This window comes from Artibeus jamaicensis, unplaced genomic scaffold, assembly GCF_021234435.1.
Source record: "Artibeus jamaicensis isolate MK-2021 breed Jamaican fruit bat unplaced genomic scaffold, CSHL_Jam_final scaffold_2375, whole genome shotgun sequence".
NCBI classification, from domain to species: domain Eukaryota; kingdom Metazoa; phylum Chordata; class Mammalia; order Chiroptera; family Phyllostomidae; genus Artibeus; species Artibeus jamaicensis.
In genome coordinates, this window is record NW_026522032.1 from 1,172,764 (window position 1) to 1,749,479 (window position 576,716).

Consider the following 576,716-nt stretch of genomic DNA (forward strand, 5'->3'; position numbering starts at 1 on the left):
GGTGGGATGTGTTGTGTATAGAGAGAGAGGCTGTGAACACGGGCCCAGTAGGGAGCTACTGGAGAACTACAGACAGAAGGATGCAGAGCCCTGCTCCTGTCTCCTGATAGCAACTGAGTCATTCCCAGTCCAGTGACTGTACTGTGGAGCGTTATTGCCAGCTGACTATTGGCATGCAATTGGCTTGCTACTGTCTTTACTTTTGGCTTATATTTAAAATGTTTAACTATATTATTTTATTGTTTTTAAAGATTTTATTTTTTTGTTTTTAGAGAGGGGTAGGAAGGGGGAAAGAGAGGCAGAGAAACATCAATGTGTGCTTGCCTCTCATGCACACCCCTACTGGGGACCTGGCCTGCAACCCAGGCATGTGCCCTGAACTGAGAATCCAACAGGGACTTGAACCAGCGACCCTTCAGTTCACAGTCTGGTACTCAATCCACTGAGCCACACCACCCAGGGCATTAACTATATGACTTTGAATAAGAAGTATAATCACACCATTGTCTTGGCTGATGAGTTTGTTTCCTTCAAGTTTCTTAAAAAAAAAGATTTTAGTTACTTATTTTCAGAGGGAGGGAGGGAGAAAGAGAAGGGAAGAAACATAGATCAGTTAGTTGCCTCTCCCACACTCCCCACCGGGGAGCTGGCCCGCAACCCAGGCATGTACCCTGACTGGAAATGAACCAGCAAACTTTCTGTTCAAGGCCAGCGGTCAGTCTACTTAGTTACACCAGCCAGGACTCAGTTCATTATGTACCCATTCTTAGATAGTCTGTGCTGCTCACACTAACACATTCCTTTTAGTTTGGCTCAGAGGTACAGAAAGCTTGAGTGTGCAGAGGTTGTATATGAGAAACTGTTTTCTCATATTTTAAGTTTTTTTTCCTTTTTAATATTTTATTTTATTTATATTTAGAGAGAGGGGAAGGGAGGGAGAGAAGCATCAATGTGTGGTTGCCTTTCGCATACCCCAAGCATGTGCCCTGACTGGGAACTGAACCAGTGACCTTTGAGTTCATAGGCTGTCATGCAATCCACTGAGCCACATCAGCCAGGGATGGTTAAAGGATTTTTAAGAACCTATATCAGTGAACCAGTTCTTGAGTAACTCTAATCAGAAACCAGGGAATCACCTGTGGTCCTGCCTCTGCCTTTACTCCCCACATAAAACAAATGTTAATTCTACTCCCTGTGTCCATCGCTGCGGTCCCCTGTTTTCTCCCTGGAGCCACAACTGCAGGGCAGGTCAGTGTCATGCGCTCCATTAAAAGAGAGCCTTTTAAATCACATGGTGGGCCGTCTCTGTCCTTGCAATCCATTCTTTCCCTCAAAGGCCATCAGACTCCTTACATCTGATGTTTCATTCCTTCTGAAAAACAAACTTTTAGCCCTGGCTGGTGCAGCTCAGTGGATTGAGCACGGGCCTGCGAAGCAGACAATCGCGGTTCGATTCCCAGTCAGGGCACATTCCTGGGTTGCAGGCCAGTTCCCTGCAGGCCAATTCCCAGCAGGGGACGCACGAAAAGCAACCATACATTGATGTTTCTCTTCCTCTCTCCTTCCCTTTCCCTCTAAAAGATAAATAAATAAAATCTTTTAAAAAATACTGATATATTTGTTTCAACTGAATACAATACTTAAGAGAACAGCTGTTCTCAACCCCCCTTAGACATTTCAGAAGCACTACTTAACAGTTGCAAATGTGTTCCAGTCAAGGCTGTTCATGCAAACAGACTCCTGGAGCAACCCTGGCTGCCACAGCAGCTTTGCATTTAGGAACAAGGGTGGAGTCAACAGCACAGTTGCACCTCAGGCTACTCCTGAAGCTCAACAACAGCAGTAAATCTCCAGACCCTGGAAGACTGAGGGGACTGTGAGGGAAGGTTGATGTTTACATAAAAAAGGGTAAAACCCCCTGGCCTACCCAACCTCCTTTAGTGCTTCACAAGCTCCCCTGGGGCTTTTTGAGTTTCTCCTCTGATACATTCTCTCCCCTTCCAAGCAAGGAAAATCTATTGTGCAGATGAGGTGGAAAGCCTCTACATTCCCATTTGCTTGAATGGCTTAAAAAACCTCTTGTGAGGGGGTAGTTATCCAGTCTGGGCTTACACATCCCGAATTACAGCCAGCTCACCATCTCATGAGATGCTTCTGTATAGCTTTGAATACTTCTGCTTATCAGAACATTCTCCTTAAGCCAAACCAAAGCTGCTCCCTCATTGCTTCTGACTTTGTGGTGGTGCAGGGTAACACATAATGCATTTGGAGACAGGTCCTAGATGATGTGTGTGTTTGTTTGTGTGTGTGTGTGTGTGTGTGTGAGAGAGAGAGAGAGAGAGAGAGAGAGACCGAGATGGAAAGAGACACAGAGGGAGCAGAAAGGGCCCATATAGATCATCTAGGTCAGTGGTTAATGAGGATTTTTGGCAACATTAATTCAGGAGAAATAAACATATTTAAGGGGCACATTTTTCCTATTCCAAGTAAAGTTGGACTTGATGGTTGAGTAAATGTTAATTTGCAGAATTCCTTGGGAAAGACCCACTGAAATTAAAAGGAACCAAAAAGAGGAAAGATGTCTTCTCCCTGAAACTAGGTACAATTTAAACAAAGTAAAAAAATGAAGACACCAGAAAAACAAATGTGTAAGCCATACCCTACTCCTTTCACACCCTCCCCCCAACAAAAGGCCCATAAACTGTACCTACCTTCCTCCCTTCCTTCCTTCCTTCCTTCCTTCCTTCCTTCCTTCCTTCCTTCCTTCCTTCCTTCCTTCCTTCCTTCCTTCCTTCCTTCCTTCCTTCTTTCTCTCTTTCCTTCTGCCTCCCTCCCTTCCTTCCTGTTTCCTTTGTTTTCTATCTTTACTTACAATACTTAGTAGCTCCAATAGCTAGGTTTCTTTTTTCTTTTCCTTGTCATTCTTTTTCAAGTCTTCTAAAGGGGAGCGCAGGTGATCATGTTTTAGCTCTACTGGTGGTCATTTTTACAATGTTTAAGCATCATGCTTCAGCCTCTAACTCTGAATTCTTCAACTTCAAAAGTGATGGGGTATCTGTGATTCACCCTCTGTGAGATAAGGACTTTGCCATGTTTACCCTCACCTCCCAATATCTGGTTCTGCGATTTTGGTCCTTGTCTATTTTGGAGACGTTACAATGACTTTTACATTGCATGGCTTTTCTTGCAAGGACTGTCCCTGCCTGTCAGAGACTCGCTTCAAAAAAGGCTCAGTTTCACAAGGTAATGGATTATTTCAAATTTTCAAGTAGCAAATGATTCCTCTGCTACGTAAATTATTCCAGAGCATGCCCTGGCTGGTGTGGTTCAGTGGATTGAGAGCCTGCTTGCAAACCAAAAGGTCGCTGGTTCAATTCCCAGTCAGGGCACAATTTCCCCTCAGAGTTCCTGGTTGAGGTTTGTGAGAGGCAACCATTTCATATTTTTCTCCCTCTCTTTCTCCCTCCCTTCCCCTCTCTCTAAAAATAAATAAATAAAATATATTTTTTAAAAGTTCAACTATATAGAAGTGTACCGTTTAAAAGTGAAAGCTCAACCATTTCCCTTAGCAATATTTTTTTTCCTGATATATCTTCCGGGGCAAGGGAAACAAATGAAAGCATAAACAAATGGGACTACATCTAACTATAATAAAAAGTTTTTGCATAGCAAAAAAAACTATCAGCAGCAAAAAAAGACAACCTACTGAATGGGATGACATATTCCCCAATGATAGATCCGATAAGGGGTTAATATCCAACATTTATAAAGAACTGATACAACTCAAAAAAAAAACCAAACCCAGCCCAATTACAAAACGGGCAGAGGACCTGATAGACATTTCTCCAAAAAGGACATCAGATAGCCAGTACACATATTAAAAAAAAAAGATGTTCAAATCACTAGTCTTTAGAGAAATGCAAATAAAAATGACAATGAGCTACCACCTCACACCTGTCAGAATGGCCATCATCAATAAATCAACAAACAGTAAGTGCAGGCGAGGATGTGGAGAAAAGGGAACCCTAGTGCACTGTCGGTGGGAATGCAGACTGGTGCAGCCACTGTGGAAAACAGTACCGAATTTCCTCAAAAAATTAAAAATAGATCTGCCTTAGCCCTGGCTGGTGTAGCTCAGTGGATTGACTGCGGGCCTGCGAACCAGACAACCGCTGTTCGATTCCCAGTCAGGGCACATGCCTGGGTTGCAGACCAGTTCCCTGCAGGCCAGTTCCCAGCAGGGGACGCACGAAAAGCAACCATACATTGATGTTTCTCTTCCTCTCTCCTTCCCTTTCCCTCTAAAGATAAATAAATAAAATATTAAAAAAATAGATCTGCCTTTTGACCCAGAGATTCCACTTCTGGTAATATGTGCAAGGAAATCCAAAACAGTAATTCAAAAAGATATATGCATCCTTATATTCATAGCTAAGCTATGGAAGCAACCCAAGTGCCCATCAGTACACAGTTGGCTATATGACACATATATACAACAGAATATTACTCAGCCATATAAAAGAATGAAATCTTACTATTTTTGACAGCATGGATGGACCTAGAGGGTATTATGCTAAGTGAAATTAAATCAGACAAAGACAAATATCTGATAATTCCACTTATATGTGGAATCAAAAGAACAAAATAAATGAACAAACAAAACAGAAACAGACTCATAGACGCAGAGAACAGACCTGATGGTTGCCAGAGGGGAGGGGGATGGTGGTTGAATGAAAAAGGTGAAGGAATTAAGAACTACAAATTGGCAGTTAGAAAATACTCACGGGCTTGTAAAGTTCAGCATAGGGAATATAGTCATTAATGTTGTAATAACTATGTATGGTGCCAAGTAGGTACTGAAATTATCAGAGGGGACCACTTTGTAAATTGTATAATTGTCTAACTGCTATGCTGTATACCCGAAACTAATAAAAATAATACTAAATGTAAAGTATAATTGAAAAAATAGCTCTGGCTGGTGGAGCTCTGGATTGAGCGCAAGCCTGCAAACCAAAGGGTTGCTGGTTCAATTCCCGGTCAGGGCACATGCCTGGATTGCGGGCCAGGTCCCCAGTTGGAGGCACATGAGAGGCAACCACACATGGATGTTTCTCTTTCTTTCTCCTTCCCTTGCCCTCTCTCTAAAAATAAATAAGTAAAATCTAAAAAACAAAAAAGAAAAATTAATAAAAATAAGTAAAAGCTCAACATCTTCCTCCTTCTACCCACCCATTTCCACCCTGCGCCTGTGAGGAAACAATTCATATGGATGATCCAAAATGTACTCAACTTGTCCTTACTGAGGATATTTAGGTTATATCTAGATTTTTGCTTTGACAAACAATGCTCTAACACACATCCTTGAAATACAATGTTATATGTATATGTGTAGTACAGATCCTAGATTAGTCAATAAATGATGTTGGGATCAGTGGTTAATTGCTATAATTGGGGAAAACCAATTTATGTCCTTATCCCCAAGTAACTTCCAGGTGGGTATATTAAATATAGTTTAATAGAAGAAGAAAGCATCAGAAACCTGAAAGGAAGTATTTACAACTATTGCTCCAACCTTGGGATGGGAAAATTCTAATAACAAGACAGAAACCATAAAGAAAAACAATAGATCACATTACAATTTCAAACTTTAGTATCATGTGCAAAAAGTCAGAAACAACTGAAAGGCTAATAAAGTACTGGAAAAAACTAACTTTTTAGCTATCTGAATGACAAGTGGAAGGACCTATTAAAAATCCATAAGAAGCCCTACCTGGGTTCGATCCCTGGTCAGGGCTCATATGAGAGGCAATCAACTGATGTTTCTGTCTCACATTGTTGGTTCTCTCTCTCTCCCTCTCACTTCCTCTGTCTTTAAAATCAATAAACATATTACAAAAAATTTTAAGTCCAAAGGAAAAAAAAACAAAGTCATTGGTACAAAATTAAGCAAAGTTCAGGAAAAGGCACTAAATGAAGAATTATTATTTTCTGCATGAATAAAATAGGCATTCTAATAAACACTTAGAAGAATATTCTCCCTCACTGGTAATCAACACAGGGCCAACTGATACCACATTTTTCATCTAACAAATCAGCAAATATGATAACTTTTACTGTTGGCAACTGCATAGGAAAGTAACACTCTCTTTGGTGACAAAATATATGGCAGGCAATATTCCAGTGTGCATTAAAAGCCTCTTCTGACCTAGATTGCCTCTAGAAACCTTATCAAGAGGAAATCATCAGAAATACAAAGATTCAGCCCTGGCTGGTGTAGTTCAGTGGATAGAGCGCGGGCCTGTGAACCAAAGGATCACGGTTTGATTCCCAGTCAGGGCACATGCCTGGGTTGCAGGCCAGTTCCCAGCAGGGGATGCACAAGAGGCAACCATACATTGATATTTCTCTCCCTCTTTCCTTCCCTTCCCCTCTAACGATAAATAAAGAAAATTTCTTTAAAAAAAGAAATGCAGAGATTCAGCTACAAGGATATTACAGTGGCATATTTATAGTAGTGAGAAATTGAAAGCAATCTAAATGTCCAATAATAGAAGAGGATACATAAATTATGGCACATTCACAGGCTAGAATGCAGGCATTAAAATAACCATATTGAAGACTGTTTAGGGACACAAGAAAATGCTTATAGTGTATTAAAGAAAAACAAATAGGTTGTGCCTTGGCTGGTGTGGCTCAGTGGATTGAGTGCTGGCCTCTCTTTCTGCCTCCTGTCCCCTCTCTCTAAAAAAAAAAGAAAGAAAAAAAGATTTATTTATTTATTTGCTTTTAGAAACAGGGGGAGGAACAGAGGGAGAGAAACATCAATGTGTGGTTGCCTCTCATGTGGCCCACAACCCAGGCATGTGCCCTGACTGGGAATTGAACCAGCAACCCTTTGGTTCGCAGGCCCGCACTCAATCCATTGAGCTACACCAGCCAGGGCTAAATAAATACATGTTTAATTTTTTTTTGAAAAAAAAAACAAATAGGTTGAACAGAATGATACCAATTTCAGGGTTTGTTTTGTTGTTAAGATTTTATTTATTTAGTGCTCGCTTCAGCAGCACATATACTAAAATTGGAACGATATAGAGAAGATTAGCATGGCTCCTGCACAAGGATGATATGCAAATTTGTGAAGCGTTCCATATTTTTTCTCAGAAAAATAAAAATCAACCTGCCTTCTGACCCAGCAATTCCACTGTTGGGATTATATCCTAAGAATCCTAAAACATCAATTTCAAAGAACCTATGCACCACAATGTTCATAGCAGCACAATTTACAATAGCCAAGAGTTGGAAGCAACCTAGGTGCCCGTCAGTAAATGAATGGACCAAAAAATTGTGGTACATATACACAATGGAATTCTATGCAGCAGAGAGAAAGAAGGAGCTCCTCCGCTTTGCAACAGCATGGGTGGAACTGGAAAGCATTATGCTGAGTGAAATAGGCCAGGTGCTGAAAGACAAATACCATATGATCTCATCTTTAATAGGAAGCTAAACAACAAAACAAACAAGCCAGCAGAATAAAAACAAAGACACTGAAATAGGGAACAAGGGGGCAGTGACCAGAGGGGAGAGGGAAGGGAGTTTAAGGAGGAAAAAGGGGAGGGATTTTGAGGAACAAGTATGAAAGACACAGAGGTGAGGACTGGAGGGGGGGGAGGAAATGGGAGGGAGGTGGGGGGCATGGGGCGGGGGGGGGGGGAACTGGGATGGGAGAAATAGACAAAAAACTGTACTTGAAAAATAACTAAATAAAATTAAAAAATAAAAAAAGAAGAAAAAAGATTTTATTTATTTATTTTTAGAGAGAGGGGAAGGAAGGGAGAAACAGAGGGAGAGAAAACAGCAACGGTGTGGTTCCCTCTCTCATACCCAGAAACAGGGACCTAGCCCTGGGAGGGATCCAGGGCATGTGCCCCAACCTGGACTCGAACCCACAACATTTCAGTTTGCAGGCCAGCACTCAGTCCACTGAGCCACACTAGCTAGGGCACTGATTTCATTTTTTAAAATGTGTTTGCGTAGAGGTAGCCAGGAAGGAAGAGCCTGACTGGTCTGAGAAGGCCCTGTCTAGAGGGACCACCTCATCCCAGGAGGGCATGTTGGCGGGGGCTCTGGCGCTTTGTGCTTTCACACTGTAGCCCTGGGCGAGGCTCTGCTTCCCCTGCACCTATCCTTGGTGACTGTGGTCACTGGTACAAAATGAAACAGACTGCACATCCCTCAGGTCCCGCCAGGTCCCACAGTGTAGGCCCCCTCTTGGTTCGTGCTCCTGGACCAGTTAAAACCCAGCCTGGCTTAACTATTCCCTATCCTTGCAGTGGAGTAAAGCGAGTGGCGGCAGCTGGGACAGGCCCAGTGAAATCCGAAGAGCTCTCAAGACCAGAACAGTTATTTCTCTTCTGTTCAGGGACAAGCCTATCAAGTGGGACTCTGCTGTCCTTGTTTGGTGTCTTCTGCCGAAGAATTCCTTAAGTAGCACCAGCCACATCCCCCACCCCCCACCTTCGCTCCCAGCAAAGCCCACATTATCTAGGCAGCGCCCTCATCCCTAGCCAGGACCCTTGTCCCCTTCCTTAGTCAGAGTACCCTTACCCTGAGACTGCCCCATCGCCATCCAGTGCCCATCCCCTTTATGTGCGGGTAACCCTCAGAATCCCTTCCCTGGCCGGTGCCTCCTCCTGGAGCCAGCCACCATTCCCTAGACCCCCCCCCCGCCCTTTTTCAAAAGTGGGGAATCCTTTGTTAATCCCACACCCATTTATACCCTATACCAGCCAGGCCCCGGTCCTCCTCACTAGCCTTTCCCCCTTTCCCCTTCTCAGACCCTGCTCTTTAACCTTTTCCAGGCGGCCCCCAGCAGATTATACTTTCCCCACGAGAAGCCCTTAACCTGCTTGTACTGTAAAACCCAGTCATGCCCTTCACCTAGACACGCTAGCTTCATACAATTATTACCTTCCTCCCCAGCCGGGCCCCAGTCCTCGGCCCAGCCAGCTCCCCAGGCTGCTTCCCTTTCCCCTTCCCCTGCTATGCAGACTTCCCTTATCCCCACCTGTCCCCTCCCCAGCCAAGCCACACACCCCAGCATCATCCCCTTCTGTAGCGACCCTCCTCAGGCACTTGCCCCAGCTTGTTCACCCTCCCCCGCCAGTGCTCAGGCTTCCTGACCCACCTTGAATTTTCCCTCTCAGCCTTTGGCCCCTTCCCCCAGCTCCTCGCCCCGGGCTCTCTTCTGTAGCACCGCCCCTTTCTGAATCAGTCATTTTATCTGCCTGTGTCCACCTCTCTGGCCTCTAACCACTTACTGGTAGTTTCTCACCCTGTGTTTCCTTCCTCAGTCAGGCATCAATCATAACCTATCCCCTTCCACCTGCAGGACCCTTCCCTCCCTGCCCCCGACCCCGTTCTTCCCCAGGCAGACTGGTTCTCCTACCTGACACCCTGTGGACACCGTCCACGGCCAGGCCACACTTCCCCTGGCAAGGTCCCCTTTTACCCCTAGGTCCCCTTGTCCATGTGGGGAACCTTTCCTAGAAAGTGCCTCCTTCCCACAGCCAGGTTCTGTGCCCAGGCTTCTCCCATCGAAGCTGGACCACTTTCCCAAGGAACTGCCCCTTCACTGGCCTTTCCTAGCCAGCACCTCCTTCCCTGCTAAACATCTTCCGCTCAGCTCTTGGTCACCGGTCAAGTCCCCTCTCCAGCCATGTGACCTTTCCCTGCCAGGACCCCTTTACTCACATGTGCACCTCTGTGAAGCCAAGTCCCTTTCTCCGGTTGGAGACTCTTTTCCCACCTGAGCCTCCCCCTCCCCCCCTCCCCCCCCCCGCCTCCCTCCCACCCCGAGTAAGGCCCTTCACCTAGGGACCCAGGCCCTTCACCTAGGGACCCACACGTATCCTCAGTCTCTGCTGATTTTCCCAGGTGGGCCTCCTTCTTCCAGAAAGGCCCATGCCTTCCTCAGCCATTGTACCCTTGCCTCAGCTAAGCCCCTTTCCTAACTCATTTCCCTCCCCTCAGCCAGACCTCCCCTCATGCCTATCCTTCCCCCGCTCCCCCAGCTAGGTACCTCTCCTCAACCATGTGCCCTCTCTCAGGCCACACGCCCTCCTTCCCAGCAGCTAGGTCCTTCCCCAGCAGCAGGTCCTCTTCACCCACAAGGCCCCCTCTACCTGCCTATTAATTCTCTTGAGCCCAGCCTGTGCCATTCTTTCCCAGCATTCAAACTTCTCCTGCCAGTGGCTCCTTTCTTAGCCTGTGCCTCCCTCGCAGACCCCGTTCCCCTGCCAGACTCCTTAGATATGTGCACAGGCCAGCATTCCCTGCGGGGAGATTTTCATCCCCAAGGCCCCCATCCCAGCCAGTCTCTAATCCTCAGCTTGTGCTACCCTGTGGTCGTCTCTTTATTTTATTTTATTTTTTTCCAAACTGATGCAAAATATTTATTCCAAGTTAGTTATTTTATGCAGTAGTTTCCCCCTCAAGACTTGTGATAACCACATCTTTTACATCTGTAAATAATGTTATCAAAATAATCTTAATCTTTGAAATCTCACAAAAAATTTATATTTTACAATCCACCCTGAATATCAAGGCTGCAAGAATAACACATTTCCTATATCCAAATATTTTACAGCTGTACCCAAAAAAAAGGGAAAAAAAAAAAAAGAAACCCACATATACTTAGTTTACAAAGACAGGTGCATTTCTACCCAAACCTCTTCCCCTGCCTAAATCTTTCTGCCCAGCTTATGTCTACCTTCCCAGCCAATCTCCTTTCCTGGCCAGGTCCTCTTCCCCCAGCTATTCCACCATTAAGAGTGAGGGACTCCCATCTCACCCTGTGCCCCCCAAATTCACCTAGGCCTCGTTGCCTTGACCAGCCAATTCCTCCTTCCCTAACCATCTTCTCCTAGCATCCCCCTCCTAGCCAGGCCTCCTTCCCCACTCTGTGCCCGAAGCCACAGACGGGTTCCCTTTGTCCAGCATGTCCCCATTCTCTGCCTATTCCCTCTTCCCCCAGGTATATTCCTCTTTAGCCAGGTCAGACTGATTCTCCACCTAAGTATGCTTTTCCTGTCCGGCCCATTTGCCCACCGAAGCCCACATTCCCAGCCCGGACCCAACCCCATCTCCCTACTCCCAGCCAGGCTCCCTTCTCTTTCTGTGACCCCCCTTCTTATACTGTATGGGCTTCCTCCAGCCTGTGCCCCATACGTGGTTAAGTCCCCTTTCCTGCCTTAGCCCAATGCCCCAGCAAGGACCCCTTCTGCTGCCTCTGCCCCCTTCTGGGACAGGTCCCTTTCCCCAGCTAGGCCCCCTTACCAAGTCCTGTCCATATACTAGCCTGGTCCCCTGCCTCAGCCTGCTCCACCCTTCTAAGCCTGAGTGTGCCCTCCTCCATGCAGCCCTCCACATGTCAGACCCTGTTCCCTAGTCAGAGCCTCTTTCCCCTGGGAGAACGCCCACTTTCCTTCAGATCCCTTTCCCAGGCAAGTGTTTTGCCCCTGGCTGGGCAAGTGTGGCTGAACCATTTCCCCACTGAACAGCCCCACGCCCCACGGACCACTTCAGCATCCAGGATTCCTTTCCAGCCAGACCTCCTATTGCAAGTTGCCTCTTCCTCAGTTTATCTCCCCTCTTCCACACCTGCCAGCAGGACCCGCATTCCCCAGGATATAGCTGAGCTCCCTGCCAGCTTCTCTTCTCAAGCCAAGTTTCCTATTCCTCCCTGTATAGCCCACCCCAGCTGGGCCCCCTTCTGCCACTGGAAGCCTTTCACCTGCCTAAATGCCTCTGCTCCCAGCTTGGACCTCTGCCCTTGCCAGGAATCCTCAGCAGCTCAGCTCTTTCCCAGGTAGATAGATCCCCTTATTTATAAAGGTCCCCTGCCTCTTTTAACTTGGATCCCCTCCCCCACCCAGTGCAGTCCACTGCAGTTAAGCACCCTTCCCATTTCTAAGAGCTCTTCACCGGCCTTTGCCCACGCACCCAGTGAGGCTCCCTCCATCCACCTATGTCCCTTATCCCATTCAGGTCCCTTCCTCTAGCCAGTCTCTCTACCACCTGTGCCCCGTTTCCTAGACTTTTCCTTCTTCCTCAGACTGTGCCCCATCTCCCCACCCCAGCCTATGCACCTTTTCCCCTGTCATGTCCCACCCATCTTCCTAGACTGACCCTGTCCCCAGTGTTCCGCCTTCTTCCCAGCCGAGCAACCTTCTGGGGATTCTGCCTCCCTTCCTGTTGCAGCCAGTGTTCTCATCTCTGGGGGAGGGTCTCTCACAAACACCTGCTTTCCTCAGGACCTCCTTTCTCAAGCCAGCTTTCTGCAACTTACCTGATACACACATTCGCACAGTGATCTGGCACGATTTCCGATTTCCACGTTTGAATTTTCCAAACCCCCTCCCCTCCCAATAAACCAGTGGCATTTCTTTGCCTCCTGAAATGTACACTTGGACTGGAGAGTTTTCGCAAGTGGGAGTTCTTTGTCAGGCACAGCAATTGAAATATCCTTAAGTAAAGCCATTTCATGATGTTTTCCAAGGAGTGGAAAAACGGCAACTCAGGGCAGCCCGGAGATAAGATCCCTCCCTAAATTCTTCTATGTGAAAAACTGCATTCACTCACTCCAGACCACCTCCAAGACAGCAAGCCCATTCCTCCTCCCAAGTGCCTCATCTGTCCCCCCAACTCCCACTCCCCAACCCTGTGGAATCCTTTGCCAAAGGATATCCTGGGATATGAACTCTGTATGAACGAAGTCAAGTTCCACACAAATAGAAAACCAAGTTTTTTAAACTTTTTATTTTTAAACAAATTGCATTAATCTTTACTTTTAGAACATTTGGTGTGTACAGAGAATTTTTTAACCACTTTAAGTAGCCTCACTGAAATGCAGGATGTGAAAACTGCAATTTCTTAAAGTTGTTTACTCAAAACCATTTCACTTTTACTATCCAGTTGGCAAATTCAAAAATATCAATGTCTCCAATATCAATGAAGTATATTGCTCACTTCTTTTTTAACCTCATGCCAATTGTAGGTATAACAGAATGGATCAACTATTTGAAAAAAGTCACATCCCTATGTTATCTTTAATAAAGGAAATGAAATCGAGATCTTCCACACCTTAGCGTAAACCTTACTTAGCCTATCAGTTAGCACTTATACATAAACTTATATTACCACTTACATTTATGTTCTACATTTAACAAACACTATTATTTGAAGTTTAGCAAACACCCAAACAAGTTAGTTTGAAACCACACACGTTTCTAACGAACAAAAAGTACTAAAGGAGCTCTTGTTGCAAGCGCATAAACGCCAAGTTTAGGTAAGTTATCCAACATATTCATGAACAATCGGACGGGGTTGAAACTTCTCAAACTGACTCTTCCAAAGTGGTAAAATACAGATACCATAAAGGAAAGCAAAGGAGAGAGAGAGAAGAATGAGAGGTAGGAAAGCGAGGCGGAGGAATACCAATTTTGAGTAAAACGAAGAAAAACCAGAGAAAGCCAAAGGAAAAAACTGAGCCTACTGAGAGTCCTGGCGACGATTTCGGTTCTGCCTCCGGTTCTGACTCCGGCGGCGACAGCAACAGCGACGGCCAAGGCACCGGCAACGACAGCGGCGGCTCTGGGGGCGGCGGCAGCAACGGCAGCGGCAGCAACGGCGGCGGCAACGGCAACAGCAACGGCACCGGCAGCGGCGACGGCAAAGGCACCAGCAACGACAGCGGCAACAGCAACAGCAACGGGGCACCGGCAGCGGCGACGGCCATGGCGGCGGGGCAGCGGCAACAGCCACGGCACCGGCGATGGCTTCGGCGGTGGCGACCGCGACCGCCTAGAAGAACCGCGGGGCGGCGCCCCCAACGGCGCCGGCTGGGAGCGGCTTCACGGAGTTGTAGTGATCCCCGAAGCTGGAGCAGTAACGCACGTAGACGAGGACAAGCGGCTTCTCGGTGTACTCCTCCCCGACGACGAAGGCGGGCGCCTGGGTCTGGACCACCTCGATGGGAGACCGCAGGACGTGCGACAGGGCCCTCAGCTCGAGCTGGGTTCCCCACGACGCGTTGTGCACGATGTCGTCGCAGTAGCTCAAGAAGTCGTCGGAGTTGTAGGCATCTCCGGTTTCGGGGTCGCTGAAGAAGGGCAGGAAGTCGTCGATGTGCTGTCGCATGTAGTCAGCCGTGCGGCTCCGCAGGTTCTCCAGCGTCTCGGAGAAAGGCAGCTGGTCTTGGATGGCGCGGTACATGCAGTGGCTGTCGACCGGAATATATTTCATCTCCAGATTCTTGGCTGCGAGGATGGCAGCCAGCTTCTCTTCCTCCTTGCGGCGGTGAGTAGCCATGTAATCTGCTTCAGCCTCCTCCGCCATCTTCTGGCGCTCTCTCTCTTGCGCCGCCCTTCTTTCGCGCCTTTTCTGCACCTTCGACAGGCGGGGAGGCCGATTCTCAATATTCATCTTGGCCAGACCTGCAGCGACGGCATCGAGGTTGCTGGTATCAGGGTATGTCTCCCCGAACTTCTCCAGCTCTTGCTGATGCTTCTGCTCCAATTCAGCCTCAAGGCGCTCCACGTCTAGGAGCAACTGCTTTCTTTTCTTCTTGTCGCTTTTAGGCACCGCATTTTTCATGCTCTGGATGCGGTCCTGCAACTCTTTTTTCTCGCGGAGGTGGCGCCGTTCCACCCGCTCCCGCTCCCGCTGCAGATCTTCCATGGTGTTAAACGGCAAGGAATAACCGAAGTTTGCAGACAGTGAGGTACTGAGTACGGTGAAGTACTGAGTACTGTGAACAGTCAGAGCTCCAATCGCCTAGCAGGTACCGGAGTCTCAGCACTCCGCGACACCTGTACTCTCAATTTAAGCCCCTAATGGCCCGCCTCCTACTCATAGCCCTCTTTGCCATTGGCCAGTGTCTCCATGACCACGCCCTGAAGCACATCTGACACTAGGATTGGCTGTTGGGAGACCCTGAGTACGTCCCTAATAGACCCCTTGGCGGGGTGTCTCCGGCTTTAGCAGGGTTCAAAGTTCAGCCCGTAAGAGTTGGCCTTTGCACCTTACGTGCATTTACGGCTGTGCACGTCACGTGCAGTCACTCCGCCTTTGAAGGTTTTGTGCAGTTATGCGGCCTTCGCAGGTTTAAATGCAGTGATTTGGCTTTCTCAGGTTAGGTGTAGCAACCGAGTTTGCAGAATTTTTCCTGGACTCATTACTCCCTACTTCATTTCCAAGCCTGAGCACAATGCAGACACTGGTGGTGATTGAGAATCACAGGAGAAATGTTATAGCACCAGCTGAATACTCTTACACTGGACTTTCCATTACTTATAATGTTCATTAGGCAACGTGGCTTTTTCCAGTTTTGCAAGTCCCTTGACTAGCGAACCCTCAATTTTATCTATTAGAACAAAGACATTTCCTTGTGTTCCTGGGAACACAGAGCACTCTCAGTTTAGGTCTCAAGTCCACCCTGTCCCATCTCAGTGCAAAAAAGGAAATACTGTCCTTCAAGTCATTCACTGCAACTACAGAGACCTCTGGGCTTGTGCCAATAGAACTAATGCATCTTCCCTAAACTTTTTTTGGGGGTTCCCTGATTCCAAAACGGGCTCCCTAGAATGCCCGGGAAGCACTTTAGAATTATTGTGATCCTGCAAAAGTTCAAAAAAATTTAAAATAAATTTTAAAAAAAGCCCTAAGCTATTTCCAATATGCTCTCATCTTGTCCCACCCTGCTCATCTGTATCTTGAGTTCCCAAACAAGAAGGGCCTTGAGAGAGCCTCCCCCTTGTTACAGATGAAGAAAGTGGACATTTGTCCCAGTTGTTGCATATGTCAAAATTTCGTTCCTTTTTATTGCTATGAAATTGATGTACTGTAGACTATTTAACCATTCTCCTGTTGAAGAACATCTGTGTTGTTTCCAGTTTGGGGTTATTGTGAATAAATCTGCTATACACATCCATATACAGGTTTTTGTGTGACCATAAGTCTTCCTGTCTCTAGGGAAAAAATGCCCAGGAATAAAATTGCTGGGTTGTGTTATAAATGTATGTGTAGTTTTTTTAAAAGAAACTGTTTTCCAGAGTGGCCAGAACCATTGTGCATTCCCACTAGCAGTGTATGAGGGATCTGGTTTTTCTGCATCCTCACCAGCATTTGGTGTGGTCATATATATTTTTTAATTTTAGCCATCCTGATACATGTATAGTCACATCTCACTGTGGTTTTATTTAGTTTTTATTTTTTGAAGATTTTATTTATGTATTTTTAGAGAGAGGGGAAGGGAGTGAGAAAGAGAGGGAGAGAAACATCAATGTGTGGTTGCCTCTTGCATGCTCCCCACTGGGGACCTGGCCTGCAACCCAGGCATGTGTCTTGATTGGGAATCGAACCTGTGACCCTTTGGTTCCCAGGCCAGCACTCAATCCACTGAGCTACACCAGCCAGGGCTCACTGTGGTTTTAATTTGTATTTCCCTAGTGGCTAATCATGTTAGTCTTTTCAAAGTGCTCATTTGCTATCCATGATATATCCTCTTGGATCAAATGTTTACATTGTTTGTCTGTTTTATAATTGGACTGTTTTTTATTGTTGTTTTCAGAGGTTTTACAAATAGATTTTAGGTACCAGTTCTTTGTTGGCTATGTGGTTTGCAAATGTTTTCTCTCACACTGTAACTTGTATTTTCATTTCTTTCCCTGGTGCTCCTCAGAGTGAAAGTTTTTACATTTGGATGAAGTGCAGTTTATCCATTTTTTTCTTCTATGGGTTGTGTTTTTGGTGTCAAATTTCTTTATGTAATTTAGTGATTTTCAACCTAGTTCATCTCATGGAACACATAAACTAATTATTAAAATTTGGTGATACACCAAAAAGTACATTTTTTGTCACTCTGACAAAAAATAAATAGGTATTATTTTGATTCATCACATGGGATGGCTATTGTAGTGTTGGCTTTTTTTTTTCATTTGGGAAAAGAAGTCAGCGCCCCTGACTAAATAGTCAGTTATTGCATGTTTAAAAAAATTTTGCGCCCTGGCTGGTGTAGCTCAGTGGATTGAGTGCAGGCCTGCAAACCAAGGGATCATGGTTCAATTCCTAGTCAGGGCAATGCCTGGGTTGCAGGCCAGTTCCTAGTGGGGGACCCACGAGAGGCAACCCTACATTGATATTTCTCTCCCTCTCTCCTTCCCTTCCCCTCTAAAGATAAATAAATAAAATCTTTAAAAAAATTTTTTTTTGTGGTGCACCGGTTGAAAATCGCTGGTCTAAGCCTACATCTCAAAGATTTTGTCCTATTGTTTACTGAAGAAATAGTTTTAAATTTTAAATCTATGATCTACTCTGTGTTTATTTTTGTGTAAGGTTTGAGGCTTAGGTCAAAGTTCAGTTTTGTTTTTAAGATTTTATTTATTTTTATTTTTAGAGAGAAGAAGGGAAGGAGAAAGAGGGGGAGAGAAACATCAATATGTGGTTGCTTCTCACGCACCCCCAACTGGGGACCTGGCCCACAACCCAGGCATGTGCCATGACTGGGAATCGAACCAGTGACCCTAGCAATCTGGTGAGCCACACCAGCCAGGGCTGTGTGATTTCTTTTTCAGTCTGTTGATATGGTGGATTACATTGATTGCTGGTCAGGTATTGAACCAGTCTTATACTTGCTCAATTTTTTATAATTTGCTCAATGGTTTACAATTTTAAAAAATATATTGATAAATTCTATTTGCTAATATTTTGATAAGGCTTTTAAAGTTGGCATTAGTGGCAGATATCAGCCTGTAGTTTTCTCTTTTGGTAGTTTTTTATTTGATTTTGGTATCAGGGTAATACTAGCTTTATCAAATGAACTTGGAAGAAGAGGAGGCTCTTCTGTTTTTCTAGAAAAGACTGTTTAAAATCAATGTTAATTCTTTCACTGTTGTGTTTTCTCTCTTTTGCTATTTGTTCTTTGTCAGCCTTGTTAGAGATTTGTCAATTTTACTGATCTTTTCAATGAACCACCTTGTTGTTTCATTGATTTTTCCCTACTGCATTTCTGTTTTTAATTTCATAGATTTTTGCCCTGGCTGGTGTGGCTCAGTGGACTGAGTGCCAGCCTGCAAACCAAAGGGTCGCCAGTTCAATTCCCAGTCAGGGCACATGCCTGGGTTGTGGGGCTGGGTCCCTTGGTTGGGCATGCGTGAAACATAGCCAAATGATGTTTCTCTCCCTCTTTCTCCTTCCCTTCCCTTCTCTCTAAAAATAAATAAATAAAATCTTCAACAAAATTTCATAGATTTCTGGTATGTTTTCCTTCTGTCTGTTTGCGTGCAGGTCACTTTCCTTTTTCTGGTTCTTGAGGTGCCAGCTTAGATGATTCTCTGTGTCTGTGAGTCTGTTTCAGTTTTGTTTGTTCATTGTATTTCATTCCTTAGTTTCCACGTACTTAGGGTATTTGCCTTACTCTGTCTGACTTATTTTACTTTGCATAATACACTGTAGGTCTATCCATGCTGTTGCAAATGGTGAGTTTTTTACTCATATACTCTGTATTATATACCACAGCTTTTTAATCCACTTATCTACAGATGGGCACTTGGGCTGCTTCCATAGCTTAACTATTGTAAATAGTGCTGCAATGAACATATGGGTGAATATATTGTTTGGAATTAGTGTTTCAGGATTCTCTGGATATATTCCCAGAAGTGGAATCATTGGAACATAAGGTTGTTTCATTTTTAATTTTTTCGGGGATATCTATACTGTTTTCCACAGTGGCTGCACCAGTCTGCATTCCCACCAGCAGTGCACTAGGGTTCCCTTTTTTCCACATCCTCTCCAACACTTGTTGTTTGTTGATTTCTTTATGATGGCCATTCTCACCAGTGTGAAGTGCTATCTCATTATGGTTTTAATTTGCATCTCTCTGATGGCTAGTGATGCTGAGCACCTTTTCCTGTGTCTCTGGACCCTCTGTATGTCCTCCTTGGAGAAGTGTCTGTTCAGGTCCTTTGCATATTTTCTAATTGGGTTGTTTGGATTTTTGGAGTTGAGTTTTGTAAGTTCCTTATAAAATTTGGATATTAAGCCATTATCAGATGTATTGGCAAATTTGTACTCCCCTTTAATGGGTTGTTTTTTCATTTTGTTGATGGTTTCCTTTGCTGTACAAAAATGTTTCAGTTTGATGTAGTCCCGTTTGTTTATTTTGGTCTTTTGTTTCCCTTGCCTGAGGAAATATGGCAGAAAAAAAATATTGCTTAGAGAAATGTCAGAGATTTTACTGCCTATGGTTTTTTCTATGAGTTTTATGGTTTTGAGTTTTAACATTAAGTCTTTCATCCATTTTGAGTTTTATTTCTGTATATGGTGTAAGAATGTGGTCTGGTGTAATTTTTTACCTGTATGTTCGACTTTATTTGTTAGAGCAGTTTAAGGTTCACAGCAAAACTGAATGGAATGCACACAGTGCTCCCATGCACGCCTGCCCCCACACTGGTGCAGACTCCCCCACTGTCAACATCCTGACTGGATGGACATTTTTGTCACAACCGTTGAACCTGCATTGACATGTCATTGTCACCCAAACTCCCTAGGATGCATTAGGGCTCACTCTTGGCAGTGTATGTTCTACAGGTTTGGACAAATGTATAATGACATGTACCCATCACTACAGTATCTACAGAACAATCTCACTGCCCTAAACATCCTCCATGTGCCACATCTTCATCCCTCCTTCTCTAACCCCTGGCAACCACTGACCTTTCCTGTTTCCACGGTTTTGTCTTTTCCTTTTTTAAAGATTTTATTTATTTATTTTTAGAGGTGGGGAATGGAAGGAGAAAGAGAGGGAGAGAAATATCCATGTGTGGTTGTCTTTTCATATTAGCTTCTTTGAGCCATAGGCATTTCATTTTCCTCCATTTGTCTTTTCATGGCATGATAGCTCATTTCTTTTTAGCAATGCACACTATTGCATGGTATGGATATATTGTACCCCCGTTTACCCATTCTCATCCTGAGGACATCTGGGCTGCTCTCCAAGTTGTAGCAGTTATCCATAATGCTGCCATAACTGTTCGTGTGCGGGTTTTTGTACGGACCTGTTTTCAGCTCATCTGGGTGAATAGCAAGGACATTTGCTGGATTGCATGGTATGAGTATGGTTAGTTTTGTAAGAAGCTGAGAAACTGTCTTCTGCAGTGGCTGTACATCCGTGTTGCTTTCCCAGCAGCAGTGAGAGTTCCTGTTGCTCTACATCTTTGCTGGCATCTGGTGTTGTGAGTGTTTTTGGATGTTGGCCTTTCTGACAGGTATATATACTTCCTCATGGTTTTCATCTGCAACTCGCTAATAACCTATGAAGCACCTTTTCATATGCTTGCTTGCCATTTGCATAACTTGTCTGCAGAGTGTTTGTTTAAGTCTTTTGTCCACTTTAAAACTGGGTTTATTTTTTTCACCGGTTTTCTCTCTGTTGTTCAGATGGAGTAATATTTATTGTTCTCTCTTTTAAGTTCACTGAATTTTCTCTTCTGTCCCTTCCATTCTGATAAGCTTACTCATTGAGTATTTTTTTAATTTGGCTGTTATATTTTAGTGCTTAAATTTATGTTTGGTTCTTTATTGTTTCTATTGCTACCTCTTTCTTTTTGTGTGTCTAATTTTCTTTTTATAATTCTTTGCTGAAGTTTTGTATTTTTTTATTTGTTTCAAGCATGTTTGTTGCTTGGTGAAGCATTTTATGATGGTCCTTTAAAAAATGTTTGTCAGACAATTCTAACACGTCTGTTATCTTGGTTTGGACATCTCTCTATTTCTTTTTTCGTTCATTTTGAGATTTTCCTGGTTCTTGAGTGCTATTTGATCAAAAGACAGAGTCCTGTACCTATTTTATTTTTGTTTTTTAAAGATTTTATGTATTTATCTTCAGAGAGAGGGAACTGAGGGAGAGAAATGTCAATGTCTGGTTGCCTCTCACATGCGCCTCACTGCGGACCTGGCCTGCAACCCAGGCATGTGCCCTGACTTGGAATCGAATCGGTAACCCTTTGGTTTACAGTCTGGCACTTAATCCACTGAGCCACACCAGGGCTCCCTCATCTTATTTTAAATTAACAGAGAAATACACCCTGTCTTACTGTCAATTGTATCTTTCAAAGAAGTTAACTACTGTGGATTGAGATGAATTGATGCAATGATAATTTTATTTTTTAAAAGATTTTATTTATTTATCTTTAGAGGGGAAGGGACGGAGAGAGGGAGAGAAATATCAATGTATGTTTGCCTCTCTTGCGTCCCCTGCTGGGAACTGGCCTGCAACCCAGGCATGTGCCTTGACTAGGAATCGAACCCCGATCATTTTGTTTGCAGGCCTGCGCTCAATCCACTGAGCTACAGCCAGGGCGATGCAAAGATAATTTTAGAAAAACATTATGCTGGTCCTGAAAGAGACATCTTTTGGACATGGATAGTGTGACAGTAGTGGTAACACAGAGTCTGCTTGTTTGATGCAATCAAGATTGTTTTTTCAGATTTCATAGAAGGAATGACAGGTCCCTTTGAATGTCAAGCCTCATTGCGTAGGTTTGTTTTTGTGGCCTGAAGTGCAGAAAAACCAGCTTGGCAAATGTTGAGCTTTACTGATGGTTGTTCATGTTAAGTGAACCATAGTTGTTATAATATCCAGTGTGCCTTTGCCAGCTCTGTGGCCAAGTCTGCCACCCTTTATACTTCCACCCCCTCTCCACCTGCCACCTTTCCCCAACACATACTCTTCCATGTGTGGATTGTGATCAACCCTCCAGGTCATACTCCCTGCCCTTGTACACATGCCCGGCAGTGAACGGGCTGCCTGCTTTTCAGGAAGTTCTCTATGAGCACGTTTTCTCAAAGCTCAGCTTTTAGCAAATGGATCAATGGCTGGGAGTTCAGGGTTCCTTTCCCCAATAAGAAGCACTGGGGCCCTGGCTTGTGTAGCTCAGTGGATTGAGTGCAGGTCTGCGAACCAGACAATCGCGGTTCGATTCCCAGTCAGGGCACATTCCTGGGTTGCAAGCCAGTTTCCTGCAGGCCAGTTCCCAGCAGGGGATGCACTGGAGGCAACCATACATTGATGTTTCTCTCCCTCTCTCCTTCCCCTCTAAAGATAAATAAATAAATAATTTTTTTTTTTTAAAAAGAAGCACTGGGAATGGTGGGAGGCTGTCTTGTGGATTGTTATAGCATGTGCCCTGGTGGTCACTGAGGAGGAAGTGACAGGAGAATCACTGTCTAGCGTGCTGAGGGCCATGATGATGAAATGTGCATCAGATCCCCGAGCTCAGGACCTGACACTACGGAAGACAGTAATGAACGACGGGTGCTTTCCTCTACCACACCTGGGCCTTACCTCCCAGATCCCGCTCCCATCCATTCCCCATGTCTCCCCTTTCCACTTCACCACCCCCACTCCTCCTCCCCTTGAGAGGCCACCCGAGACAGCAGTTTCCATGGTAATCAGCATCTTCAGTAGTTTGGAGTTTCGTGGCCCCTAAGTGTCTGTCTGAACTGGGTTCCCAGCTCATATCAGAGGGCACTTCCCAGTGAGCTCTGGGGCTGTTGAGAAATTGTCAGACACAAGCCAGCATTCCAGTCCACCTTATCACACACAGCAGCACACACAGTATTTTACTGTAACAAAAGAAAGTGTGAAGAAATTATTTTTCCCAGTGCAGAGCCCACAGCTCCTGGGCTCACTGACGTGGGATTGCGTCAGTGGGCTGAAGAGGTTGGGAGTAAGGGCATGGAAGACTGGGCAACAGGGAGGCAGTGTCATGAAAAGGTTTTGAGTACATCACTGAGGGTTTGCTCTTTCCTCACCCTCCTACCTGTCCTTAAGGGTCTAAGATGACAAGAGTTTCACACTCTGTTCATGCTTCCTTTCTGTACCACCCTCCACCTGTTCCTGACCTTGCTCCTGCCCTTACCTGTTTTGATCATTCACTCATTTATTTATTCATCATTCAGCCCCCATTTACCCCTCCTGCTATTTGCCAGTTCATCTTCTAAGCACTGTGGATAAAATAAACAGTGAAGCATATAAACAAAGATGCTTAACCTCAAGGAGCTTACAGTCAAACAAGGGAAGACAGACCAAAAAACAAAAAACAAACAAGTAACAAAAAAACAAGTAATGGCCCTAGCCAGGTAGCTCAGTTTGTTACAGTGTCATCCTGATATGCCAAGGTTGCTGGTTCAATCCCCGGTCAGGGCACATACAAGAATCAACCAATGAATGCATCAATAAGTGGAACAACAAATCAGTGTTTCTCTGTCTGTCTTTCTCCACAACCAACCAGTCAAACAAACAAACAAACAAGCAAATAAATGATTGTTTAAAAAACCCAAGCTACTACAGAATGCCCTGTGAAGTAGAAGGACAGCTTTGGAGCAGTGTACACAGGGGAGAGTTTGAGGCCTCATACCAACGGCAGGATGTCTTCCTGGAAAAATGGCTATCCGAAGCCCCCAAGTCCTGAGGGCCTTTAGATACAGTAAAGTAACTCATTGCTTAGCGGGCAGAACACAGCAACTATCTCCAGTCCTTTGAGGCATTTGGGGTCTACCCTGGCACCTTCCAGCAGAGTCGGTCTTGGCCTTCCCTGCCCTCATAATGTACCTTCTGTTTGGGTTTGTTGGACAGGCCCCCATCCCTTGGTCATTGTGAGTTTGCCAAAGAGAGACAGGGAAAATGGCCCTGGGGCCTGAAGGCCTACAGCCCTACCCAGCAGACAGAAGGGTGGATGGAGTGGGGGTGAGTGTGAGGCATGCAGGAAGACCCCTAGCACAGTGAGGACAGTCCTAAGAGAATGTGACTCAGTCATCAAATGCAGAGCATCAGGGCTAGCCTGATCTTTGGGACAGCTGAGAAACTGAAGGTGACCCTCACACCTCCTGAGCCACTGAGTGCACTCTGCTGTCCAGATGTGATCAATGAGGCCTTCCAGCTGCTGACTACATTGTCCTGGGCTGTAGGGTTGCCAGATTGAGCACATAAAGGTTCAGGACCACATTAAATTTGACCTTCCGTGTCCCGGCTGGTGTGGCTCCCTGGATTGAGTGCCGGCCTGAGAACCAAAGGGTCACTGGGTCGATTCCAGGTCAGGGCACAGGCCTGGGTTGTGGGCCAGGTCCCCCATCTCTGTGACACAGATGCTTATCTCCTACTCTTTCTCCCTCCTTTCCCTTCTCTAAAAATAAATACATAAAATATTAAAAAAATAAATAACTTTGACCTTTGGATGAACAACGAGTAATGTTTTAGTGTAAGTATATTCCATACGATATTTGAGACATATTTACACTAAAACACTCTTGCTTGTTCATGTGAAATTCAAATATAACTGGTGTGCTGGGTTTTATCTGGTAACTCTGCCTGGGTGTGGTAAAAACTGCTGGGTAAGGGAAGGGCTAGCTTTTTTTTTTTTGTCCTTTTCTGGGGGCGGGTGGACCTGGAGTAGGATTTGTGGGGAGTGGGTGTGGCTCCTGGAGCAGAAAGAAGGAGCGCAGCTCAGGGAAGGCCACCGGGAGCCCTCCTGGGGTAGGTTAGAACTAGAAACCTCAGAGAAGCCTTTGTGCTTCTGTCAGTCTCTTTGCCTCCGGATCTGTGGGTGTTTTGGGAGGGTGAAGTGCGGAGATGACGGAGGGGGATGGGTCTGAAGACCGGGAAGCTCCCCAGCAGTTTTGACCGTTTCTCTGCTTGGTGTTAAGATGGTGTAATGCGTGCACATGCCTCAGCCGGGCACTGGGCCTTCTCTATGCAGATCGGGAGTCAGCCATTATAGAATGCTCCACATGCTCCCACTGTCATTGATTCTGCTCTTTTCTGACACCCTTGTCTCCAAAGTAACACTCTTTGGAGGGAAGCCCATCTCAGGGCAGGGCCGGCTGAACTCCGGGATTTCTTTCCTCAGTGCCCTGCCTTTCCCCTCCCTACTCTTGCTTTTAATGATAGTGCCAGCAGCTGCTGACTCGAGGGTACCATTCCCAGTTCACAAAGTGATTGGCTACCTTACACTTCGCTGGATCCTCCGAAGTCTGAGAAGGTGGTTGGTACTCATGTCCTATGCCAGTTTGAGGAAACCAAGTCCCAGAGATTGCCCGGCAACAGTCACCAGGTTGGGCCTCCACCCACTCGGGTATTTTCAGAACAAATGTCACTCTGAGCCTACTGTGTGGGACTTGTGTTAGGGACTGGGGAATGGAGGACAGTAGGACCCCGTCTCACTCAGTTTCTGCTCCTGAGAGCTCCCAGACCAGGGTGGGGGGGCAGGTGAGAAGCGAGGGGTGGTGAATTGATGAAGATGCAGGAATAACAACCCAAGTCCTCAGGGCAGGGGCAGCTATGAAGGAGGACCCCTCAGGGAACAGGTGGCTCCATGGAGGGCCTGTCTACACAGCAGCACCTCCCTCCCACCACCACGTTCTTCTACCTCTTCAGTAGCATCTCTCCCTCTCTGTTCAGCCTGGCCGCAGGCCCCATCACTGCCTTGGCGCTGGCCCCTGAGAGTGTCCCTGGGCCCCATGCCCTTGGCCCACAGCCCACCATGGCAGCTTGTCCTTGGCGGGGAAGTCCAGAACCTCCCCCGACCCCCTCCACAGCCCTTGTCCGCCCTGTCTCAAAGACAATCTGTCATGGAATTCCAATTGAAAACAGATTAGAAGAGAGCTGATGCTCTATTTTAAGGGGGAGCTGGCAAGTGCAGAGTCCTCCGCTGTGCCCCCACTGTACTTGGCCCTGGAGCCCATCCCTGCAAGGTCAGGGTCAGCAGAAGTCACTTCAGCAACACAGGCCAGCTGTACCAGCCACCCCAGTCATCCCAGGGACTGCTGTTCCTGCAGGCTCTTCTCAAAAAGGATGTTCTTCCAGTCACCCTGCAAGAAGTGCTCCTCCTCCCATGGTTCTCGTCCTCACGACCTCCCTGCCCCCCTCCCGCTTCCAGGACCAGGTCAGAATGTGGGCTGTGGCTCTGCTGCCCCCTCACCTCCACACCAACCTCCACACCAGACAGCCAGGTCAGACTATTTCCTCTGTACCTGTGTCCAGTGTTTATGACCCAGTGTCTTCTTTTTCTTTTTCTTTTAAGATTTTATTTTCTTTATTGTTAAAGAGAGGGGAAGGGAAGGAGAAAGAGAGGGAGAGAAACATCATTTGGCTGCCTCTCACACATGCCCAACCAGGGACCTGGCCCACAACCCACCATGTGCCCTGACTGGGAATCAAACCAGCGACTTTTTGGTTCACAGGCCAGAGCTCAATCCACTGGGCCACATCAGCCAGGACTGGAGCAGTGTTTTCAAACAGGGAATTGTCTCAGGAAGTTTCCTCAATAAAAGCCTGGATAAGGAATGGGCTACCCTTCCCAGCCAGCAAGTCTGTCCAGTGGGGAGAGACAGCTGGGCCTGTGGGCTTTTCTGTGCTGGGACAAGTCTCCTAATCCCATCTACTTACTTGGTGTGGAGGTGGAGCTGGTTTCACAATAGATATTAGAGAATAGAGCATGGTGAACCTGTGTGTATGTTATGGGGGCAGATAGGCCCTTGGGCCCTGACACTTGTCACCCTGTGCCAGAAAGTCATCTTCATGTGACATTTGGCACAAGTCATCATCCCTGCTCAGATGATCTTACTCCTTGGTGCCCACTGGATGGAGCCCACACTCTGTGTCTTGGTGTCCAGGCTCTTTTGGAGACTGGTTCTGTGGCCATTTTGAGCCTCACTTCCTGCCATTCGTCCTAGCAGGTGAGCCACACTGAACACTCTCCACATATTTCCTGCAGAGCTGGGTGGGACCAGGTTGAATGCAAAGAAGGTACCCAGGCCAGGGCAAGACCTGTAGTGGGGTGTTAGAAAAGACAAGGATCTCAAGGTCTGGGCAGTTCTAAATGTTCTTTCTTGCTGTGTAGCCAAGTGTTTTGTAGACAGAGCTGTAAACAGGTTGGGCAGGCAGGAACTCAACTGAATGATAGACAGTAGCCAACTGCAAAGAAGCAATCAACGTGTTAACGATCAAATGGTGTTCATGAACAGGGGCTAAGTCTCCCCTCAGGAAGGCAGAGCTTTGGGTGTGAATCCTGTCTTTCCTTTTTTTACTCGTTGCAAGTACATAAAACTACTTTCGGATAACCATATCTTGTTTTGAATAGAGCATCCCAAGCTGCAACCCCCTTGAGCTGGGTAATGGGTGTTCACTCAGGGGACTCCCCTGTACAGGTGCCTGAGCCTCAGAGAGGAAAGGCCCCTCATGAGACCTCTGCTTCAAAGATTTCTGGAATCTGCCCATCTGCCACTCTGCTCACGACCAACATTCTGGTCCGAGCCACCATCATCCCTCATGTTTTTTTTTACTGTGATGACCCCGCAGAAGTCTCCTCCTCCTTACCTACCCCCTCTTTTTTTTTAAAAGAGAGATTTTATTTATTTATTTTTAGAGACGGGGGGGGGGGGCGAGGGGAGAAAGAGAAACAACAATGAGTGACTGCCTCTGGAGCGCCCTCTACTGGGGACTTGGTCTGTAACACCAGGCAAGTGCCCTGGACCTTGAATCGAACCAGTGACCCCTTGATTCACAGGCTGGCACTCAATCCACTGAGCTACACCAGCCAGGCTGTAAGCACATATTGACTAGACACATATTTACCTTTGTACATATATATGCACACACAAAGGCTGCATGTGCACATGTATGTGCATGGAGGAACCACATTTTAAAAATTTATTTTTCCTGTGACCTTCAGGGATCTATTTTTTTCAACATCTTATTGGAAAAAATTTCAAGCCTGCAGAAGAATTGAAAGAATTGTACACGGAACGCCCACCACCTTGATTGTACAGGTACTTTGTTTATATGGACTCACTGCACTTTGTCCCTTGATCTGCCTATCAGCACGTCCTTTGTGCATTTCACCATATGTGCAGCCATTAGTACCTTCACCCCCAAACACTTCAGCATGGACTTCCATGTTTGTTTACTTTTCAGGTGTAATTTATATGCTGAGAAATGCACAAGTCTTAAGTGTACATTTGCTGAGTTTTGACAAATGAGTTTTTGACCTGTGTAACTCAAAGCTGTGTCAGGACAGAGAACGTTGTTGTCACCCTTAAAATTCCTACTGTGTCCCTTCCTTGTCAGTCCCCTAGCAGAGGCCACAAGTGCTCTGACTTAAAAAAAATGTAGATTGGTTTTATGTGTTCTAGAATTGCATGTACAGAGAATAATTTGATAAGTACTCACCTTTGTTTATTCATTCAATACAAATTTATTTAGCACTTACTATATGCTTACAGACTATATGTGATGCCCACAGAAAGTAGTGAGTTCTGGACTGATCAAATAGCCAAAAGTATTTCTAGGCCTGGCCTGTGACCCCATCCTCCCCTCTGATCATATTGTCCCTGAGAGACCAGGGACCCTGTGTTACCAAACTCAAGGTAGTTTTGTTCACTTGCAACGAACAAAGGAGATGGGATTCCTATCTAAAGATCTGCCTCCCTGAACGGGGGAGGCTTGGTGTTCTTTGCAGTTGGCTACTTTCACGGGTTCAATTCTTGTCAGCTTATCCTGTTTACAGCTTCGGTTCCCAAATACTCTGCTACATTTTAACATTTAGCAAGAAAAAACATGCAGAACTGCTCAGGTCTTGGGGTCCTTCTCCAATCTAACAGCCAAGCCTCAGAAAGAAATATGTCCTGGACTCCTCCCTGCCCCACCCCCAATCCACGCGGGCTCTGCAGAGCCCCTTAGCAGCCCCCTCTACTTCCCACACTACAGCTCCACCCATGCTCCTCTGTGTAGGTGTGCAGGGGAATGTCATCACCTGATCCGGGTCCAGCAGAAGGGGGTGAAAGTGCAGTTGGGGGAGAGAACTGAAAGGAACTGGACAAGTGGAGGCAGCACATAGTCTCATGATCCTGTGCAGGGGTGGGGATGCGGGCTGGGGGGGCGTGGACACTGGGCAGAGACAGGAGAAGAAATCTTCAAAAGAGAAAGCAGCTCCAGCCCCTGAGCATTTGGGATCGGACAGCGGAACAGCTCTTACCTGGAGCCACTGGGATCCTGGGCACAATGGTCTTGGTGTCCAAGAAGGACCTCAAGATCGCCATGGAGGTCTTTGCGATCTTCCAGTGGACTTTCAGTGCCTGGGTTTTTGGTGAGTCTTCAGCCTTTGGTAGTGTGACCAACTCTCTGGGTTTGCCTGGGGCCAAGGGGTTTTAGGGCTCAGCAGGACTTTTGATACTAAAACATGGATGGTCCCCAGCACATCAGGATGGTCACTCCCCCTGGCCTGTAGCCTGACATAGCTGGCCATGGTACTTGTGGGTATACGCGTGGGGGGTGTATGTGTGCATATGGGTGTACATGAGTGTGTGTAAGAGTCTTGCTGCAGATGCGTATGTTGGAGCTTCCCGGGTGTACACTGGGGCGTGGAGGGCATGTTTAGGGAGAGTGGGAAGCAGCTCCATGAGGCCAGCCAAGACAAAGGACTTAGTCGCACCCTGCAGAACGTGAGCAGACCATCGGGGGCAGACAGTTGTCCTGGTGATAGAAGGAGGCTGTGAAAACCTCTGGTGTGGAAGACTTCACCCATCTATCCATCCACTACCCCCCACCACGAACACCTTGGGCAAGTTAGTGATGTGCTGGCTGCCGTGTTCTATTTGTTGAAGCCGACCAGCCCCGTGGGAGGGGGGCCTGGACAGCGTTCTCATCAGTCGGACACTGCGGGCAGGGACATAAACTCAGTGACCTGCTAAGCTATCTGGGCAGGAAGAATGCATGTGGGCTCTGTGAGCCGGGGGCTTGCCGTTGACCAGGGAGAAGAGACTGCAGGACAGACACAGGGGGTTTAGAGGCTCGCTTTGGGGTGTGCACCCCCCACCCCAATGCTGAAAAGAGCAGTGTTAACCGAAAAGTCATTGGTTGGACTCCCAGTCAGGCCACATGTCTGGGTTTCAGGCCAGGTCCCCAGTAGGGGGAGGGAAAACACTGTGTGGGTGTGGCTGAGGGTATGTGCATCAGGGTTGCACAGAACTGTGCAGAGAGGGCAGGTGTGAGGGATTGTTCACAACTTCCTAACTCTGGGCTGAATGTCCTCCAGTGACCAGCGTGATCTGTGTCAACCTCTACCTGGTGCTGTACACGCAGTACTGGCCTATCACTGTGGCCATTCTCATCTGGCTGGCTTTTGACTGGAAGACCCCTGAACGAGGTAAGGGCCCTGCTGGGGCCACTACTACGTTTCCTCTTCCTGTACTCCTGAGAGGCTTGGGCCAGTCCCCAGGCAGCCTTCAGCCTTTCCTTGCCTGGGCTACAGAAGCCAAGGGCAGGGGTCTTTTCAAGGTCAGAACTGCAGCAGGGTAGGGGAGGGGCAGCTAGTGAAGTAGAAAGCTAGGCCGCCCTGCATTGGCCGTGACCTGACATACTCCATTCTGGTTGTCAGTTAAGAGGCCAGAGGCAGCAGGAGGTGACAGTACCTGTGGCAGGCCCAGAAGCACTTTGAAGGAGATGGTGGGGGTGAACACAGCTTGCCTGCATGTGCTCTATTTTCAGGTGGCCGCCGGTTTCTCTGTGTGAGGCGCTGGTCCCTGTGGAAACAGTACTGTGATTACTTCCCACTCAGGGTGAGCAGCCCCATGTCCCACTTGGGCCCTAGGCTCAGCCCTAACTCTGCTACCTGTGGTTGGGGCAGGGTGGGGGTTGGGGGCAGCATTCTCACACAGGTCCACAGGACGATGACCAGTGGAGTTCTGTGTTATCCCAGCCTGTGGGCCGGGCACAGCAGCCCTTCCCCTTCTCTGGCTGGGAGTTCTCTTCTCTTCTCTGGTAATACCCCTCCCAGCAACTCTTTCCTCCACAGCTTTTGAAGACTCACGACATCTCCCCCTGCCACAACTACATCCTCGTCTACCACCCTCATGGGTTCCTGTGCCATTCAGGCTTTGGTAACTTTGCCACAGAGGCTTCAGGCTTCTCCAAGGTCTTTCCTGGCATCACCCCTTATTTGCTCACACTGGGAGCCCTTTTCTGGGTGCCTTTCTTCAGAGACTACGTCATGTCTATAGGTGAGTGGGCTCTTCAGACAGAAAAACAAAAGAAAAATGGCTCCCACCCAGAGCAGTGTGGTTGCATGCATTGGGTGTCATCCTATGAACCCAAAGGTCACCTGCCTGAATTCCGGTAAGGGCACATGCCTGGGTTGTGTGCCAGGTCCCTGGTCGGGGGAATATGGGAGAGTCAACCACGCATCAGTGTTTCTTTGCTTCTCCTCCCTCCCTTGTCCTCTTGCTACTAAATAAATAACATGGCTCCCTGAGGAAGAAGTGCTAGGGGAATGTGTGAGCAAGGACACCTCCGTGAGCCCATGTGGTCTTTAAGAGCTTCCTCAGGCTCACTTACCTGAGATGAGGCCTTCTCCCCGCTCTGAAGAGCTTGGCAGGGAAGCTAGGAGATTTGGGAAGAAGCTCACAACTTTTTGCCTTTTTTTTTGTCTGCCAGGGATGTGCTCAGTGAGCCAGGCCTCCATAGACTATCTGCTGACCCAGAAGGGCAAGGGCAACATGCTGATTGTGGTAGTCGGTGGCCTGGCCGAGTGCAAGCACAGTGTGCCAGGGTCCACCACCCTGTTCTTGAAGAAGCGGACCGGGTTCATACACAAGGCTCTTCAGCACGGGTAATGCCAGTTCTGGTCCAGACCAGGGACAGCTGTCTCAAAAGCCCAGCAGGGCCGGAGGAAGGGATTTTGAAGAAATTAAACAGGGGGTGAAGCTCCTTCTGTGTCATACAGTCTGGGCCAGGTCCTGGAGGCATTTCTTCTTAAAGGCTAGAGGGCCAGTCTGAGCCCGATGTCCCTCACAGTAGCCTGTCCTTTGGGCCCATCCCTCTGTGAAAGGTGACTGGCTACCACCCCATCTCAGAGGGTGCCAAAATGGCTGTGTGCATTCAAGGGAATAAAGCATGCGTGAAACGTTCCTTGAATCTATTTTCCTTTGTTTCAGACCTGTGGGTTCACAGGGGAGGGGGGACTTGCCTTCTTGGGCTTGCTACTACTCTGTCCCCACAGGAAGCCTGGGGTACACCACGGGGCCCTCACCCTGGGCCTGGGTCTAGGCCCAGCTGAGTTAGGGGCCAAGGAGCCTATAGGCAGAGCCAAAGACCACTTGGTGGTTTAGCAGGTCAGGCTTTGAGCAGGGTCCTTACTGGTCTGGCCATTCGAAGACACGTCTTTCTTCCACAGGGTGGCACTAATCCCTGCCTATGCCTTTGGGGAGACTGATCTGTACGGTCAGCACATTTTCACTCCTGGGGGCTTGATCAATCGCTTCCAGAAGTGGTTCCAGCGTTTGACACACATCTACCCTTGTGCTTTCTATGGGCGTGGCTTCACTGAGAACTCCTGGGGCTTGCTGCCCCATGCTCACCCCATAACCACTGTTGGTGAGTGGGCCCTTTGCTGGCAGCCTCGTCTAGGACGCAGATCCAGTTCTGAGGCTGAGCCTTGGCTTTGGCAGTGTCTGGGCGTGGGGAGGCTGCCTGGGGTGGGCCATGTTGGAGTGGTGAGGATGGGGATGAGCTGGGCTGGAGAACGGAGGCCCATTCTGAGGCATGACCTGTTCTGATGCTTTTTTTGTCCTTCTCTGTCTCCCTTGGCAGTCGGGGAGCCTCTGCCAGTGCCCAAGATTGAGAAGCCGAGCCAGGAGGTGGTGGACAAGTACCATACACTCTACGTGGAAGCCCTGCGGAAACTGTTTAACAAGCACAAGACCCAGTATGGTTTATCAGAGAGCCAGGAGCTGGTGATAGCTTGAGACATCCCCCTGCTGCCTCGGCCTCACTGGAGGATGTGGAACCAGTAAACAGGACAGAAGTCACCTATGGGGCTCCTGCTTCTGATCTGGCCAGTCCTCAATGTGAGGAGGGGCTGCCCATTCAGCTCTTTTCTGAATCCCCAATTCCGCCTCCCATCTGTCTCCTCTTTCCAAACTCCTCTCCGCCTTTTCCTTGGGGCTCCACGGGAAGGCCCTGAGGAAACTGATGCATAGAATAAAAAGCTTGTCTGCATACTGCTTGTGCTCTGACTAGTATCTTTGAGGGCCCGGGATCCCCAGACATCTTTCTTTCTCTAGCTCTGTAGGAGCTCTGTCTCCTCGTCTCCTCAAGGGCTGGGTGCTTTGAGACCCAGTGGGCTTTGAGTGCAGGCTCCACCCCCATCACGCCATGTGACTTGGAGCAATCAGGCACCCGTGAGCCTCAGTTTTCTCATCTGGAAAATGGGACTAATGATCCCTCCTCTGCTTACCTCAAATGATACTCAATGTGATTGAACTTTGAGAATAGGGAGAACTACACAAAATTATTCTGTGACCATTTTGCCCATTTCCTGCCATTGACCAAGGGAAAAAAAATCCCTAACCGTGGCATCTGAATGTTGAAAGCAAAGTGTACAGTGTAGGATCTCATCAGCAGTCCTTTGAAACTTTAAGTAATCAATATCCTCTACCAGCGTCAGTCCACTCTCGGTTTTTGTGTCATAGTGCTGTAACAGACTGGCTCAGGCCCAGGCCTAGTCTTCTCTTTCCCCAAGCAATTTGCTTACCCTTGCCTGGCTCCCTGACTCTGCCCTGTGTTAGAGTTAGCCATCTTGCTTAAAATGGAAGTGAGGTGCCTGGCTTTTGGCTACCGTAAAGCTCTCCTGGATGGTGAGTTTTCTGGACTCGGCCTGATGATGCCTGGCAGTAGCAGCTTACACAGTTTGGCCCATGGCCCCCTATTCCATTCCTCTTGGGTGAATGCCACTCAGTCCTTGTGATTTACCTGCATTGACTTGTCAGTTCAGTCTAGAACATCCTGCATATTCACCAGTATGATCAGCTGCCTCTGCCTGGGTGCCTGCCTCTGGTGATATCTGTACCCAGTAGGGCAAAGAAAGGCTTCCATTCCTCTTGTCTCTTACTTCTCTGGGCCTGAGGTGACATCTTCCCTGAACCCTCGTAGGGTGTTTTTATTCTGGCTTCCATGAAAAAAACAAAACAAAACAAAACAAAACAAAACAAAACAAAACAAAACAAAACAAAACAAAACAAAACAAAACATGTGTTCCTACCTAAGGCAGCCAGAGGACTAGCTTGGGCCCCAACACCTAGCCTCTGTGCACCTGGGCACTGATTTGTGATAGTGTGCACATTCCTGCTGAAGTGTCACATTCAATACCTACACAATGAGGGTAAAGGCTTCTAGGACTGAGAAAAGCTTGCTGTGCCTGAGCGGCTACCTGGTCCTACTTCTGTGAGCTTCTTGCTTCTTTTAGCCTTCACAGGGCTGCTTGTGCACAGAGCTTCCAGCCAAATGGCAGATGCAGCATGGTTGGGCAGAAAGTAGTGGGGTAGGTGGGAGACAGGCCAGACCAACACACTAGATCTGGGGTCCCCAACCCCTGGGCCACAGACGGATACTGGTCTGAGGACTGAGGTCTGTTAGGAACCAGGTTGCACAGCACGAGGTGAGCGGCGATGGAGCCAAGCTTCATTCTGCTCATCACTCACCTTACAGCCTGAGCTCCACCCCCAGGCCCGCCCCTATCCCAGCCAAATCTGTGGAAAAATTGTCTTCCAAGAAACTGGTCCCTGGTGCCACAAAGGTTGGGGATCGCTTCCTAGATGAATTTGTGAATGTGACTGAACACCGTACACTGGAGGGCTACACAGAATTGTTCTCTGCCAAACATTTTTGCCCATTTCCTATGTCTGAGCAAACAATGCCCTAGATTTCATGACATCTCAATGTTTAACAGTAAGTTTACAGTGTAGGATCTTGTCAACAGTTCTTTGAAAGTCTATGTAATTTTTCTAGTTGGGCGAGCTACTTAAACTCTGCGAACATAGGTCTCCTCATCTGCAAGACTGGTGGATGTCATGGGGAGTGGGCAGTTGGATCTACCCAAGCTGCTTTGGGCCCAGGCCTGCAGTTCGTGGTATAGAGATCAAAGCCTCAAGCTGATGTCAAGACCTGTAGCACACTGGACATGCAGTTACAGAAGACCTAGGGTGATAGGGATGGGGGTGCGAGGTCCAGGGCACTGAGAAGAGATGGCATATTCTGACAGGAGATCAGGACCCCCTTCCTTCGCTGCCCCTCTGCCATGGAGGCCTTGGTCTTTCCTTCAGCTCCATGTGGCATTGGCTGCAAAAAAAAAAAAAAAACCACCTGGCAGGTAGGAACTGTGCAAGCCGACATGAAGAAGAGAGGGGGGAAAAGCTTTATTTGCAAAGAATAAACCATTAATTTACACAAACTTACATCCCCGTTTATATACACTATGTATAGCCTATATACACAGTATCTCACACTGGATGCTGACCCCCAAAGCAGCACTGGCCTGCTCCAGGTCATTCTCACAACACAGCCCACCCCCGACCCCAGCCGGAAGCTTTTTAAATAAAGAAATGACACACTGCAACTCCCCTTGGAGAGTGCCCTGACACAGATTTAAATAAAAAAGATCCGGTCCCTTCTTTGTGCTCATATGGCCTAGGGGAACCTCCAGGCAGGAACGGGACCTGAGGCAGCATCATGGTGGCTTCAGGACTTCCTGGTGTTAGGCCAGTGCAGAACTTTCTAGATCAGAGGCTGGAGCTGGGAGAGCACCTTAAAGGGGGGAAAGAGCTCTGATTAAGGCTGAGCCCTGCTCTCCCTGCCTGGCAGAGCTCCTGAAGGGGGCCAAGCACTTCCGGCCTTGAGTCTGGGGGTGGAAGAAAGAAGGGGGCTGTGCGGGACAGGAACATTCTGTCCCTCCACCTCTGCTGAGTCTGCCAGTCCCAACTCCACCTTGGGTGGGTCACCTTCCTTGCCTTTCGGCCTCAGTTTCTACTTGTGTAACAAGGGGCAGAATGTAGGCTGGGCAGGATTCCCTCCAAAGGCTGTCCTGGCTTTAAATCTCTCTGAATTGATTTGCATCCACCAAAAGTTCCATAAAACACACGTTCTCACGTGTGGATGCTAGTCTTTTTCATCTCCACAGTTCCTAGTGTTTCTTGCTCAGCAGAAGAAATTTGACTCAGGATGGATGAAGGGGCAGATGAGGCTAAGACTTTATTTCCCAAGGAACCTATAACTGAGCAGCCCGACAGCTGACTTAGGTGCCAGCCTTGGCCTTTGAAGCCCAAGCTGCTGGCAAAAGCTCCTGCCATGTGACTCTCCTTCAAACCTGTCACCCACCTGCTCACAAGTGTCCTTGTCCTATTCCCCATGCTAGATTTTGCCTTCCTGTAAATTCCTGTCAGCATAATTCCAAATGGCCAATCTATGTCCATATTCTCTTATTAGTAAATTGCTTCACTACTTTGCCAGTGAACTTCGCTGCAACAGGGCTCCCCAGCTACCTATTGCTTCCCTCTTCATGCCCTTCCCTCTAGGGTTCCTTATGCATCATGGGTTTGTTTGACCTCCTACCCCCCCATAATCCCTTCCATATCAGGAGAATAGGACAGGTATCCGACTGCCCTTTAGGATTATAGCTTTTTGGCTTTGGGACCAGCCTGCATGCCTCCCTCCTTCCCTGAGAGATCCTGGTGGTAGAGTTCTCTGTGGTGTGGTAGAAAGAGGTAGGGAGTCCCTTGGTAGGTGTGGGAAGTGGTCAGCTCCTATAATCCAACTGTAGCATCAACAAAAAAGTCCCCTTGCAGCAGGGGCTCTGTATCTCATGCTTGCTTGGTTCATGGCTGGGTGAAAGGACACAAGGGTGACACATCAGCTCTTGTGGGCACTGGAGGCCTGCTGCTTGGATGTGGTGCCAAGACAGTTCTGAATGCAACAGCTCTAAAGCTGATGGCTGCCTCCCACAGAAACAGCCTCCCCTTTTGCCACAGAGTCTCTGGCAGCCAGGAGAATGGGCATCACCATTAGGGAATGAAAAGGGGCTTCTCTGGGTTTCTCCCTATAACCCACAAGCATTTGCGGCACATGGTACCATTATCATCGGTTTTCTCAGGACCGCAAATTCAATGCAAAGCTGTGGCTCAATGGAATCATTTTGGAGTCAGGCCTGGTGAAAGGAAGCCCCAGGCTGGTGAGTTCAGTACGGTGAGATCCTGGTCGAAGCACTTAACTTCTCTGAGCCTTGTCTAAACGCTAGGATTTGTGATTTTATTAAAGGAGATGGTAAGAGAGAAAGTACCTTTCCAGTTTGAAGGAGGAATTTTCATCTGTTCTTGCTGCAGTGGAGGGACGAGCAAGACACTTAGTAGGAAACAAGGCCAGACATATGCCTCAGGCTCACTTCCCTGGGGGTTGCAGGGCTCTTATTAAGCAACCAGGCTGCGTGGTTGCTTAGAAAGAGAAGGCACAGCTGAGACATGTGTATATGTCATTCTTGGTCAATTTCAGCTGCCTGAAGGAGCTCATTCTCTATCTCCTCAAAAGGAAACATGTTGCAGCAGCAAGAGTAGCAGACTTTCCAAGACTGGCCCTCTCAGCTTGTGGCTGAACCCGGTACCCAGGCACCAGGCTGGGCCTGGGCATTTAGAAATAAGGCCTTAGCACGGTCCTACCATATGGCCTGGTGGGAGGCTCAGGAAAGTGGCAACGACAGGGCAGAGCTCTGCCCCAAGGCCTAGATGCCAGGTCCTTCAGGGTCTCGATGCAGAGGAGCGGGCCTGGGATCCATGCTGATGCTGCTGCACTGTGGCCTTCTGAAGCCAGAACAAGGAAATTCTGGGTGAGCAGGGCACTGGTGGCTGTGCTTTCAGATAGGGCCTGGGCCAATGCCCACTTGGCTTGCAGAAAACTTGAAAAAATACCCCATTTTATCTGCCTTGCGGATGCCCAGGGGCAAGTTGGGAGTTGGGCATCTTAGTTGGCTATTAAAGCAGCTGCCTAAATACTGACATTGGAAGGGACTTCTGGAGATGTTGGGACTGATGCTTTGCCCCCAGACACAACCTTGACTAGATGAAAATTTGTGTTGCTTGACAAATGGAAGGTTCTGTTTGTGCCACAGTATCCAGAGAGTATCTCAGACTCATGTAAGCATAGGTCCCAGCTTAGGCGCCTGTCTCAAACAGAGGTAGGCCCTGTGGAGAAAGACACAGGAGGGTCTAGCCAGGCTGGGGAAGGGTGGGTGGGAGAGCAACTGGGAGGGGACCCAGGGTGTTTTCTGAGCCTAAAGCACAGCTGTAAACAAAGTGAAAGACATTTTGCCCCAAGTCTGGCTCCAGGTTCTTCTGCAGGCAAGTTTGCGGCCATTCCTTGCACTCACTTCAAGGAGGAGCAAACCTCCTGTTCCCAAAGGCTGGCAAGCTGCTGACCTGGCTCTCCACCTGAGTGGGAAGAGCTCTCTGACCCTCTGGCTGGCTGCAGTGTGCCACAGCAAGAAAGCTTCCACTGGCTGGGTCGCCAGCCTGGTGGTAGGCTTCTCCCCCTTGGTCTCTGCTACAAGCACTGGCCTTTCCCCTCCCTGCCCCTCTCCTTAGGCTGCAACAGTCCCCTCTGGCTCTACCCCCACCCAAGAGAAGCAGCAGCCAGCCTTGGGGTCGGAAGTTTGCCCCCACAGTCTGGAGCACACCTCCGCTTCCTCTCGCCTGCTGTCCTGGACCTTCCATTTAGTGCAACAAACAGTAACTGCCAACAGGGACCTTGAGGTGGAAGAGACAGCGCTGTAAGGCAGTCCACGTGGAGACAAGGAAGACAGTTCTGATTTGCGTAAACCCTGGAACTCCATCAACTGTCCTGTAAGCTCAAGGTCATTCTGGCCAGGCAAGCAGACCCTGCCACGCTGGAGTCACTGGGGAATAAATAGCAGTGGGGCATTTCTCTCTGCAGCTGCCACACCCATATGCCTCACTCCACAGCAGCACTTAAGAGCTTCTGCGGGGAGGTCCCAGCTTTCAAACCTGGGATGGGGACATGGGCAGGGGCAAAACAGGGGGAATCTAGGATGCAGGGGCCTCGCCCAGCCTGATGGCCCCGAAGAAGGTGGTGTGCTTGCTCATGTTGATGGAGATGTCGGCATGCACCATCTTCACAGCAATCTTCTGCCGTGCTTTGAGGAGGCAGACACCCGCTGTGTAGCAGGTGTTGTAGTTGGTCTTTCCTGTCTCGATGCTGCGGGTGCACTGCAGAAAGGGCTTCTCGTCCACCACTACCTCATAGCTGGCAAAGTCGGTGAAGTTGATGTAGTACACCTGGGTGAGAGGCAATGAGAAGAGATTGGGGGAGAGAGGAAGGAGGGCGGGGACCTTCTCAGAAGAGCTTGTAGGCCCACTTGTAGGCCCACTAGTTGGTTGACAGGAAAGGTGGAGGCGACAGGCTTAGAGTCTGTGCTTCCCCCACACTGCCATGGGGCTCAGATGGCCGAGCCAATCTTTCTTGCAATAGCATACCAGCTGTAAGCTCTAAGGGTAAAAGTGTACCTTATTGGCCTCCCACCCCCTGCCGGGCATGAAGCCCCAGGCTGTGCACGCACACAGGGGGCTCAGTCAGTGCAGCAGACACGTGTGAATACAAACTAGCTTCCAGTCCCAGGGGCTATTTGTGGATAAAGGGAGAGGCCACTGAGCTCCCAGAGAGGGGACAGTGACAACTCACCCTTTCTTCAGCCCTTTTGCAACCAGCCCCCGCCCCTGCTGTGTTTTGCTCACATCCTCACTGGGTCCCTTGGCCCCCCTGCCTGATGTCTGAGGAAACAGATGCAGAGAGGTGGAAAGGTCTCCACCACTAATGAGATGAGGAATTTGGAAGGCAAAACCCAGCCCCCTAACTTTACTTTGTGGCTGGAAGACAGTGTGAGCCTGTGTTCAAAGGCCAGGTGTCAGGGGGATTTTCCCATTTTGTACAGTGTCCGAAGCCTGAGGTGAGTCCCAATTCTCTCCTAGGCCTGGGAAGTTCATTTGTTTATCCTTCACTAGCAAGCTTTGATCTGCCCCACCCCGGCTTCGGACAGATGCCCCATAGGACATTGGGATTACACCCACCTGTCCCTTTGGGATCATGGCCGTCATCTGTCTCCCTAACTCATTTTATCAAACATTGTTCCCCCTATCAGCTCTTTCGCAGGGAGCAGTGAATTCAGGTGCCACCCAATTTCTTGGTCAGCACCGTCTGTGCCAGGGTGCTTGGTGGAGCAAATGCTTGTTAACCCACCTTCTCTGGCCACTCCCCTGTGAGGCCCTTCTGCTAGATCCACAGTCCTGTCCATCTGCCTGCTTGCTGCCCACCCCACAGAAGCCCCAACCTCGGGGCTCATCTATCTCTAGCTCTGAGGAGCCATCTGGTGGAGGCAATAAGCAGGTGTGTGGGAGTAGGATAGCAGACCCGGTGACTGGGCCCAGACAGGACAAGGATAAAAACAGAGGGAGAAAAGGGCTGGAATAATGACAGCAGGAAGGAGGGCAAGAATAGCAGAAACAGAAAGCTAAAGAAACAAATGGGAGAAAAAGGAAGGAAGGATAGTCAGAAAATGCCTTTGAAGCAGACAGAAAGTACACAGGAGCCCTGTTCATTTCAAAGCTGGCAGTGTGGGGGCGGGGAGCGGTTCTCAGCAGCCCTGGAAGGGCAGGACTGAGCCAGAGTTCAAGTTTGGCAGTAGCATCAAACAGGTTGAGGGGCGGGGGTGGGGAGGGGAGAATAAGGGTCCAGGGCGCTGTAGGATGGGATTGGATGGCAGACTGTTGGAGGGGGCTCTTTTCAGTCTCTCAATGGTATCTGGCTAGGAAAAGCTCCCAAACAGCCCCTTTCTTTCCTTTGTTTAACTCCCTCCCAGGGCAATTGTTCCCAGCCCCCTCACCCGCCAAAGCAAAAAGTTAGCCATTGGCTGGTCTTGGCTGGCTCCACAGTGCCCCTATGTGGCTTGCACCGGATCTGCATTCTGGATATAAGAAGAGTTAGGCCTGAGACCGTACTCACTTCTACCTGACTATAGATGAAGTAGGTGCCGTCCACCAGTACCTCCAGCTCCCCACTGCGGGGATGTAGCTTAAACACCTTGGGGTTCATAGTGATGCGAGACCAGTCATTGAGCACTCCACCTGAAAGATCTCAGTATGAGAGAAGGGCAGTCACTCAGTACGTGTCAGAAGAATCTGGACAATAGAAACAAGAGATCTCAAACATGCACAACCCCCACCCCTATCCCAATGCAACTTGGGAAGCCCAGGAGACCTGAGCTGTAAGAACAGCATTTGGAAGCACATAAAAGTTCTGTTTGTAAAGCAACTTGCTAGGCTGGCTTTAGGCCCCCCCCCCCCCGGTCTGTCTCCCTCTTTCCTTCCCTGACCGCCCCCTTCCCCATCTGGAATGGTCTTTCACCAACACCTCCTAACTGGAACTGGGGGTGGGCAGTAAGAGAGTGGGCACACTGACCTATTTCCTTTGTTGTCTTGGTGCCTGCACAGGCAAAATTCAGACACTGAGTGGCAGGCTAGCTCTTATTATTCAATTTTACTTCACCAGCCACAACTCCTAAATCCCCCTATTGTCTTATAGGTCCATAGATTTTTCTCCTTCTCTGTAAGAGACTCCTCCACATCCACTCCTTTCTAGAAAGCCTTGCCGGGCTCCCAGGAAACTGCTTAGCATAAGGGATTATCTCCCTGGAGAACCTTAGGGATCAGGGTGTGTCAGACCTCATAGCAACCAGAGAGGGTGACCGTCAGTAATAAGGCTCCACAGGGGAGACGGGGGTTGACAAGAGGTAGGGGCAGACCACCAGCAGCATCAGAACCAGCCGTGGGGAAAGTGAGGGTGTCTGGGAGCTGGGGCACCCCCGGCAGTGCTTCTGTCTCTCAGCTCAGCCCACTCAGGGTGGAGGGGTCATCGCACCGCCCTGGCTGGACACAGGAAACCAGCACACGAGTGCGGAGGAAGAGCTTCCCTTTCCATCTGGCAGAAAGAGGGGGTGCCTTCCACCCTGAAAACTGTCCATTCTCCACCCAAGAAAAGACATTTTGAATACCCATCCTCGGCTAGACTCAGAAGGTGTGAGGAAACTGCCCTTCTGGAAAAGGCAGCAATTGCCCCTTGAAGTGATAAGTAGATGAGAAAGGAGTTAGGAGGAGAAGCCCTGGCCCAGCCGCTTCAAGACTGCTCTGCATGATGGCCCCCCCCCCCCCGCCTCCCTGGCCCATCTCCTCCCAGTGGAACTAAAGATCAGCATAGACTGCTACTGGGGACTGGCCTAGAGGGGCTGGGACTAAACTTGTGATGTGGCAGTTAGTGGGAGCAAAATCAGTAGCTTCTGGCACAGAATAAACACGGAGGCCACCCATGCGGAAACCCAAACATGTCTATTTCCTGCCTGTCTCAGTCCTCCCTGGACAGATAGTGGTTATGGTTCCCTACCACAGCCCTGGGGCCCAAGGCACCTGGTCCCCACAGGACCACTTGGGCTTTGGTGCCATTTTGCTCTGATGTGTATTTCTGAGGCTATTAAGTCAGGCACCCAGGTGGCAGCGCAGCATGTAGCTGGGCCCAGTCCTTAAGAAAGCTTGGCCATGCCCTGGCTGGTGTGTCTCAGTGAACTGAGCACCAGCCTGAGAACCAAAAGGTCTCTGGTTCAATTCTCAGTCAGGGCACATGCCTGGGTTGTGGGCCAGGTCCCCAGTAGGGGGCATGTGAGAGGCAGCCACACATGGATGGTTCTTTCCCTTCCTCTCTCTCTAAAAAATAAAATAAAATAAATAATCTTTAGAAAGAAAAAAGAAAGGAAGCTCGGCCCAGCCAGTTCAGGACTGGGGCTGGGCTCTTCTAAGCTGTCCTCATTGTAGCAGGTTTCTGAACCTTCCTTTCCTGTACCTGCACTCACAGCCCTTCTTTCCCCCTCCAAGCTCTGTAAGCATCTGGCACCTTGGCTGGCCTGCTGCTTCCCAAGGCTCCTGGGTGTTCATGCATTTCAGCTGTGTGCACTCTGGGGACTGGCCATTATTTCAAAGGACCATTCTTTAATGAATGTCCGTGTCTCTCTCTTCAGGGAAGAAAATAATCCTGCTCATTCGGTGGAGCACACGCACATAGCACAGTGGAAAGGGTCAGAGAGATGCAGTTTTGAATCCCAGCTCCTGAACTAACTGAAATCTTGGGCCAATTAAATAACCTCTCTGAGCTTTAGCTTCAGTCTGTAAGAAGGAGCTAATACCTACCTCACAGGGTTGTTGTGAGGATCAAATAAAATAAAAGACAAAGAAAGCGAGTTGAAAATTCCCAAGGACTATACAAATATAAAGCAGCAGGATTTCTTATGGTATTACTCAATCTCCCAGGGACTCTGTTTCCCCAGTTTTTAAAAGCAGGGATTACATTAAATCAGTGTTTCTGAACCTCCTTAAGCCCATTTTCCCTTTCTGTAGACACTAGCATTGCACATTTCCCGGAGAGTGTATGTAACATGCCGTCTGCCTCCCTGTGCAGAGACATCAGGTGGGAATTTACATTTATGTAGTTTTCCCTTCTCTGATTTGCACTGTGAAAATGTTGATTAAACTCCATATATCCCCTCCGGGTGACTCCGATGGAACCTCTATCTCCCAACAATTCTCGGTCTACATGGTGCTTCAAGTAAGTGCCTTTCAGCTTTCTGAGCAGTGTTTCTAATTGCCATTCGGGTGTAGCAACCAGTCCTGACCCAGGACAGACAGCAGAGGGCAACATGGAGTAAGGAACGGCCCTAGTGCTCTGGATACCTCAGGGCCCCTAGAGGAACTAGACTGGGTGATGATTTGGAAGCTGGGGGTAAGGTAGAGGGGAAGCTGCTCTTAGCGAGAGAGTCTCCTTGGACTCTTACCATTCTTGACTTGAATTGCGGACCCTTGGCCCTGCAGATGCACCACAGCTGGCTGGAAGGATAAGAAGGATAGAGAGAGGAGTCACGGTGAGAAATGACAGCCCACTCAGCCACCAGTTTCCATGTTTCCACCTCTGACTTCCAATTTCCTTTTGGATTCCAATTCTGATCCTTCTTCCCTGTCTTGGGATGCTAGTGACCACAGTAAGATTAGGGGGGTGCCATATAATTTTGTAGTTCAGCCACTTCCTAGTTCTGTGACCGCAGCCACATGTAGTAGTACCTCGGAGCCTCATTTCCCTAACTGTAAAATGGGAATTAGAAGAATCCCGTTGGCTTCCCTCACAGGGATGTCTGAAGATCAAATGAGGTGATGGATATAAAATTGCCTTGGAAGCCATCAAGCACTGTGCAGCTGTGCAGATTTAACTGTGGCCAAACAGCTGTAGTGCGGGAGGCCGAGATGAGACAAGGCAGGGCAGTAGAACCTGCCAATAGAGACAGATTAGGAAGCTCAAAGACTAGGGAGGAGCCCTGCAGACCGTTAAGGCAGAAAGGAGCCCGGGCTGGCCTTGGCCTGGAGCTGGTTGGCTGATTGTCAAGGACATACTCTTCAACTTCTAAGCTCCTGATCCCTGGCGGTCTGAGTGCTGACAAGGTGTCTGGGGTGGCTGGGGGAGTGGGAGGCCCAGGTGAACAACGCCTGTCTGGCGGCCCATTTTAGCTGCCTGCTGTGTGTAGATATGGGACCCTCTATCTCCTGTGCAGTGGGGAGAAACGGGCAGGGAGCGGGAAGATGGGAAGACTGGATTCCCTTAACTCAAGGCAGGCCCCAGAGAAAAGATTTGCTATTCCTGGAGCTGAGACGGGGCTGTGAGTGAACAACCTCAAAACCTTCAGGGTATCCTCACAAAATAAAGCCTGGCAAATTTAACACAGAGTGCACTGAGAGGTGGCCATAGCCTGTGGCTTTCCCCCCTCCCTGGGATGGGAGCAATTCTCAGCCAACCTGGTTTTCTCGAGTTCCAGCTTTATCAGCAGCACCTGCAAAACAGGATAGGACAATTAGGGGCAAGCCTTGTCTCCCGGCCTTCCTCCTCCCCGTGCTAGCCTGAGGAGGGAGCCTTGTGATGGGAGAGGACACTCCTTCTGTCTCACTTGTCCCTGACCTGTATCTCCAGAGGACCTGGCGCCCAGCAGGGAAAGTGGCCTCTTGCCAATGCTGGCCCAAGGCAAGTCCCACTGAGAACCCACAGACATGGATGAGAGCTTTCCTGTCACTGTGTGACTCCAAGACCATGCTGTTTGCTTCTTTTGACTTTTGCTTCCCTTCCATTAGTTTTCTTGGTAAAGTGCATCACCATTTGGAATTATCTTGCATCTATACTTGTCTCCCCCCTCCTCTAGGACATAAACTACATGAGAACAGGGACTACTGATCAGTATATCTCTTACATATAGAAAGCACTCAATTAATATTCCTGGAAAGACTGAATTTAAAAAAATCTGCCAACTCCATGTCCTGCAGCCATGGTAGTACTAATTAGCCCCATCTGAACTGAGTCAAAGGATCTGAATCCTGCTGCAGAATTCTTGGACCCAAATGAGTCAGCGACAAAGAGTCCATTTGTTTAAAACCCTATGATACAGCCCTGGCCAGTGTGGCTCAGTGGACTGATCACTGGCCTGTGAACTGAAAGGTTGCCAGTTTGATCCCCAGTCAGGGCACATGCCTGGGTTGTGGGCCAGCTCCCCAGTAGGGAGTGTGCGAGAGACAACTGATTGGTGTATGTCTCACACATTGACATTTCTCTACCTTTCTCTTTCTCTCTCCCTTCCCCTCTGTCTAAAAATAAATAAAATCTTTAACCCTTTATGAACCCCCCCACACACAACTGTACGATATAGGAGGAGAGGGAAATAACATGTGACTTAAAATCAGGCAGTTTGAGTCCTGTTAAGTCCAATCAGGCAGGTTTGGATCTGTATCTCAACCTCTTGGGTGCCCTTCTGGGCCCAAAGGGAAAGAGGCAAAGGGATTAAATGCTATTTTAATGGGCAATAAGGTGGGGAATGATGTAGTGCAAGGAGTGCTTGGTTCTTCCCCAGGACACTGACAGTTCCTGTGTTTGCTCCTTCCACAGCTATCAGTGACTACCTATATGAGAAGGGCACTTTAGACTGCATGGGACAGGACTGTTCTAAGGTTGGTATCTCATCCAGACTGCAACATCCTTCCCCATACCAGCATCAGCACAGGAGTTAGATGCTGGAAATCAGAGCAGACCCGATCCATCTCCTGCAAGAACTTCAGTGAACCCTCAAGGGCCTCTGTCTCAGGCTTATAGGAGTTTCCTGGCTCACTACAGAGAGGCGAAGAGTAAGAGCAAGTCAGACCCTACTGGCTTGTTTAATCTCTAGTTTTACACTGAGCCAGGAGACCTGAATTTCTTATTGCACACAACCACCACCAGCCCCAATTGATACCGCTTTCAGGAACACCCAGCCCTGCTCTATTAAAGTGCTGGTAAAGGAGCCCTTGGCTGGTGTTGCTCAGTGGACTGAGTGCCAGCCTGCAAACCAAGACCCTTGGGTTCACCAGTTCTATTCCCAATCAGGGCACATGCCTGGGTTGCGGGCCAGTTTCCCAGTAGAGGGCATGTGAGAGGCAACCACCCATTGATGTTTCTCTCTCTTTCTCCCTCCCTTCACCTCTGTCTAAAAAAATAAATACACAACATCTTACAAAAAATGAAGTGCTTGTAAAGGAGCCTGGGGAAGGGTGGAGGACCAGGAACTCACCAGAAGGTCCCTGGAGGCCAGGGGGTCCTTGAGGGCCAGGAGGACCTGGAGGGCCAGGTGGTCCCATAACTGTTGTTCCTGGAATTCCAGGAATCCCTGGAATCCCTGGGGGTCCCTGGGGTCCCGGAGGTCCTGGAGGTCCTGGGGGCCCATTTGGCCCAGGAGGTCCCGCCTTCTTTCCTGAAAGACAAGATTCAGTGTCACATTTGCAGGTACTGCCTGAGAATGCACTGGCAGTTCTGCGGACTTCCAATGTCAAAAAGTCAGCCCTCTGGGAATTTTTGCTATTAAAGAGGTGACCACCTCTATCACCCCCACCCCACTCCTCTCCTCTCTCATGAATAATCATTTTCAGAGTTGGGTTGAATATAATGAAAATAAATAGCTCTCAAGGAGCTCAGTGAGGCGAAGAAAAACAGTGACAGGAAAGTAGAAGTGCTACATTTGTGGTAAGGAAAAAAGTGCCAAAGAGGCCAGGAAAGGCTTCAAAAAAGTGGGGACATTTCAGCTGAGTCCAAAGGAGCTCAACTGCCAAGTGACCAGACCTATGGGTTACTTTTTAGACTCCTGAGATTTGGGCTATTGTTGAAGACAATGGCGTTCATATTTACATCACAGTTTGGTGGACTTGATGCAGATAGAAGAGGAAGCTAGGAGGACAGTCTGCTCTGAGCAACCTCAGCTCCATGAAGGTTTCCCCATAGGAGTCAGAGGTACAGGCACTGGGCAGGTGGGGCACAGGGGAAGTGCTCACTGGGAATAAGGATTGGGACACAGTTTGGGAGGTGAGAGGTTGGGGAGGGAGAGAGCCTTGGCCAAGTGCCTCAGTTGGTTGGAGTGTCATCCTATACACCAAAAGGTTGCAGCATTGATTCCTGGTCGGGGTATGTATGGGAGGCAACCAATCTATGTTTCTCTCTCACATCAATGTTCCTTTTTCTCTCTCTCCCTCCCTCCCTTCCCCTCTCTCTAAAATCAGTAAAAAACATCCATGGGTGAGGATTAACAAAAAGAGAGAGACAGAGAGAGGGAGGGAAGGGGTAGGGGAGAGACAAACAAGGAAAGAAGATGTGGAGAGTAGAGAGCACTGAGGAGGAGGCAGCAGATCTTGCTTTCTCTTCTCAGCTGAGCTCTCTAAACCCTATCTTTAAAGGTCTCTGGGAAAGGGAATTCTGCACACTCCCTTGGCAACGCGGTCCAATGTTTATCACCCCTTACTGTTAGGAAGTTTTTCTGTATATTTAACTGAAATCTGTTCTGTGGCAGTTTAAGCTCTTATTCCATTTTTCATGTAGACACAAAAGAATAGTTACCATCAGCCATATAGTAGCCCACATATTCTCAAAGACACCATCACCCACCAACCTCCATTTTTATAGGCTAAATAGTCCAGCTTTCCAGAGTCTTTCCACAGAGCCCCTATTCTTGAATGTACAATGTTATTGATATTAATCAAGCCCACCAACTCTTCCCTTTTCTTCCTCACTATCCTTTCAGCGCAGCCTCGATCCTCCTATTCCATATTGCACTCCTTCTAACAGTCCTGTCAAGATGCAGTTAGGTTCACTGGGTCCTAACTGTGGTCTTGAACCCACAACTGCAGCTCCTTCTGTTTAATCCTGTGCAGCCCAATTCCGGCACTGCAGGTGGTCGAATATGGGCACCTCCTTCCTCCCTTTACAGCTTTCTGAAAATTTTATGGAAGTCTTGGGCCTGAAAGCCTTTTATCAGACATCACCATGGTATCTTCACCTGTGGTACTTTCTTAGTTTGAAACAGAACCCTCTGGAGTCTCACTTAAATAATGCCTTACTGACTCCAATTCTCTGCTCCCCAGATCCCAAGGCAGGAGAATCCTTTCTTGATTTCTCCTGTCCTACCTTTAAGAATAATGCTGCAGCTCTGACTGGTGTGGCTTGGTGGATTGAGTGCTGGCCTGCAAACCAAAGGGTTGCTGGTTCAATTTCCAGTCAGGGCACATGCCTGGGTTGCAGACCAGGTCCCCAGTGGGGGGCATGTGAGAAGCAACCACACACTGATGTTTCTCTCCCTCTCTTTCTCCCTCCCTTTCCCTCTCTCTAAAAATAAATAAATAAAATATTAAAAAAATGAACTGTTAAAAAAAAAAACAGAATAATGCTGCATGTTCACAAAACTGAATTCCCAGGGCCACTTGCTCAAAAGGCCAGGGATCCCACTCTAACCACATCTGCATTTGGAATGTAACAATGGTGTCGTGGTGGGGCCCTCTGCCTGGAATTGGCAGGAAGGAAGGGCCAGAGCTCTGCTCTCCTAGAAGAGTCCCTGGAGCCAAAAAGACCTGGAGGCAGGAGCTTAAGACTCTCCATTGTCCACAGCAGCAAAGTAGTAGGTCTTCCCAGTTTCCTGATCTAGCCAATTTGAAGATGCTGAACAGGAAAAGCCATCTCCCTTCGGATTTGGGCAGCTTCCAAGGAGGGCTTATTCAGCACCCCAGTTTCAATTCCAGCTAGTGTAGTGGAAAGAATGCAGAATCTGTAGTCAGGAGATAAGGCCATAAGCCCCCAAATCTGACATGGGCACATTCTGGGCAAATCCCTTCCTCTCATTGAGCCTTAGCTTCTCCATTGCAATTTCTCTCAGTTTCCTCACAAAACCGAGGTTCCTTAATGAGGAAGGACTTACCCTGGTGGCCGCCGGGAAACTGGCCTGGCCTGGCTGTAAGGTCTGCTTCTCTCTCATGGTTCTCTAGGCAGCATGGACACAGTGGATGGTGCCTGTTAGGCTGTGCTGTGTCCCTGAATTTCCAGGCCTGCTGGGGATTTTCAAGCTAGAGGGTGTTCTGCAGGCAATATAAACTCCAGTATCAAGGCTGTGAGTCTCCCATGATTGCTCAAGCAATTGTGGAAGAATTACAGCCAGAAACTCCTCCAGTCCGAGAGAAGTGTGGTTGCAGTGTCAACAGAGAACCATTCACTTAGGAAACGTTGGAAGGCATTTGGGGAAAAGCTCTTTTGTGGTCTAGTTCTATGGCTGGTGCCCTCTGCCGCTCAGCATCCAGGTTCAGGCAAGTGTGCTCCTCATACTTGCAGAGCTTTGGAAAGCTGGCCTAAGAGGAGCATGACCCCTGGACCCAGGAGACAGTTTGAGGATTGAATTCTTTCTGCAATTTCCTCACTTTAACAGGGCAATTCATGATGCAAAAGCCCAGAGACTTTTGTCCTTTGCAAGTTACCCTTTGTAGCCTTAGATGAAAAAATATATATACATTCTTTTCAAAGCTAATCTTCCAGAAAGGGTATTTTGCTAACCTTTCAGCAAAGTCCAAATTGCTGAAAGAACAACTAAAAGCAACCAAGCAAAAGGGTGTGTTGTGCCCATGCACATGCACAACAGATGGAGAGAGAACAAATTCCACTGAAGCAGGGAAATTAGCCATGCCTGGTGTGGCTCAGTGGATTGAACACCGGACTGTGAACCAAACAGTCCAGTTCGATTCCAGGTCAGGGCACATGCCTGGGTTGCATGCCAGGTCTCCAGTAGGGGGCACTCGAGAGGCAACCATACATTGATGTTTCTCTACTTCTCTTTCTCTCTCCCTCTGCCTCTTTGAAAATAAATAAAATGTTAAAAAAGAATGGAAATTAAATAAACAACTGAATTTAATCTCTTCAGGGATATGCCTATTCACTGATTCTATGGAAATCTTTGGGTCAAAGTCAATGTGTAAGGCCCCTGTACATTCTCCTCCCAGGAATGATCTGTATATAAGGTAGCAGTGGGGGAGGGGTGGGGGCAGTGGTTGAGTCCCTGCTGGAGGCACTGAAAGCTGAATTGTAGTTCCAGAGCTTCTAGCCTAGCCCCTTGTCTTCTGTTGCCACTGGCAGGGCTCACCTACTGGATAACATTGCAACTGGGTGCTGCTTTCCACCACAACCATGCCCAATCCTCTGCTAAACCATCATGTAGTTTTCCCTAAACATGTCACATTCTTTCATGCTTCTAAGAGATCTGAGTATGCTGTTCTCTTTGCTGGAGTGCCCTTCCCCTCATCCTTCAAAGTCCGGGTCAAATACTGCTTTCTCTGAGATGTGGCCCTTCACTCCCCCAAGGAAGACTACTTGTCCCACAGCATGCTGTTCATGCTTCTATGGTAGTTATTTTTTTATACTGTACTGTATTTATTCATGTGTACTTCCACAATTCTAACTACACTGGGAAATTTGGAAGGGAAGGAACCATTATTAGATCTACCCATGTCAGAATTGACACAGGTTTTTTTTAACATGATTCTATTTATTTATTTGTTTGTTTATTTATTTATTTATTTTTGGAGAGGGGAAGAGAAGAAGAAAGAGAGGAACAGAAACATCAATGTGTGGTTGCCTCTCATGCACCCCCTACTGGGACCTGGCCTGCAACCCAGGCATGCGCCCTGACTGGGAATTGAACCACAGACCCTTTGTTTTGCAGGCTAGCCCTCAATCCGCTGAGCCACACCAGCCAGGGCAGGAACCATTTTCTTCATCTCTGTATCTCTATTTCTGACAAACATCCGATGTTTATTTGTGACATAGTGAACAAGCAAGTAGAAAAAAGGAAAGTCACCCTTGGGCTAGAGTTAGGAGCAGAGGGTGTCCTTGTTCAAGCCAGGTGAGCATTCTGGCCTCGTAATAATTTCTGTGTTAAAGGAATGTGACCAGAGGTAAAAACTACGTGTTTGAAAGCCAAATATACTTTCTTCAAAGACAGACTATCTTGGTGAATGCCCAGGCTCTGCAGAGAAAGGTTTCCTCACTGACTCCAGAGAGCTGGCTATTTCCCAGCTTTGATCAGCTCAGGCATGCAGGAGGCCTGACCAGTCCTCAGCTTCATCACAGCAGGGATATGGGTTTGCCACATGGACCACAGTACCTCAAGCCACCAGAGGACCCTACTACTCAGAGAAATGGAAGGTGGCAGCTGAAGCCAGTCTTTTTGGCCTAGTCTGGCGATGCTAATGTATTCCATAAAGCTCCAGAAATCTTAACAGATGGAATCATTTCACTTACTTAAAACATTTTAATGAAACATCATTAATTTCACTCTATTTTCTTCCTAGGTCAGAACACAGAAACAAATAGGTATTGGGTTGGCCAAAAAGTTTGTTTAGTTTTTGCTGTAGGATGGTGCTAGTAGTATTTAGTTGTCTTTTGACTTCATTCAAAGCAATTTTGTTAGATTGTATTATGACAGCTGTCATAGCAGAGTGCATTGAAAAAACTTAACAAAATTGGTGAATTTTTGTGCAGCCATTTTAATACTGAAGATGGAAGAAAATACATAACATTTGCAGTGTATTATGCTTTATTATTTCAAGAAAGGTAAAAGTGCAACTGAAATGCAAAAAAAAAAAAAAAAAAGATTTGGGTAGTGAATGGAGAAGGTGCTGTGACTGATCAAATGTGCCAAAAGTGGTTTGCAAAGTTTCTTGTACTCTTGACATTTTGGCCAAATAATTCTTTGCTGTGGAGCTAGCTATCTTGTGCATTGGATGATGTTTAGCAGCATCCCCAGCCTCTGCCCACTAGAAGCCAATAGTGGGAGATATACAATGTACTCAAAATATCCAAATCAATAAAGACATTGGTAGAAACAAAAAATGTGTCTTTTATTTTATGGAAAAACATAATGGACTTTGTGACCAATGCAATACTTAGAACTGGTTTCACAGCAGGTTCTTTCAGTCCTCAGGAGCGAACTGGGTTGCCTGGCCCTATACCGTGGAACCTGTTCAGACTGGGTTTTCCTCCAGTGAAAGTCCTCAAGCCCTCGCACAAGTCCTTGAACCAGGCCTGTGGTGAGTAAACAAGAGCCTTACTGACACAGCAAATGAATCTGCTCAATAGAGCTTCTTTGAAAAGGCTAAAAAGATCAGACTATGACTCCAGCCTAGTTTTTCCATCACAAAGAAAATGATAGTGAAATCCTGAAGTAAGTAATGCCTTTCCTCACTACCTGGGAAAAAGAATAGGTAAAACTTTTAGGCCAAGAAATAGGCTATTCCTGGCTGGTCTGGCTCAGTGGATTGAGTGCCAGCCTGTGAACCAAAGGGTGTCTGGTTTGATTCCCAGTTAGGGCACATGCCTGGGTTGCAGGCCAGGTCCCCAGTAGGGGGCATGCGAGAGGCAACACAAGTTGATATTTCTCTTCCTCTTTTTCTCCCTCCCTTCCCCTCTCTCTAAAAATAAATAAAATCTTCAAAAGTTAAATAAAAAAAGAAATAGGGTACTGATATCTCTCAGGAAGTAGTATATCTGGTCCTGACAAGCTACCTCGGGACTTCATTCATACCTGATCACTGACTTGATAATAGAAGGGGGGAAAAAGAGAAAAAAGAAGGGCAGGGGAAAGAGCAAGGAAGAATAAAGGAAAGAGACAGAAACTGAATTGTACAGAAGAAGGAGCAAGAAAGACAAACAAAACCAACTTTCATATATTGCCAGAGAAGCAGCTCTGTCTTTCATCGATCATTACTGCTCCCTTTGGAAGCTACAAACACTTAAGAAGGCCCCATGGGACTGAATAAAATAGTGGACCACCAGCATCGAAAGACTAAAACATAAAAACCCAACTAGCTGGATACGGTTTTCTTCTCCTGCCCAAGTACTAAGTACTAACCAGGCCCGACCCTGCTTAGCTTCCAAGATCAGACAAGATCAGGCATGTTCAGTATGGTGTGGTCATAGATGGTTTTCCTTCTAATTTTAGAAAAGACATGACATAACAGCAATTTTTAAAAATCAAATCAGGAACTTAACTCACCCTTTTTCTTGTTTTTAACTGGACCTGTTACAAAGAGAAAATGGAAAATTAAGTCACTGGAAATTAACAGAAAAGGTTTACTCTTTAAGACAGTCACAGGAAGGACCCCAAGACACTGCCAATTTGAGGGAGCCCCACACCACCAATCAGGTAATCGTCAAGGTGTCTCCCAACCATCCAATTCTCCCCACCATCTGTTTCCGACTGTTATTCTGCCTGTTGTGAACAAGAAAGTTACAAGGAAGATTATTTCCTAGGGAGAAAAATGTCTTTCAGGCTGCCTTTGCAGTGAGTGAATGGCTGCTTCTCCATAGAGCTGAGATGCCCAGAAATGCAGCACTCAACAATCTTAGGACGGCATTCCAATAAATCTGCGAGTCCTGAGATTGATGAGTCATGCATTCAGGTGAGGAACTGAAGTCTCATGGGTCGAATCTGGAAGGAAAAAAAGGGTCATTTTCACGGAAGGAGCAGAGTGGCAGCAGTTTATGCTTTTTAGTCACTTCCTTATCGTGATTGAAATCGTTATTAATTAAAACAGTGCGACCTTAGTATATTCATGTGGGGGCCACATGCAGTCTCACTGTGATTTACCGTAAGTTGACAGACACTTTAAGAGAAGTGTCAACAGTTTTATTGACAATGAAATCACCAGCATTTTCTTGGGACTTACTTCCAAAGAAAAGAATTCTAATCAATTGAGGGTGCTCAGAAAACCCACAGCATTTCTCACAACTACTCCACAGCTTAGGTGTGTCCCAGATGGGTTTTTCCTCCTGGGGACATGATTCTCTTCATTCTGTAGGTGTGTTTGATGTTCTTGTCTTTCTCCTAAATTTTATTTCCTTAAGAAACAGGTATTTAAAATCTATTCCAGACTCCCATGAGGACACTACTGTACAACATTAAACCATGGAGCTTACAAAAAGTTAACACCTAGCGTTTATATGTTGTTCTATGGTTCATAAAACCTATTTCCATCTATCACCTCATTTTGTCCTCACAATACACCAGCAGTGATGTTACCGTTCAGAGCAGGCTCTATCAGTGGTTGTATCTGAGCAGGTTGCACCAGAAGTCAGTAAGTCTCTGGCCTGGAGGGTTGCCAAGTGTGCTCATCACCAATGTCTGTGTGGACTCTCCTGGCAAAGGAATTTCATACACACCAGTCGGTGTTATTATGTGCAAGGGATGTTTTCCATTGAGTTTAGCAACCTGCTGCACTTTTGGTCACCCATCCCTATTTTAAAAAATATATTTTATTTATTTATTTTTAGATAGAAGGAAGGGAAGGAGAAAGAGAGGAGGGAAACATCAATGTGTGGTTGTCTCTCAAGCTCCCCTTACTGGAAACCTGGCCTGCAACCCAGGCATGTGCCCGACTGGGAATTGAACCCATGACCCTTTGGTTCACAGGCTGGCACTCAATCCACTGAGCCACAACAACAAGGGCCGTCTCTATTCTTTTACCCTCCATTTTCTGCTTTTCTCATCTCTCCATTTTTATTCTTATTTTCTAAAACAACCATGACAGGAAGGGTGCTGAGAGCAACGGGGACTCAAAGCCGATCCTTTCTCCCCCTTTGCCTTGTGTTAGCGAGATGCTCTCAGAGCAGCATCTGGCACATCCCTTGGGAAAAATGAGGATGAAAGAGTATGGATGAGATGGTTATTAGATTGAATCTTACTTCCCACAAGTGCTAGTGAATGAGTACATTATCAGCTCAGCAGTTGGAGTTCCTTTTTGTTCTAATATAGCTCATCATGGCCAGTTAAATAATTCTCGTGAGTTCCAACCTGAACCCCTAATCCCTGGTTCTACAACTGCCACACCCATTTCTTTCACTTGAGGCCATTGTAGCTTTCTAGCTTCTAGAGATAAAAGGCCAGGAGCTTGGACCATACAATGCTATATATGAGCATCTAGAGCCAGAGAAAAAGCAGTAACTTCTGCTGAATTTTATAACCTTTTAGATATATCCACTTACTTTCTCCATATGATTCAGAACCTTCCCCATACCTACTGTGAGGATTGCCACGATCACACATCTGTTTCTATGGTAACGGGCAAGATTTCTCTATCATTCCAATTCCCTGTTCATAACCATCATGCTTTGTGTAGGCAAAACCACAAATGCATCAGAGTGGGAAAGACAGCTAAGCAGTCCCTGGCACTGCTTTGATGGGCATACAATTGAGTTCTGACAGGTTTTGATCAATGTGGGTAGGCAACTTGCTACCTGGCACTTCAAAAAGAGGGTCTTGTGCACTGGCTGGTGTGGCTCAGTGGATTGAGTGCTGACCTGAGAACCATAAGTTCACTGGTTCGATTCCCAGTCAGGGCATATGCCTGGGTTGTGGGCCAGGTCCCCAGTAGGGGGAGTGCGAGAGGCAACCACACATTGCTGTTTCTCTCCCTGTCTTTCGCCTTTCCTTCCCCTCTGTCTAAAAGTAAATGAATAAAATCTTTAAAAAAGAAAGCAAAGGGAGTCTTGTAATAGCATCAGGACCATGGAGGCTGCATTCCAGTCCTGACTCAACCACAAACTGACCACGGGACAGGCAATCCTTTTCTTTTGATTCTTCATCTTCTAAATTAGGGAACACTTTGTGTACTTCATCTCTATTCAAGGTGTAACATTTTGATGAAGACAAATGAGATAATAAAGAAAGCTAACATTTATTGACTACATATGAACAATGCACTTTGCTAGTTGCTTTCCATATCTCAGGTAGTTCTCATAACAACCCAGCAAAGTAGGTATTGTTAGGCTTATTTTACCAATGAAGATATGGATTGAATAACTTGCACTAGCTCCCACAGCCCAGAGGTATTTTAAGGTAAGCTGAAACCTCAGAAAGATTCATGTTATTCTAAATGTGTTTTGAAAACTTGAAAAGAAATGTATATATACTTTCAGTTTCTGGATTGATATGGCAAGAACTTGGAAGTGGTCACTTCTACACTCAGAACAAGAAATAAGCCGAGCAAACTTAAAAATCACCTATTGTTAGATTAATCAGAGATCTGCAGTCAGAAGGCAAACCGCTGTTCTGAAAATGGAGAGACAGAATCATAGCTTACCAAGTGTAGAATCCTGCAGGTAAAGCCAGTATCAGTAAGAACACTTGAAAACTATAATGGAAAGATTGCTAGAGGCTCAGTATGGACTAGCTTAAGAGCTAAAAACTCCAAGGGGTCGAATCTAAGAGGGGACCCCACACTTTGATGAGTTTTACCTTTCAGAGCTCAGCGGGTTCTCTCTGTGAAGAGTGAAGAAAAATTCCCTTTTGTTTCTGTCAAGGGTTTCTTTCAATGGCTACAAAAGTAGCCACTGTGACCCTTGGTAGTGTGGCTCAGTGGACTGAGTGCTGGCCTATGAACCGAAAGGTCAGTAGTTTCATTCCCAGTCAGGGTACATGCCTGGGTTGCAGGCCAGGTCCTCAGTTGGGGTCTTGCAAGAGGCAACCATACAATGATGTTTCTCTCCCTCTCTATCTGCCTTCCTTCCCCTCTCACTAAATGATGTAACATGAAGGGTTAGGAAAAAAATTTATAAAGAAAACAACAAAATAGTCATTGTGAAGCATACCCACACCTCCTCTCTATTCTCCATAACAAGGCCTTGGAAAACTATCTCATCAGAGCTTGACTGGGGTTCTACTGCAGCCTAGCTGACCTGGGGGAGGGACAGGAAATACCTAACTTGGGCACAGGAAAAGACTGAGACCTAACCATAGGACTACAGAACCCTAACAGGTCTCCTGTTTAATAACAGGGCATTACAGCTAAAGAAAATCCAAGTCTCAGATCCTACTTAGAAGTTCCTAAGGACACTCAAAGACAATAAGAGAGGCTAAAACAAGAGCAATAGAAGACATTTTGGCCTTTAACACCACATCTACAGCAAAATGTAAACATAGCAAAACTACTAGTCAGATAAACATAAAACTTCCAGGCCTATCTACCTCAGTTACTTTTACCAAGTATATCATTCAACATTTAGCCCGAAATGATAAGGCATACTAAGGGGCAAAAAAAGAAACAATCTGAAGAGGCAAACCAAGCATTAGAAGCAGACTCCGATATGGCAGATCATTTTGGAATGATCAGACCTGGAATTTAAAATAACTGTCATTAACATGCTAAGGGGGCGAAGGGAAAAATTGGATAATATGCACGAACAGATGGGTAGTGCAAGCGGAGAGATAAAAAAAGCCTAAGAAAGAATCAAAAGGAAATACTAACCCACATAAATATAGTCAAATGATCTTTGACTACAAGCAAAGAATACAATGGGGCAAAGAGAGTCTTTTCAACAAATGGTGTTGGAACAATTGGACATCCACAAAACAATGAATCTAGACAGACACCAGGTAAGACAGACACTTTCATAGTGGGTGAAAAAAAACCAAACCCAAACCTGCCCTGGCTGGTGTGGCTCAGTGGATTGAGACCGGCCTGTAAACCAAAGGATCACTGGTTCAATTCCTAGCCAGGGCATGTGCCTGGGTTGTGGGCCAGGTCCTCAGTAGAGGGTGCATGAGAGGCAACTACACATTGATGTTCCTCTCCTTCTCTTTTTTCCTCTCTTTCTCCCTCCCTTCCCCTCTCTCTAAAAATAAAAAAACTAAAAAAATAAATAACATTTTAAAGAAACCAAAAACCAACTGTATGTTTTCCATACAAAACACACTTTAAAAGAAAGATACAAGTATGTTACAGTAGAGGGGTGGAGAACGACATACTATGCTAATACTAATCAAAAGATATATATGTATTTCAGATAAAGGTGACTTTAGAGCAAGAAAAATGATCTGGGATAAAGAGGGGCATTACATAATGATAAAGTGTTCAATTCTCCAAGAATACATAACAGTCCTTAATGTGTATGTGCCTGACAACAGAGTGTCAAAATTGTGAGGCAAAAATTGAAGAATCCACTCTTATAGTTAGAGACTTCAGCATCCCTTGATCAGTAATGGAAATACCTATCAGGCAGAAAAATCAGTAAGGATATAGTTGAACTGAAGAGCACCATCAATCACCTAGATCTAATTGACATTTACAAAATACTTCATCCAACAATACTAAGCTATACAGTCTTCTCAAGTTCACATGGGCCATTCACTAAGATAAACATTCAGTGTCATAAAACACACCTTAACAAACTTAAAAGCACAGATATCATAAATCTGTACACTTATATCACAATGGAATTAAACTGGAAATTAATAATAGAAAGATAGCTAGCAAATCAGAGGAGAAAGAACTAAACAATTTTTGGAAAATATCTAATCTAAGCTTCCACTTTAGGAAATGAGAAAAGAAGAGTGAATTCAATCCAAAATAAGCCTAAGAGAGAAATGATAAAAATCAGAACAAAAATAAATGAAATTGTAAACAGGAAAGCAAGGGAAAAAGAAAATGCATGAAACCAAAAGGTAGCTCTTTGAAAAGATCAGTAAAGCTGATAACTCCCTACCCAGGCTAAGCTAGAAAGGAAGAGAGAAGATACAATTTACTAATATTAGAATTGAAAAAAGAGGCCATTATTATTGATACCATGGACACTACAGAGCATAACAAAATAACATTAAGAACAACTCTGTGCCCACAAACTTGATAACTTAGATAAAATTGGTTCATTCCTTGAAAGACACAACCTATCAAAACTCACACAAGGAGAAATACATAATCTAAATTGATGATATGACTGATAATCTCTATATTAAAGAAATTGAATATAATCTGAATAGGCCTATGTATATTAAAGAAATTGAACCAACAGTTAATAATTTTCTACACCAGAAAACACCAGGCCCAGAGAGTTTCACTGGTGAATTTATTGAACATTAATGAAGGAATTATATCAATTCTCTACAAACTGTTTCAAAAAATAGAAGCAGATGGGATTCTTTGTAACTCATTCCAAGAGGCTAGCGTTACACTAATTGCAAAACCAAAGACATTACAAGAAGGGAAAAGTTCAGACCAACATCTTCGTTGAAAATAGATGTAAAAATCCTCCACAAAATACTGTATTATGTCAAATCCAACAATGTATTATAAGAAGTATATACTATGACCAAGTGAGATTTATTTCTGGTATGCAAGGCTGATTGAACATTCAAAACTCAATTAACAATACATCACACATCAAAAGGCTAAAGAAGAAAAATCATATATTATTAACAGATGCAGAAAAATCATTACACAAAATACAACACCCACTCATGATAAGAACTGTCATCAAATTATCAAGAGAGGAACTTAATCAATTTTATAAAATAAAAGTCTACAGCTGGCATCATATGTAATGGTGAGAAATTAGATGCTGTCCCTTCTAAGACTGAGAACAAGGCAAGCATGTTTCTTCTCACCACCCCTATTCAATAATACACCGGAATACTCAGCTATGCAATAAAGCAAGAAAAGGAAATAAAAGGTATATAGACTAGGAAGGAATAAATAAAACTGTCATTTACAGATGGCATAATACTCCATGTAAAAAAATTTCACAGAATTGACCCCAAAACAGAAACTAATAAAGAAATAAGGCTGACAGATACAAGCCTATATGCAAATGTCAACCAATGGCTTTCCTATATACCAGGAATGAACAAGTCGAATTTGACATTTAAAAAAACCCTAACTATTTACATTAGCTTGAAAAGAGGGAGGAAAAAATAGCAAAGTATAAATCAAACAAAATATGTGCAAGATGAATGAGGAAAACTATAAAACTCCGATGAAAGGAATAAAACAAATCAAAACCAAATGTTCATGGATAGGAAGAGTTAATATTGTTTTTTTTTGGAACATCATTTATTAACATGACAGTGAGATGCTCAAGTATCTCATGTTTTTCATGCTTTACAGGAAATGTGATTGGATGATAATAATTAAAAAATGGAGTTATCCTGATTCTCACTACAAGCTCATAGTTTTTTTGTTTTGCTTTAGCTTTTAACTATATTTAACACTTATTACATATTCACAATTAGGTAGGACCTCTAACCTACTGAGACATATTACATTTGCCCTTTCTGAGGAGGATTTCATTGGATATTTCAAGTGAATTTAGAAGATTTTCACTTTTTAACTGGGGATTAATTATGGAAAGTCTAATTCATTGTGGTTGGATTGAAGGTGTGGTTAAACAAAATGTCTCCCAGAAAATAAGGCTTGCTTAGAAAGTTTAAAAGGTTTTATTTATTATTATTACTTTTAGAAGGAACTGAACTATGGTAACTACTGTTTAATAATTATTGTTATAAACTGTACTATCCTGGAAAGTATGGTAATCAGACTTAGAATATTTATTTCTAGTCCTGATTAGCATTCTGAAAATTACTAAGGAGTCTAAAAACCAACATGTAGAGAAGTTTTAGGACCATATGGCTGAGAAGTAAAAATATTAGCAGTCATTTAAATATGTTTACACTACACATTATACATGAAAGTATTGATTTCTTTGTTCTTCATGCTGATGGAGTGTCACATTGGTGCAGAAAATATTGTTAAGATGTCATTTCTTTTCAACTTCATCTATAGAGTCAACACAATCCCTGTCAACATCTTAGCACTTTACTTTGTGGACATAAAAAAAAACTAATTCTGAAGTATATATGGACAGAAAATAGACTCAGAATATCCATCACAACATTGAAAAACAAGAGCAAAGTTGGAGGGCGGACCCTACCTGATTCAACACTTTGCATAAAGCCACAGCAATCAAGACATGTGGTATTGGTGGAGCACTAGAAATATAGATTGATGGAGCAGAGTAGAGAGCCCCAAAATATACCCCAGCAAATATAGTCAGCTGGACAAAAGGAGAAAAGACAATCCAATGGAGAAAAATAGTTTTTACAACAAATGGTGCTGTTACAACTAGATATCCACATGTAAAAACCAAAGTGAAAACCAAGAGAATCTAGACACTGACCTTATACTTTTTGCTAAAATGATCTCAAAATGGACCACATACCTAACTATGAAACAGAAAACTCTAAAACTCCTATAAAATAACATAGAGAAGATCTAGCTGACTTTGGGCTTGGCAATAGGTTTTTAAGTGGAAATCCAAAAGCACAATCCATGAAAGAAATAAAAGTTGATAAGTGAATTAAAATACAAGCCAAAGAGTGGGAGAAAATATCTCTAAAACACATATTGAATAAAGGACTTATGGACTTCCGCCAAGATGGAGGCATAGGTGGATGTACCGTGCCTTCTCACACAACCAAGTTTAGAGACAACTAAATATTAGCAACAGAAAACACAGCCAGAACACGGAAAATTGAACTTTTTGGAAGTCCGTTAACAACAAATTCTTCAGCCTGACTGGTAAGGGGCGAAACCAGCGGCTGGTGAAGTGGGGTTGCACAGCAGGACTCCGTCAGACGGACTCAGGCGCGGAATCCAGGCGCAGGGTTGGACCTAGTGAGCGACCAAGCGAGCGACCAGGCGAGCGACCGTGGGGGAGACAGCAGTGGAGTGGTGCTGCGTGTTGACTGTGGTCACGCATTTGTGCGCGGCTGGACCGGGGCCTGGCGGGTCCCGCGGCAAGTGGCAGTGGAGGGCGCCACCATTTCCCTGCTCTGACCCCACCTTCACATACAGCATCATAACCCAGTGACTCTGAGTGGCCCGGCCCAGGGGAACCACCTAAGGCGCTGCTCCTCACCCAGCTGTGAGAAACAGCAGAGGGGGTCACCATTTCCCCACTCTGACCACGCCCCCACATACAGCGTCACAACCCAGCCACCTGGGAGTCCAAGGCGCCGCTTCTCACACTTAAAGGGCACGAACAGACCAAAAATGGCGCAGGAAGATCTCAAACCCCAGAGCCTATAGATCTAAGCGATGAAGAAATAGCCAAACTTTCAGATGCACAGTTCAAAACACTGGTGATCAGGATGCTCACAGAACTGGTTGATTACAGTCACAAATTAGAGGAATATATGAAGGCTAAAATGCACAGGAAACCAATAGTAATGGAAAGGAAACTGGGACTCAAATCAAAGGAGTGGACCAGAAAGAGGGAAAAAATGACCAAACAGAAAAGGATGAAGAAACAAGAATTAAAAAAATGAGGAGAGGCTTAGGAACCTCCAGGACATCTTTAAATATTCCAACATCCGAATTATAGGGCTACCAGAAGGGGAAGAGGAACAGCCACGAGTGGAAAACTTATTTGAAGAAATGATAAAGGAGAATTTCCCCAGTCTGGCAAAGGAAATAGACTTCCAGGAAATCCAGGAAGCTCAGAGAGTCCCAAAGAAGTTGGACCCAAGAAGGAACACACCAAGGCACATCATCATTACATTAGCCAAAATTAAAATGAAGGAGAGAATCCTAGAAGTAGCAAGAGCTAAGGGGACAGTCACCTACAAAGGAGTCTCCATCAGACTGTCAGCGGATTTCTCAAAAGAGACCTTACAGGCAAGAAGGGGCTGGAAAGAGGTATTCCAAGTCATGAAATCCAAAGACCTACAACCAAGATTGCTCTATGCAGCAAAACTTTCATTTAGAATGGAAGGACAGATAAAGTGCTTCTCAGATAAGATTAAATTCAAGGAGTTCATCATCACCAAGCCCTTATTATATGAAATGTTAAAGGGACTTATCTAAGAAAAAGAAGTTAAAGAAACATGAACAGTGAAAGGACAACAAACTCACAGTTATTAACAACCACACCTAAAACAAAAGCAAACTAAAAGGACAGCTAGATCAGGAGTGGAAACATAGAAATGAAGATCTCAAGGAGGGTTAGCAACAGGGGAGTGGGAGGAGGAGAAGAGGGGAGAAGGTATAGAAAATAAGTAGCATAGACAGTAGATAGAAAATAGAAGGGGGGGGGGCAAGAATAGCATGGGAAATATAGAATCTAAAGGACTTGAGACACATGGTCATAAACTAAAGGGGGGTAATGCTGGGGATGGGGGGGTAGGGTAGAGGGGAATGAAAGGGGGAATAGAACAATTGTAACAGCATAATCAATAAAAAAATTTAAAAAAAGAGTAAAGGACTTATATCTAAAATATATAAAGAATTTTTACAAGTTAACAATCAGAATATAAACAATCCACTTAAGATGTGAGCAAAAGATCTGAAAGACACCTCACTAGAAAATAATATGCAGGTTGCAAATAAACACATGATGTTCATCATCATATATCATTAGGGAAAAGCAAATTAAGATAATTAGATAGCCGTACACATTTATTAGAATGGCTGAAATCCAACACTAACCATGCTATATGCTGGCAAGGATGTAGAGCAACAGGAACTCTCATTCACTGCCAGTGGGGATGCAAAAATGGCACAGCCACTATGTAATATAGCCTGGCAGTTTCTTACAAAGCTAAACATAGTCTTAGCACACAAACCAGCAATTACAATCTTAGGTACTTACCCAAATTTGTTGAAAACTTATTTTCACACAAAAACCTGTATCTGAATTTTTAAAAAAGACTTAAAAAATTTATTTCAGAGGGAAGGAAAGGGAGGAAGGAAGAGAGGAAGAGAAACATCAATGTGTGGTTGCCCCTCACATGCCCCCTACAGGGGACCTAGCATGCAAACCAGGCATGTGCTCTGACTGGGAATTGAACCGGTGACCCTTTGGTTCTCAGGCCTGCGCTCAATCCACTGAGAAATACCATTGAGGGCTATATTTGAATTTTTATAGTAGCTTTATAAAGTAATTGCCAAAATTGGCAACAACCAAGATGTTATTTAGTAGGCGAATGGATAAACAAACGGTGGTCTAGCTGTACAATGGAGTATTATTCCGCAATAAAACAAAACACAATAAAACAAAATGACCTATCAAGGCAGGAGAAGACAAAAAGGAGCCTTAAATGCATATCGCTAAGTGAAAGAAGCCAGTATGAAAAGGCCAAATGCTGTGTGATTCCAATCCTGTGAGATTTTGCGAAAGGTAAAATGGTGGAGACAGTAAAAAAACCAATGGTAGCCAAGGGTGGGGGGAGACAGAGTGTATGGGAACTGTTTCTGCTCAGTTTTCCTGTAAACCTAAAAATGCTCTAAAACATAGTATATTAATTATGAAAGCAAATTTATAAAATATTCACTAGTGGAAGAATAATGCTGAACTGCTTGTAGTTTAACACAGACCTCGAAGGCCTGGCTCTATATCCACCACACTCTCTTTTCACACACCTGTTGTCTCTGTACCTTTCTTTGGACCATTCCCTCTGACTGATGTGCCCTTGTCTAGTCCATCTTTCCCTCAGTGCCTCCCCATCCTTTAATGCTCAACTAAAGCAACAGCTCCTACATGTTCACAGAATAAATTGTCACACTGATCAATATTCTGATTTTGTGACTACTACCTTTGCTATGGGGTTGGCTAAAAAGTTCGTTTGATCTTTTTTTTTCTACACAATGACTCTAGTAGTGCTTAGTTATCTTTAACTTTGTTTGAAACAATGTTGTTAGATTGTATTGTAACAGCTGTCACATCAGCGTGCGTTTTAAAAAAATCTTGCCAACATTGGTGAATTTTTGTGCAGCCATTTTTTTAGGTGTTGGAATGTATTTTTATTTTATTTTAATTTTTTTAACTTTTTAAAAAATTGATTATGCCATTACATTTGTTGTATTTCCCCTCCTCCATTCTCCTCCACCCTGCACACCCCTCCCCCACCATTCTCCCCCCTTCAGTTCATGAACAGGTGTCTCGAGTTCTTTAGATTCTATATTTCCCATACTATTCTTACCCTCCCCCTATCTATTTTCTATCTACTGTCTATGCTACTTATTTTCTGTACCTTCTTCCCCCTTCTCCTTCTCCCATTCCCCTGTTGCTAACCCTCCATGTGATCTTCATTTCTATGGTTCACTCCTGATCTAGCTGTCCTTTTAATTTGCTTTTGTTTTAGGTGTGGTTGTTACTAACTGTGAGTTTGCTGTCCTTTCACTGTTCATCTTTTTTATCTTCTTTTTCTTAGATAAGTCCCTTTAACATTTCATATAGTAAGGGCTTGGTGATGATGAACTCCTTGAATTTGATCTTATCTGAGAAGCACTTTATCTGTCCTTCTATTCTTAATGAAAACTTTGCTGCATAGAGCAATCTTGGTTGTAGGTATTTGGTTTTCCTGACTTGGAATACTTCTTTCCAGCCCCTTCTTGCCTGTAAGGTCTCTTTTGAGAAATCCGCTGACAGTCTGATGGAGACTCTTTTGTAGGTGACTGTCCCCTTATCTCTTGCTGCTTCTAGAATTCTCTCTTTCATTTTAATCTTGGCTAATATAATGATGATATGCCTTGCTGTGTTCCTTCTTGGGTCCAACTTCTTTGGGACTCTCTGAGCTTCCTGGATTTCCTGGAAGTCTATTGCCTTTGCCAGAATGGGGAAATTCTCCTTTATTATTTGTTCAAATAAGTTTTCCGCTTGTGACTGTTCCTCTTCCCCTTCTGGTACCCCTATAATTCGGATGTTGGAGCGTTTAAAGATGTCCTGGAGGTTCCTAAGCCTCTCCTCATTTTTTTAATTCTTGTTTCTTCATCCTTTTCTGTTTGGTCATTTTTTCCCTCTTTCTGGTCCACTCCTTTGATTTGAGTCCCAGTTTCCTTTCCATTACTATTGGTTTCCTGTGCATTTCCATTCATTTCAATTAGTTTAGCCTTCATATATTCCTCTAATTTGTGACTGTAATCAACCAGTTCTGTGAGCATCCTGATCACCAGTGTTTTGAACTGTGCATCTGAAAGTTTGGCTATTTCTTCATCACTTAGATTTATCCGTTCTGGGGCTCTGAGTTGTTCTTGAGCCATGTTTTGATCTGTTCATGCCTGTTATGAAGGAGGAGAGGCGCCTTGGTGTTTACCGGGGCGGGGCCACCCAGGTCACAGGTTTGTGAACGCTGTATGTGGGGGCAGGGTCAGAGAGGGAGCAATGGCAGTCCTCTCTCCTTGCCCAGTCTGCCTCGCTGCTCGCCCCCGCCTGCTTATCCGAGCTCAAATGTGCGAGTCTGCTGCCCTGTACCAGTCGCTAGGGTCTTCGAGATCTGTCTCAATGCTCGCCTCTTCACTGGTTTATCTGCATGCAAATGTGCGACCAACTGCAGACAGCCAGCAGCGCCTCTTCCCTGGGTTCCACCCATAGCTAGCCCGCACCTGGGATCCACGTCCCCAGCTGCCTGTGCACCGCCTGGATCTTTTTTGCTTGACTGGCTCTTCTGCTGGTTTCACCCCTCTCACAGGTTTAGCTGAGTTGTCTGTTGTTTCTGGACTCCGTATTTGATTTTCTGTGTGGTTTGGTTGTGTTTATTGTTGTTAAAACTTTGTTGTTTTTAGATTTTGTTGTGCGAGGACGCAAGGTGTTCCCACCTACACCTCCATCATGGCGAAAGTCTTGTGCAGCCATTTTAATATTGAAGATGGAAGAAAAGATTTTTGGCATATTAAGCTTTATTATTTCAAGAAAAGTAAAAACACAACTGAAATGCAAAAAAATATTTATGCAGTGTATGGAGAAGGTGCTGTGACTGATTGAATGCGTCAAAAGTGGTTTGTGAAGTTTTGTTCTGGAGAGTTCTTGCTGGACGATGCTCCACGGTCGGGTAGACCTGTTGAATTTGACAGCGATCAAATCCAGACATCCATTGAGAATAATAAACATTTATCATGTGGGAGACAGCCGATATATTCAAAATGTCTAAATCAACCAAGTTATCGGTGAAAATAAAAAATGTGTCTTTTATTTTATGGAAAAAACCATACTGACTTTGTCCAACCCAATAGATTGTTAACTCCTTGAGGGAAAGGTCTATGCCTTAGCCACTTCTGTATCTCCAACACATAAAACTATTTATTTCATAGTAGGTGCTCAATACAATGTTTGTTGAATGAATGAATGAATCACTGAAGGAAAAGGTAATGTTGGGACATGAACAAAGTATCTTCTGACTCCAAGTTCAGTGTACCTTCTAGCACACCAATAACAATAGCATTAAAAATTGCCCATATGGTCCTGGCTGGTGTAGCTCAGTGAAATCGAAGGGTCACCAGTTCTATTCCCAGTCAGGGCACATTCCTGGGTTGCGGGCCAAGTCCCCAGTGGAGGGCACATAACAGGCAACCACACATTGATGTTTATCTCCTTTTTTCTCCCTCTCTTCCCCTCTCTCTAAAAAAAAATAACTAAGCCAATAAATAAATAAATAAATATCTTTAAAAAAATTGCCCATTTGAAAAGTGAGCATGATTCTACCAACTTTTAGAGTTGTTTTGTAGGGTAAATAAGTGAAAGTGATGTGCTTATAGTAGATACTCAATAAGTGTTTTATTTAATTTCCTTTGTTCTTTGCTTATGCAAGTAGTAGGTTCTATGGTTTCATGACTTCCTTCTGTTATACTGAACTACACCAAAGAGCTGCACAGGGCCAACATGTCTTTGGTACCATGCAGAAAGAAGATGAGGGAATAACAAACACAGCTGACAGAGGAGGAGGTACAGGATTGAAAATTTTTACTTAGAAAAAAAGCAACCTTCCACACAGCCCTGTATTTTCAAATCTTGTAATCTTAAGAGTTTCTTCCATGTTCTGTCTCACACCATGAGAACTGTAAACAGGGAGAATGCACAAATACATGTGTCAACTTCAATACATCGAAATAAGATGGAAACTGTTAGCTTCAAAGAGTGAGAACTTTGAATGAGAACCACATGGAACGCCGGTGTTCAGAAACCAGCTCACTGTTGTAATGCCTGCTTTAATCATGACAAAACGGCAAAAACAGGTAAGACTGTGCAAGGTGATTCCCACCCCACCCTATCCGAATCTCTCCAAGTGTTTCCAATGTGAGCATGCTTGTGTTCTTCACTCAAGGATTTCCTCTCTTGCCCTTGCAGCAGGGGTTTGTGCCTGGGTGGCTCTTCAGGCTTCAAAAGCACAACTTAAGTTATGATCAGCTGCAAAACTTTTCTGGCTCAGTTCAGGTTTGGTTTGGGAAAGATTCAAAAACATCTTACAAGCCCCACTAACTGCTGACGTTTCAGAAGCTTAATGGTCTCTCAAAATTCCATGAGGTATGTGCTTCTATATTACCAAAAATATTCCCCAATTAAGAAGTGTGTATTCTGTCTAAGGAAATATTTTGCAATACTTTGTTTTGGTCATGTGAATGGTTAGGTGAAAAAGCCAGACCTAAGAGCAACAGTTTCTGACAGACTTAGCAAGATGAAAGGAATGGACTGTGGAGTCTAGGGCAGTGTATTTCAGACCATATTTTAAGGACCAGTATGGTCCGGTGTGATATTAATACATGTTCTTAGAAAAAGAAGTCCTTGGTCAAAAAGAGTTTGGGAAAGAGGTTTAAAGAAAAATTAACAGCTCTGACTGGTGTGGCTGAGTGGATTGGTTGTTGTCCCACAAACTGAAGGGTCACCTGTTTGATTTCCAGTTGGAGCACATGCCTGGGTTGTGGGTCAGGTCCTCAGTTGAGGGCATGTGGAAAGCAGCCAATTTGTGCTTCCCTCACATATCAATGTTTCTCTCCCTCTCTTCCTCTCTCCTTTCTCCTCTCTCTGAAAATAAATAAAATCTTAAAAAAAAGAAAAACAAAATTTTCTCACTGAAGACTTCTCAGATCTTTTAACATAGAAATAGGAAATGTGATTCTCCAAAATGGAATATGAAATGCAGCATTCCTCAAGATTATTTGGACATAAAACTTTTGAAACACCCAGCTCTGGTTGAATTAATGTTCTAGATTATACTGTTTTGGAAAGAGCATGAGCTTTGTTATTCTTTCAGAACTGGGTTTGAATCCTAGTTTTATCATTCAGTACATGTATGATCTTGGACAGGTTACTTTATTTTTATGTATCATTTAAAAAGTTTAAAAATATTTTATTTATTCATTTCTAGAGGGAGGGGAAGGGAAGGAGAAAGAGAGGGAGAGAAACATCAATGTGTAAGAGAAACATTGATTGGTTGCCTTTTGCATGCCCTCAACTGGGGACCTGGTCCACAACCCAGGCATGTAACTTGACTGGGAATCAAACCAGTGACTTTTCGATTTGCAGGCTAACGTTCAGTGCTCTAAGCCACACTAGCCAGGGGTAATCACTTTATTTTTTAATTTATGAAAATTGGGACAATAATATATATATAAAGTGATGCCAGGAAGATTGAGTGAGATAATGCACACTACTTAGCACAATGCCAGGCACATACAGGTACTCAATAAGTAGCAGCTATAATAGTCACATTCATTTTTCATTACTGTTGTTATCAGGCCACACATACCTGACAGGTCTGCCAAAACAGCTTCAAAATAGGTCTGGCCTGAGGACTCAAATGGTTATATTTCTGACTGTTTTGGGAACTCAGTGAAGGAGAACTGGACTAAGTTTTTCAGAGATATAGCTCTATCATTTATTTGCTATCAGACCTTGGGAGAATCACTTCACTGTCTGCCAAATATAGGTATAGGTGAGATAACCTCTTACTCCAAAATTTTGTGAACCTGAGCTCTAAAATGCTGTGAGAGATTTATAATTTTACTGTGGAAGAAATCTGTGGTACAGGTTAAACCCAATTATAAAGGACGGTCCTGTATAACAAAGCTATTTTTATGATTCAGCAGATGGCTGGCAGAAACAGTGCTTTGCCAATCTGGTTACAATGAACTCTGTATAGTGAATAATTCTGTATAACAATTGCTTTCTCTGGTCCTTGCCCCCAGAATCTCTACTCTCTAACATCACTCTAATCAACTAAGAAACTTGATTATGTGTTGTTCTCATTGTAGACACAGAAGGGAAAGCTGCGTTAAGCTAAGCTATAGTATTTCCCACTGAGACATTCACGTCCAACTTCATTATTTGGCAATTGACAAAACAGAAGAGGAGGGGTTAAGTAACTTGTTAAGGTTCACATAGCCAGTAAGTAACAGACCTTTGAATGGGTGTCTGGACTAAATGATTCATCATCTGTTGACTTACAGATTTCACCGTAAGACCGTATATAAAAAGGCTGAATCAACCCTGGCTTGTGTAGCTCAGTGGATTGAGTGCTTGCCTGCAAATCAGAGGGGTCACCAGTTTGATTCCCTGTCTGGGAACATGTCTGGGTTGCAGGCTGGGTCCCCAGCAGGGGGACATGCAAGAGGCAAACATACATTGATATTTATGTCCTTCTCTTTCTCCTTCCATTTCTCTAAAAATAAATAAATAAAATCTTTAATTTAAAAAGGCTAAACGAAGCCACAATGAACTATTATAGTAACTCTTGTGTTTATGCTTCTCAACCTAGCAAGATGTGCATTTACTACTATCCTTTACCCTTGCATGCAAGCCCTCTTCACAGGATGGTCCCTCTGGCTCCATATTCCACACTGACACACCTGGAGTATAATAACCTTTTTTGGAGAACAAGTAAAGGTTTTTTGAGTGTATAAATAAATTTCATCTACTGATCCCTTTAGACACATACACAGCATCTTTCACAAAGGCCTCCAGTAGTCAAGTATGTTAGTGCCTTATGAAACTACCATTTTTTTACCTTTGAACCCAATGTCCATTGCTCTCCAAGATTGTTATGAAGAAAATTGTAATAAGCAGCAAAAATGAAAGATTTTGCATCAGAAAACCTGTCCATGCCATCTTTTACACATTGTACTCTTCAGAAGATTGTTTCAGGAACTACTTTTTACCTTGCAAGCATATTGAGTACATAATCATAAGCCACAAAACTGCATTCAAGTTCTAGCCCTGCCACTTGATGGAGGAAATTGCTTCATCTCTCTGAGTGGAACTTCATTTGTAAAAAAGGGGATACAAAGTTGTAAGGATTATAAAAGATATCATAAAAAGCATGTATAAGATAGTCTCTAGGCACTCAATAAATGCAAGTTCAATTCTTTGCAAAATTTCACAACTATATAAATTTCATTCATCCAAAGCCCAAGCAAACAGAAAGCTCAAATAACCAAGCCTTTTGAGTTAATGTGAAATGATGTTCAGAGTTATAATCTCAAGGCATAGCAAGATACTAAAATGGCCTTGGGGGATTCATTTTCCTGCAGAAAGTTTTTCCTTTTCAACTAATGCTTTCAGTTACATTCAACTCTTAAATGTTGTTAGAACACAAGAAGCTTGCTACTGTATTTGTACTACACATAACAGACAATGTTCTTGATGATCTTTCTTATTTATCATATCTACTCAATTATCTTATTTTTTCCCTAGCATTAGAATCATATCTGTAAACAATGACAGTTTGCATAATAGTTATGGAATAGTTATGCTTCTTATTTTAGTTTCTTGCCTTCTTGCATTGGCTAGAACCTCAAAACTAATGCTGAACATTAGAAGTTATAATGAGCATCTTTGTCTTATTACTGATTTTAGCAGGAATGCCTCTAATATATTTACCTCTAAGTACTATGCTATTAGGCCAAGAAATTCATTATCATATTAAATAATATCCTTTCATTCTCAGTTTCTAAGAATGATCAGAAAAGTAATTTACATTTTAATCAAATGTCTTTGTGGCATCTGACTTGATCATATGATTTATACTCTTTGAGCTGATAATGTAATGTGAACCTAAGAGATTTCCTATCATTGAATTACCTTTGCTTTTCTAGAACAATACCTACTTGATGCAGGGTTTGATTTGCTGGTAGTTTATTTAGAATTTTTATGTGAGGCATCTTTAGTTTCATTTTTGGTGCTATTTTTAGAATGGTTTATTGGCAAAGTTATACCAATTTCATAAAATAAACTAGGAAGCATTATTTCTCTTTCTTTTTAAGAAAATTATTTATTGATTTTAGAGAGAGAGAAGAAGGGGGTGGGGGAGACAGAGACAGAGAGACATTGACTTGTTGTTTGACTTATTTATACACTCACTGGGTGACTCTTGCATGTGCCCAGAATGAGGATTGAACCCACAACCTTGGCGTATTAGGACAATACGCCAATAGAGCCAGTTGGCTCTAACCAACTGACTTGTCTGGTCAGAGCCATCTTTCTCTTTCTATGTTGTGCAAAAGTTTATAGAACATGAGAAGTAGTTGTTCTGTAATGTCTAGATTTGGGCCTAACTCCTTTACTTACTAGCATGCCATTGGGTGGTTTTTTCCCTGGTAGAAAAAATACAATAGCCTTTGTTTAAAAAAATTACTGCTATTCCTAGTTTATATTACTTCCTTTACATAAATTGGACAACTGATATATGATCTCAGTTGTTGTTGGTTTTTAAAAAAGATTTTAATGATTTATTTTTAGAGAGGAGAGGGAGGGAGAAAGAGAGAGAGAGAAACATCAATGTGTGGTTGCCTCTTGTGTACCCCCTACTGGGGGCCTGACCTGCAACCCAGGCATGTGCCCTGACTGGAAATCCTTTTGGTTCGCAGGCCAGCACTCAGTCCACTGAACCACAGCAGCGAGGGCATGTAATTGTTTTTTCAGAGTTTACCCAGTTATACTAACTGAAAAAAAAATCATTGATCTCTTACTGGTTTTCTGTGAACTTTCACCTCAGGTATCAGTGTCATTGTCTCTGGAGGAATCAGCTGTGGGAAGAATGAAGGAAAAGTTGTGGATGGAGGGAAGAGGATGAATGGATACAAGGAGCATGAGACATGAAGTCTGGCAGGTTTGCTCTGGAAACATTTGTGCTTTGGTAGGGATGAAGCTTAAATTGCTCTGTGGAGGAGGACTAGTTGTCAGCCACAGTGACTAATGTGGGAGGTGGAGAAGGAAATATAATTTCAGTATTTATCACCATCCATTAATATTTACATAATTATTGGCACGTCTTTATTTTTTAATGCACAACTGTAACAAAACATACCTCTTACAGGAATGTAGTAATTAGATTTACAAATTGAATGTACTGAGCCCAGATGGTGAGGACCTTACATTTTCTTGTGAAGCTGTTTGTGGAAAGGTCTCTGCCTTTTGCCTTTGGGAAATTAGCTCTTTAGAGCTCTTTCCCCACTGAAAGGGCTCGCCATCTGCATAGGTACAAACTGAAGTGAGAAGCACACTAGACACTGGGCTGTGACTGAAAAGCATGGTGACAGCTTGTCAGATAGTCACGAGTTTCAGGTATTCCTAATTGCTTGAGAAGTCAGTGCTCAGGAAAGTGGCCTATATCTATAACACAACTAGCCTGAAAAGTCCATCCACCTGAGCAGCTTTGGATTGGCTTCAAACTGTATCTTTCTAATTGGTCCGCTCTTTTCCTTTACCCTTTTCTTCCCTAGCAAGGTTCCCACTTGTCTCCTTCACTGAGAGCATCTGCGTTAGTAACTTTCCTTGGGTACTTGATTTTTATTTCCTCTAAGCTATAGGGATGTTATGAACTCTGTCTAGGCTGTGATTCAGTGGAGCCTAGACTGAGTGTCTGGAAAATCCCAAGTTTCACTCTTCTATACCAAAACCTGTCACACTGCCTTTAACAAAGAACTGCATGGAAATGTCTCTTCTCTGTGAGGACTCCATTGTTTCTGGCCTAGTGATTTCCCCTCCTGGAATTGAGGACGGAGGTTAACAAAACACAACAACTAACTACATTTTCCTTTTCATCGAAATGTATATAAAAAAGTGGAGCACATTATTTGAGGAAACTATTTTTAAACAAAGCCCCCCTTCACACACATTACCCCAACAGTCTAGTGCTGGCTCTTCCCAGTCCAAGGAATGAGGTCATGCTTTATGGGAGACATCTGCTTCTGAGGATATTACTGCACTGAGCACAGAACATGACTTCATTAAAGGGAACAGTGGACCGGAGAGATTCAACAGAAGATCTGCATATGTGACAGCAAAAGCAAAAAGAGCCAGTTGAGACGCTCCCCTAGTCTCCAGCCTGAAGGAGAGCCTGAAGGCCTGGTGATTCACTTGCTATGACCTCCTTTTGCTTTGAAATCATACACTATGTATGCGAACTTCCAGAAAACTGTAACTCATAGCAACACCACCTGTATTTGTAAATAGAGAAGCTGTCTTCTCTCAAGAGATTGGATGGCTTACATTCCGGGATGAGACCAGGTGTTTAGAACTTTAATGTTGCTACTGAACCCACACCCACACAGAGTAAGCTCTGTTTGAAAGGAGCATTGTTTCAGGCAGTGCTGCAAATGTACACAATGTCATCTTTCCATTCTGAAAAGCAGATTAATACCGATGGCAGGGATTTTGGCTTTCCAGGAAGATGATTTACACAGCAGTGTTATAGGATTTTTGACATATGTTGTTTATAATCTTATTTTTTTCAAACGAGCAAGTCTAATAAATCTGTTACCTACTAACCAAGCTCTGGCCTACTTGCATCTGTTCCCATTTTATTTGATGCTCCAAAGAAGTTTCAATAGACAGCTAAATATTTTGGTGTCATTCATAGTCTGATGTTCCTATTGACTAAGACTTTTCAAAGAAAACCCTTCAAATCACGAGCATGTTAAAGGACAATAATTGCTGGTTTAGTTTACCAGGCTTTGTTTCTAAGCAGTCATGATGCAGCTGGGATCACATAAGTGGAAGGGAATGTTAAGAGATCATGTGGCTGGGGCCCCTTTGACCTAGGAGGGGTAGGAGTTTGGAACATTATGGAAGGCTGGTATGCAACCTCTTGCTGTAACCTGCTTTATCCCTGAATCCTACCCAGGGCCAAGAGAGTCTTATTGGCATATAATGAAAATTGATATTGCTACAATAAAGCTCATTGCCTATTGTTTATTGCATTGCACAAATGGAAAACAACCTGAGTCTTTGACATAACCCACTATACAATAGAAAAAAGTCAAAATGCCCTGCTTTCTTTGATCTTATACACTCTAGTGCTTTTCTGCCGTCTTTCAAGATCTAGTTTTCTAGCCTTTTAGTCATATGGGTTGCTCTTTTCCACAATTTCTTTAACTTAACAACCGTTTTCTGACTGCCTCCCATGTGCAATGTATTGGTGCTGTTTCAACCAAAGTGGGTCCCACATCTGGCTGTGTTTAAAGAAATTGCCTGCAGAGAACTTTAAAAATACAGATTTCTGGGCCTCATCTCAGATCTACTAAATAAAATCTGGGGTAGAGCCAGAGCCAGAGGATTTCTATTTCAAAAGCAAGCTCTAACCCTGGCTGGTGTGGCTCAGTGGATTGAGTGCTGGCCTGCAAACCAAAGGCTTGCCGGTTCGATTCCCAGTCAGGGCACATGCCTGGGTTGCAGGCCAGGTCCCCAGTAGGGGGTGTGCAAAAGGCAACCACACATGGATGTTTCTTCCCCTCTCTTTCTCCCTCCCTTCCCCTCTCTCTAAAAATAAATAAAAATATTTTTAAAGAAGCAAGCTCTAGGTGATTCTTATATACTCAGTCTAGTTACCAGTTTGAGGATTAAAATGGAAGAGCAAAGGCATTAGGGTTGGTGCATTAGGGTCACCTGGTAATGCGCTGGCAGTACAGCTATGACAAAAACAGAAATGACTAGACAATAACCAACGAGTAGGGAAAAATGCCACTTCCCTTTGTATATCATTTTACAAAGTGAATCTGCATTTATTTATTTATTTTAAAAAGATTTTATTTATTTATTTTTAGAGAGGGGGAAGGGAGGGAGAAAGAGAGGGAGATAAAAACATCAATGTGTGGTTGCCTCTCATACAACCTATACTGGGGACCTGGCCCACAACCCAGGCATGTGCCCTGACTGGGAATCAAACTGGTGACTCTTTGGTTCACAGGCTGGAACTCTATCCTCTGAGCCACACTAACTGGGCCTGTGATTATGCACAAAATTTAATTCTTACTGCCATGTATCTCCATTTTATAAGGAATAAACTAGAGCTCAAGAAAGAAACCGTCGCTTGTCAAGGATCACACAGCCAAAACAGAGCCAAGACTCAAACTCACATTTTCTGATGCCAAATCTTTCCTCTTTGCCACTTATTACAACTTTGTTCATAACAGTCAATGTCAAAGCAATGGACATTGGATGCAAAAGAGGGAAAATGATAGTTTCATAAGAAACCAACATCCAGTGGTGGCAATACGATAGAATTACACTAGGACTGACATCACATCAGCATTACATTAGATACCTTTTAATATATGAAATCTATTTCTATACAAATGTCTCCCAGCACTCCAATGAGGGGCAGAAGAATGAACCTGGTTTGGGGATGCCTGAACCTCCATCCAGTGGCAAAACCCTATATAGAACATGTGTTTCCTGGCAGTGTACCTAGCAGCAAAAGGTAGCCCAGTGAAGTGATTTCTTCCTCTGTAAGTTTCCACAGTGATGGAGTGGAGAGCCCACCAGCTTGGGTGGGCAGAGAACAGACAAAGAAAATGTTCTTGGTCCCACAGTTCTGGCATTCCCAGTCTTCTCTCTAATAATACTGGGTGACCCATGCAAGGATATTCTGCTTCCACAGGTGGCACCAGCAGAGACCAAGCAGGGGCCCAAGTAGACCTAGAGCATGAAGCAGATCAGAGTAGCCATGTAAGGGATCAGAAAACTAAGATGTCATTGGAATTATAGGTCACAAAAGTAGGGCAGAAGTGACACACAATACTTAACGAGGCCTGCTGCATGCTAAAATAGAAGATTAAAATAGGATCAAGAGTCTGCTAATACAACATCGAAGGATGCAATAAAAAACCCATCATACCAAGAACCAGGGAAATCACAATGTGAGTGAGAAAAGTAAAGCAACTGATACAATACTGATGTGAATCAGACTGTGGGAACAATCTGACACAAGTTTTAAAGCAGCCGCCACGAACTGATTCAACAGTTAATTACAAATCCCCTTGAAATGTGCAAAAAAAATTAGAAGACATCAGAAAAGAAATATGTTATAAAAAGAATAAAGTGGAGCCCTGGCTGGTGTAGCTCAGTGAATTGAGCACGGGCCTATGAAACAAAGGGCCACCGGTTCAATTCCCAGTCAGGGCACATGCCTAGGTTGCAGGCCAGGTCCCCAATGGAGGACACATGAGAGGCGACCACACATTGATGTTTCTCTCCCATTCTTTCTCCTTCCCTTCCCCCCCTCTCTCTAAAAAAAGAATAAAGTGGAAATTCCAGAGTACAAATTGAAATAACTAAAGCAAAGAGTCAATTGTAGTCTCAATAGGAGAATGGAAATGACAGAAGATAGAAACTATGAACTTAAGAAATCAATGGCCTTTATTTCATCTGAACAACAGAGAAAACAGTGCACTGATAAGAGTAAAGAGAGCCTTAGGGACCTGTGAAACAATAACAAAATAAGTAACATAAATATCATGGGAGGCCCTGAATAAGAGGAGAAAAAGTGGAACTGAAAATGTATTCAAAGCAATAATGGCTGACACTTCTCATATTTTGGTGAAACACATAAACCTACTGATTCAATGATCTGAATTAACACCAAATAAGATAAACCCAAGAACACCCACACCAATAAACATCATAATGAAACTTCTGAAAATTAAAGACAAAGAAATTAGCTTGGAAGCAACTAGAAGAAAATGATATATTACCATTTTTCCCACCATGACTAAATGGGTTTTATTACAAGAATGTAAGTGTGTCTAGTATACAAAATGAATCAACATAATACATCATATTAATAGAATAAAGGACAAAAAACAAACAATCACCTCACATTTAAAGGATCACTAATTTGAAGGTCAGTGGATTTCTCATCTGAAATCGTGGAGGTCAGAAGGAAGTGGTACAGTCTATGGTTATACCACCCTGAACACACCTGATATTCTCTGATCTTGAAAGCTAAGCAGGGTTGGGCCTGGTTAGTACTTGGATGAGAGAAGGAAGTGGTACAATATTATTCATATACTGAAAGAATAGTCAACCACAAATTCTATATGCAGCAAAACTGTTATTCAGGAATGAAGAGAAAATAAAGAAATTCTTAAAGGCAAACTAGAAGAATCTCTTGCTAGAAAATATATACTTAAAAAAGTGACTAAGGGAAGCTCTCCAAACAAAAAAAGGAAAAGAATAACAGAAGGCTCAGAATTCAGGGAAAAAGACATTGAATGGATAAAAATAAAGACAAATATAATGAATTATCCTGATTCTCATAAATTTCTTAAATCATATTTGATGGTTGAGTAAAAATTATGTGCTCAGTTTATGTGGAGGAATTGATTGAGACAATTATATTTCAAGTGTGGGAAGGCTTTATATGGTCCTAAATGTAGAAAGGTTTCAATGTGTCATTCAAAATATGAAATTGGTGATATTTGTAAAATGTGGTAAGTTATACATACATACAAACACACATATCTAGAGCAATCACTAAGAAATTTATACTAAGTGATATACTAAAAACTATATAAATAAAACATGATGAGATCCTAAATATGTGCAGGAAACCCACAAAAGGCAAGAAAAAAGAAACAGAGGAAATGAAAATAAATGGCATATTTAAACCTTAATGTATCAGTAGTTACAGTAACTAAATCATCTGAACATCTCAATTAAAAGATGAAGACTGACAGAGTGGGTTAAAAGGAGGACTGACTACATTATTATGAGATAAAGTAGACTTTAGAGCAAAATGTTACGAGAGACAGTGAGGAATATCACAAAATAACAAAAGTATGGGTAGACTGAGAAGACATAGCAATCTTAAATGTGTATGTATGAAACAGCAGGGCTTCGAAACACAAAAAATGAAAATAGAATTGAAAAGATAGATACACAAATTCAAAACTATAATTAGGGGCTTTAACACCCCACTCATGGCAACTGATAGAACTACTAGACAAAATCTTAGAGAGGTATAGAAGAACTGAACAGTACAATCTCAAAGAAGGTATAATTTTTATTTTTATACAATCTCACAACCCCCAAGAATTGCAGAATACACACATTTTTTTCAAGTGCCCATGGAACATTCACAAAGAAAGATCATAGCCTGGTTCAAAAAAACAAACTTCAATAAGGTAAAATCATTGAAAGAATACAAAACATGTTCTCTGAGCAAAAGGGAATGAGACTAGAGGTTAGTAATACAAAGAAAATAAGAAATTCTACAAACACTCAAAAACAAAAAAACACACCTTAAACAACCCATGAATCAAAGAAAAGATTCAAAGGAAACAAAAAGTACAGAACACTGAATGAAAATAAAGACAGAACATAAAATTTAAGGGATGCAGGTAAAGTAATGCTTAGAGGGAAATTTATAGCACTAAGATTGATAAAGTAAAAAGTAGAATAGGCACAACTTTCCAATATAAGGAATGATATGAGGACTCATTATAGATCATGCAGCTATTAAATGGATAATAAACTTTCTGGAGTAGACATACCTTTCTTATTCTTCCCACTAGGTACAGCAACAAAAAACCCTGGATGCTATATAATTTTAAAAAATAAGAAAACTCTGAAAAGGTGGAGCCCTTGGGACCTGAGGAATGAGAGAGTGGAAAGTTTCCTAGGTTTTCTTTTTGCCTTATATACCCCAGACTTGGAACTGAGGAATCTAGCCACTGAGAAATACCAAGAGGAGTAGAGAAAGAAAAAGCCCTAAGAAAATCTTCCTCTCTGATAACAGTGACTAGGAAAGAAACAATCTGGCATTAGAGAAAACTTTTAGACAATAACTTCTCTACTCAGACAAATACTACAGAGAAACACGGGTGACCCTGCCCCCACCCATTCCTACAAAAGCCAAGTAGGAACCCTAGAATTCCAACCTCATGAAGTTACAATGAGGTACCCCAATCTGCTACTGGTATGGTATTGGAGAAGGCCAAAGAAGGAGCTGAGACTTCATCTGAGCCAGCAAGTAGCTACATTTTCCCTCCCCCACCCACATGTTCAGAAGAGACCCACCATGTGGTGAGTTGGAACTCCCACTGATACCCATCAGTACTGAGAAGCCCCTTCTAACTCAGGGGTCAAAGGAGAAGGAAGCATGGGACCTGAAGTTCCATCTCTACCTGGCAGTAATGAGGTGGCAACTCCTGCTTCCCCTGAGAGCAGCTAGTGAAAGTACAATAGAAGGTTTAAATAGCACATAGGGCCTTGAAATGTAAAAACCAATGTTCCCATTAAAAAACTAAACAAAACACTTATACTAAGAACCAAGAATATCTCAAACTGAGTGAAAAAAATTAATAGAGGCCACTAGCGAGGTGATAAAGATTTTCAAAAGTTGTCACTGTAAGAATCCTTCAATGAATAATTATGAACACACTTGGAGAAAGAAGGAAAGCCTTATAAAAATAAGAAGTCTCAGCAAATAAATAAAAGATATAAAGAAGAGGCAAATGGAAATATTAGAAGTGAAAAGAAACACAGAATAAAAAGCTCGGTTGATGGGCTAAATAGCAGTCACATCAAATTAAACTTCTGAAAACTAAAGACAAAGAAAAAAACCATTTGCAGCCAGAGAAATACTGAAACTATACCTATTGGAGAAAAGCAAGTCAAATGGCAATGGATTTCCAGTAAGAAACTGGGGGTCAGAAGAAAGTGGTACAACATTTTTCAAGTCCTGAAAGAAAAGAACTGTCAAATACTGAATCTTATTTCTACCAAGTGAAAATATTGTCCAGGAATTAAAGGGATATCAAGAAATCTCAGATGAAAAAAACCTAAGTTACAAGTAGGCTTTTTTCCTCTAGTAGGGACACATCATTTTACATTCCAACCTGCAGTATATGATAGTTCTGATTTCTCCATGTCCTTGTCAACTGTTATATTATCTGCATTTTTTATTATAGTCACCCTAGAGGGTGTGAAGTTCTATCTCACTGAGGTTTTGAGTTTCATTCCTCTAATGGCTATGGCCATTTGGTATCTTCCCCAATTTTTAATGTACATAATCTAAATTGTTTAAAATATTTCCTCTATATACATTGTGCACTACATCAGATGGTGTTGTAATTTTGCTTGAAACATGACAAATGATCTAAAAAACTCACAAGAACTAACAGTCTATTGAATTTACTCCTATGTTTACCATTGTGGTGATCCTTTCTGAAGTTCCGAGCCTTCTTCTAACCATCGTTTCTGTTAATAGAACTTCTTTTAGTCAATCTTTCAGGGGAGGTTTGCTAGCAACAATTACTCTTCCTCATCTGAAAACTCCTTTATTTTCCCTTAATTCCAAGGATGGACAGTTGTCTTTCAGCATTTGAAAAATGTACCATTTTCCCCTTGCCTCTAAGCCAGGGGTGTCAAACTCATTTTCACCAGGGGCCACATCAGCCTCATGGTTGCCTTTGAAGGGCTGAATGTAATCTCAACTCCTTAACTGTTAAGGAATAGTTACATTTATACAACCCTAAAATTATTTTGATCTTTTGAAGGCAACTGCAAAGCTGATGTGGCCCCTGGTGAAAATGAGTTTGACACCCCTGCTCTAAGGTTTCAAATAAGAAATCTGTTGACAGTTGAATTGGTTTTCTTCTGAAAGTGATACATCATTTTTTTCCTGGCTCCTCATAAGACATTTTTCATCATCTTTAGTTTTCAGAAGTTTAATTATGATGTGTTACATCATGGGTTTACTATATTTGGGTTTCACTCAGGTTCTTTAATGTGTAGCTTTATATACTTTGCCAAATTTGAAGTTTTAGCCATTATTTATTTCTTTTTTATTGAGTTGGACAAAAAGTCCATTTACTTTTTCCATAAAACAAAAGATACATTTTCCATTTTCACCAATAACTTTATTGATTTGGATATTTTGAGTACGTCGGCTAGTTCTCTCATGGTAAAATGTTGATTGTTCTCAATTAATGTCTTGATTTGATCACTATCAAGTTCGACTGATCTAACGGTTTGTGGAGCATTGCCCAGCGGGAAGTTTCCAGCATGAAACTTCACAAACCACTTTTCACTCATCCAGTCAGTCACAGCATCTTCTCCACACATTGCAGGAATCTTGTTTTTTTTCCCCCCATTTCAGTCGAGTTTTTACCTTTCTTGAAATAATAGAGCACAGTATGCGGAAAATGTTGCATATTTCCTTCCATCTTCAATATTAAAATGGCTACATAAAATTGCATCAATTTCGACAGATTTTTTAAAACACACACTTATATGGCAGCTGTCACAATACGATCTAACGAAATTGTTTTGAATGACGTTAAAGACAACTAAGCACTACTAGAGCTATCATATGGAAAAAACCAAACAAACTTTTTGGCCAACCCAATAATAAAAAATTGCCATAAGGTACATATGACAAAATTTATCATAACAATTTTATTTATGTATCTGTGTATTTATGTATTTATTTATAGGGGAAGGAAGGCAGAAAAGCAGAAAGATAGATGTGAGAGAGAAAAGTCAATCGGTTGCCTCTTGTATGCACTCAGACTGGGGATCAAACCCACAACCTAGCTCTGACCTGGAATCAAACCTGCAATCTTATGCTTTGCAGAATTATGCCCAATAAACTGAGCCACACTGTTCAGATCCATCTTACCCATTTTAAAGTGTACAATTGAAGAATCTTAAGTACCTCCATGCTGTTGTGTACTAAATCTCTAAAACTTTTCATCTTACATAGCTGAAACTCTCACCCCATGAAACAACACCCCCACTTCCTCTCTACCCCTAGGTCTTGTCCACCACCATTCTAACTTTCCCTGTGACTTTGAGTCCTCTAGGTACCTCATTTAAGTGGAACCACACAGTATTTGCCTTGTGATTGGTTGATTTCACTTAATGTAATGACCTCAAGGTCAATTCACTTTGTACATGTGATAGAATTTCCTCCTTTTAAGGCAGCCATTACTTTTTCAAGACCCTTTTCAATACTTCTCTCTCTCCTTTTGGACACTGATAATATGGGTGCGGGATCTTGTTATTATCCCACAGATTCCCTGAGGCTCTGTTTATTTCTTCCCCCATCCATTTTCTCTCTGCTGTTCAGACTGACTAAATTTTAATGCTCTGACCTCAGGTTACCTGATTCCATCTTCTGTTATCTCCACTTCACTACTGGGCCCACCCACCGAGTCTATTTCAGTTATTGTATTTCTCAGTTCTACAATTTCTACTTGCTTTTTTAAATAACCTGTTTCTTTACTGAAATTTTGTGTGTCTTTATTTGTTTTGAGAGAATCTGTAATTACTTGCTGGATTTTTTCTATTATGGATGCTTTATACTCCGTGTCAGATAAAATCGAATTTGTCTCAGTGTTGGTGTCTGTTCTCATTCATGAGTGATTTTTGATTGGAGGTTGTTGGGTACTATATCATGAGACTCGGAATCCTATTCCATCTTCTTTTTCAAGCAGACAACCCCTGTGTCGAAGTATAATATAAGGGCTGGGTGCATGTGTAATGTTTGTGCTGCATCCCACTGACATCCCTGGCCAAAAGTGGGGTATTCGTTGAAAATGTGTGGAGTGGAGCCCTGGCTAGTGTGGCTCAGTGGATTGAACACTGGCTTGTGAACCAAAGGGTCACTGATTCGATTCCCTGTCAGGGCACGTCCCTGGGTTTTGGGCCTGGTCCCCAGTGGGAAATCTGCAAGAGGCAACTGATCAGTCTATCTCTCACACATCGATGTTTCTCTTCCTCCCTTCCTCTCTGTCTAAAAAGTAAATAAATAAAATCTTAAAAAAAAAACAAAGAAAGAAAATGAGTGGAGCGGAAGTTCTGTTACTTGCCCTCCGTGACTCTACTGACACCATCCATGTGAAAGTGGGGGTGCTGACCTACAGGGCTATGGTTTGTTACATTTGAATAGAAGCATTAGCTCAGCTCCCTGCTACACCCCGCTGATACCCAACGAATGGAAAAGCAAATTACCAATGAGTCCCACCTTTTATCACCTTACTAAGTATCAATACTGCTCACTTGTGGGTGGAGGTTCAGCTCCCCACTGGGCTGCAGTCATACCAGGGGCAGGGCAGGGATAGGAGTGCTGATTAGCTCTGCTTCCCACCGCCTCTTTCAGTTTTATTGCTGCCAGGTGGGTGTGGAAGTTCCGCTTCCCACTGGGCCTTCCTCAGAACATGGGTAGCGGGATAGCAGGGTGCTTGCTAGCCCTGACGTACATCTCTTTGTTCAGTCTTTTTGATGTGAAGGAGGATACAAGCTCAGTCTCCCCACGGGCCTGCCCCACTGACATAGAGATGAAGTCCAGTGGCGACTAGCCCTGCCTACACCAATTTATTAATCTTCCTTAATTCTGGGCAAGTGCAGTACTTAGCTTGCTGCTGGCCTGGAAGAGAATAGGAGCATCATCTGCTTCTGCCAGATAGCAGGATGAGAGAGACTGGCTGCTTCCTTCTGCCAACACAACCCCAGCAGTGCAATACAAGCGGGCTTCTTGCTTTGTTTGTGGGAAGGGCTGGGGTGGAAGATTAACTTCCTAGGAAGCCACATTGAAGCTGTGTAGCTCTGGGGTGGTAGTGCAATTCTTTCCCATTGGTATAGGGCAGGTATTGCCAAAAAGATTTTTTTTGTTATAAAGCAAATCATCACCCACCCTCTTTTTTAGCTATGGGCATCAGGCTTTCTTTGAGGCCCCCCCCACTTTTTTGTCTGTGTCTGATGGCAGGTATGAATTGCACGTTTCTATTGTGCCCTGTCTAGGATCTATGGCAGACAGAAAGGAAAGGCTGAGAGCCCAGTGTTGCATTGTTCCAGTTCCAAGGCACTCTGCCTTGTTCTTTCTCCTTTTTAGCATCTTCTTCGTTATGTCCAAGGGTTTTTAGTTATAAGAGGACTGAGAAGGAATGGACCTTCCCCACCTTGGCAGAAACACAAATCCTCCAAGTTGGTTAGGAAAAAAAACTCAGCAGATCACACATGTTCAAATTTGAGGTTTTTGATATCTTAGGGGATTTCTGAGAGTAATAATGATTTAAGGAATAAACAATGGTGAAAGACTATCTATGAAAACTTAAAGAGATGGAGATTTACTAGCTTTATGGGAAAGTCGTTCAAAATCTGTGGAATGTTAAACAGATCACTCTTGCTGTGGCCCAACTTCTCTTTCCATATAATGCTGCTTTGTGAGTTTGTAAAATTCTTCTTTTGTAAGACTTTATTCATTTACTTTTATAGAGAGGGGAAAGGAGAGAGAAAGAGAAGAGAAACACTAATTGGTTCTCTCTTGCATGTCCCTAACCAGGGACACGGCCCAAAACTCAGCCCTGTATCCGGACTGGGAATCAAACCTGCTACATATTGGTCTGCGGACAACACCCAACCTAGCCATGCTGGTCAGGGCTAGTGCTTTAAGTTTCTCGGGGGAAAAGAAGTAAGTGGCAGGGAAACTTTGGCTCCTTATACATAAAACAAGATTTGACATTCAGTTACTATTGAGTAAAAGTAAGAATGGCAGAAATAGAATCCCCTGGGGGTTGCAATAGCAGCTGCTTTAAAGTCTCAGGAGCAATAGCAATAGCATTTCCCCATACTCACATTCTTGAGTCTAAATACCAGTGACTTTTACCTGTTGGGATGTTTATTGTAAAGTATGCTATTGCAAACTCATTGTTTCAGAAGAGGCCCGTATCTTTATTTTACAAGCCCAGTCTTAGGTGCTACTTTCTGGCCCTTAAACCCTTTCCTTCCTATTGAACCAATATGCTTCACATGTTGCTGCATTACTAGTACCAGGCTGATTAGAACACTGGATATTCGAAGGAAATAGCAACTGTCCGACCAAACTAAGTCACTTGGAAGCAGAGTGGTTGAAAGAACTCTGGAGTCAAAAAGATCTTGGATCAATTCTTGCACCTGCTATTAATGACTTGTGTGACCTTCCACAAATTACTTAATCATTCTGGGCCACAGATGGCTCATCTATAAAATGACAATAAGACTTACTTTACAGGTTTGCTATCAGAATTCCATGATATAAGTACATAAAGTGAGAACACAAATTTGGTAGGCAACAATCATTAAAAAGTTTCCGGAGAACATGATTAACCCTTGATTATTATGTCTGTATTCATCTAATATTTCCTCCCATCAGACCATATAACAATGGCTGTTTCTTGCTTATCCCATGTCTTAAATTCAATCTCCACACAAATGTATGTTACAGCTTCTGGGACAAAGAGCCTTCATTCACTCAGAACAAAAAAAAGATTGATATGATCATCTTCTCCTGATATTTATAATTACTTCCTATCTCTACTGGGCAGAATAGAAGCCCAATGTACTCAAATGAAAAAACAAACAAAACTTTAACCAGCTTTTTCAACCCAGAGAGAGGAAGAGCTGATACCCTGTAACCCAGTGCAATGCTTATGCTAGAAAACTGTCCTGCTAAGTAGCTCAGAAAGCTCAGCTGGTCTGACTCAGGAAAGAGATGGTCAACAGGAATAATTACTTTAAGGTTAGGTCTTGATGCATGAAAAAGGGAAAATGAACTCCTTTTTTTCCATTTCCAGGAGGAAATGGAGACAAGGAAGACGTTATTTTTTGTTCTTATCTTTGTCACCACCTGTACCCTCTACTTAAAGTAATTAACATCTCTGAGGCTGATGTCTGTGCTTGTATGTAAAACAAGAACAACCTCAATGTCATGTGCAGGGTGACATGAGGATTAGAGTGCCTAGCACAGTGCCTAGAACTTAGTAGGGATGCAATAGATGAAGGTTCTTTTAGAAATAGTTTGAAGCCTCTGTCACACAGTGCTTGGTTTATTCATTCCAGGATAAATAAATTAGAGACAGAAAATAGATTCTATGAAATAATTTCAACTCTGCCTAAAATGAATATAATTTCATGGCTGAAAGGAACCAGAAGGTCATCTAAGTTTTCTGATTTAATGTGTAAGAGTATTATTCAGGCACAAATTCAATCTCATATAGTACTCAGGTCAGACAAATTATTTTCCTAAGGGAATCTGTAACTGAGCTATTCTGAAAACTATAGGTTGCTAAACCCTAAGAGCTCACATCATAGTTAAGTGTTACAGAATATTTACTATAGTTGGTCTTTGTAAGCAAAATTCAATCAATTTTTCCCCTTTTTAATATATTTTATTGATTATGCCATTACAGTTGTTCTGTTCCCCCCTTCATTCCCCTCCACCCTGCACACCCCTCCCCCACCTTTCCCCCCTTTAGTTTATGACCATGTGTTTCAAGTCCTTTAGATTCTATATCTCCCCTACTATTCTTGCCCTCCCCCGGTCTATTTTCTACCTATCATCTATGCTACTTATTTTCTGTACCTTCTCCTCCCTTCTCCTCCTCCCAGTCCCCTGTTGCTAACCCTCCATGTGATCTTCATTTCTATGGTTCTGTTCCTGATCTAGCTGTCCTCTTAGTTTGCTGTTGTTTTAGGTGTGGTTGTTAATAACTGTGAGTTTGCTGTCCTTTCACTGTTCATCTTTTTTATCTTCTTTTTCTTAGGTAAGTCCCTTTAATATTTCATATAATAAGGGCTTGGTGATGATGAACTCCTTGAATTTGATCTTATCTGAGAAGCACTTTATCTGCCCTTCCATTCTAAATGAAAGCTTTGCTGGGTAGAGCAATCTTGGATGTAGGTCTTTGGATTTCATGACTTGGAATACCTCTTTCCAGCCCCTTCTTGCCTGTAAGGTCTCTTTTGAGAAATCAGCTGACAGTCTGATGGAAACTCCTTTGTAGGTGACTGTCCCCTTATCTCTTGCTGCTTCTAGGATTCACTCCTTCATTTTAATCTTGGCTAATATAATGATGATGTGCCTTGGTATGTTCCTTTTTGGGTCCACCTTCTTTGGGACTCTCTGAGCTTCCTGGATTTCCTGGAAGTCTATTTCCTTTGCCAGATTGGGGAAATTCTCCTTTATTATTTGTTCAAATAAGCTTTCCACTCGTGGCTGTTCCTCTTCCCCTTCTGGCACCCCTATAATTCGGATGTTGGAACGTTTAAAGATGTCCTGGAAGTTCCTAAGCCTCTCCTCATTTTTTTGAATTCTGGTTTCTACATTCTTTTATATTTGGTCATTTTTTTCCTCTTTCTGGTCCACTCCTTTGATTTGAGTCCCAGTTTCCTTTCCATTACTATTGGTTTCCTGTGCAATTACATTCATTTCAATTAGCTTAGCCTTCATATGTTCCTCTAATTTGTGACTATAATCAACCAGTTCTGTGAGCATCCTGATCACCAGTGTTTTGAACTGTGCATCTGAAAGTTTAGCTATTTCTTCATTGCTTAGATTTATCGGCTCTGGGGCTCTAAGTTCTTCTTCTTTTTTCTTTTAATTTTCCTCGATGATTCTTTTTTCCTAAGTTCTTCTTGAGCCATGTTTTGATCTGTTCATGACTGTTAGGTATGAGGAGTGAAGCCTTAGTTGTTCACCGGGGCGGAGCCACCCAGGTTGCTGGTTTGTGATGCTGTATGTGGGGGCGTGTCAGAGAGGGACAATGGTGGTCCCCTCTGCCGCTTCCTGCCACTTGTGCCTGCACGGTCTGTCTCACTGCTCCCTCCTTCCCCGGTTTATCTGCTTGCAAATGTGTGACCGCGATCAGCCCTCAGTGGGCCCACCCGCTTCTCCACACCTGGGATCCGCCTATGGCTGCCAGTGCGCCTGGGTTATGCACCCGGGTCGGTCAGGTGGATCTTTCCTGCCCGACCCCGCTCTGCTGCTGGCTCTGCCCCTCTTACCGGTTTGGCTGAAGGGTTCAGACTATTGTCAGACTTCTGCGAAGTTAAATTTTCTGTGGTTTTGGCTGTGTTTTTGTTGCTAAAACTTTGTTTTTTTAGACTTGGTTGTGGGAGGAGGCACAGTGCTTCCACCTACACCTCCATCTTGGCGGAAGTCCTCCTCAATCAATTTTTCAAAAAAGATTTTATTTATTTACTTTTAGAGAGAGGGGAAGGGAGGGAGAAAGAGAGGGAGAGAGACAAACATCAATGTGTGCTTGCCTCTTGTGCACCCCCTACTGGGGATCAAACCCATGACCCTTTGATTTGCAGGTTAGTGCTCAATCCATTGAACCACACCAGGAAGGGATCAATCAGTCAATAAACAGACCATGTATAGGTTGGTTAGATGTCGTCTATGACTATAAAGTCATTCCATTCCCAACGACTGTAAGACAAGAAAGAACAGTCATTACAGAAAGGTGAGGGAAAGGAAATATTGACTCCTGGTCTCCCAGTTTTATAGACTATCCAGTTCTGCAGGATAAATAAGATGGCACCCTGGCTCGTGTAGTTTATTGGGTTGAGCGCTGGCCTGTGAACCCAAAAGTTGCATGTTCGATTCCCAGTCAGGGCACATGCATGGGCTACAGGCCTGGCCCCTGGTCGGGGGAGTGTGAAGCAATCAATCAACAGTCTGTCATTGTTGGCCTGGCCTGCCTACTCTCATCCACCCACCTTGGAGGTGGAGTCCAAGCCTCTGGGAAGATGATGTCTTGGATGATTTCCAGAGCTGTGGTATTTGTTGCTGTTCAGAATGTTGTATCCTGCAGATTATTCATACAAAACTGTAAAAACCAAAAACGTGAAGGCATATGTTCGATGGATGATGTATTGGATTGTTTTTGCTCTCTATACTGTGATTGAAACAGTAGCAGATCAACCAGTTGCTTGGTTCCCCCTGTACTGTGAACTTAAGATTGATTTTGTTATATGGCTGCTCTCTCCCTATACCACAGAAGCAAGTTTAATACATACAACACTGCTTCATCTGCTTCTTTCTTCAAAGGAAAGAAAGATTGATGATTATATTGTACAGGCAAAGGAGTGAGGCTATGAGATGATGGTAAACTTTGGGTGGCAAGGTTTAAACGTAACAGCTACTGCTGCTGATAGTGCAGCAGTGAAGAGCCAAGGGGTAACTACCAAGTGCTTACAGAGTCTCAGTATGCACCACACCTAAGAGCTATCCCTGGGGATGAGCACATGGGACAAAGACTGTACCAGCCTCCACCAGTAACAAAAAAGAAAAGTAAAGCAGCCTCTAGTGAATCACACCAGTGCAGATTATGGAACTGCACTGAAAGACAGAGATGAGAAAACAGATGAAGCAGCGAATGGGCCATATTCAGATGATGCGATGTTAACACATGAAGGGCTTTGAAGATGACGAAGCATGAAATCCATGAAAACCGGGAAAGGCCGCAAAGAGGTGTGGTATGGGTCACTAAAATAGAGAGTGAAGAAGAGACCACAGGTATATTTTTAGTCATGTACACTTCAAGTATCCCAAGACAAATTATACTAATCCACTAACATTTTTTCTAACATCATACATTCAGGATTTGTGCAGTAAAATAATTCTTTAAATTGTGGTGGTGATAGGGTTTATTTTAATTAATTTAAGTACTTTTTAATTTCTTTAACAATTACTTTCAAATGTTGACTACTAAAGGTAGTTATGCAAAATATGTATATTTAGATCAGAAATAATAAAAAACTGTGTTATCTGTTTTCAAATTCATCAAAAACATGGAGTGCCTAGCCTATAACAGGAAGCACAAACCCACAGTATACTTGAAGAGTCTTTTTATGGTTCAAGATACATCGGTCTTTGTGTTATTGTATTGTTTACCTCTGTTTGTGTTATAGCTATCACATGAGGATAGTAATTAAATAGGCCTCTAATCCAGCAGTGATAGCACAGGGCATAATGTGAGATAAAGTGTGTTTTATATATTCTTTAAATTTTTACTTTTTTATATACTTTATAGTTTTTCTACTGCCAGCTAGAGTTTTCAAAACAAATATTTGAAAACCAGGTATCCACATAGCAGTTTTGTTCTGGATTCGTTTTGCACACTTGAAAAGTGTTTACTTCTTTTATGACTGTAAATTTGAAGTTTTATTGACACTATCTTTATTACTTGTCATATTCTGACAATTCAAATTTATGCCTTGAATTACATCATCTCTTTTCCTGTGGGTTTCATTTGTGAAATTTGCTTGTTTTTAATAGTATAAAAATATAACTAAATTGTTTGGTTGTAACCGTTTTCAATTATTTTCTTTACAGATAAGAAATTATTAAGTCATTAACCAGTTTTCTTTATTTGGTTGTACATTTCAGTTGAACTCAGCATGTTTTTATTAACACTGGTTATATTCTCAGATTTTAAAAAGTTTTAGCTTTTGTGAAATAGAGTTAGAGACCAGTATAGTACTTAGGTCTTTTCTAATTTGTGAAAATGTCTAACAGCCAGTCTATTCACAAGCTTGGCACTTACATGTGCTGCTGATTTATAAATTTGGCATTAACTAGAATAACTTGGATCACTTCTTTTCTGGCTGGAATAATTTCCTGAAGATAGTTGCCAAATGGAAAATGAGGATGTTGTTAATATCACATATTAGAAGCTATTAGAATAGATATTAGAAAAATACCATTTTTAAATCCAAGATATTTTTGAATTACCAGACTGTGAGACATTTTTACATTGCATTTTTACATTTACTGATAGCTATGCATTATGAACTATAAGTCAATATATTTGTTGATGGTTTTAGTAATCAATAATGAAATTTGTACAATTATAATTGTCTAGGTAATCTACTTGATAAATCTACTTGGTTGTCCAAAAGTAAAAACAATGAGAAAGATTTGTAAGATCTTTGACTTTTCTATCTTTTAAGAAATGAAGCCAGCTGACAGTGTGTATATTCAGGACCTCTTCAGAGTGGTGGAAGAGAACAGAATATTTACTCAGGAGCACCTTAGTGTAATTCAGACATTTCTCTTGATACAAGTCTTAAAATATTTTCTAGATTATCTCACATTCTTAATATGTAACACCAAGTAAAAATTCATTTCAATTTCTTTTCTCCTAGTTTATTTCTATGAGTTTGTCCATCTACTCTACTAATTTTTAGCCTCTTAGTTTCTGGAAAGACTCTTTAATTTGTGTTCAAAACTCCCATGAATTCTGCTTATAAACTTTGAAGGAGTTTTATTTATATTGCATAGTCCTAAACTTATGAGTATAAATGCTATACCATGTTTGTCTTTCCTGCATGAAGGCAGTGTCATCTCAAATTGCCTGACTAGGTCATGTGAGTGACTTTGTATCAAAAACATTACCTATGGGGGTTGATTGGCACCATTATATCATTTTCAAATCTAATTTCATCATCATATCTATTCTTTAATCATAGTGAACTCATACTTTTCTAAATTGGAAGAATTATGAAGCCCTTCACACTTCTAGAATCAAAACATTTAATCAAAGACAATACCAGTTTCAAAGAGATAATGCAAGTCCTGTTTAATTACTCTCTTCACACTTACGATGCTTCTTCTAATATATTCTGCTGCTTATATCCTTATATACAGTCATGTCATTTTGCTGTTCTGTCATTTTCTTATTCTCCTTTTCTTACATTTCTTAAATTTTGCTTCTTTTCTCATGTGTTTTAGCATGCCCTTTCCTTTGAACTTTGTATAATAAGCTTATTCATTTTAGTTTCTTTTAAGGTAGAGCAAGTCATTTTTTGTTTCTATGCTTTTGAATTTCTGCAGCTTTTAGAAGATGAAAATTTATTGCCAGACCACAGTGCCTTGCTTTCCCCACTACCACCACCTGGTGAATGGGCATCACATGCTGCACAAGCCTATTTGGGGCACTATTTTGGTAGCAGGTAAAATTTATCCAGAACTTGTAGCCCTTTTATCACATATGCACTCAACTTGTTCAATAATATTAACTATTTCCAGAGTTTACTTAGAAGTAAGAATTGTTCTATTCTTCAATTTATCACATTTTTTCTAGTATAAAAAATGAGCCAGAGATAAGCCTGATTGCTAAGTATTTAATCATGTAAACCCACCTAAGTCCTGCATAAGATTTCCTCCACATACTTTACTATACATGTAGCTTTGGCTAGAAAGTGATACTGCCAGCATTACTTATGATAAATGCTTGACTACACAGATTGATGGAACAAAATTGTTAAAGTATTTTCAGGGAACTTACTCCATGTGTCACCATCAAAGACTTCTACAGTATTACAAGGTATGTAAATATTCCAAATTTTTGTGAGGCATTGGTCAGATGAATATATTGTCTCTTTTTTAATAACACAGTTTATGCTTCTGGAATGCTCGAACGTTTGTGTTGTTAAAAATAATTCAGTTCTATCTTATTTTTAATATCAATAATTTATATCTTTAATTAGAATGACTAAATTTTATTTTGATATTATCAGGAAACTTAAGGAGTTAATGTGTATTGGGAAGCAATTTCCTGTTTTCTTATATGTGGGCTGATTGATTTGCAAGGCTAATGAATAAATTTTGAGAAGGTCATTGCTAGTGTGATATGCAGTATACATTTCTTAGTAAATATCATTGAAGAGTAAAGGTTTCTGAAAAGGAAATACAGCTTTTCTCTCTACATGTTTTTAAGCTATAATTTTCTAAAGTATCCTACAGATATAATGTGTATTAATTCTTCAAACATTGAGCATGAATTAACATTTTATTTCCTAAAAACCTTTTAAATCTATGTACTTTAATAGTTAAGAGAAAGCAAATTTGCAAACTCTTTGTAAAGGCTATCTTTAGGCCTAGTAGAGAGGTAACTTCACAAATGTGTTTTTTGAAAACTTTAATATAAAACAAACATTTATTAGTGACAAAAACAAAAACAATAATAAAATTAGAACCACTTGAGATATAACTGAATGTCAAATCACATGGGGAGTAGAAAATATACCCTGGATTTTCTTCTGTAAGTTATAACAGAAATAGTAAAAAGAAAAAGAAAAAAATTAGGAACACAAGTGATAAAAGAAAAAAATAGATAAATTGGATTCCATCAAAATTAAAAACCTCTGTGCTGAAAATGATACTGAGAAGACAGTGAAAAGACTACTCACAGAATGGGAGAAATTATCTGCAAATCAGGTGTCTTATGAAGCTCGAATCCAGAAACACAAAGAATTCAATAATGAAAACAAATAACTCACTTGAAAAAATGGGCAAAGCATCTGAACAGACATTTCTTCAAACATTATATAAATAGCCAAAGCGCATATGAAAACATGCTTGATATCATGCATCATCAGGTAAATATAAAGCAAAACCACAGTGAGAGACCACTTCACATACACTAGACAGCTATTGCCAAAAAGACAAGCATTGGTGATCCCTCTTACACTACTGGTGGGAACAAAAACTGGTGCAGCAGCTAAACAGGAAAACAGCCTGCCCATTTCTTAAAAGATAGAACATGAGTTACTATTGGATCCCAAAATTATACACTCATGAGACATGAAAACATATTTTAATTAAAAATGTGTACATGGAAGTCTATAGCAGCCTTATTCATAATAGCCCAAAGTAGAAACAGCTCAAGTGTTTTACCAGTGAATGGATAAAATACATAATTTTCATTCTTATCTTTTCTCACAATCTGTACTCTCTAATCAAATGACTTAAATGATAATATTACTTAATACAGTGAAATAGTATTCATACAAAAAAATGAACTGATGCGTACTTCAGCATAGAGAAACCTCACAAGACACTATGCTAATTAAAATAAGCCAGACATAAGATGACAAATATTGTAGAATTCTGCTATGATGTATCTTGAATAGGAAAACTTACAGAAAGAGAAAAATATCAGAGTGGTTACTAGGGACATGGAGTGGGAGTGGAGAATGAAGAGCCATAGGTTCAGGGATACAGAGTTTCTGGTTGGGAGGATGAAAAAGTTCTGGAAATGATGAGTGGCGATGGTTACATAACACAGTGAATGTACTTTGTGCCACTGAATTGTGTCCTTAAAAATTGGTTAAGCCCTGGCTGGTGTGACTCAGTGGATTGAGTGTGTGCTTTGAACCAAAGGGTCACCTGTTCAATTCCCAGTCAGGGTACATGCCTGGGTTGTGGGCCAGGTCCCCAGTGGGGGACATGCAAGAGGCAACCACACATTCATGTTTCTTTCCCTCTCTTTCTCCTTCCCTTCCTCTCTCTCTAAAAATAAATAAATAAAAAAATTTAAAAGCTGGCGGGTTGGATTCCTGGTCAGGGCACATACCAGAAGGCAACTAACTGATGTCTCTCATTTATGTTTAGCTTTCTCACTCTCTCCCTTTCTCTCTTTCTAAAAGCAATTTTGAAAAGGTCCGCAGGCGAGGATTAAAGAAAATTAAAAGGGCAGAGGATCAAACACACATCTTTCCAAGGAAAACATACAGATGACAAACAGGCACACGAAAAAAATGGAACTGCTTTACACTTAATGACTGAGCAATTCTACTTCTGGGAATTTACCCAGATAAATGTGAAATACTAATTTGAAAGAATATATGCATCGCTATGTTCATTGCAGTGTTAGTTACAATAGCCAAGATCTGGTAACAGTGCAAGTGCCCATCAGTGGATAAAAAAGCAATGGTACACTTACTCAATGGAATACTACACAGCACTAAAAAAGGAAAATCTTACCCTTTGTGACAGCCTGGATAGACCTGGACAGTATTATGCTAAGTGAAATAAGCCAGTCAGAGAAAGACAAGTGCCATATAATCCCACTTATATGTGAAATCTAATGAACAATATGAACCAATGAACAAAATAGAAACATCCATAGAGAACAGACTGACAACTATCAGAGGGGAGGGGGCTGGGGGCTGGGTCAAGGGCTAAGCAAAACTGAAAAAACCCTTCAGACAAAATTAATAGCATGGTGATTAATAGAAGAAAAGGGGGATGGGGGAGGTGGAGAAGGGTATAAGGGGATAAATGGCAATAGGAGGCCTGTCTTGGGTGGTGAAAACACGATACAATATACGGAATGATACATTATACTATTCTATACCTGAAATCTATATAATTATACTAACCAATATTATCCCAATAAAGCCAATAAAAATGTCTTGAATAAAAATTTCTGCCCTGGCTGGTGTAGCTCAGTGGATAGAGCACAGGCTGTGAACCTTAGGGTGGCCGGTTCGATTCCAAGTCAGGGCACATGCCTGGGTTGCAGGCCCGGTGCCCAGTAGGGGGCATGTGAGAGGCAACCACACATCCATATTTCTTTCCCTCTCTTTCTACTTCCCTTCCCCTCTTTCTAAAAATAAATAAATAAAATTTAAAAAAATTCCTTAAGCAGCTATTTATTTATTGATGATTTTTATATAGGGCCTCAGACAATTTGGGGAAGGAAGAGTTTTAGGGTCTAGCACATAATCCAAGTCTTACCTTTGAATTTTCCCCTCTTCCAGCTACTTCTGTTACACTGTTTCTCAGAAGAGAGAAAAAACTATGACTGAAGAAAAATGGATGCATTGTGTTTTCTCCCGATCGTTACACTCACATCAGAAGTCTTCTTCCTACCCACCAGGAATAATGACCAGGTACTTTGTTGGAAATCAGCGGTGATTCACCGGAGATCAACATTGAAACGGTGATTCTCAGTTCTGGTCTTATAATATCCCATTGGGTCCATGATTATTTATTCTTTTGAGGGGTATTAGGATATTCTTGCAACATTAGTATCAGTTTACTTCAGCTTTTTCTATAAACATATGACAAATGGCAGTTTTCTTAGGGAGGAGTAGAAGATTTGACCAGAGAAAGGAACCCCAAGTCCAGCAAGCAGTAGAGATTTTCAATTCAGAGGTAGGAATCTGCTGCTTTAGCCCTGTGCTTGGCAGACACGAAGCCATAACCTTTCATTGATTCTCTGGCATCACAGCAAGTGAGAAAAGGGATAACTTGGACCCTCAGGTTCTAAAACCTTAAAACCACATACACCAAGAACATCTACTAAATTCTTATACTGGCTCCACCTGGGGACTGAGGCTGTGGTGTTACATTCCTTGTGGTAAAGAAAACAAATTATACTTAGACAGACTCAATACCTTTCAGTCTGAAAAACCACTGGTTGTAAATATAAAGACTAGTGTTATGAAATTCTTAAACTATCACTAATAGAAGTATGTTGTAAATCCCAAATTGGTGTCACATATGTAATTGGAAATTTTCTGTTAGCCATAATAAATAAATAAAAAGAATCTGGTGCAGGTAATTTAAATTTTATATTTTACTTATCTCAATATACCCAAAATATTATAATTTCAACATATAATGTGTATAGCTTTGTGTTAATGAGATATTTTACATAGCCTTTTGGTACTGTTTGAAATCTGATATGTATTTCCAGGATATATTAATTCACATTGGTCAATATGTAGCCCACTTTATTTAGTTAATTAAAAAAAAACAATGTATAATCACCTGGGAACCAATCACCCAACACAAAAGCTAGGACTTTATGTAAAAGCTTACATCCAATCACATTCACTCTCACCTTTCTACCTCTCCACCACCTAAGTTTATCTTGAACCTCATGTTCATCATTCCCTTAATTTCCTTTTCATATTTGTATCACATTTATAGGTATTCTTTAAAGAGTTGTTTTCAGAAGGCAACTTAGTTCTTTGTAATATTATATAAAGATTATAATGCTATATTGGAAGTTACTGTTTTCAGCATTCAATTAGGTTGTTGCTATTATCAGTCAAAAGTGATTTGTTTCTTAATTGCATTTAATATACACACAGGTTCTCACTTTTTAAAAGATTTTATTTATTTATTTTTAGACATAGGAAGGGAGGGAGGAAGAGGGAGAGAAACATCAATGTGTGGTTGCCTGTCATGCGTCTCCTACTGAAGACCTGACCCGCAACCCAGGTACATGCCCTGATGGGTAATCAAACTGGCAACCCTTCGGTTCACAGGCTGGCACTCGATCCACTGAGCCACACCAGCCAGGGCCACATAAGACATTTTTTGGGGTGGAGATCTAGATTTTCACAGTTCTTATGCAACTAAAACAACTATGTAGCAGATGAGGGAGAAGGCAATGGAGATCAGCCAGAGAGTTCCAGTATGGGTTACAACCAGTAAGAAGAGCAGTTGATAGGGATGAGGATGCTTAGGAAGTCCCAAGACACACTGTGAATGGCAGTTGGTCCTAAATTTGCAGTCTTGGTTTGCTCTACTGAGCCGCAGCAAGTGGAGTTAATGCTTAGAACAATAGCAATGCGTACAGCTTGACCCTACTTCTGAAGTTTCCCATACAAATTTTAACAATGTCAACACATGGAGAGAACTTGGGTCTCAGCTTCCCTAGATCCCCCACTCTTCTTCTTCTTGGTGGTCAGGCCCTTTCTTGTACATCATTTAAGTTGTCTTTCTGCACTGGGTACAGTGCAAATACATATGCAGGGAGATATTTGATATACTGGCAGGTCAAGAGAAGAGCCAGATTGAATTTTGGTGTACAAGAAGTATTTGGGGGAATGGGGAAAGATAGGAATCCTGTATAAGAAGTTTTTAAAATAATCTGTTCTGGACTGTATTAATAATAATTACTATGAGCACAGTAAGAATCACCCCCAGGAGTTTAGGGTTTAGCATAGCTGGTTCTAATGGGAAGACATAAATCTGGGACTGTTAGGTAGATCAACTACAAGGGAATGAATCTGTAGGAAGAAGGGATGAGAAATTTACAGAAAGCGATGAATGAGACAAAGCAGTAGGTAGTTTAGGGCAAATGCAGAAAAAGAAAATTATATAGGTGCATAAGAGAATAGAGAACTCAGATTTGCCCAAGGTTTACATTTTAAATGTGCTTTTCGGACTTCCGCCAAGATGGAGAAGTAGGTGGAGGGTCCACCTCGCCTCTGTGCACAACCAAATCTAAGAACAACTATTTTTAACGGCAGTCACAACCAAGCCACACGGAAAATCAACAATACGGAGTCCAAAGGACAACTAGATACTCGGCTGGACCGGTACGAGGAGCAAGGCCAGAAGCAGAGCAGGTTAGCAAGAAAAAATTCCCGGGGCGGTGCGCGGGGCGCGCAGGCAACTGAGGGCTGATCGCCAGCGAGCTGGCTGCCGGAGCGCACAGGGAAGAGGCGCGGTGGGTCGCTCAGTCGCGCGCATTTACGTGCGGAGAAACCAGTGAGAAGGGAAACCCGCGCGGTGCAGCAGGCTCGCAAAATTAGGATCGGATAAGCAAGCCCGAGGCGTTTGAGTGACTGGCTGCGCTGGGCTAGCGGAGAGGAACGCCATCGCTCCCTCTCTGACCCCGCCCTCACACACAGCGTCACAAACCAGCGACCTGGGTCGCCCCGTCCTGGTAAACAACTAAGGCTTCACTCCGCTCACTAAACAGCACGAATAAACCAAAAATGGCTCTAGAACAACTCAGAGCCCCAGAACCGATAGACCTAAGTGATGAAGAAATAGCCAGTCTTTCAGATGCACAGTTCAAAACACTGGTTATAAAGATCCTTACAGAACTGGTGGATTTTAGTCACAAATTAGAGAAACATATGGAAGCTAAATTAATTGAAATGAATGCTGATACAAAAGATACCAATAGTGATGGAAAGAAAATTGGGACTCAAATCAAGGGAGAGGACCAGAAGGAAGAAAAAGATGATCAAGCAGAAAGGAATGAAGAAATAAGAATTCAGAAAAATGAGGAGAGGCTTGGGAACCTCCAGGACATCTTTAAACGTTCCAACATCCGAATTATAGGGGTACCAGAAGGGGGAAAGGCACAACCACCAGTTGAAAAATTATTTGAACAAATAATAAAGGAGAATTTCCCCAAGATGGCAAAGGAAATAGACTTCCGAGAGATCCAGGAAGCTCGGAGAGTCCCGAGGAAGTTGGACCCGGGAAGGAACACACCAAGGCACATCATAATTACATTAGCCAAGATTAAAATGAAGGAGAGAATCCTAGAAGCAGCAAGAGCTAAGGGGACAGTCACCTACAAAGGAGTTCCCATCAGACTGTCAGCTGATTTCTCAAAAGAGACCTTACAGGCAAGAAGGGGCTGGACAGAGGTATTCCAAGTCATGAAAACCAAAGATCTACAACCAAGATTGCTCTACCCAGCAAAACTTTCATTTAGAATGGAAGGACAGATAAAGTGCTTCTCAGATAAGGTCAAATTCAAGGAGTTCATCATCACCAAGCCCTTACTATATGAAATGTTAAAGGGACTTACCTAAGAAAAAGAAGATAAAAAAGATGAACAGTGAAAGGACAGCAAACTCACAGTTATTAAGAACCACACCTAAAACAAAAGCAAACTAAGAGGATAGCTAGATCAGGAGCAGAACCATAGAAATGAAGATCACAGGGAGGGTTAGCAACAGGGGAGTGGGAGGAGGGGAAGGGGGGAGAAGGTACAGAAAATAAGTAGTATAGACAGTAGATAGAAAATAGATAGGGGGGAGGGTAAGAATAGTAGGGGAAATACAGAATCTAAAGAATTTGAGACACATGTTCATGAACTAAAGGGGGAAATGGTGGGGGAGGGGTATGCAGGGTGGAGGGGAAGGGAGGGGGGAATAGAGCAAATGTAATGGCATAATCAATAAAAAATTTAAAAAAAAATAAAAAAAAATAAATGTGCTTTTCAAATCATACTATCCCTAATATCCACAGTAACCCAGTGAAGCAGGTATTACCAGTATTGTTATTTTATAGGAACAGAGGTTGAGAGATTAGTAAGAATGTTCAAAGTTTCATAGCAAATAAATGGCAGACCTTCCACTTGAACCCACAGCCTTAAATACAAAATCAAAATCTGTGTGAGCATTATGTTCAGTGAAATAAGACAGTCAGAGAAAGTCAGATGCCATATGATTTCACTGATATGGGAGATCTAATGAACAAACTGAACTTAAAAGCCAAACAGAAACAGACTTATAGAGCAGGGTGATAGCTGGCTGGGGTTGCAGGAGGTACAGGAGCTAGAGAGGGGGTGAGGAGAGATTGCCAAAAGAGGAAAAAAAAAACAACAAAACTCCTGGGCATGGGCAATAGTGTGGTGACTTCCAGGGCAGAGTTGGAGGAGTTTACAGAGGGGATAAATAGTGTATTTGGTGAATACACCATACAGTATAGTGGAATTGTGCACCTGATTTCTTTGTCAGCCAGTGTCACCCCAATAAATTCAATAAAAGGGAAAGAAACCCCACAAAGTTTCTGTTATTGTCCCAGTGCTTTAAAACTAAGTTATTGAAGTATGTTGCAAATACTTTGTGTGTAACAGAGCACTGAAGGTCACTAGTGATTTTAGTTAAGAGAAACTGGAAGACATTTAATGACGATTTTGAAATACTCTCATTTGCATTCTGATAGGTTTTCCTGAGCAGGAAAGAAAGGGGCCAGCAAGGGAGGAAAATGCAGAGAACCCCAAGGACCCCTATGTGAGCAGTATCCAGTCTGTGAATTATGCTGACAAAAACCAACACCTGCCACTCTGTACTGTAACAGTCAGAGAAATAATAAAGTTTGGAAAATGAAGGGTGAGATAATAAGTATGCGATGATGAATTACAATTCAATTTTTATTTTTTCCACTGTGTTTCACTATGAGAATGGAATGTTATGTGTGTTGCACAGAATTGCTGTTAGTAAACAGTGTTAGGAGACAATGCCATTGTGGTACAGGGAGACAAATGGGAAGGGCACACACACACTCCCTTGTGAACAAAAATAACTTCTTTCCTCAATCTCTCAATGATTTACCAAATATTTTCCATTATATATAACTTCTGTATCTTCACAGACATCAGCATTGTCTACTGCCTATCACTTAAGAGCTTTCATGTATGACTTTCTCTATTAAAACAGGGACTTTTGGCCCTGGCTGGTGTGGCTCAGTGGATTGAGCTCAGGCCTGTAAACCAAAGGGTCACCAGTTGATTTCTAGTCAGGGTACATGCCTTGGTTGTGGGCCAGGTCCCCAGTAAGGGGCATGTGACAGACAACTACATATTGATGTTTCTGTCTCTCTCTTTCTCCCTCCCTTCCCCTGTCTAAAAATAAATAAATAAAATCTTTAAAAAATCTTTTTTTAAAAAATGGGATTTTGGGGGGGCCTATAGCATGTTTTCTTTCAATCTGCAAACATGCATCAAGTACTTGACTATTAGGTCCCCCAGTACTAATTGCCATGCTGAGGAAGAAGAGATTCCTAACTCCTTATGGCTTATCATCTAGGTGAGAAGATGAGAGAAGGGCATAAGAGATCTAGAAAAATGTGCCTTTCAAGCATGCACATGGAAGAATATAAACTAAGACCATGAGCTACCTGAATGGAGCGTCACTCAGGCCCTGAAAAGATGGATAAGGATTAGAAATGAGGCAGGAAAAAGACAGTCCTGGAGGGGGACTGGTTGACTAAAAGGAAGAGGCTGTAGGCAGCAAGGCCTGGTGGCAAAAGTAAGACCTCTTACTTTGTTTACTTTGCTACCATGGCAATGATACATAATATATTAAGCCTGAGTATGTCTTCAGTTTTCTTGGAATCCCTGATTTTTTTTGAAATCTCCAAACCAATAAACTCTCCCACACCACCATCTCTCCCAAGATGTTTTTGTATTCAACTGTTATTAAAAAATTGTTATTCATAAATAATATTATAAAGGTCAAATAAGATTCTGATACACATCTTGCATCAGGAATTATTAAATTATGCCTGGGGTATCTTAAAAGAATTCTCATTTGAGGACATGTACTTTGATTTTCAGAGAGAAAGAAGGGGGGAAGAAGGAGTGAAAGAGAGAAACATTGATGTAAGAGGAAAACACTGATTAGTTTCCTCCCATAGGAGTTTTTTTTTAATTTTTTTAATTTTTATTATTTTTTATTATTTTATTATTTTATTATTATTATTTTTAGGAGTTTTCACTGGTGATCAAACCCCAAACCCAGGAATGTGCTGAGACTGGGAATTGATCTGGTGAACTTTCTGGGTACAAGACCATGCCAAGCCAACTGAGCTATGATGGCCATGGCTGAGGTAATTTTGATGTTTAGCCTCAAAAATTTTAGAAATTCGAAATTCACTTCCGGCCAAGATGGAGGCATAGGTGGAAACTCTGTGCCTCCTCACACAACCAAGTTTAAAGACAACAAAGTTTTAGTAACAAAAACACAACCAAAACACAGAAAATTGAATTGTATGGAAGTCCAACAACAACGAACCATTCAATCAGACCGGTAAGAGGGGTGGAGTCAGTGGCTGGCGGAGCGGGGTTGCACAGGAAAAACCAGCCAGACCTACCCAGGCATGCAGGTGGTGGTTGGCAGATCCCAGGTCTGGGGTAGCAACGGGCAGACCCAGTGAGGGTGTGGGGCAGCTGGCTGACTGCAGTCACACATCCACATGCAGATAAACCAGGTGAAGGAGCCAGCAGTGAGACAGACCGTGCAGGCTGGGGCCACAGCAACGGGAATTAAAGCCTAAAAGCACCAATTGGAAAAACTTTTGGGGTCGAGGTGGTGGGAGAAGCTCCCAGGCTCAGAGAGTTTGTTGGAGAGACCCACAGGGTCCTGGAGGATGCACAGGCCCACACACCCGAGAGCCGGCACCAGGGGGGCCCAGTTTGCTTGTGGAAAGTAGCAGAGGACACAAAATCCAAGAGAGAGTAGAACAAATGCCATTGCCCCTCTCTGACCCCACCCCCACATACAACATCACAACCCAGCAACTGGGTCGCCCCACCCTGGTGAACACCTAAGGCTCCACCCCTCATACATAACAGGTGCAACCTGACCAAAACATTATGGCTCAAGAAGAACAGCTCAAAGCCCCAGAGCTAATACTTCTAAGCGACCAAGAGATAGCCAACCTATCAGATGCACAGTTCAAAACACTGGTGATCAGGATGCTCAGAGATGCTCAATCCACAGAACTGGTTGATTTTAGTCACAAATTAGAGGAACAAATGAAGGCTAAATTAAGTGAAATGAAGGGAAATGCACAGGAAACCAATAGTGATGGAAAGGAAACTGGGACTCAAATCAAGGGAGTGGACCAGAAGGAAGAAGAAAACAACCAAACAGAAAAGAATGAAGAAACAAGAATTCAAAACAAGGAGGAGAGGCTTAGGAACCTCCGGGACATCTTTGAACATTCTAACATCTGAATTATAGGGGTACCACAAGGGGAAGAGGAACACCCACAAGTGGAACACTTATTTGAACAAATAAGAAAGGAGAACTTCCCCAATCTGGCAAAGGAAATAGACTTCCAGGAAATCCAGGAAGCTCAGAGAGTCCCAAAGAAGTTGGACCCAAGAAAGAACACACCAAGGCACAGATTAAAATGAAAGATCGAATCCTAGAAGCAGCAAGAGATAAGGGGACAGTCACCTACAAAGGAGTTCCCATCAGACTGTCAGTAGATTTCTCAAAAGAGACCTTACAGGCTAGAAGGGGCTGGAAAGAAGTATTCCAAGTCAGTTTACATCCAAGATTGCTCTATCCAGCAAAGCTTTCATTTAGAATGGAAGGGCAGATAAAGTGCTTCTCAGAGAAGGTCAAGTTCAAGGACTTCATCATCACCAAGCCCTTATTATATGAAATGTTAAAGGGACTTACCTAAGAAAAAGAAGATAAAAATATGAACAGTGAAAGGACAGCAAACTCACAGTTATTAACAACTACACCTAAACCAAAAGCAAACTAAGAGGACAGCTAGATCAGGAGCAGAACCATAGAAATGGAGATGACATGGAAGGTTAGCAACAGGGGAGTGGGAGGAGGAGAAGGGGGAAGAGGGTACAGAGAGTAAGTGGCATAGATGGTAGGTAGAAAATAGACCGGGGGAGGGCAAGAATAGTATGGGAAATATAGAATCTAAAGAACTTGTGACACATGGACATAAACTAAAGGGGGAGGAATGGTGGATGAGGGAGTGTGCAGGGTGGAGGGGAATGAAGGGGGAATGGGACAACTGTAATGGCATAATCAATAAAATATATTAAAAAAATATAAAAAATTAGAAATCCATGTGAAATATTTAAAATTTATTATATAATTGTTAGGATGGCTTCTCATAGATTTCATTGAATACTATGTCTCATATTGCTTTGTTTTTAAGATTTTACTGATTTATTTTTAGAGAGAGAGAAAGGGAGAAAGAGAGGGAGGAAACACCATTTGGCTGCCTCTGACACATGCCCAACCAGGGACCTGGCCCAGAACCCAGGTATGTGCCCTGACTGGGAATCAACCAGTGACCCTTTGATTCTCAGGCCCACACTCAATCCACTGAACCACACCAGGCATGTCATATTTCTTTCTAATTGCGATGTTATGTAGTCCTCACCTAACCGCTATATACCAGTTAACACCTTAGTTACTGGGCTCCATTTAAGAGGTTCCACAGAAGTGAGTTTTCTTAAGTTACTCCACTAACAGCAAACTTTAAAATGTGACAGAAATCTTTCTAAAATATTTTGAGATTTCCCTGTGTTGTCATGTCATATATGGTAGTATACTGAGAACTAAGAATCACTGTGAAAATCCCCTAATGGACCACATCATTGGAGCTGTTTACTCAGGCACAGAAGGATGTGGGAACCCCCAAATGACAGTCCCAAGTCATTTCACTTTTCTAGTTATTCTGTTTATTGAACTTCTGTTTTTTACACTGCTAAGTACATGTTCTGAGGGTATCAGTGAACTCACCGCTAGCTGAACCTCTCCCTTTCTAATCAGTTATCCTCCAACTGAGCTCATTACAGATATAACAGTCATTTAAAAATTTTGTTTGTTTATTGTTCAAGTACAGTTGTCTCCATTTTCCCGCCACCACTTTTCCCTGCCTCTCACTCCCCTTTGGCTCTGTCCGCGGGTCCTTTACACATGCTCCATGGTGACCTTTCACCTTCTTTCCCCTGTTATCCCCCCTCCCTGCTCTTGTTACTCTCAGTTTGTTCTTCATTTCCATGTCTGTGGCTGTATTTTGCTTGCTTGTTTGTTTTGTTGTTTAGGTTCCACTCATAGGTGAGATCACGTTGTATTTGTCTTTCTATAAACACTAATAAGACTAGAGGCTTGGTCAGGTTGATACCAAGCCTCTTAGAGATGCAGAGTGAGAGTCCTCAGTGGATTGAGATTTTGTTCCCAGTTCACAGGGTTTCTATCTTCCCTCCTTTTGGGATTCTAGGCTATGTTCTAGATATTTGAGGTTGCTAAACAGAAGACCTCAGAATAATTGGGGTGTAACAAGAATAATTATGATTTGGTTGCAAAATTCACATTTCATATGCTTCAAAAAGATAAACAAAATCAGAAATCATGAGGAAATTATCAACAGGAAGAGCAGTTTGTGACATCCAGTTTTTATTCTCTAAGTTTAAATTTATTGGTGGGAGAAGAACAAGAACTCTCAAGACAAGCCTTATTTCAAATAAAACTTCTACCTTAATTTTTACCAGCACTTCATATTTTTTGAGGTGCTTTAGCATGTATTGTCTTTTTTTGATCAGCACAGTCTCATGAAGTAAGCAGGCTAACTCCTTTTCTCAACTATTAAAGGGGCTACATCATTGTGGTGTTTGAGATAAAGCATTTTTAACTTATTGCACTGATAACCTGAGAAGCACTAGATGGATTCATTCTGTTCTCATTTTATGGGTTGATGCCAATAATCGGCAGTTATTGAGCATCTGTTAGGTTTCAGAATTGAATTAGGCATTTTACATGATCTCTAATCCTTATAATAGCTTATCAGAGGAAAGAGCCTTACTGTTTTTATACTGTCAGAAAACCTGTGCTGAGAGAGTTTTCACATGACTTGGTCGAGGCCACAAATCGACAAGTAGTAGAGCTAGGATTTGAAATTTTAAATGTAGAATCATGTCTATGCTTTTTTCTTTACCCCAAGCTGCTTGAGAGAAAAACCAAGGGTCAGAAAAAGGTTGCTTCTTAACACCAACTGAATTTTTCTCACTTGTATGTATATCTCACCCATGTGCTCGGAGCTTTACTGCCTGCTTTTGGAAAGCTTCTGGTTTTTGCATACTATGCTAGGGGGTGAGAAGAATAGATTAGATTCAAAATGCTGAACTGAAACTTGAAAACAACCTCTGAGATAAAATATTTGTACCACAAATATCCCCTACTCCTTTAAATAGGTTACAGTGTGTAAACACATGTTTTTAAAAATTTTTATTTATTTTACTTTTAGAAGGAGAGGAAGGGAGATGGAAAAGAGGGACAGGAACATCAATGTGTGGCTGCCTCTCTCGAGCCCCATTCTGGGGACCTGGCCATTAACCCATAACTGGGAATATCCCCCAACTGGGAATGGAACTGGTGACCCTTTGGTTTGCAAGATCATGCTCAATCCACTGAGCTACACCAGCCAGGGCTAAACCCATGTTTTTAAAGATCTTTGCAGATGGCTTGTAAAGATAATGTACCATATAAACCCACAACTCAAGTAAGTCTGTTTTTCCTTTTCAACACAGAGATTTAAATGGATGACCAGAAATAAAGAATTTCATCTTTCGATGCATGTACTTCATACTTTAAAATTTGATAATTTCAATGTGGTTTTAAAAAAGAGATAAAATAAATATATCAGAAATTCGAGGACAGTATCAAATTGCTGTATTTATAATAATTGAACATCATCTCAAGAGATACTGTGAAGCTACCATGAAAAACACATTCTTTTTCCATTTCCATTTTAAGAAATCATATTTCTAAACGGATTAGGATCAAAACATGGTAAATTACCAAGTCAATCTTCTTCTCACTCTTCCAGTACAATGTAAGATAATACTGCGCTGAATTTCATCTAGAAAGATGACACTACCAACTTTCTGGCAGCAGCCCAGGCCCATGATTGTTTTGCTATAGGGACAATAGATCTGCACAAAGTGACTTTTTTAGTACACCACATGACAAATAGCATAGGTCAGTTAGACCCCTGTCAAGGAGCATGTGTAACCCCAGGGAGGTTAGACATGAAACAACTCACCTAATGCACCACAGTACTAGGAGCTGTAAACTGGAAGCAGTGGCAAAATGCAGGCAAGATTCATAAACCTACAGCAAAACATCCTTCATACGTTACCATTTCAAAAATAGCTCTCCCTATATTTCTATACATGGTAATGGCATAGGGTCTATGTCTTCTAAGTCAACTTACAGTCCTCCAAGCCTCCTATGTTACATATCAGATTTCTTAGGACAAGAGGAGAGCCAACAAATCTAAGGGATTGGTTAGTCTTTGCACTTGCTAGTCCCTTTGTTAGAAAGGCACTTTCTACTTTTCTTCATCTAAGTCCTATTCATTCTCCAAAATCCAATTCCAATGTAATCTCATGAATTCACGTATGCATGCCTAGTATGTGTGAGCCATCGTGCACTTCTACTTGGAGATCTATTTAATGTCTTTCAGTGGCCATTCTGTGCCTTCCTCTTCTGTACTTCCATGACAGTCTTATCCTGCCTCCATATAGGTACTTACCACCTGTGGGACTTATTTACAAGATTCTCTCTTTTACAAAGGCCATGGGATTCCAGAAGTAAAGAACTTTATTGTACATATTTTTGCATCCCTGTGTGTAATCTATCACAGCACTTAATACATAGTAGATGGTTCATAAATCTCTAGCTATTACTCTGTTCTCCCCGTCAGTTTGATTTACATTTGTTATTTTCTATTTGCTCATCTGACTTGATTCTCAACCCTTCTGTCCCTATTGCTCCGTTAAAACTGCTCTCACCAGTGCTGCCAACAACATCCTTCTTACTGAATCCCATATGGGTAAGACACACTCTTCCCATTGCACTTGCTGAATTGGTAAGATGTAAGCGAGGGGCTGCTAGTAGCTATTTTTTTGTTAAAAATTTTATTTACTTATCTTTAGAGAGAAGGTAGGGAAGGGAGAAAGAGAGGGAGAGAAACATCCATGCATGGTTGCCTCTCACATACCCCCTAGTGGGGACCTGGCCCACAACCCAGGCATGTGCCCTGATCGGGAATTGAACCAGTGAGCTTTGGGTTCACAGATCGGTGCTCAATCCACTGAACCACACCAGATAGGGCACTAGTAGCTACTTTTGCCACCTTATATGGACAATCTATTTGAAGAATGAGGTCAATACAAGGAAAAGCTGAGAAAGTCCTGATGACATCACTGGAGCTCCCAGGTTCTTTCATGTTTTACACCAGCTTCATCAGGGACTTTATAGTGATATGAGTTCATAAACCCCATGCCCTCTTGTAAAATTTTTTAAAAAATCCAGTTTACACCAGCTATCTGTCTCTTGTAAACAAGAGAGTTCTAATATAGCTAGTTATCTCCATATCTATGTCTCCAGCACAGGTATTTTTCTTGTACTCCAGATGCCTATCTCCAACTACTTACTTATTTTCTCCTTTTGAATTTCCCACAGGTACCAGAACCTGAAGCTGTCTGAAACCACACATCTTGCTCCTGTGATGATTATTTCAGTGAATAATATAGCATCTTCCCAGAAACCTGGGTGGCTTCCTTGGCTCCTCGTTTTCTCTCTCCAATCAAGTCACCAAATCCTAGTTGCTTCTACCTACTAAGTTTGTCTACTTCTGTCTGCATTGCTACTACTCTCATTCAGCCACCATTGGTCCTTATGCACATCAGAGAAGCAGCCTCCTAACCGCCTTCTTTGTCTCCCTCATGCCCCACCCCAAGTTCATCTTTCTCCCCCATTTCTCCACTTATTATTACATTTTTAATAAGTTATAGCCACACACCCTCTATTGTAACAAGTGAAACAGCACAGCTTATATAATGTGGGGAAAAAGGAGGTTTACAATTGTTTGCATAGACAATGATACAATAAATAAATAATACAAAAATCAATGCCTGTGTTTTGTATAATGACAACTGTAAACTGACTGCTGCCCACCCAGCTATACCTTTCCTATCCATGCTCCTTCCACCTGAGGTTATCAGCGGTTCTGTGTGGTGCCTCTGCTTCCCACATCTGTTTCTATGTTCATAGCTACACGCCCATACCTACAAACACTTTTAGGGTTTTAAAATCCTTCTCTTTATTATGAAAATGGGATCATATTATATACATTACTCTGAAACTTGCTTTTTATTACCTAGCAAAGGAACACAGGTGTTCTTTCAGGTGCATAAAGAAAACTCTAGCTTATTCCTTTTAACCTGGATAATAGTTGATAGTGTGGCTATGTCATAATTTATTTAACCATTTCCTTATCTACAGCTATTTCAGTGATCCCTCTTTTTCCTACAAACATTGTGTTAATAATAGAAATTCTTGTACATAGTGACCTATGACCTGGTATTCTTATTTCTGTAGAATAGATCCTCAAATCTGCAAGTGGTGGATGGAAGATATCTAAATGTTTAATTTTACCAGAGTAGGATTAATACCCACAAAGGGTGTAACACATTAATAAAATGAAGGATAAAAATAATATGATCATCTCAATAGATACAGAAAAGCACTGGAAAAAACTCGACATCCTAAACAATGATGAAAGAAACTGACAAAGACACCAAAAAAAAAAAAAAAAGGAAAGATATCCTGTGCCCTTGGATTGACATTATTAAAATGTCCATATCACCCAAAGCCATGTATAGATTCAATGCAATCTCTATAAAAGTTCCAATGGGAAGAAGTTTCTTTCCATAAAGAAAGAAGAAACAACCCCCAAATTCATTTGGAACGAAAAATTACCAAAATAACCTACCAATTGCAAGGAGAAAGAACAAAACTGGAGGAATTATATTATCAGGTTTAAAAATACATTACATCCCTGGCTGGGTAGCTCAGTTGGGTACGTTGTCCTGATATGCTAAGTTTGCAGGTTCAGTCCCTGGTCAGGGTAAAAACAAGAATCAACCAGTGAATGTATAAATAAGTGGAATGACAAATTGATGTCTCTCTTCCTGCCCCCTATCCCAAGGTACAGTAGTGAAAATAGTATGGTGCTGGCACAATACAAGACATAGAGCAATAGACCAGAATAAACAACCTAGAAACAAATCTATGCATTTAAGGGCTACTGATCTTCAGTGAGGGTGCCAAGAATGCACAATGTTGAAAGGATATGCTTTTGTATTGAGAAAACTGAATTTCCTCATGTACAAGAATGAAATTGGACCCTTATCTGACAGCATATACAAAAATCAACTTAAACTGGATTAAAGAGTTAAACATAGACCTGAAATTGAAAAAGTAGGAAAGAAAATATAGGGAGAAAGGTTTTTCACATTGGTCTCAGCAATAATTTTTCTGCATATGACCTCAAGAGCACAGGCAAGAAATGTAAAATTAGACAAATGGGACTCCATCAAATTTAAGAGCTTCTGCACAGCAAAGGAAACAAAAGTGATGATAGAGCTTACAGAATGGAGAAAATATTTGCAAACCATACATCTGATAAGGAGTTAATATGTAAGGAATTCAAACTCAATAGCAAAAATAAATGAAAGAATGAATGAATAAATTACCTGTTTTTAATTTTTTATCCTTATTCTATTTTTTCAGTACCATTTAGTCCCCTTATACTCCTCTGCCCCTAACAATCACCACGCTATTGGCATGTCCATGAGTCCTTTTTCCTTTTTGTTCAAATCCTCTGCCTTCTAATCCCCCTGCAACTAGCTATCAGCCTGCTCTCCATCTATGAGTCTGTCCCCATTTTCTTTGTTTGTTCAGTTTGTTCATTAGATTCCACATATAAGTGAAATCATATGGTATTTGTCTTTCACCACCTGGTTTATTTCACTCAGCATTGTAGTCTCCAGGTCCATGGTATGGCAAAAGGTAAAAAACTATGGGACATTTACACAATGAAATACTCCTCACCTAACAAAAATGACCTGATTTTAAAAACTTGCCAAAGGACCTGATTAGACAATTTCAAAAGCAGACATGCAAGTAGACATCAAATCTATGAGAAGATGCTCAACATCACTAATTTTCAGGAAATATAAAAAAACCCCTCAATGAGAGCTCACCTTGCACCTATTAGGATGCCTATTACCAGAAAGACAAGAGACAACTGTTGGTGAGGATGTAGAGAAAAGGGAATGTAAATCATTCCAGCCACTATAGAAAACAGAATGGAGGTTCTTCAAAAAGTAAAATTAGAAATATGGTATAATCCAGCAATCCTCCTTCTGTCTGTATATAAGTATATGCAACATGAATAAGTTCTGAAGATCTAATGCATAGCGTGGTGATGCTGGCTAATAATACCCTACACTATACTTGAAACTTTCCAAGAAAGTGGTCTCTCCACAAAAATAGGTAAGTATGTCAGGTGTTAGAAATGTTACTTGGCTTGATGATAGAAATTGTTTCACTATATATATATATATATATATATATATATATATATTTGTGTGTGTATATATATATATATATATATATACACACACAAATATCACCTTGTATACCTTAAACATGTACAGTTATCCCTCAATAAAGCTGGGGAAAATAATTTATATTGTTTCCACATATATATGCCTTTCCCATCTTTTGATGTGGTGTTTTCACAATATAAAATTCTTGCTAATGTGTTTGGGCGACGGGGGAAAATTGCCTATTATAAATGTTTCATGTGTTTTAGAATCTAAATTCATTGGGTGTTTTAAATTAATAGTACAGGTACATGTTAAAAAAGTTAACTCTTTCCCCACCCTAACCTCAAACATTCAGTTTCCTTCTTGTTTTAAAACATTTTATTTATTTATTTTTAGAGAGAGGGGTAGGGAGGGATAAAGGGAGAGAAAAATCCATGTGTGGTTGCCTCTCAAGCAATCCCAATCAGGGACCTGGCCCACAACCCAGGGATGTGCCCCGACTGGGAATCCAACTGGCAACCTTTTGGTTTGCAGGCTGGAACTCAGTCTACTGAGCCACACCAGCAAGGGCTATACAACTTTCTACACTATGTTAAATAAAGTGTGAGGTTAATGAGGGTAGGGACTTAATCTTATTCACCACTGTCCTGAGATTTCTGAACAGTGATCAATAACCACTTATCCAATAACTAATTGGTACTGCATAAACGTTTATTAAGTGAATGAATGGAAAAAAGAAGCTGTGGTAGTTCTTCACCTGTGAGCCAGAAGAGAGAGCCTGTAGGTCTAGATGCAGAATGTACAATAAGGGAGGGTTGCATCAATAATACACTAAAGAGCCAATGGGAGCTGCTTGCCCACACACTGACATCTGCCTATGATATATTCTGAGGAGCCATACAAAAGGGAGCTTGGCAGTTCACTACTTGGCCAAGAGATTAACCTTCTTAGCCTTCCCTTCTTGAAGACATATACATGCTCTTAATCCTTATTGAGCCTCTTCATGGACATTAATGAAAATGCTCATTTGATCATCCGAGCTGAAACCCTGAGTATTTAATCATCCAGACATCATGTACCTGGCTAAAAGTACCCTAGCTATTATTATATTATAGAAATCAATAATAGTTATGAGCAAATGACAATGGAATTGGAAGAAAAGAATTAGACCATCTATTCTAGTAGTTCTAACATCTGTTCCTTACCCTATAGATCTGACAGAAATGATACAATCTACTCAATAATAGTAGGACCTCACTATATATTACTTCGTGGTGTGCAGAGCTCAGTATTTCCAGGGATCTCTTGAGATGACTGGGAATCTTCTTACACCTGAGTTGAGAATCCTTGATTCTAGTCTAACCTTTAGAAAGAACTATAAGCAGAGAAATAAAGTTAATTGAAACTTGCCTGAGGTCACACAGCTAGCATAACTGAAAAATGGCAGAGCTGGGACCAGAAAACCCAAGTTTCCTGGCTTCCAGTTTATCAGTTTTCCTGATATTGAGAAACGAATCACTAGAAGGAATGAATGAGAGGGAGACAGATTAGAAGTACCTTTGGAAGGACCCCAGGTCAGGTTTGCCTGTGACCTTTAAGCAAGTAAGATATTCTTCAAAGATATTGTACCCTTACACCATTTTTGTAGTGGTAGGCAGGTATGCTCACATTTTAATTTACCATATTTTGCTATCTATGAAGCATGGTCATGTACAATGAACACCCACAGTTTTGTACACATTATATGTGGATTAAGTATACATTATACCTATGTATAATAAACATCTTTATTTTCCCTCAAATATTTGAACAAAAAGTACACATTATACATGGCAAAATATGGTATATGACTCTGTACTCATTTTGTTAGTTATAATAGATAGATATCGTTTTCTCAATTTAAATATTTTTAAGTACCCTAATCTGTAACAGACCACCAAACCTGGTTCACTTTAGGACTTAGATACTGAGTACAGGAGTTTGTAGCTATGCCAGCCACAGAGCCTGGTCTCTTCTACTGTCTTAGAAGTAGTTGATAGTCTAAAAATGCTTGTTAACCAAGTGTCAGGGGTAAAAGCCTATCTAGATCATTTACTGTGGTTCCATTTATGGAAACATAGCTTTAAAGGACATTTTGAAGTAAGAGCAAAGTAACACATTTTAGATTAAATGATGTCTTATTTGATGTAAAGCTACTTTCCAGAGTGTTTTTCTCTGGGCACTGAGGGCATTGGTTTCCATGGCTAGCAGGGACTATGGAGGACTGTACCTCTGATAACATAGCAAAGTGATGGCTCACTGACAAGCAATAAACATAAGGGCATGCTCTGGCTGGTGTGGCTCAGTGGATTGAGTGCTGGCCTGCAAATCAAAGGGTCTCCAGTTCGATTCCCAGTCAGGGTGTGTACCTGGGTTGGGGGTCAGCTCCCCAGATGAGGATACAAGAGGCAACCACACCCCGATGTTTCTCTCCCTTTTTCTCCTTTCCTTCCTCTCTTTATAGAAATAAATTAAAATAAAATCTTATAAAAATATAAGCAATGCTAGAATGAGTACCCTTCTGAATTGTAGGTAACATTTGTATAGGCAAAAAGTCAATTTCTTTGAGGCTATAGCCTTTCATGTTCATCTGTACAAATTTAATGGTAGGTATGCTGTCTTCATTATGATTTTTAAGAAAAAAGAACAAAGGATATATTCCAATTTCATTTGTTTCATAACAGCAAAAAAAATCCTAACTTGTTTGATTTGACTAAAAGTAAAGATAACTACACAGAAGACATACCGACAAAAAGGGAAACACATACACAGCCAGCCAGCCAGGCAAACTGGACAGCTGTCATGAGGTAGAGCAGAAGATTGAGGTTCGTGTCTTCTTCCTATGGCTCTTGGAGAACATCGGGGAGTATAAAAACAGAATGACCTGGATGAAAAAGATTTATCTCTTTTTTTTAAGATTTTATTTTAGACAGTTTTACATTTCTTTTTTTCTTTAAAGATTTTATCTATTTATTTTTAGAGAAATGGGAAAGGAAGAAGAAAGAGAGGGAGAGAAGCATTGATGTGACAGTGCTACATCAATTGGTTGCCTCTCACACATCCGCAGCTGGAGACCTGGCCCACAACCCAGGCATGTGCCCTGACTGAGAAACCAAGCCCATTACCTTTTGGTGCTCAATCCACTGAGCTACATCAGTGAGGGCAACAGTATCTTTACACAAATTATAATGGTTAACCAAAAAATAATGAAATGCCTGGGAGACCATGCTATTAAGTTCATTTTCTAGAAAAAATGTATTTATGACTTTTATCATAAACCATCACTATGTTATTATCAAGTGAGAGAGATGAAAATAATTTTCAGTGCTGATAATAGTCTCAGGGGCTTGTTCACAAGACAAAATATGAGGTTTTTGAGGGTTGACCATATATGTAGACATGACAAGGTTGTTCATTTCAGAGGGAGAGTCCTCCGAGGTCCTAGCTGGTCATGGATACTAATGCCTTGGGTGCCCAGAGCAAAACACTCTGGAAAGTAGTTTTATATCAAATAAGACACTAGGTAAGCTAAACTGTTATAGCTTGTTCAAGACTCCAAAATGCCATTTAAAGCTATATTTTTATATAGAATTTGCAGTTAATAATTTCTGAATCATTGTTTCTATACACTAATGCTTTTGATCATTATGACAAGTGCATGAGGTGAGCACCGCTCATTATCTCCATTTTACAGCTGAGGAGAGTGAGGCTCAGAGAGATGTCATCATCCAAGGGCATGTGACTGGTACGGTGGCAGTGGTTTCAGAATGGGATTCAGAATTGTGACTCAATCTAATACCTTTTCTACTGCATTTTTATTTTGATCATCTTACTAAGACAGAAACATGGCAAGAGGGTGGGTGTGGGAACTTATTAATATTTTGATTGATTCCTGAAAATGCTCCCACAGAAAAAGAACAAATGGCTTTACCATAATATTTTAATATATGGAAACTATCTCCATGGGAATTTTATATTCATGTTCTCTGATTCAAAGACCTCATGACCATCTGGTTATATTCCATAAGTAGAAATTTTCTAACTAGAAAATAAAGTTGTACAGATTTCTGGAGTACCCTGTAAGAGATGACCATGGAAGCTACCTAGAGCTATTATTACTTCAGAGACATATCACAAGGATGGGCCTCAGCAGGAAATTCTGGCAGAGATTTCTGGAACTATTGTGACTCACAGTACTTACAATGGAGGGATCATGCGTTCCTTGCAGAATGATATAATTAGCATATAATTGGCAAAAATGAGCTTAAAACCTGTATTCAAGACTTTTGGACAACTCAAAACAGGAACAGTGAATTTAAGGCAAAGATATAGTAAAGAAAAACACTTCATTTATTTTTTAAGAGTTGAAAGTTATAAAGTACCAAAATACTGGAGGGGAACTACCCCTGTGTTTGGGATGCCAGCTTTCTAGTCAATGCCTTCATTTATAGGGCAATCCAAATGAAGAAATCCTTTCTTGAACAGTGAGTCAGAAAGATTGGATATAGCCCTGGCTGGTGTGGTTCAATTGTTTGAGCACCAGCATGTGATCTAAAAGGTTGATGGTTCCATTTCCAGTTGAGGCATATGCTTGGGTTGCAGGCCAGGTCCCATGATGGGGGTGTGCGAGAGGCAATCCATGGATGTTTCTTTCCTTCCCTTTGAAAGAAATATTCATGCTCCTAAGGATCACTACAACATCCCTTGCATTTCCTCAGGGTGAGTGAACCATTTTGCAAAAAAAATTGTTTCCCACATGGATTAGTGAAGGTCATCAAAATTATTATCTATTTCTACATAAAAAAAAATCTAGAATCCCACCCCACATTTGTTTGTTCATTCATGTAATAAACATTTGATTGCTTCTATGTACTGTTGCCTGTGCTTCATTTTTACCTGTTGCCTATAAACATATGTGCCCCTTCATTTAGATTCTCTGAGGAACTTACTCATCTTTACACTTCTTCCGGTGTGCCGAGAAGGTTTTGTTATATAACCAAAAAAAATCAGAACTGAAGTGAAGTTAAAGGATAGTAAAGGATCAAAAAAATTATACAAGGAGCCAGAACAGATTTTTTCTGCTCTCTTTTTAAAATTATGTCCATTTTTGACCTTAGAAGGATGTTTTCTTCCTAGAATCTCTGTCATATTCTTAAATGTTCAAGGTAAATGTCTTTTTCTTTGATGCTTATGAAGCAATTCTGAGCATGTTAACTACATTTCTGTTACAGTATATTATCAAATAACTCGTACATTTAGAATCAACACAGGACTGTTTTTCTTTTTGGCTTTAATTTACTCCACTATGATTTCTATTTCCTGTCCTACCTATTCCTCTGTTCACATGGTTTATAAATGGACTCACTTCTTCAATGAAAAGTTCTTTACTTTTGGAAAACAGAATCAACTCATTGTCTTCAGACATAATGATAAGCAGTGTGGACTTACACATCTGACTGCCTCTTTAACATACACACATGTTTGTCTAACTGGCCCCTCAAACTTGGCATGCCTGAGTTCTTCATTCCTTCTCTACATCCCTTTACTTGTTTGTTCCACCTCAGAAATGGCAATGCCCTTATGTCCCAAACTTGGGGGTTTTCCTTGGCTCTTCTCTGTCATTCATAACTCTTATCTAATGAAACCAAAAATCCTGTCAGCTATTCCTTGAAAATCTCTCCTGAATCTGACCACTTATCATCCCTATGGCTCCATCCTGGTCTAATGCAGCATCATGTCTTGTTTCAACTTTATTTATTTATTTTTAGAGAAAGGGGAAAGGAAGGAGAAATAAAATGAGAGAAACATCAATGTGTGGTTGCATCACACATGCCCCCTACTGGGGACTTGGCTCACAACCCAGGCATGTGCCCTGACTGGGATTCGAACCAGAGACCCTTTAGTTCACAGGTGTGCACTCAATACACTGAACCACACCAACCAGGGCTCTTGCCTAAATTTTTCATACACTCCCCGAACAGGTCTTCCTGCTTTTGTCCTTCTCCCTGCAGCTATTTTGAATACTGCAGCCAGAGGGATTCAGTTAAAGACATAAGTCAAATTGGGTCACTGCTCTGCTCAAAATCTTCCAATGGTTGCTCCTCTCAGATGGTATAAGAGTTGGAGTCCATACCCTGCCCTACATGCTTCTAGATTGAACTTTGCTCTCTCATATCATCTCCTTCCTTCTCTTCCTTGTTCACTCTGCTTCCAGAAATACTGATCTTTCTAGAATATGCCAAGCATTTTTCTGCTTCAGAACATTTATATTTATTGTTTCTTATCTCCTCCAATGCCCACGTGCCCCCAAATATTTGTATGGCTCACACCTTCATTTCATTCTGGTTTCCTCTCAATTGGTCCCTGATTTCAGGGACCTTCTGTGACCATATTATCACATACGCCACTATTTTCTCTCCCTCTTGCCCTGCTATCTTTCTCTCCACAACACTTACAGCCAATTTTTCTCATCGCCTGCCTCTTTATACTGGAACTTAAGCTCTTTGAAGGTAATAAGAAATATTTATTGAGAGTTTTCCATGTGTCAGGTCCTTTTCAAGGCATTGGGGAGATAAAAGTAAACACAACAGACACATGCCAATGTCCTTACAGCATTTCCATTCTAGTATTATAAAAGTATTTCCTCAGTAAATATTTGATAAGTGCATCAAATAAATAGAGCATACACTCACTCAGCAGAGTAACAGAAATGGTTCAAAAGTAAAGTAGACTTGGATTAGCTCGTCACCCTTTAACTCATTGGAGAATCCACATCTAAAGAAATAGTTGAGCCCTGGCTGGTGTGGCTCTGAGGATTGAGTTCTGGCCTGCGCATCAAAGGGTTGCTGGTTCCATCTCAGTCAAGGCACATGCCTGGATTGCAGGCCAGGTCTCCAGTTGGGGTGTGTGAGAGGCAACCATGCACTGATGTTTCTTTCCCTGTTTCTCACGTCCTTCCCCTCTTTATAAAAATAAATAAAATATATCTTCAATAAAAAATAAATTCTATCAATAATATTTAAACAAAAAGAAAGAAATGATTGGATAGGATACCAGGTGGGCAGCTGGAAATGTAATCAAATGCCAGGACTCACAGACATTCCATACTTCTAACTCTCTAAGTGGCTCTTGGATTCCTCCCAGTTCGACAAAAAACATCTGTGACTGGCACAGATTGAGTAGAGTTGAGTGACTACACCATCAGATTGTGAAGAAATTAGAAAAGAAGTGCTGAAATCTAGTGCCAGAAGCTTTGAACTTCACCAGAGACATACTGTTTTATACCAAACCAGAATAAATACTGCATGAAAGATCAGTAGCAAAGATGGTGGTAGCCACTTCAAGATAAAGTGGTTTAGGGAACTGGAAGGGAAAAGTTGGGAGTCCAAGGGAAGAGGAAACTTTAGAAACTACTAGACTTTTTACATGGGAAGGAAGGGAAGTCTCTGCCAACTATTTAAGGCTATATTGCTCTTATCATCTCTCTGCTCTCCCTACTTAGCAATTAGGGAATATGAAAGATTTCTTTTTTTTAAGATTTTATTTATTTATCTTTAGAGGGGAAGGGAAGGAGAGAGGGAGAGAAATATCATGTATGGTTGCCCCTTGTGTGCCCCCTGCTGGGAACTGGCCTGCAACCCAGGCATGTGCCCTGACTGGGAATCGAACTGTGATCCTCTGGTTCACAGGCCCGTGCTCAATCCACTGAGCTACACCAGCCAGGGCATATGAAAGATTTCTTGGTACTGGGAGCAGCCTCAGGGAGAGGGTCAAAGGTGGCAAGATCTACATCCATCAAAGGGTGAGGTAATAGGGAGAGGAAAGGGACCATGACTCCCAGTTCTCAGTTTCCACATTGCCTTCCAAACACTTCCTGGAAACTGGTTGCAAGCAGTATGCAAATAACAGGTGCTTTTACTTCAGGGACCCCATCTCCTAGGCTGAAACTTGGTTATCCATTGTATGCAAAGTGTCTGTTCTAGCCAGTGGCCCCATTAGACCAGTTCTCCATTCAAGGGCTCAAGCTGCTCCCATCTCCATTGACTGAAACACCCTACCTAACTCATTTCTCTGACCCTTTCTCTTTTTAATCACAGCATCCTTGTTCTGAGCTCTTTGTCAGACTCCATCCAGTTCTCTTCTTCTGGCCTTTAATGACAAAGTCCTGGCCCCATTTCTTTACTAGCATATGCCTCTTGGAAGTGCTGCCATCATGGGCCCTTAATCACATTAACACAGGTCAGCTTTAATAACTCATTTTCATCTTTATAAAGGCCGAGGGCTTTGTAAACCCCAGACATATATCTTTGGCAGAGGTGGCTAGTGCATGCTGTATCTGAATCCAGATGGTGCTACAGCAGCCCAGAGCCATGTCCTCTTCTAATGGCTGTGCCAAAGAAGCACTGTCCTGTAAACTGATACAGTAACACTGGAATACAGCAATTCAAAGACCTGGCCCAGGAGTTCACTCAGCATTTTGTTAGGCCCTACAAAATACATTACTAGTTAAGTCTATTTTACTCTGAATAGGGACTGTTTTCAAGGTACATCATAACCTAGCCAAAGAAGGAACAAACATCATTAACTTACGCAATAAACACCAACAGCCCTGGCTGGTACACCAGGGGGTTGGCGTGGTACGCTCAGTGGGTTGAGTGTGGGACTACAAATAAAGGGTCACTGGTTTGATTCTGAGTCAGGGCACATGCCTGGGTTGCAGGCCAGGTCCCCAGTAGGGGGCATGGGAGAGACAACCACACATTAATGTTCCTCTCCCTCTCTTTCTCCTTTCCTTCCTCTCTATCAGAACATAACTAAATAAAATGTTTTAAAAAACAACAATTTGCCAAATACTACTCTAGATTCTGGGTTTATGCCAAGAGAAATTCATGCCCTCAAGGAAGTTGTGAGTTCTAGAAGGTCAAGTTCATATTTAAGCATGGTATCAGATACCAACACTGACATGATTATCATTAGAATTAAGATATCATGCAAGCGCCAGCATGGCACAATACTATGTCAATTCCAAGAATAGTACTGAATCTTCTTGGTGGCCTTAATAGATATATCATATCCCCAGGAAAGATGAGGTCCTTTTGCAGAGTGATCTTGAGAAATACAAATGCTACCATGGCTCTCAGATATACTGAGAAAGGGCTGAAGAAGGAGAGAGAATTCTGTGCCATCCATTTTATGTCAAATGACTGATGGGTAGGCTAGTGTGGAAAAGCCTTCTGCTGTGACCTTGGGTCTGTGGATAATATATGAGATGGTGGAACACAATCAAGAAGTTAGTTCTCAGAAGGTATTCTCATTAAATGACCTACGATAAAGCATCACTCAAGGAGACTTACCGTCCGCTCCTTCACTGCTTTTGCTTCTTTTATTGCGGCGAACACGCCTACTTTCTGCTTCGGAGTATGACTTTTCTTCAGGGAAGAAAAAATTCAAAAGGGCCATCTGTAAAAATAAAAAGTAGATGAATAAAAGCTTGACCCTGGTCAACCACAGATGAGATACAGAAAAATGACAAAACTAGTTTTCTGTAGACAGTCTACTTTTGCCTTAAAATCAGTATGTCTAAACCCTGGGCCCATCTTCCCTGTTCCCATACAAATCCTTTTACTTTTGTTACCATTATTATTCCAGTCATGAAATTTGGGTAAGCTGTGAATCTCCTCTCTTCTGTTTTGAATATCTAATGCCCAATCCTTCAAGTCCCATTCCTCCATATAGTTCTGGGATTCAGAGAGGACAGTCATGGATATCTAATGTCTGCCCCATACATCTGAGAACTGCCCAGAATTAGACTTCAGTTCACAACTCCCTTTTGGACATCATTATCATATATCCATGATTTTCCCACATTCCTTTTTATACTAAACTTTTCAGTTGTTCCACAAGTCTGTGCATTCAGTTATGACCGGAAGATGCTATTAATGTCAATGTTCTTCTGGTAGTTAAACATGAAAAAAGCACACTTATTCTTTGCTCTCGACTCATAGAACTACAGCACTTGGGTCAATAAGACTCATTTTGGTACTTGATCCTCTACTGGGGTGTCCAACTTGTAGTCAGCATGTGACCCAACATGGCTGTGAACTCAGCCCAATACAAAATCATAAATTTACTTAAAACTTTATGAAATTTTGCCCTGGCTGGTGTGGCTCAGTTGATTGAGTGCCAGCCTGGAAAACAAAGGGTTGCTGGTTCAATTCCCAGTCAGGGCACATGCCTGGGTTGTGGACCAGGTACCCAGTTGGAGGCATGATGCATTCCTCAAACAATATTTCTCTCCCTCCCTTCCCCTCTCTCTCTCTCTCAAAATTAAATAAAGTCTTTAAAAATTATGAGATTTAGTTGTGATTGTGTGTTGCAATGATATTTAATGTATGGCCCAAGATACCTCTTCTTCTTCTAGTGTGGCGCAGAGATGCCAAAAGGTCAAACAACCCTGCGTGAGTCTACTTTCTTATGATGATGTCTCCTAATAGTACAGTCTGTTTCATATGTGAATGGGCCTGGATCCACTAATGATAACTATCACTTAAATATGTAGTACCCAAAATGATTCATACTCTTTCAGCACGAGTGCCTCTTTGTTGTTAAAAAATATGCTTGCAGTAAATAGTGGAAACAAGAGTAGAAATGACAGTGATTCTAACCTGACTTTGCCATTTACGGCTGTGTGATCTTGGGCAAGTTACTTCAGCTTTAATTTTGTCTTCTATAAATAGGGATAATAAGGAGTACTTTGCTCATAAAGTAGTTAAAGGGTTAGCACAGTATCCAGCATATAATATCTACTCAATAAATGTTAGTTATTACTATTATCAAAATCAATCTTCCAAACAGACTGGTTAGATAGCTTAGGGGTTAAAAAAGGAGAAATAAATCTGCATTTTCATCCTAGTATAAATGTGCAAAAATAAACAGTTTCAGAATCTCATGTCTGTTGTATCTCTCATTAATTGAAACAAAAATTCTATACAAATTTTCTTCAAAACCCTATGATTTACTGTTTACATAGAAGAATCACACCCAACAGCCTTAAAGTACAAGATTAGCATCTTGCAGAATATATGCATGTGTGAAATACAAAGTTAAGAAATGAATGTTTAGGTAATCTACAACTTGTCATGAGATTAATTTTAAAAAATTTAGGTTGAACCAAATGAAACTCATTTTTTGTATGTCAGAAAAGGTTGAGTGTCAGCAATTTCACATGGTTCAAGTGAGCAGTATTTTTGAGTCACTTGATTGGAATGTAAAATGCATTTTCCCATAAAATCAACATAATAAAGTCTGACTAGGTTTCCAAATAAAGCCCATAGAAAATTACGTCACCCATACAAAAATAAGCTATTTTACTACTACTACTACTACTACTACTACTACTACTACTACTACTACTACAAACCCAAACTGTATTTACAATGAAATCTCAGTCATTTGCAACTCCAAAAGGGCAAGTGATGCTGGACAGAAATTTTCTTGATAATGGAGAGGGCTGAAACTTACTACACTGATTTTGGATAGAAATTGATTTGGAATATGATTTTAACTCATGGCTTACTGAGTATATAGGAGGCTATTTGTACATTAAATGGTCCCAGTCCAGTATGGTTTTGAGGTTTCTCACAACAATTATAACTCCATTAAAGAGCAATACATGCTTTGCTAGAGAGAAACAGCAGGTTCTCGAGGATTAAATGGAAAAGCATCTATCGCAGACTGAAAGTAAAACGAGGCTTCTCAGAGGCACTACCTCTGGGAATCCTAAAGGATATTGTTGATTTAGTGACTAATGAGAAACTAAAAAGGAATTCTACATACAATGAGAAATGTGTATATAAATTCAGAGGAAAGAGAGATTCCCAGCTTGTGGAAATACAATTAATTTAGAAGAGGTAATGGGTTGGAGGAGGTATGTTAGTGTGAGGGTTAGGGTTAGGATTAGACATTCTAAGGGCTGATCTAGATGGGAGATCATGTTAAGAAATGGTGACTTTATCCTGCACAGGGGAATATATCCTCTGAAATATTGTTCCCCTTTGTTCAGTTTTGTGCTTTGTGAAAATTTATGTTGTAATCTCCATTCAATAAAATGCACCCATTGTAAGCATAGAATATGAAGAGTTGTGAAAAATGTATATACTTTTATAACTACCACCCAAATCAAGACATAGCACACTTCCTTCACCTGAGAATTTTTTCTTGTGCATCTTCCATTCTTCAGTGTGACCCTCACCCCAGGCAACCACTATCCTAATTTCTATCATCGTAGCTTAGCTTATCCTATTTTAGAATGTAACATAAATGGAATCATACAATATAATTGTATGATTTTTGTGTGTTACTTTCATTCAACATAATCTCTGTGAGACTCATCTATCTTGTTGTGGGTATCAGTAGCTCATTCTTTTTTATTGCCAAGTTATATTTTAGTGGAGAGATAGACTGTAACTTTTCAGTGAATTCACCCATTGAAGAACATTCTGGTTATTTCCAGTTTGGGGCTATTATGAAAGGAACTGATATGTGAACTCATGTACAAGTCTCCTTGGGGACATATGTTTTAATTTTTTTTGGATAAACACCAAGGGGTGGAACCTCCTGGTTATATAGTAAGGATTTGATGTGAGGAACTGCCAAACTGTTTTCCAGAGTGACTGGACCATTTAATACTCCCATCAGCAACGAATGAGGGTCCCAGTACTCTGCATTTTCATTACACTGATATTGTCAATATTATTGAGGATGTAAACTACTGTTTCATTGTGGTTTCTTTTTGAAATATTAAGCTTCTTTTAATTTTTTTTGGTCTCTTACCTTACTGTCAACTATCAGATTTCACTTTACCTACCTGTAACATCTTACCAAGTTTCTTCAAATTTGCTATTTATAATGTTATAGGCTTGCCATTTCATGAAGACTAACTAGAAAAATGTGCAAAAAGGATAAAAAGGCAGTCAATGAGTTTTGGAATGGCTTTTCCAATAAATAAGATGCACATTGTCTGGCAGCTTAGAGAGCATTTGTTTATTGCTCAGGTCCTGGCTGTGAGGTAGAGTGAATTTGTCAGGTAACTGAATTATCTATGGGCATGTTATTATAGGATAACACCATTTCTAGGGGAAAAGAATTTTGAAGTCCAAATGAAGACCACCCCCCACCCCACAACACAACTATAATTCCAAATTTCCTATACAGTCTTAGTGTTCCCTCATGGGCTCACCTCCCATGGGAATTCTGGCAGGGTCTTCAGAGCCTTCTTGTATCCTGATGGTGCAGTAGGAGACCATGCTTACATATTAATTGTTCCAAAGGGTCTGATGTAAGCTTATGAGAATTCAAGTTCAGGGGAGTGGGGGGAGGAGGAGCAGGGGGTGGGGCTGAGGGAAACACAGACTCCTGCAGACAGCAGAAACAAGACCAGTTTCCATGGGTAGGAAGAGTAACTTAAAGTCCCTTAAGAGAGGCTATTGATGAGTATGGGACACTCATAAATCAAGTGTTTATTGGAAGGGGCCCATGTATGAAAATGCTTTGAATATAGTTTCTATTTTCTCAATAAAAACTGGAAGAAAAACAACACAAAACACTGCTGAAACTGAAAGCAGATCCTTGTTCACAGTGCCCTTATTTGAGTCAAAATTAGATGAAGGAGGGAGAAGGAAGGAAAACTAACCTTTGTGTAGTGTAACAGTAAGGACAAAAATCAGTGGACACTCACACAAAAAGTCTAGCTTGAGTTTTGCATTCACTAGCATGGCATTCAGAGGCAAGTTGCAGAATACGACTGAAACAACTTTCTCTCCAAATATGGCTTCCCTGTTGCTCAAGGGAGGAGGCATCAGGAATGTTGGCCACAGCATAGCATGTTGCTCAAGGGAGAAAAAAAATCTAATTCTTTACACTTTATTAACTGATTACACCCTTGTTTCCTATGGTAAAATTACATGGTAAACAGCACCTGCAGATTACAGGCATCTCAGCTGGAAACAATTTGTTAACAGTGAGCCAGGAGGGATGTGTCCCATAGTACCAGTGACTCTCCACATATTGTTACAAACATTTTTCCTAATTAATTTCTAAACCCACAAAATTATTAGGGATTTTTCTCTTTTTACCATAATATATAATAAGTTTAATTCATTTAATCTATTTGATCATATAAAATACATTTTATCCATTTTTGTATACCTAGTGCCTACCTCTAGGCCTGGCACATAGTAAGCCCCTGGTAAGTATTTATGTGTTGAAAGAATAATAGGACTATCAGTAACCCATTCTTTAAAGGCAGGATTTCATTTGACTGTAATTGGACTTCATTTCTCAGGATCAGCCATTGACAGGTAGACTAAGGATTCATTACACTACCGGTGGTAATCAAATCAAAGGGATCTTAAGAATGAGAGACTATAGGTCAAGGCTCTCCAACATTAGCAAGCATCAGGATCACTAGGAAGGAGTGTTAAAATGTGGAATCCCTGCCCTGGCTGGTGTGGTTCAGTGGACTTGAGTGCTAGCCTGTAAACCAAAGGGTTGCTGGTTCAATTCCCAGTCAGGGCACATGCCTGGGTTGCTGGCCAAGTCCCTGGTTGGGGGCACAGGAGATGCAACCACACGTTGATGTTGATGTTTCTCTCCCTTTCTTCCTCCCCCTTTTCTCTCCCTCTAAAGTTGAATAAATAAACAAATAAATAAATGTTTTTTAAAAAACGTGTGGAGTCCTGGGTCTTCCCCTGTCCAAATTTAGATTGAGTAGACTGGGGTGGGACCCCAGAATCTGACTTTTCAACTCACCAAGTACAGGATTCTTATGCAGGTCATCCTTAAACCACATATTGAGAAACTGCTTTATTGTTCAACCTGTGCATTATCTGGAGACTGAAAAGGCTAAGGAGTCCCCTTTTGCTACTGGTACAATAGGGTTCTCATATAGACCGTGCTTTTTATCTTGATTCTGTCATTCCTAGAGTTAGTCTGTTTATACAAATTGGTACTTCATGTGTCTCAAGAGATGGCGGGTACCTACCTACCAGACTTTCTAAAATGGGCAAATCACCGATTTTTAAAGAAAGACACCTCTTTCAATGTTCTTTAATAAATCTATTTTTCTTATTGCAGCAACAGCCATCATAACACCACCCATCAGTAATCAGCTGGCACCTTCAAATAAAATGAAAGCATTTCTACTCGGAGATATTGAAAAAATTTTCCATGTGATTCCACCATAGCAAAAAGTGATTATCCCATCTCAGTACTAATTAGCAAAGCAGGATTGCCTGCCCAGACTACTTCCATGGATATGTCATGGATACAAAATGGATATAGAAGCTGGCATTGAACATACTTCCAATCTTATAAGAAAACTCAAGTCAACCTGCTCTGATTTCAAAAAAAGATCTGGAGAAGGCCATTCACAGTGTTGATATCTGCAGAACAAACGCTGAGTAGTTACCATATAGAGGGCACTGAACTAGACTCAGTCTTTAAGATTACAATGATTGCCCTGGCTGGTGTAGCACAGTGGATTGAGTGCCAGCCTGCGCAGCTTGATTCCCAGTCAGGGTGCAAGCCTGAGTTGTGGGCCAGGTCCCCAGTAGGGGGCATGCAAGAGGCAACCACACATTGATGTTTCTCTCCCTCTCTTTCTTCATCCCTTTCCCTCTCACTAAAAATAAACAAGGCGGGAAATGGACTTCTGCTCTGGTTGTTTCCTGGATTGGATTCTATTCCTAACATCCAGAACAGAACTAGAAAAATAGAAGCTTACTGAATTGATTCTCATGAATGGACAAAGCAAGCTGTGCCCAGCTTTTGCATGACTTAGAAATTCACACCCACCACACTGGCCACATCTACCTCATAGGGCTATTTTATCATTAGAGTTGGAGTCATGCTTAATGTGAAATGGCAAAACAGGACCACCACTTCTGAAACTTTGTAAGTCAGCTGGTCTATGTCATTGATGACATGTGTAGAGATGGCAAGGACAGGCGGATACAAAATATGTTGGGTATGGCGAACTTTATGGCTTAACCATAAGCAGGGGTGGCATAAGAAATGCTCTCAAGTACACACTGAAGTGTAGCTTCAAAAACCATAACATAATTGTGGGCTGCTTGGGAAAATGGCAGCAGAGAGCAGCTTGGAATGCCACCATATGGAATTTGGAAACTTTTTGAGCCAAGGCTTTTAGCTGACCACCAGTTGAATGCAAAAATACAGACAGTGACAGGCTCCACAAATACCAGCTACAGCCAGAGTTCAAAGAGGCATTTTATATGTATGTCATATAGAAAGAACGTTGGGTTGAAGATTTCGATTTTCCTCCCTACACATGTGGGTGAAATCAGTAGTAACTTCTGTGAATGAGAAGAAGGGCAGCGATGTATATGGGATGTCACCGCCTCTCTTGGGAGTGTCTGCTTATTTCATTTGTAATTCTTTTTTTAAAAGATTTTATTTACTTACTTTCACAGAGAGGGGAAGGGAGGAAAAAAGAGAGGGAGAGAAACATCAGTATGTGAGAGATATTGGTTGTCTCTCACAAGGCCCCCAACTGGAGACCTGGCCTGCAACCCAGGCATGTGCCCTGACTGGGAACCAAATTGATGACCTTTCAGTTCATAGGCTGGCACTCAGCCCACTGAACCACATCAACCAGGGCATTAATTTGTAATTCTTTATACTTCAAAAGTGAACGGCATTTTAACACATAAGCAGAAAAACATGTACTTCCACTTGCAATACCTTCAGAAATCACTAAGAGTTTTAATTTGTGAACAGAGTAAGTTTTTAAATTAAAATATATCTATAGAAATTAGACAAGTACCAGCATAAAATCATCCCAAGTGATCCTGAGATCTGGATTCAGAAAATATTAACTCAAATACATCCTCTTCATTACGACTTCTTAAATAGCCCTTGAAGATTTCCTAACAATGTTGCAGTTTACCTTTAAAAAGTTGGATGAATGAAGGTTGGAGGAGTAGCATTATAACCAAAATGAGATAATCTGGGGAAAGCATTTGGTATAAAGTAGGATTTTTGGGGCCTAGTTGGTGTAGCTCAAGGGATTGAGTGAAGCAAAGAGTCGGTGGTTCAATTCCCAGTCAGGGCACATGCCTGGGTTGTGGGCCAGGTCCCCAGTGGGGGGCAAGAAAGAGGCAACCACACATTGATGTTTCTCTTCTTTTCTTTCTCCCTCCCTTCCCCTTTCTCTAAAAATAAATAAATAAAATCTTAAAGTAGTATTTTCCCCCTTGTTCAAAATTTCTCTATCATTAGCATTCTACAAAATCTGGTCTCCTAATGGATACTTAAACCACATAAACTGCCTCTAAGCCATACTTGACCACAACATATTCAAAATTAAGTATGGAGGAAGAATACAAGCAAGGTAGATAGCGAAAAGAGAATTTCCAGAGTCAAAAAATGAGGGGCTAAGAAACACATTAAGAAGCAGATGGCTCTGGAATCTAAGATGGTAAACAGGTTCAAAACATGGAAAGGAAAAAAAATAAGCAATGGAAAAGATATTAGGAAAAGGGGAGTCAAGTTCACTCTAAGTTGTTAAATTATATACTAGACAAAAGTTCAAAAATTAAAACTAGATATCTGATAATAGAAGTCTAGATACAAGGGTGCAAATATGCCCATGAGGGTGAGTGGATAACAAGGATATTCATATAAATATGTGTCCAGTGGCCCATTAATCCAGAACTGGCTCATAGGAAAATGAGTATAGAAAGTGAATCTCAGAGATCAGTACAAAGGGTAATGTCAGGCAGGTTAGGTTCTAAGCGTAGAAAATTGAATCTGGACTTCAAGTCTCCAGAACTAATGGTGACATGAGGAGTTCTGCAGATTCGTTTCACAGGAAACAATTAAAACAGGTGAAAAATGTATGAAGGCAACATACAGTGGGGTGATGACAATCCACTCAATAAATGGTGCTGGGAATATTGGAGAAATACACACAAAAATTAAACTAGACCACTTTCTTATGCCATATACAAGAATAAACTCCAAATGGATTAAAGACTTAAATGCTAGACTCAAAACCATAAAAATCCTAGTGGAAAACATGGGAAGAAAAAAAATCAGAGATTTCTCATAGCAAAATTATTTCTAGTATGTTGCCTTGGTCAAGAGAAACAAAAAAAAATAACCCAATGGGACTCCATCAAGCTACAAAGTTTTTGCACAGCAAAGGAAACCATCAACAAAATGAAAAGACAACCCACCCAATGGGAGAACATATTTGACAATAACATATCTGATAAGGGATTGACATCTAAAATTTATAAAGAACTTCCACAACTCAACACCAAAACCCCCAAACAATACAATTAAAAAATGAGCAAGGGCTGCCCTGGCAAGTGGCTCAGATGGTTGGAGCATCACCCCCTACACCAAAAGGCTGCAGGTTTGATTCCCATCAGGGCACATACCTAGGTTGTGGGTTTGATCCCAGGCCAGGGCATGTACAGGAGGCAGCCCATGGATATTTCTCTCTTAAATCAATGTTTCTCTTTCTCTCTCCTATCTCTCTCTCATACCCTTCATCTCCCTCCCTCTGCTCCACCTCCTCTCTCTAGAATCAATAAAAATAACCTAGGGTGACATACAGATGGTGAATAAACATATGAAAGGATGCTCCATGTCATTAATCATCAGAGAGATGCAAATTAAAAGCACAACGAGATACCATCTAACACCAGTCAGAATGGCTATCATCAATGAATCAACAAACAAGTGCTGGTGAGGATGTGGAGAAAGGGGAACCCTCTTGCGTTGTTGATGGGGATGCAGACTGGTGCAGCCCCTGTGGAAAAGTACAAAACTTCCTCAAAAAATTAAAAATGGAATTGCCTTGTGAGCCAGCAATCCCACTTCTGGGAATATACCCACAGAAATCTGAAACACTGATTCAAAAGAATACATGCCCTCCAGTGTTCATTGCAGCGTTAATTACAATAGTCAAGATATGGAAGCAGCCCAAATGTCCATCAGTAGATGAGTGAATAAAAAAGCTGTGGTATATTTTCAGTGGAATACTGCTTGGTCTTAGAAAAGAAAATCTTACCCTTTGTGACAGCATGGATGGACCTGGACAACATTATGCTAAGTAAAATAATCTAGTCAGAGAAAGGCAAATACCATATGACTTCACTAATATGTGGAATCTAATGAAGAAAATGAATGAACAAAAATAATAGAAACAGACTCATAGATAGAGAACAGACTGAGAACTTTCAGGGGTGTGGTAGAGTTGGGAGTCTGGGTGAATAGGGTGAAGGGATTGAACAAGAAAAGAAGCACTCAGAGACACAGACAACAGCATGGTAATTACCAGAGAGAAAGGGGAGTGAGGGGAGCAAGAGAAGGGAATGGGGGGAATGAATGGTGATGGAAGGAGACTTGACTTTGGGTGGTGAACACACAATACAATATAGAGATCGTGCATTATAGAATTGTACACTTAAAACATGTGCAATTTTATTACCCAATGTCACCCCAATAAATTGAATAAAAGAGAAAATTGAATTCAAAGACAAGTATAAGTTACAGATATCTTAGGGGCAGGGAAGTTAATCAATGGTGATATAATCAGCAGAGATTCACCTACAATAAGTGCCTGGTGTATTGGGAAAAACAATAGAAGGTCAGGAGCTTAGCTTCAGAACTTTAAACACTATAAAACTAGAATCGCCACGAGCAGAAAAGGTCTGGGAAGAAAACTATAAGGCCAGGAAGGCCATTTCACTGTGAGATTAGATAAATCTGAACCTGCAATGCTGTCCCTAGGTAACTTGACATTTTACTGCTTCTTGTACACAAGCATGGCCAGGGCCTCCCTTGAGGTACATATAAAACAACTGGTTATGCGACATAATGGCAGATCAATACTGTTTCAGTCGCTGTAAAACTGAGGGAATTTTTTTTCAATATGACTGTTGATTAAAACCCAGTGTTAAGGGGTTTCTATGGAAACCTTTTTTTTTTCTCAGAAGAATATTCCTGAGTCTTGCTTATGACCATGACGATGAAGAAACTCATGCTGAGTACTATCTCATCAATCTTTCCACAGCATATCAACAGAGCTACCCACTCCAACAGAAATTATAATAAAATATAAATGAATGAAATGAAGTATAGCAAAATACTCTATTCATCAGAGTCAATTTTATGCATATGCATTGTTTGATTGTTAGTTTAGAGACAAAAACCAACTGTCCATGGAGCAATGGAGAGTTAGATTCCATTGCTGTCTACTAATCCTTCAGAGATTCAGTTCTAATGACTCCTCTAATTTCTACTAACAGATAAAAAATGTAGATTTGTCCAGCTTATAGCAAATTGCTCCTATTTACAAATATGTTCCAAAAATTCAAAAAAAGCAGGCCTAGATGATGTGGCTCACTGGCTTGAGCACTGGCCTGTGACCTTAAAGGTCACCAGTTTGACTCCCCACCAGGCAACATGCGTGGGTTGTGGACCAGGTGTCTGGTTTTTAGCACATTGCTGTTTCTCTCCCTCTTTTTCTCCCTCTCTTCCCCTCTCTCTAAAAGTAAATAAATAAGATTTTAAAAATTCAGAGAAAGCTTATAAACTTCAACATGTGACGAGTATATAAACATTTGGATCAAGGTGGCTGACCAAACAATTTTAGCTCCTCTCTTTCTCTGAAGATCCGAGTAAACAAAGAATAAAATGTATATATAATCAAAAGAATAGAGAGATTCAACAGAAAAGAGATCTTTCTATGTTTCTGAAAGATAGAAAGTGGACAGAATGCTGACTGATAAGGAAGGGCAGAACCAGTGCCTGAGGCACTGGAAGCCTGGGAGAATGATACTCTGCCCTGCAGGACTCCAGAGAATTTGAAAGCTAGAAATGCCAAGTGAGGGAGGGTGCAAATGAAGCATGAGAAGTTCATTTAAAACCTCTGCCCTGAATCATCACCTCCCACCCTTAGATAGAGAACTCCTTGTTTCAGGCATTCATTCCCAAGGTAAGTAAATAAGTAAACAAATCAGAATATTCTCTTCTAAAGAAATTAAGTCATCTAAGAATTGAAGTACTGCCCTGGCTGGTGTGGCTCAGTGGATTGAGTGCTGGCTTGTGAACCAAAGGGTTGCTGGTTCAATTCCCAGTCAGGACACATGCCTGGGTTGCAGGCCAGGTCCCCAGTAGAGGATGTGCAAGAGGGAACCACACATTGATGCTTCTCTCTCCCACTTTCTCTCTCCTGTCCCCTCTCTCTAAAGGTAAATAAATTCTTAACAAAAAAAGGGAATTGAAGTATCAAATAAAACATGAAAAAAAAGAAGAAACAAAACCACAAAAAAGGTTGAAGTAGCTAGTGTGGACATTAGTATTGTGGAACAAAGACATCTACATCCTGGAATTAAGAGATTCCCTCAGGATAATTGCTTTATGCACATGAGTGGGGCCTAGAGGCCTCATATTTGGGTAGCCAGCCATTTTGCTCAACTCCTGGGCACATTATAACATTTCAAGACATCAAAAATAAAAATAAGATCCTACAAGCATCCATAAAGGAAAATCATTAACAGGTGGAGAAACAAGAATTAAGGAATGGATTGGTCAGCTCATCCGCCACATTGGGAGTCAGAGAGAGCAATGGATAAATGCCTTCAAGTTTCTGAGGCAAAATTATTTCAAACCTACAGTTTTATTCCTATCCCACTATAAATTAATCTAGTAATTTTATCAACTATTGCAGACACTAGGTACTTCAACTCTTTTTGTTGTTTTGTTTTTTCTTTCCTGTTTTATTTGCTACTTCAATTCTTAGGTGACTTAATCTCTTTAGAAGAGAACATTCTGATATATTTACTTATTTACTTACCTTGGGAATGAATGCCTGCAACAAGGGGTGCTCTATCTAGAGGTGGGAGGTGATGACCCAGTGCAGAGACCTTCAATGAACTCCTCATGCTTCATTTGCACCCTCTCCCTCATTTGGCATTTCTAGCTTTAAAACTCCTCTGGGGTCCTGCAGGGCTGAGCAGCATTCTCCCAGGCTACCAGCCCCACTGTGGCACTTGGCCTGCCCTTCCTTATCAGCTTGATAGTAAAAAAGAAAAAAAAAAGAAATATTTCCAGATAGCAAAGACTCCAAGTTCACTTCTCAGCCATTTCCTAGGAAGTTACTTAGGCAAAGTGAGTAAAGAAAAACAGAGATACAGTCCTGGCTGGTGTAGCTTAGTGGATTGAGGGCAAGCTGTGAAACAAAGGGTTGCTGATTTGATTCCCAGTCAGGGCACATGCCTGGGTTGTGGGCCAGGTCCCCAGTGGGGGTCATGTGACAGGCAGCCACACATTGATGTTTCTCTCCCTCTTTCTCCCTCCCTTACCCTCTGTCTAAAAAGAAATAAATACAAATCTTAAAAAGAAAGAAAAATAGACATACACACTAGATTCTGGAAACAGTGGCCCTAAAACCACACACTCATCAAAGTCCAAGGACGGCAGTTACACAACAGGCAGAAGGAGCACAGAATTCGCAGGGAAGTGAGGAGGGGCTCTGAGAGGGCGGCATTCAAAGAAAAACAGCAAGGGAGGACTCACAATGTTATCTAATTTTAAGAAATTAGAGAAACTCTAGATGCTGCAATCTAAAAAATAAAAGCAACTAGAAAATCCAGAAAAAATTCAACAAATTAATAAACATTCTCATAACACTTGACTGGAGAGAAAAACATTTAAATAACCACAAAAACATAAACACTGCACACAGATTTTCAAATTTTAGAAATAAGCAATACATAAAAGCATGATCCTTAATTATACTGCCACATAATTATAGATAAATTGCAACGCATAAATGTAATCCCTCTTGGAAATGTGAAAAGTGAAAGTACAAATGACAAGAATTAGCAGGTAGAAGAGATGAGTGACAAAGGGAAGAGCAGGGAACTAATGGCCTCATTTTATAAATGGAGTTAAGAGATACTGTCTACACATTATGGAGCAAGAAATAATTAGGTTTAAGCATGTTCTTAAAACAAACGCACACAGGAACTAAAAAGCAGTATAACGACATTGGGATGAGAGGTAGAATAATTGAGGTAAAGCCTCATTCCTCACAGCAGAAAATTCATACTCTAAAATAGACAAAGCAAGTAATGGCAGTAATGGGGAAGGAATCCCCCAAAAAACTAAACAGAAACATTTCATACAGTCAAACATAATAATCTTAGAGGATTAGGACTGGGAGTAGGGAGGGTTAGAACAGTAAAATGTTGCTTCCCTTATGTACACAATTAATATATTTTTAAGAACCATGTGTATGTATTCCCTGGCTCCCTCAAAACCAACCAGGAGACTTAAAACAGAAATTGTTTGTCATGAGTAAATTCACACCAGCCAGTGAGAATCCTCTTTCACACCTGAAAGAGGGCTGGCAAGGGGCCATCCAAGCATAGTCCCTGATTCTACTACTTCAACTGCCTCTTCCCCCAACCCCTACCCCAAAGCCTATGTTCCTTCTCTTACAACCATGGAAACTTAAAACAAATTGTGCATTAATTTATGAACAGCTTCATTTTCAGCTACAGAGATAAGTTTTCATGGCTTGGTAGGGATATAATCAACTGCACATATTTAAGCATAAAACTTTTGTTAGGTATTGACATGTGTATGTATATATACATACATCTGTGAAAGCATCTTCTAATCAAAATAATGTAGATAACCATCAACCCCCAAAAGTTACACAGACCACTTTGTAATAGGGACCCACTCTCCATACAATCCATACCTGGGTTGTGTGTTCCATCCCAATTTAGGGTATATATGAGGCACAACCAGTCGATGTTTCTCTCCCTCCCTTCCCCTCTCTCTAAAAAATAAATAAATAGAAGCCTTTTAAAACATCAACCTTGACTAATACCTCACACTGGGTGCAAAACCAAAATAAAATAAATAAATAAAACCTCACAACAGATTATAGACCTACATGGAGATTCTAAACTGTCAGACAAAGATTTTTTTTTATGTATAGCACTCAAAAAGTGGTCCATAAAAGAATTGATGAAATGAAATTTAGCAAAATTTAAAACTGTTCTTTATAAGACACTATTAAGACAAAAGACAAGACAGTAGAAGAAAAATTGTTGAAATTACATATCTTATAACCAACACGTACCAAAATAATAAGAAACATCAATTTAAAAATTTTTTATTTATTTATTTTTAGAGAGGGGGAGGGAGAGAGAAAGAGGGGGGAAAACATCCATGTGTGGTTGCCTCTTGCATGCCCCCCACTCCCAGATCATGTCATGGACTTGGCCCACAATCCAGGCATGTGCCCTGAGTGGGAATGAAACCAGTGGCCATTTGGTTCATGGGTTGGCTTTCAATCCACTGAGCCACACCACCCTGTGCCAGAAACATCAGGGCTTTTTAAATTTATTTTTCACTTATAGTTGACACTCAATTTTAAAAACTGAGTGAAAGATTTGAACACACACTTGACCAAGGAAGATATATGAATAAATATTCAACATCCTTACTCACTATGGACAAGAACATTAAAGCAACAATGAGAGACTACTACACACCTGTTAGAAGGGGCTAAACTTAAAAGGATTGGCCACACCATGTTTTGATGAGGTAGTGAGAAACTACAATTCTTGTATATTGTTGGTGAAAATGTAAATGGTGCATGACTTTAGAAAACAGCTTGGCAGCCCTGACCTGGTACCTCAGTGATCAATAAATGAAATGAAAAGAAAAGGAAATTGCTTCTGAGGTGGGAGTGCATAGAGAAAACACTTTGAAGGTTTCTTCTAACAGGTACTTACCATGTAACTCAACAGTTTCATTGACTAGGGAATATAGTCAATACTATCATAATAACTATGTATGGTGCCAGGTGAGTATTAGAATTCTTGTGGGATCACTTCATAAATTATATAATTGCCTAGCCACTGTGCTGTACACCTGAAACTAATAAAAAGAATATGGTGTGTTAACTGTAATTGAAAAAAAAAGACTTGTACACCAATATTTGTAGCTGGTTTGTTTGTAGTAACTAAAGACTGGAAAGGACCCACCATTTCCAACAACACATGAGCTAATGAATAAACTGTTGAATGCATCAAATGAAATACTACTTATCAAAAGGAATGAACTGCTGATACATGTTATAACATGGATCAGTCTCAATAATTATGCCAAATTGAAGAAGCCAGATCAAAACAAACAAGTATATATTGTATGATCTAGAATTACTTTTATATAAAATTCTAGAGCATGGCATCTATAGTGTCGGAAAGTAGGTCAGTGGTTGCCTGGAAATGCCAAGGGCATTGGAGACTGGGCATCAAATCTGTGATCTTTGCTTTGTAGGATGACACCCAACCATCTGAGGCACACAGGTCAGGGCAAGGTTGATTTCTTCGATGATTATATCCAAATGTTTTACCACAAATTTTATTTTAAAGACTATGCTTTCTCCATTGAATTGCTTTACACTTGACTGTATGTGGGTGTGTATCTGTCTATTCTTGGGCTTTTTCTTCTGTTCCTTCATCTACTACCTACCTTTATGTCTTATTTTATATTATGTCTTATATCATACATTTATGTCTTGATTACTGTTGCTTTCTAATAAGCTTTGTGAGCAAAAAGAATAAATTCTCCAAGTCTGTTCTTTTTCAGAGTTGATTTGGATATTCTAGGTCCTTTTCTTTTCTACATAAATGTTCAAATCACATTATTAACTTCTACAGAAAAATTAGGACATATATCATGTTAGGGAAAATTGACATCTTCACATTAGTTATTTTTAATACTATTATGAAAGGTATTTATTAAGTGTCAATTTCTGACTATTTACTGCTAATCTATATAGGAACATACTTGATTTTCAAATAGTTATTTCACATCCTGTGCACTTGTAATATTCACTTCCTAGTCCTAGTTGTTTTGTAGATGTTATGTGATTTTTTTTCTGCAGAGGTCATCACATCATCTGCATATGATGACAGTTTGTTTCCTTTCAAAACTGGTTGCTTCTTATTTATTTTGTCCTGTCCTTCTTGCACTGGCTAGATCCTCTTGCACAATGTTGACTGGAAATGCAGAGAGCAGACATCATTTCCTTTCTCATCTTTTTTAAAACTTTTTTTTATTGATTATGCCATTACATTTGTTCTATTTCCCCTCCTCCATTTCTCTCCACCCTGCACACTACCCCACCATTCTCCCCCCTTTAATTCATGAACATGTGCCTCAAGTTCTTTAGATTCTATATTTCCCCTACTATTCTTACCCTCCCCCTATTTTCTATCTACTGTCTATGCTACTTATTTTCTGTACCTTCTCCCCCCTTCTCCTTCTCCCATTCCCCTGTTGCTAACCCTCCATGTGATCTTCGTTTCTATGGTTCACTCCTGATCTAGCTGTCCTCTTAGTTTGCTTTCGTTTTAGGTGTGGTTGTTAATAACTGTGAGTTTGCTGTCCTTTCACTGTTCATCTTTTTTATCTTGTTTTTCTTAGGTAAGTCCCTTTAACATTTCATATAGTAAGGGCTTGGTGATGATGAACTCCTTGAATTTGATCTTATCTGAGAAGCACTTTATCTGTCCTTCAATTCTAAATGAAAACTTTGCTAGATAGAGCAATCTTGGTTGTAGGCCTTTGGTTTTCCTGACTTGGAATACTTCTTTCCAGCCCCTTCTTGCCTGTAATGTCTCTTTTGAGAAATCAGCTGACAGTATGATGGGAACTCCTTTGTAAGTGACTGTCCCTGTATCTCTTGTTGCTTCTAGAATTCTCTCTTTCATTTTAATCTTGGCTAATGTAATTATGATGTGCCTTGGTGTGTTCCTTCTTGGGTCCACCTGCTTTGGGACTCTCTGAGCTTCCTGGATTTCCTGGAAGTCTATTTCCTTAGCCAGACTGGGGAAATTCTCCTTTATTATTTCTTCAAATAAGTGTTCCACTTGTGGGTGTTCCTCTTCCCCTTCTGGTACCCCTATAATTCAGATGTCAGAATGTTTAAAGATGTCCTGGAAGTTCCTAAGCCTCCCCTCATTTTTTTGAATTCTTGTTTCTTCATTCTTTTCTGTTTGGTCATTTTTCTCCCTCTTTCTGGTCCACTCCTTTGATTTGAGTCCCAGTTTCCTTTCCATTACTATTGGTTTCCTGTGCATTTCCATCCATTTCAATTAGTTTAGCCTTCATATATTCCTTTAATTTGTGACTATAATCAACCAGTTCTGTGAGCATCCTGATCACCAGTGTTTTGAACTGTGCATCGGAAAGTTTGGCTATTTCTTCATCACTTAGATTTATTGGCTCTGGGGCTCTGAGTTGTTCTTGAGCCATGTTTTGATCTGTTCATGCCTGTTACGAAGGAGGAGAGGCGCCTTGGTGTTTACCGGGGCGGGGCCACCCAGGTCACAGGTTTGTGAAAGCTGTATGTGGGGGTGGGGTCAGAGAGGGAGCAATGGCAGTCCTCTCTGCTTGCCCAGTCTGCCTCGCTGCTCGCCCCCGCCTGCTTATCCGAGCTCAAATGTGCGAGTCTGCTGCCCTGTACCAGTCGCTAGGGTCTTTGAGATCTGTCTCAACGCTCGCCTCTTCACTGGTTTATCTGCATGCAAATGTGCGACAAACTGCAGACAGCCAGCAGCGCCTCTTCCCTGGGTTCCACCCATAGCTAGCCCGCACCTGGGATCCACGCCCCCAGCTGCCTGTGCACCGCCTGGATCTTTTTTGCTTGACTGGCTCTGCTGCTGGTTTCGCCCCTCTCACCAGTTTAGCTGAGTTGTCCATTGTTTCTGGACTCCGTATTTGATTTTCTGTGTGGTTTGGTTGTGTTTATTGTTATTAAAACTTTGTTGTTTTTAGATTTGGTTGTGCGAGGACGAAAAGTCTTCCCACCTACGCCTCCATCTTGGTGGAAGTCTCCCTTTTTCATCTTAAAAAGGAAAATATTTCGTTTCTTAGCATAAAGAATGATGTCAGCTATAGGGTTTTTGTAGTTGTCCTTTACCAGATTAAGGGAGTTCCTCTCTATCCCAAATTAATTTTCTCAGTTTTTATCCTAAATTGGTATTGGGTTTCATTAAAAAGTTTGTCTAAATGGATTGATACTATCATTTCTCTTGCTGAGCCTTTTAGTAGGATGAATTGCATTGATTTTCCCCCCAGTTAAAAAAATTAAGGCATAACTGACATACAAGTTGAAGGCAACCCAGGGGACACCTAGTTCTGTGTTCAGAGGGCTCCATAAGCACATTAGGAGAGGAGCTCTTAAGTATTGTGCATGAATGAACATTTTCCCATCTGTCCATCCTATCATCCATCCATCCATCATCCATCCATTTATCTATCCACTGTTGACTAGGTACATGCTCTAGTCAAATATTGCGCAAGACATGGAGTATATACAGAACCTGTATACCTTGTTCTCCTGTTGCTTACAATGTATCTAGTGAGAACGTAAACAGCTAATCACATTGATGGGATGAATGCTACAGTAAGGTCATAGAGGAAAGTTAATGAAATCAGAGGAGGCAGTGATTTTGACCGGAGTAGGAGAATGTGGGGAGGACAACCTCTAAGTTGGCTTTTGAAAAGCAAGCAGGAGACTTCTAGGCACAGTTTTTAGAAAAATTTTGCATTCTATTGAAATAGATATTTGTGTAAGTAGAATGAAGTGATTTTCTTAAACCCAGAGTCAAATCCATGCTCCAGGAAGACACATCCTGGACCCTCGAAGACCACTGTCGGTTTGGGAAGAACAGCTGTGTGTGAAGGAGGTGAGGGTCACTGGTGAAATCAGAAACTAAGATCAGCATCTTGGGGTAGTTTTCTAACCTCAGAATCTTGTCAATCAAGCATTAGGCATGCAATTAGAACTACTCTAGCTTCAAAGCTTGTGCATTTGCCTAAGGACCCAAATTATCATTTGCTCACTCTCTGATTACCCCAGCACCATGATGAGCCAAGCTCTACCTGGCCAAAACACAGCAATAATGCTCCTAATAGCTCTAAACATGTTTTCAAATGTCGTTGGAAAATCAAGTCAGCTGTACAGTATCTTGCTGGGCTCTGGAATTGACAATGAACTGGGACCACGCAGAACCCAATTCTTTGGAATAAATAATGTGAGAAATGATGTTAGTAATAACATCCTTGGTCAATTTTTATTTTGATGCATACTAATGGTAACATGAAATAGTAATCAGGGGCACAATCTCTGATCAGCTGCCATCTAGCCGTGTGGCAAGTGCTGCCATTCTCCTGCTTGAGAATTGATTAGAAAATGTTTTTGATGATTTCGTGTTAGTAAAGATCAAATCCTATGAAAAAAATGTCTTTACCATATAATTGAAGCTTCAGCAGAATGAAGAAACTGCTCAATATAAATGGTGGCACATTTATTTGTAGCAACATTCAATTAAAAATTTACCTGAAGGCATAGGATCTTTTGAATTTGAGTTTCAAGGGTGGGGAATGTGGATGGCTGGGGTGGGGGGCAGTGGTAGGGATAAAATGGAGACAACTATACTTGAACACTAATTAAATAAAAAAATTGAGGACAGAAAAAATATATATACCTGAAGGCAACCAAAGGATTTCAATCAACAAGATGGCTTTTTTAAAATAAAGGGTATTTATTAGGTTACCAAATTTTTCTGAGTTCCTACGGTCGAGTTTTTCTCCTATTGAAAATTTAATCTATGCCCACTTTAATGCATGTTTGAAATACCGTGCTGTCTCTCTTTCTGATGGAAATGCATTTCCCAAGGAAGGATCCCTGTTTTACAATTACCTGCTGTGTAAATGCACCAGCTCAATACACTTTATCAGACTGTACTTTTTAAAGTTTGCATTATGCGAACAGATTGTTAAGAAAACAAACATGATAAACATCCCCTTCATTTCAAACATCAGTTCTACAGTTCTTCAGAGATGAAGCAGTTATTTGAATTTTCTCAAATGGTTCTCAACCTACCCTCCCACAGCAACTCCCAAAAGAATACCTGCATTTCCATAAAACCCCAAATCATTCATTTAATAAACACTGACTCATAAAATACTGTGGAAGCCGAAAGATACTATAGAACATCACAGGGACACAAATATCAGTAAGAAAAGGCTGCTGATGTCTACATAGCCACAGTTTAGCATGATGGCCCTTTATGTGGGGCAAGTATCAGAGTTCATGGAGAAACTTTTAAAAATGGACATGCACAGTGCTGAGCCCACCACCCAGGGAAGTAAAATCTGAAGTGACTTGTGAAAATGTGGTAGTTTGATAGAGATGGAACTATAGACCCATCCCAGGCAAAGCATGTACAAGAGTATTCAAGCAGCCCACTTTCCTTGAAATCCTCTGATCTATACAATGGGAATAACACCCCTCTCCTGGGGTTCTTGTAAGAATACAATGAGAACAGGGGTGTGAGTGCCTGGTGTGTTGAAGATGTTCATACCTGTTAGTGGCATTCTTGTGTTAACATTCACAATAAGATTTACTTAACCAATTAATACTTTTTACCTACTGTGACCCCCCCAAAATGGTACATAGAATGGATTAAGATGCAATCACAATTGAAGGGAGAAAGGCCAGAATGGGAAAGGGGTAATAGGGCAGTATACTTGGAGAGAGACAACCCAGCTTCAGGATATAGGGCAATCAAAATCAAATGCAGCTAGAAGTTCTAGAACACATTATGTATCTCCTAGTCATGTGATAGGAAAAGGAATTAAAGACACTGGTTACCTGGTCTTAAGGAAAGAAAAAAATCATGTTGCATATATATTCTGAGTACATTTTAGTGCCTCTTGCTACTATTTCCGTGTTCAGGTAGTGAGGAAAGAAAGTGAGGAGTGTCTGTGGGTGGTGATGGTAGTGAGGAATGAGAGAACACACAATGGTATAGCCACTATTGAAGACAGGTTAGCAGAGTATTATGAAGCTAAGCATAGTTTTACTATACAAGCCAGCAGTTGTGCTCCTTAGCATTTGCCCAACTGATTTGAAACTTGTTTTCACTCAAGAAGTAGCTTGAAAATGTTTAAAGCAGCTTAGTTCATGATCACTATACCTTAGATGCCACCACAATGTCATTGAATGGGTAAATACATTAACTGTGTAGATAGATATAGTGGAATACTATTCAGTGATTTTAAAAAAGCCACAAAAAGCCCTAACTGGTGTGGCTCAGTGGATTGAGTGAGGGCCTGTGAACCAAAGGGCTGCTGGTTCAATTCCCAGTCAGGGTACATGCCCGGGTATGGGACAGGTCCCCATTGTGGGGTGTGGAAGAGGCAACCACACATTGATGTTCCTCTCTCTCTTTCTCCCTCCCTTCCACTCCATTTAAAAGTAATAGGATCTTTTTAAAAAAGCCACAAAATGCTGTGGATGAAGGTAAAATATATATATATATATATATATATATATATATATATATATATATATATATATGCTGAGTGAAAGCAGCCAGTTAGAAAGGATACATACTGCAACATTCAATTTTTATAATATTTTGGAAAGGACAAAACTAGAGATGGAAAACAGATCATTGATGTTTCCCAGAGGTGTCAGGAGGTCGGGGGAATGTCAAATAGGTGAAGCAGAGGGAATTCTTTAGGCCAGTGATAACACTATGCATTTTTCAAAACTGATAGAACCTTATAGCAAATCATAATGTCTACAAAATTTAAGACTTCACCAGGGAATTGATCTCAGGATGGAATGCAGAATGTGGCAAGAGAATCTAACTATATGATATACATATAAAACCACCTCACTGAAGAGGGTAGGGAGAAAAAGCGCTGACTTAAGAAACTGTGGGGGGCATGGGGGATGGGCTGGGATGGGAGTAAAAGACAGAATACTGTAGTTGAAAAATAATTTAAAAAATAAATAAATTAATTAATAAAAAGATAGTTCTTATAATTAAAATAGGAGAATAAATTAATTATTTTCCTATGATCAGTTATAACAAGTGATTACCTGTGAATGTCTACCTGTGCTTTTAAACTTTGTAGTATTGGGGATGAAGGTCTTCTTGAATGTATTTTCCCTTTATCCTTCCTTAGTTCCCTGGGTACATGAAAAATGTGTATTTTAACAGATCGATTTCTTAAGAGACCATGTGAAAATGGGTACAAATATAAAATAAAAAAATGGTAGAAAGTTAAAAAAAAGAAACTGTGGAAATGAGGAGACTTTGTCAGACTAAGTACAAAATAAACTTATAGATAAGCTTGTATTGTATTTGATAAACATTGTCCCACAAAGGTAGGGGTTAACAATCCTGAAACCATTATACAAGTGCATTGGAATTGGATGCTTAAGTAAATGGATGATGGATGGGAGTGGGAAGTTACAGACCAATGGGGGAGAAGGCGAGGATGATTGATTCACGTGGTGATAAACTACAGTTGGAGACATCAGTATAAACTCATGATTAACTTAATATTGATATAGCTTGTTACATATAGAAGTGTTTATACACTTGTGGATAAATGTGAGCTAGATTATACCCTCGTGGACAAACCTGATCAATACTACCTCAACCAGTGGACTAAAGTTAATATTAATAGTGAAGAATTTATCGTTCATATGATGTGCTGAGAATGGCCTGTTACCTCTCTGATCTTCCTTCCTGAAATCTATAACCCAAGTCTAACCATGAGGAAAACATCAAACAAATCCCAACAGGGGGACATTCAACACAATAACTGACCATTATGTCTCAAAACTGTGAAGGCCATTGAACAGGAGATTAGTCTAAGAAATGGCCAAAGTCAAGAGGAGACTAAGGAGACACGATAGTACATGTGGTAGGGTGTTCTGGATAGGATCTTTTAAGAGAAAAAGAACATTAGGTAAAATCAAAGGAAATATGAATAAAGCATGAGTTTTAGTTAATAATAATATCAGTATTAGTTCATTTAATACAGCAATTGTAGTATATTTATGTAATAAGAAGCTAGGATACCATGCACAAGTTATATGGAAATTCTGAACCATCTTTGCAACTTTCCTGAAACTCTAAAACTACACTAAAATAAAAAGTTTATTTAAAATATTGTATTCAGATGTTACTTAGCTAGAAAACAACTGGAAAAACATTAAGATAAAACCAGAACTTGGAAAAACAATGGTGAAGATGATGATGATGAGGAGGAGGAGGAGAAGAAAAGGATGTTTTCAGAGTGGGATCACCCTAAAGATCCCAACACAAAGGAAAAGAAGAAGAAAAATATGCATACAAAAGGAGCTGCTTTAACTGCAGTGACATGCAAAATTTTATCTGGGAGGTTAAACAGCAATGCTCTGGAATGTCACGTTAGCATAATAGGAATTAGCCAGATAACTTAGCATGCAGTTACCTCCACACTAATTTGTTTTCTGAAGAACCACATTCCAAAGTTTACACACATTGTGAAGCCTACAAAGATTTATTTTTTGTGTGTTTTTATTCTTTTGTTTTTGTTTTTGTTTTGTTTTGTTTTTTTATTCTTCAGATAATGCTTCAATCGAACTTTTGGAGATATGAAGTACAATTTGTAAGTTCCTTCTTGGAGATCCCACACATAAATACTATGCCTTCTGATATGTTTACAATTCCAAGCAGCATCCAAGATTTTTCTGGGCTCCCAATGTGGTCCCTGGTTTTGGACCTTTACAATTGATCCAAGAGGAAGGGCTTTTCTATGGCCACTCTTGGAATTAAACTTCGAGTGCCTCACCATCACCACTAAAGGCAAAAGTATGTAGACTTGTGTACTAGACTGGACTTGAATGATGACAGAATAATGTAAAGTGTGAGACAGTTGGGGAGGGGGGTCAGGGTGCAAGGGTGTCAGATGATTATTTCACACCAAGTACTTGTTAATCTGGATGGGACTAGGGTTATAAATCTGTGATTGTCTCCTTGAGAAACAAGTTGGCGGTCTTCTGGTTCTGAATTTCCCTGAAATATTTATTCTGTTATTCCTTTGGGTAATTATAGCTTATTAGCCCTACTTATATTCTCATGTTGCATAGTAAATTGTTCTCCTTTCCCCTCGGTGTTGGTGTTTACGCCCTTTAGACAGTTGTATCCCCACCCCTTTCCCTCCTTAGTCATCACTTAGCTAAATTGTATAGACAAAATTCTTTTAATCTTTGCTCATAAATCAATCCCTCTGGCCCCTTAATCATTTTTGCTACTCTTCTCTGAACTCTCTCCAATTAATCTATATCTTTTCAGTTAATGAGTTTGGAGAAGCTGAGTAACCCAGGTGTGATCCTAGTTGTGTTTTGTGTCTATGTGTTTAATAAATGCACCCAAGAATCTTTTGTAATGGGGACCAAAAAAATTAATATGTGAACCATGGCTTTTCTGGCATGCATTTTATAGTACTCCAAGTGGTTAATTAACTTGGAGCTACAGGGTTCATCATCAATGGCCATTTCTCAAGTTTCTAGTCCTGTTAGACCACGAAATCCATTACAGTTCCTGCTGTTAACCAACTGGTTACAAATACTTCAAGTATCTGTCAAAAATAAATCTATTTAGGTTGATCCCACTAGTTACTTTGAAAAGAACTCTCTGCTTAATTCTTCCAGAGGATTCCCACCATGCACCCCAAACCCTGCCCCAAGCCAGTCTGTGTGTATTGAGCTGAGTGTGCTCTCTGGAGAAACTGAGATGAAGAAATGGTTGAAAAAACAAAGGAAATCATCTCACTTGACTGTTAAAGGCATAAAGGTTCTTTTTGGAGGAAAAGGTAATATATTTTCAGAGAACTGTCACTTTACGGTAAGGCAGGTTATTTCAGAATAATGATTTCTTTCCAGAGAGTGCAACTTACCTTTCACCTTCAATAGGGATTCAGCTTCCTTTAGCAGAAATGATGGGTAAGTCTACTCTCCATTTGGGGAAATAATTCAGTTTGGGGGTAATTCATCCCCACCAGTACTTTACCATCATTAATTCCCTTCCACATCCTTCCTTGCTGATATTACTGCACTCTGCCCAGTGTGGTTACACCCAAGAGAATGTATCTAACATTATGTAACATTTATAAATTACTAGGCATTACAGAAAAGGCTGCATACTAAAAGAAAGCCTCCAAGTACATTTCATACTTCCACAGGAGTTGATCTTTTTGCGGTAGTGAAACACAAGGTGCGTGAAAACCTGAGACAGACTTAAAACATACTGCATTTAAAATGCTATTATTAAAGAAATTGAATATCCAGATGACAGGGAAATTAGGAGTAAAGGGGTGATTAGCATAAAATAGAGTTAAGTTATGATGATTTGATAGAGAAAATGAAGAGTGAAATTAGGCAATTTTCCTCCTCTGGCATGTAGTTTTTTTATGAGAAAATGTCTTCAAAAAGTAGCTAAAGGAAGGTTTGAGGCTTACCTGCAGATAACATTCATCCATGTAATAATATTCCTTTGCATATTAGGACAAATACCATGAGGTGGGCTTCACAAACTAACTATGGTTCTGAAATAGTCTTTTAGTCTTGAGTTCAAACACCTTAACCTATAAGATCAAATATGCAAATAGAAATATAAACCACTGGGGGAAGAAAACATATTTTCTGCAAGTAGAAATAATGGTTTTTTAAACACTTTAAAAACATTTTATTTATTCATTGTTAGAGGGGAAGGGAGGGAGAAAGAGAGGGAGAGAAAACATCAATATGCAAGAGAGATATTGATTGGTTGCCTATTGCCAGCCTCCAGTGAGGGACCTGGCCTGCAACCAAAGGCTACTTAAAAATAAAAATGAGCCCTGGCTGATGTGGCTCAGGGGATTGAGTGCAGGACTGTGGAGCAAAGGGTCGCTGGTCAGATTCCAAGTCAGGGCACATACTTGGGTTGTGGGCCATGTTCCCTGGGAAGGGCATGCAAGAGGCAACCACACATTGATGTTTCTCTCCCTATCTTACCCTCTCTAAAATAAATAAATAAAAAAGTAAATAAGTAAGTAAATAAATAAATAAAATGATTTAATACAGAAGTTGCAGGACCCAGAGAACAATTTCAAGTACACTAAACAAAGGGGCAGTACCCTGGATGAAAACAATATAAATGATGGGCGTTCCCCAGATCTGTACAGATACTGATACTCTCTTTTATGAACTTCCTGTTATGCACCAGATACCATACCAAGCATTTTCATATAGTACTTCTCAACATTTTCTATGCAAGTAGCCTTAAGAGCAGAAGACACTGCTGCTACTAATGTTTTGGAGCATGTACCAAGATAGAAAATTCCTTTGGTTTATCTTAGAAATTCACACAAACTTTGCATTCTACTTTATAATAAATGATTTTTACCAAAGAAGCAATGCTTTAAATCACTTACCATTGATTAAACAGTCATAGAAAGATGGTATTGCAGGTCCACCCTATGGCAGTGCAGCAACCCCAGCCTTGCACATCTGACCTCCTTTAATACTCACATTAGCCCTGAAGTAGTTATTATTCATTTTTGTAGATGTGGAACTTGGGACTCAGAAAGCATGTCACACTCATGTGCATGGGCATTCAAAGCCTGTGCCAGTGATATGTACATACCCTCACTGAGACTGAAGAATTAACTACTTAGAAAAAATGGTGAAGACTATCTTGCCCAATCACTTCATTTTCCTCATAGGAAAACTGAAGCCAAAAGGAGATCTATGACAAAGAAGTCAGATAAAGTGGTGGGAAAACTGGGATCACAGTCTCAGTCTTCATCAGGAGGACCTTCTCTACCTTCACCCCTCCCAGACAGGTAAGGTGTTACTATTATGAGCTCCCACAGACCCTGCACACACTTCCCCTCATGTCCACAGTTAGTTTTCTTTCCATTATTGCTTATTTTGCTGTCTGACTTTTCTACTAGACTACGGAAGCCCAAGGAGGGCAAAGACTCTGTCTGTTTTCCTCATTATTGTATTGCTAGCACTCAGCAAAGTGCCAGGTGCAGAGTAAGCACACAAAAAATAGTTTGTGCACACATGGACACCTGTCGTGACACTCTTTTCCTTCAGCATACCACACGGTCCATTTCAACATTTTTGTTTGTGGCCTGCAAGAGTATGGGTCGAAGACAGTAGACGACACCAAATTCTTCACATATGGGATGCTGTAACAACAGTGAAAACATTGCAAAAACAAGTCCTAATGACACTCATGTGGGGGCAGAAAAGGTAAAATTTTCCTATGAGGGTGAGTAGGATAACATATTCAGGAGAAAGGAGAGTATCTGAATTGTACTCTCCAACCATCTATTTTTACACAGAAATGGTAGTCTGTAAGAGTGCCATAAACTATTTCACAAAGGCATTTCTGGGGCATCACTCAGAAAACTCTTTAGGAAAAAAATGCAACAGTTAGTACCTTCCCTCCTCTTTCACAATGAATCCCACTGCAGGACTATTGTAGGAACCTAAAGGAGATTAGCACGTAGTTAAGGAAAGCTTTAATGGACATCTACAGGAACAACTAATTAAGGGGATTGGGACCAATAAGAATTACATGAGGAGAGACAAGAGAGTCAGGACTCACTCATCTGGGAGAATACAGCCTGAGGAATAGTGTTATTGATATTTAAAAGTAACATATACAGCCCTGGCTGGTGTCTCAATGGATTGATCACTGGCCTGTGAACCAAAGGATCACTGGTTCAATTCCCAGTCAGGACACAAGCCTGGGTTGCAGGCCAGGTCCCTAGAAGGGGGTCCAGTACAGGCAACCACATATTGTTCTTTCTTTCCCTCTCTAAAAACAAATAAATAAAATCTTTTAAGAACCCAGTAACATATACAGGTACTGATTTTTAGCCAAGTTAAATGCTTACTTAAAAAATACTCTCTAGAGGAACACAATATAATCCAGAGCATGTACAATGTAATATTTGATAATACCCAGTATAACAATCTAAAAGTATTTAACATATAGAGAACTGGAAGATGTGATCTCTTCTCAAGAGAAAAGATATAATCAAAAGAGACCAACTCTGAAATGATACCAACTTGTACATTTGAATTCAGGGAACAAGATATTTAAAGCAGCTATTGTAAGTATACTGTGGGATAAAAAAGAAAATATGAATAAAAGATAGGAAATCTCAACAAAGTAATAGTAAGTATAAAAAAGAACCAAATGAAAATTTCAAACCAGAAAAATCCAATCTGAAATACAAATTCACTCCCATGGACTTAACAGCAGTAGTCCATGGAGATGACAGAACAGTCAGTGAACTTGATGATAGATTCACAGAAATTGTCCAATCTGAATGACACAGCAAAAAATAAAATAAAATAAAAAGATCAGAAAACAGAAGCAGAGCATCAGACACCTGTGAGATAGCAAGCTGTCTAACATATATAATTGGAATCTTACAAAGGAAAGAGAAAATATGGCAGAAAAATACTTGAAAAATGGTGAAAATTTCCCCAAATTTGATCAAAGATACACAGAGTCAAAGATTTAAGATGTACAGTAAACCCCTAGCAGAACCAGGATACACACACACATGCACAAAACACACAGCATTGTACCTACTGACATCAAAGACAACCTACTGAAAACTCAAGTTAAAACCTGTGAGGTCCTGGCTGGTGTGGCTCAGTGGATTGAGCGCTGGCCTGTGAACCAAAAGGTCGTGGGTTGGATTCCCAGTCAGGGCACATGTCTGGATTGCAGGCCAGATCCCTAGTAGGGGGCACTCAAGAAACAACAACATGTTGTTTCTCCCCCTCTCTTTCCACCTCCATTCCCACTTTATAAAAATAAATCTTAAAAAAAACAACTCTGTGAGTAATGTCATTTATTTCGCAAGTATTTTAAAAAAGGAACAAATATAATACGTATGAAATCAACTAGCACGAAACTCAATAACTATTGAATTTCCACTTAAGAGATATGTAACAATACTAAACATTTATGCCAGATATTTACTACTTTACCCAAGGTTTGTGAATTCATTACCATTATACTAAAAAAGTGACTGGATATAGGAATGCATTAAAAATATAAGAACAGTTACATTCATTTGTAAATAAGAGAAAAATACATAGTGGCTTCACAGAAGATACTGGAATGTTTGGACTATATTCTTAATCTTTTCAGGTGACATGCTAAAAACTACATACATAACAGTCCTTGATACATCTATAAGGCAGAATATCTCAATGTGTGAATGGTATAGACAGAACAGTATAACCCCTTCTACAAAATATTGACACATTTCTTTAAGATTTTATATATTTTATTTTTAAAGAGAGGGGACGAGGGGGAGAAAGGGAGAGAAACATCCATGTGTAGTTGCCTCTTGAGCGCTCCTTACTGGGGGACCCGCCCTGCAACCCAGGCATGTGCCCTGACTGGGAATCCAACTGGTGACCTTTTAGTTTGCAGGATAACATCCAACCCACTGAAGCACACTAACAATGATATATTTCTTTAAAAATGTGGTTGTGAGGGTTTTCCCCCTTCAAAAACATAGATACAATAGAAAAGAACACATGTGTTTACAGTTCATTCTTATGGCATTATTTACACTTCATTCTTATGGCATAAAATATCTTTTGTACAAAGTATAAACAGGCAGTGCTCTGATTACTACTTATTTAATATATCTTTAAATGAATATATGGGAAAGAAAGGAGAAAAGGTATCAGAAAAGGGGAAAACACATTTGGGAAAAAAAGGTTTACAGGTATGTTTCTCCCCCTCTCCAGACTCAGTGATTTGCAATGATTCTGGGAGTGTGGTATCTATCCACCCTCGGTTAGTGCCAGGCTGGCCAATGAGACTACATGGCAACTGTGACTTTAATCTTGTTGCATATAATTCTTTCAGTCCTGATTTTGTCATGTACATATTAGCTATTGTTGCTAGCTTTGTGTGGTCTGAAATTGACTGTGTATGCCTTCATTCTTTTCCCAGTTATTGCTAAAAATATTGAAGAGGATAGAGCTCTATAGCCAGCCACTGAATAATTCTCAAGGCTAAAATAAATGCCCAGAGTTTAACTAACGACAAATCCCTCTAACAGCTATCAAACTTCTCTTATCTCTCCCCTTTTCCACAAGGATAACATAAGACATAGGGTTAATTCTTTTCCTGTATCCCTATTTCATGATATCCTTCCCTTAAAGTCTAATTTAGTAATCTTACCAACAAATGATAGAACTTCTAGATCTTGATGACCTTTATTTTCTTTAATGATGGTCTATAAACTAATTCATTGAAAATCCTGTTGAGAATTATTCTGGGGGTATAGTTACATTTACAGAACCATATTGAGCACATATCACTCCCATCCCCCTTCCTTTTCCTCTGAGGAAATCAGGACATTGGTCCATTTCTAGTCTTATAGAACCAGTCCTCCATGATGTCTCAAATGCTAGTGATAGTGGTTTTGTGGCTACCTCTGTGGCTTTTGTCACTTCCCCTAGATCTGGTCCTTCTATTCCTAGAGACTTCAGCTACTCAGAGGGAACACACACACACACACACACACACACACACACACACACACACACACCTTCCAAATTTGTCTTTTACTTTCAGCTTCCAATTCCTTCTTATCCATGTTCCGGTCACTCTTTCCTGTTTGAACATCATTTCCATCCATAAAGAAGTCCAACTGAATAATAGTTCTGTCAGAATTTATTTTTAATAACATATGAAGCAGGACTAGCTCTTCCTTCTTCTTGCTTGAAGCAGAAATAAATATATACACACATTCAGTGGTTCTTAGAATTTTTAAACAAGGATATGGTCTTCCTGACACTTTTTTGGAAAGATTTTATTTATTAATTTTTAGACAGAGGGGAATTGAAGGAGAAACACAATGAGAGAAACATTGATTGGTGGCCTTCACATGCCCCTAACCCGGGACCTGGCCCACAACCCAGACATGTGACCTGACAGGGAATCAAACCAGAAACCTTTTGGTTCTCAGTCTAGTGCAGAATCTATTGAGCCATGCCAGCTAGGACTATGCTTATTATTATTATGTCCTTTTCAGCAATATATACTTGGTTCTATGGTTTTCCAACTACCAAGTCACAAATTAACTTATCAAAAAACTTCCTAGGAAGTCACACTGACCAATGATGCTTTGGGGTATAAGGAAGGGAAAAATGATGCTTTGGGTAGAATTTCAAACTACACATTTCTTATAAACTGTGATATGTGTTCTTGTAGCTTCTTGAGTAAGCACTGTTACTAGGTATGTGTCATGTCCATTCTGGTATGTGTCCCTTCTGTGTGTGGGGACAAAAGAAAGGTTGAGTATGACAGTTTGGGATACTCAGTTCCTTTCTCTATCACACCAAAATTTGGAGTATTTAATTTTGAAAATGCCTCATCATTTAAGCAAAAAATGTAGTAAGTAACAGGAGAAGGGGGACATACCTTTCATTCCACTGATTTTTGGAATACATTTTTCTGAAGTCTACGATATAGATGGGACTATAAACTGCAGCACTTCCTTCATTACCACAGACTATTAAGGTGACCCACACACTTGCTCCCAAGGCTCCTATCACCACTAGCTCCCCAACCAGCTCTGCCTTCCGGTTCAGAAGAATGACTAGACTAGAAATCCTGAGAAGTGAAAGCGTTACCAAGGCAACAATTTTAACTTTACCATATACTTATTGACTATCTTCTGTTTCCCAGCTAAGTGTGGTAATAAAAAGAAGACATTATCTTTAGATAAAACTATTTCTTTTTCTTGTGTATAAATACTGTAAAACTCATTTGGTAGCAATGTGTGGGATTTTTTTTTTTGGCCAATAAACCTGACTTTATGGTGCTCTGTCAGTCTGCACAGATGAGTGGAAATATGAGCAGCACCACGGTAATGTACCTCATCATCCGGGCTCTCAGGGTGGAGCAATGCAAAGACATTCCAAAAGCCACAGCATTCCATGTCCCAGCTCCCAATTCACAAGCTCCACAGAATCCAATTCGAATGGCAGATGTGCCAGTATGATGTCCAGAGGACAGAAGAGGGAGGCAGACGGTTGCAAATTTCACTTTGGGCAAGTACTATCATCAATTGCTTAGAAAAAATGGAATTAGCCCTGGCTGGCATAGTTCATTGGAGTGACTGCTGACTTGCCAACCAAAGGGTTGCCGGTTCGATTCCCAGTCAGGGCACATGCCTGGGTTGTAGGCCAGGTGTCTAATTAGTGGTGCTCCAGAAGCAACCACATACGGATGTTTATCCCCCTCTCTTCCCGCCTAAAAATAAATAAATAAAATATTTAAGAAAACGAAATTATGCTGCTTCTTTATGTTCTTGTGCTCAAAAGAGTCTCCCAACTGTTTGTGACTTGGAGCAGCCCTTCTGGAGGGTAGAAAGGAGCCATTCCTTGTTGTGCAAATGAAGGTATGAATGCAGAAGACTGCCTGCAAGATGGGCCCAATGCATGAAAGGTTTTGAACTCAGGTAATTTGGAAAAAAGAAGCAGTGCATAGTGAATAAAGGAAAGAATGAGTCAGAAATGAAGGGCGATGGACAGTTAGGAGAGAGATTTAGTGTGATAAGAGGGCACTTAAAGAGTTTCGAGAGTTGGTGATCACAGAAACATTGCCATTAGAAATAAAAAGGTTGTTGAGGGTTGCTGAGGTGTAGTCTATATTCAAATATACACAGATGGCCATGGAAGACTGAGTTTAATCAATAACCAAGCAGAGTTCAGCCAGAGGACTCTATCTAGGATGGTGTTAGAAGCAAATATGGAAAATAGGATAAGACTATCGACTGCTTAATTCAGTAAACAAATATTTACTGAGTACCTTCTCTGTGCCAGGTATTGGGTTAGGCATAGGAGATACACAGATTTGTAGCAGTGAATAAAACAGACAGGGTTGCCTCTTTCCTCATGGAGTTTATAGTCTAGTGAACTCACCAGGAAAAGAAAATAACACTTAGGCTGAGTCAACATTGACACAGAGGAGCAGACTCAGTGAAATGGTCCAGGCAAGAACAGCTTCTAACATACTGCATACACCTCATTTTATAATGACTATATTTGATATCCTGAAATGCCTTACACAGTAGCAATGTCTCAAATTTCCCATGGCTCAGTGCTATCTCTGGGAAAGAAGAAAACAGTCCAGAGTTACAATAATAAAGTCACAGCCCAGAGAAGGCACTGACCTTAAGCCTAGTGAAGTGGCACAAAAAATGACTAGCAGAAAAAGTCAGAAGATTCATTTTGAAATTTCTAGGTTGGAAGCACTTTCCCATTTTATTTCAGCAGAGAAACCGGGAAGCCGAACCAGTAATTGGTTCCACTTCCAAAAAAATATTGTTGAGAGAGTTGCTGAAGTATAAAGTACATAAACATAAAGTCTTAAGTTTCGAGACTTCCGCTTCTAGTGTTGGGAGAGACAGGGTGAAGGCAGGAAAAGATAAAGGGCCTTGGAAATAACATAATTGGTGCTTCAGTCTACTCCCTCGGCTGGCTGGTCTTTTCAGTTTGACCCTTGTTTATCTCAGAGAAGGATAAAGCAACTCCTGCAAAAGGAAGCGTCTTCTGGCAGTGCTACTTCAAAGCTGAAAAAATAAATGTTTTAGAGATGTGTTTTCATTTCCACAAACTGTATGCATGTGGGGGTGGTAGGGGTGGTGAGAGAGTGAAGAGCAACTTCAGAAGAGAAAATGTGCAAGACAACATGTAGTGTGGCAGTGCCTGTGGTTTTAGCACGTAAGCTACTCAACTCCACAAACCGTATCTTCTGAAGCCAATTGCTTCAGACTGGGTTTGGCATGTGAGTACTTAACATTTTTTGATGGAAATAATTCAAAGAATATAGCACACAAGAACGAAGATATGAGTTCTACCAGCCTTTGTTCTTCTAATGAATACAAGTCAAGCCATTTAGAAGGGGCTCTATGATGTGACCTCAGAAGATCCTTTTAGGTCTAAAGAACTTTGAATGTAAGTAGTTTTGTTCAGAGAATTCAAGTGCCTAGTTGCATATAGGTAAGTAGCATGCACATAAAGTATTGTATTTGCTCCTGGGAGAATAGGCATACACAAATACTAATGAAGACAACCCTAGCTGGTATGGCCCAATGGATTGAGTGCCAGCCTAAGAAACAAATGGTTGAAAGTTCAATTCCCAGCCAGGGTACTGCCTGGGTTGCAAGTCAGGTCTCCAGTAGGGGTTGTATGTGAAAGGTAACCACACATTGAAGTTTCTCTCCCCCTCTTTCTCCCTCCCTTCTCCTCTCTGAATATAAATGAATAAAATCTAAAAAAAAAAAAAAACCAAACCCACAAAAAACAAAAAACAAAACCCAACCAAATATGAGTGAAGACAAACCTGAAGAGATTATAGGATCAGTAAATTTCCCTTGCTAGCACATCTTACACTCGCACATTTTTCTGAATTAACAGTGACTTCAAGTTCCTTTGTGACCCAGAATAGAATGACCCAATCTCTTCCAGGAACAGAGAAAGCTTAGCTCCAAAGTAAGTATGACACCCACGAAAAAACTGATTCAGAACAATAAATGATTGCTAGCTCCAAGGGAAGAGAAACCTTCTGAGGAAAAAGGAAACCGCCAAGTTTCTCAACAAGGTCTTAAGTTACCAGCTCCAGCAATTACTGGATTTTACTCCAAGATCCTGCAATGGTAACTTACTGGGCAAAGTGATGGCTAATATTGACATTCCTTCAGAATAAAATAAGAATAAACCTAGAAATGTAGATGAAATCCTTTAAAGAAGCAATTAAAACATCAACAGTTGTTAAACTGCCAGATCAAATAACTCTGAATATCAAACATAATTTTTTAACGTTATAGCTTTAGAGGAAAAGGAACTCTGCCTTTGCCCCAACATGCAATATTTAAAATTGGGAGCAGCTTGTTGTTTCATTGCATGCTGTTAGCCATGGTTTGGCATGTGGCTTTGTCTCCAGCAGGAATGAATCAGGGAAGGGGTCAAACTGAATGAAAGCAGGGGGGAAGACAAAGAATCAATAGTCAAACTCCACACCACCTCTTTGGAACCAGCATGCTATGTGTTCCTGAGGGAAGCTATAAAATCCAGATCTCCAGCGAGCTTTGTCAGTCAGGAAGCCTGGAAAGTTCTAAGTTGAGAGTGTTTGCAAACTCCCTTTGACCAGCCCCTGCTCCGAGGCAGGAAGATCAGGAAAGAAGGGCTGAGTAAAAGGTGTCCCCCAGGAAATGGGAAGAAGAATCCATTCATGAATTGTCTATGACCAGACAATTCATGAATGGATTCTTAAATCTCTATTTGGGCCAGCACAATTCTGAATTCAACTTTGGCAGATACTAGAATTATTTAATGCCCTGACAATAAAAAGTGAATGGATTCAGTTATAGGATTGCATCTGATTTGATTTTAACAAGGAGTGGTGTTCTACACCAACTATGTGCTAGGTATTGTTGAATGCAGATGAATAAGAAATCATTTCTGCCCCCCAAGTCTAGCAGTGGAGAGAGGACACACACCAAGAACTTCAGTATAGGATGAATGTGTGGGTAGAAGTTAAAGACCTGGGGTATCACAGACAACTTCTCACTTTCTGTTCCCTGGGAGCCTGTGCAGAAGCTAAGCTCCTTAGCTTTTCATCACTCACTGTGGCTTGCTAACTCCACATTAAGGAATCCCAAATTCTCACATGGACCCACATGGCCCCTTTAAATCCTTTTCTCCTTCCTTTTCTTGCCAAGTTACTTCAAAGATAACCCCCCTTCAGTTTCTTTGTTCTGTGCACGAACCCCAAATGACCATCACCGTGACTGATAGTTCTAATGAGCGAGGTAGCTGTATCAATGACAAGGAAAGCCATCCTTTTAAAAGTGAAATGAGACATAAAACCTGTGCCAAGTTCTAATGTCCACTGAAAGTATCAACAGGTGTGCCTCAAAAAAATATCTCCCAGAGCCTTCATCTATCTCCTGGACAAATAATTAACGCTGGTATTCTCATGCTTTAGTATTGAACAGGCTACTTCTTATTCAGTGATATATTGTTGCTTTAATCACCAGTACTGAGACAGCATTTACAGTATTTTAGTCCTACCACAGGTTAAATCTAACTTTGTGGACTAGTCTGGAATCTTCCCGATCATGGCAACATTGTTTCTACAAGACAACAGGCAATTGCTGGACAACCAACCTAAAAAAACATCTTTTGGAATAAAATCATCCCATATACTGGGGGTTTGCCTGTAAAGCTCTGCGTGGGATCCCCTTTGTGTATTTAATGAATGGGCACTGACGAAGTTACTTCTAAAGAAACTACTGAGTAAATCTCATTTTCCAGTTAACTTCTAATACAGTAGTGGAGAAAAAACTTCAAACTCCAAATGCTTTTTATGTCTCATGATAATATCCCACTGACTTCCCCATGCAGGCCTACTTCACTATACTCGTAAACCTAGTATGACTAGGAAGTTATTATTTCTTATTCTTGGTAAAATTTCTCTGGGCTCCATTAATTCACTTGAAAGGCCACTCAGCAAGGGAACTAAATTTCCATTGAATGCTCATTTTACCACACCATATTGATTGAGTGGAAATAACTTTTTATATGACAAATACATTCCTACCAAGGAGCTACCATGACAACCAAACCACTGGCTTGTGTGATTAGACGATAGAGGACTGATGAATTACATATGCCATATACATCGCACAACTGTCAGCCAGACACTTCGTAGGTCTGACTTTGCAGCCAAGATGTTAGGAATGAGACAAGAAGGGGTTCTATGCTTCGAGCATTGGGCAAAGCGTGTTACATGGATTCATTCAATTAATAGTCATGGTAGCCTTCTATGAGTGACTAGCACTTCAGATATGAGTAAACTGAGGCACAGACTACTGAACCAACTTGTCCAAGGACACAACTAGTCAGTAGTAGAGTCTTGATTTGAATCCATGCAATCAGCATGAAATGACTTTGACACCTTAACCACTGTGCTATGCAATAATGCTACTGCTGATTACGAGGATGATAATAATATAAGTAATAATGACAACAAATACGAATGTTGACCACTTCATGCACTGTTCCAAGTACCCTCCTTATGTGAACTGATTTAATCCTCACAAAAATTACTTATGAGGTAGGTACTGTAGTTATTCTCATTTTTCAAATGGGAAAAGTTTAGCACAGAGCATTTTTTAATAAAAATGTTATAAAAGGGTATTTATTTATTTATTTATTTATTTATTTTTAGATAAAAAGAAGGGAAGGAGAAAGAGAGGAGGGAAACATCAATGTATGGTTTTCTCTCATGTGCCCTGTACTGGGGACCTAGCCTGCCACCCAGGCATGTGCCCTGACTGGGAATTGAACCAGTGACCTTTTGGTTCTCAGGCCAGTGCTCAATCCACTGAGAAAAATCAGCCAGGGCTAGCACAGAGCATTTTAATAACTTGGCTAAGGTCACAGTACTAGAAATTAAAAGATCCAGGCAGTCTGGGTCCATTATAATATGGGGCCTCTCTGACAAAAGGTAACTGGGTTTAAGAAGTAAAAGTAGTGGGCTAGAAACTTAGAAAAATAATTCAGCCCAAACTATTTCCTAGCTCTGAAATCTTACCTCTCTTGGGCTCAAGTTCTTTATCTATTAATAGAGAACAATTTTAAACTCATAAGGAATAGGGTAAGGATTAAACGAAATGTATGTGAAACTACTCTGTAGAATGTAAAGTGCTATATAATTGTATGGAATTAATGAATAGAGTGACTGAGGGGGTGGGAACCATTGAGAAATTTTCTGTATACATGTAAGGTGTGATCATCACAACATCCTATATACTCAGACAGGAATTATGACCTCCCTCCTATGGTTTTTTAGAAGTTTGGGTGATGCTCTTAGGGATAGTATATTTCTGACAATGTCTCAAATAAAGAGACCTGAGGTCTGTAGTTGGGCTAAGGACATTTCATTATGAAATAATCAAAGGCAACTGCAAATGGCAACCTGGAGCAATGATAAAGCAATTGCTGGTTGCTATAATTAACATGGACCATTCAATAAATCCACTGCAGCAAATCTAGCCCACCAAGGTAACATGTGTCTCTCCTACACCTAGTTCAATCCTTAAGGTGAGCAGTTGTGCTAGAGAAGAATAGAAGTGGTTCTCAAATATCTCCCTTGAACAAGTCCCTCTGAGTCTGATTGGAGGCTATGATCTCACAAAGTGCCATCCTATAGAGCTCAACAGTTCTATCCCTGCCACACAATAGCACTCCTTTGGGACTATATTTTAGAATAGAGGAAAACACTTAAAAATCACAGCAAGAGTCACAGCTACCAAATTACAGGGTGCAATTGCCTGCTCAAAACCTCAGTAATTGAAGAGAAAAAAAAAAAGCAAGAGAACTGTCTTCACAAGAACCTGGCTGCAGACACATCAAACAATATCTCAGCACTTGCTATTCTGACTCTTGAAAACCAGGTTGGGGAAAAGCTGATGATGCCTGTGAATTGCCAATGTGTGAAGGAAAATTGATCAACAGGTATGGCAACCAGGGAGGTCCCAATGTTATTATTTTCAATACAATTTTTTAAACAAAGGAGGGCTTCTTTAAGGAAGTAACATTTTATTTTATTTTTTAAAGATTTTATTTATTTATTTTTAGAGAGGGGAAGGGAGAGAGAAAGAGAAGAGGAACATCTATGTGTGGCTGACTCTTGTGCGCACCCTACTGGGAACCTGGCCCGCAAACCAGGCATATGCTCTGACTAGGAATTGAACTGGCAACCCTTTGCTTCACAGCATAGTATTACTCAATCCACTGAGCTATGCTAGCCAGGGCTCAATACACTTTTAAAGATATACTAATACCTAGATTTTTTAATATAAATATATTCACAAATCAAGAATAACTTATTTCTCATACTACTTTAGAACACTTATTTTTTTAAAGATTTTGTTTATTTATCTTTAGAGGGGAAGGGAAGGAGAGAGGGAGACAAACATCAATGTATGGTTGCCTTTTATGCGTCCCCTGCTGGGAACTGTCCTGCAGGGAACCAGCCTGCAACCCCGGTATGTGCCCTGACTGGGAATCGAACAACGATTGTCTGGTTCTCAGGCCTGCGCTCAATCCACTAACCTACACCAGCCAGGGCTTCTTTTTAATATATTTTATTGATTATGCAATTACACTTGTCCCATTTCCTCCCTTCATCCCCCTCCACCTTGCACATCCCCTCCCCCACCATTCCCCCCTTTAGTTTATGTCCATGTGTCATAAGTTCTTTAGATTCTATATTTCCCATACTATTCTTGCCTTCCCCCTGTCTATTTTCTACCTTCCACCTATGCTACTTATTCTCTGTACCTTCTCTCCCCTTCTCCTCCTCCCACTCCCCTGTTGCTAACCCTCCATGTGATCTCCATTTCTATGGTTCCACTTCTGACCTAGCTGTCCTCTTAGTTTGCTTTTGTTTCAGGTGTGGTTGTTAATAACTGAGTTTGCTGTCCTTTCATTGTTCATATTTTTTTCTTCTTTTTCTTAGATAAGTCCCTTTAACACTTCATATATATAAGGGCTTGGTGATGATGATCTCCTTGAATTTGACCTTATATGAGAAGTACTTTATCTGCCCTTCCATTCTAAATGAAAGCTTTGCTGGATAGAGCAATCTTGGATTTAGGTCTTTGGGTTTCATGACTTGGAATACTTCTTTCCAGCCCCTTCTTGCCTATAAGGTCTCTTTTGAGAAATCAGCTGACAGTCTCATGGGAACCTCTTTGTAGGTGACTGTCCCCTTAGCTCTTGCTGCTTCTAGGATTCTCTCCTTCATTTTAATCTTGGCTAATGTAATTATGATGTGCCTTGGTGTGTTTCTTCTTGGGTCCACCTGCTTTGGGACTCTCTGAGCTTCCTGGATTTCCTGGAAGTCTATTTCCTTTGCCAGATTGGGGAAGTTCTTTCTTATTTGTTCAAATAAGTTTTCCACTTGTTGCTGTTCCTCTTCCCCTTGTGGTACCCCTATAATTCAGATGTTGGAATGTTTAAAGATGTCCTGGAGGTTCCTAAACCTCTCCTCATGTTTTTTTTTATTTTTTATTTTTGAATTCTTGTTTCTTCATTCTTTTGTGTTTGGCCATTTTTTTTCTTAGTTCTGGTCCACTCCCTTGATTTGAGTCCCAGTTTCCTTTCCATCACTATTGGTTTCCTGTGCATTTCCCTTCATCTCACTTAGTTTAGCCTTCATTTGTTCCTCTAGTTTGTGACTAAAATCAACCAGTTCTGATCACCAGTGTTTTGAACTGTGAATCTGATAGGCTGGCTATCTCTTGGTCGCTTAGAATTATTGGCTCTGGGGCTTTGAGCTGTTCTTGAGCCATATGTTTTGGTCTCTTTGCGCCTGTTACATATAAGTGGTGGAGCCTTAGGCGTTCACCAGGGTGGGGCAACCCGGTTGCTGGGTTGTGATGCTGTATGTGGGAGCGGGGTCATAAAAGGGCAATGGCATTTGTTCTGCTCTCTCTCGGATTTCGGTCCCCTCTGCTGCTTCCTGCAAGCAAACCTGGCCCCCCTGGTGCTGCCAGCTCCCGGGTGTGTGGGCCTGTGCACCCTCCAGGACCCTGTGGGTCACCCCAACAAACTCTCTGTGAGCCTGGGAGCTTCTTCCAGCACCTCAACCCCAAAAGTGTTTCTAATTGGTGCTTTTGGGCTTTAATTCCCAGCGCTGGGGCCTTAGCCTGTGTGGTCTGTCTCACTGCTGGCTCCTTTGCCTGGTTTAGCTGCACATGAATGTTTGACCGCAGTCAGCCAGCCGCCTTGCGCCCCCACTGGGTCTGCCCCTTGCCACCCCGCACCTGGGATCTGCCAATCACCGCCTGTGCAGCTGGGTCGGTCAGGCCACTTTTTCCTGCCTGACCCTGCTCAGCCAGCCACTGACTCCGCCCCTCTTACCGGTCTGGTTGAATGGTTCGTTGTTGTTGGACTTTCATACAGTTCAATTTTCTGTGTTTTGGTTGCATTTTTGTTACTAAAACTTTGTTGTCTTTAAACTTGGTTGTGTGAGGAGGCACAGTGTTTCCACCTATGCCTCCATCTTGGCTGGAACTAGAACATTTCTTTAGGTGAGGAACTTTTTGTTCAAGTAAACTATTAAATAAAAGCTGAATTTTTAGAACATAAAAATAGAAGTCTGTATTTTTAAAAAACATATATGTAAATTGAACCTCTACTTGAAAGGGCTTGGATAGGGGAAAGACTAGAACCCTGTAGCCAACTCTATCCCTCAATCAAAGATGTGTAGAATGTTGTCCTGACTGGTGTGGCTCAGTGGATTGAATGTCTGTTTGTAAACCAAAGGGTTGCTCTTTGGATTCCCAATCAGGGCACATACCTTAGTTGCTAGCCAGGTCCTTGATGAGTGGTGTGTGCCAGAGGCAACCACACATTGATGTTTCTCTCCCTCTTTCTCCTTCCCTTACCATCTCAAGAAGTAAATAAAACTAAAATCTTAAAAAAAGATATTTGTAGAATCTTGAAGAAATCACTGCTGTATCATCTTCTGTTGTCCGAATTTCTTATTAAATAATATGTTCCTGTACTTTTCACCCCCACATCATGCCAATTAAATCTAATCTGTGTTCTTATCTTTTGGAGAGTCAAACTCATTAAGACTGTGCTACCACAGGTATCTGCTTGACAAATCTGTACTGAATATGTGGGCAACTATGGGATGAATCTCTGGCCTTCTCCGGCCTCCACAGCTGATGACTTAACCAGATGGATCTCTTAGTAATCAGCAGGGTGAGAGAGGGGCAGCCAGGGCTTCTCTTATAGGGACTCATTTAAGGCAAGGCTTTTTGTCATTAAACACCTCTCTCAGAAGCAAACAACTGGAGATTTAGATAAAGGAAATGTTCCCTGGTTCTACTGAAGTAACTAACTGACTGTTGAGAACAAATAACTTATGTCAGTAGTTTAAGTAACAGTAAGCCCTCAAGGATTAAGTGGAAGAATACTCCTAATTTTAATGAATCTCTTCAACGTTTCGATCCTGTACTTTTATAACAAGATGTCTCCCATTTCTGCCTCGATAATTTACTCTATAAAAGCAGAGTGGAGAAGACTTACAATTGAAGAAAAGGTACATTTGCATTTAGAATTTTCTATTCTTTTGCGTTCCAAGGTTTCAGCTCAAGTACCTCTGGCTAAAGAAAGAACATTCAGGCAGTTTTTATGCCACCAGTTCAATACTGGTATTTACCGGCTTGGAGGGAGTAAGAGGGGGTGGTGTGAGGGTGGGTGGGGAGGAGAGGTGTATATCAAAGTTTCCAAAAGCCTTGCCTTCCTTCTGTAAGGATAAAGATTAGGCTTTTCAAAAGGGGGGGAAGCATAGGTTTGAGCGGATCTTCTGTTTCCACTTTGGATTCTGAGAAGGTGGAAAAAAGCTGAGGTTCCTTTGATTTCAGTCCTTTGTCTAACCAGCTAAGGACAAGTTCAATCATCTTAGTAAAAAAATCCCATTATTTCAAAGCACGAATAAAGAATGTATCTATAAAATAGGAAAATGATAAGAAATTCAACAAAAAATGGCTTAACTTTTTTCTTTTAAAAATGTGAGTTCTACAGAAGAGTATAGGTCAATATAAGTAAATATAGTTTAAAGTGGGTATTTTTATGATTTGCCAAATCCATCCCAAGTAACAGAGAGAGAGAGAGAGAGAGAGAGAGAGAGAGAGAGAGATCTGGTGTTCTAGTTATTTATACATTCATTGGTTGTTTCTTGTATGTGACCCCACTGGGGATTGAACCCCTAACCTTGCTGTACTGGGAGGCTGCTCCACCAAATGAGCTACACGTCCAGGGCTAATTTTAATGTTTCAAACACTATGCATTAAAACAACTAAACTTATAGGCTAAATATTAGATGATTGCTAGTATTCTTATATATTTCAATTTGTTGATACTAGCATTATACTATGTTATGGGAACTGCAAGATTTTTGGAGTTGGTAGCATTATTAAAACAATAATACCTGGTGTCAGAGAATAAGTATGATATTTCTTGTTAATTGATGTTTAAAGGTGAAGCTGGGGCAACCATGGATTTTCTAGGATTATTTAAAATTGACAGGAAAGAATTTTTTTCTATTAAAATGCACTTTAGGAAATAGAGTCTCCACCTGTATCATTTTCATTTACTTATTGAGTGTGCAAGAGAAATGAAAGATATTGTATTAGGTTACATCCAGCAAAACACTTAGATAATGCTCACTAGAAAAGACATTTAAAAGCTCAGTTTTCATATAGTATTCATATCTGCAAGTATTTATCCAAGAAGCATACATGTGGCTTCTATTTGCAAGTGGTAAAGATAAATGCTTTCTGAAAATGTGGTGTGTACCTTTTAATATGTTGTAGTGAAACAGTACATTACTAAGTTCATGATCGTACTGTCTTAATGAGGAAAACTAACAATCTGCATACCTCATTTACTTACTTTTTAAAAATTTTATTTTTCAATTAAAGATGACATTCAGTATTGTCTTATATTAGGTTTAAGGTGTACAGCACAGTGGTTAGACAATTATGTAATTTACAAAGTGCCCACCCCCGGGATGATTTCAGTACGCATCTGGAACCATCATATAGCTATTACAATATTACTGATTATGTTCCCTATGCTGTACTATTCTGTGACTACCAATCTGTACCTCTCATTCACTTCACATTTTTCACCTGGTCCCCCCAAGCACCCTCTCTTCTGGCAGTCAGTCTGCTCTCTTTATCTATGAGTCTTTCCTCTGTTTATTTTATTCTTTAGATTGTAAATACAAGAAAAATCATATGGTGTTTGTCTTCCTCTAAATTCTTTCACTTAGAACACTGTCCTGTATATTCATCCCTGTTATCACAATGGTAATATTTCACACTTTTTATGACCAACTAATATTACATTGTGTGTGTGTATACAACATATATTCTTTTTAAAAAGATTTTATTTATGTATTTTCAGAAAGAGGGGAAGGGACGGAGTAAGAAGGGGACTGAAAAAAAGCATTCCAATGTGTGGTTGCTCCTTGCATGCTCCAAACTGGGGACCTGGCCTGCAACCCAGGCATGTACTCTCACTGGAAACCAAACCAGCAACACTTTGGTTTGCATGTCCACACTCAATACACAGAGCTACACTAGTCAGGGCCACACACATGTTCTTTAACCAATTGCCTACTGATGGGCACTTAGGTTGCTTACAGATATTGGCAATTGTAAATAATGCTGCATTGTACATAGGGGTACATATATTCTTTCAAATTAGTGTTTTGGGTTTCTTTGGGTATATTCCTGGAAGTGGAATTGCTGGAACATAATGCAGTTCTATCTTGTTTTTTCCCTGCATACTGCTTTTAACAGTGGCTACTTCAATTTGCATTCCCAAAACAGTGCAGGAAGATTCCCCTTCTCTACATTCCCCCAAACAGTTGTGATTTGTTGATGACAGCCATTCTAAAAGGTGTGAGGTGGTGTCTCACTGTGGTGTTAATTTCATGCACTCATTTTGAATGAAAGAAATGAAAAGAGGATGTCAAGATAAGTAAATAAAAACACCTTTTAAAAAAATGGTACTGGTGCTACTGAATGTGAAAGAATGAAATTAGATTCCATTGTCATATTATAAATGAAAATTAACTAAACATAGGTCATTGAGACCTAAATTCGAATGGGGAGACCTAAATGAAAGTGCTACACTGATAAAACTGTGAGAAAAAAAACAAATAAATCTTCATGACCTTGGGCTAGACAATGGATTTTTAGATATAATGCTAAAATCACAAACATCAAAAACAAAATACAGATAAATTAGACTTCATTGGAAGTAAAATCTTTTGTGCATTAAGAATACCATATTAGGAGCAAACTGACAGTACCAGAGGGGAGGTGGGAGGGGACAATGTTGGAAATAGGAGAAGGGTTTTCAGGAACATATACAAAGGACACAGGGGTAAAACCAAAGGGAGGTAGGATCAAGGGTGGGAAGGGGGGAATGGCTGGAGTGGTGTAAGAATGGTAGAGGAAAATGGAGACGGTTGTACTTGAACAACAATAAAAATGTGGGAAAAAAGAATACCATAAGAAGGTAAAATAAACCAAAGATTGGGACAAAATATTTACAATCATATATTTGATAGAAGATTTGTACCCAAATTATATAATGAATCCTCAAAATCAATAATAAAAGACAGGACTTCTACCCAAGATGGAGGCATAGGTGGAAACACTGTGCCTCCTCACACAACCAAGTTTAAAGACAACAAAGTTTTAGTAACAAAAATGCAACCAAAACACAGAAAATTGAACTGTACGAAAGTCCAACAACAACGAACCATTCAACCAGACCGGTAAGAGGGGCGGAGTCAGTGGCTGGCTGAGCAGGGTCAGGCAGGAAAAAGTGGCCTGACCGACCCAGCTGCACAGGCGGTGATTGGCAGATCCCAGGTGCGGGGTGGCAAGGGGCAGACCCAGTGGGGCGCAAGGCGGCTGGCTGACTGCGGTCAAACATTCATGTGCAGCTAAACCAGGCAAAGGAGCCAGCAGTGAGACAGACCACACAGGCTAAGGCCCCAGCGCTGGGAATTAAAGCCCAAAAGCACCAATTAGAAAAACTTTTGGGGTCGAGGTGCTGGAAGAAGCTCCCAGGCTCACAGAGAGTTTGTTGGGGTGACCCACAGGGTCCTGGAGGGTGCACAGGCCCACACACCCGGGAGCTGGCAGCACCAGGGGGGCCAGGTTTGCTTGCAGGAAGCAGCAGAGGGGACCGAAATCCGAGAGAGAGCAGAACAAATGCCATTGCCCTTTTATGACCCCGCTCCCAAATACAGCATCACAACCCAGCAACCGGGTTGCCCCACCCTGGTGAACGCCTAAGGCTCCACCACTTATATGTAACAGGCGCAAAGAGACCAAAACATATGGCTCAAGAACAGCTCAAAGCCCCAGAGCCAATAATTCTAAGTGACCAAGAGATAGCCAGCCTATCAGATTCACAGTTCAAAACACTGGTGATCAGAACTGGTTGATTTTAGTCACAAACTAGAGGAACAAATGAAGGCTAAACTAAGTGAGATGAAGGGAAATGCACAGGAAACCAATAGTGATGGAAAGGAAACTGGGACTCAAATCAAGGGAGTGGACCAGAACTAAGAAAAAAAATGGCCAAACACAAAAGAATGAAGAAACAAGAATTCAAAAAATAAAAAATAAAAAAAACATGAGGAGAGGTTTAGGAACCTCCAGGACATCTTTAAACATTCCAACATCTGAATTATAGGGGTACCACAAGGGGAAGAGGAACAGCAACAAGTGGAAAACTTATTTGAACAAATAAGAAAGAACTTCCCCAATCTGGCAAGGAAATAGACTTCCAGGAAATCCAGGAAGCTCAGAGAGTCCCAAAGCAGGTGGACCCAAGAAGAAACACACCAAGGCACATCATAATTACATTAGCCAAGATTAAAATGAAGGAGAGAATCCTAGAAGCAGCAAGAGCTAAGGGGACAGTCACCTACAAAGAGGTTCCCATGAGACTGTCAGCTGATTTCTCAAAAGAGACCTTATAGGCAAGAAGGGGCTGGAAAGAAGTATTCCAAGTCATGAAACCCAAAGACCTAAATCCAAGATTGCTCTATCCAGCAAAGCTTTCATTTAGAATGGAAGGGCAGATAAAGTACTTCTCATATAAGGTCAAATTCAAGGAGATCATCATCACCAAGCCCTTATATATATGAAGTGTTAAAGGGACTTATCTAAGAAAAAGAAGAAAAAAATATGAACAATGAAAGGACAGCAAACTCAGTTATTAACAACCACACCTGAAACAAAAGCAAACTAAGAGGACAGCTAGGTCAGAAGTGGAACCATAGAAATGGAGATCACATGGAGGGTTAGCAACAGGGGAGTGGGAGGAGGAGAAGGGGAGAGAAGGTACAGAGAATAAGTAGCATAGGTGGTAGGTAGAAAATAGACAGGGGGAGGGTAAGAATAGTATGGGAAATATAGAATCTAAAGAACTTATGACACATGGACATAAACTAAAGGGGGGAATGGTGGGGGAGGGGATGTGCAAGGTGAAGGGGAATGAAGGAAGGAAATGGGACAAGTGTAATGGCATAATTAATAAAATATATTTTAAACACAATAATAAAAGACAAAGAACAAATAAAATCATGCAAATAATTTGAATAGATATTTCTAGAGAATATTTACAACAGGGCAACAAAACCATATGAAAACAAGCTGAACATCACTAATCATTAAGGAAATGTAAATTAAAACTGAAAGAACTATTTACATTAGGCAAAAGGTAGAAACGATTCAATACCTTTCAACCAATTAATGGATAAACAAATGTGAAATGTTCATATACTGCATTAACATTTTCCAATAGAATACAATGAAGTTTTCATTCATGTTATGACCTGGATAAACCTTGAAGACATTATGGCAAGTCAAAGGGGCCAATTACAAAAGACAATATTTTATAATTCCATTTCTATGAAACGTCCAGAATAGACAAATCTATAGTGATAGAAAGCAGATTTAATGTTGATTAGGGCTTGCAGGAGGGAGGTGAGAGAATATGGAATAACAGCTGATAGACATGGAGTTTTTTGTTGAGGAGATGAAAATGTTTTAAAATTACATTATGGGGATGGTTGTAAAACCCAGTGAATATACTAAAAACCTTTGGATTGTATACAATAAATGGGTGAACTATATGCTAAATGAATTATTTTCAATTTTCAAAGACCTAAAAAGACAAAGTGAAATATTTCACACTCATCTCTCAATTTACTATTTTTTCCCTTGTTCTGTTTTCAATTGTTAACTACCATATTTCCAATATATGATGCACACTTTTTGCTCTAATTTGAGGGGAAAATAAAGATGCACAGTATATATGGGTAATATGTGAAATATGTCACATTTGTCCTTATGTTTTCTAATTATTTGTTGCATAAAATTTCTCGTACCATATGTTCAAAAAATAAATGTTGAGCCCTGGCTGGTGTAGCTCAGTGGATTGAGCGTGGGCCTGCAAACCAAAGGATCGTGGTTCAATTCCCAATCAGGGCACATGCCTGGGTTGCAGGCCAGTTCCCGGCAGGGTATGCATGAGAGGCAACCATACACTAATATTACTCTCTAACTCTCCTTCCCTTCCCCTCTAAAGATAAATAAATAAGATCCTAAAAATATATATAAAAAAAGAAATGTTGGAACTCATTTGTAAAAAAAAAAACACACAAGCATCTAAATACAAATAAGTAAAAAGAACTGAATTAAAAAATTAAAAAAGATATTTTTCCTGAATGTTTGGGCCAATAATGTGGGTTTGCATTATACAAGGCAAAATACAGTATAACAGTGAAGGCCAAACTATGTCACTACAGATGGCACTTTGCATTTAGCTAGTCCATGCTATAGCTACTAATATTTTTAACACCATTTTCTTTTTCTTTTGGTTTCAGAAGTACTTTATTTTAGAAGAAAAATAACTTTTTAAAGAACATCATAAAGTATTTTTAAATGGTTAATTTAAATATTATTTCTTTTTTTAATTTAATTACTTTTCAATTACAGTTTTCTGTCTATTTCTCCCATCCCAGCCCACCCCGCCCCGTGCTCCCCATCTCCCTCCCATTTCCACCCCCCCTTAGTTATTGTCCCTGTGTCCTTTATACTTGTTCCTCTAAATCTCTCCCCTTTTTCCCCTTAAATTTCCTCCTTTCTCCCCTCTGGTCACTATCCCCCTGTTCTCTATTTCAGTGTCTTTATTTATTTTTTTAAATTTAATTTAGTTATTTTTCAAGTACAGTTTTTTATCTATTTTTCCCATCCCAGCCTCCCCCCCCCCCTTGCTCCCCACCTCCCTCCCATTTCCACCCCCCTTAGTTCTCGTCCTTGTGTCCTTCCTATTTGTTCCTCCAAATCCCTCCCCCCTTTTTCCCCTTAACTTCCCTTCCTTCTCCCCTCTGGTCACTATCCCCTTGTTCTCTATTTCAGTGTCTTTGTTTTTTTTTTTCTGCTTGCTTGTTTGTTTTGTTGTTTAGCTTCCTTTTAAAGGTGAGATCATATGGTATTTTTCTTTCAGCACCTGGCCTATTTCACTCAGCATAATGCTTTCCAGTTCTATCCATGCTGTTGCAAAGGGTAGGAGCTCCTTCCTCTCTGCTGCATAGAATTCCATTGTGTATATGTACCACCATTTTTTGATCCATTCATTTACTGATGGGCACCTAGGTTGCTTCCAACTCTTGGCTATTGTAAATTGTGCTGCTATGAACATTGTGGTGCATAGGTTCTTTGATATTGATGTTTTAGGATTCTTAGGATATAATCCCAGCAGTGGAATTGCTGGGTCAAAAGGCAGGTTGATTTTTATATTTCTGAGAAAATTCCATACTGTTTTCCATAATGGTTGTACCAGTCTGCAATCCCACCAACAGTGAACTAGAGTCCCCTTTTCCCCACAACCTCTCCAACATGTGTTGTTTGTTGCTTTGTTTATGATAGCCATCCTGACTGGTGTAAAGTGGTATCTCATTGTGGTTTTAATTTGCATCTCTCTGATGGCTAGCGATATTGAGCATCTTTTCATGTGTCTCTGGATCTTCTGTATGTCCTCCTTGGAGAAGTGTCTGTTCAAGTCCTTTGCCCATTTTTTTAAATTGGGTTAGTTGTCTTCTTAGAGAGCAGTCGTGTGAGTTCTTTCTATATTTTGGAGATTAAACCTTTGTCTGAGGTATCATTGGCAAATATGTTTTCCCATACAGTTGGTTGTCTTTTTAATTTAATACTATTTTCTTTAGCCACACAGAAGCTTTTTATTTTGATGAGATCCCATTTGTTTATTCTTTACTTTATATTCCTTGCTCTAGGGGACATATCACTAAAAAAGTTGCTGCATGAAATATCTGAGATTTTTCTGCCAATGTTCTCCTCTAGGATATTAATGTTTTCATGGCTTATATTTATGTCTTTTATCCACCTTGAATTTATATTGGTGTATGGTGTAAGTTGGTGCTCAAGTTTCATTTTTTTTGCATGTAGCTGTCCAGTTCTCCCTACGCCATTTGTTGAAGAGGCTATCTTTACTCCATTTTATGTTACTGCCCCCTTTGTCAAACATTAATTAACTGTAGAGAGTGGGTTGATTTCTGGGCTCTCTGTTCTGTTCTATTGGTCTATGTGACTGTTTTTATGCCAGTACTAGGCTGTTTTGATTACAGTGGCCTTGTAATACAGTTTGATATCAGGTAATGTCATCCCTCCTACTTTGTTCTTCTTTCCCAAAATTGCAGCTGCTATTCGGGGTCGTTTATGGTTCCATATAAATTTTTGAAGTGTTTGTCCTATGTCTGTGAAATATGCCATTGGTACTTTAATAGGTATTTCATTGAATGTGTATATTGCTTTGGGTAGTATGGACATTTTGATGATCTTAATTCTTCCAATCCATGAACATGGTATATGTTTCCATTTGTTTGTGTCTTCCTTGATTTCTTTCTTCAGTTGTTGTGTAGTTTTCTGATTACAGGTTTTTACCTCCTTGGTTAGGTTTATTCCCAGATATTTTATTTTTGTTTTTGCTATATCAAATGGGATTTTTTCCCTTGATTTCTGCTTCTGCTGGTTCATTGTTGGTATACAAAAATGCCTTTGATTTCTGGATATTGACTTTGTAACCAGCTGTTTAGCCAAATTCAGTAATTAGTTCAAGCAGTTTTTTGGTAGAGTCTATAGGATTTTCCATGTACACTATCATGTCATGTGCAAACAGTGACAGTTTTGTTTCTTTTCCGATTTGGATGCCTTTTATTTCCTTCTCTTGCCTGATCGCTGTGGCTAAAACTTCTAATGATATATTGAATAGAAGTGGTGAAAGTGGGCATTCTTGTTTTGTTCCTGATCTTAGTGGAAAATATTTTAGTTTTTGCCCATTGAGTATGATGTTGGCTATAGGTCTTGCATATATGGCCTTTATTATATTGAGGAATGCTCCCTCTATTCCCACTTTGGTGAGTGGTAACACCATTTTCTAAGCTATTTATTTTGACACTAATAATTATGTGAATAACTTATATTGAAGTAAAATAAATGTGAAAAGGGAATAATTCTTTAATAGTAAACCACAGCACAGAAGTATTATTGTTCAATAGAAGTAGTTCTACATACTTTAACAGTACCTGTAGCAAGTTTAAATCCTTGATTGCTATGTGCCAAAGTGAGCATAGAGATGACTGTCTGCTTTTAATATGATGATTGTTTATATCTATTGTTCTACACAAAAGGTCTGCAGTCAAATATTCTGACATGCAAATGCTCATGCGTGGAGGTAAACAACCCAGTATAAAGAAACAAAACAATTAATAAAACCAGGCTTTTATGTGAAAATTTACTGGGAATTTCAAACAACCACAATTAATAAATCAAAGAGTGTACTAAAAAAGATGCAAAGCATGAAAGGACGGATGGGTAATTTCAGCAAAGATACTGAATCTATAGGAAAGAATGCACATGCTATTATAAATAATCAGTAGCATGTCTTTTATTACACTGAGGAAAATTCCTTCTATAATTCTCATTGGTTTTTATCATGAAAGTGTGTTGAAATTTGTCAAATGCTTTTTCCTGCTCCTATTGAGATGATCATGTGATTTTTATCCTTCTTTCTATGAGTGTGTGGTGTATCACATTAATTGATTTGGATATGTTCAATCATCTTTTTATTCTGAGATAAATCCTACTTGGTCATAGTATATGATACATTTCAAGTGCTACTGAATTTGGTTTACAAATATTTTCTTGAGTATTTTTGTATTTATATACCTAAGGATACTGGCCTGTAGTTTGTTTTTTCTTTTTTTTTAAATAAAATTGCAGCTCTTCACAATAGCATACAAAAATATTCATTATCTGGTTGTTACCACTCCAGAATATCACCTTGTTTTTTCTTATAGTGTCTTTGTGTAGCACTGGTATCAGCATAACCCTGGCCCAATGAGTGTGGAAGTGTTTCATCTTCTCCAGTTCTCTGAAAGAGTTTAAGAAAAATTGGTGCTCATTTTTCAAATGTTCAGAAGAATTCACCACTGAGGCCATCTAGTCTTGGGCTTTTTTAATTGGAAGGTTTTTGATTACTGATTCAATCTCCTTACTCATTAGTGGATATTCTATTTCTCCACTATTCAGTTTTGTACCTTGTATGTTCATAAAAGTTTTTAAAATGATTTTCTTTATTTACTTTTAGAGAGAGGGAAAGGGGGTGAGAAAGAGAGGGAGGGAAACATCAATGTGTGAGAGAAACATAAATTTGTTGTTTCTAGCAAGTTGCCAGGCAGGACCTGGCCTGCAATCTAGGCATATGCTTTGCCTGGGAATCAAACCAATGACATTTGGTTTTGCAGGACAATGCCCAACCCATAGAGCTATGCCAGTCAGGGCTAGATTTTATCATTTAAATTGGGAGTCATAGAAGCACTTTAATGATAAATAACATGATCCCCTCTACCCCCAACATAATAGTTTAAAAGATATATTAGGCAAATGAGACTGTAGGAAGGGGAAAAGTTAATCTTGATGAAATAGGAAACTCTGAAATCACGAAGCAATGGTTAAGTCTGACAGTAGAGCATGGATTCAATCAGGAGATGCTACGGCTGGTGTACATCAGTAGATTGAGTGCTGGCCTGCACACCAAAGGGTCACCATTTTGATTCCTGGGCAGGGCACAAGCCTGGGTTGTGGGCCAGGTCTGCAGTATGGGGCATGTGAGAGGGGACCACACATTGATGTTTCTCTCTCCCTCTCTTCCTCTATGTCTAAAATAAATATTTTTTAAAATATGTGTGAATAAAGCTAGGCTTACATAGAACTTGGTTCCTCATTTGACTCAATGAGTCAGACTAAGGGAAGAGCTAAGGGTGACTCTTAGATTTTGGGGTTGGTTAAGTAGCCTTGGGACTAAAACAATTTTCAGAAGGTGACAGAGGCTCAAGGCTTTTCTACTATTTTAGACCTTGTAAAAGGGTAAGAAGTCCAGTAGCCTCTGAAGCAAATCCACTCTACTAATAAGCCATGGCAGTGCTGCACACTGTTCCCTTATCCTTCAGAATACAAGGCAACCTCCATACATGTGAAACCAACAGACCAAGGCCTACACCATCTGTTTTTTAGGATTGTTCAAACAACAAACAAGACTCATCGCATAATGGATTCAGCTACGGCAATTAATACTGATTATAAAGGTGGTGAAAACAAGCAGTCTGGCTGTGTCTTTCATGGATCAGTATGCAGGTCAAGCATAAATATGGCCTCCAACACACCCGCCCATCATTAGTCTTTATCTGCTGCAAATTATGAGAGCATTCCCAAGCAAAGAATGAAAAATACATGCTTTTTAAACTTGGACATCATATCCTACTAGATTTGCCTACATATTATATTTTCACACTGATTGCCTCTGTAAGAAACTGACTTGAGGCATTCTCCACCAGTTCTCAACAGCTGTCTCCGTAAAGGTCAATGTATAAACCTACAACTACCCAATTCTTTGCTCATTCATTTCTTCAGTGCTAGAAAAGTATCAGAAAGGTCCCTTACATTAGGGAACCTGGGATAGCCTGGAAAACAAGACACTCACCTGTGGAAAGCTAAACAATAAAGAGCTAAGCAACCAAACAACACTCTACTACCAGAAAATCTATATGTTAGGTGTCAAATAAGACCTATAGACAGAAGTACTAACAGTTCGCAGGAGGGAGAAATCTTTAAGGACAAAGGTGGTAAAAAGAAGTTTTGTGGAGGAGGTGTACACTATTGCAGGACTTGAATAATGAGACAGATTTAGGCAGAAAGGGAGGATAGTGTATGACATTTTGTTGGTATGACTGTAGCACTGGGGAGCAAGTGGAATGGACATGAGATGTTTCAGGGAAAATCCTGCTTGTCTAGACAACACACTTATAAATGCAATGAAACACTCCCACTCCTTCATAGCACAATTCTGTAAATTATTTTAAAGTTTCAATAGGATGTTCAAAGGCTTAAATCGACTTAGCACTCCAAATAGAAATATTTCAGATATTTCAAGGCAAGATTCTCAAAGCTGTACAGCATCCCTGTTCACAGAGTATACCTTGGAAAACAATTAGAAACAATGGCATTGTCTTGAATCTCAGAACTCCACTACTAAGAAGAATGGAAATAATATATGCAAGTTTAGACTTCTATAAGTGTGGGTTAGTGTGTCTTCATATTTCACCAAGCTTCTCACATGTTTAATGTACACAGATGCAAAAGATGGTGAGTGGGCCCTTTTCCCTAAAGGATGTACTGATTTCATTTAACTGTACATAAAATGACCTTACTGGCTTCTGTATGTGTATGTACATGTCACCTGTCTTTATTTTCCCAAAGAAACAGAAAGTCAGCAAAGAGAAACTCAGGGAATGAGTAATGGAAGAGTGTTGAAGAAGTGCACACAGGATTTCATTATACAAGCAGCAAATGTGTTTCTGTGCATGTGTGGGCACATGCTTGAAATGCTCTCTTTCACTGCCTCTTCTTTGTCTTTCACTCTCACATTCTTTTTCTGTCTTACTTCCTTTAGCTCAATTCTATTGATAGATACATAGATTAGATATAGATATATAGTGTATTTTGCCATGTATAATGAACACCCATGTTTTTGTGCACATTATACATGGGAGTATTTATGCCATGGTGTGTAATTATTACACTCATGTATAATGAGCATCCTTATTTTTCCCTAAAAAATTTGGGCAAAAAAAAAGGTGTGCATTGTATAGGTAAAATATGGTACTTTCTGTGAATTATATGATGCTATATTATACTATACTATGTTAAAGAGGGTATAACCCCCTTATTCTTCAATGAATTATAAACTAAATCATCTTATTATTTAAACTACCATAAAACATAACATGTGACATAACCAAAGAAATACTACTGAACATTTGAAATTGGAAGAGAATTCAACAGTTCTGTAGAGGAAGGTGGAATTACTATGGACTGGGAGCTACACACGATAGTTTCACCAATGCATCTAGATTCTAAAGCTAGATTCCAGAGGTTTTATACTCAGTTGTGCCTGAAAATCATACCCAGAGTCTACATATTTAACAATTCCAGATTATTTCAAAGTAGATGTTTCTCAGAATACACTGTGTGAAACACTGAGTAACAGTTTGCAGAATGAATAGGATCTAAATAGGCTCAATGGGCATTCCAGAGACATGATAAACCAGGGATCCCATGAGGGACAATAAGGTGAGATTGCTGGAAGCAAAGGAGTTGGGGGAATGCTAGAGTGGTAGAATATGAAGCTCAAAAAGGTAATGGGAAGAAAAATAATGATGTTTCTTAACTGTCATGCCAGAAAGTTTACATGAGATTCCATAACTGCTGTATAGCCAGTAAAGTTTGATCCAGCAGGAACCTTCAGGAAAAGGAATCAGCTACACTGACCCATGCGATCTTACAATAATGTTAATGCCAAACCCAGTGCTGGGCTGCAAGCCTCTGGAAAGCTTGCCCGTAGGTCAATGCATAATCACAGTGCAATTTCAACTGGCCTGAGGTAAAATAAAAAATAATCAAAACAAAAGGGTGATCCTTTTATGAGGCTACAATTATTGACTTTTTTGATGATCAAATGTACTTTTATATTTAATTAAATATCCTCTGCAAAATAAAAAACAGGAAGCTGAGCATATGAAAAAATGTTCAACATCATTAGCCATTAGGGACACAAAAAATTAAAATCACTATAAATATACAACTACACATTTATTAGAATGGCCGAAAATAACAAAAAAATTAGTGGACAAAATGGTACTCTCCTATATTACTGGTGGGAACGCACATGTGCATAGTCAATGAGGAAAAATAGTTTGGCAGTTTCTCATATGGCAAAACATAAAGTTAGCATATAACCCAGCAATTGGACTGCCAGTTATTTATCCCAGAGAAATGAAAACTTATGTTCACAGAAAAGCTTGTATCTGAACGTTCAGAGTAGCTCTATTCATATTCTATAAACCAGAACCAGGAAAACTCCCCAAATGTCTCTCAATATGTAAGTAGATAAATAAATTGTGGTACATCTATACCAAGATATACTCCTCACCAGATCTGGAATGAGCTATCGATAAACGCAAGTTAGATGAATCTCAAAGGCCTTATGCTGAATGAAAGAAGCTGGTCTCAAAAGGCTACATACTGTGTTTATTTACTTATATGTATTTCTATAATATGCTTGAAAAAAATCCCTACAGTGACAGACCAGATCAGTGCTAGGGATAAGTGCAGGGGGGAGGGTATGACTACACATGGGTGCTGAGTGAAGTTTTTGAGTGAATCCTGATTGTGGTTGTGGTTAAATGAATCTATACACATATTAAAACTCATTGAACAGTAGTAAAGTACAACTCTTCTACTTCCAAACAAATACATTTTACTGTATGTTAACTTAAAAAAATAAGTAGTAGGTATGCATTGATCAGTTCTCCCAATATTTTGGAAAGCATGCTTGTCCAAGTGTCTGGTACATGTAGCATAGGCCACTGTGGGGCAAATATTCCTGAGAATCTTGCTCACTGGGTATAAAAAGGTACTTGCATTACTTTTGTCTTAGATCTCTCAACAAGTGCCAAAAATTCTCATCATAACCGTGAGTTCTCCTTCATTTTTTCAAATGTCATTGCACAGGGTGAGTCTCCTGTGAATCAGTTGTTCAAAAGTACCCAGTACTCTACTCTCATCTAACAGGCTACTTAAGTTTCTGCCACTCTCACAGACTCAAAATGTTCTTCTCTCTTCCAGTTTTTCAGTGAACATTATTAGGTAAGAATAAGGGAGATTCAGGTTTGGGGATGATATTGACGGGTTCCAAAGTACAATTTTTTCTCAGAACCTGAAGAGAACAAGACTTCCTGACAGTACTTCTCAGGAAATAATTAGTCAAATGTTTCTGAGGATTTCCCAGGCGCTCAAACTCTCTCACATATTTATGGAGTTTTACATTTGGGAATGTGGGAATGAACCAATATTCCTTCTCAATACTGATGAGTCAAATGGGTGGAGGCAGGAACTACAATTTTGTTGTTGTTTTCTAATGCAGGTAGTCCCTTCTCAACTTTTCGTTATGTTTTTGGTGATGGATGGAATTACTAACAGACAATGACATGAAGAAAATGTCATGAGTTCTATTTCCCTTTAGCCCCATTGTTAAAAGTAACTGCTTATTTAAAAAATTCTGCCTCGAGCCTAACCATTAGTATCCAGACCATGTCTCAATGTCACAAACACTGACTCCTGCATTAATTATCTATTACGGCTTCACCAGTGAACTCCAATATGGAAGTATCCTAAAAACAATAAACAGGTATCATCTCACAAAGTTTATGGGATCATAAATTCAGGAGCAGCTTTTAGCTAAGTATTGGGTTGGTTGAAAAGGTCGTTTCGTTTTTTCCCATAAGATGGCTCTATTCACAGTTAGGTGTCCAACTTCATTGGAAACAATTTTGTTACATTGCATTGTGAAAGCTGTCATATCAGAGTGCATTAAACTTACTGAAAATTGGTAAATTTTTGTGTAGCCATTTTAATATTGAAGATGGAAGAAAGTAATCAACATTTTTGGCATACATTGCTTTATTGTTTCAAGAAAGGTAAAAATGTGACTGAAACATAAAAGCTTTGTGCAGTGTGTGCAGAAGGTGCTGTGACTGCTCGAATGTCTCTAAAGTGGTTTGCGAAGTTTTGTAGTACAGGTTTCTCGCTAGAGGATGTCCCACAGTTGGGTAGACCGGTTGAAGTTGATAGTGATCAAATAGAAACATTAATTAAGAACAATCAATGTTCTACCACGCAGGGGATAGCAGGCATACTCAGAATATCCAAACCAATGAAGTTATTGGTGAAAATGAAAAATGTGTCTGTCTTTTATTTTACACACACACAAAAAACCCATATGGACTTTTTGGCCAACCCAATATTTCCGTCCTTAAGGTTCTAAGCAAGGTGTTAGGTGGGGCTGCAGTCATCTGAAGACTTAACTGGGGTGGGAGAAATCTTCTCCAATGGTACACTCACCTCATTGGCAGAAGAGTTCAGCTGTTCTCTGGTTATTCACAGGACACCTTAACTCTAGGCTCCCCAAGGAATGGTTGGTACCTGTATGACAGAGTATTGGTTTCCTCCAGAACAAGCACTGAAGAGGTAGTAAGGTGTTGCAGAATTTTTTATAATCTAGCCTTGAAAGGCTTACTTCATAATTTCTACAATGTTGTACACAAATCAGCCCTATTCATTCTGGGAAAGAAAAACAACAGGGTCTTGAAATTACCAGGAAATTGGGATAATTAGGGGCCACTTGGAGGCTTGCTATCCCAACTCCAGACAAAGGAAAGAGTTTCATAACTTCTCCAGCTAATAAATTTGATCAAGGCCAAAGGTAGCCAATTAACTCTGGAAAAGAAGGCAAACTCAGAAACGACAGCTAAGGTTGCTAATTGTTCATTCTCATTAGGATGGCGAGTGTTTGATAGATAAAGCCCTAGACAGGTAAGGTTGAAGCTATAATTAGGCACCAGGAGACAAAGGCACATCAAAAAGAAAAATGAAAAGTAAGTATTCTGAAAACCCACAAAGGAATAGAGACCAATTTCACTGATTTCCCAATTAGCCAAATGTATAAAAAATGTGTCCAAAATTCAGACAGATCTGACATAAAAAAACCATCACTAAAACCAACAGTAACAGAAGTAGATGTGAAAGGTTATCCACAAAAATACCATAAAAGTAGAGTCACTGTTTCTAATTAAGTATGAAAATGAAATGTTTTCTTCCTGTTCAACCATGTTTGAGGTCCAGCTACAGTAATATATGAACATGCTGGAATACATCTAGAGTTTCTAGGAGAATAATTCCAGTTTAATACACTCTGCATGCTATATTCTGAGTCCTATGAAAAGCCAAGTTTATGGGGTTACCAACTGGTGATAATTACTTTTTTCTTTTCCCTTGTTTCCTTCTTTACCACTCATCAAGACTTTAATTACACATTCCAAGAGAATCAAATTTAAGTCTCAAGAGAAAAAAATATTTATGCTAAGATAACGCCTGGGAAACAATGAGTGGAATCAGGCTGTAGCTTATGTCAATTATGTCAGGTGGCAGTGGGAAAGGTCACCACTATGGCAGGTTTCATTATCCTTTTTTCATGACATGTTTTATAGGGTTGAATGAATTCTTCTTGTGGGACTTCAGAGACAAAAGCAGATGTGGAATGTTTGAAGCTAATGTCTGCAGAGGGAAACATATGCAAGCCAAAGTTGTGGAGATCCAACCTAAAACTATTGAGAAAAGGAGCACTGCATTACAAGATTTATTTTGCAAGATCTAGGAGGACTGGACTTATCACAATTTGGTAGGCTAATAAATTGTGTCCAATTCCAGCCCTGATGGGTGTAGTCCAGAGGATTGAGTACTGGCCTGTGAAGCTAAGAATGGTAGATTCAATTCCTGGTCAGGGCACATGCCTGGGATTCGACCTGGGTCCCTAGTGTGGGGGTGTGTGACAGACAATCACACATTGATGTTTCTCTCCCTCTCTTTCTTCCTCCCTTCCCCTCTCTCTAAGACTAAATAAACAATATTTTAAAATTTATTTTTGTGCGATTCTACTCGAGGCTGAGGTTTAAGGACTAGAGGTTGGCACACCCTGTGTAAAAGTGCTGTGGAACTCAGCTGGGGCAGGGAAAATTCACACAGTACCAGCCATTTACACACCCTGATTTCTATGAGATCAACGACACAGCAGCCTTAGACAAGATCCTTTATTTCCTACCATTTATATAAAAGGACTTAATCAAAACCCCATTTGTATTTTTCAGAAGGCAAAAAACAGTGATTCTAATTAGTAAGGTTTTTCAGAGTCTATCTTTCAAAGACATAAAAATAGTTGAGGTTTTCACATCCTTTCTTTAAATTTTCCACCTTAATTGGGTGAAAATTCTACCTGAGCTCTTTTCTTGATGACTACAAACCATAAAAGGCTGTGTTACAAATACACTATAAACTACATTTATTTCTCATTGTACAGTGTCTGGCAGAAGTAAGGCCTGCTTGAGTATGCTTGGTATGGAAATAATATGAGTATAATAGTTTATAGTTTTAATGTAAACATTTCACCTAAAATGTCATGGTGTGCTTGAGTGTGATAGTGTTCTGTATCACACTTATTGAGTTTCATGATTACGAGTTTGTAATAAAAGACTTTATAATAAAAAGGGGCATCATTTGTGCTGTAGTTTGTATTTTTCCTCTCTGTCCTCCATTTTAAGGGAGTCATCTCATTTATATTCAGCTTCATTTTACTGATGTCTGTATAATCTGATTCCCCAAGTGATACTTTACAGTTTCCAAAGTACATCTATGAGGTTAAAAGCAGGACAAGACTTATCATCCTCATTTCACACATAAGGCACCTAACTCATCCATGTAATACAGATCAGAGTTGGTATATAAAAAACTGAACTCCTAACTCCAAATCCACTGTGCTCTCCACTGTACTGAAATAGTTTACATCACTAAATAAAAGGTATGGTAAATGTCTCAAGAGGGAAGTGGTCAAATGGAAGGGAATAAGGACAACCCATTAAAATTCCAGTCTTAGTGAAAGAATAAAATGTGCTAATTTGGAGTGTTCAGGGATTGCTGCCGTGGTTTGTTGGAAGCTGTATCTTAATTTCTTATACCTTTGGTCCTTTACTTTTATTAAGTGCAGCTAATTCATAAGATCTTTTAATATACATTCCTCATTATATGTAACTTTGTATACAACAGTGTGCAATCTTTACTCTTGAATAAGATACATACTTAGTAAACAAGTTCTTCAAAGATATGAATCCAGTCCATACTGGAGATGGTACACAAAATTTTCTGTCAATAAACCCACACTTTTACGGTCAATTAATATTTGACAAAGGAGGCAAGAAAGTACAATGGCGGGGACTTCCGCCAAGATGGAGGCATAGGTGGATGTACCGTGCCTTCTCACACAACCAAGTTAAGAGACAACTAAATATTAGCAACAGAAAACACAGCCAGAACACGGAAAATTGAACTTTTTGGAAGTCCGTTAACAACAAATTCTTCAGCCTGACCGGTAAGGGGCGAAACCAGCGGCTGGTGAAGCGGGATTGCACAGGAGGTCTCGGTCAGCCGGACTCAGGCGCGGAATCCAGGCGCAGGGTTGGACCTAGTGAGCGACCGAGCGAGCGAGCGACCAGGTGAGCAACTGCGGGGGAGACAGCGGAGGAGCGGTGCTGCATGTTGACTGTGGTCGCGCATTTGTGCACGGGTGGACAGGCGAGGGAGTGGGCGGTTGGACCGGGGCCCGGTGGGTCCCCGTGGCCAGCGGCAGTGGAGGGCGCCGCCATTTCCCTGCTCTGACCCCACCTCCACATACAGCGTCATAACCCAGCGACTCTGAGTGGCCCGGCCCAGGTGAACCACCTAAGGCGCTGCTCCTCCTCACCCAGCTGTGAGAAACAGCAGAGGGAGCCGCCATTTCCCCGCTCTGACCACACCCCCACATACAGCGTCACAACCCAGCGACCTGGGAATCCAAGGTGCCGCTTCTCACACTTAAAGGGCCAGAACAGACCAAAAAATGGCGCAGGAGGATCTCAGAGCCCCAGAGCCAATAGATCTAAGCGATGAAGAAATAGCAAAACTCACAGACGCACAGTTTAAAACATTGGTGATCAGGATCCTCACAGAACTGGTTGATTATACCGACAAATTAGACAAATATATGAAGGCGAAACTAATTGAAATGAATGGAATTGCACAGGACACCAATAGCAATGAAAAGGAAACTGGGACTCAGATCAATGGAGTGGACCAGAAGAAAGCAAATAATGGCCAAACAGAAAAGAGTCAAGAAGCAAGAATTCAAAGAAATGAGGAGAGTCTTAGGAACCTCCAGGACATCTTTAAACGCTCCAACATCCGAATTATAGGGGTACCAGAAGGGGGAAAGGCACAGCCACCAGTGGAAAAATTATTTGAACAAATAATAAAGGAGAATTTCCCCAATCTGGCAAAGGGAAATAGACTTCCAGGAAATCCAGGAAGCTCAGAGAGTACCAAAGAAGTTGGACCCAAGAAGGAACACACCAAGGCACATCATAATTACATTAGCCAAAATTAAAATGAAGGAGAGAATCCTAGAAGCAGCAAGAGCTAAGGGGACAGTCACCTACAAAGGAGTCCCCATCAGACTGTCAGCGGATTTCTCAAAAGAGACCTTACAGGCAAGAAGGGGCTGGAAAGAGGTATTCCAAGTCATGAAATCTAAAGACCTACATCCAAGATTGCTCTATCCAGCAAAACTTTCATTTAAAATGGAAGGACAGATAAGGTGCTTCTCAGATAAGATCAAATTCAAGGAGTTCATCATCACCAAGCCCTTATTCTATGAAATGTTAAAGGGACTTACCTAAGAAAAAGAAGTTAAAGAAAGATGAACAGTGAAAGGACAACAAACTCACAGTTATTAACAACCACACCTAAAACGAAAGCAAACTAACGGGACAGCTAGATCAGGAGTGGAAACATAGAAATGAAGATCTCAAGGAGGGTTAGCAACAGGGGAGTGGGAGGAAGAGAAGGGGGGAGAGGGTACAGAAAATAAGTAGCATAGAAAATAGAAGTAGATAGAAGATAGATGGGGGGGCAAGAATAGCATGGGAAATATAGAATCTGAAGGAATTGAGACACATGGTCAAAAACTAAAGGGGGGGTAATGTTGGGGATGGGGGGTAGGGTGGAGGGGAATGAAGGGGGGAATAGAACAACTGTAACGGCATAATCAATAAAAAATTTAAAAAATATTAAATTTTAAAAAACAAAACAAACAACAAAAAAAGTAAGTACAATGGCGCAAAGATAGTGTATTAAATAGTTTTGGGAAACTTGGACAGATATATACAAAAAAATGAGCCACCTTCTTACACAATACAAGAATAAACTCCAAATGGATTATAGACTTAAATGTTTAGCTCAAAAGCATAAAAATGTTCAAAGAAAACATAGGCAGTAAAATCTTGGACATTTCTCATAGCAGTATTTTTTCTAACATATCCCTGTGAGAAAAAGAAACAAGTGAGGTGACATCAAACTAAAACATTTTTGCACAGCCAAGGAAATCATTAACAAAATGAAAGGACAATCCAACGAATCGCAGAATGTATTTGCCAATGTTATATCTGATAAGGAGTTAATATCCCAAATTTATAAAGAATGTATAAGGGGATAAGGAGATGAATTGGTAGTGGAAAAAATACAATAAAGATCAAAGTTAAAAGAACATGAAATTCCGGGACTTCCGCCAAGATGGAGGCATTGGTGGAAACACTGCCTTCTTGCACAACCAAATGTAAAAAAAACAAAGTTTTAGCAACAATAAATGCAGCCAAGCCACAGAAAATTGAACAATACGAAGTCCGACAACAACGAACCGCTCAGCCAAATAGGTGAGAGGGGCAGAGCCAGCAGTGGAGCAGGTCAAGCAAAAAAGATCTCCTGACCCAGGCACACAGGCAGCGAAGGGCGCAGATACCAGGTGTGGGGTAGCGACAGGAGGACCCAGTGAAGGCACGGGGCAGCTGGCTGACCCAGGTCCCGCATTTGTGCACAGATAAACCAGTGAAGGGATGAGCATTGAGACAGACTGTGCAGGAACCGGCGCAGGGCAGCAGGCTGACCGCAGTCATACATTTGCATGCAGATAAACAGGTGGGGGGGGGGAGAGCAGTGAGGCGGACCAGGCGGGAGGGAACAGAGAGGACTGCTATTGCTCCCTCTCTGACCCTGCCCCCACATACAGCGTCACAAACCAGGAACCTGGTTGGCCTCTCCCTGGTGAGCAACTAAGGTGCCCCTCTTCAAATGTAACAGGCACAAACAGATCAAAACATGGCTCAAGAACAACTCAGAGCCCCACAGCCAATAAATCTAAGTGAACAAGAAATAGCCAAACTTTCAGATGCACAGTTCAAAACACTGGTGATCAGGATGCTCACAGAACTGGTTGATTATAGCCACAAATTAGAGGAACATATGAAGGCTAAACTAAATGAAATGAAGGGAAATGCACAAGAAAGCAATAGTGATGAAAAGGAGAGGCTAAGGAACCTCCAGGACATCTTTAAATGCTCCAAAATCTGAATTATAGGGGTACCAGAAGGGGAAGAGGAACAGCAACGAGTGCAAAACTGATTCGAACAAATAATAAAGGAGAACTTCCCCAATCTGGCAAAGGAAATAGACCTCCAGGAAATCCAAGAAGCTCAGAGAGTCCCAAAGAAGTTGGACCCAAGAAGGAACACACCAAGGCACATCATCATTACATTAGCCAAGATTAAAATGAAGGAGTGAATCCTAGAAGCAGTAAGAGATAAGGGGACAGTCACCTACAAGGGACTTCCCATCAGACTGTCAGCTGATTTCTCAAAAGAGACCTTACAGGCAAGAAGGGGCTGGAAAGAAGTATTCCAAGTCAGGAAATCCAAAGACCTACATCCAAGATTGCTCTATCCAGCAAAGCTTTCATTTAGAATGGAAGGACAGATAAAGTGCTTCTCAGATAAGATCAAGTTCAAGGAGTTCATCATCACCAAACCCTTACTATATGAAATGATAAAGGGACTTATCTAAGAAAAAGAAGATAAAAAAGATGAACAGTGAAAGGACAACAAACTCACAGTTATTAAGAACTACACCTAAAACAAAAGCAAACTAAGAGGACAGCTAGATCAGGAGTGAACCATAGAAAGGAAGATCACATGAAGGGTTAGCAACAGGGGAGTGGGAGGAGGAGAAGGGGGGAGAAGGTACAGAAAATAAGTAGCATAGACAGTAGATAGAAAATAGATAGGGGAGAGGGTAAGAATAGTAGGGGAAATATAGAATCTAAAGAACTTGAGACATGTGGTCATGAACTAAAGGGCGGGGAATGGTGGGGGAGGGGTGTACAGGGTGGAGGGGAATGAAGGGGGGAAATAGAACAAATGTAATGGCATAATCAATAAAATAAAAATTTTAAAAAATGTTAAAAAATGTATGAAATTCCACATCAAAACATCAAATAAACAAATTAAAAAATGAGAAAAGGGCCCTGGCTGGTGTGGCTCTGTGGATTGAGTGCCAGACTGCAAAGCAAAGGGTTGCCAGTTTGATTCCCAGTCAGGGGACATGCCTGGGTTGTGGGCCAGGTCCCCAGTAGGGGACACACCAGGGACAGCCACATGTTGATGTTTCTCTTTCTCTCTTTCTCTCTCACTTCCACTCTCTCTACAAATAAATAAAATCTTAAAAAAAAAAGGAAATGGGCAAAGGAAGTGAATAGACACTTCTTCAAGGAGGACATACCGCTGGCCAAGAGATGTATGAAAAGATGCTCAATGTCACTAATCACAGAAATGCAAACTAAACCTACAAGGATATATCACTTCACACCTGTGAAAATGGCTATCATCAATCAGTACACAAATGACAAGTCCTGGCAAGGATGTGGAGAAAAGGAAACCCTAGTGCACTGTTGGTGGGAATGCAGACTGGTGCAGGCACTGTGGAACGCAGTATGAAGAAACCTCAAAAAATTAAAAATGCAACTGCTTTATGACCCAGCAATTCCACTTCTGAGAATAAATTCAAAGAAACTAGAAACACGAATTTGAAAGAATATATGCACCACTATGATCATTGCATTGTTATTTACAATAGCCAAGATTTGGAAGCAGCCCAAGTGCCCACCAGTAAATGACTGGACAAAAAAAGCTATGGTACTTTTACACATACACAATGGAATACTATGTAGCCATAAAATAATTAAATCTTACTATTTTCTCTAGCATGGATGGTCCTAGATGATATTATGCTGAATGAAATAAACGAGTCAGAGAAAGAAAAATACCCCATCATTTCACTTATATTTGGAGTCTAATGAACAAAATAAAGAACAAAACAGAAACAGACTTATAGATACAGAAAAAAACGTGACAGCTGTCAGAGGGAAGGGGAATAGGGTGTCTGAGTAAAAAGGTGTATGCATTAAGCAAAATAAATAAATAAACAAACAAAGCACACCTTATAGACAGACTACAGTATGGTGATGACCAGAGGGGAATGGGGGAAAGGGGAGGTAGAAGAGAATAAAAGGGGGATGAATGGTGATGGAAAGAGACTTACTTGGGGTGGTGAACATTAGATGCAATATACAGATGATGTGTTATAGAATTTAACCCAGGAAACCTATTTAATTTTATTAACAGATGTCACCCCAATAAATTCAATCAAATATAAAAAATAAAAAAGTATTTTCCCATCTTCTGAAAATAATTGAAGCAGAATGACAAGACTAAAAGAGTCCTATAGAAACCCTACTTTTTCCATAACCTTCAGGTGGGACTACTCAGTTTAGTCCAGACAAAAAATACAAACATCCATATCCCTTGTTACAAGACCTCTCATTGGTGGAAGATGCCACAATCCTTGTTTGTCACAAATTCATTGCTTTTAAAACACTCATCTCCAAAAGTTTAATTCCCCAATGCTATAATTTACTATAATTTATATCCCATACTCATTATTCAGCTTTCAACAGAGGCTATGAAGTAAGATTATTCTGTTTGCAGAAGAAAATGAATTGCTTTAGTGAGTCTTCAGTAATCCTGTATTCCAACTCTTGTAAAGCTCGCCAAGTACTCTTTATCTGAAGACAAAAGTTTGAGCACAAACCTTGGCAGTCTAATAAAGATTTTTGAAATTTGTCTTACTGTTCCCTACCCTAGCACTGTTTTCCATAGTAACAAGGCAAATTCAATGACATTTTACTTGGTCAGCTAGAATCCTAGATAGAGTGCTTCGTATTTTCTTTTTGACAATACTTCACTCATTTCATTCATTCATTTATGGAATAAATATTTATTGGGTTCCTACCATCTGCCCAGCACTGTTCTATGTTCTGGAAACAAAGGTAAACAAGAAAAGCAGGGACCCTGCTTTGATGCTACTAGGGGAATGGTTGATAATCAACAGAAAAATTAATTAAACAGAATAGTTTCTATGAAGCACATAAACAGAAAAAAGAATGGATTTGGACAGCTCTCTGAAGAGTTAGTGTATGTGGCGAGACCTGAAAGAGAAGTGATCTCTCTCACCAGCTATGCATAAGCTTGGCAAAGAGTTTTCCAGGCATCAGAAGAAGTGTGTGCAAAGCTCAGTTCAGAACCACCTTGGTGAATTTGAGCCAAAATCAGAAAGGCCAGTGTGACTGCAGCACAGTTGAATTCAGAGCATCATAGCACCAGATGAGACTCTAGAGGTAGGTGGGAACAAAGACTAGATGCCACAGAGTAGCTATTAACGTTTTAGGCAAGGGAGTGATAAGTAAAAACAGCAGGTTAAACGTCATCACATTTTTCTTTTTTATAACACTTTTTAACATATTGCAGCATAGTTTGGAAAACATTGGAATAAAGAGTGGGCCAGTTCTAACTCTTAGTTTTTGGCTCATAACCAATAAGATCACATATTGCTCCCCAATGCTAGGTGATAATGCTGTTTTTTAATCTTAAAGATTTTATTTATTTATATTTAGAGAGAAGGGAAGGGAGAAAGAGACACATTGATGTATGACAGAAGCATTGATTCATTGCCTCTCACATACCCCCTACTGAAGACCTGGCCTGCAGCCCAGGAATGTGGCCTGACCTGGAATCAAACCAGTAACTTTTGGTCCACAGGCCAGTGCTCAATCCACTGAGCCACATCAGTCAGGGATGATAATGCTGTTCTTAAAGTAATTCACCATATGACTGATCATATTCTCATTTTTATTTAAAATATACTTTATTGATTATGCCATTACAGTTGTCCTATTTCCCCCTTCATTCCCCTCCACCCTGCACACCCCTCCCCCACCATTCCCCCCCTTTAGTTTATGGCCAGGTGTCTCAAGTTCTTTAGAGTCTATATTTCCCCTACTATTCTTGCCCTCCCCCCATCTATTTTCTAACTACCGTCTATGCTACTTATTTTCTGTACCTTCTCTCCCCTTCTCCTCCTCCCACTCCCCTGTTGCTAAACCTCCATGTGATCTCCATTTCTATGGTTCTGCTCCTGAACTAGCTGCCCTCTTAGTTTGCTTTAGCTTTAGGTGTGATTGTTAATAACTGCGAGTTTGCTGTCCTTTCACAGTTCATATTTTTTATCTTCTTTTTCTTAGGTAAGCCCCTTTAACATTTCATATAATAAGGGCTTGGTGATGATGAAGTCCTTGAATTTGACCTTATCTGAAAAGAACTTTATCTGTCCTTCCATTCTAAATGAAAGCTTTGCTGGATATTTAGAGCAATCTCGGTTGTAGGTCTTTGGAATTCATGACGTGGAATACTTCTTTCCAGCCCCTTCTTGCCTCTAAGGTCTCTTTTAAGAAATCAGCTGACAATCTGATGGGAACTTCTTTGTAGGTGACTGTCCCCTTAGCTCTTGCTGCTTCTAGGATTCTCTCCATTTTAATCTTGGCTAATGTAATGATGATGTGCCTTGGTATGTTCCTTCTTGGGTCCAACTTCTTTGGGACTCTCTGAGCTTCCTGAATTTTCTGGAAGTCTATTTCCTTTGCCAGATTGGGGGAGTTCTCCTTTCTTATTTGTTCGAATAAGTTTTCCACTTGTCACTCTTCCTCTTCCCCTTCTAGCACCCCTATAATTCATACGTTGGAACGTTTAAAGTTGTCCTGAAGGTTTCTAAGCCTCTCCTCAATTTTTTTGAATTTTTGTTTCTTCATTCTTTTCTGTGTGGTCATTTTTTTCTTACTTCTGGTCCACTCCCTTGATTTGAGTCCCAGTTCCCTTTCCATCACTATTGGTTTCCTGTGCATTTCCCTTCATTTCACTTAGTTTAGCCTTCATTTGTTCCTCTAATTTGTGGCTAAAATCAACCAGTTCTGTGAGCATCCTGATCACCAGTGCTTTGATCTGCGCATCTGATAGGTTGACTATCTCTTGGTCACTTAGAATTATTGACTCTGGGGCTTTGAGCTGTTCTTCTTAAGCCATAATGTTTTGGTCTGTTTGCACCTGTTACATATGAGGGTCAGAGCCTTAGGTGTTCACCAAGGTGGGGTGACCCAGTTCCTGGGTTGTGATGCTGTATGTGGGGGCGGGGTCAAAGAGGGGCAATGATCGTCCCCTCTGCTGCTTCCCACCACTGGGGCCTGCGCGGTCCATCTCACTGCTCGCTCCTTCACCTGGTTTATCTGCTTGTGAACCTGTGACAGTGGTCAGCCTGCTGCCTTGTGCCCTCACTAGGTCTGCCTGTCACAACCCCACACCTGGGATCTGCCAACTGCCACCCGCATGCCTTGGTTGGTCTGCCTGAGTTTTCCTGTGCAACACCACTCTGCCAGTTGCTGGCTCCGCCCCTCTTACTGGTCTGGCTGAAGGGTTCATTGTTATCAAACTTCTGTATAGTTCAATTTTCTGTGTTTTGGTTCTGTTTTTGTTACTGAAACTTTGTTGTCTTTAAACTTGGTTGTGCGAGGAGGCACAGTGTTTCCACCTATGCCTCCATCTTGGCCAGAAGTTCTGATCATATTCTCTTGATGATAAGTGTTGGCTTCCTCTCCCCACCCTTAGCATCCATCTCTTACAATTCTTCATCAGTAACAAACATTTGTGAAATAATCTCTAAGAAGTAAGGGAAAAACTCACGTAGATAGCCTTGAAGGGCATACACACAACTGAGTATTGAACAGAATATTTTCAAAAGAAAAAACATGAGGAACAAGTATGAAAGACACAGAGTTGAGGACTGGGGATGGGGGGGGGAATGGGAGGGAGGGGGGAGACTGGGAGGGGGGGGAAGGGAAAAAAATGTACTTGAAAAGTAACTAAATAAAAAAAAAAGAAAAAACATTATTCTTATGATGAGGCAAAGAAGTAAATACTGAGATGTGATAAAGTTAAGGCCAAGTAACCCAATACTTTTAGAATGAGGTAAGCAAAGGTTGAACAATCTTCCCCTCAATTACTTAGCTACTAATACTATGTGATAAAATGACCATTCGGGTTTTCAATAATTCCTGGATTAATGAAGGGAATAGGCCAGGGTATTTAAGGTAGAAAGTTCAAAGCCCAATTATAGTCTTTGGAAAGATTCAACTGTGAGTCTAGGTTAAAAAGAAGAAGGGGATAAAAAAGACATTCACTTAGAGGAGAGAATATATGATGAATAGAACCACAAGGAAATACACATGTCTGAGGTGGCCAGGTGGATGTTTCTATAAGCAAAAAGTCACTTTCAGGCTGTTTGTTACCATACTAATAAAAACAGCTGGAAAGCCCTGGCTGGTGGGGCTCAATGGATGGAGTGTTGCCTGCAAACCAAAGAATCACCAGTTCAATTCCCTGTCTAGGGCACATGCCTGGGTTTTGGGCCAGGTCCCTGGTTGGGGATGTATGAGAGGCAACCACACATTAATGTTTCCATGTGTCTCTTTCTCCCTCCCTTCCCCTCTTTAAATAAAATCTAAAAAAAAAAAAAAAACAGGTGAAGAAAAATGCAACAATTCAATAAAAATGCTATATTTTGGTTTAAAATATAGTATAGATATATCTCATTAAAATGTATATCAGTTTGAATAATACATTTATATTTTCTCTATCTGTCATAATATGAGCCCAGCATGAGAGGCAGTGGACCTCCGTTCACAGCATAGCCTCTCTAGGAGCCTATAAGCCCAGCACAGGCATCTTCCAATTGAAGGTCACTTTGTACCTCCCTCCCACCAGGTGGCCCAAGGGCAGACACAAGCACTGAGTAATCTAGGACAGGACAGGAGCCTCTACCCAAGAGGTCAAACAAACCCAGTGGCCAGCTTCAGACCATACCAGAGCACTAGCTAATGAGATCCACAAACCATACACCCAATGGGAACCAGAGTCCTGTTAATACAAAGTACACCCTGTACCATGGGTGTCAGCACCTGCAAACAGCTCAAATGCTGTAGCCATTCCAGAGCTCACAGCCAGTCATCAGGCTCAATCCAACCCACTGACATTTCAACAAGAACATACAATAGGAGGGCACATACAACCTACACAAAGGACATTGGACTCAGATGACCAGGGAGATTGCACCATGGGTCAGCACAGGGCACCAACTACATAAGACTACTGCCAAGACTGGGATACACAGCAAAAGTACCTAATTTATAGAAACAAACATAGGAAGGGAGCCAAAATGGGGAGATAAAGAAACATGTCCCAAAGGAAAGAACAGAATAAAAGTCCCCCCCCCCCAATCTAAAGGAAACAGAGGGAAACAATCTACCAGATACAGAATTGAAAACATTGATTGTAAGGATGCTTAATGAACTCAGGGAAAAAATAAATGAACTGAATGAGAACTTATACAAATCGATAGAAACCCAAAGAAGGGCCTGACAGAAATGAAGAATACAATAACTGAAACCAAGGATACATTAGACAGAATCAACAGCACATTTGATGAGCAGAGGATGAAATAACCAATTTGAAAGATGTTAGCACAAATCATTCAATCAGAACAGTAAAAAAAAAACAACAAATTTTCAAAATTAGGACAGTTTAAGAGACTTCTGGGGAAACATCAAGCATAACAACATTTGCATCATAGGGGTACTAGAAGGAAAAGAGATGGGGAAAGGAAGTGAGAACTTATTTGAAGGAATAATGACTGAAAACTTCCCTAATGTGGAGGAAATAGAAATACAAGCCCAGAAATCTCAGTCTAAAACAAGATGAACCCAAAGAGTCTCAAACCAAGACACATCATAATTAAAATGCTAAAGGTTAAGACAGAGAATCTTAAAAGCAGGAAGAGCTCCCATAGGACTGCCAGCTGAGCCCTGGCCTGTGTGGCTCAATTAGTTGAGTGTCCTCCCACAAGGCTAAAAGTTGTTGGTAAGATTTCAGGTCAGGGCACATGCCTGGGTTGTGGGCCTGGTGCTGAGTTGGGGTGCATGTGAGAGGCAACTAATCAATGTTTCTCTTGCACATTAATGTTTCTTTTCCTTTATTTCTCTATCTCTTCCCCTCTAAAATAAATTTTAAAATATTCTTTTAAAAAAGATAAAATCTAGCATTTAGGATCTCACTCAAAGCCTTCAGTTATCTGGTCCCTGCCTAAAACCCCAGACACATCTGTGGAATATTCCACTCACATTCTCTTGCCACATTGAATTAGAGCTTCCTGGGTGAACCATGCTCTTGCAGCCATCCATGACCTTGCACACACTGCTCTTTATAATTGGAATGTCCTTCCCTACCCTGCAATTCCACCCAATAAAGATGCTGAGCAAGTAATATTTCCAGCCCTGGCTGGTGTGGCTCAGTGGATTGAGTGCTGGACTGCAAAGCAGGGGGTCACTGGTTCTATTCCCAGTAGGGGCATGTGGGCTAGGTTGTGGGCCAGGTCCCCAGTAGGGAGCATGTGAGAGGCAAGTACACACTGATGTTTTTCTTTCTCCCCCCTTCCTTTCTCTAAAAAATAAAGGAATAAATTATTTTATTTTAATTAATGTTTCCTACTTGAAACTTTCCAGAGTACTTCTTTGCCATCTGTGCCATCACTACACCCTAAACAAAATTCCATCTTGGCATCTGTAAATGTTATTATTATTTTTATATATTTGACTTACCTAATTAGATTACACATTTTGGGGGGTACTAAAGTCAGTATCTACTTAGAATGAGTAAAGATATGACAAATTTCCATAAGCTGAAAACAAAAGATCACAGACTCTGTAAAAACAATATAGAGATATTATATAGCATTAGGAGTGCACATACAAGGGGGATCCCCCAAAGTGGAATGTATTTATAAAAAATTGTGTTATTTATTCTTACATGTTTAAACTTCAGTCACCTTCAAAGTACCTTTAAAGAACTCTTCATTTTGATGACTTTTAGTGTTTAGGCCATTTTTTTGTTTCACCTCTTTCACATCAGCAAAACATTTCCCTTTGAGGATTTTTTTTCATCTGGGGAAACAAAAACAAGTTGCTTGGGCAAATTTGGGTGAATAGAGAGGATGGGGCATGGGGGGCATGCTGTTTCTCATTAAAAAACTGCTGAACTCCTAGTGTGGGTATGGGACAGGTGCATTTGTAGATCACCCACCATGAAATGGGCAAAGATTTTGAAAGAGTCCAAGAAAATTCACTGAAGCAGAATGCAACCTCTCACAACAATGCTAGCTGGTATACTGATATGCTCCTATCATTTGCTCCAGCTGCAGCCAGCCATTATGGTAAGGAAAACACACATCTCCATATTCTGGAGAGTAAGACCATTAGAAACAGAAATAGAGTTTTAATTAGAAATATATCAAATACTGCCCCAAAGTAATTCAGAGTCCAAAAATATATATTCAGAGTGCCCAAAGCTCTAAGTCTTTAAACTCAAAAAGAGCTTTGTCATTAGACAAAGGGACACAAGGAGGCAGGGTATATACTTGCACTTTTGTTTTGCTTTATACACCTGCAAGTACTTTAATATAGTTGTTCCCCAGGTATTTCCCTCCTAATGAGGAAGACTGTAAAAAATGTTATCCATATAATTATTATTCCCAGCCCCATGAGCATGCTTCTCATATGACAATGACCATACCACATTGCAGATGTGTCCATCCCCACCAGACTGCGAGTTTTCTGAAAGCAGAAATGATGCATCACTGAGCTTTGTACCCTCATACTTTGTTCAATACCTATCTGATGGATGACACTTCAAAACCTTGTGCTGGATGCATCAATTTACAGAAGAATATGAAGCACAGAATAAAAGGTTTGCCCAACATAGAACAATTAGTTTGTGATATAGAATGAAGTCCAGTGATTTAGACCAGAAGTCTCAGTTTCTCACTCTCAATATTTGGCTATACACAGAAGAAGTAAGAAAGCTTTAGAAATAAAACTGTACCATTTTCAAACTAAAACATAATATTAACTCTATAGAGGAATCCTAAAATATTAGGATGACCTAGCAGAAGGGATATAAATATTGCCACTACATCTTAATTTCCAATATAATGGCCAAAAGAAGGCTGGTGAACACGAAGAAATCAGACATTATTATTTTTAAAATATATTTTATTGATTGTATCATTACAATTGTTCTATTCCCCCCTTTGTTCCCCTCCACCCTGCACACCCCCTCCCCCACCATTCCCCCCTTTAGTTTATGACCACATGTCTCAAGTTCTTTAGATTCTATATTTCCCATACTATTCTTGCCCTCCCCCCTATCTATTTTCTACCTACCGTCTATGCTACTTATTTTCTGTACCTTCTCCCCTCTTCTCCTTCTCCCACTCCCCTGTTGCTAAACCTCCATGTGATCTCCATTTCTATGGTTCTGCTCCTGATCTAGCTGTCCTCTTAGTTTGCTTTTGTTTTAGGTGTAGTTGTTAATAACTGTGAGTTTGCTGTCCTTTCACTGTTCATCTTTTTTATCTTCTTTTTCTTAGATAAGTTCCTTGACCATTTCATATAGTAGGGGCTTGGTGATGATGAACTCCTTGAACTTGATCTTATCTGAGAAGCACTTTATCTGTCCTTCCATTCTAAATGAAAGCTTTGCTGGATAGAGCAATCTTGGTTGTAGGTCTTTGGATTTCCTGACTTGGAATACCTCTTTCCAGCCCCTTCTTGCCTGTAAGGTCTCTATTGAGAAATCAACTGACAGTCTGATAGGAAGTCCTTTGTAGGTGACTGTCCCCTTATCTCTTACTGCTTCTAGGATTCTCTCCTTCATTTTAATCTTGGCTAATATAATGATGATGTGCCTTGGTGTGTTCCTTCTTGGGTCCAACTTCTTTGGGACTCTCTGAGCTTCTTGGATTTCCTGGAGGTCTATTTCCTTTGCCAGATTGGGGAAATTCTCATTTATTATTTGTTTAAGTAAGTGGTCCACTTGTCACTCTTGCTCTTCCCCTTCTGGTACCCCTATAATTTGGAAGTTGGAATGTTTAAAGATGTCCTGGAGGTTCCTAAGCCTTTCTTCATTTTTTTGAATTCTTGTTTCTTCATTCTTTTCTGTTTGGTCATTTTTTTGTTGTTGTTCCTTCTGGTCCACTCCCTTGATTTGAGTCCCAGTTTCCTTTCCATCACTATTGGTTTCCTGTGCATTTCCCTTCATTTCACTTAGTTTAGCCTTCATTTGTTCCTCTAATTTGTGACTAAAATCAACCAGTTTTGTTGATTGAGCATCTGTGTGCATCCTGATCACCAGTGTTTTGAACTATGCATCTGATGATAGGTTGGCTATCTCTTGGTCGCTTAGAAGTATTGGCTCTGGGGCTTTGAGCTGTTCTTCTTGAGCCGTAATATTTTGGTCTGTTCACGCCTGTTACACATGAGGGTCAGAGCCTTAGGTGTTCACCAGGGTGGGGCGACCCAGATGCTGGGTTGTGACGTTGTATGTGGGTGGGGTCAGAGAGGAGCAATGGCGTTTGTTCTGCTCTCTCTCAGATTTCTGTCCCCTCTGCTGCTTCCCACAAGCAATTTGGGCCCTTCTGGTGCTGGTTCCCAGGTGTGTGGGCTTGTGTACCCTCCAAGACCCTGTGGGTCTCTCCAACAAACTCTCCCAGCACCTCGACCCCAAAAGTTTTTCCAATTGTTGCTTTCAGGTTGTAATTCCCATTGCTGGGGCCCTAGCCTGAGAGGTCTGTCTCCCTGCTTACTCCTTTGCTTGGTTTATCTGTGCGCGAATGTGTGACCACGGTCAGCCAGCCTCCCTGCACCCTCACTGAGTCCGCCCATTGCCACCCCACACCTGGGATCCGCCAACCACCGTTTGCGCTCCTGGATCAGTCTGGCTGATCTTTCCAGCCTGACCCTGCTCTGCCGCTGACCCCGCCCCTCTTACCTGTCTGTCTGAATGGTTTGTTGTTGTTGGACTTCTGTACAGTTTAATTTTCTGTGTTTTAGCTGTGTTTTTGTTATTAAAACTTTGGTGTCTTTAAACTTGGTTGTGTGAGGAGGCACAGTGTTTCCACCTATGCCTCCATCTTGGCCAGAAGTCCGAAATCAGACATTATTCATATCACTACTTTAAAATGTTAGTCATTTAAAAAAAGTTGAACACACTTTCTTTTATTCTAGCCTCTCTGTTTAGCTAGGAAGCTTCTACTTTGCCTTTTACTCACAGGACTGTAATTTGTTTTTAGAGATGAAATTATACTAATGATTCTGATTCTATGTTTCATGTTCAACCAATGATAGCTTTCCAGCCCTAATCCTCTTTCTTTCTTGTTTTGGCCCCACATCAGGGCAAGATGAGAAGGGAGGCCTAGGCACTATTTACTGCGCCAGCAGGGCAGTTTCAACCATGAGCGTCACAGCCAGGATGGTATAAACCTCACTATGAGCCAACACTTGAACCACCATAAAACCAAAGCCACTTACCCTTCCCTTCATGCAGGCCATTTTCAGACTGCCTTGGGAGTTGGCCGTACTCTCCCCAGAAAACCTTCTAGTGCCAATAATAAACCTTTTTGTAGCCTTTTTAGCATGCATGTGACATCCTCAGTCTGGATATGCAAACCATATTTTGGGTGGCGGGGGGGATGGATTCCACTCCTTGCAGAGTAATTGCCAAAAACTGGCACCGTGAGGAGGATGTTAAGGCAGTAATAATCATCACTATCTCGGGGGTCTTTATTCTCTTGTGTTTGGCTTGCTGTCTGTTTTCCAGGGTGCACTGTGACCTGCGCTGCTGCCTACTGCCCGACAGAGCTAGGAGTTGTGCTGTGCTGAGAGCTACGTTCAATATGTCCTATTGAACATCTGTTAGAGATTTCATCAACCTCATTCAGAGGTTGCACTTCATTGGCATTTAAGGATAGGAGTATGGGATTAAAGCCCTCTTTAAAGTTGCCTTGGGTTGTATATATCAGCTGTGGCCTTTCTGTGTGTTTCATATTGATTGTGAGTTTTTAAGATTTTTTTCCTTTTTAAAATATTTTATTTATTTATTTTTAGAGAGAGGAGAAGGGAGGGAGAAAGAAAGGGAGAGAAACATTGACCAAGTACCTCCCGCACACCCCTGACCAGGGACCCGGCCTGCAACCCAGGCATGGGCACCGGCTGGGAATCGTTCAGGAGGCCCTTCGGTTCGCAGGCTGGTAGTCAATCCACTGAAGCACACCAGCCAGGACTGATTTATTTCTCATTACATGTAAATGGCTGGAATTTCTGGTACTAGGTAGCAGATATGATAAATGGCATTTTTGTCCCAGATCAGCTACTTCCACTTTAATCATTTTGGGTACTTAGAAAACTGTCCACTTCATTGGGAATCTTCAAACCTATCAGCATAAAATTGTGCATGGTTTCCTCCGAGGCTTTGAAAACCCTCTCTGTCACGTCCCTTTTCATCTCAATGTAATATATTATATATTTTTTAATTTTTTTATTGATTATGCTGTTACAGTTGTTCTATTCCTCCTTTCATTCCCCTCCACCCTACCCCCCATCCCCACCATTACCCCCCTTTAGTTTATGACCATGTGTCTCAAGTCCTTTAGATTCTATATTTCCCATGCTATTCTTGCCCCCCCATCTATTTTCTATCTACTGTCTATGCTACTTATTTTCTGTACCTTCTCCCCCTTCTCCTCCTCCCACTCCCCTGTTGCTAACCCTCCTTGAGATCTTCATTTCTATGTTTCCACTCCTGATCTAGCTGTCCCATTAGTTTGCTTTCATTTTAGGTGTGGTTGTTAATAACTGTGAGTTTGTTGTCCTTTCACTGTTCATGTTTTTTTAACTTCTTTTTCTTAGGTAAGTCCCTTTAACATTTCATAGAATAAGGGCTTGGTGATGATGAACTCCTTGAATTTGATCTTATCTGAGAAGCACCTTATCTGTCCTTCCATTCTAAATGAAAGTTTTGCTGGATAGAGCAATCCTGGTTGTAGGTCTTTGGATTTCATGACTTGGAATACCTCTTTCCAGCCCCTTCTTGCCTGTAAGGTCTCTTTTGAGAAATCCGCTGACAGTCTGATGGGGACTCCTTTGTAGGTGACTGTCCCCTTAGCTCTTGCTGCTTCTAGGATTCTCTCCTTCATTTTAATTTTGGCTAATGTAATTATGATGTGCCTTGATGTGTTCCTTCTTGGGTCCAACTTCTTTGGTACTCTCTGAGCTTCCTGGATTTCCTGGAAGTCTATTTCCTTTGCCAGATTGGGGAAATTCTCCTTTATTATTTGTTCAAATAAGTTTTCCACTGATGCCTGTTCCTTTCCCCCTTCTGGGACCCCTATAATTCGGATGTTGGAGCATTTAAAGATGTCCTGGAGGTTCCTAAGACTCTCCTCATTTCTTTGAATTCTTGCTTCTTGATTCTTTTCTGTTTGGCCATTATTTTCTTTCTTCTGGTCCACTCCATTGATTTGAGTCCCAGTTTCCTTTTCATTGCTATTGGTGTCCTGTGCAATTCCATTCATTTCAATTAGTTTCGCCTTCATATATTTGTCTAATTTGTGGCTATAATCAACCAGTTCTGTGAGGATCCTGATCACCAGTGTTTTGAACTGTGCATCTGTGAGTTTTGCTATTTCTTCATCACTTAGATTTATAGGTTCTGGGGCTTTGAGATCTTCTTGCGCCATTTTTGGTCTGTTCTGGCCCTTTAAGTGTGAGAAGCGGCGCCTTGGACTCCCAGGTCGCTGGGTTGTGATGCTATATGTGGGGGCATGGTCAGAGCGGGGAAATGGCGGCCCCCTCTGCTGTTTCTCACAGCTGGGTGAGGAGCAGTGCCTTAGGTGGTTCACCTGGGCCGGGCCACTCAGGTCGCTGGGTTATGACGCTGTATGTGGAGGTGGGATCAGAGCAGGGAAATGGCGGCGCCCTCCACTGCCGCTTGCCGCGGGGACCCGCCAGGCCCCGGTCCAACTGCCCACTCCCTCGCCTGTCCACCCGCGCACAAATGTGAGACCACAGTCAACACGCAGCACCGCTCCCCCGCTGTCTCCCCCGCGGTCGCTCGCCTGGTCGCTCGCTCAGTCACTCACTAGGTCCAACCCCGCGCCTGGATTCCGTGCACCTGGATTCTGTGCGCCTGAGTCCGTATGACCAAGTCCTCCTGTGCAACCCCTCACCAGCCGCTGGTTTCGCCCCTTACCGGTCAGGCTGAGGAATTTGTTGTTAACGGACTTCCGAAAAGTTCAATTTTCCGTGTTCTGGCTGTGTTTTCTGTTGCTAATATTTAGTTGTCTCTAAACTTGGTTGTGTGAGAAGGCATGGCACATCCACCTATGCCTCCATCTTGGCGGAAGTCCTAAGATTTTATTTATTTAGTTTTAGAGAGGGAGAAGGGAAGGAGAAAGAGAGGAAGAGAAACATCAGTGTGTGGTTGCCTCTAGCATGCCCCCTATTAGCAGCCAGGCCCGAAACTCAGGCATATGACCTGAGTGGGAATCAAACTAGTGATTCTTGATTATGAGTTTTGATTCTAGCCTAAGGCATAGTTAATGCTAGGCTCAAGCAAATGAGTCTTAATCCATGACTGATGGTTATGTGTCTTAATGAGGTCTTGGTACTCATTTTATAAATTGTTCAGGGGAAAGACTACGTCCTATGCAACAGGGGTCCCCAACCCATGGGCCAAGGAGCAGTGGTGGTCCCAGGCCTGTTAGGATCTGGGCCTCACAGCAGGAGGTGAGCAGCCTACAAGAGAGGGAAGCTTCATCCTCCTTGCCATCAACTCCATTATGGCTTGAGCTCTACCCAACTCCACCACTGCTTCAACCCAGGAAAATTGTCTGTCACAAAACCAGTTCCTGTTCCAAAAAGGTTGGGGACCACTGCTGTACAACAAATGGGTTCGCGGGATTGTTGGATACTGAAGTCCGTACTCTGAAAAATCACATGGCTTATGGGGAGCCTATGAAATGCCTTTGCTACTGCTGCTGCCACCTAGGGCACCAGAAAGATCCTTATACTTGGGGTTATTGAGCCAACCATGGCACCCAGGGCCACAGGACCTTATGAAAAGCAGACAAGATGCTTTTCTCTCATCCATTTTAAACACTCTAAGGACACCATGACCTTATTGGACAACTGTAAAAAGGACCAACAAAGACTCTAGATTCAATTCAGTGCCACGGCTTTTCAACACGCCATGAGGTTAATTCAAACTCAACTTAAGCCCATGCTCCTTAAACTCACTGAAGTAAAAATCAACAGTAGAGAACCCCAATGGTAGGGAATTGTAACTCTGGAGAAAGATACATAAAAATACCAGTAGGAAAGAGGACCTCCTCTCCCCATTGGATGTCCAGTAACCAAAAAAATGAAAAAGCCTCTGATAAAAACAGGAAACAAAACACAAAAGAGGTCCATTATTTCAGCCCAACTAGAAACCCAAAATTTATGAAAGCAATTGCTACAACAGAAAAGTTACCAGGGTGCCAGTTGGCTTTTACTAGACAAGGTAGGATCTAAATGAATTTTAACATCTACCCAGATGTGCCAATTGCCGAATATTCATTGCTTTAGTAATTACTGGGCTGCCAGTTAGGATTATAAGCAAGGATCTCATTAAATGTAAATAAGCTACCTCCTGTATTTTTAGAGCAGTTACCAAACATAAAATAGAGGACAACAGGTATGCCTCACCTTAACAATCGAATCTATTACCTTGCCTAATTCCCCATGGTCTTAGTGCTCATTGACATAAAATAGCTCATAATGGGCACTGATGTTGTGACTCAAGGAGTAACAGATTGAAGTAAAATTAAGTACTTGGTAAGTACAATAAGCTTGACAAATGGTACTCCAAGGACTTCCTTGCCCGACACAGTTAAAATAGTTAACATGGCCCAATATGATTCAAACAAGGTCTACAGCAGGGGTATCTAGCCTGTGGCCTGCAAGCCACATGGGGCCCAGAATGGCTGTGAATGTGGCCCAACACAAAATCGTAAATTTAATGAAAACATGCCCTGCCTGCGGTGGCTTAGTGAATTGAGTGCTGGCCTGAGAACTAAAGGGTCACTGGTTCGATTCCAGATCAGTCCACATGCTTGGGTTGTGGGCCAGGTCACCAGCAGCGGGTGCATGAGAGGCAACCACGCACTGATGTTCCTCTCCCTCTTTTTCTCTCTCTCTAGAAAGAAATAAATCTTTTAAAAAAACATGAGTTAGTTTTATTACTAAGTTTTATACTGTTTTATTACTTAGATATGTACACTTTGTATATTAGTGATAACAAACTTAAGATATGCACAGTGATTTTAAAAGATTATCAAAAGGGCTGCTGCATAATTAGGATTATGTGAGGATTTTTTTGCTTATCTGTGGTTGCGGATAGCATGAAAATTATGCACAGACTTTTTTTTTTTTTGCTCATAAGTTTTCGCTAGTGTTTCTGTATTTAATTTGTGGTCCAAGACAACTCTTCTTCCAGTGTGGCCCAGAGATGTTAAAAGGTTGGACACCACTGACTGGTCTGTAGGAATTAAGACTCATGCAAGATCTCCTGAAGAAAGTGGTCATTATTTCCACTGAATAGCCCAGTTTGGTCAATGCCCAAGCCTGATAAAAATAAATGCCATTTAACGGTGGATTATAGCAACCTTGATGCCACTATACTCCAGAATGAGGTCCCCATAGCCAAAAATATAAACATTACTAACTCCATCCAACCAACAATTCAAAGAAATTTTGCAGCCTGGCTGGTGTGGCTCAGTGGATTGGGCGCAGGCCTGTAAACCAAAGGGTCACTGGTTCGATTCCCAGTAGGGGCACATGCCTTAGTTTCAGGGCATGTCTCCATTAGGGGTGCGCAACAGGTAACCACACATTGATGTTTCTTTCCCTCTTTCTCCCTCCCTTCCCTCTCTAAAAATAAATAAAATCTTTTTAAAAAAGAAAGAAAACTTTTGCTTTATAGATCCAGATAATATTCAATGCCTATTTCAATTTCATCTGGGCTTCAGTTTGCCTTACTCACCTTCAGAGGGCTTCAATATACATTTACCTGGCTATTCACAGGGTAACTCAGCAGCCCTGCTATCAAACACAATTGCCAGCAAGGTTTAAACTCCATACAACTTTACACAGGAGAGCAGGTATGATGTTACACACCTGTGAACATTAGGGTGGGGGCTAATCAAGCCAGAAGGACCAATCATACCATGCAACATACTCATGTGGTCACTGGGTCATGCAGATCAGTTAACCAAAAGGTTGAGGTCATCACATGGGCAAGAGGTCAATCAATCATATCTGTATGATGAAGCCTCAATAAAAAACCTAGACACTGAGGCTCAAGTGAGCTTCCTGGGTTTGCAATACTGTGTGTGTCCCAACACAAATCAATCCCAGGAAGCTAACTGGTCATGAGGACAATGGTGATTTCATATTTGGGATCCTTCCTGGCCTTGTCTATGCATTGATTGTTTGGTTGGTTGTAATTTGCAACCTTTCCCTGTAAATGACATAATAAACATACAATATACAAAAAACCTTGAAAAAAGTCAATACAATTTGGATAAAATCAGAGGAAGTCAAAATACATCTCTAAGGTCAGTATGGTTGCCATTATTGGTTATATTATTTAGTGTAGTATATCCTTCATAATTTCTATTTGCATAAGGTTTCAAAATTCATAAAGTATTTTTACTATAAAAATCTTTACTCATAATCTCATCTAGTCCCTCATACCTACTTATAGAAGAAGTATTTTTCTAAGCCCCCTTTTATTCTTGAGAAAATTCAATTAGTTATTAAGTGCTTTATTAAAGGTCTTGGCATCATTAGGATTGGGAAGCCAGGTCTTCTGATTCCAAACTTCATATTTTTTACACTGACATGCTCTAGTCTTCTCCTGCTCTGCTCCCACTTCTTTCATTAAATGTTTTGCTCCAAGTATTCCCTGTTAGTGATCAGATGGGTGGACACTGATAGAGCTGAACTAATGCATGACAGGAGCCTGCTTCCCAATCTACGCAATAAAGGAAGTAAACCAGACGGTCTCTAGGGTACTGTTGTACTTTGAAAGTGCGTGGCATTAGACATGGTTGCTAGGTAGACACAATAAAGATCCAGTGTGAAAAAGAACCATGCAACTTGTCCTGAGATGACTTATGCTGAATGTGAATATTAGCATAGCAGAGGCAAAGGCTATGAAACCCATTTCCTCCTTTCCATCCTTCCTAATCTGAATTTATTATTTTGCGTTTTTGAGACATGGTAGAGGTATCTATATGCCTTGTCCCATAATCCACATCTTTCCCAGTGTCCAGGGATGAATTCAACTCTAATCATCTTTGTAATGTTTTCCCAGACTATACTAAGCCACAGCTATTTTGATTTCTCTCATCAGTACTAATCTGTCCCACTCACATTAGTTCTTACTCATATGCAGCATTATTTTATTTAGCAGTATCTCATACAATAACTGTTCAAAATCACATGTTATATATTAAATTGTGCCTATTTAGTGGATCGAACCCTCTAAAGATATTATGTGTCAGATTTTCATTCTCTTTCTATAGGAGTTTCATCCTGGTTGCTATTTACAACTGTGTGTCACTCATCACTTAGTCACATTTCTATATATTGTTTACTCTTAATTGGTTGGGGTATGGAGGGCATATAACCACATAATTTCTGTGTAAAAATATTGGGTAAACATAAATATACAATATGAAATTACATCATTCCTTTTTTGAAAAGTAAAAAGCAAGCTGGCTTTAACCAGAATGCAACCAGGATTTTAGGCCTAGGAGCCCTGGCATGGTTTAGTGTCTTCCTCCCCTTAAGGCCTCCTTTTCCCTCACTCTCTCCCTCTTCCTCTCTGATCTAGCTATACTTGAAATTCTTTTCTATTAAAGGTTTTATTTGTTTATTTTTAGAGAAAGGGGAAAGGAGGGAGAAAGAGAAGGAAAGAAACATCAATCCATTGCTTCTTCCAAGTCCCCCACTGGGGACCTGTCTGCAACCCAGGCATGTGCCCTGGCTGGGAATCCAACTGGTGACCTTTCAGTCAGTAGGCTGGTGCTCACACCACTGAGCTATGCCAGCCAGGGCTGAATTCTTCCATTTGTTAATTTTCACCGTGCTCCCTCCTATCACAGAACCCCACATGTGTCATTACCTCTGCTTGGAAATCTCTTACCTACATTTCAGCCTTATCATCACTTCCTCAGAAAAGCCTCCCTCATAGTCATGACTGACTTTGTTTCTGTATATTGATGATAATGTCTATTATATACAGATTTTTCAAAAATTGGGGAAAAATATAGAGCCCTCAGCGCAATGCTTGGTACCTAGACGTCAGTAAATGGTAGATGTGCTGTTGTTTAAACCTTGGTTTGCTCATCTTGAAATTCAGATTTTTGCATATTGGGTTTGCCTATATCAGAGCATGTTATCTATCAAGTAAAAACATGCATAAATAACTTAAGAAACCTATTTATCTTCTGCACAAGCTTCAATTCCTTTTACACATAAAACATATTCTGATTAGTACTGTCTAAGTTAAGTATGAGCAGGGACTCGAGCTGTTTAATTTCAACCAGCATCTCAGGTACGTGGTTGCTTAATTGAAGCATTTTGTGTTGGTGCTGAGTTTAATAGCACAAAATGTTGTTAATTGCTGCAGGAGTTTGAGTTTACCACAACAGGCAGACCAACACGGAGACTTCTACCTAGGGAATAGTGAAAGGGTTTATTTTGTTGTTGTTGTTCAGTTTAGTTTTTGTCTCATGTTCCTAAGTGGACAGGGTGAAAATTAAATAAATACATAAAGATTTGTCTTGGTGAAGCATTTTAAGAAAACAAGACAGAATAGACCCAGCTTTGACAAATAGCCAGTAGCTTAGTACAACAATGTCTGTTTGTTTCATAATAAATAAGGCTAATTTCATTCATATCCACTCAGTCATTTAACAGATACTTAAGTAACTGCTCTGTGCCAGGCACTGTATATTCAATAGCCAGCAAAAGTAAACCTGGTTCCTTTGAGGGGAGTGGGGGGAGACTGACTATACATGACTTCCCAGGCCTCTTAAAGGTTTCTGAGGCATCTCCTATGTTTCTTGTAGCTTTGACACAGAACAGAAGTTGGCCCTGCACACCCCAGGGGGATTAGTTAGTATGGTTCATTCAGAAAGCCATTCACTGTTTAAAAAATCCTCACCACCCAGCAGTCCCAGAACATAAAGCCCAAGGTCACTAGGGTGATGGGATAGGAAATTGTGAACCAGAAGTAGAAAAAACCAGAGCTACGTTCTCCTCCTGTGCCACTTTATGACCTTAGGCAAGTTACTTAAATTAATGTTCCAGCTTAAACAATAACAACAAAGATTCTATAACGACATTAAAATGAGGTTCAAGGGTATTCTAGATTTTTATGCCAACTTGGTATATACACTTACTATAAACTTTGCCCTACTATGAAAAACTACATATTTCTTGGGATAACAGATTGTAACTAAATTATTTTACAGAATTCAAAATTGGAAAAGAGTCCCAAGAGACCATTCAGTTACATGAAGATCATTCCTACTAACCAATCATGTTAGATAATTACTTATCTTATTTCATAAGGTTTTTCTCAGGAGTGAGAGTCAGATATTGCCCATGGTTGACTGATCAAGTATTTAATGAACCTCATTATTGAGCAACTCTGCCTTATGTGAAACCTAAACCTCTGAATACAGTTCAGGCCTGCTTCTTTTATCTTTGTCCTCAAGAGATGAAAACTGATGGTTTGCAATCTCTTGGAACAGTACTTTGTAGATGTGGAGACAATGACTTAGTCACATTCTTAGCATTCTAGACAAACTAACCATAGACTTCCAACTCTTGGTGTTTATGATTGTTTGAGTTGTATAAGTCCAAAGAAATAATCATAAATCTTAACTACTTTATATCATAGAAATATTAGAATTAAATCACATCCTCTCTCAGATATAAGATTCTGATGATAAAGAGGAATTTAATTCAGTGATGTTAGGTAACATGCATGGTATGTGAATCATTTTTCTAAAATAAGTTTTAAAAAATCCTTTTTGAGTTACCTTTTTCAAATGCTAAATTATCAATCCATTTCAATACACAGAATGTTCACAGAAGGATTGGTACAGATTCATCTCAGAAATCTTGCTATCTGTATCAGCTATACATAATTATTACAGCCACCCACAAAAATCTTAGCATACTAAAAGAAAAAAAAAGCAAATATTGAATCTTCCCTTTGATCACTTCAGTTTACTTGATTCAGGTCTTTAAAAACAGATTGAAATTTCTAACTGTACTCCTGACAAGACACCATGGTAGCCAGGGATGCAATAAAAAACTTAAAAGGCAAAAAAACACACAAAAACTCATGGACACAGACAACAGTGTGGCGATTTCCAAAGGGAAAGGGGGCGGGGAAGGCAGAAGTGGGTAATGGGGGAAGATAAATGGTGATGGAGAGAGACTTATGAATTGAGGTGGTCAACACACAATACAATATACAGGAGATGCATGATAGAACTGTACTGCTGAGATCTATTTATTTAACCAGTCACCCCAATAAATTCAATGAAAAAAAATGAATGTCCAACAACAACAACAACTTAAACACATTATAGATCCAAGATGATGGAAGATTAGGTGTAAACTACACTACTTCTCAGAACCAAACTATAGTAAGAACTAAATTATAGAAAAATCATCCTTCATAGCCAACTGGAGAGAGGTTTTATAATGAAGGACATACAAAAGAAGCCACATAGAGACAGGTGGCAAGTAAGGTCTGGCTGGACTCCCATGGGTGGGGGCTGAAGTTCTAGAGGCATATCTCAGCTGTGTGTGTGTGTGGGGGGTATCCCCCTGAGAAGTATGGGGTGTAAACTCCAAACTGGGCTCCAAAGCCCAAAGCATCAGAACTAGGAAAAACATCCAGATAACAACTGGCTGTTAAAAGCAATGGGGTTTCTGTCCACCAAGGAGAGATTGCAACAGACACAGCAACCCCCTTAAAGTACCAAAACACAAAACGAGCCCCCAACAAGATGAAACCAAAAATACCCAAACCTAAGCACATCATATTTAAAATGGCAAAACAGCTCTGGGAGATGTGGTTCAGGGGATTGAGTACCCATCTGCAACAAAAGGGCCACTGGTTTGATTCCCATCTAGGGCACACACCTGGGTTGTGGGCCAGGTCCCCACTGGGGGGGCGAGTGAGAGACAATCACACATTGATGTTTCTCTCCCTTTCTTTTTCCCACCATCTAAAAATAAATAAATAAAATATTAAAAACCATATTTTAACATTTAAAATTTATAAAAATGCACAAAGAATAGTACAATGAAACATGGCCCTACTACTCAGCTGAAGAAATAAAACATTACAAGTACAGATGAATTTGAATCATGTACTGCACCCTGATCAGATATCTTGTCCCTCTCTGCCCAATGGTTAAATACCATCTTAAATTTTGTGCTTATTATTTCCATGCCTATGTATATACACTTATATGTGAAATTTAGATTTCTAATTAATATATATAGAATTGTTTAGGATATATTTAAACTTTATATAAACACACACACATACATATGTATTCTACAACTTGCTATTTTTCCTCAGCACTGTGATATTCACCTATATTGATTAATGTAGCTCTAGTTACTTTATTTTCTTCTATTGCAGTGATTTTTAACTGGTGCAGCATAAGAACTTATAAAACATACAATACCTAACTATTTAGTCAGGGGCACTGACCTCTTTTTGCTTAGACTGTCAAATAAAAAAAATGACAACAGAGAATACTACAATGGCGGTGTAGTGTCATCAAAATAATGTCTATTGTTTTTGCAAGATGGGCAAAAATTATATTATTGGTATGAAACAGAATTTTAGTAATTAGTTTACATATGCCATGAGATGAAAAACGTAGAAGAATCACTACTATACAGGATTTCACTGTATGACTATATCATAATTTACTTACCTATTCCCCTGCTCATGGAGATTTAATTCTTTCCAATATCTTGATGTTAGAAACAATGTACCTTCTGAAATATATTCATGCACATGATTTCTGATTTATCATGAGAATCTCTCTAGGAATTCATCTGTAATACCTACCTAGTAGATATGACCATGTTGTTCTCTAAAGTGTTCCACTCACTTACACTCCCACTAGCATTGTGGAAATGCCTCAAGGTTCTACATTCTGGCCTAAAACCGGAACACTCATACTTGGTAACTTTTGCAAATCTGATAGATATGCAATGACATATTGGTGGGACTGACTTGCATTTTCTTTATTACTAGTAAGAATGAGTTTTTTCATGTTTATTGATCATATATTAGAGGTCAATGTGTCTGGAGCAGAGTGCAAGAACTGCAGTAGGAGAGGAGCCCAGGAGGTGGCCTGGGATTGGATCACACAGGGCCTGTGGGCCAAGGTAAGACTCAGAGACACCAGGAAGCACTGCAGGATTTGGAGCAGAGGAGTGATAGGCTCGATGTACCATGTTAACAGATTACCTCTGGATCCAGGGTAGGGAAGAGACTGTGGCACAGCGGGGACAAAAGCAAAGAGCATGGAGACATGGAGAAGGTAAAGTGGTAATCCAGTGAGAGAGCAAGGGGACCTGCACTAGGATGGTGACAGGGAGAAGGTGAGAAGTCACCAGGTACAGGGTAGATGTCAAAGGCAGAACTGACAACATGCACAGACAGACTGGATGTGGGGTGTTCAAAAGAGGGAATTCAGGGGTGATATCAAAGCTTTTGGCTTGAGCAATCAATGGGAAGATGAACTTGCACTGGTTGAGATGCAGAAGACCAAGGGATTAAGCACATACATTTTAGGGGAGAAGAGCTTTGGTTTTGGCCACGTTGAGTTTAAGCTGTCTGTTAGATGTCCCAGTAGAAATGCAAAGGAGGAAGTTGGATAGACAAGTCAAGAAAGAGTTCGGGAGAGGGTGGTGGGGAACATAAGGGTTTTATCTCAGACTTTAAGAATATAATAGAAGCTCTGACTAGTGAGGCTCGGGGGGTTGGGTGCTACTGTTCTATAAACCCAAAAGGTGCTGGTTCAATTCCTGGTCAGGGCACATGCCTGGGTTGCAGGCTAGGTTCCTGCTTGGGAGTTTCACATCACTGTTTCTCTCCCTCTCTTTCTCCATCCCTCCCCATCTCTGGAAAAATAAATAAATACATTTTTTTTGGAAAAAAATTATAGCACTCCTCAAAAAAAAAAAGAATGGAACCAAATTTGACAAGGGCAAAGTATGTACATGCTTTTCTGCACTTCTGTCATGTTTATGAATACTGTTACATGCTTTTCCTCTCATCTCCTGTTGATGGAGGTCTCTTAGACGACAGGAGATAACATTTACTGTGCACTTATTATGTGCCAGACACTGTGACATGGGGCATCCCATGTAAGCATGGCTATCTGACAAAGCATGTGTTTTCATCTTTTTTTTTAAAGATTTTATTTATCTTTAGAGGGGAAGGGAAGGAGAGAAGGAGAGAAATATCAATGTATGGTTGCTTCTCCTGAGTCCCCTGCTGGGAACTGGCCTGCAACCCAGGCATGTTCCCTGACTGGGAATTGAACCGCAATCCTTTGGTTTGCAGGCCTGCACTCAGTTCACTGAGCTACACCAGCCAGGGCTGATCTCTGTTTTACAAATGAGAAAATCGAGGCTCTGAAAGACAGGCAAACATGACTTGTCCTGAGTCACACAGCTGATAAGTGAACACACTGGAATTAAAACCAGAATCCAAGTCCTAAGCTCATGTTCCTCGGGACTATCTATTTGCGTATCCCTAACTGGGTTGGCATTGTCCCTATGATGTCTCTGTCAATGAGATGTTCTGTGCACTAACCAGAGCTAAGAGGTATTTAAAATCAGCCCTGCCTAACTTCTTATCGTATTCCACCAGAGGTTGTCAGCTCATTTTGCATATTTATTATTCAGGTATTGCCAACTGATATGGTTTTAATTTTAGGCCCAGACAAAGTTAAGAAGGGAAACTTGATGTGACTGAAATCCAAGGAAGCACTACAAAGCAAAGATATTTGAGTGGCTTGATTGTTTACTTTTCGGAATTGCCCACAACACTAACACTAGCACAAATAAGATGGCAATTGCACAACTGTCACGTGGCTCGATTTCCTTTATGTCTTTCCATTATGTGTTCTACAGCTCTACACACAGTAGATGCTTCCTAAGTGGTCCTGACAGGCATCCCTTGGCCCAGTTACTTTTTTGGTGACCTAGGTAGTCTACATTATAGTGATAGGAGGTGTCATGCCTCATTCATTTGACAAACATTACTGGTGCCTACTATGTGGTAGGTGCTATGCTAGGTACTGGGAGTACTGAAATGGAAAAGCTGTGCTTTTTATCATCAAGGAGCTCATGGTTTAGTGGTGAGAATTTACCTATGGGCATACATTATATTTTAATACAATATAGCTTTCATTTCTGACCGACTTCCAATTGGGTATCACGAGCAGAGCCGCATTTCCTGGGATCAAATCCCAACTCTTTCACTTACAAGCTGGGCCCCTGAGACACATTACTTTACCTTTCTGTACCTCAGGTGATTTTATTAGCTGTAAAATTCTAATAATATAGTTCCCACAAAATGTGGCTTTGTGAGAATTAAGCAATTAATATGAGTAAAGTGCTTATAAGGGGCTTTGTAGCAATATATATCTATCTTTGTTACTACTCTGATCTCCATGACTTTCTGAATTATCTCTAAATTCTATCAAGTTCTTATAAATAGAGAATTTAATTATTTTACCAATTTAATAAATTCCAATTTGTTTTGCAAATGACCATGGGTTTGACTAATAGTTGTTGAAAGTGGGTGATTTATATATACCCGAGGAGTCCATTATACTATTCTATCCGTGTATATGTTTAGATTTTCCATAATAAAAAGTAACAAAGCTTAAAGGAGGTACATCTTCCCTCTCATTAATTACGTACACATATATATGCCATGCAAAAGGCAATATTTTATTGCAAGGAAAAGCAGAGCAATGTACTGGACTTATCATACAACTTCAATTGCTCCTTGGTGGGTGGTGTATATATGAAAAGACTACTGGCTGTGAAAATTTACAATTTATCCAAGAAATTCTATGAGGTACCCAGAACTACAGGTGAAGAGCTGGTGCTAGTGCTCTATTTAAATATTAGAATGCGGAGGATGCACCCCAATGTTCATAGCAGCATAATTTTTTTAATTTAAGAACTGTGCTTTTTTTTATCTTTCCTATTTAACTTTTTAAGTCTTTTTTTAAAGATTTTATTTATCTTTTAGAGGGGAAGGAGAGAGGGAGAGAAACATCAATGTATGGTTGCCTCTACTGCATCCCCTGCAGGGAACTGGCCTGCAGGGAACCTGCCTGCAACCCAGGCACGTGCCCTGACTGGGAATGGAACCGCGATCCTCTGGTTCACAGGCCCATGCTCAATCCACTGAGCTACACCAGCCAGGGCTTTATAGCAGCATAATTTATAATAGCCGAGCATTGGAAGCAACCTAAGTGCCCATTAGCAAATGAATGGACCAAAAAAACTGTGGTACGTTTATACAATGGAATACTATGCAGCAGAGAGAAAGAAGGAGCTCCTACCCTTTGCAACGGAATGGATGGAACTGCTGGAGAGCATTATGCTAAGTGAAATAAGCCAGGCAGCAAAAGACAAATACCATGTGATCTTACCTTTAAGTGGAACCTAATCAACAAAACAAACAAGCAAGCAAAATATACCCAGAGACATTGAAATTAAGAACAATATGACAGTAACCAGAAGGGTGGGTGGAGGGGACAATGGGGGAAAGGATTTTCAGGAACTACTATAAAGGATGCATGGACAAAACCAAGGGGGAGGGTGGATGCAAGGGAGGGAGGTAGGTTTGGCTGGGGTCGGGGAGGAGTGGTGGGAGAAAAATGCAGACAACCGTAACTAAACAACAATAAAGTAATTTAAATAAATAAATAAATATTATAATGTGGAAGAGACTGTGAAACGCTGGTCCATGTTAAACATATTATTCTGTGACAGCACACCAAGTTGAGAACAACAGCAACAAAAAGTTGGTTACCCAGGAGCCTCATCCTTTGTTCTGCTATACTTGTGGGCTCAAGCAGGCATTAATATGCAACTGTGCTACCTCCATTAAGGGCATCCTAGCAGCAGGCTATTTCAGTCATTGAGTTGCTCACAAAATGGATATTCATTTTGATTAATGTGCTATCAACTGAACTAGGATTAAATAAACTAGGTAGCTAAGCAACCTAACAGGGGAGAGTATGATGTGATCTCTACACACATACACACACACACACACACACACGCACACGCGCACACACACACACACACACACACACACTCCTTGGCAAAAGAGGGCTTAAAATGCCTTCCCATGCTACAAGCCCTACTGACTTACTAGGTTTCCTTTATATATTTTCATTGACCAAACTCATTCAAATACTCACAAATCAGAGCTACTAGGGTTTGTTCAGGATTTGAGATTTTAGTTAAGTAGCCATTGCACTGTGAAGCATGTGATGGTAGAATAAACCAGGAAAAACATCTTCCATTGGCCACTTGGGATGTTAATCTATATTGATCCACCACCTGTCTACTTTCTGAACCTATGACAAGAGACTACATAACTACAGCTTAAAAAGTAAATAGTATTATAAAAGAATGAATGCAGAAAAGGAGGGGGTAAAAGACAAGGAAAGATACAGAAGGAACATTTTTTAAGAAGCACAGAAAAAGCTAGAATGGCACATTATTACTGAGACCAATGAATACTTTTGAGAAGACATATCAATTAATTATGCCAAAAATCCATGAAGAATGAGGATTGAGTTAGACCAATGGGTTTGGGAATCTGGTTTGAAATTAACTGATGACGGTTTAAATAAAATGTTGACATTAGATGAATGCTATTTTGGGTTCTGCTAAGAAACATGACCTGATTGTATTCCTTAGGTGGGTCTCATTAAAACATTTTCTCTGTCATTAAAACCATTCCAAAATTTTCAGCTCATCCACAAAGCTATCCCTGTTTCATCCAAAGAGACCAATTCAGTGCTTTGCTTAAATTATCCATTCCAGTGAAAGCAGTGTCCTTGCTGCCAGCCCTACTAAGTTTAATTTTAACTGAACTTCTTTCTCACATAACTGATGTTAATCCCTAATCCTATAATTCACTGTTGATCTACAGATGCATTCATACTTCACACTACTGAATCAAGACTGTGGTTTTGAAGAATATGACTATTTCTGTGACATGGCAAATAATAACGCATAGAAAATAATGTGAACTCAATTCATTCTATACAAGAACTAATTCTGCAGTACAAGTGAGGAGAGATGAACACATCTCTATCAGTCACTGAAACCTCTTTTCATTTCCAGTGTATATGTACATGTTGATTTGTTCCAGTAATCGTTTCAGAGTTCAGACAGGTTACATTTTAGATGCTGTGTGAAGTCTCCCAGTCCTGAGTTGGTTTCAAAGATCTTTTCACCTGTCCTAACAGGTGTGGCTCAGCGGACTGAGTGTCAGCCTGTGAACCAAAAGGTTACTGGTTGATTCTCAGTCAGCACACATGCCTGGGTTGTGGGCCAGGCCCCCAATGGGAGGCATGGGAGAGAAAACCAGTAGATGTATCTGTAGCACATGTTATTCTCCCTCTCTTCCTCCCTTCCCCTCTCTAAAATAAATAAATAAAATCTAAAAAAATTTTCACCTGTTAATTCACAAAAGAGAAGTTAGGCATCATACACTTTATTGACTTGTTCCCTACCCTAGGCCTGTGATTTCTTACAATATATGAAAAAATACAATACAACCCTGACTGGTGTAGCTCAGTGGATTGAACACAGGCCTGCGAACCAAAGGACTGTGGTTCGATTCCCAGTCAGGGCACATGCCTGGGTTGCAGGTTAGTTCCCAGCAGGGAATGCATGAGAGGCAACCATACATTGATGTTTCTGTCCCTCTCGCCTTCCCTTCCCCTTTAAAGATAAATAAAATTTTAAAAAGAATTAAAAACAAAGTCCCTTCCTCGAAAACATTGTTAAAAAAATACAGTATAATAAAATAGAACTCCATCACTGGGATGCGCTGATTTACTAATCCTCTAGGAATAGAGCTATTCCACAATGGAAATGGCTCTGTTTCAAACAAGTGCCACTTCATAGTCACTCAGAGCAGCATTGGAGTGCCTCATATTTGAATAGTTGCTAAGCTACACATTTGTGTGACCAGAGGAAATCACCAAAATAACTTTTTGGCAAGGTTGCTTAAGCCCTCCTACCTTCAGGCCAAGGCTCCTTAAAGGCTGTTTAATGTTTTGTAGCACATTCACTGTTATTTGTGTACACACAACTCAAAGTAAACAAAACTGTCTAGTGGCCCAGAAATCAAGTTTTCTGTGTGACTGATTCACCTTTCTCCTCTTCCCCCCACCATTGCCATCCAGGTGGCCATCCACATTTAAGTTGTTTTTCCCTTATCAGAAAAGGAAAGATTGGGTTGGCCACGCCAGTCTGTATTCAGCTCCCTTCAGAGAAAAGCAAGCCAGGGATGACTTGGCTATAGCTGCTTCTAAGAAGAAACTCAGCACTTAAGATTTTTCTAAGGTTTAAACAATGCCTTATCCTGTAAGGTCCATCCCACCTGTCTTTCCTCTGACAAATCACTCCTGACACTACCTCTGCCTTAAAAATTTAACCTTTCTCTTTCCATTCTATGGTACTCCAAGTTATATATATGTAATGTATAAATAAAATGAACTATATATCAATAATATGATCTCACCTTTAAGTGGAACCTAATCCATAAAACAAACAAGCAAACAATATAAAACCAGACATTGAAATTAAGAACAAAGTGACAGTAACCAGAGGGAATGGGGGAGGGAATAATAGGGGGGAAGGGTTTGCAGGAACTACTATAAAGGACACATGGACAAAATGTGGGGGTGGGGTGGGGGGAAGCAGGGGAAGGAGGTGGGGATGGCTGGGGTGGGGGAGGAGTGGTGGTGGGGTAAATTCAGACAACTGTACTTGAACAACAATAAAATAATTTTTGAAAGAAAAAACAAGAAAAATAGAATATATATCAATAAAAATAAATTTATATACATAAACACATTTTGAGACATTATATTTACTGCTATTTAATATTTTGATACTATACTTACTTTTTCTGGTGTTTTTACAATTTATCACAAATCCTGTGATGAATTGTCTTTTTCTAATCACCAAATTTGTTCTAAGAGATAAAATGGGATATCTTGTGTACTGCTTATATAGGTTTATTTGATTTAAGCAAGTATAGGTTTCTGTAGACCACTTAACAGTCATACAAAGCAATGCACTAGAGAACTTCTCTAATTAGCAAACTTCACTTAGGTAGTATTTTAACCATGATCAACTTCCAACTTCAGAAGAATATCTATATAGCAGAAATTCAATTTTTTTTCCTGTAAAAAGCCAGAGTAAAAAAAAATTGGCCTTTGCGAGTCACACAGTGTCTTCCACAACAACTTAGCTCTGCAATTTGTACTATGGGAGTAGTCATAGATGATATGTAAATGAATGTGACGGTGTTTCAATAAAATGTTAGTAACAGCAGATGATATAGGAAGTGTTGGTGACAGTGAGTTATTCACTGGTTTGCTCATCACTGAGAAAACCTGTAATACAAACAGGAAATCTCCTCAACTCCAATTTAAAAGTAAAAGGAGACAGACAACCAGACCTCTTACAATTTGTAGAAACTAATGATTCTTGTGCTTAACAGCCAGCAGAAAATCCAATGATCCTTTTGATTGTCAAAACCAGAGGATGTAATCATGGTTTACTACGAGAAGTTTTAAAAGGTTTACTTAGCAAGCTATTCAAGAAAGGAAAATGAAGGAATACTCAAAAGGCAGAACTGTGTAAATAGATCATGAAGGAGACATTTAACAATTACTGCTTGGCAATCAGATTCTTAAACCTTTAGTGGCAGGAGTTTCAGATCACTCTCTATCATTGGTTAGGAATGTGGCTCACCTCCTGCTACCAGTTACTATTCCCCAATTAGTAATATTAGGGGCCAATAGAAAACTTCCTTTCATTTATCTGTAGCTATAAAGATTCTTGCTTTGACTTACCAGTTTGAATTTAAATATTTAATGAAATTCTCAACTATATTTAGGGGAACTTCTGCTTGTCAGCATTTCTAAAATGCCAGCATATTAGCTTTGACTCCTGTATCACATAGCTATAATCAAATATAAACACAGGGAAAAACTTATACATTTAACATTCTACAAAAGGTACAAAAGGTTTGAATTAAATTATAAACCCCCAAAACTCAACTAAATGTAGCCATTATATAGATTCAACAAGAATAGGAATTTAGGCTTTGTTACAAAAACCCTACAGTCTCTTCTGACAGGAGTCGTAAATCACATGAAGAGGAATCAATCCACCAGAATGCTTATTTACTAGAGGCTGATGTAGAAATCATTCCTTCAACAAGAAAAGATATGTTTGGGTTTGTATGCTACACATTCAGCATTCACATGCACTTTAACAAATTTTTTTCTGTAATGCTAATTTCTCTTGAATGTCATAAAACTAGGTTATACAGAAATCACTTATGCTTCATTTGAAGACTCATAAACTTCTCTTTCCCCATAAAACTTATATAGCATTATACAAGGAAAATGATGTAGTCTAGCTCAGTTCACAGCATTGTTCACACCATGTGATATACAAGAAAGTAACAGGGCCACTTGAAGATCACGGCAAAAAGGATATCATCAGAGATGAAAAGGACTAAAACAGAGAATAAACAAATTTTGTGGAACAGTACTAAGCTGGAGGATATTAAACGATCTTTCATTGAGAAATTGGCTAATGAAATATTGACAGATGGTAACTCCTAACACACAAATGACAAACTCTATATAATTGATTGGAGTCTCATTCATCCAAGAATTTTTAAGGAAACATAGTGAGAAATTAAAATGACCATTTATGAAGGTACAACTTGCTATGATGTATAGTTATCATAGGGAAAAGCTGAGAAGCTAGGCAAAATACATGCCCACTCATCCTGAACATTCATTACAAATCTCTACAGAATCATAAGCTAGCACCTGAAGTACCCAGCTTGGGTGATAGAGGAGGCTGTGTCACTGGACCCTATAGGACACCTACTACATTAGGCCACACTACCAAGACACAGAGTCAAAGCAGCTCTACCTAATACATAGAAACAAATGTAGGGAGGCTGCCAAAATGAGGAGACAAAGAAATATGGCCCAAATGAAAAAACAGAAAGAAAGTACATATAAAGAACTAAACAAAATGGAGATGAGCAATCTATCAGATGAAAAGCTCAAAACATTGGTTATAAGAATGCTCAAGGAACTTAGTGAGGACCTCAACAGTATTAAAAAGATCTAGTCAGAAATGAAGAATACACTAATTGAAATAAAGAACAATTTACAAGGGAAACCATAATACGGTGGATGAAGCCAAGAATTACATCAATGATTTAGAACTTAAGGAAGCAAAAACAACCAATCAGAATAACAATAATGTAAAAGAATCCAAAGGAAAAAAATGAGGACAGTGTAAGCAGCCTCTGGGACATCATCCAGTGTTCCAACATTTGCATCATAGGTAAGTCAGAAGGTAAAGAGAAAAAGCAAGAAATTGGAAGTCTATTTGAAAAAGTAATGAAAGAAAACGTTACTAATTTGGTGAACGAAATAGACATGCAAGTCCAGAAAGCACAGAGTCCCAAACAAGTTGGATGTAAACAGGACTATTGCAAGACAAATCATAAATAAAATGCCAAGGGTTAAAGATAAAAACAAAATCCTCCAGCCAAGATGGAGGTGTAGGCGGAAACACTGTGCCTCCTCTCACAACCAAGTTTAAAGACAACAAAGTTTTAGTAACAAAAATGCAACCAAAACAGACAGATAACTGAACTGTACAGAAGTCCAACAACAACAAACCATTCAGCCAGACCAGTAAGAGGGATGGAGTCAGTGGCTGGCGGAGAAGGGTTGCGCAGGAAAAAGTGGCCAGACTGACCCAGGACCATAGGCGGCGGTAGGCAGATCCCAGGCGTGGGGTGGTAACGAGTGGTCCCAGTGAGGGCACAAGGTGACTGGCTGACCGTGGTCACACATTCACACTCAGATAAACCAGGTAAAGGAGAGAGCAGTGAGATGGACTGTGCAAACTAGGGCCCCAGCGATGGGAATTAAAGCCTAAAAGCACCAACTGGAAAAACTTTCAGGGGTGGAGGTGCTGGGAGAGGCTCCCAGGCTCACACAAAGTTTGTTGGACAAACCCACAGGGTCCTGGAGGGTGCACAGGCCCACACACCCAGGAGCTGGCACCAGGGGGGCCCAGTTTGCTTGCAGAAAGTAGCAGAGGACACGAAATCCAAGAGAGAGCAGAACAAATGCCATTGCACCTCTCTGATCTCGCCCCCACATACAGCGTCACAACCCAGCAATGGGGGTTCCCCTGCCCTGGTGAACACCTAAGGCTCCACCCCTCATACATAACAGGCACAACCTGACCAAAACATTATGGCTCAAGAAGAACAGCTCAGAGTCAAAAGTCCCAGCTCAAAGTCCCAGAGTCAATACTTCTAAGTGACAAAGAGACAGCCAACCTATCAGATGCACAGTTCAAAACACTTATAGTCAGGTTGCTCACAGAACTGGTTGATTTTAGTCACAAATTAGAGGAACATATGAAGGCTAAGCTAATTGAAATGAATGGAAATGTACAAGAAACCAATAGTGATGGAAAGGAAACTGGGACTCAAATCAAGGGAGTGGACCAGAAGGAACAAAAAAAAATGACCAAACAGAAAAGAATGAAGAAACAAGAATTCAAAAAAATGAGGAGAGGCTTAGGAACCTTCAGGACATCTTTAAACATTCCAACATCCAAATTATAGGAGTACCACAAGGGGAAGAGGAACAGCCATGAGTGGAAAACTTATTTGAACAAATAAGAAAGGAGAACTTCCCCAATCTGGCAAAGGAAATAGACTTCCAGGAAATCCAGGAAGCTCAGAGAATCCCCAAAAAGTTGGACCCAAGAGGGAACACACCAAAGCACATCATCATTACATTAGCCAAGACTAAAATGAAAGAGAGAATCCTAGAAGCAGCAAGAGATAAGGGGACAGTCACCTACAAAGGAGCTCCCTTCAGACTGTCAGCTGATTTCTCCAAAGATACCTTATAGGCAAGAAGAGGCTGGAAAGAAGTATTCCAGGTCAGGAAATCCAAAGACCTACATCCAAGATTGCTCCACCCAGCAAAGCTTTCATTTAGAATGGAAGGCAGATAAAGTGCTTCTCAGATAAGGTCAAGTTCAAGGAGTTCATCATCACCAAGCCCTTATTATATGAAATGTTAAAGGGACTTATCTAAGAAAAAGAAGATAAAAAAGATGAACAGTGAAAGGACAGCAAACTCGCAGTTATTAACAACCACACCTAAAACAAAAGCAAACTAAGAGGACAGCTAGATCAGGAGTGAACCATAGAAATGAAGATCACATGGAAGGTTAGCAACAGGGGAGTGGGAGGAGGAGAAGGGGGGAGAAGGTGCAGAGAATAAGTAGCATAGATCGTAGGTAGAAAATAGACAGGGGGGAGGGTGAGAATATTAGGGGAAATATAGAATCTAAAGAACTTGTGACACGTGGCCATAAACTAAAGGGGGGAATGGTGGGGGAGGGGTGTGCAGGGTGGAGGGGAATGAAAGGAGTGGGGAATGGGACAACCGTAATGGCATAATCAATAAAATGTATTTAAAAAAAGAGAGAATTCTGCCCTGGCTGGTGTAACTCAGTGGATTGAGGGCCAGCCTGAGAACCAAAGGGTCTCTGGTTTGATTCCCAGTTAGGGCACATGCCTGGGTTGTGGGCCAGGTCCTCAATAAGAGCCATGTGAGAGGCAACCAGGTACTGATGTTTCTCTTTCTTTCTTCCTCCCATCCACTCTGTCTAAAAATAAATAAATAAAATCTTTAAAAAAATAAAAATAAAGAGAGAATCCTAAAAGCAACAAGAGAACAGTAGGTAGTTACCTCAGGGGAGTTCCCATAAAAAGTCAGATGATTTCTCAAAAGCAACTTTGCAGGCTAGAGGGACTGGCAAGAAATATTCAAAGTCATGAAAATTAGGGACCTACAGCCAAGAATGCTCTACCTAGCCAAGATATCACTTAGAATTGAAAGGCAGATAAAGAGTTCCCCAGACAAGAAAAAGCTAAGAGTTTATCATCACCAAACCATTCTTATATGAAATGTTAAACGGACTTATTTTAGAAAAAGATCAAAACTATGAACAATAAAATGGCAATAAATACATATCTATCAACAACTGAATCTAAAAAACAAACCAAGGAAATAAGAAGAACAGAGACAAAATCACGGACAGGGAGAGCAGTTTGATGGTTGCCACATGAGAGGGGGTGTGGGGGAATGCAGGAAGAAGTGAGGGCATTAAGCAGAAACAAGTAGTTATAGAATAGCCATGGGGATATAAACTACAATATAGAAAATGGAGCAGCCAAACCACTTATATGCACAATCATGGACATAAGCAATGATGTGAGGATTGCCTGAGGGAGTGCGGGGTGCTGGGAAGGGGGGGCAAAGGGCAAGAAAATAGTATAATTGTAACAGAATAATCAGTAAAATATAATTTAAAATATTTTCAGGTATTTTTAAAGCTATTATAAAATTTTTAATCAACACAAACCCTTTATTCCATTTTAGACCAAATATGTAATGTTGAAGATCACCTACTTAATACTTATTTTAGCAAGTCAATGCATTTTTGTTCAAACCTGACATTTCTGTGAGTTTTTCTTCTGGACAGGCCTATTATTGGGAAGGTAATACCTTGCCTCTTATTCAGGGCTATGCATCTCTGCTCATATAAAATTTAAAGCAAGTTCCATACTATGGTATATATGTTTAAGATTTGCCTGGCATTAAACTGAGTCTCTGCACATGCGCTCAATGTATGCCTTTGTTGTAAAATGACAAGTATAGATGTTAATATACTGATTATCATTTTTTGCATTTGCTTGTAAGTTTTGGGTGTTTCTTATATTTTTGTTAAAAAGCATGAATATTGTCAGAGAGTTAATGATTCTGCTTACAGAATAAGTTTCCCACTACTCTTCTTTTAGGCTTCAGGATCAATTAATTAAATAATACTCTTTGATGGTCGGGTGGACCATTAAAATATGTTGGTGTTTAGTTATTTTTCTGTATGAATTAGTGTTTCCTCCATACTCAGCATCAAAACATAAATTAAGAAATATAATAGATGTAGAGAGAAAGAGAAATGGTGGAACAATCATCTATAACACCTCTTTAAATTTTGGTGTTCATTAAAGCAATGTTATTCTAATTTGTTTTCTTTATAACAAATGATGAAAATCTAGCTTATGAAACAAATTATACCTATTAGGTGAGTTGCTATATAAACAATAGAAAATTTGGTATAATGATATAAGTTGCTTATAATGTGATGTACATTGAGTGAATTGTGTAAGACAAACAAACAAAAAACAAATCCCATGGGCGTACAGGATTTCTGGGGACATTTAATGAATGTGATATATTTCAAGCTTTAAAAAGTTATTTAAAGAATACTGAGAATTTGAAAGGCAAAAAGAAGGATAATATTCTTCTCCTTCACATTATGATCTAAATATTTTAAGATTTTATTTACGTATTTATTTTTAGAGAGGGGAAGGGAGAAAGACAGGGAGAGAAACATCAATATGTGGTTGCCTTTGACACGCCTCCCTACTGGGGACCTGGCCCACAACCCAGGCATGTGCCCTCAACTAGGAATTGAACTGGAGACCCCTTCATTTTCAGGCTGGCACTTAACCACTGAGCCGCACCAGTCAGGACTGATATAAATATTTTAGATACAATATAGAATATTACAATATGTGTAGCTCTGGAGAGCTATATTTTGACATAAAATACACACCTAAAACAAAAGCAAACTAAAAGGACAGCTAGATCACGAGTGGAAACATAGAAATGAAGATCTCATGGAGGGTTAGCAACAGGGGAGTGGGAGGAGGAGAAGGGGGGAGAAAGTACAGAAAATAAGCAGCATAGATGGTAGATAGAAAATAGATGGGGGGCAAGAATAGTATGGAAAATATAGAATCTAAAGAACTTGAGACACATGGTCATAAACTAAAGTGGGGGTAATGGTGGGGACGGGGTGTGCAGGGTGGAGGGGAATGAAGGGGGGAATAGAACTGTAATGGCATAATCAATTAAAAAATAAATAAATTAAAAAAAAGAAATACAGAGGTATTAAAGGAATTAGTACCGAAATAGAAGCAAAGGTTGCTATATGATAACAATAGATTTAAAAATTAGTGAGGTCTCTTTAGCTTTGAAAGACAATGACTGAAATGGGATATGATCATAGAGATGTTATAAGATGAACAGCACAGTGGAGGTAAATCCAAACATGTCAGTCAAAAATAGTAGTGAAATTGACTTCTGTTTGAAATACCAGGGATTTGAGTTGAGATAACACTATCAAAAGAAAAAAAAAAGATGTACCAAATATAAATATAAATACCATTTAATAAAAGTTTAGGCTCATGAATAATGGAGCCATAATATTTTACTGGAAGAATTAGGATGAATCGAACTCCTAAACTTAGGAGTTTGGATTCAATAGGAACAATCATTCTATTGGACAACACATTTCTTAATGCCTATGTTTAACACAGAATGATAATTTGAGGGGTGCTTTGCAGAGGGGCAATTTCCAGTTAGTTGAGTAGATAGGATTGGAAAATGAATAAAGAGGACAACAAAGATGATTGGGTTGATCTTTTCATTATATTAGATTATTTAACCTTTCCAATATAATGTGTCTAAAGAACTTAATACAGTACAAATTCAAGGAAATCTCTCTGAGCAACCAGTAAAAATGTATAGTTTTAAATGATATGACAGCTTCACTTTTGGTCAAGGCAGAATAATAGCCTGAAGCAACCAAAACAAAGTAATAACGATCTTTTTAAAGACAAACCATATTTAAAAAGGTTTTAAATATCACTGTACATCAGACAACAAAGGAAAATGATCCCTGAGAAACTGGAAACAAATGAAGTAAGTCTGATGATTGCCCAGCTGAGCACTGTGAGAATTTCTCCAGACTGCAGTGCACGAAGCACCCAGGGAGAGGTTGGCAGATTTTTGGAGTTGAGCAGACAGGACTGAGAATCTGCAAAGAACAAGGTATCCTGTTCTTACAGGAAAGAGTACCAAAGAGGAGACAACAGCATTGGGAGAAAATCCTAGAGATCTATAAAGGTTAGGGGGGTTAAAATTAAAGGGATGAGAAGAGTCGTCGCTGGTGTTGCTCAGTGGATTGAGTGCCAGCCTGTGAACCAAAGGGTTGCAGGTTTGATTCCCAGTCTAGGGCACATGCCTGGGTTGCAGGCCAGGTCCTCAGTAGGGGGCATGTGAGAAGCAACCAAAACTGATGTTTCTCTCCCTCCCTTTTCCTCTCTCTAAAAATAAATAAATAAAATCTTTACAAAAAAAGAGCTGTCTCATGGACAATAAAGCATATGGACAGTTTTCTATTTCTTTAAAAAATGAGAAAAGATGTATCATGCTAAAAGTACTCAAAAAAAATAGCTGAAGCCCTGGCCAGGTGGGCTTAGGTGCTTGGAGCATCTCACGCCAAAACCCTCACACCAAAAGGTTGCAGGTTCAATTCTCCGTCAGGTGACAAACCTAGGTTGTGAGTCCAATCCCATTTCTCTGTCATGTTGATGTTTCTTTCTCTCTCTTTCTCTTTTCCCCCACCCCTTTGTCTTTCTTCAAAAATCAATAAAAACTTATCCTTGGGTAAGGATTGCCTTTAAAAATGGAAGGAAGGAAGGGAGGGAGGGAGGAAGGAAGGAAGGGAAGGAAGGAAGGAAAGGAAGGAAGGAAGGAGAAAAGAAAGAAGAAAGAAAGAAAGAAAGAAAGAAAGAAAGAAAGAAAGAAAGAAAGAAAGAAAGAAAGAAAGAAAGAAAGAAAGAAAGAAAGAAAAAAGAAAGAAAGAAAGAAAGAAAAGAAAGAAAGAGAGAGGGAGGAAAGGAGGGAGGGAAGGGAAGGGAGAAAACTAGAATATTTATATTGATCATTGGAACAAAGATAAGAGTCAAATTTATACTAATCTTTGGAGCAAAGATGAGTCAAATCTTAAGGATGACAACAATTTTAAACACTTATGCACCCGACAGAGCTTCACAATGCATAGATTTTAAAAACCTGATAGAACTCCAAGAAGAACCAGACAAATGCACAATTTTATTATTCCTTTCTCAGTAAGTGAAAGAATAAGTAGTCAGAAAATCAGTAAGGGAATAGAAGTCTTTGGAAACACTATCAACTAACTGATATTTATAGAAGATTCCACTAAGCATTTGAGGAGTACACATTTTTTTCACCTATACATGGAACATTTACCAAGAAAGACGATATTCTGGTCCATAAAACAAGCCTCAATGAACTTAAAAGGATTCGAATTACAGAAAGTATTCTCTCACCACAATGGAGTTAAAAATAGAAATGAAGAACAAAAGTATATCTGGAAAATCAGCAAGTAACTGGGAATTAAATAACATACTTCTAACTAATCAGTTCATTAAGGAGAAATACAAAAGGGAAATTAGTCAAAAGATTTTTATTTGAATGACAATGAACATATAATTTATGAGAATCAATAATTCAGGGGAAATTTCTAGTTCTTAATGCCAACATTAGAAAAGAACAAGAAGGCTCTCAAATCAATTATCTAACTTTCCTTCCTTAAGTGGTAAAAGAACAAATTCAATCCACAGAGAGAAACTTTTGAATAAATTAATAATTTGATTCTCAAATTTATGAAGAAATATAAAGCACTTAAAATAGTCATAATTTTGGAAATGACAAGGTTGGATCACTTTACACTACTTTGTTTGAACCTTCATATAATACAACTGTAATCAAGACAGTATATAACTGTGTATAAAGATAGACAAAGTGATCGATTAAAATTGAGAAATAGACCTGTTCTTATATTGTCAAATGGTTTTCAACAAAGGCAATACACTGGAAAAAGGATTGTTCAGACAACCATTCAACAAATGGTGCAGAAAAAAGATATCTATATGTGAAAAATAAATATAGCTTGACTCTTATCACACACTGTACACAAAACTAGGTCAATATGAATCACAGACCTAAATGTAAGAGCTAAAACTATAAAACTTCTAGATGAAAACATGAGAGAAAAATCTCAGTGCCCTTGCATTTGGCAAACATATCTTAAATATGACATGAACCCACAAATTGTAAAAGAAAAATGTATTAAATTGAATTTTATCACCATTGGGGCTGGGTAGGAGGGGAAAGATAGAGCCAAAAAAAAAAGACAAAACTCATGGACATAGATAAGAGTATGGAGACTTACAGAGGAGGGGGGGTGAGGGGAAGGGGAAGAGAGTAGAGGGAGGGTAAATGGTGATGGAATGAGACTTAACTTGGGGTGCTGAACACACTGTACAGTGGACAGGTGATGCATTATAGAATCGAGCACCTGAAAAGCCTGTATAATTTTATTAACCAGTGCCACCCCAATATATTCAATAAATAAATTAAATGTCAAAAGAAAATTTTTGCCCATTCATTTTCATATTCACTGTAAAAATTTAAAGGCAAGCCAGACTGGAAGACATATTTGCAAAACATGTATCTGACAAAGGAATTGTATCTAGACTATGTAAGGAACTCTTTTTTTAAGGTTTTATTTATTTATTTTTAGAGAGGGGAAGGGAGGGTGAAAGATAGGGAGGGAGAGAAACATCAATGTGTGGTTACCTCCTGCATACCCCTGATGGGGGATCTGATCTGAAACCCACACATGTGCTCTGACTGAAAATTGAACTGGCAACCTTTTGGTTCACAGGCCAGCACTCATGCCACTGAGTCACACCAGCAAGGGCCATAAGGAACTCTTACAACTCAATAATAAGATGACAAAGAACTTAGAAAAATACTCAGACACTTCACCAAAGAATATATTTTCATGGCAAATAAGTACACGAAAATGTGCAATATCATCAGAATCAGGAAAACACAAATTAAACTCACCATGAGATAATACTATACTCCCACTAAAACGGGTGCAATTAAAAAATCTTGCTATACCAGGTCTTGGCATGGATTTGTTACAAACTCGAACTCTCATACATTTCTTATTGGTAGTACAAAATTTGGAAGTTTGGAAAAAATTTACCTTTAAAATATATACCTACTTTATGCACCAGATATTCCACTATCCATTTACCTAAGAGAAAGAATTTTGTCAACAGAAACACTTGAACACAAATGTGCATATCAGCTTTATATGTCATAGGTAAAAAGTGAAAACATGTCAAATATCAATAGTTGAAGGAAAAACAAATGATCACATATCTATATGAGATAATAGTACTCAAAAGTAGAAAAGGAGTGAACTATTTATATACAAAACAGGAATGAATATGAAAATTATTATGCTGAGTGGAAGAAGCCAAGTAAAGTATTTATACTACACGATCCATACATAGAAAATTCCAGACTCTGCAAAGGAATCTATAGTGAGGAGAAATAGATTACTAGCTGCCTAGGAGAGGAGGGGGTGAGTGGGTAGGGAACAGAGGGAACATAAAGAAAGGGCACCAGGAAATTTGGGAGATGACTGTGGTGATGGGTGCATGCATCAGACTTCACACTTTAAAGGTGCTGTATTTTATGCCAATTATACCTCAACAAAAGTGTTGCAAAACTGTAAGAAAATATAAGGCATAGTTAACACAATGACAATATTATTTGCAATTACGTTACTAATTTTAAGGATTTCTAAATGTTTACCATGAAGTCCCAACAAAAACCATCTCTTTCTAGACAGAGGATCAGGAAAATGGCGGCCCAGCAAGACAAAAACTTTTAGATAGTCACTTCACCCCACCCAAACACCACAGACAAAACTGTGGTCCCATCTACTTCAGCTTCAGCAAAGGCAGAATGGGAAGTTTAGACCTCCCCTTGAACACAGCTAGAGGGTGGTGCCCCTGCTCCCTCCCACCGGAGATGTCAGACATGGCTGGTGGGGGGTAGGGCCTTCATGCTTGTCCCGAAGTAATGAGGTTCCTCCCTCCCTGGTTTGTGTAAAAAAATTCTAATATTTTACATGGATGTTCCTATTAAATATCATATTAGTTTCAAATCTAATTTCACTTTTTATAATGTATATTAAGTTATCATAATGGTGATAATTCATTTAATATAAAACATTTAAAAAAATAAAAAGCCAGCCATTGGAAACAACTAGAAGCACAAGTCACCAAACAGGAATAATAGTTATGAATGGTGGGTAAGATTGTGCCGGCTAGAGAAACACCCTAGAGTGGGTGAACAAAGTGCTGCAGTCCAACATCATCATCATGATCATCATGATCATCATCATCCAGATTACACAGTACCAAAAGAGAGCTAGAAGGTTGACAGTTATTCATCACTACAGATTGGGCATTTCCAAGCTAGGGAACATTACCTTTTTTTGTTCCTGTATTTTTATTGTTGGCACTATTACAGAAGTCGCCATGTCCCACCCCACTTTGTCCAACCCCACACTGGTGTCTGTGTCTCTGGCTCATGCATGTATGTCCTTTGGCTGACCCCTTCCCCCTTCTTTCATCCAGGCCCCTCATTCCCTCTCTCCTCTGACAGTGGTCAATCTGGGGAACATTATCTTTTGGATAAAAAAGCAGATAGAACAACACTGGCAATATAGTAGGTTATAATATATATATTTGTAGAAGAGATGAATGGTTAAATCAGTGCTGTCTTTATCTAAATCACTATTGTTACATTCTTTCACAGCCTTCAAAAACTTTTCGGGGGTGGGGGTGTTAGGGGAGAACAGGATTTTGGCTATATGGTGATATATTATTGTTCCTCTCCTTAGGAAGGAGTGTTCATAGAATTTTGTTTCCTCCAGAAATGAAATAGTATAAAACCTGCTGTTCCAAAGCAGTGATTTCTAATTGTTAGGTGGTGCCATGCCTATGACAATTTAATTTGAGGAACTTACCCAAATCATTTTAAGTTAAAGTGGCTTCAAATTAATTTTGGCTTGAGACTTTCATGCTAACCATTGATAAGATTATAAATACCCTGGGATGCCACCCTACATGACAAGATGTCACAATGATTGAGGTGCCATCCAGTGAATGCTGATCCTCAGGTAAACAAAATGATCTCAGCTCCAGTCTTTGTAACAGAGTCCCTTTATAAAAATATGAGAGAAGAAATGATCTAACAATGGTTTTACTGGGTAGCATCAATAAGAAAAGATATGGCAGACAAGTAGAAAGTATTTTTCAAAAACACAGCAAAAACAAAGAAAAACTAACAGTTTTACTTAGTGTCTCTCTTATTATGTAAGAGAAGATATTATGTAATAGCCTAAAAGGGCATTTCCTTTAGGAAAGAGGGTGTGAAGGGAAAGGAATGAATGGGGGTTGGTAGTGGTGGAAGAAAGCTAAAATAAGGAAGAATAAGGAGAGATCTATGAACAAGGTTCAGTACTAGACACCAAGGTAGAGTTAGAGGTTAAGAAAGGATATAAACTTACTTTTTGGGTCAACCTTATTATTCCTTTCTCAGCTCAATAAAATGTTCCTTCTGTCTCCCTTCCATTTCTGGCTAGCTCATGGCTGGTCCCCATTATATCTACTGATAACTAATCAAGATTTATTATAGTAGAGTCTCCCCATAGCCTCTGGCAGGTGAATTTAGTCTGGCTTTCTAAAGGGAAGTTCAATGCAGTTGACAGATGAAATGCAATTAAAGTTGAAAGCCTAGAATCTCATTTGTTTATTTTACATCTTGCAGCCTGATACTTGCCCATCATCATATCCTGTTCAGCCAGAGAATGTCAAACCATGCTGTTCTGGGGAAATTCGCATAATGTCCCACAAATATCAGACAGTGGCCTTAGTGCTCAGAAGCACTGTAGCAAGTGAAGCCTCACTTGTGCTAGTTTCAAATATAACATATCGAGCCACTGATTCAGTAAGTGAGGCTATTTAAACGTTTAGTAATTTACCTTCACTATATTGCCCAAGTTCAGGTCACTAAGGGAGCAGTTGCAGCATTCTGAGGGCAGAATTTATAGCTTTCCATTCAATCTAGATACTTCAGTTCGAATTGTCGTGTTTTCAAACTGATAAATCCAATTATCTTTAGAAAGCATGCCACTTGCTCCCTTTAGAAAACATTTTTCATTCACCAATAAACATCTCATTGGAAACATTTGAATGTCCACCAAATGTATGTTCCTGTAATAGATACTTAGACACAAAAGCAGAAACATGAAAAGTGAATTTCTCTTCCCTTCTGAAAGGTCAGTCTAAAATGGATATACTGGCATGCAAAGCAGGACAACTACTAACGTCTGAGGACTTCGGGGAAATCTCTCCAACTCTCATGGAGACCTACATGGCCTTCCTATTTTTGAACAATATTCTCATGCTTTACATGCAATCATAAAGGCATCAGGAACTCTATCCTAATAATCATCTTTGTAAATCTTGCCTTCAGTTACAGGTTCCAAAGAGTATTATCAAACCAGCAACTTTCTATCAAAGCCCCTGTCAGTGCCACAGATCATAGCTAATCCAAAATCCTTCCCTCGTTTCTAAGGTGATACACAGTATTTCCAACTAACAGTAAAAGTAGCTGCTTTGTTCCAAACTACTTGTGCCCAGAAATAAACACTTTCCCTTCCCAGCACTATGAAGAATATTATCTTACCAACCATAGAAAGCCATGAGTTTTAGACCTTCCTGAGTTCTAATGACATCAACTTTTATTAATTTCATCCTTCAGCGGAGTGTAAAGGGAAATCGCTTTTCCTCTTCCTTCTCTATCATTTCCACTAAGTTCAGGTTGCTTAATGAATATACTGATTAGTCACCGATGGTCCAACATTTTAAAAATCAATTTGAAAAGTATATTTGGGGGGGATATCCTGTTTGCGGGGAGATGGAATGCTCATGTAGATGGGGCTGTCCCCAGTGCCAGTGCACACAGCTGCATTATGCACACACTGTAGAGTGTCACAAAATGCCTTATTCAGCCAGCTGGAGACAGATTTCACAATGAGGAGTGCAGCACTTCCTACAGGAACAATACCCCTATGGATTGCCAACAAATCTTTATTAAGATTCCCCACAGAGGGAATAGGGGAAACACAAGTGAACCAGGGGAGGGGCGAGTTGAAAGATTCTGGGACTGTTTTGGGAAGCAAGACTTATTGGAGACAAAGGGAGTGTCTCCAACCTTTCCAGCGGAGGGGGTTGGGCACTGACAAGAGCAAGTCACTCTGGAATAAAGGGGATTAGGCAGTCATTCCAAACCTTTGGCAACTAGATTGCTATTCACCCCAAATTCACAAGCTCCTGTTATGTAAAGCATCGCGGCATTTCCCTGCTGCCAACAGTATGGTCTGTTTTTAAAATGTACGGGTCAGGGTTACATTGTAGATATAAATAGTAGATATACATCAGTAGGTATAATAGGGACCATTATACATCTATATAATGACACCTCACCTTTCTGTGTAACTTATCCAGCAGTTTCAGCTACCCAGAATTAGCCAATAACCTGGAAGACAGGCAAACATAGACCTTTGAAGGATGATCAAGCACTCAAATTTATGCTCTTTACTCATAAAAACATAAAGCATACCATTAGAGTTAGGTAGGTACCCATAAGAGGACTCCCTATGTCCTCAGGTAATGTATAGTCACTCTTAAAATTGTGTCTAAAACTAACAAGCATGTTTATCTGGTTTCCAGGGTCACAACTGATTAAGAGTGAGGGAGCTGCCAAACATATCAAGTAGTAACAGCTGACAGCAGTGGAAGAGATTAAAGAACTATAAAAAGCAGATAGGAAATTTAAAAGGCATCACAGTCTGAGTACATTCACTGTGGGCTCAAACAATTCGATTCCTATCACATGTCCCCAGTGGTAACAATTGTAGTTAAAGCAAAGCAAAAAACAGAGACTCATAATGATGGCAAAAGTCTAACCTTGCTTGTCCTGATTTTGTCATTTGGTCATATTACACCAAGAGCTCCAAGCACAAGGCCTTCTGGAGATGGTACGATTCAGTGAGGGGAACACAAGGCACTTACTAGTTGCAGGGCTTTAGAGGCATCAGTTAATAATTAACTCTGAGATTTTGCTATTTGTAAACTATGCATACACTTACTACTTCTCTCACAGGATTATCATGGTGACAAAATAAGATACTGTCCATAAAAGCTCTTTCTTAAATACAAACTGCTAACTAAAGAAACGGTAGCTTTCCACTTTCTTCGTTCTGCTTGCTCCAAAACATGGTAAGAGAATCCATAGTGGTTATATTACCTTTTACCTAATTGTGTGTGCTTTCTAATTTAACACACCTCTCTTTCATTTATATTTGCAAGGGATTATGTCACTGTATAGACCTGAAAACTACAGGCAGCCTTGAGTCCTCCCTTTCCATTCTTATCTAAGCAGGCACCCTAACCCCTCTTCCTGACCACTATTACACCTTTTCTTTCTGCCCTGATACATCTTTGTCTAGGCCAGTATAGCTCATCTCTCACTGGCTCCCCCAAATGTAGTTTCCCCTCAACTCATTCGAGCTTTCCTATTCCTGCTCTAAATTTAGCTTTGAGTATGTCATCCCCTAGATGAAAAGCTTTTGCTAGCCTCCCAGTGTCCTCTGGATAAAATCCAAACTCACTAAAGTGGTATTTATTTAAACAACAACAAACCAAACAAACCAAACAAACCATGTGCCCTGGCTGGTGTGGTTCAGTGGATTGAGTGCTGGCCTGCAAACCAAAGGATTGCCAGTTCAATTCCCAGTCAGGGCACATGCCTGGGTTGCGGGCCAGTTCCCAGTAGGGGGCATGCAAGAGGCAACCACACATTGATGTTTCCCTCCCTCTCTTTCTCCTTCCCTTTCCCCCCTCTCTAAAAATAAAATCTTTAAAATAAAAAACCAACCATGGAAAGGATTTCTCACAGATCTCAAGAAAAAAAATCTGTGCTTCTGCACAATTGGTTCATTTGACTTTATGGACACCTGCATATCCTATAATGTTTCCCTCCTTGATCTGCCTGCTAAGACACTCAGAGACAACCTTAGGGAACAACTACAAATTCCCCAATGTTGTTTTCTTGATGTAAACCTTACAGTGGCCTCATCTTACTTCCTTACTTTTTTTTATATTCACAATAATTTTTCTGCCAATCTACTAATAGTGTTAATTTCTTGGTAAGCCAACTCAAATCCTGGTTACAATGAGGCAGAATTTAAAATTATATTGTGAGACTACAAAAAATACATGACCATGTGAACAGAGGTGGAAAGGAGGCTGGGTAGCTAGAGGGGGGATAGAAATGAGGGTGAGAATGAGGACCTTCACTGATGTGAAGAGCAATTATTAGTTCAACTGAAAGGAAAGCAGAGAGTGTCCTTTGGGGAACATTTACTAGGAGAAGTTGCAAAGAACTAACATGGAAACAAATGAAGCATTTATAAACAAATCGGATCCAGACAACATCTATGAAAATATGAAGGTCTAACACTAACCTTTTTGTCTTAAAATATTTTACCAAACAGCCCTGGCTAGTGTGGCTCAGTGGATTGAATGCTGGCCTGAGAACTGAAGGGTTGTGTATTCCATTCCCAGTCAGGGCACATGCCTGGGTTGCAGACTTGGGTACCCAGCAGGGGGTGTGCGAGAGGCAAGCACACACTGATGTTCTCTCCCTGTCTTTTTCCCTCTCTTCCCCTCCCTAAAAATAAATAAATAAAATCTTTTTAAAAAAAGATTTTACCAAACAAAAATTTAATGAAATCAAAGCTATGCAGAACATGACAATGACTTACATTTATACTGCCTTGCTGCTTACAAAGCCCTTTCATATCTAGTATGTCATTGGAACCAGTCTGGAGTATTCTTTTCTCTGTGGTAGAAGCCATTCACACTGGCAAGAAGCTATTGCAAGCAGCATTCTCCAGATCTGGGTCTATAAAGATGTGGTATTTGCTGTAATAGAGTGTTGTATGGTATGTCGTTTGCTGCTCTCTAAATCCCCCTCTGCTGGCATTTTCCCTTGTTCTCTAAATCACCACGCTCTACCATGCCAATGTCAGTCTGACCTCTTTACCTATTCTTATGTAGAGCCTCTTTTCAGACACTGGATCCAACGCTCCCTTCCTTTTCCCTACCCCCTAGTTCCAAGAGAACAGCCTTTCACTTCTTTGCACGCCTGGGCCACTCCCTCTCCACCTCCACCTTTCCAAGAATGCACTTGTTTTTGAAGCATTTCAGCTATGAAGACCACCCACCGTGGGGCTCACTTATTGTTCTCATTCCATATTGTACCGCACCAACTTGTGTCTTTAGATTGTAAGCTCCTCAGAGAAAGGATTTTCTTCTTTGTTTAGTGCAATCAACCTATTATAAAGCACTGTGTATACTTACAATCACTAATGCGGTTCTTCCTGAGTCTCACTGGAATTATCCACTGAGTCATGTGATTTTACTTGGGCATCATTTTTCTTCCCCTGAATTATTGGAAGCCCTCTTCCAGCTTTTTTTTAAAGTAAAAAATTAGCACTTTCTGCTTTTAAGAGTGCTGTCAGCTACACATCTGAATGTGCATGCTTCATCCTGCTTTATTATATTTCGTACGGATAACAGTATCAAATTAAATGCCTTACACAGGGCTGCTACAAAAGTAAAACACAAAGCCATTTTCCTTCAGGCTAATCTACAGATAATCTCATTCATTCCTGCTGTACAGAAAAATGACACTGGTCCATTTGGAATTGAGTGCACTCCAGCCACCATTAGTTATAAGACTGTATGGGAGGAACAATGCTGGTTAAATAAATAAAGTCATTGATTTCTCCTGAATAACAAAACCTATTCTCCAATGAATGCAAATATTTAATGATAGGAAGTAAACTTCAAAAATCAATACCTATTAGAGGATAAACAAGTCTGATCAGATATAAATTCTGATATGAAATTAGGATTCAGGTATAATCCAAAATCCCCAAGGTTAGCAATTAGTTTCATAAGCATCAATATGGAAAGAAAACATGTAGAATCACTTGCTTAAAACAATGCTTTTGTTCAATATAAACACTATATCCTGGTCTAAACAACAGTGAAAAAGCCCAAATGGGGGCAATAGAAAAGGGAGAAGCAAGTACACTAGGATAATCCATAAACTGTACTTGTCAAACAAGCTCTTTCTAAAGACATACGGGTAATACTGTGACATGAAATTTCTTTTTCTAGGAAACTCTGGTCTAGGTAATCAGAACACATCATCTAAGATCCCTATTTCATCCAGTTTATGGACAACAATCTTCTCCCTGCCCTACTGGACCTTTGAGCTTATGCTCAATTATTGGGATGTATCACAACATCTAAGCCTTGCTCTTTGTGTATTCAAAAGACAATGGACACTGGGCCAGGGGTATGCAACATTTTGGTGTCTCTGGGCCACACTGGAAGAAGAGTTGCCTTGAGCCACACATTGAAGACACTGTGACATGTAATCACAAACAAAAAAATCTCATGTTTTAAGTAAATTTATGATTTTGTATTGCTGAGCCACATGTAGCCTGCAGGCTGCAGGTTGGACACTCCTGTACATTGTACCTGACATTTGCACATAGTCATTAAGGAAAATTCCAAAGAGGAGCATATCGGAGTAGTAGAAATGGAGAATAGAAACATGAGATATTTGAGCATCCAAAGTATAATTCAGTATAAACTTACTTCTGAAGGATGCACAACAAAAAGGAGATAAATTGCTTGACAATGAAGACACCATAGACAAAAAGTGACATTACTTTTATGTCTATAGCCACATAAAAAAAGAGAATCCCCTAGAGAAACTAAGCCCATATAGAGATCTTTGCACAAATTATGTAATGGTTCTGCTTCCATCAGTACCTGGCAGTACAAACATATCAGGACAGGTGTAGAGTCTATCACTACTGTCCCTCAGTGCACATTTCAGGTGTGTGGCTAATAGAAATTAAAATACAATGTGACAGGTGAAGTCAGAAAGATTAAAATTTGGATTATTAAAATGACATCTTGACACAGTATCTATAATAGCTCTCTATGAAAGTTCAGTTTTCTGTTCACAATGCTTTGCAGTACCAGTACCCCTCTAGGCAAAGTCAAATGTGACAGATTTCCTTCCTTTTGAACATGTTGCTGTTAAGCAACTAACACGATATCTCCTGGAATGAAGTTTGAATATCTTTTCATTTTCAGTTATAAAGAAAGAAATATGCACTACAATAAATCTTTACTGATACTGGACGAAAATCTTAACCTCCTAAAAGAGATACATGAGGTTACGATCACTTAACATTAAATACTCAGGGTCATACAATTACACTATTCAAAGAAGAGAGATTTCAACAAACACTCAAGTCTGGAATTAAGTTGTCTAAACAAATGTTGTCTGCGAGTAATCACACTCAACCATTGAAGACTGGTCAGTACCCCCTTTTAATCACTCACTTATTTGCAGCACACCCTTTATTTAATAAAGAGATATAGCTTAACAAATTTCTTCTTAGTCCAGCAGGATCTACCAGGACTTTCTCATTGGCTACAATGAGAAAAATGAAAATATCAAAAGGACCAGGAGACTCACAAACACTGGAAAAGAGAAGAGGAATACATGTTAAACACAGATTAAGACTTTTTGACTAATTGATCTCCCCTCAATCGACCCTCCTGTTTCTTCAGTTAGATTAGAAAATTTTTTTATACTTGGTGTATTGCTAGAAATCACATTCCTGACCCATAGGACCATAGAATTCACCTCATGCTGTTAATGGTACATTAGCAAATGATCAAAACCTAGCAGTAATGAGGAAAGATTATAAAAGCAAGCCTCTTATACCTTCTTCTCCAGTTTTAAAGCAGACACAAAACTAGACAATTGTATTATAAACTAGCTGTTACTGATTTAGGACCAGGAAGAAAAATAATGCTGGCTTGTATAGGTTTATAGTAATGACGTTAGTGCAAGGAAGGACCATTACTATAGAGCCTCCAAGAGTAGACAGAAATATCTTTGTTTTTGTAATGAGATTTTACCTGAATAAAAGAAAAAATGTCCTGGCAGTAAAAGTCTGAAACACAGAAATGACTTAGAAGGTGGTTACTAAACTTCATTCCCAAAGGCCCTTTAAAAATAACATATCCATCTTTCTAGAAGGGCTTAGGTAGCACTGAGCCTAGAGGGAGGAAGATGGATGAGACCTCTCCAAACCTATGCAGCCCTGTAACTAAAAAGGTCTTGATTCTGCTGCACTGCACAGATGGGATAAGATAAATGTGCTACTCAAAATTACAAACCAGATCCACCTACAGATGCTGACTTTCACCATTTGATGCTCACAAAAAAACTACCTGGTAGTTCCTTTAACATATAAAGAATGCAATCATAGGGCTTTTGAATGGAAATACTTTGGAAAAAGTGGGAGGGAAGAGGAAATGTCTTGGCTAATAGGAAATAAAAACACATTATATATGAAATAAAAAAATTCATATATTTTTATATGTAAAATTTCTCAACTTCTCCAAGAAAAAATAATCTATAAGAGAAAGGCTTTTTTTTTTTAACTTTGTTCTTCTGAAGAAGTGATAGTCCTCCTTCAAAAAAAAAAAGCCCCAATAATAACAAGAAACAGTTTCTAAAATGACACATTGGTAATCATATTTACCTTTGGAAAAACTGGTTTTCAGAGACTAATCTCCTATTAGACTGTATATCAACAGGGAGTTATCTATAGAACTTGTATGTAATTCAATATTCTTAGAGAATTTATCTCTGGGCTTCAAAAGGTCTCTATTACCTCCTGTCTTGCAGCCAGGAAAAGATTTACCAAGTCAAGACAGGCACCTCTTGTCCTAAGGAAACAGGGAGAATAAAATGTTCCCCCAAACTGTTCCATCAAGTCAAGCCCTACCAGAACAAATTGATCCATCAAATTAATAGAGTTGAGTCCTGACTGAACTATGTCCGTTATCAATAGGTAACAGACATAGTTACCTATTGATAAAACAATGTTCCAGGAACTAGTTTGTTTTTCAGATCTAAAGCCAAGCCACCAGCCACAAAGTCCAACTCAATATCTGTTTGGGCAAAATCGCTTCCTGCATCCCAGTGCTACACAATCCCAGAATGCTTTGCTTTTGCTGATGCATACCTGAACATCAAAGTTAGTATAACTGGACAACAGTGTTCAAAAGTAGAAAATGTCTGCTAACCTACTCCCTGATTGGCTAATCACAACAACTTCCATTTTCCCAAGCCATAAAACTCCCTAAGCCCCACATTTGGGGCAAAGAACCTGTGACTCTATCTTAACATTCTCAACCTCTACAGAGTTCAATACATCTGCTTTTGCTTTTGTCTGTGTCCTTGGTCTAAATTCTTTTATATTAGGGGACAAGAACTCAAATGCCTTGGTAACATTTGGCGACCCAGATGGGACTGTAATTCTGCTGGTGGTAAGACGGTACTTGAGGAACCACAGGCTGGAGTGGATATTTCTCCTCAGGACCAGGCTGGGAAGTTTCCTCCAGACTCTCCTAGAGTCCATAGGCACAGGTGCCTCAGGACTGAAGAGTCCTGGGCAAGATTTAATGAATTTTCTTATCTTGGTTTTAAGACTTTCTCTGACTTTATTTTGACAGTTAGGTTTTTTATTTCTTTCTTGGTTTTCAGTGATCACCACAGTCACTCTGCTGCCTAAAGTCCTGAAATCACATTCAGGAATTGGGTTGCCCTGGCGGGCAACACTTGGTCCCTATAGTCCTGAAGTTAAGGCCAAGCATCAGATGTCCTGGCAGGCAACAGTTGCTCAACATTTTCCTTTCTTTCCTTCTCTTTCTTCTCCACCCTTTTCAACCATCTTGTCCCTGAGAGAACGCTAGATGTTTCCCTTAGACCTAGTTCCACTCAGTGTCATGACTGTTGTTTCTATGACCATCTATACTACTTACACAGTGAGGTAAATCAGGGCTCTTTCTTTTCATGTTTGTTGTTTCATCTGACATTTGTATTATCCCCAATGTTTTAAAGGGTGCTGAACACCTATCCAATTCTCGGAAGAGAATTAATTTCATAAATTTAGAACTTACTTGGGAATTAGCACTGGAAGAGTAAACTGAAACTTATACCCTCAAGGATTTGCCTTCTATTACTATCTTGAATAATATTTTCCAGGCCCTGGAAAATTACCTATAGTCTTCATAGAGAGCCATGGGGTTGGGCCCTGTCATCCCTGAAACTACTACTCTGGGATGCCTTTTAAACAATTGGACTACCTACACATTAAATGGTCTTAAAAAAGAAAAACCTCATATACTGCACTCAAGATTGGCCTACTTACCCTCTTGGACACGATGAAAAATGGCCCCTCAATAGCTACCTTTCTTACAGCTCAGTTTGTTTTGCCAAAGATAAAGAAATATATTGAGGTTCCCTATGCTCAGGCATTCATGACTCTATACCAAGATAAAAACCTTACAGAAAAATGTCATCTCAAAGACCCTGATACATTCCCTTTTAAAGGCACATATACTAGGACTGCAGAAGATTTAGATTACCCACTTGTTATATTCAATAACCCTCTTGGCCTCTTCCATGTGACCCAGGAGAGGCAAGGAAGAAGAGATTAGTTCCTCCTCTCAGGGGAAGAGGAATCTGTATATTCTGGAGCCTTGGCTTCATCTCCCTATGCTCCCTTTACCTGCACCTGCTGCACCCTCACTTGTTATGGGCCTAAGATTAGGAAAGAAATTTTATCAATCCCCTCAATGTCCCTGTCAGAGGTACCTGATAGGAAATGGGGGACTATTAGTAACTAACTCCAAGATTTAGAATGATGCAAATCTTTCTGAGGGTCTTATTCCAAAAATCCCCCACAATTTAAAGATTAATTTCTCACATTAACTGTCAATTTATCATTAATCTGGAGACATTAACAGTTATTGTAACTAGATGTTGCAATTATGATGAAACACCTCCCCCCACACACACAATTTTAAGGCAATATGGGAAATAGCTGATGAGGAAAATGCCACTAATGTGGATAGAACTTTAGTGGAAGCAGTTCCTCAAGTAAAGTCTGACTGGGACAAAAATTGGCAAGGAGGAAAGACAGCATTTGCCATAAAATCTCCTGCACATCTAAAGGCATAGTTGAAAAAATGTAAGCCACTGAACTATAACAATATTTAAGAGGTAACTAAGGGTCTAGAGGAGGCCTTACTATACTAATACAAATATTAACCCCCAGAGGGTCACATAATATTAGCTCATGCTTTCATCATGCAAACTGCTCCAATATTAGGAGAAAATTACAAAAATTGGAAGGTGGAGCTGAAACTCCTATTCCTAAACAGATAGAGGAGACTAATAGGTTTTTTATAACTGAGATGTAGAAGAAGAAGCTAAATAAGAGAGAAGAGGGAAGCCCAGAAGGATAAGATAATATGAAACATACCCATATTTTGCTTGCTCAGCAATGAAAGCTGATTATAACATTTACCTCCTCTCCCACCACCCACAAGGATACTGGTGGGGCCTGTCCCAAGTTTGGGACAAATCAGTGTGCTTACTGCAAAGAAGAAAGTCACAGGAAAGGTGAGTGTCCCAGCCTCTTGAACAAAAAGTCGTGGGAAAACCCAGCAAGGCAGCCTTGACTGTGAGCCCTTCAGAATAACAGTGACCTATAACTCATCTTGATCCAAGGGCACTAATGGAGGTGGAAGGTAATAATATTTCATTTCTGGTGGACACAGGGGCTACCTTCTCTGTCCTCCTTTTCCAAATAGGAAAGCTCTCTCCTAACTACAGCTCTGTGTCACTGTAAATGGAGTATCAGACAGCAAGAATACCCATTCCTTTTCATTTGTTAAAAATTGCCCTGCTGTTTTACTAGAGAGGGAGACATCCTCTACCAGCTTGAAATGCAAGTTTTCATAGATTCTAAAGAAACACATTTAGACTCCAAGCTTCCTTTTCTGGAAATAATGAAAAAATCAATCAACTATAAAAATTAACACTGAGTCCCTCCCCTTCAGCTACATAATTGTTTAAAAATAATTGATGAAGTCTATTCATTGAGATCTGACCTTGAAGATACACCTTTAGAAAATCCTGATAAAATATGGGTCTTAGTCCTCGCTGGTGTGGCTCAGTGGATTGAGTCCCAGCCTGTGAATCAAAGGGTCACTGATTATATTCCCAGTCAGGGCACATGCCTGAGTTGTTGGCCAGGTCCCCAGTGGGGGCCTGTGAGAGGCAACCAATTGATGTTTCTCTTCCTCTCTTTCTCCCTCCCTTCCCCTCTTCTCTAAAAATAAGTAAATAAAAACCTCTTAAAAATTAAAAAAAAAAGAAGGAAAGAAACATAGTATCTTTCCTCTCATATCCCAGGACTGCAGGTTTTCCCATTCTCTCCTGGGCCATCTGGATCTCTTCTGCATCTGCTAACTGTTCCCCCCACTAATCAGTTTTCCACCTTCAGTCTCCAAGGAGCTGCTTTCCCTCCTTGCCAGCATGGTGACAGTTGAATTGCCTCCTGCCTATCTCATTTGACCTTTTCCTTTTCCAAATCACTGTGGTACCTGCTAGTCTTAACCACTACTCTGCCAACATTATTTTTCAGCTATTTGGTTACTAAAACTAGAAAAAGAAGCTAGTCTTAATTCTTTCCTTTCCTCTACTTCCACATCCAATCCATCAGTGAGCCCTGCTTACTCTATTTTCAAGTTATAACTCAGTCCTTTCACTTCCCTCATTCTCTGTTGTTACTATCCTAATTCAAGACCACATTATCTCTGTTAGAGAAAAGCAGTTGCCTCCTAACTAGTCTCCCTGCTTCCACTCTTGACCTCCTGCCTTCCATTGTCCACTCTACAGAGAATAATATTACTAGAACACAGAATGATCAATAGCACTCCTTAGAATCATCCAATGGCCTCCCACTGCACTCAAAATAATATCAAAATTCCTTACCATGGTCTATAAATCCAACCCTGACTGATCTGGCCTCTGTTGACATCTCACAACACTCGTGTTCTCCCTTGCTTCCTAAGAAAAGGCAAAGTTTACTTCCGGCCAAGATGAAGGCATAGATGGAAATACCGTACCTCCTTGCACAGCCAAATTTATGGACAACAAAGATTTAGAAACAAAAACACAACCAAAACAGACAGAAAATTGAACTGTACCGAAGTCCAACAACAATGAACCATTCATCCAGACTGGTAAGAGGGGTTGAGTTGGTGGCTGGCAGAGAGGGGTCAAGGCAGGAAAAAGCAGTGGCTGCTGGGCTGACCCAGGCACCCAGGCAGTGGTTGGCAGATCTCAGGTGTGCAGTGGCAATGGGGAGACTCAGTGAGGGTGCAAGGCGGCTGGCTGACTGCCGTCACACATTCATGTGCAGATAAACCAGGTGAAAAAATGAACAGTGAGACAGACTGTGCAATGCAGGGCCCCAGCACCAGGAAATGAAGCCTAAAAGCACTGATTAAAAGAATTTTCAGGGGTTGAGGTGCTGGGAGAGGCTCCCAGCTTCACAGGAGAGTTTGTTGGAGAGACCCATAGGGTCCTAGAACATACACAAGCCCACCCACATGGGAACCAAAACCAGAAGGGCCCAATTTGCTTTTGGGAAGCTGCAGAGGGACCAAAATCTGAGAAAGAGCCCAATAAATACCATTGCTCCCTCTCTGACCCCACCCCCAGTCACAACCCAGCAACTGGGTTGACCCGCCCCAGTGAACACCTAAGCTTTTGCCCCTCATTCATAACAGGCATGAACAGACCAAAACATTATGGCTCAAGCAGAAGAAAAACTCAAAGCCCCAGAGCCAAGTGACAAAGAGATAGCCAACCTATCAGATGCACAGTTCAAAACACTTATAGTCAGGATGCTCACAGAATTGGTTGAATTTAGTTGCAAATTAGATGAAAAAATGAAGGCTACACTAAGTGGAATGAAGGGAAATGCACAGGAAACCAATAGTTCTGAAAAGGAAACTGGGACTCAAATCAAGGGAGTGGACCAGAAGGAACAAAAAAAAATGACCAAACAGAAAAGAATGAAGAAACAAGAATTCAAAAAAATGAGGAGAAGCTTAGGAACCTCCAGGACATCTTTAAACATTCCAACATCCAAATTATAGGGGTACCACAAGGGGAAGAGGAACAGCAACAAGTGGAAAACTTATTTGAACAAATAAGAAAGGAGAACTTCCCCAATCTGGCAAAGGAAATAGACTTCCAGGAAATCCAGGAAGCTCAGAGAGTCCCAAAGAAGTTGGACCCAAGAAGAAACACACCAAGGATATATATAATTATATATCATAATTACATTAGCCAAGATTAAAATGAAGGAGAGAATCCTAGAAGCAGCAAGAGATAAGGGGACAGTCACTTACAAAGGAACTCCCATCAGACTGTCAGCTGATTTCTCCAAAGACACCTTATAGGCAAGAAGGGGCTGGAAAGAAGTATTCCAAGTCAGGAATTCCAAAGACCTACATCCAAGATTGCTCTATCCATCAAAACTTTCATTTAGAATGGAAGGGCAGATAAAGTGTTTCTCAGATAAGGTCAAGTTCAAGGAGTTCATCATCACCAAGCCCTTATTATAGGAAATGTTAAAGGGATTTATCTAAGAAAAAGAAGATAAAAAAGATGAACAGTGAAAGGATAGCAAACTCGCAGTTATTAACAACCACACCTAAAACAAAAGCAAACTAAGAGGACAGCTAGATCAGGAGCAGAACCATAGAAATAGAGATCACATGGAAGATTAACAACAGGGGAGTGGGAGGAGGAGAAGGTACAGAGAATAAGTAGCATAGATCATAGGTAGAAAATAGACAGGGGGGAGGGAAAGAATATTAGGGGAAATATAGAAGCTAAAGGACTTGTGACATGTGGACATGAACTAAAGGGGGAAAAGGGGGAGGGGTGTGCAGAGTGGAGGAGAACGAAGAGGGGGAAATGGGACAACTGTAATGGCATAATCAATAAAATATATTTTTTTTAAAAAGGAAAGGCAAAGTTTTCACAATCTCAGGGCCTTTGAACTCAGTTTCCTTTACCTGTAACTCTTCTGGGTCTTTGTGTGGCTACATCCATCTGAGCTACCAGGCTCAGTTTAAATGTTATCTCCTCAAAGAGGCCTTCTAAGCAATAAACATCCTTTCTATCATTATTATCTTTATCTCACTATCCTGTTGGTTTCCTTCTTCATACTTGTTACATATATTTTCTCAGCTCTTTTGGAAGTTTGTTAAACTACCCCCCACCAGTAGGAAGGGCTGTATGCTCTAGGAGGGTAGGGACTATGTGTATTTATAACTCTCTCTATTGCCTAGACTTTTAGAATATATTTTTTGGAAGTAAGAAAATATCTGCTTGTTGCTATGTATCTCAGAAGCCTCTGCGAGTGGTAGAAACTTTAGTGGTTTGGGTCTTCCTAAGGTTGCCTCTCTCTAATGTTGGACAGCAAGCAAATCCCTTCCCAGATGGAGCCATAGCAGTACCAAGTATTTCCTCTCATTCCATTTCTAGAGGCCAGGAAATGGAATGTGGCCTGCCTTTCTTCCCACCACTCAAAGGAGTTGTCTCCCTTCAAATTTGTCTGATTTCAAGAAGGGGGACCCCCTGGCTGGTGTAGCTCAGTGGGTTGAGTGCTAGACTGTGAACCAAAGGGTTGCTGGTTTGACTCCTAGTCAGGGCACACTCCTGGGCTATGAGCCAGGTCCCCGGTGGCAGGTGCTCGAGAGACAACTGCACATTGATGTTTCTCTCCCTGTCTTTCTCCCTCCCTTCCCCTCTCAAAAGATGAATAAATAAAATCTTTTAAAAAAGAAGGGAGAATCAACCGCATTTAGCGAAGAAAACATTCATCTTCCCTGATCTGCATCCCCTTGCAGGAATTAAGACTGCTCTCCTTTCACTTAAAAACACATTTGCTTCTACTCCAAGCCAAATTTTATATGCTCAAGACTCCAATTTGTACCTGCTTTTCTGCTGCAAAGAATCACATACTGGAAGTTACCGTTGTTCTGTTCTGTGAACTACAAAAGTAAAGAATCAAATCATAATAAATGTCTGAAGAAATTCATTCTTTCCCTTAATAAAATTACACCCAAGTCTCTAAGAAGACACAATAGAAGAAAACTATGTAGGAGAACAGAAGTTTGGGTTGCGAGGAGTGGCTGAACTTCAGAGTTCTAAACTGTAATCTCTATGTAGAATCTTTCCCTAAATTACTGACCTTAGAAGATCTGGGTGATTTCAGTAATAGAGCAGGCTGGTTTCCTTAAAAGGCCTACTTCTAACATTTCCATGGCAACCTGGAACAAACATGACTTCTTGTTTTGTGTTCGCATGAAGGAGAGGCAGCTACAATACAAACCAAAGAGAGAGAATAAAAGAGAGAGGGGGGCGGGAGGGAGAGAGAGGAAGGAGATTGAGAATGAGAGAGAAATGAGAACAAAAAAGGCATAGAGAATGAGAGAGTGAACAAGAAAGAGAGAAAATATGAGCAAGACAATGAAAGAGGGAGGGGGCAGAAAGGGTGGAGGGAGGGAAGAATAGAGGGTCTTGGTTGTCATAATTTAGCTTTTATGACTCCATGTTTCTGAAACACTCGATATTTTTGAACACTGATGAGATAAGTCAACTCCATGAATGAGGCTTTTAGTATTTTATTTGTGGGGTCTCATCCTACTTAATGAGCACAGAAAGAGTTGCTTTCATGCACTAGAGCACAGGGGAGCCAAAGTAAATGATTTTGAAGATCATTTGCTTTTCCTTTGTGTTATCTCTGATTAAAGGTTCGTTAATGGAAGACAGGAGGCAAGATTGTTAGCTGGCAAGACCACCAATCTCAAATAATATTAACTACAAGCACCACTGTTCTGATCTGTTAGTGCAGTGGCTTCTAAACCTTTCCATCAAAGGTTCTTTTATTCTCTTCCCACTCACAATGGACCCCATTAGTGAAAGGTTTACTCTCTTAGACCACTGTCACTTATCAATCATTCTTTAAATTTTATTAATTGAAAACATATTATAACTTCTTATCAGTATGAGATGATGAGTATTATCAAGTTGCAGAAGTTCAAGATAAAGCATAGAAACTGGAGTTATTAGTATATGAAAACTACTCAAAGATCCCCATTGCTGTCTGTCAGTTTCCAGGTGGATTAAATGTTATCTAAAGTACCCCACATAGTTCTCCAGTGGAAAAAAAAAGTGAGGAAGAAATATACTTTTCTATTCATTGAAAAATGATGCAACCCTGGCTGGTGTGGCTCAGTGGATTAAGTGCTGACCTGCAAAGCAAGGGTTGCAGGTTTGATGTTCTAGGGAGGGCACATGCTTGGGTTGCTGGCTAGGTCCCCAGTAGGGGACACATGAGAGGCAACCACACATTGATGTTTCTCTCCTTCTCTTTCTCCATTCCTCCCCCTCTCTAAAAATAAATCAGTAAAATTAGAGAAGAAAAAGAGAAATGATGAAGGTCGGGGGAGGTAAAAGAGAGGAAAGGAGGAATAAATGGTGATGGAAGGAGATTTGACTTGGAGTCATGAATACTCAACACTATATAGAGATGATATATTGTAGAATTGTATACCTGAAACCTATATAACTTTATTAATCAATGCCCCCCCAATAAGTACAAATAAAATTGAATGTTTAAACAATGAAAATTAATCCAGAGACCCAAAGCAGAGATGAAGAGCAGCTTGTTGCAGCATTATTAAATATCTGGCTGGAGTAGGCTGACCTGGGTGGGGGGTGACTGCCAAATTCTACAAGAATATACCAGCTTGTACCCTTAGGGAAGGTATTAAGTTTCAAGTTCTTTAATGGAACATGGGGATGATATCACCCACTTTAAAGCAACATTATGAGGAACAGATGAGAAGTACTTAAGGCACCTACCAGCGCAACCCACCCTATCCTAGGCCCTTATTTCTTTAAGTCAGTGATTTTCAACCTATTTCATTTCATGGAACACATAAACTAAATGCTAAAATTCTGCAGCACATCAACAAATGTACTTTTTGCCAAACCGACAAAAAAATAGGTATAATTTTGATTCATTCACAGTGGATGGCTATTGTTGTATTGGGTGTTGTTATTTTTTTATATAAGGAAAAAGAGGCAGAGACTGGATTTCAGAGAGGCCAGTGTGGTTGGAAATTATGGGGGAGAGTACAGTAGACAAGGGACCTATAGAGCATAAGAGCCAAAGAGCTACAAAGAGGACCTCTTGAGTGTTTGGCTGATTACCAAATTTACATATGCATGAGAGAGAGCTTTTCAAAACTGACTATAAAAGCATCAGAAAGAAATAGGGGTGGGGGAATGACTTTTAAAATACTGGCATAAGGAGCTTAACAGATTTTCAAACCAGGTACAGAACAATACTGGTGAAAAATATTTCTACGAAGGTAACTACTAAAACTCTCTGGAAATTGTCAAAAGTTTACACAGCAATGAAGAAGCATTTCTTCAAGAAAATCTAAATTTTGGTTAGAGCAATGATATTCTGAGGCACATAAGATGTGATCCATCCCCTGCCCCTAACCTGAACACCAACTCTCTGGCTCAGTGTAACATAAACCCTTGACACCTGCAACCAACACTACAGGGCCCTCTATCCCCTAGTCGACAAAGTAGGATTACAGTGTCCTGTCGGGTTGAGTAAGATGCCCACATTAGATCCCCCATCCTGTTCCAGAAGCTTCAATTTGGGTGGGCATGGGCGAAAGGCCTGGGACCCCCTGTTCCACCCAGCAACCACTTGCAGGGCAAAAGCTCTACTCCAGGCATGGCAGGACAACAATACTAGGCCTTAAATGCCCTTACCTCGGCTAACTTCTAAGATGAGGTTCCACACCAGAAGAGGAAAACTATGAAGTCCAGAAGGTTCCACCTTCATTCAGAATACCATGAATAAGGCAGGGATATAACAGAGAGAGGGCCACCGTCTCAACCTCCAGTTCTGGAGGAGTGATATAAATGCTTTTTGTTGTTGTTGTTGTTGTTTTACCAGAAGCACAGGAAGGCTTTAAAGATAGAGGACGGCAGAGAGGACCGTAGGAGAGTTATTCAGTCTTCTATCTTTACTTGATTTGGATCAGAGCATGAGGCATTCAAGATTCAGAGCACTGTAGAAAACACAGGAGACTTGGCTGGTTGTATGGCTCAATGGGTTCAATTCCCAGTCCTCCAGGCATATGCCTGGGTTGTGGGCCAGTGCGAGAGGCAACTGATCCACGGTTTTCTTGCACATGGATGTTTCCCTCTCTCTCCTTGTCGTTCCTTTCCCCTCTGTCTAAAAATAAATACATACAACCTTAAAAAAAAGAGGGAGATTTTAGCGGTGAGTACTTCAAAAGAGGCTGGTTGCTCCATGACAGCAAAACCATACATCAGCTAGAAACTTACCACAGAGAACCAGGGAAAGATACAGCTAACAAGAGGCCTCTCAGGGTGAGCATAAATCTCAATTCTTGCTCTCAAATCTACCCCTGCAAAAGGGCCTGGATTTAATTATATCAGATGGAACAATTTATGCCCCAGCACATTTTCAAAAACAATGAAACAACCAGATGGTAACTAACGGAAGTCACCGCTGACTACAATACCAATAGAGAGACACCTTCCCAGAAAGATGTAAGAAGGTGAGAGTGAACTAGAACCCTGCAAAAACCACTGCCATGCCAAGGTGACTATGCACATGCCAAACCTTGTACCCTCTGGAGAGACACCAGAGGCTTCACATTGTGAGGGAAATAGACTTCAGAGAATTAGTACACCCAAGTTACTAAGCAAATAAACAACAAAGAAGCCCTGAAAGGGGAGGGCTGTAAGCAGTATTCATATTGCGATAATACATCATCTAAAATGTTCAGTTTTCAACAAAATAATTAAAAGACATGTAAAGAAACAGGGAATTGTGACTCATACACAAGATCAAAAAGCCAGGCAAGAGAAACTATCTTTGAAAGGGCCCAGACATCAAACTCAACAAATAAAGTCTTCAAAGCAAATAGTATAAATTTTTTCATCTAAATTAAGAGATATAAATTATTTTTATTAAAGAACCAAATAAACCCTGGATGGTATGGCTCACTTGGTTGAACGTTATCCCACAAAGTGAAAGGGCCCTCATTTGGTTCCTGGTCAGGGCACATGCCTGGGTTGTGGGTTTGGTCCCCAGTTTAGGTGTGTATGAGAGGCAACTGATCAATGTTTCTCTCTTGCACTCATATTTCTGTCCCTCTCTTTCTCTCTCCCTTTCTCTCTCTCTAAAAATAAATAAAATCTTAAAAAAAAAGAATAAAGATCCTTGTGTTGAATAAAATGCATTAATTGAAGCCAAAAATTCACTAGAGGGACTCAATAATAGATTTGACAGGCAGAAGAATTGTCAGACTATGTAATCCAAAGAACAGAGAGAATGAGGAGAAACAGACCATCAGAGCAATGCAGGGCTTGGTTAAATATACCAACATATGTAACAGAGTAACAGAAGGAGAAGATACAAAGAAAGGGCAGAAAAATTAGAAGTAATGGCTGAAAACTCCCCAAATTTGGTGAGACACATTAATCTACATATACAAGAAGTAGAATAAACTTTAAGTGAAATCCAAATATATTCAAAAGAAAAAAGGTAAGGAAATTCACACTCAGGCAAATCATATCAAAAATGTTATAAGACAAAGTTAAAATCTTGGAAGCAGAAAGAGATAAAGGCACATCAAACACAAGTACAGATGAGGTATTGCAAAATTGTGCACCTAAAATCTGTATAATTTTGTTAACCAGTGTCACCACAATAAATTCATCAAAAAAGGAAAAAAAAAAGAGAACAAAGAAGCCAAAAGGCAGTAGGATATTTTCAAGGTAATTAAAGAAAAGAAAAATTGTCAACAAAGAATCTTCTATCCAGAAAAACAATCAATCTTTCAAAAACGAAGGTGAGCCCCAGTTGGTATGGCTCAGTTAGTTGGAGAATCATCTTGTACACAGGAAGGCAGAGGGTTGAATTCCAGCTTGGGGCACATATCTAGGTTGTGGGTTTGATGCCTGGTTGTTGGGTTTAATGCCTGCATGAGAGGCAAACAATCAATGTTTCTCTCTCATATACATGTTTCTCTCTCTGTCAAGGATTGTCAACTGCTGGTTCAATACCCAGTCGGGTCACATACCTGGGTTGTGGGTTCAGTCTCCACTTGGGGCACATACAAGAGGAAACCAATCAATGTTTCTCTCTCACACTGATGTTTCTTTCCCTCTCTTCCCCTCGCTCTAAAAATAAATGAAATCTTTTAAAAAGTAAAAATTCTAGCCTGGTTGGTGTGGCTCAGTGTATTGAGCACTGTACTGCATACCAAAGGGTTGCCAGTTCAATTCCCAGTCAGGGCACATGCCTGGGTTGCAGGCCAAGTCCACAGTAGGGGGCGCTCAAGAGACAACCACACATTGATGTTTCTCTTCTCTTTCTCCCTTTCTTCTTCTCTCTGAAAATACATAAATTCTTTTAAAAAATAAAATAAAAATAAAAATTCTGGAGTTGGAAAACTATAATAATTGAAAAAAATCACTAAAGGGACTCAATAATAGAGTCTCTCAATGATAGAGGGCCCCTCACTCTCCTTCCTCTCTCTCTCTCTCTCTCAAGTCTGTAAACATATTTTTTAAAAAGGTGAAATGATGACATTTCCAGTTAAACAGAGATTGAAAGAATTTGTTGCTAGCAGACCTACCTTACAAAAAACACTAAAAGAAGTTATTCAGACTGAAACAGTGTTACCCCTGATAGTAATTTGATCCCACAACTAAAACACAGAGCACTGGTAAAAGTAATTATATAGTTGTAAAGATAGTTAAATGTATATTTTTTCTCTTTCTTTGAACTAATTTAATTTTATAAAACAATATGGATATTATTGAATTTTGGAGAATAGAACATATATAAATATAACAAATTACACTATTGTTCCAGGGAGGTGGGTGAAAACAAGCTATGTTGATACCAGATGGTAACTTGAATCCACAGGAAAAAAAATTAAGAGAGCCGGAATGGTAAAAGGAAGGTTAATATAATAAACTCTATAAATACATCAGTGTTCTCCTTTATTCTGTCAGCTTCTTCAAAAATATAAAGTATATAAAGTAATAAATATAACAATGTATTGTTGGGATTGTAACATACGTAGCTTTAGTATATAGAACAATAATAACACAAAAGGGAGAGAAGTGAATAGAGCTATATATGGCTAAAGTGTCTCTGTCCCAGAGGAATTAAGTTAGTAAAATTATGAACTGGATTATACTTAATTAAAATGTATATGGTAAGCCCTACAGCAACAACTAGGAAATGAACTCAAACAAATATAGTGAAAAATGGTAAAATTAAAATTTTCCAATAGAAAATACTCAATGCAAAAGAAATCATCAAAGTACCAATAGAGGGGGGAAGAGACAAAAGAGAAAATTAAAAGTAACAGATGTAAATCCAACTACATCAATTAACAACATTAATTAGGAATGGTTTAAACAATCTAAAAGTCAGGTTGTTGCTGCATTAAAAAAATAAGATTCAGCTATTATCTAACAGACATATACTTTAGATGGTTGAAAGTAAAAGAATAGAAGAAGATATATCATGCAAACAGCAACCATAAGAGTTCAAACAGTTACATGATATAACAACAAAAGGGTCAATCCATCAGTAAGTCATAACAGTTATAAGCCTATGTACCTACCAACAGACCCTTAAGATACATGAAGCAATGCTGGCCAATGTGGCTCCGTTGGTTGGAGTGTTGTCTTGTAATTGGAATGTTTCAGGTTCAATTCCCAGTCAGAGTACATACCTAAGTTGTGGGTTCAATTCCTTTTAAGGTGCTAAGATCCCCAGGCCAGGTGCATAGGATTCCAGGTCTAGGTGCTAATGGGAGGCAACCAATCAATGTTTGTCTCAGATCTATGTTTCTCTTTTCCTTTCTCTCTCTCCCTTCTCCCCCTCTCTAAAAAAAATGAAAAAATGTCCTCAGGTGAGGATAAAAAATAAAAACTTGAAGGACACCTGACAGAATCAAAGGAAGAAACAGACAATTCAATAATAATAGCTGATGATTTTGATATGCCATTTTCAATAATGATTACAACTATTAAAAAAACCCAAAGAATACTTGAACAAAACTATTAACAAAATAGACATAAAAGACACTGACAGAACACTCCACCCAATGAGAGAAGAATACACATTCTTTTCAAGTATACACAGAATATCTCCTAGACCTTTGTAGACCATATGGTAGGCCATAAAACAATCCTCAGTAAATTGGAAAGGACATAAGTCATACAAAGTATGCTCTTTGACTAAAATGAAATAAAATTAGAAATTAATAACAAATAAATTTGGAAAATTTACAAATATACATGGAAATTAAACAATTCACTTCTAAATAAGTCATGGATCAATTAAGAAATTAAAATGGAAATTACAAAGTATTTTGAGATGTATAAAAATGAAGCCCTTGCTGGTTTGGCTCACTAGATTGAGCCTCAGTCTGTAAACCAAAGGGTAACTGGTGTGATTCCCAGTCAGGGCATATGTCTGGGTTGTGGGCCAAGTCCCCTGTGGGGGCATGTAGGAGGCAAAGGGTTGATATCTTCCCCCCTTTCTTTCTTCCTCCCTTCCCCTGTCTCTAAAAATAAGTAAAATTATTAAAAAAGAAGACATGACATACCAAACATAAAAAATCCAGTATGAAAATGCTTGAGGAAAATTTATAGCTGTGTCACCATTAAAAAAGAAAGACTTCAAATCAAGAACCTTCTACCTTAAGACACTGAAAAAGAAAAAGAGCAATCAAAGACAAAGCAAACAAAGAAAATAATAAGGATTACAAAGGAGATCAGTGAAATCCTGAATAGAAAACAATAGAGAAAAATGAATAAAACTCTAATTTGGTTATTTCAAAGATGTACAAAATTAAAAAAACTTTAGCAAGACTGACAAAGCAAAACAGAGAATAATAAAAAATTAGTAGAATCAGGAAAGAAATGGGGGATATCATTACTGAAGTTAACAGAAATTTAAAAAATAGAGATTCTAAAAATTAAACATGTGACATCTAAACTAAAAAATAGTACATGTAATTAACAATAGACACTGCAGAAAAAGATCAGTAAAGTTAAAGACTAAGCAATAGAATGCCCCCCCGCAATGAAGCACAAAAAGAAAAGGGCAAAAATATTTTATTTTTAGTCAAAAATAAAAGAACAGGTCAGGTAATTGGACCCCCAGAAAGAGATAATAACTTTGAAAAAATAAAAAATTTACTAATTTGTTAAAAATGATAAGCCTGAAAATTCAAGGTCAACAAATCTCAAGCAAGGCAAAGATAAACACATATTCATAACTTAAGTCTTTTAAACTACTGATAAAGAGAAAATGCTAAGAGCCTCAAAATTGAAGGCATGTTATACAGGCATGCCTCAATTTATTGTACTTTGTCTTCATTGTATTTCGGATACTGTATTTTATACAAATCCCTCTACTAACAAAAAGACTAAACCTCACTGGAGGCTGAGATGATGGTGAGCATTTTTAGCAATAAAGTATTTTTTAAATTAAGGTATGTACATTGCTTCTTTTTAATCATAATGACACTGTACACTTAATAGACTACAAATTAGTATAAACATAACTTTTACATGTACTGGGAAACCAAAATGTTTGTGTGACTGGCTTTATTGCAATGTCTGTTTGTTGTGTGGTCTGGAACCAAATACTCAACATCTCAAATGTATGCCTGTACAGAGGAACACAAATAAAAATGATTACAGACATCTTATCAGAAACTGTGCCTTTTAGAGGTCAGTGGAGTAACATGTCTAATGTAATGAAAGAAAAGATCTGTCAACCTGGAATTCTATACCCAGTGAAACTGTCTTTCAAAATTGAGCACTAAATACAGATATTCTCAAGCCAACCAAAAAGCTGAAAGAATTCATTTCCAGCAGCTCTACACTCTAAAAAATTTTAAATGAATCTCTTCAGCAGATAAAACAATGATACCAGAAGCAAACTTTAATTTATATAAAGGAATTAAGACTGCCATAAATGGTAAACATAAGACCTTTTATCATTTGAAATATCTCTTTAAAAGAGAAATGACTGTTCAAAATAAAATTTATAAGAATGTATTGTGGTTTTTACAGTACCTATAGAAGCAAAATGTATGGCCATGGATGGTTTGTCAAAGTAGATTGAGTGCAGGCCTGCAAACCATGGGGTTGCCAGTTTGATTCCCAGTCAGGGCACATGCTTGGGTTGTGGGCCAGGTCTGCAGTAGGGGGCACATGAGAGGCAACCCTATTTTGATGTTTCCCTCTCTCCTTCCCCGGTCTCTAAAAATACAGAAATAAAATCTTAAAAAAAAGGAAAACCTTACTTGAAATATAAATACAAAGATCGTTTACACATATCGAGTTCTGGTCGAGATGAGTAAGCCCACAATAGCCTCTCTCTCCTGCTGATAACAACTAAAAATGACGGACAAAATACAAAAATTAACTACATGAAAACTGAAAATTAACCAAAAGCAGATAGATTGTCAAAGGGACTTAAAACTTAGAGAGAGGAGCTTGCATGAAGATAAATGTTCCATATTTGTTTTTTTTTGCAGATTTTTCCCTGAGGGTGGACCCCAGTTGCAGAACTGCACAGCAGAGCAGTAGGAAGATTCATGAAAATGTGAATGGAAACCCTGTGTTACCAAGCAGAGTAGCTATAAAAGGGACCCCTGTTAGCCAAAGAGTGAGGGAATAATCCTGATGGGTTTTCATTTTGTTTCATCTGACAGCTGTTTGCCTAGGCACAGAGCTGTTTGGCTATGATGACTGTGTGAGCTCCTAAAATCCCAAGGTATACCTTGTCTCTTTCCAGCCAGAAGAGGACACAAGGCACCCATGGCCTCAACAGTGGGCTTGTGAAGGACATTCTCTACAAAAGGGAGTTGGAGACAAGGATCCCCTAATGCTGTTAATGAATCTACATAAGTCTTGTGTTCAACAGCCCACTAAGCTGTGCATGTGGGGGGAACACCAAAAGGATCTTAACGAAAGGTTTGAAGAAATAAATAAGGTTTACACTTCTACCCAACACTCAAGCACCTGAGTGTTGCTTGCCCAGAACAGGAATATGACAGTAAACTAATACTGGAACTTGGAAACTAATACTGGAACTAGTGAACTTGGAAAACTGAACTGAAATTAGAAGCCCTATCCACAGAAGGCCGGACAGAACTTGTGGTATGAACCTTATTTGAATGTCTCCTAAAAAATTCTCTAGAGGATTATGATGTGACCCATAGTTTATAAATCTTTACACAATACCCAGAATACAACCCACAATTGTTCAACATACAAAGAACTATGAAAATGTGACCAATTCCCAAGAGAAAAGTCAATAAATGGATGCCATACCCTGTTTGACCCAGATATTGGGGTTATCAAAGATTTAAAAGCAACTTATTACAAATAGATCTGAATGTGCCCTCCCAAGATTTCTTGCCTCCTGGTAGCCACAGTTTGGTGTGATATTCTCCCATTGAGTGCAGGATCTGTGACTTGCTTCGAATCCGTAGGATATGGCACAGTGATGAGATTTCACCTCGGGGATTATGTTGTTATATAAAACTTTGTCTTAGGAGATGCGCAGAGAGGGAGATCCTTTGCTGACCTAGAAGATGCAAGCTGCTATGAAGTGAGCTGTCTATGGGCAGGATAATGTGGGAGGAAACTGCAGGCTTGAACAAACAGGATTCTGCCAATAAACATGGAAGAGAAACAGATTAGATCTCTAGGTGAGGATGTAGCTTGGGTGATGCAAGGTAATTACAGCCTGTGAGACCCTGAGCGTCTAGGCCACACCCAGAATCCTCACCAACAGAAACTGGGAGATAATAAATTTGTGGTATTTCTGCAGCACTAAATGTTTGCTGCGGAAGTGTGTGGAAGTTTGTTAAGCAGCAACAGAAAACTAATATACAGCTAGTGAAATTATGCCACATGCAGTCAGAGTAAACACACATTAAAGAAAAGGAATAACAGTTTCAGCAAAAGAGATCAAAACCACATTGAACAAAAAATGGAAATGTTAGAAATTAATAATATAAAAACCTGACATCTGCCAAGATGGAGGTGTAGGTGGAAGCACACCATCTTCTCGCACAACCAAGTTTAAAAACAACAAAGTTTTAGCAACCAATATGCAGCCCAAACCACAGAAAATTGAACTACACGGAAGTCTGACAACAACAAACCCTTCAGCCAAACCTCTAAGAGGGGCAGAGCAAGCAGCAGAGCAGGGTCAGACAGGAAAGATCCACCCGACAGACCAGGGCGCACATCCCAGGTGCGCCAGCAGCTGTGGGTGGATCCCAGGTGTGGAGAAGCGGGCGGACCCACTGAGGACTGATCACAGTCACACATTCGCAAGCAGATAAACCGGTGAAGGAGCTAGCAGTGAGATGGACTGCACAGGCCCCAGTGGCAGGAAGTGGCAGAGGGAACCACCATTGTTCCTCTCTGACCCCGCCCCCACATACAGCCTCACAAACCAGCGACCTCGGTGACCCTGCTCTGGTGAACAACTAAGGATCAGCTCCTCATATGTAACAGGCACGAACAGACCAAAACATGGCTGAAGAACAACTCAGAGCCCCTGAGCCGATAAATCTAAGTGATGAAGAAATAGCCAAACTTTCAGATGCAAAGTTCAAAACACTGGTGATCAGGATGCTCATAAAACTGGTAGATTTTAGTCACAAATTAGAGGAACATATGAAGGCTAAACTAATTGAAATGAAGAGAAATACGCAGGAAACCAACAGTAATGGAAAGGAAACTGGGACTCAAATCAAAGGAGTGGACCAGAAAGAGGAAAAAAATGACCAAATAGAAAAGGATGAAGAAACAAAAATTCAAAAAAAATGAGGAGAGGCTTAGGAACCTTCAGGACATCTTTAAACGTTCCAACATCAGAATTATAGGGGTACCAGAAGGGGAAGAGGAATAGCCATGAGCGGAAAACTTATTTGAACAAATAAGAAAGGAGAACTTCCCCAATCTGGCAAAGGAAATAGACTTCCAGGAAATCCAGGAAGCTCAGAGAGTCCCAAAGAAGTTGGACCCAAGAAGGAACACACGAAGACACATCATCATTACATTAGCCAAGATTAAAATGAAGGAGTGAATCCTAGAAGCAGCAAGAGATAAGGGGACATTCACCTACAGAGGAGCTCCCATCAGACTGTCAGCGGATTTCTCCAAAGACACCTTACAGGCAAGAAGGGGCTGGAAAGAAGTATTCGAAGTCATGAAATCCAAAGACCTACAACCAAGATCACTCTATCCATCAAAACTTTCATTTAGAATGGAAGGACAGATAAAGTGCTTCTCAGATAAGATAGATAAGATAAAATTCAAGAAGTTCATCATCACCAAGCCCTTATTATATGAAATGTTAAAGGGACTTACCTAAGAAAAAGAAGATAAAAAAGATGAACAGTGAAAGGACAGCAAACTCACAGTTATCAACAACCACACCTAAAACAAAAGCAAACTAAGAGGACAGCTAGATCAGGAGCAGAACCATAGAAGTGTATATCAGATGGAGGGTTAGCATCAGGGTAGTGGGAGGAGGAGAAGGTGGGGAGAAGGTACAGAAAACAAGTAGCATAGATGGTAGGTAGAAAATAGATAGGGGGAGGGCAAGAATAGTAGGGGAAATATAGAATCTAAAGAACTTGAGACATGTGGTCATAAACTAAAAGGGGGGAATGGTGGGGGAAGGGTGTGCAGGGTAGAGGGGAATGAAGGGGGGAAATAGAACAAATGTAATGGCATAATCAATAAAATATATTTAAAAAAGAAATTAATAATATGAAAATCTCACAATAAAAAAAATGACTGGGCTCAATATTACAATGCAAATGACAGCAATGAGTCAATGAGCTTTAAGATAGATCAACAGAAATTATGCAGTAAGTGTAATAGAGATGAAAAAAAGGTTTGAAAAATGGCAACATCAAAAATTCTAACATTCCTGTAATTGGAATCCCAGAAGAGAAAAAATGGGTATAGAAAATATATTTGCAGAGTGAATAATTGAAAATTTCTTAAACTTAGTAAAAGAAATGTTTACAAGATTCAAAAAGCTCGGCTAATATCAAACATGATAAACTCAAAGAAAACTATGCTCAGGCACATCAAAACTAGAGTGCTAAACACGAAAGATTGTTTTAATCTTAGAATCAGGTTTTTAAATTTACACATCACATATAAGAAAAGTTAGATTAAAAAACCCATGGGGGTCAAAAGACAGTAGAAGAGCATATTCAAAGCTGGAAAAATAGAACTGTGAAGACTTCTATATACAGCAAAATAATATTCAGGAATAAAGGTGAAATAAACACATTTTCAGATGAAGGAACACTAAGAATTCATACCAGCTCATCTGCCCCCAAGAAATTACTCAAAGGAAGGGAAATTATATCAGATAGAAATGTACATGTTCAAAAATGATGAAAGAGCAGAAACAGCACATATCTGGTCAATATTAGAAGTTACACTCAAGTTCTTTAAAATCTGTATGAATATTGGAAGCAAGACTCATGTGGAAATTTCCATGTGTATAGATAGATGTAATACATACATCAATGACAGAGTGACATGGAGCAGGGGAAACAGACCCAAGTAGTTCCAATGTGTCTCCGTTTCACTTGAAGTGGTACAATATTAACTCAAAGTAGAAGGTACAAAATAGGTATGTGAATTGCCCATACAGCAAGCACCAAAATTCATGTATCGGATAAATTAAAATGGACTATTAGAAATACTTTAATATTAAAAACAAAACAAAACAAAACAGGAAGTGGGAAACAAAGGAAGAAATAGAGGAGACAATCAGAAAAGAAGTAATAAAATCCAGCCATACCAAAAATTGCATTCATTGTAAATTGTCTAAATACACCTAATAAAAGATAGAGATTGTCAAACTGGTTTAAAAAAATACGTGTTGTCAGTATGTAAACTATAATTCAAACAAAGTTCAAGGAGCTACATTAAATAAGACAAGGTAGACTTAATAAAAATATTTCCAGGGATAAATAGGGACATTACACAGTGATAGAAGAATCAATTCACTTGGCCAGTGAGGCTCAGTTGGTTGGAGCATTGGCCAGTGCACTGAAGGGTTGTGGTTTCCATTCCAGGTCAGGGCACATGCCTAGGTTGTAGGTTCAGTCCCCAGTCGGGGCACTTGTGGGAGGCAACCAACTCATGTTCCTCTCATATCGGTGTTTCTGTTTCTCTCTCTGCCTCTCCCCCACGTTTCCTCTCTCTCTCTCTGAAATAAATAGATAGTTAAAAATTCTTTTAATCTATTCAGGAGATTAAACCTTTGTCTGAGGTATCATTGGCAAATATGTTTTCCCATACATTTGGTTGTCTTTTTAATTTAATACTGTTTTCTTTAGCCATGCAGAAGCTTTTTATTTTGATGAGATCCCATTTGTTTATTCTTTCCTTTATATTTCTTGCTCTAGGGGACATATCGGTAAAAATGTTGCTGCGTGGAATATCTGAGATTTTCTTGCCAATGTTCTCCTCTAGGACTTTAATGGTGCCACGGCTTATATTTAAGTCTTTTATCCACCTTGAATTTATTTTGGTGTATGGTGTAAGTTGGTGCTCAAGTTTCATTTTTTTTGCACGTAGCTGTCCAGTTCTCCCAACACCATTTGCTGAAGAGGCTATCTTTACTCCATTTTATGTTACTGCCCCCTTTGTCAAATATTAATTAACTGTAGAGAGTTGGGTTGATTTCTGGGCTCTCTGTTCTGTTCCATTGGTCTATGTGCCTGTTTTTATGCCAGTACCAGGCTGTTTAGCAAGACATCATAACAATCATGAATAAGTATGCAGGTAATAACAGAACTTCAGAGTACATGAAGCAAAAGGTGATAAAAACTGAAATGGATAAATAGGAACATCGACCATCAGAATGGAAATTTTAACACTCCTTTTCTCAGCATCAATAAGACAAATAGACAGAAAATCACTAAGGATATAGAACTGCACAACTCTATTAATCAATTTTACCTAACTGCCATTTATAATACACTCTATGAAACAAGAGGCAAACACATGGTCTTTATAAGTGCACAAGGAAGATTCATCCAGTCAGATAGTATTCTGGTTCATAAAACAAAGCTCAAAAAGTCTTTTTCAAGAGCATGGTTTTAAAAAAGCATGATTTTTAAAAAGCACATAACATAAGATTCACCACCTTAACCACTTTTTAAGATTGAAGTTTTTATTATACCAACATTCACAGATGAAGTGACCACAGAGGAAGTGCCCAGTCCAGTAGTGTTGAGCATATTCACACTGTGCAGCAGATCTCCAGAGGTTTTTCATCTTGCAAATCCGAAACTCTATTCCCATTAAACAACTCCCCATTTCCCTCTCCTCTCAAGCCCTGGTGATCACTAGTCTATTCTGTTTCTATAAATGTAACTACTTTAGATACAGCCATAAGTGGAATGATACACTATTTGTCCTTTTATGACAGTTTTATTCCACTTAATGTAATGTCCTCAAGGTCCATCCATGTTGTACCACTCAACAGTGGGATTTCTTTGATGTTGTTTAAGTTTTTACAAATTAACTAAATAGATTTGTAGATTATATGCTCCAGATTCAAAATGTATTTGAGCGATGGGCCCAGACCAGTGAAGTCAAATGTAAATTAATGAGCCCTGGCTGGTGTGGTTCAGTGGATTGAGTGCAGGCCTGTGAACTGAATGGAAAGGTTTTGGGTTCAATTCCCAGTCAGGGCACATGCTTGGTTTGTAGGCTGGGTCCCCAATTGGGACCTGTGACAGGCAACCAATTGATGTACCTCTGGCACGTTGATGTTTCTCTCCCTCTCTCAGTCCCTTCTCCTCTCTCTAAAAATAAATAAATAAAATCTTTATGAAATGCAAATGAATGAATATAAATTACCACTATTTACCTTTCAAAATACCATGAACACCATCACCAACCAATATAACTGGAACTACTCTTATTGGACACTTACTGTGTAATCAGGTTCTATGCTAATAAGTATGTATACTTCATTTTGCTTAATACCCCCACACCTTCTATAAAATACGTATTCAATTATTAGGAATGCTGTCTAAAACACAGAAACTAAAACTTAGAGAGTAGTATCTTCAATGTCATGTGGATAGTAAATACCTGAGCTGAGATTCCAATCTGCCTGGTCCGCTTCCAAGCCTAAGTGTTGCATGTTAATGCTGCTCAGAAAATTGGCTGAACCATAAATATGGCATGGTGAAACCCTCAGGTAATTTCAGCTCTGAAATGTTGAGTTTACCATCATCTTCATATAAGTATGGGGGCTACAGAACTAACACAACGTTAGGTGCCATGGGGTTTTCCTTACTTTTCAAGGCTGAATAATATCCTATGGTACATATTTACCACATTTTGTTTATCCACTCATCCGCTGATGGACATTTGTGCTGCTTTCATCTCTTGGCTATTGTAAATAGCACTGCTATGAACATGGCTGTGCAAATATCTCTTAGCCTGATTTCAATTCTTTTGGCTATCTATCTAAAAGTGCTGAAACATATAGTTTTGTTTTTAATTTTTTGAGGAAACTCCATACCGTTTTTGATAATGGTTGCATTACTTTACAATACCACCAACAATGTACGAGAGCTCCAATTTCTCCCACCCTCAACAATATTTATTCTGTTTTTTCACAGCAGCCATCTGAGAAGGTGTAACAAATTTTTTAGAAATTGAAATCATACAAATTATGTTTGTAACCATAATGGAAATAACTAGAAATAACAAAAATATGCCACAAAAATGCCCTACATATCTGGAAATTAAACAACAAACATCTAAATAAGCCATGAGTCAAATGAGAGTTCTCAAGGGAAGTTTGAAATATTTTGAACTTAATGAACATGAAATTTAAATATATTAAAAATTTTCAGTTGTAGCTGCAACACTGTTGACACCATTCACATTTCCACCACACAATGGTGTAAAGGAAAATTACACCATTAAATTTTCATATTAGAAGAGAAAAGAAATTAAAATTAGTAAGCTAAGCTCTCAATTTAAAACACTAAAGAAAGCAGATTAAACCCAAACAAAGGAGAAGAAAGGATATGGTAAGAGTAGAAATCAATGACATTGTCTCTGTTACATTTCCATTTTTAATCAACCCTAACTCTGGTCTTCTAGAAACATCAATAGTATTGATAATCCTACAGCCATACCAACCAAGAAAATAAGAGAGAAGACATAAATTACCAATTTTAGACAGAAAAAAGGGGACGTCACTCTTGACCACAGGAACATAAAAAAGATAATAAGGGAAAACTACAAATGACTTGAGGCCCATACATTTGACAACTTAGAGAAAACAGAACAATTCCTTAAAAAAATAGAAACTTTTATATTTGTTTCAGGTGTACAACATATTGGTTAAACAATTATATAATTTACCGGGATTCCATGGATAATTCTAGTACCCACCTGGCACCATACAGTTATTCCGATGTTATTGTCTACATTCCCTATGGTGTACTTCACATCCTTATGGCTATTGTGTAACTTCTTAGTCCCTTCATCTAGTTGACCCATCACCTCTGCCCCCTTCTCATCTGGCATTCTCAGTTTGTACACTGTATCCATGAGGATGTTAAAAATAGACACTATTAAAGCTCACTGAATTTTCAAGATGGTGAAAAAGTAGGTGGAGCAGATTTCAGTTCCTTGTACACAGGGAGAGAAACCTGTCTGATCGGTGGAGGAGAAGCCAGGCAGCCAGCAGTTGATCAGCATATATGAAAATAAGGGACCAGAAATCTCGACGGTGACGGAGGAACCAGACGAGACACAAACAACTTGAAAATATGAAAAGACCAGAGCTGAACCCATAGAAGAGGCTTCCCAACAGTAGAGTCAGGGAGAAAAATTTCACTTTGCTGTAGGAGAGAAGCCACAAGTTGCTGCATATTTGAGTAGGTGGAAGCAGAGAACGACAGGATAACCGAAAGAGACTGCATCACTGAATTTCACAGGCATTCCACCCCATAAGTTCACACCATAAACCCAGGGAGTCAAAACAAATCAATCTAAGAAGCTGAGGCTAACACGAAGAGTCTCACAAACAATGGGAAGACTAAGAAACAATCCCCAAATGAAAGGAAAGGAGGAACCCTCAGAAAGAATGTTAGATGAAATAGAGGAAGTCAACTATCAGATATTGAATCCAAAGCACTGGTTCTCAGGAATTTCAAAGAGCTCACAATGAGTTTTCAGAAACAACAGGGGAGCTATAATGATCTCACTGCAAACTATAGCAACATGAAAAAGGAAATGGAAACTATTAGCAAGGGACAAGAGGAAATGAAGAATACAACTTACGAATTGAAGAACACAGTAGAAAGTATTAAAAGTAGAGTTGATGAGACAGAAGATCATATTACTGAGTTGGAAGACAAAGTAGAAAGCATCTCACAGAAAGAGCAGGAAAAGGAAAAGAGGCTCAGAAAGAATGAAGAGGGATTAAGAGAAATACAAGACAATATGAAATGTAATAATATCAGAATAATAGGAACACCAGAAGGAGAAGAAGAAGAACAAGGGATAGAAAACGTATTTGAAAGACTAATAAGAGAAAATTTCCCTAATCTGATGAGAGAAAAAGTCACACAAATCCAGGAATCACAGAGAGTCCCAATCAAGAGGAACCCAAAGAGGCCCACTTCAAGACACATCATCATCAAAATGGCAAAATTCCAAGACAAAGAGAGAATCTTAAAGGCAGCAAGGGGGAAAAAAAGTAACATACAAGGGAGCCCCAATAAGGTTAGCTACAAACTTCTTAATGGAAAGACTCCAAGCAAGAAGAGAATGGCAAGAAATATTCCAAGCAATGAGAACCAGAAGCCTACAACCAAGGCTACTTTATCCAGCAAGGCTCTCAATCAAGATAGAAGGCCAAATAAAGAGCTTCCAAGACAAAAGAAGTCTAAAAGAATATGCTTCCATCAAACCAGATCTACAAGAAATACTAAAAGGACTGCTTTAAAGAAAGGAAGGAAAAGAGAGAGACAGAGAGGAACACAGGTACAAAAATGGCAATGAATAAGTACCTATCAATAATAACCTTAAACGTAAATAGATTAAATGCTCCAATCAAAAGACAGAAGCCCTGGCTGGTGTAGCTCAGTGTATTGAGTGCGGGCCTGTGAACGAGGCAGTTGCGGTTCGATTCTCAGTCAGGGCACATGCCTGGGTTGCAGACCGGTTCCCTGCAGGCCAGTTCCCAGCAGGCGACGCATGAAAGGCAATCATACAGTGATGTTTGTCTCCCTCTCTCCTTCCCTTCCCCTCTAAAGACAAATAAATAAAAATCTAAAAAAAGACACAGAATAGCTGCATGGATAAGAAAGCATGACCCACACATATGCTGCCTACAAGAGACCCACCTCAGGACAAAAGACCATCACAAACTAAAAGTGAAGGGCTGCAAACAAAATTTCCAAGCAAACAGACAAAAAAAAAAAAAAAGCTGGGGTAGCAATTCTCCTATCAGACAAAATAGACTTCAAAAAAAGGGCCAAAAAGAGAGACCCAGAAGGTCACTTCATAATACTCAAGGGAAGAATACACCAAGAAGACATTAACATTGTAAATATATATGCACCAAACATAGGGGCACCCAAATATATTAAGAAAATCTTAGAGGACCTCAAGAAAGATATTGACAGCAACACAATTATAGTAGGGGATTTTAACACCCCACTATCAAAAATGGACAGATCTTCCAAACAAAATATCAACAAAGATATTACGACATTAAACAACACCCTAGATGAAATGGACTTAACTGATATATATAGAGCCCTTCATCCCAAAGAAGCTAAATACACATTCTTTTTAAATGCACATGGAACATTCTCAAAGATAGACCACATGATAGGACGCAAAACGAGCCTCAACAAATTCAAGAATATTTAATTATACCAAGCACTTTCTCCCACCACAAGGGACTGAAATTGGAAACCAACTCCAAAGAAAAAAACCAAAACACCCAAAATCATGGAGACTGAATGGTATACTATTAAACAACAAATGGGTCAAGAATGAAATTAGGGAAGAAGTCAAAACGTTTCTGGAAACAAATGAAAAAGAACTCACACAACCCAAACTTATGGGACACAGCCAAGGCAGTCCAGACAGGGAAGTTTATAGCGATACAGGCCTACCTAAAGAAGAGAGAAACATTTCAAACAAACAACCTTACCCTACGCCTGCAAGAACTCGAGGAACAACAACAAAGACAGCCCAGAGCAAGCGGAAGGAAGAAAATAACCAAGATCAGAGCAGAACTAAATGACATAGAGACTAAAAGCACAATTCTAAGGATCAGTGAATCCAGGAGTTGGTTCTTTGAAAAGATAAACAAAATAGACAAGCCTTTAAGTAGGCTCATCAAGAAAAGAAGGGGAGATGCTGGGAAGATGGCGACGGAGTAAGATGGAGCTGATACTAGCTCCTGTACTCGTGGGTGAAAATCCTGGCAGATCTACAGAGAAACAGCACAATAAACCATCGGTTACCCAGCATTTATGAAATTAAAAGACCAGAGATTGTGACCGACACTGAAACACCAGACGGCGGCAGAGTCAGCTACTGGAGCTGGGTCTCACGCGGCCCCTGTGCTGCCGCCAGAGCAACAGGCCTGGGAGCCGGCGAGTCAGGTATGGAAGCCGGACACTCCAAGCCCCTGTGACTGTCCTGGGAGACAGTGGAGTCAGGAACCGGAGCGGGGACACCCTTGTGCCGATGCCATAGCTACCGGCCTGGGCAACGGACAGGAAGGGTCAGTTGCAGGAGCTGGGACACCAAAGGCCCCTGTGACGCCGCCATAGAGACAGGCCTGGACCCTGAGGAGCCAGCTACGGGAGCCGGGACGTTCGCGCACTGCCATAGCAACAGGACTGGATGCCAGGGAGTCAGGTACGGAAGCCGGGACTCTCCAAACCCCTGTGACGCAGCAGAGGAGCCAGCTACGGGAACCGGGAAGCTCTCAAATCCTGTGCCGCTGCCATAGCGACGGGACTGGACGCCGGGGAGTCAGGTACGGAAGCCTGGACACTCCAAACCCCTGAGACAGCCCCGGGTGTCAGAGGATCCCTCTACGGGAACTGGGACTGTCTCAGCCCCTGTTCTACTGCCATAGCGAAGGGACTGGACACTGGGGAATCAGGTACGGGAGTAGGGACTTTCTAAGCCTCTGTGCCACTGCCATAGAGACAGGACTAGACCCCGGGGAGTCAGGTACGGAAACCGGGACACTCCAAGCCCCTGTGACGGCCCTGGGCGGCAGAGAGAGCCAGATACGGGAGCCGGGACATTCCCAGCCTCTGTGCCACTGCCCTAGTAATGGGCCTGGGTGCTTGAGGAGGTGGCTACTAGAGCCAGGACATTCAGCAGTGGTAGGGGACCAACGCAGGGACCAGCGCGAGGACCAGCGTGAGTGTAGGTGGAGACTAAGAACATCAAGAAACTTCAAGGAGTCTGCACCACTGAACTTCACAAGGATCATACCACAGAAGTTTCCACCATAAAACCAGTGTTTCAGAACAGATCAATTTTGGAAGCAGAGACTAACAAGAAGAGTCTCAAACAATGGGAAGACAAAGAAACAATCCCCAAATGAAAGAAAAAGCAGAAACTTCAGAAAGAATGTTAGATGAAATAGAGGCTGATCAACTATCAGACAGTGAATTCAAAGCACTGGTTATTACGAAGTTCAAAGAGCTCACAGTGAACTACCAGAAACTACAGGGGAACTATAATGATCTCTCTGCAAACTACAGCAACATCAAAAAGGAAATGGAAATTATCAGCAAGAGACAAGAGGAAATGAAGAATACAATTTCCGAATTGAAGTACACAGTAGAAAGTTTCCAAAGTAGGATAGATGAAGCGGAGGATAGGATTAGTGAGTTGGAGGACAAGGTAGAAAGCATCTCACAGAAAGAGCAAGAAAATGAAAAGAGGCTCAGAAAGAATAAAAAGGGATTAAGAGAAATGCAAGACAATATGAAACGTAATAATATCCGAATAATAGGAATACCAGAAGGAGAAGAAGAAGAACAAGGGATAGAAAACGTATTTGAACGAGTAATGAGAGAAAATTTTCCTAATTTGATAAGAGAAAGAGTCTCACAAACCCAGGAATCACAGAGAGTCCCAACCAAGAGGAACCCAAGGAGGCCCACTTCAAGACACATCATCATCAAAATGGCAAAATTCCAAGACAAAGAGAGAATCTTAAAGGCAGCAAGGGAGAAAAAAGAAATAACATACAAGGGAGCCCCAATAAGGTTAGCTACCGACTACTCAATGGAAACACTTCAAGCAAGAAGAGAATGGCAAGAAATATTTCAAGTAATGAGAACCAGAGGCCTACAACCAAGGCTACTGTACCCAGCAAGGCTCTCAATCAAGATAGAAGGCCAAATAAAGAGCTTCCAAGACAAAAGAAGTCTAAAAGAATATGCCTCCACCAAACCAGCTTTACAAGAAATACTAAAAGGACTGCTTTAAGGGAAGGAAGGATAAGAGGGAGACAGAGAGGAACACAGGTACAAAAATGGCAATGAATAAGTACCTATCAATAATAACCTTAAACGTAAATGGATTAAATTCTCCAATCAAAAGACACAGAATAGCTCAATGGATAAGAAAGCATGACCCACACATATGCTGCCTAAAAGAGACTCACATCAGGACAAAAGATCATCACAGACTAAAAGTGAAAGGCTGGAAACAAGTTTTCCAAGCAAACGGACAAGAAAAAAAAGCTGGGGTAGCAATTCTCATATCAGACAAAATAGACTTCAAAAAAAAGGCTATAAAGAGAGACCCAGAAGGTCATTTCATTATACTCAAGGGAAGAATCCACCAAGAAGACATTAACATTGTAAACATATATGCACCAAACATAGGGGCACCAAAATATATCAAGAAAATCTTAGAGGACTTCAAGAAAGATATTGACAGCAAGACAATCATAGTAGGGGATTTGAACACCCCACTATCAAAAATGGACAGATCTTCCAAACAAATTATCAACAAAGATATTGTGGCATTAAACAACACCCTAGATGAAATGGACTTAACTGATATATATAGAGCCCTTCATCCCAAAGAAGCTAAATACACATTCTTTTCAAATGCACATGGAACATTTTCAAAGATAGACCACATGATAGGACACAAAACGAGCCTCAAAAAATTCAAGAAAATTGAAATCATACCAAGCATCTTCTCTGACCACAAGTGACTGAAATTAGAAACCGACCCCAAAGAAAAAAACCCAAAGCACCCAAAACCATGGAGACTGAATGGTATGCTATTAAACAACGAATGGGTCAAGAATGAAATTAGGGAAGAAATCAAAAAGTTTTTGGAAACAAATGAAAATGATCTCACAACAACCCAAAACTTATGAGACACAGCGAAGGCAGTCCTGAGAGGGAAGTTTATAGCAATACAGGTCTACCTAAAGAAAATAGAAACATTTCAAACAAACAACCTAACCCTGCGCCTGCAAGAACTCGAGGAACAACAACAAAGACAGCCTGGAGCAAGCAGAAGGAAGGAAATAACCAAGATTAGAGCAGAATTAAATGACATAGAAACTAAAAGCACAATTTTAAGGATCAATGAATCCAGGAGTTGGTTCTTTGAAAAGATAAACAAAATAGACAAGCCTTTAAGTAGGCTCATCAAGAAAAGAAGAGAGAGGACACAAATAAACACAATCAGAAATGAAAGAGGAGAGATTACAACTGATACCACAGAAATAGAAGAGATTGTAAGAAATTACTATGAAGAACTGTATGCCAAGAAATTGGAAAACCTAGGGGAAATGGACACATTTCTAGAAAAATACAATCTTCCAAAACTCAGTGAAAAAGAAGCAGAAAATCTAAATACACCAATAACAGCAAAAGAAATTGAAGCAGTAATCAAAAAAACTCCCATCACACAAAAGCCCTGGACCAGATGGTTTCACAGGAGAATTCTATAAAGCATTTAAGGAAGGGCTAACACCTATTCTCCACAGACTATTTCAAAAAATCCAGAAGGATGGAAAACTCCCAAATTCTTTTTATGAAGCCAGCATCATCTTAATTCCAAAACCAGATAGAGACACAACAAAGAAAGAAAACTTCAGGCCAATATCGCTGATGAACATAGATGCTAAAATCCTCAACAAAATATTGGCAAATCGCATCCAACAATATATCAAAAAGATCATACACCATGATCAAGTAGGATTCATCCCAGGGATGCAAGGATGGTTCAATATTCACAAATCAGTAAATGTAATACATCACATAAACAAAAGCAAAGACAAAAATGACATGATCATATCAATAGATGCGGAAAAAGCTTTTGATAAGGTACAGCACCCATTTATGATAAAAACACTCAGCAAAGTGGGAATACAGGGAGCATTTCTCAAAATAATAAAGGCCATATATGAGAGACCTACAGCCAATATCATACTCAATGGGAAAAAACTAAAAGCTTTTCCACTAAGATCAGGAACAAGACAAGGTTGTCCACTTTCACCACTTCTATTCAATATAGTATTGGAAGTTTTAGCCACAGTGATCAGGCAAGAAAAGGAAATAAAAGGCATCCAAATAGGAAAGGAGGAAGCAAAACTGTCACTGTTTGCAGATGACATGATAGTGTACATGGAAAATCCTATAGACTCTACCCCAAAACTGCTCAAACTAATTAATGAGTTTGGCAAAACAGCTGGTTACAAAGTCAATATCCAGAAATCAAAGGCATTTTTGTATACCAACAGTGAATCAGCAGAAGCAGAAATAAAGAGAAAAATCCCATTTGATATAGCAAAAAGGAAAATAAAATATTTGGGAATAAACCTAACTAAGGAGGTAAAAGACCTGTATGCAGAAAACTACACAGCCCTGAAGAACGAAATCAAGGAAGACACAAACAAATGGAAACATATACCTTGTTCATGGATTGGAAGAATTAACATCATCAAAATGTCCATACTACCCAAAGCAATATACAGATTCAATGCAATACCTATTAAAGTACCAATGGCATATTTCACAGACATAGAACAAACACTTCGAAAATTTATATGGAACCACAAACGAGCCCGAATAGCAGCTGCTCTTTTGAGAAAGAAGAACAAAGTAGGGGGGATCACAATACCTGATATCAAACTGTATTACAAGGCCACTGTAATCAAAGCAGCCTGGTACTGGTATAAAAACAGGCACATAGACCAATGGAACAGAACAGAGAGCCCAGAAATCAACCCAACTCTCTACAGTCAATTAATATTCGACAAAGGGGGCAGTAACATAAAATGGAGTAAAGATAGCCTCTTCAACAAATGGTGTTGGGAGAACTGGACAGCTACATGCAAAAAAAATGAAACTTGAGCACAGACTTACACCATACACCAAAATAAATTCAAGGTGGATAAAAGACTTAAATGTAAGTCATAACACCATTAAAGTCCTAGAGGAGAACATTGGCAAGAAAATCTCAGATATTTCACGCAGCAACATTTTTACTGATATGTCCCCTAGAGTAAGGAATGTAAAGGAAAGAATAAACAAATGGGATCTCATCAAAATAAAAAGCTTCTGCATGGCTAAAGAAAACAGTATTAAATTAGCAAGACAACCAACTGTATGGGAAAACATATTTGCCAATGATACCTCAGACAAAGGTTTAATCTCTAAAATATACAAAGAACTTACAGGACTCCACTCTAAGAAGACACCCAACCCAATTAGAAAATGGGAAAAGGACTTGAGCAAACACTTCTCCAAGGAGGACATACAGAACATTCAGAGACACATGAAGAGATGCTCAATATCGTTAGCTATCAGAGAGATGCAAATTAAAACCACAATGAGATACCACTTTACACCAGTCAGGATGGCTATCATAAACAAAGCAACAAACAACAAATGTTGGAGAGGGTGTGGGGAAAAGGGGTCCTTAGTTCACTGTTGGTGGGATTGCAGACTTGTACAACCATTATGGAAAACAATATGGAATTTTCTCAGAAAAATGAAAATCGACCTGCCTTTTGACCCAGCAATTCCACTGCTGGGATTATATCCTAAGAATCCTAAAACATCAATATCAAAGAACCTATGCACCACAATGTTCATAGCAGCACAATTTACAATAGCCAAGAGTTGGAAGCAACCTAGGTGTCCGTCAGTAAATGAATGGATCCAAAAATTGTGGTACATATACACAATGGAATTCTATGCTGCAGAGAGAAAGAAGGAGCTACTACCCTTTGCAACAACATGGATGGAACTGGAAAGCATTATGCTGAGTGAAATAAGCCAGGGGGTGAAAGACAAATACCATATGATCTCACCTTTAACAGGAAGCTAAACAACAAAACAAACAAACAAGCAGAAAAAAAACAAACAAAAAACAAAGACACTGAAATAGAGAACAAGGGATAGTGACCAGAGGGGAGAAGGAAGGGAAGTTAAGGGGAAAATGGGGGAGGGATTTGGAGGAACAAATAGGAAGGTCACAGGGACGAGAACTAAGGGGGGTGGAAATGGGAGGGAGGTGGGGAGCAAGGGGCGGGGGAGGCTGGGATGGGAAAAATAGACAAAAAACTGTACTTGAAAAATAACTAAATAAAATTAAAAAAAAGAAAAGAAAAGAAGGGAACGGACACAAATAAACACAATCAGAAATGAAAGAGGAGAGATTACAACTGATACCACAGAAATAGAAGAGATTGTAAGAAATTACTATGAAGAACTGTATGCCAAGAAATTGGAAAACCTAGGGGAAATGGACAAATTTCTAGAAAAATATAATCTTCCAAAACTCAATGAGAAAGAAGCAGAAAACCTGAATAGACCAATAACAGCAAAAAAAAATTGAAGCAGTAATAAAAAAAACTCCCTGGACCAGATGGTTTCACAGGAGAATTCTACAAAGTATTTAAGGAAGAGCTAACCCCTCTCCTTCACAGACTATTCCAAAAAATCCAAAAGGATGGAAAACTCCCAAACCCATTTTATGAAGCCAGCATCATCCTAATTACAAAACCAGATAGAGACACAACAAAGAAAGAAAACTTCAGGCCAATATCGCTAATGAACATAGATGCTAAAATCCTCAACAAAATATTGGCAAATCGCATCCAACAATATATCCAAAAGATTATACACCATGACCAAGTGGGATTCATCCCAGGGATGCAAGGATGGTTCAATATTCGCAAAACAGTAAATGTAATACATCACATAAATAAAAGCAAAGACAAAACCACATGATCATATCAATAGGTGCAAAAACATTTTGATAAGGTACAACATCCATTTATGATAAAAACACTCAGCAAAGTGGGAATAGAGGGAGCATTCCTCAATATAATAAAGGCCACATACGAGAGACCTACAGCCAATATCATACTCAATGGTCAAAATCTAAAATCTTTTCCATTAAGATCAGGGACAAGACAAGGATGTCCACTTTCACCACTTCTATTCAATATAGTATTGGAAGTTTTAGCCACAGTGATCAGACAAGAAAAGGAAATAAAAGGCATCCAAATAGGAAAGGAGGAAGCAAAACTGTCACTGTTTGCAGATGACATGATAATGTACATGGAAAATCCTATAGACTGTACCCAAAAACTGCTCAAACTAATTAGTGAATTTGGCTAAACAGCAGGATACAAAGTCAATATCCAGAAATCAAAGGCATTTTTGTATACCAACAATGAACCAGCAGAAGCAGAAATCAAGGAAAAAATCCCATTCGATATAGCAAAAAGAAAAATAGAATATCTGGGAATAAACCTAACTAAGGAGGTAAAAAACCTGTATGCAGAAAACTACACAGCCCTGAAGAACGAAATCAAGGAAGACACAAATGGAAACATATACCATGTTCATGGATTAGAAGAATTAACATCATCAAAATGTCCATACTACCTAAAGCAATTTACAGATTCAATGCAATACCTATTAAAGTACCAATGGCATATTTCACAGACATAGAACAAACACTTCAAAAATTTGTATGGAACCATAAATGACTCCGAATAGCAGCTGCAATTTTGGGAAAGAAGAACAAAGTAGGAGGGATCACAATACCTGATATCAAACTGTATTATAAGGCCACTGTAATCAAAACAGCCTGGTACTGGCATAAAAACAGGCACATGGACCAATGGAACAGAACAGAGAGTCCAGAAATCAACCCAACTCTCTACAGTCAATTAATGTTCGACAAAGGGGGCAGTAACATAAAATGGAGTAAAGCTAGCCTCTTCAACAAATAGTGTTGGGAGAACTGGACAGGTACGTGCAAAAAAAAAAATGAAACTTGAGCACCGACTTACACCATACACCAAAATAAATTCAAATTGGATAAAAGACTTCAATATAAGCTGTGAAACCATTAAAATCCTAGAGGAGAACATTGGCAAGAAAATATCAGATATTTCATGCAGCAACTTTTTTACTGATATGTATCCTAGAGCAAGGGACATAAAGGAAAGAATAAACAAATGGGATCTCATCAAAATTAAAAGCTTCTGCATGGCTAAAGAAAATAGTACTAAAATAAAAAGATAACTAACTGTATGGGAAAACATATTTGCCAATGATACCTCAGACAAAGGTTTAATCTCCCAAATATACAAAGAACTTACACGACTCCACTCTAAGAAGACAACTAACCCAATTAAAAAATGGGAAAAGGACTTGAAGAGACACTCCTCCAAGGAGGACATACAGAGGATCCAGAGACACATGAAAAGATGCTCAATATTGCTAGCTATCAGAGAGATGCAAATTAAAACCACAATGAGATACCACCTTACACCAGTCAGAATGGCTATCATTAAACAAAGCAACAAACAACAAATGTTGGAGAGGTTGTGGGGGAAAGGGGTCCCTAGTTCACTGTTGGTGGGATTGCAGACTGGTACAACCATTATAGAAAACAGTATGGAATTTTCTAAGAAAACTAAAAATGTACCTGCCTTATGACCCAGCAATTTCATTGCTGGGACTATATCCTAAGAACCTTAAAATACCAATCTAAAAGAACCTATGCACCCCAATGTTCATAGCAGCACAATTTACAATATCCAAGAGTTGGAAGCAACCTAGGTACCCATCAGTAAATGAATGGATCTAAAAATTATGGTACATATACACAATGGAATTCTATGCAGCAGAGAGGAAGGAGCTCCTGCCCTTTGCAACAGCTTGGATGGAACTGGAAAGCATTATGTTGAGTTTAATAAACCAGGTGATGAAAGACAAATACCATATGATCTCACCATTAACAGGAAGCTAAACAACAAATCAAACAAGCAAGCAAAATAAAAACAACGACACTGAGAGCAAAATCGACAAAATCGAGAACAGGGGGACAGTGACCATAGGAGAGAGGGGAGGGAATTTCAGGGGAAGAAGGGGAAGGATTTACAGGAACTAGTATAAAGGACACATGGACAAGAACTAAAGGGGGTGGAAAGGGGAGGGAGGTGGTGAGGCATGGGGGGTGGGCTGGTATAGGAGTAAAAGAATACTGTAGTTGAAAAATAATTTAAAAAATAAATAAACTAATTAAAAAGATTTTTAAAAAGCTTACTGAAAAAGAAATAGATAATCCAAAAAGCAGTACATGTTTTAAAAATTGATTTGTTGATAAAAACTCTCCAGGAATACACCCTTCAAGCCCAGGTGGCTTCCCTGGTAAAATCCGTCAAACATTTAATGAAGACAAAATACTGATTTCACTCAAAGTTTCAGGAAATACAGAGAAGGGAGAAGTTCCCAACTTATTTCATATGAGGCTAGCACTATCCTGGTACTGAAGTTAAACAAAAATATTACCAAAAAGAAACAAAAGAAAAGAAAGAGAGAAAGAAAGAATAAAAGCAAGGAACTACAGATCAATATTGCTCATAAACATAGATGTAAAAACTTTCAATAAAATATTTAAAAATTAGTTCACATAATTCAACAAAAGGAAAAGAAAATAATTATCTCAATAGGTACCGTAAAAACATGTGAAAAAAAATCAACATCTATTGTTGCTTAAAAAAAAAACTTTAAACAAACTAGGAAGACACAAAAATCTTCTTCAGTCTGCTAAAGTTTATGTATTAACAAATCTAGAGCCCTGGCTGGTGTAGCTCAGTGGATTAAGTACAGGCCTGCGAACCAAACAACAGCAGTTTGATTCCCAGTCAGGGCACATGCCTGGGTTTTAGGCCAGTTCCCAGCAGGGGACACATGAGTGGCAACCGTACATTGATATTTCTCTCCCTCTCTCCTTCCCTTCCCCTCTAAAGATAAATAAATAAAATCTTTTAAAAATTCAGAGCTAACCAGCTTTGGCTGGTGTGTCTCAGTGGATTGAGTGCCAGTCTGTGAATCAGGGGTTCCTCAGCTAGAATCCAGGTGTAGGGCATATGCCTGGGTTGCAGGCTGGGTCCTGGGTGGAGGGCACGAGAGAGGCACCCACACACTGATATTTCTCTCCCTCCATTCCCTTCTGTCTAAAAATAAATAAATAAAATCTTTTAAAAAACCCACTAGAGCTAACCAGATAATAGTGAAAGATTTAGTATTTTCCAAGGTCAAGAACAAAACAAGTATCTACATTCTTACCACACCCATTCAACAGCTATAGCAGTGCTCAGGGGAAATTTATAGCATTAAAGGCTTGTAGTAGTGAGGGGAAAAGGCCTCAATTCAATAATCTAAGCATTCAACCCAATAAAGCTAGAAAAATAGCAAAGTAAGCTCAAAATAAGCAAAATGAAATAAGTAATATTATCCAAACAAAAATCAGTATGCTTTGGCATTGGGAAAAATACAATAAAATACTTTTTAAAAATTAAAAGAAAAAAATGATATTTTAATTGAGAAAAACTGATGAAATAAAAATCTGGCTTTTGTACTAGCTGGTGTGGCTCAGTGGATTGAGCGCAGGACTGAACCAAAGGGTTGCCAATTTGATCCCAGTAATAGTCCCCAGAAGGGGGCACTTGAGAGGCAACCACACATTGGTGTTTCCCTTTCTTTCTCCCTCCCTTTTCTTCTCTAAAAATAAATAAAATCTTTTTAAAAAGTAAAAGGACCATTATGGTTGTGGTCTGGAGATTAGAATGAAATAGGGTACAATGGTAACACAGAGACACTTAGGAGGCCATTGAAATAATCTAGTTCAGAGATAATGGTGGTTTTCCATCAAACTGGTAGCAGTTGAGAGGATATAAAGTAGTTTGGATATATTTAGAATGTTTAGCTGATAGAACTGCTAAGAGATTGTCTGTGAGGTGTGAGAGAAAGAGAAGAACTAGGGTATAATTGCTGGAGTAATGTTCTTTTGTAGGCAAGAGATAGAATCCAGTGCATAGATGAAAGGGCTGGCTTTAGACAAAAACAAAGGCAGTTAATAGTAACAGGACAGAAAAAAGAGAGACTGGGCACAGACACAAGTAGATGGATAGGTGTGAAAAACTTTTGGAGGTTCACAATGGAATGCTTTCTCTTTCCAGTGAGAGGAGAAACATATAATTGAAGAGGAGAGAAGTGATGAAGATTTATTTAAAGAGAGACCAAGAAATACAGTCAGTCATCCCAGGATTCCCTTCTGACCTCACTCACACAGATCCAGCTGTTCATCTCACCAAACCCTATGTACCTCCACATCAATTTCCACCCAGCTGGATTAATTTTCCTTAGTTGACATCTGTTCATTTATGTTCTGTATTTTCCCTGGCACCTTCATTAAACCCTCAGCCAATGACAGTAATTCTTTTTTTAAAACAATTATTTAATTGTTGTTCAATTACAGTTGTCTGCATTCCCCCTACCACTCCCCCGCACCCCAGCCAAACCCACTTCCCTCCCTTGCTTCCACCCTCTCCCTTGGTTTTGTCCATGTGTCCTTTATAGTAGTTACTGAAAACCCTTCCCCCTGTTGTTTCCTCCCCCCCCCCACTGCCTCTGGTTACTCTCAGATTGTCCTTAATTTCAGTGTCTCTGGTTATATTTTGCTTGCTTGTTTGCTTTGTTGATTAGGTTCCACTTAAGGGTAAGATAACATGGTATTTGTCTTTCACTGCCTGGCTTATTTCACTTAGCATAATGCTCTCCAGTTCTATCCATGCTGTTGAGAAGGGTTGGAACTCCTTCTTTCTTTCTGCTGCATAGTATTCCATCATATAAATGTAACACAGTTTTTTTATCCACTCATTTAGTGATGGGCACTTAGGTTGCTTCCAGCATTCGGCTATTGTAAATTATGCTGCTATGAACATTGGGGTGCATAGGTTCTTTTGGATTGGTGTTTCAATGAGGGTAATTCTTTACATGCTGTTTACTAGGAAGAAAACACTATTGTAGACACAAACCATCCGTTTATTTCTCAGGAGAAACCTCTATACCAAGGGGTATAGATGTGTTCTGTCTCCAACCTCTGTCACACCCTTTGAATCAAGGCTCTTCTCTCCATTTCCACTGCCAATGCCCTTAGTACACACCTTCAACATTTCTGACTTGGGCTATTGCACCAGCCTAATGCATCTGTCTGCCTTTGTTCTCACCTATGTCCAGTCCATCCCTCCATATCACCGCCGATAATTAGTGAATGCAGCTCCCCTGCTTAAAATCCTTTGTGATTGCCCTTTTTCCCTTTTTCAAGTTAAGGACCTAACTGTTTCAGCTGAATCTGTTACTCTGTCCCTTTCTCTTTTCTTACATCCTTCACTGTAGCCACACCAAGTTACATCTGATCTCTGAACATGGTAAATCCTTCAATTCCAGATTTCTCTGCACATCTGCCCTTTCTCCACAAAATCTTTACTAGACACTTAACTCAAAAGTCACCTTCTCAGTAGCACCACAGCCAGATGTAGGATCTCTTTTGTGCTCCCATGCCTCCCCTATAGCACTCATCTTACTGTATCAAAAGTATTTGGCTATCTAACTGCCCCACTAGCTCAGTTACTAATCCTTTATCATAAGCACACAGTGCAATATGGGGCACATAGTCTATCGACAAATGTTTATTGAATGGGTTGATGTGTAGGAGTGATGGGATTAAAAAAGAGCAACACTCCCTGGCTGGTGTGGCTCAGTGGATTGAGTTGTGGCCTGTGAATTAAAGGGTCGCCAGTTAGATTCCCAGTCAGGGCACATGCCTGTGCTGCAAGAGGCAAGCACACATTGACATTTCTCTCCCTCTTTCTTCCCCCTTCCCCTCTCTCTAAAAATAAATAAAACCTTAAAAAAACAGCAACACACAAAAAATACAAATGAAGTTGCTAGGTGAAACAAAAATAAAATTTTCTTTTTTTAAAAAATATTTTATTTATTTATTTTCAGAGAGAGGGGAAGGGAAGGAGAAAGAGAGGGAGAGAAACATCAATGTGTGGTTGCCTCTCATGTGTCCCCCACTGGGAACTGGCCTGCAACCCAAGCATGTGCCCTGACTGGGAATCGAACCTCGATCACATGGTTCACAGGCCCGCGCTCAATTAACTGAGCTACACCAGCCAAATAAAATTTTCTTAACCCAAACAAGGTATATTTTTATGAAATGTTTTAGGAATAGGAAAAGTTAAACAGGAAATCTCAGTAATCTTATAGAAGCAGATGTAAGTTTTGAGAGAGAGGGCAAAATGAGATCTGCAAGATAATGCACAACAGAGCAAATACCTGTTTATTCATCAAGTATATACAGTAATGGATAGAATAGGCTTTTATTCTCAAGTGTCTTTAAGGCTGATGTTGATTCTAGAAGATGAGTATGTGTGCATTTTGCTCATAATAGTAGATATATCCCAAGTTAATTTATATTCTACACAATAACAGACAAATATTATAATGTGTGTGGATCTGCAATTTATAAATCACTTTCACATGTATTATCTCATTTGATTCCCACAACAATCCTGTCAGGTGAGTGTTATCTCCTCTTTCAGACATAAGAAAATGTGGCTTGGGGGATCACTAATCAAGGATCACATAGTCTGTAAGACATTAAGAGACAGAGCTGGGGTTCTAACCTGAGTCTGTTTGACCATAAATCTATTTTTCACCATAGAGGCTGAGTTGATGTTTTCATGGCTTCTCAACAAGCATGCTAAAGTAAAGCCAATAAATTGTTAGTAATTTTTTTGGTGTTTCCCATCTTTTACTTTCCTATTGGTCTTTTAGTCTGAATAGAATATTTAATTTCTTTTTTTAAGATTCTATTTATTTCTTTTTAGACTGAGGGGAAAGAGAAGGAGAGAGACATCAGTGTGTGGTTGCCTCTCACCTGCCCCATCCCTCACTGGGGACCTGACCTGCAACCAGGAAGGTGCCTTGACTGGGAATGGAAGTGTTGACCCTTTGCTTCTTCTCAGGCTGACACTCAATCCACTGAGCCACAACAGGCAGAACTGAATAGGATACTTTCTACTGACCTATCTTCTACTTGACCAATCTCCTTTTGATCTGGATCTAATCTGCTATTCAACTCAACTACCAAATTTTTAATTTTTAGTTTTATAATGTTCAGTGCTAGAATTTCTTTTTCATGTAGAATCTAGTTCTCTGCTGAAATGCTCCATCTTGGCAAGCATTATGAACATAATAATCAGTTAGTCTGAGTCTCTTAACTCTAATGTCTGAAGTATGTGTCAAGGCCCTTCTATGGTTTCTTTTTTATTATAGGCCTATGACCTGGTTTTAATAGTTGAATTATGTCTTCCTCTTAAAAGTTCATATTTTGAAGCTTTAACCCCTATTATCACAGGGTATGAATGTATTTGGAAAGAGGGTCTTTTCAGCAGTAATCAAGTTAAAGTGAATTAAACAGGGTGGGCTCTAATCCAATATAACTATTATCTGTATAAAAGGGGGGAAATTTAGACAGAGATACACATAGAGGAAGACAATGTGAAGAGACAGGGAAAACACAACCATCTAAAAACCAAGAAAAAAAACTCAGAAGAGATCTTTCCCTTATAGCATTCAGAAGGAAACAAACTCTGCCAATAACATGATATTTGAATTTTAGCATCCAAAACCATAAGACAATAAATTATGTTGTTTAAGCCGCAGTCTGTGGTACTTTGTTATGTTAGCCCTAGTAAACTCATACTGGGAAGCCTAATAATTTTTTATTAAATGCCAGACATTGCATATTAAAAGCTAGAGTAGCTCTGGATGATATTATCTTCCTTCAAAGAAGATTTACTTCTGTTCCTGCCAGGCACTGATGGACAGATCACCTTAATTCTGCCTGAGATTGAGCCGATTCAAAGCAGTGTTTCAGCCTTTGTGAGGAATGACATTTTTCCAGTTCATCCTTAGTCTCAGAGTTTGGCCCTTTGGGGATCCCAACTGAAAACCTGGGGTAATTACCAGGGTTCCTCCTGGATGGCAGGCTCTGAACTCTGATTCCTGTCTCTAGAGTTGTGAAATTGCATAAAGCTATGCTTAGCTACTCAGATTTCTACCTACCACATTCTGCTTAACTTCTCTACCTCTCTGACCTATACCACTTACAAATAAGCCTATGACACAAGGGGAAAAGCAGCTGAAAATCTTGGACTAAATTCATTGTATTTTTCTCTGTTCTGGCATCTTGGGCCCTGAAGTCCTCACGTTGGACTTCAAAGTCCAAAATTATAATGGTATCCCTGAACCCTCACTTTTGTCTCTATGGGCCTGTCAGAATGATGAAACCTCTGGTCAACTTGTCTCTTAGTGACTACTTTCAGTTTGGCTCCTCTGTCTTTCTACCCATAGCACTTACATTGTGGCTAATGCCTCGAAAGGCAATGGAGCACAGAATGTCAGGCTTACTTCAGTATAGGTCTTCCTCTTTGGGATTTTTACTCCTAGTTGCTTTGGTAGCTCTCTGGTGCTTTCAAACCACTATTTTATAATTTTTCCTTTAAAAATTATTTATTGATTTGAGAGAGAGAGAGAAACAGACAGACAGATAGACAGATAGACATTGATTTGTTGTTCTACTTATTGAGGAACTCACTGGTTGATTCTTGTATGTGCCCTGATCAGGGAGCAAACCTACAACCTTGGCATACTGGGTCGATGCTCCAGCCAAGTGAGCTATGCGGCCAGGGCCAAGTATTTTGTAATTTTATCCAGCTTTTTTAGTTCTTCTTGAGAGACAGTTGATCTAATATACGTTAATATGTCAAACCCAGAAGCAGAAGTCCCTACAGCCATCGTTTCTAATTCTATTGACATACCTGCCCTTGGTTCATTCATACTAGCAGATATTAAGCACACGGTATATGTCAATAACTCTATGGGACTCTAAGAAAACAAAAAGTCCCTGTCTTTTAAGACTCTCACAGTGAAATTCTTGAGGACAAGATCACAAACACAAATGGTGAATATACAAGGCTGAAGTATTTAAAACTAGAGGCATGTAGAAGATGCAATATGAAAAATATGAAGTAATTATCTTTGTCTGGTACAGGGTCACAGGATAGAAGACACTTCAGGTAAGTCAACAAGAGTATGACAGATGAATAAGAAGTTGGAGAGCTACAAAAAAGAGCACTTCAAGAGGAGATACCATTATGTGAGTAAAAATATGGTAGTAAGCCATATTTCTATAATGGAAATTTATCATTAGTTTGGTGCTGGGGGAGCTAGATGAGTAATAGGGTGTGGTGGGACAAAAAGAGGAAAATACAAAGTTCTGATTGTGCAGGGCTCTGTCTTTGTCCTAAAAGTTCTTGATTATGTAGTTTATGGATATTGGCATTTCCAGAGGTCAAAGTCCACCACATGTTCAGACTCATGGAGAATTTAGCAACAGAAATTTAAGACTTCTTCAGCCAATGGCTTGTAAATTCAAAGGCAACATTATTATGCTTACTTAGTAATGTAGTAGGATTACAAAGCAATGAAGCCCAATCTTTGAGTCACCTGACTAGTTTATAGGGACTAGAAATGAAACTGGTAAAACTCTAGTAGATAACTGTATGGTCAAGAATTAAAATTTAAAATAAGAAAATTAAAAAACAAACAAACAAACAAAAGAATTAAAATGATTTGAATCTCATTTCCTAGGCTTGTAGGCTTAGCTGCCTATTGTGAGATGTGCCTATTGGGCCATCTGTAGTTCAGGACCAAGGGCCGAACTCCTTAAATCTTTATTACTGCTGGCACGTCACAATTCTGTAACTGAACAAACAGCATCCCCAACCACAACAAATCAATCCTTTATTCCCACAAAGGACTCAAGACCATTGGACAAGCATATAAACAAACCACATCTAGGAATTAATTCACCACTGAAACTTCATTGAGGAAGCATAGTGCCCACCTAGCCACCACATCACCATAATACCAACAAGGAAAATACTAGACCTTAGGCCATTTCAATTAGATTCCTGACACTGGAATCGAAATTACCCAAGTTCGACATTGGTCATAACACCAGTGCTGGCCCTCAAAAACAGTCTACAACATTCAAAGGTTATTGCTAGCAAGACTTTAGTTCCAAACATCTCCAGAAGAATAACAACAATTTTAATTCTTCTCCCCAAAGAAGGAGGTGAGGAGCTGAAAAAAAATAGGTGGAGGAAAGTTTGAATCCCTGAAGAAAACTCACATCCCTAAGATTACATAACACTGCCCAGAACTAACTGAACTACAACAGAAAAATTTCAAACACATTCCAACACGCCTCTAATTAAGATAGTTTTGGGAGGTTCCAGAATTATAGGTATCAAACCTGAAACCTAAAGAATTCACCAAGATTAAAAAGATTACCAACTTTAACTCAAAAGAAAAACACATTGGAAGAAACAGGTTAGTTGGAATACACACATACTAATGTCCATTTGCTGACTTTCATACAATTTTAGGTGCAGTGGTTAGTGACAAGCATTGAATGACAATGGATTGGCAACTATACAAAACAGTACATTAGATAGGATTCTTGTCCAGAGAGTTCAAATCTGGTATCTTATATACTTCATTTTCACCAGAGAAATATTGATGTCCTATAACCATGAACTTATTTTATAACACAGTAAGAAATACAGGTAGGACATATGATGATAATGTGAAATGTCTGACAAGTGAGAATTTTTGTAGCATGTAGAAGCAAGCCAGAGTACCCGCATGAGGTATGTATTTTGAAATATTTATGAAGGGTTAAGCATAAAGGCTAATTTAACACCTACACATCAATTGCATGGAGTCAGGGCTGTGGAATATTTGCATTTACTACTCAGTAAGAGGACCATCAGCAGCATGGGCACCAAAATGCCAGATGCAATTAAATTACATGAAAGTTCACAATTTCGAAGATAAGCAATCACCTTCCCTGAGAACTTTAATTTACATAAACTAACTGAGAGGCTCTCAAAAACAAAATCCTTTCTATAAAATTACGATAAAGGAGAAAAGGATAGGTATCAAGAGATAGCCATGAAATTCTCTACAATATCAGATTTTTAAAATGTATAACAACATGAATAGCATTCATTGAGTAGCTAGTCTGTATCAGGAACTGTGCCACAAGCTTAGTGTTCATAACCTCATTTAATCCTCATAACGACCCTATGAAGTTGGTCCTATTAGTAGTACTCTATTATTTCCACTTTTGGGGATTGGTGATTTAACCTGAGCTTCAGCTTCCTCAGCCAGAGGTTAAATAGCTAATCCTAAATCACACATCTAGAAACAGAGTGGTGAGTATCAAATTTAAGTCTGTCTGACTCTCAAGTTGGCACATGTAGCTCTACTGATGTCACTAAGGAGATATAACCAATGATAACAACTGGAACAGAGAAGCATATACCTGCTACAAAACACTAAAACAACCTGAGCCTCAGAGAGACATTTATTCTGAGGGTAACAAAAGGGGATTTTAAATTGTCATCAGCAATAAGAAGAAATATATTGTGAAGTGACAAAGGGAAAGAAAATCTACCCCAATTCTTACTTTATTTTCATGTATCCTCTGTTAAGAAACAAGCAAGGGTACAACAAGCATAAGTAAAAGGAAACTGAAAACAGAGACACAAGAAGAGATTAAGAAACACTTGTCCCCACATTCCAGCACTCTAGAAAGAATAGGGGCTAAGATTTCTAAACGGCTGTCTAGACAGAATTGTAAATAATGAGAGAGGGACAGAAGCCTGAAAGCAGGCAAATGTAGTCTTGATTTTTCAAAAAACAGAAAGTCCTGTTTGTAAGCGGTGAATTTAAGCTAAATTCTAAGCAAGTTGCATAGGATATATTATTGATTATTAAAGAGAAAGAAAAAGAGGACTTCTGGCCAAGATGGAGGCATAGGTAGACACACTGTGCCTCCTTGCACAACCAAAATAAGGGCAACGATAATTTAGAAATAAAATAACAACCAGAACTGACAGAAAATTGAACTGTATGGAAGTCAGACAACCAAAGAGATAAAATAGACACATTCATCCAGACTGGTAAGCGGGGTGGAGTCAGGCGGATGGAGAGGGATCGCAGCACAAAAAATGGTGGCACCAGGCACAAAAGGCACTCCAGATGTGCAAGACAACACCAGGTGAACCCTAGGCGTGCAGGCAGTGGCTGGCAGACCCCAGGAGCAGGGTGGCAACAGGCAGACCCAGTGAGGTGGCAATTGTGAAGCAAGGCACTGTGCACAAGCTGGCGTTGTGAAGAAATAAAGCCTCAAAACACTGATTGAAAACACCTGTGGGGGTACTTCCGCCAAGATGGAGGCATAGGTGGAGACCCTATGCCTTCTCACACAACCAAGTTTAGAGACAACAAAATTTTAGCAATAGAAAACACAGCCAAAACACAGAAAATTGCACTTTTCAGAAGACTGATAACAACAAATTCTTCATCCGGGCCGGTAAGAGGGGCGGAGCCAGCAGCTGGTGGAGCAGGGTTGCATAGAAAACTCGGTCAGATGAACTCAGGCGAACAGATCCCAGTCATGTGGTTGCAACGGGCGGACACAGTGAGCGACAGGCGGACCCAGCAAGGGCGCAGGGTGGCAGGCTGACCATGGTCACACATTCGTGAACAGATAGACCGGTGAAAAAGTGAGCAGTGAGACAGACCGAGCAGGCCCCAGTGGCAGGAAGCAGCAGAGGGAGCGGCTATTGCCCCGCTCTGACCTCGCCCCCACATAGAGCATCACAACCAAGCTACCTGGGTGGCCCCGCCCTGGTGAAGACTAAAGCTCTCCTCCTCATACTTAACAGGAACAAACAAACCAAAAATGGCCCAAGAAGATCTCAAAGCCCCAGAGCCCATAACTCGAAGCGATAAAGAAATAGCCAAACTTTCAGATGCACAGTTTAAAACACTGGTGATCAGGATCCTCACAGAACTAGTTGATTTTAGTCACAAATCAGAGGAACATATGAAGGCTAAACTAATTGAAATGAAGAGAATTGCAGAGGAAACCAATAGCGATGGAAAGGAAACTGGGACTCAAATCAATGGAGTGGACCAGAAGAAAGCAAATAATGGCCAAACAGAAAAGAATGAAAAAACAAGAATTCAAAAAAATGAAGAGAGACTTAGGAATCTCCAGGACATCTTTAAACACTCCAACATCCGAATTATAAGGGTGCCAGAAGGGGAAGAGGAATAGCCATGAGTGGAAAACTTATTTGAAAATATAATAAAGGAGAATTTCCCCAACCTGGCAAAGGAAATAGACTTCCAGGAAATCCAGGAAGCTCAGAGAGTCCCAAAGAAGTTGGATCCAAGAAGGAACACACCAAGGCACATCATCATTACATTAGCCAAGATTAAAATGAAGGACAGAATCCTAGAAGCAGCAAAAGATAAGGGGACAGTCACCTACAAAGGAGCTCCCATCAGACTGTCAGCTGCTTTCTCCAAAGAGACCTTACAGGCAAGAAGGGGCTGGAAAGAAGTATTCCAAGTCATGAAATCCAAAGACTTACACCCAAGATTGCTCTATCCAGCAAAGCTTTCATTTAGAATGGAAGGACAGATAAAGTGCTTCTCAGATAAGGTCAAAGTCAAGGAGTTCATCATCACCAAGCCCTTATTATAGGAAATGTTAAAGGGACTTATCTAAGAAAAAGAAGATTAAAAAAGATGAACAGTGAAAGGACAGCAAACTCACAGTGATTAACAACCTCACCTAAAACAAAAGCAAACCTAAAAGGACAGCTAGATCAGGAGCAGAACCATAGAAATGAAGATGTCATGGAGGGTTAGCAACAGGGGAATGGGAGGAGGAGAAGGGGGGAGAAGGTACCGAAAATAAGTAGCATAGATGGTAGGTAGAAAATAGATAGGGGAGAGGGCAAGAATAGTAGGGGAAATATAGAATCTAAAGAACTTGAGACACATGGTCATAAACTAAAGGGAGGGAATGGTGGGGGTAGGGGGTGCAGGGTGGAGGGGAATGAACGGGGGAATAGAACAAACGTAATGGCATAATTGATAAAATCAAATAAAATAAAAAAAAACACCTCTGGGGGTGTAGGCACAGGAAGAGACTCCCAGCCTCACAGGAGAGTTTGTTGGAGAGACCCACAGGGTACTAGAATGTATACAAGCCCACCCACATGGGAATCAGAACCAGAAAGGCCCTGTTTGCTTGGGGGAAGCAACAGAAGGGACTGAAACCTGACAGAGAGTGGAGCAAGTGCCATTGTTCCCTCTTAGACTCTGCCCCCACATACTGTGTCACAACATAAATGAATGAGTTGTCCCGCCCTGGTGAACACCTAAGACTCTGCCCCTCATACACAACAGGTGCGACAAGACAAAAAAAAAGGCCCAAATGGAAGAACAGATCAAAGCTCCAGAGCAAATACAGCTAAGCAATGAACAGCTAGCCAACCTATGAGTTCAAAACACTGGTGATCAGGATGTTCACAGAATTGGTTGATTTTGGTCGCAAATTAGATGAAAAAATGAAGGCTACACTAAGTGAAATGAAGGAAAATGCACAGGGAACCAACAGTGATGGAAATAAAGCTGGGACTCAAATCAATGGAATAAACCAGAAGGAAGAAAGAAACAACCAAACAGAAAAGAAGGAAGAAACAAGAATTCAAAAAAATGAGGAGAGTCTTAGGAACCTCCGGGACATCTTTAAACACTCCAACATCCAAATTATAGGGGTTCCAGAAGGGGGAAAGGAACAGCCACCAGTGGAAAACTTATTTGAACAAATAATAAAAGAGAACTTCCCCAATCTGGCAAAGGAAATAGAGTTCCAGGAAATCCAGGAAGCTCAGAGAGTCCTAAAGAAGTTGGACCAGCCCTGGCTGGTGTGGCTCAGTTAATTGAGCGCGGGCCTGTGAACCATGCGATCGAGGTTCGATTCCCAGTCAGGGCACATGCCTGGGTTGCAGGCCGGTTCCCAGTGGGGGACACATGAGAGGCAACCACACATTGATGTTTCTCTCCGACTCTTTCTCCTTCCCTTCCCCTCTCTCTGAAAATAAATAAATAAAATGTTTAAAAAAAAAAGAAGTTGGACCCAAGAAGGAACACACCAGGGCACATCATAATTACATTAGCCAAGATTAAAATGAAGAAGAGAATCCTAGAAGCAGCAAGAGATAAGGGGACAGTCACCTACAAAGGAGTTCCCATCAGACTGTCAGCAGATTTCTCCAAAGAGACCTTACAGGCAAGAAGGGGCTGGAAAGAGGTATTCCAAGTCATGAAATCTAAAGACCTACAACCAAGATTGCTCTATCCAGCAAAGCTTTCATTTAGAATGGAAGGACAGATAAAGTGCTTCTCAGATAAGGTCAAATTCAAGGAATTCATCATCACCAAGCCCTATTATATGAAATGTTAAAGAGACTTATCTAAGACAAAGAAGTTAAAAAAAGATGAACAGTGAAAGGACAGCAAACTCAGTTATTAACAACCACACCTAAAACAAAAGTAAACTAAAAGGACAGCTAGATCAGGAGTGGAAACATAGAAATGAAGATCTCAAGGAGGGTTAGCAACAGGAGAGTGGGAGGAGAAGGTACAGAAAATAAGTAGGATAGACAGTAGATACAAAATAGATGGGGGGGCAAGAATAGTATGGGAAATATAGAATCTAAAGAAGTTGAGACACGTGGTCATAAACTAAATGGGGGTAATGGTGGGGACAGGGGCAGGGTGGAGGGGAATGAAGGGGGGAAATAGAACAAATGTAATGGCACAATCAATAAAAATAAATTAATTAAAAAAAGAAAATACACAGAATAATATTTTTGTTATTAAAAAAAAAACAGAACCCAGAGTCACAAAATGTGATAGATACACATCTATGATACAGTCAAAAGTCACCCGTGGGACTTCCACCAAGATGGAGGATTAAGGTGGATGTGCCTGCCTCCTCTCACAACCAAGTTTAAGGACAACTAAATATTAGCATCAGAAAACACAACCAGAACACGGAAAACTGAACTTTTCGGAAGTCCGCAAACAACAAATTCTTCGGCCCGACCGGTAAGGGGCGAAACCGGCGGCGGGTGAGGAGTTACAAAGGAGAACTCGACCGACCCGGGCGCGGGCGTGGAATCCAGTTGCGCAATTCCAGTCGCACGGGTTCCAAACCCAGGATTGGACCTAGTGAGCAGCCCACCGGGTGAGCGACTACGGAGGAGTCAGTGGGGAGGCGGTGGCAGCGAGTTGACTGTGGGTGCCCGGTTACGCGCGGGTGAGGGAGTGAGCGGGGGACCGGCTGCAGCGGCGGCGGCGGAGGCGGCAGCAGCGGCGGCGCCATTTTCCCGCTCTGACCACGCCCCCACATACAGCGTCACAACCCAGCGACCTGGGACTCCAAGGCGCCGCTTCTCTCACTTAAAGGGCCAGAACAGACCAAAAATGTCGCAGGGGGACCTCAAAGTCCCGGAGATAAATCTAAGTGACGAAGAAATAGCAAATCTCTCAGACGCACAGTTTAAAACACTGGTCGTCAGCTTCCTCACAGATCTGGTGGACTATAGCCACAAATTAGAGAAACATATGAAGGCTAAATTAAGGGAAATGAATGGAATTCCACAGGAAACCCATAGAGATGAAAAAAAAACTGGGACTCAACTCAATGGAGTGAACCAGAAGGGAAGAAAAAAAAATGATCAATCAGAAAGGAATGAAGAAATAGGAATTCAGAAAAATGAGGAGAAGCTTAGGAACTTCCAGGACATTTATAAACGCTCCAATATCCGAATTATAGGGGTACCAGAAGGGGGAAAGACACAACCACCAGTGGAAAAACTATTTGAACAAATAATAAAAGAAAATTTCCCCAATCTGGCAAAGGAAACAGACTTCCAAGAAATCCAAGAAGCCCAGAGAGTACCAAAAAAGTTGGACTCAAGAAGGAACACACCAAGGCATATCATAATTACATTAGCCAAAATTAAAACGAAGGAGAGAATCCTGGAAGCAGCAAGAGCTAAGGGGACAATCACCTACAAAGGAGTCCCCATCAGGCTGTCAGCAGATTTCTCAAAAGAGACCTTACAGGCAAGAAGGGGCTGGAAAGAAATATTCCAAGTCATGAAAACTAAAGACCTACAACCAAGATTGCTCTACCCAGCAAAACTTTCATTTAGAATGGAAGGACAGATAAGGTGCTTCTCAGATAAGACCAAATTCAAGGAGTTCATCATCACCAAGCCCTTATTATATGAAATGTTAAAGGGACTTATCTAAGAAAAAAAGTTAAAGAAACATGAACAGTGAAAGGACAACAAGCTCATAGTTATTAACAACCACACCTAAAACGAAAGCAAACTAAAAGGACAGCTAGATCAGGAGTGGAAACATAGAAATGAAGATCTCAAGTAGGGTTAGCAACAGGGGAGTGGGAGGAGAAGACGGGGAGAGAAGGTACAGAAAACAAGTAGCATAGACAGTAGATAGAAAATAGATGGGGGGGGCAAGAATAGTATGGGAAATACAGAACCTAAAGGACTTGAGACACATGGACATAAGCTAAAGGGGGGTAATGGGGGGGTTGGGGGGGCAGGGTGGAGGGGAATGAAGGGGGGAATAGAACAACTGTAACAGCATAAACAATTCAAAAAAAATAAAAAAAAAATAAATAAATAAATAAATAAATAAATAAAAAAGTCACCCGTGGTAACAAGAGCCAAGAAAATTACAACCTGAAGGAGAAAGATAATTAATTGAGGCCAAAACTGGTGTGAATCAGATATAAGAATTAAATGGCAAGATTTTAAAGCCGCCATCATAAAAATGCTTCAAAAAATTCTGAATTCTCTGGAAACAAATGAAAACATAGAAATAGAAACATTTTTTAAAACACATACAAGTGGAAACTAGAGAAATAACATATATATGGTAACAGAAAAAAGATTGCTGGCAGGCTCAGTAGTATAATGGAGTTTGTGAACTTAAAAACAGAGCAGTAGAATTCAGCCAATCTGAACAACAGAGAAAAAAAACATAGACTTAAAAAATAAAAACATGAACGGGGCCCCAGGTATCTGCGGGACAATAACAAAAGATCCAATACCTGCATCACTGGAGTCCCAGAAAGAAAATGAAAGGATGTTAAGATGAAATAATATTTGAAAAAATAATGGTGGAAACTTCCAAAATTTGGTAAAAGACATACATCTAGGAAACTGAATCAACTCCAAACAAAATAAACTCAAAAGAAATCCATGAAAGGATGTATCCTAATTAAAAATTTAACAACAAAAGACAAAAAGAAGATCTGGAAAGCAGACAAAGAGAAATGACATGCTACCGAGAAGAGAATGCAGATTCAAAAGGCCAAGGATTCTCTACTCTGCAACCATGGAAGCCAGGAAAAAGGGCCACAATACCTTTCTAAGTTCTGAAAGAAAATGACTGTAAACCATGAATTCTACATCTGGTGAAACAATTCATCCAGAGTGAAACAGAAAGAAACACATTCTCAGATAAGGAAAAACTAAAAGAACTGGTTGCTTTCAGACCTACTCGGAAAGACCGTCAAAAAGATGTTCTTCAAACACAAAGTAAAATGATAAAAGAAGAAACATCAGGAAGAAAAAAGAAACAATGAAAAGAGCAGAAATATAAGAAATACAATAGAATATCCTTTTTCTCCTGCATTTCATAAACTTTATTTGAGGATTGAAATAAAAATCATAACATCTGATACTCAAAACAATGATATTTAAATGTGGGGAAGGTAAAGAGACTAATGAGATTTCCAAATTTTACTTAAGTGGTAAAATGCTACCAGTAGATTGTTATAACTTACATTAGGTGTATTGTTTTTTTTTCTTTTTTTTAAATTTATTTTTTTATTTTTTTAATTTTAATTTTATTTAGTTATTTTTCAAGTACAGTTTTTTGTCTATTTTTCCCATCCCAGCCTCCCCCGCCCCTTGCTCCCCACCTCCCTCCCATTTCCACCCCCCCTTAGTTCTCGTCCCTGCATTAGGTGTATTGTAATATCCAATAACCATTTTGTAATAATGATTACAAAAATTATATAAGGAGATGCACTCAAAGACATTATGAATAAATCAAGTAAAAAATGTCCAGGTAACCCATGGGAGTACAAGAGAAACAAAAGAATGTAAACCACAGAAAACAAATAAAATACCTAATAAAATGGTGGACCTAAGCACCACATATACATATTTTTTTGCCCTAAATGTAAATGGTTGAAATATAATAACCCAAAGGCCAATATTTACAGAGTAGATAAAAACGAGTGACTCAGAAAAATAATATATTCTTTCCAAGAAACTCACTTCAGGTTCAATAATGTAGGCAAGTTGAAAAGGAAAACAATTGGAAAAAAATGTCATACAAACATTACTTTTTTAAAGAAAAAACAAATCAGTAAATGTAATTCATCACATAAACAAAAGCAAAGACAAAAACCACGTGATCATATCAATAGACACGAAAAAAGCTTTTGATAAGGTACAACACCCATTTATGATAAAAACACTCAGCAAAGTGGGAATAGAGGGAGCATTCCTCGATATAATAAAGGCCATATATGAGGGACCTACAGCCAATATCATACTCAATGGGAAAAAACTAAAAGCTTTTCCACTACGATCAGGAACAAGACAAGGATGTCCACTTTCACCACTTTTATTCAATATAGTATTGGAAGTTTTAGCCACAGTGATCAGGCAAGAAAAGGAAATAAAAGGCATCCAAATAGGAAAGGAGGAAGCAAAACTGTCACTGTTTGCAGATGACATGATAATGTACATGGAAAATCCTATAGACTGTACCCAAAAACTGCTCAAGCTAATTAGTGAATTTGGCTAAACAGCAGGATACAAAGTCAATATCCAGAAATCAAAGGCATTTTTGTATACCAACAATGAACCAGCAGAAGCAGAAATCAAGGAAAAAATCCCATTCGATATAGCAAAAAGAAAAATAAAATATTTGGGAATAAACCTAACTAAGGAGGTAAAAGACCTGTATGCAGAAAACTACACAGCCCTGAAGAAAGAAATCAAGGAAGACACAAACAAACGGAAACATATACCATGTTCATGGAATGGAAGAATTAACATTATCGAAATGTCCATACTACCCAAAGCAATATACAGATTTAATGCAATACCTATTAAAGTACCAACGGCATATTTCACACACATAGAACAAACACTTAAAAATTTATATGGAACCATAAACGACCCAGAATAGCAGCTGCAATTTTGGGAAAGAAGAACAAAGTAGGAGGGATCACAATACCTGATATCAAACTGTATTAGAAAGCCACTGTAATCAAAACAGCTTGGTACTGGCATAAAAACAGGCACATGGACCAATTCTACAGAACAGAGAGTTCAGAAATCAACCCGACTCTCTACAGTCAATTAATATTTGACAAAGGGGGCAGTAACATAAAATGGAGTAAAGATAACCTCTTCAACAAATGGTGTTGGGAGAACTGGAAAGCTATGTGCAAAAAAATGAAACTTGAGCACCAACTTACACCATACACCAAAATAAATTCAAGGTGGATAAAAGACTTAAATATAAGCCGTGACACCATTAAAGTCCTAGAGGAGAACATTGGCAAGAAAATCTCAGATATTCCATGCAGCAACATTTTTACCAATATGTCCCCTAGAGCAAGGAATATAAAGGAAAGAATAAACAAATGAGATCTCATCAAAATAAAAAGCTTCTGCATGGCTAAAGAAAACAGTACTAAATTAAAAAGACAACCAACTGTATGGGAAAACATATTTGCCAATGATACCTCAGACAAAGGTTTAATCTTCAAAATATACAAAGAACTTACACGACTCCACTCTTAAGAAGACAAGCAACCCAATTAAAAAATGGGAAAAGGACTTGAACAGACACTTCTCCAAGGAGGACATACAGAATATCCAGAGACTCATGAAGAGATGCTCAATATCATTAGCTATCAGAGAGATGCAAATTAAAACCACAATGAGATACCACTTTACATGGGTCTGGATGGCTATCATAAACAAAGCAACAAACAACAAATGTTGGAGAGGGTGTGGGGAAAAGGCGACCTTAGTTCACTGTTGGTGGGATTGCAGACTGGTACAACCATTATGGAAAACAGTATGGAATTTTCTCAGAAAAATAAAAATCAACCTGCCTTTTAACCCAGCAATTCCACTGCTAGGATTATATCCCAAGAATCCTAAAACATCAATTTCAAAGAACCTATGCACCACAATGTTCATAGCAGCACAATTTACAATATCCAAGAGCTGGAAGCAACCTAGGTGTCCGTCAGTAAATGAATGGATCAAAAAATTGTGGTACATATACACAATAGAATTCTATGCAGCAGAGAGAAAGAAGGAGCTACTACCCTTTGCAACAACATGGATGGAACTGGAAAGCATTATGCTGAGTGAAATAAGCCAGGGGTTGAAAGACAAATACCATATGATCTCACCTTTAACAGGAAGCTAAACAACAAAACAAACAAGCAAACAGAATAAAAACAAATACACTGAAATAGAGAACAAGTAGTCAGTGACCAGAGGGGTGAGGGAAGAGAATTTAAGGGGAAAAAAGGGGAGGGATTTTGAGGAACAAGTATGAAAGGCACAGGGATGAGGACTGGGGGGGAGGAAATGGGAGGGAGGTGGGGAGCACGGGGCAAAGGGGCTGGGATGGGAGAAATAGACAAAAAACTGTACTTGAAAAATAACTAAATAAAATTTAAAAAATAATTTTAAAAAAGAAAAAAAGAATGACTATATTAGTATCAGATAAAGGAGACTTCAGAGCAAAGAAAATTACAGCAAAGGGTATTACCTAATGATAAAGGATTAATCTAGCAAGAAGATGTGGGGATTCCAAATGTCTGTATAATCATGTATCACATAATGATGTGTCTGCCTACCATGGAGCTTATGAATGTACAATGGTGGTCCTATAAAAGAGTTTTATATAATGAAGCTTTATTTCCTGTAGGACATGAATGATATGTGATTCTGAAGAATTCTTTTTTCTCTAGAAAAATTTAGAGAAATATTTTTTTCTCTAATAAGAGCAATATTTAGGGGTCTTGGCAGTAGATTCCCACTCACTCATAGCACCTCAATTTTGAGTGTACACATTATATCCCAACCAGTCGGCCACTGACCTGCTCCACTCAGCACAGAGGAGCCTGTCCCCACAGTACTCCATATTACACTACAGCCCTCCCAAATCTAGCTTGATGGTCTTCAATGAACATTTCTGTCAATTCTCAGATTTTATTATTTATTTTTTTAGAAAGGAAGGGAGGGAGAAAGAGAGGGAGAAGAACATCAATGTGTGGCTTCTTCTTGAGCTCCCCCTACTGGGGACCTGGCTCACAACCCAGGCATGTGCCCTGACTGGGAATCAAACCAGCGGCCCTTTTAGTTCACAGGCCAGCACTCAATCCACTGAGCCACACTGGCCAAGGCACATTTCTGTCAATTCTTTGCTGTGGACCTGAAATCCTATGCAAGTACAGAAGTCCTCAGGAGCTACCTTAACAGGTATTCAGTGCCTCTGTCACTTCACTTTCTGAGGTCTTGTGAAGCCATCCTGCCCCTGTACTTTGGAAAAATATTTTCAGGTTGTAATGATGCAAAGCATCAATAAGTTTTTATTTCTTCCATCAATTCAATGCCAGAGACAACCCTTTATGTCAGATAGGGTCAATGGAACCAAAACCAAATTTCCAAACTCAAAATAAAGAATCCTCATTTCTATACCCTCTCAATGTTAAATGTGCTCTTTTTATTTTTAAGCTGTTAATTAACAACAGGGTTTTTTAAAATGTACTTTTGAAAGGTTTTATTTATTTATTTTTAGAGAGAGGTAAGGAAGAGAGAGAGGAAGAAAAACATCAGTGTGTGGTTGCCTCTCACGTGGCCCCCACTAGGAACCTGGCCTGCAACCCAGGCATGTGCCCTGACAGGGAATCAAACTGGCGACCCTTTGGTTCACAGCCCATTCTCAATACACTGGGCTACACGAGCCAGGGCTAAATATGCTCTTGAAAAAAATATTAGTACTGCAAAGTTCCTTGATGTGACCACTGCTCCAACATGGAATAGCCATAAAAATCATTCCCATGATAATCCCCTATGGTTTTTAATGTCTCCATCTTGATTTCTTATATCCCACTGATCCTCAAGCCACCTTCTACTCCCTCCTGACAAGTCACTATTAATGATCTACGCCTTACCCAGCCAGTTTCTCCTTGATATTTCCAATCAATCCAGCCCACATCCCTGTTCATGGAGCAGCATTGACAGCTTCGATGTTCTATTTCTGACCCTGTTGAAAGGAAGCAGGGGGATGACTTGTGGGACAGTGTTGATAAAGTCTACAGTCCTATACAGTAATGTCCCAGGTCTTCACACTCACTCACCACTCACTCACTGACTCACCCAGAGCAACTTCCAGTCCTGCATGCTCCATTGATAGTAAATACCCTATGCAGGTGCACACTTTTTTTCTTTTAAAGTATGTTTCTATTCTACCTTTTCTATGTTTAGATATATTTAGATACAAATACTTACTACTGTGTTAATACTGCCTACAGTATTCTTTACAGTAACATGCTGTACAAGTTTACTGCCAAGAAGCAACAGGCTATACAATCTGGCCTAGGTGTGTATTGGCCATGTCATCTAGTTTATGTAAGTGAACTCTATGATGTTCGCCCAGCAATCAAAGTGGCCTAATGATGGATTTTTCAGAATGTACGTATCTATCTCCAATGTAAAGCAATTTACAACTGGACAACAAACACTAAAACCTCAATACATAGGAAAAAACTGATAGAACTAAATGCAGAAATAGAAAAACCCAAGATTATATATAGTTAGGGGCTTAAACACCTCACCCTCAGCAACTGATAGAACTGCAAGAGAGAATATTAACTATGATATAGAAGATCAGAAAAATATAATCAATAGAATCCAATTTCCATGTATAGAACTCTCCACTAAACAACAGAATACATATTTTTGCAAGTGGTCATGGAACAGAGCATATCCCAGCCCATAAAACAAACTTCAAGAAATTTAAAGAAATTTAAAAAAAAGAAATTTAAAGAAATTAAAATCATGCAGTATATTATCTGATATAATATAATCTAATTAAATGAAACTAGAAATCAATACTAGAAAACAGAAAATCTCTACATGGAAATTAGAAAACATACTTCTACATAATCAGTGAATAAGATGAAGTATCAAAGAAAATCAAACATACATAAAACTGAGTGAAAATAAAAATACAACATAGCAAAATTACCTGGGGTACAGCTAAAGCAATACTGAGAAGGAAATTTATACCACTAAAATCCTATCTTAAGAAAAAGAAAAGGCCCTGGCTGATGTGGCTCACTGGGTTGAGCACTGGCCTGTGAACCAAAGAGCTGTTGGTTCAATTCCTGGTCAGGGCCCATGCCTGGGTTGTGGGCCAGGTCCCCAGTGGGGGGCATGCGAGGGGCAACCACACATTGATGTTTCTCTCCCTTTCTTTTCTCCCTCCCTTCCCCTCTAAAAATAAATAAAATCTTTTTTTTAAAACATCAATCAATGTAATCCACCACAATCACATGCTAAAGAAGAAACATGATCACATCAACTGATGCAGTAAAAGTATGAAAAAAATTGCCCTGGCTACTGCAGCTCAGTGGACTGAGCGCAAGCTGTGAACCAAAGGGTCAGCATTTTGATTCCCAGTCAGGGCACATGTCTGGGCTGTGGGCCAGGTTCCCAGTGGGGGCCATGTGAGAGGCAACCACACATTAATGTTTACTTCTCTTTCTCACTTCCTTCTGTTTTCTCTAAAAATAAACATATAAAATCTTAATAAATTATGACAAAATACAACATCCATTCATAAAAAAAAAAAGAAGAGAAAAGAAAGAACCCTTGTAACAATTTAAAATCAAGGGGACATACCTCAACTTGATAAAAAAAAGCATCTTTAGAAATCCTGCAGCTAACAGCATACTTAATGGCGAAAGACTGAATGTTTCACCCAAGATATAAATAAGGCAAGGATATTCATTCTCAACACTCTTATGTGACACAGTACTGGAAGTTGAAAAAAAAAGACATGGATTAGATGGAAAAAAAACGATTTCTTTTTGCAGATGCTCTGCATATATAGAAAATCACAATGAAAATATTCTTAGAACCAGTAAGTGAGTTCACCATCATCATGTTGCAGGATAGAGGACTGACATGCAAACATTAAATTGCATTTCTGTATACTAAAAAAGTTATTTTTTATTTAAAAAAGTTTTAAAGACTCTATTTTATTTTTAGAGAGAGGGGAAGGGAGGAAGAAAGAGTAGGAGAGAAACATTAATGTGTGGTTGCCTGTCACATACCCCAAACTGGGACCTGGCCCACAACTCAGGCACATGCCCCAACCAGGAATGGAACCAGCAACCTTTCAGTTTATAAGCTGATACTCAATCCACCAAGCAATACCAGCCATGGCAAAAATTTTTTTTTAAACAATACCAAAATTAAAACACAAAAACCAAAATTAAAAACACAATACCACTTACAATTGGTCTGTAGAAAAAGAATAATTATGTATATCCTTAACAAAACATATTCAGGACAGGATGTGTATGCTAAAAATTATAAATGCTGATAAAAGAAATAAAATACTGGAGTAGATATACTGTGTTCATGGATTGGAAGATAATACAGTAACTCTGGCAATTCTCTCCCTGTTGATGCACAGGTTTATTGTAATTCCTATCAAAATGCCAGCAAGGATGTTTGTAGACATAGGTAAATTTACTCTAAAAGTTGTATGGGAAAGCACAGGTCCTAGAACATCAATAACCACCTTGGAATAGAAGAAAAAAGTGGGTAGAATCACTCTCCCACATATTAGGGGTTACAATATACTCACCAAAATCAGAAGAGAGTGGTATCAGCTGAGGAGTAAAACTTATGGATCCATCTGTATGTTTATATATACACATATACCAGAATCACAAATAGGAACATATAAATAGGCTCAATTGTTTTTTCACAAAGGTTCAAAATTAATTCAATGGAGGAAGACAATCTTCCCAACAAGAGGTGCTGGAACAATGAATATCCATAGTTAAGAAAAGCACCTTGCCCTGGCCAGTTGGCTCAATTGGTTGGAATGCCACCCCATGCACCAAATGGTTGTGGATTGGATCCCAGTCAGGGCACATTCTTAGGTTGCGGGTTTGAGAAAGCAACTGATCGATGTTTCTCTTTCTCTCTCTCCCCACTTTTTTCTTTCTTTCTTTTTTTGTTGTAGTGAAAAATTTTAATTTTATTTAGTTATTTTCCAAGTACAGTTTTTTGTCTATTTTTCCCATCCCAGCCTCCCCCGCCCCTTGCTCCCCACCTCCCTCCCATTTCCACCCCCCTTAGTTCTCGTCCCTGTGTCCTTCCTATTTGTTCCTCCAAATCCCTCCCCCCTTTTCCCCTTAACTTCCCTTCCTTCCCGCATTTATTTTCTTTTTTCTTTTCTTTTCTTTTCTTTCTAAAATCATTAAACATATCCTTGGGTGAGGTTAAATAAAATAAAATAAAAATAAAGTAAAATGAAAAGAAAAGTAATCTCAACCTATCTTTATTCCTTATATAAACGTTAACTCAGAATGGATCACAGACTTTAAAGAGCAGAATAATAAAACCTTTAGATAAAAACATAGGAGATGAATCTTTAGGATCTATGACTAGACAAAGAGTTCTTACACATAACACCAAAAGCAGAATCCATAAAGGAAAAATTGATAGATTGAACCTCAGGAAAATTAAAAACTGTTGCTTTTTGAAAACCTATGTAAACAGATTTTTTTAAAAAAGGCAAGAACACTGACTAGGAAAAAATATTTGCAAACTACATTTTTTAAAAAAAGACTTATGCCTGGAATATATAAAAAAATTCTTACAACTCAACAGTAAATAAAAAGAATAATCCTATTACAAAATGGACAAAGATATGACAAAACATTTAACCAAAGAGAATATAAGATGGCCAATAAATACATAAAAAGATGCTCAATAAAATTAACCATAAAAGAAATGAAAATTAAAGCCACAATAAGATATGACTACATGCCTATCCAAAAAGCTAAAATAAAATATAATGATAAAACCAAAATCTAGCAAGGATGTGGATAAACAAGATCACTCATATGTTGCTGGTGTGACTGTAAAATAGTACAACTGCTCTAGAAAACAGCTCAGCAAATTCTTTTAAAAATAAATGAATGAATGAATAAACAAACAAACAAATAAATTAAACCTACAACTATCATTATCACCTACCTAGTAACTGTACTTATGGGCATCAATCCCAGAAAAATGAAAATTTATATTTATATAAAAACTGTAGATAAATGTTCATAGCAGCTTTATTTGAAATTGCCCCCACTGAAATCAGCCTTGATGATTTCAACAGATAAATGGTTAAATAAACTATGGTACACCCACACCGTGGGATACTAGCCAGAGGCAGATACAGGTTTTGGTAGACTTGGAGAATATACAAATTGCAGCATCTTCTTTAAGAAAAATAATACAAAATTAGCTGAAGGGCTTTAGCAGGGACCACTGCCAGTGAGGGGCCTTGGAGCTTAAGTTTCATTAGCTTCATTATAAATCTACCCCTAGTCACTGTGGTCACCTCAGTTGCCATCAGAGCTTCTTGTGCATGGTAAGTGTTCATTAGAAATTTATTGAATGAAGCCCTGACTGGTGTAGCTCAGTGGATTGAGCACAGGCCTGCGAACCAAAGGATCAAAGTTTGATTCCCAGTCAGGGCACATGCCTGGGTTGCAGACTAGTTCCCAGCAGGGGACACATAACAGGCAACCATACATTGATATTTCTCTCCCTTTCTCCTTCTTTTCCCCTCTAAAGATAAATAAATAAAATCTTTTAAAAATTTATTGAATGAGCCCTGGCTGGAGTGGCTCCATGGATTGAGAGCTGTTCTATGAACCAAACGGCACAGGCCTGGGTTGTGGGCCATGTCCCTGGTGGGGGGCACATGAGAGGCAACCACACACTGATGTTTCTCTCCCTCTCTTTCTCCTTCCCTTCATCTCACTAAAAATAAATAAAATCTCAAAAAAATTACTGAATGAATGATTATACAATGTATAGTAGCATAAAAAAGGTTACTATCACATGAAGGTACAGTAACAGATATATATCCAGTTGAAGAATGTAATCTTCAGGCCTGGTTAGATCAGCAGTCCCCAACCTTTTTAGCACCAGGGACCTGTTATAGAAGACAGGGTGGGCAGGGTCAGGAGGTGGAGCTCAGGCGAGCTTCACTTGCAGACAGATCTAGGTCAATGTCACAGGGTTGGGGACCTCTGGGTTAGACTACATCTAGAACACTTTTTCTGTTTTAACAACAGGAAAGAAAAGCCTTCTCTGACTCAAAAAGCCTTGGCTGGAAACCATGTACTATGTCCTTCCTGTGTGGCAGCCTTGCCACCTTGTTTTGTATGGCCCATTCTGTTCTCTGTATCTCAAGCTACCTCCGTATTAAGGTCAAGGAGTATGCCTGCCTCTTTCACTGTTAACATTACTAAATCTTGGTACATACAGGGTTTTAAGGGCACAAAAGGCATTCAGTAACTATTTGTTTAATGAAGGACAAATCAGAGAACATCCAAACACTATCGGAAATATACAAATATAGTCCTTGCTGGTTTAGCTCAGTAGATTGAGTGTGAGCTGCCAACCAAAGGGTCACTGGTTCGATTCCCAGCCAGGGCACATACCTGGGTTGCAGGCCAGGTCTCCAGTAGGGGGCACCTGAGAGGCAACCATGCATTGATGTTTCTCTCCCTCTCTTTCTCCCTCCCTTCCCCCTCTGTCTACATATAAATAAAATTCAATTAAATAAAAAGAGAAATATATGAATATAAGTAAGATATGATCCATGCCCTCAAGAAGCTCCCAATTCAGAGTGTGTAAAAACTCAGCTGCAAAATTATTATTGCAAGACACACTGTAGTAGCACATGTAACAGAAAAACTGCTGAAAGATGTTTAGCCTATAGCAGGGAGAAGACAAGCAGGGGGACATGGTGATTTGTGTCTTACATCTCAAAGGGCTATCAAGTAGAAGAGACTTTATGACTCCATAGAGTGGGAGTGTCAAACAAACTCATTTTCACCAGGAGTCACATCAGCCTTGCAGTTGCCTTCAAAGGGCCAAATGTAATTTTAAGACTGTATAAATGTAACTACTCCTTAACTGTTAAGTGATAGCTTGGCACTGCCATCAGATAGAAACAAGGTGCCAGGCCAGATAAAACAAGGTGGAGGACTGGATTCAGCCCACAGGCCTTGTGTTTGCTACATGTGCCACAGAGGAAGGCACAGGGTAGCAGACTGCAGTATTAAATAAGGAAGACTTATACCAACTAGATTGGTCTGCAAATGGCAGGGCTATCTCAGCAAGAGCAGATTCTCCATTACTGGCACATTTCAAGCTTAGCCTGACAGCCACTTGGTAGATACATTGTACAGGTGACTCACAAAGCAGATAGGGACTTAAACTGGATGACATTAATGTCTGTTCCAACCCAGAGCTTCTCTAATACTCCGAATCTTGGCTTTAGATACAGAAAGGAAAAAAAAATCAATCTTTCCAAACAAGAATTCTATGCCAAATATGTCTGTCCAGTTCTGTCTTAAGGAAACAATCAATACTTAATAGAAATTATGTTTCTCCATGCAGTAGATGTTAGACTTTAATATTACCACCAACATTTCTTGTTTTGTGAGAGTTTGAAACACTGCTATCTACCATAGCACACACAGGATGAAGTGAATGGGTTCTTTGAAATCCTATGTGCATCACTGCAGAACTAATGACAAGCTCCCAATTTTTCTGGAGGTGACTAAGAAGAGGCTCCTCCATTCCCCCATTGGAATCAGCCATGTTAGAGGCAGTGCTTGTATTCTCAGATGTCCCCAGAAAACCCATACATTCTCTCCTTCCTCGTTCCCAGCTTGATTATGAACCATGAACCTGAGGCTAATGTATTACTTTAAAGCTGGTTATTGTTTTCCTCAATCAGATTGAACACATTTGTTCCACCTGCTTAATTATGTTCCTGATTACTTTCTTCAGGTGGCACTGAAGTTTTTAACCCAAATCTCAAAGACTATACTCCACCCATAAACTTGGAAACATTGCTCCTATTAATGGATGCTCAAAAGAGGAAAGGGCATGTGCAGGTGAGAAAAATGGGGGTGAGGACAAAAGGTAAATGTATTTGTCACCTTCTCTGGTAAGTGAATTGAGGATGGTCAAGCTCCTTCTCACCAAACAGATTGGAGAACTGGGGATGGAGAGTGGGAGAGGGGAGGTGACAAGTTTGACAATTGTTGCTTAAGCATCCTGACTAAAGATCAGCTCTTCTGTGCCCATGTCAAAATCAATTGCCTGTCCAGAGGATGGTTTAGGTGGGTTGAAGCATGGATCAAAAGACATATTGTACTGGGAAACATTTTATCATTTCATTACTACACATACATTAGCAATAACAATAACATAGTAGTAATAAAAATAAAATCATTCTACCTAATTCCTCCCTAAGTTTATCGTCTTCCCTATCACTCAGCTCTGACACCCACTCATTTTCCTACTGTAAACAAACCTCATGAAGACACAACCAGCAACAAATAATGTTTAATGAACACTTACACTATTACATAAATGTACACTTGCTCATCTCATCTTTACTACAGTCCTCTGCAGGTGATACTATAAAACTCATTTTACAGAAGAGGAAACTGAAGCAAAGCAAAGTTAAGTAATTCAGACAAGTTTCTTAGATTCTTCTACACTCAGAGCACTGAGTAATTATCAGAGACAAAAAATAAGAGCTATGACTGCCCTGGAAGGGCTTCTCAGTTGGTTGGAGTGTTGTCCCCATACACAAAAAAGTTGCAGGTTCCACTACTGGTCAGCACACATACCTAGGTAGTGGGTTAGATCCCTGGTCTGCATATGTATTGGAGGCAATGGATCGATGTTCTCTCTCAAATTGATATGTGTTTTTTCTCTCTCTCTCTCTGAAATCAGTGACCATATCCTCAGGTGATGATTTTAAAAAAATAGCCCTGGCTGGTGTGGCTCAGTGGACTGAGCACCGGCCTGCGAAACAAAGGGTCATGAGTTTGATTCTCAGTCAGGGCACATGCCTGGGTTGTGGGCCAGGTCCCCAGTAGGGGATGCATGAGAGGCAACCACACATTGATGTTTCTCTCCCTTTCTTTCTCCCTCGCTTCCTCTCTATAAAAATAAATAAATAAAATGTAAAAAAATCACAAAAAGAGCTATGACTGCTCTCACACATCAATGATTGACTTCTGGCTCCTCCATCTCTTCTAATTTTGTTCTTCTCCAACACTGTTATCATGCCTACCAGTCAATTTTCACCTATTACTAAGTATATCACTTCCCCCTCTCTCTCAAATTTCTTGAAATGGTCATTGAGGCTTTCCTGCTAAACTTTAAACCATTCATGTAATTTTTTATTCCATTTGTGCTTACTAACTTGGCTCTGAACTTATGTCATTTACACTTATTTTGTTCCTTCATTCTCCTTATTTCTTGTTTATGCTGCTCCATATACCTAAATAAATATTCACTGTTTTATCAGAAAAAGATGATAAAAATCATGATTTAAAGAAGGCCACTAAATTATTATAATATGTAAGTGTATTATATATAAGCATTAGCCTAGGAATTATAAAGGTCAAAAACAATGAAAACTCAACTAGCATCTGACCTCAAGAAGATTATAATTTAAGAGGAGACATAACATATATACACATGAAACCACAATTCACATAATTTATATATGAAGTCCTAAGCATAATTTAAAGTACCAAAGTTTAAGTGGAAAGACAGGACTTTCTGTATGGGGTGACATGGAAGCTAGGGAGCCTTCTAAGTAGTCTTATCCTCATTTTATAGATAAGGAAATCAAGGTATAGAGAGTATAGTCCAGAGAGCTGAGGTTTTTCAAAGGCAAAAATACTTAAATATTTCCAAATGTCAGTCCTTGTATTTACTACAGTAAGTAAGCATTTGTATCTTAAAACATCAATGTAACAACATAACTCTGACATCATCTAAAGTGTGGTAAAAGAGGTTCAGTCCCTAGGGCTTCACCCCTATTCTTCAGGATTTCTAGCCCTGAAGATTCTTCCTGAAGAATCTAGCCCTGAAGATTTCTAGCCCAGGATTCTTCGGTCTGTCCTAGCCCTGGCTGGTGTGGTTCAGTGGACCAAAAGGTCACTGGTTCAATTCCCAGTCAGGGCAAATGCCTGGGCTGTGGGCTAGGGCCCCAGGTGAGGCATGCAAGAGGCAACCAGTAGATATTTCTCTCCCTTTCTCCCCTCTCTCTAAAGATAACTAAATAAAATATTTTTTAAAAGTCTGTCCTGAATCATTATCCAAGGACTAGTGTGTCTAAACTCCAATTAAAATGGATCCTGTCTTTCTTCTGAACTTTCTTTTTCCTTTAATAATATTGATCAGGTTGGCTGCAGGTCAGCTGCTATGACTCTTGCAACCTTCCCCACAGATAATGCTGCCCTCTCCTATCCTCCCAGAGGGCAGAGAGGGAGAAGAGCATCAGGAGAAATCATGCTCTTGGTTTCCAGTTAGGCCTTTTTCATTGAACTCAGGGGTATCATTAGTTTTGCCTGGGAAAGAAAGCCTTTCATTGCCTAGGTTTCAGATAAGGATTAGCTTTGCCTTGCCATTGGAAATCAGTGGTCTCATAAGCTAGTCCCATCTAAATAAGATTTAAAATCAAATGTGGGAAATATTGGTGCTTATAAATTAACCATTCAAATGTAGGTAATAAGTATAAAAAGAAAAGGTCTAACATGATTGCAAATGCCATTTCATTTCCTTTAATTTTTAAACGAATAGATTACTGATGAAACCATCCTGCAGAAATTCAGAGTTAAATAAATAATGCTTGAATCAGTGGTTCAGAACTATGATTTCAGTAATGCCTCATCTCAAAAATGGTTCCTTAGATGACAGCTAGTGTGGGGCGGGGAAAAAGTGAGGGGTCCAGGGATTGCGCAAAAAGGAAAAAGAACTCATGGACATGGACAACAGTGTGGTGATTGCTAGGCGAAAGGGGCATAACTGGACTAAACAGTAATGAAAAAATAGAATAAAGATTATGTATTTTTAAAAAATGGTTCCTTTGATCAGGCCACAAGTTCATGACATACCTGCTGAAACAAAAAGTCCACCCCCAATCATAGTCTATACTAATAGAAGTCCAATAACAATTAAAGGCATAATTTCACTGTAGTCAGGGCTAAAGAGATAATATGTAAAGTATTATGTCCACTTCTGTGTGTTCTATTTTCAAGGAGGAAAAATAAACAATTGAGAGTAGATTCCAGAAATTTCCAGAATAATGACAACCCCACAAATCACTCATACAAGGAAGGAATGAAAACACTAGTGATGTTTGGCATAAAGGTAAAATTAAAAGGAATGATAAAAGCTTCCTTAAATATTGAAAGCACTGATCTGGACCTGGCCTGATGGCTCAGTTGGAGTGTCACCCAGATACACCAAGGTTGAGGGTTTGACCTCTGGTCAAGGCTCATACATGGCTTGCAGGTGCCATCCCAGGTCAGGGTGCACATGGGAGGCAACCAATAGATGTTTGTTTCTCTCTCACATCAATGCCTGACATCAATAAAAAGATATCCTCAGTGAGGATTTAAAATAAAAAGCCCTGGCCATATGGCTCAGTTGGTTGGAACATTGTCCTGATACCACTGGGGTTGTGGGTTTGTGGACATGTGGACCTGTGGGTTCCATCCATGCTTAGAGATAGACCAATGAATGCATGGATGGGTGGAACAACAAACCAAGGTATCTCTTTCCCTTCCTCTCTCTCTAAAATCAATTAAATTTTTTAATATATTTTATTTATTATGCCATTACAGTTGTTCTATTTCCCCCCTTCATTCCCCTCCACCCTGAACACCCCCTCCTCCACCATTCCCCCCTTTTAGTTTATGACCACATGTCTCAAGTTCTTTAGATTCTATATTTCCCATACTATTCTTGCCCTCCACCCTATCGATTTTCTACCTACAGCCTATGCTACTTATTTTCTGTACCTTCTCCCCACTTCTCCTCCTCCCACTCCCCTGTTGCTAACCCTCCATGACATCTTCATTTCTATGGTTCTGCTCCTGATGTAGCTGTGCTCTTAGTTTGCTTTTGTTTTAGGTGTGGTTGTTAATAACTGTGAGTTTGCTGTCCTTTCACTGTTCATCTTTTTTATCTTCTTTTTCTTAGATAAGTCCCTTTAACATTTCATATAATAAGGGCTTGGTGATGATGAACTCCTTGACTTTGACCTTATCTGAGAAGCACTTTATCTGTCCTTCCATTCTAAATGAAAGCTTTGCTGGATAGAGCAATCTTGGATGTAGGTCTTTGGATTTCATGACTTGGAATACTTCTTTCCAGCCCCTTCTTGCCTGTAAGGTCTCTTTGGAGAAATCTGCTGACAGTCTGATGGGAACTCCTTTGTAGGCGACTGTCCCCTTATCTCTTGCTGCTTTTAAGATTCTCTTCATTTTAATCTTGGTTAATGTAATGATGATGTGCCTTGGTGTGTTCTTTCTTGGGTCCAACTTCTTTGGGACTCTCTGAGCTTCCTGGACTTCCTGGAAGTCTATTTCCTTTGCCAGATTGGGGAAGTTCTCCTTTCTTATTTGTTCAAATAAGTTTTCCACTCATGGCTGTTCCTCTTCCCCTTCTGGTACCCCTATAATTCAGATGTTGGAGCGTTTAAAGATGTCCTGGAGATTCCTAAGCCTCTCCTCATTTTTTTGAATTCTTGTTTTTTTATTCTTTTCTGTTTGGTCATTTTTTCTTCCTTCTGGTCCACTCCCTTGATTTGAGTCCCAGTTTCCTTTCCATCACTATTGGTTTCCTGTGCATTTCCCTTCATTTCACTTAGTTTAGCCTTCATGTGTTCCTCTAATTTGTGGCTAAAATCAACCAGTTCTGTGAGCATCCTGATCACCAGTGTTTTGAACTGTGCATCTGAAAGTTTGGCTATTTCTTCATCGCTTAGAGTTATTGGCTCTGGGGTTTTGAGTTCTTCTTGAGCCAGGTTTTGATCGGTGCGTGCCTGTTATGTATGAGGGGTGGAGCCTTAGGTGTTCACCAGGGCAGGGTCACCCAGGTCGCTGAGTTGTGATGCTATATATGAGGGCGGGGTCAAAGAGGGGCAATAGCAGCCCCCTCTGCTGCTTCCCGCTGCTGGGGCATGCGCGGTCTGTCTCATCACTCGCTCCTTCACTGGTTTATCTGGACACGAATGTGTGACCATGGTCAGCCTGCCCTGCCTTGCGCCCTCACTGGGTCCACCCATTGCTACCCCACACCTGGCATTCGCTCACGGCTGCCTGCAAGCCCGGGTTGGGAGATCTTTCCTGCCCAACCTCACTCTGCTGCTGGCTCTGCCCCTCTTACCAGTATGGCTGAGTGGTTCATTGTTTTTGGACTGCCATATAGTTCAATTTTCTGTGTTTTGGCTGCGCTTTTGTTACTAAAACTTTGTTGTCTTTAAACTTGGTTGTGCAAGGAGGCACAGTGTTTCCACCTATGCCTCCAACTTGGCGGAAGTCCTCAATTAAACTTCTTTAAAAATGTTTTTTTTTAAGTACTGATCTTAAGAATATAGAACAGAGTTACTGTCAGCCTTTAAAGGACAAAATTTCTGGAAGTCCTATGAGATCTTATTCATCTGCCTTCCTTAGGTTGAGATTTCTCATCTCTAAAATGAAGGGAATGAAAGACACAATCTTCCAGTCCCTCATTTTCTAACAGTCCATGATTTTGTTGTTACAAAGAATCAGACTTTAGCTCAACATCTTTCCCCCTTGTCACTAAATTTGTCAAATAAATAGAAAGAGCTGCCTCAAGAGAACAGTAAACTTCCCTGGCTGGTGTGTCCCAGTGCGCTGGGCATCATCCCTGAGACCAAAAGGTCTCTTGCTCAATTCTTGGTCAGAGCACATGCCTTGGTTGTGGGCCAGGTCGCTAGTAGGGGGCGAGTGAGAGGCAACCACACATTGATGTTTCTCTCCTTTCTCTCTAAAAAATAAATGAGATCTCTTTTTTTTTTGAAGAATAGTAAACTGACCACCTTGAAAATATTCAAGAATACCAAATAATATTTCATGAATATTCTAGAAGGGATACTCTACAAGGGCAGGAGAGGTACTATAGTGTACAAAGGTATGAAGTTCTGGAATGACACTTGTGTTTGAACCCTAAATCTGTTGATTCTTAGCTATGAAATCCTAGATAAGTTAACCTCCATGAACCTGTTTCCTCATTTATAAAAATTTATATAACAATAGGATACTTCTAAGGGTCATTGGGAGAATTAAGTGAAATGATGCAGGTAAGCACTCATCACTGTGCTGGCCACACAATGAAAACTCAGTAAATGTCTATCATTAATACTGAATGAAACTAGATCATCTTTGAAGTATCTTCCAGTTGTAAGAGTGTATGGGCCCATGACAATATTTTTAGTAACGTTACCAAAGCAGAAGTCCGTCTCCTGCCTGTTCCAGTGCAAGTCTGTTCATCTATTGAGATTCATTTTCTGTCTTCAGAACAATGTGCCAATAGACTAAAAACTGTACTTGAAAAATAACTAAATAAAATTAATTATAAAAAAATAAAAATAAAAAATAAATTTAAAAAAAACATTAAAAAAATCATTGCAAGGATCCATGCCAGAAAGGTTTTCTCTATGTTTAAGCCTTTAATCCATTTTGACTTTTAGTATGTATTATCTGTTTTTCTCTGGCAAATAATCATATGTGACTTCCTACTTGTCTTGTGTTTTTAGTAATACATTTTATTTTTTCTCCATAAAAAAAAAGAACAATGTGCCAGCCTACAGGGTCTATTTTCCTGGTAAGATACCATTTTGCCTAGCTGCACTGGGGTCCTGAGGCCCCAGGAGGGGCACTAGTTGGGGCATTAGTATGGGCTGAGCTAGAACCTAAAAAGGAGACCAGCAATGGCAGAGCTTGTTGCAATTATAGAACAGGCAAGCAAGCCTACTTTGTTACCAGTAGTAACTTAGCTCATACAAATCTTCAAAAAATTAAACCAAATTTAAGATCAAATACTCTAAAATCCAAAATTATAAATGCAATTGGAGACAGCTCTAATGAGCCTGTTGTAACACCCAGATGGGTCAGAGAAGTTATTCTGACAAAGATTCCTTACAATTAGCTGAGTACTCTATTAAGTACTTTACAAAGCTTATGTTACCAAAACTCCCCAAGCGCTCTCTTATCACCACCCATATGTCATACACAGAGAAATTGAAGCTCAGAGAAGTTGAATCATTTGCCTAAGATCACATTACTAGTATAGTACATGAGCTAGCTAAAACTCGTTTCTCTTTCTTTTTCCAAATGGGTATTTATTATTTGTACAGATACATAAAAGTGATTCCTCTTTTTTATTTTATTTTTTAAAGATTTTATTCATTTATTTTTAGAGGAAGGGGAAGGAAGGGAGAAAGAGAGGGAGAGAAACATCAACGTGTGGTTGCCTCTTGTGCACCCTGTACTGGGGACCTGGTCCACAACCCAGACATGTACCTTGACGAACCAATGATCCTCTGGTTCCTAGGCCAGCACTCAAAGCACTGAGCCATACCAGCCAGGGCGGTCGTAAGATTATTTATGTACCAAATATTACTACACTTCAAATGTTTTCATATTCTCTGATGTTAAGGCAGGTTTCTTTCTTTCTTTCTAAGATTTTATTTATTTATTTATTTATTTATTTATTTATTTATTTGTTTGTTTTAGAGAGGGGTGAAAGGAGGGAGAAAGAAAGGGAGAGAAACATTAATGAGAAACATCAATGTGTGGTTGCCTCTCGCACACCCCCTACTGGGGACCTGGCCTGCAACCCAGGCATGTGCCCTGACTGGGAATTGAACCAGCAACCCTCTGGTTCCCAGGCCAGCTCTCAATCCACTGAGTCACACCAGTCAGGACAGGTTTCTTAAGAATGAATTAGCATCCGTTCAGGAGTCTATACTTTCTACCCCACAGGCAAAAAAATCTTAGTTGGAGTTGGGAATACCTATTGAGATGAGAGTTTAGGATTCTCTGAGCTTCCTGGATTTCCTGGAAGTCTACTGCCTTTGCCAGATTGGGAAGGTTTGACTGACATGAACTCTAGGGGATGGAATGCTTTCCTATCATCAGTGTTACAATCATGATGAGATGAGAAAAAGGTGAAAAGAACATAGAACACAGTAATTAGGATCTCACTTGTGCTTTCAGACTCATCTGTGATTAATACGAAACTATCATTGCTTCAACTGATTACATTCAGAAAGTGGTGTGTTCCTATGTCTTAGTGAAAATGAGTATCATCTTGGTTCTACGGCAGGCACACGGTGTGGGGAAAAAATACATTTTCAAGCTTTGAAAGATAAGTCATTTTGCATGTTTACTTGATTGATTTTGACCCCGGAACCAAAGAACAAGGTAACACTGAGGTCTGTATAATGGTGTAGAAGAAATGTTCCATGAACATTTATTGAAAATCTACCATAAATAGTTATGGTGCTAGAGAATTTATATGTTATTTCACCTAACTTTAGACACATCTGAGGCAAGTCTCATCACCTTGTTTTATAAATGAGCCAACGGAGGTTCCAAGACTTTAAGAAACATGTGGCTAAGAACACACACTGCCAATTATACAGAGGCTGTGTAGCTGCCTTCTTATCATTAATTTGATGCTTCCTTTCTTGCAATGTAATTTTATATTCCTTGAAAAGATTAACAAAATTGACAACACTTTACCTGGACTGATGAAGCAAAAAAATAAACAAACAAATAAATAAATAAGGCTCAAGTAACTAAAATTGGGAATGAAAGAGGAGGTATTTCTACTGACTATATAGATATAAAAAGGCAGTATAGCCTTGGCTGGTGTGGCTCAGTGGATGGAGCACTGGCCTGCAAACCAAATGGTCACTGATTCGATTCCCAGTCAGGGCACATGCCTGAGTTGCGGGACAGGTCCCCAGTAGAGGGCGTGGGAGAGGCAACCACATTGATGTTTCTCTCCATCTCTCTCCCTTCCTTCCTCTCTCTAAAAAACAAATAAAATCTTTAAAAAAGCATTATAAAGAAACACTGTATATACACAAATTAGATAACTTAGCTGAATCCTTAGAATGTCAAAAATACCACAACTAACTGAAGAAGACATTAAAAAGCTGAATAGTACTCTAACAAGAGATTGAATTAGTAATACATTTTTAAAAGCTCACAAAGAAAAGCGTAGGTGCAGATAGCTTTACTGGTGAATTTTAATGAATATTTAAAGAATAGTTAACACCCTTTTTTCACAAAATTTTCCATGAAACAAAAGAACAAGGAAAACTTCCCCACTTATTCTATGGAGTCTATATTACTCTGATACCAAAACCAGACAAAGACATCACAAGAAAAGACAGCTACAGATCAATATCTTACAAATATAGGCATAAAATCCCCAACAAAATACTAACAAACTAAATCCAGCAACATATAGAAAGGATTATATACCATGACCAAGCATGATTTATCCCAGGAATGCAAGGTTTACCATTAATGAAATATACCATATGAAGAGAATAAAAGGGAAAAACATATTTCAAAAGACATAAAAACATGTTGGCAAAATTCAAAACACTTTCATGATAAATAACACTCAATCAGGAATGTAAGGAAATTGAACTGGATACAGTATACTCAGTAAAGACCCAGAGTTCATATCATATTCAGTGGTGAAAGACAGCAACAGACCAAGGTTGTTTGCTCTCACCATTTCTATTAAATATTTTACTAGAGGTTCTATTAAACTAGGCAATAAAAATAAATTAAAATACCCAAATTGAAAAGGGAGAAATAAAGCTATTTCTTGCCACAGGTGACATATTTTTAAAATCCTAAGGAATACACACACACACACACACACACACACACACAATTAGAGCTAATAAGTGAATTTAGCAGGCCTGTGGGATGCAAGGCCATTAAAAAATTAGTTGTTTGTCTATACTTGTAACAAACAGTTGGAAATAAAATGTAAACATAACTCCATTGATAATAGCATTAAAAATAAAATAAAAACAATCTGATTTAAAAGTAGGCAAAGGCCCCGAAGACAGATTTTTTCAAAGAAAACATATAAATGTTCAACAGGTACATGAGAAGGTGCTTCAGATCATCAATCACCAGTGAAAAGCAAACCAAAACCACAATGAAATATTATCTCACCTGCTAGATCAACAAATCAACAAACAAATGCTAGTGAAAACGTGGAGAAAAGGAAACCCTTGTACACTATTAATGGAAAGTAAATTAGTGCAGCCACTATGAAAATCAATGTGGAGGTTCCCCTCAAGAAATTAAAAATAGAACTACCATATCCTGCAATTCCACTGCTAGGTATACAGCGAAAGGAAATGAAATCCCTATCTTGAAGAAATATCTACAACTCTTATGTTTATAGCAGCATTATTTACAATAGGCAAGACATGAAAAGAGCCTAATATCTTTCAATGGATAAATGGATAAAGAAAATGCAGTATGTTATTCAGCCATAAAAAAGAGGGAAATCCTGCCACTTATGACAACCTAGATGAACCTGGAAGGTATTATGCTAAGTGAAATAAGTCAGAGAAAGACAAATATTGAATGATCTCACTTATACGTTGCATCTAAAAATTATGTAAACTTATAGTAACAGAGTAGATTGGTGGTTTTCAGGGATGATGGGGAGTAGGAATGGGTGGTGGTAGTCAAAGGACCAACTTCCAGTTATGAAATTAAGTTCTGGGGACTATTGTTAACAGTACTACATTGTACAGTTGGAAGTTATTAAGAATGCAAATCTTTAAAGTTCTCACCTCACACACCAAAAAAAATGGCAACTATGGGAAGTAATAAATGTATTAACTAACCTCATTGTGGTAATCATTTTGCAATGCTGCATCAGCAGTTACATAGCTTAAATTTACATAGTGTCACCCTGGCTGGTGTGACTCAGTAGACTAAGCACTGGCCCACAAAGCAAAGGGTCGCCAGTTCCACTCCTGGTCAGGGCACATGCCTGGGTTGCAGGCCAGGTCCTCAGTAGGGGGTGGTGCACGAGAAGCAACCACACGTTGATATTTTTCTCCATTTCTCCTCTTCCTTCCTCTCTCTAAAAACAAATAAAAACTTATGAAATCTTATCAAATAAAATAAAAACAGTGCTGGATAAAATTTGGCACCTTGGCATGGATTAAGTCAGAACACCAGACTATAAGACTTTGTATTCTTTACCACTGTGCACTTGTGGAAAAAAGAAATGCTATTTCAATGCTCATTTCTGTATTTAACTATTAAAAATGATTCCAACCAAAACAAATTTTAAAAATATTCTTGATGAAGCAGTAGAAATTATAGTTAGTATTCATTAAAAATTGTATTTATGTTCACATTCATTGTGATTATTATTGTTAAATAAATTCATAAAAATTTTAAAGGTTATTTGTAGTGATTATAGGAAATTTGTAGGATTTATATAATATACCATAGCTTTTTATTTTATTTTTTTAAGATTTTATTTATTTACCTTTAGAGGGGAAGGGAAGGAGAGAGGGAGAGAAATATCAATGTATGGTTGCCTCTTGTGTGTCTCCTGCTGGGAACTGGCCTGCAACCCAGGCATGTGCCCTGACTGGGAATCGAACCGTGATACTCTGGTTCGCAGGCCTGCACTCAATCCACTGAGCTACACCAGCCAGGGCCACCATAGCCTTTTAAACTGACTCCAGTTTGGTTGTTTAGTTTGTAGAGGTTAATAAATCTTTTTTAAAGGTTTTATTTATTTATTTATTTATTTAAAGAGAGAGGGGAAGGAGAAAGAGAGGGAGAGAAACATCAATGTGTGGTTGCTTCTTGTGAGCCCCCCACTGGGGACTCAGTCTGCAACCAAGGCAAGTGCCCTGAATGGGAATCAAACCTGCAACCTTTTGTTTTTGCAGGCCCGCACTCAATCCATTGAACTACACCAGCCAGGTATAAATCTTGATCTACATTTGCAACAATAAAAATCTTGTGACTTTCCCAAGAGGGTAAATATACCCAAAAATATTTAGGTGGGGGTGTTAGAAACCTACTTATTTTCTTTCAAAAATTTTATTATTGATTTGAGACATTGATCTGTTGTTCCAATTACTCATGCATTCATTTGTTCTTTTAAAAAATTAATCTTTAATCTTTATTGTATTTTTTCCATTACCATTTAGTCCACTTATACCACCCCTCCCCCTAGCAATCACCATGTCCAAGAGATTCTTATATGTGCTGTGACCAGGGGCCGAACCTACAAGCTTGGCATATGGGGATGGCACTCTAATCAATGGAGCTACCCAGCCAGAAGTGTATTATTCTTAGTAATAAAGTTCTTTCTAAAACACATTGCATAAGTTCTTAATTTTGAAAGTCTGTTTCACTGTATCTTGAATTGTATATGTTACAAGATGGCCTAAAATGCTGCCTTTAGATGTCATAGCTAATACAAGTTTTAAAATGATTCTTCTGAATTATCTAGGTCCCAGCCCTGGTCAGTGTTGCTCAGTTGATTGGGCATCAGTCTGCAAACTCAAGGTTTGCAGGTTAGGTTTCCTGGTCAGGGCACATGCCTAGGTTAGGTCTCACATCAGTGGGCATGCAGCATACAACTGTGGATGTTTTCTTCTCACACTGATGTTCCTCTCCCTTTCTTTCTCCCTCCCTTCTCTTCTTTCCTGAATCAATGGAAGAAGAAAAAAATTTTAAATAAAAATAAACTATCTAGGTCCTAAATCTATTCACTCAAATATTTATTGTACTTGCTTCTATGTCATAAATGTCCAGATATTATCAGCTAACAAAATACAACATTTGAATAAATGTTCCCATGAAATCATTTGCTATGATCTTGCTACAACACAAAAATTATTTGCTAACTGGCTCCAAGGGAGAATAAAAAATTAGTTGAATAATTTACTTCAAATGTAAGAGCTGTTTAGTATTACAGTACTTTTAAAGTTAAATTTTAGTTTCCTCTATTATTCAGAAACACATCAGTTCTATCTAGATGGTTCCATTTCAGGAAATAATCTTGGTTCTCTCTCTCCCTGGACACTCACTGAGACAGAATTTTAGGAAGATGAAAGTTTTTGGGAAAAAAGCTAAATAAGTAATGAATATTGTCAGACTATGAATCACTTGTCTTCTGGCACTCATATATAAATAAAATAAAACAAAACCAAGAGGTTTAGAATTGAAAACCTTCCAAAATAAAGACTTCTGTCCATCTTCACCGCCCCCAAGCTAAGTTCCAAGTTCTGACCCAATCTTACTCCAACTCAGATTCTCTCAACATTCTGGTGGCTAGAGAGGGACAGCTCCACAGTATCTAATAAAATTATATGCCACAGTCACTGAATAAACAAGCAAAGCTAAACAAATGGCATTTCTTATCAAATAAACACTAACATGATTGAGCTTACAGCATTTTTATCAGTTAACAACTGTTGTAGAAACTATTTCCTATGTTACAAATGTAGTGTGAATGAACAATTCATCTTTATGGATTTACTGCCTCATGCTGCCTCACCATTGTATTTCAGTTCTAGTTAGAGGGACCTGAACTAGAATATACCAGTAGATACCAAGTGAAGGAAAACCTTGCTTATCTGTAACTAATCAGGAATGCATTATCCAAGTTGTCCAGCTAGTTGACAGTTTAATACTTTATAAACAAACCTGTTTTATTTAATCTGTTGGACAAAAACCTCACTGCTTATCTTCATAAGTGGAATATGGTGGATACTCACAATTTAATTTTTTTTATGAATTTGGGTCATTATTCAGAACAGCAATTACTGCACTGTTATAATGCACTGATGCCCTTAAGGCCTATTGAAGTGATGTAGGGCTATTAGTCCCACACTTCTTGGACTCCTTGGCCTTTTTATTGGTTTTCTGATTCTTTCCTTACAGTCAGCTGTCCCTCCCTCCTACTATCCTCTATGAGCCTTTCTAACAGTTCTAAATTGCCTCTCCACAGCTGTTGGCTGGGAAATCCGATAATCATGATTTAAGCATGACAAGTAAATAAATTATGAATGAGGATTTGAGGAGCTTACCCTATAAAGTGCATGAGCTTAAGTGCATGCATTTTGTGACACATACCTTATCTCTTCAAAGTTTTTTTCCTCTATCCTAGTTCTTAGAGATGAGGCTATCAGATCACTGCATTCCAGCTATATGATACCATATTTGATAAGCCCTCCCCTTGACCATCAGAACCATTTATGATCCAGTACAAAGTCCTTAGGTAATTAAAACAAGGATTGATTGAGACAAATGTACTTCTGCAACTGCAGAAAAAAGGATAGTTTTCTCAGCTTGAACATTCAGAATATCTAAGAAATAAATTTCAGAGATTTAATACTTTGGAAGCATGACTTAGAATCCTGAAAAGTCATAAAATGAAGTCTATAAACAGAAGAACAGGTTCAATTCAATTCAATCAGCAAATGTTTATTGGGCATCTACCACGTTCCAAGGCACTATACTAGACACCACAGAGAATATAAAAATGAGTAACACATAGTCCGTGCTTTAGGAAATTAATATCTAGTAAGTAAGATATAAATGACTAAAAGGAAAGGCCAAGGAAGGTACGGTATATCAGTAAAGCATAAATAAGATAACATGAGAGTTGAAAGAAATGAGATTAAATTTAGTCTGGGGAGAAGGAGCAGAAAATCACAAAGTGTTCCATGGAATAAATGGGTGATTCATATAGGTTGGACTGGTTCCTGATGAGAAGGAGGAAGAAGAGGGAGCAATAGTAGGCATCTCAGGCTGAGGATAACTGCAATCACTCAATGTACAAATATTAATACTTACTGAGTGATTATTATGTGTCAGTTACTGTTGTAGTTACTGGGCATAGAGTAGTGAACAAAACAGACAAAAATCCCTATCCTCATGGAGCTTATATGATAGTGGTGGAGGTGAGGGGTGGGGGGGCAGGAAAAGGGAAGGGGAGAGAAAGAGAGAGAACAAAAATAGTAACAATGATTACAACAGCTAACACATTAGAGCACTTAATGTGTGCCAAACATTGTTTAAGTACTTTACATATAAATTCCTTGCATCCTTAAAACATCTCTATGAAGTGGATTACTATTCTTCTATTTTACAGATAGAAAACTGAAGTAGAGGTTAAATTAATTGCCCAAAAGCACAACATGAGAAATGGAGTCACTACAATTCAAACCTGGGTTGTCTATGCTGTAGACTCCGTGTTCTTCACTGTTATGCTACAGCAAATAAGCATGATCTGTAATGTGTTAGATGTTAATTTAAGCATTATATTCAAGGAGCAGTAAGCCAATTTATTTAAAATATATCAGGGAACAAATAGTGAAGGACAGAGCAGAAGAAATAGGTTGGGCTTATACCATGGAAGGACTTGAATGTAAGATAGGAGTGCCTGCTGAATAAAATGATACTGGAAGCCATCAAGGATGATCACATGATCAGTGCCCCATTTTATAAAGGTAAACAGGAGTGAGGAGGCCAGGAGAGGAGGTCAGATTTACCACTAAACATTTATTAAGAATCCACTGGTTGCTGTCACTCCGTGGACTCAGTGCCAGCCTGTGAACCAAAAGGTCACAGGTTTGATTCCCAGTAAGGGCACATGCCTGGGTTACAGGCCAGGTCTCCAGTAGAGGGCACACGAGGGGCAACCACACATTGATGTTTCTCTCCCTCTCTTTTTCCCTCCTTTCCTCTCTCTCTAAAAATCAATAAATAAAATCTTTAAAAAATATTGTGAGAGAAGTCAAGAGGGCTCTATGAACAAACAGGTTGATTTGGCAATTAGGAAGCCATTGGTGACCTTAGAAAGTGGTGGTTCACTGAAGAGGCCAGAGTAGAGGCCAAATTCCAAGGCATTTAAGAAAGGTACTTTCTTTCAATAAGCTTAACAAAATAAAAATGCTCAGACCCTTTTGCCTAGTAATCCCACTCCTTGGAATTTACCTTAAAATAGTGGTTCAACAAAAGAATAATAGTAAACAAACACATGAATGCAGGAAGATGCCCATTTCATTGTTGTCAGTAATAATAAAACACTGTGAACTACATGATATGTCTAACTATAGAAAAACATCCCTGGCTGGTGTAGCTCAGTGGATTGAGTGTGGGGCTGTGTCCCAAAAAGTTGCCAGTTCAATTCCCAGTCAGAGCACATACCTGGGTTGTGGGCCAGGTCCCTAGCAGGAGGTGCATGAGAGCAAACCATACATTCATGTTTCTCTCCCGCCCTTCCCCTCTATCTATAAACGAATAAATAAAACCTTTAAAAAAGCAAGAAAAGACAAGTTAGTAATTTCTGATCTATTAAAACAAAAAAGAGAATATTCTAAAGAATGTAAAGAAACAAGAAAAATGATGTTAAATAGATAAAAATCAAAATATAAATTTAAAATTGAGCTGTTATGTTCTGATGGTAGAATTATGTTTGTGGCTCTATTCCCCCTAATATACTTCAAGAAAAATAGCTCATTCCAATAAATTAAGAGTAGAGTAAATATTTAGCACAATGACAAAAAGAAGAGCATTGAGAGGGTGGTTTGAAGGGGAAACAGGCTTTGAGGAAATGTTTTTCAGAAGAAACCTGAGTAGGTGCCAAGACAACAGATATAGCAGAGAAGCAGAGCTGAAAAATCCACACATCTTTTTTACTGCAACAACTAAGTTAACATATACACTCTGAAAGTTCTTCCAGTTCCTCAGAGAATAGACTTTGAATAGCCTATAATAGCTGTCTTAGAGATGACAATTCAACATGTCTCTTATGAACACTAATGAAGATTCCACCTTCCACCTAACAACTGCTTGATTCAGACAATAAATTTTATAGTAAAATGGAGAAACATGGAGGAAACAGCTACAGAACATTATTAGCTTTCATGAATTGCCTCACTTCAATAACTTTACTTCTAAATTATTTCTTATTTTGAACAGTGAAAATTGACGGGGTGTGGGATATATTTTTACTACCATTTAAAATATGCCCTGGCTGGTGTGGCTGGATGCGTTGGGCTTGAGAACTCTAAGGTCACCAGTTGGATTCCTGGTCAGGGCCCACGCCTATGTTGTAGGCCAGGTCCCTGGTTGCAGGCCATGCAAGGGGAAAGCAACCAATTGATGTTTCTCTCCATCCCTACACTTCTCTCTAAAAATAAATAAAATCTTTTTAAAAATTTAAAAACTAAAAATAAAATAAATTGGTCCTGGCTGGGTGGCTCAATTGGTTGGAGTGTTGTCCCATATATCAAAAGGTTGCAGGTACAAGAGGCAGCTGATTGGTGCCTCTCTCTCAATGTTTCTCTCTCCCCTGCCCCCTTCCGCTCTCTAAAAAAATCAATAAACATATCTTTGGGTGAGGTTAAACAAATTTTTAAAAGTAAAATAAACTAACAAACAAAATAAAAACAGAGGCAATTGATACAGAGAACAGACTGACAGCTGTCAGTGGGGAGGGTGTTGGGGGACTGCATTAAAGAAGAACCCTGACTGGTGTAACTGAGTGGATTGAGCATGGGCCTGAGAACCAAGGGTTGCTGGTTTGATTCCCAGTCAGGGCATGTTCCTGGGTTGCGGGACAGGTCCCCGGTGGGGGGCACTTGAGAGGCAATCACACGTTGATATTTATCTCCCTCTTTCTTCTTCCCTTCCTCTGTGTCTAAAAATGAGTAAATAAAAATCTAAAACAAGGAAGATTTTTATGAACCAATGTCACCCCAATAAATTCAAGGAAAAAATTAAACAATATAAAAGAATGACAATTTAATAAAAGTTTGGTACAGCACATCTAATATTGACCTGTCAGTTCCAAAATTATGAATTCAAATATGGCATTTGCTGACCACAACCTTCCTAGGTTGCTGGTTCAACTACTCCAATGATCACCATTCTTTCCATTTAAGATATCCAGTTCACTGATCCGGCATCCTCTGCTTTGTTTCTACTCATGAGAATTTCCTTTACTTCCTTCCTCATCCAACTTCAGTTTCATATCATCATTACATTAACACTCTTGCCAAAGCCACAAACTCTTGCCTCACTCACTACACTGTCGCTGTTGATGAGGATAATGCTTTTGTACTTATTTAGCCGAAGTCCAACCACTGATTGTTCCTACTGCCCACGATCTGCACACCAGTATCCAATATCCAGGGATAGAGCCAAGTTACGGGACAGACAGATGGGTTTCAATTCATAAAATCAAAATCAGCCCTTGCTGGTGTGGCTCAGTGGATTGAGCACCAGTCTGCGAACCAAGGGGTTGCTGGTTCAATTCCCAGTCAGGGCATATGCCTGGGTTGTGGGCTGGGTCTTCAATGGGGAGGTCATGAGGCAACCACACATTGATTTTTCTTTCCCTCTTTATCCCTCCCTTCCCCTCTCTCTAAAAATAAATAAATAAATAAATAAATAAATAAATAAATAAACAAACAAATAAGTAAATAAAATCTTTTAAAAAATCATTACCTATAGCAGGGCCCTGAACACTACTCACCTATCCTGCTGTTTTCTCTGGTCAATATACTCTTTTCACCTTTTCACTCTATACCAAAACTCTTCTTTTTTTTTTTTAGATTTACTTATTTATTTATAGAGAAAGAGGAAGAAAGAGGGAGAGAGAGGGAGAGAGAGGGAGAGAAACATCCATAGGTGGCCTCCCTCACGCTCCCCACCAGGGAGCTGGCCCACAGCCCAGGCATGTGCCCTGACCTGGAATTGAACCTTTCAGTTCACAGGCCTGCAGTCAATCCACTGAGCCACACTAGTCAGTGCCCATATCTACCACAAGTTTTTCAAATTTTCTTCACTCTCCTCAAACATCCAGAACACTATTCTGCAACTCTACCCCTTTTCAGAAAGGGACTTTGCCTTTTTCATCCTAGAAGAAACCAACCAGTAGCTACTTAAAGCTGGCACATAGCAGGTGCTCAAATATATGATAAAGAGGAAAAAAGGAGGAAAAACATAAAAAGGAGAAAAGCTTGTCATGGTAACCTTAAACAAAGCATGTACTTTTCTCTAGGCCTTGGTTTTCTGATTTTTTTTCATGATCCCATTTTTATTTTCCTTTTTTTATATTTTCTTTTAAAATTACAGTTTACAGCCCTGGCTAGCGTGGCTCAGTGGATTGAGCATTAGACTGAGAAGCAAATGGTCACAGGTTCGATTCCAGTTCAGGATACATGTCTGGGTTGTGGGCCAGGTCCCCAGTAGGGGGCGCACAAGAGCCAACCACATGATGTTTCTCTTCCTTTTCCTCTCTTTAAAAATAATAAATATCTTTTTTAAAAAACAAAAAAATAAAAATTCAGTTCATATTCAATATTATTTTGGATTAGTTTCAGCTCTACAGCAGTAGGTTTTCTCATCTTAACAAAGAGGTAAGTGTATGACATTATCTAAGTAGCCCTCAGCTCTAAATGCTATGGTCATAAAATGTAGTTCACATGTCAGACCTCTGAACACAACCTGTCTAGAGAAAGATATTCTCAAAAGTAAACAACCAGTAGCCAGGAAATAGCATCTTCTGCCTGTGTTCCCTATTAAGGGAGAAGCTATAATTCACTGTTAGATATTTGCTGAGTTCCTTCTATGTGTAAGGATTTACAGGGGAGAATAAAGGCTAATAAAGGCTATGTAAGCCCTGGTTTTTGTGTTCATGGATCTTTTACTGGGGAAAGACTTTATACAAACATCTCTAATAGGTGACATATGCAGCATTTTTTTTAAAAAGACTACTGATTAATGACAACAATTTTTATCACTTCCCAATCTGCTGTGAGGAACTGTGATGGCTGTCAAAAAACTGTCACTTTCTAAGATATAATTTAACAGCACACGTTTCTGGAAAGCCCTGAGATTATTCACAGCTAGAATCAGGAGTGGGTGAGCAGGGACATGTGAAGTTAATCCTCACTTAACTGAAATGTTTTTCAAGTTTCAAGACACTTTCCTTTTTGAGATGTTTTTCAATGGAAGAAACACCTTGGAAATATTTGCTAAACCTGTTATATGCACAAATTTTATGGGCAGTGGAAAATATCTGAGTGTTATCGGCTTGCTGAAAAACACAAAGGGAGGAAAAAAGAAAAATAGTTACTGACATATTCATGCCTAGGGTTCTAAACTTGGCCTTGTGCTACAATCACCTAGGAAACTTTTTATTACATATTCTGCCCCTACCCCCCTCAGAATCTCTTGGGTTCAGAACCAGAAATCTGCATCTTATAAGCTCCTCAGTTGATTCTGATGCACTGGGAGGTTTGGGAACCAAGGCTAGATCATTTACATCACTCACTCACTATCCCTGACCCCACAAGAGCTTCTGTATTACAAGATAGCAAAAGAAATTATTGATTTATTTCTAAAAATCGACTTCTTGAAGCTAGCAGGTTATTGTAAAATAAAATTTACTATACATTTGGGTTGTATTTTAAGTGTACTACACACACTTAGTCATGTATTGATGTCTCATGTATAATGATTGTATATACTACATTTCTATCCACTTCTTAGGACTTGGAGCATAATTTTTAAATAATTTAAATGATTAGATTTATAGTTCCTATATCTTTGCTTTTATGCTACATTGTTGATTATATCTGTGATTTATCTGATGTTGAGTCTTTGGTCAGGAACACAACCCCCAATTATAATATTGCCCCTGTGGGAAAACATGATCCATTTTATGATGTGGTTTCCAGGAACATCAAGGTGGTAAAAATCAGGGCCTGCCTGTACAGGCCTGGCTCACTTTTCACAAAAGATATGTTCCTGAAAAGTAGTATAGACTGAATTTTTATCGTCAAGTCATTTAACACCTATCAAAGTGTTAACACCTGACACTTACACTAACGAAACCCCTAATAAAAATGCTTTTAAAAAATGAAAGCTCATTCTTATTTTATTTGCTCTGAACTTTTTAATTTAATACATGGTGAGCTATTAACAACATGGCACACTAATGTTGAAGTAGAAGCTAGGCTACAGTACAAATGGTATTTTTCATGAATATCGAACAGCAGATTGCTTACTTTGGAGTCAAAAAATGTAATCATTGAAGCTCCTGTCAAAAATATGTTTTCACAGTGCTATGCATTAATTTGGCAAAGAATGTGGATGGCGAGCCTGTTTCTTTTTACTCTGAGATTTAAAGGGATCAGAGTACAGACAAACGCTCACACCAAGTTCCCGTGAGTGAGTGAAAATGGCAGGTGTGAGGAGCCTCCTTTTTCAGAAAGAGAAACACAAGCACAAATTGATCTGTGCTAAGTGGTAAGGACTTCTGAACTGCACACAGGTAAACTAAACACTAGAACCAACAGAACAACCCAAAGTTATTTGTTGTTAAGAACAGTGCTATTGGGGTGGGATGGGCAGAGGGGCAAAGGGGGAAAAGGGGGGAAAACTGAGACAACTGTAATAGAATAACAATAAAAATTATTTTTGACCATGTGGAAACATGTCTTTATTTATTTTTAAGTATTTTTATTGATTATGCTATTACAGTTTTCTCATTTTTTATCCCTTTATCCTCCTCCACCCTGCCCCCCAACCCTCCAGCATTCCCCACCCCTTAGTTCATGTAAAAAAATTATTTTAAAAAAGGTAAAGAAAAAAAGAATAATGTTGCTCAAAGTAGCCACTTCCTAGTGTAGAAGAGAGACTAAGTCAAAAAAAGTCATGCAAAAGTACTTTGTAAACTCTGAAGTACTATGCAGATACAGGAAGCAAAGTTCTTAGTTGAGAGTGAGGATGGGGGTAGTGGTGTAAGGGGTTTGAGGAGGAAGTATGAAAAAAGTCCAGCCCTGGCTGGTGTCACTCAGTGGATTGAGCACAGGCCTGTGAACCAAAGGGTTACTGGTTCAGTTCCCTGTCAGGGCACATGCCTGGGTTGCAGGCCAGGTTCCCTATAGGGGGTGCATGCGAGGCAACCACACATTGATGCTTCACTCCCTTTCTTCCTCCCTTCCCATTCTAAAAATAAATAAAATCTTTTTAAAAAAAGAAAAAAGTCCAGATAAAGGAGGGAGTAGACAGGGAGGACAGGATTAAGGTTCTCACTTGAGTTTTGTGGTCAAAATCAAGGGAGACCAGGCACTGTGGTCATGTGGCTTTCTCCAGCCTCTTTTGCTGCATGGGTATATGCATCAAGCAGGTAGAAAGTTACTAGGTTTGTGATTTTGCCAAGTAAATAAAAGAAGTGAGAGAAGGCAAGGGAGTTAAGAGTATATGTATGCCAGGGGCTGAATTAAGTGGTAACAGTGGAAAAATAGGAAAGGCAAAGAATGAGACTCCCAGATCAGATTGATAGGTGTGGATGAAAAGGGGCCACATACTAAACTTGACAAGCTCAGGGGAGGCCTTCATGGAGGCCTTATAAACGCAAACCTAAAATAACTATATAGGATGGTCTGATTATTAAAAAACGTTTTAACTAAAAGCAGTTCATGGTAGGTATGCATGCCCTAGGGCAGTATTTTTCCCTAATGAAGGTCAATCTTCACTTTTAACTGAGCCTGGCTTGTTGTCTTCTGAGCTTAGGATAATATACCTGAAAAAAAAACAAAGCCTTCGGAATAACTAATTTCCTTCCTCCACTACCCACCCCTCAAAGCACAGATACCAGAGGGAGACCACAAATCCCCTCATTGTTGTTATTCTGTTAATTGCTGAGTGGTAACTATCCTGTATCCACCAATGTAAAAGAAGTGTCTATCACTTTACTTTTTAACCAATCCCAGAGAGTTCCTGGCTTCACTTTCTGCCACCTCCCAAATGTATCACTAATGGATTATTGTACTCCCCTTATGTCTTTGACTCTAATGTATAAAATAAGTGATAAAACTGCCACTTTCCAGAACATTTTTCTCAATCCGTTGAGGTTTTGCTTCCTGGCAACTGCTGTCAGTTTGGCTGAAATAAACTCATAAAAATTCATACAGGTTTGGTCGTTTCTTACATTGACATAGGATTTTGCTAAGATGCATGAGACTCAAAAATGCAGCTCTTGAACACTTGCCCAGAGTACTGCCCTGTGGGATTTTAGTGGTCAGCTGTATTCCTGTTTATCCTCAGGTAGTGCTCAGGTATGTGAGGTTCGGATAAGATCTGGCAAACAGCGGGCTAGGGAAATTAGTAGGAAAGGAAGGCAAAGATGAATTTGCTTAAGTTGTCAATAGAGTTGATGGTAGGCAAGGAGGTAAGTGGACAAGGGTTACTACCTCAGTGAGAGTGGGAGACACAGAACGGGCTCCTAGGATGAGAATGTGCTGAAGATTGGACTGGTGGGGCAGGATACCAAGTATTTTGTTGTATGTGATTAGGCTTGTCTGTTCTCACCACCACCACCCATACCTTTTGCAGCATAATTTAAATCACACAGTACAATATATACAGGGTCCAGCAGAAGTAATGCCTGCTTGAGTGTGGTTGGTAGGATACTAATATGGGTGTCATAATTTAGTTTTAATTTGAACATTTCACTTAAAATGTCATATGGTGTGCTTGAGTATGATATTGTTATGTTACAGAATTATATGTTTTTAAAAGATTCTATAATAAAAAGGGGGCACTATTTGTGCCAGACCCTGTATTCTAATGATATAAATAATGCTGGATAACCTTAAGCTAACCCCCACACAAATAAATACACACAAATGGAATGAATTTAGGCACATGGCAGAAGGAATGTGGTATAAAATTGGAGTTCAGAAGAGGACTATATCTAGTCCAAGTCCAGTAATCTGAGCTTCTATTTCAACATCTGTAAAAGTAGATCATGACACCTTCCCTCTCCAATCATAAGGTTTGTGCATAGAAATGAAGGTAAGATTCCTGAAGGTGGAGAACTTCAGGATTCTGTTTGCTAATATATCTGTAGTGCTTAGCCTGGCACATGGCAGGAGTTTATGAATATTTAAGTCAATGAGTATAGGAAAGTACTTTTATATAGGAGAGTTCTATACAAATACCAAGTATGGACTCAACTCCTTATTAATAATTCACATGAAGTAAAAGCTGTTTCTGATTATAGCAATACAAATTTTCCAACATTTTGATAAACATCATTAAGCACCATATCTTGGTTTCTTCTAATGAAATAGTTATGAACTAGTGTAGCTCAACAGTTATTGGTGGGAGAATTTAAGCAGTTAATTCTAAAATTATTTCTTGGACCAGCCCCATGGAGGCCAAAAGCAAAAGGTCAAAGCCAAGAATGACAGAACTTTTTGAATGGTGAAGCTAGTTTCTACTGGGAGTATTTAAGCTGGAAGCTGGTTGAAAAAGACAAGATGAAAAATTGTGTAGTCACATATGAAATATATTGAAAGGTTTAAAAGCTTTTTTCCAAATGCACCAAAAAATAAATGTTCCTGCTGTCCTTAATGATCCCTTTACATTTTCTACTTGTCCCTTACCATACCAAATCAATACTATATTAGAATTTGTCCGATCTGGTCCATCAGTCTTTTATATTTAGCTATATATATTTTTAACTTTAATAATTTTTATATTTAATTTTAATATGTTCCACTCTATGCTGTATTTATTAACCCCTCAAATTATTTGTTTAATGACTAAGTAGAAGAACTTCATCTAGACACCAGTACATTAAGCCTGCCATTTTTTCATCTTCTGTCCAGCAGATTTAATGATGTATCATTATAATCTCTCCCTGTCAGTAAGCTCATCTGGCAAATCCTTGATCCTGGATAAATTCAAACATTTGCCTGCTCTGAATTTGCACCTGAGCAGCTGAATGTTCTTGGAGGAAATATACAACCTTAATAATTTTTAAAGATTAAAAAAATATTTGTAGAAAGAGAAGAAGAGAGGAGAGAAAGAGAGGGAGGGAAACATTGGTCAGTTGCCTTTTGCACGCTCCCAACTGGGGACCTGGCCCACAACCCAAGCACGTGCCCTGACTGGGAATCAATCGAACCACAACAACACCCAACCCCACTAAGCCACATCAGTCAGGGCTAACTGCTGCCTGTTTGAAATCTACTTTTCTCTATTAAACTTACTACCTGAGAAAATTATTTTATATATTTTTTCTGTCAGACATCTCCTACCACTCTCTTCTGCCTTCTAACCTGATGATCTTGCCCCACACAATACTTCACTGAAAGGGTGCACCTACCATCAGGATGGGCCCTCCCCTTTGCCCCACCACCAAATCTATCAGCTGATCTCTGTATGCATACATTTTGTCTTCTCTACTTACAGTGGTGAAGACACTGTAAGGTCTCCCACTATAAGTTCACAGTGGGTGAACTTCTCTCCCCTCAAAGGCTAGACCTTCTACCTGTACTATTTCTCTCCCCACACAACCTTTTTTCAAAGACTTTACCTCTAGGGTTAACCTTTATCATCAGTGTCTCCAGAGATTAGCCTGAGGCATTTACATAAAAAGACCCCAAACTCCTTGTCCTCACAAACCTCCCATTCACTTAACGCTAGGTTCAAGTCACACTGGCATCTCCTTGTTATCTCAAACATGCCAAACCTTCTTGTCCTAGGACTTTGCACTTAGAACAGAATCCTGGTTGCGCTGCTGACTGTGGCCAGGAAGGCGTGGATCCTCCTGCCTTTGCAACCTCATCTTGCATTAACTTTCCACAACTTAATACTTTCTGATCATACTGCTTCTTTTTCAGTTTCTACAACATTCCAAGATCTTGCTTCACGACCTTCACACAATCTTTCTCACTGATAGGTGAGGGACAGCCCAATCTCATTCTCATGCATTTTTAAAAAAATTTCATTTATTTATTTTTAGAGAGGGGAAGGGAAGGAGAAAGAGAGGACGAGAAACATCAATGTGTGGTTGCCTCTCAAGCACCCCCTACTAAGGACCTGACCTGCAACCCAAGCATGTGCCCTCGACTGGGAATGGAACTGGTGAGCCTTTGGTTCGCAGGCCGGTACTCAATCCACTGAACCATATCAGCCAAGGCCCCTTCTTACTCATTCTTTATCCTACCTCCTTAGAGAGGCCTTCTCTGTTAATTCTAATTAAAGCAGGTCCTCCCTCCCCTGTTCTTCTCTCACAGCATACTTCAGAGCCCTTTGTAAATACATATTTACTTATATATTGGCTGTCTCTGCCTTTAGATTCTAAATTACATCAGGGCTGGAAAAGTATTTTGTTTGTTTTTATATACCCAGCATCAAGTACACAATACCTCACATAATTTATGAGTAACTTAATAATATCTTTGGAAGGAATGAATGAACAAATGCCTATCTTTTCCTTTTGATCTTCCTAATATCCTATGAGATAAGATGTTATTATCCTGTACTACAGGTAGAGAGTTACACAGTAAGTAGTAGAACCAAAGTCTTCTTACTCCAAATCCAGTGTTCTTTGTATTATACTACCTCAATAGGGAATGTTCTTTGTTACAAACACAAATACTGCAATAAACTCACTGATTCAGATTTCCATAAAGATGAGGCAACTTCAACTCCCATTCTTTGGTTTAAAGCATTTCTGACATAAGTACTACCTCTTTCCTCACCCTCAGAAAAAAAGACTATGTATCACCTACTACAACGAGACACAGGAAACAGGTTTGGGTATTCCCTTTGCTTATTTATTTGATAGCTGGAAAGCTTGCTATAAGCCAACAAAAGTAAAGAAATAATAGCTCTACTTTATAAATCTGTCAGTAAGGAGGCTCCCAATATCTAGTCCCCAAATAGATAACACAATTGCATTTTTTTACACAAGTTAATAGTTACATTTTCCTACTGACTGACAATTGGACTACATAGACCAAGTTATATTTTAGGAAGCCTCACATTTATATGCACTCAAAATTAACTGAAAACATTTGAGGAATTATTATATGATTCTCTAATATTCCGTTTCATAACGATTCAAAGTATGACTAGCATTTCATTGTCATATGCATTTCAATGCCTTTTTATATGTAAAAGTAGTAGTTACTACTTGTTGAGAGCATAGTGATTACCACTATATATATATTCCAGAAATGGGATACAACAGTAAGGAAGAAATACTCCTTGCTCCCATTAAAGTTTATATTCCTTGGCTTCCTCAGGTTATTCACGGAGCTTTAAATTTTTCTCAATAGGATGTTTACTAGGTTGAAAACAGAAGTAGAAAGACATTTATTAAGGATATCTGCAATTCTGACACCAATTCCAGTGGTAGGCTCTTTCTGTATACCAAGCAATTCTCCATGACACCAGCTATATGTCCTGCAGTTTACCTCAGTTCTGACACTGTCTACCTGAGATAGTGTCAGATCCCACTATCTGACTCAATCCTACAAGGGCTCAATCCTACAAGAATGACAGCCCCCCACCATTCTCCAATGCCAAATATAAATCCAGATTGTCACTTATGCTTCTGGCCTACCACCAACAGATTAGAGGTTCCAACAGTCTTTTCAGGATTAATTTCCCAGAACAGCTCACAGAACTCAGAGAAACATTTTACTTACTAGATTACCATTTCTTTTTTTTAAAGGATATAACTCAGCAACAGCCAAATGAGAGAGATACACAGGACACAGAGCTTCCACACCCTCTCTTCCAGCCAATCTCCAGAAATCTCCAGGTGTTCACTGTCTGGAAACTCTGAACCCCACCTGTCCTTTTTGGATTTTTATGGCGGCTTCATTACATATGCAAGACTGATGAAATCAGGGGCCTTTGGTGATTGCACCCTAAGGGCTTTTCAAAAGTCACCTCATTAACAGAACAAAAGACACCTCGATGGCTGTCAATATGCAGGTATCCTCAATAATTCTTTCTCTTTTTCTTGTTGTTCAATATCCTCAATAAATCTCTACCATCTAGCTTGTAGTACATTCCATAGTACTTTCCTAAAATCTTTTCACCTGCCCCTGCCATCTTCCCATTTCAGTGCAGAGAAGAGGCTTTGGAATTGGAGCTAGATTCCAGTCTCCACTGTGTCACCTAATTAGCCTGGCTGCAGCTGGCAAGTTAGCCTCTTTGAACTTTAGCTGCTTCCTCCTTCATTCCCCTCACTAATCCCATGGTTTTTCTTTTAAAAACCCCATTCTTGCCTCCCTGATCCTGGGTGTTGCAGTAGATCCAGACTCAGCCTGTCTGTAAGCACAGCATCAAATAAAGGCACTTGGATCAGATCATCCTGGCTCCTCCCACCTCTATCTCTCAGGCATTTCTAAGAATTAGTAGTAGGGTTTTATTCATTTTATAAAGGAAAAAATAATCTGGTAAATTCTAAGTCACAGCTGATAAACGGTAAAAGCAGTAATCAAACTAAGGCCTTCTAGCTGAAACCTCAGAAGCAACTCAGAATGGTTTCTAACAAGATACTGGGCTGCTTTTCAGAGGACAGACCAAAACAGTAAGTCAGGCAGGTGAAGCATGCCCAAGGGACAAAACTTTGAACTCCCCACTGCATCTGGAGCCAAAGCCTCCCCACTCCACCGTGGTCCTCAGGAAATCAAAGCACAGAGACATAACCTGAATCCTTTCAGAAGCAAAAAGTCCACTGTCCAAGAAGACCCAGTGCTGAAGCCCCTTACCATAAATGGCCAAGTTCCAAGGTCCTCCAAAGTCCAACTTGCTCCACAGTCCCCCCACATACCTGTCCCCACCCTAAATCCTTCAAACCAGCCCTGAACTCCCTGGATTGGGGAGACAGATTTGGGCCCCATTTCCTCCTTTGACTGCCTCTAGAAATAAACTGCTTATTGCATACTCCATGCTTCGGTGATTGGTCGTACTGCACATAGGGCATATGTGTTAGGTAGAAGAAATAGCAAACTAAGGCAGGAGGAGGAGGGAGACCTGTCTCATCACTACTCAGCATCTGAGCCTGGTCCAATAAGATTGCCATGTGTTCTGAACATCACATGCAAAGATAGCACAGGAGGAGGGGAGTCCTTGAGACTGTGCTGGGAATGGGAGCCTCTGCAGCAATTTCACCAAGAAAGAAAGCCTTTGTAGCTGTACATTATTCCCAAGGTTTAGTAGGGGGAGAAGGAGAGGGAACCTAGAAACTGACTAAAGTATGTAACCCCTGAACCTCAATAGTCACTGCACTCAAATTAGCCGGGTGCCCACTTGGAGCCTCAGCTCAAGTATATAGAACAACTTTACTAACAACTTTATTTCCTCTATACATGGGACATTTGGACCAGCTGGGTGCCTGCTCACAGCTTTGTGATCAGATGTGTTTCATAAATAAACTTGCAATCTCATTTCCACTATGCTTGTTTGTTTCTTGCTTGAATTATTCTCTTCCAAGAGAGGCAAGAACCAAGGGACAGGCTGGGGGGGGGGCGGCCCAGGAAGGGGACTGACTCGAGTCTCTCCCTGGTAATATGTGAACTTGGGTTCAATTACACAGCCTCAAAAGCTGAACTTTTGAAGCTATATAGTATTGTCTCCCTACCCATCATCACTGTGACAGATATATACCACTACTACTAATAGTAGTAACACTAGTAATCAACATAACAGCCATAACATAATAGCTAACACTTATTGAATGCTTTCTGTGAACCAGTAACTTTTCTAAGGGATTTACATGTATTACTTTACGGTCATAACCACTCTGTGAGGTAGATAACCTGTTGTAATTCCCATTTTTTATATAAAATTTAATCCTCTATTTCCTTAAGTAACTTGTCCAAGGTCACAAAGCTAGTGTCGGAACAAAGAAACAAGGCCACAGCAGCAGCTCTGAAGTTTGAGCACTTGTTCCAGTCATAGTTTAGACAGAATGCACCCATGGAAGTCCCAGCCTAACTCTGGTTACACCATTATATATATATATACACTTGCTTACCCACAACCAACAGCCTCTTTTCCTGTGAAAATGGCACCAATTACCCTGTAAGGTAGCCCTCCATGTGAACTTATGGCAAAAGTAATAACAAACCAGATGCATGTTCTGTCCTTATTACCTTTTAAACAATAGTATGAGTTAATAAAAAATGGTCTGGCTTGGAAGCTGAGTGAAATAAACTGCTCCAAAACTTAGTAGCACCAGAAATGACATAATTTTTATTGAGAACTTTTTAAAAGGATTTTATTTATTTATTTTTAGACAGAGAGGAAGGGAGAGAGATAGAGAGGGAGAGAAACATCAATGTGTGGTTGCCTCTCACGTGCCCCCTACTGGGGACCCGACCTGCAACCCAGGCATGTGCCCTGATTGGGAATCGAACCAATGACCCTTTGGATTGCAGGCCAGCACTCAATCCACTGAGTCACACCAGCCAGGATTTGTTGGGAGCTTTTAAAGCTGCTTTTCTCAATGTCCATTTTACTGACTCAGATGTTTTCTACTATTTTCCTGTGTGTGGACACACACACATATATACATAAATATGTCTCCACACACACATACACATATACATATAAACTCTCCCAAACAACTGTACTACCACCAGTCTTGACAAATGTGACAAACTACAAATAGGATAATTGCTTTTGCATTTTATAATTGCCACAGCAAATTATAAAATGCACAGGCTTATAATTTAGAAAATGTTACATTTCTCAGAAAATCTTTGCCAGCAGCTTTGGAATCTCCAACTTGTCAGTTAAAACGTTAGAACAGAACATGGTGATAATGCAAAAAGGCTTAGCAGTTTGTGTATCAGAAAAACAACAAAATAAAGTATTACATGAGGTCAAAATTTGTATTAGCTGTTCTCACACTTACCGGAAGGCCTAGAATTTGAAAAGGAAACTAAATAAAATTTATATTGCTTCAAATCAAAAGCTTTGGGGTCAAAAGAGACCTGGATTTAAATAAAAATTCTGCTACTTACTGTCTGTTACTTAATCTCTTAGAGCTTCTTTTCTCACCTGTAAACTGGGGATAATATGTACTCTGCAGGTAAATTCTAAAAACTGAATTAGAATCTATGTCATCTCATAGTCCAATGGTTTGGCACTGAGCCTATGGTGGACCCTCAATGATCCAAATGCCTCTGTTCCCTGTGCCAGGCCTGGTGTTAGCAATGAATGGTTATGGAATCATGGTGATACTGATCTGTGCCATTCGGATGCCTCCTTTCTTCCCTCCACATCACCACAAACTGCCCATTTTCTCCTTTGGTATCCCAGCAACAGTGTTCATCTAGACTTTTGTCACTGGGGTGCCAGAAATAAGAGAGCCCAGTCTCCACAGTTTAGGAGGAGGATGATGGTTATGTTGGTTCCTGTGTGCCCTTCAATAGAGAGCCCCTTCATTCAAGGTCACTCCATATCTGTACCAAGCTTTGCCTTGTATATGAAGAGAGACCCACCCAATCATGGTATTGATTTAGTATTTACTATTTATTTTATTTATAAGGGTTATACAATAAGATAAATATTTTAAATAACTATCATTTCTTATACACTTTTTGCCAGACAGTATGCTGAATGCTTGACATATATTGTTTCATTTGAATCTTACAACAGCCTTCTGAGGGAGGTTACTGCTAATTTATTTCACAGTGAATATTATTGGATGCAATTAATTCTTCTTTAAATAATTTTTAGATGTTATTTATTTATTTTTAGAGAGAGGGGAAGGGAAAGAGAAATAGAGGGAGAGAAATATCAATTGGTTGCCTCTCACATGCCCCCTACTGGGGACCTGGCCCACAACCCAGGCATGGGCCCTGACTGGGAATTGACCCGGCGACCCTTTGCTTCACAGGCTCATGCTCAATCCACTGAGCTACACCAGCCAGGGCATAGTCAATTAATTTTTGATAAGGGTACTAAAGCCATCCAATGAGAAAAGGATAGTCTTTTCAACATATGATGTTGGGAAAGCTGGATATATACATACAAAAGAATAAGGATGGACCCTTACTTTACACCATATAGAAAAAGTAACTCAATATGGAGCAAAAGCATAAACATAATAGCTAAAACGATAAAACTTTTAGAAGAAAACCAGAGAAAAGCTTCATGACATTGAATTTGGCAATAATTTCTTGGATGTGACAACAAAAGCATAGTCAACAAAAGGAAGAAATAAATTGAATGACATCAGAATTAAAACCTATTGTGCATCAAAGGACAATAGAATGAAAAGTCAACCCACAGAATAGGAGAAAAATGTTTGAAATCATATATCTGGTAAGTAGTTAATATCCAGAATTTATGAAGAACTACAACTAACAATAACAACAACAACAACAAATCCAATTTTAAAAGGGCCCTGGCTGGTGTGGCTTAGTTGATTGAGCACTGGCCTGTGAACCAAAGGATCCCTGCTTTGATTCCCAGTCAGGGCACATGCCTGGGTTGTGGGCTGGGTCCCCAGTTGGGGGTATGCAAGAAGCAATCACACATTGATGTTTTACTCCATCTCTTTCTTTCTCTCTAAAAATAAATACATAAAGTCTTTTAAAAAGTGACCAACACACCTAGACATTTTTTTCAAAGGGGATATGCAAATATCCAAGAAGCATAAGAGAAGATGGTCAATGAGCCACTAATTAAGGAAATGAATATCAAAACCACAAGGAGATAGTATTTCACACACATTAGCATGACTACTATAAAAAAGGAAAATAACAAGTGTTGGCAAGGATACAGGGAAACTGGAACTTGTGCATTGCTGATAGAAATGTAGAATAGTGCAGTTCCTATGGAAAACATTTCAGTGATACCTCAAGTAATTAAAAATAGGATTACCATATGACTCAGCCATTCTACTTCTGGATACCCCAAAGAATTGAAAGCAGGGGCTCAAACAGAATCTTGGCCCTGACTGGTATAGCCCAGTGGGTTGGGCATTGTCCTGCAAACACAAAGGTCACTGGTTCAATTCCTGGTCAGGACACATGCCTGGGCTGTGTTGTAGGTTCAGTCCCTGGTCAGGGTGTGTACAAGAGGCAACTAATTGATGTTTATCTCACTTCCTCCCTCTCTCTCTAACAATAAATAAATATAATCTAAAATAAAAGTGTTTAAAAATAAAAAAGACTAAATATTGGTACACCCATGTTCATAGCAGCATAATTCATAATACCCAAAGTTGGAAGTACTCCAAGTGCCCATTGATGAATGAATGAATAAACAAAATGTGGTATATACATATAATGGAATAATATACATATTAATCAGACTTTAAAAGGTATGAAATTGTGACACATGCTACAACATGGATGAACCTTGAAGACAACATCTAGTTAAATTAAGCCAATCATGAAAAAAAAATAAATAAATTAAGCCAATCATGTAAGGACAAATACTGTATGATCCCACTGATATCTAAAGTAATCAAATGCATAGAAACAAAAGGTAGAATAGTGGCTGTTGAGGGCTAAGGACAAGGGGATAATGGAGGGTTACTGAAACTAGGCACAGAGTTTCAATTAGGGAGGATGAAAACATTTTGGAAATGGATAAATGGTGATAGTTGCACAACATTATGAAGGTACTTAATGCCACTGAATTGCATACCTAAAAAAGGTTAAATGGTAAAACTTATGTCATGTATATTTTACTACAGTAAAAAAACAAACAGGCAGGGGTATTAGTTGTCAGCTTATACTTTTACTATAGTTCAGTGCCTAGTAGTTGTTGTTTACACTCATTCAGAGAAAGGTTGGTTCAGCACATTTTATGTTCAAATGTAAAATTGTGCTTCAAGCCAGAAAAAGCACACAGAGCACTTGGTGTCATCACAGTGCAACTGGAAAAAAATCATTTGTGCAGTTATCAAGCCTAAATGCATTCCTGAAAACCACTTTTAAATGTGCCGGGCTGAATGAAAATCCTTAATACGAATAGGAAAATAGCTAACTGGACTGCAAATGATCACCAGGAAGCTGTTTTTTAACAATTCCCTCAGACTAGGGTTGAAACCTGTTACACAAGGTTTCCCGATCTAGCAAACAGTCAGATTCCAAATACTGAACTATTCATGAACTTCTCTTGCTTGTAAGTCACGAACCCATTAGATGAAAACACAGGCTGTTTCTGGTACAACATGATTACTTCTTCTTGTCTTTCCTCCTCTTTTATTTAATTCACTGGCAAAGTGTCAACATTTGGGGGAAGGAGCTACAATATCTCTCAGATTAAGAAACAAAATGTAAAATAGAGTTGTCCAGTTAATTTTTTGGTTTGCATTGATTTTTGGAAGGAGAGACAGAACCTGAAGTATTAGGACAGTGGAAATGTTTTTTTAAGCTAAATACTGTGTGATAGCTATAATTCTTATATAATAAGCCATTAATGTTCTCTGACATTGGGATAGAATCCAGGTACCCATGCTCAGGGACTCTAGGCATTTACACTATTGGTAGCCTTTTTCATTACCACCATCACCACCACCACCACTGCGAAATAACTAAGAATTTCATCTACTTAAAACATCAAGATGTCAACCCTGGCTGGGTAGCTCAATTGGTTAGAGTTCTGTCCCAATATGCCAAGGTTGCAGATTCAATCCTGGTAAGGGCACCTACAAACATCAACCAATGAGTGCATGACTAAGTAGAACTACAAATTGATGTTTTTCTCACTCCCTCTCTTTCTCAAATGAATAACTAATTATTTAAATCAAGATTTCCTCCCTTTGCTTCATCATGGTATCTTCAGTATATCACAATACTAATTATAACACTACTATTACTACTAATACTTACTATATGTTAAGCACTGTGCTATCAGGTTCATATGCATTTTCTATTTGATTCTCAGCATAATGTTATAGAGTAGAAATCTTACTGCTTTTATTTTATAGATGAGGAAATGAAGGAGACTAGTAGGAGATTAGCAGTAAATGGCAGAGCTGGGATTCAAATCCCAACTTCAGGCTGCCAAGCACATGTCTCTAACTGCCAAGTAAACTACCTCTCTACAATGCTCCCCTAAGAGTGAAAAATCAATTTATACCACTATGTTCCAGCCTCAGGCTTCAGATTTTATATTCACAGGTCAGTTACAGAATTTAAAGCTTATTAATGAAGTAGTTTGAAGCAGTGTAACTCATCTATCTCAGGTGGGTCTTTTCCAAGGCAGCTGGCTCCCTCCTTTAACCCAGATCCTAAGAGCAATTCAAGAGTCCTCCTTTGCTCTCTAATTCCTTCTTTTCTTTGACTCCACAATAGGAAAAGCACTCAGTTCTCAGAGGAATGAAATCTCCCATGTGTTAATAGAAGGCCATAAGAAAAAAGGGTTCTATAATATAGAATTGCACCTTAGTCATTTGCTAATTTAGCTGTTCTCTATATTGAAGTACACCTGTAGATGACTTGGCATACATAATTTTTGCATGTTTATACATGTTCTTTACACGATTTTCTCCCCATCCACATTAAGTATTAGTAAGTGACCATTTGTCATGAAGGCTTCAGAATTTGCTTGAAAACAGAGGGACTGGACAAGACAGTCTTTTCAAATTCTGTTCAGCTCTATTGTGTAATCTGCCAGGGCAATTAAAAAATTGCTGTTGGAAGAGTTTCATTGTTCTTTCCTTCTAATCCCTTGTCTCACTTGTAACAACCTTACAACCTTGTAACACCCCACTATAGCAAGATTGAAAAACTGAGACAGCACTTATAACAGCACAATTATTCGTTTTGTATTCACCTTGCACAAGTCTAAGCCCCACCAAGAGCAGAATTCTCTCAATAGAAAAAACAACTAGGATAACAAAAAACTACATTCTCAAGAAAGAACAGTTTCCTTGAACATTATTCTGCCAGGGGATGAATGTTATTTTGCCCAAGAATTCATAATAAGATATCACACTCATTCTTTCTTTTAAAAGTTTGAACAAAAACAAAAATAAAAACAAGTTTGTGCATGTACTGTGTGTACAACATTATTCTAGACACTAAAGATACAAAGTAATAGGCCCTGGCAGTGTAGCTCGATTGGTTAGTGTCATCCCAATACAACAAGTCTGTGGAATCAGTTCCTGCTCAGGGCACATACAGGGAGTCAGCCAATGAATGCATAAATAAGTGGAACAACAAATCGATGTTTATGTTTCTCTCCCGCTCCCTCTCTTTCTAAAAAATTAGTAAAAATTTTTTAAAAAATACAAACTAATATAACACAGGGTTTCATAGAGATGGACTTCAGTTTAGTAGAGAAAAAAGAAAACTTAAATAACATTCACAGAGTACAGTATTTTATAGTTAAGTGCAGTGACAGGAATATGCCTTGAATTCTATGAACACAAAAACAGCATCTATTCTAGGTTTGGCAGAGAGTACTCAGGGGAAATATATTACAGTAGGTGACATTTGAACTGAGCTTTGGGAGGAAAACTAGAAGTTAACTAAACTGGGCCCTGGCCAGGTGGCTCATTTGATTGGAATGTCGTCCTGTACAACAAAAGTTTGTGGGTTCAAACCCCAGTCAAGGCACGTACGGGAGGCTACTGATCAATGTTTCTCTCACATATCCTCTGTTGAGGATTTAAAATAAAATAATATAAAATAAAATATACTGGGGTGAGGTGGCATTTGAAGTTGTAGAAAATGAGAAGAGAGACTGAAGACACATCAAAAGAGTAGTTTTTTACTAGGATAAATATTGCTACTCACTGAGACAGTAAAGAGCTGAGGAGTAGAAGGTCTGTGGTAGAAAAGAGAGAAATGCAATTTAGGATAAGTCAATTTTAAGCTGCCTATAACACCCAAGACATTTCTATAGAAATTGTACTGAAGCTCAGTAGAACTGAAGCAAAAGAAAGTGGTATGGACTGCAGATCTTGAATTTATTTATTTATTAACATGTTTTATTTATTTATTTTTAGAGAGAGAGGAAAGGAGGCAGAAAGAGAGGGAGAGAAAGAGTGATGTGTGGTTGCCTCTCATGCACTCCCTACTGGGGACCTGGCCTGCAACCCAGGCATGTGCCCTGACTGGGAAAGAATCAGCAACCTTTTGGTTTGCAAGCTGGCACTCAATCCACAGAGTCACACCAGCCAGGACTGCAGATCTGGATTTTAAAGTCATTCCCAATAGATGGTAGCAGTTATAGCCAAGACTTTAAAAGAGGTCATGCTGGGAGAACATAGACCAAGAGAAAAGAGCCATGGATGTAGACCTAGAGAATATCAATATTCAAGAGATAAGCAGAAGATGTTGGAGTACGTAGATGCTGTGCTCACCCCTCACAAACTGCATCAAAATTACAACTAAATTATGGAACAACCATCACTGAGAACCACCTGAAGACTAGCTGAAGAGAAGTCCTACAACAAAGGTTATAAAGAGGCCAAGTCAACACTGACAGTAAGGTCAGAAACATAGAAAGGGCAGGTCTCACACCCATGGTGTGGCAGTTAAGAATCAGCAGGGATATCTCAGCTGCAGAAGTCCCCCTGAGGAACAAGGGGTCCCAGCCCAAAACCAGGCTCCCATACTCAGGGCACCAGTACTGGGAAGAGAAGTCTCCAGAATAGCTGGCTGTGAAGAGCAGGGGGTATTTGTGTTAGAGAAAGACAATAGTCTGCTAGAGACCTAGACCCTGAAAATCTTAAAGGGAGCATGCACAAATTCTCTGGCTTACATCTAAAATGCTAGGGCAGCAGCTCAAAAGTACATATGGTTAGGAACTGAACTGACCAATTTCAATGCAAGGGCTGGAGGGATAGAGGTCAGGACAGCTTTCTCCAGGTCAGAAGTAAAGGCAAGTAAGCACCATTATTCCTTTATTGAGCCCTTCCCCCGCGCATCCAGCAGGCAAAGGTGAGCACCACATCTGCATGCTTTATAAACATAGAAAACATCCCTGGCTGGTGTAGCTCAGTGGACTGAGCACAGGCCTGCAAACCAGAGAATTGTGGTTCAATTCCCAGTCAGGGCACATTCCTGGGTTGCAGGCTAGTTCCTGGCAGGGAATGCACAAGAGACAACCATACATTGATATTTCTCTCCCTCTCTGCTTCCCTTCACCTCTAAAGATAAATAAAGAAATAAATAAATTAAATTAAAACATGGAAAACAGTCCTAGCTGATGTGGCATGGTGGATTGAGTGCCAGCCTGAGAACCAAAGGGCCACTGGTTCAATTCCCACTCAGGGCACATGCCTGGGTTGTGGGCCAGGTCCACAGTAGCAGGGGCATGTGAGAGGCAACCAATTGATGTTTCTCTCCCTCCCTTCCTCTCTTTCTAAAACTAAATAAATAAAATCTTTTTTTTTAAGAAAACACGGTTTGCTCCTTCCTAGTGATACCCTGAGACCCTCCTCCACTCTATTTGCACATCAACCCTGAATATGAACCTATTTTAGTGGTTTGCATGCAGCCTCAGCACAAGGTGCAAGCTTTCCTGAAATCTCTCAGGGGTCCAAAAATCACAAACAACTAGCGGCTGGACTCACTGTGCATCATACATCTTTCTAAGAAGCCTCAAGTTTGGCACTAGGGTCTCAGTGGGCCTCAGTTCAGAGCTTAACCCCTCCCAGGGGCCGCCAGGCCCATCAGAAGTAGCTACCAACTGTAGGTCACATTGTATCTTCCACTAGGACATAGGCAATGACTGACACTGGCCTGCACCAGAGACCCTCCTAAAATGCCCCAAAAGCAATGCAACTAGTGGCAGGCTTCAGACTACACCAGAGCACTGTACAAACATCTCCATAAAAGACATACCAAAATAGCAGTCTAGGCAGGCACTAGAGCCCCACTAAAGTGAATCCTGCAACACAGGATCAACACCTGCACAACAGCTCCTCCATTGTTGTCATGGTCAGTCCTCACAGCTAGTCAGCCTGAAGGTCAGTCCCAAGCACTTATGCGACAATAGCAATCAAAGCTCAACTACAACAGAAGGGCACACACAAAGACACAAAGGACAACCCTGGAGCACCTGACTCAGGCGACCAGGCAGACTATACCAATGGGCAACACAGTATACCTACTACATAAAGTTACTCCTCTAAGACTTGGAGACATAGTAGAACTACCTAATAGATGAAAGAACGCAATGAGGCAGGCAAAATGAGGAGACAAAGACATATGTCCCAAATGAAAGAACAAGACGAAACTCCCAAAAAAAATAAACAAATTAAAGGCAACCACTTTACTAGATACAGAGTTCAAAACACTGGTTATCAGATGCTCAATGAACTTAGGAAAGAATAAATGAACTCAGACTTTCGCCAAGATGGAGGCGTACGTGGAAACACTGTGCTTTCTTGCACAACCAAGTTCAAAAACAACAAAGTTTTAGCAACAAAAATGCAGCCAAACCACAGAAAATTGAACTATATGGAAGTCTGACAACAACAAACCTTTCAGCCAGACCGGTAAGAGGGGTGAAGCCAGCAGCAGAGTAGAGTCTGGCAGGAAAAATCCACTGGACTGACCCGGGTGCATGACCCAGATGTGCAGGCAGCCGTGGGTGGACCCAGTGAGGGCCCAAGGCTGCAGGCTGACCACAGTCACACATTCGCGTACAGATAAACCGGCGAAGGAGCGAGCAGTGAGATGGACCGTGCAGGCCTTATCAGCAGGAAGCAGCAGAGGGGACAACTATTGCCCCTCTTTGACTCCGCCCCCACATACAGCATCAAAACCCAGCTACCTGGGTGGCCCCACCCTGGTGAACACCTAAGGCTTTGCTCCTCATACCTAACAGGCGCAAACAGACCAAAACATGGCTCAAGAAGATCTCAAAGCCCCAGAGCCTATAACTCTAAGTGACAAAGAAATAGCCAAACTTTCAGATGCACAGTTCAAACCACTGGTGATCAGAACTGGTTGATTTTAGTCACAAATTAGAGGAACATATGAAGGCTAAACTAATTGAAATGAAGGGAAATGCACAGGAAACCAGTAGTGATACAAAGGAAACTGGGACTCAAATCAATGGAGTGGACCAGAAGGAAGGAAAAAATGACCAAACAGAAAAATATGAAGAAACAAGAATTTTAAAAAATGAGGAGAGACTTAGGAACCTCCAGGACATCTTTAAATGTTCCAACATTTGAATTATAGGGGTACCAGAAGGGGAAGAGGAACAGCCACGAGTGGAAAACTTATTTGAAAATATAATAAAGGAGAACTTCCCCGATCTGGCAAAGGAAATAGACTTCTAGGAAATCCAGGAAGCTCAGAGAGTCCCAAAGAATTTGGACCCAAGAGGGAACACACCAAGGCACATCATCATTACATTAGCCAAGATTAAAATGAAGGAGAGAATCCTAGAAGCAGCAAGAGCTAAGGGGACAGTCACCTACAAAGTAGTTGCCATCAGACTGTCAGCAGATTTCTCAAAAGAGACCTTACAGGCAAGAAGGGGCTGGAAAGAAGTATTCCAAGTCAGGAAATCCAAAGACCTACAACCAAGATTGCTCTATCCAGCAAAGCTTTCACTTAGAATGGAAGGACAGATAAAGTGCTTCTCAGATAAGATCAAATTCAAGGAGTTCATCATCACCAGGCCCTTATTATATGAAATGTTAAAGGGACTTACCTAAGAAAAAGAAGATAAAAAAGATGAACAGTGAAAGGACAGCAAATTCACAGTTATCAACAACCACACCTAAAACAAGAGCAAACTAAGAGGACAGCTAGATCGGGAGCAGAAATGTAGAAATGAAGATCACATGGAGGGTTAGCAACAGAGGAGTGGGAGAAGGAGAAGGGGGGAGAAGGTACAGAAAATAAGTAGCATAGACAGTAGATAGAAAATAGATAGGGTGGAGGGCAAGAATAGTATGGGAAATATAGACTCTAAAGAACTTGAGACATGTGGTCATAAACTAAAGGGAGGGAATGGTGGGGGGAGGGGGGTGTGCAGGGTGGAGGGGAATGAAGGGGGGAATAGAACAACTGTAATGGCATAATCAATAAAATATATTTTAAAAAAGAATAAATGAACTCAAGAGAAAATTTATAGAGACAGAAACTATTTTAAAAAACAATCAGAAATGAAGAACACAGTAGTTATAGTGAAATATACATTAGATGCAATCAATAACAAATTAAATAAAGCAGAGGATCGAATCAGTGATCTGTTAGACAAAGTAGCGCAAAGTACTCAATCTGAAGAGCAAAATGAAAAAAAAATGTTTAAATAATGATAGTTTAAAAGACATTTGGAACACTAAAGTGTACCAGTGTCTGCATTACAGGGGGGTCCCAGAAGGAGAAGATGACAGGAATAAATTAAAAACCTATCTGAGAATATAATGACAAAAAATTTTCCTAACTTAACAAAGTAAATAGACATACATGTCCAGGTAGGACATTCAATCAAAACAGCAAAAAAGAAAAATATAATTTCAAAAATTAGGTCAGTATAAGGGACTTCTGCGACAACATCAAGCATAACAATATTTGCATCGTAGAAGTACCATAAGTACAAAAGAAGGACCAAGGATTGAGAACCTATTCTAAGAAATAATGACTAAAAACTTTCCTAACATGGTAAAGGAACTGAAAATACAAGGTCAGAAAGCTCACAGTCTAAAACAAGATGAACCCAAAAAGGCCCATACAGATATGTCACAATTAAAATGCCAAATATTAAAGATAAGGAGGGAATTTTTAAAGTAGCAAGAGAAAAGCATTAGTTACCTACAAGAGAGCTCCCATAAGACTGTCAGCTGATTTCTCAATAGAAACATTTCAAGACAGAAGGGATTGACACAAAATGTTCAAACTGAAGAAAGGGAAGGGCCTACAAACAATACTACTTTCCCAAGCAAGGCTATGATTTAAAATGGAAAGACAGAGTTTTCAAAAGAAGATAAAGCTGCCCTGACTGGTGTGACTCAGTGGATTGAGTGCTAGCTTCTGAACCAAAGGGTTGCCGGTTCAGTTACTGGTTGGGGCACATACCTGGGTTGTATGTCAGATCCTCAGTTGAAGAGAGGTAGCCTATCGATGTCTCCCTCACACATTGATGTTTCTCTCCCTCTTTTTCCCTTCCTCCCCCTCCCTCTAAAAAATAAAATAAAATCTTTTTTAAAAGACACTGTTTGAAAGAAGATAAAGCTAAAGGAATTCATCACCACTAGACAAGCATTAAGTAGAAAAGTTAAAGGGACTTCTTTAAGAAGAAAATAAAAAATATGAATAAGGGCCCTGCCTGGTGTAGCTCAGTGGATTGAGTGCCAGCTTGTGAACCAAAGGGTCACTGGATAAATTTAAAGTCAGGGCATAGGTCTGGGTTGTGAGCCAGATTCCCTGTTTGACGCGAGTGAGAGGTAGCCACACAGTGATGTTTCTCTCCCTCTCATCATCTCTCCCTTCCACTCTCTCTAAAAAAAATGAATGAATAAAATATTTAGACAAAAAAAAAGTAGGCATGAGTGGTATGGCTTAGTGGGTTGGGCATCATCCTGCAAACCAAAAGATCACTGGTTTGATTCCCATTAAGGCACATGACTGGGTTGTGGGCCAGTTTCCTAGTCTGGGGCATGCAAGAGACGACTGTTTCTCTTCCTCTTCCTCCCTCCCACACTCTAAAAATAAATAAATACACGAATAAATAAATAAATAAATGAATAAATAACTTTCACACAAGATGGAGGTGTAGATAAACACACTGTGCCCCCTTGCACAACCAAAACAAGAACAACAACAAATTTAAAAACAAAAACAACCAGAACTTACAGGAAATCAATCTGTTTGGAAGTTCAACAATCAAGGAATTAAAGAAGAAACACTCACCCAGACCAGTAGGAGGGGTGGAGACAACCAGTTAGGCAGAGGGGACCCGCAGCAAGGTGGCAGCTGGAGTACCCGGTGAGGCAGCAGCTAGCAGACACACATTCACATGCAGTTAAACAGGAAGGAACAACTGGGGAGTGAGACAGACTGCACAATCCAGGGTCCCAGCCTCACAGGAGAGTTTGATGGAGAGACCCACAGGGTCCTAGAATGTACCCAAACCCACCCACCTGGAAACCAGCACCAGAAGGGTCCAATTTACTTGTAGGGAGCTGGGGAAGTGACTGAAATCCGGCAGAGAGAAAGCAAGCAGCATTGTTCTCTCTCGGACCCCTCCCCCACAAACAGTGTCACAACACATTAACTAGGGTTGCCCCACCCTGGTGAACACTTAAGGCTCCACCCCTTATATGCCAAGATAAAAAAATGGCCCAAATGAAAGAACAGTTCAAAGCTCCAGAAAAAATACAATTAAGTGACAAAGAGATAGCCAACCTATAAGATGCACAGTTCTAGACACTGGTTATTGGGATGCTCCAGAAACTCAATGGGTACTTCAATAGCATAAAAAAGACCCAGGCAGCAATGAAGTCACATTATGTGAAATAAAGAAAAATCTACAGGGAACCAACAGTGATGGGAAGGATACCAGGACTCAAATCAATGGTTTGGAGCATAAGGAAGAAAGAAACATTCAACCAGAATAGAATCAAGAAACAAGAAGTCAGAAAAAATGAGGAGAGGCTTAGGAACCTCCAGGACATCTTTAAACATTCCAAGGTCTTAATCATAGAGTGCCAGAAGGAGAAAAGCAAGACCAAGAAATTGAAAACTTATTTGAACAAATAATGAAGGAGAACTTCCCCAATCTGGCAAAGGAAATAGACTTCCAGGAAATCCAGGAAGCTCAGAGAGTCCCAAAGAAGGTGGACCCAAGGAGGAGCACACCAAGGCACATCATAATTACATTAGCCAAGATGAAAGATAAGGAGAGAATCTTAAAAGCAGCAAGAGAAAAGGAGACCAGTTACCTACAAAGGAATGCCTATAAGACTATCAGATGATTTCTTAAAAGACACCTTACAGGCAAGAAGGGACTGGAAAGAAGTATTTGAAATCATGAAAGGCACGGACTTCCATCCAAGATGACTCTATCCAGCAAAGCTATCATTTACAATAAAAGGGCAGATAAAGTGCTTCCCAGACAATGTAACGTTAAAGGAGTCCATAACTATCCAGACCTCATTATATGAAATGTTAAAGGGACTTATCTAAGAAAAATAAAATAAAAAAATATGAACACTAAAATGACAACAAACTCACAGCTATTAACAGCCAAACCTAAAAACAAAAACAAAAACAAAAACAAACTAAGCAAACAACTAGAACAGGAACAGAACCACAGAAATGGAGATCACATGGAGGGTTAGCAGTGGGGGAGTGGGAGGGGGAGAGAGGGGGAAAAGGTACAGAGAATAAGTAGCATAAATGGTAGGTAGAAAATAGATGGGGGGGTAAGAATAGTATAGAAAACATAGAAGCCAAAGAACTTATATGTATGACCTATGGACATGAACTAAAGGGGGGGAATGTGGATGGGAGGGGGTGTACAGGGAAGAAGGCAATAAGGGGGGAATTGGGACAACTGTAATAACATAATCAATAAAATATATTTTAACAAAGAATTGAAAAAATAAAAATAAAGTCAAGTAGGAAGATTATGTACACTAACTACAATAAATTAAGGAGTACACATAAATGCATACACAAAAGAAATAAAAATAATGAAAACATAAATGTGGGAGGTGGGGAGTAAAAATAGTAGTGACTGTAGAATGTATTTGACCTTCAGTGACCATCAGCTAAAATAGACTGGGTGAAAAAGGTGAAGGGATTAGAAGTACAAATTGGCTATTACAAAATAGTCACAGGGATGTAAAATACAGCATATGGAATGATATGGTAGTAACAATTTATGGTGTCAGGTGGGTACTAGACAATGGGGTTATCACTCATTATGTTACATAAATGACTAATCACTATGTTGTATACCTGAAAGTGTAATAATATAATGTTGTATGTCAACTGTAATTGGAAAAGGAAAATTAATTAATTACTGTGTAAAAGTAGTTGAGCTGAGGAGGATTCTCCAAAAGAAACTGAGAAGAACCCTGGCTGGTACGGCTCAGTGGTTGAGTACCAGCCTGTGAACCAAAGGGTCGCCGATTCCATTCCCAGTCTAGAGCACATGCATGGGTTGTGGGCCAGGTCTCCAGTAGGGGTCATGTAAGAGGCAACCACACATTCATGTTTCTCTCTTCTTTCTCCCTCCCTTGCCCTCCCTAAAATATATAAATTAAGCTAAAAAAATAAAGAACCTGAGAAGAAATAGCCAGAGAAGAAAACAAGAAAGCCCATTTTCATAGAAATCAAAGAGGAGAGATTAAAGAATAAAGGACTAAAACACACAGAATAGAAAGGAGTATTTGCAATTCATTTCTCTGATAAGGGTTTAATACCCAGAAAACATTAAACATTTCTACAGTTCAACAATAAAAAGACATATAATACCATTTAAAATGGGCAAAGTATTTGAACAGAAATTCCTCCAAAGAAGATATATAAATGACCAATAAGTACATAAAATGATGCTCAATATCCTTAGTCTTTACTAAAATGAAAATCAAAACAATTATACTTTATACTGATTAGCATGGATATAATAAAAAAGATAAATAATAATAAATGTTGATAAAGATGTGGAAAAGTTGGAACATATATACTGCTGGTGAACATGCAGAGATTCAGCAACTATGAAAAACAGTTTCGTATTAACCCAGTAACTTAAACAAAGAATTACTATATAACTCAGCAATTCCACTCAAAGGTATATACTCAAAAGAAAACAGGTTTTCATACAAAAAACTGTTCATTATTGTTCATAGCAGCATTATTCACAATAGCCAAAAGGTAGAAACAATGCAAATGTCTACCAATGGATGAGTGAATAAACAAAAATGGTATGTTCACACAGTGGAACATTATTCAGCCATAAAAAGAAATGGAGCCCTGGCTGGTGTGGCTCGTTGTTCTGGGTAGTGGCTTGAGAAGTGCAAGGTCACTAGTTTGATTCCAGTTCAGGGTACATGCCTGGATTGCAGGCCAGGTCCCCAGTTAAAGGTGAGTGAGAGGCAACCAATGTTTCTCTCACATATCTATGTTTCTCTCCCTCTCTTTCTCCCTCCATTCCCCTCTCTCTAAAAATAAATAAGTAAATAAAATCTTTTAAAAAAGAAAATGGAATACTGACACATACTGCAATAAGAATGGAACCTTGAAAATATTTAATGAACGAGGCTAGACACATATAATTCCATTTATATGAAATATCCAAAATAGGCAAGTCCATAGAGACAGAAAGATTAGTAGTTGATAGAGTTCTGGGGGGAGGGAACATTATGGAACAACTGCTAATGGGTACAGGGTTTCTATTGGGGGGTAATGAAAATATTCTGGAATTAGACAATGATAATAATTGCACAACTCTGTGAATATACTAAAAACCAATTAGCTATATACTTTAAAAGATTGAATTTCATGAATTGTGAGTTATATTTCTGTATATGTTGCACAAATCTTTTTTGGCATTTCAGTTGCATTTTTAACTTTCTTGAAATAATAATGCATAATGTAATGGGGTTCAGAGTGGGAGTTGACCCCAAATAAGAGAAAATCCCAAAATCTTTGGTTTGGGGAAAGGGGAAGGTGTTTAAGATGCTTTGCATAATAATAGCAAGTTGATAGCTGTGCTGCCTCTGGGGCAAAAGGTGTATGTGACTTTAAGAGTTTATCATGACTATGACATAGCCAAGGTAGGTGGATACCCATACCAGATACCCCTGTGTCATGGGGAACTCCTGCCCTGACTAAAGATGGCAGGTGAAAGAAGATAAAAGATATGGGGGAACTGGCAAAAGTAGAACATCATAGAAGTGGCCAGATATGAGGTCATGTAGGAAGTTCCAGGCCAAACATTTAAAATAAGGGCAGTCTGAAAGAGAAGGGTTTTTTCACCCATGTGACATGGGGGAGTAAGGAGGAAGATTCCATGTGGTCTGTACTGAGGTAGCATCCATCCAGGCTGGAGGAAAGGATGTAAGGGCAGAGCTGATGGAACTGCAAGGGACCTGCATAACCAAGCACAGATTCATGGGAGGTACATGCAGTGGAATTGGGACTATTGAGCTGCAGGCTTTGGCTTCTATGAAGGACATCTGGAGAAGTCACTCTCTTGAGACATGTACCTCCCTGGACTCCACCATGATCCAGTCTAACACAACATGTTTCCTGAGCCGTCACATGGAGACTGAGGGCAATATACCCCAGATCCTGAAGGAGAAAGAGCTGCTGCAAGAGGATGATGACTCTGAAACCTACAAGAGTACCTTCTAGAAGGAGTACATACATGTTTGCATAACAGGCTTAAGTACAGATAAGGATAGGGGAACTTCTGGGCATGGTTTTGGCTTATAGCCTAGTGGGGAGCAAGGGAAATGCTGGGTCTTGTCGAAGAACAGGGCTCTAAGCAGGATTGCTCTCAGTCCCTCTGAGGTTGGAATCCTGTAAATGAAAACCTGTTTCCTTCTCCACTAATTGTTGGGTCTGTATCAAGGTGCCACATGGACAAGCCCTGGTTTACCTGGTTACAATGATATGCCGAAAATATTGTGTATTTTCTTCCATCTATAATATTAAAATGGCTACACAAAAGTTCACCAATTTTATAAGATTTTTAATTTATTGATTATGCTATTACAGTTGTCTCAATTTTGCTCCCCTTCAACTGGTACCCAACTCCCCTCCAGCAATCCCCCACCTTAGTTCATGTCCATGGGTCATGCATATAAGTTCTTTGGCTTCTCTATTTCCTATATTGTTCTTAACATCCCTCTGTCTATATTATACCTACCAATTGTGCTTCTTAATCATTGTAACTTTCACCTCATTCTCCTCCTTCCCCCACCTAGCTGATAACCCTCCAGATGATCTCCATATCTATGACTCTGTTCGTGGTCTGGTTGTTTGCTTAGTTTGTTTTTGCTTTTTAGATTCAGTTCTTTATAGTTGTGACTTTGTTGTTATTTTAGTGTTCATAATTTTGATTTTCTTTTTCTTTTATTTTTAAATATTTTATTTATATATTTTTAGAGAGAAGGGAAAGGAAGGAGAAAGAGAGGGAGGGAAACAGTGATTAGTTGCCTCTCTCATGCCCCCAACTGAGGAGCTGGCCCAAAACCCAGGTGGCATATGCCCTGACTGGGAATCAAACCTGCAGCATTTTGTTTCTCAGGCCGGCACTCAATCCACTGAGTCACACCAGCCCAGGATGAACAGCCAGGGCTGATCTTTTTATTAAATAAGTCCCTTTAACATTTCACATAATAAGAGCTTAGCGATGATGAACTCCTTTAGCTTTACCTTGTCTGGGAAGCACTTTATCTGTTCTTCCATTCTGAATAATAGCTTTGCTGGACAGAGTAATCTTGGTTGTAGGTCCTTGCTTTTCATCACTTTGAATACTTCTTGCTGATCCCTCCTTGTCTGCAAAGTTTCTTTTGAGAAATCATCTGACAGTCTTAGGGGAACTCCTTTATAGGTAAACTTATTTTCTCTTGCTGCTTGTAAGATTCTCTCTTTATATTTAACCTTTGACAATTTAATTATGATGTGTCTTGGTGTGGTTCTCTTTGGGTCCAACTTGTTTGGGACTCTCTGTGCTTCCTGGACTTGTATGTCTATTTCCTTTACCAAGTTAGGGAAATTTTCATTCATTATTTTTTTCAAACAAGTTTTCAATTTCTTGCTCTTTCTCTTTCCCTTTTGGCATTCATATGGTTTGAATATTGGCACCTTTCCAGATATCCCAGAGTCTTCTTGTTCTCTCATTGTTCGTTTGATTTCTTGTTTCTTCCTTCTGTTCTGGTTGACTGTTTATTTCTTCCCTATGTTCCAATTTGTTGCTTTGAACCCCAGCTTCCTTCCCTTCATTGTTGGTTCCCTGTGGATATTTCTTTATTTTACTTAGTGTAGCTTTTATTTCTTCCCGTATGCTTTTTCCATACTCAATGCAATCTCTAAGCAACCATATCACCAGTGTTTTGAACTTTGCATCTGACAGGTTGGCTATCTCCATTTTGCTTAGTTCTTTTACTGGGGGGTTTGTTCTGTTCTTTCACTTGGGCCGTATTTCTTTGTCTTCTCAGTCTGGCAGCCTCCCTGTGTTTGTTTCTGTGTATTAGTTGGAGCTGCTTTGACTCCGTGTTTTGGTGGACCTCTTACATTGTATTGAGTAGAGCCTTAGGTATTCACCAGGGCAGGGCAGACCCCTTTAGCACTTTGTGACTTTGTATTTGGGAGAGGGATCAAAGAGGTAGCAATGCCCCTTCCTGACTGCTGGAGGGCTGGAGGCTTGTTCAGCACTCACCCCACTTCCAGTCACTTATGCAACTGGCAACCATCTAGCTGTTGTCCTGGTGGTGACTCCCAGAGTGGGTGGGTTTGTTTATGTACTAGGACCATGTGGGCACTTTAAATAGATTCTCTTGAGGGATCAGCAGTTTCTTTCGCCATCCTAACCCCCAGTGGTTTTTACAGCAAGGAGTTATGAGGCTTTATTTTTCTGATGCTGGGACCCTGGGCTGTGTGGTCTGGCCTGGGGCTCACTCCCGGGCTCACCTCCCAGGTATCCCTAGTGTGGGACTACACATTCCACCAGCCGCTGCTGTCACAGCCTGGTCACTGCCACCTTGCTGCCACCACACCACATCCTCTATACCCCAGCTCCCCATCCCTGCCCCTCCTACCCATCTGGATAAATATATCTTCTTTAAATCCTTGGTGAGAGTACTTCCATTCAGTTAAATTTTCTGGCAGTTCTGGGTGGTTCTGTTTTGAACTTAGTTGTGATCCTTTTTACGGTTGTGCAAGAAGGCAAAACATGTTTGCCTACACCTCCATTTTTTAAGATTTTATTTACTTTCAGAGAGGGGGAAGGGAGAGAGAATAACAGGGAAAGTGACATCAATATGGGAGAGAAACATAAGTTTGTTGCCTCTCGCACACTCCCAACCAGGGACTTGGCCTGCAACCTGGACATGTGCCCTGATTGGGAATCAAACCAGCAATCTTCTGGTTTACAGGTCGGTGCTCAATCCACTGAACCACACCAACCACTGCTATATCTCCATCTTGGCTGGCAGTCTTGATAAGGTTTTTTTTTACTCTTTTTTTTATTGATTATGCCATTACATTTGTCCTATTTTCCCCCCCTCCATTCCCCTCCACCCTGCACACCCCTCCCCCACCATTCCCCACCCTTTAGTTCATGAACACGTGTCTCAAGTTCTTTAGATTCTGTATTTCCTCTGCTATTCTTACCCTCCCCCCATCTATTTTCTGTCTACTGTCTATGCTACTTATTTTCTGTACCTTCTCCCCCCTTCTCCTTCTCCCACTCCTCTGTTGCTAATCCTCCACTTGATCTTCATTTCTATGGTTCAGTCCTGATCTAGCTGTCCTCTTAATTTGCTTTTGTTTTAGGTGTGGTTGTTGATAACTGTGAGTTTGCTGTCCTTTCACTGTTCATCTTTTTTATCTTCTTTTTCTTAGAAAAAGGGCTTATAATAAGGGCTTGGTGATGATGAACTCCTTGAATTTGATCTTATCTGAGAAGCACTTTATCTGTCCTTCCATTCTAAATGAAAGCTTTGCTGGATAGAGCAATCTTGGTTGTAGGTCTTTGGATTTCCTGACTTGGAATACTTCTTTCTAGCCCCTTCTTGCCTGTAAGGTCTCTTTTGAGAAATCTGCTGACAGTCTGATGGGAACTCCTTTGTAGGTGACAGTCCCCTTAGCTCTTGCTGCTTCTAGGCTTCTCTCCTTCATTTTAATCTTGGCTAATGTAATGATGATGTGCCTTGGTGTGTTCCTTCTTGGGTCCAAATTCTTTGGGACTCTCTGAGCTTCCTGGATTTCCTGGAAGTCTATTTCCTTTGCTAGAATGGGGAAGTTCTCTTTTATTATTTGTTCAAATAAGGTTTCCACTCGTGACTGTTCCTCTTCCCCTTCTGGTACCCCTGTAATTCGGATGTTGGAGCGTTTAAAGATGTCCTGGAGGTTCCTCAGCCTCTCCTCATTTTTTTGAATTCTTGTTTCTTCATTCTTTTCTGTTTGTTCATTTTTTTCCTTCCTTCTGGTCTACTCCTTTGATCTGAGTCCCAGTTTCCTTTCCATTACTATTGGTTTCCTGTGCATTTCCCTTCATTTCAATTAGTTTAGCCTTCATATGTTCCTCTAATTTGTGACTAAAATCAACCAGTTCTGTGAGGATCCTGATCACCCGTGTTTTGAACTGTGCATCTGAAAGTTTGGCTATTTCTTCATTGCTTAGATTTATTGGCTCAGGGGCTCTGAGTTGTTCTTGAGCCATGTTTTGATCTGTTTGTGCCTGTTACATATGAGGTGCAGAGCCTTAGTTGTTTACCAGGGCGGGGCCACCCAGGTCACTGGTTTGTGACACTGTATGTGGGGGCGGGGTCAGAGAGGGAGCAATGGGGATCCTCTCCACTCAACAGGTCTGCCTCACTGTTCTCCCCCACCTGTTTATCTGAGCGGAAATGTGCGAGCACGCCACCCTGTGGCCTGCGGTCTCAATGCGCGCCTCTTCACTGGTTTATCTGCATGCAAATGCTCGACCTACCACAGACAGCCAGCCGCGCCTCTTCCCTGTGTCCACCCATAGCTAGCCCGCACCTGGGATCCGCGCCTTCGGCTGCCTGCGCACCACCGGGTCGGGGATCTTTTTTCCAACCCGCTCCACTGCTGGCTTCACCCCTCTTACCGGTTTAGCTAAGCATTTTGTTGTTTTCAGACTCCGTATTGTCGATTTTCTGTGTGGTTTGGTTGTGTTTATTGTTGTTAAAACTTTGTTGTTTTTAGATTTGGTTGTGCGAGGATGCAAGGTGTTTCCACCTATGCCTCCATCTTGGCGGAAGTCCCTTGATAAGTTTTTTTAATGCACACTGATATGATAGCTGTCATGAGACAATCTAACAAAATTGTTTCAAATGAAGATAAAGACAACTAAGCACTACTAGAGCCATTTTATGAAAACAAACAAACAAAGTTTTTGGCCAATCCAACAGAAACTGGGTGGTCAATAGATGACAAATGAACCATAATTTTATATTTTATAGTAGCAAAGTATCACAAGAACTGTTGTAAGACAATACTGTATATAGAACAAATAAGTAAGGGCCATGGGCTCTAAGCTTTACTCATATACATCCTCTACTCTGCTGTCTCCAAGTCTTTGCTTATGCTGCTCTCTTTGCTCATAATGTTCATTCACAATTTCAGCCTGTTTCCAATGTCAGAATCTTATTTTATGTTTCTATATCCTGTAATGCCAAGTAGAGTGTCTGGCGTATCATAGATACTGATTTGAGTTCACATGACATAGAAAAAAAATCACTAAGGGCTAAGTGATCAGGAAAGGCTTCATAGGAAAGCATGAAATTTTAAGCTTGTCCTTTAAAGATGATGACTATTCTATCACCCAAAAGAATTTTCACAGGAGGAATGACACAAGTGACAATGAAGGTAGGGGCATGCAGTAAGAAATTTAACCTATATCTGACTGCGGGTTCCTATCATGAACAGTAGATGAATGTGGCAAAAGCAACATTGATGTGGGTCTTGATTGACTAGTTAAAGCATTTGAACTAGTATATTTATTTGACTGGTGACTCTCAAGGCACAGAATAGGGTTAAGAAAATCTTGAGAGTGGGGGAAACGATAGGGCTTCTTTTTACTTGCAGCGATAAAATGGACAGGGTTAGTAAAAACCTTACAGGTTACTGTCTTCAATCTGTCTTCAATTTCCATCACTTTGCAGATGAGTAAAATGAGAGTCAGGAAGGTAAAGTGACCTACCGAAGTTGACCCAATTTAAAGAGGGACCAAAACCCCTGGACCACAATTTCCAGTCTTGTTTACCTTCTACCACATATGGAAAGAAACTATCATATATCCAGGCTGAAAGAAAACATTCTTAAATATTAAAAGAAAGTGCAAATAAAAGTATATATCTTGAAGAATTGTAATACCCTCATCAATTTCTATGAATTTTGTCAACAAACAGAGCAATTATATAGGATACATAAGGTTACAATCAGAATAAAAGTTTTACACAATTAAGGAGATGTAGAGGCATTTATCAATAAGCTCTCTAAGAAATAACTGTACAGCTTTACATTTTTCACTTATATTTACATTTGATGCTCAGAAAAACACTGTGAAAAAGACAGGGAAGGCATTACCTTTTTCATTTTATAAATAAGAACATTGAAATGTACTAATTGCTCAGTGAAGAATCAGAGAACTCATTCCGGTACTCTTACTACAACTTCTAAGTCAGTGTAAATCTCCAAAATGGATCAAAACAAACATGAGGAATTCTGGTTTAGCAGGTGGAAGCAAGGCTTTTTGAATAAACAGATAAAGGCAGAGGTATGAGAGGATAGTTTATAAAGTAGTAGTAGTACTACTTCATCTTATCTTTGAAAGGCATGACACATAGTGTAACTGAGTAATTATTTGTTTAATTTAATGGCACAAATGTCAATCTACATAAACATTATTTGTGGTTGATAAATAGACCTTTATAGTAACATTATTCTCAGGTCACAAATCATATGCTTTGTGAGTCCTGCTAGAGATGAAAAAATGCTAAAATTGCTCTTACTGGGGTGATGTCAAAAGTCAGTGTTTTATTACCTACACAGCTGTGATATATAAGACAATATCTCCTGGTAGGCAGAATTTTAGTGCTTAATACTTAAATGCATACAGATACAAACACAAGCTGTCCTCTGTCTCTCTCTTTCTCTCTCTCTCTCTCTCTCTCTCAGACACACACAACAGGTGCAAACACACATAACCACAACCCTGGCTTTTCCCTAGGCCTTTATTATTTGGAATACTGGTATATTTTGTGTTATGCAAGATTAAATGCTTACCCATATTTACTGATATTTACACATTGAATGAGATATTGTTAAAAAACAACAAGGTTAGGGAACTCTGATATTATACATGATGGAGGAGGGTTTTTGACTTGAAATGAAACTTGGGTATGGGGCCTCATATGTCCTAGCAAATCAGTTAAAATGTGAAGACCGAGATCCCTTCACTAGTCTGTAGGGCAAATTAATTTCAACAGCACTGTAAACAAAAGGATTTGCAGGGTTGAAGGAATCAAGAAATACATAGCAAGTCAAAGTGGAATATGAATGTCCGCTATATGGAAAGCTTCTAAAGATCTGAAGGAGGGAAAGGAACTGAGAATAGAGGCTTGAGGGGAGGCTTGACCTTAATCATGGCTCTAAAAGGAAAGACACCTTAGTGACACACCCTGTTAATCACCAGATCTTGCTTTTTAAAATTTTATTTATTTATTTGTTTGTTTGTTTGTTTTAGAGAGAGGCAAAAGGAGAGAGAATCAGGGGGAGAAACATTGATGTGTGGTTGTCTCTGGCATGACCCCTTCCGGGGACCTGGCCCAAAACCCAGACATGTGCCCTGTCTGGGAATCAAACCAGTGACCCTTCAGTTCACAGGCCCGCACTCAATCCACTGAGTCACACCAGCCAGAATATAATCACCAGAGCTTTAAGGTAGCACAATACTCCCCTCAATGAATGCGCACATTGTGTTTTAGACTCCAATATTAGTTAGATTGTTTTACTATCTTAAGATTTACTTTCAGCCCTGGCTGGTGTGGCTCAGTGGATTGAGTGCCGGCCTGTGAACCAAAGGGTCACTGGTTTGATTCCCAGTCAGGGCACATGCCTGTGTTGCTGGCTAAGTCTCCAGTAGGGGACACACGAGGGCGATCACAGATGGATGTTTCTCTCTCTTTCCCTTCCCCTCTCTCTAAAACTAAATAAATAAAATATTAAAAAAAATTTTTCATACTTCAAAGAGTACAGATTAGAGTCCAGAAATAACCTCACACCTATATAGTCAATTAATATCATGAGAAATGAGGCAAGAACATACAATGGAGTAAAGACAATCTGTTAAATAAATGGTGTTGAGAAAATTTGGACAGATACATGCAAAAAAATGAAAGCAGACCATCTTACACCATATACAAGAATAAACCCAAAATGGATTAAAGTCTTAAATGTAAGACTCAAAACCATAAAACTCCTAGAAGAAACATAGGCAGTAAACTCTCTGACATCTCTCTTAGCAATATTTTTTTTCTGATGTATTTCCTCAGGCAAGAGAAATAAAAAAAATAAATGGGACTACATAAAACTAAACAGTTTTTGCACAACAAAGGAAACCAACAAAATTAAGAGACAACATACTGAATGGGAGAACATATTCACCAATCAGACATCAATAAGGGGTTAATATCCAAAATTTATAAACAACTCAGCTCAACACGAAGAAAAAAATCCAATTAAAAAATGGAAAAAGTGCCCTGGCTGCTGTCACTCAGTGGATTCAGTGCCAGCCTGTGAACCAAAGAGTTGCAGGTTTGATTCCCAGTCAGAACACATGCCTGGGTTGCAGGTCCCCAGTAGGAGGCATGAAAGGGGAAACCACATGTTTATGTTTCTCTCCTTCTCTTTCTCCCTCTCTTCCCTTCTCTAAAAATAAAGAAAATCTTTTTTAAAAAATGGACATGAATAGACACTTCTCCAAAAAGGACATACAGGTGTCCTTTTCATATAGACATATGAAAAGATGCTTAATGTTACTAATCATCAGAGAAATGCAAATTAAAACCACATTGAGATATCACCTCATGCTTGTCAGAATAGCTAACATCAATAAATCAACCAACAACAAGTGTTGGCAAAGATGTGGAGAAAAGGGAACATTCCTGTACTGTTAGTGGGAATGCAGACTGGTGTAATCATGGTGGAAAACAGTATGAGGGTTCTAAAATAATTAAAGATGGAACTGCCTTATACCCAGCGATGCCACTTCTGTGTATATGAGTATATCTGAAGAAACCCAAAATACGAATTTGAAAGAATATATGTACCCCATGTTCATTGCAGAGATATTTACAATAACCATGATATGAAAGCACTCAAGTGCCCATCAACAGACAAGTGGGTAAAAAAGAGGTACATACAAACAATGAAATATTACTTGGCCGTAAAAAAGAACAAAATCTTACCTCCTACAACAGCATGGATGGACCTAGAGAGCATTATGGTAAGTTAAATAAGTCAGTCAGAGAAAGAAAAATACCATAGGATTCTACTTTTATGTGGAATCTAAAGAACAAAATAAATGAACAAAATTGAAACACATTCATAGATATAGAAAATAGACTGATGATTACTGGAAGGAAGGGGCTTTTGGGGACTGGGTATAAAAGGTGAGGGGATTAGAAGTACAAATTGGTAGTTACAAAATCATCACAGGGTGTTGAGGATGGCAGAGGGAATATAGTTCATAATATTGTAATAACTATATACGGTGTTATATGGGTGCTGGAAATATCGAGGGGAACACTTTGTAAAATACATATTGTTTTACCACTGTTGTACACCTGGAACTCATAAAAAGTAATATTGAAAGCAAACTATAATTGAAAAAGGAAAACAAATAAAGTCTCAGTTCTGCTACTGCAAAAAAAAAAAGAATACAGATTAGTATTGTAGTTGCAGGAGCTACAAGGAAGCATAAAACTCAGTCTCTGCTTTCAAAAACCTTCCCTTCTAGCTGAGGAAACAGGATAATGTATCATATTAGCCAAACAGTCAATTATGCTTTTTTCTGTATGATGGCTCTAGTGGCACTTAATTGTCTTTAAATTTATTTGAAACAAATTTGTTAGATTGTATTGTGACAGTTGCCATATCAACATATGTCTTTAAAAAAATACCAAAGTTGGTGAATTTTTGTGCAGCCATTTTAATATTGAAGATGGAAGAAAATATGCAACATTTTTTGACATATTATGCTTTATTATTTCAAAAAAGGTGAAAATGCAACTGAAATGCAGAAAAAGATGTGTGTCGTGTATGAAGAAGGTGCTGTGACTGATCAAATAAGTCAAAAGTGGTTTGTGAAATTTCTTGTACTATTGACATTTTGGCCCAATAATTCTTTGCTGTGGGGCTGCCTTATGCATCAGAAGATGTTTAACAGTACCTCTGGCCTCTACTACTAGAAGCCAGTAATGAGAGAGAGCTGACATACTCAAAATATTCAGATTAATAAAGTTGCTGGTAAAAAATGAAAAACGTGTTCTTTATTTCATGGAAATAACGTAATGGATTTTTTTGCCAAGCCAATACAACCAAACACAGTGCCAAATAAGAGGTTTAGGGAGGTGTTGATGGGTGTGTAAGAAAGAATTCACTGAAGTGATAAAATTTAAGTTGAGCTGTGAAGCACCTGAAGGGACCCAAGAGGCAGGTTGGAGGGAAGGACATTCTGCTTTGAGAAACATGTGAACAAAGGCAAGAATGTGAGGGGCTTTCTGAGTGGACCAGTCTGGATGGAATGGGATTCAGATGGGAAGTAGCAAGAATGGAGGAGCAGCTCAAGCCTGTTACTGAGGGTTTTCAGATTGAAGAGCAGCAATAGGGAGACGTAAAAGATTCCTGATGAGGTGCTAACATGACAAAGTGGCACTTGAAGAAAAATAATCTAGCTGAAGTGAGCAAAGAAGAAAACAACTCTCAACTGCATAACCACTGAAAGAGCCTGGTAATAAAGAACTGAGGTAGAATCACAGATTTTCTTGGTTGTGATAGAACTTGAAGATCATCTGAGCCCAAAACAACCGGAGTGGTAGCAGTGGGACTGGAGAGAAAGGGAGTGATGCAAGAGATGCCATGAGCATATAAATGAACTTCACAAAGTATTAATCAACTTAGCAATTCATTGCTAAATATGAGTATCAAAAGAAAGGAAGAAAAGGGGGAAGCCTCCAACATTTTATGCCTGAGTGAGAGAATGAAACTAGGAATTTTGTAAAACTCAGCGTGTATGTGGTAGGAGATGGAGATGAATGGTGATGCATTCAGTTTAATTTATTTAATTAGAGATGTCAGCTGGAAAAGCAAGCAGAAAGAAACTGTACCAAAAGGATTTGTCTAATGTCATTAAGAACAAAGTAAGTTGGTATTCCTTGGTTGATCTTTGTTAGCTAAATGAACTTCAAGGAATATAATCCTCACTAGCAATGTGTCTCGTACATGACAGGGACTCCATGAAGTGATGGCTGAGTTTAGGGAACTCCTGAATACTTCCCTCTTTCCCTTAGTCTGACTAACTGTGACACGTATTAAGATTCTCCCTTCCATAATAAACTCTCAGAGTTTCTCCAACCTAAGCATTTAAACTATATTGCCAAAGTCCTTTAGAGGCACATAATGCTTCTAGGCACAGAGCCTTGTCTATTGATCCGAAACCTTAGTAATGTTCAAGTTTTTCTTGCCCCCATAAGGCCAGCGGTGTGGCAAGATGAAACAAGAATAATGATCTACAACCACAAAAAAAATTTCAGATGCCATCTCCTTTTGAAAATCAATTTCATTGTGGCTGTTCAGCTTCAACCCTTGTTGTATGCCATCACTCCAATAAAAATTACTCTTCATCTCTGAATTGCAGGCCCACTGACAGGTGGATGTGTAAGGAGAAAATTACTCTGCAGCCTATTATTTTAAAGTGGTTTCAGCAGCTAATAGCAGGGAAGTCCCCACAAAGCCATAGGAGAGAGGAAACCACCCTCCTCCCTTGTCTATTCAAAGCACACAGGACTAACATCTGGCTGAGAACTGGGCACTAACATTGCTCTCTCCTCCAAAGACACAGAGTTTATAAATTCATTTCCCAAATAGTGTTCCACAGAGATGTTCATTACGTGTTCACTACCATTCAAGCTCATGGTCTACTGGTCTTGAAAGTTACACCTAGAATCACAGATGATAAAGATGAAATAATCTGCCCTGATTTGTGTGACTCAGTGGATTAAGTGCTGACCTGTGAACCAAAGGGTCACTGCTTTGATTCTCACTCAGGGCACATGCTTGGGTTGTGGGCCAGGTCCCAAGTAGGGGGTGCGCAAGAGGCAACCACACATTGATCTCTTTTTCTCCCTCCTTTCCCTCTGTCTACACATAAATAAAATCTTTTTTAAAAAAGACAAAATAATCCATAATGGGTAGTGGTTAGGCACAAGGGACTTGTTGCCTCCTTTATCTCTGTCTTTAGAGCATCAGTTCTCAAATGGAATGAGCATCAGCATCATCCAAGAAGCCGTTTTTTCCCAAATGATATATGCTCATTGTCCCACTCTGAGACTCTAATGGTGTATGCCTGAATATGGCCAGAGATATGTGCATTTGAAATAAGTTCCTTAGGTAAGATTAACATGCACCCTTAATTACAAACCAATGTAATAGATTATCTGTATTATATATTTTAACTCTACGATTCTAAAAATATTCTAATAGGATCTAGGAATATTCTAATAGCTGGAATAGCCAGCTTTATTCATCAGAGAGAATGAGAGTAAGTGCAAGAAAGAGAAATACAAGGACAGAGATCATTTTGGGTCAAGATTCCCGATTATTGTATGCCCACTCTTGGACAAGCAGCCACTGGGCCCCGCATGTACTCTAGGTTCTAACCATACCAAGCCATAGTGGTGTCCAAACTTTTGGCATCTCTGGGCCACACTGGAAGAAGAATAATTGTCTTGGGCCACACATTAAATATACAAACACTAATGAAAACTTATGAGCAAAAAAAGGTTTTAAATAAGTTTATGATTTTGTGTTGGGTTGCATCCATAGCCATCCTGTGCCACATGCAGCCTGCAGGCTGCAGGTTGGACCCCCCTGCAACCACTACATAAATCACAGACTTTGACCTAGACCGTACACTAGAATCACCCACAGAGTTTAAAATTATACATGACTAAACCTCATCCCTGGACCTTTTGAATGAGTTGATATTTTTCCTTTCATACACATAGATATTTTTAATCCTCACCCAAGGATATGTTTATTAATTTTAGAGAGAGAGGAATGGAGAGAGAGTGAGCGAGAGAGAAACATCATGTGAAAAACATTGATTGGTTCCCTCTTGTATGTGCTCCGACTGGGAATCAAACCCGCAACCTAGGTATGTACCCTAGGGAATGAAACCTTCAACTTTTTGGTGTACAGCACCACACTCCAACCAACTGACCACCTGGCCAGGGCCTGAGTAAACTGATTTGGGGTTGGAGTTCTGGCTACACTGACTAGAGGGAGATAGCTATGAGGGTAATTGAGATGAATAGCCTTGAAGACTCTCTTTCTCTAAAGACAGGTGTCACTCAGGAACAACCAACACCATCCACGTATTTATCGATCATATTCTATGTTTCCAACACTGTAAAAAATAAACTTCATTTAGATATAATTCACATACCATAGAATTTTCCCATTTTATATTTACAATTCAGTGATTTTTAGTAACTCTATAAAAATTATATAACCATGATATCTTTTTTTAAAGATTTTATTTATTTATTAAGAGAGAGGGGAAGGGAGGGACAAAGACAGGGAGACAAACACCAATATGTGAGAGATACATCAATCGGTTACCTCTTGCATGCCTCCAACTGGGGGCCTGGCCTACAACCCAGGCTTGTGACCTGACCAGGAACAGAAACAGCGACCTTTAGGTTTGCAGGCCAGCACTAGATCCACTGAGCAACACCAACCAGGGATGACCATGATATCTCTTACATCATCATTTCCTTTCCTTTTCATTCTACTACTACTACCCTGGCTGTGGCAAACCCATTCTAGAATATTTTCTTCCTTCCAATAAGCTCCCTCAATAAGCTCTCTGATGCTTGTAGACACTTAGTCCCCATTCCTTCCATCTGCCCCAGAAATTCACTAATCTAATTTTTCCCTAAATATTTGCCTATTTTGGATCCTTCAAATAAATGAAATAATATATTATGGCTTCTTTCACTTAGTATAATATTTTTGAGGTTTATCCACATTATAGCATGTCTTTTTGTTCCTTTTCATGATTGAATTATATTCTATAGAATAGACTATTATACTACATTTTGTTTACCTATCACACATTTGGTTTGATTCCACTTTTTGGCTATCATGAATAATGCTATTATGAATATTTATGTAGAAATTTTAGTGTGAACATATGCTTTCATTTATCTTGGGTATATATCTAGGAGTAGAATTGCTGGATCATGTGGTAAGTCTGTGTTAACATATTTAGGAATTACCAAATTGTTCTCCAAAACAGCTGTATCATTTTACATTTCTACCAGCAACATATGAAGTTTTCCATTTCTCTACATCTCCACGTCTTATTGTCTTTTTCATTATAGCCAGTCTACTAAATGTGATGTGGTATCTCCATTGTTTTTTAAATGTTATTATTTTTATTGAGGTATAATTTACATACAACATTATATTAGTTTCAGATGTACAACATAATGATTCAATATTTGTACATATTGCAAAATAATCACAATAAGTCCAGTTAACATCTGTCACCATACAGTTACAGAAATTTTTTTCTTATGATGAGAACTTTTAAGATCTATTCCCTTAGCAACTTTTAAATATACAACACAGTATTATTAATTACAGTCACCATGCAGTACACTATATCCCCAAGACATTTATATTATAACTGCAAAATTGTACCTTTTTGGTACAATTGTAACATGATCCCTTCACCCACTGCACCCACCTCCCACCCTCCACCTCTACCAACTAACAATCTGTTCTATCTATGAGTTTAGCTTTTTTTGCTTTTCTTTAGATTCCACATATAAGTGAGATCAAACAGTATTTGTCTCCATTGTGGTTTTAATTTGCATTTCCCTGATGGGATAATGATGTTAAGCATCCTTTCATGTATTTATTTAGCCATCAAATATCTTCTGTGCTAAGCTTTTTGTTTATATCTTCTGCACATTTTTTGCAGGTTTTCTTATTACTGTGTTCCAAGAGTCCTTTATAAATTCTGGATATAAATACTTTATTGAATTTGTAGTTTATAAATATTTCCCCTAGTCTGTCACATTTATTCCATATTTTAATATTTCTTTGGAAAAACAAAATTTTTTGTATTATGAGTAGGGCCAGTTTATCTATTTATTCTTTTTATGGACAAGTTTTGGTCTCATATCTAAGAAATTCTGTTCAGTCCAAAGTCTTGAAAAGGTTCCCCTATATTTTCATCCAGAAGCTTTATTGTTTTGGCACTTTCATGTAAGCCTATTATATCTTTTTAAATGAAATTTATTGAGGTAACATGATTAATAACATTATATAAATTTCATTATATAAAATTGATACAACAATATAATTCAATATCTGTACACTCTACTGTATGCCCCCCACCAAAATTCTAGTTTCCTCCCACTGAGTTAATATTTGAAGATGGTGTATAGTAAGAATCTAACTTGGTCTTTTTATTTTAGTTTTATTATTTTAAATTGTATTTTATAAATTATGCAATTACAGTTGTCCCAATTTTCTTCACCCTTTGCCTCGCTCCACCCAGAACCCCACCCCCCACTTCCTCAGGCAATCACCCCACTATTCTTCATGTCCATAGATCATAGGTATAAGTTCTTTGGCTACTCCATTCCCTATACTGTAATTTATATCCCCATGGCTATTCTGTAACTACCTATTTGTATTTCTTAATCCCCTCAACTTTTCACCCATCTCCCCCTACCCTGCTCCCATTTGGCAACCATCAAAATGCTCTCCATATCCATGATTCTGTCCCCGTTCTTCTCATTTGCTTAGTTTGTTTTTAAGATTCAATTAGGAATAGATATGTATTTATTCCCATTTCATTGTTCATAGTTTTAATCTTACTTTTCTTAAAATAAGTCCCTTTAACATTTCATATAATAATGGTTTGGTGATGATGAACTCCTTTAGTTTTTTCTTGTCTGGGAAGCTCTTCATCTGCCCTTTTATTCTACATGATAGCTTTGCTGTGTAGAGCAGTCCTGGCTGTAGGACCCTGCTTTTTAGGACTTTGAATATTTCTTGTCAATCCCTTCTAGTCTGAAAAGTTGCAGAAATCAGCTGAGTGTCTTATGGGAACTCCCCTGTAGGTAACTAACTTCTTGTCTCTTGCTTTTTAAAAGATTCTCTCTTTATATTTAATCTTTGGATTTTAATTAAGATGTGTCTTGGAGTGGGCCTTTATGCATCCCTCTTGTTTGGGACTCTGTGCTTCCTGCACTTGCATGTCTATTTCCTTCACCAAATTAGGGAATTTTTCTTTCACTATTTTTTCAAATAGATTTGCAATTTCTTGCTCTTCCTCATTTCCTTCTGGCACCCCTATGAGTGAATATTGGACCTGTTGAAGTTGTCCCAGAGGCTGCTTATACTACCATCATTTTTTGGACTTTTTTCTTCTTGTTCTGATTGATTGTTTTTTGCTTCCTTCCAAAAGGAAGGAACATATCCAATGATTTGTTCCAAATCATTGATGTGATTCTTTTTTTAAAAGATTTTATTTATTTATCTTTAGAAGGGAAGGGAAGGAGAGAAGGAGAGAAATATCAATGTACGGTTGCCTCTTGTGTGGCCCCTGCCAGGAACTGGCCTGCAACCCAGGTATGTGCCCTGATTGGGAATTGAACCGCGATACTCTGGTTCGCAGGCCCGCACTCAATGATGTGATTCTTGGCTTCATCCACCCTACTGTTGTTTTCCTGTAAGTTATTCTTTATTTCAATTAGTGAATCCTTTGTTTCTCACTGGATCTTTTTATGCTGCTGAGGTCCTTACTAAGTTCCTTGAGCATCCTTATAACCAGTGTCTTGAGTTCTGCATCTGATCTGATTATCTCCATTTTGTTTAGTTCTTTTTGTGGAGTTTTGATTTGCTTTTTAATTTGGGCTATGTTTCATTGTCTCCTCATTTTGGCAGCCTCCCTGTGTTTGTTTCTATGTATTAGGTAGAGTTTCTTTCACTCTATGTCTTTGTAGTGTGGCCTAATGTAGTAGGTGTCCTATAGGGTCCAGTGGCACAGCCTTCCCCATCACTCAAGCTGGGTACTTGAGATGTGCCCTCATGTGGGCTGAGTACACCCTCCTTTTGCAGTTAAGCCTTGGTTGCTGTTGGCAGATCAACGGGAGGGATTTACCCAGGCAAGTCAGTTGCAAAGATTGGCTGTGACCACTTACCATCAGCCTCCACCCTTCATGGAGGAATAAATGTGCAGGGGCAGAGTGGTGGTGCTTAGACATGGACTGTAGCGGTCCACTGGGTGCACTGGTCCTGCGGTTTCCTGGGTGGTGCAGGCCAAGGTCGGCCCTGACCTGTGTTTTTTCCAGGGCCACCATGCCTGAGCTATAAAGCAATCTGAGAGGGCTAATACTTGTGCTGGGCTTGGAGATTCCCAGGCAAAGCCAAGCTGTGAATCTAAGCTGGCTGCTGCTAGTGCTGGGCCTAGGGCTCACTCAGGATAGCTGTTGCTTGTTTGAGAGGATTTAGGAAGCTGTGACACATAAGCCAAGACCAGCTATTCATACCAGCTATTCAAGCTGCTGGAAAAGCAGCTTGGGTGGGTCTGTAAATTGGGTGGGGTGGAGTCTCAGGGGATCTCCAAGGTGGGCCAAACAGTGTTAGGCTAGTTGATGGAGTCTCAGATAGGGTACCAGCTTGCCAGTTCTGTGGGGGGAGGGTTTAGAAAAGGAACAATGGCCTCTGATCACCTTGATTCCAGACACTTCAGTTCCTCCCTTTATGCCACTGGTGTCTTTCAAGCTTCTACCCCAGTTCTAGAGCTCAGAGGGAGTAAGTCTGAGTAGGCGAGTCCATGTGTGGGTTCTTTAAGAGGAACTGATTGGGGCTTCAGAAGTTTCTTCCACTAACTCAACCTGTGCTGGTTATTGCAGCCAGAAGTTGTGGGGACTTATCTTCCTGGCACTGGAACCCTGGGGTGAGAGCCTAGCGTGAAGCTGAGACTATTCAGTCCCGAATATCCCTCTTGAACTTTTATCCACCATACATGGGTGAGGACCAGCCTGTTCTGTGTCTGTGCCCCTCCTACTAGTCTGGATGGATGTGCTTTATTTAATTCTGTAGTTGTCAGACTTCCATTCCACTCCATTACTGACAGTTCTGAGTAATGGTTGTTCTATATATTAGTTGTAATTTAGATGTGGTTGTGTGAAGAGGTGAGCCATGTCTGCCTATGCCACTATCTTGACCAGATGTTGGCTAAATTTATCTTTTTACATGTGGATATACAAATGTCCCAGCACCATTTGTTGAATAGAGTCTTTTTGCCCAGTGAATTGTCTTGGTACATTTGTCAACAATCAATTGACCATAAATGCCAGGGATGTTTCTAAACAATCAATTCTGTCCCATTGATATATATGCCTATCCTATGCCAGTACCACACTGTCTTGATAACTGTAGCTTTATGGAGTTGGCTGTTCTGTGAATACACCATGTTCTCTCTCACCTCTTCCAGTTCTTAGTATATGCTATTTCTTCTGCCTAAAATAGTCTTCTCTAGACAACTCTTGCTTATATTTCAGGTCTAAGCTCAAAAAATTCTTTGATCAGATTGAGAGCAGGCCTGAGAACCAGAGTATCGCAGTTTGATTCCAAGTCAGGGCACATGCCTCGGTTGCAGGCCAGTTCCCATCAGGGGACAGACAGGAGGCAACCATACATTGATATTTCTTTCCCTCTCTCCTTCCCTTCCCCTCTAAAGATAAATAAATAAAATATTTTTTAAAAATCTGGAACACTTGGCTAAGTGTTAATTATAAAAAAAAATTCTTTGTTCAGAAATTGTTCCTTGGTTTCAAGAAGTCTGGGTCAGGTATTTCAACTTGGTGCTCCAGATCATCCTGTAATTATCTGTGTCACTGCATTATCACATCACATCACATCACATTTGCCTGTTCACTTGACTGTAAGCTCCATGATGGCAATGATCCTTGCTACCCAGCTCAACTTTCAGCTCCATTCCTTTATACAGTGTCTGATGCATAGCAGATGATTGATAAACACTTGTTGAAGAAATAAGGACCTGATTCTACTTCTAGTTATGGAGGACTAGTTGAAACCAAATTTATGCTGAAAACAAGAAAACTATGACAAAATATAAATTATATATATATATATATATATATATATATATATATATATATATTTGAATGCATCTAACATATAATAAAACAATAAAGTGTTATGGAGCCAAGATGCAGGATAAAAAGAGAACTAAGAGAGGGTGTTTTTCTCTTCAGGTTATTGGCTGATTACAGAAGAGTCACCGAGAAACTAAAATAACAAACATTTGAATTCAGGACCTGTCTTTGAGGGGAACACTAGGTAAACCCACAGACTTTGGGTTCCAACTGAGAAAGTATATACACCAAAAAGAGGGTTAAATCAGCTTTCACATGGTCAGCTTCAAATTATCTCAACCTCATAGTGAATTAAAGTGATAAGGAATTGCTAATGCACTTAATCACTTGCCTGAAGTGAGCATAAATCTTTTCTGGATAAATATTTACCAAGCTGAGGCCTCAAATCACCTCCATTATAGTTTTTCATATACAATGTCTGCGAGTAAACTAAAACTAACCAGGCATATGAACAAACAAGGCAAAATTAATTAAAAAACCAAGAGAGACAATAGACAACAAGAAACATACCCTAAAGGATTGAGATAATGGAGATACCAGATTAATTTCAAATAATTGTACTTTAAATACTAAAATAAAGGAAAAAGGAAGAAAGAAAAGGCTAAATAACAAATTTTGAAAAAATAAAATAAATTTTGGCAAAGAACTGAATGCTATTTAAAAAAAACTGGATGAAAAGTCTAGAAATAAAAAATATCTGTGAGAAGTGAAATAAAGAAAAAAACATTGGGTGAATTTAACAGAAGATAAGACAAAGCTAACGGGAGTGAATTGGAAGATAGGTCAGAAGAAAATATCCAGAATGAAATACAGAGAAAAAAAGGATGGTATGGAGAAAAAAGTGTGCCAGAGGCGTAAGGGACACAGAGAAAATGTCTAAAAGAGGTTGTAACTAATTCTTTAAAAGAGTAGAGCAAGAATAAGAAAGGGACAACATTTAAAGGAATAATAGATGCAAATCTTTTTTTTTAATTTAGTTTTTTTATCAAGTGCAGTTTTTTGTCTATTTCTCCCATCCTAGCCCCCCCCCATGCTCCCCACCTTCCTCCCATTTCCCCCCCCCTCAGTTCTCCTCCCTGTGTCCTTCCTATTTGTTCCTCCAAATTCCTCCCCTTTTTTCCCCTTAAATTCCCTTCCCTCTCCCCTCTGGTCAGTGTCTCTTTGTTCTCTATTTCAGTGTCTTTGTTTTTTTTTCGGTTTGCTTATTTGTTTTGTTGTTAAAAGTGAGATCATATGGTATTTGTCTTTCAACACCTAACCTATTTCACTCAGCATAACGCTTTCCAGTTCCATCCATGTTGTTGCAAAGCGTAGTAGCTCCTTCTTTCTCTCTGCTGCATAGAATTCCATTGTGTATATGTACCACAATTTTTTGATCCATTCATTTACTGATGGGCACCTAGGTTGCTTCCAACTCTTGGCTATTGTAAATTGTGCTGCTATGAACATTGTGGTGCATAGGTTCTTTGAAACTGAAGTTTTAGGATTCTTGGGATATAATCCTAGCAGTGGAATTGCTGGGTCAAAAGGCAGGTTGATTTTTATTTTTCTGAGAAAATCCCATAGTTTTCCATAACGGTTGTACCAGTCTGCAGTCCCACCAACAGTGAACTAAGGACCCCTTTTCCCCACACCCTCTCCAACATTTGTTGTTTGTTGCTTTGTTTATGATAGCCATCCAGACCCATGTAAAGTGGTATGTCATTGTGGTTTTAATTTGCATCTCTCTGATAGCTAATGATATTGAGCATTTCTTCATGTGTCTCTGGATGTTCTGTATGTCCTACTTGGAGAAGTGTCTGTTCAAGTCCTTTTCCAATTTTTTAATTGGGTTGGTTGTCTTCTTAGAGCAGAGTCGTGTAAGTTCTTTGTATATTTTAAAGATTAAACCTATGTTTGAGGTATCATTGGCAAATATCTTGTCCCATGCAGTTGGTTGTCTTTTTTTAAAATATTTTATTTATTTATCTTTAGAGGGGAGGGGAAGGACAGAGGGAGAGAAACATCAATGTATGGTTGCCCTTCGTGTGTCCCCTGCTGGGAACTGGCCTGCAGGGAACTGCTCTGAAACCCAGGAGTGTGCCCTGACTGGGAATCCAACCACGATTGTCTGGCTCGCAGGCTTGTGCTCAATCCACTGAGCTACACCAGCCAGGGCAGTTGGTTGTCTTTTTAATTTAGTACTGTTTTCTGAAGATGGAGGCATAGGTGGATATGCCATGCCTTCTCACACAACCAAGTGTAGAGACAACTAAGTATTAGCAACAGAAAATACAGCCAAAACACAGAAAATTGAACTTTTCGGAAGTCTGTTAACAACAAATTCTTCAGCCTGACTGGTAAGGGGCGAAACCAGCAGCTGGTGGAACGGGTTGCACAGGAAAACTCAGTCGGACGGACTGAGGCCCGCGGAATCCAGGCACAGTGTTGGACCTAGTGAGCGACCAAGCAAGCAACCCAGCCAGCGACCATGGGGAAACAGCGAGGGAGAAGGGCTGCGAGTTGACTGTGGTCACACATTTGTGCACGCATAGACAAGCGAAGGAGTGGGCGATTGGACCTGGACCCAGCAGGTCCCCTCAGCTAGCTGCGGGGAGGGCGCAGCCATTTCCCCGCTCTGACCACACCTCCACATACAGCGTCACAACCCAGCCACCTGGGAGTCCAAGGCGCTGCTCCTCACACTTAAAGGGCGCGAACAGACCAAAAATGGCTCAAGAAGATCTCAAAGCCCCAGAGCCTATAAATCTAAGTGATGAAGAAATAGCAAAACTCTCAGATGCACAGTTTAAAACACTGGTGATCAGGATCCTCACAGAACTGGTTGATTATAGCCACAAATTAGACAAATATATGAAGGCGAAACTAATTGAAATGAATGGAATTGCACAGGACACCAATAGCAATGAAAAGGAAACTGGAACTCAGATCAATGGAGTGGACCAGAAGAAAGCAAATAATGGCCAAACAGAAAAGAGTGAAGAAGCAAGAATTAAAAAAATGAGGAGAGGCTGAGGAACCTGAGGACATCTTTAAACACTCCAACATCCAAATTATAGGGGTACCAGAAGGGGAAAAGGAACAGCCACCAGTAGAACACTTATTTGAACAAATAATAAAGGAGAATTTCCCCAATCTGGCAAAGGAAATAGACTTCCAGGAAATCCAGGAAGCTCAGAGAGTCCCAAAAAGTTGGACCCAAGAAGGAACACACCAAGGCACATCATCATTACATTAGCCAAATTTAAAATGAAGGAGAGAATCCTAGAAGCAGCAAGAGCTAAAGGGACAGTCACCTACAAAGGAGTCCCCATCAGACTGTCAGCGGATTTCTCAAAAGAGACCTTACAGGCAATAAGGGGCTGGAAAGATGTATTCCAAGTCATGAAATCCAGAGACCTACAACCAAGATTGCTCTATCCAGCAAAACTTTCATTTAGAATGGAAGGACAGATAAAGTGCTTCTCAGATAAGATCAAATTCAAGGAGTTCATCACCACCAAGCCCTTATTATATGAAATGTTAAAGGGACGTATCTAAGAAAAAGAAGTTAAAGAAACATGAACAGTGAAAGGACAACAAACTCACAGTTATTAACAAACACACCTAAAACAAAAGCAAACTAAAAGGACAGCTAGATCAGGAATGGAAACATAGAAATGAAGATCACGTGGAGGTTTAGCAACAGGGGAGTGGGAGGAGGAGAAGGGGGGAGAAGGTACAGAAAATAAGTAGCATAGACAGTAGACAGAAAATAGATGGGGGGGCAAGAATAGCATGGGAAATATAGAATATAAAGGAATTGAGAAACATGGTCATAAACTAAAGGGGGGTAATGGTGGGGACGGGGGGTAGGGTGGAGGGGAATGAAAGGGGGAATAGAACAACTGTAACAGCGTAATCAATTTAAAAATTAAAAAAAAATTCCGTACTGTTTTCTTTAGCCATGCAGAAGCTTTTTATTTTGATGAGATCCCATTTGTTTATTCTTTCCTTTATATTCCTTGCTCTAGGGAACATATCAGTAAAAATGTTGCTGAGTGAAATATCTGAGACTTTCTTGCCAATGTTCTCCTCAAGGACTTTAATGGTGTCACGGCTTATATTTAAGTCTTTTATCCACCTTGAATTTATTTTGGTGTATGGTGTAAGTTGGTGTTCAAGTTTCATTTTTTTGCACGTAGCTGTCCAGTTCTCCCAACACCATTTGTTGAAGAGGCTATCTTTACTCCATTTTATGTTACTGCCCCCTTTGTCGAACATTAATTGACTGTAGAGAGTTGGGTTTATTTCTCGGCTCTCCATTCTGTTCCATTGGTCTATATGCCTGTTTTTATGCCAGTACTAGGCTGTTTTGATTACAGTGGCCTTGTAATACAGTTTGATATCAGTTATTGTGATCCCTCCTACTTTGTTCTTCTTTCTCCAAAGTCCAGCTGCTATTCTGGGTCTTTATGGTTCCATATAAATTTTTGAAGTGTTTGTTCTATGTCTGTAATATATGCCATTGGTACTTTAATAGGTATTTCATTGAATCTGTATATTGCTTTGGGTAGTATGGACATTTTGATGATGTTAATTCTTCCAATCCATGAACAAGGTATAGGTTTCCATTTGTTTGTGTCTTCCTTGATTTCTTTCTTCTGGACTGTGTAGTTTTCTGCATACAGGTCTTTTACCTCCTTAGTTAGGTTTATTCCCAGATATTTTATTTTCCTTTTTGCTATATCGAATGGGAACTTTTTCCTTGATTTCTGCTTCTGCTGGTTCATTGTTAGTGTACAAAAATGCCTTTGATTTCTGGATATTGACTTTGTATCCTGCTCTTTAGCCAAATTCACTAATTAGTTTGAGCAGTTTTGGGGTAGAGTCTATAGGATTTTCCATGTATACTATCATGTCATCTGCAAACAGTGACAGTTTTGCTTCCTCCTTTCCTATTTGGATGCCTTTTATTTCCTTTTCTTGCCTGATCGCTGTGGCTAAAACTTCCAATACTATATTGAATAGAAGTGGTGAAAGTGGACATCCTTGTCTTGTTCCTGATCGTAGTAGAAAAGCTTTTAGTTTTTGCCCATTAAGTATGATGTTGCCTGTAGGTCTCTCATATGTGGCCTTCATTGTGTTCAGGAATGCTCCCTCTATTCCCACTTTGCTGAGTGTTTTTTATCATAAATGGGTGTTGTACCTTATCAAAAGCTTTTTCCGTGTCTATTGATATGATCACGTGGTTTTTGTCTTTGCTTTTGATTATGTGATGTATTACATTTACTGATTTGCAAATAATGAACCATCCTTGCATCCCTAGGATGAATCCCACTTGGTCATGGTGCATGATCTTTTTGATATATTGTTGGATGTGATTTGCCAATTTTTTTTGAGGATTTTAGCATCTATGTTCATCAGCAATATTGGCCTGCAGTTTTCTTTCTTTGTTGTGTCTCTATCTGGTTTTGGTATTAGGATGATGCTGGCTTCATAAAAAGAATGTAGGAGTTTTCCGTCCTTCTGGATTTTTTGGAATAGTCTGTGGAGAATAGGGGTTAGCTCTTCCTTAAATGTTTTGTAGAATTCTCCCATGAAACCATATGTTCCACGGATTTTGTGTGATGGGAGTTTTTTGATTACTGCTTCAATGTCATCTGCAGTTATTGGTGTGTTTAGATTTTCTGCTTCTTTTTCACTGAGTTTTGGAAGATTGTATTTTTCTAGAAATGTGTCCATTTCCCCTAGGTTTTCAAATTTCTAGGCATACAGTTCTTCATAGTAATTTCTTGCAATCCATTCTATTTCTGTGGTATCAGTTGTAATCTCTCCTCTTTCATTTCTGATTGTGTTTATTTGTGTCTGCTCTCTTTTTTTCTTGATGAGACTACTTAAAGGCTTGTCTATTTTGTTTATCTTCTCAAAGAACCAACTCCTGGATTCATTAAAGAATTGTGCTTTTAGTCTCTATGTCATTTAATTCTGCTCTGATCTTGGTTATTTCTTTCCTTCTGCTTCCTCTGGGCTTTCTTTGTTGCTGTCCTCGAGTTCTTGCAGGCATAGGGTTAGGGTGTTTGTTTGAAATGTTTCTATCTTCTTTAGGTAAGCCTATATTACTATAAACTTCCCTGTCAGGACTATTCCAAACATAAGTCAAAACATAAGTTTTAGGTTGTTGTGAGATCATTTTCATTTGTTTCCAGAAACGTTTTGACTTCTTCCCTAATTTCATTCTTGACCCATTCATTGTTTAATAGCATACCATTCAGTCTCCATGATTTGGGGTACTTTGGGTTTTTTCCTTTGGGGTTAGTTTCCAATTTCAGTCCCTTGTGGTCAGAGAAGATGCTTGGTATGATTTCAATGTTCTTGAATTTGTTGAGGCTCGTTTAGTGTCCTATCATGTGGGATATCTTTGAAAATGTTCCATGTGCATTTGAAAAGAATGTGTATTTAGCTTCTTTGGGATGAAGGGCTCTATATATATATCAGTTAAGTCCATTTCATCTAGGGTGTTGTTTAATGCCACAATATCTTTGTTTATATTTTGTTTGGAAGATCTGTCCATTTTTGATAGTGGGGTGTTAAAATCCTCTACTATAATTGTGTTGCTCTCAATATCTTTCTTGAAGTCCTCTAAGATTTTCTTAATATATTTGGGTGCCCCTATGTTTGGTGCATATATATTTACGATGTTAATGTCTTCTTGGTGGATTCTTCCCTTGAGTATAATGAAGTGACCTTCTGGGTCTCTCTTTATGGCCCTTTTTTTTGAAGTCTATTTTGTCTGATATGAGAGTTGCTACCCCAGCTTTTTTTTCCTGTCCGTTTGCTTGGAAAACTTGTTTCCAGCCTTTCACTTTTAGTCTGTGATGGTCTTTTGTCCTGAGGGCCTCTTGTAGGCAGCATATGTGTGGATCATGCTTTCTTATCCATTGAGCTATTCTGTGTCGTTTGATTGGAGCATTTAATCCATTTACGTTTAAAGTTATTATTGATAGGTATTTATTCATTGCCATTTTTGTACCTGTGTTCCTCTGTCTCCCTCTTTTTTTCCTTTCCTTAAAGCAGTCCTTTTAGTATTTCTTTTAGAGCTGGTTTGGTGGAGGTGTATTCTTTTGGACTTCTTTTGTCTTGGAAGCTCTTTATTTGGCCTTCTATCTTGATTGAGAGCCTTGCTGGGTAAAGTAGCCTTGGTTGTAGACCTCTGGTTCTCATTACTTGGAATATTTCTTGCCATTCTCTTCTTGCTTGGAGTGTTTCCATTGAGAAGTCAGTAGCTAACCTTATTGGGGCTCCCTTGTATGTTACTTCTTTTTTCTCCCTTGCTGCCTTTAAGATTCTCTCTTTATCTTGGAATTTTGCCATTTTGATGATGATGTGTCTTGAAGTGGGCCTCCTTGTGTTCCTCTTGATTGGGACTCTCTGTGATTCCTGGATTTGTGTGACTTTTTCTCTCATCAAATTAGAGAAATTTTCTCTTATTACTCTTTCAAATACGTTTTCTATCCCTTGTTCTTCTTCTCCTTCTGCTATTCCTATTATTTTGATATTATTATGTTTCACATTGTCTTGAATTTTTCTTAATCCCTCTTCGTTCTTTCTGAGCCTCTTTTCATTTTCTTGCTCTTTCTGTGAGATGCTTTCTACTTTGTCCTTCAACTCGCTAATCCTATCCTCCACCTCATCTATCCTACTTTTGAAACTATCTACTGTGTTCTTCAATTTGGAAATTGTATTCTTCATTTCCTCTTGTCCCTTGCTGATATTTTCTATTTCCTTTTTCATGTTGATGTAGTTTGCAGAGAGATCATTATAGTTCCCCTGTAGTTTCTGATAGCTCGTTGTGAGCTCTTTGAACTTCGTAATAACCAGTGCTTTGAATTCACTATCTGATAGTTGATTAGCCTCTATTTCATCTAACATTCTTTCTGAAGTTTCTGCTTTTTCTTTCATTTGGGGATTGTTTCTTTGTCTTCCCATTGTTTGAGACTCTTCTTGTTAGTTTCAGCTTCTAAAATTGATCTGTTCTGACTTCCTGGGTTTATGGTGTGAACTTCTGTGGTATGATACCTGTGAAGTTCAGTGTTGCAGAGTCCTTCAGGTATCTTGATGTTCTCTGTCTGTACCTATTCTCATGCTGGTCCTTTCGCTGGTCCCCACGCTGGTCGCCTACCACTGCTGAGTGTCCCGGCTCCCATAGCTGATTCCCTGAAGACCAGGCCCATCGCTATGATAGCAGCACAGGGGCTGCGAGTGACCCGGCTCCGTAGCTGACTCCCGGGCGCCCAGTCCCATCACTATGGCAGCAGCATAGGGGCAGAGAGTGTCCCAGCTTCTGTAGCTGACTCCTCTGGCACCCAGGCCCGTCACAGGGGCCTTGAGTGTCCTGGCTCCCGTACCTGACTCCCTGGCATCCAGTCCTGTCACTATGGCAGTGCCACAGGGGCCTCCAGTGTCCCAGCTTCTGTAGCTGACTCCCCAGTGCCCTGGCCCATCGCTATGGCAGCAGCACAGGGGCTGAGAATGTCCCGGCTTCTGTAGCTGACTCCTCTGGTGCCCAGGTCTGTCACAGGGGCTTGGAGTGTCCGGCTCCTGTACCTGACTTTCCAGCTCCCAGGCCCGTTGCTATGGCAGCGGCACAGGGGCCGCATGTGTCCCAGTTCCCGTAGCTGACTCTGCCGCTGTCTGGTGTTTCAGCATCTGTCACAATCTCTGGTCTTTTCATTTCATAAATGCTGGGTAACCGATGGTTTATTGTGCTGTTTCTCTATAGATCTGCCAGGATTTTCACCCACGAGTACGGGAGCTAGAATCAGCTCCATCCTACTCCGTTGCTATCTTCCCAGCATCCCCCTAATAGCTGCAAATCTTTAAAAACAGACAAAACAACCATCTAGCCACAAACTCAAGCACTGTGAACCCCAATGAAGATAAATATAAAGAAAATTACACCTACGGACATCATGGTAAAATTACTAAAACCCAAAGATGAAGACAAACATCTAAAGAAGCAAGAGGAAGAAGCACATTACATACCAAATAAGCAAACAAATCTTTCAGCTGATTTCCCATCAGAAATAATGAAAGCCAATAGGCAGTGACACAGTACCTTCAACATGTTTTAAGAATAATTAATAATCTACAATTCTAGAACTATTAAAAACATCCTTCAAAAATGAAGGTGTAATAAACACACATTTTCAGAACAAAAACTGAAAAGAATTATCTACAGCAATCACAACCTGAAGGGAATGTTAAAGGGTACTAGTGGAACAGAAGGAAATTTTCCAAGACATAGGCTTGAATACAAAAAAAAGGAATAAAGAGAAAAGAACAGCATAAACATCAGGTAATCTACATAAATATTGATAATAAAACAATAATGATGATGTCTTGTGTGGTTTACATTATATAGATAATTAAATAATAAAACAATAGCATATAGTTTGCCAGGGGAACATGAAGTTAAAGTATTCTAAAGCTTTTGCACTGTATAGAAAAAGGTCAAAGGACTAATTTTATCAAACTATAGTCCAAAATGAATGTTTTAATATTTAGATATACACTTAAACAATAGTAAAATAATGTACAAAGTTAACAAAGGGTGACTTCCGCCAAGATGGAGGCATAGGTGGATATCCGTGCCTTCTCACACAACCAAGTTTAGAGACAACTAAATATTAGCAACAGAAAACACATCCAGAACATGGAAAATTGAACTTTTCGGAAGTCTGTTAACAACAAATTCTTCAGTCTGACCAGTAAGGGGCCAAACCAGCAGCTGGTGGAGCTGGGTTGCACAGGAAAACTCGGTCAGACTGACTCAGGTGCGCAGAATCCAGGCACAGGGTTGGACCTAGTGAGAGACCGAGCAAGAGACCCAGCCAGCGACTGTGGGGAAACAGCAAGGGAGAAGGGCTGCAAGTTGACTGTGGTCGCGCATTTGTGCTCGGATAAACAAGTGAGGGAGTGGGCGATTGGACCAGGACCCAGCAGGTCCCCATGGCAAGCGGCAGCCGAGGGTGCTGCCATTTCCCTGCTCTGACCCCACCTCCACATGCAGCATCATAACCCAGCGACTCTGAGTGGCCCGGCCCTGGTGAACCACCTAAGGCTCTGCTCCTCACCCAGCGGCTCGAAACAGCAGAGGGTGCCGCCATTCCCCCGCTCTGACCATGCCCCCACATACAGCGTCACAACCCAGCGACCTGGGAGTCCAAGGCGCTGCTCCTCACACTTAAAGGGCGCGAACAGACCAAAAATGGCTCAAGAAGATCTCAAAGCCCCAGAGCCTATAAATCTAAGTGATGAAGAAATAGCAAAACTCTCAGATGCACAGTTTAAAACACTGGTGATCAGGATCCTCACAGAACTGGTTGATTATAGCCACAAATTAGGCAAATATATGAAGGCGAAACTAATTGAAATGAATGGAATTGCACAGGACACCAATAGCAATGAAAAGGAAACTGGGACTCAAATCAATGGAGTGGACCAGAAGAAAGAAAATAATGGCCAAACAGAAAAGAGTGAAGAAGCAAGAATTAAAAAAATGAGGAGAGTCTTAGGAACCTCCAGGACATCTGTAAATGCTCCAACATCCAAATTATAGGGGTACCAGAAGGGGAAGAGGAACAGCCACCAGTGGAAAACTTATTTGAACAAATAATAAAGGAGAATTTCCCCAATCTGGCAAAGGAAATAGACTTCCAGGAAATCCAGGAAGCTCAGAGAGTCCCAAAGAAGTTGGACCCAAGAAGAAACACACTAAGGCACATCATAATTGCATTAGCCAAGATTAAAATGAAGGAGAGAATCCTAGAAGCAACAAGAGCTAAGGGGACAGTCACCTACAGAAGAGTGCCCATCAGACTGTCAGCGGATTTCTCAAAAGAGACCTCCCAGGCAAGAAGGGGCTGGAAAGAGGTATTCCAAGTCATGAAATCTAAAGACCTACAACCAAGATTGTTCTATCCAGCAAAACTTTCATTTAGAATGGAAGGACAGATAAAGTGCTTCTCAGATAAGATCAAATTCAAGGAAATCATCATCACCAAGCCCTTATTATAGGAAATGTTAAAGGGACTTATCTAAGAAAAAGAAGTTAAAAAAAACATGAATGGTGAAAGGACAGCAAACTCACAATTATTAACAACCACACCTAAAACAAAAGCAAACTAAAAGGGCAGCTAGATCAGGAGTGGAAACACAGAAATGAAGATCTCAAGGAGGGTTAGCAACAGGGGAGTGGGAGGAGGAGAAGGGGGGAGAAGGTACAGAAAATATGTAGCATAGACAGTAGATAGAAAATAGATGGGGGGCAAGAATAGTATGGGAAATATAGAATCTAAAGAACTTGAGACACATGGTCATAAACTAAAGGGGGGGTAATGGGGATGGGGAGGTAGGGTGGAGGAGAATGAAGGGGGGAATAGAACAACTGTAATGGCATAATCAATAAAAATAAATTAAAAAAATAAAATAAAGCAATGTCTGTTAACCAGAGTGAGTGAATGAATTAATGAATTAATGAATAAAGGGTAAAAATTTTTACAGATGAAAGATTTATTATGCAAATAGAATCCAATGGAAGGTAGCAGTACCAGCCTTGGCTGGTGTGGCTCACTGGAGTGAGTGGCGGTCTGGGAACTGAAAGGTTGTTGGTTCAATCCCCAGTTAGAGCATATGCCTGGGTTGTGGTCCCCACTTGGGGGCATGTGATAGACAACTGACTGATGTAACTCTCACCCATCAATGTTTTTCTCTCTCTCTCCCCTCTCTCTAAAGGTCAATAAATAAAAAATATCTGGGGGGAAAAATAAACTTTTCCTTACTCCAAATTCTGAGTTAAAAAGAAAAGAAAGTAGCAGTATTAATGCCAAACAATGTAGACTTTAAGCTAAAAAGCATTGCTAGAGATAAAGAGGAATATTTCATAATAATAAAAGGTTCACTTCAAGAGGAAGATATAATAGTTTAAATCTCTATGCACCTAATAATATGTTTTCAAAATATACAAATCAGAAATTCTCAGAACTAAAAGAAGACATGAATAAATACATAATCACCATGGAAGATGTTTAACACAAATATCTCAGCAACTGATAGAACCAGTAGACAAACAAAAAAATCAGAGAGGGCAAAAATATTTAAAGAACACAACTTGAACTGTTTGATAAATGACACTATAGTACATACAAGGTCTGTCCAGAAAAAGTTCAGCCAATGTGAATATAATGGAAACAGTTTGCATGACATCGATGTAACCTGGCAGCCAAGGAGAGTGGATGGGAATGTACAATGTACATTGTCATGCAATACAATGTACATGGGTGAACAATGACAACTTCACTGTACTAGTCAGTGGGGATGGTAGATGCCACTGAATGAGCATGTGTACTGTATGGCTGTCACATTCAAAATGACTGAGCCAGTATAGCAACGAATCTGCATCAGATTTTGCATTAAGCTTGAACATTCCTCCACAGGAACTATTCAAATGATTCAGAAGACTGCAGCGATGGGCAACTGAAAGGCTGTAGCAATGGTAACTGAAAGATTCATCATGAAAATGTACCTGCTCATGCTTCACATCTTGTGCAGTTTTTTGGTGAAACATCATATCACCCAGGTAACTCATCCATCCTACAGCCCAGATTTGGTGCCCTGTAGCTTCTGGCTTTTCCCAAAACTAAAATCACCTTTGAAAGGGGAGAGATTTTAGACTGTCAATGAGACTCAGGAAAATAAGACAGGGGAGCTGATGGTGACTGGGAGAACTGTGTGAGATCCCTAGATGTCTACTTTGAAGGGGACTGAGGTCTCATTGTCCTGTGTACAATGACCAGTGGAACAGAACAGAGAGCCCAGAAATAAACCCACACCTTTCATGGTCAATTGATATCTGACACAGGAGGAAAAAATATACAATAGGGTAAAGACAATTTATTCAATAAATGGTGTTGGGAAAATTGGACAGGTACATGTAAAAAATTAAAACTGACCACCTTCTTACACTATATACAAGAATACAGTTTAAAAAAGAAGAAATTCAAAATGAATTAAAGATTTAAATGTACAACTTGAAACCATAAAACTCCTAGAAGAAAACATAGACATAAACAGTCTGGCATTGGTCTTAGTAATATTTTTTTCTGATTGATCTCCTTGGGCAAGAGAAATGAAAGAAAGAAATAAAGAAATGGGACTACATCAAACTAAAAACATTTTGCACAGCAAAAGAAACCATCAACAGATGAAAAGACAACCTAATGAAGAAAACAGATATTTGTCAAAGACATATCCAATAATGGGTTAATATCCAAAATTCATTAACTCAACACCAAAAAGAAAGTCCAATGAAAAAAAAGGGCACAGGACCTGAATAGACACTTCTCCATAGAGGACACAGAGATGGCCAATAGATATATGAAAAGATGCCCAAAGTCATTGATCAGAGAAATGAAAATTGAAACTACAGTGAGATGCCTCTTCACACTTGTCACAATGATTGTCAACAATAAATCAACAAACAACAACTACTGGTGAGGATGTAAAGAAAAGGAAACCCTCATGCACTTTTGGTGGGATTGCGCATTGGTGTAGTCACTATGGAAAACATCATAATTTTTTAAAAATATTTTATTTACTTATTTTTTTTAAAGAGAAGGAAAGGGAAAAAGAGAGGGAGAGAAGCATCAATGTGTGGTTACCTCTCACACACCCCCTACTGGAGACCTGACCTGCAACCCAGGCATGTGCCCTGACTGGAAATCAAACAAGCAACCCTTTGGTTCATAGGACGGTACTCAATCCACTGAGCCACACCAGCCAAGGTATGTCATAATTATTTTAAAACTCAAATTAGCCCTGGCTGGTGTGGCTCAGTGGATTGAATGTCAACCTGTGAATCGAAAAATGGCCATTTCGATTCTCAGGGCACACACCCCATTTGGAGGCATACAATAGGTAAGCAATGGATGTTTCTCTCACACATTGATGTTTCTCTCCCTCTCTTTCTCCCTCTTTTACCCTCTCTAAAAATAAATAAGATCTTTAAAAAAGATTTTTTAAAAAGCCCTGGCTGGGTGGCTCAGTTGGTTGGAGCATTGTCCCATACACTAAAAGTTTGCAGATTTTATCCTCAGTCAGGGCACATACCTGGGTTGTGGGTTCAACCTGATCCCCAGTCAGGGTGTGTACAGGAGGCAACTGATCTATTTCTTTCTCACATCAACATTTCTTTTTCTCTTTCTCTCTCTCTCCCCCCTCTTCCCTTCTTCTCTCTCTAAAATCAATAAATACATCCTTGGGTGAGTATTAGAAAAATAAAAATAGAAAACATTATGGAGGTTTCTCAAAAAATTAAAAAGAGAATTATCTCATGACCCAGCATTTTCACTTCTGGCTATATATTCAATGAAATCCAAAACACTAATTCAAAAAGATATATGCACCCCCACATTCAGTGCAGTGTCATTTACGATAGCCAAGATATTGAAGCAACCCAGAGCCCATCAATAGGCAAGTAGATTATAAAGTTGTAGTACATATATACAATGGAATATTACTTGGCCATAAAAAGAATAAAATCTTATCATTCGCAACAGTATGGACAGGGCTAGAGTGTATTATGCTAAGTGGAATAAGTCAGAGAAAGACAAATATGATATAATTTCACTTACATGTGAGATCTAAAGAGCAAAATAAATAAACAAACAAAACAGAAACAGACTCACAGACATAGAGAGCAGACTGATGGTTGCCAGAGGAGAGAATGTGGGGACTGAGTTAAAAAGGTGAAGGGATTAAGAAATACAAATTGGTAGTTACAGAATAGTCATGAGGATGTAAAGTATATCATAGGGAATATTGTCAATAAAATTTTAATAACTATATATGGTGTCAAATGTGTACTAGATTTATTGGGGTGATAACTTCATAAGTTTTATGTCTAATCACTGAGTTGTACACCTAGAATTAATACAAGGGGGAACCTAAAATACCCTGAAATTTATTTATAAAAAATTGTGTATTTATTCTTACATGTTTAAACTTCAGTCACCTTCAAAGTACTCTCCATTTTATGCAATACACCTACTGAGATGTTTTTTCCTCTGCTCAAAACTGTTTTTGAACTCACTGATATTGATGTCTTTTAGTCCTTCTGCCGCTTTTTATTTTATCTCTTTCACATTGGCAAAACATTTCTCTTTGAGGACTTTTTTCATCAGGGGAACAAAAACAAGTTGCTTACCATGAGATCAGGTAAATGGGGGGTAGGGCATGGGAGTCATACCAGTTTTTGGTCAAAAGCTGCTGAACACTCAGTATGGTGGGGGCAGGTGTGCTCGAAAATCACCCATCATAAAATAGGGAAACATGTTGAAAGAGTCTTCAAAAAAAATTCCCTGAAGCCGAATGCAGCCTCTTACAACAATGCCAGCTAGTACATTCATACAGATGGGTTTCTAGAACACTCACCTATCTGGGGAAGCTTGTACTACAAGGGTCCCACCCTCCAGAAGATAAATCTGGGTTTGTTTGTTTTTTGGTCCACCTCATATAATATTGTATATCAACTGTAATTGAACAACTTATACATTATTTTTGAAAAGAATTTTAAAAATACATATTTTTCATAAGGCTGTAGCTGCCATCAAGTCTATGTATGGTTTATTTTACAAGAGCCAGGTTAGTTTAATACCACATTCAAAGAATAAAGGGAGAAAAATGAAACGATTATCTCAATAGATGCAGGAAAACCACCTGCTATAATGATATATCCATTCATGACTAAAATAAAACTTTCAGTAACTAGACAATCACTTTTAAATTAATAAAGGTAGTTTTTTCAAAAACAAAAATGTCTACAACAAACATACTTAAAATTGAAATGTTAAAAGATATTCCCCTCTAAGATTAGGAATGGGACAAGAATGTATGCTATTATTACTTTTATTCAATATTGTCTTGACCATTCAAGCCAGTACAATAATGTAAGAAAAAGAGTGATATAGGCCCAGGTTTGTTTACTTGCGATGAAGACTGGGAGACATAGATTATCACATAGGACTTTTTTGTTTATTGTTGTTCAAGTACAGTTGTTCCCACACCATCTACCACTCTCCCCAACCCCAAACCATCCATCCCCATCTCCCACATTCAATCTAACCATTCCCAGGTTTTTAAAAAAAGATTTTATTTATTTATTTACTTGTTTGTTTGTTTGTTTGTTTATAAAGAAAAGGTAAGGAATGGAGGGAGAAAGGGAGAGAAACATCGATATGCAAGAGACACTTGGATCAGTTGCCTCTCACGTGCCCTCAACTGGGGACCTGGCCTGCAAACCAGGCATGTGCCCTGACTGGGAATCAAACCACTGACCTTTTGGTTCACAGGCTGGCATTCAATCCACTGATCCATATCATCCAGGGTCATGTAGGACTTTTATAAGGAAGTGCTTTGGGGATCAGCATACGTGCAACAGGGAAAAAAAATCTTTCCTCAAAAGCCCTAGACAAATTCATAGGGAGATCTAGAGTTGGGATGGCCCTACAGAGGTTTCTGGACTGGGGGAAAAGGGACTAGCCTAAATTTATACTCCCTCGTTGATCAGTCATTGGATGTGGGATGCCCTAGAAGGAAGGATATTCTTAAGTGAGACAGTTTTCCTCAAACAAGACAAATTCAAACAAAGCCTGTCAAACTGAGATCTGTCTCCTGGCAGCACTCCCAGCAGCTGAGGGAATTGAATGGGGACTGGGTGATGGATGACAACATTAACTGCAGACATTAAAAATGGCTTCAAAAAATATCAAATACCCTGAAATAAATCTCATGAAAGGTACATAAGAGTTTTTCACAGAAAACCTCAATAAATGGAGGTATATACCATATTGATAGATTGGAAGACTCAAAATTATAAAGATTTAAGTTTTCCTTATATTGATTTTTAGGTTTAATGCAATCAAAATTAAAATCCCATAAGGTTTTTCCCCTTGATTGTATATTATTGTGGTAAGAATATTTAACATGAGAACTACCCTCTTAAATTTTTAAGTGTATAATAGATTATTATTAATTGTGGGTACAATGTTATACAGCAGATCTTTAGAACTTATCTTACTTAGGTTTAATGTCTCTTGATTAGTAACTCCGCATTTCCCTCCCCCTGCACTAGATAATCAACATCCCATTCTTTGATTCTATGAAATTGACATTTTAGATACCTCATGTAAGTGGAATCATGCAGTATTTGTCTTTTGGTGACTGGCTTTTTTCACTTAGCATAATGTTCTCAAGGTTCATCCATGCTCACATATGCAGATTTTACTTTTATTAAGGCTGAATAGTATTACCACATTTTCTTTATCTATTTATGTATCAATGGATTTTTAGAATGCTTGCATATCTTGGCTATTGTGAATAATGCTACAAAAATGTGAAAGTGCAAATATCTCTTTGGGATCCTGATTTTAATTCTTTTAAATAAATACCTCAAAAGTAGTATTACTGAATCATATGGAAGTCCTATTTTTAATTTTTATAAAACATCCATGCTGTTTTCCACAGCAGGTGTACCACTTTACATTCCAAGCAACAGTGTACAAGCATTCCAATTTTTCCGTATTCTCACCAATACATGTTGTCTTTTTTTTTAATAGTAGTTATCCTGACAGGGGTGAGGTAGGATCTCATTGAGGACTTGAATGATTTGCATTTCCATAGTGATTAGTGGTGGTGAACATTTATTCATATATATGTTGACCAGTTAAATATCCTGTTTGGAGAACTGTTTATTTAAGTCTTTAGCCAAGTTTTTAAAATTCTATTAAATTTAGTGGGGTAACATTGGTTAATGAAATTATACAGGTTTCAAGTATACAACTGTATAATGCATCATCTGTATATTGCATTGTGTGTTTACCAACCAAAGTCAAATCTCCTTCTGTCACCATATATTTGACCCCCTCAACCCTTAAGTATCTCTTTTTTTCTTTCCCTCTCCCTATCCCTCTCTAAATATAAATAAATGCAATCTTTAAAAAAAAGATATCAGTAGTTTCTTCCACTGTCCCAACCCCCACTGGTTTTTACAACCAGAAGTTGTGAGGCTGTATTTTTACCAAGGCTGAAACCCTGGGCTACACAGTGTGGCCTGGGGCTGGAATCACTTACTCAAAAGGTATCCCACTGAATTTTATCCCCACACATGAATGTGGGACTGTCTGTTCCACCGGGCACTGTTGCTGCCTTGCTGACATCAGATTACTGTGGCCACACTGCATCCTCTCTGCCCCACCTCCCCGTTTCCGGCCCTGGTACCCATCTGGATGAATTTAGCTTCTTTAAATCCTTGGTTGTCAGACTTCCCTACAGTTAAATTTTCTGGCAGTTCTGGGTGTTCTTCATTATAAAATGAGTTTTGATCCTTCTTTTGGTTGTGCAAGGAGGTGAAGTGTATCCACCTATGCCTCCATGTTGACTGGAAGTCTCCTCCAATCATCTATTGAAGGACACTTTTGTTGTTTCCATGTCTTGGCCACCTTGAATAGTGCTGCAGTGAACATAAGGGTGCATACACCTTTGCAAATAAATGTTTTCAAGTTTTTCAGGTAGATATCCAGAAGAAGAATTGCTGGGTCATATAGTAATTTTATTTTTAATTTTTTGAGGAACCTCCATACTGTTTTCCTTAATGGCCATACCAATTTACATCCCACCAACAGTGAATGAGGGTTCCTTTTTCTCCATAGCCTTTCCAACACTGTCATTACTTGTCTTGTTGATAGCACCCATTCTTACAGGTATAAGGTGGTACCTAATTGTAGATTTGATTTGTATTTACCTAATAGCTAGTGAAGGTGAACATTTTTTCACATATCAGTTTTAGCTAATTTTAATTTTATAAACTTTTAATTTTTCAGCTACAGTTGATATACCATGTTATATTAGTTTCAGGAGTACATCCAAGTGATTAGACATTACTTAACTTACAAGGTGATCATCCTAATAAATCTAGTACCTATCTGACATCATACATAGTTATTAGAATATTATTGACTATATTCCCTATGCTGTACTTTACATCCCCATGACTATTCTGTGACAAATTTGTACTTCTTAATCCCTTTACCTTTTCCACCCATCCCCCAAATCCTCCTCCCATCTGGCAACTATCAAAATGTTCTCTATATTTATGAGTCTGTTTCTGTATTGCTTGTTGGCTTATTTTGTTATTTTAGGGTCAATTGTTTATAAAATATATTCAGCACCATTTTATTCTTCATATTTGTTATTTTTTCCATTGTTTTTAAAGAGCCCTTAACATTTCTTGTAATACTGGTTTGGTGGTGATGAGCACCTTTAGCTTTTTGTTTTCTGGGAAGCTCTTTATCTGTTCTTTGATTCTGAATGATGGCTTTGCCAGATAGAGTAATCTTGGTTGTCATGATTGACATGACTTTGCTTTTCATGACTTTGAATATTCTTGCCAGTCCCTTCTGGCCTGCAAAAGTTTCTGTTGAGAAATCAGCTGACAGTCTTATGGGAGCTCTCTTGTAGATAACTAACTGCTTTTCTCTTGCTGGTTTTAAGATTCTCACTTTGTTTTTAACCTTTGGCATTTTAATTATGATGTGTCTTGGTGTGGGCTTATTTGGGTTCATCTTGTTTGGAATGCTTTGCTCTCTCCCTTCTCCTTCTGAGATGCTTATGAAGTGAATGTTGATACACTTGAAGTTGTCCCAGAGGCTCTTCACATTTGCTCAACTTTTTGTATTCTTTTCTATTTTTACTGTTGTGCTTAGGTGTTTATTACTTCCTTTATTCCAAATTGCTAATTTGATTCCAGCTTCATCTAGTCAACTATTTATTCCCTATAAGTTGTTCTTCATTTCACTTAATGTATCCTTTATTTCTGACTGGCTCTTTTTTAGGGTGTCTATGTCCATTTTCATGCTATTGAAATAAATTCTCACTGAGTTCCTTGAGGATTCTTATAACCATTGTTTCAAACTCTGTATGTTAGTTTGCTTGCCTCCATTTCATCTAGTTCTTTTTTTCTTCAGATTTCTCCTGTCCTTTCATCTGGGACCTGTTTATTCATTTGTTCACTTACAGTCTCAGCACTGGAACTCATAGAGTGAGTCCAAGCAGGTATGTGTGCAAGCCCTTAAAGAGGAACTTTCTGAGACTCCAGAAGCCCTCCATCTCATGCAGCCACAATCCCTGTTGGTTTTTAAAGCCATAATTTGTGGGAACTTCTCTTTCTGGCTCTGGAAACCTGGACTGGGAGGTGTGGTGTGAGGCTGGGACCCCTTGCTCCTCAGGGGGAACCTCTAAAGCTGTGATATCTCTCCTGATTTTTATCCACCACGCATGGGTGTGAGACCAGCCTGTTTTGTCATTCCATGTGTCTGCCACTCCTACCAGCGTCAATGTGGTTTCTTCTTTAAATTCCTAGTTGTAGGACTTCTATTCAACTCGATGTCAGGCATTTCTGAATAACAGTTTTTCTGTAGTTTAGTTGTAATTTTGATGTCTATTTTAGCTCATTTTAATTTTTTAAAATTTTTATTTAATTATTTTTCAAGTACATTTTTTTGTCTATTTCTCCCATCCCAGCCCCCCCACCCTGTCTCCCCACCTCCCTCCCATTCCACCCCCCAGTCCTCATCCCTGTGTCTTTCATACCTGTTCCTCAAAATCCCTCCCCATTTTTCCCCTTAAATTCCCTTCCCTCTCCCCTCTGGTCACTGCCTACTTGTTCTCTATTCCAGTGTCTGTTTTTATTCTGTTTGCTTGTTTGTTTTATTGTTTAGCTTCCTGTCAAAGGTGAGATCATATGGTATTTGTCCTTCAATGCCTGGCCTATTTCACTCAGCATAATGCTTTCCAATTCTATCCATGCTGTTGCAAAGGGTAGTAGCTCCTTCTTTCTCTCTGCTGCATAGAATTCCATTGTGTATATGTACCACAATTTTTGGATCCATTCATTTACTGATGGGAAACTAGGTTGCTTCCAACTCTTGGCTATTGTAAATTGTGCTGCTATGAACATTGGGGTGCATAGGTTCTTTGAAATTGATGTTTTAGGATTCTTGGGATATAATCCTAGCAGTGGAATTGCTGGGTCAAAAGGCAGGTCGATTTTTATTTTTCTGAGAAAATTCCATATTGTTTTCCATAATGGTTGTACCAGTCTGCAATCCCACCAACAGTGAACTAAGGACCCCTTTTCCCCACAACCTTTCCAACATTTGTTGTTTGTTGCTTTGTTTATGATAGCCATCCTGACTGGTGTAAAGTGGTATCTCGTTGTGGTTTTAATTTGCATCTCTCTGATAGCTAATGATATTGAGCATCTCTTCATGTGTCTCTGGATATTCTGGATGTCCTCTTTGGAGAAGTGTCTGTTCAAGTCCTTTTCCCATTTTTTAATTGGGTTAGATGTCTTCCTAGAGTGGAGTCGTGTAAGTTCTTTGTATATTTTGGAGATTAAACCTTTGTCTGTGGTATCATTGGCAAATATGCTTTCCCATACAGTTGGTTGTCTTTTTAATTTAATACTGTTTTCTTTAGCCATGCAGAAGCTTTTTATTTTGATGAGATCCCATTTGTTTATTCTTTCCTTTATATTCCTTGCTCTAGGGGACATATTGCTAAAAATGTTGCTGCATGGAATATCTGAGATTTTCTTGCCAATGTTCTCCTCTAGGACTTTAATGGTGTCACGACTCACATTTAAGTCTTTTATCCACCTTGAATTTATATTGGTGTATGGTGTAAGTTGGTGCTCAAGTTTCATTTTTTTGCACGTAGCTGTCCAGTTCTCTCAACACCATTTGCTGAAGAGGCTATCTTTACTCCATTTTATGTTACTGCCCCCTTTGTCAAATATTAATTGACTTTAGAGAGTTGGTTTGATTTCTGGGCTCTCTGTTCTGTTCCATTGGTCTATGTGCTTGTTTTTATGCCAGTACCAGGGTGTTTTGATTACAGTGGCCTTGTAATACAGTTTGATATCAGGTATTGTGATCCCTCCTACTTTGTTCTTCTTTCTCAAAAGTCCAGCTGCTATTCAGGGTTGTTTATGGTTCCATATGAATTTTTGAAGTGTTTGTTCTATGTCTGTGAAATATGCCATTGGTACTTTAATAGGTATTGCATTGAATCTGTATATTGCTTTGGGTAGTATGGACATTTTGATGATGTTAATTCTTCCAATCCATGAACAAGGTATATGTTTCCATTTGTTTGTGTCTTCCCTGATTTTAGCTCATTTTTAAATCAAGTTTTTTGATTTTGCTACTGACTTGTATAGCTCTTTACATATTTTGAATATTAGCCCCTTATCAGATATATGGTTTGCAAATATTTTCTCATTCTGTAGGTTGTATTTTCATTCTCTTGTTTCCTTTGCCATATAGAAGTTTCATGGTTTAATTTAGGCCCAACTTTTTAATTTTTGTTTTTGTTGCCTATACTTGGCCTTGCCAAGGCCAATGTTATGAAGCTTTCTTCTATGTTTTCCTCTTGGAATGTTATAGCTTTTGGTCTTAGGCCTGGAGTTTCTAACCTATTTGTTGTTTTTTGTGGATAAGGTACCAATTTCATTCTTTTGCATGTGAAAATCCAATTTTCTCAACACTCTTTGTTGAAGAGACTATTCTTTCCCCATTATGTATTCTTGGCACCCTTTTCAAAGATCAGTTGAATGTATATATGTGGGTTTATTTGGGGGTCATTCTGTTTGATTGGTCTGTATGTCTGTATATATGTAAAACCAATATACAGAACCAAAGGAATAAATAGACAGCAATAAAATAATAGTGGGTGACTCTAATACCTTCCTTTCAATAATGGATAATCACCTAGACAGAACAATAAGGAAATAGAGGACTTCAGCAACAGTACGTAACAAATGAGCCTGTACCATATGGCTTGATTACTGTAGCTCTGTAATATAGTTTCGTATCAGAAAGTATAATGCCTACAGCTTTGTTATTTATTTCTCAAGACTTCTCTGGATATGCAGAGCCTTTTCTGGTTCTGAGCACATTTTAAGATTGTTTGTTCTATTTCTGAGAAAATGCCACTGATATTTTTATAGGAATTTCATTGAATCTGAGATTTGCCTTGAGTGAAATGGATATTATAACAATATTTAGTCTAACAATCCATGAACATTTGATGTCTTTCATTTGTTTGTGTCTTTAATTTTTCATCGATGTTTTGTAGTTTTTAGTATGTAAGTCCTTTGCCTCCTTAGTTAAGTTTATTCCTAAGTGTTACATTCTTTTAGGTGTTATTGTAAATGGGCTTGTTTTCTTAAATCCTTTTCAGATAGTTCATACTAAGTGTAGAGAAGTGCAACTGATTTTATTTGCTGATTTGTATTCCTGTAGCTTTACTAAATTTATTAGTTTATGTCATATACAAACAGAAACCATTTTAATTCTTCCTTTCTGATTGGACATCTTTTATCAGTCTTGCTTCATTCCTCTATATAGAACTTCCAATACTTTGTTGAATAGAAGTGGTGAGAGTGGGCATCCTTTCCTTGTTCCCTCTCTTAAAGGATAAGCTTTCAGTTTTTTTTTAAAGATTTTATTTACTTATTTTCAGAGAGAGAAGGGAGAGAGAAACATCAATGTGTGGCTTCCTCTTGCACACCCCCACCAGGGACCTGGCCCACAACCCAGGCATGCGCCCTAGACTGGGAATTGAACCAGTGAACCCCTGGCATGCAGGCTGGCACTCAATCCACTGAGCCACACCAGCCAGGGTACTGCTCTTTTTTGTATTTAGTCTAGTTAATGATTTGCCACTTTGGTTTATCTTTTCAAAAAACCAACTCTTAGTTTCATTTATTTTTCTATGTCTTATTTTGTTTATTTCTGCTGTAAAGTTTATTTTCTTCCTTCTTCTAACTTGGGATTTAGCTTATTCTTTTTCTAGTTACTAGTGGTGTAGAGTTAGTTTATTTATTTGGGATCTTCTTTTTTTCATGTAAGTATTTATTACTATTAATTTCCATCTTAAGCCCTGGCTGGTGTAGCTCAGTGGATTGAGCGCGGGCCTGCGAACCAGACAATCGCGGTTCGATTCCCAGTCAGGGCACATGCCAGGGTTGCAGGCAGGTTCCCTGCAGGCCAGTTCCCAGCAGGGGACGCTCGAAAAGCAACCATACATTGATGTTTCTCTCCCTCTCTCCTTCCCTTCCCCTCTAAAGATAAATAAATAAAATCTTAAAAAAATTTCCATCTTAGTACTGCTTTTGCCACATCCTGTAAGTTTTTACATGCTGTGTTTGTCTCGAGGTATTTTCTAATTTCATTTTTTATATCTTTGACACGATGGTTGTTCAAGAGTGTGTTATTTAATTTCCATATGGCTGTGAATTTTCTAGTTTTCCTTCTGCTATCGATTCTAGTTTTATTCCATTGTGTTAAAAAAAACGGGTATGTTTTAAATTTTCTTAAATTTGTTAAGAGTTATTTTGTGACCTCACATGTTATCTTTTCTGGAGAAAGATATGCGTTTGTGAAGAATGTGTATTCTCCTGCTTTTGGATGGAATGTTCTGCATATTTTTTTGAGGCTCATTTGTTACGTACTGTTGTTGAAGTCCTCTATTTCCTTATTGTTCTGTCTAGGTGATTATCCATTATTGAAAGGAAGGTATTAGAGTCACCCACTATTATTTTATTGCTGTCTATTTATTCCTTTGGTTCTATATATTGGTTTTACATATATACATAGGTTCTCTGATGCTGGTACATATGTAATTGTCATATATTACTGTTGGATTGCCTCTTTTATCTCTATACAATGTCCTTCTTTGTCCCTTTTGACAGTTTTGACTTAAAAGTCTATTTTGTCTGATATAAGTACAGGTATTTCTGCTCTCTTTTGATTACCATTTGCATGGACTATCTTTTTCCATTCTTCCACATTCAGCCAATGCTTTCTTAAATCTAAAGTGAGTTTCTTTTAGAAAGCATATGATTGAGTCTTGCTTTTATCAATTCAGCCACAACATTTCTTTGATTGAGGAAATTTTATCTATTTATATTTAAAGTAATTATTGATAGGGAAGAATCTACTACTGCCATCTTGTTAGTTTTTTCCTGTTAGCCTTGAGATTCTTTTGTGTGTATTTCTTATCACTGTCCAAGTTTGTGCTTTGTGATTTTTTTGTATTCATATGCTTCTATTCCTTTCTCTTTTTCTTTTGTGTAACTTCTACAGGTATTTTTTTGTGATTACTTTGATGCTTACATAAAATACTTTGTAACAACAATGTATGTTAAGCTAATAACAACTCAAGTTCAATTGCAAACTAAAACTTCATATTCTAACTTTTCCCCCCGAATATACTTTGTTATTTTTGTCACATTTTACATCTATTCATATTATGCATCTTTTAACTTATTTTAGTCATAGTTATTTTTAATACATTTGTAATTTAACTTTTTATACTAGAAATAAAAGTTATTTATCCACTATGATTACAGTAATACAGTATTCTGTACATGTCTATACATTTACTTTTACAGAGTTTCATACTTTCTTATGTTATCATGTAGCTAATTTAGTGTTCTTTCAAGTTGATAAACTCCTTTTACATTTCACATAAGGCAGGTCTACTGGTGAAGTTGCTAAGCTTTTATTTGTCTAGGAATGTCTTTATCTGTCCCCATTTTAAGGACAGTTTTGACAAGTAAAGTAGTCTTGATTGGCAGTGTTTCTTTTTTCTTTCAGCAGTTTGAATATCTCATTCTACTTGCTGTGGCCTACAAGGTTTCTGTTATACTTTTTTCTGATAGTCTTATGCGGGTTCCCTTGTATATGACAAGTCACTTATCTCTTGATGCTTTCAAAATTCTCTCGTTAGCTTTCACTTCAATAATTTGATTATATTTCATAGCGTGGATTTCTCTGAGTTCATTTAGTTAGTGTCCTTGAGGCTTTTTGAATCTGGTTGTCCTTTTCCTTCCCCAGATTTGGATAGTTATCAGCTATTCTTTCTGTGAATAATCTTTCTCATCCTTCCTCTATTATTCTTCTAAGACTCCCCTAATGCCTACATTGGTCCTCTTGGTGATATATCATAAGTGCCTTAGCTTTTTCACTTTTTTCTTTTTGTTCCTCTGGTTGAATTGTTTCTAATGATCTGTTGTATTTCACTGATACTGTTCTTCTGTTTTATCTAGTCTGATGTTGAAGCCTTCTCATGGATTTTTTTAGTTATTGTGCCTTTAGCTCTATGATTTCTGTTTGGTACTTTATAATATTTTCTTTTTTTAAGATTTTTATTTATTTATCTTTAGAGGGAAGGGAAGGAGAGAGGGAGAGAAACATCAACATATGGTTGTCTCTTGTGCATCCCCTGCTGGGAACTGGCCTGCAACCCAGGCATGTGCCCTGACTGGGAATCGAACCACGATCCTCTGGTTCTCAGGCCTGTGCTCAATCCACTGAGCTACACCAGCCAGGGCAGTACGTTATAATATTTTCTATCTCTCTGTTGAAATTCTCATTTTGTTCATACATTTTTATTAATCTTGGTGAGCATCTTTATATCTGTTATTTTGAATTCTTTATCAGAAGAATCTTATAATTCTGTTTCATTAGGGTCAGTTTCTGGAGATTTATTGTGCTCCTTTTTTTAGAACATCTTTTTTTTTTGTAATATAATTTTCCTTGACTGTGTTGGTTTCTGAACATGACACAAAGCCAGCATTGCTCCCAATCTTCACAGACTGGCCTTGTACAGGAGAAGACCTCCACCAATCAGCCAGGTCAGAGATTCTGGGAACCTCTACTAACTCTCCACCACAAGGGAGAAGCAAGTAGCTGCAGTTTTTGCCTACTCACTCTGTGCTGAGTGTGTATAGAGGAGCAAAGTATGGCATTTACCAGTCCAAACTGCCATCTCCATTCTCCCCAGGTGGTTTCACTGCCAGACCCATCAGAGCTCCAAGACTAGCAGAAAGATGCCAATTCTTTGGACAGCTCCAGGAAAGTTGTGGCACTAAATGCACAGATCTATTCTTCTATCTGTAGGTGTAAGCTGAAAGCTGGGTTGCTTTATCCATGCACTCTGTGTGAGCAGGTAGAAGGATCTATGGCATCTACCAGTTCCAACCATCATCTCTGTATTCCCTCAGGAACCTAGACTGTGCTAGACACCCTCAGAACTCCTATACTTGTAAGTCATATGCCAATTCTCTGGGCAGCCCTGATGAGTTGGAGCACAGGATGCAGTGATAAACTCTTTTCTTCCCCAGGGGAATGTGGATAGCTGTGATATTTTGTCTTGTTCTTTGCTCAGAAAGATAGAAGGTCTATGGTTTACCAGCCCAAGCCACCATATCTGTTATCCACTAGGTAGACCTCACAAAGTTCCAAAACTGACAAGACAGAAGCCAGTCCTCAGAATACTTAGAGTACCAGACATGTGAATCAGCTCCTTCCCTTAACTAGGAGAAGTTGGAAGCTAGAGGGGTTTCTGCCATATTATATGGTACCATGCTGCTGGTAGGGACTCTAGTGAGAGGATACCCCAAATCTCCCTACCAGCTTCAGTGTGTATGCTTTCATGTCTGCTCCAGGTACAGGAGCCTTCCAAATAGTTCCTTAATTTCTCACAAAAGGAGTCTGTCCATATATTGTTGCTGAATTGGTGTGTTTGTTGGGGGTTGGGAGGAGTTCAGGACTTCCTAATCCATCATGCTGACATCACTCTCCAAAGCTACCCTTCTTTTTGTGGAATGTGACTAGTGGATTCTAAAATATAGAGAAAATGCAAAGGGCCAAGAACTTACAAGATACTTTTAAAGAAAAGGAAAAAGTTAGAAGGACTTGCTTTACCAGATATAAAGAGCTTGTTATAAAGTTCAGTAATTAAGATTATAATATTGCCCTGGCTGGGTGGCTCAGTTGGTTAGAGCATCGTGCTGATACACTAAGGTTACAGGTTCAATTCCTGGTCAGGGCACATACAAAAACCAACCAATGAATGCATAAATGAGTGGAACAACAAGTCGATGTTTCTCTCTCTTCCATCTCTCTCTCTCATAAATCAATACATAAACATTTAAAAAAGACTATGGTATCGGTGCAATGAGAAATAGACTAATAGAAAAGAGGAAAATGTTCAGAAACAATTTCGCATATATGCAAACACCTGATTTATGATAAAGGTGACACTGTAGAAAAGTGGAGACAAAAGACATTCTTTATAATAAATGGCACTGGGCAATTAAATATATATATGGAAAAGATAAGGCTTGACACCTATATCTTGCCAGACACAAAAATCAATTCCAGATGAATTGTAGATGTAAATGTGAATGGCAAAAGCATAAAACTTCTAGAAGATAATATGGGAGAACACATATATGGCTTCAAGGTAGGGAAATATTTATTTTAAAAAAAGATTTTATTTACTTACTTCGGAGAGAGAAGAAGGGAGAGAGAAAGACAGGGAGAGAAACATCAGTGTGTATGAGATACATGATCAGTTGCCTCTTGCAGACCCTCAATTAGAGACCTGGCCTGCACCCCAGGTATACGCCCTGACTGGGAATCAAACCAACGACCCTTCAGTTAGCAGGCCAGAGCTCACTCCACTGAGCCACACCAGCCAGGGCTAAATATTTCTTAAATGGAACATGAAAAATATTTGCTATAAAGGGAAATACTAAAAGACTAGACACATTAAGATAAAACACTTCTGTTCATCAAAGTATACTATAGAGATTTGGGAAGCGTTTGTAACATAAAAAATACAAAAGTGGCCCTGGCTGGTGTGGCTCAGTGTATTGAGTGCCAGCCTGCAAACAAAAGGGTCATTGGTTTGATTCTCAGTCAGGCCACCTGCCTGGGTTGCTGACCAGGTCCCCATAGGGGGCGCACAAGAGGCAACCACACATTGATGTTTCTCTCCCTCTCTTTCTCCCTCCTTTCCCCTCTAACTAAACATAAAAGTGGTCCACAGCCAAGGTATATAAAGAATTCCTGTACATCTATAGGAAAGGGAAAAACAACCCAATTTTTAAAATAGGGTCAAAATACCTTTATAGGTACTTCACAGAATAAAACATCTAAATACATAATAAACATATGAAATGGAGTACAACTTCACTTGTCTTTTGAGGAAATACCAATTAAAATCACAATAAGATATTTCTTCAAGCTCACCTACCAGAATGGCTATAATTAAAAAGAGTGATAATGAGAAGTATTAGCAAGGATGTGGGACAACTGGAATTCTCATACATTTCTGGTGGGAATGTTAAGTGGTACAATCACTTATAAAAACTATCATCAATAAATTTGAAAATATGCATTCCCTATGACTCAGAAATTCTAATAATAGGTATATACTCGAGAATCGAGTACATATATTCAAAAAACATATATGAGAATATTCACATCATCATTATTTATAATAACCCCAATCAAGAAACAATCCAACTATTCATTATCAGTAGAGTGAATAAACTGTGGTATATTCAAACAAAGGAATAACATATAAAAATACAAATTAAAAACTACAAGTACATGCAACAACATGATGGATATCATAAACATAGTGTTGAGATAAGAACAAAAAATAAAAAGCAGACCTCCAAAACATATACTGTTTGATTTTATTTAAATCAAATTCAAAATGGGTAAAACTAATCTATGAGGTTACAAGTTAGAATAGTCATTAACTTTGGAGAAGGTGAGTGGTATACAAATAGGGATAGAGCATAATGTGAGGGTCATGATATACTAGTTCTATTTATTGACTCAGGTTCTGCTAAAATTAGTATGTTCACTTCATAAAAAATTCATTGAGTTGTACAATTATGATTTATGACCTTTTTGGTGTGCATGTTATTCTCCAATAGAAAAAAAATTGTTGAAAAAAAGAAAACAAATAAAGAGCTAAGTGATGAGTATTTGTAGAGTAGGATAAGATGGTATTCTATGAGGGCAAAGCAAGTGGTTCCTCTTGCTAATGCTCTTGGGGATTACAAGGATTTAAAATTTCTCTAGTAAAAGATCTTCTCTAGCCCTGACTGGTGTGGCTCAGTGGATTGAACACTGGCCTACAAACCAAAGGGTCGCCAGTTTGATTCCCAGTCAGGGCACATGCCTGGGTTGTGGGCCAGGTCCCTAATGGGGGTGGTGCATGAGAGGCAACCACATGTTGATGTTTCTGTCCCTTTGTTTAAAAAAAAAAGATCTTTATAAGGTAATTACAGATAAATTATATATTATTTTCCACAAGATCTAAAAAAGAAAGAGAGAAATGAAAACTGAAAGCAAACAAAACATCAACTTATACATATTACAGAAAGCTTTTGGCACCATCTTAGTGGTAATATGGTCAGGGCTCCTTATTTTACTTTTCTTTGGTAAAGATTTTATTTGTTTATTTTTAGAAAGAAGGGAAGGGAGGAAGAAAGAGAGGGAGAGAAACATCAATGTGAGAGAGAAACATTGATTGGTAGTCTCTTTCACATCCTCAAACGGGAACCTGGCCGGCAACTCAGGTACATGCCCTGGCCAGGAATTGAACCAGGGACCTTTTGGTTTGTATTATGACACCCAACCAACTGAGCCATAGAAGTCAGGGCTCCATTTTACTTTCAAATAATTCTAGAAGCCAGTGAAACATACCAATGGAAATACTTACCGATGCATAGCTGATTATTTAGAGTTATCAAGACCTGAAGGAAAGAGGCCTGTTACATAAAGAGAAAGTGTCTTGGTTTTATATAAACATCTCCAAAGGCCCAAAATAATATTCAACTCAACAACTACTTAAATACTCTAAATATAACAAGTACTGTGTCAGGTATTATGGAAAAAGACAAAAAAAAAAAAGAAGGCAGATCTCTGAGGAGTTCTAGTATAAAGACACAAGATTTATTGATTTACTTAATCCTCAACTGAGGATGTGTTTACTGATTTTAGAGAGAGGGAAGGAGGGAGAGGGAAAGAGAGAGAAAGAGAAACATCAGTTGGTCACTTCCTGTATGTACTCCAACTGGGGATTGAATCCACAATATATATATATATATATATATATATATATATATATATATATATATATATATATATATATATATATATATACTGTGACCCAGAATCAAACTTGCCATCTTTTGGTGTATGGGATGATGCTCCAACCAACTCAGCTGCAGGCCAGGGTAAGACACAGGTTTATTAAACAAAACGACAGCCACAACAACTATAGAATGATCCCAAGACAAGACATGCTGGGTAGGTTGCAAGAATACAGTTACTGAAAAAGAAAGTGAGATAGGTATAATGGAGCAGTTGGTCAAAAGCTTTGAATGCCACATTGAAAATTCTAGATTTAAATCTATAGAAAACTATTTTACCTGGATCCCACTCCTTCCAAAAATTTCCTTGGATTTAATGATTCCTAGTTATTTTCTTGATCAACTAACATCAATAAATAATGTCAAATCTGGATAACTAATGTTCTATCTAGTTAAACCAGGAGATGTTCTGTGAAAAGTAAAATTAAACTTCTATAACATTACCTCAAGTAATTCTGAACACATGCCAAATACCCCCAACAGTCCCTAATAAACCCTTATTAAGCTACCCATTCAGCCCTGGCTGATGTGACTCAGTGGATTGAGTGCCAGCCTGAGAGCCAAAAGGTCACTGGTTTGATTCCCAGTCTAGGACACATTCCTGGATTTCAGGCCAAGTCCCCAGTTGGGGCTGTATGAGAAGCAACCAAATCTCTCTCACATTGATGTTTCTCTCCCTACCTTTACCCCTTCCTTCCCCTCTGTCTGAAAGTAAATAAATAAAAATTAAAAATCTTGAAAAATAAAATAAAATAAACTACCCATATATATTTTTCAAAATACTTCTTAAGCCTTAGAGTTTCAGTTTAGATTATCTTTTGCGGCAATTATTTGAATGAGATCCTACTCTAATTTGCCTCCTCCCCAAAATAATCTTTGAGGCATTAAAAGATATCTAATACCTAACATAGATTCTGGCTCCCAGCAGGCTTCTTATTTATTGACCTAAATGGTTAATTTACACTGGTATATTAACCTAAGCCATCTCTCTCATGGTTTAATAGACTTTGATTATATTCCTCCCTCAACCTTTCTCTCTCTAAACTGAAAAAAAATACAATTAGAAACTCCCTTCATCCCTTTGATTAATTTAATTGGGTTTCTGGGGACTTTTATCAGCTGTTAGGTTTTTTTAAGGAGCAACCACCAGAATTTCCTATATGATGGTGGATGTAAATCCACTTTTGGTCTTTTACATGAAAAAGATAAAAGGTTTTGTTTTGTCATGGTTTTCAACACCCTTCCTTATGATGCACACCATATTCTTGGCTTTGAGGACAACAATCAGAACTAGGCCAACTTCACAGAATGATCAACAGTGATTTTTTTCGCTCTTAACAATCATACTGTGTATTGTCTAACTCAGAGATTGGTGTTTCTCTTGAGATCATCTGAACTACCCAGATAAATGTACAGGTACTCCACTACTGCAGCTGAAGAAGAATTATAATTCCAGGTCTGAGTGACCAAAGCACTTTTTATCATAGCAACCGTGTTCCCACTGGGGAGGCTTTCCTATAACAATTTCCTTGGAGAACTTTGCTGATCTCTCTGTGTATCCTGACTGCTGTAATTTCCTTGTCTACTCTGTTTTTTAAAAGTTTTTAAATTGAGGTATGACAGATGTACATCTTCAGTGATTTCCATACATCCTCAGTAATTTCTAGATCCCTTTCTCGGGTCATAACTGAGACCATCATATCATAAGCATGGAGAGGTTTGAATAGCCTTTTACAATGACATACCTTTGACTGTTCTGCTCGTTTGATCTCATGGGATCATCCTGCAATTTATTCTCATCAGTTTGACTTTACTCCTTGCAGATAACTGGTGAAAAACCTGAATGTTCTGCCCATTGAAGAGTGTATTGATTTTATCTTTCTTCTTCTCCATGTAAGAGTTACTGTAACAGCATTTGTCTTTGTTGGAAAACTAAAATATAAAAATATGACCTATGTGTCAAATTCCACAAGGCTGTTTACTTCCTTATTTATGAACCAGAATCTGTCAGCACAACTTAAAATCTTGACTGTCAGCAGATACTGCAATTAAATGTCCCTGCAAAGCCAGCAGAGGGTGCACCAGGGCACTAGAAATTTTACCCAAAATGTAGCAATATCAATTTAACTCTCAAAGCCAATCAACTTTTTCTCTCTTTTTTTCTTTTTGGTACACTAAAGCTAATATTCTCAAGATAAACTTAAGTTTAATCTGGGCTGAAATTCCTTCAAAGCTTGTTCCAATTCTCCTAAAAGTGAAATTCAGGAAGAATATGGAATACATAGTTAAACTTAGTCTGGCCAAAATATAGATAGAGTATAAGAAAGTGATGCAGATCTGTGCTATGTACTTTGGAAAAATTCTACTGTGAAGATCTACCCACTGTCTCTGAAAAGGCTCCAGGAAGTAGTATGCTATAGGCAAATGGGCATTGAACTGGGAGTCAAGAGAGAAATTTCCATTCTAATTTTGACATAGTTGTATGACCTTGGCCAAGTCACTCCCCCCTCAGAGCCTATGTGTTTTCCAAGAGTATCAAACAAAGTGGACTCATGTGGCCACTCACAACTCTAAGAAAAACTCTGACTGCAATTGATGTCAGCAAATGTAAGGAGACAGTATGCATGCTTCTATTACTCAAAAACATTAGAACAGAAAAAATAGAAGACAGAAGACTGGGAGCTGTATTTAAACCCAGACAGAAGTATTTGCTGTGCCCTGCAAAGAATAGGCAACTAAATGCCATCATAGACCTGTGAAAATTCCACCCGATCACAGAAGCCCTCAAGTCCAGCTATCCTGCTAAACCTTAGTCTGTAAACATGGCTCTGTCCACTCTGAATGCCAAAGAGCCTTGGCCACCACTTCACTATAGAAGTTTGATTCCTTCATCTTTTCACATAATATTAATGTTCAGTTGCTAGGTATTCTACTGGGCATTGGAGGGGGTGGTGGATAAAGGGAGCCAGAATCCTAGTTAATTATCATTTAGCTACAGAGTTTAAATTTCAAGTAAGAGAAGCGTGTCTACCGATTGTCTTATTTGATAAGTTGTTGTTGTATAAGTTGGTGTTTGCTAGCAAGACATTTTAAGGCTCGGGCAACTTTACAATACACATCGTAGAAAAATGTGTCAGTCCTAACATTATAGTATCATCATGAATGCAATGCCAGCTCTGGACGGGTGGTCAAAGTAGAGTAAATAATGTTTACAGAGTATGACAATGACCTGGATGTGGTAGTAAATACAGAATCTCTTGTTTCCTCATCTCAAAGAACTTGTTAGCACAACTTGCCCTTTTCTCCAAGAGGAACAAGTTCACTATTACTCCTCAACCACCACAAAAGGATTCTTGGATGATTCTCTTTAATTTCACGTAAGATAAAATTTGGAACTCAAGAGGATACTTACTTTAAGCGCACTAAACTTACTTGAATAAAGAGCTAGAAAGAGTAGAAAACAAACAGGAAAGCTAATAGTTTGCTAACAAGGACACAGACGCCATAAAGGCTGCAACCAAACCAAACCAAACCAAACCAAACCAAACCAAACCAAACCAAACTAAACAAAACAAAAAACTCTTGAGAGATTACTTCTGAGTAATTAATTATTCCATCAGCAGATTCCTGTTCTCCAGACAGTAACAGCAAGACACTTCACACCCGCCCTCTCCATCACACTCCCCCGAAACAGTCCGAACCAGCATGCAAAGGGTGAATTTTATTTCCATAGATTTTTTACATTGCTCTTCAGAAGTTGTCTATCAAGACAGCATATTTCTACCAGAATTCCTTAGGGGCGCTGATCCTCACTACAACAGCCAGGACAAGCAGTCTCAAATTGCAGGTAAGTGTGAACAAACCCACGTTCTGGTCAGCGCACAAGGACCCGTGAAGAAAACGCGATTAAAAGTTGTTTCAACGGGCGTGGAGCAGTTATTACAGCTGTTTACAGCTCCAACTCCAAATGAGAGCCTGCTAGTGCTGGCATCAGCTCTGGACACGGAAAAACAAGCACCGCGGGCAGCGAAGCTCACCCAGGAGCTGAAGGGCCAAGCTGCTGCTGTTAGTCCGCCAGAGGGGCAGCGCCCGCATCTCCACGCCGCAGCGGGGCCGGAGCGCAGCCAGCTTTCCCGGAGGCAGCCTGTAGCCGGGGGCAGCAGGGGTGGGCGGGAGCTCCCAAGTCCAGGGGTCCTGAGACAGTTTGGGTGACCTGGGCTGGGGACCAAGGACAACTGGCCCCGGGGCAACTTCTCTCCTGCCCATCCACTCCCTCCCTGGTCCTGCCCTCCAACTTGGCTCAAGGTGCTAGAGTCGCTCCAGGGCCCGGTGGGGGAGGGCCCCCGCCCTAACCATAAGGAGAGGGGGCCTCTACCGCCGCTGCCCCAACTAAGTGACTCACCTGGTGCCCGTCCTGGGACTCTGGTGGGAGAGTGGTTTCTCCGGGTTCTAGCGGCTGCTGCTGAAGTGACGGCTGCCTGAAGTGGCGGGTGATGGGACCGTCAGGGTCAAGGCCACCAGGGCTGCTCAGGGTGCCAGAGGTGCCAGGGGTGCCGGGGACACCAAGATGGGACTCAGCTCCCCGTTCCCGCCGCAACTCGGAGCGCAACTCTAGGTAGCAGCACAATGTCAGCAGGTGGAGGGCCAGCGAGAGGCCAAAGAAGCCCAGGAAGAGCCGGCAGCTGTTCCCCTCTCCCGCCCGGGCAGGGGCCCCGCGACAGCCGCAGCCCTGGCTCTCCCGCTCCCGCGGCGCTGCCGCGGTCAGGGGCTCCTTGCGCTCTACCTCGGGGTAGCCCATGGCCTCCGGAACGCCCACTGTCTGAGACCCGGGAGCCGCCGCGTCTGCCTCAGCCGTTCACGACCCCTGACAGGCGGCTACTGTCCTGCCATGGGCTGGGGGCTGCACGGACCCGTTCCTGCACAAGGAGGCTGGGCGGGACGGAGCAGGGAGAAGCCGACTGTGCAGCTCCACTCCGCCGAGGGGTGGGAAAGGGAGGAGGAGGGGCGGGAGAAAGGGGCGGCTCGGCCCGCCGAGGAAATCAGGGTGGAGGCCCAGGCCAACACCGCCCCATCCCTCAAACTGCTCCTGGGACGGCCAACCACCGGCCCGCCAAGCCTGGGAGCCCCGCCCCTTGGCGTTACACCCCGGGCCTCCAGCCGCAGGGCGGAGCCTGGGGGGTGTGTGGGTTCACCTCAGTCTGGTGACCCCACCCAGCTCTTCCCGCTTGCCCCATTTCAGTTGGTGATTGCCGCTGTCGTTCATCCCTGGACTCCGCCCCAATTTAACCCTTTAGCGCCAGTACAGGGAAGGGGATTAAAGAAGGGGGAGGCTGAGAAGAATTTGGGAACCTAAGAAAGTAGAGCAAGGAAAAGGAGGCAGGAACTAGTATTAATAGAAATGTTTGCAATTAACTGCAGTTGCTAATAACATCATCCAGTACTTATCTGTTGCTTTCAATCTTCAAAGCGTTTAACAGACGTTAAACTAATTAAAACAGTTCTGGGTTTGGAACGAAACCATGCCTGCTGTGTTTGCAATCCAATAGCGCGCCAAAAGAAAAGGAGACTCAGGAGCCAGGGAGCCAAAGGGGGTTAGAATGGGATGGAATGGAAGCAGCCCCACTCCTAGAGTGAGTCTGGGGCTTCAGTCTAAATGATGAAGAAGCCCACTTGTGCCAGGTGGAACTGAACTGCTGTTGTCCCACGCAGCGTAAAACAGTCCCCTAGGATCTTGATACACTAATATATATATATATATATATATATATATATATATATCCCTTTACAATGTAGAAAGTGCCGTATGAGAGAATCCACAGCCAATATAATTTCTCTCCTTCCACCACAGCAGGAGTTTTGAGTGGAGAACATGTGTCCCCAGTGAGCAAATGAGGAAACTGATGGCCAGGATGAGGTGGATTTTTACAAGGGTGGTCCACAGAATGGCCAGACAGTATTGGCATCTCTATTTGCAGGCAACTGTTCTGGCCTCTCCACCCCTCCCTCCTCTCCCTGGAGTAGTCCCTGGGGAAGGTTCAACAAGTCAGCCAAATGTTCCAGATGTACACTGCTGTGACTACAGCATCTTCGACAGCTGCACCAATCAGCAAAGGGTTCATAACCAAAAAGAAAAAAAGAAAAGAAAGAGTGGCAAATATCAGAACGACAGACCCTGAAGTGAAGGATGGAAAGGATTAGTTCAGTTGCCATTGACAAGAGTTACTAGTCTGAGATTATAGACAGTGAAATAACCATAGCAGAGGAAATACGTATGCTTCTTGGCCACTATGCACTCCCATTCCCATGTTATGAATAATTAGCAGTTTTATTGACTTGAAGAGGGTAGGCCTATGTGCTAGGCTGGATGGGGGAAAAATAGGAGAAATACAAAAAATGAGAAACAAGCAAACAAACAAACAAACAAAACCAACAAGAAACAAAGCATATAGTGGGGAGGTCAGTCCAGAGAGCACGGAGGTCAAAATGCTTAAATACATCAACCACAGCCAACTTTTCTTCAGACACTCTGTGAATGACCTTGGTGCCTTAGAAACATCTTTGTGTCCCTTCATTGACACTTACCCATGAAATACCAAGTTTGCATCTTTGCCATCATTATGCAGATAAAAACATTAAAAAGTGCATTTAACAGCCAATCTCAAGTGCTGCTTGTTCAGTCTGGGAGCAGACTGACCAGAACTGCCAGGGTGATTTACCTTAATTATCACAGCTCAGGACTATTAGAAAGAATGCTAGACTAAGAGTCAGTAGACCTGCCCCTGCCACCCGTTTGCTGGGTCACTCTGAGCAAGTCACTATGCTTTCTGGGACCTTTGTTTCTCCAATTGTAAAATGAGTAGTTTGAACTTTAACAGCTCTAACATTGTCTTTTGTCTGTTTCATCACTGACTGTGCTGACTTGGTCACATACACAGTTCAAAGAGACTGCCCCTTCTTCCCCTAAAATGAAGAGGAAGAAATAACAGCCATCTTCAGGTAGTAGTGTTCAGGGGCCTTACTGGATTCAGCTTTCCATGTTCTTTCTACCAGGCTTTTAACAGTTTAACTGAGACACTGGGTTACACCATTGCCCTGAGAAGGCCCAACAAGTTGCATTTGACCTGGGACCATACCAGGGCTCCCAGAGAAAAAAAACATGTGGCTTCATATACAGTAAAAATGCTGGGACATATAATCCAGTGAGAGATGGACATGGCTATTCTTTAAAGTGTTACTTGAAAAGTTACACGCCCTACCTGGTATGGCTCAGTGGATTGAGCACCAGTCTGCAAACTGGAAGGTTACATGTTTGATTCCTGGTCAGGGCACATGCCTGCATTGTGGGCCAAGTATCCAGTTAGGGGATATGTGAGAGGCAACCAATTGATCTCACACATGTTTCTCTCTTTCTTTTTCTCTTCCCCTTCCCCTCTCTCTATAAATAAGTAAGTAAATAAATAAATAAATAAATCTTTAAATTAAAAAAGTGTTACTTTTAGGACTTCCACCAAGATGGAGGTATAGGTGGAAGCACTGTATCTTCTCACACAACCAAGTTTAAAAACAACAAAGTTTTAACAATAAAAATGCAGCCAAACCACAGAAAATTGAACTATATGGAAGTCTGACAACAACGAACCCTTCAGCCAAACTGGCAAGAGGGGTGAAACCATCAGCGGAGTGGGGTCAGGCAGGAAAGATCCACCAGACTGACCCAGGCCAGCAACCCAGATGAGCAGGCAGCTGTGGGTGGATCCCAGGTGTGGAGTAGCAGGCAGACCCACTGAGGGCACAAGGCAGTGGACTCGAGGGCTGACCACAATCACACATTCGCACACAGATAAACCAGTGAAGGAGCGAGCAGTGAGACAAACTGTGAAGGCCCCAGTGGCAGGAAGCGGCAATGGGGACCACCATTGTCCCTCCCTGACCCCACCCCCACATACAGCGTCACAAACCAGTGACCTGGGTGGCCCCGCCCAGGTGAACACCTAAGGCTCTGCTCCTCATATGTAACAGGCACCAACAGAGCAAAACATGGCTCAAGAACAACTCAGAGCCCCAGAGCCAATAAATCTAACTGATGAAGAAATAGCCAAACTTCCAGATGCACAGTTCAAAACACTGGTGATCAGGATGCTCAGAGATGCTCAATCAACAGAACTGGTTGATTTTAGTCACAAATTAGAGGAACATATGAAGGCTAAACTAATGGAAATGAATGGAAATGCACAGGAAACCAATAGTAATGGAAAGGAAACTGGGACTCAAATCAAAGGAATGGACCAGAAAGAGGGGAAAAAAATGACCAAAAAGAAAAAGATGAAGAAACAAGAATTCAGAAAAATGAGGGGAGGCTGAGGAACCTCCAGGACATCTTTAAACATTCCAACATCCGAATTATAGGGGTACCAGAAGGGGAAGAGAAACAGCCATGAGTGGAAAACTTATTTGAACAAATAATAAAGGAGAATTTCCCCAATCTGGCAAAGGAAATAGAGTTCCAGGAAATCCAGGAAGCTCAGAGAGTCCCAAAGCAGGTGGACCCAAGAAGGAACACACCAAGGCACATCATCATTACATTAGCCAAGATTAAAATGAAACAGAGAATCCTAGAAGCAGCAAGAGATAAGGGGACTGTCACCTACAAGGGACTTCCCATCAGACTGTCAGCGGATTTCTCAAAAGAGACCTTACAGGCAAGAAGGGGCTGGAAAGAAGTATTCCAAGTCAGGAAATCCAAAGACCTATAACCAAGATTGCTCTATCCAGCAAAGCTTTCATTTAGAATGGAAGGACACCTAAAGTGCTTCTCAGATAAGATCAAGTTCAAGGAGTTCATCATCACCAAGCCCTTATTATAGGAAATGTTAAAGGGACTTACCTAAGAAAAAGAAGATAAAAAAGATGAACAGTGAAAGGACAGCAAACTCACAGTTATTAAGAACCACACCTAAAACAAAAGCAAACTAAGAGGACAGCTAGATCAGGAGTGAACCATAGAAAGGAAGATCTCATGAAGGGTTAGCAACAGGGGAGTGGGAGAAGGAGAAGGGGGGAGAAGGTACAGAAAATAAGTAGCATAGACAGTAGATAGAAAATAGATTGGGGGGCAAGAATAGCATGGGAAATATAGAATCTAAAGGACTTGAGACATGTGGTCATAAACTAAAGGGCGGGGAATGGTGGGGGAGGGGTGTACAGGGTGGAGGGGAATGAAGGGGGGAAATAGAACAAATGTAATGGCATAATCAATAAAATAAAAAGTTTTCAAAATGTTAAAAAATGTATGAAATTCCACATCAAAACATCAAATAAACAAATTAAGAAATGGGAAAAGGGCCTTGGCTGGTGTGGCTCAGTGGATTGAGTGCCAGGCTGCAAAGCAAAGGGTTGCCAGTTTGATTCCCAGTCAGGGGACATGCCTGGGTTGTGGGCCAGGTCCCCAGTAGGGGACACACCAGGGGCAGCCACATGTTGATGTTTCTCTTCCTCTCTTTCTCTCTCACTTCCACTCTCTCTACAAATAAATAAAATCTTAAAAAAAAAAGAAATGGGCAAAGGAAGTGAATAGACACTTCTTCAAGCAGGACATACCGCTGGCCAAGAGGTATATTAAAAAAAACAGCTAATCAACAGTAAAAAAAAGTGTTACTTTTATGTGTTAAAAGTACACTTTTATGTGTACTTTTAAATGTTACAGTTAATTTTTATAATTCTGTAAGTACCCCATCCACTACAGCACAGGTCTCAAAATGACAGCCTCCAGGCCGCATTCACACAACAGATGTGTGTTTATTGGGTGCAGTATAAGGTAAAATTTGAGTTAAAAGTTAATTGCCAGCATTTAAAAATCAGAAAAGTTCACCTTTTAAAAAATATACAAATTTTCTGCTTCTCTGTTAAAATATATATATAAAAAAAAAAACAGGAAACATGCTGACTGGTGTGGCTCAGTTGGTTGGGCATTCTCCTGCAAAGCGAAGGGCCAGTGGTTCGATTCCAGGTCAGGGCATATGCCTGGGTTGCAGGCCAGGTCCTCAATAAGTCAACCACACATTGATATTTCTCTCCCTTTCTTTCTCCCTCCTTCCCCCTCTCTAAAAATAAATAAATACAATCTTTTTTAAAAAATCAGAACACCTGCTAAGAGTGGATCCATATGTCATATGGCTTCAGTCAGCTAGCCAACTGCTTCTCTTGAGACAAGTGCGAGCAATCAAGTTCCACACAGTCATCCCCACTTCCTTCTTTTGGTCTCTATTACTGTTGTTGTCACTCAATTATCTCACCTTCCTGGCCCCATGTACTCTAGAAAAAAATATGTCGAAAATATTAGCTCCTCAGCATGACCTATAATCTGCCTCTCCAACCTCATCTTCTATCACCCTACAAGGAACCTATACTCTCACAAAGTAAATTTGTTGATACTTCTCACACTTTTGTGTCTTTGCACAAACTTTTTTTTTGGCCAGGAATACCCCTACCTTGAAAATTTGTTATATTCTTTAAAAATCAATTCATGTGTTCCATCTGGCGAGGCCCCACAACTCACTTTGAACTGATTTTCCTTTATGCTTTTGCTACATGCTGAAGAGATTTCAATAACACCCTTACCACATTGTTGTTTTTTTTTGTTTTTTTACATGCTTTCTCACCTCTAAAATGTAAGCTCCTTGATGATAAAAACCAAAGCTTTTCCATTTCGGTACTCCCGATACCTAGCATAGCACCTACCACATAGTAGGCACCAGTACTGTTTGTCAAATGAATGAGGCATGACATGTACTATTACTGTAACCTGGACTACCTACAGTGCCAAAAAAGCAGCCCTGGCTGGTGCAGCTCAGTGGATTGAATGCTGGCCTGTGAACCAAAGGGTCACTACTTCGATTCCCAGTCAGGGCTTGTGCTTCGGTTGCTGGCCAGGTCCTTAATGGAGTTCCTGCAAGAGGCAACCACACATTGATGTTTCTCTCCCTCTCTTTCTCCTGCCCTTCCTCTCTCTAAAAATAAATAAATAAAATCTTAGAAAAAAAAGCAACTGAGCCAAGGGATGCCTGTCAGGACCACTTAGGAAGCACCTACTGTGTGCAGGGCTGTAGAACACATAATGGAAAGACATAAAGGAAATCGAGCCACGTGACAGCTGTGCAATTGCCATCTTATTTGTGCTAGTGTTAGTGTTGTGGGCAATTCCGAAAAGTAAACAATCAAGCCACTCAAATATCTTTGCTTTGTAGTGCTTCCTTGGATTTCGGTCACATCAAGTTTCCCTTCTTTGTCTGGGCCTAAAATTAAAACCATATCAGTTGGCAATACCTGAATAATAAATATGCAAAATGAGCTGACAACCTCTGGTGGAATACGATAAGAAGTTAGGCAGGGCTGATTTTAAATACCTCTTAGCTCTGGTTAGTACACAGAACAACTCATTGACAGAGACGTCATAGGGACAACGCCAACCCAGTTAGGGATATGCAAATAGATAGTCCCGAGGAACATGAGCTTAGGACTTGGATTCTGGTTTTAATTCCAGTGTGTTCACTTATCAGCTGTGTGACTCAGGACAAGTCATGTTTGCCTGTCTTTCAGAGCCTCGATTTTCTCATCTGTAAAACAGAGATCAGCCCTGGCTGGTGTAGCTCAGTGGATTGAGTGCAGGCCTGCAAACCAAAAGATTACGGTTCAATTCCCAGTCAGGGCACATGCCTGGGTTGCAGGCCAGTTCCCAGCAGGGGACTCAGGAGAAGCAACCATACATTGATATTTCTCTCCTTCTCTCCTTCCCTTCCCCTCTAAAGATAAAATCTTTAAAAAAAAAGATGAAAACACATGCTTTGTCAGATAGCCATGCTTACATGGGATGCCCCATGTCACAGTGTCTGGCACATAATAAGTGCACAGTAAATGTTATCTCCTGTCGTCTAAGAGACCTCCATCAACAGGAGATGAGAGGAAAAGCATGTAACAGTATTCATAAACATGACAGAAGTGCAGAAAAGCATGTACATACTTTGCCCTTGCCAAATTTGGTTCCATTCTTTTTTTTTTTTTGAGGAGTGCTATAATTTTTTTCCAAAAAAATTGTATTTATTTATTTTTCCAGAGATGGGGAGGGAGAGAGAAAGAGAGGGAGAGAAACAGTGATGTGAAACTCCCAAGCAGGAACCTAGCCTGCAACCCAGGCATGTGCCCTGACCAGGAATTGAACCAGCACCTTTTGGGTTTATAGAACAGTAGCACCCAACCCCCCAAGCCTCACTAGTCAGAGCTTCTATTATATTCTTAAAGTCTGAGATAAAACCCTTGTGTTCCCCACCACCCTCTCCCGAACTCTTTCTTGACTTGTCTATCCAACTTCCTCCTTTGCATTTCTACTGGGACATCTAACAGACAGCTTAAACTCAACGTGGCCAAAACCAAAGCTCTTCTCCCCTAAAATGTATGTGCTTATCCCTTGGTCTTCTGCATCTCAACCAATGCAAGTTCATCTTCCCATTGATTGCTCAAGCCAAAAGCTTTGACGTCACCCCTGAATTCTCTCTTTTGAACACCCCACATCCAGTCTGTCTGTGCATGTTGTCAGTTCTGCCTTTGACATCTGCCCCGTACCTGGTGACTTCTCACCTTCTCCCTGTCAACATCCTAGTGCAGGTCCCCTTGCTCTCTCACTGGATTACCACTTTACCTTCTCCATGTCTCCATGCTCTTTGCTTTTGTCCCCGCTGTGCCACAGTCTCTTCCCTACCCTGCATCCAGAGGTAATCTGTTAACATGGTACATCGAGCCTATCACTCCTCTGCTCCAAATCCTGCAGTGCTTCCTGGTGTCTCTCTGAGTCTTACCTTGGCCCACAGGCTCTGTGTGATCCAATCCCAGGCAACCTCCTGGGCTCCTCTCCTACTGCAGTTCTTGCACCCTGCTCCAGACACATTGACTTCTTTGCCATTGCTTGAACTTGCAAAGTGTGTTCCCAAGAAGGAGTCTTTTTACTTGTATTTCCTTCTACCTGAAATGCTATGCTCCCAAATATACTTCATTTACTTCTTTCAATTCTCTTCTTTGACACCACCTGATCAAAGAACATTTTGTTGACCAATATCCCATCACTCTCCGCCCCTTTCCTTTGCTGTGTTTTTCTCCTTAGCACTTTTCACCACCTGGCATTTGGTATATGTTTGTTTTATTGTGTAATTCCCTTATAGCCACAACTAGAATATCAGCTCCATGAAGGCAAGGATTTTTGTCTACTTTTGGTCACTGTTTCACCTTCCAGACCAAGAACAGTATCTGACACATAATAGATTCAATAGAGACTTGTTGCTACAATGATTTAATTCTTCCCCTAGTACAGAAAGAGGGGGAAAAAAGAGGACTGGACAGATGTGTTACTGGATAGGCAAGAACTTTTCTTCCAGCATTGTAAAGCAGAAAGAACATTTCTCTCAGTTTACATGAGGCAACTCCACCAGAGAAAGATATGCAAAAGGGGCACACAGCTAACCAGAGGAGAGAACGAGAAAGGAAAGGAAAGGAACATTGGCTGAATGTTTATCTTCTATGTGCCACAGTTTTTCATCAACTTCTGTGTGAGGTTAGGATTATGAATGTTTCACAAATGAAAACAACAAAGGCATTTACCAGAGAAGTTGAATGACTGTCCCAAATCCACATAGTAACTAAGTGGCAGAGTTGAAATTCAAATCCAAGTTTGACCAGCTCAAAAATGTCATACTCTCTCTTCAACCTTCCCAGCTACTAATAGATAGATCCACAATTCAGCTTCATAGAACTGGACACATGGAGACTGGGAAATTTCTGGAGTGGCAGCTGAAAGTCTGACTCCTTCTCCCACCAGCCTGGCTGCTGGTGCCACCACCTTTTTGTCCCAAATCCTAGGCTGCTGTGTATACTATGATTAGTTAAATGTGCTTAAATCTGTGTCCTGTCAGGTCATTCTTCTGTTCAGTAACCCTTAATAACTTCCCATTGAATAGAGAACTGTAACCTAACTCCTTAACCTGACATCCAAGGCCCTCCAATCTGGCCCTAAACTATTATTTCAGCCATGCTTGTTGCAAGGCCATGGCAAAATTCTGCCTCTGCATAACTATAGCTCTCATTGTCCAGAACAAATGTCTACATTCCTGCTTCTTTGCCTTTTGTTGGCATTAATCCCCTTCCTCTTTCCCATACCCTTTCCCTGTTTAAAATCAGCACACTCTTCAAGGCCCAGCTCAAGTTTCTTCTCCTGACCCAGCCTGCCCACAATTCTCTGCACCAGGACACTGCCTACACAAGTGCTCTGTCACTCAGTATGTGGAACTCACAGTTGCTAATCACGCCACAATTCTGTGTGAGTCTCACTTCCCCTAGATTATAAGCAATGCTCTTCAAGGGAGGGAGGGATATGTCTTATCCCCCACAGGGAACCTTAGTAAATCTTTGTTAATGGATTCAAGTCTCTGCAGAGATGAATTTTTTTTAAGATTTTATTTATTTGTTTTTGTAGAAAGGGGAAGAGAGGGAGAAAGTGAAGGAGAGAAACATTGATCAATTGCCTGATTGGGTGACTCTCACATGCCCCAACTAGGAGCCTGGCCCACAACCCAGGCATGTGACCTGACCAGGAATCAAACCAGTGACCTCTTGGTTTGCAGACTGATGCCCAACCCAGTGATCTACACCAGTCAGGGCCAACAATGAATTTTTAAGCAGGCTTTTGAAAGTACAAGGGGTCTGTTTTTGATGGCTGGCATAGAAATATTTTCAGAAGTCCATGAAGCAATAATAAGGAGATAAAAATTCTTCTTGCTGTAAGGGAGCAAGATGGCACAACATTAACATGGAATATTCATTTTTGCATTAAAGTCTTTGGCTACTTGCGGGTGGCTGAGCATATGGAGAGGCTCTCACTTCATGAGAGGAATTTTTCATTCAAAAATAGAAAACCTTGCTGCTTTCAGAATGTCATTTGCTTCTCTCCCCTGCAATGATGTCAGCCCCACTGCTCAGGCCACCAAGTAGCCTAGAAACATTGCTCTAGGTCACATCAGGACCACAGTGAGATGGCATATGCAGTTTGGGGCAGAGTAGAGCTTTAAGGGAATCTTTGGCAGTGAGTGTCTTTACAGATTTATATCCTCCAAACAACGATGTGTGGCTATTTTCCCTTATTAGACAGGGGAGGAAACTGAAGCCCAGAGTGATAGAATGACTTATTCAAGGTCACACAGTCAGGGTGCATGACTCTTGGCCTAGGGTTATGTTTTCTTAGTAAACTGCCCTATTTGTCCACTACATTTATGTTTTCCATTTGATCTAGCAAAATGGTTTATTGACTGCTATTATATATGAATTTTCTGGCCAGAATTAGGAAAGAAATTTTAAGAATCTGAGCCAGGGAGAATCAGGCACTTTTGGGATCCAATCTTGGCTCTTAGAAAAGCAACTTGAGAAGAGGACTTGGAAGATTCTAGAGTTATAATAATTTTCTCAAACTGGCTCCAGCTATCTCCACACTCCACCTCACCCTATTAGATTATATTGAAGGAATACTATTGGCTTTGTGGAGGGTTTTAAAAATATGCTTATTGAGCCCTGGCTAGTGTGTCTCAGTAGATTGAGCACCGGCCTGCGAACCAAAGGGTCGCTGGTTTGATTCCCAGTCAGGGCACATGCCTGGTCTGTGGGCCAGGTCCCCAGTAGGGGGTGTATGAGAGGCAACCACACGCTGATGTTTCTCTCCCTCCCTTCCCTTCTATCTAAAAATAAATAAATAAATCATCTTAAAATATGTAGTTATTGATTTTAGAGAGACAGGAAGGGAGAGAGAGAGAGAGAGAGAGAGAGAGAGAGAAATATTGACATTCATTGGTTGCCTCCATATGCACCCGACTAGGGATAGAACCTGCAGCCTAGGTATGTGACCTGACTGGGAATCAAACTCCCAACCTTCTGGTGTATGGGATGATGCTCCAACCAACTGAACTACATTATCCAGGGTAACTTTGGGCGATTTAAGTATCACATCCATTCAACAAATATTCATAGAGTTCCTGATATGTGCCAGGTATGATTCTAAGTGCTGGGGATACAACAGTTGACAAAACCAAGAATTAATAAAATTTACAATTAGAATATTATTTAAAAAAATAAAATTTCTGCTTTTCGAAAATACAGTGTAACAGCAAAGTGCCTTTAAGTGGCCTTATCCTTCCTCCTCTGAGTTGGGCTGGACTCACAAGCATACTCCTAGGGGTTGGGTAGTGTCATACCCTAACAGTTTCATGGTCTCCAAATATTGAACTAAAGTAAAAATTACCCCAATTCAAAGGCTTTCATCTAAATAACTCAGGAGTACTAGCCCTGGGCTAAGAAATGAAAAGTAAACAGCTTATTGTTAGAATTAAAGCACCTCTCTTTTTCATTTACCACTTGCTAAGTGAAAAACCAGGAAGAAACCTGCGAGGTCACACGGTCTGGCCCCTGGAAGGATATGAAGCCTGGAAGCAAGGCTAGGTACAAGGTGAACGGTTAGTGCCTAAAGATAAGCACCAGGTGGAACAGTTGAACTTGAGTTTTAGGGAATTAATGTCTAATATAGAGGTGTGTGTATATAGTGTGTTTGAATATATGTATATATATATATGCATATATATACATATAGAGAGAAAGAGAGTGAGAGAGAAACAGAGCCAGAGAGAGGCAGAGAGAGAAGGTATGGGAGGAGGCTTTTTAAAATGAGAAGTGTTATACTAGTTCAAAAGAATATAAGCAGCCTTATGTCATTGCAGTGTTTTTTTTTTACCATCATCAAGATATGAAAGCAGCCCAAGTGTCCATCAGTAGATGAGTGGATATAACAACTATGGGATATTTACTCAATGGAATACTACTTGGCTATAAAAAAAGAAGAAAAGAAAATTTTACCCTTGGTGAGAGAGTATGGATGCAGCTGGAGAACATTATGCTAAGTGAAATAAGCTAGTCAGAGAGATACAAATACCATATGATTTCACTCATGTGGAATCTAATGAACAAACTGAACTAACAAGAAAAATAGAGACAGAGTCATACATGGAAAGCAAATGACAGCTAGTGGGGGTGGGTAGGTTAGAGAGTAGAATAATTGAGCAAAATGGAAGAAGGACTCATGGATATGGAAAAATAGCATTGTGACTGCAGGGGGAAGTGGGGTATAAAGGAGCTAAATGATAATGGGAAAATACAATAAAGATTAAGTGAAAAATAATAAATAAATAAAATAAAATGAGAAATGGCATGCAAATGTAAGATATTAAGATGCTACTTTGCTTTGAGGACCCACTATATGCCAGGCACTATATGAGGCAAAGTTACATATGTTTATCTCATTTAACATTCAGAAATCACTTTTTTAGGTAAATGGCTTATTTTCTTACATGCTAAAAAGCCCCCAAAAAGTGAAGTGACATTCCTAATGTCCCCTAGCTAGTAAATGGTAGTTTTAGGATTCAAGTCCAGAACTGTCCTTATTGAAAGATCCACATTCTTTCCATTAGACTACAATGAATGACTTATTTGCACACTCAGAAGACCCCCAAATAAGGAGTTTTTCTGTAAATTTCAAGCTGGAATCTATTGGATGTTAGATGGTTGGTACACTTCCCTTATCCCAATATAATCTTACAGACTAATGGAAAGGTATGATACTACATGTAGCCAAGCCAAACTAGATCTTGAAAACAACAAAACTAAATAAGACAAGTCTAGCAGTAGAATATAGAGACCCAGGAGATTATAGGCATGTCTTATTTTATTCCCTTTACAAGTTTTGAGTTTTTGAGGGTTTTTTTTTTTTTTTCACAAATTGAAGGTTTATGGCAAACCTGCATGGAACAAGTCTCTCAGTGTTATTTTTAAAAAGATTTTATTTATTTTTAGAGAGAGGAGAAGGGAGAGAGAAAGAGAGGGAGAGAAACATCAAGGTGCCATTACCTTTTGTGTACTCCCTACTGGGGACCTGGCCCACAACCCAGACATGTGCCCTGACTGGGAATCAAACAAGTGACCCTTTGCTTTGCAGTCTGGTGCTCAATCCCCTGAGCCATACTAACCAGGGCTCTCAGTGTTACTTTTTTCCAACAGTATTTGCTCTCCATGTACCTGTGTTTCATTTTGGTAATTATCATGATGTTTCAAACTTTTTCATTATTATTATCTTTGTTATGGTGATCTGTGATCAGTGACTTTTGATGTTACTATTGTAGTTGTTTTGGGAACCACAAACTATATCCACATAAAACAACAAACTTCATAAAATGTTTTGTGTGTTCTGTTTCACTAACCATCCTTCCTCATCTCTCTCCTTTTCCTCAGGCCTCCCTATTCTCTGAGACATGACAATATTGAAATTAGTCCAATTGATAACACAACAGTGTCCTCTAAGTGTTCAAGTGAAAGAAAGAGTCACACATCTTTCACTTTAAATGAAAACCTAGAAAGGATTAAACTTAGTGATGAAGGCATGCTGAAAGTTGAGATAGGCCAAACTCTAGGCCTCTTATACCAGTTACTCAAGATGTAAATGCAAAGAAAACATTCTTTAAGGAAGATAAAAAATGTCATGCCAGTGAATACACTCCAGTGATAGGAAAGTGAAACAGCCTTATTGCTGATATGCAGATTGATGATCTTTTAAAAAAATTGTATCATTGTTCAATTACAATTGTTGCCCTTTTTATCTTGATAGGTCAAACCAGCCACAACATTCCCTTAAGCCAAAGCCTCATCCAGAGCAAGGCCCTAACTCTCTTCAATTCTGCCGAGAGAGGGAAGGAAGGAAAGTTTGAAACTAGCAGAGGTTGCTTCATGAGGTTTAAGGAAAGAGCCATTCTCCATAAAAGCACAAGGTGATCAGCAAGTGCTGGCGTAGAAGCTGCAGCAAGTTCTCCAGAAGACCTTGTTAAGGCAATTAACAAAGGTGGCAATCCTAAACAACAGATTTGCAATGCAGACAAAACAGCCTTCCTTCTGTTGAAATAAGATGCCATCTAGGACTTGCACAGCCAGAGAGGAGAAGTCAGTGCCTGGCTTCAAAGTTTCAGTGGACAGGCTGGCTCTCTGGTTAGGCGCTAATGCAGCTGGTGACTTTAAGTTGAAGCCAAGGCTCATTTAATATCCTGAAAATCCCAGGGCCTTCAGAACTATGGTAAATTTACTCTGCCTGTGTTCTATAAACAAAGCCTGGTAAACAGCAAATCTGCTTACAGCATGGTTTACTGAATGTTACAAGCTTACTGTTGAGACCTACTGATTAGGTTAAAAGATACCTTTAAAAATATTATTGTTTATGGACAATGCATCTGGTCACCTAAGAGCTCGAATGGAGATGCACAATGAGATTAATATTGTTTTCATGCCTGCCAACACAACATCCATTCTGTAGCCCATAGATCAAGAAGTAACTGACTTTCACATCTTATTATTTAAGAAATACATTTCATAAGGCTTTGGCTGCCATAGATAGTACTTCCTCTGATGGACCTGGGCAAAGCCCATTGAAAACCTTCTGGAAAGAATTCACCATTTTTGATGCCATTAAGAACATTCATGATTCACAAGAAGAGGTCAAAATATCAACATTAACAGGAATTTGGAAGAAGTTGATGCCAACCCTCATGGATGACTTTGAGGGGTTCAAACCTTTGGTGGAGGAAGTAACTGCAGATGTAATGGAAATAGCAAGAGAACCAGAATTAGAAGTGGAGGCTGAAGATGTGAGTGAATTGTTGCAATCTCACGATAAACCTGTCATGGATGGGGAGTTACTTCTTATGGGTGAGGCCAGAAAAAATTTTTAATGGGATCTACTCCCAGTGAAGATGTGCACACTGTTGAAATAACAAGAAAGGATTTTGAATATTATATAAACTTAGTTGACAATGTAGTGGCAGGGTTTGAGAGAACTTATTCCAATTTCAAAAGATGTTTTTTTCTACTGTGGATAAAATGCTATCAAACAGCGTTGAATGCTACAGAGAAATCATTCATGAAAGGAAGAGTCAATTGATGCAGCAAACTTAACTATTATCCTATTTCATGAAATTACCACAGCCACCTCAGACTTCAGCAAACATTGTCCTGATCAGTCACCAACCACCAATACTGAGGCAACACCCTCCACCAGCAAAAGGATTATGATTCACTGAAGGTTCATTTATTCATTGAATTTATTGGGTGGGGGACATTGGTTAATACAATTATATAGGTCTCAGGGGTAAAATTCTGCATCATCTGTATATTGTATTGTGTATTCACCACCCGAAGTCAAGTCTCCTTCTGTCACCATTTATCCCTCCTTTATCATCTTCTACCTCCCCTTTTCCTTTACCATCCTGCTGTCTGTATCTATATATTTTTCCTTGCTTAATTCCTTCCCCTTTTTCACCACCCCCCTCAAACTCTCCCAGCAACAGCAGTCAGTCTGTTCTCTGTATTTATGAGTCTGTTTCTATTTTGTCAGTTTGTTTTGTTCATTAGAGTCTACACATAAGTGAAATCATCTTTTGTCTTTCTGTGAATGGCTTATTTCACTCAGCATAATATTCTTCAGGTCCATTCATGCTGTTGCAAATGGTAAGATGTCCTTCTTTTTCATGATTGAGTAGTATTCCATGGTATAAATGTACCACAACCTTTTTATCCACTCATCTACCACTGGACACTTGGGCTGCCTTCAAATCTTGGCTATTGTAAGTAATGCTGCACTGTACATAGGGGTGCATATATCCTTTTGAATTAGTGTTTTGTGTTTCTTTGGATATATTCCCAGAAGTGGAATTACTAAGTTATAAGGCAGTTCCATTTTTTAATTTTTTTACTTTTACATTTTTCCTTTTTATTGAAGTTATTGGGGTGACACTGGTTAACAAAAGTATACAAGTTTAAGGTGCACAACCCATTTCTATACTGAGTTGTGTGTTCACTAGCCCAAGTCAACTCTCTTCCCATAACCATTAATCCCCCCCTATATAATCTCCACTTCACTCCTGTCCTATGCCCCCTCACCAGGGCAATCACCACATTGTTGTTTGTGTCCATGAGTTTCTTCTCTTTTTTCCTTTTTTGCTCAATCTTACCACTCCTTCACCCAGCCTCCTATACTCACTCTCGAACAGCAGTCAGTGTGTTCTCTATTAGGCTCTCTCTATTTTGATTGTTAGTTAGTTTTGTTCATTAAATTCCCCATATGAGTGAAATCATTTGGTCCTTGTCTTTCTCTGACTGGCTTATTTCACTTAGCATTATAATCGTCAGGTCCATCCATGCTATTGCAAAAGGTAAGACTGCCTTCTTTTTATGGCTAATTAATATTTCATTGTGTAAATGTACCACAGCTTATTTATTCACTCATTTACTTGGATGCTTGGGTTGCTGTCATATCTTGACTATTGTAAATAATGCTGCAATGAATACAGGGGTGCATATATTCCTTCACATCAGTGTTTCAGGTTTCTTCAGATAAATTTCCAGAAGTGGAATTGCTGGGTTATAAGGCAGTTCCATTTTTAATTTTTTGAAGTAACTTCATATTGTTTTCCATATTAGCTGCACCAGTCTGCATTCCACCAACAGTGCACTAGGGTTCCCCTGTCTCCATATCCTTGAAACACTTGTCATTTGTTGATTTATAGATGATGGCCATTCTGACAGGTATGAGGTGACATCTCATTGTGGGTTTATTTTGCATCTCTCTGAAGATTAGTAGTGTTGAGCATCTTTTCATATGTTTATTGGCCATCTGTATGTCCTCTTTGGAGAAGTGTCTATTCAGGTACTTTTCCTACTTTTAAATTGGATTGTTCATGGGTTTTGTTTTGTTTTGTTTGAGTTGTGTTGTATGAAGTCTTTATAAATTTTGGATACTACCCCTTATCAGATGTATCATTGGTGAACATGTTCTCCTATTTAGTGGGTTGTCTTTTCATTTTGTTATGGTTTCCTTTTTTGTGCAAAAAACTTTTTAGCTTGATGTAGTCTCATTTGTTTATTTTTGTTTGTTTCCATTGCCTGAGGAGAGATATCATAAAAATGTTGCTAAGAGAATTGTCCAAGATTTTACTGCCTAGGCATGTTTTTTCTAGAACTTTTATGGTTTTCAGTCTTACAATTAAGTTATGTATTTTTAAAATAGCTTTACTTATTTAGAGAGAGGGGAAGGTAGGGAGAAAGAAAGGGAGAGAAACATCGATGTGAGAGAGAAACATCAATTGGTTGCCTCTTGCACACACCCCAAATGGGGACTAGGCCTACAACCCAGGCATGTGTCCTGACCAGGAACTGAACTGTCAACCTTCTGCTTTGCAAGATGATGCCCAACCAATTGAGCAATGCCAGCCAGAGCACATTTAAGTACTTAATTTATTTTGAGTTTATTCTTGTGTATGGTGTATGAAGGTGATCTAGTTTCATTTTTTGCATGTATGTATTCAATTTTCCCAACACCATTTATGGAAGAGACTGTCTTTGCCTCATTGTATGCTCTTGCCTCCTTTGTCAGATATCAATGGACCATAAAGACATAGGTTTATTTCAGGGATCTCTGTTCTGTTCCATTTATCTATATGTCTGTTTTTGTGTCAGTACCATGCTATTGTGATTACAATGGCCTTGTAGTATAGTTTAATGTCAGGTAGCATGATTCTCCAACTTTGTCCTTCTTTCTCAAGATTGTTGTGTCTATTTGGGGTCTTTTGTGATTCCTCATAAATTTTTGGAATATTTGTTCTGTGAAATATAGCAGTGGTGTCTTGAATTGCATTGAATCTATAGATTGCTTAGAATGGTGTGGAATTTTTAATGATGTTAACTCTTCCTATCCATCAACATGACATATGTTTCCATTTATTTGTATCTTATTTAATTTCTTCGGTGTCTTATAATTTTTTGAGTACAGGTCTCTTAAATCCTTTGTTAAATTTATTCCCAAGTATTATATTTTTATGCAATTGTAAATGGTATTTTTCCTTAGTTTGCTGATAGTTCATTATTAGTGTAAAGAATGCAAAGGATTTCTGGATATTTATTTTGCATTCTGCTATTTTACTGAATTCACTGATCAGTTCTAGTAGGTGTTTGGTGTAATCTTCAGGGTTCTCTATACACACTATCATGTCTTCTGCAAATCATGACAGTTCTACCTCTTCCTTTCCAATTTAGATGCCTTTTATTTGCTCTTCTTGTCTTATTGCTTGCCTAGGACTTCCAGTACTATGTTGAATAAGAGTGGAGAAACTAGGCTAAAACCAATTTCTGTTCTCTCCTTTCCCCCACCAAGTCACTAGCTTATGTATCTACACTTGGCACCGTTAAAGCATTTTCAAACCATATGAATTTCTTTTACTTCTGCTGGGCCAAAAGCATGAAACAGGAAATTGATTAGAAATCACTGGGTTGGACTCTGACACCTAGTTCAATTTTCAATTAACCCCCAAATATTTTCTTAGTTTGTACTCTGCCTTGAGGTACTCCTCCATTTTACCCAGTTTCATTCCTGTATTCAACCAGCTGATTAAAAATCCTCATCTTACCTTGACTTTTTTAGAACCCCACCAGCAAAAGACTCATTATAACTGATCTTAATTCTTTAATTAGTAACATTTATTTCTGAAGAAACAGCTGCCAAGCTGTCCCTTTAATGCACTTTAAAATTTTGAAATTTGAGGAAGAAATAAAGTTTCTAGTACAAATTATTTCTACATAAAGCTGCCTTTTTGCAAAGGTCAACATTCACTGGCTTATAAGGACCTCTGAGGGGGCGATGGGACCTATTCTGGACAAGTCAGAGCTTTCTTTCTGCAGATTCTGGTGGGGGCCAAAAACTTGCTGTCAAAGCAAATTGCTTCTTCCAAAAATGTTTTTTGGGGAAGCTGGAGAACAGAATTCTGAGAAGAGCTGGCTAGAGGAATAATTGGTTGAAGTTATAGCTAATATAGTTTTTGTTTTGAATTCTTCTCCTTAAAAAAAGTTAAATAAAAAATATCATGGTAAACAGAGCTGAATGCTTCCAGTTCAGACAAAAAGGCCAAAAGAGAGGCCCACTTGGATTTGTAAGCCTCTGTGAAAAGGCAAGCTAATGTTAACAGATAATTTTCAAAGGTAAAATCATGACTTTTATGCAAATGTAGAAAGAACCTATGTCAAAAATTTTAACTTATTAATTAATGAGGGAAGCAGTAAGATGTTACAACCAGTTCAAAGGAAAATTCAAGGGATACAGATTCCCATAGGCAATTAGGAATGCTGGAATGAATTTTCAAACTGGTGACTCTGCAAAACTGGTCAACATCCAGGGGACGATAACAAATTGCATTACATCAGAAAAAATACATTTGCATTTCTATGGATAAGAATATTTTGCATTACTCTTGGTTTTCTACAATTTATGGAGTTGTTAAACAGCTTGAAGCCAATGAAAGGCACATGACACAGAAGAGTGCCCAAGTCAGGATGTACAATAATCTTTTTTGTCCATTCAAAGTCTTTTACAAATTTCCTTGACACTATAAAGAACTGTTGCAATCAGACTGCTTTAAGGTCTGCAGGTGCCATAACCCTTGGGGCCCTGGTCATGAGGTAGTCAAGGGAGATAGATGAAGAGAGGAAGGAAGGGAGGGAGGGAGGAAGGACAGGAAGAAGGAAGGAATGGACCAAGTTGGCTTTTCCAAAGCCCCAGAAGATAGAAAATCTGAGAAGTCAAGAGATCCACCCATGAAGCCGAAAGCAGCTGGTGATGGTATGAGGGGGTCTTTATAAAGAAAACCACAAGTCTCCTTTTGCTACTGTATCCTGCAAACCCAACCAAGGACATCTGCTTGAAATACAACACCTTGGTTCTTGACTGGCTACAAAGTACTGAGTTGGCCAAAAAGTCTGTACGGTTTTTTTCTGTAAAATAAAAGACACATTTTTCATTTTCACCAATAACTTTACTGGATATTTTGAGTATATTAGCTATCTCCTGTGTGGTAGAATATTGGTTGTTCTCAATTGATGTCTCTATTGCTATCAACTTCAACTTGTCTACCTGACCATGGAGTATTGTCCAGTGAGAAATCTCCAGCACAAAATTACTTCACAAACCACTTTTGGCACAAATCTTCTTGTGTGTGTGTGCTTCAGTTGTGTTTTTTACCTTTTTTGAGATAATAAAGCAGAATATGATGAAAATGTTGCCTATATTCTTCCATCTTCAATATGAAAATGGCTGCACAAAAATTCACCAATTTTGATACGTTTTTAAAAAAATATATGCTGGTGAGGGCAGCAGAGCGAAAGAGAGAGCGCCAGAGGCGGGTGGTGTATGGTGGCGTGTGTAACACACAGCCAAGGCCCCTGTGGGCTCTGTTGGAGGACCCTCAGGACCTGGGTCCTGGCTCTTGGAGGTCATCTCAGCTACTTAACCTTATGGACTCCTTGAAGGCAGGAACTGTACCTCATTTGTTCTTAAATATCCAGGGCCTGTTAATTAGACCTCATGGTGCAGTCTGTGTATAACCTTGGACATGTGAACACCTTCCAGATCACAAAGAAACTGTGAGAGCTTATCAAAGTCCACATGGCTGTCTTGTTCGTTGGAACTCACATTTGTATTTTTGGCTGATCTGTTGCTTGTCCACACTGGTGCTACAGACTCAGCCAGCATTGAGTAAGAATCTTTACTACGACTTCACCAAGATGGAGGCGTAGGTGGAAGCACTTCGCCTCCTCACACAACCAAGTTTAAAAACAACAAAGTTTTTTTTAAAAAAAAACAACAAAGTTTTAACAACAAAAATGCAGCCAAACCACAGAAAGTTGAACTATATGGAAGTCTGACAACAATGAAACCTTCAGCCAAACCGGTAAGAGGGGCAGAGCCAGCAGCAGATCGGGTCGGGCCTGAAAGATCCACTGTACCGACCTGGGTGCGCGACCCAGGTGAGCAGGCAGCTGTGGGAAGATCCAGGGGTGGAGCAGCAGGCAGACCCACTGAGGGCGCAAGGCTGTGGACTCACTGAGGGCTGACCATGGTCACACATTCGCGCACAGATAAACCGGCGAAGGAGCGAGCGGTGAGACAGACCGTGCAGGCCCCAGTGGTGGGAAGCTGCAGAGGGGACCGCTATTGTCCCTCTCTGACCCCGCCCCCACATACAGCGTCACAAACCAGCAACCTGAGTGGCCCCTCCCTGGTGAACACCTAAGGCTCTGCTCCTCATATGTAATAGGCACCAACAGATCAAAACATGGCTCAAGAACAACTCAGGGCCCCAGAGTTGATAAATCTAACTGATGAAGAAATAGCCAAACTTCCAGATGCACAGTTCAAAACACTGGTGATCAGGATGCTCAGAGATGCTCAATCAACAGAACTGGTTGATTTTAGTCACAAATTAGAGGAACATATGAAGGCTAAACTAATTGAAACGAATGAAAATGCACAGGAAACCAATAGTAATGGAAATGAAACTGGAATTCAAATCAAAGGAGTGGACCAGAAAGAGGGAAAAAATGACCAAACAGAAAAGGATGAAGAAACAAGAATTCAAAAAAATGAGGAGAGTCTTAGGAACCTCCAGGACATCTTTAAACATTCCAACATCCGAATTATAGGGGTACCAGAAGGGGAAGAGGAACAGCCATGAGTGGAAAACTTATTTGAACAAATAATAAAGGAGAATTTCCCCAATCTGGCAAAGGAAATAGACTTCCAGGAAATCCAGGAAGCTCAGAGAGTCCCAAAGCAGGTGGACCCAAGAAGGAACACACCAAGGCACATCATCATTACATTAGCCAAGATTAAAATGAAGGAGAGAATCCTAGAAGCAGCAAGAGATAAGGGAACTGTCACCTACAAGGGACTTCCCATCAGACTGTCAGCGGATTTCTCAAAAGAGACCTTACAGGCAAGAAGGGGCTGGAAAGAGGTATTCCAAGTCATGAAATCCAAAGACCTACATCCAAGATTGCTCTATTCAGCAAAGCTTTCATTTAGAATGGAAGGACAGATAAAGTGCTTCTCAGATAAGATCAAGTTCAAGGAGTTCATCATCACCAAGCCCTTCTTATAGGAAATGTTAAAGGGACTTACCTAAGAAAAAGAAGATAAAAAAGATGAACAGTGAAAGGACAGCAAACTCACAGTTATCAACAACCACACCTAAAACAAAAGCAAACTAAGAGGACAGCTAGATCAGGAGCAGAACCATAGAAATGAAGATCACATGGGGGGTTAGCAACAGGGGAGTGGGAGAAGGAGAAGGGGGAAGAAGGTACAGAAAATAAGTAGCATAGACGATAGGTAGAAAATAGATAGGGGAGGGCAAGAATAGTAGGGGAAATATAGAATCTAAAGAACTTGAGATACGTGGTCATAAACTAAAAGGGGGGAATGGTGGGAGTGGGGGTGTGCAGGGTGGAGGGAATGAAGGGGGGAAATAGAACAACTGTAATGATATAATCAATAAAATATATTAAAAAACAAAAAATACATGCTGATATGACAATTGTCACAATACAATGTAACACAATTGTTTAGAATGAAGTTAAAGATAACTAAGCGCTACTAGAGACATGTTACTGAAAAAACTAAATGAACTTTTTGGCCAGCTGAATACAAGTAATTACAATCCCCATGATCAGGTCCACTGGGAAACCTCAAGAACATATTCAGGAGAATTGTAAAGAATTCCACCAATTTTTCTAGCACTTACCATATTGTGTAACTGATTTTCTATTAAATGCCTGTACAGCTTTGGTTTTTATGTGTGCCTGAGAACCAGTAGAGGTCCAGAAATAAAAAGCAAGCCACTGACTTTTTTAGGGGGAAGGGGTAACTTTTTTTTTATTATATTGGAGTGTTCTAATGTTATCTTATGAAGACAGATGCTTCAAACAACCTGCATTAAATTATATTTTAATGCAATTAAAGAGTATTTTTTACCTGTTGGTAATCACAAACTGAAAACATGTCCTGTGTTTACCTCAGATAAATTGTTACATAAGCTCAGTAACAGAAGGCTTATTTTCATGTGTATGGTATTGAATATATTAGTCTACAAATTGAAGTTTTTAAAGTTGAACAGTCTCTAAACTTCCATATATTCTAATGAATATATAGCAATTATACTAAATTTAAGTGAAAATTTCTGTACGATTCTCACAAATCTCATGAGTGTACGATAACAAACCCCTGGATCAAGATGACTTGCCTTTCAAAGTTAGAGTGAAGAGTCAGAAGGCACCTCTAAGAAGTCATTTACCCAAACTCCCTCACACTCTTGTAGATGAGAAAACAAGATCAGACAAGCTCTGTGACCTGCCTAAGGACATTCAGCAGTTACAGGCAGGACTATATCCATTCATGCCACTGAAACTGGGCCATCTACTATAATGCTAACCAGGATTATTTTTCTCCTCTCTTTTCTATCCTAAACACCATTCACATTTTTTTCTAGATCATATTTTAAATGATTGCTGGGATATTTTATTGTTAAATTTTTACTAATAAAAATATCCCAGTGATTGCCCTGGCTCGTGTGGCTTAGTTGGCTGGAGCAGCATCCCATAATCAAAAGGTTTCAGGTTCCATTCACAGTTAGGGCACATACCTAGGTTGCAGGTATGTTTCCCATCCAGATGCAGGTATGTGCAACACCCAGTCTGGACCCCTAGGATCCCTAGTCTGGGCACATACTGATTAATGCTTCTTCCTCGCATTGATGTTTCTCTCCCTTCCTCTCCTTCTAAAAGCAACAGGGGAAAAAGTCTTTGGGTGTGGATAAAAAAAATAAATCCTAGTGATCAGTAAAATTTAACAGTCATTTTTATTTGTTTAATCATACATAAGTCTTATAAAGATGCTTAAGTAATTGTGAACACCTGTTTCCTTTATACTTCAAGCAAAGAGTACAAAACCTGGTTAAATAAAACAAAAAGTATAGAGGTTCTATTCAAGAATATTAAAATTGAAATCAAACTGTCAAGTATTTGGAAGACAGATGTCCAGCAAGTGTTCTGAAGGCATTCTTGCTGGGTAGAGTACCTGTTCTAATAAACACACACATCACTCAATACTCTGCAGCTGACTCCTGCATGGTAAAATGACAGCTGGTAAAGGAAGTATGGACAACATTCTAGATAGAGCTCCTTGTACAATCCATAGAAACAAGTGCTGTCAGAAGTATACCAACCTCTCCCTCTTCTCACAACAATCACCACCAAATTCCTTCATAGGAGGACTGCAAAGAATGTCAGGAGATTTTTTGGGTATACTAAGATCAGGTTGAGAGATTCTAGTTTATATAGTCAATCTGAATAATTAGGTGGGAAAGAGAACTTTTCTCAAGGGTTGAATTTACTTATTTCTTCAAATTCTGACTGTACGTTGCCTACAAGGGCACCAATGAATACATAAGGACTTTTGAAGAGAAAAGCCCATTATTTATTTTCTTTCTTGAGGGTTGTTGTGTTTTCCCTCCTTGTTTGGAAGGTTTGCAGTACTTTGCTTACCTGTGGGCCAGAGAATTGTCCATTTGCTTTTTTTGTTGTTGTTTATCACTTTATTTTGTTCTTTAGATTCCAAATAAAAAATGAGATCAGATGGTATTTGTCTTTTTCCGAGTGGCTTATTTCAGTTAGCATAATAATCTCCAGGTCTACCCATGCTGTTGCAAAAGATAAGAGTTCCTTCTTTTTTTACGGCCACATAGTATCCCATTGTGTAAGTGTACCAGTTTTTTTATCCGTTCATGTACTGATGAACACAGGCTGTTTCCAGATCTTGGCTATTGTAAATAACACTGCTATAAATGTAGGGGTGCATATATTCATTCACATTGGTGTTTTGGGATTCTTAAGATATATTTGTAGAAGTGGGATTAATCAAAAGGCAGTTCCATGTTTAATTTTTTGAGGAAACTCCATACCGTTTTCCACAGTGGCTTCACCAGTCTGTATTCCCACCAACAATGCACTGGGGTTAACTTTTTTCCACATCCTCACCAGCACTTTGTGTTTGTTGATTTATTGATAATAGTCGTTCTGGCAGGCAGGGGGTGATATCTCATTGTGGTTTTAATTTGCATCTCTCTAACAATTAGTAACAGTGAGCATTTTTTTAAATATGTCTATTGTCCATCTGTATGTCCTCTTTGGAGAAGTGTCTATTCAGTACCTTTGCCTACTTTAAAAAAAATTGGGCTGTTTGTATTCCTGGTGTTGAGTTATATAAGTTGTTTGTATATTTTGGAAATTAACTCCTTATCAGATATATCATTGGTGAATATGTTCCCCCATCAGTGAGTTCCCTTTTCACTTTTCTGATGGTTTGTTTTGCTGTGCAGAAGCTTTTAAGTTTAATGTAGTCTCATTTATTTATTTTTTCCTTTTTTCCCTTGCCCTAAGAGACATATCAGCAAAAATATTGTTATAAGAGATATATGAGATTTTACTGCCTATGTTGTCTTCTAGGATTTTTATGATTTTTGTGACTTATAGTTAAGTTTTTTATCCATTTTGAGTTTATTCTTGTGTGTAGTGTAAGAAGGTGGTTTAGTTTCACTTTTTGCATGTACCTGTACAATTCTGCCAACACCATTTTGAAGAGACTGTCTTTACTCCATTGTATGCTCTTGCCTCCTTTGTCAAATATTAATTGACTATATAGGCATGAGTTTATTTCTAGGCTATTTTCTTTCATATATGCCTCTTCTTATGCTAGTACCAAGCTGTTTTGATTACAATGGCCTTGGACTATAGCTTGATATCAGGTATTGTGATACCCCCAACTTTGTTCTGCTTTGTCAAGATTGCTGAAGATATTTGGGGTCTTTTTTTTTTCCATATAAATTTCTGGAATATTTGTTCTAGATCTGTGAAATATGCCATTGCTATTTCAATGGGAATTATATTGAATCTATAGATTGCTTTGGATAGTATGGACATTTTAATGATGTTAATTCTTCCAATTTATGAACATGTTATATGCTTCCACTTATTTGTATCTTCCTCAATTTCTTTCTTCAATGTACTATAACTTTCTAAGTACACGACTTTTACTTACCTAATTAAATTTATTTCTAGGTACCTTTTTTTGCTATAGTAAGTGGGATTGTTTTCTTGGTTTCTCTTTCCGATAGGTCATTGTTGGTGTATAGAAATGCCATTGATTTCTGGATATTAATTCTGTATCCTGCTAGTTAGCCAAACTCACTTATTAGATCTAGTAGGTTTTCTGGTGGGGTCTTTAAGATTTTCCATGTACAATATCAGGTCATCTAGAAATAATAACAGTTTTACTTCCTTTTTTCTAATTTGGATGCCTTTTATTTCTTTTTCTTGCCTGATTGCTTTGGCTAGGATTTCCAGTACCATGTTGAATAATAGGGGTGAAAGCAAGCATCCCTGTCGTGTTCCCAATCTTAAGAGAAATGCTTTTAGTTTTTGTTCATTGAATATGATGTTGGCTATGGGTTTTTCATATATGGCCTTTATTATGTTGAGATAGGTTCCTTCTATTCCCTGTATTCCCACTTTGCTGAGAGTTTTTTTTAATCATAAATGGGTGCTGGCAATTTACAATAGCCAAGAGTTGGAAGCAACCTAGGTGCCCATCAGTAAATGAATGGATCAAAAAATTGTGGTACATATACACAATGGAATTCTATGCAGCAGAGAGAAAGAAGGAGCACCTACCCTTTGCAACAACATGGATGGAACTGGAAAGCATTATGCTGAATGAAATAGGCCAGGCATTGAAAGACAAATACCATATGATTTCACCTTTAACAGGAAGCTAAACAACAAAACAAACAAGCAAACAGAATAAAAACAAAGACACTGAAATAGAGAACAAGTGGGCAGTGACCAGAGGGGAGAGGGAAGGGAATTTAAGGGGAGAAAAGGGGAGGGATTTTGAGGAACAAGTATGAAAGACACAGGAATGAGGACTGGGGGGGAGGAAATGGGAAGGAGGTGGGGAGCACGGGGCAGGGGGGGCTGGGATGAGAGAAATGGACAAAAAACTGTACTTGAAAAATAACTAAATAAAAAAAGTAAATAAAAAAACAGTTTAAATCTCTAAAAAAATGGGTGCTGGATTTTATCAAATGCTTTTTCTGTATCTGTTGATATGATCATGTGGGTTTTTAAAAAGATTTATTTATTTTTAGAAAGAGGGTAAGGGGAGGAGAAAGAGAGGAAGAGAAAAATCAATAAATAGTTGTCTCTTAAGCACCCCTTACTGGGCCCAGGCATGTGTCCTGACTGGGAATCAAACCAGTGACCCTTTGGTTCACAGCCCAGCACTCAATCCACTGAACCACAGCAGCCAGGGCTGATCAAGTGGTTTTATCTTTCATTTAGTTTATGTGTTATATCATGTTTATTGATTTGTGAATATTGTCTGAACCTTGCATCCCAGAATAAATACCACTTGATAATAGTGTATGATTTTTTTAATGCTTTGCTCGATGCAGTTTGCTAATATTTTGTTGTGGATTTTAGCATCTATTTTCACTAGAGATATTGGCCTATAATTTTCGTTCTTTGTAGTGTCTTTATCTGGTTTTGGAATTAAGATAATGCTAGCTTCTTAAAACAAACTCAGAAGTTTTTCTTCCTGTTGAATTTTTTTTGGTATAGTTTGAGAAGGATATGTGTTAGTTCTGTCCATTTTCTTTTGCTGATCCTTTTGTGTGCTCTGAATTACTGCCATCAATTACCTACTTCTTCACCAAGTTCCAACCTAGGTGCCCATCAGTAAATGAATGGATCAAAAAATTGTGGTATATATACACAATGGAATTCTATGCAGCAGAGAGAAAGAAGGAGCTCCTACCCTTTGCAACAACATGGGTGGAACTGGAAAGCATTATGCTGAGTGAAATAGGTCAGGCATTGAAAGACAAATACCATATGATCTCACCTTTGATAGGAAGCTAAAGAATAAAACAAAGAAGCAAACAGAATAAAAACAAAGACACTGAAATAGAGAACAAGTGGGCAGCGACCAGAGGGGAGAGGGAAGGGAATTTAAGGGGAAAAAGGGGGAGGGATTTTGAGGAAAAAGTATGAAAGACACAGGGATGAGGACTGGGGGAGGGGAAATTGGAGGGAGGGGAGAGACAGGGTGGGGGGTTGGGATGGGAGAAATAGATAAAAAAATGTACTTGAAAAGTAGCTAAATATGAAAAAAAAGTTCCAACTCCTTCCTGCTTATTTCTGTTTCTTTAGCCTCTTCCTGAGCCCTCTTTTTCCTTCCATTCATCTTTTGCTTCAATTCTTTGGTGAAGACATCATAAGATGGGACATTTCAAGCATCAGTGGCTTGTTGAAGAATATTCCTTATCCTGGATTCCTCTGTGTCCTGCACACATAGTGCAGACTCCGTAATCTGATCCATGTCCCCGATGAAGTCCAAACAGGTCAGCGAACTCTTCAGAACCTTTGTATGTCTTTTCAAAAGCTTGAATATCTTCTAGAGATGTATTTTTATTTTTTAATTATTTAATTTTTTAAACATTTTTTCTTGATTATGCCATTACATTTGTTCTATCCCCCCCTCCTTTCCCCTCCACCCTGCACACCCCTCTCCCACCATTCCCCCTCTTTAGTTCATGAACATGTGTCTCAAGTTCTTTAGATTCTGTATTTCCCCTACTATTCTTACCCTCCCCCTATCTATTTTCTATCTACTGTCTGTGCTACTTATTTTCTGTACCTTCTCCCCCCTTCTCCTTCTCCCACTCCCCTGTGGCTAACCCTCCATGTAATCTTCACTTCTATGGTTCTGCTTCTGATCTAGCTGTCCTCTTAGTTTGCTTTTATTTTAGGTGTGGTTGTTGATAACTGGGAGTTTGTTGTCCTTTCACTGTTCATCTTTTTTATCTTCTTTTTCTTAGATAAGTCCCTTTAACATTTCCTATAAGAAGGGCTTGGTGATGATGAACTCCTTGAATTTGATCTTATCTGAGAAGCACTTTATCTGTCCTTCCATTCTAAATGAAAGCTTTGCTGGATAGAGCAATCTTGGTTATAGGTCTTTGGATTTCATGACTTGGAATACCTCTTTCCAGCCCCTTTTTGCCAGTAAGGTCTCTTTTGAGAAATCCACTGACAGTCTGATGGCAACTTCTTTGTAGGTGACAGTCCCCTTATCTCTTGCTGCTTCTAGGATTCTCTCCTTCATTTTAATCTTGGCTAATGTAATGATGATGTGCCTTGGTGTGTTCCTTCTTGGGTCCAACTTCTTTGGGACTCTCTGAGCTTCCTGGATTTCCTAGAAGTCTATTTCCTTTGCCATAACGGGGAAGTTCTCTTTTATTATTTGTTCAAATAAGGTTTCCACTCATGACTGTTCCTCTTCCCCTTCTGGTACCCCTATAATTCGGATGTTGGAGCGTTTAAAGATGTCCTGGAGGTTCCTAAGCCTCTCCTCATTTTTTTAAATTCTTGTTTCTTCATTCTTTTCTGGTTGGTTATTTTTATCCTCCTTCTGGTCCACTCCTTTGATTTGAATCCCAGTTTCATTTCCATTACTGTTGGTTTCCTGTGCATTACCATTCATTTCAATTAGTTTAGCTTTCATATGTTTCTCTAATTTGTGACTAAAATCAACCAGTTCTGTGAGGATTCTGATCACCAGTGTTTTGAACTTTGCATCTGAAAGTTTGGCTATTTCTTCATCACTTAGATTTATCGGCTCTGGGGCTCTGAGTTGTTCTTGAGACATTTTTGTCTGTTTGTGCCCATGAAGTATGAGGAGCAGAGAGCCTTAGTTGTTTACCAGGGCGGGGCCACTCAGGTCGCTGGTTTGAGACACTGTATGTGGGGGTGGGGTCAGAGAGGGAGCAATGGCGGTTCTCTCTGCTCGCCCAGTCCGTCCCACCGCTCACCCCGGCCTGTTTATTCTAGCAGAAATGTGCGAGCCCGACATTCTGCGCCATGCGGTCTCAATGCTCGCCTCTTCACTAGTTTATCTGCACGCAAATGCTCGCCCGAAGGCAGACAGCCAGCCACACCTCTTCCCTGTGTGACCGTAGCTAGCCTGCACCTGGGAATCCGCACCTTTGGCTGCTTGTGCACCGCCCCGGGGGATCTTTTTTGCCAACCCACTCCGCTGCTGGCTTCGCTCCTCTTACTGGTCTAGCTGAGCATTTCGTTGTTTTCGGACTCCGTATTGTCGATTTTCTGTGTGGTTTGATTGTGTTTATTGTTGTTAAAACTTTATTTTTAGATTTGGTTGTGCGCGGATGCAAGGTATTTCCACCTACACCTCCATCTTGGCAGAAGTCTTTTTAATTATTTATTTTTTATGTTTAGAGAGAGAGGAAGGGAGGGAGAGAAGCATGGATCAACTGCCTCTCACATGCTCCCAACTGGGGGCTCGGGAGCAACCCAGGCATGTACCCTGACTGGAAATTGAAAAAGTGATGTTTCAGTTCACAGGCCAGTGCTCAATCCAGTGAGCCACACCTGCCAGGGCTAGAGATATATTTTTTAAGAATAATCTCCAATACATGCCTCAGTCCCAATCTTGGGCGAACACATCAGAATCCTTGTTCACTGTTCTTTGCTCATCTTCTCTTTGTCACTCAAAACAGAATAGACTTTCCCCAGAATCTAGAAGCCCAGGTGGCCTCCTTTCTGTTGCCCTTGCCTACCTGGTCTGAGTGCACTTGCAGGGATGCTTTGTGGTGGCCATGTTGGACTTTGCCATCCCAGGCCTCCTGCCACAAGCCCAACACTTGGTAAAGGTCTGCAGTGCCTATGATTTCCTTATCAGTTCCATCAGCCCCATGGCTAGCAGAGGTGCAGAAGGATACAAGAATATCCTCATACTGTTCCAGCAGCAGGATAAATAAGGACAATTCTTTTGAAGGGCAATGTGGCAATACATATCAGAAATCATAAATAAATGTTCATACCCTTTCATGTGCTAATTCCAATCCTGAAAATTTGTCATTAATCATTCAAAAGAAGGAAAACACTATATATACATATATACAAATACATTCTAACTGTTAGTAGTCAAATATAGCTAAAACATTAAGTAAAATAAGACACATAGATTGAATGGAATATTGTGTAGACAATAAAAATCACAGTTCTGCCCTGATTGGTATGGCTTGGTTGGTTTGGTATGGTCCTGCAAAGCAAAAAGTCTCTGATTCAATTCCCAGTTGTGGTGTATGCCTGGGTTGCGGGCTTGGTCCCAGGATGGGGCATGTACAAGAGGCAACCAATCAATGTTTCTCTCTCACATTGATGTTTATTTCCCTCCATTTCTTCCTTCCTTCACCACTCTCTAAAAATAAATTTTAAAAATCTGTAAAAAATCATAATTCTGAGGACTGCAATAAGCATACAAAAGCCTAAACACAATAAAATTAAGAGATTAAAGGGTAAAGATAAACCATACAATTGTATAGACATTTTCATTGTAATGCTATAAAAACACCTCCAGAAACTATTGTGGGGCATGGTGATATGATAGATAAAAATGATATTTTTTCTTTTATGGAATACAGTTTCTAAAATAAGTTGAAAATAAATTTAAAGCAATAAATAAATGAAACAAGGGCTGGTCTAATACCAAGGAGACTAACATCAGAGTATCTTCTCTCCCTGAGCTGCCCTTCTAAATCTACTAGCTCCTGCTATGTGCTTCTAATCCTAAAGGAGGGAAAGGGAGTCAAAAGGAGTATTGAAAAAGGAGAGGTACCCAAGAAAATGGGCCCGTGAGAACCAGAGGACATATTGCTAATGAATGCCTCTGCTTACTATGCTAAAGAAGTTGAGCATTCCAGTGGACTAGGTTCCCTTTCGTACCTCTATATAAATTTATGTATCAATAGAAAACATTTATTTTCAGGTAGTATAAAAATAAGTATTTCTTTTCCAAATGATATATTTTATTTATTAAATATTTCTTTGAATAGATGTTATAATAATAATAAAGAACATTTTAAAATCATAACTTTTATAATTCCATCACATGAACAGTTTTCTTTTTCTGAATCTACCATCAATGAGCATAAATAATTTTTACATATTAAAATTATTGTATAATGCCATTTTGAATTCTATGTTTTATCTTAGCATCATTTCATAATCATATTTTATTCCTATATTGTTCATAGTTATCATTTTAATGACTACATAGTATTCCCCACTGTTGATGGATCATCACCTATTAAACTATGTCCCTAGTGTTTGTCATCCTAGGCTGTTTACAACTTTTGGGCTAGCCTCCATTTCACTTTGATGAAAAGGAAAGAAGCTCTGTTTTTTTTAAAATCCTTACCCAAGGATATGTGCTTATTGATGAGAGAGAGAGAGAGAGAGAGAGAGAGAGAGAGAGAGAATTGTTGATGTGAGAAAGAAACATAGATCAGTTACCTTCTGTATGCATCCTGACTGGCAATCTATCAAACCCACAACTTTTTGGTGTGCAGGACAACACTTCAACCAACTGAGACACCTGGCCAGGATGAAAGAAGCTCTTTTCAGTCTTGTCTAGCTGTTTAAGGTAAAAGACTTCCAACGCTAATTTGAAATCCTACACTTGGCTTTCCAATATACTAGAGCAGAGATTGTCTATTAAGATGACTCAGAGAGACTTCAGCTATCATGCGGATTTTGGAGTGTGTGGGCAGCTGGAAGGAAGCTGCTGCTGGGTTTTGCCCTGCTCTGTTTCTGGCTAGACAGGGGAATGTCCTTCACATTGAATATATCAGAAAAAAAAAGCATTAAAAAGCACAGTAAAAGCATTGTTTTACTGTGCTGGGCATGGCTTTGGGTAGACCTAGGTACATATCCCAGCACTTACTAGCTGTGTGATTGGCACACCTATCTTAAACTGAGCCTCAATTCCACATTTGTAAATGAGGAACCAAACTAGATGGTGTTAGAGGCACTGTATAATTCTGACATGCTATGACTCTAGTTATCCATTAGTCTGTTCTACAATCTTCTTAACATTCTGCCTCAATCAATACAAATATTCACTTCCCAAAGTCTTTGATTTACTTTTGTCTTCTTCTCTCTCAGGAAATAACCTTTTTTTTTGAGGGGGGTATTCATTGAGCAGTTACCACGTGCCCAGCATATCTGAATATCTGAGCAGGTGCCTTTTTTAATTTTTATTTTATTGATTATGCCATTACAGTTGTTCTATTCCCCCCTTCATTTCCCTCCACCCTGCACCCCACACTCCTACCATTCCCCCACTTTAGTTTATGACCATGTGTCTCAAGTTCTTTGGATTCTATATTTCCTATACTATTCTTGCCCTCCCCCTATCTATTTTCTACCTACCATCTATGCTACTTATTTTCTGTACCTTCTCCCCCCACTCCGCTGTTACTAACCCTCCATGAGATCTTCATTTCTATGGTTCTGCTCCTGATCTAGCTGTCCTTTTAGCTTGCATTTGTTTTAGATGTGGTTGTTAATAACTGTGAGTTTGCTGTCCTTTCACTGTTCATCTTTTTTATCTTCTTTTTCTTAGATAAATCCCTTTAACATTTCCTATAATAAGGGCTTGGTGATGATGAACTCCTTGAATTTGATCTTATCTGAGAAGCACTTTATCTGTCCTTCCATTCTAAATGAAAGCTTTGCTGGATAGAGCCATCTTGGATGTAGGTCTTTGGATTTCATGACTTGGAATACCTCTTTCCAGCCCCTTTTTGCCAGTAAGGTCTCTTTTGAGAAATCCGCTGACAGTCTGATGGGAAGTCCCTTGTAGGTGACTGTCCCCTTATCTCTTGCTGCTTCTAGGATTCTCTCTTTCATTTTAATCTTGGCTAATGTAATGATGATGTGCCTTGGTGTGTTTCTTCTTGGGTCCACCTTCTTTGGGGCTCTCTGAGCTTCCTGGATTTCCTGGAAGTCTATTTCCTTTGCCAGGTTGGGGAAATTCTCCTTTATTATTTGTTCAAATAAGTTTTCCACTCATGGCTGTTCCTTTCCCCCTTCTGGTACCCCTATAATTCGGATGTTGGAGCGTTTAAAGATGTCCTGGAGGTTTCCAAGTCTCTCCTCATTTTTTTGAATTCTTGTTTCTTCATCCTTTTCTGGTTGGTCATTTTTATCCTCCTTCTGGTCCACTCCTTTGATTTGAGTCCCAGTTTCATTTCCATTACTATTGGTTTCCTGTGCATTTCCATTCATTTCAATTAGTTTAGCCTTCATATATTCCTGTAATTTGTGACTAAAATCAACCAGTTCTGTGAGCATCCTGATCACCAGTGTTTTGAACTGTTCATCTGAAAGTTTTGCTATTTCTTTGTCACTTAGATTTATGGGCTCTGGGGCTTTGACATCTTCTTGAGCCATTTTTGGTCTTTTCACACCCATTAAGTATGAGGAGAGGAGCCTTAGGGGTGGTGCGGGGCCTCCAGGGCGGGGTTGCTGGGTTGTGACGCTGTACTTGGTGGTGGGGTCAGAGTGGGGAAATGGCGTCCCCCTTCCCTGCTTCCCGCCGCTGGGTGAGGAGCGAAGCCTGAGGTGTTTACCAGGGTAGGGTCCCTCAGGTCGCTCGCTTGTGATGCTGTATGTGGGGGCGGGGTCAGAGCTGGGAAATGGCGACCGTGTCTGCTGCCTCCCCCGCTTGGCCCGTCTCACTGCTCACTCCCTTGCTGATCTATCTGCACAGGAATGCGCCAGCACAGTCAACCCGCCGCCCTTCACCCTCACGGGATCCGCCAGTTGCTCACTGGGTCCGCCCTTTGCAACTCCACACCTGGGATCCATGTGCCTGAGTTCGTCTGACCGAGTTTTCCTGTGCAATCCCGCTCTGCCACCTGCTGGCTTCACCCCTCTTACCGCTCAGGCTGAAGAATTTGTTGTTATCAGACTTCCAAAAAGTTCAATTTTCTGTGTTCTGACTATGTTTTCTGTTGCTAATATTTTGTTGTCTCTAAACTTGGTTGTGTGAGAAAGCACAGCGTATCCACCTATGCCTTCATCTTGGTGGAAGTCCTCAGGAAATAATCTTTTTTTTTAATTTATTTTTTTATTGATTATGCTGTTACAGTTGTCCTATTCCCCCCCTTCATTCCCCTCCACCCTGCCCCCCATCTCCACCATTACCCCCCTTTAGTTTATGACCATGTGTCTCAACTCCTTTAGATTCTATATTTCCTATACTATTCTTGCCCCCCATCTATTTTCTATCTACTGTCTATGCTACTTATTTTCTGTACCTTCTCCCCCCTTCTCCTCTTCCCACTCCCCTGTTGCTAACCCTCCTTGAGATCTTCATTTCTATGTTTCCACTCCTGATCTAGCTGTCCTTTTAATTTGCTTTTGTTTTAGGTGTGGTTGTTAATAACTGTGAGTTTGTTGTCCTTTCACTGTTCATGTTTTTTTTAACTTCTTTTTCTTAGATGAGTCCCTTTAACATTTCCTATAAAAAGGGCTTGGTGGTGATGAACTCCTTGAATTTCATCTTATCTGAGAAGCACCTTATCTGTCCTTCCATTCTAAATGAAAGCTTTGCTGGATAGAGCAATCTTGGTTGTAGGTCTTTGGTTTTCATGACTTGGAATACCTCTTTCCAGCCCCTTCTTGCCTGGAAGGTCTCTTTTGAGAAATCAGCTGACAGTCTGATGGAAACTCCTTTGTAGGTGACTGTCCCCTTAGCTCTTGCTGCTTCTAGGAGTCTCTCCATTTTAATCTTGGTTAATGTAATGATGATGTGCCTTGGTGTGTTTCTTCTTGGGTCCACCTTCTTTGGGACTCTCTGAGCTTCCTGGATTTCCTGGAAGTCTATTTCCTTTGCCAGATTGGGGAAATTCTCCTTTATTATTTGTTCGAATAAGTTTTCCACTCATGGCTGTTTCTTTCCCCTTCTGGTACCCCTATAATTTGGATGTTGGAGCATTTACAGATGTCCTGGAGGTTCCTAAGACTCTCCTCAATTTTTTTAATTATTGTTTTTTCATATTTTTCTGTTTGGCCATTATTTGCTTTCTTCTGGTCCACTCATTGATTTGAGTCTCAGTTTCCTTTTCATCGCTATTGGTTTCCTGTGCAATTCCATTCATTTCAATTAGTTTCACCTTCATATGTTTGTCTAATTTGTGGCTATAATCAACCAGTTCTGTGAGGATCCTGATCACCAGTGTTTTAAACTGTGCATCTGAGAGTTTTGCTATTTCTTCATCACTTAGATTTATAGGCTCTGGGGCTTTGAGATCTTCTTGAGCCATTTTTGGTCTGTTTGTGCCCATTAAGTATGAGGAGCAGAGCCTTGGATTCCCAGGTCGCTGGGTTGTGAAGCTGTATGTGGAGGCAGGGTCAGAGAGGGGAAATGGCTGCCCCCTCTGCTGTTTCTTGCAGCTCGGTGAAGATCAGAGCCTTAGGTTGTTCACCGGGGTAAGGCCACTTAGGTCGCTGGATTATGACACTGAATGTGGAGGCGGGGTTAGAGCGGGGAAATGGCTGCGCCCTCCACCTCTGCTGGCCGCTGGGGCTGCTGGCTCTCATCCAATTGCCCACTCCCTCACTTGTCTGTCCACACACGAATGCATGACCACAGTCAACCTGCAGCCCTGCTCCCTTGCTGTTTCCCCACGATTGCTTGCTGAGTTGCCCACCAGGTCCAACCCTGTGCCTGGATTCCGTGTGCCTGAGTCCGTCTGACCGAGTTTTCCTGTGCTACCCGGCTCCGCCAGCTGCTGGTTTCGCCCCTTACTGGTCAGGCTAAAGAATTTGTTGTTATCAGACTTCCAAAAAGTTCAATTTTCTGTGTTCTGGCTGTGTTTTCTGTTGCTATTATTAAGTTGTCTCTAAACTTGGTTGTGTGAGGAAGCACAGTGTCTGCACCTATGCCTCCATCTTGGTGGAAGTCAGGAAATAATCTTGACTTCATCTTCTACTTGGCAGATGAAGTCAAGTTCTAGTCATCTCCAGCAGGATTTACTTCAACTTCCTTCCTTACCCAGTCTCTTCTCTTTCTCCTTTACATCAGAGAAAAAAATTTCTCACTCCTAGCTTTTAATCCCAGCCCCTCCTACTTCTGTAAAGACTGTGCTCCATTAATTATATCCTGTCAACCACATTTTCAATTTCTCCCTCTCTTCTGCTTCCTTCCTCTGTCTATAAACATACTCAGATATTTTTCATTCTAAAACCCACTCTGGATCTAGTAACTACTTCAAGATTTTGTTCTTCCCCTTCTTTTTGTCACCAAGCTAAAAACCGGTGATCAGTACAGATGTCTGTATTTCCATTACAAGGTCAACAATAAGTCTAATGTCACTTATTCCCTTAAATCATTCCTCTCCACTAATTGCTGTATTTTGCTGTGTATAATGTGCACAAAAACCATGGATGTGCATTATACACTGCAAAATATGGCACTTCTTTTGTTGGCTTTGTTGGTGCCTCTTCTCCCACTTCTAAAAGTGGGGAGGAGGGTTTTCAGGAACTACTATAAAGGACATATGGACAAAATCAAGGGGGAGGATGGAAGCAAGGGAGGGAGGTGGGTTTGGCTGGGGTGGGGAGAAAATGCAGACTACTGTAATTGAACAACAATGAAGTAATTAAAAATAAAATTAGGTTATTCTGAAACGTTGTTACATGAGGAAGGGGGATATAAGATAACATGCATGATACTTAAAAGATATATATGATCCTTCATTGGTGTAGCTCAGTGGATTGAGTGTGGACCTGTGAGCCAAAGGGTGGCCAGTTTGATTCCCTGTCAGGGCACATGCCTGGGTTGCAGGCCGGGCCCCCAGTTTGGGGTGTGTGAGAGGCAACCACTCATTGATATTTCTCTCCTTCTATTTCTCCCTCCCTTCCCTTCTCTCTAAAAATAAATAAATAAATAAATAAATAAAATTTTAAATGATGTATATGAAAAGCCTGAGAGGAAAAAAATATTTCCAACAGATAAAATGGTTGATTTAGATTATTAGATTTTTATAGATTTCCCCTCTATTTTCTGAATTTCCTGTAATATGGTTATATCATTTGTGTGATTTAAAATTGTTTTTAACAGAAAAATAAAATTAATATGCATACTGTATCCAATTATACCTTTGGTCCTTTCTGTTCCTTCTTGCATCTATTTCCCCCTTGGTAATGTCATCTACTTCCATAAATGCAATCATATCCTCAATGACAATGACTTCCATATCTAGATCTTTAGTCCCTTCTGATCTCTTGGATTTCTAGCTCCCTATTTGCAAGTACATTCAACACCATCTGTTATGTCTGAGACATTAGTAAGAGAACTTAACATATTCCTAATATTGGCCATTTCTTCACTACCCCGAGTTAACCAGCTAGACACCATATCTAAACTGGGCAACTACAACAATTTTCTAATTGACCTTTTTACTTACCTCTTTATTGTATTCTTATGTGTGTATGATCTGCTTAAAATAGAAAGCAGAGCATGGTACCACTTTCCTTAGAAAAGTGTCTCATAATTTCCATTTCAATCAGAATGAAATCCAAAGTCCTTATCATTGTGTATAGGACACTCCATAATGTTGACCATAGCTGCATCTCTGAGCTCATCTCTTTCTTGTGGTGATATCCTCTGCTTCAACTGTCTTTTTCCCGTGCTCTCTCCCCTCTTCCACATGCAGCTTCTCCCTTGCTTCAGGGATGTTACACCTGCTGTTCTCTCTGCCTGATCTGCTCTTTAGTCCCTCCATCCTTATCTTTCTTCTCATCCTTTGGCACTCAGCCTAAACACCATCTCCTAATAGAGGCATCCCTAGATCACCCTATAAAAAGAAGGTCCACCCATGTTGTTCTCTATTACAACACCCTGTCCATTTCTTTCATGGCAGTTCTCAAAAATTGTAATTTCAGTGATTTGTTTGCTTTTTTATTTTTTTTGTGCCAGTCTCCTTCTCTGGACTATAAATTCTATGACAGTGAAGACCATTTTTATTTTGCCCATTGCTGTATAATTCAGAGCCTTGAACATTGTTTGACATATAGTAGACCCTCAATAAATACATGTCACACAATTGACTGAATGAATGACTTGTTATGATTGTGATTTTTTTCCTGTTTGCTAAAGACATAAAAGGTGTCAGGCACTTTTACATAAATTATATCATTTAACTCTTTCAGAGGTATTTTTAAAAGAAATTTTTTACATTAAATTTTTATTTTTAAACAATTGTAGACTCACATGCAATTGTAAATATAATACAGAGAGATCCCATTTACCCTTCACGCAGCTTCCCCCAATGCAACATCTTTCAAAGCTATAGCACACCATCACAACCTTGATATTGGCATGGATACAATCCACCAAATTTATTCAGATACGGCTGTTTTACATGGACTCAGTTGTGTGCGTGCATATCTATTTTTATGCAATTTTAAAGCAGTGGTTTATATTTTTAAATATTTTACTTATTCATTTCTAGAGAGAGGGGAAGGGAGGGAGAAAGAAAGGAAGAGAAACATCAATGTGACAGAGATGGGGGGCCTGGCCTGCAACCCAGGCATGTGCCCTGTCCAGGAATTGAACCAGAGACCTTTCAGTTCATAGGTCAGTGCTCAATCTACTAAGCCACACCAGCCAGTGCTATTTTTATGCATTTTTATCACATGTATAGTAGATTCTTGTATCTGCCAACAAAGTCAGGATACGGAAGAGTTCCCTCAATGCAAGGATCTCTCATTATGCCCCATTAAAATGACACACACTGTTTTTCCCACATATCCTCTCCCTCATCCCAGCCCAAATCCCTGGCAACCACACATCTGTTCTCCAATTCTATAGTTTTATTATTTCAAGAATATTAGATAAACAGAATTAGAGAGCAGATAATCTTATGAGGTTAGCTTTTCACTCAGGATAATTACCTGGAGGTTTATCCAACTTGTTGTGTATATCAATAGCTCACTCCAATATATTGGTGAGTGGTATTATATCATTTGAATTACCCCAGTTTGTTTATCATTCATGTGAATGCTATTGGGCTCACTGAAGACTACCTGGGTTGTTTCCAGTTTTGAACTGTTATAAATAAAGCTCCTGGGAACATTCATGTATAGGATTTTAAAAACATTTTTAAAAGATTTTATTTATTTATTTTTAGAGAGAAGGAGAGAAATATCGATGTGTGAGAGAAACATCGATTGGTTTCTGCTTGCACACCCCACCCAGGGACCTAGCCTGCAACTCAAGCATGTGCCCTGACTGGGAATTGACCTTTTGACATCTTGGTTTGCGGGATGATGCCCAGTTCATTGAGCTACACTGGTCCAGACCCATCTGCATATCCTCTTGATCTCTTCATGTATATTAACCATATCCTAATTGGTTTTTTTTTACTGTTAAGTTTTTAGAGCTCTTTATTTGTTCTAAATACAAGTCCTTTTTTCAGATATGTGGTTTACAAATATTTTCTCCCAGTCTGTAGCTTGTCTTTTCATCTTTTTAACACAGGTTTTCACAGAACAAAAATTTATTTTCAGCTTTTATAAAGTCCAATATATAAATATTTCCTTTTATAGATCACATTTTCAGTGTAAAGTCTTAGGAATATGACTAGTCCTTTATCCTGGAGTTTGTCTCTATTTTTTCTAAATTTTTTAGAAATTAGTTTTAATTATTTAAATTAGTAAAATTTAGTTTTACATTTTACATTTAAGTCTGTTGTCTATCTTGAGTTAATATTGTATAAGGTATGAAGTTTAGATAGAGGTTATTTTTTCTGCCTATGGATGTTCAATTGTTCTAGTATCATTTATTTAAAAATGTTTGCTTCCTCAGTTGAATTGGTTCTGTACCTCTGTGAAAAATCAGCTGGGTATATTTATGTGGCTCTATTTCTAGGTTCTGTATTCTGTTCTATTGAAGTGTGTGTCTATTCTTCTTCCAATATAACAACTGTTTTGATTTTTGTGGCATTTAGTGGGTCTTAATATTGAATAGAATGATTCTGTCCACTTCTTGTTTAAGATTGCTTTAGTTAATCTAGGTTCTGTGCCTTTCTATATAATTTTTTTAAGATTTTATTTTTTGAGAGAGAGGAAGGGAGGGAGAAACAGAGGGAGAAAAAAATCGGTGTGAGAAACATGGATTGGTTGCCTCTAATACATGTACTGACTGAGGATGGAACCAACAACCCAGGCATATGTCCTAACCAGGAATTGAACTCGTGACCTTTTGCTTTTCAGGATACTGCACAACCTACAGCCACACTGGTCAGGGCTCTATATAAATTTTATAGTAAGCTTGTGTGTGTAGAAAAAAAAAACCCTAGCTTAACAACTTTGTTGAGATATATAATTGGTATATAATAAAACTACACATCCAGGGGTGGGCAAAAGTAGGTTTACATTTGTCAGTACGTGGAACATGGTTTATTCTTGTATTATTACTTATTAATTATTGCATTATTTTCCATATTAACAACTATAAACCTACTTTTGCCCACCCCTGTATTTAAAGTATATCATACAGTGAGATTCGACATATATACATACCATCACAATTAAGACAACATATACATCTTCCTCCAAAGATTCCTCATACTCCCTTTCCATTCAGACTTATCTCAAGACAACTACTAATCTAATTTCTGTCATTACACATTAGCTTGCATTTCTTAGGGTTTTACATAATACATAATCTACATTTGGAATCATAAGAAATTTATTCCTTGTTAAAGCAAAGAGGTATTCTATCCTATAAATATATTACAATTTGTTTACTCATTCTCTAGTTGAGGGACATGTGAGTTGTTTCCAGTCTTGGGCCAGTACAAATAAAGCTGCTATGGATATTTGTGTGTAAGTATTTAATACACGCATTAATTTCTGGGGATAAAAACCTAACAGTAGTATGGCCTGATAATGTGGCAAACGTCTGTCTTTTTAAAAACCTGCCAAACTGTTTACCAAAATGGTTGTACCATTTACATTCATTCCCATCAGCAATGTATGAGTGTTCCAGTTCCTCCACATTCTTGTTAGCTTTTGGTATGGTTGAAATTTTAACTTTAAACATTCTTATAGTGTGTATCTCATTGCAGTTTTTTTCTCTTTTTTTTTTACATTTTGCCACATGACTAATGATGTTGAGCATCTTTTCATGTGCTTACCTGCAATCCAAAAAGCTTCTTTGGTAAAATGTCTGTTCATATTTTTTGCCCATTTTTAATTGGGTTGTTCATTTTCTTAGTGATAAATGTGAATAGTTTTTTCTATGTTCTGGGCACAAATCCTTTATCAGATATTTTGGCACACATGTTCTCTCATTCTGTGGGTTGTCTTCCCATTTTCCTCACCATGTCTTTTGAAAAACAGATATTTTTCCTTTTTATAAAATCTAATTTGCCAATTTTTTACAGATGATGTTTTTGGTGTCATATCTAAGAAACGTTTGCCTAACCCAAGTTCACAAAAGTTTTTCTCTATTTTCTTCTAAGTTTTATATTTAGGTCTATGATCTTCTATCTTAGAAACATTACAATTAGGCTTATGATCTATTTTGAGTCAATTTTTTATAGGTATAAGACATAAATGGAAGTTTTTACTTTTTTCACATATTGATATCCACCCAATTGTTCTAACATTATTTATTGAAAGATTATTCTTTCTCCATTGAATACTTATTCACCTTTGTCAAAAATTAGTCATCCATATATGTCTGAGTGTGCATCTGGACTTTCTGTTTTGTTCCATTGATGTATTTACTTATTTTGCACCAATATCATACTGTGTATATTACTGTAGCTTTAAAAGATGTCTTGAGCCCTGGCTGGTGTGGCTCAGTGGACTGAGCACTGACCTGTGAACCAAAGGGTTACCACTTTGATTCCCAGTCAGGGCACATGTCTGAGTTGTGGGCAAGGTTCCCAGCTGGGAGCAAGCAAGAGGCAACAACACCTTGATGTTTCTCTCCCTTTCTTCTCTTTCTCCTTCCCTTTCCTTCTGTTAATAAACAAATAAGATAAAAAAAGAAGTCTTGAAATCAGGTAATATTGGCCCTCTAACTTTGCTATTATTCAAAGTTGTTTTAGGTATTCTGTGTTCTATGTATTTCTATATGAAGTTTAGAATCAGTTGTCACTGTTTAGAAGAGCCTTAAGGGATTTTGATTGGGAATGCATTTGAATTTATAGATTAATTTAGAGAGAGTTGACATCTTAATATTGAGTTCTGCCCCATAAACATGATATATCTCTCCAATTACCTTCAGTTCCTCCCAGCAGTGTTCTATAGTTTTCAGGGTTCAGATCTTTTACATCTTTTGTCAATTCATCCCTAAGTATTTTGAATTACGCATTGGATTAGTTATCAGTAAGTATTTTGTTGCTATTGCAAATAGTATTACTTTTTAAATTGGGATTATCAAAATTTTTATTGCTAGTATATAGAACCATAATTTTAACACATTGATCTTGTATCCTATAGTCTTGATAAACACACTTAATGTTTTTTTTTCTTTTTTTTAAATCCTCACTTGAGGATGTTTATTGACTTTGTGAGAGAGAGACATGGGTCTGAGAAACATTGATCAGTTGCCTTCCACACGCACCCCGATGGGGGCTCGAACCCGCAACCTACACATGTGCCCTGACCGGGGAGCAAATCCACAACCTTTCGGAGTACGGGACGACACTCCACCCAACTGGGCCGCCCGCCCGAGGGCAGCACTGACATCTTCTTTTTTTTTTAATTTTTTTCATTGATTATCCTGTTACAGTTGTTCTATTCCCCCTTTCATTCCCCTCCACCCTCCCCCCCCATCCCCACCATTACCCCCCCTTTAGTTTATGACCATGTGTCTCAAGTCCTTTAGATTCTATATTTCCTATACTATTCTTGCCCTCCCATCTATTTTCTATCTACTGTCTATGCTACTTATTTTCTGTACCTTCTTCCCCCTTCTCCTCCTCCCACTCCCCTGTTGCTAACCCTCCTTGAGATCTTCATTTCTATGTTTCCACTCCTGATCTAGCTGTCCTTTTAGTTTGCTTTTGTTTTAGGTGTGGTTGTTAATAACTGTGAGTTTGTTGTCCTTTCACTGTTCATGTTTCTTTAACTTCTTTTTCTTAGATAAGTCCCTTTAACATTTCATATAATAAGGGCTTGGTGATGATGAACTCCTTGAATTTGGTCTTATCTGAGAAGCACTTTATCTGTCCTTCCATTCTAAATGAAAGTTTTGCTGGATAGAGCAATCTTGGTTGTAGGTCTTTGGATTTCATGACTTGGAATACCTCTTTCCAGCCCCTTCTTGCCTGGAAGGTCTCTTTTGAGAAATCAGCTGACAGTCTGATGGGGACTCCTTTGTAGGTGACTGTCCCCTTAGCTCTTGCTGCTTCTAGGATTCTCTCCTTCATTTTAATCTTGGCTAATGTAATGATGATGTGCTTGGTGTGTTCCTTCTTGGGTCCAACTTCTTTGGGACTCTCTGAGCTTCCTGGATTTCCTGGAAGTCTATTTCCTTTGCCAGATTGGGGAAATTCTCCTTTCTTATTTGTTCAAATAAGTTTTCCACTGGTGGCTGTGCCTTTCCCTCTTCTGGTACCCCTATAATTCGGATGTTGGAGCGTTTAAAGATGTCCTGGAGGTTCCTAAGACTCTCCTCATTTCTTTGAATTCTTGCTTCTTGACTCTTTTCTGTTTGGCCATTATTTGCTTTCTTCTGGTCCACTCCATTGATTTGAGTCCCAGTTTCCTTTTCATTGCTATTGGTGTCCTGTGCAATTCCATTCATTTCAATTAGTTTCGCCTTCATATATTTGTCTAATTTGTCGGTATAATCAACCAGTTCTGTGAGGATCCTGATGACCAGTGTTTTAAACTGTGCGTCTGAGAGTTTTGCTATTTCTTCATCGCTTAGATCTATGGGCTCTGGGGGCTTTGAGATCTTCTTGCGACATTTTTGATCTGTTCGCGGCCTTTAAGTGTGAGAAGCGGCACCTAGGACTCCCAGGTTGCTGGGTTGTGACGCTGCATGTGGGGGCGTGGTCAGAGCGGGGAAATGGCGACCCCCTCTGCTGTTTCTCACAGCTGGGTAGGAGCAGAGCCTTAGGTGGTTCACCTGGGCCGGGCCACTCAGAGTCGCTGGATTATGACGCTGTATGTGGAGGTGGGGTCAGAGCAGGGAAATGGTGGCGCCCTCCACTGCCGCTTGGCACGGGGACCCACCGGGCCCCGGTGCAACCGCCCACTCCCTCGCCTGTCCACCCGTGCACCAATGCGCGACCACAGTCAACATGCAGCACCGCTCCTCCGCTGTCTCCCCCGCAGTTGCTCACCTGGTCGCTCGCTTGCTCGGTCGCTCTCTAGGTCCAACCCTGTGCCTGGATTCCGCGAGTCTGGATTCCGCGCCTGAGTCCGTCTGACCGAGTTTTCCTGTGCAATCTCGCTTCACCAGCCACTGGTTTCGCCCCTTACTGGTCAGGCTGAAGAATTTGTTGTTAACGGCCTTCCGAAAAGTTCAATTTTCCATGTTCTGGCTGTGTTTTCTGTTGCTAATATTTAGTTGTCTCTAAACTTGGTTGTGTAAGAAGGCACGGCATATCCACCTATGCCTCCATCTTGGCGGAAATCCCACACTTAATGTTTTAAGATGTTCTCAAAATCCCAACAGATTTTCCACTTAGATGATGATGTCCGAACAAAGACAATCTCACTTCTGCCATTTCAATCTGATGCCTTTTATTTCTTTGTCTTGACTGATTGCACTGGCTAGAATGTCCAATACAATGTTGAATAGAAGGGTGAAATGGACATTACTTTTCCTCTTCTTGATCTTTCATCAATAAGTACAATATTAGCTGTAGAATTTTTGTAGATACTTTATATCAGATTGAGGGGAGTTGCCTTTTCTCCCTGTTTTGCTGAGAATTTGCATCAGAAATGGGTATTGAATTTTGACAAGTGCTTTTTCTGTATCTGTTAAGATGATCATATGGTATTTCCTCTTAAGTTTGTTAATACAGTGAAATCCATGGACTGCTTTTGAAATGTTAAATCATCTCTACATCCTGGGATAAACTGTAGTACTCAGGGGTATCCAACCTGCAGCCCAGGATGGCTGAGAATTTGGCCCAACACAAAGTTGTAAATTTACTTAAAACCTTTTTTTTTGCTCATCAGTTTTCAATAGTGTTTGTGTATTTAATTTGTGGCCCAAGACAACTCTTCTTCCACTGTGGCCCAGAGACACCAAAAGGATGGACACCCCTGTATGTATTTCATCATGATGTTTTTACTTTATATATATATATTTATATTTATATTTATATTTATATTTATATTTATATTTATATATATTTATATAGATATATATTTATATATATAAGGGATATATATCCTTTATATATATACATATTTATAATATACATTTTATATGTTGTTAGATTCAATTTGCTGAAATTCTGTTTGGAAAACTTTTGTATCAAGGTAGTACTTGCCTCTTACAAAATATTTTGTTATCAGTTGCTATGAGATGGGAAATAATCTCCCTTCTTCAACTTTCACTAAGAATGTAGAATTGCTATTGTTTCTTTCTGAAATTTTTGGTAGAATTCACCAGTGAAGTCATTTGGAGGCTGACATTTTTTTTTTTTTGTGGGAAAAATTTTTCTTTGGAGTCTTTTCTTCTTTTTTATTAATTTAAATTTTTTGTAAAAATTATTTTGTGGGAATATGTTTAACTACCTATTCAATTTTATTAATGTAGGGCTATTCAAGTTACCTAATTTTTTGAAATTGAGCTTTGGTATTTTGTTTCTTTCAAAGAATTTATCCATTTCATCTAAATTGTCCAATTTGTGGACATGTACTTGTTCATAATATTCCATTATTATGTTAATATTTTGTGGAATTTGTAGTTACATCAACTTTCTCATTTCTGGTATTAGTAAATGCATGTCTTCTCTCTGGTTTCTTTGTCAGTCTGCCTAGAGGTCTGTCAATCATTGATCTTTTAAGTCATCTTTTGGTTTCATTGATTTTTCTCTATTGCTTCTCTGTTTCTTTTTTAAAAATACATTTTATTGATTATGCCATTACAGTTGTCCTATTTCCCCCCTTTATTCCCCTCCACCCTGCACACCCCCACCACTCCCCCCTTTTAGTTTATGTCCACGTGTCTCAGTTCTTTAGATTCTATATTTCCCTACTATTCTTGCCCTCCCCCTATCTATTTTCTACCTACCATCTATGCTACTTATTCTCTGTACCTTCTCCCTCCTTCTCCTCTTCCCACTCCCCTGTTGCTAACCCTCCATGTGATCTTCATTTCTATTGTTCTGCTCCTGATCTAGTGGTCCTCTTAGTTTGCTTTTGTTTTAGGTGTGGTTGTTAATCACTGTGAGTTTGCTGTCCTTTCACTGTTCATCTTTTTATCTTCTTTTTTCTTAGGTAACATTTCATATAATAAGGGCTTGGTGATGATGAAAACTCCTTAAATTTGATCTTATCTGAGAAGCACTCTATCTGCCCTTCCATTCTAAATGAAAGCTTTGCTGGATAGAGCAATCTTGGATGTAGGTCTTTGGATTTCATGACTTAGAATACCTCTTTCCAGCCCCTTCTTGCCTGTAAGGTCTCTTTTGAAAAATCAGCTGACAGTCTAATGGGAAGTCCCTTGTAGGTGACTGTCCCCTTATCTCTTGCTGCTTCTAGGAGTCTCTCCTTCATTTTAATCTTGGTTAATGTAATGATGATGTGCCTTGGTGTGTTTCTTCTTGGGTCCACCTTCTTTGGGACTCTCTGAGCTTCCTGGATTTTCTGGAAGTCTATTTCCTTTGCCAGATTGGGGAAATTCTCCTTTATTATTCGTTCAAATAAGTTTTCCACTGGTGGCTGTTCCTTTCCCCCTTCTGGTACCCCTATAATTCGGATGTTGGAATGTTTAAAGATGTCCTGGAGGTTCCTAAGCCTCTCCTCAATTTTTTTTTGAATTCTTGTTTCTTCATTCTTTTCTTTTTGGTCATTTTTTTCTTCCTTCTGGTCCACCCCCTTGATTTGAGTCCCAGTTTCCTTTCCATCACTATTGGTTTCCTGTGCATTTCCCTTCATTTCACTTAGTTTAGCCTTCATTTGTTCCCCTAATTTGTGACTAAAATCAACCAGTTCTGTGAGCATCCTGATCACCAGTGTTTTGGACTGTGCATCTGAGAGTTTGGCTATTTCTTCATTGCTTAGAGTTATTGGCTGTGGGGCTTTGGGTTCTTCTTGAGCCATAATGTTTTGCTCTGTTGGTGCCTCTTATATATGAGGAGCAGAGCCCTATATGTTCACCAGGGTGGGGCCACCCAGATCACTGGGTTGTGATGCTGTATGTGGGAGCAGGGTCAAAGAGGGGCAATGGCAGTCTCCTCTGCTGCTTCCTGCCACTGGGGCCTGTGTGGTCCATCTCACTGCTTGCTCCTTCACCTGGTTTATCTGCACATGAATGTGTTAGTGCGGTCAGCCAGCCGCCTTGCGCCCTCACTGGGTCTGCCCATTGCAACCCCCCACCTGGGATCTGCCAACTGCTGCCCGTGTGCCTGGGTCGGTCTGGCTGAGTTTTCCTGTGCAACCCCGCTGCGCCAGTTGCTGGCTCCGCCCCTCTTACCAGTCTGGCTGAATGGTTTCTTGTTGTCAGACTTCTGTACAGTTCAATTTTCTGTGTTTTGGGTGTGTTTTTGTTACTAAAACTTTGTTGTCTTTAAACTTGGTTGTGCGAGGAGGTGCAGTATTTCTGTCTACACCTCCATTTTGGCCGGAAGTCTCTGGTTCTCTGTTTCTTGTCATTGATTTTCACTCTGGTACTTATGATGATTTTCTTTCTTCTGCTAATTTGTGTTTCATTTGCTCTCCTTTTTCTAGTTTCCTAAGGTGGAAGCAGAGGTCATTGACTGTTCACATTTTGTTCTTTTCTAATATAACTGTTTTAGTACTAGAGTACTAAAGAGTGTAGAGCTTCTTCCTTCTCACTGATTTAGCAGCATCCCACAAATTTTCATACATTCTGTTTTTACTTTTATTAAGATTAATATTTCTGATTATTACCTTTTAAATTTATTCTTTGACTTATGGCATATTTAGAAAGCTGTTATTTTGTTGTCAAGTATTTGGAGGTTTTCCAGGTATCTTTTTGTTATTGATTTCTAATTTAATTCCATTGTGATAAGAATACATATTTATATGAATTGAATCATATGAAAAGATGCCACATATCACTAATCATCAGAGAAATGCAAAATAAAACCACAAAGAGATATCACTTCATACCTGCCAGAATGGCTACCATTAATAAATCAACAAACAAGAAGTGTTAGTGAGGATGTGGAGAAAAGGGAACCCTCATGTGCGGTTGATGGGAATGCAGACTGGGGCAGCCACTGCAGAAAACAGTACAGAATTTCCTCAAAAACTTAAAAATGCATTACAACTGATACCACAGAAATAGAAGAGATTGTAAGAAATTACTATGAAGAACTGTATGCCAAGAAATTTGAAAACCTAGGGGAAATGGACACATTTCTAGAAAAATACAATCTTCCAAAACTCAGTGAAAAAGAAGCAGAAAATCTAAATCACCAATAACAGCAAAAGAAATTGAAGCAGTAATCAAAAAACTCCCATCACACAAAAGCCCCGGACCAGATGGTTTCACAGGAGAATTCTACAAAGCATTTAAGGAAGAGCTAACCCCTATTCTCCACAGACTATTTCAAAAAATTCAGAAGAATGGAAAACTCCCAAATTCTTTTTATGAAGCCAGCATCATCTTAATTCCAAAACCAGATAGAGACACAACAAAGAAAGAAAACTTCAGGCCAATATCGCTGATGAACATAGATGCTAAAATCCTCAACAAAATATTGGCAAATCGCATCCAACAACATATCAAAAAGATCATACACCATGATCAAGTAGGATTCATCCCAGGAATGCAAGGATGGTTCAATATTCGCAAATCAGTAAATGTAATACATCATATAAACAAAAGCAAAGACAAAAATCACATGATCATATCAATAGATGCCGAAAAAGCTTTCGATAAGGTACAACACCCATTTATGATAAAAACACTCAGCAAAGTGGGAATACAAGGAGCATTTCTCAAAATAATAAAGGCCATATATGAGAGACCTACAGCCAATATCATACTCAATGGGAAAAAACTAAAAGCTTTTCCACTAAGATCAGGAACAAGACAAGGGTGTCCACTTTCACCACTTCTATTCAATATAGTATTGGAAGTTTTAGCCACAGTGATCAGGCAAGAAAAGGAAATAAAAGGCATCCAAATAGGAAAGGAGGAAACAAAACTGTCACTGTTTGCAGATGACATGATAGTGTACATGGAAAATCCTATAGACTCTACCCAAAAACTCCTCAAACTAATTGATGAGTTTGGCAAAACAGCTGGTTATAAAGTCAATATCCAGAAATCAAAGGCATTTTTGTATACCAACAGTGAATCAGCAGAAGCAGAAATAAAGAGAAAAATCCCATTTGATATAGCAAAAAGAAAAATAAAATATCTGGGAATAAACCTAACCAAGGAGGTAAAAAACCTGTATGCAGAAAACTACACAGCCCTGAAGAACGAAATCAAGGAAGACACAAACAAATGGAAACATATACCTTGTTCATGGATTGGAAGAATTAACATTATCAAAATGTCCATACTACCCAAAGCAATATACAGATTCAATGCAATACCTATTAAAGTACCAATGGCATATTTCACAGACATAGAACAAACACTTCAAAAATTTATATGGAACCATAAACGACCCCGAATAGCAGCTGCTCTTTTGAGAAAGAAGAACAAAGTAGGAGGGATCACAATACCTGATATCAAACTGTATTACAAGGCCACTGTAATCAAAACAGCCTGGTACTGGCATAAAAACAGGCACATAGACCAATGGAACAGAACAGAGAGCCCAGAAATCAACCCAGGTCTCTACAGTCAATTAATATTCGACAAAGGGGGCAGTAACATCACATGGAGTAAAGATAGCCTCTTCAACAAATGGTGTTGGGAGAACTGGACAGCTACATGCAAAAAAATGAAACTTGAGCACAGACTTACACCATACACCAAAATAAATTCAAGGTGGATAAAAGACTTAAATGTAAGTCATAACACCATTAAAGTCCTAGAGGAGAACATTGGCAAGAAAATCTCAGATATTTCACGCAGCAACTTCTTTACTGATATGTCCCCTAGAGCAAGGAATGTAAAGGAAAGAATAAACAAATGGGATCTCATCAAAATAAAAAGCTTCTGCATGGCTAAAGAAAACAGTATTAAATTAGCAAGACAACCAACTGTATGGGAAAACATATTTGCCAATGATACCTCAGACAAAGGTTTGATCTCTAAAATATACAAAGAACTTACACGACTCCACTCTAAGAAGACACCCAACCCAATTAGAAAATGGGAAAAGGACTTGAACAAACACTTCTCCAAGGAGGACATACAGAACATTCAGAGACACATGAAGAGATGCTCAATATCATTAGCTATCAGAGAGATGCAAATTAAAACCACAATGAGATACCACTTTACACCAGTCAGGATGGCTATCATAAACAAAGCAACAAACAACAAATGTTGGAGGGGTTGTGGGGAAACGGGATCCTTAGTTCACTGTTGGTGGGAGTGCAGACTGGTACAACCATTATGGAAAACAGTATGGATTTTTCTCAGAAAAATAAAAATCGACCTGCCTTTTGACCCAGCAATTCCACTGCTAGGATTATATCCTAAGAATCCTAAAACATCAATATCAAAGAACCTATGCACCACAATGTTCATAGCAGCACAATTTACAATAGCCAAGAGTTGGAAGCAACCTAGGTGCCCATCAGTAAATGAATGGATCCAAAAATTGTGGTACATATACACAATGGAATTCTATGCTGCAGAGAGAAAGAAGGAGCTACTACCCTTTGCAACAACATGGATGGAACTGGAAAGCATTATGCTGAGTGAAATAGGCCAGGTGCTGAAAGACAAATACCATATGATCTCACCTTTAACAGGAAGCTAAACAACAAAACAAACAAGTAAGCAGAAAAAAAAACCCAAAAAACAAAGACACTGAAATAGAGAACAAGGGGATAGTGACCAGAGGGGAGAAGGAAGGGAAGTTAAGGGGAAAAAGGGGGAGGGATTTGGAGGAACAAATAGGAAGGACACAGGGACGAGAACTAAGGGGGGGGAGGAAATGGGAGGGAGGTGGGGAGCAAGGGGCAGGGGGAGGCTGGGATGGGAAAAATAGACAAAAAACTGTACTTGAAAAATAACTAAATAAAATTTAAAAAAAAAAAAAAGAAAAAAAAAAGAAAAGAAATAAGAAAAAAAAAAACTTAAAAATGCAACTGCCTTATGACTGAGTGATTCCACTTTTGGAAATATACACAAAGAAGCCCTAAACACTAATTAGAAACAATGTATACACCCTTGTGTTCATTGCAGCATTATTTATAATAGCCAAGATCTGAAAACAGGCCAAGTGCCCATCAGTAGATGAGTGGATAAAAAAATTGTGGTACATTTACACAGTGGAATACTGCTCTGTCATAAAAAAGAAGAAAATCTTATCTTTTAAATTTCCTTAATTTTCTTTTGTTGCCTTAAATATGGTCTATCTTGATGAATGTTAAATGTATACTTGAAAAGAATGAGTGTTCTGTCATTGGGTGGAGTGTTCCATAAATGTTCAAATCTTCCATATTCTTACCGATCTTCTTCTTGTCTAAATGTTGAGAAAGGGGTATATAACCTCTAAACAAAATAATGAATTTGTCTGTTTTTCCTTGTAGTTACATCAGTTTTTGCTTTATGTGTTTTGAAGCTATTTTATTACATGCATAAATATTTAAGAATGTTATTTCTTCCTGATGACTTGAACCCTTTGTCATTATGAAACAATGTTTTCTATTCTTAGTAATACTTTTTGCTCTAAAACCTATTTTGTCTAAGCCCTGGCTGGTACAGCTGGGTGGATTCAGTGCTGGCCTGAGAACCAAAGGGTTGCCACTTCAATTTCCAGTCAAGGCACATGCCTGGGTTATAAGTTAGGTCCCCAGTAAGGGGCGCACAAGTGCCAACCACACAATGATGTTTCTCTCCCTCTTTTTCTCCCTCCCTTCCCCTCTCTCTAAAAATAAATAAATGAAATCTTTAGAAAAAAATCAATTTTATCTGACATTGATAGTCATACCAGATTTCATTTGATCAGGGTTACCATGGTATACTTTTATCCATCATTTTTAAAAATTTTATTTACTTATTTTTAGAGAGAAAGAAAGAGAGGGAGAGAAATATCAATGTGCGGTTGCCTCTCATACACCCTGGCCCACAACCCAGGCATGTACCCTGACTAGGAATTGAACCTGTGACCCTTTGCTTCACAGGCTGGCATTCAATCCACTGAGCCGCACCAGCCAGGGCTGGTTTTGTTTTTAATCTATTTGTATCTTTATACTTAAAGTGTTTTTTATAGGCATCACATATAGTTGAGTATTGCTTTTCTTTTTAATCCAAGTAGACAATCTCTGCCTTTTCACTTAAGTGTTGAGGTCATTTTCATTTCATGTAATTTTATATATGCTTAGATTTAAATCTGTCATCTTGCTATTTGTTTTCTATTTGTCCCATCTGATTTTTGTTTTCTCAGTCCTTTTTTTCTGCTTTCTTTTGGAGTATTAAAATAATTTTTATTATCCCATTTTGCCTTCTTTTTAAGACTATTGGCAATAACTCTTTGTTTTGCTATTTTAATAGTGGCTGACTATTCATTATAAGCATAAGCATAATAAGTAAATATTACAAACAAATGCCCATAAATTTTATACCTTAGATGAATTGGACCAATTTTTGGCTGATACAAATTATCCAACTCACTTAAAAAGAAATAGGTAACCTGAGCAGTTTAATATTTGTTGAGGAAATTTAATTTGTAGTTAAAAACCTTCCAATCCCAGATGGTTTCACTCACAAATTCTACTAAACTTTAAAGGAGCAAATAATATTGATCACACACACATCTCTTCCAAAAAAATTAAAGGGAAGTGAGAATTTCCCAATTTATAAGGCTAGTATTACCTTAATACCAAAGCCAAGCAAAGAAACTACATAGACAGAAAACTACAGACCATTTATTCCTTGCAAACATGAAATGAGACTAGTCATCATGATTGTGTGTTTTTCCAAATTCAATTATGCAGTTGCATAATAGGTGGAGAGTTGGATTTCACCAGACTTGAGGTTTAGCCATTTGAATAATAAGTGTGAGAGGGGTCAACGAATTAACAGCATATGTAGAGGCATTAATATAATGATTGACCATGGAATTTATGCTGGATAGGGAGGGAAGTGAAAACATGAAGGAGAGTGAAGAGTAAATTCCATGAGTGGAGCTGAAGTATTGTTAAAGTGAAAAATAATAAGGCATGTGTCAGAAAAAAGGAGGTGGTAGTTGAAGAGTGGAGTGCTTAAGATTGAGAAAAGAGAACAATAGAAGTTTTTCAGTAATTATAAGGTCAATGGTATGGCCATGTGGGTTAGTTGATACAGTAGGGTTAATGACTATTAAAGTAGAGGTCCAGGAACTGAGAGCATAGACTATTATTAAGATAATCTATGTAGATATTAAACTAATCAAGAATTTCTACAGGAATAGTGTTAGAGGGAGTGATGGTGACCCAGGTGCTAAAATTTTCAAGGAGTAAATGTGAATGATCCAGAAGTCAGTGGCTGACAGACCTGAGGACAGATAGTAGGTATTATAATCTGATGACATGAAATTCAAAGCTGGGTGTTGTTATTTTTTTATTTTATTTTCTTGGCTATTATTATTTTTTAATTTTTATTTAGTTATTTTCAAGTACAGTTTTCTATTTGTTTCTCCCATTCCAGCCCACCCCACCCCATGCACCCCACCTCCCTCCCATTTCCACCCCCCTTAGTTTTTGTCCATGTGTCCTTTATACTTGTTTCTCTAAATTCCTCCCATTTTCCCCTTAAATTCCCTCCTCTCTCCCCTCTGCTTGCTGTGCCCTTGTTCTCTATTTCAGTGTCTTTGTTTTTATTTTGCTTGCTTGTCTGTTTTGTTGTTTAGCTTCCTGTTAAAGGTGAGATCATATGGTATTTGTCTTTCAACACCTGACTTATTTCACTCAGCATGCTTTCCAGTTCCATTCATGTTGTTGCAAAGAGTAGTAGTTCCTTCTTTCTCTCTGCTGCATAGAATTCCATTGTGTATATGTACCACAATTTTTTGATCCTTTTATTTACTGACGGGCACCTAGGTTGCTTCCAGCTCTTGGCTATTGTGAATTGTGCTGCTATGAGCATTGGGGTGCATAGGTTCTTTGAAATTGATGTTTTGGGGTTCTTAGGATATAATCCTAGCAGTGGAATTGCTGGATCAAAAGGCAGGTCAATTTTTATTTTTCTGAGAAAATTCCATACTGTTTTCCATAATGGTTGTACCAGTCTGCAATCCCACCAACAGTGAACTAAGGTCCCCTTTTCCCCACAACCTCTCCAACACAAAACTGGCTGTTGTTATTGAGGAAGGAGGAAAATGTCCTGGAAGTGACAATGAGGAGGACATCTCTTCCACCTCCAGGTCTTATGGTGATAGAAGTACAAGAGAGAAGACAGCACCATTCAAGAAGATTTCAGGGACTGTAAGGATCTTAGAGGAGAGTCCTATTTCAGATAAGGGAGGAAATGAAGAGAATATATACAGAAGCAGTTACGCATATAGGGGAATTTGACAATGATTGTCCACAAATTTCAAGGAACATATTAAGGATTTCAGAAGATGAGGAAGGGTAGGAAATAAAGTCATAAAAGGAATAGAAAGAGCTGCCTGAGTAGACTCATATTGAAGGATGATCGGAAGCCTTTGACTGATATCAGAAAGCAGAACTAGTAGAATGTATGCGTATGTGTCTGTGAGTGTGGGGGAAAAGAGAGAGAGAACACAGGAATTGGCTCACACAATTCTGAAGTTATCTGAGGAGTGGCTAAGCAGATACAAAATCCATAGGGTAGGCCCTCAGGACAGGAAGATTGCGGGCAGATTAGAACTCATGGCACAGACTGAAACTGTTGTCTTCAAGCAGTCAAAAAGATCATGAGCATGATAAAACTCTACAGTCATGCCATCCAAAGCTGTGATCCGCAGTCAGAAATTGTTCTCAATCCCAGGGAAATCTCAGCTCTGCTTTTATGGTCTTCCATTAAATTCAGTTAGGTCCATCCAGATAACCCAGGCAAAATGCCCTTACTTAAAGTCAACTGATTAGGGGTTTTAGTTTCACCTGCGAACTATCTTCATGGCAACATTTATATTAGTGTTTGACTGAATAACTGTAGCCTAGCCAAGTTAACACATTAAAAAAAACCATTACAGCCCTGGGTGGTGTGGCTCAGTGGATTGAGTGCAGGCCTGGGAACCATTGGGTTGCTGGTTCCATTCCCAGTCAGGATACATGCCTGGGTTGCAGACCAGGCTCCCAGTAGGGGGCATGCAAGAGGCAACCACACAATGATGTTTCTCTCCCTCTCTTTTGTACTCCCTTCCCCTTTCTAAAAATAAATAAATAACATTTTTTAAAAATCAGTACAATATTAACTTTTCTAATCCATGAACATAGGAAATCTTTCCATTAATTTGTATCTTCTTTATTTCTTTCATCAATATCTTATCATTTTCAGTGTACATATCTTTCACCTCCTTTGTTAAATTTATCCTTAAGTATTTTATTCTTTTTGATGCTATTGTAAATGGGATTGTTTTCCTAATTTCATTTTCTAGTAGTTCTTTGCTAGTATATAGAAATGGAACTAATTTTTACATATTGATTTTGTATGTGCAACTTTACTGAATTCATTTGTTCTAACAATTTTTTGTGGAGTCTTATGGTATTCTATATATAAAATAACATCATCTGCAAACATTGACAATTCAACTCCTCCCTTTCTGATTTCGATGCCTTCAAATTTCATGCAATTCCTGTCAAAACTCCAATGGCATTTTTCATAGAAAGAGAGAAAAAGATTCAAATATTTGGATGATACTACAAAAGGCCATGGATAGCCAAAAGAATAATAAAGATGAACACATCTCATGTCTTATTTCAAATTATACTACAAAGCAATAGTAATTGAAACAGTATGGTACTAGCATAAAAACAGACACATAGACCATTGGAACAAAATAAAGAGCCCATAAATAAATTTACACGTCATGTTCAACTACACTTTGATAAAGGTTCCAAGAACATTCAGTGGCGAAAGATGGTCACTTCAATAAAAGATGTTGGGGAAACTGGTTAGCCATATTCCCTATAATGAAATTGGATGCTTATCTTACACTATATAAAAAATTAACTAGAAAATGGATAAAGACTTAAATATAAAACTTCAAACCATAAATTCCTAGAAGAAAACATAGGAAGAGAAGCTCCTTGATACTGATTTCGGCAATGATTTTTGGTAATGGCATCAAAAGTAAAGGGGGGAAAAGGCTAAAATAAATAAGTGTGCTACATCAAACTCAAGAGCTTCTGCCCAAAGAAATAAAACCTACAGAATAGGAAAAAGTATTTCTAAACCATATATCTGATAGGGGGTTAATATCCAAAATCTGTAAGAAATTTCTACAACACAACACACACAAAAGCCTCTGTGTTGTTAAAATATTGTTAGAGGACTTGAATAGACATTTTTCAGAAAAGGGCATACAGATTGCCAACACATATGAAAAGATGCTCAGCAACACTCATGATTAGGGAAAAAAATTATGCTCATTCCCCTCATGATTAGGGAAAAGATTCCCCAATCATGAGTGGAATGCCGTCAAATCCACAATGAGAGACCATCTCACACTTGTTAGATGGCTATTATCAAAAAGACAAAACATAACAAGTGTTGGCAAGGGTGTGAAAAAAAGGAAAACTTTGTACACTGTTGATGGAAATGTAAATTGGTGTAGCCCTTATGGAAAAAGAGCATGGAGGTTCCTCAAGAAATTAAAAATAGAACTACCATATAATTCAGAAATCCTACTTCTGGACATATATCTAAAGGAAAAAAAATCAACATTTTTGGTGCTATTCATCCCTTTTGGTTCATTTCATTCCGTATTTCTATTGGTATCATTGTAGTGCAGGTCTATTGGTGATGAATTAGTTTGGCTTTTGTATGTCTAAAAAGTCTTTTTAAAAAATATTTATTTATTTATTTTTATAGAGAGGGGAAGAGATGGAGAAAGAGAGGGAGAGAAACATCAGTGTGTGGTTGCCTCTCACACACCCCCAACTGGGGACCTGACCTGCAACCCAGGCATGTGCCCTGACTGGGAATCAAACCAGTGACCCTTTGGTTCACAGGCCAACACTCAATCCACTGTGCCATGCCAGTCAGGGCTGTCTGAAAAGTCATCTTTATTTTTGAAAAATATTTTCACTGGACAAAGATTTCTAAATTGACAGATCTTTTTTTTTTCTTTCAGTCCTTTAAAGATATTGCTCCCTTGTCTATTTGCTTGCATATTTATGATAACAAATCTGTCTTCATTCTTTGTCCTTTGAATGTAATATATCTGTTTTCTTGGCTGTTAACATTTTTTTCTTAATTTATTATAGTAATTTCCCCCCTTCTGGCTGCTTTTAATATTTTTTCTTTATTGTTTTGGGCAAGTCGACTACAACGTGTCTTGGCTTGATTTTCATCATATTTCTTTAGGTTCCTTGAGCTTCTGAATCTGGGGGTTTGCAAGTGTATTATATTGCTTAAAGTTGTCTCATGGTTCACTGATGCTCTATTAAATTTTTAGAATTCTCTTTTTTCTGTGTTTAATTTTGGGTAGTTTCTATTGTTGTGCCTTCAAGTTCACTAATCTTTTTTCTGCAATGTTTAATTTTTTGATAAGCCATTCAGTGTATTTTTCTTCTAACAATTGTAGTTTTTATTTTGAGAAGTTATATTAGGATTTTTAAAAATCTTTTATATCTCTACCTAATTCTTTGAACATATGTTATACAGTTATAATAAATGTTTTCATATGTCCTCTGCTAATCGTAACATCTGTGTTAATTCTGAGTTGCTTTCAACTGACTGATTATTTTTCTCATTATGGGTAGTGTTTTCCTGCTTATTTGCATGCCCAGTTAGCTTTGATTGGATGCCAGATATTGTGAATTTCACCTTGTTGTGTGCTGGATATATTCGTATTCCTATAAATCTTCTTGAAGTTTGCTCCAGGATGCAGTTATGTTACTTGGGAAAACTTTGACCCTTAGAAGCCTTGCTTTTATGATTTAATATGTAAGTCTGGAATAGTGTTCAATCTAGGGCTAATTATTTTCTATTACTGAGCTAAGACCTTCCTGAGTACTATACCCAAAGTCTTGTGAATTATGAGTGTTTCCATTCTGGCTGATGCAAACAGGCAATATTCATATACCTAATGTGAACATTCCATTACATTTAAACCCTTCATATGGCTTTTTCCATGGCTTTCCACGTTCAGTACTCTGCTCAATACTCAAGGGAGAACATCTGCAGGTCTCTAGGGGCCTTTTTTTGTTCAACTCTTTCCTCCTCAGTACTCTGACCTATGAACTCAAGCCACTTCAGTGTCCCTGTACTCTTAGCTTTACCTCCTCAACTTGGAGCATGCTGGACTTCCCCTCATTGGGTTATGACCTGAACATTCTCTCATAGCAGTAAGCTGGGCAATAATATGGGTTTGACCAAAATGTTTGTTCATTCTTTTACTGTACAATAGATCTACTAGTGCTTACTTGTCTTTAACTTATTTCAAAACAATTTTGTTACATTGTATTGTGACAGCTCTCATGTAAGTGTACATTTAAAAAAACTTACCAAGCCCTGGCTGTTGTGGCTCAGTGGATTGAATGCTAGCCTGCGAACCAAAGGGTCGCCAGTTTGATTCCCAGTCAGGGCACATGCCGGGGTTACAGGCCAGGTCCCCAGTGGGGGGCACCTGAGAGTCAACCACACATTGATGTTTCTCTCCCTGTCTCTCCCTCCCTTCTCCTCTCTGTAATAAATAAATAAATAAATAAATAAATAAATAAATAAATAAATAAAATTTGAAAAAAACAAAAATAAAAACTTATCAAAATTGGTGAATTTTTGTACAGCCATTTTTAATATTGAAGATGGAAGAAAATAGGTAATATTTTTGGCATATTATGCTTTATTATTCCAAGAAAGGTAAAAATTCAACTAAAATGCAAAAATGATTTGTGCAGTATATGGAGAAGGTGCTGTGACTGATTGAACATGTCAAAAGTGGTTTTTGAAACTTCTTGGTACTACTGACATTTTGGCCAGATAATTCTTTGGTGCAGGGCTGCCTTATGTATTGGAAGATGTTTAGCTGCACCCCTGCCCTCTACCCTCTAGAAGCCACTAGCAGGAGATAGCCTACATACTCAAAATATCCAAATCAATAAAGTTATTGGTGAAAATGAAAAATGTGTCCTTTATTTTACGGAAAAAACTAAATGGACTTTCTGGCCAACCCAATAGAATTCATTTTATTTCTCATTTCTCAGGGATTATTTTTGTTGTTGTTACCTATTAGCTAGTGTCTTGAAAATCCTCATTTAATATATTTTGTCTGGATTTTTTAGGGACAGCGATGTCTCCAATGGGAGTGTAAATTTGGTACCCCTGACTATCTTAGCTGGAAGCAGAAATATTTTCTTATTCAGTATTTTTATACAAGAGCTTTATTGAGATACAATTTTCTTAACATACAATCTGTCTATTTAGAGTGTACAAGTCACTGGTTTTTAGTATATCACAGGGTTATACAACCATTAGCACCATCAGATTTACAATATTTCCATCATCACAAATAGAAATCTCTGACCCATTAGCAAACACACTGCATTTTGCTCCACTCCCTCTTCCCCAACCATTTATCTACTTTCTGTCTCTATAGATGTATTTATGGTGCCATTGCATATATGTGGTTTTTAATATTGGCTAATTTATATGGTGTAATATTTCGAAGGTTCATCTTTGTCATAGCATATATCAATGTTTCATTATTTTTATGGCCAAATAATATTTCATTGTAAGAATACACACTTATCAATTTATCGGCTGATTGACATTTGGGTTGCTTTACTTTTGGCTATTATGAATATTCATGTCTAAATTTTTTGTGTGGTCTTATGCTTTCATTTCTTTTGGGTATATAGAAGTAGAATTGCTGAGTCACATGGTAACTCTATGCTAACCTTTGAGACTATCTTACTTAATTTTAATCCTCAAAATTTTGTAAGGAAAACATTATCATCTCCATTCTACAGGGGAGACATGGAAATTCAACCCACTTAAGTAATTTGTCAAAGTCACACCAGTGGAAAGGAACAAAATTCAAAACCAGGTTTTATTGGGGGAAAAGTCACTTCTCTCTTTTAAAGTATATCTTATTGATTATGCTATTACAGTTGTCTCATTTTTTTCTCCCCTTTATCCCCCTCCACCCTGCACCCCTCTCCCTCTGCCACCTAGTTCATGATCCCCACCTCGGCCGCTTAGTTCACAACCATATGTCATACATATAAGTTCTTTGGCTTCTCCATTTCTTATACTTTTCTTAATCTCTCCCTGTCTATTTTGTGCCTACCAGTTATGTTTCTTATTCTCTGCACTTTCCCCCCATTCTCCCCTCTCCTCCTCTCTGCTGATAACCCCCCATGTGCTTTCCATTGTTGTAATATTGTTTCTGCTCTAGTTGTTTGCTTAGTTTGTTTTTGTTTTCTCATTTCAGTTGTTGAATGTTGTGAGTTCATTGTCATTTTACCATTCATAATTTTGATTGTCTTTTTCTTAGATAAGTTTCTTTAACATTTTATGTAATAAGGGCCTGGTGATGATGAACTCCTTGAACTTGACCTTATCTTGGAAGCACTTTATCTTCTCTTCCATTCTCAATGATAGCTTTGCTGGATAGAGCAATCTTGGATGTAGGTCCTTCTCTTTCATGACTTTGAATATATATTTCTAGCCCCTTCTTGACTGCAAAGTTTTGTTTGAGAAATCAGCTGATAGTTTTATGAGAACTCCTTTGTAGGTAACTGTCTCCTTTTCTCTTGCTGCTTTTAAGATTCTCTCCTCTTTAATCTTGGACAGTGTAATTATGATGTACGTTGGGGTGTGCTTCCTTGAGTCCAACTTCTTTGAGACCCTCTGAGCTTCCTAGACTTGCATGTCTATTTCCCTCACCAGATTAAGGAAGTTTTCCTTCCTTATTTTATTCCAAATAAGTTTTCAATTTCTTGCTCTTCCTCTTCACCTTCTGTCACCCCTATGATTCACATGTTGGAACATTTAAAGATGCCCTGAAGGTTCCTAAGCCTCTCCTTATTTTTTGCAATTCTTGTTTCTCCATTCTGTTCTCATTGAATGTTTATTTCTTTTTTCTGTTCCAAATTGTTTATTTGAGTCCCAGTTTCCTTCTCATTATTGTTGGTCCCTGTACATTTTTCTTTGTTTCACTTTGTACAGTATTCACTTCTTCCTTTATGTTCATACTCAACTGTTTCTGTGGGCATCCTGATTACCAGTGTTTTGCACTGTGCATCTGATAGGTTGGCTATCTCCTCATTGCTTAGTTCTTTTTCTGTAGTTTTGATCTTTTCTTTCATTTGGGCCATATTTATTTGTGTCTGTACTCCTGTTACATTGTAAGGGGCAGAGCGTTAGGTATTTGCCAGGGCAGGGCAACCCAATTTGTTGCATTGTGGCACTGAATGTGGGGGAGAGTTCCTAGAGGGAACAATGCTGCTTACTCAGCTCTTACCTTGATTTCAGTTACTACCCGCACTACCCACAAGTGAATGCATGCTTCTGGTGCTGATTCCCAGGCAGATGGGTTTGTGTATGTTCTAGGACCCAAAGGGCCCCTGCAATGAACTCTCCTGTGAGACTAGGAGTTTCTCTGGCCACCACAACCCCCATAGATTTTTACAGCCAGAGATTTTGAGACTTTATTTCCCTGTGCTGGAATCCTGGATTGCATGGCCTGTCTCGCTCCCCACTTGTTCCTTCTGGTTTATCCACAGACAAATGTGGGACTTCCTAGTCCACCAGCCTCTGCCTTGCTGTGTTTCCTCTTCCTCAGTTGCTGGTTTTCACCCCTCCTCAGTCTGGATGAATGGTTCTTCTTTAACTTCTTAATTGTCAGAGTTCCATACAGTTCAACTTTCTGGCAGTTTTGGTTGATTTGTGTTTTAAAATTTGTTGTTTCCCTTCTTTTGGGTGTGTGAAAAAGCAAAGTATATCTACCTATACTTCCATCTTGGCTGGAAGTTCAAAAGGTCATTTTCATTTAGTGTTGTCAAGATAGTAGATTTGGGACTTCTGGCCAAGATGGAGGCATAGGTGAAAATACTATGCCTCCTTGCATAACCAGATTTAAGGACAACAAAGATTTATAAACAAAAACACAACCAGAACAGACAGAAAATTGAGCTGTATGAAAGTCCAGCAACGAACCATTCATCCAGACTGGTAAGAGGGGCGGAGTCAGCAGCTGGAGGAGAGGGGTCACAGCAGGAAAAAGCAGTGGCTGGCAGCCCTGGGCACAGGGAGGAATTGAGCGGACCCAGTGAGGTGCACTAGGTGGCTGGCTGACCACAGACACACATTCGCGTGCAGATAAACCAGGCAAAAAATGGGCAGTGAGACAGACCGCACAACCCAGGGCCCCAGCAATGAAAAATGAAGCCTAAAAGCATCCATTGGAACAAATTTCAGGGTTTGAAGTGCTGGAAGAGACTCCCAGGTTCACAGGAGAGTTCACTGGAGAGACCAACAGGGTCGGTCCTAGAACATACATAAGCCCACCCACATGGGAACCAAAACCAGAGGGCCCAATTTGCATGTTGGAAGCAGCAGAGTAGACTGAAATCTGAGAGAGAGCCCAACAAATGCCACTGCTCCCTCTCTGACCCCACCCCCACATACAGCATCACAGCCCAGCAATGTGGGTTTCCCCCACCCTGGTGGACACCTAAGGCTTTGCCCCTCATACACAAGAGGTGTGAACAGATATGTCTCAAAAAATATGTCTTAAAAAAATATGTCTCAAATGGAAGAACAGATCAAAATCCCAGAGCCAATACTTCTAAGTGACAAAGAGAGAGCCAACCTATCAGATGTACAGTTCAAAACACTGGTGATCAGGATGCTCACAGAACTGGTTGATTTGGGTTGCAAATTAGACAAAAAAAAAAGAAGGCTACACTAAGTGAAATGAAGCAAAATGTACAGGGAACCAATAGTGATGTAAAGAAACTGGGAATCAAATCAATGGAATAAACCAGAAGGAAGAAAGAAACAACCAAACAGAAAAGAATGAAGAAACAAGAATTCAAAAAAATGGGGAGAGGCTTAGAAACCTCCAGGACATCTTTAAACATTCCAACATATGAATTATAGGGGTACCAGAAGGGGAAGAGAAAGAGCAACAAGTAGAAAACTTATTTGAACAAATAAGAAAGAATAACTTCCCCAATCTGGTAAAGGAAATAGACCTCCAGGAAGTCCAGGAAGTTCAGAGAGTCCCAAAGCAGGTGGACCCAAGAAGGAACACACCAAGGCACATCATCATTATATCACCCAAGATAAAAATGAAGGAGAGAATTCTAGAAGCAGCAAGAGATAAAGGGACAGTCACCTATAAGGAGTTCCCATCAGACTGTCAGCGGATTTCTCAAAAGAGACCTTACAGGCAAGAAGGGGCTGGAAAGAAGTATTCCAAGTCATGAAAGTCAAGCACCTATACCTAGGATTGCTCTATCCGGCAAAGCTTTCATTTAGAATGGAAGGGCAGGTAAAGTGCCTCTCAGAGAAGGTCAAGTTCAAGGAGTTCATTATCAGCAAGCCCTTATTATATGAAGTGTTAAAGGGACTTACCTAAGAAAAAGAAGATAAAAAATATGAACAGTGAAAGGACAGCAAACTCAGTTATTAACAACCGCATCTAAAAGAAAAGCAAACTAACTGGATGCCCGAAATAGGAGCAGAGCCACAGAAATGGAGATCACATGGAGGGTTGACAACAGGGGAGTGGGAGGAGGAGACTGGGGGAGAAGGTACAGAGAATAAGTAGCATAGACGGTAGGTAGAAAATAAACCAGGGGAGGGCAAGAGTAGTGTGGGAAATGTAGAAGCTAAGGAACTTATGACACATGGACATGAACTAAAGTGGGGGAATGTGGGGGGGAGGGGGTGTGCAGGGTGGAAGGGCATGAAGGCAAGGAATAGGGACAAGTGAAAATGGCATAATCAATAAAATATATTAAAAAAAGAAAAGATAGTAGATTTGTAGAATTGTTTTTGGAGAGCAATTTGGCAGTATAGGTTAACATTTTAAAATGTACACACCTATAACTCTGCAGTTTCACATCTAGGGATTTATCCAGTGCAAATAGTATGTGTTATAGCAAAATATATATACCAATGTGCTTATTGTATATCCCATGGAATAAAAACAATTCCAAGAAATAAACGGTCATAAGTAAGGGATTGTATATGTATACAATGAAATATTATGCAACCATTAAAATAATGTGATAGCCCTGGATGGTATAGCTCAGTGGATTGAGCATGGGTCTGCAAATCAAAAGGTTGCAGATTCAATTCCCAGTCAGGGCACATGCCTGGGTTGTGGGCCAAGTACCCAGTAGGAGATGTGCAAGAGGCAACTATACATTAATGTTTCTTTCCCTCTCTTTCTCTTTCCCTTCCCCTCTCTCTGAAAATAAATAAATAAAATATTAAAAAATAATAATGTGATAGAAAAATGCTCAATAAATAGTAAGTAAAAAAATCAAAAGCAAGGTGATATATACAGTAATGACCCCATTTGTGAGGGAAAACAAGAAAAACATGTATGCTTATACATGCACAGAAAATGACTCGTACAAAAATATTATTTATGTGTGATAAATGGGACTGAGAAGTAAGTACTCTTATTTTTTTATGCTTCTCTGTGTTATTTTAGGTTTTGATCATGAGTCTGGCTCTGGTAAGTTTTTTTTTTAAGCACATTAGCTGTTGGCAGGTTTTTGGCAAGCTTTTTTTAAAAGTTTTTACTTGTTTATCTTTAGAGGGGAAGGGAAGGAGAGAGGGAGCGAAATATCATTGTATGGTTGCTTCTTGTGCATCACCTGCTGGTGATACAGGGTGCAGCCAGGGGGGGCCCCAAAAAAAAGATTTGGAATGGTGTCCAGAATTCAAAGTGTATAAGAATATTGGAGAGACATATAAGATGTCCTCACACTTCCCCCCAGGGGGAAGAAACAAATGGAGCAGGGCCATTGAGAGCTGTTTTGCATAGCAATAGTTTTGCAGCTAACCTCTGGAATGGTTATTTAACATATCTATAACCTTTAACTGGTTTCATAGATATGTTAAATAGCAGTGGCCAAGTTTGGAGCCAGGGAGAAGGTAGAAGGGCTGGGACTCAGGAGGATGAGACTAGGAGCTGCACACCTGAGTGAGAAGGGTTTTGACTCAAAATGGTAACCAGGGGCTGCGCTCCTGAGTGAGGTGCCTGGGTGAGAGCTTGGAAAAGACTGGGTCCAGGACATGAGGGGAGAACTGCCCAGGTGAAGAGAGAGCCACGCGGTTTCAGCAGAGTGAGGACTCCCTCTTGGTGAGGTAAAAGAGGGAGCCATGTGGTTTTGGCAGGGTGCGGACCCCTTCTTTCCCAGGTGAGGGGGAAAACCAAGCAGCTTTGCCAGAATGGAGATCCCTGCAGCAAGGTGAAGAAGAAAGCCACATGCTTTTGGTGGAGTGCGGACTCCTGCAGCTTTGGTAGAAGAGGCCCACGCGGCTTTGGGGTGCCTCCTTTGGCTGCGGGGCCTGAAAGCAAGGGAGACTTTGACTGGAACTGGGTACAAAGAACTCTTGCCAGTGGACCATGAGAGGGTACCACAGTACTTTGGATTAACTCGAGAACTCGAGATCCTGCACAGTGACACAGCTGATGGTGCCAGCAGCCTGCAATACAGACGTGTGCTCTTTTCCTGATTTACGGTACCCAGAGTTGGGACAGTGGGAGAAGGGAGCGCTGTGTGGGTGTAGGTGTATACCCTAAAGGACTTTGATATTTTAGTGGAGGCATTAGGCCTGAATAGCATTAAATAAACATTTTGTTTCCTTTTCACAAATCTCTGGCATTAAGAGATGTCTTTCCAATTGGCGGCAGACAGAAGAGCCCAGTAGATATAAGTATTTTGTTTTGGGGAGGGGCCCTGGTAATATTAGTATTTTGTTTTTGGGAGGGGCCCCTGTTGTATAGCAGTTTTGGGCATCCCTGCGTGGGCCAAATATTGTATTGCCCCTCCCTCGGACCTCTTGTTCGGTAACACTGGGAACTGGCCTGCAACCCAGGCATGTGCCCTGACTGGGAATTGAACCGCGAATCTTTGGTTCGCAGGCCTGCACTCAACCCACTGAGCCACACCAGCCAAGGCTGACTCTGGTAAGTTTTAAAAGTTATTTAACAACACCAGCTATTCTGACTCCAAATTCAGTGCTCTTTCTCATACATCATAAATATATTTCCATCTTTGTATCTATCACCAAGGTCTAATATTTTACCTTTTGTATAATAAGCATTGAAATAATTGTTGAAAAGCATTTTTTGAAAAAAGGGTTTTGTTCCCTTTAAGAAAAGACTAATTGGTGCTATAAAGTAGGTCTTAAACAGGGTTGAGAAACTTGTTTCAGGAAAGAAGACTCATTCAATTGTAATTGAAATTGATCAGAAAGGGATTAGAGTAAATTAGAATTGGGGAAGTCTGGTTGCCAGAGCAACCTCTTCCTGATTGGAAGGAACCCTTCATTTGAGAGGAGCTGCTGATGTGGGCACTGTTGCCTCCACCCTCTTTGTTTTCACTTAGCTTTGATCATCAGGTAATGAGCAAGCAAGCTAGCAACAGTTCTGGGAGTCAGGGTCGTAACCACAGAAACAGTCACATTAGAACCATGACAGGGAGAAAAGACAGAGTAGATTGGCTAGCAGTGATGGGAGAAGGGAATCTTTTGGATATAGGGCCCAACCTGAAGAAAGGAGGTGACCAAAAGTTGAAGTTATGGGGTCCAAGGGGATGGATCTAATTCCAATCTTATTTACACTGTTTTAGAGAGCCAATTTGGAGCCTGGGAACCAGAAACACTATTTACATAGTGGTAATAATCACAGAGATTTGGGTGGAAGTTTCTGGATTCCAGGGTTGATCTAGCTTGAAGAAGATTCAAGCCCACAGCTGGAAAATCATGACATCATCCAATCCTTTAACTTAGAGGGAGAGACTAGGCAAGGTCTAAGTTGGTATGGGGGGATGTGGGGGGAGAGTTCAAATTAGCAAATGAGAACTGGGGTATCTCTTATTCACTGTTTTATCCCAAGTACCTAGAATATTCTTTTTAAATTTATTTTTATTGATTTTTAGAGAGAGATGAATGGAGAGAAAGACCTACGTATGAGAGACATGTTAGCCAGCCACCTCTTGCACACCTCCAACCAGGTGATACAGGGTGCAGCGGGGGGGGGGGGGGCAAAAAAAAGATTTGGAATGGTGTCCAGAATTCAAAGTGTATAGGAATATTAGAGAGACATATAAGATGTCCTCCCCCCTCCCCCCAGGGGAAAGAAATGAATGGAGCCAGGCCATTGAGAGCTGTTTTGCATAGCAACAGTTTTGGAGCTAACCTCTGGAATGATTATTTAACATATCTATAACCTTTAATTGGTTTCATAGATATGTTAAATAGCAGTGGCCAAGTTTGGAGCCAGGGAGAAGGGAGTAGCTGGGACTCAGGAGAATGTAACTAGGGTCGGCACTCCTGAGTGAGGAGGACTTGGACTCAGGATGTAACAAGGGGCTGCGCTCCTGAGTGAGGTGCCTGGGTGAGAGCTTGGAAAAGACTGGCTCCAGGACATGAGGGGAGAACTGCCCAGGTGAGGAGAGGGCCACGTCGTTTGGGCCAGAATGGAGATCCCTGCAGCCAGGTGAAGAAGAAAGCCACATGCTTTTGGTGGAGTGCGGACTCCTGCAGCTTTGGTAGAAGAGGCCCACGCGGCTTTGGGGTGCCTCCTTTGGCTGCGGGGCCTGAAAGCAAGGGAGACTTTGACTGGAACTGGGTACAAAGAACTCTTGCCAGTGGACCATGAGAGGGTACCACAGTACTTTGGATTAACTCGAGAACTCGAGATCCTGCACAGTGACACAGCTGATGGTGCCAGCTGCCTGCAACACAGACGTGTGCTCTTTTCCTGATTTACGGTACCCAGAGTTGGGACAGTGGGAGAAGGGAGCGCTGTGTGGGTGTAGGTGTATACCCTAAAGGACTTTGATATTTTAGTGGAGGCATTAGGCCTGAATAGCATTAAATAAACATTTTATTTCCTTTTCACAAATCTCTGGCATTAAGAGATGTCTTTCCAATTGGCAGCGGACAGAAGAGCCCAGTAGATATTAGTATTTTGTTTTTGGGAGGGGCCCCTGTTGTATAGCAGTTTTGGGCATCCCTGCGTGGGCCAAATATTGTATTGCCCCTCCCTTGGACCTCTTGTTCGGTAACACAGGCACCTGGACTGCAACCCATGCATATGCCCTGACTAGAAATTGAACCTGCAGCCTTTCATTTCATGGAATGATGCTCAACCCACTGAGCCACTGCAGTCAGGCCTAGAATAATTCTTGACACATCTATTTATTCCATAAACCTGTGCCAAATCAATGAAACCCACTTCTTCAGTCTAGGGATTCTCTCAAATACACTACATCATGTCTTTAGGGCAGCTGGCTAATTCTCAACTTGAGTTCCTTCTATGTTTTCAGACTTGTCAAGAGCTGGGTGAGGCTGACCACAAAGGCTAAAGAGCCTTTGTGTTTCTTTGGTTCCTACAGATGGACCAGTGTCCAGTAGGCAGACTGACAGCTTGAGCTATGAAATATCCTTTAATCTGATCTCAACTCAAATGTTACTTCCTCAGAAAGGCCTCGTCTAACCACGATAGCTAAAATGTCCGTCAACAGTAAGTCATTCTCTGTCATTACTTTGTTCTAGTTTTATCATTATCTGAAACTATGTGAGGTATTTGTGTATGGGCTCAGTGTCTGTGGCCTTCCACTAGAAGAATATAAGCTCCATAAAAGCAGGAACTTTGTTTCATTCATCACTGTATTTCTGAAATCCACCGAAGTGCTAAACATGTAATAGATATTCAATAAATATTTGGTGAACCTCAGGCTGGAGGAATCAGTTTAACAGAGTTAAATGTGAATGTAAGAACCATTTTCCACTTTTTCTCAGAAAAAGAAAAGCTTGAGTTTAATTTATACAGTGATTAAACAACTGAGTTTAGTGACAAACTTAGTTTGTTTAAAAAAATTTTTTAATCCTCATCTGATGGTATATTTTCATTGACTTTTAGAGAGAGAGGAAGACAGAGACATTGATATGAGAGAGAAACATTGATCGCCTCCTGTATGTGCCCTAACAGGATTGAACCCACAACTTTTGGGTACATGGGATGATGCTCCAACCAATTGAGCCACCTGACCAGGGCTGAGTTTATTCTTATGTATCTATTTCTTTTAATTTTACTCTAGCCAGTATATAACTTTATCTTATATATTGCTTAAAGTGAGCAGGTATTTGCTATTTTAATGGTTTCTTTTTAAAATATTTATTTATTTATTTAGTTAGTTAGTTAGTTATTTTTAGAGAGGGGGAGAGGGAGAAAGAGAGGAAGAGAAACATCAGTGTGCAAGAGAATCTACTGTTTGCCTCTCTCACACCCCGAACTGGGGACCTGGACTGTAACCCAGGCATGTGCCCTGACTTGGAATCAAACTTGTGACCCTTCAGTTCACAGGCTGGCACTCAGTCCACTGAATCACACCAGCTAGGGCTAATGGTTTCTTTTGAACCAGAAAAACTGTCAATGGAGCTCACATGCTAATCTATGATTACCTGTATCTATGAAAGATGAAAGGGTTGTCTCCTGTCCATTGTCAAACATAAGTGAGAATTATCCTGAAGACAGTATTTCTCAAGGAAGTTCTAAGAACCTCCAACATCAAGATCACTTGTCAAAAATGCATAATAGTACTGGCTGGTGTGGCTCAGTGGATTGAGTGCTGGCCTGAGAACTGAAGGGTTCCCAACTTGATTCCTAGTCAGGGCACATGCCTGGACTATGACCCAGGTCCCCAGATGGGGGTGTGAGAGCGGCAACCAGTTGATGTATCTCTCATACATCAATGTATCTCTCCCCTTTGTTCTCTCTCCCTTTCTATCTCTCTAAAAATAAGTAAATAAGATATTTTTTAAAAAACCTTTAAAAATGCATATTACTGGGTCTCATTCTAGAACCAGCAAATCATAATCTAAGGGAAACGCAAGGAACCTCCATTTAAAATAAGTTTTGTATGTGACTCTTTCCAGAAGTGTAAAGGGTTTGATATTTTACTCAGCTTGCAAGTTAACAAGTTAGCCTGATGTGGTTTCATGGATACTGGCAGAACACATGAAATTCCTGGGTCAGAGACAGGGGGTATTATTATTATTTTATTGTATAGTTATTATTACTATTACTTAGCAACACCAGTGGTAGGTTTCTTGTATCCTAATTCTCACAGGACACCATGAAGAGGGCTCAGTGATGCAAGCACATCCAGTGGGTTGGGTTACAGAAGAACAAGCTTAGGGAAGCTGAATCTTTGATAATGGGGAGTCAGAATGCCTGATCTTTACTCTATAAGGAAAGAGTATCTTTATTATATGAGACAGAAACAAACCTGCCCCCTTTTCTGGAGGGAGATACTATCTCTATCTTCTAAGTCTACTCACTGTGCAAACACCCTTGAAAAAATAGCCTGGAGCAATAGGCAGTTGTATCCTCTATTCAAAAGACAGGCAGAGACCCATGGAGAACTTTTTGTAAAAATCTCGATGTCCACTGCAGTTTGGGAATCACTGCCCCAGAAAGACTTGGCCATATCTATAGAGCTACCTTTACATACTCAAGCCTGTTAGGTACTGGCAAATACTCTACCCTTCTCTGCTCTTCCCAGCTTAATCCAGCCTCTCTTTCCTACCTACATTTCCTTAGGTAGTGCTATTCCCTTCGAGGTAATCCTTTGCTTTATAAAATGGATGCATAAACTGGCTCAGAGGCACTGGGGACTTCCAGTAAAAGATTTGTTTGAAGAGGTAGGAAAGTAACTAGAAAGATGGCACATAATAGTGAGAAAAGGGCTTAAGCATTTGTTAACTAAACAAATATTTATTGAATACCTACTGTGTCCCACCACTGTGCTTGGCACTGGGGCTATTCAAATTCATTCATTGGAAGTGCTTGTTATATGCTAGGTACAAGTTAGAGTAAACTTAAATAGAAATACTCTCCTTCCCCTCAGGTAGGTTAATGAAGGAGACAGCTGTGTGAAAAAAAAATTGTGCAGTAGTGTGATAAATGCTACAATGGAAGTAGTATACAAAGTCCATGGGTAACACAAATGAGAATAGCCAATTTTGCTTAAAGAGAGTAAAGAAAGGCAGAGAAGAACAGGGCATGGTAAGGAAAGGAAGGGAAAGGAGAGGGAAAGGGAAAGGAGAGGGAAAGGAAGGGAAAGGAAAGGAGAGGAGGGCAGGGAAGAGGAGGGAAGGAAGGCTTCACCATAGAGAAGGTGATTGCACTGAGTATTGAAGCATATGTAGGAGTCTTTCATGTGAATAGGGGATTCCACTCAGAAGGAAGAATATGGCCAAAAATGTAGGCACATGGTCCTGACCAGCATGGCTCAGTGGGTTGGGCATCATCCTGCAAGATGAAAGGTCACCAGTTTGATTCCTTCTCACCCTGGTCACCCAGGGCACATACCTGGGTGTGGGCCAGGTCCCCAGGTAGGGGCATGTGAGGGGCAATTGATCGATATTTCTCTCCCTCCTTGTCCCTCTCTTCCCCTCTCTCTACAAACCAATAAGTAAAATCTGAAAAAAATAAATAAGTAAAAATGTAGCCACATGGAACAGAATGGTGTGTTACAGAATAGTGTCCTTAGGAAACTTCGAGTTATTTGGTAGGGGTGGCATGTGAGGTCTGAAGGGAAAATGAGAAGATACTAGCAGGGTGGACAGAGTCTGGGCTTTGTGGCGCCTTAGCTACTATGCCAAGAATACTGGGTGTGCCTGGCTGGTGTAGCTCAGTGGATTGAGCACAGGCCTGTGAACCAGAGGATCGCAGTTCGATTCCCAGTCAGGGCACATGCTTGGGTTGCAGGCCAGTTCCCAGCAGAGGACTCACAAGAGGCAACCATACATTGATATTTCTCTCCTTCCCTTTCTCTCTAAAGATAAATAAATAAAAATTTAAAAAAAGAATACTGGGTGTGTATATAGGCAATGGGGCCTCAGTGCAGGGCAAACCAGAAATTACAAAATTAGATTTGTACTTTAGCAAAAAGATAAAAAAAAAACACAGCAGGAGAAAAAAATGAACACAAATTTACCAAGAAGGTTGGGTAAGGGTAGTGAGAGTAGTTCATCAAAAGCACAGCATGTGAGAAGAGACAGAAGTGTGAATGATTATTGTGTGTGTAAAGAACAGCGAGTAGCTTGATGTGACCAAAGTGTCCATGTTTAGATAGAAATAAGAGAATAATGAGCCTACAAAGGTCATTAGAATGGCAGATGATGAAGAGCACTGGAGGGAGGCAATGCCATGAATTGATTTAAGATTATGGCACTGAAGCCACACAACCGGCATTTGAATTCCATTTCTTGAGTTTACTAGCTGTGTGGCCTCAGGAAAATTATCAGACCTCCCTTGCCTCAGTTTCCTCATATGTAAAATATGGATGATTTACAACAACTACCTGAAAGGTCTGAAGATGAAATTATTCAATATGTAAAAATAAATTAGAATGTCCTCAGTATTTAGTAAGTAACATATAAATGTTAGCTGCTATTAATATTGTACACCACGTTAAGAGTTTGAACTTAATGTTTTGTTGTTGCAAGTGGTAGGTTCCTGATGGCCTTTGTTGTTTTTTCAATATTTTATTTATTTATTTTTAGAGAGGGTGAAGGGAGGGAGAAAGAGAGAGAGACACAGATTGACCGTTTGCCTGTTCTACACATCCTGAATGGGAACTGAACCTGCAACCCAGGCATGTGCCCTGATCAGGAATCAAACTCATGATCTGTTGCTTTCTGGGATGACACTCAACCCACTGGGCCACACCAGTCAAGGCCCTGATGACCTTTGAATGGAGAGGGAATATGCAAAGTGGTGTTTTCAGAAAACTGACTCAGTGGCAGTAGGGAGGATGTCCAGTATGGGAAGGGAACTAGAGACATGGAGCCCCAGACTAAAGGCAGTGAAAATAAGGTAGAAAGGAAAGGACCCACATGATAAAGAATTTGGAGGCACATTGACAGAAGTTGGAAAGGATTGGGCAGCAAATGAAAAAAGGGCAGGTTCATTTTGTGTTAGGGATCCCAGGTCAGTTCCATGTGTGGGAGTGCCTTGCCAACTTTTCCCAACTCGTGTCCTTTCTTCCTGGTCCTGGATACATTGACTGCTCACTTCTGTTGTACTTCCTTGCTTTCCTAAAAGTGCTGTCTTTCTTTAGCCTTCACCACAAAAGAGGACTTTTTTGGGTTTTTTTTTTAAGCCCTGGCTGGTGTGACTTAGTGGGTTGGGTGTTGTCCCATAAACCAAAGGGTCATCAGTTCGATTCCTGGTCAGGGCACATGCCTGAGTTGTGGGCATGTGTGAGAGAAAAGTGATTTATGTGTCTTTCCTTCTTCTCCCTCTGTTCCCCTCTCTCTAAAAATAAATTTAAAAAATAAATAAAATCTTTTAAAAAACCACAACTAAACACCATCTGAGATTTCCTGGGAAAGCTGATGGAATAAAGCTGACCTACAGACTCTTACTCAATCCCTTACCACTGCTGCCAAATACCTAACAAAGTAAACAAAGAGAAATCATGATTTAAAAACCCCATCAATTTTATAAGCAGCAAGCAAAAAAAAAAAAAGAGAGAGAGAGAGTAAAACTCCAAAATATACACTTGAAGAAGTAGCCAAGGAAGGAAATAGAAGACCTTGGGACAGTGCTACAAGGTGTGTAACTCTGTGCCCACCCCCAGAAACAGCACCTAGGGAAAAAGGCAAAATTCCATATTATCATGAAACCCCACGAATTTGGAGAGTAATTAACAGGGGTATGAAATGTGCAGGAAGAGGGGTTGAGGAAAGAGCATTTGGGGAAGAGTCCACGAAGTACCTTCAAAAGAAGCCCCAACATATTACTGTAGGATCTCTGCCAGGGCAGCCAGTGCTGTCAGGGCTTGCTTGCTATTTTCTGGAGGTTTGCTACTTCCATATCTCTTAGGAGTATTGATCCAGAGCTTTCAGAGTGGAATCTACCCCTGGAAGGTGGAAATGAGCCATGTATGGACATTTAATAAGATAGAAATCAGAATCCAGGTCCTTCAGCAAGAGAGGTACAGCTTTAGTTGAGTTTTCCCTTTCCCACAATTAACTTGAGGGCTACAGAATAAAGGATCAAACAGAACAACATTCTACTTGCAAACAAGACCTTGAAGGGGGTCTATGAAAAGGTCATAGATATGTCAGGAAAGGTGTCATGGAGAATTCAACCAAATTATATCAAAGCAAATACAACCTCTGACCAGATCTGCCCATATTAAGCACAACCGAGGAGAAAAGAAATAGCATGCCTATGATGCCAACATACAACCACGATCAAAGGAGAAAAGGGAAGAAACATAGCATGCAAGCAAGAGATTAAATCCATATGGAGCAGCAATTGCAGTCCTGGGCATTTATCCCAGAGAAATGAAAACTTATATTTACATGAAAACCTGTACACAAATGTTCCACAGCAGTTTTCCTTAAAATAGCCCCAAACTAGAGACAACCCAGATGTCCTTCAATGGGTGAATGGTTAAACAAACTATGGTACATCCACACCAAGGAATACTACTTAGCAATAAAAGGAATGAAGTGTTGACATACACAATAACTTGGACAGAGCCCCAAGAAATTATGCTGAGTGAAAAGAGCTAGTTAATTCCTAAAGGTCACATACCATATAATTCCATTTATATAACATTCTAAAAATGACAGTTATAGAGATAGAAAACAAATTACTGGTTGCCAGGAGTTAGGGACAGTGAGATGGAGCAGGGGAATGTGTTATAAAATGGCAACACAAAAGATCCTTGTGGTGTTGGGACTGTTCTTTGTCCTACTATGGTGGTGGATGCACAAACCTGTACATGTAATAAAGCGCATGAAAGTAAACCCACAAACACAAATAAGTATAAATGGGAAAATCTGAATTAAATGGATAAATCATTTAAATGTCAACATCCTGATTGTGATTTGTACTATACATTCACATGTCCCTTACTAACAGGACTATCTATGTTCTGAGAAATGCATTGTCAGGCAGTTTCATTGTTGCACAAACCTAGATGGTGTGGCCTACTACACACCTGGGCTCTATGGTACAACCTACTGCTAGACTACAAACCTGTATAGTGTATTACTATACTGAATACAGAAGGCAATTGTAACACGCTGATAAGTACTTGGGTATTGAAACATAGAAAAGGTACAACATAAAAGATAAGCTCAGTAGGTTTGTTTACACCCGCATTACCACAGACACATTGTACTGTGGTGTTAAGATGACTACACCATGACTAAGCTATAGGAACATTTCAGCTCTGGCCTGTCATTGACCAGAATGACATTTATGGAATGCATGGCTGTAGTTTCGCAAGATGTCACCTTTGGGGGAAACTGGGTAATGAAAATACAGGGCCTTCCTATATTGACTTTTGCAACTGCATGTGAAGCTACAATGATCTTAATAAAAAATTCAATTAAAAGAAGAACATATGGCCCTAGCTGGTGTGGTTCAGTGGATTGAGCGCTGGCCTGTGAACCAGAGTCAGTGGTTTGATTCCCAGTCAGGGCACATGCCTGGGTGGCAGGCCAGGTCCCCAGTAGGGGGCACACAAGAAGTGACCACACATGGATGTTTCTCTCTCTTTCCCTTCCCCTCTCTAAAAATAACATTTTTTAAAAAGAAGAACATATGGAAGAATACATAACCTAAGAAACACAAGAAAATTTTGAGAGATTTACATGTTAGAACTGAACATGAATTCAATAAACAAAAATGCAAAGGCAAGGTAATAAAAATAGAATGAGGGTATGGCAGAACTAAAGAAACAAAGTAAAAACCAAAACAATACTGTTTCAGAACTAATAAATTAATTAGAAACAGTGTGACTCAAAATAGCCACAACTGAAAATAGAATCACTGACATGAAAGAAAATATTATGATAATCACAGTGAATCAAAGCTAAAGGACAAAGCTATTAATTTAATCATAGACAGTATAATAGTCATGGAAAATGAAGACAATCTAACTAGGCTGGCTAAGGCTCCTAAAGTCTAGCAACGTCAACAACTTGTTCAGAAAAGGTGTTTAGCAATATAATAGAGAAAATTATCCCTGAAATGAAAGAACCAAATCTGTAGACAGGAAGGACATACTGTGCTCTACAAGAAATTAAAAAGCACAACCAATATTGAAACCTATTGTTAGTAAGCTTTTGGACATGAAGAATAAAGAAATGATTCTTCAGGTGTATAGACAGAAAAAAGCAAGCTATATATATGAACAAAAAATCAGCTTGGCTCCAGACTTCATGGCAATATTCAATACCAGAAGACAATGGAACAGGTCTATAAAATGTTGAGACAATGTTTAAGCAAGACTCAAAGATATCACACCCAGCCAGCTTCTTTTTCAAATAAAGAGGCTACAGGGAGAACTCAGGGAATACAGCATTCATAAAATCTATAAAATCCTGCCAACCAAAATAAAAATCAAATTAAAAAATCTGGGAATAGATAAAGCATGATAAAAGAATAGAGGTAGAACATTGAATTCACTTAAGTAAATAAATATTAAAACTACACAGATTCCCCTAAATAACTGGGGTGATACTGGTGGCAAAACAGCATGTAACAGTTAGCAACATTGAGAGAGTAATGATATAACTAATAAAAACCTGGAGGTTGGAGGAGAGCAGATGAGAGGAAATATATCAATGTAATCTTATGTCCCATAGTATAGAGTCAGTATATTTTGAGGTAAAATATTATTTATCTAACAGTTAGAAATTCCTTTGGTTTCATTTTAGTCTTCTGTTAAATTCAAGTAAAATTACAGTGAATACTTTTTAATAAAACTGGCTTGCACATTGTGATCCTATTTTCATAAAATCATTTTTATCTAGACATTCATCCATCCCCTTTCTGAATAAGTGTGTAGAGAGTTGTCTGAAATGCTGTTCACTAAATATTAACACTGATTATTTCTGGATGGTAGGATTTGGGTTGATGTCTTGCTTTTTTATTTTAATAAAAACAGTAACATCATTTTCTCTTTTTTTCAGAAGAAAGAAAACTATACTTGCCCTTTGATTTTACTGGAATCAAATTTTATCTGATAGGGCATGGTATTAATGGACCATATAAGAACCTCACATATCTTTGGTTCACACAGAAGTGTTCTTTATGATGTGGGATGACATCTGCCTATTGTGGGCAAATATGCATCAGTCAATTAAATATGCAATTAGTATCCATATCCACTGTGGGTCCAACCCTGTGCTAGGCCCTATGGGAGATGCATGACTTCCACTCTTGAAAGAAATTTCAGGTTCACTGAAAATAAAGATTTGTGTTAGGGAGGAGTTTTTCACCAAAGGTAGATATGTCAAAGTAAGTGAAAACAGCTCAACTATTTTTTTTAAACCTAAAGTGGGTACTTACATGCCAAGAATTATTATAGGCATAGGAGAAACAAATACATAAGGCACATCCTCTGCATTCAAGGAATTTATAATCCAGTTGGAGAGACAAAGTATACATATGGAATTTTATTAAAATGGGATAATTCTGGAATACAAATATGCCAGTGATACAATGTAAACAAAAAAAGTGAAGAAAAGACATAGTACTGAATCAGCATAGACAGAAATTGATGAATTGGACATGGCTCATATTTGACTTTGTTTTCCATGTTTTACACCATGTCAGTGTAATCGAGCCTTATCCCATGTGGTCTTTTCAACAACCCTATGAGATAAATCATGTTATGCTTTTATAGAAGGTGACATTAAGGTGCAGACAAGTAACTAGTCGGAAGTCATACAGGCAATAAGTGCAATGGTAGATATTTGTTCTAAAGATTTTATTTTTTTATTTTTAGAGAGGGGAAGGGAGAGAGAGAAACATCCATGTGTGGTTGCCTCTCACACACCCCCCAACTGGGACCTGGCCTGCAACCCAGGCATGTGCCCTGACCGGGAATCAAACTGGCAAACTTTTGGTTTGCAGGCCGGCACTCAATCCACTGAGCCACACCAGTCAGGGCAATGGTACATATTGGAATCTATATCTATACTCAGGGCAGTACCTATCTCTGGGGAAGAGCAGGTGTTTATAATGCACTTTGGTATTCAAGAGCACCCACCATAAAAGGGGATGAACCCAGTACTCTGAGTGCTTGGACAAATTCAAAAAGACTTCCCCTTTTTGAATTTGATGAATTTGAACTTCCTCAACGTGACTCATCTTTGAGGAAGAAGGGTGGAGCTGTGGCTGAGGGGCATTCTAGTAGACAGAAGAGAATGGATGTCTTAGGACACATAGCTACAATAATGTCCTTAAAATAATGATTTGAAAATGTTGACTTCTCTCCATCAGGAATGTGAGCAAGAAAAAAATCAATGTGATTTTATTAGTTATATTCTTTCCATTAAATCATTTAAAAATACAATTAGCTGTAATTATTTTAAAGTTCTGGCTATTTTCTCACCTCTACATATTTCTCCTCCATGCAATAGCTTTATAGCTTGTCACATTTTTCCCCAAAGTAAGGTCTCAAAAATATTAATTTATACCTTGACCTCCCCAGAGGACATAGCCAGAGGATATTAATTCCAGTGACTGACAAAGCAGAACAAGGACTTTTTGTGCCAATTCATTCTAATGCCCATCATCCTAGCTGGGAGTTTCATTCAGTGGCCAATCACTTTCCATTTCTGGGTCTATAGAAAACTCCAGATCAATCTTATTCAGAGAAGTGGCCAAAGAGAGTGTTACTACTTTAAACTCCTAGAAGGCAGCCCCCTCTCTCCCAGTCTTTTAATGTAAACCTTTCCAGAGTGTTTTGAGCTGTGTAGGTGTTTATTTTCTTTTCCTCCAGATTCTGAAGTTTCCAAAGCAAGCATGTCCATTTCCCACCCAGCCATCAATTCCCCATTCACATCCACACCCATATCCCACCAACCCACCTGCCTACACTCAACAGTCATTGAAAACCTATCATGTTCTAGGTATAATGCTATATGTTGGAGAGAGATAAGAAAGAGCCCTGACTGGTGTGGCTCAGTGGTTTGCATGTCATCCAGCAAACTGAAAGGTCACCGGCTCAATCCTCAGTCAGGGCAAGTGCCTGGGTTGCAGGCCAGGCCCCCAGTTTGGGGCATATGAGGGGCAACCAGTGGATGTTTCTCTCCCTCCTGTCCCCCTCTCTAAAAATAAACTAATAAATAAATTTAAAAAAGGAAACAGATGCTACTCTAGAGTGATCACTAGGACTAGGTGTGTTGGGGGTACTTCTGGGGCATGATACTTAGTACTAAATTTAGTACTGAATTTAGTACTAAATTCAGAAAGCCCTAAGTAATGTGGGACAGGCTGGCCACCTCACCCTTCTCTTGAGGGAATTGGTATACATGCAATTATGACCACACCAAAAGGACAGTGTTTCATTTATCACTAATCCAAGTATACAAAAGAATATCTAGTACTTAAGGGGGACTGAATATCTGCTAACTAATCAACAACATGAATGACTAAGGAAAGTGCTATAAGTGAGGATGCTTTGGGAAGGCAGGTTTATTCATTCATTCAACAAATACTTATGAAGGGCCTACCATGTGACAGGCACAGTGCTAACCACCAGAGATACAATGATGAGCAAAGCCACACATGGTCCCTGCCCTTAGGGTACTTACAGTATAAGAGGAAAGATGTACATTTAGACAGCTACAACCAAAACAGTGGGTACTATAACACCACAGAGCAGGAGATCCTCCCCTAGTCTATTGATCAGGTAAAATTCTCCAGAGGAAATGACATTTAAACAGAGAGATTCTGGATGAGTGGAGAAGAAGAGGGTGTGTGGGGAATATGGGAGAGTGAATGATCAAATGAGTTCTGGAAAGAGACTTTCCAGAGGGAAAGATATGGCTGTAATAGCAACTCCAATTTCATCCTTTGGGGTTTCATTTTCCCCACAGCATTATTTCACTCTAATTCCCAATACCTCTTTAGCATATTCCTCAAGGATCATCTCCATTAATTCTGTCTCTTCCAAGTAGAAATGACCACTCCATCTGGAGAAGTCTAGCTACATATTCACTAACCCTATTTTCAAATATTCTCAGCATCTTTGGACTGTATCTCTTAGCCTTCTTGCATCTATATGGAGCCATATGACCATATGCTGTGTCACTTTTGGGACACAATGACTATGAGAAGGCATATCTTCTCCATTCTGGCTCTCCCCGTATGCCAGCTAGGTGATAGTTATCTTTTTTTAAAGACTTTATTTATTTTTAGAGGTAGGAAAAGGGACAGAGAAAGAGAGGGAGAAACATTGTTGTGCAAGAGAAACATCTATCAGTTGCCTCTTGTACATACCCTGAATAGGGACTGAACCCACAACCTAGGCATGTGCCCTTACCGGGAATTGAACCAATGACCTTTCGGTTTGCAGGATGATGTCCAACCCACTGAGCCATACCAGTCAGGGCTGCTTAGTAATCTTTAATGGAAGATGGAATGTGCCTGGATCTCCAAATGACTTTGTGGAGTACAGTCTCCTTTCCTAAGCTGACCCATAATATATTTTGACGTGAGCAAGAAATAGATTTTTGTTAAGTCCCTTACATTCAGGAATTCATATGTGATAGCAACTAGCTTTACTTGCCTCAAGTATTACACCATTCTCTACCCTGATAATATTTATATCTCTACATCAGTTTTAATCATTTAGTATACCTGTTTGTTTACATGAATGCTTCATCTATTAGAGTCTAATTTCCCTGATGTGTCTCAATCCTTTTTGAATCTTCAGCACCTAGCAAATATGAATACTTAACAATTTGATGAATAAATGAGTGTATGATGCCCAAACCTGTGGGGCAGTCCTCTCTTCCTTTAAAAATCAGGCCCACACTGAAAAAGAATTCCCATTTTCTGGTTTCTTTAGTGTAGCTTACATTCTGTAAAGCAGGGGTGTCCAGTCTTTTGGTGTCTCTGGGCCACACTGGAAGAAGAGTTGTCTCGGGTCACACATTACATACACTGAAACATGTAATCACACAAAAAATTTCATAATATTTTGAATAAATTTATGATTTTGTATTGGGCCATATTCACAGCCATCCTGGGTTGCATGTGGCCCACTGGTTGTAGGTTGGACACCCCTGGAAAGTAATTCTTATGAAATCTTAAGAGAAAACCGAAAGTAATTATAGAAAGTAGTAAGAGCACAGAGTCAGGTTTCTGCACTACAAGTTCTGAATTCCATAATCTCAGTAAAAGCAGTGAAAAGCTTTCTTTACTGAGTCACTCTCCCTTGAGACAGATTGACTGTTTAGGCCAGTGGTTCTCAAAGTTTTTATCCTGCCTCCACACCTTCCCCATGTACAACATGCTCCTGTGAAAAACATCTCTTCACACCCAGGTAACTGAGATGCACTGAGGAGTTGATGTGATTTGGCAGGGAGCTTCCCCTGGTTTTCCTTTTTCCTCCACCCACATCCTGCCTGTTGCTTGGTCCTCTAGATGTCTCAGCCCCCAAACTTGCTCACTTCTGCCTCCCCACTTCTAGCTATCAGCTGCTAAAATCCTCACTCTGCCATTTCCAATTTCCCAGGCCTTGAAAGCACTCACTTTTAATTCTGGTATCTGGCCTGCAGTGACTGCCTGTTTCATAGCCAGTTTTCTGGAAAGGAATGATTACCAACATTGAGTCTCCAGAACTGACCCTGGAGCCTTCTGTAAGAGTTTAGGTGAGCGCTCCTTACCACTTGCTTCAGGTCTGCAATATAACAAGACCTTCATCACACAATACCCAGAATAGTCATGCAGTGAGTATTAGGCTCATTAGAGATTACAAAGATAAGGGGTGCAGTGGAAATAAGAGGTGAACACAAACCCAGCTTTGAACAGTTGACGCATGAGAAAAAGAATGCTAGACTGTGCTGACTATGCTTATATATATGATTTGCAAGTTTTTGTAAGAGCAAGCAGCTCATTTTCTTAATCCTCACCCAAAGATGTTTATTGATTTTAGAGGGAGAGGAAGGGAAAGAGAGAGGAAGAGAAATATCAGTGTGAGAGAGAAACGTTGATCAGTTGTCTCCTGTATGCCCCACAACTGGGAATCCAACTCGCAACCCAGGTATGTGCCCTGACCAGGAATGAAACCCACAAATTTCTGGTGTATAAGACAGTGCTCCAACCAACTAAGCCATCTTGCTAGGGTGAACAAACAGCTCCTTTTTCTTTGTTTGCTGGGCCAGTAAACAGAGAATGAGCTAAGGTTAAAAAATAGAACCATATCACAATAAACAGACCCTTACTGCATGCTAGTGTCTTAGAGTTAAATCTGGATATTGCCCTGCTCTGTGGATGAAGACAGCCATGATTTCTTTCAACATGGAGCCCAAAATCTGGGACCCACTCCTTTGGTTCAGATCAGAGAAGTCTGTAGCTGAGTGAACAATCATGTGTTCTATATGGAACCCCTAGGCTAGTTTTAGTTCTTGGCATATAGTACATATTCAGTCAATGTTTGATCAGTGGTTGAGTTCTCAGTAAATATTCATTCTCTCCTTAAGACCATATCCTTTAGGAGCACAGAATGGTCAATTGATGATTAGTTGCCAGTTCATGATTAAAGAGATTCTGCCTTCACACCTAAGGGTTCAGATGATGTGGGACAGGTGAAAGCAAAATGGAATAGTCTAGGTCAGGATGACAAACATAAGGCACATGTACTACAACTCTCTTCTCCTTCATCCATGGCAGACATTACTAATTAATCATAGCACTCTACCACTGAGTTCACATGCAGACTCAGACTCCTCAATATGTCACTCGAATCAATTCCTACCATTCCAGTGGATTGACACATGAAGTGTATTTACCATGCTAAACCTAGGCCCCTTACTTATGGAGAGAGCCACAAATACAGGTCTCACAGGAAACAAAGACATTTGTACAGTAAATCAGAAAATCTGCACTTAATGTACCATGACTTTTGTTTTTTCATATCCATGGCTAAGATTTTTAAAAATATTTTGTTTATTTACTTTTAGAGAGAGGGGGAAGAGAGAGAAAGAGAAACATCGATCCATTGCCTCTCGTACATGCCCTGACCAGGGACTTGGCCCACAACCCGGGGATGTGTCCTGACTGGGAATCAAACTGGTGATCTTTTGGTCTGTGTGATGACACCCAACCCACTGAGCCACAGCAGTCTGGGCATCATGGCTAAGATTAATCACAGAGACTTATTAAAGGTACACAGCCAGATCATAAGGAGAAAAGACACATATGGAATCCAAAAGAATCCATGTACAAAGGTCATGATTTCTTTTTGTTTTTTAACCTTTGAACAGGCTTTTTATTTTTGAAATTTTCCCCTTTTGTCTTCCTGATGAACTCTCCTTCTTGTTTTCCTTCATGTTTTCCCTCAGCCTGAGCTCCTTTCTGAAGCCTTTGTCTCTCTTTTTCCCCCATTTCAAAGAGGGTTAATTATCTCTAGTCTATTCTCAGTCTCCTTTCACTCATTCAGCAACACTTATTATGTATTTACTATGAGGCAAATTCTGTATTCATACTGCTTGCCTCATATACTAAACATTGCAGTTCCTCAAGGCTCTGTTCTCAGCCCCTTTTCTCATTTCCATTTTTTTCATACACTCGTTGCCCTTGGGTACTCTCATTCACCTGTATGGCTTCAATGATCATTCCTGCCCAGGTGACTCTACCTCTCTCTGTCTTTCTTGTCTCTCTCCTGATGTTCAGTTGTGCACATCCACATATCTGTTTGAATGTTTTGTGGACACTTTAAAATCAACATGTCAGCCCTGGCTGGTGTGGCTCAGTAGACTGAGTGCTGGCCTGTGAATCAAAGGGGCCCCCAGTCAGGGCACATGGCCTAGGTTGTGGGCTGGGTCCCCAGCAGGGGGCACATGAGAGGCAACCACACATTGATGTTTCCCTCTTTTTCTCCCTCCCTTCCCATCTCTCTAAAAAGAAATAAAAATTTTAAATCTTTTTTTCTTTTTTTTTGATTATGCCATTACATTTGTTCTATTTCCCCCCTTCATTCCCCTCCACCCTGCATACCCCTCCCCCGCCATTCCCCCCCTTTAGTTCATGAACACTTGTCTCAAGTTCTTTAGATTCTATATTTCCCCTACTATTCTTACCCTCCCCCTATCTATTTTCTATCTACTGTCTATGCTACTTATTTTCTGTACCTTCTCCCCACTTCTCCTTCTCCCACTCCCCTGTTGCTAACCCTCCATGTGATCTTCATTTCTATGGTTCACTCCTGATCTAGCTGTCCTCTTAATTTGCTTTTGTTTTAGGTGTGGTTCTTAATAACTGTGAGTTTGCTGTCCTTTCACTGTTCATCTTTTTTATCTTCTTTTTCTTAGGTAAGTCCCTTTAACATTTCATATAATAAGGGTTTGGTGATGATGAAAACTCCTTGAATTTGATCTTATCTGAGAAGCACTTTAACTGTCCTTCCATTTTAAATGAAAGCTTTGCTGGATAGAGCAATCTTGGTTGTAGGTCTTTGGATTTCATCACTTGGAATACTTCTTTCCAGCCCCTTCTTGCCTGTAAGGTCTCTTTTGAGAAATCCGCTGACAGTCTGATGGAAACTCCTTTGTAGGTGACAGTCCCCTTAGCACTTACTGCTTCTAGGATTCTCTCCTTCATTTTAATCTTGGCTAATGTAATGATGATGTGCCTTGGTGTGTTTCTTCTTGGGTCCACCTTCTTTGGGACTCTCTGAGCTTCCTGGATTTCCTGGAAGTCTATTTCCTTTGCCAGAATGGGGAAATTCTCTTTTATTATTTGTTCAAATAAGGTTTCCAATCATGACTGTTCCTCTTCCCCTTCTGGTACCCCTATAATTCGAATGTTGGAGCGTTTAAAGATGTCCTGGAGGTTCCTCAGCCTCTCCTCATTTTTTTGAATTCTTGTTTCTTCATATTTTTCTGTTCGGTCTTTTTTTCCTTCCTTCTGGTCCACTCCTTTGATTTGAGTCCCAGTTTCCTTTCCATTACTATTGGTTTCCTGTGCATTTCCCTTCATTTCAATTAGTTTAGCCTTCATTTGATCCTCTAATTTGTGACTAAAGTCAACCAGATCTGTGAGCATCCTGATCACCAGTGTTTTGAACTGTGCATCTGAAAGTTTGGCTATTTCTTCATCACTTAGATTTATTGGCTCTGGGGCTCTGAGTTGTTCTTGAGCCATGTTTTGATCTGTTTGTGCCTGTTACTTATGAGGAGAGGCACCCTAGGTGTTAACCAGGGCGGGGCCACTCAGGTCGCTGGTTTGTGACACTGTATGTGGGGGCGGGAACAGAGAGGGAGCAATGGTGGTCCTCTCCGCTTGCCCGGTCCACCTCAGCACTCGCCCCCGCCTGTTTATCTGAGCACAAATGTGCAAGCCCCCGCCCTGCGACGGGGCCTTTGTGGTCTGTCTCAATGCACATCTCTTCACTGGTTTATCTACGTGCAAATGCTCAACCTCAGACAGCCAGCCACTCCGCACCTTCCCGTAGCTTCCCTGTACCTGGGATCCATGCCCTCGGCTGCTTGTGTGCTGCCCGGGTCGGGGTATCGTTTTTTGCCCGACCCACTCCGCTGCTGGCTCCGCCCCTCTCACCAGTTTAGCTGAGCGGTTCGTTGTTTTCGGAATCCATATTGTTCGATTTTCTGTGATTGGGTTGTGTTTATTGTTGTTAAAACTTTATTGTTTTTAGATTTGGTTGTGCGAAGAAGCAAAGTGTTTCCACCTACGCCCCCATCTTGGCAGAAGTCAAATTTAAAATCTTAAAAAAATAAAATCAACATGTCAAAACTTTTTTTTCAATATATTTTATTTTATTTTATTTTTTTGCTCTTTTTTTAATCTTTATTTTTATTTTTTTTAATTGATTATGCTGTTACAGTTGTTCTATTCCCCCTTCATTCCCCTCCACCCTGCCCCCCATCCCCACCATTACCCCCCTTTAGTTTATGTCCATGTGTCTCAAGTCCTTTAGGTTCTATATTTCCCATGCTATTCTTGCCCCCCCTTCTATTTTCTATCTACTGTCTGTGCTACTTATTTTCTGTACCTTCTCCCCCCATCTCCTCCTCCCACTCCCCTGTTGCTAACCCTCCTTGAGATCTTCATTTCTATGTTTCCACTCCTGATCTAGCTGTTCTTTTAGTTTGCTTTCGTTTTAGGTGTGGTTGTTAATAACTGTGAGCTTGTTGTTCTTTCACTGTTCATGTTTCTTTAACTTCTTTTTCTTCGATAAGTCCCTTTAACATTTCATATAATAAGGGCTTGGTGATGATGAACTCCTTGAATTTGATCTTATCTGAGAAGCACCTTATCTGTCCTTCCATTCTAAATGAAAGCTTTGCTGGATAGAGCAATCTTGGTTGTAGGTCTTTAGATTTCATGACTTGGAATATTTCTTTCCAGCCCGTTCTTGCCTGTAAGGTCTCTTTTGAGAAATCTTCTGACAGTCTGATGGGGACTCCTTTGTAGGTGATTGTCTCCTTAGCTCTTGCTGCTTCTAGGATTCTCTCCTTCATTTTAATTTTGGCTAATGTAATTATGATATGCCTTGGTGTGTTTCTTCTTGAGTCCAAATTTTTGGTACTCTCTGAGCTTCTTGGATTTCTTGGAAGTCTATTTCCTTTGCCAGATTGGGGAAATTTTCTTTTATTATTTGTTCAAATAATTTTTCCACTGGTGGCTGTGTCTTTCCCCCTTCTGGTACCCCTATAATTCGGATATTGGAGCGTTTAAAGATGTCCTGGAGGTTCCTAAGACTCTCCTCATTTCTTTGAATTCTTGCTCCTTGACTCTTTTCTGTTTGGCCATTATTTTCTTTCTTCTGGTCCACTCCATTGATTTGAGTCCCAGTTTCCTTTTCATCGCTATGGGTTTCCTGTGGAATTCCATTCATTTCCATTAGTTTAGCCTTCATATGTTTCTCTAATTTGTGGCTATAATCAACCAGATCTGTGAGGATTCTGATGACCAGTGTTTTAAACTGTGCATCTGAGAGTTTTGCTATTTCTTCATCGCTTAGATTTATCTCTGGGGCTTTGAGGTCTTCCTGCGACATTTTTGGTCTGTTCTGGCCCTTTAAATGTGAGAAGCGGTGCCTTGGACTCCCAGGTGGCTGGGTTGTGACGCTGTATGTGGGGGCGTGGTCAGAGCGGGGAAATGGCGGCGCCCTCTACTGCCACTTGCCACGGGGACCGCCGGGGCCCGGTCCAACCGCCCACTCCCTCGCCTGTCTGCTCGCCCACAAATAGGCAACCGCAGTCAACACGCAGCACCGCTTCCCCACTGTCTCCTCTGCAGTCGCTCACCCGGTGGGTTGCTCGGTCGCTCACTAGGTCCAATCCTGCGTTTGGAACCCGTGCGTCTGGATTCGCGTGTCTGGATTCCGCCCCCGGGTCTGACCCAGTCCTCCTGTGCAACCCCTCACGAGACGCCGGTTTCGCCCCTTACCGGTCGGGCTGAAGAATTTGTTGTTAACGGACTTCTGAAAAGTTCAATTTTCCGTGTTCTGGTTGTGTTTTCTGATGCTAATATTTAGTTGTCCCTAAACTTGGTTGTGTGAGAAGGCACGGCACATCCACCTATACCTCCATCTTGGCAGAAGTCCTAACATGTCAAAACTTGATTAACTAATTTCTTATGTCCTGTCTCTCCTCCAGTGATCCCTATCCCAGTGTATGGCATTGCTGTCTACCCAGGTGACTAGAAATCTGGGAACTCTGACACCTTCTTCCTCCTTAGCCCCCACATCTGATCAATCACTAATCCTGTTGATTCTACCACCTCAGTCTCTGTTATGTTGCTCTAACTTCCTCCATCCCCATTGCCAACAACCTGTGTCCCGTATTCTCTCATCTGGATCCTTGCACGTGCCTCCCAACTGGTCTCCTTGTATCCATTTCTTGCTTCCATCCAATCTGTTCCCTATAAAACAGTGAGAAGAATTTTTTTTCAAATGCAAATATGACATGTAACCCTTGAAAACTCATCAGCGGCTTCCTATTTCCCTGGAATTAAAGTCAAAATATGGCTTTAAATGTGGACCAATACAATCAGGCTGTTGTCTCTCCTGTCTCATTCCCCATTGCTCCCCACCAGCTCCCTCCTACACACCACACTCCTGCCACATGAAACTTCTTTCCCCACCTCACCTGATTTCTACTCATCCTTTAGACCTCATCTTAGATATGACCCTCCTGAATCCCCAGTGCTTAACACAGTACCTGGTGTACAGTTCATGCTTGATAAATAGTGGTGGATTGCATGAGTGGCTGGAACTCAGCAGAGAAATTTTATCTAGACTGGGCATGAATTTGGATGGCTGATAACCCCCTTTGAAGTAGTGCTTCTCTATTAATGTGGTTGTTTGCAAATGTGAATGTGTGACTGGCAAGGGATCGACTGGAAGCCAAACAATAGGTGAGAAACAAATTGTTCCCTGGTGTGTGTAGAGCAATGAATGAGTCAGGGAAACAATGGAAGAATCAGGATGGAATTAGCTAAAAACAAAAGATTAGTATGCAATAGCCTGCAGGAAGCTGGAGAGTAGACAAGGAAGGAAAAGATTCGAGTGAGTGGTTAGCAAAGATTAACAACTATAACAGGCTATGGTACTTTATATTTCATAGAGCCCTTCACATACACTATTCACTGAATCCTTACAACAGCCTGCTAATATAACTATTATGGTTAAATGCTCCCTTTTAAATTTTACTGGAAGAGGAAACTGAGGCTCAGAAGATAGAGTCACCTGGCAAAGTTATGCAGCAATCTAATGAGAAAGCCAAGGTTCCAACCCATGTATATTAAGTGCTATGCATGTGCTATGCCCTAGATCATCCTGAGGGCAGGGAGAATCAGGGCATGTAAGATAGTGATTCTATCTGATGCTGCTCAGGCCTTCTTGACCACCTGAACACACCTCCCAATCGGGGTCAGGGGCCCCTCCTCTGCCAGGCCATAACACCATAAGATTCCTAGTAGCCCACTCAGAGTGCTGCATTGGAATCATGCTTATGATTCTCCCCTGATATTAGTTATATATCTATAGCTATCTATATCTATATCTATGAGGGAAGGAAACCCCAACATGGAATTTATTTATAAAAAATTGTGTATTTATTCTCACATGTTTACACTTCAGTCACGTTCAAAGTGCTCTCTATTTGATTCAATACACCTAGCAAGATGTTTTTTCTACTGTTCAAAAACAGTTCTTGAACTCATTGATTTTGATGCCTCTTAGTGCTTCTATTGTTTTTTGTTCCACCTCTTTCGCATCAGCAAGATGATCGCCTTTGAGGACTTTTTTTCATCCAGGGAAACAAAAAGAAGTCACTCGAGGCTAGATTGGGTAAATAGGAAGGTAGGGCATGGAGGTCATGCCATTTTTGGTCAAAAACTTCTGAAAACTCAGCATAGTGTGGGTAGGTGTGCTCATAAATCATCATGAAATGGGCAAACACACTGAAAGAGTCTTCAGAAAGAAATTCGCTGAAGCCGAACACTGCCTCTTACAATGCCAGCTGGTGCACTGGTACCGATGTGTTTCTAGAACACTCACCTAGTGGGGGAAGCCTGAGTCCACCCTCCACAAGATAAATCTTGTTTTGGAGGGGCTCCAAGTATATCTATACCTATATCTATGTCTATATCTATATTTACATCTACAACTATATCAACTGTCCAGAAGGTATCCAGCCATGTAACATAAAAAATGGAGGCATTTATTGAAAAGGATACAAGAAACATTGTACATAGGACAATGATGCCTCAGTTCCCTTCAAAGTCAGCACCTTGGAACCTCACACAGTTCTCCTAGCCAACCTGTTGTGTTTTCCTGAACATCACTGATGTTCTGAAATCTCTTCCCTTTCAAAGATTATTTTAGTTTTGGGAAAAGACAGAAGTCACAGGATGCCAAATCCAGGCTGTAGAGGGTCTGAGTCACCTGGGTGATTTGATGTTTCACCAAAAAACTCTGCATGAGACATGATGCATGAGCAGGAACACTATCATGATGAAGCTGCCAATCACCAGTTGCCTATAGCTGTGGCTTTCTGATTCATATGAATTGTTCCTGTGGGCTTAATGCAAAATTTGATGGGGATTCATTGCTCTACTTGCTCAGTCATTTTGGCCACACAGTACACATGCTCACTCAGTGGTGTCTACTGGCCCCACTGACTAGTACAGTGGAAGTGCTACTTTTCATGCATGAACATTCCAGTTCACTCTCCTTGGCTGCCAGGTTACATTGATGTTTCACAAACCCTTCTCATTATATTAATGATGGCTGAACTTTTTCTGGACAGGCCTCATTGTATTTCTCAATTCTGAGCACAACAGCCTTAATGTATGCCACAGAGTGGGCTATTGGGTTATATCTTCCTAACAGGAAGTAGTTGAATCAGAAAGGCAGGGGATGGGACTCAGACAGGGGAAGGAAGCTCCAAGCCAGCACTTATCTAGTCTCCAGGGAAATAAACCCCTCAGTCCCTTCAAAGGCCTGCCCCGGTGAGGCCCAAATCTATACAGCCAAGGAAAGGGAATCTCTCATAATAATGCTAGAATTCCCAGACCGCTGGTGCTTATGGCCCTGCAATGGCAATTCAAATGAATAACAGCTAGCAAAAAGACCACAAACACACACAGAAGAGACACAAACAAAATCCATGAAGCTTGAATGACCTCATTTCTCAGGCAGGAGGTAACAAGGCAGGGGGCTTCAAGGAATTAAAGGAGATAACACCTTGGAGTATGTGGTGGGCTGAATAATGAATGGCTCCTAAAAAAGAGCTATATCTAAATCCCCTGAACCTGTGAATTCTATCTTATATGGCAGAAAAGAACATGGCAGATGAAACTAATGTAAGGATCTTGAGATGAGCAGATTATCCTGGATTATCTGGGTGGGCCCTAAATGACATCACATGTATCCTTATAAGAGGAAGCCAGAGCCCTGGCTGTTGTGGCTCAGTGGATGGAGCACTGACCTGTGTCCCAAAAGGTTGCCTGTTCAATTCCCAGTCAGGGCACATGCCTGGGTTGTGGGCCAGGTCTGTAGTAGGGGGCATGTGAGAGGCGACTGCATATTAATGTTTCTCTCCCTCTCTTTCTTCCTCCCTTCCCCTCTCTGAAAATAAGCAAATAAAACTTTTTTAAAAAGAGGGAGTCAGAGAGAATATTGACAAAGCAATGTGAGCACAAAGGCAGAGACTGGAGTGATACAACCACAACCCAAGGAATGTTGGCAGCCACCAGAAACTGAAAGAAGATAGGACTGGACTCTCCTCTAGAGCCTAGAGCGAGCATAGCTCTACTGACAGCTTGATTTTAGCCTAGAGAGACTGATTTTGGACTTCTTACTTACAGAACTGTGAAACAATAAATGTGTGGTGTTTTAAGTTACCAAGCTTGTGGTGATTTGTTACAGAAGACACAGGAAACTAATACAGAGTAAAAACCACATTCAGGCATCTTTAGTCATTGCAGGTGCTCTGTTGCCAATGTAGAGTGTACACAGTGAAGACAGATGCCCAGCCTGTTTTTGCTACCTTCTCACCTCCCTGTTCATTATATGAGAAATCTGGGTTCACCTGTCTTATCTGTGTCCTTTGTTCCAGAAAGAAGTAAGTGTACAGATCTGGCAGCTTTTCTTTCCCAAAATGCTGTGGAAGCCAGATTTAGGTCTAGTGGGACTTGGCTGGGGAAGGGTTAGCTGAAAGTGGGCAGATGAGATGGGGTCTGACCTAATTGAGAAGCTCTCTTGCTTGTTATTCAAGCAACAACCAAAACTAGTCCATAGCACAAAGTAGGCCTGGATGTTGAAAAGAGAAATGGGCATGTGAGATCTCTAAAGAAAGCTGTTTTTCATGAAGAAGGGCCAGCTATAAAAGTCATGTGTCAGGAATGCAAATTCAACACCATCTGAGTAAAGAGGCCAGCCACTGTGAGTCTGGTGTTAGAAAGTCAGAGCAAGACTGGTAATGAAACAGACTCCATGCTGCACCTTCTCTTCCCCTGATAAGGTCAAGGTTTGTCCCTCAGAATGAGGTTGGAGCACAGGCTATAAAGAACAAAACCAGCACTCATAGCATTGACATTGTGTGCCAGGCATTGTGCTAAAGTGGTCCACATGTATCAACTCACTTCATCCTCAGCACAACCATAGGAGGTAGTAGGTACCATTGTTGTTTCTATTTCAAAGATAAGGGAAGTGAGGCCTAGAGAAATTGTATAACTACTTCAACATTGTATAACATACTCGACTTAGTATGTGGAGGTGACAAAATTCAATCTGGAATTTGAAATCAGGGCTGCTTGATTTCAGAGCCCATGTGCCAGTGGATCTCAATCCCAGCTGCAAATTGTAAACTTTAAAAATGTCTCCTGCCTGGCTGGTGTGGCTCAGTGGATTGAGTGCAAGCCTGTGAACCAAAGGGTCACTGGTTCGATTCCCAGTCAGGGCACACACCTGGTTGCAGGCCAGGTCACCAGGAGGGGGCACGCAAGAGGCAACCACACATTGATGTTTCTTCTCCTCTCTTTCTCCATCACTTCCCCTCTCTAAAAAAATAAATAAATAAAAGTCTTTCTTAAAAAGTCTCCTGCCTGGGTTCTATTGCCAGAGATTCTGCCTTAACTGGTTAGAGGTGCTGCCTGGGTATCAATTTTTTAAAAATCTCCACAGGTGATTTTAATATTCAGAGTTCAGAACCATTTGACTAGGCTACATGGACTCTTAAATGACTGCTAGTTCCTCCTTCTTCCAGAAGCGTTTGATTGTCATTGAAATAAATCTCTTATGGATAGAATTTCTGGCCAAGCTGGAGACATAGTAATAACTATAGTGATGATGATAACAGTAGTAATAACTCTGTAACTCTGTAGGCTTTGTCATTTACAAAATGCTTTCATACATATTCTCTTCCACTTAATCCTTACAACAACCCTCTAAATTAATGATCGTTAGCACCATTTTACAGATTATCAAATTGAGGCTCAGAGAGATTAACAAATTTGCCCAAAGGATCACAGAGTTAGTAAAGAGCAGAACTTCAGTCTTCTGATTTCATATTCTCTACCCTCTTGATTTCAGCACGGTTACAACCTTCCCAGATCACAGATCTGCAGATGTGGAAGTAGGCAGATGATAACCATATATATCTCTCAAACTCACCCCCTTCTTTCCCCTGCCAACAGCCTCAGCCTCAGCCTTATTTTACCTTGACACCATCATTTTGTGGGAATTCCTATCTCTGGCACATTTTCTTTTTTAACAGATTTTATTTATTTGTTTTTAGAAAGGGGGAGGGAGGGGAAAAGAGAGGGAAAGAAACATCAGTGTGTGGTTGCCTCTTGCCTGCCCCAGCCAGGGACCCGGCTTGCAACCCAGGCATGTGCCCTGACCAGGAATTGGACCAGTGACCTTTTGCTTTGTGGGACAATGCCGAACCAACTGAGCTACACTGGTTACATTTTCAAGGTCATGGTTCAGTGTTTCTCTCACCTATAAACTTTATTTTTTCCTTTGTAATGATATAAATGACATCCATGTAAATAGAAAGAAAAGAAAAAAAAAGTACTGTTAATCCTGCCACACCAATGAATTGTGTGCTTTTATTTTTCATGTTCCTCTCTCCAGAGTTTGGCCAAATGCATACATCATTTTTACATACTTGTAACCTTAGCATAGATGCAATTTCATATTCTGCTTGTGTCACTTAGCATTATGTCATAATCATTTGTTGTGTTGCTGCAGCATCTTCTTAAATTTTCATTTTAATGGCCACATAATATTCCATTGAGTGGATACACCGTCATGTACTTAAGTGTCTCCAATATTTCACTATTGTAGATAATGGCGCAATAACCATCCTCATACATAGAACTTTTTTTCCTTCTTTTGGATGGTTTCCTAAGCCATCTATCACTTTAAATACACCTCTTCTTCTCATTCAGTTTGCAGCATTTCCAGGGCATCTGGCGCATGCTCAGAACAATCCATTGAGGACCATGTTCTCAGGCTTGTGATAAGACAAAACACTTCAACAAATAGCTATGATATTATGCTGTAAGTGCTATCAGAGTCCAGTGGAAGGAGTGACAAATTCTGTCTCTTTCTCCTGGGGTGACTTCTCATTATCCTCTTACTGGGACTTTGTCTCCTACCTGACAGCTGCTGCTGACTTCTTTTGTCCGGTCTTTTCTTTATCTCTTGGCTGGTGTTTTAGTGTCCCTAAAGTCCTCTTCCTCTGAGCAACCTGCCCCAACTTGACCCTAGCATGTACACTCCCTACAACTTACAAGCTTGCTTTCTTCCTTCATTTCTACCTCTGACTGCCACCTCCTCTTAAGAAGTCTTCAGAAAGGTAATAAAGTAGGCCCTTAGGCCAGATTAGGCCTGCAGGGTTTTTTTTTCATTTATTTATTTTTAGACAGAGGAGGAAAGAGGGAGAAAGAGAGAGAGATAAACATCAATGGGAAATATCTATCAGTTGCCTCTTGCATGTCCCCAAGTGGGGACCTGGCCCACAGCCCAAGCATTCACCCTGACTGGGAATCAAACCTGTGACCCTTCAGTTTAAGGGATGATGCCCAACCTAGTGAGTCACACCAGCCAGGGTGGGCCAGCAGTCATATTTGCTGAGCACTGTGTTTTCAAAGGTTGGAACTAGAGTGCCTGTGGCATACCTGTTGGCTTTCTCCCAGGTCCCTCACACCACACTCTCTCAGGTTAGGTCAGCTCCACTGAGGAATTTCCCCAGCCTGGTCTGAACTGGCAAGGCAAACTGGATTACCCTCCACTGAACCAGAAGTTCATTGTCTTCTCTCACTTGCTTAACCCTCTACAGTAGGAATTTCATTACCCCTATCTTTCAACCTTTACACATGTTGCTGTTTGGTTAATGCATGTCTATTTGCTTCATTCATTCATTCATTCAGGCAATCGATTGGTCAGTGAAGGACTCATTCCTGAGCACCTGTATTTTGGCAGGTCCCCTGTGGGATGCTGGGCATACAGAAAAGAATAACAGCTCTGACCACTGTGGCTCAGTGGGTAGAGTGTCACCCCACAAAGTGAAAGGTCACCGGTTTAATTCCCAGTCAGGGTAAATGCCTGGGTTGGTTTGATCTGCAGTCGGCATACATATGAAAGGCAACCAGTTGATGTTTCTGTCCCACATCCATGTTTCTTTCCTTGTCTTCTCCCCTCGCTTGCATTCTCTAAAAATAAATAAATAAGTACAATCTTAATTTTAAAAAAAAAGAGCCCTGGCTGGTGTGGTTCAGTGGATAGTGTTGTGAGCATCAGCCTGTAATCCAAAAAGTCATTGGTTCAATTCCTAGTCAGGGCACATGCCCCCAGTTGGGGGCAGTCAAGGTATGTCTCGCACATCAACGTTTGTCTCCCTCTCTCCCTCCCTCCTCATCTCTAAAAATAAATACAATCTTTTTGTTTAAATATTTTATTTATTTATTTTTTGAGAGAGGGGAAGGGAAGGAGAAAGAGTGGGAGAGAAACATCAATGTATGGTTGCCTCTCATGCATCCCCTGCTGGGAACTGGCCTGCAACCCAGGCATGTGCCCTGACTGGGAATTGAACCTCGATACTCTGGTTCGCAGGCCCACGCTCAATCCACTGAGCTATGCCAACCAGGGAAATATCTTTTTTTTTTAAAGAAAAGAATGACAAGTGATTTTGCATGGGCAGTACTCATGGCCCAGTGTAAATGTGTCCTTCATGGATTGGGATTGTAAACTCCTTTTAAGGAAGAATTGAAGGCAAAAGATGGAGTTGTTTAAGAACACTTTATGTAGTGTCTCGCATAAAAAACAGGTTATTCAGTACTCTTTGATGAAGGCCTTGCCAAAGTAAAGGCTATTCAATGACCATTCTACTAATACTTAATCATACCATGCCCCACTGATGTTTAGCTTTGCAGAACCACCACCATACAAAAATCCATATTCTGCACTAACCAGGGAAGCTGAGCAACTTGGCTATCCTTACGCAAAGCTAAAGATCACCAGTTTGATTTCTGGTCAGAGCACATGCCTGAGTTGTAGGTTCAGGTTCCCCGTTGGGATGTGCATGAGAGGCAATCAATCAATATTTCTCTCTCACATTGATGTTTCTTTCCCTGTCTTTTTCCCTCCCTTCCCCTCTCTCTAAAAATAAATAACGTATTTTTAAAAATTCATATTCCATCTGGGAACAAACTGGTCATCTGGAAGAAACTGGATGATTATCCTAAGATCTCTCATTAGTGAGGATCTTGCCCCTTCCTCTCATTTGGCCCCTGCCTTCATCTAAACAAGCTTATGTTGTGTTTATACACATGCACACATGCACACACTGAAGTAAGAAAAAAAGAAAGTATGTTTTCTTCACGTTATTGTCTCTTTCACCACCTGTTCTGGGCCAAGAATGTTAAACACCTTGTGTATTATTTCATTTAATCCTCACAGGATCCCTATCTGATGTCTCTGTCTGAGAATGGGAAAATCAGGCTCTCTGAGGTTCTCTGAATGTGCAATTTCACATTCAGGGTAGAGGCCAAGATGAGAGAGAATCTAAGCTCTAAAGGGGCAGCCTTTCCTCAAGAGTGTCCCCACCTGAATCCTTACAAGGTTCATCTTGCCTTCAGACCCAAATCCCTCATATAGTGTTCTATCTACAGACCACAGGCATCTGTACCCCCTCTTCCTGAGAAAACAAGTCCAGGGAGGACCCTTTAAGACTGATAGAAATGCTACTTCTCCACCTCAGTTTCATCTTCTCAGCCCAAGGTAATAAAGTAGGCCCATAGGCCAAATTAGGCCTGTAGTTTTTTTTTTTAATTTTTCATTTATTTATTTTTAGACAGAGGAGGAAAGATGGAGAAAGAGAGGGAGACAAACATCAATGGGAAATATCTATCAGTTGCCTCTTGCATGTCCCCAAGTGGGGACCTGGCCCACAGCCCAGGCATTCACCTTGACTGAGAATCGAACCTTGTGACCCTTCAGTTTGAGGGATGATGCCCAACCTAGTGAGTCACACCAGCCAGGGTGGGCCAGCAGTCTTATTTGCTGAGCACTGTTTTCAAAGGTTGGAACTAGGGTGCCTGTGGCATACCTGTTGGCTTTCTCCCAGGTCCCTCACACCACACTCTCTCAGGTTAAGTCAGCTCCACTGAGGAATTTCCCCAGCCTGGTCTGAACTGGCAAGGCAAAGCTGAAAAGATGGCCCATCACAGCCACTTTCATTCCTCCCTTGTGGGAGCTTGATAATGTTCCCGGATGTCTTGACCCATCTTTGGCCAAATGCTTTTTTGCCTGAACTGATTCAAGACAAGATGGGAGTTTTTTAAAAAGGAGCTTTTCTCAGAAGCTAAGGGGAACACAACAATTTTTTTTAATGACAAAGCCCTAGAAATAAATGAGTTTACAGAGGACTCATTCCTCTGCATTATGGAACTCAGATCTTTCTACTGATGCACTTGGCTGGCACAGCTCACAGGGCACTCAATCCACATTCCTATTCTTGGCCCCAATTCTGTTTCAGTTGGACGCTCTACCACTGCTACTCAGACTCATTGCCTGGAAAGTTTGGTTTGGTGCCACCAATTAGGGGTGGTGGGTATGGGGGGGCTTGAGGGAGATGAGGTGCCTCCTGGTCTTGGGAAACTCTGTACTTGCCCTGAGAGAACTACCTTGATTCCTGGTCCCATCGGTGAGGCAGGAACTTCCTCTGCTAGGTCTAGAAAGACCTTTCTTGCACTTCAGGAGGCCTCGCCAGTGTTTCTATAAATTCTCTTAGATGCTTCCATATGGCAGTGATCTCAGAAAAGCCTATCTTCATCCCAGCCTGTTTCTCTGAGTCTCCTCTGATCGTCCTGAAGCTTATGAGGGTGGACACTTCTTGGGGTGGTGGTTCAGCTCATCACAACACCCCTGTGACAGCCACTGCTGATTGTCTATCCATTAGCAATTTCCCCACTTTTTTTTTTTTTTTTTTTGCTAACAGATGGAAATACGCTGGGTCCTTGATGATGAATTAAGAAATCCCAGAACTCCATATCCCTGGACATCATATTAACAAGACAATGAATTTGCCTCACAGCTTAAGTCCCTTTTTGATGTGTTTCCTATTAACTGCAGCTGAAAGCAGCTCTGGGAATACCCCAATGCATAGACCCAATGACCATGTCTGCCCTGTGCTACATTAACCTCTCCTCCCTCCATCACTTACTTGTCCAGGGTTTCAAAATCTGTTTCAAGTTTATCCAATCAATCTCACTCTCTGGAGAATTTGAAACTGCTGATGGGAGACACAAAGCACAGGGCCAGTCATTGGCGCCCACTCTCACAGGTGGCAGTACTCCAATAGCAAGGTCAAGGAGTTAAGTAGGCTACTTACCAATGAGTTATCATATATTGTTGTGTGTAATGCGTACTTTTTTTGTCCAAAATTTTTAGAGAAAAAATAAGGATGTGCATTATACATGGGTAGTACTAATTTCATATCTATATAACTGTTTTTAATTCTTGTATTTATGCTTATGCATTAAAAGTATAACTCTACAAAGCAATAATAATATCTGTATGCAAAATAATACCCTGGAATATGATAATCAGTTTTGTTTCTAAACATAAATAAATAAATAATTGAATTTAAAAATTAAAACAAAAGATTTGTTTTCCTGAAAGTCTGGGCCAAAAACATAAGTACACAGTATACATGGCAGAATACGATAAGTAGACTTAAACTACTGGTCTAGCCTCCTGCTTTTCCTGAGTACAATTCTTTCTTCTGTTGCTTTCAACCAAAACAATTTAGATAATGACATCTAACCAATTAGACATTAGTGCCACTTGTAACCTTTTGGGACACACAGCTGTTTATCCTGGGCCTGACATTGCTTTGATTTCCATGTCAATGCAGGTCCATTGGTAGTAGCTGCCTAGAGTACTCAGTTAAGAAGAACTTTGATGTAGAGTTAGTACTGAAGTTGGGGTGCAGTGACCACTTCGCAATGTCCACCACAGGCACATGAGTGGTTAAGTGGCACTATATATTTACAGACTCTGTCTAGGCTAACACCTGGGGGAATGTTCTCTCTAGTAGCCTATGTGGTCTCTTTCTATAGACTGTTCATCTGCCTGGCTCATCATCAAAATAAAACCATCATCAAAATGAAAAGGGAACCCATGGTACAGTAGAACATACTTGCCAATGATACATCACACAAGGGTTTATACTCCAAAATATATAAAAACTCATATGATTCAACACCAGAAAGACAAACAATCCAATTAAAAATGGGTAAAGGACCTGAGTAGACACTTCTCCAAGGAGGACATACAGAGGGCCCATAGACATATGAAAAGATGCTAAACATCAGTAATTATCAGAGAAATGCAAACTAAAACCACAATGAGATACCATCTTACACCTGTTGGAATGGCCATCATAAACATATCAACAAACAACAAGTGCTGGCGAGGTCGTGGAGAAAAGGGAACCCTAGGGCACTGTTGGTGGGAATGCAGACTGATGCAGCCACTGTGGAAAACAGTATGGAGTTTCCTCAGAAAACTAAAAATGAAACTGCCTTTTGACCCAGTGGTTCCAGTTCTGGAGATATATCCTAAGAATGCTGAACTACCAATTTTGAAGAATATATGCAACCCTATGTTCATAGCAGCATTATTTATAATAGCCAAGACTTGGAAATGGCCTACGTGCCCATCAGTAAATGAATGGATAAAAAAGCTGTGGTACATTTGCGCAATGGAATACTACACAGCAGTAAAAAAAGAAGAAATTTGTACCATTTCCAACACCATGGATGGACCTGGAGAGTATTATGCTAAGTGAAATGAGACAGAGCAAGATAAGTACTATACAATCCCACTTATACATGGAATCTAATAAACATAATAAACTAACTAGCAAAATAGAATCAGAGGTGCGGATACATGGAACAGACAAATAGCTGTCAGAGAGGAGACAGAGGGGGATTGGATGACAGAAGGTGAAGGGATTAGTCCAAGAATACATATGCATCACCCATGAACATGGACAACAGTGTGGGGATGGACTGTGAGAATGGAGCATGGGTGGGGGGAGAGAGGGCAAAGGGGAAAAACTGGGACAACTGCGATAGCATAAAAAGTAAAATATACTTTTTAAAAAAACACACAACTTTGTGACTTCCGAGAAATCACTTTCCTCTCTGAGCTCTAGTTCCTTAAGTGTATAATAAAGAGTTGGATGAAATGGTCAGCAGGTCATTTCTAGTTCTTTGAAGGACATGCCCCTTCAATGGTTGGTAGGAGACTCCATCTCTTACGGTTTCAGAAGTCACTCTCCCCTCCTCTATCACAGCACTCACTGAGTTTCAGTGTCTTGTCTGTGGAGTGCCTCCTGTTGTCAGTCTATTGGTGAAAGAGAAAGGATTGACAGGTCTTGAGCCCAACAAATCATCAGGCCTTTTCCAGTTCAGGTTACGAACTCCACCCACTTCACCAGGGTTTCTCTGATGATTCATTCAGGTGCTCCTCTCCTATCCTTGGAAATGACCTTCCAGAATTTTATCTCTTCAGTTTTGCAATAGGAAAATACTTCACATGCTGAGTTATAATAATAGACAATTGTCATCAACAGTTAAAAGCATTGCTCTTTCATGCCCTCCTTCCTCTGCCCCCCATTATCTCCACCATGCATGTGCCACCCCCAACAGGCCCTCAACTCCACCCCTTTCTCTCTCTCTCTCTCTCTCTCTTCAGACAGTCCTGCATTCCTGAGCATTTCCACTCTGAGACCCCCCCACTGCCTGTACCTCTTTTCCCAAAGGAAGCTTTGGCCTTCAGTGACAACCCAGCCTTTCCCTTCTCCCCACCCTGCCTCCCCACTCCAGTCTCCACTCCCCTCAAAGGGCCTCTCCATCTGCAGCTGCTGCAGTCTGAATAAGCACAACAACAAAAAAAGCACCATATGTATTAAAGGGAAATTCTTGTTGGACAACTGCGGATTTCCCTGGGCAGGACTTCAGTTTGAGTTTCTCAGGGTTCCTATGGAGCCTGATTTGCTGCCCAGATGCACCCTGCCCCCATCCCCAGATGTCTGGGCCTGTAGGCGACCAGACCCCTGCTGGTCCCAGAAGACTTGTCTCCATCCACCAGGAAGGGGCCAGAGGAACAGAGAGGACAGGGAAAAGTCAGCCAAGCTGGGCAGGGGGCAGCTCACCCTGTAGGGAAGTATAACTCAGAATGAGGGCCCCTGAGGGCAAGGAACCAGGCTCCCCCTCACTGAAGCAGAAACTGATCTTGCAAATAAACACAAAAACAGATTACCAGTGAGTCAGGAAGGGCTGCTAAGGGGATGGAGAGCTGAGCTGTCCCCAGCCCCACCCCTGGCACTTCCCTGCAAGCTTAGGCCCCATCTTCACTCCAAGAGGGATTGGGTCTCCAAAGCCTAAGCCCCACCCAGCCTCCCAGCTGCTGAGGGAAGTCCTGAGCTTGGCCAGGCCTGGGCCTTTCCTCCTTGTTGCCCCTTTCTCCCTGGTTTCTCCACCCAGAACCCCACTCCAATTCTTTTGGCTTCTCAAGCCTGGGCTCTCGTCCATCTCCCTCGGGCACTACTGACATCTCTTGCCAGTTTTCACTTTCCCAAACACCGTTCAAGCACATTTACCACCGTGTGCCTCCTTCTCTGGTCCTCCTTCCCAAATACCCACCATGAACCTTGAAAATGGTCCTAGATAATAACTCACTACACCCCCCTCCCACTCTTTCAGAAGCCCAGGCAGAACCTGTGATTTCAGTTGTTAGGGCCTCAGTCTATCGCAAGATGCTGAGAGCCCTGCCCAACCCCCACAAGCCTTCCTGAGGGATGTCTGCATGCCATGGAGGAGAATCCAAGTGCCCAGGCTCTGGGCCTCAGAGAGATTTGCCCAGCCTATGCCTTTCTGTCATCACTCTTTTCTGCCACTCCCATCACAATGGTTAGGGAATGGCACCAAACATTCAGGTGCTGGGAGGGCCCCAGGAGATTCTGTGACAGGTCAGAATGCATGCCTCCAGATTTGGCCAGAGGGAGAGACACTTGCTCCTTGGTCTAGGCTGGAAGTTCCATAACTGTCTGCTTGTTACTGTATCCTCAAAGCCTATCACAGTGTCTGACACAGAGGAAGCACTCAACAAACATGTAGAAAAGTGCATGCATAGTCCTGGCCAGTGTGGCTCCGTGGGTTGGGCATCATTCCACAAACTGAAAAGTTACCAGTTTGATTCCTGGCCAGGGCATATGCCTGGGTTGTGGGTTTGCTCCCCAGTTAGGGAGCTTACAAGAGGAAACCAATCAATGTTTCTCTCCCTCTCTTTCTCCTTCCCTTCCCCTCTGTAAATGTGTGTGCATAAATATCTAAAGAAACAGAGCTACAGCAACAAACTTCTAGGGCCTAGGATGGTGCCTCCTCATATGACTAAAATCCCAAGGCCTCTATACTATATTTGTTTTTTATGGCTGCCATAACACATAAACACCAATTTACAGCTTAAAAGAATATCTATTTATTAGCTCACAGTTCTGTTGGTCAGAAGGTCAGATGGGTGGGCTCCACAGGGTTCTCTGCTCAGGGTCTCATAAGACCAAGGTCAAGGCTTTGGCTGGACTCTTGCCTGGAGGCTTGGAGTGAGAACCCACTTTCACATTGATTTGGGTTGTTGACAGAGTCTATTTCCTTGTGGACATGGGCCTAAGGGCCCATTTCCTTGCTGGCTGTCAGCTGGGGCCTGCTCACTGATTTGACAGAGATCACCTGTGATTTTTTAAATGTGTCCTCAAACTAAGCAGTGTTTCAAATTTTACTTTGCCATCTGCCTTCCTCTTCTGCCACCAGCAGGAGAAAATTCTCTGCTTTTAAGGTCTTATTTGATTAGGTTATGCCCATTCACAGTGCCTTCTCTCTCTCTCTCTCTCTCTCTCTCTCTCTCTCTCTCTCTCTCTCTCAAGTGAGGACACAGTAAGAAGGCAGCCATCTACAAGCGAGGAAGACAGCTCTCACCAGAAAACAAATCACCTGACACCCTGATCTTGGACTTCCCAGCCTCCAGAACTATGGGAAAAATCATTTTCTGTTGTTTAAGCCACTTAATCTGTAGTATTTTGTTGTGGCACCCCAACTAGTCTAAGACAGTGACCATGATACATGACAGCATAAAGCAAGATGGAAAGAAAGCTCCTCCCTTATGCAATCCTACTCTCTGTCTGACCTTTTTGGCACTCACTGAGCGCCAGCTTGTATGTCCTGTCAGCCCCAGTCTTGAGGTCTTAGAAGAAGGGGGAAATGGCCAGTTTTTGAGGTTTAGGCTAGCTTGATGCAGCTGCCTGTGAACTGGATAGGGATGCTGATGCAGCTGGGGCCCTGGGGGTGAGGCCATCTTCACAGGCAGGACCAGGAAGGCTGCAATGGGAATTAGCTGCAGCTGGAAATCTGCAGCAGGAAGCAGGGAAAGTGCAGAGTGCCCTCCATGTGCAATTGATTTGTGACTGTGAACAGCAGATTTGGGATGTGACAGCCGACTGCAGGGTCAAGCAGCCAGCAGAGCTGTGTTTGTTTGGAGGTGGTTCAAGCCTCTGAACTAAAAAATCATATTTTGGGGCGAAGACCATGAGCATCTGTTTCAACTCTGAGACTGGCTCCTCCCCACTGATGTTGCTAGTTTCTTTTGTCAGAATGTGTAGGCCCCAGCTGTGGCCCCTGGAAGCAAAACTGCCAGTTGTTCAAAGGGGTTTTGCCTTAGTTATCTATTGCTGTATAACAAAGTACCACAAACTTAGTGGTGTAAAACCACGCAAATGAATTATCTCCTGGTCTCCACACATTGGAAGTCTGGGCACAGTTTAACTTGGTCCTCCTCTCAGGGGCTCATTAGGTTCAAATCAAGGTGTTACAGGGCTGTGATGTCACCTGAAGCTTAGGTTTCTCTATCAAGCTAATTGGTTGTTGGCCAAATTCAGTTCTTTGTAATTATACAACTTAAGTCCCCATTTGCTTGCTGGCTTTTGGCCAGGGATTACTCTCAGCTCCTAGAGAGGCCACCCTCAGGTCCTGGCCACATGGCCTTTTCCATGCAGCTGCAGTTGTTCTCCTTCTGCTTCACCACCAATTTTTAACTTTTAATTTCAAAATAATTATAGAATCACAGGAAGTTGTAAAAAGTGTACAGAGAGGTCCCATTTATCGTTTGTCCAGTGTTCCCCAAAGGCTATACCTTATATAATTATAGTACAATATCCAATCCAGACAATTGACATTGGTACATGAGTGCATATAGTGCCATGCCATTTTATCACACACATAGATTAATTTTTTTATTTTTAAAGAGAGATGGGAGAGCGAAAAAAAAGGCAGAGAAAAGAAACATCGATGTGAGAGAGAAGCATCCATCGGTTGTCTCTTGTATGTACCCTGAATGGGGACCAAACCCACAACCCAGGTACGGGCCTTAACCAGGAATCAAAATGGAACCCTTTTACTATATGTGATGATGTCCAACCAACTGAGCCACACCAGCCAGGGCCACATGTATAGATTTATGTAACCACCATTGCAGTCAAGATTTAGAACTGTTTCATCACTTCAAAAGTTCCTCTTTATAGTCACCCCCACCTCATTCTCACCCACTGTCTCTAACCCCTGGCAACTAATAATCTGCTCCCCAATTCTATAATTTTGTCATTTTGAGAATGTTTTATAACATGCAATACATGACCTTTTGAAACTGACTTTTTTCACTCAGAATAATGTCCTTGAGATCCATCCAAGCTTTTGCATGTATTAATAATTCATTCCTTTTTTGTTACTTAGTAGTATTTCATGGTATAGATGTACCAGGTTTGTTTAGGTCTTCACCTTGTGAGAGACATTTTGGTTGTTTTCGGTTTTGTCTATTACAAATAAAGTTGTTATGAACAATTGTGTGCAGATTTTTGTGTCAATATAGGTTTCCATTTTTCTGGGATAAATGTATGAGTGCAGTTGGTAAGTTATATAGTTAACTATACAAGTACCTATATATATGTACCTGTATTTTGCCATGTATACTGCACACCCACATTTTTGGCCCAAATTTCCAGGAAAAAATCTTTTGTTTTAATTTTTTAATTCAACCTTTTATTCATTTATATTTAAAAACTCGCTTTTTCATATTATAAAAGAATTTTAGCATTTACTTTTGAACATATTATGGTATAAGACATTTTATGTAACAAATAATTACAAAACACAAGAACAGATATAAGATATTTCAGGCACTACCCATGTATAATGTGCATCCTTATTTTTCCCTCAAAAATGTTGGCAAAAAAGTACACATTTTACATGGAAAAGTGGTGGTCTTTTAAAAAATATTAATTGTTAAAAATATTAATTGTTTTAGAGGGAAAGAGAGGGAGAACAAGAGGGAGAAAAACATCAATGTGTGGTTGCCTTTCATGTGCCCCCAACTGGTATGTGCCCTGACTGGAAATCAAACTGGCAATGCTCTGGTTTGTAGGCCAGCACCCAATTCACTGAGCTCCACCAGCCAGGGAAGAAAAATTATAGTTTTTAGTTCCATCCATGTTGTTGCAAAGGGTAGTAGCTCCTTCTTTCTCTCTATGCTGAGTGAAATAGGCCAGGTGTTGAAAGACAAATACCATATGATTTCACCTTTAACAGGAAGCTAAACAACAAAACAAACAAGCAAGCAGAAAAAAAAAGACACTGAAATAGAGAACAAGGGGACAGTGACCAGAGGGGAGAGGGAAGGGAAGTTAAGGGGAAAAAGGGGGAGGGATTTGGAGGAACAAATAGGAAGGACACAGGGACGAGAACTAAGGGGGGGTGGAAATGGGAGGGAGGTGGGGAGCAAGGGGCGGGGGAGGCTGGGATGGGAGAAATAGAAAAAAACTGTACTTGAAAAATAACTAAATAAAATTTTTTAAAAATTATAGTTTTTGAAGACACTACCATGCTCTTTCCTAGAGTGGCTGTAGTATCTGACATGCCCACCAGCAATGTGTTCCAGTTTTTCACATCCTCACCAGAATTTGGTGTTGTTCATGTTTTTTCTTTTGGGCCCATTTTAGCCTTTTGGATTGATGGCTTTAATTAGCAATTCCCTGATGGCTAATGATGTTGAACATCTTTTCAAGTACTTATGTACCATCTACATATTTTCTTCAATGAAATGTTTCTTTATACCTTTTGCTTTCTTTCTAATTGGATTGTTTGTCTTTAACTGTTGAGTTTTGAGAGTTCTTTCTGCAATCTAGATACCTTTCCATTATCCAATGTATGATTGCAAATATTTTCTCCCAGTCTGTAGCTCATATTTCCTTAATTTTTTTCAAGTTTGTAAAAATGTTTTTTTAATTGTAGACACTATTAAAGAAGTCCCCCATTTCCCCCCTTTCTTTCCTTCTTAACAAGGTATGTCACTGAGAAAAAGTTTTCAATTTTGATGAAGTTAAATTTATTATTTTCTTTTATGGATCATGGTTTCCATAACAAATCTAAGAACTCGTCACCAATTCCAAGGCCCCAGAGATTCTCTCCTATGTTTTCCTCTAAAAGTTTTATAGTTTTAACATTTATATGATCTGCTTTGTGTTAAATTTTATGTAAGGTGCAAAGTGCAGGTTAAGTTTGTTTGCTTATTTATTTATTTATCTATTTATTTTTGCCTATAGATATCCAAGTGCAATAGCATCATTTATTGAAAACAGTTCTTATCTCTTTTAAGGACTAACCCAATTAAGTCAGGTGCACCCAGGATAATCTCCCTTTTGATGAACCCAAAGGCAACTGATTATGGCCCTTAATTATACCAGAAGCATCCATTTTTCCATATAGCAGCATAATCATGGGGGTGATAGCCCATCGTATTTAACCACCCTACCCACACTGAAGGGGAGAGGATATACAAGGGTGAGTGGATCATTGGGTAGGATGGTCATCCTAGAATACTATCACATGCTGGGAACATCCATTCACACCCATCTCTTTCTTCCCGGGGTTTGAGAAAGATCTCCTAGCCCTAGAGTCTTAGCCCAGTGAGGACTGACTGTTTTGGAAACTTCCATAGGGAGCTAAGAGTAGATATGGGTACATGTTTGCATGTCAAACCTGAAGCAAAATATGATTTGGCTGTTCCTTCCTAGAGTTGGGAGTGGGTGGTTTCACTCTAGACTAAACAGCTCTGATGATAAGGTGAAGCATAGGGTGGGGGAAGGGCACTATTTCATGAGCCTTTTCATCAAAAATAGAGCTTGAATTGACCAAGTCAGAGCAGAAGCTTGCCCTAGGCCCAATTAATATAAGAAATGCCAATTCCCTTGCAATCTATTGTCTAACCTTCACCAGAATCAGTGTTCTGTCACTGATATTCAGCTAATAAAAAGTTTTGGGGGCCCAAAGGTGAAACGTCTTTTAGCAGTGACTTCTTTTAGCCATGGGACTCCTTTTGTCCCACTGCACTTTCCTCAAAGAGTTCTACCACATATCTTGTCTCTGAAAGAATCAGGTTTGGTTCTGGCCAAGATGGAGGCATAGGTGGAAATACTGTACCTCCTTGCACAACCAAATTTAAGGACAACAAAGATTTAGAAACAAAAACACAACCAAAACAGACAGAAAATTGAACTGTACTGAAGTCCGACAACAACGAACCATTCATCCAGACTGGTAAGAGGGGCAGAGTCAGTGGCCAGCTGAGAGGGGTCACAGCAGGAAAAAGCAGTGGCTGCCAGACCGACCCAGGTGCACAGGCAGAAGTTGGCAGATCCCAGGCATGGGGTGGCAATGGGCAGACACAGTGAGGGCTCAAGGCAGCTGGCTGACCACGGTCACACATTCATGTGCAGATAAACCAGGCAAAAAATGGACAGTGAGACAGACTGCACAACCCAGGGCCCCAGCGACAGAAATTGAAGCCTAAAAGCACCCATTGGAAAAACTTTCAGGGGATGAGGTGCTGGAAGAGACTCCCAGCCTCACAGGAGAGATTGTTGGAGAGACCCACAGGGTCCTAGAACTTACACAAGCCCACCCACATGGGAACCAAAACCAGAAGGGCCCAATTTGCTTGTGGGAAGCAGCAGAGGGGACCGAAATCTGAGAGAGCCCAACAAACGCCATTGCTCCCTCTCTGACCCTGCCCCCACATACAGCGTCACAGCCCAGCAATGTGGGTTCCCCTGCCCTGGTGAACACCTAAGGCTCCGCCCGTCATACACAACAGGCATGATCAGTGTTAGAGTAGAGGAGGAAATAAGTTGTTTGTGTTAAGCTGTTTGCTCACTCAAGCCTGAGTAGAAACCGCACCCAGCCCCAGGCAGGTGTTCCAGAGAGTTAGGAATTGGTCAAAACATATAGAGGGCTTCCATGTGTCAGGAGTTGCTGTTAAGTGCTTCACACCTGAGCTCGTTTAGCCTATTGCTAACTGCCACCTTTGCTTCTGGAAACCCGCTTGCTTGCCCGCTTCTATAAAAACCCTAGCCTGTAAGCGATAGGCGCAACTCTCATTTGCAGCCATTTTGGCACCGTGTCTCCGGACACCCCGAGAGTTCGCCCCTGAATAGGTAAAACTTTGAAACTTTGGCCAATAAAACATCTTTGACTGCCCGACCATCTCCAACCCTTCTTGCTTGTGAGAGCGGAATGTAACAATCAGACAAAAAAATTATGTCTCACGTGGAAGAACAAATCAAAGCCCCAGAGCCAATACTTTTAAGCGACCAAGAGACAGTCAACCTATCAGATAGATGCACAGTTGAAAACACTGGTGATCAGGATGCTCACAGAACTGGTTGATTTTGGTTGCAAATTAGACAAAAAAAGAAAGACTACACTAAGTGAAATGAAGCAAAATGCACAGGGAACCAATAGTGATGGAAAGGAAACTGGGACTCAAATCAATGGAATAAACCAGAAGGAAGAAAGAAACAACCAAACAGAAAAGAAGGAAGAAACAAGAATTCAAAAAAATGAGGAAAGGCTTAGGAACCTCCAGGACATCTTTAACATTCCAACATCCAAAGTATAGGGGTACCAGAGGGGGAAGAGGAAGAGCAACAAGTGGAAAACTTATTTGAACAAATATTAAAGGAGAACTTCTCCAATGTGGCCAAGGAAATAGACTTCCAGGAAATCCAGGAAGCTCAGAGTCCCAAAGAAGGTGGACCCAAGAAGGAACACACCAAGGCACATCATCATTACATTAGCCAAGATTAAAATGAAGGAGAGAATCCTAGAAGCAGCAAGAGCTAAGGGGACAGTCACCTACAAAGGAGTTCCCATCAGACTGTCAGCGGATTTCTCAAAAGAGACCTTACAGGCAAGAAGGGGCTGGAAAGAAGTATTCCAAGTCATGAAAGACAAGGACCTACATCCAAGGACCTTTGCTGGATTGCTCTATCCAGCAAAGCTTTCATTTAGAATGGAAGGGCAGATAAAGTGCTTCTCAGATAAGGTCAAGTTCAAGGAGTTCATCATCACCAAGCCCTTATTATATGAAATGTTAAAGGGACTTATCTACGGAAAAGGAGTTAAAAAAAGATGAACAGTGAAAGGACAGCAAACTCACAGTTATTTACAACCACACCTAAAACAAAAGCAGGACTTCCGCAAAGATGGAGGCATAGGTGGATGTGCCTTCTCACACAACCAAGTTTAGAGACAACTAAATATTAGCAACAGAAAACACAGTCAGAACATGGAAAATTGAACTTTTCGGAAGTCCACTAACAACAAATTCTTCAACCTGACCAGTAAGGGGCGAAACCAGCAGCTGGGGAAGCGGGGTTGCACAGGAGGACTCGGTCAGACGCACTCAGGCACGCGGATCCCAGGCGCAGGGTTGGACCTAATGAGCGACCGCGGGGGAGACAGCGGGGGAGCGGTGCTGCGTGTTGACTGTGGTCGCGCATTTGCGCGTGGGTGGACAGGCGAGGGAGTGGGCGGTTGGACCGGGGCCCGGTGGGTCCCCGTGCCAAGCGGCAGTGGAGGGCGCCGCCATTTCCCTGCTCTGACCCCACCTCCACATACAGCGTCATAACCCAGCGACTCTGAGTGGCCCGGCCCAGGTGAACCACCTAAGGCTCTGCTCCTACCCAGCTGTGAGAAACAGCAGAGGGGGTCGTCATTTCCCCGCTCTGACCACACCCCCACATACAGCGTCACAACCCAGCAACCTGGGAGTCCAGGGCGCCGCTTCTCACACTTAAAGGGTGCGAACAGACCAAAAATGGCTCAAGAAGATCTCAAAGCCCCAGAGCCCATAGATCTAAGCGATGAAGAAATAGCAAAACTCTCAGACGCACAGTTTAAAACACTGGTCATCAGGATCCTCACAGAACTGGTTGATTATACCGACAAATTAGACAAATATACGAAGGCGAAACTAATTGAAATGAATGGAATTGCACAAGACACCAATAGCAATGAAAAGGAAACTGGGACTCAAATCAATGGAGTGGACCAGAAGAAAGCAAATAATGGCCAAACAGAAAAGAGTCAAGAAGCAAGAATTCGACTTCCGCCAAGATGGAGGTTTAGCTGGATGTGCCTGCCTCCTCACACAACCAAGTTTAGGGACAACTAAATATTAGCATCACAAAACACAACCAGAACACGGAAAACTGAACTTTTCGGAAGTCCGCTAACAACAAATTCTTCAGCCTGACCGGTAAGGGGCGAAACCGGCGTCCGGTGAGGACTTACAAAGGAGGGCTCGGTCGGACTGGGCGCGGAATCCAGACGCGCGAATCCAGTCTCGCGGGTTCCAAGCCCAGGATTGGACCTGGTGAGCCACCGAGCAGCCCACCGGGGGAGCGACACAGTGGGGAGGCGGTGGCAACGAGTTGACTGTGGTTGCCTGGTTGCGCGCGAGTGAGGGAGTGAGCGGTTGGACCGGCCCGGCGGTGGCGGCGGCGGCAGCTGCGGCGGCGGCGCACCATTTCCCGCTCTGACCACGCCCCCACATACAGCGTCACAACCCAGTGACCTGGGACTCCAAGGCGCCGCTTGTCCCACTTAAAGGGCCAGAACAGACCAAAAATGTCGCAGGCAGAACTCAAAGCCCCAGAGATAAATCTAAATGACAAAGAAATAGCAAAACTCTCAGATGCACAGTTTAAAACACTGGTCATCACCTTTCTCACAGATCTGGTGGATTACAGCCACAAATTAGAGAAACATATGGAGGATAAATTAAGGGAAATGAATGGAATTCCACAGGAATCTCATAGAGATGAAAAGGAAACTGGGACTCAAATCAATGCAGTGGACCAGAAGAAAGCAAATAATGGACAAACAGAAAAGAGTCAAGGAGCAAGAATTCAAAGAAATGAGGAGAGTCTTAGGAACCTCCAGGACATCTTTAAACGCTCCAACATCCGAATTATAGGGGTACCAGAAGGGGGAAAGACACAACCACCAGTGGAAAAATTATTTGAACAAATAATAAAAGAAAATTTCCCCAATCTGGCAAAGGAAATAGACTTCCAAGAAATCCAAGAAGCCCAGAGAGTACCAAAAAAGTTGGACTCAAGAAGAAACACACCAAGGCATATCATAATTACATTAGCCAAAATTAAAATGAAGGAAAGAATCCTGGAAGCAGCAAGAGCTAAGGGGACAATCACCTACAAAGGAGTCCCCATCAGGCTGTCAGCAGATTTCTCAAAAGAGACCTTACAGGCAAGAAGGGGCTGGAAAGAAATATTCCAAGTCATGAAATCTAAAGACCTACAACCAAGATTGCTCTACCCAGCAAAACTTTCATTTAGAACGGAAGGACAGATAAGGTGCTTCTCAGATAAGACCAAATTCAAGGAGTTCATCATCACCAAGCCCTTATTATATGAAATGTTAAAGGGACTTATCTAAGAAAAAAGAAGTTAAAGAAACATGAACAGTGAAAGGACAACAAACTCACAGTTATTAACAACCACACCTAAAACGAAAGCAAACTAAAAGGACAGCTAGAGCAGGAGTGGAAACATAGAAATGAAAATCTCAAGGAGGGTTAGCAACAGGGGAATGGGAGGAGGAGATGGGGGGAGAAGGTACAGAAAACAGGTAGCATAGACAGTAGATAGAAAATAGATGGGGGGGGGCGAGAATAGTTTGGGAAATATAGAACCTAAAGGACTTGAGACACATGGACATAAACTAAAGGGGGGTAATGGTGGGGTTGGGGGGCAGGGTGGAGGGGAATGGAGGGGGGAATAGAACAACTGTAACAGCATAATCAATTCAAAAAATAAATAAATTTAATTTAAAAAAATTAAAAAAAAAAAGAAGCAAGAATTCAAAGAAATGAGGAGAGTCTTAGGAACCTCCAGGACATCTGTAAACGCTCCAACATCCAAATTATAGGGGTACCAGAAGGGGGAAAGGCACAGTCACCAGTGGAAAACTTATTTGAACAAATAATAAAGGAGAATTTCCCCAAGCTGGCAAAGGAAATAGACTTCCAGGAAATACAGGAAGCTCAGAGAGTACCAAAGAAGTTGGACCCAAGAAGGAACACACCAAGGCACATCATAATTGCATTAGCCAAAATTAAAATGAAGGAGAGAATCCTAGAAGCAGCAAGAGCTAAGGGGACAGTCACCTACAAAGGAGTCCCCATCAGACTGTCAGCAGATTTCTCAAAAGAGACCTTCCAGGCAATAAGGGGCTGGAAAGAGGTATTCCAAGTCATGAAATCTAAAGACCTACAACCAAGATTGCTCTATCCAGCAAAACTTTCATTTAGAATGGAAGGACAGATAAGGTGCTTCTCAGATAAGATCAAATTCAAGGAGTTCATCATCACCAAGGCCTTATTATATGAAATGTTAAAGGGACTTATCTAAGAAAAAGAAGTTAAAGAAACATGAACAGTGAAAGGACAACAAACTCACAGTTATTAACAACCACACCTAAAACAAAAGCAAACTAAAAGGACAGCTATATCAGGAGTGGAAACATAGAAATGAAGATCTCAAGGAGGGTTAGCAACAGGGGAGTGGGAGGAGTAGATAGGGGGAGAAGGTACAGAAAATAAGTAGCATAGACAGTAGATAGAAAATAGATAGGGGAGAGCAAAAATAGAGTGGGAAATGTAGAAAGAAGCTAAAGAACCTGTGACATGTGGACATCAACTAAAGAGGGGGAATGGTGGGGGAGGGGTGTGCAGTGTGGAGGGGAATGAAGGGGGGAAACGGGACAACTGTAATGGCATAATCAATAAAATATATTTAAAAAAAGAATCAGGCTTGCACAAGACAATGCTTGAGGGGAGTCTTGTGGCAAAAGACCACAAAAGACCCCCACAAGCCCAAAGCCTCTCTGAAACCACAGACCAGCCACTCCCTTAGAGAACCTGGCTTGACTCTGACTTGAATGGAAGATGACACAGTGAAACCAAGCTGTAATAGTATGCTTTCAAGCTGGGGCCCACTAGGAACACCATAAGAAGTAGCTGAGAAAATTAAGAAAATTTCAGAGAAAAAATGAATTGAGAAGTATAAGGGGGAGGCCATTAGAAGAGACCCATCCAAACTGAATGGGATCCCAAACCTGCTTGTGAATCAGTCCTTCAAGAAGCCAAAGAAAACCCTGAAGCAGGAAGTGCGGGGAGAAGCCCTGAATTCTCACATGGTCACATTCTCTTACTCTCCCTCCCATGCTGTTCTGGAATTGCCTCATCACCAGCACCATCAATCCCAATGTGAATGGCACATCTGGAGCTGAGCAGTACGAAAGCCCTGATTCCAACGTGTGCTCAGGAAATGACACGCGAAGGCAAGCAAACTCCTCTACACTCTCAACCTCTTCTCCGAGTGCATCCTGTGCCTCCACTAACTCAGGCTCTTCTTGGGCACAGTACTTGGTCCTCAACCCACTGCCCCCTCCCACATCCTCCCTGCACATTGCCTCAAAGCAGGCTCAGCATCACCTGAATCCCTGCAGCTGCTTTCAGACCACTGCTCATTTTCAGGTGAAACCCTTACATTATCACCCTCCAGCCTCCCCTTACCACCGATCATTTTCATCCATTTTCCCACATTCTTAGGGGATTTTTTTTTTTTAGAAAAAGAGAAGAATGGAGGCAGAAAGAAGGGGAGAGAAACACTGATGTAACAGAGAAATATTGATCATTTGCCTCTCATAAGTTCGCCATCTTGGGACCAGCCCCACAACCCAGGTATGTGCCCTGACTGGGAATAGAATCAGTGACCTTTCTTTTGTTTTGCAGGATGATGCCCAACCCACTGAGCCACACCAGTCAGAGGCATATTCTTAGAGGATTTTGATCCCTCTGGTTTATATATCCTTCTCCATTTCAACTCCTGTCATCATCACACTGGTTGATTTCAACACCCATGTGAATAATTTGACCTATTTCTCTAGCCCAGTGGTTCTCGACCTGCAATCACTTTGAGACAGACCAGTAAGCTGGGACAAGCAGAGTGGGGAAAGTGAGACAGATAGTTAAACAAGCAATTTTTAGCCATCTAGTAAATTCTATCTTCCCTAAACCAAGGACACTTAAGAGTAAATGATTTGCACCCTGGCTGCTGTGGTTTAGTGGATTGAGTGCCAGCCTGTGAGCCAAAGGGCTGTGGGTTTGATTCCCGGTCAGGGCACATACCTAGGTTGTGGGCCAGGTCCCCAGTAGGGGGCACATGAGAGGCATCCACATATTGATGTTTCCCTTTCTTACTCCCTTCCCCTCTCTCTAAAAATAAAGAAGTAAAGTATTAAAAGAGAAAGTAAATGGTTTGCACTTCTCCCCAACCAAAGGATAAATAGCTTAAATCACCCTACTCAGGGAGATAGCAGAAATGCAATTAGTGTCATTTGCCAACCACACTCAAGGACAGATGAAGTTAAGGGAATAAATCTCATTTTGGTACATCAACATAAAATTGATGAATATTCTATTGAGATCCTCCCCTAAGACCTCTCCTAAATGCCCAGCCTTTAAAACCCCTGATAATGAAGGTTCCTTCATGTGCTCTCTCTCCCAGGAGCATGCCCATGCCTTTCTCTGCCCCTTCATCTTCCCCTAGAGGCATGCATCTCCTCCTAAACTGTCAGGGTCCCCATGAAACTTGCAACCAGGGGACCAATGGGCAGCAACAGCTCATCTCAGGCTAACACTCTGAAGCTGTCCCAAAGACCCCCTTTTCTGTGATGTAGTGAGCCAAAGCTGCCCAGCATAGGCTCGTTTTTCCACCTAGTATCCTAGGCCCTTCCCTGTTTCACTATCCCCAGGTTTAATAAACGTCCTCTAAAAATCACCTGGACTCGTGTTGTCAAAGATTTCCTGCATGAAGTCAAGAAACCCACACACTACCAGCTGGCCCAAGGAAGACCCACTCAGAGACAGGTCCCCTGTCAGGTAACAACTTGGAACACTTAAAAATTCTTGATGCCTGGAACCAGCTCAAACCAGTTGAATCTGAATGTCTAGGGATGTGGCTTTAGCATAGATATTTAAAAAAATCTTACAGGTGAGCCCTGACTGGTATGGTTGGTTCAGTGGACTGAGCACCGGCCTGCAAGCCAAGGGGTTGCCCCTTAGATTCCCAGTCAGGGCACATGCCTGGGTTGTGGGCCAGGTCCCCAGTAGGGGGAGTTCAAGAGGCAACCACACATTGATGTTTCTCTCCCTCTTTCTCCTTCCCTTCCCCTCTCTCTAAAAATAAATAAAGTCTTTAAAAAATCTTACAGGTGATTCTAGTGTACCAGTATTGCAATGACAATTTTTTTTTTTATATTTCCATTGCAAGCCAGGATTGAGGACTACTGCTCTGGACTCAAAGGTTCTTGACACCCTTAATTTGAATGACTTTCACTTTGACTTCCACTACACTTAAGAATATCACCTTCATGGTCCTATTCTGACCTTGACATCACCTAGAATCTTGCTACCTCTGAATTCTGTCATTTCAACAGTCCCACTACAATCTTATACTTCCCTTTTCTGTTACCTTTTTCATCTAAATTACCCTTCAAACCTTGACCCCACCATCTTCTCCTAATTTGTTACCAGTCCCCCATTTTTGCTTGTTCCCCTATACATCCTGGCTCTTGTGGTGGATCATTCTCACTAGTATAGCTTCACCATGCAAGCCCTATTGCTTATCTATCATACTTACCTTACAAATCTCATACCCTAAATTGATTGGCAAATCTGCCTCTTCTGTTCTGCTGGAACTTCTGGAGGAAAACTTGAACATCAGTCAGATGGGTACCACTACAAGTGTATGATTTCTAATTTTATTTCTTTTCTGAACACTGTTGATCCTTTCATTTCTACTCAATGCTCTCTCCCATTTCTCTTAACCACTATTGTAAAACTTTGCACGTCCCCCCTTTTTTTCCTCACCTGAGGACTTTTTTCATTGCTTTTTAGAGAGAGAGGAAGGCAGAGGGAGAAACATCAATGTGAGAGAGAAACATCAATTGATTGCCTCCCATATTTGCCCAGATGGGGGTTCAAACCCACAACCTAGGTATGTGCTCTGACCTGAAATTGAACTGCAACCTTTTGGTCACAGGATGATGATCCGACCAAGTGAGCCACACCAGTCATAGCTGCCCCTTTTTGAATATAGGCTATGTATGGTGTGAGCTCCTCTTTCACAAGTATAAGCCTATTTCCATCTCCTAGTGTTCTTTCCTCTTTCTTTTTGCTCTGAGAGGACTGCTCTGCTGTTTTCACAAGGCTAATTATGTTCTGGATACTATCATCATGACTCCTTCTTTATTGAATCTTCAAACTCTGCTGGCTTGTTCCCCTGAGACTCCGCGTGTGCGCATGCACACAGCTCACCTTATAAACCTCTCTTTTGTTTGTCTTTTCCATCAGTTACCACCTTTATTTGTTTTTTATCAGCCAAGCTTGTATAAAGAGCAGCCTAGTTCAGTATCTTCATTCTTTACCTCTTAGTTACTCCTCAATCCACAGCCACCAGGCTCCTACTGCTTGACTGCATGGATAATGGTCAGAGCAGAATCCATAGGGACATTTGCCCACCTTCCTTGTATTGGACCTGTTCTCCACACCTTCTGTGCTAACCATGTATGCCTTTTCAAAACCGACTTTGGCCCTCGTAATGTTCCCCTACGTGGCTCCCCTCTGACTGGCTGCTTCTTCTCAGTCTTCATTACTGCATCACACATAATATTTTCTATGTATTTTAAAAGTTGGCAGATTTCAAGGTTGTGTCATTAGCCCTCATTGTTTCTCCCTAGATAGTCTCATCCTAAGGAGGCTATCTAGCCGCCGCCGCCACCGCCTCCTCCTCCTCATCCAATTTTATGTGTTCCAAACCAAGCTCATTATCTTCTTAAATCCTTTCATCAAACTATGAAACCAGAGCCAGGTGTTTTTCATCTTTACTGGTGACACCATTATTCACTCAAGTCTCTCACAACAGAAACCTGGGTGTAGTTATCTGGTGTGTCCTCTCTCTCCCTCAACCCCCACATCTGATTAATCATCGAGTCCTAGCAATTCTACTTCCTAAATAGTTCCCCAGTGTGTCTGCTTTGCTCTAGTGCTACTGCCTTCATTCAGGTTTTTATCTCTCAACATGACTGGTGATGCAATCTCCTAACTTGTCTCCCTGTCTGCACTCTTGCTCCTCAAAGATTGCTTCACCCAGCAGCCAGAGTGATAGAAAGCTTTTATAACAGTACCCAGGACATAGTAGGTATTTAGTCAAGTGTTCTTGAATGTATGTATGTCCAAATGCTCTCTGGGGTGACATACAAAGCCTGTTCCTATTTTCCAACCTCATTTCCTCTCTTGTACTTTAGGTTCTGGTTAGTGAGTACAAGAGCAGATCTCATAACAGGTCTCCTGATTTTAAGTTTGAGTGCTCTTTCAACAACAGCCCAGCTGCTTCCCTTTCCACCTGCTTTTATGAAAGCCTTAGAAACCTTCTGACTAGGGACATTTGGATGCAGTACCAACTGGAGGCAAGAGGATGGACAATATGACCTCCCCTTGTCACTTCCCACAAGGGGATGATATGATGTTAGACCCACAAGGGGAGGAAGGAGGTAGATTTTGTAAAGGTCTGAGGCATGGAATAATTCAGAAGCATATTTACTGCATTTGCTAATTCACTTATTTTCCCCAACAGACATTTACTTTGTGCCAGGATCTGGGACAGACCTTGAGGGTATGATGGTGGGCTCCACTGCCTTCCGGGGTATTGATAGACAGTGATGGGAGCTTCTGACAAAATGGGAAGTAGAAAGAAATAAGTCTGTGGAGCATGGCCTTGGTTGTGGTGCAGAGAAAGCATCTCCAGGGAAAATGGCCAAAAAGTGGCTCTAGGACATGCATGTCCTGGCCCACTGCAATACCTGGGCAATGGGATATCACAAAATGGCAGGCAAAGAGGGAGGCCTGAGTCTGGAGAAAAACTTTATTTCTTTAGCCCCTCACTCCTTGCTCCAGCTATCCCTTAGAGCAACAGTTATCCCCGTCTCCCTGGATACCTTGGATGTGGCCAAGTCAACCTTCTTAGCATTGCCCAGGATGACTGGCAACATAAACTTCTCTGGGGTGATGTTATTGTGTGGAGTGGCATGTGTTCATGACAAGTTGCCCTGGATTTTCCTTAGTCTGAGTTTCCCTTCATGAGCCTCTAGCTCTTCCCTGGTGACCCACTCAGGTGATCCCCCAAAGAAGGCCTTTCATCCAGAGTCCTGGCACTTCTCAGACACTATTTGAAAAACCGCCTTATATACCAAAGCATTGCTTTCCACATTGGTAGGGAAGAGTTGGCTCCTCCCTCCCTGGGGTCACTGACCTGTGAGGACTAGCTCAGATGGTGGGGGTCAGGGCTGCAAAGCTTAGCTGGTGGTGGAATGTCTAGACTGTGACCCCAAGCCACACCCCTAGGCTGGCCTGCTCCGTACCCCTCCCCTCACCACCTCCTTCCTGGGCAGGGCTGTACCATAGCAAGAAGACACTGCCCCAGGGCCTCATAACTTGAGTGAGACAGTCCAATTATCTTCAATTTATGGAGCTCAATTGGAGTGAGTTCAGAAAAGAGCAACCTGAACAATTAAGGGACTGGAGGGCTCAGCTTCTGGGGCAAAGATAAAAGGCCGCAGTAGTGGTTTCAGGGGGAGTGGTGGCTAAGGGGGGGTCCTCAAGAATGTCTGCCAGCAAGCAGGTGTGGAAGGGGGCAAACACCTGGGAGGAAAGGGGCAGTTTGAGCAGGAACAAGGTGAGAGAGGTGAGCCCCCAGGAAGGGCAGGCAAGAAGCTCAGGGCTCAGACCCAGCCTCTGGGAGTCAAGCCATATTGAGCAAGTAATAAATTCTTGTTGTCTTAACCCAGGCCCTGGCTTGAGGGAATCACTGGAAGCTCCAGAGAGCACAGTGATCAGGAGGGGAGGTGACTTTGACAGAAAGAAGCCTAGACCTGGGGCCTGTTGAAAGTTTAGGCCCTGTAAAAAATTCATGTGATGGAAGAAATGGTGGTTTGCAGGGATGCCTGAGCTCCAAAGTGTCCTGGGACATTTGTTCCAGCCCTGCTAAGATACCACAGGCTAGGATGCCTCTAAGTGAACTCAATTGTTATTTCAGATTTTGTATTGAATACTCAAGTCAGATTTTTGATTCAACACTAGCGCATAGCCTTGTACTAGTTGGCAAGGGCCCTAATGATCCAGGTTCAACTTGTAGTAGGCTGTGTGACCTTGGGCAAGTCCTTTCTTTTCTCTGAGTCTGTTTCTTCTTCTGTCAAACAAGAACCTTTTAAGGCAGTGGAATCCTCCCCCCTTTAATGAAATCTTACATAGAACCCTATTATATACAACAGATGAAAACAGTTTATTAAGTTCAAATGTATGTCTCTTACTTTACTGTCAAGTGAATCAATCAGAATTATGAGGCAATTTTGATCAAATCAGTGGTTTGAAATGAAGGGTTATAGCTCTTGGTTGCTGAAATCTGCCTACACATCTGATGTTTGCAGAACTCCCGAAGCTCCTCCACATAGCCTAAGGGTGCCCACAGAATTCTGGGTGAAAACCATCATCTCAGTTATCTCCACAGATTCCTTCCAACTCAGACGTTTTCCAGAATCTAGACTCTGTGTCCTCTATCTTGCATCCCCAGCATCTTGGGACCTTTGTACCTGGCCCATAGCTTTGCAGAGTTTTGTTTGCTTTAAAGATTTTACTTATTTGTTTTTAGAGAGGGGGAGGGATGGAGAAAGAGAGAGAAAAAAATCAATGTGCCAGACAAACATCAATCAGTTGCCTCTCATAAGCACCCTGGCAGGGAACTGAACCCACAACCCAGGTATGTGCCCTGACCGGGAATCGAACCAGAGACTTTTTGCTTTGTGGGGCAATGCCCAACCAAATGAGCCACACTGGTCAGGGAGCTTTGTGGTATTTTTTTTAAAAAGAGTTATAAAGTCTGATGAAATGAATTGGGAACCATTGGTCAGGTAAAGGAGGTGGGCCTTATTTGGGAGGGTGCCCTGCCCAGACGCAAGACCTCTGCCCACTTTGGAGCTCCCTTCCAGATGCCTGGGAGTAGTTTCAGAGAAGCAGAATTTAAGTCCCAGTCTTTGGGTGTGTCACCCTTTTTTTTTAAGCCAGTATCTCTTAAAAGCATTTTTTTATTCATTGATGAGAGAGAAAGAGAGAGAGAGACATAGATTTGTTGTTCCACTTATTTAGTCATTCGTTGCTTGATTCTTGTATGTGCCCTGACTGAAATAGAACCCATGACCTTGGCGTGTTGGGATGACACTCGAATCACCTGGCCTACCCAGCCAGAGCTGGGTGTGTCACTCTTGCCAAACCTCTTTCCACTTCAGCTGCCATTCCCAGAAGGCTTCACTTCCCAGTGCCCAGGAGGCAGTCCAAACCAGGATTTTTTAGAGGTCTGGTAAAGCCAAGCTGATCAGAGCAGAGGAGGTTGTCTGGGCAAAAAGGACCAAAGTGACACTGATTTAAGTACACTTGGATGTGAAATGATGACTGTGGAAATGACTTGGCAACACAGCTTACCAAGCAAGGGTTTGGATGCTACAGGTGCCAGTCTGTCTCCTATGCAGCTATCCTTGGCTGGCAGGTGATTTCAGGTTGTTTCTTGAGAGATTTTGGGGTCAGTTTTGTTTGTTCATTGTAGTTTTCCTTTTGTATCTACTGCAGAATTTCTTTTTTAAAATTTTTATTTATTCATTTTAAATGAATAAATAAGGGAGGAATACAGAGAGGGAGAGAAACATCAATGTGTGCTTGCCTTTTGCACACACGCCGCTGGGGACCTGGCCTGAAACTCAGGCATGTGCCCTGACTGAGAATTGAACTGGCGAGCCTTTGAATTTTAGGCCAGCACTCAGTCCACTGACCCACACCAGCCAAGCCTCCTGCGGAATTTCTTAAAGTGAGATTTTTTAAATCAAGGATGTGGAATGGGAATTGCTGGGATGGGGGGCGTGGTGGGTGGAAAACAGACAACTGTACTTGAACAACAATAAAAATTAATTAAAATAGTAAACTATATAAAGCAATATTAAAACCTGAGATTTTTAATTAGCTTCCTTGTACAAAATTTTATTTTTATTTAATTATTGTTCAAGTACAGTTTTGTATCTTTTACTCCCATCCCAGCCCACCCCCAGTGCTCCCCATCTCCCTCTCATTCCCCCCACCCTTAATTTTTGTCCATGTGTCCTTTATACTTGTTCCTGTGAATCCTTCCCCTTTTCCCTTGAAATTCTCTCCCCTCTCCCCTCTGGTCCCTGTCAGCCTGTTCTGTATTTCAGTGTCTTTGGTTATATTTTGCTTACTTGTTTGTTTTGTTGTTTAGGTTCCTGTTAAAGGTGAGATCATATGGTATTTGTCTCTCACCACCTGGCTTATTTCACTCAGCATAATGCTTCCCAGTTCCATCCATGCTGTTGCAAAGGGTAGGAGCTCCTTCTTTCTTTCTGCTGCATAGAGTTCCATTGTGTAAATGTACCATAGTTTTTTGATCCATTCATTTACTGATGGGCACCTAGGTTGCTCCCAACTCTTGGCTATTATAAATTGTGCTGCTGTGAACACTGGGGTGCATAGGTTCTTTTGGACTGTGTCTCAGGGTTCTTAGGATATACTCCTAGCAGTGGAATTGCTGGATCAAAAGGCATATTCATTTTCAGTTTCCTTAGAAAATTCCATATTGCTTTCCACAGGGGCTGTACCAGTCTGCAATCCCACCAACAGTGAACTAGGGTCTTCTTTTCCCCACAACCTTTCCAACATTTGCTGTTTGTTACTTTGTTTATGATGGCCATTCTGACTGGTGTAAAGTGGTATCTCATTGTGTTTTTAATTTGCATCTCTCTGATAGCTAGTGATATTGAGCATCTCTTCATGTGTCTCTGGATCCTCTGTATGTCCTCCTTGGAGAAGTGTCTGTTCAAGTCCTTTTCCTATTTTTTAATTGGGTTTCTTGTCTTCTTAGAGTGGAGTCATGTGAGTTCTTTGTATATTTTGGAGATTAAACCTTTGTCTGAGGTATCATTGGCAAATATGTTTTCCCATACGGTTGGTTCTCTTTTTATCTTAATACTGTTTTCTATAGCCATGCAGAAGCTTTTTATTTTGATGAGATCCCATTTATTTATTCTTTCCTTTATGTCCCTTGCTCTAGGGGACATATCAGTAAAAATGTTGCTGCGTGAAATATCTGAGATTTTCCTGCCAATGTTCTCCTCTAAGAGTTTAACGGTGTCATGGCTTATATTTATGTCTTTTATCCACCTTGAATTTATTTTGGTATATGGTATAAGTTGGTGCTCAAGTTTCATTTTTTTGCACGTAGCTTTCCAGTTCTCCCAACACCATTTGTTGAAGAGGCTATTTTTACTCCATTTTATGTTGTTGCCCCCTTTGTCGAATATTAATTGCCCATAGAGACTTGGGTTTATTTCTGGGTTCACCTTGTACAAAATTTAAAAATGATAAAAAAAATGTATCTTGAAACCAAGTATGTCTTGGCCTGACTGGTATGGCTCAATGAGTTGGGCATTGTCTTGCAAAGTCACCACTTTGATTCCAGGTGAGGGCACATGCCTGGGTTGAGGACCAGGTGGCTGGTTGGGGTCTCTTCCAAGAGGCAACAAATCAACGTTTCTCTCCCACATTGATGTTTCTCTCCCTCTCTCCTCCTGTCTCTAAAAATAAATAAAATCTTAAAAATAAAAAAGAAAAAAAGTATGTCTCCTTCCTTCCTAAGTCACACAATTCCTTTCCCCAGAAACAACCATGGTCACCGCTTTCCTGATATAACCTTCCACAGATAGTTTATGCCTATACTATATGCATATATCTTTCCAGAGATATTCTATTCAAATACAAGGAAATATGTATATACACAGGGTCTGGCACAAGCAACACCCCCTTTTTATTATAAAATCTTTTATTACAAAATTATAAGCATGTAATTCTGCAACATAACAATATCACACTCAGGTACACCATATAACATTTTAGGTGAAATGTTCAAATTAAAACTATAAGTTATTACACGCATATTATTACCCTACCAACCACACTCAAGCAGGTCTTCTGCTGGACCCTGTATATTTCTATTTCCTAGTTCCCCTCTCAGAGAAATGGAAGTATGCTGTGCACACTGCTCCTATTCTTTTTAATAGTGGCACAGTATTCCATTGTATGAATGCATCAAATTTTATTTAGTCTTTTATTGATGACATTTGGGTTCCTTCTAATCAGCTCTATTATTCACAATGATGAAAAACTATTCTTGAGCATACATAATTTGGTGTGTGTATGAGTATATCTTACTACCCTTGAACCAGATTTTACTAACTTTTTAAAAAAGGATTTAATTTATTTGTCTTGAGAGGGGAAAGGAAGGAGAGAGGGAGAGAAATATCAATGTATGGTTGCCTCTTGTGGGTCCCCTGCTGTGAACTGGCCTGCAACCCAGGCACGTGCCCTGACTGGGAATCGAACCGCGATCGTGTGGTTCACAGGCCTGCGCTCGATCCACTGAACTACACCAGCCAGGGACTTGAACCACATTTTAAACCCAACTGTGAGGCTGTAGGAGGGAATGCTCTGGAACATCACAGGTTAATTTTGCATTGCATTCTTTTCTTGATCTTCAAGCTGGTGCAACTAAGTGCCATTCTGGGACATTAGAAGAAGCAGAGCAAAGGCCTGGTAGGTGTTTAACCCACATTGGCTAACAATATCTCCATTGGCTGTCAGTTTCTACTCAGTCACATTTTTTGTCCCTTGAACCATTTAGGCAGCAGCTGGCTGACAGACTGGTTTTAAAAACCAGATAGATAATGGAGACACATAAAGGAAGCTGCATGTAATACGAAAAAAGGTACTTGACACCTACCTTCAGTGTCAGGGAGCAAATGGGGAGTCATGGGGCTGGGGCTGACCACGAGAGAGCACACTCCATCCTCAGAGGGCAGATTTGGTTCCAGCTGGCCATGGGGGCCCAGTACTGTCAGGTCTTTTGAATTGTTAAGAAGCTAGAAATATGGATTATATGTGAATGCTCCTCAATTTATATAATAATAATAATAATGATAATAATAATAGCAAATACCCATACAGCACTTACTATGTGTCAGGCACCATTCTAAGTGGTTTAGATACCATAACTTAACATTCATTGTATTCTATGAGGTAGAATATTATTGTTTATCTCCATTTTACAGGTGAGTAAAGTGAGGCAGAGAGAGTTTAAGTAACCTTCCCAGAATCACACAGAACAAGTAGCTGAGTCAGAATGCAAATCCAGGCCATGCTCTTAATAACTATATTCTTATTGAACTTTTATTAAATTTACATGTCTTGGCCCTGGCTGGGTAACTCACTTAGTTACAGTGTCATTCTGATACACTAAAGTTTAGGTTCAATCCCCAGTCGGGGCACATACAAGAAGCAAACAATTCATGCATCAATTAGCGGAACAGCAAATTGATGTTTTTCTCTCTTTCTCTCAAATCAATAAATTTTTAAAAACCCTAACTGCCTCATTGAGGAAACATCAGTCAAATTTAAGCACTGCACTGACCAACATTGCCAAGCCAAACAACAGACTTCCAAAGGCCTCTCACTGGAGACCTCAGCTCTAGCAGGGGTCAGGCTTGAGGTTGGCTATTGCTCTGCTGGGCTTACAAACCTCCTCTGAGTCGCCCTGCTCTCATACCACCCCAGGCCAGGTGGTAGCCAGGAGAAAGCCCTTTCTGCTGCTTCAGCCACACTGCTTGTGTTTATATCTGCTCTTGAGCACAGAGTGAGGGTATAGTGCTGGGGCCAGTTGGCCTCACTTTGAGTTCTCAACAGGTCATGAAACTGTGGGAGAGAAGATGCTGGCAGTGGTCTTGGAGCTGGAATTCTTGGCTTCTAGCCCTGGCCTTGCATTCTGATTTTTTTTAAATGGTTTTCTTTTTTGGCAGGGGATGGCAGGAGGGGGGGAGGAAGGTGGGTCTTCTGGCCTCACCAAGCCTCAGTTCCTTCATCTGGCAACTCAAATTCATTATCCATACTGCACAGGGTTACTGTGAGGAGCAGGGTGACACTGTGTCCCATGTGTAGCACACATAGAAGAGGACAGTATTAACAATAGAGGTTGTTTGGGGGACAGGAAGCTGTCATTTCCCAGAAGAAGCTTCCCTAAGAGGGAGCCAGGGCAGGTGAGCTGTCTCATCTTAGCCCACCTTTCTCATGGTTATGTTTTTGATCCCAAGCTCTTTCCTACATCAGGCCGCTTCTATTACCATGAATGAGCCATATCTAACTCTGGGCATGGATTCCTGGAGTCCAAGGGCACAGTGAAGCCCGAAATCAACCACCAGTGCTTTGTTTGCTGATAAATCTCTCTTTACCAATTTTCCTGTTCACTTGTGTGCTTTTCCATGTTCATTGAACAGTTGTATGCTGGGTTTCAACAGGGATAAATTCAATACAAGTGTCTCCAACATTTCCTCATGAATAATAGTCTTAGATCTGTAGTCTTAGCATCAGTGAATATTAGGCTTCTCGAGAAAAAAAAACAAAACTGCTGAAACCAAGATTCAGCATTATGGAGAAACCTGGTCATGCATGTCATCAACCACTTAGTGTGATACTGGTGTTGAGAAAAAAAGTTTCCTGTACCAGCAGGAGGGTCGGAGGTGAGTGGGCAACACAGATGGGAAAGGGAACAGAGAGATCACAGGAGAGCAGAACAGATCCAGATCTGGGGCCGGGCGGGAGAACAGGAGACAAAGGGAGGAGGCAAAGGCATAAACATGACTGAGCTCCCGGACATCCAGAGAGGTGCGCCATGTGTTCTCTGCAGTCTCGTGACAGTGCCATCATGAGTGAGAGCTGTCCCAGTGGATGCCCTAGTGAGCCTGTCACTGTGTTCAGTTCCTGTTCTAGGTCCTCTTTTATTCAGCGCAACTTACGAGGGGGTAGAGGTGAAGCCAAAATGGGGAGGTCAAGGGTGTGGATGGTTCTGAAGGCTAGCTTTTGATTTTTCCAAGCAGTTGGAGCCATTACTGGGGTAGGATGCCAGGCCAGTGCTCCGGGAGGCTCCTGGCACTGGCACTGCAAGCTGAACTCTGGGGGCTGGGGACTGGGGGCTGGAGGCTGGAGGCGGGGAGACCAGTTGGGTCGTAATGAGGCCCTGGGCAGACAACAGCGGTGAGGCTGGAGGGATTCGTTTAGGACATAGAATATGCATAGAGAGGGACATAGGATATTTAGGTCATAGCGTAGGAGAGTGGAAGGGACCAAAGCAGTCCCAGATGACTGGCTTCTTGCTCCAGAGGCCAAGAAGAAAGGCAGGGCTATTAACATAAACGGTGAGTTGGCTCTTAATGGCTCTGGTCCCTTTTCCTCAAAAGGCTGCCCCCGTAGCCCTGACCTCCCTTTAGTTCAGGCCTGGCTGGACCCGCCGGCTGGTTGCTCAGGGCGGCGGCTGAGGGAGCTCTGTATCTCCTTAGGATCCTGGGAAAGGCTGAGGCCTGGATAGGCTGCAAAGAGAGGGAGCCACGCGGCCTCAGCTGCTCCAGCATCCCGCCAGGTCCCCGCGCCTCTGGCCCCACTTTGGCCTGCAGGGTCAGAAAGCCAGACAGAGACAGAGAGAAAACAGGCAAAGGAGGTCTAGGATGCGGGTGGGGGCGGGAACTGGTCTGGACGCCGGGCAGTGAAGAAGTGGGAGAAAGAGGCGGACACAAAAGAGCCCGCTCAGCTGGCGCCGGACCTCCGCGCCAGGCCCGGTTCGGTGGCCGCGCCTCCGCCTGGCTGGCGCCTCCAGCTCGGGTAAGAGGAGCCACAGCGCCACCCAGTGTCCGGTGGCTGGGTAAGGCAGTCAGGGGGCTTGTGTGGCCCCAGAAGAGTGGGGGAGCTAATGGTACGGAACCTCAGGGGAAGTCCTGGAGGCAAGCGAATGTGCAGGTGGGGCTCATAATGGTTGACGAACTGTTAAACCAGACCGGTCACTCATTTCACCCACCAATCCACCCGGCACATGACATTAGATCAATCTTACTCCAGGCCAACTGAAAATATTCCTCTTAAGCTCAACAATATTCCATGGCTACCAATGGGTCTCTGCATAAAGCTCAAATTCCCTAGTTTGACTTTAAAGAGTTTCCCAAAGCCATCTTTCAAGTTTCATCTCTCGCCATGCACTCCGCACATCCTGCCACCCATCACTCTGCCTGTATAAACCACTACTGCCCTGCATCCCCATCCATTTACTGGGTGAACGTTTACTAAGGCACTGGGGAGACAGGGGACACACAGATCCTTTTCCACTCAGAGCTTCTATTCAAATAAAGGGAAAGGCAATAAATGACCAGGAAAGCCCATGTATAAGCCAAATCATTTCAGATAGTTACCAGCACTAGATTGTATCAAAAGCTGAGCAATATGATAGAGTGGCTGGGGCAAGAAGGGCACTACCATAACTAGAGTAGTCAGGAAAGGCCTTTCTGAGAAAATGACATGTGAGCTGAGATCTGATCATGAGAAGGAGCCATGCTTGTAAAAACCTGGGGGAACATTTCAGGCTGAGGAAGGTCACATACACAGGTCTTAAGACAGCAATAAACCTCCTACATCAAAGGAAGAGTAATAAGGCACGGTGGCTGGAGGATAGTGAAAAGAGTGTACTTACTGAGATAGAAGAGGTAGGCAAGTGACAGGTTGTGCAGGGATATGTGGGCCACGAATTTTATTCCAGTTGAGATGGAAAGCTATTGGAGAATGTTAGCAGGGGAGAGACATTGTCTGATTTGCATTTTTAGAAGATCTGTCTGGGTGGAATGTAGCAGGAGTAGCAGGGAGTGCTGATGGCAAGATTGGAAGCAGGGAGACCAACCAGGAGGTCATTGCAGTGGGCCAGGAGTGAGTTGATGGTGGCCTGGTCTGTGGACAATGGAGTTGGAAAAAATTGTCAGATACTAGAGGTATTTTGAACAATTTCTGTTTATCTGGTTTTTGTTTTTTCCCCAACCAACCCAGGACCTTTGTGAGGGCAGATGGCTTGCCTGATCTTTGGATTCTACATCCCTACGCAGTTAGTCTAATAAATGCTCAGTGCTTAGTGCCCCTCCACAGAGAATATGACAAGAGGAAATGGCAATGAGACTGAAACTTTAGCCTGGGGCAGAAGTTCTGGGTCTTCTTTCTAGTTACTCTGATGTACCTCTCTCCTTTTCCTTCTTTGTCCTTAGTGTCTTCTAAAAGAATCTAAAAATGTTTTGGGAGAGAAGAGCAGAAATTGTGAGTTCCCATTTTGTGTTAGGAACTGTGCATAACACTTTCACATATATTATTTCATTGAAGTTAATTTAACCTTTATAACAACATTTAATCCCATCCCTTCATCGTAAAGATAAGCATATTCAAAGCCCAAAAAGGAAAGGGGACCTTATGAAAGGCAAAGTGGTCATAGCACAAAATACTCACTATTTGGAATCTTACACAAGTCTCTCCGCTTCACTTCACACCCTGATACTGTTTATCTCTGTCCACTACTAATGTCTTTTTCAGACTCTTGTTAATTGTTAGCATTGCACAATGCAACAAATTTCAGCATGAAACCACAGGTCTTGAGAAAGATTTAGAGTTTCATGAAGTCAATGCAAGTGATATTGAAGACCAGCTCTAATGTCATGTAATGTCCTTGATGAATGGGGATTTGGCAGAGATAGACCAGTTACCACAGGCAGAAGAGAAAATTGACCCATGTAATGTCAGGATCAAGGCTTCAAAGTGCATAATTCAACTCTTAAAGGATAACAAGAGGTCCTTGCAATAATGGAAGAAACTCTCTAATTTTGGAAACACAAAACAAGACTGTTTATTTTTAAGTTATAACCGACAGCACAGAAATACAAGGAATCATTAAAGAATACCACGAATAATTATATGCCAACAAATCTGACTATCTAAAAGAAATGGACAAAATTCTAGAAGCATAAAACCTTCCAAGGAACCAGGAAGAAACATAAAAATCTAAAGAGATGGATTACTAGCAATGATATTGAAGCAGTAATCAAAAATACTGATTATGTGATTATGATTGTGTAGCAAAAGTCGATGTTGTGCTCTCATGTACTTTGGTCAGGAAAATTATGTTATTTCCACAGTGCTTGATTAATTTTTGGTTCATTCTAAGAATTAGTGCATAGTTGCAATTATTTACACATTTTATTTTTTAAGATTTTAAAAATATTTTATTTATTGATTTTAGAGAGGAAGAGAGAGAGAGAGAGACATTGATTTATTGTTCCACTTATTTATGCATCCATTGGTTGATTCTTTTATGTGCCCTGACCGAGGATTGAACCCACAACTTTGGTGTATCGGGATGATGCTCTAACCGACTGAGCTGCAAGGCTAAGGCTATTTATACATTTTAAATTGAAACAAAAATATTTTCCACATTTTTTATTTTATTTCTCCAGGCAAAATCTCAATCAAACCTTTTCCTCCTTTTTCCCCTACTCTGCTGTGAAATGTTGGTCTCTGCTTCAAGTGGATTCAGGGTAAGTGGCCTCTTTCTAGCACCACTTATCCTCAAATAACAAGAACTTCATGTAGTTCCAGCCTTCTCTTCATGGCATGACTGCCAAGCCTGGCTGCACATTAGAATCACTGTGGAGTTTGCTAAACAATGCTGAAGCTGGGACTCCAACCCAGATTAATTAAACCCAAATCTCTGCTGGTGGAACCAGAGTGAAAACTCTCCAGGTGACTCTGATGCACTTCCAGGGTTGTGAGCCATTGCTGCCACCACCACTACCACCCCTCTCTCCCCTCCCCTACCTTGCAATGCCGAGGCTGGAACAGACTGAGGCTGTCTGCTATTGGACTGAACTGAAGGGAGAATACCAGAGCCTGGGCCAAGTTCAAACAGATTGTTCAGAGGGATGACTGCAATGGTCAAAGGACAATGTGTGGCAGGTAGGACTACTTCCCTGGCATGGCCATTGGGCCCTTTACTGCCGTAGCACTATGAGTGTGTAGCCTCCTCCAGTCCCCTACAATTCTTTTCTATGCCCAAGACCAAGAGTGCCTGACTCTCCTCATAGGCATATGGTGAAATAAAAACTTGAAAGTTATACTAAGCATATTATGGTTGTCGAATGTGTGACATCATATCATTTTGTGGATCCATAATGTATGGATCACTACTGTATTCTGACCCCCCAGCACAGTGCTTCACATATAATAACTACTCAATAGGTACAGTTTTATTTATCATTATAATTTTTTTAGCAAGAGGGTTGGGGGAGAAGAGTGAGAGAGTGACAGAGAGAGAGAGAGAGAGAGAGAGAGAGACATCTGTGTGAGAGAGAGACATCAATGTGAGAAACATGGATTGCTTGCCTCCTTTACATGCATAAGGCACCCTGATTAGTGATTGAACCCACAACCTAGGCATGTGCCCTGACTGGGAATCTAACCAGTGATCTTTTCATTTATGAGACAACAATCCAACCAACTGAAGCACACTGGCCAGGGCTCAATAGGTATGTTCGAAATGAATAAGTTCAATACAGATAGCGTGTAATAAGTACCACAATTAAGGTACAAAGTGCCATAGGAATACAGAAGATGACAAGATTGTTTTCAGCTTGGGAGATGGAGAATGTGGAAGTCTTCATAGAAGAGGGGGCATCTGAATTGGACTTTAACAGCTGGGTAAGGCAGTGATATGCAGCAATGCAGAGAGGGCATTTCAGGCAGAAGAAACAATGTAAGTGAAGGGCAGATGAAAAGGTGCAGAGCTCATTTTGTGACTGAGCAGCAGTGAGACAGGGCTGGGACACATGTGATGTGATAGCCCATGGTGGGAGAGCAGATCGGAAGGATAGGATCAGAATAGAAAGAGCCTTGAAAGTCATGCTAAGAAGTTGAGACTTGATTTTACAGGCCACGTGGAACCATCTGATGTTCTTGATCATGGGTGTAATATGTTTGCTTTAGGAGGATGAGATGTACACATTATGGCAGCAGTTCTTTCGACAAAGTATTTCTGGAGGGTCTCCTAGGAGCCTGAGCACACTGTGCTAGGGAAAGTTGGATTGGAACTGGGGGTAATGAGTAAGAGATTACTTGGTAAGCCATCTCAATAGTCCAGGCAAGAGCTACTGAGGGCCCAAACTGGCTGAGTGGCAGTGGGGGTAGAAAGGGGAAAGACTTGACATATATTACAGAGATGGAATTGACAGAACTTGGTGACCATTTTAGGTGGGAGTGAAGGAAAGAGAAGACACATTATTACAGCAAAAATAACCATCAACATTTGAACAGCTCCTTTGTGCCACTGTTGTGCAAAGTGCTTTGTGCACATCGTCTAATTCTCACAATAACCCTTTTGATAGATGAGGATACAAAGGCTCCAAGAAGTCAAGGAACTTGTGCAAAGTCAGTCAAGTGGCAGATGGTGGTACTAGGCTTTGAACTCATGTACTCTGGTTCTGGACACCACTCCCTAACCTCCATGCTACGCTGACTTCTGAGGAGTTTGGGGACTTGTGTTTTCTTGGCAAAGGAACTCAGCAGTTAAGTGAGGACAGGTACACTTCTAACTCCTGCTCTCCCTTCCATTTACATGGAAGGCTCTGCCCACCTCCCCACCCTCAGAAGTTCTTCCTGAATGTCTTTCCCTCCCAGGGTGGGAACGCAGGCCTGGGGTAGGAGGTGAGGCTGGTACACTAGAACCAAAAGCTGTGACAAACATGCAAAATTGCTCATCCCCAGGCTATGTGGGGCCTGCTGATGTATTTAGTCCACACAGAGGTTTGTGTATGTGTTTTTTTTTGTTTTGACTTGAGCCAACATTTAGAAATCAGAGAGCTTTGTGTAAAAACCCTGTGTCCTGATGTTCCCTAAAAAATGAGAAATCGTGCAATGCTGGGCCCACATTCCCAAAGACAACCTGGGGCTTGAGCGGCCCCCCTGTAGCCTGCAGGTACCCTGTACTCCTCACCACATGCAACACCAGAGTCTGCACTTGACCCCTCCCTACCTGAGTGACTTCACTCCCACCTCATCCCTGCAGGAGATTGAGTTTGTGATTCCCTGTCTAGAATGGCCTACTACAGAGTCCCCACCCCCATTTATTTTTCCAACACTTGAGCCATCAAGAGGTCAGGCACAGGGTCAGCATCCTCTGGTCCTTCTTCCCGTGGCACTCCCCACCCCCTGCCATCAGCCATAGACTATTTCCTCAGCAGCAGTGCTTGACGCTACAGAACACAACCACAAAGGGAGGGTTATCATCAAGTCTTACCATTTATTTCTTTATGGGGTTAAACAAGAGCAGAGAGGCCTCTGCCCCACAATGCAACAAAACAGAAAGCAGTACACATACAAAGACTCTCACTGAAACACAGAGGCAGGGGAACAAGAACAACTGAATCATAGCTGGGTGGGGGAGGAAGGGACAGGGGACTACTAGGAATCCAGCTTGGAGACTCAGTCATAGAAACTAGTGCAAGAAAGTCCTACGCATGAAGCACAGTGTAGAAAATGGCATAAGAAAGCTGCCCGGCTCTGTTACCTATGGTGGAGGGCAGGGCAGCTTGAGGGGTAGTGTAAGTTAAGATCTGGGTGGTGGGGTGGATAGGGACAGTCAAATGACTTCGAGGTGGAGTGAGGTGCCCCTTTTTCCCTGCCACTAGGCAAGGGCCTGGGCTGGTCTGAGCCAGGGGTCTCCTGGGCACTTGGTGAGGGGGAAGGGGGGATGGGAGTCTCCAAGGGTCTGTTCCCTATAGGGCCCTAAGGTCCCCTTCTCCTTCCCAGTCCCCCTTTCCCCTCCTGAGGATGCAGGAGTTAGAAGGCAGTACCTAGGGTCTTTCATGTCTACATAAGCATCTCTGGAAAGGAGCCAGCACCTCTTTCCTTCCCTGGCTGAAAGAGCACTCTAGGGATTGGGTATGTGGCCAGGCCCGAAATGCTGAGGGCCAAACAGGAGTGTGTGCACAGGGCACATGGGTCGGGGGAAGGGGCACGCTGTGAGAAATGAGGAAACTGGCAGGGGAGGACTGACTCCGCAGTCTCATGAATTCTGCTTGGGACCCAGCTGAGGCCTTTGAATGATTCGCTCTCTGTAAGGAAAGTCTCCCCTTTGTCCCCCAAGCCAAGCAATTCCAGCTCTCCCCTCCTGATGCCCTTCTTGGTTTTACTAATGTGGCTCTGGGCCCACTCTTCCCCTTCACATGCTAGAGCATAGGCTCTTCTGGCACTGAAGTCCCTTGGTCTGTGTCAGGAACACCATTCCAGCTCCCTATTGCCTTTGAGACCTCCCAGGCAATGTGTCCTCCCACTCTCAAGAGATCAGCACAAAGTTAATGGCCCCCAGAGGGCTCTTGATGTCTCTTTTCTTGCTTAGCCCTCTAACCTGGCTAAAGAGTTCAAGTCTGTCACGCAGTGATGATGACAGCACATTCTCTGTATTCAATGGGTCCTTTTGCCCATTTCTGATGTTCTCCAGCAAAGGACAGGGGTGACTGGATCAGGGGACCCACTATGGGGTGAAAAGGGGGTCTGGCTGTTCCACAATTGGGATAGTAACCCATATGGGGTCAGGGATGGGAAGGAACAAATACTCTTTGGTAGGCTGGGGATGGGGACAGGGTGGGGATAGGGGAGGCTCATCTCTGGAAAGCCCTGGTGCAGTGCCACCAGGTTCTCCTTCATGGAGGCCTGGGCTAGGATGAGACAGGGGAGTACAGGGACTCAGGCCAGGCCTGACCCACTTGGGCTTAAGTCCCCCCTCCCCATGGAGATCAGAAATGGAAATGTCTTTGGCCCCAAGGCCAAGATCTCCAGGGCAAGAGTGGCCCTTGGGAGTGTGTGCACCTTCTGTAAGATATGGCCCTTCGGACAGTGGCAGTCTGACATGTGCCCTCAGCCCTCTGTGTTGAGGCTGCACTCTTTGCCTAGAGGGCTCCTTATCCCACCCTTGTGGATTTGGGGAGCAGTTCTTGAGCCTGCCTCAATGCTGATCAGCCACCTCCCCAAAGCCAGATAGTAATAACCTGTTTAGCTACATCTCTCTGAGCCCTCTGTCCATAGCTCTGTTCTCCCCCTTCCCTATCCCACTCTCTAAGTACTCAATCTGTCCCCCATTCCTACCCTTCACTGCCTGGGCTGGTGGTGCACAGTTGAACTGGGGTCCTGACCCAGCTGCACCTGTGTATACCTCACCTCCCAGTCTAGCACTTCCCACTGGAGGAGGGCCACTGCACCGTCTGCCGTAGCCTGTAGGGGTGTGGGCAGAAGGGAATTAAGGATCTTGGCAACAAAAGGAATGTGGAGGGAGGGAAAGAGCTTCTCCCCTCTGGGCCCCCCAACATTTTCTGCAGGGCCAAGGCTGGGTGACCAGCCTCCTTCCCTGGGGTCAGGGCTCTTAGCAAGGGTAGGCATGTCCAGCCCCTGCTCTCCCCCTTTTTGTTTACTATGCCCCGTGGATGGGGGCCTAGGAGGGGGTGCCTGGTGCTCTGGCCTTTTTCTCCTGGATGAGTTTTGCAGCTCCCTGGGGCCCTCTGGCCCTTCTGTTGGAGCTGCTTTTGGGGTGAGGATAGGCTGGGGACAATGTGTAGTTCCCCATTTCCCCAGCCCCCCATCTGGTTCTGTATCTCCCATGGGAGGTGCCCCCTCCCCATCCCCCTGGGGGAGCTGGAGCTGATGTCAGTGTGTGGTGGAGGTCTGTCCTCCCTCTCTGCCATCACTCTTCCCGAGTCAGGCCCTCATCTAGGGCAGGCAGTGCCTCCAGCCCCAGTCCTCCACCACTCTGGCTGCTGGAGAAGGACACCATGGTATGGAGGAGCATGAGAACAAGGACATAGAACCGGATCCTGCTGGGGCTGAGGCGGGAGCCCCCAGAGACCGGCAGCAGGGAGGGCTTGTGGCCAATGTGGCCTGGGGGGTCATGGCGGGGGTGGTAGTGGTGGTACTGTTGGTGGTAGTGGTGGAAATAGGAGTGGTGGAACTGCTGGTGGTGGGTTTTGGGGGCCTCAGACTCCTTGAACTTCTTCTTCTCCGACTCACAGGAGACCCACTGCACGTCACAGCACTTGCTTTCCGGCCGCTTGGGTGAAGTATCCAGCAACCCTGCCAAGGGATAAGGAAGGTGTGGTGGGGAGCTCAGGGGGCTGAGGCCTGTGCCACTTCTAGCTTTTCAACACTGGCACCGACTGCTGTGGGAGCAATGTCCAGACTCCCTTCCCCCTGCCCCTCATTAGACTCTTCTGTACCAGGGCCGCAGACGGTTGCTCTGGGATGACTCCCCATACAGCCATGTTTTAGATGGAGAGGGCCATTCCACTCATTGCCCTTATTCCACTTCTGATATCCCAACCTGGGGACCTTACTGCCCACTCCTCCTCCACACATTAACCTTCTTCAAACCTGACTTCCCTGTTGTCCTCCCTGCTACCACACCCCAGACCTGCTGCCTGCCCTGGGCCCGGCCTCCTCCCTCCTCCCCAGGGCCCTGCCTTTACCTGTACAGATAAAGCCTGGGAGCCCTCCATACACCATTTCCTCATTGTCGGGGAGTATAAAGGGACACCGGGTCTGCACCTCCAGGCAGTACTGCTTGCAGGGCACCCAGCGCTCACATTCCTGCTGGGTCACGCTGAAGTATTCTGAGCACAGCCAGGCCTTGTAGACAGCCTGTGGGAAAAGGAAAGAGTGTCAGCCGAGGCGTCAGCCCCTTCCCATCTCAGAGGGAAGGGATGAGGAGGGGTGGACTTGTAGTCTATGGGGGTGGGGATGGGCTCACCAACCTGACCCCAGGATCCAGGAGGAGAGGAGAAGAGTTTGGGTCGCAACCACTCCATTGTACCTTAAGATCCCCCATCGCATAGCCAGGACTTCAGAGTCCCTAAGGCTGCAATCATCCAAGACTTAGAATGTGTTTACTGGCAAAAATCACAAAATTACTCCTATGTCTGAGCTGGAAGGTGCCTTACCAATTATCCCATGCAACCCTACCATTTTACAGCTGGCCCAAAGAGGTGTCCTGACTCGTCCGAGGTCACCTATAATGTGGTCAATTTTACTTCTATTCAATTCAACAAACATTTCTTTGGCTGATGATGGTAATTCAAGAAAGAGATCAAATAATCCTTGCTCTACCTCATTAGGGTGTTGTGTGGATGAAATACTATGATGCATAGGTAAATATTTGGTAAGCTTCAAAGTGTAATACAAATGTGAGAGGTTATTTTTAATAAAAACAGGAATCTGCCTTACTGGGCACCACATGTACATTTAAGCTTTACTTAATCCATGCTGATCCCTGGCAGGGCAGGGCACATGCCATGTTTCATATGGAACTTTTGCTGTAGCTCATAGGTATACTTCCTGTCCCTTATCTAGCCCACTGCTGTCAGGTACTAGGTCCTAGTTAAGAAAGGTTCTCTGCTCTATACTCTTTGGGTATCATCAAGCCTTGAGTTTCTCAACAGCGACACTACTGATATTTTAGACTGGATAACTCTTTGTAGTAGAGCCCTGTGCTCTGTGGATATTGAGCAGCATCCCATGCCTGTACCTAGTAGCTGCCAGTTGCAACCACACACCCTGATTGTCTCAAAAATGTCTCCAGCCATTGTTGAATGTCTCCTGGGGGGACAAAGTCATATCCTACTGAGAACCACTGACCTAGCCCCTTGCTACAGAAAGTATGGACCTGGGCCAGCAGCAATAACCACCTACCTAGAAGCTTGTGAGAAGGGGAGAATCAATCCTAGGCCCTGCCCCAGACCCAAGTCAGCACCTGCATTTCTAAAAAGATTTTATGTATTTATAGATTATATGTATGTATAGAGAGGGGAAGGAAGGGAGGAGAGGGAGATAAACATTGATGTATGAGAGAAACATCGATTGGTTGCCTCTTTTTTTAAAATTTATTTATTTATTTATTTATCTTTAGAGGGGAAGGGAAGGAGAGAGGGAGAGAAACATCGATGTATGGTTGCCTTTCATGCGTCCCCTGCTGGGAAGTGGCCTGCAGGGAACCGGCCTGCAACCCAGGCATGTGCCCTGACTGGGAATCGAACTGTGTTTGTCTGGTTCGCAGGCCCACGCTCAATCTACTGAGCTACACCAGCCAGGATTGGTTGCCTCTTGTAGAGCCCTGATGGGGAACCAAACCCACAACCCAGGCATGTGCCCCTGACTGGGAATCAAACCATGACCTTTCATTTTGTAGGATGATGTTCAACGCACTGAGCCACAGTTGGAGCCAGTGCCTGCATTAAAAAAATATTTCATTTATTTATTTTTAGAGAGGGTCAGGGAAGGAGAAAGAGAGGGAGAAAAACATCGTTGTGCAAGAGAAACATTGATCAGGTTGCCTCTAGCACGCCCCCAACCTGGGACCTAGCCCGAAACCCAGGCATGTGCCCTGACTGGGAATGGAATTGGTGACCTTTTGGTTTGCAAGCCAGCACTCAATCCACTGAGCCACGCCAGTCAGGGCAGCACCTGAATTTTAACAGGATGCTCAGGCAACTCTCACAGTTGGGGTTAGAGCCCTGCTGACACTCAGCCACCATCTCTTCAGGGGCAGCTTCTCATAGTTGCTCCTCACAGCAATGGTTCTCAGACTTCCACAAGCCTCAGAATCCCTTGTGGCACTTGTTAAATATGCAGCAGGTCCTCAATTCAGGTTCAAGAGGACTGAGGTAGGCTCAGACATCTGCATTTTGAACAAGGGTCCAGGTCATTCTGCTGCCAAAGGCCTTCCAACCATGCTCTGAACAACATGGTCAGAGCATCTCATACCAACTTCAAACATTTACACTAAAATACAAGTAACTCCATTGTGAACACTCTAAGTCTGGCAATGTAATTCCATATTGGCCTTTTGCAGAGCCATTGGTGATGGGTGGTAATGGGTTGTGGTGCAAATCAACCCTGTGAGGAACAAAGCATTGTTTGGGACTTTGATATCTCACTGGTGTCTGAAATTTAACATGCTCTAAATCTTAAAATGAAATTCTTGATTTTTTTTACTCTAAATCATTGCTTTCATCTCCAAGTCTTGACCATTTCAGGCCATGCCCACCCATTCAGGTGTCCAAGCTGGAATCCTAGGTATAAGCCTTCAGTGTTCATTTTCCCTACATCCCCCCACACAGTCCATCCACAAGGCATACCAATTCTTGTTCCACTGCCACAGCTCTGTGCAGGCCACTGGCATTTGTCACCTGGATGACACTTTCCTAACTGGCCTCCCTGTCTCTAGCCCTTGATTTTTCCAACTCGATGTTCACACAGGAGTAAGAGTGACCTCAAAACATGCCTGGTGTCATGTTAGTCCCTTACTTCAAACTCTTCAAAGCATTTAAGACAAAACCCCAACTTTGGGCCACAGACTTCAAGCCCCTATATAACTGGGCCCCTCTGTCTCTCCAGCCTCATTTTCTGCCTCTCCCTTCAAGCTCATCACGCTCTGTCAACATGTGGAGGTTTTCTTTCTTTTCCTTGAGGATGACCTACTTCTTCCCACCTCAGAGACTTGGCACATAGTGTTCTCTTGGCTAGGAATTCTCTTCCTGCTGCTTTTGACCTCCTCAGTTCTCATGCCTCAGTTCAAATATCACCTCCTCAGAGAGGGTCTTCCCTGACCACTCTCTGAGGCTCCCCCTCATTATTCTTTTTAAACTGTTCACTACAAGGATGACTTTGGCTGTATCTTTGCTTTATGTTTTTCTGCATGAAAACAGACATGGGCTTGTCTAATGGACTGCTGTGTACTCAGCACAATATACATGAAAACTGTCTGCTGATTGAATGCATAGGATGAATAAATGAGGACAGGTCCCTACTGTCAGAGAAATTCCAGATTCATGGGTAGACACACTGAACTTGAACCTCTGCCATATGTGCCATATGATCCATACCATAGGACAGGTTAAACCATTGGTCATTGGAAGGGAGCAAATACAAAAGTTGGGGGAGATTTCAGTGAGGGAATAATAGCTGAGCAAGGACTCACAGTAGGATTTTAGATGGTTGGGTAGAGATGAAACAAAACAGCATTCCAAGCTGAGGCAACAGCTTCAACAAACTATGAAGGTGAGTGAACTCATGGTGTGCTAAGAGAACAGAGAACGATTTTGTATGAATGGACTGGAAATGGTACCAACTCCTGTGGATAGACATTTAAGTTATTGCCAAGTTTTCACTATTACAAACAATGCTTCAGGAAATATCTTTTGTACACGTCTCTTGGATGCCTGCATTACATTTTATTTATGTGAACTAAAAGTGAAATTACTGGGATAAAAGGCATGTGCAAAAGCACGAGAAGTAAGTGAAATGAGAGTGGAAAAAAAACACATGAAGGTAACAGGCAGGGTAGAAGACAGCTGGAGGGGTCAGAGGTGCGGCCAAAGGTAGAAGAGAGTGGCAGTAGGGTAAGGGGTACAAGGCAGGATGTAAGAAAAAGTAGGGGGTTGGAGGGCAGGAAATGGTGCTGATAACAGGGGTAAAAAAAGAGGGTTAAGGAGAAAGAGGGGGGAATAAGAGAGGGAGGGTGTAAGGGAAGTGAAGAGGCGGGGTGTGGGTGAAAGGAGATGAATGTAAGAAAGAGCAGGGGGTGGACTTCCGCCAAGATGGAGGCATAGGTGGGAACACTTTTCATCCTCACACAACCAAGTCTAAAAACAACAAAGTTTTAACAATAATAAACACAATCAAACCACACAGAAAATCGAATACGGAGTCCGGAAACAATGGACCACTCAGCTAAACTGGTGAGAGGGGCGAAACCAGCAGCAGAGCCAGTGGGGCAAAAAAGATCCGGGCGGTGCACAGGCAGCTGGTGGCGTGGATCCCAGGTGCGGGCTAGCTATGGGCGGAACCCAGGGAAGAGGCGCTGCTGGCTGTCTGCAGTGGGTCGCGAATTTGCAGGCAGATAAACCAGTGAAGAGGTGAGCTTTGAGACAGATGTCGCAGGCCCCAGCGACAGGTGCAGGGTGGTAGACTCGCACATTTGCGCTCGCATAAGCAGGTGGGGGCGAGTGGTGAGGCAGACTGGGCAAGCAGAGAGCACCACCAGTGCTCCCTCTCTGACCCCGCCCCCACATACAGCGTCACAAACCTGCGACCTGGGTGGCCCCACCCCGGTAAACACCAAGGCGCCTCTCATCCTTTGTAACAGGCATGAACAGATCAAAACATGGCTCAAGAACAACTCAGAGCCCCAGAGCCGATAAATCTAAGCAATGAAGAAATAGCCAAACTTTCAGATGCACAGTTCAAAACACTGGTGATCGGGATGCTCACAGAACTGGTTGATTTTAGTCACAAATTAGAGGAATATATGAAGGCTAAACTAATTGAAATGAATGGAAATGCACAGGAAACCAATAGTAATGGAAAGGAAACTGGGACTCAAATCAAAGGAGTGGACCAGAAAGAGGGAAAAAAATGACCAAACAGAAAAGGATGAAGAAACAAGAATTCAAAAAAATGAGGAGAGGCTTAGGAACCTCCAGGACATCTTTAAATGTTCCAACATCTGAATTATAGGGCTACCAGAAGGGGAAGAGGAACAGCCATGAGTGGAACACATATTTGAACAAATAATAAAGGAGAATTTCCCCAAGCTGGCAAAGGAAATAGACTTCCAGGAAATACAGGAAGCTCAGAGAGTCCCAAAGAAGGTGGACCCAAGAAGGAACACACCAAGGCACATCATCATTACATTAGCCAAAATTAAAATGAAGGAGAGAATCCTAGAAGCAGCAAGAGCTAAGGGACAGTCACCTACAAAGGAGTCCCCATCAGACTGTCAGCGGATTTCTCAAAAGAGACCTTCCAGGCAAGAAGGGGCTGGAAAGAGGTATTCCAAGTCACTGAAATCCAAAGACCTACAACCAAGATTGCTCTATCCAGCAAAGTTTTCATTTAGAATGGAAGGACAGATAAAGTGCTTCTCAGATAAGATCAAATTCAAGGAGTTCATCATCACCAAGCCCTTATTATATGAAATGTTAAAAGGGACTTATCTAAGAAAAAAGATAAAAAAATGAACAGTGAAAGGACAGCAAACTCACAGTTATTAAGAACCACACCTAAAACAAAAGCAAATTAAGAGGACAGCTAGATCAGGAGTGAACCATAGAAATGAAGATCACATGGAGGGTTAGCAACAGGGGAGTGGGAGAAGGAGAAGGGGGGAAAAGGTACAGGAAATAAGTAGCATAGATAGTAGATAGAAAATAGATAGGGGGAGGGTAAGAATAGTAGGGGAAATATAGAATCTAAAGAACTTGAGACACGTGTTCATGAACTAAAGGGGGGAGAATGGTGGGGGAGGGGTGTGCAGGGTGGAGGGGAACAGAGGAGGGGAAATAGAACAAATGTAATGGCATAATCAATTTAAAAAAGCTAAAAAATAGAAAAAAAAAGAAAGAGCAGGGGGTGAGGGGTGGGGGGTAAGAGGGAGTTGTGAAGATGAGGGCCAAGAAAGAGAGAGTAAGAAAGATGAGGTTAAGAGTGAGCAGGGAGAGAAAGGGGGTGAGGAAGATGGGAGTAGTATAACAAAGTAGGGGTGAGAAAGAGATATGAGGGCAGAAGGAGGGTAGGAGAAAGAAATAAAAGTCAGGAAAGAAAAGGAAATCCCTACAGCAGAGGGCCCTGGTACCTCAGAGACCCCCAAGTGCCAGGATGAGATTGTCCACAGCCTCACTGCAGTCTCTGCACCCCGGACCCAGAGTCCACCTCAGGCTTCACCCCAAAGAGGGGGTGGAATCACCCCCTCTTCCACCACAGGGGTTCAGAGGCCCCTAAGGGATTCTTCCTGAGTGCTTCCAGGTCAATGTTTTTGCACCTAGGTGAGGAGGCTCTATTGGAGTTCTAGCCCTCCCTTCAGGCAACTGCAATTAGTCTAATGACAAGCTGTGGTGGCTGCACACTCCCCTTGTCTGCTCAAGAAAAGTCTGCTCAAGGGAAAAGAGGGAGGAGATCCAAGGAGGGAGAGAGGGTGGCAGAGGATGAGAGGAGTGGCTTGACAGTGGGAGAGCTGCGACCCTCTCTCAAGCCCCCCCCCCAACCAGAGTCATCATGGCAACAAGTGGGTGAGCAGATTGCCCAAGGACACCAGGCTTGTGGATAGTGAGCCAGAACAGGCAAGGAGCTAATGAGGGGAAATGGAGGAAGAAGAGCAACCGGGGGTCAAGAGGTAATCCAATTCCTAGGTCCCACAGACTGCCAGCTTAGGCCATGCTGGCCCACCTGCTTCAGGTGTGGCCCAGGGTCCTTCTCAGGTGAAAAGTCTGGCTCTCAGGTGGTAACCTGGGCAGTGAGCCTGCTTCAGTTTCTGAGGTCCTCTTCTCTAGCTGGGCCTGAGTAGCTTGCCCTATCTCATCAATGTTAGGAGTGAGCCAGAGGGGGCTGGCTTGTTTGTGTAGGCATGGGGGCCCTGGGCACTTTTCCACAAGGACAGCAAGAGCCAGGTTAGGAAAGCAGTGGTGCCCTCTGGAGCTGGGGAATGCAGGAAAAAGGGAATGTCTTCAAACTAGACAACAGTCAGTTGAGAGACCCACTGAGCCAAGACCTTCCAAGACTCAAGACTCAGACAGGGCCAGAGGATTGGAGATCTTTTGCTCTAGTTTCTTGACTCTGGCTGCATATTAGAATCACTCAGAGAGTCTTTTATTTTTATTATTATTTTTAATCCTCAGCTAAGGATATGTTTATTGATTTTAGAAAGAGAGGAAGGGGGTAAAGAGAGAAACATGGATGTGGAAGAGAAGCATCAATTGCTTGCCTCCTATACACACCCTGACTGGGGATCAAACCTACAACCTACATGTATTCTGACCACAAATAAAACCCACAAACTTTTGGTGTATGGGATGATGCTCCAACCAACTGAGCCACCAAGCCAGGGCACAGAGTCTTTAAAAAATGCTCCTACTTGTCCTGAGCAGTGTGGCTCAGTTGGTTGGGCATTGTCCCACAAAGTGAGAGTTGCCAGTTTGATTTTCGGCCAGGGCACATATGGGAGGCAACCAATTAATGTTTCTCTCTCACACTGAGGTTTCTCTCCCTTTCTCCCTCCCTTCCTTTCTCTCTAAAAATAAATAAATAACAAATTAGGAAAAAAAAAGCTCCTGCCTGGTTCACACCACACTCCAGACCAACAAAGTTAGAATCTTTGTGGTGGAGCCCATACATCTGTAGTTTCTCAGAACAGCTCAGGTAATTTTAATATGCAGAGAACTATCAGCTTAGCTGTGCCACATCATTCTACAGGTGAGAAAACTGAAGCCTAGGAAAGGGAGTGGACTTGCCTACAGTCACATAAAATAGTGGCAGAGGCAGGAAGTTAAAACCTTGTTTCTTGACTCCAACTCTGGGCTTCTTCTAACTGGGTAATACTACCAATAACTTTGAAGTCCAAATTTAGGGGGCAGGCAGGACACAAGGGTGTCAGTAGGGGAGGAGAGCGAAAAACCAGGCCTATTCTGGGCTTTCTGGCTCTTCCAACTCCAACTGTGGCAGAAAAGGCTTCTTCATCATGCCCTGTCCTCTGAGCTTACCTGTCCTGGGCCCCTGAGGTAGTGGTAGAGGACTGGTGGGGTGGGAAGCCTTAGCCTGTCAGTGCCATCCTTTTCCCATAGAACCCCCTTTCCCACTTCAGTCAGGCCACCGCTGGGCTCAATCAAGTTCTAGCTGCTACAGCCAAGTTGCTATGGGAACTGGGAGGGGAAGGAAGCAGGGAGTAACTAGAGGGAACACCAATTAACCCAAAAAGGAAGCTGGAAAGGCTGTCCCACCCCTCCTCCCAGCTGGGCTGCTAAGCCACTCTTGAAATGCCAGCAGGCTAGAGGAAGGGGATCCCCCAATGGTCCTGAGCGGTCTGCAGCTGCCAGTTCAGGGCAGAGAGGGAGGACATGAAGAGCTTCACCTTCTTGCTCCCTGGCTAGAAGCTCTGGCCAGGGTATCCTCATCCCTATGCTCCTCTGGAAAGAAGGACCTGACTTCTGGCCCCCAGGCTGCTGCCTGAATGCACTCAAGTGCCACATAAGTGCATGCATACACACACAGCCCAAAGCCAAGAGTCTGGGCTAGAGGGGTTAGGAAGAGGAGGCTTCTCTGGGCTCCTTGGTTTGGGGGCTGGAGAACCCTCCAGCGAGGAGAGCTTCAGTTCTTGCCAGCAGGAAGTCGGCAGTTTCCTTCTTGAATTCCAACGGGGCTCCCCTCCTTAGGATGTGCTTCCCCATCCAAATCCTCCCTACAGACTTTCTCTTCACGGCTGCTTGTTTTCTTAATGTACCCCTGGGACACTTGGCCAGGAGCTGCAGCTGCAGAGCCTGTGGAGGCAAGAGAGGCAATCTGGGCTGGGCTTGGGAATGAAATCGACTATCCACAGCACAGAAATAACCACCTCATCCTCAGATTTTAGATAGGGGGAAACTGAGGCCCAGAAAAGCCAGGATGAGAAGGGAGGTGCTCTGATAAATAATCTGATGCCTCTTTGCACTGCATCTGTCAGCAGGCATAGAATTAGGCTCCAATTCCTGATTCTGGGCTTTCAAAAAACTGGATCAGAACAGGGTAAGGTCAAAGTCAGTGTCTTTAGCCTGGGGGAAGGAGACCATAGAGATAACTCTGGTGATAGCAGTGGTTCACTGGGATGGGCAGAGGCATTCTGGGATTACAGGCCTTATGGGGCAAATCCAGGTGGATGGCATGGCTTTACTTAAGTGGCTATAAAAATCAGCAACAGCTTTCCTGCTTCTAAGAATGAGCAGTCATGAGTCAAAAGTGGTCTGACCTGGCTTGGAGGAAAGGTGGGGGAGATGGCTGGACAGGTGAGTGAGAATCTAGAGCATATGCAGTTCTAGAGGGTCCTGGTGCCTCAAAGCCTCGTAGGACATCTGCTCATAGGACAGGGGATGGATGGGCCTGGCCGGTCAGCCTGGTGAGTAGAGAAGCAGTATCCTGAATGCAGGGGCAGCTCTTATGGGGCCTAGGTGATCCATATCAATCTGGTGAGCAGAGAAGGCAGTTTGATGACAATTTCAGAACGGAAGGGGCTGTGAGAGGCACTTTTCTATCTGCTGCTGGAATTTCCACGTCCAACATCACTGCCAACTTCTACGTAGCTACTAATAATTGTGACCCTCTTGTCACAGGACACTCACTATCTCCTCGGGCAGCTCATACCTTCAGACAACTGTGGCAGTTGAAGAAATTCTTTCTTCTTCTTGTCTGACAGAATGCCTCTGTGGCTTTACTGATGGTTCCTACTAGTTCTTCTGGGACCATGTAGAACAGTCAGCTTCCTGTTCCCTGCAGCATCCCTGCAGGTATTTGTTTTTTTTAAATTTTTTTATTGATTATGCTGTTACAGTTGTTCTATTCCCCCCTTCATTCCCCCTCCACCCTACCCCCCATCCCCACCATTACCCCCCCTTTAGTTTATGACCATGTGTCTCAAGTCCTTTAGATTCTATATTTCCCATGCTATTCTTGTCCTCCCCTATCTATTTTCTATCTACTGTTTATGCTACTTATTTTCTGTACCTTCTCCCCCATCTCCTCCTCCCACTCCCCTGTTGCTAACCCTCCTTGAGATCTTCATTTCTATGTTTCCACTCCTGAGCTAGCTGTCCTTTTAGTTTGCTTTTGTTTTAGGTGTGGTTGTTAATAACTGTGAGTTTGCTGTCCTTTCACTGTTCATCTTTTTTATCTTCGATAAGTCCCTTTAACATTTCATATAATAAGGGCTTGGTGATGATGAACTCCTTGAATTTGATCTTATCTGAGAAGCACTTTATCTGTCCTTCCATTCTAAATGAAAGTTTTGCTGGATAGAGCAATCTTGGTTGTAGGTCTTTGGATTTCATGACTTGGAATACCTCTTTCCAGCCCCTTCTTGCCTGTAAGGTCTCTTTTGAGAAATCTGCTGACAGTCTGATGGGGACTCCTTTGTAGGTGACTGTCCCCTTAGCTCTTGCTGCTTCTAGGATTCTCTCCTTCATTTTAATTTTGGCTAATGTAATTATGATGTGCCTTGGTGTGTTCCTTCTTGGGTCCAACTTCTTTGGGACTCTCTGAGCTTCCTGGATTTCCTGGAAGTCTATTTCCTTTGCCAGCTTGGGGAAATTCTCCTTTCTTATTTGTTCAAATAAGTTTTCCACTGGTGGCTGTTCCTTTCCCCCTTCTGGTACCCCTATAATTCGGATGTTGGAGCGTTTAAAGATGTCCTGGAGGTTCCTAAGCCTCTCCTCATTTCTTTGAATTCTTGCTTCCTGACTCTTTTCTGTTTGGCCATTATTTGCTTTCTTCTGGTCCACTCCATTGATTTGAGTCCCAGTTTCCTTTTCATTGCTATTGGTGTCCTGTGCAATTCCATTCATTTCAATTAGTTTCGCCTTCGTATATTTGTCTAATTTGTCGGTATAATCAACCAGTTCTGTGAGGATCCTGATGATCAGTGTTTTAAACTGTGCGTCTGAGAGTTTTGCTATTTTTTCATCGCTTAGATCTATGGGCTCTGGGGCTTTGAGATTTTGTGACATTTTTGGTCTGTTCTGGCCCTTTAAGTGTGAGAAGCGGTGCCTTGGACTCCCAGGTTGCTGGGTTGTGACGCTGTATGTGGGGGCATGGTCAGAGCGGGGAAATGGCGGCGTCCTCTACTGCCACGTGCCGAGGGGACCCACCGGCCCCAGTCCAACTGCCCACTCCCTCGCCTGTCTGCTCGCGCACAAATGGGCGACCACAGTCAACACGCAACTCCACTTCCCCGCTGTCTCCTCCGTGGTCGCTCACCTGGTGGCTCGCTCGGTCGCTCACTAGGTCCAACCCTGCGCCTGGATTCCGCGCGTCTGGATTCTGCGCCTGAGTCCGTCTGACCGAGTCCTCCAGTGCAACCCCTCACCAGCCGCTGGTTTCGCCCCTTACCAGTCAGGCTGAAGAATTTGTTGTTAACGGACTTCCGAAAAGTTCAATTTTCCGTGTTCTGGCTGTGTTTTCTGTTGCTAATATTTAGTTGTCTCTAAACTTGGTTGTGTGAGAAGGCATGGCACATCCACCTATGCCTCCATCTTGGCGGAAGTCCCTGCAGGTATTTGTAAACTTCCCTGAATCAGGTTTTCCCACCCATTTGTCCGTGTAACAATCACTTCCTGAACACCTTCCAAATACCTGGCACTGTGCCGGGGAGCTACCGATCACAGAGATGCATAAGACAAGACTGCCACATCTTCAAGGAGGAGATATAACCCTGTGAAGCAATCATTGTAATTCACAGTGATAAGCAGAGGAAGGCCATGCCCATATGATGATATGCTCTGGATACTGAGAAGGAGCTGGGGTTCTCCCCTATAGGCAAGGGAGAGCCTTTAACAAGTTTTAAATAATTGTTTTTTTTAAGATTGCTTATCACTTCTGAGACTAACTTTTCAGACTATGTGGGGAGTGTAAGCATCAAGACTGGAGGTAGAGAGACTAGTTAGGAGACTACTATGACAATCTGAGGGGAAGATGATGGGAACCTCAACAAAGGCAGTAGCAGCAGAATTAAGAAATGGAGAGAAGTGGGTGGGTGGGAAAAGAGATTCAAGGAGGTAAAATCAACAGGATAACTTATGGATGTGGAGAAGGAGGGAGGAGGAGGGGTCCAGTATGACTACCAGGCTTCTGGCCTGAGTGGCAGGATGAATAGTAGTTTTATCCATTAACCCTGCAGAGGTTGCAGTCGAGAAAAATTACAGTGTAGGTGGTGTGTATCCAAGAGATACATTCATTACTAGTGTGTGTGAAATGGGAAAAAATTAAAAACACTACAACTTTGCAATTATTATATTTATGTAATAAAACGCATGATTTTTATTTTCAGTTACAATCTAGAAATTATTAAACAAAGAAATATAAAAATATAAGGAATACAAGTTTTTCTTTTCAAATAACGGAAACATGGATATTGCTAAAAAATACAACCGAGAAATGTCTTTAACTTAATTAATCAGAATTGTCAATAGTTGGCTTTGTAAAACATTTGTAACAGTCATCACAAACAAAATTGCTATGCTCAAGGCATAAACACTTTTCACAACACTTGTAAAAATATTTTGATAAGTGATGTGCATTTTGGATGCACAGCACCTAATACATCTTTTTATTTTTCTGTTTGTCAAGGGAGTCATATCTATGTTGTTATGGCTTAACATTAGTCACAAACAACCATGCAGCTAGTCATGACCTTGAACCTATGCACCCAATATATGTAACAATATTTAATAAAAGAGAAAATAGTTTGTTTGTATCTCTCAGATAAGCTGCAACCTCTGAAGAGTTAAGGAAAGGAAGCCAGGACAGGAACAGATATTGATAGTGAAGAAGATGAATTCAGTCTTGGTCATGTTGACTTTGAAGTAATGTGGGTCAGTGAGGTAGAAATGTCAAAGGGGCAGTTTGACACAATGATGTGAGTTCAGAGGAAGGGTCTGGGCAAATTATTATCAAGGTTTGGGAGTCATCAAGAGTTAAGGGGTTAGCTCTGGCTGGTGTGGCTCTCAGTGGATTGAGCACTGGCCTGTGAGCCAAAGGGTCACTGGTTTGCCACTTTGAGTCCCAGTTGGGGCCCATGCCTGGGTTGTGGGCCAGGTCCCCGACTGGGGGTGTCCAAGAGGCAACCAATCGATGTATCTCTCACACACTGAAGTTTCTCTCCCTTTCTCCTCCTCCCTCTAAAAATAAATAAAATCTGTAAAAAAAAAGAGTGAAGGGGTTAAGCATCAGGAACACAACAGGACTATACTTTCCCACACTCTTTGAAGTTAGGCATGGGCAATGAAATGTGAACTGAAGTGTAATGGATCTCTCCTGGGAGAAGCTTTAAGAGCTGGTATGTGATTTGCCACCTTCTCCTCCCTCTGCTGCTGACTGTGGAAGGAAGCAGTCTTGGAGTTGAAATGAATCCTTCACTAGCCTGGGTCTCTGGGTGTCTGTCATGAGCACCTGATCCCTGTTGACCTGTTTTGGACATGTATTGTGAGCAAGCAATAACCATTTGTTGTGTGTTAAGCCTCTGCTATTTGGGAGTTGTTTGCCATGAGAGCATAAACTAGCTCCCCGGATTGATAAAGCAATAGTGGAAGCCAAGGAAGTAGGCGATATTGCCTAGGGAGAGTGAGCACAGAGAGGAAAAGGATCAACAGTGGATCCCTGGGAAACACTTAACATTTAAGGGGCAGATGGAGGAAGGGAGTCTGATGAAGATGGAGGAGTGATTTAAGAGACTGGAAGAGAAACAGAAGAGGGTGGCATTCTATAAATTAGGGAAGGAGAGACTTTCAAAGAATAGGGAGTGTTCCGCAGATAAAGACTCTCACCATAGTGTAGCAGTAGGGGAAGAAACCAGAGTGTGGCCAATTTAAAAAGGAGCATGAGGAAAGAAACATGGAGATACCTCTGTATAGACTACTCTTTCAGGAAGCCAAAGATTCCCAGTTTTTTCAACTATTTCATGGACTGTGGTTTCCAGTTTTGTCTTTTCTCCTGGTTGTTCACAGTCAGATGAGTTCCTGTTTCTCTGGGTCCCTTGCAACCAGACACAATCGCCAGAGAGACTTTATCAACACAGGGTTGAGTAGAAGTATCAGCCCTCCTGTCTTAGAAGCTCTGGTTCTGTTAATGAAGCCCAAGACCACATTTGCTCTCTGGGGGACAGTACTGTATGCTTCTTGGATTCATTGGAAATGGAGAAGGGAAGGCCTCCCTAGAGTGTGGTGACAAGGACAACTTAGGTAAAAGTCCCTGCAAGGAGCACAACCTTTCTGGTGAGATATTTGTATAAATTAAACATCCTTGAGACCATAGGCTCCCTGAAGACAGAGATCGTACCTTATTTATCTGTGCACTGTCTTCAGAGTTTCACACGGAGCTGGATATAACAAAGAGGTGTTTGCTAAGTACTTGAAAACCAAGCCTCCAGCATCTAGCCCACATTGGAGCAAGATGAAAAGCTTCAGAGAATGGTGGAAATAATGGGTTGTTTAATGTGTTTGCTGGATTTTTATAGCTCTGATGGAGAAATTGGGGATGCACTAGTAAAAAGTCATAGAAAACAAACAGAAAAGCAAGTATTAACTCCAGGAAAACACGTTGACCAAGGAAGAAAATGTAATCACAGTACTCTACATGACTCAGCTGTGAATGAACAGTAGTCATAACCTTAATAATGTAAACGTGGATTACTGTTAATACCCTAACTTATGATATGTCCACATTGGATGTCTGAGGGGAGGACAAGTATGTGTGCACACATGGTGCTGCTTATAGTAAAGCTGCTAAAAACTTTAATAAAATAAAAAATCAACAGATATTTAAAGCAGAAAAAATTTAAAAATAGCAGTACTGACATGCCATTTAGAGATGTGGAGGTAAATATCAGAAGAAACAGCTAAGATATTTTCAAATATTTAACTCCAAAGAGTGAGGCTCAGGGGTTGGAGCAGAGGGCTTTTGTTTTAATTACAAGCATTGAGATCTATATTTATTACATAAAAGACAAGTACTAGCTACGGCATATATGTCACATATATTAGCACATACATATGCTAACAAGAATATATATAAAATATACACATGTATATGTGTGTACACACCCACACAACATTAAAACAGAAAAGTAAAGAAGCAACAGTATCGCCCTGGCTGGTGTAGCTCAGTGTATTGAGCGCGAGTCTGCAAACCACATGATCGCGGTTCGATTCCCAGTCAGGGCACATGCCTGGGTTGCAGGCCAGTTCCCAGCAGGGGACTCATGAGAGGCAACCATACCTTGATATTTCTCTCCCTCTATCCTTCCCTTCCCCTCTAAAGATAAATAAATAAAATCCTAAAAAAAAAGACACAACAGTATTGGCATACCATTAGAAATGTGGAGATAGACCTGGCCAGGTAGCTCAGTTGGTGGGAGCATCATCCCATGCACAGAAAGGTTGCCAGTCAGGGTGCATACCAGGTTGTGTGTTCGATCCCTGGATGGGGCCCATATGGGAGGCAAGCAATCAATGTTTCTCTCTCTCCCCTCTTCCTCTCTCTCTCAAATCAATAAACATGTTAAAATAAAGAAATGTAGAGATAAATATCAAAAGAAATAGCTAACTCTGAAGAGTGGGTATATTTATGTATATCTTTTAAAATTAGGGAAGTGTATTACTCTGATAAAATAAAATAAAAATATAAACTGATTTACAACCATGAACTTCAAAAACAATAAAGCAAAATTGCTAAGACTTGACCTGACCAACCTCACCAGACTCAGCTCCAAAGTCCTGAAGTGCCAAATCCCTGCACTGCCTGGTCCTGGATCACTACTCAGTCACTACTGTCCTGGCCACAGGCATGGGTCAGGTGGTCAGCTTAACACACCAAGAGAATGAGTGAGTGGTTCCACAGCCAAAGAGAGGAATTAATGTGATAGGAGGTGAGCTTTGAGGGCTTTTGTGCCCAATGGCTGTGCAGGTCACCACAGGAATGGTGCCAGTGTGACAGTGACAACCATCACTTCCTTTGAGCTACACATATATGTGTGTGGCATAAAATCCCACTGCCCCTCCCAGGCATGCCTATCTGCCTGGTGTTGCTAGTCCTGAGCCAAATGCCTGGAAGCAATCTCTAGTCTTTTGCAGAGATCATTGTGAAACCAGCTTCCCCCCTGCCTTACCTCTTTCCTCAAATGCAGTGCCTTGCTAGTCAGATGAGAGGCTGGGGAAAACAAGAGACTGGATAAAAGAACCTGTCAGCTGTGCTTGGTTGCTGAGGGGTTAGATAAGTCAAGGCATTAGCCCACCTCAGCATATAAATCTTGTCAGTTGCCTTCTGGCTCCTGACCTCTGACCTCACATCAGATACTTCACCTCTTGCTCTCAAATTACCTTTCCTTTTTCCAAAGCACTCTACCCCAGTGTTGTCAATCTCAATTGGGTTTTAAGCTGTCATTTGGATTAAACAGATCTAATTAAGGTGAGAATAGGTGCAATTTATTAAGTGCCTACTATATGCTAGACTTTGTTCAAAGCAACTGACATTTATTAACTCATTGAGTCCTCACAACCACCCCCTGAGGTGGAGACATCTTTACAAGTGAGGACAGGAAGGACAATAGAGTTTAAATAAACTTGCCAAAGGCCACACAACCAATAATAATGGTGGCTATCATTTCTTGAACACTTTGATTTCAGATACTGTAATCTTAAGAGATTAGCACATTGTATGTCATTTAGGTCTCCTAAGGACCCTATTTCTTAGATTCAAACACAAAGAAATGGAGGTTTCAAGAGAGATGAAAGAATATATTCTAGGTATCAACCACTAGTTTATGGAGAAGGCAGGTTTCAAACTGAAATTGAAAGCCAGGTTTACCCACCGGGACTTCAGTGCCCTAACTCTTAGGGGCCACATTGATCCTTGGATGGTTCCTCCAATTTCACTATCACTATGGAAATAATGAACTTGTTACTTCAACAAAACTCTTTGATGGAATTTCAGGTCAAGTTGGGGAGAAATTTCTAGGACTGGATGGGAGGGTACTTTTCTAAAATCAGCGTATACAGCCCATTCACTGTATAAGTAAGGTTTTCTTCATAAGGGAGTGTGTGTGCGGGGGAGAACATTTGGGTATTAGGGGCTACAGAGGATCATTTCCCTCATCAAAGCACTCCCTTCCTTCCATTCTCCAAACACACACACACACACACACACACACACACACACACACACACACACACACACCTGGGAGACAGAGGTGTTGAAAAGAGGTAACTGCTGTTTTGTTTCTTTCAAACCCACCAGCTTCCTACTCAGAGCCCCAGGCTCACTATTTCTGATATAATCTGGCAACTGGTGAAGGGAGAACAGGTGTCTCCTTGGGGAAAGGTTTCCTTGCCTTAGGGCATGAGTTCTGTCCCATCAATTAGAAGCCTTTGGAAGTACCTTTTTCTGGAAGACTCCAATGCCAGAATCTGTTCAGAAAGATCTCAGGGCAGCTGTACACTCTACCTAATAGCTCCTTCTGCTCAACTTGCCCTGTAAATGTTCTTCATTGCAAATCATTTGCTCCAGTTAAGATGGAGAATTAGCCAGAGCTTGGCTCAGATTGTGGGCCTGCCACTAACTGGCTGTGTGGTTTTTGGACAAATCACCTATAAAGAGGTAGCAAATCAGCCACTAATTTGCTGTGTGACTGTGAGCAAAGTACTTTCCCTCTCTGGGACTCAATTTGGATCCTAAATAAAGGTCCCTAGGGTGACAGCATGTATGGGGCAGAAGACAGTGACAAATATTTTAAAACTCAAACAGTCCTGCAGGCAAATCTCAGATCTGCTCTTACCAGTAACAAAACCTTGAGCAAGTTACTTAAACTCCCTGATCTATGCTTTCCTCATCTGCCAAAATGGAGATAACAAAAGCACCTACCTATCCTTACCTTTCTGTAAGTGATGTCAGTAAAGCAATTAGCACAAGGCTTTGCCTATAGTATAATTACACTGACACAGATTGGGCAGTACCATTCATTGCCTTCTGGCAGTCAAATCCCTGGATTTGACCTGGATTCAAATCCCAGCTCCAAGTCTTACTAGCAGAATGACCTTGAGTTAGTTACTTTCCTCTCTGAGCTTGTCTTCTCCTATGCCAGGTGGAGATAAATACAAATGCACCTCACAAGGCAGATGTAAGAATTAAGTGAGATAAAGTATATAAAAAGTGGCCGACATAATTCCCTTTACCCATTTCCTCTTTCATCTCTAAGATTCAAATAACAAATGAAAATAAACTGTCACAAATGTGATCAGAAAAGGTTAAAACCATTAATACATATTATAGAGTACATACAAATCAATAAGAAAAACACAAGGCATGAACAGACAATTCACAAAACACACTATACAAATGGACTATAAACAAGAAAAATGAATGTTTGACTTGAGGAATGTGAATTAAAAAACAACACTATATCATTTTCAACTCCAAATCAGTAAAGTTTCAGAAATATGATAATACTGAAATAGAGTGGTAAATTAATCCCACATTTCTGGTGAGTGTATAAATTAGAATAATTCTTCTGGAAAGAAATTTGGTAAGAAAGAAATCTGCATGCCAAAAGCCTTAAAAAGGTTAATGCTCTGATCCTGTAAGACTAGTCACAAATGTTCACACTGCAGAATTCATGTTTACACTCCTATTTGTATTCAAAACCAAGGGAAGAAAAATGCACGCAGATGTTTCTGTAGCTCTGAGAGAGGAGCTCTACAAATGGTTAACATTAGCGACCTCAGGGCAGTGGGACTGGGAAGGTTACTAATGTTTTCTTTACAAGCGTCTGTATTGTTAGATTTGGTGCAATGAGTATGCATTATTTTGTGACTTAAGAAACTCAGACAAGTAGAGAAATAAGAAAAAATAATTGAGATAATATTTATTTAAAAGAAAGGAAACATGGGTCTGACAAAGATTTATGAACAAAGATAGTCACAGCATTATTTATAATAGTACAAATTGGCAGTAAAAATATCTTAACAACAGAGGACTATACTGCACTATATAAAAAGTGCACTATACTCATGTGATGAAATATTGCACACTCATTAAGAATGATGATTACAAATATTTAATTTCATGGAAATATGCTAGGTATAACTTTTAATAAAATGTTAAAAAGAGCAGGTTTAAAAAACTATATGTTTTCAGCCCTGGCTGGTGTAGCTCAGTGGGTTGAGCGCGGGCCTGCGAACCAGACAACCGCTGTTCGATTCCCAGTCAGGGCACATTCCTGGGTTGCAGGCCAGTTCCCTGCAGGCCAATTCCCAGCAGGGGACGCATGAAAGGCAACCATACATTGATGGTTCTCTCGCTCTCTCCTTTCCTTCCCCTCTAAAGATAAATAAATAAAATTTAAAAAAAACTATATGTTTTCAACTATGTAAAACTATATAGTCACACCTATTAGGATAGCTATTATAAAAAATGAAAAATAACAAGTGCTGCTGAAGATGTGGACACATTGGAACCCTCGTGCATTTCTGGTAAGAATATACTGGTATAATGGTGTAGCCACTGTGGAAAACAGTATGGTGGGTTCTCAAAGAGTGAAATGCAGAATTACCATGTGATCCAGCAAGTCCACATCTAGATGTATACCTTGAAGAATCTGAAAGCAGGGATTCAAACAAATACTTGTATACCAATGTTCATAACAGCATCATTCACAAGAGACAAAAGGTGGAAGGAAATGAAAACATATGTCCACATAAAAACTTGTTAATGAATGTTCATAGTAGCTTATTCATAATTGCCCAAAAGTGGAAACAACCCCAGTGTCCATACAAATGAATGGATAAGGAAAATGTGGTATATCCAGGCAATGTGATGTTAATCAACCATAAAAAGGAATGAAGTCCTGATCAAATATTGATCCACATTATAGCATGGATGCACCTTAAAAACATTATGTTAAGTGAAAGAAGCCAGACACAAAAGGACAAATAGTGTGTGATTCCACTTATATGGGGTACCTAGAATAGTCAACTTTATAGAGATGGAAAGTAGCATAGAGGTTACCAGTGGCTGGGGGGAGGGAGGGGAGTTACTGCTTAATGGGTATAGAGTTTCTGTTTAGGAGAGTAAAAATGTTTTAGAAATGGATAATGGTGATGGTTGTACAATACTGCAAATGTACTTAATGCCACTGGATTTGCGCATTTAAAAGTGGATAAAATGGTAAATTTTATATGTATATTTTACCACAATAAAAAACTAAAAGGATTATATATCTATTTCTATATCTATCCATCCATCCATCTATCTATCCATCTACCACAAAAGCCATATCAGGAGGAAATACACTATAACATTAACAGTGTTTTTGAGAACGTCTTCCTCTTATACTTTTATGTTGCAAAATTTCTCAAAGACCCTTTTTTTGTAATTGGAAAAAAAGACACTTTTAAAAGATTCTGAGTCTGTAATAATTCTGAAGGATTAAGATGTTTGGAAGCTTTAGTTGAGTTCAATACTAAGCAGATGGCTCACCTTTCACAATCAGCCAGGTAGCCATACTATCTACTGAAAATCAAACAAAAAGACAGGAAATGCTACCCCCACTACTATCAAGCATTTCTCTCTAGGTAAAACTTGGTGAGTTGGCACTTCCTTCTACCCCCAAGAGAAGCCTAGCCATCCCAGGCCAGAGCTCACCTAAACCCCCCCTGGCATGGGAACTACTGTATTTTGCCATGGATAATGTGCACCCACGTCTTTGTGCTCAATATACATGGGATTATTGTGCCTATCATTACACCCTTGTATAATGCACATCTTTATTTTTCCCTCAAAAATTTGGGCAAGAAATGGCAAAGCCCAGGCCAGGCCTAAGCAAGCTCTGGGGTTACAAGGTGTCACTGTTTCCCCTTTAACCTCTCCCAGCAGGTGCTGGACCAGGCTTGGGCCTGCACTAGGCTTGCCTAGGGGACGTTCTCTCCTGCCCCAGCTGATCCTTCCAACAGATGGAAGCTGAGACTATAACAGATACCTTCTCTCCAGACAACAGGAGCCTGGCTCCTCCCATCTCATTTGCAGAGCCTGCAGAAAAAAGGAGGGAGTACATATCTCCCTTCCTCATGCCTTCTTCCATCACTGTCCCAAGAGGATACTGGTGATTGGCACTGGGTCTCAAGGACATGAGACTAGGGTATTGAACAAAGAGGATGTTGGTAGGTCTCCACTCTGGATCTGAGATGCTCCAGGGGGCCCCTACAAGCTACCAAAGGCTCTGCTGGACTTCACCTGCCACCAGTACAGCTTCCCACACCAGTCTCTCAGCAGCCAGCTGGGCATGGATTGCCTCAGGCAGCTGGGGGAGATTATTAACATTTTTATACATGCAAGCACTAGGGAAAGAACAGACATTCCTAAATTTATATTATAATCCTCCCACATTTTAGCTATGTAGTCTGGGTAGGGCACTTTTCCTCACTGAGCCTCAGTTTTCTCACTTGTAAAATGGGGATGATTATAGTATCCGCCTGCTAGGATGATTGTCAGAATGAAATGAGATTATGGACTCATACAAAGACCCTAGCATCTCCCAGACATTCCAAAGCTCACCGATTCCTTTCCCCCTTCCCTTTCTTAGCCCTTTCGTCTTTGGTGCCACCCTGTCCAGCCTTCTGACCCCAGGACTTGTGGTTTAGATTCCAGCTCCTCTCTCCAGAATCCATTCGAGTGGGTGCTTTGGCCCTGGCAGCCCATTACCCCATACTGACTTATTCCCTTTCTGGGGCCAGCTGCAACTCACCTGGTGCCCTTGCTCTCTCTTTTAAGCACCTGCCTGACTCAAGGTGTCAAGATTCAGGCTTTTCTGAATCTCCTCTTATGCTCATAGAAAAAGAAAGTCTAGTCCAGTGTCTCTGCTCTGCATGACCACAGGAACACAACTCATGTGTCTCCCAGAGATCTCCCAGGTCAGCGGCATCAGAGCATGGTGCTTCTGAAAGCCTGTATTTGTCTAGACCCTTCACAGGCTGCCCCTGGCTGTCTAGCAAACACCTGCAGATGGAATCCGCATGTGCCTCAGGCATGAGCTGAGGACAGGCAGGTCTGATGCCCAGTGTGCATGGGTGCACAGCAGGTAAACAGCCTCAGATGGTGGGAACACAAATGAACTGCCCCAAGGGAAAATATTTTCTGGCACAGACTCTCACCCTTGAGCCTGCTGTGCTGTCCTCCACACCCAACTACATACTCGGAAAGGCTGCAGGTGCCCTTTCCCTGAGGTCCTGATGCCTGGGAAGGAGACCACCATGTACCTACATGTCTCAGAAGCACTCTCTGATGCTTGTGATGTGTTTGGAGACCCGTGAACCTCCTTTACTCTCAGATCCACCATTGTTTTTTCTCTTTCCTCACCCCCTACACCACTGTGTTCAGCAGACTCTTTTAGCCAGTCCATGAGATTGGGTGGGAGACTGCTAGGTTCCTTTCCTTCATTTAACTCCTCTTACCCCTCACCTTCAGGAGATACCAGTGTATGCCTCTTGGAGGTTCCCGTTGCTATGGTGACAATAGTAGCCAGGAACCAGTCATGAAGAAGGTTGTGTGTCTGTGCGAGTCTGTGTGTCTAAGTGTGTGCACGGGTATACATGCACATGTTTACCTGGAGTATGGAGGAGAGAAGGGATGGAGGAGAAAAGAGCAAAGAGGGAAGGGGAGGGATAAAGAGGACAGGAAAAGAGAGGATCAGAGGAGGCATGGAGAAAAGTGAGGTGAAGTGTGAGTGGGGTGGGAGGAGTATGAGGGGTGAGGAGGTATGGAGGTGTCAAGGGCAAGAGGTGCAGTGCCAGGAGAGTTGGGGGTAAGTACTGGGGGTAAAAGTTGGGAGGGGTGTGAAGAAGAGGGGAGATGAAAGGAGTGGAGATGGATGGGAGACAAGATGGGTCAACTGTTAAGACAGAAGAAGGGCAGGGAGTGAGGGGGAGGGGGAGGGAGAATGGGATGTGGTGGAGGCAACTATTGGGAGGAGTGGAGGTTGGAGTGGAGCTGTAGGTAATGGACTAGATAGTGAGGTGTGGACTGTGGTTTTGAAAGGGTCTAGGATGATCTTTGATTAGAAGACTGGGGGGGGGGGCTGTGCCATCCAGTGGTATGTGGATGGAGGGTGTTGAATGTGGGCAACAATTTGGCAGGAATATGAGGGGTAATAGTGGAAATGGGTTAGGGACCTGGAGAGGTGTGGGCCAGGTAAGGACACTTCTCCGGCCCACGTTTAACCCACTATATCCTCATTTGAGCTAGAAATGTGGCCTCTTCTCTGTCTCTGCCCCTTCTAGGAAACTCCATGCTCAAATTATTGGGCAGTGAGCTTCTGTGGGCCCTCCCCAGAGGAGGCTTTGACCTGATTCCCAGGAGGCAGCTTCTTGATTGCCACTCCCTCCACCCCCCAAAAGAGACCAGAGCACCTTCTCTGCCCGCACCAACCCTGTGTCAGGGAGGCTGACTGTGGGCCTGCGAGCTTGGATGACAATAGGGACCACTGGCCAACTTGGGGCTCCTGCCTTTTGCCCAGTGCCCTGAGCTCCTTGCTCTCAGCCCCAGTGTTAGCCCTGGCAGGAAAGCTGTGGCAGGTGGGAGGAGAGAGGAAGGCAGCGAGGCAGAAACAGTTGCCAGCCAGCGTGAAGAAAGAGCAGGGCCCCAATGGGTATGGGCAGAAGGTAAGGCACTGGCTCTGGCAGCCACCACCCCCCTGCCCTTGTGTGGGTGTTAGGCCACCTTTCCCAGCTCTTCCCATTTAGCGCTGCTGTTTGGGGAGCAGGCTCTGCTCAGGGGCCTAAACTCTGGGCTGAAACAGACCTCAGAGGTCACCTAGTCCAACTCTTCCCATCTGGAATTAGAGTTTTCTCTACAGCATTTCCTCCAGGGGTCTGCCCGAATCAGGCCAGACAGTTACTGGGAACAGGAGCTTCCCTCCTCCTAAGGCAGTCTAGTACCTCTTTGGAAGAAAACAAAAAACCCAACTGTTAACTGAGTAACTCTGCTGGGCCAGAGCCAGGTACTTTGCAGACTTCTCATTAATAATGGCCTCACAGGGCTGAGGTTCATTTTACAGATGAGAAAAGTGAGGCTTTGAGGGGGAAAAGTCTGTAGCTTGTCACATAGATAATAAATGAAAGAGTTGGGTTCAAACCCAGGACTTTGTAACTACAAAGTCCCCTGGGGCTAAGCATGACATGTCTCTTCTTATGCACCGTGACAACTCCTCTGAGGTCAGAAAGTAGAGACCAAAGCCTCTTCTTCAGGTGAAACAGCTCCTTCAACTCTGTCCAGGAGAACCCGGGTACCAGCCTCCTCCTGACCTGCTCAGTGTGAGACCCAGAACCAAACACACCACCTTCCATGTGGGTTTGGTGAGTTCAGAATAGGGCAGAACTATCACATCCTTCCTTGTCACTAACCTTTACTGTTGTGACCCAATGGCTGGTAAGAGATGAAACCTATCCTTCTCTTGGGCTTCTAGCTCCTCTTTGATCAGAGCTATGAGAGAATAGGCCAGGGATCTATTCCCATCTCTACCACTTCCCTCAGTTGCAATGCCCTGAGTTAGAAGGGGGGAGGGCAGAGGTGAGGGAAGAGGCAATCTGAACCAGGGAGGCACATGGTGGGGCTGGGAGGATGGAGAGCTATGGGGAATCAGGTGGTTGTCCAGTAATCCTAGACAGGGCCATGAGGGCTGGGGGGAGGGGATGGAAAGTGTTTTGGGGTGTATACACAGGGAGATAATGGGGTGGAGTGTGGCCTTGGGGTTGGGAGAGGCCAGGGTGGGGATGGGCATGGCCTAAGTTAACAGCACCCAGCTGTGCGAGAGGAAGTCAGTCGCACATTAAGCAAATGTTGCAATTGGTACTAAATTGGGAGGTGTCACAAGCGGCAGTGAGGACAGGTATGCTTCCTGGGGCCCTGTGTGGCCCAAAACAGGGGCAGACATCACAGAGGGAGAGAACAGGGTTTCTGGGGCTGCTCAGGAAGGATCTGACTGAGACACTCAGGACAGGGTCCCAAGGATGGGGGTCACCTGGCCCTGAAGCCGATCCAGCCACGCTTTCCAGAAGTAGAGGAAGCCCCCTCATCCTGGCCTGGGGCTGTGGGCTCTCCATCCAGGAAAAGCTTTGAGGATCCTCATCCACTCCAAGGGATCCCATTTGTGGTTGGAGCTGAACAGGCAGGCTCAGTGTATGGGGGTAGGATCAGGGATTGGCAGAGAAGGCCTGGTATGTAAGTGGGATGATGGGATGAAGAGAGGGGGCTGCTGGAAAGAGGAGGGCAGGGATGTCTTCCCTTAGTGCCCATAGTACAGCTGGAATTGAGAGCCCCTTAGATCTAGGCCTTCCTTGAGGGACAGAGCATTGAAGAGGGGTGGGAAAGACAGGAGGGAAACTATGGAGCTGGCACTGCCTGTCTCCTGGCACAGCAGGCAGCAAGAGAGCAAGCAGAGTTCATTTGAGAGGGAGAGCAAGAGACAAAGGAGAGAAGGGAGGGCCCTGGCCACTGGGAACTTGATGGGAGGCCCTAGCAAAAAAAACCATGGACTTAGCACCAGAACCTGTGGGTCGGAGGCCTGGGACTCCTGCTCATTTGCTGAGTGATCTTAGGGCAGACTGCTTGATCCCCTTGCACCTCAGTTTCCTCATCTGTAAAATGGGGATAATGATGCCAGTATGACCAGTCTCCTTGGGCTGATGTGGTCCCATAATATATGGGAGAGAGGTTAAAATCCTAGCCATGACACCAATGTCAGGTGTTATGTTATTATTTCAAAATACTGTCAGCTACCTCTTTCCATTCTCTCACATGAAAGACTCAGGATGTGGACAGAGCAAGGATTATTATTCAAGTTTTACAATCAACGAAGTGAAAGCTTAGAGAATAGCAGTTGAGGAGTGGCAGAGGTTGATGAGGCCTGAATCCTGGAGATCAGTGTCTTTCTCCTACACCAAACTTCTTGGTAAAAATCATCAACACAAGTGATTATTATTTAGTGCGGGATCAGACACAGCTTGAAGCCAACTATAACATGGGGAAAACCTCATGGGGAAGTTGTGGTGTGGTCTCTCATTCATTCTGGTAATTATTGAAGAAAAGGAAAGTTGTGACTGCGGGGTCAAATTGAGGGCCATAAAAGACCCATATTCTTTATTCCTTCTGCTAGTGGACCACGTCTGTCTGTTCCTACTGAATGTGTGGATCTGTGGCTGACATCAAGACTGTGTGTCTCTATCTATATGACAAAATGTGTCCTCTTCATGTGACAGGACTTCTGTCTTTGTGTCTCTAACATTGTGGGAATATGTACATGTGTGATAGGGTGTCTGCTTCTATGGCACTGCTTGGTGTAACAACCCCTCTGTGTCTCTGTGTGACTTTGCCCCAGGTAGTGGTGCTGGTGTATGGCAGTGTGTCTGTGTGTGTATCTGTCTGTACACCTTTAAGAAATGGAATATCTCATTTGGTAGTGTGAGTGAGGCAGTGAGTCAGCTGAGGCTGAGAGAGGTGGGAGGGAGACAGCTAGGTTACGAGAACAGGAAAAAGGAGAAAGAGAAAGTGAAGTCAGGAGCAAGGAGCTAGCCCTTTCCTCCCCAGTCCCCTGCCTAAATCCCTAAGGAGCCCACCAAGAACATGGAATCCTGCGGAAGTCCACAGGAGCCATGTCAGACTAAAAGAGGCACTTTCTGCCCCTACCTGAAGCCTTGGTGGGAGACAAGCTAGACTAAGGGACAATTGTCTCCCTCTCCAGCTCTCAGCCCCTCCACTTGAGGACAGGTGAGGCCACCACCCTACCCCATCTCGTTGTCACTTGACCCTTTGACCTTGCTGTTCTCTTTCCTCCCAAAGCCAGGCCACCTGGCCAGACTGAGCCAACAGGGCAGAAGCACCTTGTCCCAAATGTTTACAGCCCCTATATACCTACTGTCCGCAGCGACCCTCCTGAGGGTCAAGAAGTTTCTCAACTGAGCCCTGCTATAAGCAGGCCCATTCTGCAGCGGCCTTGTCTCTCTTCTGGATTCCTGTTTCCAGCAGCCAGAAAGCCAGCTGTCCTCCCACTGCCACCCCTGGGTGCTGGGAAGGCACTGGGAGTTGGGTAATGCACCAGTCTTCATTGGCCCTCCCACAAGTTGCTGTGGTCTGTTCCCAGCTCCTTCTTTTGTCATGGGAAGAGGAGCTGGCAAGCAGCTTCTCCTTGGGAGAAGACAAGCAGGCACCCCTGGGCTCCACCTGCCTGGTCTCTGACCCACCACCTCAGGTCATATAAGGTCAACACCGTGGTGTTCCCCACCAGCAGGGTGCCCCTCCTCCAGCCCATTCATTCACAAGGACCAAAGGGCGAAGGCTAGGCTGCCAATATTCTTCCTTCCACCTTTGGCGTTCCCCCTGCGCCAGCCAGTTCCAAGACTTTGAGTTCCAGCCCAAGAGGGCACCGCTGGCTGAAGATGGAGGCTGGGAGGGCCAGATCCCTCTTTTTACACCTTTGCCAGCCCAGGACCCATGACCCCTCCCTACTCAGGTGGGGCGGGGCACCAGGAAGCCCCAGTCAGACCATTCCCAACCCCGGAATTAATGGAAGTTGGACAGGCAGTGACCTGACCTGAATCCCTGAGGCCCCTTCTCTGGGGCAGGTACCAAAGTAGCACTTATAGTGCAGCACCAGGAACAGTGAGGGAGAGAGGAAGAGGTGTGGTGGCCAGAGAGCGAGACCTCCTTTTTTCCCAGTCCCACTGCCACCGCTCCCGCCACGTGGCTGCGGATGCCAGAACCTACCTTACAGCCTTTCGTGCAGGATCGGATTGAATACTCTTCCGCCTGTAAGTATTTATGCAGCACGAGGTCGAACTCGTCATATTTTTCCTGAGCATGTCGGTCGAGCCGCTGGTACGCCTCGATACAGTTGCTACACACCTCCCAGGCCCCGGAGCCCGGACTGGCCACCACGGCCAGCAGGTCCCCCAGGAGGGTATCCAGGCTGCAGTCCAGGCTGTCGGGGCGGTCCATGCCCAGCAGCAAGTCCCAGACCGTGTAGGTGTCGCAAAAGGAGAGAGTGAAGTTCCGAAAGTGGCCTTTGAGCAAGTTTTTTTTGGCGGAGGAGAACTCAGCCGGGGCACGAGAAGGAGAGTCAAGGGGCCACAGAGGGGGTGCTGGGGTAGTCGGTTCGAAAAGTCTCTGCAAAGATTGCAATTTGGTGCAAGCTGCGTCCAGCCCCGTGGGCTCTGGGAAGCCACCGCAGTCCCGCCTGGGACCGGCGGCAGCGGGGGCGGCTTTGGTCAGGTTGCTGTACCGGGGACCGCAGGTGCCCGGGGACACGTTGGGATCACTGGGTGGCGGTGGTGGCAGTGGCAGCACCGCAGGAGGAGGCACCGGCTGCCGCTCACGGTCGGTCCCCCAGGGCGGCCGCATGGTGCTGCTCAGCTCCCTGGCCCGGGGCCGGGCCCCCGCGCACAGCCACAGATGGTCAGCGAGCAGTACAGTGAAGAAGAGCAGGGACGCCAGGGACAGTCGCCATCGCTGCGCCCGCTCGGAGTCGGCGCAAGGTTTGTCGCTCGGCCTGGGAGCCCAGCAGCAGCAGCAGCAGCAGATAGTCAGCGCAGCAGCGTCTTTCCCGGGCCACATCCAAGCGCCCCTGAACATATTTCAGGGGGGTTCGGGCTGGCGGGAGCAGACAGGCGCGAGGCGGGACGGCAGTCTCCGGTGGGCGAGCGGGCTGCGCGCCGCTCCGCGCTCCTCGGCGCCGTCCAGGCTCTACCTTGGGGGCTGCATGGTGAGGCAGGCCAGACGGCCCGGGGACCCCACTCAGGCCGGAGTTGTGGGGCGCTCTCGTGCCGTCCTCGCGCCCCTCCCTCGTTCCTTGGCTTGCAGTCCAGGCGTGGCTAGGCGCTGTCCGGCATCCCGGTGGAAGGCGGTGCGGGGCACTGGGGCGGTGGCGGCTGCGGTGGCAGCGCCCCGCTCCTCATAGTGTCGGGCCCCTCAGCTGCTCTCTGCTCCGAGACACTCCACTCTGCACCGGCGGCTACCCTCCTCACACTCCGTTCTGACCGGCTCCGCTCAGCGCAGGTCTGCGCCCCTCAGCGCCGCCGTGCGGGCCCGGCCACCGCGCTCTACTCCGCTTGCTAGCCCCACACTGCTCCTGCCCGTCCGCCAGCTGCCCGTCCGCCAGCTGCCAGCTCCGCGCCGCTCCCTGCCTCACTCGCGCCCTCCTAGGCCCGCCTGCCTATCGGCTGCCCAGCCCTTCGGGCTTTGCTCGCGCTCTCGCTGTTCCTCGGGCCGGTCCCGGGCCGGCTGCGCTCCGGCAGCTTGCCTGCTGCTCACGGAGTTCCGGCTCGCGCGGGCCACCTGGCTCCCAGCAGCGCCACAGGCACCGGACGCGGACGCAGGGCTTTACTTAGTGCGCTTCTCCTTTCCACCTCTCATCCGCACCGCCGTGGCGGCTGCCGAGCGGCACAGCCCCATGGTTCGCTGGCCATGCCCCCTCAGTCTGTCGCCATCTTCCGCTGTGCGGAGAACACCTTGAGAGCCCGTGTGCGAGTGTGTTTGGGGGGAGTGGGGCGGAGAAAGAGGCACGAAGAGGAGGAGGGAGCGGGACTGGGGCCCCGACTGCGCCTGCGCCTCAGGACTCCTTACCCCCCCCCCCCACCCCAGCCCCCGCCGACCGCAGCCTGTGTTGTTTGGGGATGTTTCCAGTCCACCCCCAACTCCATTCACTTCAGCGCCTCCGTTCGTCCGCCCGCTCCCTGCTTGCACACGCCACACACTGAGTCCCAGGCCCTGGCGCTCCTCCTCCCCCGACAACCCGGGAGCCCGCCTGCTTGTCCTGGGCAGCCGCTCACTCCCCAGGAGGGCTAGGGTCTTTCGGAGGGTAATTCTTGGAAGCAGAAGGCATCTCCATAATGTCTCGCTGCCTCCCTGGGTCGCCTCCCCATCCTCATGACTAGGCGACGCTAGAGCCGGCTGCGGCTGCGGATCGAACCAGTCTCGTGTCCCTAACTCCGCTTTCGCCTTCACCATCACCATCCTGCCCAAGGCCAAGGCGGGCCCCTGGTGCTGAAGGACAGCTCCCAGCTTAGCAGCTATGCAAGACACAGTTTGGAGAGCGTCCTGGAGGGGGCAAGACAGTGGGCTAAGATATTTAGTAGTGATGGGGTGTCGTTTCTGCCCTTAGTAAGATTTCAGCAGCCTCTTCCCGGTTCTAGCTTCCTGGCTCCCCCTATAGGGCTGATGAGGGTAGATGAGCAAGAGTTAGGGAAGCCGCACCGCCCAAATGGAGCCATGTGCTTGGGGCCCTCACACAATTACATGGCACTAGGAACTCGAACAAAAGTCCTGCCATGCCACTAACCTTGTTTGGATTCCACCAAATTTCTGAGTGTCTCGGTTGTCCACTTCCTTTACTCACCCCGTCCCACTCCCAGATTGTAATTTTTAATCAACCATTACCTTAAGGATTTGTTAATATTAAAAATAACAATAAAAAACTCTCCATTGAATGTATTCTAGGTGTTCAGTTACTGCTCTAGGCACTTTACAAGCATGGCTTCATTTAATCTTCAAAACAGTCTTATGAAGCAGGTACTACTGTTGTCTTTATTTACAAATGAGGAAGCTGAGGTTTAGAGTGGTTAAGATGCCTAAGGTCACACAGCTAGTAACCAGTGAAAGCCAAGATTTTTACTATTTATTTATTTATTTATTTTAAATAGAGGAGAAGGCAGCGAGAAAAAGAGTGAGTGAAATATCGAGCTGCATGTTAAGCCTCTAGCTCGCCCCCAACCTACCCCCATGTGCGGACCTGGCCCACAGTCCATGCCCGAAGGGGAATTGAACCAGCAACCTTTCAGTTCCTAAGCCAGTGCTCAACTCACTGAGCCACAGCAGTCAAGGCCCTGAGCTCTCTTAACACTCCAGTAAAGCCCTGGAAAGTGAATGCATGGAAGACACAGTCCTTCCTGCCTTATAGAAAATTATAGTGTACATGAGGAAACAGGATGTATATGTTGGCTAGCAGGAGGATTTATGGACTGGAGACTTGGGTTCAGGTAATAAATAGTTCTACCACTGAACATGTCTTGTGTCCTTGAGAGAGTCCTTTCTGTCTCTGAGTCTTGGTTTTCCCCTGACATGAGTAACATGAGGGGATGCCAGGGGCTAAATAAGATAGATGGGAATCATTGGCACTACTAAGAGGTTGGCCAGGGTGTGCTGGGATGGTAGCAGGGGAGAGATTCTGGAAGAGGGAGAGTTTAAACTGCTTCCTAAAGAAGTAGCAGAATTTGGGTGGGTGGCTGGGAAGGGCAATGCAGATGAGAGGAATGCAAGTGAAAATTTTCAGGGATGAGAAGGAGCCTTGAATAGTGGTGAAGCCACGAGTGTGACAGTTTGGCTGTATAGGTGGTGAGAATTCATGGGAAAGGGAGTAGATGGATATGAGACAAGGAACAAAAATGTCAGGCATTTAGGAATCCTGTTCATTCATTATTCTTCAAGCACTATGCTGGGGACTAGGAGACTCAGATGGATCAGACATAACCCTGCCTCGCTCAACATGCTCACAGGTGAATTAAGGAGGCAAACATTTTAAAGGAGGCATTGCATCCTGGTGGAATAAGAATAATATAAATGGGAGGGAGGAGAGGGCTCCCTCTTATAGATGGGGGCACTAAAGACTCTGTCAGCTTCCCTCAGAGATTATTTTGCACAGAGCCATTTGAGCTGGGGGCCATTTGTTCATTTATTCATTCAGCAAATGTGTATTGAGGATCTGTTATGTTACAGACCCTGTACTAGGCATCCAAGATAAAGAAATGAGAAAAATACATGTCTGGTGCTGAAGGAATTTAGCTGGTCTTAAGGGATGAGTAAGAATTGGACAGACAGGAGAGAAGGTACTGTGTGAAGGATGTCCCAGGAAGACAGAAT

The 576,716-nt window shown here is 40.9% G+C and overlaps 4 protein-coding genes, 1 non-coding gene and 2 pseudogenes across 9 annotated transcripts; 3 read left to right on the top strand and 4 right to left on the bottom strand.

Annotated features, from left to right (window-relative positions):
- Window positions 1–7,048: 7,048 nt before the first annotated feature.
- On the top strand, window positions 7,049–7,155 carry LOC119040230 (U6 spliceosomal RNA). The gene has a single exon (XR_005080805.2). It is a non-coding gene; the product is annotated as a U6 spliceosomal RNA (small nuclear RNA).
- Window positions 7,156–13,627: 6,472 nt separating this feature from the next.
- On the bottom strand, window positions 13,628–14,736 carry OTUD6A (OTU deubiquitinase 6A). The gene has a single exon (XM_037133130.2). It carries the CDS (start codon window positions 14,734–14,736, stop codon window positions 13,861–13,863), a length of 876 nt encoding a protein of 291 aa, XP_036989025.2. The 3' UTR covers window positions 13,628–13,860.
- A 14,377-nt stretch (window positions 14,737–29,113) lies between these two features.
- LOC119040225 (acyl-CoA wax alcohol acyltransferase 2) lies at window positions 29,114–33,013 on the top strand. Its single transcript, XM_037133131.2, has 7 exons — window positions 29,114–29,198; window positions 30,147–30,257; window positions 30,599–30,669; window positions 30,906–31,110; window positions 31,544–31,718; window positions 32,283–32,482; window positions 32,699–33,013. Exons 1-7 carry the CDS (start codon window positions 29,114–29,116, stop codon window positions 32,851–32,853), a joined length of 1,002 nt encoding a protein of 333 aa, XP_036989026.2. The 3' UTR covers window positions 32,854–33,013.
- A 2,264-nt stretch (window positions 33,014–35,277) lies between these two features.
- On the bottom strand, window positions 35,278–407,015 carry EDA (ectodysplasin A). 5 transcript variants are annotated; one of them, XM_053656664.1, is made up of 8 exons: window positions 406,450–407,015; window positions 121,878–121,983; window positions 53,400–53,423; window positions 46,617–46,796; window positions 44,824–44,858; window positions 43,815–43,866; window positions 40,949–41,064; window positions 35,278–39,222 (listed from the first exon to the last, which is right to left on the bottom strand). In XM_053656664.1, the coding sequence occupies exons 1-8, from the start codon at window positions 406,843–406,845 to the stop codon at window positions 38,971–38,973; spliced, it is 1,161 nt and encodes a 386-aa protein (XP_053512639.1). In that variant the 5' UTR covers window positions 406,846–407,015; the 3' UTR covers window positions 35,278–38,970. The 5 variants fall into 5 exon arrangements, with proteins under 5 accessions (XP_053512639.1, XP_053512638.1, XP_036989019.2 ...); XM_053656663.1 differs by having other exon boundaries at window positions 40,943–41,064; XM_037133124.2 differs by having other exon boundaries at window positions 40,949–41,073.
- On the top strand, window positions 89,735–90,515 carry LOC119040220 (receptor expression-enhancing protein 3-like; annotated as a pseudogene).
- Window positions 407,016–431,464: 24,449 nt separating the features above from the next.
- Window positions 431,465–437,874, bottom strand: LOC128626088 (dnaJ homolog subfamily C member 9-like; annotated as a pseudogene).
- Window positions 437,875–543,913: 106,039 nt separating this feature from the next.
- NALF2 (NALCN channel auxiliary factor 2) lies at window positions 543,914–573,434 on the bottom strand. Its single transcript, XM_037133081.2, has 3 exons — window positions 572,571–573,434; window positions 544,730–544,901; window positions 543,914–544,337 (listed from the first exon to the last, which is right to left on the bottom strand). The coding sequence occupies exons 1-3, from the start codon at window positions 573,432–573,434 to the stop codon at window positions 543,952–543,954; spliced, it is 1,422 nt and encodes a 473-aa protein (XP_036988976.2). The 3' UTR covers window positions 543,914–543,951.
- Window positions 573,435–576,716: the final 3,282 nt, after the last annotated feature.

What these genes read in the sequence shown, in the direction of transcription:
- OTUD6A (XM_037133130.2), bottom strand. Translation starts at nt 14,736, where the DNA reads ATGGAAGATCTGCAGCGGGAGCGGGAGCGGGTGGAACGGCGCCACCTC.
- LOC119040225 (XM_037133131.2), top strand. Translation starts at nt 29,114, where the DNA reads ATGGTCTTGGTGTCCAAGAAGGACCTCAAGATCGCCATGGAGGTCTTT. An exon ending in GTGATTACTTCCCACTCAGG is followed by an intron (nt 30,670 to 30,905) that starts GTGAGCAGCCCC and finishes TTTCCTCCACAG; the next exon opens with CTTTTGAAGACTCACGACAT. An exon ending in TCACCCCATAACCACTGTTG is followed by an intron (nt 32,483 to 32,698) that starts GTGAGTGGGCCC and finishes CTCCCTTGGCAG; the next exon opens with TCGGGGAGCCTCTGCCAGTG.
- EDA (XM_037133123.2), bottom strand. Translation starts at nt 406,845, where the DNA reads ATGGGCTACCCCGAGGTAGAGCGCAAGGAGCCCCTGACCGCGGCAGCG. An exon ending in AAGCAGTGAAGGAGCGGACG is followed by an intron (nt 53,424 to 121,877) that starts GTAAGTCTCCTT and finishes TCTTTGTAACAG; the next exon opens with GTCCAGTTAAAAACAAGAAA. An exon ending in TCATCTATAGTCAGGTAGAA is followed by an intron (nt 39,223 to 40,942) that starts GTGAGTACGGTC and finishes CCTCTCACCCAG; the next exon opens with GTGTACTACATCAACTTCAC.
- NALF2 (XM_037133081.2), bottom strand. Translation starts at nt 573,434, where the DNA reads ATGTTCAGGGGCGCTTGGATGTGGCCCGGGAAAGACGCTGCTGCGCTG. An exon ending in CCTGCACGAAAGGCTGTAAG is followed by an intron (nt 544,902 to 572,570) that starts GTAGGTTCTGGC and finishes CTTTTCCCACAG; the next exon opens with GCTGTCTACAAGGCCTGGCT. An exon ending in CCCAGGCTTTATCTGTACAG is followed by an intron (nt 544,338 to 544,729) that starts GTAAAGGCAGGG and finishes ATCCCTTGGCAG; the next exon opens with GGTTGCTGGATACTTCACCC.